Source organism: Vicugna pacos, unplaced genomic scaffold, assembly GCF_048564905.1.
Source record: "Vicugna pacos unplaced genomic scaffold, VicPac4 scaffold_20, whole genome shotgun sequence".
NCBI classification, from domain to species: Eukaryota; Metazoa; Chordata; class Mammalia; order Artiodactyla; family Camelidae; genus Vicugna; species Vicugna pacos.
This window is the reverse complement of record NW_027328741.1, coordinates 77,702,556-78,279,271: the sequence shown is the minus strand read 5'-3', so window position 1 is coordinate 78,279,271 and position 576,716 is coordinate 77,702,556. Positions and strand designations below refer to the sequence as shown.

The 576,716-nt window shown below is 45.2% G+C and overlaps 2 protein-coding genes and 5 long non-coding RNA genes across 26 annotated transcripts; 5 read left to right on the top strand and 2 right to left on the bottom strand.

Moving 5' to 3' along the window:
• Positions 1 to 242,624: 242,624 nt before the first annotated feature.
• On the bottom strand, positions 242,625 to 576,243 carry LOC140694037 (uncharacterized). The gene is made up of 2 exons (XR_012069779.1): positions 576,069 to 576,243; positions 242,625 to 242,728 (listed from the first exon to the last, which is right to left on the bottom strand). It is a non-coding gene; the product is annotated as an uncharacterized lncRNA (long non-coding RNA).
• On the bottom strand, positions 317,487 to 320,680 carry LOC140694040 (uncharacterized). The gene is made up of 3 exons (XR_012069782.1): positions 320,491 to 320,680; positions 318,171 to 318,343; positions 317,487 to 317,729 (listed from the first exon to the last, which is right to left on the bottom strand). It is a non-coding gene; the product is annotated as an uncharacterized lncRNA (long non-coding RNA).
• LOC140694044 (uncharacterized) lies at positions 331,831 to 335,934 on the top strand. The gene is made up of 4 exons (XR_012069788.1): positions 331,831 to 331,924; positions 334,840 to 334,968; positions 335,312 to 335,444; positions 335,838 to 335,934. It is a non-coding gene; the product is annotated as an uncharacterized lncRNA (long non-coding RNA).
• On the top strand, positions 336,346 to 339,891 carry LOC140694043 (uncharacterized). Of its 3 annotated transcripts, none has more exons than XR_012069787.1 (3): positions 336,346 to 336,362; positions 338,130 to 338,239; positions 339,622 to 339,891. It is a non-coding gene; the product is annotated as an uncharacterized lncRNA (long non-coding RNA). The 3 variants fall into 3 exon arrangements; XR_012069786.1 differs by lacking the exon at positions 336,346 to 336,362 and adding an exon at positions 336,830 to 336,847; XR_012069785.1 differs by lacking the exon at positions 336,346 to 336,362 and adding an exon at positions 337,179 to 337,336.
• LOC140694035 (uncharacterized) lies at positions 339,921 to 352,938 on the top strand. The gene is made up of 5 exons (XR_012069777.1): positions 339,921 to 340,176; positions 340,695 to 340,883; positions 343,238 to 343,362; positions 344,608 to 344,735; positions 352,739 to 352,938. It is a non-coding gene; the product is annotated as an uncharacterized lncRNA (long non-coding RNA).
• On the top strand, positions 357,705 to 417,258 carry LOC140694023 (trafficking protein particle complex subunit 9-like). 16 transcript variants are annotated; one of them, XM_072957516.1, is made up of 3 exons: positions 357,705 to 358,221; positions 389,524 to 389,647; positions 417,053 to 417,254. In XM_072957516.1, exons 1-3 carry the CDS (start codon positions 357,974 to 357,976, stop codon positions 417,074 to 417,076), a joined length of 396 nt encoding a protein of 131 aa, XP_072813617.1. In that variant the 5' UTR covers positions 357,705 to 357,973; the 3' UTR covers positions 417,077 to 417,254. The 16 variants fall into 16 exon arrangements, 4 of the variants coding, with proteins under 4 accessions (XP_072813617.1, XP_072813616.1, XP_072813618.1 ...); XM_072957515.1 differs by lacking the exon at positions 417,053 to 417,254 and adding an exon at positions 398,891 to 399,183; XM_072957517.1 differs by lacking the exon at positions 417,053 to 417,254 and adding an exon at positions 391,464 to 391,735.
• Positions 471,188 to 530,999, top strand: LOC140694017 (trafficking protein particle complex subunit 9-like). Of its 3 annotated transcripts, none has more exons than XM_072957506.1 (3): positions 471,188 to 471,308; positions 475,091 to 475,169; positions 475,344 to 475,910. In XM_072957506.1, exons 2-3 carry the CDS (start codon positions 475,126 to 475,128, stop codon positions 475,651 to 475,653), a joined length of 354 nt encoding a protein of 117 aa, XP_072813607.1. In that variant the 5' UTR covers positions 471,188 to 471,308; positions 475,091 to 475,125; the 3' UTR covers positions 475,654 to 475,910. The 3 variants fall into 3 exon arrangements, 1 of the variants encoding a protein (XP_072813607.1); XR_012069742.1 differs by lacking the exons at positions 471,188 to 471,308; positions 475,091 to 475,169 and adding exons at positions 477,302 to 477,471; positions 530,732 to 530,999 and having other exon boundaries at positions 475,655 to 475,916; XR_012069743.1 differs by lacking the exons at positions 471,188 to 471,308; positions 475,091 to 475,169 and adding exons at positions 477,302 to 477,471; positions 504,027 to 504,119 and having other exon boundaries at positions 475,655 to 475,916.
• Positions 576,244 to 576,716: the final 473 nt, after the last annotated feature.

The following is a 576,716-nucleotide window of genomic DNA, read 5'->3' as shown; positions in this document are numbered from 1 at the left end:
ATGTGTTCTGGAATTCTGAGTACAGGGAAGTTCCTCCAACTGACAGCAGCGCCTGGGTTCTAATTGAATCCCTTTTCTTGTCTTCCCTGATGGAAAGCCTAGTCGGGAGCGCGGGGGACAGTGTGGTTTGGGCTCCGAAACCAAGTTTTTCCGATGACCTCTCTATGGTTTGTTGAGGTGTTTAAACTACATCCATTACCTGGGAACACCTGTGCCCCCATAAAGATCTGTGGAGTCTGTTTCCACACCTCCAGCACACACATGAACACTTGCACAGTTATCCTGAGAGTGGGCAGCCTCCTCCAACTGAGAGCAGGGACTTGTTTCTTATAAAATCTCTTAACTTGTCTACAATGTTTGGTTGCCTGATACGGAGTGCTGGAGAAAGATGGGTTGGGCTCTATATCTAAGTATTAGCGAGTGCTTCTCCATGGGATTTGGAGTTTATTAACCAAAACCCCACAACATGGGAATACCTGTGCTCCTTGAAAAAAGCATGGACTCTGTATCCCCACCACCTGAACACACATGAAGAAGTTTTCTGATATCCTGAGTGTGGGCTGGCAATTTCAGGTGACAGAAGCGGCTGGGTTCTAATAGAATCCCTTAGCTTGTAATCCCTGAGTGTTTCCCTAGGACTGACTCTGAGAGAAACCTGGGGGTTGGGCTTGGAGGACCAATAGTAGCGAGTGTCCCAGATGGACTGAGGAAGTATTTAGATGAATTCTCCATAAAGGGAAACACCTGAGCACCCATTCATCTGCGTGGAGTGGGGCTTCAAATCTCCCCACCACACAAGGTTGGGTTCCAGTATCCTGACGTTGGGGTAGTTCCTCCAACTGACATCAGCGTGTTGGTTTTAATAGAATCCCTTTGCTTGTCTTACTTGATGGTTTGCCTAGGCCAGTGTGTGGTTGAAAGTGGGATTTGGGATCTAAAACTAAGTATTAGCGTGTGCCTCTCCATGGGTAGTGAAGATGTTTATACTACAACCCACAACTTGGGAATTACTGTGACTCCTGAAAAATGCGTGTGCTGTTTCCACACGTCCAACACCCACAGGAAGAAGTGTTCTGGGGTTTTGAGTGTGGGGAGGTTCCTCCAACAGACAGCAGCACCTGGGTTTTAATAGAGTCCCTTAGCTTGACTTCCCTAAGGGATTTCTTGGCCTAGCAGTAAGCGATGGTGGGGGAAGGGCTCTAAAGCCAAGTATTAGCGAGTGCATCTCTGTGGGTAGTGGAGGGTTTTAAACTACTTCCCCAACCTTGGATCACCTGTGCCCCATAAAGATGCGTGGAATCTGTTTCCCCACCTCCAGCACACACACGGAGACGTGCTCAGGTATCCTGATTGTGGGGAGGCTCCTCCAAATGAGTGCAGCGCCTGGGTTCTAAAAGAATCCCTTAGCTTGTCTTCCCTGATGGCATGCCTAGGCTGGAGAGTGGGGGAAAGTGGAGGTTGGGCTCTAAACCAAGTATTAACGAGAGCCTATCCATGGGATGTGGGTTTTTAACCTACAACCCACAACCATGGAATAAATGTGCCCCCTGAATTATGCTTTGACTGTTTCCCTTCATGCAGCACACACGCGAAGAAGTGTTCTGGTATTCTGAGTGTGGGGAGGTTGCTCAAACTGACAGCAGCACCTGGGTTCTATTAGTATCCCTTAGCTTCTGTTCCCTGAGTGTTCCTATAGGCCAGGCCACGAGGGAAAGCTGGGGGTTGGGCTTGGAGGCCAAGTAGAAGTGAGTGCATCCTGATCCACTGAGGAATTACTTAGAGGGCTTCTCCCTAAACGGAACACCTTTTCCTCCATTCATCTGGGTGCAGTGGTGCTGCACATCTCTCCCACACCTAAGAATGTGTTCTGGAATTCTGAGTGCAGGGAAGTTCCTCCAACTGACAGCAGCGCCTGGGTTCTAATTGAATCCCTTTGCTTGTCTTCCCTGATGGAAAGCCTAGGCGGGAGTGCGGGGGGCAGTATTGTTTGGGCTCCGAAACCAAGTATTTGCGATGACCTCTCTATGGTTTGTGGAGGTTTTTAAAATACATCCCTTACCTGGGAACACCTGTGCCCCCATAAAGTTCCGTGGAGTCTGTTTCCACACCTCCAGCACATACACGATCACTTGCACAGTTTTCCTGAGAGTGGGCAGCCTTCTCCAACTGAGAGCAGGGCCTTGGTTCTTATAAAATCGCTTAACTTGTCTACCCTGTTTGGTTGCCTGATACGTAGTGCTGGGGAAAGTGTGGGTTGGTCTCTAAATCCAAGTATTAGCGAGTGCTTCTCCATGGGATTTGGAGGTTATTAACCAAAACCCCACAAAATGGGAATACCTGTGCTCCTTGAAAAAAGCGTGGATTTTATATCCCCACCACCAGAACACACATGAAGAAGTTTTCTGCTATCCTGAGTTTGGGCTGGCAATTTCAGGTGACAGAAGCGGCTGGGTTCTAATAGAATCCCTTAGCTTGTAATCCCTGAGTGTTTCCCTAGGACTGACTCTGAGAGAATCCTGGGGGATGGGCTTTGAGGCCAAATAGAAGCGAGTGTCCCCGATGGACTGAGGAAGTATTTAGATGAATTCTCCATAAAGGGAAACACCTGAGCACCCATTCATCTGCGTGGAGTGGGGCTTCAAATCTCCCCACCACACAAGGTTGGGTTCCAGTAACCTGACTGTGGGGTAGTTCCTCCAACTGACATCACCGTCTTGGTTTTAATAGAATCCCTTTGCTTGTCTTCCCTGATGGTATCCCTAGGCCAGTGTGTGGTTGAAAGTGGGATTTGGGATCTAAAAATAAGTATTAGCGTGTGCCTCTCCATGGGTAGTGGAGATGTTTAAACTACAACCCACAACTTGGGAATTACTGTAACCCCTGATAAATGCGTGTGCTCTGATTCCCCACGTCCAGCACATACAGGAAGAAGAGTTCTCGGGTTCTGAGTGTGGGGAGGTTCCTCCAACTGACAGCTGCACCTGGGTTTTAATAGAATCCCTTAGCTTGACTTCCCTAAGTGTATTCCTAGGCCTTGCAGTAATCGATGGTGGGGGATGGGCTCTAAAACCAAGTATTAGCTAGTGCATCTCTGTGGGTAGTGGAGGGTTTTAAACTACTTCCCCAACCTTGGAAATCCTTTGCCCCATAAAGATGCGTGGAATCTGTTTCCCCACCTCCTGCACACACACGGAGACGTGCTCAGGTATCCTGATTGTGGGGAGGGTCCTCCAAATGACAGCAGCGCCTGGGTTCTAAAACAATCCCTTAGCTTGTCTTCCCTGATGGCATGCCTAGGCTGGAGAGTGGGGGAAAGTGGGGGTTTGGCTCTAAACCAAGTATTAGCTAGAGCCTATCCATGGGATGTGGGTTTTTAACCTACAACCCACAACCATGGAATAAATGTGCCCCCTGAAAAATGCTTTGACTCTTTCCCTACATCCAGCACACACGCGAAGAAGTGTTCTGGTGTTCTGAGTGTGGGGAGGTTCCTCAAACTGACAGCAGCACCTGGGTTCTATTAGTATCCCTTAGCTTCTGTTCCCTGAGTGTTACTTTAGGCCAGGCCACGAGGGAAAGCTGGGGGTTGGGCTTGGAGGCCACGTAGCAGTGAGTGCCCCCTGATCCACTGAGGAAGTACTTAGAGGACTTCTCCCTAGACGGAACACCTTTTCCTCCATTCACCTGGGTGCATTGGGGCTGCACATCTCTCCCACACCTAAGAATGTGTTCTGGAATTCTGAGTGCAGGGAAGTACCTCCAACTGACAGCAGCGCCTGGGTTCTAATTGAATCCCTTTGCTTGTCTTCCCTGATGGAAAGCTTAGGCGGGAGTGCGGGGGATAGTGTGGTTTGGGCTCCGAAACCAAGTATTTGCGATGACCTCTCTATGGTTTGTGGAGGTGTTTAAACTACATCCCTAACCTGGGAACACCTGTGCCCCCATAAAGATCCGTGGAGTCTGTTTCCCCACCTCCAGCACACACATGAAAAATTGTTCTGGTATTCTGAGTGTGGGGAGGCACTTCCCTCTGAGAGCAGCATCTGGGATCTAATAGGATCCCTTAGGTTATCTTCCCTGAGTGTTTTCCAAGGACGGGATGGGAGCGAAAGTGGGGGTTGGGCTGTAAAGCCAAGTAATAGCGAGTGCCTCTCTATGGGCAGTGGAGGTGTTTAAAGTACATTCCGTCCCTGGGAACACCTGTGCCCCCTTAAAGTTGCGTGGACTATGTATCTCCAACAACAGCACACACACAAAGTCTTGTTCAGGTATCTTGAGTGTGGGGAGACTCCTCCAACTGACAGCAGCGCCTGGGTTCCAATAGAATCCCTTAGCTTGTCTTAGCTGATGGCATGCCTAGGCTGGAGGGTGAGGGAAAGTGGGGGTTTGGTTTGAAGTCCAAGTAGCAACGAGTGCCCCCCGATTTACTGAGGAAGTACTTAGAGGATTTCACCCCAATGTGGAACACCTGTGCCCCCATTCATCTGTGTGTACTGGTTATCCACACCTCCCCCACACACAAGGCTGGGATCCGGAATCCTGAGTGTATGGAGGATCCTCCAACTGACAGCAGCGCCTGCGTTCTAATAGAATAACTCAGCTTGACTTCCCTAAGTTATATCCTAGACCTAGTAGTGAGCGATAGTGGGTAATGGGCTCTAAAGCCAAGAATAAACGTGTGCATCACTTTGGGCAGTGGAGGATTTGAAACTACTTCCCGAACCTTGGAACACCTGTGCCCCCATAAAGATGCGTGGACTCTGATTTCCCACCTCCAGCACACACACGGAGACGTGCTCAGGTATCCTGATTGTGGGGATGCTCCTCCAAATGACAGCAGCGCCTGGGTTCTAATAGAATTCCTTAGCTTGTATTCCTTGAGTGTGTCCCTATGCCGGGCTGAGAGGGAAATCTGGGAGTTTGGCTTGGAGGCCAAGTAGCAGCAACTGCCCCCCGATGGAATATGGAATTATTTAGAGGACTTCTCCCTAATGGGAAACAAGTGTGACCCCATTCATCTACTTGGATTGTGGCTCCACATCTCCCCGCCACACAAGGTTGGCTTCCGGAATTCTGAGAGTGGGAAAGTTCCTCCAACTGAGAGCAGTGCCAGTGTTCTAGTAGAATCCTTATGCTTCTCTTCCCTGATGGATTGCATAAGCTGGAGTGCGGTTCAAATTGGGATTTGGACTCTAAATCCAAGTATTAGTGAGTGCCTCTACATGGGAAGTTGAGGTGTTTAACCAACAACCCCCAACTAGGGAATACCTTTGCCCCATGGAATATGCGTGGACACTGTTTCTCCACCAACAGCACACACACGAAGAAGTTTTCTGGAATCCTGAGCATGGGGAGGCTACTCCAAATGACAGCAGCACCTGGGTTCTATTACAATCCTTTAGCTTGTGTTCCCTGAGTGTTTACATAGGCCAGGCTTTGATCTAATGTGGGATTTGGTCTCTATAGCTAGGTTTTAGCGAGTGCCTCTCTATGGGCATGGAGGTTTTTAAAACTACATCCCTAACCTTTAAACACCTGCCCCCCATATAAATGCGTGGTCTCTCTTTCCCCACCTCCAGCACACCCACGAAGAAGAGTTCTGGTATAATGAGTGTGGGTAGGCACCTCCAAATGACAGCAGTAACTGGGAAATTATAATATCATTTGGCTTGCTTTCCCTGAGTGTTTCCATTGGCCAGGTTGTGAGCGAAGTTGGCTGTTGGGCACTAAAGACGAGTAATAGCGAGTGCCTCTCTATGGGCAGTGGAGGTGTTTAAAATACATCCCCAAACTTGGAACAACTGTGTCCCCCAAGAAATGCGTCGACTCTTTTTCCCCAACTCCAGCACACACACGAAGACGGGTTGAGGTTTCCTGAGTGTGGGGAGGCACCTACAACTGACAGCAGGGCCTGGGTTCTAATAAAGTCCATTAACTTGTCTTCACTGATGGCTAGCCTAGGCGGGAGTGCGGGGGAATTTGAGGGTTGGGCTCTAAAACCAAGTATTATTGAGTGGCTCTCCACGGGATTTGAAGTGGTTTAACCTACAACCAAATATTCGAGAATACCTGTGCCCCCTGAAAGTTGCAGGGACACAGTTTCCCCACCTTCAGCACACACACGATGTGGTGTTCTGGTATCCTGAGTGTGGGGAGACTCCTCCAACTGACAGCAGCACCTGGGATCTAATATAATTCCTATGTTTGACATCCTTCAGTGTTTTCCAAGGCCAGGCTCAGAGCCTAGGTGGGGGTTGGGCTCTAAAGCCAAGTATTAGCCTGTGCCTCTCTATGTTCAGTGGAGGTGTTTAAACGACATCCAAACCTGGGAACACCTGTGCCCTCATGAAGATGCGTGGACACTCTTTCACCACCTCCAGCACACACACGAAAATGTGTTCAGGTATCCTGAGAGTGGGGAAGATCTTCCAAATGACAGCAGTGCCTGGGTTCCAATAAAACCCGTTAGCTTGTATTTCCTGTGTGTTTCCCTATGCCAGACTGCGAGGGAAAGCTGGGGGTTGGTATTGGAGGCCATGTAGCATAGAGTGCCTCCAATGGACTGAGGAAATATTTTGAGGAATTCTCCCTAACGTGGAACACCTGTGCCCCCATTCTTCTGCGTGGGGTGGGTCTCCACACATCCCCCACACTAAAGGCTGGATTCCGGATCCTGAGTGTGGGGAAGATTCTCCAACTGACAACAGCGACTGGGTTCTAATACAATCCCTAAGTTTGCCTTCCCTGATGTCCTGTCTATGCCAGAGTGCGGGGGAATGTGGGGTTCAGCCTCGACAAACAAGTACAATCGAGTGCCTCTCCACGGGATATGGAAGATTTAAACTGCAATCCACAACCTGTGAATACCTGTGCCCCTTGCAAGATGTGTAGATCTGTTTCCCCAACTCCAGCACACACACGAAGAACTCTTCGGCTCTCCTAAGTGTGGGGACGCTCCTCAAAATGACGGCAGCAACTGGGATCTAATAGAATCTCTTGTATTGACATCCCTGATTGTTTCCTTTGGCCGCGATGTGAGTTAAGGTGGGGTTGGGCACTAAACCAAAGTAATAGCGAGTGCCTCTCTATGAGCAGTGGGAGTGCTTACCTACATCCCCAACCTGGGAACAACTGTGATCCAATAAATAAACGTGTACTTTGTTTCCCCACCTCCAGGACACACATGAAGAACTTTTCTGGTCTCCTGAGTGTGGGGAGGCTCCTCCAACTGACAGCAGCACCTGGGATCTAATAGAATCACTTGGCTTGAAATCCCTGAGTGTTTCCATAGGCCGGGCTGTGAGCGAAGGTGTGGTTGGACACTAAACCAAATTAATAGCGAGTGCCTGTCTATGAGCAGTGGAAGTGTTTAACTACATCCCCAACCTGGGAACACCTGTGCCCCCAGAAATATGCATGGACTCTGTTTCCCTCCTCCAGCACACACACGGCATTGGGTTCAGATGTCTTGAGTGTGGGGAGTTTCTTCCCACTAACAGCAGCGGCTGGGTTCTAATACAATACCTTAACTTGTCTTCCATGATGGATTGAAAAGGCCGGTGTGCGGGGGAAAGTTGGGATTTGGCTCTAAACTAAGTATTATCAAGAGCCTATCCATGGGATGTGGGTGTTTGACCTACAACCCACAACAATGGAATAACTGTGCCCCCTGAAAATGCGTATGCTATGTTTCCCCACCACGAGCACACACAGGAAGAAGTTTTCTGGGGTTCTGAGAGTGGGGAGGTTCCTCCAACAGACAGCAGCACCTGGCTTTTAATAGAATCCCTTAGCTTGACTTCCCTAAGTGTATTATTAGGCCTAGCAGTAAGCGATGGTGGGAGATGGGCTCTAAAGCCAAGTATTAGCGAGTGCAACTCTGTGGGCAGTGGAGGGTTTTAAACTACTTCCCCAACCTTGGAAAACCTGTGCCCCATAAAGATGCGTGGAATCTGTTTCCCCACCTCCAGCACACACACGGAGATATGCTTAGGTATCCTGATTGTGGGGAGGATCCTCCAAATGACAGCAGCGCTTGAGTTCTAAAAGAATCACTTAGCTTGTATTCCCTGATGGCATGCCTAGTCTGGAGAGAGTGGGAAAGAGGTGGTTGGGCTCTAAACCAAGTATTAGCGAGAGCCAATCCATGGGCTTTGGGTTTTTGACCTTCAACCCAGAACCATGGAATAAATGTGCCCCCTGAAAAATGCTTTGACTCTTTCCATACAACCAGCACACACACGAAAATGTGTTCTGGTATTCTGAGTGTGGGGAAGTTCCTCAAACTTACAGCAGCACCTGGATTCTATTAGTATCCCTTAGCTGCTGTTCCCTGAGTGTTCCTTTAAGCCAGGCCATGAGGGAAAGCTGGGGGTTGGGCTTGGAGTCCACGTAGCAGTGAGTGCCCCCAGATCCATTGAGGAAGTACTTAGAGGACTTCTCCCGAAACGGAACAACTTTTCCTCCATTCATCTGAGTGGAATGGGGCTGCACATATCTCTCACACCTAAGAATGTGTTCTGGAATTCTGAGTCCAGGGAAGTTCCTCCAACTTACAGCAGCGCCTGGGTTCTAATTGAATCCATTTGCTTGTCTTCCCTGATGGAAAGCCTAGGCGGGAGAGCGGGGGAAAGTGTGGTATGGGCTCCAAAACCAAGTATTTGCGATGACATCTCTATGGTTTGTTGCGGTGTTTAAACTACATCCCTTACCTGGGAACACTTGTGCCCCCATAAAGATCCGTGGAGTCTGTTTCCACACCTCCAGCACACACACAAACACTTGCACCGTTATCCTGACAGTGGGCAGCCTCCTCCAACTGAGAGCAGGGCCTTGGTTCTTATAAAATCGCTTGACTTGTCTACCCTGTTTGGTTTCCTGATACGGAGTGCTGTGAAAAGTGTGGGTTGGGCTCTAAATCCAAGTATTAGTGAGTGCTTCTCCATGGGATTTGGAGGTTATTAACCAAAACCCCACAACCTGGGAATACCTGTGCTCCTTGAAAAAAGCGTGGCTCAGTATCCTCACCTCCAGAACACACATGCAGAAGTCTTCTGGTATCCTGAGTGTGGGCTGGCACTTTCAGGTGACAGAAGCAGCTGGGTTCTAATAGAATCCCTTAGCTTGTAATCCCTGAGTGTTTCCCTAGGGCTGACTCTGAGAGAAACCTGAGGGTTGGGCTTTGAGTTCAAATAGTATTGAGTGCACCCCGATGGACTGAGGAAGCATTTTGATGAATTCTCCATAAAGGGAAACACCTGAGCACCCATTCATCTGCGTGGAGTGGGGCTTCAAAACTCCCCACCACACAAGGTTGTGTTCCAGTATCCTGAGGATGGGGTAGGTCCTCCAACTGATATCAAACTCTTGGTTTTAATAGAATCCCTTTGCTTGTCTTCCCTGATGGTTTGCTTGGGCCAGTGTGTGGTTGAAAGTGGAATTTCGGCTCTAAAATTAAGTATCAGCGTTTGCCTCTCCATGGGTAGTGGAGATGTTTAAACTACAACCCACAACTAGGGAATTACTGTGACCCCTGAAGAATGCGTGTTCTTTGTTTCCCCACCTGCAGCACACACACGAAATTTTGGTCTCCTGAGTGTGGGGAGGCTCCTGCAACTGACAATAGCAGCTGGGATCTAATTGGATCCATTAGATTGACTTCCCTGATTATTTTCCTTGGCCGGGTTTTGAGCGAAGTTATTGGTTGTGCTGTAAAACCAACTATGAGCGAGTTCCTATCTTTTGGTAGTGGAGGTGGTTAAAGTATATCCCCAACCTGGGAACAACTGTGCCCCCATAAATATGTTTGGACGCAGTTTCCCTCCTCCAGCACACACAAGATAACTGGCTCAGATGTTTTGAGTGTGGGGAGGTTCCTCCAACTAACAGCAGCGCCTGGGTTCTAATACAATACATTTACTTCTCTTCAATGATGGCTTGCCAAGGGCGGTGTGCGGGGGAAATTGGGGGTTGGGCTGTAAATCCAAGTATAAGCGAGTGCTTCTCCATGGGAAGAGGAATTTATTCACCAAAATCCCACAACCTGGGAATAGCTGTGCTCCTTGAAAAATGCGTGGACTCTGTTTCCCCACCACCAGCATACACATGAAGAATTGTTCTTGTATCCTGAGTATGGGGAGGCACCTCCCACTGACAGCAGCATCTGGGATCTAATAGGATCCCTTAGGTTATCTTCCCTGAGAGTTTTCCATGGACGGGATGGGAGCGAAGGTGGGGGTTGTGCTCTAAAGCCAAGTAATAGCGAGTGCCTCTCTATGGGCAGTGGAGGTGTTTAAAGAACATTCCCTCCCTGGGAACACCTGTGCCCCATAAAGTTGCGTGGACTATGTATCTCCAACAAAAGCACAGACACAAAGACTTGTTCAGGTATCCAGAGTGTGGGGAGCCTCCTCCAACTAACAGCAGCGCCTGGGTTCTAATAGAATCCCTTAGCTTGTCTTAACTTATGGCATGCCTAGGCTAGAGAGTGGGGGAAAGTGGGGGTTGGGTTTGAAGTCCAAGTAGCAACGAGTGCCCCCCGATTTACTGAGGAAGTAGTTAGAGGATTTCACGCTAATGTGGAACCCCTGTGCCCACATTCAACTGTGTGGACTGGGTATCCACACCTCCACCACACACAAGGCTGGGATCCGGAATCCTGAGTGTGTGGAAGATCCTCCAACTGACAGCAGCGCCTGCGTTCTAATCGAATAACTCAGCTTGAATTCCCTAAGTTTTATCCTAGACCAAGTAGTGAGCGATAGTGGGGAATGGGCTCTAAAGCCAAGAATAAGCGAGTGCATCTCTGTGGGCAGTGGAGGATTTGAAACTTCTTCCCCAACCTTGGAACACCTGTGCCCCCATAAAGATGCGTGGACTCTGATTCCCCACCTCCAGCACACACACGGAGACGTGCTCAGGTATCCTGATTGTGGGGAGGCTCCTCCAAATGACAGCAGCGCCTGGGTTCTAATAGAATTCCTTAGCTTGTATTCCTTGAGTGTGTCCCTATGCCGGGCTGAGAGGGAAATCTGGGAGTTTGGCTTGGAGGCCAAGTAGCAGCAACTGCCCCCCGATGGAATATGGAAATATTTAGAGGACTTCTCCCTAATGGGAAACAAGTGTGACCCCATTCATCTACTTGGATTGTGGCTCCACATCTCCCCGCCACACAAGGTTGGCTTCCGGAATTCTGAGAGTGGGAAAGTTCCTCCAACTGAGAGCAGTGCCAGTGTTCTAGTAGAATCCTTAAGCTTCTCTTCCCTGATGGATTGCATAAGCTGGAGTGCGGTTCAAAGTGGGATTTGAGCTCTAAATCCAAGTATTAGTGAGTGCCGCTCCATGGGATGTTGAGGTGTTTAACCAACAACCCCTAACAAGGAAAAACCTTTGCCCCATGGAATATGCGTGGACACTGTTTCTCCACCAACAGCACACACACGAAGAAGTTTTCTGGAATCCTGAGCATGGGGAGGCTACTCCAAATGACAGCAGCACCTGGGTTCTATTAGAATCCCTTAGCTTGGGTTCCCTGAGTGTTTACATAGGCCAGGGTTTGATCTAATGCGGGGTTTGGTCTCTATAGCTAGGTTTTAGCGAGTGCCTCTCTATGGGCATGGAGGTTTTTAAAACTACATCCCTAACCTTTAAACACCTGCCCCCCATATAAATGCGTGGTCTCTCTTTCCCCACCTCCAGCACACCCACGAAGAATAGTTCTGGTATACTGAGTGTGGGTAGGCACCTCCAAATGACAGCAGCAACTGGGAACTTATAATATCATTTGGCTTGCTTTCCATGAGTGTTTCCATTGGCCAGGCTGTGAGCGAAGTTGGGTGTTGGGCACTAAAGACTAGTAATAGCGGGTGCCTCTCTATGGGCAGTGGAGGTGTTTAAAATACATCCCCAAACTTGGAACAACTGTGCCCCCCAAGAAATGCGTCGACTGTGTTTCCCCAACTCCAGCACACACACGAAGACGGGTTGAGGTTTCCTGAGTGTGGGGAGGCACCTACAACTGACAGCAGGGCCTGGGTTCTAATACAATCCATTAACTTGTCTTCACAGATGGCTAGCCTAGGCGGGAGTGCGGGGGAATGTGAGGGTTGGGCTCTAAACCCAAGTATTATTGAGTGCCTCTCCACGGGATTTGAGGTGGTTTAGCCTACAACCAAATATTTGGGAATACCTGTGCCCCCTGAAATTTGCAAGGACACTGTTTCCCCACCTTCAGCACACACACGATGTGGTGTTCTGGTATCTTGAGTGTGGGGAGACTCCTCCAACTGACAGCAGCACCTGGGATCTAATAGGATCCCTATGTTTGACATCCTTCAGTGTTTTCCTAGGCCGGGCTCTGAGCCTAGGTGGGGGTTGGGCTCTAAAGCCAAGTATTAGCGTGTGCCTCTCTATGTTCAGTGGAGGTATTTAAACGACATCCAAACCTGGGAACACCTGTGCTCTCATGAAGATGCGTGGACACTCTTTCACCACCTCCAGCACACACACGAAAATGTGTTCAGGTATCCTGAGAGTGGGGAAGATCTTCCAAATGACAGCAGTGCCTGGGTTCCAATAAAACCCCTTAGCTTGTATTTCCTGTGTGTTTCCCTACGCCGGAATGCGAGGGAAAGCTGGGGGTTGGGATTGGAGGCCAAGTAGCATCGAGTGCCTCCAATGGACTGAGGAAATATTTTGAGGAATTCTCCCTGACGTGGAACACCTGTGCCCCCATTCTTCTGCGTGGGGTGGGTCTCCACACATCCCCCACACTAAAGGCTGGATTCCGGATCCTGAGTGTGGGGAAGATTCTCCAACTGACAACAGCGACTGGGTTCTAATACAATCCCTAAGTTTGCCTTCCCTGATGACTTCTCTATGCCAGAGTGCGGGGGAATGTGGGGTTCAGCCTCGACAATCAAGTACAATCGTGTGCCTCTCCACGGGATGTGGAGGTCTTTAAACTGAAATCCACAACCTGTGAATACCTGTGCCCCTTGCAAGATGTGTAGTTCTGTTTACCCAACTCCAGCACACACACGAAGAACTCTTCGGCTATCCTAAGTTTGGGGAGGCTCCTCAAACTGACGGCAGCACCTGTGATCTAATAGAATCTCTTGGATTGACATCGCTGATTGTTTCCTTTGGCCGCGATGTGAGTTAAGGTGGGGTTGGGCACTAAACCAAAGTAATAGCGAGTGCCTCTCTATGAGCAGTGGTAGTGCTTACCTACAAACCCAACCTGGGAACACCTGTGATCCAATAAATAAACGTGGACTTTGTTTCCCCACCTCCAGGACACACATGAAGAACTGTTCTGTTCTCCTGAGTGTGGGGAGGCTCCTCCAACTGACAGCAGCACCTGGGATCTAATAGAATCACTTGGCTTGAAATCCCTGAGAGTTTCCATAGGCCGGGCTGTGAGCGAAGGTGTGGTTGGAGACTAAACCAAATTAATAGCGAGTGCCTGTCTATGAGCAGTGGAAGTGTTTAACTACATCAACAACCTGGGAACACCTGTGCACCCAGAAAGATGCGTGGACTCTGTTTCCCTCCTCCAGCACACACGGCATTGGGTTCAGATGTCTTGAGTGTGGGGAGGTTCTTCCCACTAACAGCAGCTCCTGGGTTCTAATACAATATCTTAACTTGTTTCCATGATGGATTGAAAAGGCCGGTGTGCGGGGGAAAGTTGGGATTTGGCTCTAAACCAAGTATTAGCGAGAGCCTATCCATGGGATGTGGGTGTTTGATCTACAACCCACAACCATGGAATACCTGTGCCCCCTGAAAGATGCTTTGACTGTTTCCCTACATCCAGCACACACGCGAAGAAGTGTTCTGGTATTCTGAGTGTGGGGAGGTTTCTCCAACAGACAGCAGCACCTGGGTTTTAATAGAATCCCTTAGCTTGACTTCCCTAAGTGTTTTCCTAAGCCTAGCAGTAAGTGATGGTGGGGGATGGGCTCTAAAGCCAAGTATTAGCGAGTGCATCTCTGTGGGCAGTGGAGGGTTTTAAATTACTTCCCCAACCTTGGAACACCTGTGCCCCATAAAGATGCGTGGAATATGTTTCCCCACCTCCAGCACACACACGGAGACGTGCTCAGGTATCCTGATTGTGGGGAGGCTACTCCAAATGACAGCAGCGCCTGGGTTCTAAAACAATCCGTTAGCTTGTCTTCCCTGATGGCATGCCTAGGCTGGAGAGAGTGGGACAGAGGGGGTTGGGCTCTAAACAAAGTATAAGCGAGAGCCTATCCATGGGATGTGGGATTTTATCCTACAAACCACAACCATGGAATAAATGTGCCCCCTGAATGATGCTTTGACTGTTTCCCTACATCCAGCACACACTCGAAGATGTGTTCTGGTATTCTGAGTGTAGGGAATTTCCTCAAACTGCAGCAGCACCTGGATTCTATTAGTATCCCTTAGCTTCTGTTCCCTGAGTGTTCCTTTAAGCCAGGCCATGAGGGAAAGCTGGGGGTTGGGCTTGGAGGCCAAGTAGCAGTGAGTGCCACCTGATCCATTGAGGAAGTACTTAGAGGGCTTCTCCCGAAACGGAACAGCTTTTCCTCCATTCATCTGGGTGGAGTGGGGCTGCACATCTCTCCCACACCTAAGAATGTGTTCTGGAATTCTGAGTGCAGGGAAGTTCCTCCAACTGACAGCAGCGCCTGGGTTCTAATTGAATCCCTTTGCTTGTCTTCCCTGATGGAAAGCCTAGGCGGGAGTGCGGGGGAAAGTGTGGTTTGTGCTCCGAAACCAAGTATTTGCGATGACCTCTCTATGGTTTGTGGAGGTGTTTAAACTACATCCCTTACCTGGGAACACCTGTGCCCCCATAAAGATCCGTGGAGTCTGTTTCCACACCTCCAGCACACACACGAACACTTGCACAGTTATCCTGAGAGTGGGCAGCCTCCTCCAACTGAGAGCAGGGCCTTGGTTCTTATAAAATCGCTTTACTTGTCTACCCTGTTTGGTTACCTGATACGGAGTGCTGGAGAAAGGGTGGGTTGGGCTCTAAATCCAAGTATTAGCGAGTGCTTCTCCATGGGATTTGGAGGTTATTAACCAAAAACCCACAACATGGGAATACCTGTGCTCCTTGAAACATGCGTGGACTCTGTATCCCCACCTCCAGAACACACATGCAGAAGTGTTCTGATATCCTGAGTGTGGGCTGGCACTTTCAGGTGACAGAAGCGGCTGGGTTCTAATAGAATCCCTTAGCTTGTAATCCCTGAGTGTTTCCCTAGGACTGACTCTGAGAGAAACCTGGGGGTTGGGCTTTGAGTTCAAATAGTAGCGAGTGCCCCCCGATGGACTGAGGAATTATTTAGATGAATTCTCCATAAAGGGAAACACCTGAGCACCCATTCATCTGCGTGGATTGGGGCTTCAAACCTCCCCACCACACAAGGTTGTGTTCCAGTATCCTGAGTGTCGGGTAGTTCCTCCAACTGACATCAACTTCTTGGTTTTAATAGAATCCCTTTGCTTGTCTTCGCTGATGGTTTGCCTAGGCCAGTGTGTGGTTGAAAGTGGGATTTGGGCTCTAAAACTAAGTATCAGCGTGTGCATCTCCATGGGTCGTGGAGATGTTTAAACTACAACCCACAACTTGGGGATTACTGTGACCCCTGAAAAATGCGTGTTCTTTGTTTCCCCACCTCCAGCACACACACGAAGTTTACTGGTATCCTGAGTGTGGGGAGGCTCCTGCAACTGACAATAGCAGCTGGGATCTAATTGGATCCATTAGATTGACTTCCCTGATTATTTTCCTTGGCCGGGTTTTGAGCGAAGTTATGGGTTGTGCTCTAAAACCAAGTATTAGCGAGCTTCTATCTTTTGGCAGTGGAGGTGGTTAAAGTATATTCCCAACCTGGGAACACCTGTGCCCCCATCAAGATATGTGGACTCAGTTTCCCTCCTCCAGCACACACACGATATCTGGCTCAGATGTTTTGTGTGTGGGGAGGTTCCTCCAACTTACAGCAGCGCCTGGGTTCTAATACAATACATTTACTTCTCTTCAATGATGGCTTGCCAAGGGCGGAGTGCGGGGGAAATTGGGGGTTGGGCTGTAAATCCAAGTATTAGCGAGTGCTTCTCCATGGGAAGAGGAAATTATTCACCAAAATCCCACAACCTGGGAATACCTGTGCTCCTTGAAAAATGCGTGGACTCTGTTTCCCCACCTCCAGCACACACATGAAGAATTGTTCTGGTATCCTGAGTGTGGGGAGGCACCTCCCACTGACAGCAGCATCTGGGATCTAATAGGATCCCTTAGGTTATCTTCCCTGAGTGTTTTCCAAGGACGGGATGGGAGCGAAGGTGGGGGTTGGGCTCTAAAGCCAAGTAATAGCGAGTGCCTCTCTATGGGCAGTGGAGGTGTTTAAAGTACATTCCCTCCCTGGGAACACCTGTGCCCCCTTAAAGTTGCGTGGACTATGTATCTCCAACAACAGCACACACACAAAGTCTTGTTCAGGTATCCTGAGTGTGGGGAGCCTCCTCCAACTGACAGCAGCGCCTGGGTTCTAATAGAATCCCTTAGCTTGTCTTACCTGATGGCATGCCTAGGCGGGAGAGTGGGGGAAAGTGGGGGTTGGGTTTGAAGTCCAAGTAGCAACGAGTGCCCCCCGATTTACTGAGGAAGTACTTAGAGGATTTCACGCTAATGTGGAACACCTGTGTCCCCATTCATCTGTGTGGACTGGGTATCCACACCTCCCCCACACACAAGGCTGGGATCCGGAATCCTGAGTGTGTGGAAGATCCTCCAACTGACAGCAGCGCCTGCATTCAAATAGAATAACTCAGCTTGACTTCCTTAAGTTTTTTCCTAGACCTAGCAGTGAGCGATGGTAGGGAATGGGCTCTTAAGCCAAGAATAAGCGAGTGCATCTCTGTGGGCAGTGGAGGATTTGAAACTTCTTCCCCAACCTTGGAACACCTGTGCCCCCATAAAGATGCGTGGACTCTGATTCCCCACCACCAGCACACACACGGAGACGTGCTCAGGTATCCTGATTGTGGGGAGGCTCCTCCAAATGACAGCAGCGCCTGGGTTCTAATAGAATCCCTTAGCTTGTATTCCTTGAGTGTGTCCCTATGCCGGGCTGAGAGGGAAATCTGGGAGTTTGGCTTGGAGGCCAAGTAGCAGCAACTGCCCCCCGATGGAATATGGAATTATTTAGAGGACTTCTCCCTAATGGGAAAAAGTGTGACCCCATTCATCTACTTGGATTGTGGCTCCACATCTCCCCACCACACAAGGTTGGCTTCTGGAATTCTGAGAGTGGGAAAGTTCCTCCAACTGAGAGCACTGCCGGTGTTCTACTAGAATCCTTAAGCTTCTCTCCCCTGATGGATTGCATAAGCTGGAGTGCGGTTCAAAGTGGGATTTGGGCTCTAAATCCAAGTAATAGTGAGTGCCTCTCCATGGGAAGTTGAGGTGTTTAACCAACAACCCGTAACAAGGGAATACCTTTGCCCCCTGGAATATGCGTGGACACTGTTTCTCCACCAACAGCACACACACGAAGAAGTTTTCTGGAATCCTGAGCATGGGGAGGCTACTCCAAATGACAGCAGCACCTAGGTTCTATTAGAATCCCTTAGCTTGTGTTCCCTGAGTGTTTACATAGGCCAGGCTTTGATCTAATGTGGGGTTTGGTCTCTATAGCTAGGTTTTAGCGAGTGCCTCTCTATGGGCATGGAGGTTTTTAAAACTACATCCCTAACCTTTAAACACCTGCCCCCCATATAAATGCGTGGTCTCTCTTTCCCCACCTCCAGCACACCCACGAAGAATAGTTCTGGTATACTGAGTGTGGGTAGGCACCTCCAAATGACAGCAGCAACTGGGAACTTATAATATCATTTGGCTTGCTTTCCCTGAGTGTTTCCATTGGCCAGGCTGTGAGCGAAGTTGGGTGTTGGGCACTAAAGACTAGTAATAGCGGGTGCCTCTCTATGGGCAGTGGAGGTGTTTAAAATACATCCCCAAACTTGGAACAACTGTGCCCCCCAAGAAATGCGTCGACTGTGTTTCCCCAACTCCAGCACACACACGAAGACGGGTTGAGGTTTCCTGAGTGTGGGGAGGCACCTACAACTGACAGCAGGGCCTGGGTTCTAATACAATCCATTAACTTGTCTTCACTGATGGCTAGCCTAGGCGGGAGTGCGGGGGAATGTGAGGGTTGGGCTCTAAACCCAAGTATTATTGAGTGCCTCTCCACGGGATTTGAGGTGGTTTAACCTACAACCAAATATTTGGGAATACCTGTGCCCCCTGAAATTTGCAAGGACACTGTTTCCCCACCTTCAGCACACACACGATGTGGTGTTCTGGTATCTTGAGTGTGGGGAGACTCCTCCAACTGACAGCAGCACCTGGGATCTAATAGAATCCCTATGTTTGACATCCTTCAGTGTTTTCCTAGGCCGGGCTCTGAGCCTAGGTGGGGGTTGGGCTCTAAAGCCAAGTATTAGCGTGTGCCTCTCTATGTTCAGTGGAGGTATTTAAACGACATCCAAACCTGGGAACACCTGTGCCCTCATGAAGATGCGTGGACACTCTTTCACCACCTCCAGCACACACACGAAAATGTGTTCAGGTATCCTGAGAGTGGGGAAGATCTTCCAAATGACAGCAGTGCCTGGGTTCCAATAAAACCCCTTAGCTTGTATTTCCTGTGTGTTTCCCTACGCCAGACTGCGAGGGAAAGCTGGGGGTTGGGATTGGAGGCCAAGTAGCATCGAGTGCCTCCAATGGACTGAGGAAATATTTTGAGGAATTCTCCCTGACGTGGAACACCTGTACCCCATTCTTCTGCGTGGGGTGGGTCTCCACACATCCCCTACACTAAAGGCTGGATTCCGGATCCTGAGTGTGGGGAAGATTCTCCAACTGACAACAGCGACTGTGTTCTAATACAATCCCTAAGTTTGCCTTCCCTGATGACTTGTCTATGCCAGAGTGCGGGGGAATGTGGGGTTCAGCCTCGACAATCAAGTACAATCGTGTGCCTCTCCACTGGATGTGGAGGTCTTTAAACTGCAATCCACAACCTGTGAATACCTGTGCCCCTTGCAAGATGTGTAGTTCTGTTTACCCAACTCCAGCACACACACGAAGAACTCTTCGGCTATCCTAAGTGTGGGGAGGCTCCTCAAACTGACGGCAGCACCTGGGATCTAATAGAATCTCTTGGATTGACATCGCTGATTGTTTCCTTTGGCCGCGATGTGAGTTAAGGTGGGGTTGGGCACTAAACCAAAGTAATAGCGAGTGCCTCTCTATGAGCAGTGGAAGTGCTTACCTACAAACCCAACCTGGGAACACCTGTGATCCAATAAATAAACGTGGACTTTGTTTCCCCACCTCCAGGACACACATGAAGAACTGTTCTGTTCTCCTGAGTGTGGGGAGGCTCCTCCAACTGACAGCAGCACCTGGGATCTAATAGAATCACTTGGCTTGAAATCCCTGAGTGTTTCCATAGGCCGGGCTGTGAGCGAAGGTGTGGTTGGAGACTAAACCAAATTAATAGCGAGTGCCTGTCTATGAGCAGTGGAAGTGTTTAACTACATCAACAACCTGGGAACACCTGTGCACCCAGAAAGATGCGTGGACTCTGTTTCCCTCCTCCAGCACACACGGCATTGGGTTCAGATGTCTTGAGTGTGGGGAGGTTCTTCCCACTAACAGCAGCTCCTGGGTTCTAATACAATATCTTAACTTGTTTCCATGATGGATTGAAAAGGCCGGTGTGCGGGGGAAAGTTGGGATTTGGCTCTAAACCAAGTATTAGCGAGAGCCTATCCATGGGATGTGGGTGTTTGATCTACAACCCACAACCATGGAATACCTGTGCCCCCTGAAAGATGCTTTGACTGTTTCCCTACATCCAGCACACACGCGAAGAAGTGTTCTGGTATTCTGAGTGTGGGGAGGTTTCTCCAACAGACAGCAGCACCTGGGTTTTAATAGAATCCCTTAGCTTGACTTCCCTAAGTGTTTTCCTAAGCCTAGCAGTAAGTGATGGTGGGGGATGGGCTCTAAAGCCAAGTATTAGCGAGTGCATCTCTGTGGGCAGTGGAGGGTTTTAAATTACTTCCCCAACCTTGGAACACCTGTGCCCCATAAAGATGCGTGGAATATGTTTCCCCACCTCCAGCACACACACGGAGACGTGCTCAGGTATCCTGATTGTGGGGAGGCTCCTCCAAATGACAGCAGCGCCTGGGTTCTAATAGAATCCCTTAACTAGTATTCCTTGAGTGTTTCCCTATGCCGGCCTGAGAGGGAAATCTGGGAGTTTGGCTTGGAGGCCAAGTAGCAGCAACTGCCCCCCGATGGAATATGGAATTATTTAGAGGTCTTCTCCCTAATGGGAAACTAGTTTGACCCCATTCATCTACTTGGATTGTGGCTCCACATCTCCCCGCCACACAAGGTTGGCTTCCGGAATTCTGAGAGTGGGAAAGTTCCTCCAACTGGAGCAGTGCCAGTGTTCTAGTAGAATCCTTAAGCTTCTCTTCCCTGATGGATTGCATAAGCTGGAGTGCGGTTCAAAGTGGGATTTGGGCTCTAAATCCAAGTATTAGTGAGTGCCTCTCCATGGGAATTTGAGGTGTTTAACCAACAAACCAAAACAAGGGAATATCTTTGTCCCCTGGAATATGCGTGGAAACTGTTTCTCCACCAACAGCACACACACGAAGAAGTTTTCTGGAATCCTGAACATGTGGAGGCTACTCCAAATGACAGCAGCTCCTGGGTTCTATTAGAATCCCTTAGCTTGTGTTCCCTGAGTGTTTACATAGGCCAGGCTTTGATCTAATGTTGGGCTTGGTCTCTATAGCTAGGTTTAAGCGAGTGCCTCTCTATGGGCATGGAGGTTTTTAAAACTACATTCCTAACCTTTAAACACCTGCCTCCCATATAAATGCGTGGTCTCTATTTCCCCACCCCCAGCACACCCACGAAGAAGAGTTCTGGTATACTGAGTGTGGGTAGGCACCTCCAAATGACAGCAGCAACTGGGAACATTTAATATCATTTGGCTTGCTTTCCCTGAGTGTTTCCATTGGCCAGGCTGTGAGCGAAGTTGGGTGTTGGGCACTAAAGGCTAGTAATAGCGAGTACCTCTCTCTGGGCAGTGGAGGTGTTTAAAATACATCCCCAAACTTGGAACAACTGTGCCCCCAAAAAATGCGTCGACTCTGTTTCCCCAACTCCAGCACACACACGAAGACGGGTTGAGGTTTCCTGAGTTTGGGGAGGCACCTACAACTGACAACAGGGCCTGGGTTCTAATCGAATCCATTAACTTCTCTTCACTGATGGCTATCCAAGGCGGGAGTGCGGGGGAATGTGAGGGTTGGGCTCTAAAACCAAGTATTATTGAGTCCCTCTCCACGGGATTTGAAGAGGATTTACCTACAGCCAAATATTTGGGAATAACTGTGCCCCCTGAAAGTTGCAAGGACACTGTTTCCCCACCTTCAGCACACACACGATGAGGTGTTCTGGTATCCTGAGTGTTGGGAGGCTCCTCCAACTGAAAGCAGCACCTGGGATCTAATAGAATCACTTGGCTTGACTTCCCTGAGTGTTTCCATAGGCCGGGCTTTGAGCGAAGGTGTGGTTGGACACTAAACCAAAGTAATAGCGAGTGCCTCACTTTGAGCAGTGGAAGTGTTTAAATACATCCCCAACCTGGGATCACCTGTGTCCCCAGAAAGAAGCGTGGACCCTGTTTCCCTCCTCCAGCACACACACGGCATTTGGTTCAGATGTCTTTAGTGTGGGGAGGTTCTTCCCGCTAACAGCAGCACCTGGGTTCTAATACAATACCTTAACTTGTCTTCCATGATGGACTGAAAAGGCCGGTGTGCGGGGGAAAGTTGGGATTTGGCTCTAAACCAAGTATTAGCGAGAGTCTATCCATGGGATGTGGGTGTTTGACCTACAACCCACAACCATGGAATAACTGTGCCCCCTGAAAAATGCGTGTGCTATGTTTCCCCACATCCAGCACACAGAGGAAGAAGTGTTCTGGGGTTCTGAGTGTGGGGAGGTTCCTCCAACAGACAGCAGCACCTGGCTTTTAATAGAATCCCTTAGCTTGACTTCCCTAAGTGTTTTGCTAGGCCTAGCAGTAAGCGATGGTGGGGGATGGGCTCTAAAGCCAAGTATTAGCGAGTGCATCTCTGTGGGTAGTGGAGGGTTTAAACTACTTCCCCAACCTTGGAACACCTGTGCCCCATAAAGATGCGTGGAATCTGTTTCCCCACCTCCAGCACACACACGGAGATGTGCTCTGGTATCCTGATTGTGGGGAGGCTCCTCCAAATGACAGCAGCGCCTGGGATCTAATAGAATCCCTTAGCTTGTCTTCCCTGATGGCATGCCTAGGCTGGAGAGTGGGGGAAAGTGGGGGTTGGGCTCTAAACCAAGTATTAGCGAGAGCCTATCCATGGGATGTGGGATTTTTACCTACAACCCACCACCATGGAATAAATGTGCCCCCTGAAATACTTTAACTGTTTCCCTACATCCAGCACACACGCGAAGAAGTGTTCTGGTATTCTGAGTGTGGGGAGGTTCCTCAAACTGACAGCAGCACCTGGGTTCTATTAATATCCCTTAGCTTCTGTTCCCTGAGTGTTCCTTTAGGCCAGGCCATGAGGGAAAGCTGGGGGTTGGGCTTGGAGGCCAAGTAGCAGTGAGTGCCCCCTGATCCACTGAGGAAGTACTTAGAGGACTTCTCCCTAAACAGAACACATTTTCCTCCATTCATCTGGGTGCAGTGGGGCTGCACAACTCTCCCACACCTAAGAATGTGTTCTGGAATTCTGAGTGCAGGGAAGTTCCTCCAACTGACAGCAGCGCCTGGGTTCTAATTGAATCCCTTTGTTTGTCTTCCCTGATGGAAAGCCTAAGCGGGAGTGCGGGGGAAAGTGTGGTTTGGGCTCCGAAACCAAGTATTTGCGATGACCACTCTATGGTTTGTGGAGTTGTTTAAACTACATCCCTAAACGGGGAACACCTGTGCCCCCGTAATCAAACGTGGAGTCTGTTTCTACACCTCCAGCACACACACGAACACTTGCACAGTTATCCTGAGAGTGGACAGCCTCCTCCAACTGAGAACAGGGCCTTGGTTCTTATAAAATCGCTTAACTTGTCTACCCTGTTTGGTTGCCTGATACGGAGTGCTGGGGAAAGTGTGGATTGGGTTCTAATTTCAAGTATTTGCGAGTGTTTCTCCATGGGATTTGGAGGTTATTAACCAAAAACCCACAACATGGGAATACCTGTGCTCTTGAAAAAAGCATGGACTATGTATCCCCACCACCAGAACACACATGATGAAGTTTTCTACTATCATGAGTGTGGGCTGGCAATTTCAATTGACAGAAGCGGCTGGGTTTTAATAGAATCCCTTAGATTGTAATCCCTGAGTGTTTACCTAGGACTGACTCTGAGACAAAACTGGGGGTAGGGCTTTGAGGCCAAATAGTAGCGAGTACCCCTCGATGGACTGAGGAAGTATTTAGATGAATTCTTCATAAAGGGAAACACGTGAGCACCCATTCATCTGCGAGGAGTGGGGCTTCAATCCACCAAACCAAACAAGGTTGGGTTCCAGGATCCTGAGTGTGGGGTAGTTCCTCCAACTGACATCAGCTTCTTGGTTTTAATAGAATCCCTTTGCTTGTCTTCCCTGATGGTATTCCTAGGCCAGTGTGTGGTTGAAAGTGGGATTTGGGCTCTAAACTAAGTATTAACGTGTGCCTCTCCATGGGTAGTGGAGACGTTTAAACTATAACCCACAACTTGGGAATTACTGTGACCCCTGAAAAATGCGTGTGGAGTTTCCCCACCACCAACACACACAGGAAGAAGTGTTCTGGGGTTCTGAGTGTGGGGAGGTTCCTCCAACAGACAGCAGCACCTGGGTTTTAATAGAATCCCTTAGCTTGACTTCCCTAAGTGTTTTCCTAGGCCTAGCAGTAAGCGATGGTGGGGGATGGGCTCTAAAGCCAAGTATTAGCCAGTGCATCTCTGTGGGTAGTGGAGGGTGTTCAACTTCTTCCCCAACCTTGGAACACCTGCGCCCCATAAAGATGCGTGGAATCTGTTTCCCCACCTCCTGCACACACACGGAGACGTGCTCAGTTATCCTGATTGTGGGGAGGCTCCTCCAAATGACAGCAGCGCCTGGGTTCTAAAAGAATCCCATAGCTTGAATTCCCTGATGGCATGCCTAGGGTGGAGAGTGGGGGAAAGTGGGGGTTGGGCTCTAAACCAAGTATTAGCGAGAGCCTATCCATGGGATATGGGTTTTTAACCTAGAAAACACAACCATGGAATAAATGTGCCCCCTGAAAAATGCTTTGACTCTTTCCCTACATCCAGCACACACGCGAAGAAGTGTTTTGGTATTCTGAGTTTGAGTATTCCTCAAACTGACAGCAGCACTTGGGTTCTATTAGTATCCCTTATCTTCTGTTCCCTGAGTGTTACTTAGGCCAGGCCATGAGGGAAAGCTGGGGGTAGGGCTTGGAGTCCAAGTAGCAGTGAGTGCCCCCTGACCCACTGAGGAAGTACTTAGAGGACTTCTCCTTAAACGGAACACCTTTTCCTCCAATCATCTGGGTGCAGTTTGGCTGCACATCTCTCCCACACCTAAGAATGTGTTCTGGAATTCTGAGTGCAGGGAAGTTCCTCCAACTGACCGTAGCGCCTGGGTTCTAATTGAATCCTTTTGCTTGTCTTCCCTGATGGAAAGCCTAAGCGGGAGTGCGGGGGACAGTGTGGTTTGGGCTCCGAAACCAAGTATTTGCGATGACCTCTCTATGGTTTGTGGAGGTGTTTAAACTACATCCCTAACCTGGGAACACCTGTGCCCCCATAAAGATCCGTGGAGTCTGTTTCCACACTTCCAGCACACACACGAACACTTGCACAGTTATCCTGAGAGTGGTCAGCCTCCTCCAACTGAGAGCAGGGCCTTGGTTCTTATAAAATCGCTTAACTTGTCAACCCTGTTTGGTTGCCTGATACGGAGTGCTGGAGAAAGGGTGGGTTGGGCTCTAAATCCAAGTAATAGCGAGTGCTTCTCCATGGGATTTGGAGATTATTAACCAAAACCCCACAACATGGGAATAACTGTGCTTCTTGAAATAAGCGTGGACTCTGAATCCCCACCACCATAACACACATGAAGTTCTTTTCTGCTATCCTGAGTGTGGGCTGGCAATTTCAGGTGACAGTAGTGGCTGGGTTCTAATAGAATCCCTTAGCTTGTAATCCCTGAGTGTTTCCCTAGGGGTGACTCTTAGAGAAACCTGGTGGTTGGGCTTTGAGCCCAAATAGAAGCGAGTGTCCCCGATGGACTGAGGAAGTATTTAGATGAATTCTCCATAAAGTGAAACACGTGAGCACCCATTCATCTGCGTGGAGTGGGGCTTCAAATCTCCCCACAACACAAGGTTGGGTTCCAGTATCCTGAGGGTGGGGTAGTTCCTCCAACTGACATCAGCGTCTTGGTTTTAATAGAATCCCTTTGCTTGTCTTCCCTGATGGTTTGCCTAGGCCAGTGCTGTGGTTGAAGGTGGGATTTGGGATCTAAAACTAAGTATTAGCGTGTGCCTCTCCATGGGCAGTGGAGATGATTAAACTACAACCCAAAACTTGGGAATTACTGTGACCCCTGGAAAATGCGTGTGCTTTGTTTCCCCACGTCCAGCACACACAGGAAGTAGTGTTCTGGGGTTCTGAGTGTGGGGAGGTTTCTCCAAAAGACAGCAGCACCTGGGTTTTTATAGAATCCCTTAGCTTGACTTCCCTAAGTGTTTTCCTAGGCCTAGCAGTAAGCGATGGTGGGGGATGGGCTCTAAAGCCAAGTATTAGCGAGTGCATCTCTGTGGTTAGTGGAGGGTTTAAAACCACTTCCCCAACCTTGGAACACCTGTGCCCCATAAAGATGCGTGGAATCTGTTTCCCCACCTCCAGCACACACACGGAGACGTGCTCAGGTATCCTGATTGTGGGGAGGCTCATCCAAATGACAACAGCGCCTGGGTTCTAAAAGAATCCCTTAGATTGAGTTCCCTGATGGCATGCCTAGCCTGGAGAGTGGGGGAAAGAGGGGGTTGGGCTCTAAACCAAGTATTAGCGAGAGCCTATCCATGGGATGTGTGTTTTTAACCTACAACACACAACCATGGAATAAATGTGCCCCCTGATGGTTCTTTGACTTTTTCCCTACATCCAGCACACACGCGAAAAAGTTTTCTGGTATTTTGAGTGTGGGGATGTTCCTCAAACTGACAGCAGCACCTGGGTTCTATTAGTATCCCTTAGCTTCTGTTCCCTGAGTGTTCCTTTAGGCCAGGCCATGAGGGAAAGCTGGGGGTTGGGCTTGGAGGCCAAGTAGCAGTGAGTGCCCCCTGATCCACTGAGGAAGTACTTAGAGTAATTCTCCCTAATCGGAACACCTTTTCCTCCATTCATCTGGTTGGAGTGGGGCTGCACAAATCTCCCACATCTAAGAATGTGTTCTGGAATTCTGAGTGCAGGGAAGTTCCTCCAACTGACAGCAGCGCCTGGGTTCAAATTGAATCCCTTTGCTTGTCTTTCCTGATGGAAGCCAAGGCGGGAGTGCGGGGGTAAGTGTGGTTTGGGCTCCGAAACCAAGTATTTGATATGACCTCTCTATGGTTTCTGTAGGTCTTTAAACTACATCCCTAACCTGGGAACACCTGTGCCCCTATAAAGTTCCATGGAGTCTGTTTCCACACCTCCAGCACACACACGAACACTTGCACAGTTATCTTGAGAGTTGGCAGCCTCCTCCAAATGAGAGCAGGGCCTTGGTTCTTATAAAATCGCTTAACATGTCTACCCTGTTTGGTTGCCTGATAAGGAGTGCTGGAGAAAGTGTGGGTTGGGCTCTAAATCCAAGTATTAGCGAGTGCTTCTCCATGGGATTTGGAGGTTATTAACCAAAACCCCACAACATGGGAATACCTGTGCTCCTTGAAAGAAGCATTTACACTGTATCCCCACCACCAGAACACACATGAAGAAGTTTTCTGCTATTCTGAGTGTGGGCTGGCAATTTCAGGTGACAGAAGCGGCTGGGTTCTAATAGAATCCCTTAGCTTGTAACCCCTGAGTGTTTCCCTAGGAGTGACTCTGAGAGAAACCTGGGGGTTGGGCTTTGAGGCCAAATAGTCGCGAGTGTTCCCGATGGACTGAAGAAGTATTTAGATGAATTCTCCATAAAGGGAAACACCTGAGCACCCATTCATTTGCGTGGTGTGGGGCTTCAAATCTCCCCTCCACACAAGGTTGGGTTCCAGTATCCTGAGGGTCGGGTAGTTCCTCCAACTGACATCAGCGTCTTGGTTTTAAAAGAATCCCTTTACTTGTCTTCCCTGATGGTTTACCTAGGCCAGTGTGTGGTTGAAAGTGGGATTTGGGATCTAAAACTAAGTATTAGCGTGTGCCTCTCCATGGGTAGTGGAGATGATTAAACTACAACCCAAAACTTGGGAATTACTGTGACCCCTGGAAAATGCGTGTGCTTTGTTTCCCCACGTCCAGCACACACAGGAAGTAGTGTTCTGGGGTTCTGAGTGTGGGGAGGTTTCTCCAAAAGACAGCAGCACCTGGGTTATTATAGAATCCCTTAGCTTGACTTCCCTAAGTGAATTCCTAGGCCTAGCATTAAGCGATGGTGGGGGATGGGCTCTAAAGCCAAGTATTAGCGAGTGCATCTCTGTGGGTAGTGGAGGGTTTTAAACTACTTCCCCAAACTTGGAACACCTTTGCCCCATAAAGATGCGTGGAATCTGTTTCCCCTCCTCCAGCACACACACGGAGACGTGCTCAGGTATCCTGATTGTGGGGAGGCTCATCCAAATGACAGCAGCGCCTGGGATCTAAAAGAATCCCTTAGATTGAGTTCCCTGATGGCATGCCTAGGCTGGAGAGTGAGGAAATGTGGTGTTTGGGCTCTAAACCAAGTATTATCGATAGCCTATCAATGGGATGTGGGTTTTTAAGTTACAACCCACAACCATGGAATAAATGTGCCCCCTGAAAGATGCTTTGACTGTTTCCCTACATCCAGCACACATGCGAAGAATTGTTCTGTTATTCTGAGGGTGGGGAGGTTCCTCAAACTAACAGCAGCACCTGGATTCTATTAGTATCCTTTAGCTTCTGTTCCCTGAGTGTTCCTGTAGGCCAGGCCATGAGGGAAAGCTGGGGGTTGGGCTTGGAGGCCAAGTAGCAGTGAGTGCCCCTGATCCACTGAGGAAGTACTTAGAGGATTTCTCCCTAAACGGAACACCTTTTCCTCCATTCATCTGGGTGCAGTGGGGCTGCACATCTCTCCCACACCTAAGAATGTGTTCTGGAATTCTGAGTGCAGGGAAGTTCCTCCAAAGGACAGCAGCGCCTGGGTTCTAATTGAATCCATTTGCTTGTCTTCCCTGATGGAAAGCCTAGGCGGGAGTGCGGGAGAAAGTGTGGTTTGGGATCCGAAACCAAGTATTTGCGGTGACCTCTCTATGGTTTGTGGAGGTGTTTAAACTACATCCTTAACCTGGGAACACCTGTTCCCCCATTAAGATCCGTGGAGTATGTTTCCACACCTCCAGCACACACACGAACACTTGCACAGTTATCCTGAGAGTGGGCAGCCTCCTCCAACTGAGAGCAGGTTCTTGGTTCCTATAAAATCGCTTAACTTGTTTACACTTTTTGGTTGCCTGATACGGAGTGCTGGGGAAAGGGTTTGTTGGGCTCTAAATCCAAGTAATAGCGAGTGCTTCTCCATGGGATTTGGAGGTTATTAACCAAAACCCCACAACATGGGAATACCTGTGCTCGTTGAATAAAGCGTGGACTCTGTATCCCCACCACCAAAACACACATGAAGAAGTTTTCTGCTATCCTGTGTGTGGGCTGGCAATTTCAGGTGACAGAAGCGGCTGGGTTCTAATAGAATCCCTTAGCTTGTAATCCCTGAATGTTTCCCTAGGACTGACTCTGAGAGAAACCTGGGGGTTGGGCTTTGAGTTCAAATAGTAGCGAGTGCCCCCCGATGGACTGAGGAAGTATTTAGATGAATTCTCCATAAACGGAAACACCTGAGCACCCATTCATCTGCGTGGAGTGGGGCTTCAAACCTCCCCAGCACACAAGGTTGTGTTCCAGTATCCTGAGTGTGGGGTAGTTCCTCCAACTGACATCAAATTCTTGGTTTTAATAGAATCCCTTTGCTTGTCTTCGCTGATGGTTTGCCTAGGCCAGTGTGTGTTTGAAAGTGGGATTTGGGCTCTAAATCTAAATATCAGCGTGTGCCTCTCCATGGGTAGTGGAGATGTTTAAACTACAACCCACAAATTGGGAATTACTGTGACCCCTGAAAAATGCGTGGTCTTTGTTTCCCCACCTCCAGCACACACACGAAGTTTACTGGTATCCTGAGTGTGGGGAGGCTCCTGCAACTGACAATAGCAGCTGGGATCTAATTGGATCCATTAGATTGACTTCCTTGATTATTTTCCTTGGCCGGGTTTTGAGCGAAGTTATGGGTTGTGCTCTAAATCCAAGTATTAGCGAGCTCCTATCTTTTGGCAGTGGAGGTGGTTAAAGTATATCCCCAACCTGGGAACACCTCTGCCCCCATAAATTTATGTGGACTCATTTTCCCTCCTCCAGCACACACACGATATCTGGCTCAGATATTTTGTGTGTGGGGAGGTTCCTCCAACTTACAGCAGCGCCTGAGTTGTAATACAATCCATTAACTTTTCTTCAATGATGGCTAGCCTAGGCGGGAGTGCGGGGGACTGTGAGGGTTGGGCTCTAAATCCCAGTATTATTGAGTGCCTCTCCACGGGATTTCAAGTGGTTTAATCTACAACCAATTATTTGGGAATACCTGTGCCCCCTGAAAGTTACAAGGACACTGTTTCCCCACCTTCAGCACACACACGATGTGGTGTTCTGGTATCCTGAGTGTGGGGAGACACCTCCAACTGACAGCAGCACCTGGGATCTAATATAATCCCTATGTTTGACATCCTTCAGTGTTTTCCTAGGCCGGGCTCTGAGCCTAGGTGGGGGTTGGGCTCTAAAGCCAAGTATTAGCGTGTGCCACTCTATGTTCAGTGGAGGTGTTTAAACGACATCCAAACCTGGGAACACCTGTGCCCTCATGAAGATGCGTGGACACTCTTTCACCACCTCCAGCACACACACGAAAATGTGTTCAGGTATCCTGAGAGTGGGGAAGATCTTCCAAATGACAGCAGTGCCTGGGTTCCAATAAAACCCCTTAGCTTGTATTTCCTGTGTGTTTCCCTACGCCGGACTGCGAGGGAAAGCTGGGGGTTGGGATTGGAGGCCATTTAGCATCGAGTGCCTCCAATGGACTGAGGAAATATTTTGAGGAATTCTCCCTAACGTGGAACACCTGTGCCCCCATTCTTCTGCGTGGGGTGGGTCTCCACACATCCCCCACACTAAAGGCTGGATTCCGGATCCTGAGTGTGGGGAAGATTCTCCAACTGACAACAGCGACTGGGTTCTAATACAATCCCTAAGTTTGCCTTCCCTGATGACTTGTCTATGCCAGAGTGCGGGGAAATGTGTGGTTCAGCCTAGACAAACAAGTGCAATCGAGTGCCTCTCCACGGGATGTGGAGGTCTTTAAACTGCAATCCACAACCTGTGAATACCTGTGCCCCTTGCAAGATGTGTAGGTCTGTTTCCCCAACTCCAGCACACACACGAAGAACTCTTCGGCTATCCTAAGTGTGGGGAGGCTCCTCAAACTGACGGCAGCACCTGGGATCTAATAGAATCTCTTGGATTGACATACCTGATTGTTTCCTTTGGCCGCGATGTGAGTTAAGGTGGGGTTGGGCACTAAACCAAAGTAATAGCGAGTGCCTCTCTATGAGCAGTGGAAGTGCTTACCTACATCCCCAACCTGGGAACACCTGTGATCCAATAAATAAACGTGGACTTTGTTTCCCCACCTCCAGGACACACATGAAGAACTTTTCTGGTCTCCTGAGTGTGGGGAGGCTCCTCCAACTGACAGCAGCACCTGGGATCTAATAGAATCACTTGGCTTGAAATCCCTGAGTGTTTCCATAGGCCGGGCTGGGAGCAAAGGTGTGGTTGGACACTAAACCAAATTAATAGCGAGTGACTGTCTATGAGCAGTGGAAGTGTTTAACTGCATCAACAACCTGGGAACACCTGTGCCCCCAGAAAGATGCGTGGACTCTGTTTCCCTCCTCCAGCACACACACGGCATTGGGTTCAGATGTCTTGAGTGTGGGGAGGTTCTTCCCACTAACAGCAGCACCTGGGTTCTAATTCAATACCTTAACTTGTTTCCATGATGGATTGAAAAGGCTGGTGTGCGGGGGAAAGTTGGGATTTGGCTCTAAACCAAGTATTAGCGAGAGCCTATCCATGGGATGTGGGTGTTTGACCTACAACCCACAACCATGGAATACCTGTGCCCCCTGAAAAATGCTCTGACTGTTTCCCTACATCCAGCACACACGCGAAGAAGTGTTCTGGTATTCTGAGTGTGGGGAGGTTCCTCCAACAGACAGCAGCACCTGGGTTTTAATAGAATCCCTTAGCTTGACTTCCCTAAGTGTTTTCCTAGGCCTAGCAGTAAGTGATGGTGTGGGATGGGCTCTAAAGCCAAGTATTAGCGAGTGCAACTCTGTTTTCAGTGGAGGGTTTTAAACTACTTCCCCAACCTTGGAACACCTGTGCCCCATAAAGATGCGTGGAATATGTTTCCCCACCACCAGCACACACACGGAGTCGTGCTCAGGTATCCTGATTGTGGGGAGGCTCCTCCAAATGACAGCAGCGCCTGGGTTCTAAAAGAATCCCTTAGCTTGTCTTCCCTGATGGCATGCCTAGGATGGAGAGTGGGGGAAAGTGGGGGTTGGGCTCTAAACCAAGTATTAGCGAGAGCCTATAAATGGGATGTGGGTTTTTAACCTACAACCCACATCCATGGAATAAATGTGCCCCCTGAAAGATGCTTTGATTGTTTCCCTACATCCAGCAAACACACGAAGATGTGTTCTGGTATTCTGAGTGTGGGGAGGTTCCTCAAAATGACAGGAGCACCTGGGTTCTTTTAGCATCCCTTAGCTTCTGTTCCCTGAGTGTTACTTTAGGCCAGGCCATGAGGGAAAGCTGGGGGTTGGGTTGGAGGCCACGTAGGAGTGAGTGCTTCCTGATCCATTGAGGAAGTACTTAGAGAACTTCTCCTTAAACGGAACACCTTTTCCTCCATTCATCAGGGTGCAGTGGGGCTGCACAAATCTCCCACATCTAAGAATGTGTTCTGGAATTCTGAGTGCAGGGAAGTTCCTCCAACTGACAGCAGCGCCTGGGTTCTAATAGTATCCCTTTGCTTGTCTTCCCTGATGGAAAGCCTAGGAGGGAGTGCGGGGGACAGTGTGGTTTGGGCTCCGAAACCAAGTATTTCCGATGACCTCTCTATCGTTTGTGGAGGTGTTTAAACTACATCCCTTACCTGGGAACACCTGTGCCCCCATAAAGATCCGTGGAGTCTGTTTTCACACCTCCAGCACACACACGAACACTTGCACAGTTATCCTGAGAGTGGGCATCCTCCTCCAACTGAGAGCAGGGCCTTGGTTCTTATAAAATCGCTTAACTTGTCTACCCTGTTTGGTTGCCTGATACGGAGTGCTGGGGAAAGGGTGGGTTGGGCTCTAAATCCAAGTATTAGCCAGTGCTTCTCCATGGGATTTGGAGGTTATTAACCAAAAACCCACAACATGGGAATACCTGTGCTCCTTGAAAAATGCGTGGACTCTGTATCCCCACCTCCAGAACACACATGCAGAAGTGTTCTGATATCCTGAGTGTGGGCTGGCACCTTCAGGTTATAGAAGCGGCTGGGTTCTAATAGAATCCCTTAGCTTGTAATCCCTGAGTGTTTCCCTAGGACTGACTCTGAGAGAAACCTGGGGTTTGGGCTTTGAGTTCAAATAGTAGCGAGTGCCCCCCGATGGACTGAGGAAGTATTTAGATGTATTCTCCATAAAGGGAAACACCTGAACACCCATTCATCTGCGTTTAGTGGGGCTTCAAACCTCCCCACCACACAAGGTTGTGTTCCAGTATCCTGAGTGTCGGGTAGTTCCTCCAACTGACATCAACTTCTTGGTTTTAATAGAATCCCTTTGCTTGTCTTCGCTGATGGTTTGCCTAGGCCAGTGTGTGGTTGAAAGTGGGATTTGGGCTCAAAATCTAAGTATCAGCGTGTGCCTCTCCATGGGTAGTGGAGATGTTTAAACTTCAACCCACATCTTGGGAATTACTGTGACCCCTGAAAAATGCGTGGTCTTTGTTTCCCCACCTCCAGCACACACACGAAGTTTACTGGTATCCTGAGTGTGGGGAGGCTCCTGCAACTGACAATAGCAGCTGGGATCTAATTGGATCCATTAGATTGACTTCCTTGATTATTTTCCTTGGCCGGGTTTTGAGCGAAGTTATGGGTTGTGCTCTAAATCCAAGTATTAGCGAGCTCCTATCTTTTGGCAGTGGAGGTGGTTAAAGTATATCCCCAACCTGGGAACACCTGTGCCCCCATAAAGATGTGTGGACACTGTTTCCCTCCTCCAGCACACACACGATATCTGGCTCAGATATTTTGTATTTGGGGAGGTTCCTCCAACTTACAGCAGCGCCTGAGTTCTAATACAATCCATTAACTTTTCTTCACTGATGGCTAGCCTAGGCGGGAGTGCGGGGGACTGTGAGGGTTGGGCTCTAAATCCCAGTATTATTGAGTGCCTCTCCACGGGATTTCAAGTGGTTTAACCTACAACCAATTATTTGGGAATACCTGTGCCCCCTGAAATTTACAAGGACACTGTTTCCCCACCTTCAGCACACACACGATGTGGTGTTCTGGTATCCTGAGTGTGGGGAGACACCTCCAACTGACAGCAGCACCTGGGATCTAATAGAATCCCTATGTTTGACATCCTTCAGTGTTTTCCTAGGCCGGGCTCTGAGCCTAGGTGGGGGTTGGGCTCTAAAGCCAAGTATTAGCGTGTGCCTCTCTATGTTCAGTGGAGGTGTTTAAACGACATCCAAACCTGGGAACACCTGTGCCCTCATGAAGATGCGTGGACACTCTTTCACCACCTCCAGCACACACACGAAAATGTGTTCAGGTATCCTGAGAGTGGGGAAGATCTTCCAAATGACAGCAGTGCCTGGGTTCCAATAAAACCCCTTAGCTTGTATTTCCTGTGTGTTTCCCTACGCCGGACTGCGAGGGAAAGCTGGGGGTTGGGATTGGAGGCCAAGTAGCATCGAGTGCCTCCAATGGACTGAGGAAATATTTTGAGGAATTCTCCCTAACGTGGAACACCTGTGCCCCCATTCTTCTGCGTGGGGTGGGTCTCCACACATCCCCCACACTAAAGGCTGGATTCCGGATCCTGAGTGTGGGGAAGATTCTCCAACTGACAACAGCGACTGGGTTCTAATACAATCCCTAAGTTTGCCTTCCCTGATGACTTGTCTATGCCAGAGTGCGGGGGAATGTGGGGTTCAGCCTCGACAAACAAGTACAATCGAGTGCCTCTCCACGGGATGTGGAGGTCTTTAAACTGCAATCCACAACCTGTGAATACCTGTGCCCCTTGCAAGATGTGTAGGTCTGTTTCCCCAACTCCAGCACACACACGAAGAACTCTTTGGCTATCCTAAGTGTGGGGAGGCTCCTCAAACTGACGGCAGCACCTGGGATCTAATAGAATCTCTTGGATTGACATACCTGATTGTTTCCTTTGGCCGCGATGTGAGTTAAGGTGGGGTTGGGCACTAAACCAAAGTAATAGCGAGTGCCTCTCTATGAGCAGTGGAAGTGCTTACCTACATCCCCAACCTGGGAACACCTGTGATCCAATAAATAAACGTGTACTTTGTTTCCCCACCTCCAGGACACACATGAAGAACTTTTCTGGTCTCCTGAGTGTGGGGAGGCTCCTCCAACTGACAGCAGCACCTGGGATCTAATAGAATCACTTGGCTTGAAATCCCTGAGTGTTTCCATAGGCCGGGCTGTGAGCGAAGGTGTGGTTGGACACTAAACCAAATTAATAGCGAGTGCCTGTCATTGAGCAGTGGAAGTGTTTAACTACATCAACGACCTGGGAACACCTGTGCCCCCAGAAAGATGCGTGGACTCTGTTTCCCTCCTCCAGCACACACACGGCATTGGGTTCAGATGTCTTGAGTGTGGGGAGGTTCTTTCCACTAACAGCAGCGCCTGGGTTCTAATACAATACCTTAACTTGTTTCCATGATGGATTGAAAAGGCCGGTGTGCGGGGGAAAGTTGGGATTTGGCTCTAAACCAAGTATTAGCGAGAGCCTATCCATGGGATTTGGGTGTTTCACCTACAACCCACAACCATGGAATACCTGTGCTCCCTGAAAGATGCTTTGAATGTTTCCCTACATCCAGCACACACGCGAAGAAGTGTTCTGGTATTCTGAGTGTGGGGAGGTTCCTCCAACAGACAGCAGCACCTGGGTTTTAATAGAATCCCTTAGCTTGACTTCCCTAAATGTTTTCCTAGGCCTAGCAGTAAGCGATGGTGGGGGATGGGCTCTAAAGCCAAGTATTAGCGAGTGCATCTCTGTGGGTAGTGGAGGGTTTTAAACTACTTCCCCAAACTTGGAACACCTGTGCCCCATAAAGATGCGTGGAATCTGTTTCCCCACCTCCAGCACACACACGGAGACGTGCTCAGGTATCCTGATTGTGGGGAGGCTCCTCCAAATGACAACAGCACCTGGGTTCTAAAAGAATCCCTTAGCTTTTCTTCCCTGATGGCATGCCTAGGCTGGAGATTGGGGGAAAGTGGGGGTTGGGCTCTAAACCAAGTATTAGCGAGAGCCTATCCATGGGATGTGGGTTTTTAACCGACAACCCACAACCATGGAATAAATGTGCCCCCTGAAAGATGCTTTGACTGTTTCCCTACATAAAGCACACACACGAAGATGTGTTCTGGTATTCTGAATGTGGGGAAGTTTCTCAAACTGACAGCAGCAACTGGATTCTATTAGTATCCCTTAGCTTCTGTTCCCTTAGTGTTCTTTTATGCCAGGCCATGAGGGAAAGCTGGTTGTTGGGCTTGGAGGCCAGGTAGAAGTGAGTGCCCCCTTATCCATTGAGGAAATACTTAGAGGACTTCTCCCTAAATGGAACACCTTGTCCTCCATTCATCTGGGTGCAGTGGGGCTGCACAGCTCTCCCACCCGTAAGAATGTGTTCTGGAATTCTGAGTGCAGGGAAGTTCCTCCAACTGACAGCAGCGCCTGGGTTCTAATTGAATCCCTTTGCTTGTCTTCCCTGATGGAAAGCCTAGGCTGGAGTGCGGGTTACAGTGTGGTTTGGGCTCCGAAACCAAGTATTTGCGATGACCTCTCTATGGTTTGTGGAGATGTTTAAACTACATCCCTAACCTGGGAACACCTGTGCCCCCATAAAGATCCTTGGAGTCTGTTTCCACACCTCCAACACACACACGAACACTTGCACAGTTATCCTGAGTGTGGGCAGCCTCCTCCAACTGAGGGCAGGGCCTTGGTTCTTATAAAATCGCTTAACTTGTCTACCCTGTTTGGTTGCCTGATACGGAGGGCTGGAGAAAGAATGGGTAGGGCTCTAAATCCAAGTATTAGGGAGTGCGTCTCCATGGGATTTGGAGGTTATTAACCAAAACCCCACAACATGGGAATAATTGTGCTCCTTGAAAAAAGCATGGACACTGTATCCCCACCACCAGAACACACATAAAGAAGTTTTCTGCTATCCTGAGTGTGGGCTGGCAATTTCTGGTGACAGAAGCGGCTGGGTTCTAATAGAATCCCTTAGCTTGTAATCCCTGAGTGTTTCCCTAGGACTAATTCTGAGAGATACCTGGGGGTTGGGCTTTGAGGCCAAATAGTAGCGAGTGTCCCCGATGGAATGAGGAAGTATTTAGATGATTTCTCCATAAAGGGAAACACCTGAGCACCCATTCATCTGCGTGGAGTGGGGCTTCAAATCTCCCCTCCACACAAGGTTGGTTTCCAGTATCCTGAGGGTGGGGTAGTTCCTACAACTGACATCAGCGTCTTGGATTTAATACAATCCCTTTGCTTGTCTTCCCTGATGGTTTGCCTCGGCCAGTGTGTGGTTGAAAGTGGGATTTGGGATCTAAAACTAAGTATTACCGTGTGCCTCTCCATGGGTAGTGGAGATGTTTAAACAACAACCCACAACTTGGGAATTACTGTGACCCCTGAAAAATGCGTGTGCTTTGTTTCCCCACGGCCAGCACACACAGGAAGAAGTGTTCTGGGGTTCTGAGTGTGGGGAGGTTCCTCCAACAGACAGCAGCACCTGGGTTTTAATAGAATCCCTTAGCTTGAATTCCCTAAGTGTTTTCCTAGGCCTAGCAGTAAGCGATGGTGGGGGATGGGCTCTAAAGCCAAGTATTAGCGAGTGAATCTCTGTGGGTAGTGGAGGGTTTTAAACTACTTCCCCAACGTTGGAACACCTGTGCCCCATAAAGATGCGTGGAATCTGTTTCCCCACCTCCAGCACACACATGGAGACGAGCTCAGGTATCCTGATTGTGGGGAGGCTCCTCCAAATGACAGCATCGCCTGGATTCTTATAGAATCCTTTAGCTTGTCTTCCCTGATTGCATGCCTAGGCTGGAGAGTGAGGAAAAGTGGGGTTTGGGCTCTAAACCAAGTATTATCGAGAGCCTATCCATGGGATGTGGGTTTTTAACCTACAACCCACAACCATGGAATAAATGTGCCCCCTGAAAGATGCTTTGACTGTTTCCCTACATCCAGCACACACACGAAGAATTGTTCTGTTATTCTGAGTGTGGGGATGTTCCTCAAACTAACAGCAGCACCTGGGTTCTATTAGTATCCCTTAGCTTCTGTTCCCTGAGTGTTCCTGTAGGCCAGGCCATGAGGGAAAGCTGGGGGTTGGGCTTGGAGGCCAAGTAGCAGTGAGTGCCCCTGATCCACTGAGGAAGTACTTATAGGACTTCTCCCTAAACGGAATACCTTTTCCTCCATTCATCTGGGTGCAGTGGGGCTGCACATCTCTCCTACACCTAAGAATGTGTTCTGGAATTCTGAGTGCAGGGAAGTTCCTCCAAAGGACAGCAGCGCCTGGGTTCTAATTGAATCCCTTTGCTTGTCTTCATTGATGGAAAGCCTAGGCGGGAGTGCGGGAGAAAGTGTGGTTTGGGATCCGAAACCAAGTATTTGCGGTGACCTCTCTATGGTTTGTGGAGGTGTTTAAACTACATCCCTAACCTGGGAACACCTGTGCCCCCATAAAGATCCGTGGAGTATGTTTCCACACCTCCAGCACACACACGAACACTTGCACAGTTATCCTGAGAGTGGGCAGCCTCCTCCAACTGAGAGCAGGTTCTTGGTTCCTATAAAATCGCTTAACTTGTTTACACTTTTTGATTGCCTGATACGGAGTGCTGGGGAAAGGGTGGGTTGGGCTCTAAATCCAAGTATTAGCGAGTGCTTCTCCATGTGATTTGGAGGTTATTAACCAAAACCCCACAACATGGGAATACCTGTGCTCCTTGAAAAAACCGTGGACTCTGTATCCCCAACACCAAAACACACATGAAGAACTTTTCTGGTCTCCTGAGTGTGGGGAGGCTCCTCCAACTGACAGCAGCACCTGGGATCTAATAGAATCACTTTTCTTGAAATCCCTGAGTGTTTCCATAGGCCGGACTGTGAGCGAAGGTGTGGTTGGACACTAAACCAAATTAATAGCGAGTGCCTGTTTATGAGCAGTGGAAGTGTTTAACTACATCAACAACCTGGGAAAACCTGTGCCCCCAGAAAAATGCGTGGACACTGTTTCCCTCCTCCAGCACACACACGGCATTGGGTTCAGATGTCTTGAGTGTGGGGAGGTTCTTCCCACTAACAGCAGCGCCTAGGTTTTAATACAATACCTTAACTTGTTTCCATGATGGATTGAAAAGGCCGGTGTGCGGGGGAAAGTTGGGATTTGGCTCGAAATCAAGTATTAGCGAGAGCCTATCCATGGGATGTGGGTTTTTGACCTACATCCCACAACCATGGAATACCTGTGCCCCCTGAAATATGCTTTGACTGTTTCCCTACATCCAGCACACACGCGAAGAAGTGTTCTGGTATTCTGAGTGTGGGGAGGTTCCTCCAACAGACAGCAGCACCTGGGTTTTAATAGAATCCCTTAGCTTCACTTCCCTAAGTGTTTTCCTAGGCCTAGCAGTAAGCGATGGTGGGGGATGGGCTCTAAAGCCAAGTATTAGCGAGTGCATCTCTGTGGGTAGTGGAGGGTTTTAAACTACTTCCCCAAACTTGGAACACCTGTGCCCCATAAAGATGCGTGGAATCTGTTTCCCCACCTCCAGCACACACACGGAGACGTGCTCAGGTATCCTGATTGTGGGGAGGCTCCTCCAAATGACAACAGCACCTGGGTTCTAAAAGAATCCCTTAGCTTTTCTTCCCTGATGTCATGCCTAGGCTGGAGATTGGGGGAAAGTGGGGGTTGGGCTCTAAACCAAGTATTAGCGAGAGCCTATCCATGGGATGTGGGTTTTTAACCGACAACCCACAACCATGGAATAAATGTGCCCCCTGAAAGATGCTTTGAATGTTTCCCTACATCCAGCAAACACGCGAAGATGTGTTCTGGTATTATGAGTGTGGGGAGGTTCCTCAAAATGACAGGAGCACCTGGGTTCTTTTAGCATCCCTTAGCTTCTGTTCCCTGAGTGTTACTTTAGGCCAGGCCATGAGGGAAAGCTGGGGGTTGGGCTTGGAGGCCACGTAGGAGTGAGTGCTTCCTGATCCATTGAGGAAGTACTTAGAGAACTTCTCCTTAAACGGAACACCTTTTCCTCCTTTCATCAGGGTGCAGTGGGGCTGCATATCTCTCCCACACCTAAGAATGTGTTCTGGAATTCTGAGTGCAGGGAAGTTCCTCCAACTGACAGCAGCGCCTGGGTTCTAATAGTATCCCTTTGCTTGTCTTCCCTGATGGAAAGCCTAGGAGGGAGTGCGGGGGACAGTGTGGTTTGGGCTCCGAAACCAAGTATTTCCGATGACCTCTCTATCGTTTGTGGAGGTGTTTAAACTACATCCCTTACCTGGGAACACCTGTGCCCCCATAAAGATCCGTGGAGTCTGTTTTCACACCTCCAGCACACACACGAACACTTGCACAGTTATCCTGAGAGTGGGCATCCTCCTCCAACTGAGAGCAGGGCCTTGGTTCTTATAAAATCGCTTAACTTGTCTACCCTGTTTGGTTGCCTGATACGGAGTGCTGGGGAAAGGGTGGGTTGGGCTCTAAATCCAAGTATTAGCCAGTGCTTCTCCATGGGATTTGGAGGTTATTAACCAAAAACCCACAACATGGGAATACCTGTGCTCCTTGAAAAATGCGTGGACTCTGTATCCCCACCTCCAGAACACACATGCAGAAGTGTTCTGATATCCTGAGTGTGGGCTGGCACCTTCAGGTTATAGAAGCGGCTGGGTTCTAATAGAATCCCTTAGCTTGTAATCCCTGAGTGTTTCCCTAGGACTGACTCTGAGAGAAACCTGGGGTTTGGGCTTTGAGTTCAAATAGTAGCGAGTGCCCCCCGATGGACTGAGGAAGTATTTAGATGTATTCTCCATAAAGGGAAACACCTGAACACCCATTCATCTGCGTTTAGTGGGGCTTCAAACCTCCCCACCACACAAGGTTGTGTTCCAGTATCCTGAGTGTCGGGTAGTTCCTCCAACTGACATCAACTTCTTGGTTTTAATAGAATCCCTTTGCTTGTCTTCGCTGATGGTTTGCCTAGGCCAGTGTGTGGTTGAAAGTGGGATTTGGGCTCAAAATCTAAGTATCAGCGTGTGCCTCTCCATGGGTAGTGGAGATGTTTAAACTTCAACCCACATCTTGGGAATTACTGTGACCCCTGAAAAATGCGTGGTCTTTGTTTCCCCACCTCCAGCACACACACGAAGTTTACTGGTATCCTGAGTGTGGGGAGGCTCCTGCAACTGACAATAGCAGCTGGGATCTAATTGGATCCATTAGATTGACTTCCTTGATTATTTTCCTTGGCCGGGTTTTGAGCGAAGTTATGGGTTGTGCTCTAAATCCAAGTATTAGCGAGCTCCTATCTTTTGGCAGTGGAGGTGGTTAAAGTATATCCCCAACCTGGGAACACCTGTGCCCCCATAAAGATGTGTGGACACTGTTTCCCTCCTCCAGCACACACACGATATCTGGCTCAGATATTTTGTATTTGGGGAGGTTCCTCCAACTTACAGCAGCGCCTGAGTTCTAATACAATCCATTAACTTTTCTTCACTGATGGCTAGCCTAGGCGGGAGTGCGGGGGACTGTGAGGGTTGGGCTCTAAATCCCAGTATTATTGAGTGCCTCTCCACGGGATTTCAAGTGGTTTAACCTACAACCAATTATTTGGGAATACCTGTGCCCCCTGAAATTTGCAAGGACACTGTTTCCCCACCTTCAGCACACACACGATGTGGTGTTCTGGTATCCTGAGTGTGGGGAGACACCTCCAACTGACAGCAGCACCTGGGATCTAATAGAATCCCTATGTTTGACATCCTTCAGTGTTTTCCTAGGCCGGGCTCTGAGCCTAGGTGGGGGTTGGGCTCTAAAGCCAAGTATTAGCGTGTGCCTCTCTATGTTCAGTGGAGGTGTTTAAACGACATCCAAACCTGGGAACACCTGTGCCCTCATGAAGATGCGTGGACACTCTTTCACCACCTCCAGCACACACACGAAAATGTGTTCAGGTATCCTGAGAGTGGGGAAGATCTTCCAAATGACAGCAGTGCCTGGGTTCCAATAAAACCCCTTAGCTTGTATTTCCTGTGTGTTTCCCTACGCCGGACTGCGAGGGAAAGCTGGGGGTTGGGATTGGAGGCCAAGTAGCATCGAGTGCCTCCAATGGACTGAGGAAATATTTTGAGGAATTCTCCCTAACGTGGAACACCTGTGCCCCCATTCTTCTGCGTGGGGTGGGTCTCCACACATCCCCCACACTAAAGGCTGGATTCCGGATCCTGAGTGTGGGGAAGATTCTCCAACTGACAACAGCGACTGGGTTCTAATACAATCCCTAAGTTTGCCTTCCCTGATGACTTGTCTATGCCAGAGTGCGGGGGAATGTGGGGTTCAGCCTCGACAAACAAGTACAATCGAGTGCCTCTCCACGGGATGTGGAGGTCTTTAAACTGCAATCCACAACCTGTGAATACCTGTGCCCCTTGCAAGATGTGTAGGTCTGTTTCCCCAACTCCAGCACACACACGAAGAACTCTTTGGCTATCCTAAGTGTGGGGAGGCTCCTCAAACTGACGGCAGCACCTGGGATCTAATAGAATCTCTTGGATTGACATACCTGATTGTTTCCTTTGGCCGCGATGTGAGTTAAGGTGGGGTTGGGCACTAAACCAAAGTAATAGCGAGTGCCTCTCTATGAGCAGTGGAAGTGCTTACCTACATCCCCAACCTGGGAACACCTGTGATCCAATAAATAAACGTGTACTTTGTTTCCCCACCTCCAGGACACACATGAAGAACTTTTCTGGTCTCCTGAGTGTGGGGAGGCTCCTCCAACTGACAGCAGCACCTGGGATCTAATAGAATCACTTGGCTTGAAATCCCTGAGTGTTTCCATAGGCCGGGCTGTGAGCGAAGGTGTGGTTGGACACTAAACCAAATTAATAGCGAGTGCCTGTCATTGAGCAGTGGAAGTGTTTAACTACATCAACGACCTGGGAACACCTGTGCCCCCAGAAAGATGCGTGGACTCTGTTTCCCTCCTCCAGCACACACACGGCATTGGGTTCAGATGTCTTGAGTGTGGGGAGGTTCTTTCCACTAACAGCAGCGCCTGGGTTCTAATACAATACCTTAACTTGTTTCCATGATGGATTGAAAAGGCCGGTGTGCGGGGGAAAGTTGGGATTTGGCTCTAAACCAAGTATTAGCGAGAGCCTATCCATGGGATTTGGGTGTTTCACCTACAACCCACAACCATGGAATACCTGTGCTCCCTGAAAGATGCTTTGAATGTTTCCCTACATCCAGCACACACGCGAAGAAGTGTTCTGGTATTCTGAGTGTGGGGAGGTTCCTCCAACAGACAGCAGCACCTGGGTTTTAATAGAATCCCTTAGCTTGACTTCCCTAAATGTTTTCCTAGGCCTAGCAGTAAGCGATGGTGGGGGATGGGCTCTAAAGCCAAGTATTAGCGAGTGCATCTCTGTGGGTAGTGGAGGGTTTTAAACTACTTCCCCAAACTTGGAACACCTGTGCCCCATAAAGATGCGTGGAATCTGTTTCCCCACCTCCAGCACACACACGGAGACGTGCTCAGGTATCCTGATTGTGGGGAGGCTCCTCCAAATGACAACAGCACCTGGGTTCTAAAAGAATCCCTTAGCTTTTCTTCCCTGATGGCATGCCTAGGCTGGAGATTGGGGGAAAGTGGGGGTTGGGCTCTAAACCAAGTATTAGCGAGAGCCTATCCATGGGATGTGGGTTTTTAACCGACAACCCACAACCATGGAATAAATGTGCCCCCTGAAAGATGCTTTGACTGTTTCCCTACATAAAGCACACACACGAAGATGTGTTCTGGTATTCTGAATGTGGGGAAGTTTCTCAAACTGACAGCAGCAACTGGATTCTATTAGTATCCCTTAGCTTCTGTTCCCTTAGTGTTCTTTTATGCCAGGCCATGAGGGAAAGCTGGTTGTTGGGCTTGGAGGCCAGGTAGAAGTGAGTGCCCCCTTATCCATTGAGGAAATACTTAGAGGACTTCTCCCTAAATGGAACACCTTGTCCTCCATTCATCTGGGTGCAGTGGGGCTGCACAGATCTCCCACCCGTAAGAATGTGTTCTGGAATTCTGAGTGCAGGGAAGTTCCTCCAACTGACAGCAGCGCCTGGGTTCTAATTGAATCCCTTTGCTTGTCTTCCCTGATGGAAAGCCTAGGCTGGAGTGCGGGTTACAGTGTGGTTTGGGCTCCGAAACCAAGTATTTGCGATGACCTCTCTATGGTTTGTGGAGATGTTTAAACTACATCCCTAACCTGGGAACACCTGTGCCCCCATAAAGATCCGTGGAGTCTGTTTCCACACCTCCAACACACACACGAACACTTGCACAGTTATCCTGAGTGTGGGCAGCCTCCTCCAACTGAGGGCAGGGCCTTGGTTCTTATAAAATCGCTTAACTTGTCTACCCTGTTTGGTTGCCTGATACGGAGGGCTGGAGAAAGAATGGGTAGGGCTCTAAATCCAAGTATTAGGGAGTGCGTCTCCATGGGATTTGGAGGTTATTAACCAAAACCCCACAACATGGGAATAATTGTGCTCCTTGAAAAAAGCATGGACACTGTATCCCCACCACCAGAACACACATAAAGAAGTTTTCTGCTATCCTGAGTGTGGGCTGGCAATTTCTGGTGACAGAAGAGGCTGGGTTCTAATAGAATCCCTTAGCTTGTAATCCCTGAGTGTTTCCCTAGGACTAATTCTGAGAGATACCTGGGGGTTGGGCTTTGAGGCCAAATAGTAGCGAGTGTCCCCGATGGAATGAGGAAGTATTTAGATGATTTCTCCAAAAAGGGAAACACCTGAGCACCCATTCATCTGCGTGGAGTGGGGCTTCAAATCTCCCCTCCACACAAGGTTGGTTTCCAGTATCCTGAGGGTGGGGTAGTTCCTACAACTGACATCAGCGTCTTGGATTTAATAGAATCCCTTTGCTTGTCTTCCCTGATGGTTTGCCTCGGCCAGTGTGTGGTTGAAAGTGGGATTTGGGATCTAAAACTAAGTATTACCGTGTGCCTCTCCATGGGTAGTGGAGATGTTTAAACAACAACCCACAACTTGGGAATTACTGTGACCCCTGAAAAATGCGTGTGCTTTGTTTCCCCACGGCCAGCACACACAGGAAGAAGTGTTCTGGGGTTCTGAGTGTGGGGAGGTTCCTCCAACAGACAGCAGCACCTGGGTTTTAATAGAATCCCTTAGCTTGAATTCCCTAAGTGTTTTCCTAGGCCTAGCAGTAAGCGATGGTGGGGGATGGGCTCTAAAGCCAAGTATTAGCGAGTGAATCTCTGTGGGTAGTGGAGGGTTTTAAACTACTTCCCCAACGTTGGAACACCTGTGCCCCATAAAGATGCGTGGAATCTGTTTCCCCACCTCCAGCACACACATGGAGACGAGCTCAGGTATCCTGATTGTGGGGAGGCTCCTCCAAATGACAGCAGCGCCTGGATTCTTATAGAATCCTTTAGCTTGTCTTCCCTGATTGCATGCCTAGGCTGGAGAGTGAGGAAAAGTGGGGTTTGGGCTCTAAACCAAGTATTATCGAGAGCCTATCCATGGGATGTGGGTTTTTAACCTACAACCCACAACCATGGAATAAATGTGCCCCCTGAAAGATGCTTTGACTGTTTCCCTACATCCAGCACACACGCGAAGAATTGTTCTGTTATTCTGAGTGTGGGGATGTTCCTCAAACTAACAGCAGCACCTGGGTTCTATTAGTATCCCTTAGCTTCTGTTCCCTGAGTGTTCCTGTAGGCCAGGCCATGAGGGAAAGCTGGGGGTTGGGCTTGGAGGCCAAGTAGCAGTGAGTGCCCCTGATCCACTGAGGAAGTACTTATAGGACTTCTCCCTAAACGGAATACCTTTTCCTCCATTCATCTGGGTGCAGTGGGGCTGCACATCTCTCCTACACCTAAGAATGTGTTCTGGAATTCTGAGTGCAGGGAAGTTCCTCCAAAGGACAGCAGCGCCTGGGTTCTAATTGAATCCCTTTGCTTGTCTTCATTGATGGAAAGCCTAGGCGGGAGTGCGGGAGAAAGTGTGGTTTGGGATCCGAAACCAAGTATTTGCGGTGACCTCTCTATGGTTTGTGGAGGTGTTTAAACTACATCCCTAACCTGGGAACACCTGTGCCCCCATAAAGATCCGTGGAGTATGTTTCCACACCTCCAGCACACACACGAACACTTGCACAGTTATCCTGAGAGTGGGCAGCCTCCTCCAACTGAGAGCAGGTTCTTGGTTCCTATAAAATCGCTTAACTTGTTTACACTTTTTGATTGCCTGATACGGAGTGCTGGGGAAAGGGTGGGTTGGGCTCTAAATCCAAGTATTAGCGAGTGCTTCTCCATGTGATTTGGAGGTTATTAACCAAAACCCCACAACATGGGAATACCTGTGCTCCTTGAAAAAACCGTGGACTCTGTATCCCCAACACCAAAACACACATGAAGAACTTTTCTGGTCTCCTGAGTGTGGGGAGGCTCCTCCAACTGACAGCAGCACCTGGGATCTAATAGAATCACTTTTCTTGAAATCCCTGAGTGTTTCCATAGGCCGGACTGTGAGCGAAGGTGTGGTTGGACACTAAACCAAATTAATAGCGAGTGCCTGTTTATGAGCAGTGGAAGTGTTTAACTACATCAACAACCTGGGAAAACCTGTGCCCCCAGAAAAATGCGTGGACACTGTTTCCCTCCTCCAGCACACACACGGCATTGGGTTCAGATGTCTTGAGTGTGGGGAGGTTCTTCCCACTAACAGCAGCGCCTAGGTTTTAATACAATACCTTAACTTGTTTCCATGATGGATTGAAAAGCCCGGTGTGCGGGGGAAAGTTGGGATTTGGCTCGAAATCAAGTATTAGCGAGAGCCTATCCATGGGATGTGGGTTTTTGACCTACATCCCACAACCATGGAATACCTGTGCCCCCTGAAATATGCTTTGACTGTTTCCCTACATCCAGCACACACGCGAAGAAGTGTTCTGGTATTCTGAGTGTGGGGAGGTTCCTCCAACAGACAGCAGCACCTGGGTTTTAATAGAATCCCTTAGCTTCACTTCCCTAAGTGTTTTCCTAGGCCTAGCAATAAGTGATGGTGGGGGATGGGCTCTAAAGCCAAGTATTAGCGAGTGCATATCTGTGTGCAGTGGAGGGTTTTAAACTACTTCCCCAACCTTGAAACACCTGTGCCCCATAAAGATGCGTGGAATATGTTTCCCCACCTCCAGCACACACACGGAGACGTGCTCAGGTATCCTGATTGTGGGGAGGCTACTCCAAATGGCAGCAGTGCCTGGGTTCTAAAAGAATCCCTTAGCTTGACTTCCCTGATTGCATGCCTAGGCTGGAGAGAGTGGGACAGAGGGGGTTGGGCTCTAAACCAAGTATAAGCGAGAGCCTACCCATGGGATGTGGGATTTTATCCAACAACCCACAACCATGGAATAAATGTGCCCCCTGAATGATGCTTTGACTGTTTCCCTACATCCAGCACACACACGAAGATGTGTTCTGGTATTCTGAGTGTAGGGAATTTCCTCAAACTTACAGCAGCACCTGGATTCTATTAGTATCCCTTAGCTTCTGTTCCCTGAGTGTTCCTTTAGGCCAAGCCATGAGAGAAAGCTGGGGGTTGGGCTTGGAAGACAAGTAGCAGTGAGAGACCCCTGATCCACTGAGGAAGTACTTAGAGGACTTCTCCCGAAACGGAACATCTTTTCCTCCATTCATCTGGGTGCAGTGGGGCTGCACATCTCTCCCACACCTAAGAATGTGTTCTGGAATTCTGAGTGCAGGGAAGTTCCTCCAACTGACAGCAGCACCTGGGTTCTAATTGAATCCCTTTGCTTGTCTTCCCTGATGGAAAGCCTAGGCGGGAGTGTGCGGGAAAGTGTGGTTTGGGCTCCGAAACCAAGTATTTGCGATGACCTCTCTATGGTTTGTGGAGGTGTTTAAACTACATCCCGAACCTGGGAACACCTGTGCCCACATAAAGATCCGTGGAGTCTGTTTCCACACCTCCAACACACACACGAACACTTGCACAGTTATCCTAAGAGTGGGCAGCCTCCTCCAACTGAGAGCAGGGCCTTGGTTCTTATAAAATCGCTTAACTTGTCTACCCTGTTTGGTTGCCTGATACGGAGTGCTGGGGAAAGGGTGGGTTGGGCTCTAAATCCAAGTATTATCGAGTGCTTCTCCATGGGATTTGGAGGTTATTAACCAAAAACCCACAACATGGGAATACCTGTGCTCCTTGAAAAATGCGTGGACTCTGTATCCCCACCACCAGAACACACATGAAGAAGTTTTCTGCTATCCTGAGTGTGGGCTGGCAATTTCAGGTGACAGAAGCGGCTGGGTTCTAATAGAATCCCTTAGCTTGTAATCCCTGAGTGTTTCCCTAGGACTGACTCTGAGAGAAACCTGGGGGTTGGGCTTGGAGTACAAATAGTAGCGAGTGTCCCCGATGGACTGAGGAAGTATTTAGATGAATTCTCCATAAAGGGAAACACCTGAGCACCCATTCATCTGCGTGGAGTGGGGCTTAAAATCTCCCCACCACACAAGGTTGGGTTCCAGTATCCTAAGGGTGGGGTAGTTCATCCAACTGACATCAGCGTCTTGGTTTTAATAGAATCCCTTTGTTTGTCTTCCCTGATGGTTTGCCTAGGCCAGTGTGTGGTTGAAAGTGGGATTTGGGATCTAAAACTAAGTATTAGCGTGTGCCTCTCCATGGGTAGTGGAGATGTTTAAACTACAACCCACAACGTGGGAATTACTGTGACACCTGAAAAATGCGTGTGCTGTTTCCCCACGTCCAGCACACACAGGAAGAAGTGTTCTGGGGTTCTGAGTGTGGGGAGGTTCCTCCAACAGACAGCAGCACCTGGGTTTTAATAGAATCCCTTAGCTTGATTCCCTAAGTGTATTCCTAGGCCTAGCAGTAAGCGATGGTGTGGGATGGGCTCTAAAGCCAAGTATAAGCGTGTGCATCTCTGTGGGTAGTGGAGGGTTTTAAACTACTTCCCCCACCTTGGAACACCTGTGCCCCATAAAGATGCGTGGAATCTGTTTCCCCACCTCCAGCACACACACGGAGACGTGCTCGGTTTCCTGATTGTGGGGAGGCTCCTCCAAATGACAGCAGCGCCTGGGTTCTAAAACAATCCCGTAGCTTGTCTTCCCTGATGGCATGCCTAGGCTGGAGAGTGGGGGAAAGTGGGGGTTGGGCTCTAAACCAAGTATTAGCGAGAGCCTATCCATGGGATGTGGGTTTTTAACCTACAACCCACAACCATGGAATAAATGTACCCCCTGAAAGATGCTTTGACTGTTTCCCTACATCCAGCACACACACGAAGATGTGTTCTGGTATTCTGAGTGTGGGGAAGTTCCTCAAACTGACAGCAGCATCTGGGTTCTATTAGTATCCCTTAGCTTCTGTTCCCTGAGTGTTCTTTTAGGCCAGGACATGATTGAAAGCTGGGGGTTGGGCTTGGAGGCCACGTATCAATGAGTGCCCACTGATCCATTTGGGAAGTACTTAGAGGACTTCTCCCTAAACGGAACACCTTTTCCTCCATTCATCTGAGTGCAGTGGGGCTGCACATCTCTCCCACACCTAAGAATGTGTTCTGGAATTCTGAGTGCAGGGAAGTTCCCCCAACTGACATCAGCGCCTGGGTTCTATTTGAATCCATTTGCTTGTCTTCTCTGATGGAAAGCCTAGGCGGGAGTGCGGGGGAAAGTGTGGATTGGGCTCGGAAAACAAGTATTTGCGTTGCCCTCTCTATGGTTTGTGGAGGTGTTTAAACTACATCCCTAATCTGGGAACCCCTGTGCCCCCATAAAGTTCCGTGGAGTCTGTTTCCACACCTCCAGCACACACACGAACACTTGCACATTTATCCTGAGTGTGGGCAGCCTCCTCCATCTGAGAGCAGGGCCTTGGTTCTTATAAAATCGCTTAACTTGTCTACCCTGTTTGGTTGCCTGATACGGAGTGCTGGGGAAAGGGTGGGTTGGGCTCTAAATCCAAGTATTATCGAGTGCTTCTCCATGGGATTTGGAGGTTATTAACCAAAAACCCACAACATGGGAATACCTGTGCTCCTTGAAAAAAGCGTGGACTCTGTATCCCCACCACCAGAACACACATGAAGGAGTTTTCTGCTATCCTGAGTGTGGGCTGGCAATTTCAGGTGACAGAAGCGGCTGGGTTCTAATAGAATCCCTTAGCTTGTAATCCCTGAGTGTTTCCGTAGGACTGACTCTGAGAGAAACCTGGAGGTTGGGCTTTGAGGCCAAATAGTAGCGAGTGTCCCCGATGGACTGAGGAAGTATTTAGATGAATTCTCCATAAAGGGAAACACCTGAGCACCCATACATCTGCGTGGAGTGGGGCTTCAAATCTCCCCACCACACAAGGTTGGGTTCCAGTATCCTAAGGGTGGGGTAGTTCATCCAACTGACATCAGCGTCTTGGTTTTAATAGAATCCCTTTGCTTGTCTTCCCTGATGGTTTGCCTAGGCCAGTGTGTGGTTGAAAGTGGGATTTGGGATCTAAAACTAAGTATTAGCGTGTGCCTCTCCATGGGTAGTGGAGATGTTTAAACTACAACCCACAACTTGGGAATTACTGTGACCCCTGAAAAATGCGTGTGCTATGTTTCCCAAACTCCAGCACACACAGGAAGAAGTGTTCTGGGGTTCTGAGTGTGGGGAGGTTCCTCCAACAGACAGCAGCACCTGGCTTTTAATAGAATCCCTTAGCTTGACTTCCCTAAGTGTTTTCCTAGGCCTAGCAGTAAGCGATGGTGGGGGATGGGCTCTAAAGCCAAGTATTAGCGATTGCATCTCTGTGGGTAGTGGAGGGTTTAAAACTACTTCCCCAACCTTGGAACACCTGTGGCCCATAAAGATGCGTGGAATCTGTTTCCCCACCTCCAGCACACACACGGAGACGTGCTCAGGTATCCTGATTGTGGGGAGGCTCCTCCAAATGACAGCAGCGCCTGGGTTCTCAAAGAATCCCTTAGCTTGTATTCCCTGATGGCATGCCTAGGCTGGAGAGTGGGGGAAAGTGGGGGTTGGGCTCTAAACCAAGTATTAGCGAGAGCCTATCCATGGGATGTGGGTTTTTAACCTACAACCCACAACCATGGAATAAATGTGCCCCCTGAAAGATGCTTTGACTGTTTCCCTACATCCAGCACACACACGAAGATGTGTTCTGGTATTCTGAGTGTGGGGAAGTTCCTCAAACTGACAGCAGCATCTGGGTTCTATTAGTATCCCTTAGCTTCTGTTCCCTGAGTGTTCTTTTAGGCCAGGACATGATTGAAAGCTGGGGGTTGGGCTTGGAGGCCACGTATCAATGAGTGCCCACTGATCCATTTGGGAAGTACTTAGAGGACTTCTCCCTAAACGGAACACCTTTTCCTCCATTCATCTGGGTGCAGTGGGGCTGCACATCTCTCCCACACCTAAGAATGTGTTCTGGAATTCTGAGTGCAGGGAAGTTCCCCCAACTGACATCAGCGCCTGGGTTCTAATTGAATCCGTTTGCTTGTCTTCCCTGATGGAAAGCCTAGGCGGGAGTGCGGGGAACAGTGTGGATTGGGCTCGGAAAACAAGTATTTGCGTTGCCCTCTCTATGGTTTGTGGAGGTGTTTAAACTACATCCCTAATCTGGGAACCCCTGTGCCCCCATAAAGTTCCGTGGAGTCTGTTTCCACACCTCCAGCACACACACGAACACTTGCACATTTATCCTGAGAGTGGGCAGCCTCCTCCATCTGAGAGCAGGGCCTTGGTTCTTATAAAATCGCTTAACTTGTCTACCCTGTTTGGTTGCCTGATACGGAGTGCTGGGGAAAGGGTGGGTTGGGCTCTAAATCCAAGTATTATCGAGTGCTTCTCCATGGGATTTGGAGGTTATTAACCAAAAACCCACAACATGGGAATACCTGTGCTCCTTGAAAAAAGCGTGGACTCTGTATCCCCACCACCAGAACACACATGAAGAAATTTTCTGCTATCCTGAGTGTGGGCTGGCAATTTCAGGTGACAGAAGCGGCTGGGTTCTAATAGAATCCCTTAGCTTGTAATCCCTGAGTGTTTCCGTAGGACTGACTCTGAGAGAAACCTGGAGGTTGGGCTTTGAGGCCAAATAGTAGCGAGTGTCCCCGATGGACTGAGGAAGTATTTAGATGAATTCTCCATAAAGGGAAACACCTGAGCACCCATTCATCTGCGTGGAGTGGGGCTTCAAATCTCCCCACCACACAAGGTTGGGTTCCAGTATCCTAAGGGTGGGGTAGTTCATCCAACTGACATCAGCGTCTTGGTTTTAATAGAATCACTTTGCTTGTCTTCCCTGATGGTTTGCCTAGGCCAGTGTGTGGTTTACAGTGGGATTTGGGATCTAAAACTAAGTATTAGCGTGTGCCTCTCCATGGGTAGTGGAGATGTTTAAACTACAACCCACAACTTGGGAATTACTGTGACCCCTGAAAAATGCGTGTGCTATGTTTCCCAACGTCCAGCACACACAGGAAGAAGTGTTCTGGGGTTCTGAGTGTGGGGAGGTTCCTCCAACAGACAGCAGCACCTGGCTTTTAATAGAATCCCTTAGCTTGACTTCCCTAAGTGTTTTCCTAGGCCTAGCAGTAAGCGATGGTGGGGGATGGGCTCTAAAGCCAAGTATTAGCGATTGCATCTCTGTGGGTAGTGGAGGGTTTAAAACTACTTCCCCAACCTTGGAACACCTGTGCCCCATAAAGATGCGTGGAATCTGTTTCCCCACCTCCAGCACACACACGGAGACGTGCTCAGGTATCCTGATTGTGGGGAGGCTCCTCCAAATGACAACAGCACCTGGGTTCTAAAAGAATCCCTTAGCTTTTCTTCCCTGATGGCATGCCTAGGCTGGAGATTGGGGGAAAGTGGGGGTTGGGCTCTAAACCAAGTATTAGCGAGAGCCTATCCATGGGATGTGGGTTTTTAACCGACAACCCACAACCATGGAATAAATGTGCCCCCTGAAAGATGCTTTGACTGTTTCCCTACATAAAGCACACACACGAAGATGTGTTCTGGTATTCTGAATGTGGGGAAGTTTCTCAAACTGACAGCAGCAACTGGATTCTATTAGTATCCCTTAGCTTCTCTTCCCTTAGTGTTCTTTTATGCCAGGCCATGAGGGAAAGCTGGTTGTTGGGCTTGGAGGCCAGGTAGAAGTGAGTGCCCCCTTATCCATTGAGGAAATACTTAGAGGACTTCTCCCTAAATGGAACACCTTGTCCTCCATTCATCTGGGTGCAGTGGGGCTGCACAGCTCTCCCACCCGTAAGAATGTGTTCTGGAATTCTGAGTGCAGGGAAGTTCCTCCAACTGACAGCAGCGCCTGGGTTCTAATTGAATCCCTTTGCTTGTCTTCCCTGATGGAAAGCCTAGGCTGGAGTGCGGGTTACAGTGTGGTTTGGGCTCCGAAACCAAGTATTTGCGATGACCTCTCTATGGTTTGTGGAGATGTTTAAACTACATCCCTAACCTGGGAACACCTGTGCCCCCATAAAGATCCTTGGAGTCTGTTTCCACACCTCCAACACACACACGAACACTTGCACAGTTATCCTGAGTGTGGGCAGCCTCCTCCAACTAAGGGCAGGGCCTTGGTTCTTATAAAATCGCTTAACTTGTCTACCCTGTTTGGTTGCCTGATACGGAGGGCTGGAGAAAGAATGGGTAGGGCTCTAAATCCAAGTATTAGGGAGTGCGTCTCCATGGGATTTGGAGGTTATTAACCAAAACCCCACAACATGGGAATAATTGTGCTCCTTGAAAAAAGCATGGACACTGTATCCCCACCACCAGAACACACATAAAGAAGTTTTCTGCTATCCTGAGTGTGGGCTGGCAATTTCTGGTGACAGAAGCGGCTGGGTTCTAATAGAATCCCTTAGCTTGTAATCCCTGAGTGTTTCCCTAGGACTAATTCTGAGAGATACCTGGGGGTTGAGCTTTGAGGCCAAATAGTAGCGAGTGTCCCCGATGGAATGAGGAAGTATTTAGATGATTTCTCCATAAAGGGAAACACCTGAGCACCCATTCATCTGCGTGGAGTGGGGCTTCAAATCTCCCCTCCACACAAGGTTGGTTTCCAGTATCCTGAGGGTGGGGTAGTTCCTACAACTGACATCAGCGTCTTGGATTTAATAGAATCCCTTTGCTTGTCTTCCCTGATGGTTTGCCTCGGCCAGTGTGTGGTTGAAAGTGGGATTTGGGATCTAAAACTAAGTATTACCGTGTGCCTCTCCATGGGTAGTGGAGATGTTTAAACAACAACCCACAACTTGGGAATTACTGTGACCCCTGAAAAATGCGTGTGCTTTGTTTCCCCACGGCCAGCACACACAGGAAGAAGTGTTCTGGGGTTCTGAGTGTGGGGAGGTTCCTCCAACAGACAGCAGCACCTGGGTTTTAATAGAATCCCTTAGCTTGAATTCCCTAAGTGTTTTCCTAGGCCTAGCAGTAAGCGATGGTGGGGGATGGGCTCTAAAGCCAAGTATTAGCGAGTGAATCTCTGTGGGTAGTGGAGGGTTTTAAACTACTTCCCCAACGTTGGAACACCTGTGCCCCATAAAGATGCGTGGAATCTGTTTCCCCACCTCCAGCACACACATGGAGACGAGCTCAGGTATCCTGATTGTGGGGAGGCTCCTCCAAATGACAGCATCGCCTGGATTCTTATAGAATCCTTTAGCTTGTCTTCCCTGATTGCATGCCTAGGCTGGAGAGTGAGGAAAAGTGGGGTTTGGGCTCTAAACCAAGTATTATCGAGAGCCTATCCATGGGATGTGGGTTTTTAACCTACAACCCACAACCATGGAATAAATGTGCCCCCTGAAAGATGCTTTGACTGTTTCCCTACATCCAGCACACACACGAAGAATTGTTCTGTTATTCTGAGTGTGGGGATGTTCCTCAAACTAACAGCAGCACCTGGGTTCTATTAGTATCCCTTAGCTTCTGTTCCCTGAGTGTTCCTGTAGGCCAGGCCATGAGGGAAAGCTGGGGGTTGGGCTTGGAGGCCAAGTAGCAGTGAGTGCCCCTGATCCACTGAGGAAGTACTTATAGGACTTCTCCCTAAACGGAATACCTTTTCCTCCATTCATCTGGGTGCAGTGGGGCTGCACATCTCTCCTACACCTAAGAATGTGTTCTGGAATTCTGAGTGCAGGGAAGTTCCTCCAAAGGACAGCAGCGCCTGGGTTCTAATTGAATCCCTTTGCTTGTCTTCATTGATGGAAAGCCTAGGCGGGAGTGCGGGAGAAAGTGTGGTTTGGGATCCGAAACCAAGTATTTGCGGTGACCTCTCTATGGTTTGTGGAGGTGTTTAAACTACATCCCTAACCTGGGAACACCTGTGCCCCCATAAAGATCCGTGGAGTATGTTTCCACACCTCCAGCACACACACGAACACTTGCACAGTTATCCTGAGAGTGGGCAGCCTCCTCCAACTGAGAGCAGGTTCTTGGTTCCTATAAAATCGCTTAACTTGTTTACACTTTTTGATTGCCTGATACGGAGTGCTGGGGAAAGGGTGGGTTGGGCTCTAAATCCAAGTATTAGCGAGTGCTTCTGCATTGGATTTGGAGGTTATTAACCAAAACCCCACAACATGGGAATACCTGTGCTCCTTGAAAAAACCGTGGACTCTGTATCCCCAACACCAAAACACACATGAAGAACTTTTCTGGTCTCCTGAGTGTGGGGAGGCTCCTCCAACTGACAGCAGCACCTGGGATCTAATAGAATCACTTTTCTTGAAATCCCTGAGTGTTTCCATAGGCCGGACTGTGAGCGAAGGTGTGGTTGGACACTAAACCAAATTAATAGCGAGTGCCTGTTTATGAGCAGTGGAAGTGTTTAACTACATCAACAACCTGGGAAAACCTGTGCCCCCAGAAAAATGCGTGGACACTGTTTCCCTCCTCCAGCACACACACGGCATTGGGTTCAGATGTCTTGAGTGTGGGGAGGTTCTTCCCACTAACAGCAGCGCCTAGGTTTTAATACAATACCTTAACTTGTTTCCATGATGGATTGAAAAGGCCGGTGTGCGGGGGAAAGTTGGGATTTGGCTCGAAATCAAGTATTAGCGAGAGCCTATCCATGGGATGTGGGTTTTTGACCTACATCCCACAACCATGGAATACCTGTGCCCCCTGAAATATGCTTTGACTGTTTCCCTACATCCAGCACACACGCGAAGAAGTGTTCTGGTATTCTGAGTGTGGGGAGGTTCCTCCAACAGACAGCAGCACCTGGGTTTTAATAGAATCCCTTAGCTTCACTTCCCTAAATGTTTTCCTAGGCCTCGCAGTAAGCGATGGTGGGGGATGGGCTCTAAAGCCAAGTATTAGCGAGTGCATCTCTGTGGGTAGTGGAGGGTTTTAAACTACTTCCCCAAACTTGGAACACCTGTGCCCCATGAAGATGCGTGGAATCTGTTTCCCCACCTCCAGCACACACACGGAGACGTGCTCAGGTATCCTGATTGTGGGGAGGCTCCTCCAAATGACAACAGCACCTGGGTTCTAAAAGAATCCCTTAGCTTTTCTTCCCTGATGGCATGCCTAGGCTGGAGTTTGGGGGAAAGTGGGGGTTGGGCTCTAAACCAAGTATTAGCGAGAGCCTATCCATGGGATGTGGGTTTTTAACCGACAACCCACAACCATGGAATAAATGTGCCCCCTGAAAGATGCTTTGAATGTTTCCCTACATCCAGCAAACACGCGAAGATGTGTTCTGGTATTATGAGTGTGGGGAGGTTCCTCAAAATGACAGGAGCACCTGGGTTCTTTTAGCATCCCTTAGCTTCTGTTCCCTGAGTGTTACTTTAGGCCAGGCCATGAGGGAAAGCTGGGGGTTGGGCTTGGAGGCCACGTAGGAGTGAGTGCTTCCTGATCCATTGAGGAAGTACTTAGAGAACTTCTCCTTAAACGGAACACCTTTTCCTCCATTCATCAGGGTGCAGTGGGGCTGCATATCTCTCCCACACCTAAGAATGTGTTCTGGAATTCTGAGTGCAGGGAAGTTCCTCCAACTGACAGCAGCGCCTGGGTTCTAATAGAATCCCTTTGCTTGTCTTCCCTGATGGAAAGCCTAGGAGGGAGTGCGGGGGACAGTGTGGTTTGGGCTCCGAAACCAAGTATTTCCGATGACCTCTCTATCGTTTGTGGAGGTGTTTAAACTACATCCCTTACCTGGGAACACCTGTGCCCCCATAAAGATCCGTGGAGTCTGTTTTCACACCTCCAGCACACACACGAACACTTGCACAGTTATCCTGAGGGTGGGCATCCTCCTCCAACTGAGAGCAGGGCCTTGGTTCTTATAAAATCGCTTAACTTGTCTACCCTGTTTGGTTGCCTGATACGGAGTGCTGGGGAAAGGGTGGGTTGGGCTCTAAATCCAAGTATTAGCCAGTGCTTCTCCATGGGATTTGGAGGTTATTAACCAAAAACCCACAACATGGGAATACCTGTGCTCCTTGAAAAATGCGTGGACTCTGTATTCCCACCTCCAGAACACACATGCAGAAGTGTTCTGATATCCTGAGTGTGGGCTGGCACCTTCAGGTTATAGAAGCGGCTGGGTTCTAATAGAATCCCTTAGCTTGTAATCCCTGAGTGTTTCCCTAGGACTGACTCTGAGAGAAACCTGGGGTTTGGGCTTTGAGTTCAAATAGTAGCGAGTGCCCCCCGATGGACTGAGGAAGTATTTAGATGTATTCTCCATAAAGGGAAACACCTGAACACCCATTCATCTGCGTTTAGTGGGGCTTCAAACCTCCCCACCACACAAGGTTGTGTTCCAGTATCCTGAGTGTCGGGTAGTTCCTCCAACTGACATCAACTTCTTGGTTTTAATAGAATCCCTTTGCTTGTCTTCGCTGATGGTTTGCCTAGGCCAGTGTGTGGTTGAAAGTGGGATTTGGGCTCAAAATCTAAGTATCAGCGTGTGCCTCTCCATGGGTAGTGGAGATGTTTAAACTTCAACCCACATCTTGGGAATTACTGTGACCCCTGAAAAATGCGTGGTCTTTGTTTCCCCACCTCCAGCACACACACGAAGTTTACTGGTATCCTGAGTGTGGGGAGGCTCCTGCAACTGACAATAGCAGCTGGGATCTAATTGGATCCATTAGATTGACTTCCTTGATTATTTTCCTTGGCCGGGTTTTGAGCGAAGTTATGGGTTGTGCTCTAAATCCAAGTATTAGCGAGCTCCTATCTTTTGGCAGTGGAGGTGGTTAAAGTATATCCCCAACCTGGGAACACCTGTGCCCCCATTAAGATGTGTGGACACTGTTTCCCTCCTCCAGCACACACACGATATCTGGCTCAGATATTTTGTATTTGGGGAGGTTCCTCCAACTTACAGCAGCGCCTGAGTTCTAATACAATCCATTAACTTTTCTTCACTGATGGCTAGCCTAGGCGGGAGTGCGGGGGACTGTGAGGGTTGGGCTCTAAATCCCAGTATTATTGAGTGCCTCTCCACGGGATTTCAAGTGGTTTAACCTACAACCAATTATTTGGGAATACCTGTGCCCCCTGAAATTTACAAGGACACTGTTTCCCCACCTTCAGCACACACACGATGTGGTGTTCTGGTATCCTGAGTGTGGGGAGACACCTCCAACTGACAGCAGCACCTGGGATCTAATAGAATCCCTATGTTTGACATCCTTCAGTGTTTTCCTAGGCCGGGCTCTGAGCCTAGGTGGGGGTTGGGCTCTAAAGCCAAGTATTAGCGTGTGCCTCTCTATGTTCAGTGGAGGTGTTTAAACGACATCCAAACCTGGGAACACCTGTGCCCTCATGAAGATGCGTGGACACTCTTTCACCACCTCCAGCACACACACGAAAATGTGTTCAGGTATCCTGAGAGTGGGGAAGATCTTCCAAATGACAGCAGTGCCTGGGTTCCAATAAAACCCCTTAGCTTGTATTTCCTGTGTGTTTCCCTACGCCGGACTGCGAGGGAAAGCTGGGGGTTGGGATTGGAGGCCAAGTAGCATCGAGTGCCTCCAATGGACTGAGGAAATATTTTGAGGAATTCTCCCTAACGTGGAACACCTGTGCCCCCATTCTTCTGCGTGGGGTGGGTCTCCACACATCCCCCACACTAAAGGCTGGATTCCGGATCCTGAGTGTGGGGAAGATTCTCCAACTGACAACAGCGACTGGGTTCTAATACAATCCCTAAGTTTGCCTTCCCTGATGACTTGTCTATGCCAGAGTGCGGGGGAATGTGGGGTTCAGCCTCGACAAACAAGTACAATCGAGTGCCTCTCCACGGGATGTGGAGGTCTTTAAACTGCAATCCACAACCTGTGAATACCTGTGCCCCTTGCAAGATGTGTAGGTCTGTTTCCCCAACTCCAGCACACACACGAAGAACTCTTTGGCTATCCTAAGTGTGGGGAGGCTCCTCAAACTGACGGCAGCACCTGGGATCTAATAGAATCTCTTGGATTGACATACCTGATTGTTTCCTTTGGCCGCGATGTGAGTTAAGGTGGGGTTGGGCACTAAACCAAAGTAATAGCGAGTGCCTCTCTATGAGCAGTGGAAGTGCTTACCTACATCCCCAACCTGGGAACACCTGTGATCCAATAAATAAACGTGTACTTTGTTTCCCCACCTCCAGGACACACATGAAGAACTTTTCTGGTCTCCTGAGTGTGGGGAGGCTCCTCCAACTGACAGCAGCACCTGGGATCTAATAGAATCACTTGGCTTGAAATCCCTGAGTGTTTCCATAGGCCGGGCTGTGAGCGAAGGTGTGGTTGGACACTAAACCAAATTAATAGCGAGTGCCTGTCATTGAGCAGTGGAAGTGTTTAACTACATCAACGACCTGGGAACACCTGTGCCCCCAGAAAGATGCGTGGACTCTGTTTCCCTCCTCCAGCACACACACGGCATTGGGTCCAGATGTCTTGAGTGTGGGGAGGTTCTTTCCACTAACAGCAGCGCCTGGGTTCTAATACAATACCTTAACTTGTTTCCATGATGGATTGAAAAGGCCGGTGTGCGGGGGAAAGTTGGGATTTGGCTCTAAACCAAGTATTAGCGAGAGCCTATCCATGGGATTTGGGTGTTTCACCTACAACCCACAACCATGGAATACCTGTGCTCCCTGAAAGATGCTTTGAATGTTTCCCTACATCCAGCACACACGCGAAGAAGTGTTCTGGTATTCTGAGTGTGGGGAGGTTCCTCCAACAGACAGCAGCACCTGGGTTTTAATAGAATCCCTTAGCTTGACTTCCCTAAATGTTTTCCTAGGCCTAGCAGTAAGCGATGGTGGGGGATGGGCTCTAAAGCCAAGTATTAGCGAGTGCATCTCTGTGGGTAGTGGAGGGTTTTAAACTACTTCCCCAAACTTGGAACACCTGTGCCCCATAAAGATGCGTGGAATCTGTTTCCCCACCTCCAGCACACACACGGAGACGTGCTCAGGTATCCTGATTGTGGGGAGGCTCCTCCAAATGACAACAGCACCTGGGTTCTAAAAGAATCCCTTAGCTTTTCTTCCCTGATGGCATGCCTAGGCTGGAGATTGGGGGAAAGTGGGGGTTGGGCTCTAAACCAAGTATTAGCGAGAGCCTATCCATGGGATGTGGGTTTTTAACCGACAACCCACAACCATGGAATAAATGTGCCCCCTGAAAGATGCTTTGACTGTTTCCCTACATAAAGCACACACACGAAGATGTGTTCTGGTATTCTGAATGTGGGGAAGTTTCTCAAACTGACAGCAGCAACTGGATTCTATTAGTATCCCTTAGCTTCTGTTCCCTTAGTGTTCTTTTATGCCAGGCCATGAGGGAAAGCTGGTTGTTGGGCTTGGAGGCCAGGTAGAAGTGAGTGCCCCCTTATCCATTGAGGAAATACTTAGAGGACTTCTCCCTAAATGGAACAGCTTTTCCTCCATTCATCTGGGTGCAGTGGGGCTGCACAGCTCTCCCACCCGTAAGAATGTGTTCTGGAATTCTGAGTGCAGGGAAGTTCCTCCAACTGACAGCAGCGCCTGGGTTCTAATTGAATCCCTTTGCTTGTCTTCCCTGATGGAAAGCCTAGGCTGGAGTGCGGGTTACAGTGTGGTTTGGGCTCCGAAACCAAGTATTTGCGATGACCTCTCTATGGTTTGTGGTGATGTTTAAACTACATCCCTAACCTGGGAACACCTGTGCCCCCATAAAGATCCTTGGAGTCTGTTTCCACACCTCCAACACACACACGAACACTTGCACAGTTATCCTGAGTGTGGGCAGCCTCCTCCAACTGAGGGCAGGGCCTTGGTTCTTATAAAATCGCTTAACTTGTCTACCCTGTTTGGTTGCCTGATACGGAGGGCTGGAGAAAGAATGGGTAGGGCTCTAAATCCAAGTATTAGGGAGTGCGTCTCCATGGGATTTGGAGGTTATTAACCAAAACCCCACAACATGGGAATAATTGTGCTCCTTGAAAAAAGCGTGGACAATGTATCCCCACCACCAGAACACACATAAAGAAGTTTTCTGCTATCCTGAGTGTGGGCTGGCAATTTCTGGTGACAGAAGAGGCTGGGTTCTAATAGAATCCCTTAGCTTGTAATCCCTGAGTGTTTCCCTAGGACTAATTCTGAGAGATACCTGGGGGTTGGGCTTTGAGGCCAAATAGTAGCGAGTGTCCCCGATGGAATGAGGAAGTATTTAGATGATTTCTCCAAAAAGGGAAACACCTGAGCACCCATTCATCTGCGTGGAGTGGGGCTTCAAATCTCCCCTCCACACAAGGTTGGTTTCCAGTATCCTGAGGGTGGGGTAGTTCCTACAACTGACATCAGCGTCTTGGATTTAATAGAATCCCTTTGCTTGTCTTCCCTGATGGTTTGCCTCGGCCAGTGTGTGGTTGAAAGTGGGATTTGGGATCTAAAACTAAGTATTACCGTGTGCCTCTCCATGGGTAGTGGAGACGTTTAAACAACAACCCACAACTTGGGAATTACTGTGACCCCTGAAAAATGCGTGTGCTTTGTTTCCCCACGGCCAGCACACACAGGAAGAAGTTTTCTGGGGTTCTGAGTGTGGGGAGGTTCCTCCAACAGACAGCAGCACCTGGGTTTTAATAGAATCCCTTAGCTTGAATTCCCTAAGTGTTTTCCTAGGCCTAGCAGTAAGCGATGGTGGGGGATGGGCTCTAAAGCCAAGTATTAGCGAGTGAATCTCTGTGGGTAGTGGAGGGTTTTAAACTACTTCCCCAACGTTGGAACACCTGTGCCCCATAAAGATGCGTGGAATCTGTTTCCCCACCTCCAGCACACACATGGAGACGAGCTCAGGTATCCTGATTGTGGGGAGGCTCCTCCAAATGACAGCATCGCCTGGATTCTTATAGAATCCTTTAGCTTGTCTTCCCTGATTGCATGCCTAGGCTGGAGAGTGAGGAAAAGTGGGGTTTGGGCTCTAAACCAAGTATTATCGAGAGCCTATCCATGGGATGTGGGTTTTTAACCTACAACCCACAACCATGGAATAAATGTGCCCCCTGAAAGATGCTTTGACTGTTTCCCTACATCCAGCACACACGCGAAGAATTGTTCTGTTATTCTGAGTGTGGGGATGTTCCTCAAACTAACAGCAGCACCTGGGTTCTATTAGTATCCCTTAGCTTCTGTTCCCTGAGTGTTCCTGTAGGCCAGGCCATGAGGGAAAGCTGGGGGTTGGGCTTGGAGGCCAAGTAGCAGTGAGTGCCCCTGATCCACTGAGGAAGTACTTATAGGACTTCTCCCTAAACGGAATACCTTTTCCTCCATTCATCTGGGTGCAGTGGGGCTGCACATCTCTCCTACACCTAAGAATGTGTTCTGGAATTCTGAGTGCAGGGAAGTTCCTCCAAAGGACAGCAGCGCCTGGGTTCTAATTGAATCCATTTGCTTGTCTTCATTGATGGAAAGCCTAGGCGGGAGTGCGGGAGAAAGTGTGGTTTGGGATCCGAAACCAAGTATTTGCGGTGACCTCTCTATGGTTTGTGGAGGTGTTTAAACTACATCCCTAACCTGGGAACACCTGTGCCCCCATAAAGATCCGTGGAGTATGTTTCCACACCTCCAGCACACACACGAACACTTGCACAGTTATCCTGAGAGTGGGCAGCCTCCTCCAACTGAGAGCAGGTTCTTGGTTCCTATAAAATCGCTTAACTTGTTTACACTTTTTGATTGCCTGATACGGAGTGCTGGGGAAAGGGTGGGTTGGGCTCTAAATCCAAGTATTAGCGAGTGCTTCTCCATGTGATTTGGAGGTTATTAACCAAAACCCCACAACATGGGAATACCTGTGCTCCTTGAAAAAACCGTGGACTCTGTATCCCCAACACCAAAACACACATGAAGAACTTTTCTGGTCTCCTGAGTGTGGGGAGGCTCCTCCAACTGACAGCAGCACCTGGGATCTAATAGAATCACTTTTCTTGAAATCCCTGAGTGTTTCCATAGGCCGGACTGTGAGCGAAGGTGTGGTTGGACACTAAACCAAATTAATAGCGAGTGCCTGTTTATGAGCAGTGGAAGTGTTTAACTACATCAACAACCTGGGAAAACCTGTGCCCCCAGAAAAATGCGTGGACAATGTTTCCCTCCTCCAGCACACACACGGCATTGGGTTCAGATGTCTTGAGTGTGGGGAGGTTCTTCCCACTAACAGCAGCGCCTAGGTTTTAATACAATACCTTAACTTGTTTCCATGATGGATTGAAAAGGCCGGTGTGCGGGGGAAAGTTGGGATTTGGCTCGAAATCAAGTATTAGCGAGAGCCTATCCATGGGATGTGGGTTTTTGACCTACATCCCACAACCATGGAATACCTGTGCCCCCTGAAATATGCTTTGACTGTTTTCCTACATCCAGCACACACGCGAAGAAGTGTTCTGGTATTCTGAGTGTGGGGAGGTTCCTCCAACAGACAGCAGCACCTGGGTTTTAATAGAATCCCTTAGCTTCACTTCCCTAAGTGTTTTCCTAGGCCTAGCAATAAGTGATGGTGGGGGATGGGCTCTAAAGCCAAGTATTAGCGAGTGCATATCTGTGTGCATTGGAGGGTTTTAAACTACTTCCCCAACCTTGGAACACCTGTGCCCCATAAAGATGCGTGGAATATGTTTCCCCACCTCCAGCACACACACGGAGACGTGCTCAGGTATCCTGATTGTGGGGAGGCTACTCCAAATGGCAGCAGTGCCTGGGTTCTAAAAGAATCCCTTAGCTTGACTTCCCTGATTGCATGCCTAGGCTGGAGAGAGTGGGACAGAGGGGTTTGGGCTCTAAACCAAGTATAAGCGAGAGCCTATCCATGGGATGTGGGATTTTATCCTACAACCCACAACCATGGAATAAATGTGCCCCCTGGATGATGCTTTGACTGTTTCCCTACATCCAGCACACACACGAAGATGTGTTCTGGTATTCTGAGTGTAGGGAATTTCCTCAAACTTACAGCAGCACCTGGATTCTATTAGTATCCCTTAGCTTCTGTTCCCTGAGTGTTCCTTTAGGCCAGGCCATGAGAGAAAGCTGGGGGTTGGGCTTGGAGGACAAGTAGCAGTGAGAGACCCCTGATCCACTGAGGAAGTACTTAGAGGACTTCTCCCGAAACGGAACATCTTTTCCTCCATTCATCTGGGTGCAGTGGGGCTGCACATCTCTCCCACACCTAAGAATGTGTTCTGGAATTCTGAGTGCAGGGAAGTTCCTCCAACTGACAGCAGCACCTGGGTTCTAATTGAATCCCTTTGCTTGTCTTCCCTGATGGAAAGCCTAGGCGGGAGTGTGCGGGAAAGTGTGGTTTGGGCTCCGAAACCAAGTATTTGCGATGACCTCTCTATGGTTTGTGGAGGTGTTTAAACTACATCCCGAACCTGGGAACACCTGTGCCCACATAAAGATCCGTGGAGTCTGTTTCCACACCTCCAACACACACACGAACACTTGCACAGTTATCCTAAGAGTGGGCAGCCTCCTCCAACTGAGAGCAGGGCCTTGGTTCTTATAAAATCGCTTAACTTGTCTACCCTGTTTGGTTGCCTGATACGGAGTGCTGGGGAAAGGGTGGGTTGGGCTCTAAATCCAAGTATTATCGAGTGCTTCTCCATGGGATTTGGAGGTTATTAACCAAAAACCCACAACATGGGAATACCTGTGCTCCTTGAAAAATGCGTGGACTCTGTATCCCCACCACCAGAACACACATGAAGAAGTTTTCTGCTATCCTGAGTGTGGGCTGGCAATTTCAGGTGACAGAAGCGGCTGGGTTCTAATAGAATCCCTTAGCTTGTAATCCCTGAGTGTTTCCCTAGGACTGACTCTGAGAGAAACCTGGGGGTTGGGCTTGGAGTACAAATAGTAGCGAGTGTCCCCGATGGACTGAGGAAGTATTTAGATGAATTCTCCATAAAGGGAAACACCTGAGCACCCATTCATCTGCGTGGAGTGGGGCTTAAAATCTCCCCACCACACAAGGTTGGGTTCCAGTATCCTAAGGGTGGGGTAGTTCATCCAACTGACATCAGCGTCTTGGTTTTAATAGAATCCCTTTGTTTGTCTTCCCTGATGGTTTGCCTAGGCCAGTGTGTGGTTGAAAGTGGGATTTGGGATCTAAAACTAAGTATTAGCGTGTGCCTCTCCATGGGTAGTGGAGATGTTTAAACTACAACCCACAACGTGGGAATTACTGTGACACCTGAAAAATGCGTGTGCTGTTTCCCCACGTCCAGCACACACAGGAAGAAGTGTTCTGGGGTTCTGAGTGTGGGGAGGTTCCTCCAACAGACAGCAGCACCTGGGTTTTAATAGAATCCCTTAGCTTGATTCCCTAAGTGTATTCCTAGGCCTAGCAGTAAGCGATGGTGTGGGATGGGCTCTAAAGCCAAGTATAAGCGTGTGCATCTCTGTGGGTAGTGGAGGGTTTTAAACTACTTCCCCCACCTTGGAACACCTGTGCCCCATAAAGATGCGTGGAATCTGTTTCCCCACCTCCAGCACACACACGGAGACGTGCTCGGTTTCCTGATTGTGGGGAGGCTCCTCCAAATGACAGCAGCGCCTGGGTTCTAAAAGAATCCCGTAGCTTGTCTTCCCTGATGGCATGCCTAGGCTGGAGAGTGGGCGAAAGTGGGGGTTGGGCTTTAAACCAAGTATTAGCGAGATCTTATCCATGGGATGTGGGTTTTTAACGTACAACCCACAACCATGGAATAAATGTGCCCCCTGAAAGATGCTTTGACTGTTTCCCTACATCCAGCACACACACGAAGATGTGTTCTGGTATTCTGAGTTTGGGGAAGTTCCTCAATCTGACAGCAGCACCTGAATTCTATTAGTATCCATTAGCTTCTGTTCCCTGAGTGTTCTTTTAGGCCAGGACATGAGGGAAAGCTGTTGGTTGGTCTTGGAGGTCACGTAGCATTTAGTGCCACCTCATCCATTAAGGAAGTACATAGAGGACTTCTCCCTTAACGGAACACCTTTTCCTCCATTCATCTGGGTGCAGTGGGGCTGCACATCTCTCCCACACCTAAGAATGTGTTCTGGAATTCTGAGTGCAGGGAAGTTCCCCCAACTGACATCAGCGCCTGGGTTCTATTTGAATCCATTTGCTTGTCTTCTCTGATGGAAAGCCTAGGCGGGAGTGCGGGGAACAGTGTGGATTGGGCTCGGAAAACAAGTATTTGCGTTGCCCTCTCTATGGTTTGTGGAGGTGTTTAAACTACATCCCTAATCTGGGAACCCCTGTGCCCCCATAAAGATCCGTGGAGTCTGTTTCCACACCTCCAGCACACACACGAACACTTGCACAGTTATCCTGAGAGTGGGCAGCCTCCTCCATCTGAGAGCAGGGCCTTGTTTCTTATAAAATCGCTTAACTTGTCTACCCTGTTTGGTTGCCTGATACGGAGTGCTGGGGAAAGGGTGGGTTGGGCTCTAAATCCAAGTATTATCGAGTGCTTCTCCATGGGATTTGGAGGTTATTAACCAAAAACCCACAACATGGGAATACCTGTGCTCCTTGAAAAAAGCGTGGACTCTGTATCCCCACCACCAGAACACACATGAAGAAATTTTCTGCTATCCTGAGTGTGGGCTGGCAATTTCAGGTGACAGAAGCGGCTGGGTTCTAATAGAATCCCTTAGCTTGTAATCCCTGAGTGTTTCCGTAGGACTGACTCTGAGAGAAACCTGGAGGTTGGGCTTTGAGGCCAAATAGTAGCGAGTGTCCCCGATGGACTGAGGAAGTATTTAGATGAATTCTCCATAAAGGGAAACACCTGAGCACCCATTCATCTGCGTGGAGTGGGGCTTAAAATCTCCCCACCACACAAGGTTGGGTTCCAGTATCCTAAGGGTGGGGTAGTTCATCCAACTGACATCAGCGTCTTGGTTTTAATAGAATCCCTTTGCTTGTCTTCCCTGATGGTTTTACTAGGCCAGTGTGTGGTTGAAAGTGGGATTTGGGATCTAAAACTAAGTTTTAGCGTGTGCCTCTCCATGGGTAGTGGAGATGTTTAAACTACAACCCACAACTTGGGAATTACTGTGACCCCTGAAAAATGCATGTGCTATGTTTCCCAACGTCCAGCACACACAGGAAGAAGTGTTCTGGGGTTCGGAGTGTGGGGAGGTTCCTCCAACAGACAGCAGCACCTGGCTTTTAATAGAATCCCTTAGCTTGACTTCCCTAAGTGTTTTCCTAGGCCTAGCAGTAAGCGATGGTGGGGGATGGGCTCTAAAGCCAAGTATTAGCGATTGCATCTCTGTGGGTAGTGGAGGGTTTAAAACTACTTCCCCAACCTTGGAACACCTGTGCCCCATAAAGATGCGTGGAATCTGTTTCCCCACCACCAGCACACACACGGAGACGTGCTCAGGTATCCTGATTGTGGGGAGGCTCCTCCAAATGACAGCAGCGCCTGGGTTCTCAAAGAATCCCTTAGCTTGTCTTCCCTGATGGCATGCCTAGGCTGGAGAGTGGGGGAAAGTGGGGGTTGGGCTCTAAACCAAGTATTAGCGAGAGCCTATCCATGGGATGTGGGTTTTTAACCTACAACCCACAACCATGGAATAAATGTGCCCCCTGAAAGATGCTTTGACTGTTTCCCTACATCCAGCACACACACGAAGATGTGTTCTGGTATTCTGAGTGTGGGGAAGTTCCTCAAACTGACAGCAGCATCTGGGTTCTATTAGTATCCCTTAGCTTCTGTTCCCTGAGTGTTCTTTTAGGCCAGGACATGATTGAAAGCTGGGGGTTGGGCTTGGAGGCCACGTATCAATGAGTGCCCACTGATCCATTTGGGAAGTACTTAGAGGACTTCTCCCTAAACGGAACACCTTTTCCTCCATTCATCTGGGTGCAGTGGGGCTGCACATCTCTCCCACACCTAAGAATGTGTTCTGGAATTCTGAGTGCAGGGAAGTTCCCCCAACTGACATCAGCGCCTGGGTTCTATTTGAATCCATTTGCTTGTCTTCTCTGATGGAAAGCCTAGGCGGGAGTGCGGGGGAAAGTGTGGATTGGGCTCGGAAAACAAGTATTTGCGTTGCCCTCTCTATGGTTTGTGGAGGTGTTTAAACTACATCCCTAATCTGGGAACCCCTGTGCCCCCATAAAGTTCCGTGGAGTCTGTTTCCACACCTCCAGCACACACACGAACACTTGCACATTTATCCTGAAAGTGGGCAGCCTCCTCCATCTGAGAGCAGGGCCTTGGTTCTTATAAAATCGCTTAACTTGTCTACCCTGTTTGGTTGCCTGATACGGAGTGCTGGGGAAAGGGTGGGTTGGGCTCTAAATCCAAGTATTATCGAGTGCTTCTCCATGGGATTTGGAGGTTATTAACCAAAAACCCACAACATGGGAATACCTGTGCTCCTTGAAAAAAGCGTGGACTCTGTATCCCCACCACCAGAACACACATGAAGAAATTTTCTGCTATCCTGAGTGTGGGCTGGCAATTTCAGGTGACAGAAGCGGCTGGGTTCTAATAGAATCCCTTAGCTTGTAATCCCTGAGTGTTTCCGTAGGACTGACTCTGAGAGAAACCTGGAGGTTGGGCTTTGAGGCCAAATAGTAGCGAGTGTCCCCGATGGACTGAGGAAGTATTTAGATGAATTCTCCATAAAGGGAAACACCTGAGCACCCATTCATCTGCGTGGAGTGGGGCTTCAAATCTCCCCACCACACAAGGTTGGGTTCCAGTATCCTAAGGGTGGGGTAGTTCATCCAACTGACATCAGCGTCTTGGTTTTAATAGAATCCCTTTGCTTGTCTTCCCTGATGGTTTGCCTAGGCCAGTGTGTGGTTGAAAGTGGGATTTGGGATCTAAAACTAAGTATTAGCGTGTGCCTCTCCATGGGTAGTGGAGATGTTTAAACTACAACCCACAACTTGGGAATTACTGTGACCCCTGAAAAATGCGTGTGCTATGTTTCCCAAACTCCAGCACACACAGGAAGAAGTTTTCTGGGGTTCTGAGTGTGGGGAGGTTCCTCCAACATACAGCAGCACCTGGCTTTTAATAGAATCCCTTAGCTTGACTTCCCTAAGTGTTTTCCTAGGCCTAGCAGTAAGCGATGGTGGGGGATGGGCTCTAAAGCCAAGTATTAGCGATTGCATCTCTGTGGGTAGTGGAGGGTTTAAAACTACTTCCCCAACCTTGGAACACCTGTGCCCCATAAAGATGCGTGGAATCTGTTTCCCCACCTCCAGCACACACACGGAGACGTGCTCAGGTATCCTGATTGTGGGGAGGCTCCTCCAAATGACAGCAGCGCCTGGGTTCTCAAAGAATCCCTTAGCTTGTATTCCCTGATGGCATGCCTAGGCTGGAGAGTGGGGGAAAGTGGGGGTTGGGCTCTAAACCAAGTATTAGCGAGAGCCTATCCATGGGATGTGGGTTTTTAACCTACAACCCACAACCATGGAATAAATGTGCCCCCTGAAAGATGCTTTGACTGTTTCCCTACATCCAGCACACACACGAAGATGTGTTCTGGTATTCTGAGTGTGGGGAAGTTCCTCAAACTGACAGCAGCATCTGGGTTCTATTAGTATCCCTTAGCTTCTGTTCCCTGAGTGTTCCTTTAGGCAGAACATGTGGGAAAGCTGGGGGTTGGGCTTGGAGGCCAAGTAGCAGTGAGTGCCCCCTGATCCATTGAGGAAGTACTTAGAGGACTTCTCCCTAAACGGAACACCTTTTCCTCCATTCATCTGGGTGCAGTGGGGCTGCACATCTCTCCCACACCTAAGAATGTGTTCTGGAATTCTGAGTGCAGGGAAGTTCCCCCAACTGACATCAGCGCCTGGGTTCTAATTGAATCCGTTTGCTTGTCTTCCCTGATGGAAAGCCTAGGCGGGAGTGCGGGGAACAGTGTGGATTGGGCTCGGAAAACAAGTATTTGCGTTGCCCTCTCTATGGTTTGTGGAGGTGTTTAAACTACATCCCTAATCTGGGAACCCCTGTGCCCCCATAAAGTTCCGTGGAGTCTGTTTCCACACCTCCAGCACACACACGAACACTTGCACAGTTATCCTGAGAGTGGGCAGCCTCCTCCATCTGAGAGCAGGGCTTTGGTTCTTATAAAATCGCTTAACTTGTCTACCCTGTTTGGTTGCCTGATACGGAGTGCTGGGGAAAGGTTGGGTTGGGCTCTAAATCCAAGTATTATCGAGTGCTTCTCCATGGGATTTGGAGGTTATTATCCAAAAACCCACAACATGGGAATACCTGTGCTCCTTGAAAAAAGCGTGGACTCTGTATCCCCACCACCAGATCACACATGAAGAAATTTTCTGCTATCCTGAGTGTGGGCTGGCAATTTCAGGTGACAGAAGCGGCTGGGTTCTAATAGAATCCCTTAGCTTGTAATCCCTGAGTGTTTCCGTAGGACTGACTCTGAGAGAAACCTGGAGGTTGGGCTTTGAGGCCAAATAGTAGCGAGTGTCCCCGATGGACTGAGGACGTATTTAGATGAATTCTCCATAAAGGGAAACACCTGAGCACCCATTCATCTGCGTGGAGTGGGGCTTCAAATCTCACCACCACACAAGGTTGGGTTCCAGTATCCTAAGGGTGGGGTAGTTCATCCAACTGACATCAGCGTCTTGGTTTTAATAGAATCACTTTGCTTGTCTTCCCTGATGGTTTGCCTAGGCCAGTGTGTTGTTTACAGTGGGATTTGGGATCTAAAACTAAGTATTAGCGTGTGCCTCTCCATGGGTAGTGGAGATGTTTAAACTACAACCCACAACTTGGGAATTACTGTGACCCCTGAAAAATGCGTGTGCTATGTTTCCCAACGTCCAGCACACACAGGAAGAAGTGTTCTGGGGTTCTGAGTGTGGGGAGGTTCCTCCAACAGACAGCAGCACCTGGCTTTTAATAGAATCCCTTAGCTTGACTTCCCTAAGTGTTTTCCTAGGCCTAGCAGTAAGCGATGGTGGGGGATGGGCTCTAAAGCCAAGTATTAGCGATTGCATCTCTGTGGGTAGTGGAGGGTTTAAAACTACTTCCCCAACCTTGGAACACCTGTGCCCCATAAAGATGCGTGGAATCTGTTTCCCCACCTCCAGGACACACACGGAGACGTGCTCAGGTATCCTGATTGTGGGGAGGCTCCTCCAAATGACAGCAGCGCCTGGGTTCTAAAAGAATCCCTTAGCTTGTCTTCCCTGATGGCATGCCTAGGCTGGAGAGTGGGGGAAAGTGGGGGTTGGGCTCTAAACCAAGTATTAGCGAGAGCCTATCCATGGGATGTGGGTTTTTAACCTACAACCCACAACCATGGAATAAATGTGCCCCCTGAAAGATGCTTTGACTGTTTCCCTACATCCAGCACACACACGAAGATGTGTTCTGGTATTCTGAGTGTGGGGAAGTTCCTCAAACTGACAGCAGCACCTGGGTTCTATTAGTATCCCTTAGCTTCTGTTCCCTGAGTGTTCTTTTAGGCCAGGACATGATTGAAACCTGGGGTTTGGGCTTGGAGGCCACGTATCAATGAGTGCCCACTGATCCATTTGGGAAGTACTTAGAGGACTTCTCCCTAAACGGAACACCTTTTCCTCCATTCATCTGGGTGCACTGGGGCTGCACATCTCTCCCACACCTAAGAATGTGTTCTGGAATTCTGAGTGCAGGGAAGTTCCTCCAACTGACAGCAGGGCCTGGGTTCTAATTGAATCCGTTTGCTTGTCTTCCCTGATGGAAAGCCTAGGCGGGAGTGCGGGGAAAACTGTGGTTTGGGCTCCGAAACCAAGTATTTGCGATGACCTCTCTATGGTTTGTGGAGGTGTTTAAACTACATGCCTAACCTGGGAACACCTGTGCCCCCATAAAGATCCGTGGAGTCTGTTTCCACACCTCCAGCACACACACGAACACTTGCACAGTTATCCTGAGAGTGGGCAGCCTCCTCCAACTGAGAGCAGGGCCTTGGTTCTTATAAAATCGTTTAACGTATCTACCCTCTTTGGTTGCCTGATACGGAGTGCTGGGAAAAGGGTGGGTTGGGTTCTAATTCCAAGTATTAGCGAGTGCTTTTCCATGGGATTTGGAGGCTATTAACCAAAACCCCACAACATGGGAATACCTGGGCTTCTTTGAAATAACGTGGACTCTGTATCCCCACCACCAGAACACACATGAAGGAGTTTTCTGCTATCCTGAGTGTGGGCTGGCAATTTCAGGTGACAGAAGCGGCTGGGTTCTAATAGAATCCCTTAGCTTGTAATCCCTGAGTGTTTCCGTAGGACTGACTCTGAGAGAAACCTGGAGGTTGGGCTTTGAGGCCAAATAGTAGCGAGTGTCCCCGATGGACTGAGGAAGTGTTTAGATGAATTCTCCATAAAGGGAAACACCTGAGCACCCATTCATCTGCGTGGAGTGGGGCTTCAAATCTCCCCACCACACAAGGTTGGGTTCCAGTATCCTAAGGGTGGGGTAGTTCATCCAACTGACATCAGCGTCTTGGTTTTAATAGAATCCCTTTGCTTGTCTTCCCTGATGGTTTGCCTAGGCCAGTGTGTGGTTGAAAGTGGGATTTGGGATCTAAAACTAAGTATTAGCGTGTGCCTCTCCATGGGTAGTGGAGATGTTTAAACTACAACCCACAACTTGGGAATTACTGTGACCCCTGAAAAATGCGTGTGCTATGTTTCCCAAACTCCAGCACACACAGGAAGAAGTGTTCTGGGGTTCTGAGTGTGGGGAGGTTCCTCCAACAGACAGCAGCACCTGGCTTTTAATAGAATCCCTTAGCTTGACTTCCCTAAGTGTTTTCCTAGGCCTAGCAGTAAGCGATGGTGGGGGATGGGCTCTAAAGCCAAGTATTAGCGATTGCATCTCTGTGGGTAGTGGAGGGTTTTAAACTACTTCCCCAAACTTGGAACACCTGTGCCCCATAAAGATGCGTGGAATCTGTTTCCCCACCTCCAGCACACACACGGAGACGTGCTCAGGTATCCTGATTGTGGGGAGGCTCCTCCAAATGACAGCAGCGCCTGGATTCTAATAGAATCCCTTAGCTTACCTTCCCTGATGGCATGCCTAGGCTGGAGAGTGGGGGAAAGTGGGGGTTGGGCTCTATACCAAGTATTAGCGAGAGCATATACATGGGATGTGGGATTTTACCCTACAACCCACAACCATGGAATAAATGTGCCCCCTGAAAGATGCTTTGTCTGTTTCCCTACATTCAGCACACACGCGAAGAAGTGTTCTGGTATTCTGAGTTTGGGGAGGTTCCTCGAACTGACAGCAGCACCTGGGTTCTATTAGTATCCATTAGCTTCTGTTCTCTAAGTGTTCTTTTAGGCCAGGCTATGAGGGAAAGCTGGGGGTTGGGCTTGGAGGCCACGTAGGAATGAGTGCCACCTGATCCATTGAGGAAGTACTTAGAGGACTTCTCCCTAAACGGAACACCTTTTCCTCCATTCATCTGGGTGCATTGGGGCTGCACATCTCTCCCACACCTAAGAATGTGTTCTGGAATTCTGAGTACAGGGAAGGTCCTCCAACTGACAGCAGCGCCTGGTTTCTAATTGAATCCATTTGCTTGTCTTCCCTGATGGAAAGCCTAGGCGGGAGTGCGGGGGAAAGTGTGGTTTGGGCTCCGAAACCAAGTATTTGCGATGAGCACTCTATGGTTTGTGGAGCTGTTTAAACTACATCCCTTACCTGGGAACACCTGTGCCCAAATAAAGATCCGTGGAGTCTGTTTCCACACCTCCAGCACACACACGAGCACTAGCACAGTTATCCTGAGAGTGGGCAGCCTCCTCCAACTGAGAGCAGGGCCTTGGTTCTTATAAAATCGCTTAACTTGTCTACCCTGTTTGGTTGCCTGATACGGAGAGCTGGGGAATGGGTGGGTTGGGCTCTAAATCCAAGTATTAGCGAGTGCTTCTCCATGGGATTTGGAGTTTATTAACCATAAACCCACAACATTGGAATACCTGTGCTCCTTGAAAAAAGCGTAGACTCTGTATCCCCACCACCACAACACACATGAAGAAGTTTTCTGCTATCCTGAGTGTGGGCTGGCAATTTCAGATTACAGAAGATGCTGGGTTCTAATAGAATCCCTTAGCTTGTAATCCCTGAGTGTTTCCCTAGGACTGATTCTGAGAGAAACCTGGGGGTTGGGCATTGAGGCCAAATAGTAGCGAGTGTCCCCGATGGACTAAGGAAGTATTTAGATGAATTCTCCATAAAGGGAAACACTTGAGCTTCAAATCTCCTGCATGGAGTGGGGCTTCAAATCTCCCCACCACACAAGGTTGTGTTCCAGTATCCTGAGGGTGGGGTAGTTCCTCCAACTGACATCAGCGTCTTGGTTTTAATAGAATCCCTTTGCTTGCCTTCCCTGATGTTTTGCCAGGCCAGTGTGTGCTTGAAAGTGGGATTTGCGATCTAAAACTAAGTATTAGCGTGTGCTTCTCCATGTGTATTGGAGATGTTTAAACTACAACCCACAACTTGGGAATTACTGTGAGCCCTGAAAAATGCGTGTGCTGTTTCCACACATCCAGCACACACAGGAAGAAGTGTTCTGGGGTTCTGAGTGTGGGGAGGTTCCTCCAACCGACAGCAGCACCTGGGTTTTAATAGGATCCCTTAGCTTGACTTCCCTAAGTGTTTTCCTAGGCCTAGCAGTAAGCGATGGTGGGGGATGGGCTCTAAAGCCAAGTATTAGCGAGTGCATCTCTGTGGGTAGTGGAGGGTTTTAAACTACTTCCCCAACCTTGGAACACCTGTGCCCCATAAAGATGCGCGGAATCTGTTTCCCCACCACCAGCACACACACGGAGACCTGCTCAGGTATCCTGATTGTGGGGAGTCTACTCCAAATGACAGCAGCGCCTGGGTTCTAAAGGAATCCCTTAGCTTGTCTTCCCTGATGGCATGCCTAGGCTGGAGAGTGGGGGAAAGTGGGGGTTGGGCTCTAAACCAAGTATTAGCGAGAGCCTATCCATTGGATGTGGGTTTTAAAATACAACACACAACCATGGAATAAATGTGCCCCCTGAATGATGGTTTGACTGTTTCCTACTTCCAGCACACACACGGAGATGTGTTCTGGTATTCTGAGTGTGGGGAAATTCCTCAAACTGACAGCAGCACCTGGATTCTATTAGTATCCCTTAGCTTCTGTTCCCTGATTGTTACTTTAGGCCAGGCCATTACTGAAAACTGGGGGTTGGGCTTGGAGTCCACGTAGCTCTGAGTACCCCCTGATCCATTGAGGAAGTACTTAGAGGACATCTCCCTACACGGAGCACCTTTTCTTCCATTCATCTGGGTGCAGTGGGGCTGCACAACTCTCCCACACCTAAGAATGTGTTCTGGAATTCTGAGTGCAGGGAAGGTCCTCCAACTGACAGCAGTGCCTGGGTTCTAATTGTATCCCTTTGCTTGACTTCCCTGATGGAAAGCCTAGGGGGGAGTGTGGGGGATAGTGTGATTTGGGCTCCGAAACCAATTATTTGCGATGACATCTCTATGCTTTGCGGAGGTGTTTAAACTACATCCCTAACCTGGGAACACCTGTGCCCCCATAAATATCCGTGGAGTCTGTTTTCACACCTCAAGCACACACACGAACACTTGCCCAGTTATCCTGAGAGTGGGCAGCCTCCTCCCACTGAGAGCAGGTCCTTGGTTCTTATAAAATCGCTTAACTTGTCTACCATGTTTGGTTGCCTGATACGGAGTGCTGGAGAAAGGGTGGGTTGGGCTCTAAATCCAAGTATTATCGAGTGCTTCTCCATGGGATTTGGAGGTTATTAACCAAAAACCTACAACATGGGAATACCTGTGCTCCTTGACAAAAGCGTGGACTCTGTATCCCCACCACCAGAACACACATGAAGAACTTTACTGCTATCCTGAGTGTGGGCTGGCAATTTCAGGTGACAGAAGCGGCTGGGTTCTAATAGAATCCCTTAGCTTGTAATCCCTGAGTGTTTCCTTAGGACTGACTCTGAGAGAAACCTGGGGGTTGGGCTTTGAGGACAAATAGTAGCGAGTGTCCCCGATGGACTGAGGAAGTATTTAGATGAATTCTCCATAAAGGGAAACCCCTGAGCACCCATTCATCTGCGTGGAATGGGGCTTCAAATCTCCCCACCACACAAGGATGGGTTCCAGTATCCTGAGTGTGGGGTAGTTCGTCCAAATGACATCAGCGTCTTGGTTTTAATAGGATCCATTTGCTTGTCTTCCCTGATGGTTTGCCTAGGCCTGTGTGTGGTTGAAAGTGGGATTTGGGATCTAAAACTAAGTATTAGCGTGTGCCTCTCCATGGGTAGTGGAGATGTTTAAACTACAACCCACAACTTGGGAATTACTGTGACCCCTGAAAAATGCGTTTGCTTTGTTTCCCCACGTCCAGCACACACAGGAAGAAGTGTTCTGTGTTTCTGAGTGTGGGGAGTTTCCTCCAACAGACAGCAGCACCTGGGTTTTAATAGAATCCCTTAGCTTGACTTCCCTAAGTGTTTTCCTAGGCCTAGCAGTAAGCGATGGTGGGGGATGGGCTCTAAAGCCAAGTATTAGCGAGTGTATCTCTGTGGGTAGTGGAGGGTTTTAAACTACTTCCCCAACGTTGGAACACCTATGCCCCATAAAGATGCGTGGAATCTGTTTCCCCAACTCCAGCACACACACGGAGACGTGCTCTGGTATCCTGATTGTGGGGAGGCTCCTTCAAATGACAGCACCGCCTGGATTCTTATAGAATCCTTTAGCTTGTGTTCCCTGATTGCATGCCTAGGCTGGAGAGTGAGGAAAAGTGGGGTTTGGGCTCTAAACCATGTATTATCGAGAGCCTATCCATGGGATGTGGTTTTTTAACCTACAACCCACAACCATGGAATAAATGTGCCCCCTGAAAGATGCTTTGACTGTTTCCCTACATCCAGCACACACGCGAATAATTGTCCTGTTATTCTGAGTGTGGGGAGGTTCCTCAAACTGACAGCAGCACCTGGGTTCTATTAGTATCCCTTAGCTTCTGTTCCCTGAGTGTTCCTTTAGGCCAGGCCATGAGGGAAAGCTGGGGGTTGGGCATGGTGGCCAAGTAGCAGTGAGTGCCCCTGATACACTGTGGAAGTACTTAGAGGACTTCTCCCTAAACGGAACACCTTTTCCTCCATTCATCTGGGTGCAGTGGGGCTGCACATTTCTCCTACACCTAAGAATGTGTTCTGGAATTCTGAGTGCAGGGAAGTTCCTCCAAAGGACAGCAGCGCCTGGGTTCTAATTGAATCCCTTTGCTTGTCTTCCCTGATGGAAAGCCTAGGCGGGAGTGCGGGAGAAAGTGTGGTTTGGGATCCGAAACCAAGTATTTGCGGTGACCTCTCTATGGTTTGTGGAGGTGTTTAAACTACATCCCTAACCTGGGAACACCTGTTCCCCCATAAAGATCCGTGGAGTATGTTTCCACACCTCCAGCACACACACGAACACTTGCACAGTTATCCTGAGAGTGGGCAGCTGCCTCCAACTGAGAGCAGGTTCTTGGTTCCTATAAAATCGCTTAACTTGTTTACACTGTTTGGTTGCCTGATACGGAGTGCTGGGGAAAGGGTGGGTTGGGCTCTAAATCCAAGTATTAGCGAGTGCTTCTCCATGGGATTTGGAGGTTATTAACCAAAACCCCACAACATGGGAATAACTGTGCTCGTTGAATAAAGCGTGGACTCTGTATCCCCACCACCTAAACACACATGAAGAAGTTTTCTGCTATCCTGTGTGTGGGCTGGCAATTTCAGGTGACAGAAGCGGCTGGGTTCTAATAGAATCCCTTAGCTTGTAATCCCTGACTGTTTCCCTAGGACTGACTCTGAGAGATACCTGGGGGTTGGGCTTTGAGGCCAAACAGTAGCGAGTGTCCCCGATGGACTGAGGAAGTATTTAGATGAATTCTCCATAAAGGGAAACACCTGAGCACCCATTCATCTGCTTGGAGTGTGGCTTCAAATGTCCCCGCCACACAAGGTTGGGTTCCAGTATCCTGAGGGTGGGGTAGTTCCTCCAACTGACATCAGCGTCTTGGTTTTAATAGAATCCCTTTGCTTGTCTTCCCTGATGGTTTGCCTAGGCCAGTGTGTGGTTGAAAGTGGGATTTGGGATCTAAAACTAAGTATTAGCGTGTGCCTCTCCATGGGTAGTGGAGATGTTTAAACTACAACCCACAACTTGGGAATTACTGTGACCCCTGAAAAATGCGTGTGCTATGTTTCCCAAACTCCAGCACACACAGGAAGAAGTGTTCTGGGGTTCTGAGTGTGGGGAGGTTCCTCCAACAGACAGCAGCACCTGGCTTTTAATAGAATCCCTTAGCTTGACTTCCCTAAGTGTTTTCCTAGGCCTAGCAGTAAGCGATGGTGGGGGATGGGCTCTAAAGCCAAGTATTAGCGATTGCATCTCTGTGGGTAGTGGAGGGTTTAAAACTACTTCCCCAACCTTGGAACACCTGTGCCCCATAAAGATGCGTGGAATCTGTTTCCCCACCTCCAGCACACACACGGAGACGTGCTCAGGTATCCTGATTGTGGGGAGGCTCCTCCAAATGACAGCAGCGCCTGGGTTCTCAAAGAATCCCTTAGCTTGTCTTCCCTGATGGCATGCCTAGTCTGGAGAGTGGGGGAAAGTGGGGGTTGGGCTCTAAACCAAGTATTAGCGAGAGCCTATCCATGGGATGTGGGTTTTTAACCTACAACCCACAACCATGGAATAAATGTGCCCCCTGAAAGATGCTTTGACTGTTTCCCTACATCCAGCACACACACGAAGATGTGTTCTGGTATTCTGAGTGTGGGGAAGTTCCTCAAACTGACAGCAGCATCTGGGTTCTATTAGTATCCCTTAGCTTCTGTTCCCTGAGTGTTCCTTTAGGCAGAACATGTGGGAAAGCTGGGGGTTGGGCTTGGAGGCCAAGTAGCAGTGAGTGCCCCCTGATCCATTGAGGAAGTACTTAGAGGACTTCTCCCTAAACGGAACACCTTTTCCTCCATTCATCTGGGTGCAGTGGGGCTGCACATCTCTCCCACACCTAAGAATGTGTTCTGGAATTCTGAGTGCAGGGAAGTTCCCCCAACTGACATCAGCGCCTGGGTTCTAATTGAATCCGTTTGCTTGTCTTCCCTGATGGAAAGCCTAGGCGGGAGTGCGGGGAACAGTGTGGATTGGGCTCGGAAAACAAGTATTTGCGTTGCCCTCTCTATGGTTTGTGGAGGTGTTTAAACTACATCCCTAATCTGGGAACCCCTGTGCCCCCATAAAGTTCCGTGGAGTCTGTTTCCACACCTCCAGCACACACACGAACACTTGCACAGTTATCCTGAGAGTGGGCAGCCTCCTCCATCTGAGAGCAGGGCCTTGGTTCTTATAAAATCGCTTAACTTGTCTACCCTGTTTGGTTGCCTGATACGGAGTGCTGGGGAAAGGTTGGGTTGGGCTCTAAATCCAAGTATTATCGAGTGCTTCTCCATGGGATTTGGAGGTTATTAACCAAAAACCCACAACATGGGAATACCTGTGCTCCTTGAAAAAAGCGTGGACTCTGTATCCCCACCACCAGAACACACATGAAGAAATTTTCTGCTATCCTGAGTGTGGGCTGGCAATTTCAGGTGACAGAAGCGGCTGGGTTCTAATAGAATCCCTTAGCTTGTAATCCCTGAGTGTTTCCGTAGGACTGACTCTGAGAGAAACCTGGAGGTTGGGCTTTGAGGCCAAATAGTAGCGAGTGTCCCCGATGGACTGAGGAAGTATTTAGATGAATTCTCCATAAAGGGAAACACCTGAGCACCCATTCATCTGCGTGGAGTGGGGCTTCAAATCTCCCCACCACACAAGGTTGAGTTCCAGTATCCTAAGGGTGGGGTAGTTCATCCAACTGACATCAGCGTCTTGGTTTTAATAGAATCACTTTGCTTGTCTTCCCTGATGGTTTGCCTAGGCCAGTGTGTGGTTGAAAGTGGGATTTGGGATCTAAAACTAAGTATTAGCGTGTGCCTCTCCATGGGTAGTGGAGATGTTTAAACTACAACCCACAACTTGGGAATTACTGTGACCCCTGAAAAATGCGTGTGCTATGTTTCCCAACGTCCAGCACACACAGGAAGAAGTGTTCTGGGGTTCTGAGTGTGGGGAGGTTCCTCCAACAGACAGCAGCACCTGGGTTTTAATAGAATCCCTTAGCTTGACTTCCCTAAGTGTTTTCCTAGGCCTAGCAGTAAGCGATGGTGGGGGATGGGCTCTAAAGCCAAGTATTAGCGATTGCATCTCTGTGGGTAGTGGAGGGTTTAAAACTACTTCCCCAACCTTGGAACACCTGTGCCCCATAAAGATGCGTGGAATCTGTTTCCCCACCTCCAGGACACACACGGAGACGTGCTCAGGTATCCTGATTGTGGGGAGGCTCCTCCAAATGACAGCAGCGCCTGGGTTCTAAAAGAATCCCTTAGCTTGTCTTCCCTGATGGCATGCCTAGGCTGGAGAGTGGGGGAAAGTGGGGGTTGGGCTCTAAACCAAGTATTAGCGAGAGCCTATCCATGGGATGTGGGTTTTTAACCTACAACCCACAACCATGGAATAAATGTGCCCCCTGAAAGATGCTTTGACTGTTTCCCTACATCCAGCACACACACGAAGATGTGTTCTGGTATTCTGAGTGTGGGGAAGTTCCTCAAACTGACAGCAGCACCTGGGTTCTATTAGTATCCCTTAGCTTCTGTTCCCTGAGTGTTCCTTTAGGCAGAACATGTGGGAAAGCTGGGGGTTGGGCTTGGAGGCCAAGTAGCAGTGAGTGCCCCCTGATCCATTGAGGAAGTACTTAGAGGACTTCTCCCTAAACGGAACACCTTTTCCTCCATTCATCTGGGTGCAGTGGGGCTGCACATCTCTCCCACACCTAAGAATGTGTTCTGGAATTCTGAGTGCAGGGAAGTTCCTCCAACTGACAGCAGGGCCTGGGTTCTAATTGAATCCGTTTGCTTGTCTTCCCTGATGGAAAGCCTAGGCGGGAGTGCGGGGAAAACTGTGGTTTGGGCTCCGAAACCAAGTATTTGCGATGACCTCTCTATGGTTTGTGGAGGTGTTTAAACTACATGCCTAACCTGGGAACACCTGTGCCCCCATAAAGATCCGTGGAGTCTGTTTCCACACCTCCAGCACACACACGAACACTTGCACAGTTATCCTGAGAGTGGGCAGCCTCCTCCAACTGAGAGCAGGGCCTTGGTTCTTATAAAATCGTTTAACGTATCTACCCTGTTTGGTTGCCTGATACGGAGTGCTGGGAAAAGGGTGGGTTGGGTTCTAATTCCAAGTATTAGCGAGTGCTTTTCCATGGGATTTGGAGGCTATTAACCAAAACCCCACAACATGGGAATACCTGGGCTTCTTTGAAATAACGTGGACTCTGTATCCCCACCACCAGAACACACATGAAGGAGTTTTCTGCTATCCTGAGTGTGGGCTGGCAATTTCAGATGACAGAAGCGGCTGGGTTCTAATAGAATCCCTTAGCTTGTAATCCCTGAGTGTTTCCGTAGGACTGACTCTGAGAGAAACCTGGAGGTTGGGCTTTGAGGCCAAATAGTAGCGAGTGTCCCCGATGGACTGAGGAAGTATTTAGATGAATTCTCCATAAAGGGAAACACCTGAGCACCCATTCATCTGCGTGGAGTGGGGCTTCAAATCTCCCCACCACACAAGGTTGGGTTCCAGTATCCTAAGTGTGGGGTAGTTCATCCAACTGACATCAGCGTCTTGGTTTTAATAGAATCCCTTTGCTTGTCTTTCCTGATGGTTTGCCTAGGCCAGTGTGTGGTTGAAAGTGGGATTTGGGATCTAAAACTAAGTATTAGCGTGTGCCTCTCCATGGGTAGTGGAGATGTTTTAACTACAACCCACAACTTGGGAATTACTGTGACCCCTGAAAAATGCGTGTGCTATGTTTCCCAAACTCCAGCACACACAGGAAGAAGTGTTCTGGGGTTCTGAGTGTGGGGAGGTTCCTCCAACAGACAGCAGCACCTGGCTTTTAATAGAATCCCTTAGCTTGACTTCCCTAAGTGTTTTCCTAGGCCTAGCAGTAAGCGATGGTGGGGGATGGGCTCTAAAGCCAAGTATTAGCGATTGCATCTCTGTGGGTAGTGGAGGGTTTTAAACTACTTCCCCAAACTTGGAACACCTGTGCCCCATAAAGATGCGTGGAATCTGTTTCCCCACCTCCAGCACACACACGGAGACGTGCTCAGGTATCCTGATTGTGGGGAGGCTCCTCCAAATGACAGCAGCGCCTGGATTCTAATAGAATCCCTTAGCTTACCTTCCCTGATGGCATGCCTAGGCTGGAGAGTGGGGGAAATTGGGGGTTGGGCTCTATACCAAGTATTAGCGAGAGCATATACATGGGATGTGGGATTTTACCCTACAACCCACAACCATGGAATAAATGTGCCCCCTGAAAGATGCTTTGTCTGTTTCCCTACATTCAGCACACACGCGAAGAAGTGTTCTGGTATTCTGAGTGTGGGGAGGTTCCTCGAACTGACAGCAGCACCTGGGTTCTATTAGTATCCCTTAGCTTCTGTTCTCTAAGTGTTCTTTTAGGCCAGGCTATGAGGGAAAGCTGGGGGTTGGGCTTGGAGGCCACGTAGGAATGAGTGCCCCCTGATCCATTGAGGAAGTACTTAGAGGACTTCTCCCTAAACGGAACACCTTTTCCTCCATTCATCTGGGTGCATTGGGGCTGCACATCTCTCCCACACCTAAGAATGTGTTCTGGAATTCTGAGTACAGGGAAGGTCCTCCAACTGACAGCAGCGCCTGGTTTCTAATTGAATCCATTTGCTTGTCTTCCCTGATGGAAAGCCTAGGCGGGAGTGCGGGGGAAAGTGTGGTTTGGGCTCCGAAACCAAGTATTTGCGATGAGCACTCTATGGTTTGTGGAGCTGTTTAAACTACATCCCTTACCTGGGAACACCTGTGCCCAAATAAAGATCCGTGGAGTCTGTTTCCACACCTCCAGCACACACACGAGCACTAGCACAGTTATCCTGAGAGTGGGCAGCCTCCTCCAACTGAGAGCAGGGTCTTGGTTCTTATAAAATCGCTTAACTTGTCTACCCTGTTTGGTTGCCTGATACGGAGAGCTGGGGAATGGGTGGGCTGGGCTCTAAATCCAAGTATTAGCGAGTGCTTCTCCATGGGATTTGGAGTTTATTAACCATAAACCCACAACATTGGAATACCTGTGCTCCTTGAAAAAAGCGTAGACTCTGTATCCCCACCACCACAACACACATGAAGAAGTTTTCTGCTATCCTGAGTGTGGGCTGGCAATTTCAGATTACAGAAGATGCTGGGTTCTAATAGAATCCCTTAGCTTGTAATCCCTGAGTGTTTCCCTAGGACTGATTCTGAGAGAAACCTGGGGGTTGGGCATTGAGGCCAAATAGTAGCGAGTGTCCCCGATGGACTAAGGAAGTATTTAGATGAATTCTCCATAAAGGGAAACACTTGAGCTTCAAATCTCCTGCATGGAGTGGGGCTTCAATTCTCCCCACCACACAAGGTTGTGTTCCAGTATCCTGAGGGTGGGGTAGTTCCTCCAACTGACATCAGCGTCTTGGTTTTAATAGAATCCCTTTGCTTGTCTTCCCTGATGTTTTGCCAGGCCAGTGTGTGCTTGAAAGTGGGATTTGCGATCTAAAACTAAGTATTAGCGTGTGCTTCTCCATGTGTATTGGAGATGTTTAAACTACAACCCACAACTTGGGAATTACTGTGAGCCCTGAAAAATGCGTGTGCTGTTTCCACACATCCAGCACACACAGGAAGAAGTGTTCTGGGGTTCTGAGTGTGGGGAGGTTCCTCCAACCGACAGCAGCACCTGGGTTTTAATAGGATCCCTTAGCTTGACTTCCCTAAGTGTTTTCCTAGGCCTAGCAGTAAGCGATGGTGGGGGATGGGCTCTAAAGCCAAGTATTAGCGAGTGCATCTCTGTGGGTAGTGGAGGGTTTTAAACTACTTCCCCAACCTTGGAACACCTGTGCCCCATAAAGATGCGTGGAATCTGTTTCCCCACCACCAGCACACACACGGAGACCTGCTCAGGTATCCTGATGTGGGGAGTCTACTCCAAATGACAGCAGCGCCTGGGTTCTAAAGGAATCCCTTAGCTTGTCTTCCCTGATGGCATGCCTAGGCTGGAGAGTGGGGGAAAGTGGGGGTTGGGCTCTAAACCAAGTATTAGCGAGAGCCTATCCATTGGATGTGGGTTTTAAAATACAACACACAACCATGGAATAAATGTGCCCCCTGAATGATGGTTTGACTGTTTCCTACTTCCAGCACACACACGGAGATGTGTTCTGGTATTCTGAGTGTGGGGAAATTCCTCAAACTGACAGCAGCACCTGGATTCTATTAGTATCCCTTAGCTTCTGTTCCCTGATTGTTACTTTAGGCCAGGCCATTACTGAAAACTGGGGGTTGGGCTTGGAGTACACGTAGCTCTGAGTACCCCCTGATCCATTGAGGAAGTACTTAGAGGACATCTCCCTACACGGAGCACCTTTTCTTCCATTCATCTGGGTGCAGTGGGGCTGCACAACTCTCCCACACCTAAGAATGTGTTCTGGAATTCTGAGTGCAGGGAAGGTCCTCCAACTGACAGCAGTGCCTGGGTTCTAATTGTATCCCTTTGCTTGACTTCCCTGATGGAAAGCCTAGGGGGGAGTGTGGGGGATAGTGTGGTTTGGGCTCCGAAACCAATTATTTGCGATGACATCTCTATGCTTTGCGGAGGTGTTTAAACTACATCCCTAACCTGGGAACACCTGTGCCCCCATAAATATACGTGGAGTCTGTTTTCACACCTCAAGCACACACACGAACACTTGCCCAGTTATCCTGAGAGTGGGCAGCCTCCTCCCACTGAGAGCAGGTCCTTGGTTCTTATAAAATCGCTTAACTTGTCTACCATGTTTGGTTGCCTGATACGGAGTGCTGGAGAAAGGGTGGGTTGGGCTCTAAATCCAAGTATTATCGAGTGCTTCTCCATGGGATTTGGAGGTTATTAACCAAAAACCTACAACATGGGAATACCTGTGCTCCTTGACAAAAGCGTGGACTCTGTATCCCCACCACCAGAACACACATGAAGAACTTTACTGCTATCCTGAGTGTGGGCTGGCAATTTCAGGTGACAGAAGCGGCTGGGTTCTAATAGAATCCCTTAGCTTGTAATCCCTGAGTGTTTCCCTAGGACTGACTCTGAGAGAAACCTGGGGGTTGGGCTTTGAGGACAAATAGTAGCGAGTGTCCCCGATGGACTGAGGAAGTATTTAGATGAATTCTCCATAAAGGGAAACCCCTGAGCACCCATTCATCTGCGTGGAATGGGGCTTCAAATCTCCCCACCACACAAGGATGGGTTCCAGTATCCTGAGTGTGGGGTAGTTCGTCCAAATGACATCAGCGTCTTGGTTTTAATAGGATCCATTTGCTTGTCTTCCCTGATGGTTTGCCTAGGCCTGTGTGTGGTTGAAAGTGGGATTTGGGATCTAAAACTAAGTATTAGCGTGTGCCTCTCCATGGGTAGTGGAGATGTTTAAACTACAACCCACAACTTGGGAATTACTGTGACCCCTGAAAAATGCGTGTGCTTTGTTTCCCCACGTCCAGCACACACAGGAAGAAGTGTTCTGTGTTTCTGAGTGTGGGGAGTTTCCTCCAACAGACAGCAGCACCTGGCTTTTAATAGAATCCCTTAGCTTGACTTCCCTAAGTGTTTTCCTAGGCCTAGCAGTAAGCGATGGTGGGGGATGGGCTCTAAAGCCAAGTATTAGCGAGTGTATCTCTGTGGGTAGTGGAGGGTTTTAAACTACTTCCCCAACGTTGGAACACCTATGCCCCATAAAGATGCGTGGAATCTGTTTCCCCAACTCCAGCACACACACGGAGACGTGCTCTGGTATCCTGATTGTGGGGAGGCTCCTTCAAATGACAGCACCGCCTGGATTCTTATAGAATCCTTTAGCTTGTGTTCCCTGATTGCATGCCTAGGCTGGAGAGTGAGGAAAAGTGGGGTTTGGGCTCTAAACCATGTATTATCGAGAGCCTATCCATGGGATGTGGGTTTTTAACCTACAACCCACAAACATGGAATAAATGTGCCCCCTGAAAGATGCTTTGACTGTTTCCCTACATCCAGCACACACGCGAATAATTGTCCTGTTATTCTGAGTGTGGGGAGGTTCCTCAAACTGACAGCAGCACCTGGGTTCTATTAGTATCCCTTAGCTTCTGTTCCCTGAGTGTTCCTTTAGGCCAGGCCATGAGGGAAAGCTGGGGGTTGGGCATGGTGGCCAAGTAGCAGTGAGTGCCCCTGATACACTGTGGAAGTACTTAGAGGACTTCTCCCTAAACGGAACACCTTTTCCTCCATTCATCTGGGTGCAGTGGGGCTGCACATTTCTCCTACACCTAAGAATGTGTTCTGGAATTCTGAGTGCAGGGAAGTTCCTCCAAAGGACAGCAGCGCCTGGGTTCTAATTGAATCCCTTTGCTTGTCTTCCCTGATGGAAAGCCTAGGCGGGAGTGCGGGAGAAAGTGTGGTTTGGGATCCGAAACCAAGTATTTGCGGTGACCTCTCTATGGTTTGTGGAGGTGTTTAAACTACATCCCTAACCTGGGAACACCTGTTCCCCCATAAAGATCCGTGGAGTATGTTTCCACACCTCCAGCACACACACGAACACTTGCACAGTTATCCTGAGAGTGGGCAGCTGCCTCCAACTGAGAGCAGGTTCTTGGTTCCTATAAAATCGCTTAACTTGTTTACACTGTTTGGTTGCCTGATACGGAGTGCTGGGGAAAGGGTGGGTTGGGCTCTAAATCCAAGTATTAGCGAGTGCTTCTCCATGGGATTTGGAGGTTATTAACCAAAACCCCACAACATGGGAATAACTGTGCTCGTTGAATAAAGCGTGGACTCTGTATCCCCACCACCTAAACACACATGAAGAAGTTTTCTGCTATCCTGTGTGTGGGCTGGCAATTTCAGGTGACAGAAGCGGCTGGGTTCTAATAGAATCCCTTAGCTTGTAATCCCTGACTGTTTCCCTAGGACTGACTCTGAGAGATACCTGGGGGTTGGGCTTTGAGGCCAAACAGTAGCGAGTGTCCCCGATGGACTGAGGAAGTATTTAGATGAATTCTCCATAAAGGGAAACACCTGAGCACCCATTCATCTGCTTGGAGTGTGGCTTCAAATGTCCCCGCCACACAAGGTTGGGTTCCAGTATCCTGAGGGTGGGGTAGTTCCTCCAACTGACATCAGCGTCTTGGTTTTAATAGAATCCCTTTGCTTGTCTTCCCTGATGGTTTGCCTAGGCCAGTGTGTGGTTGAAAGTGGGATTTGGGATCTAAAACTAAGTATTAGCGTGTGCCTCTCCATGGGTAGTGGAGATGTTTAAACTACAACCCACAACTTGGGAATTACTGTGACCCCTGAAAAATGCGTGTGCTATGTTTCCCAAACCCCAGCACACACAGGAAGAAGTGTTCTGGGGTTCTGAGTGTGGGGAGGTTCCTCCAACAGACAGCAGCACCTGGCTTTTAATAGAATCCCTTAGCTTGACTTCCCTAAGTGTTTTCCTAGGCCTAGCAGTAAGCGATGGTGGGGGATGGGCTCTAAAGCCAAGTATTAGCGATTGCATCTCTGTGGGTAGTGGAGGGTTTAAAACTACTTCCCCAACCTTGGAACACCTGTGCCCCATAAAGATGCGTGGAATCTGTTTCCCCACCTCCAGCACACACACGGAGACGTGCTCAGGTATCCTGATTGTGGGGAGGCTCCTCCAAATGACAGCAGCGCCTGGGTTCTCAAAGAATCCCTTAGCTTGTCTTCCCTGATGGCATGCCTAGGCTGGAGAGTGGGGGAAAGTGGGGGTTGGGCTCTAAACCAAGTATTAGCGAGAGCCTATCCATGGGATGTGGGTTTTTAACCTACAACCCACAACCATGGAATAAATGTGCCCCCTGAAAGATGCTTTGACTGTTTCCCTACATCCAGCACACACACGAAGATGTGTTCTGGTATTCTGAGTGTGGGGAAGTTCCTCAAACTGACAGCAGCATCTGGGTTCTATTAGTATCCCTTAGCTTCTGTTCCCTGAGTGTTCTTTTAGGCCAGGACATGATTGAAAGCTGGGGGTTGGGCTTGGAGGCCACGTATCAATGAGTGCCCACTGATCCATTTGGGAAGTACTTAGAGGACTTCTCCCTAAACGGAACACCTTTTCCTCCATTCATCTGGGTGCAGTGGGGCTGCACATCTCTCCCACACCTAAGAATGTGTTCTGGAATTCTGAGTGCAGGGAAGTTCCCCAACTGACATCAGCGCCTGGGTTCTAATTGAATCCGTTTGCTTGTCTTCCCTGATGGAAAGCCTAGGCGGGAGTGCGGGGAACAGTGTGGATTGGGCTCGGAAAACAAGTATTTGCGTTGCCCTCTCTATGGTTTGTGGAGGTGTTTAAACTACATCCCTAATCTGGGAACCCCTGTGCCCCCATAAAGTTCCGTGGAGTCTGTTTCCACACCTCCAGCACACACACGAACACTTGCACAGTTATCCTGAGAGTGGGCAGCCTCCTCCATCTGAGAGCAGGGCCTTGGTTCTTATAAAATCGCTTAACTTGTCTACCCTGTTTGGTTGCCTGATACGGAGTGCTGGGGAAAGGGTGGGTTGGGCTCTAAATCCAAGTATTATCGAGTGCTTCTCCATGGGATTTGGAGGTTATTAACCAAAAACCCACAACATGGGAATACCTGTGCTCCTTGAAAAAAGCGTGGACTCTGTATCCCCACCACGAGAACACACATGAAGAAATTTTCTGCTATCCTGAGTGTGGGCTGGCAATTTCAGGTGACAGAAGCGGCTGGGTTCTAATAGAATCCCTTAGCTTGTAATCCCTGAGTGTTTCCGTAGGACTGACTCTGAGAGAAACCTGGAGGTTGGGCTTTGAGGCCAAATAGTAGCGAGTGTCCCCGATGGACTGAGGAAGTATTTAGATGAATTCTCCATAAAGGGAAACACCTGAGCACCCATTCATCTGCGTGGAGTGGGGCTTCAAATCTCCCCACCACACAAGGTTGGGTTCCAGTATCCTAAGGGTGGGGTAGTTCTTCCAACTGACATCAGCGTCTTGGTTTTAATAGAATCCCTTTGCTTGTCTTCCCTGATGGTTTGCCTAGGCCAGTGTGTGGTTTACAGTGGGATTTGGGATCTAAAACTAAGTATTAGCGTGTGCCTCTCCATGGGTAGTGGAGATGTTTAAACTACAACCCACAACTTGGGAATTACTGTGACCCCTGAAAAATGCGTGTGCTATGTTTCCCAACGTCCAGCACACACAGGAAGAAGTGTTCTGGGGTTCTGAGTGTGGGGAGGTTCCTCCAACAGACAGCAGCACCTGGCTTTTAATAGAATCCCTTAGCTTGACTTCCCTAAGTGTTTTCCTAGGCCTAGCAGTAAGCGATGGTGGGGGATGGGCTCTAAAGCCAAGTATTAGCGATTGCATCTCTGTGGGTAGTGGAGGGTTTAAAACTACTTCCCCAACCTTGGAACACCTGTGCCCCATAAAGATGCGTGGAATCTGTTTCCCCACCTCCAGGACACACACGGAGACGTGCTCAGGTATCCTGATTGTGGGGAGGATCCTCCAAATGACAGCAGCGCCTGGGTTCTAAAAGAATCCCTTAGCTTTTGTTCCCTGATTGCATGCCTAGGCTGGAGAGTGGGGGAAAGTGGGGGTTGGGCTCTAAACCAAGTATTAGCGAGAGCCTATCCATGGGATGTGGGTTTTTAACCTACAACCCACAACCATGGAATAAATGTGCCCCCTGAAAGATGTTTTGACTGTTTCCCTACATCCAGCACACACACGAAGATGTGTTCTGGTATTCTGAGTGTGGGGAAGTTCCTCAAACTGACAGCAGCACCTGGGTTCTATTAGTATCCCTTAGCTTCTGTTCCCTGAGTGTTCTTTTAGGCCAGGACATGATTGAAACCTGGGGTTTGGGCTTGGAGGCCACGTATCAATGAGTGCCCACTGATCCATTTGGGAAGTACTTAGAGGACTTCTCCCTAAACGGAACACCTTTTCCTCCATTCATCTGGGTGCACTGGGGCTGCACATCTCTCCCACACCTAAGAATGTGTTCTGGAATTCTGAGTGCAGGGAAGTTCCTCCAACTGACAGCAGGGCCTGGGTTCTAATTGAATCCGTTTGCTTGTCTTCCCTGATGGAAAGCCTAGGCGGGAGTGCGGGGAAAACTGTGGTTTGGGCTCCGAAACCAAGTATTTGCGATGACCTCTCTATGGTTTGTGGAGGTGTTTAAACTACATGCCTAACCTGGGAACACCTGTGCCCCCATAAAGATCCGTGGAGTCTGTTTCCACACCTCCAGCACACACACGAACACTTGCACAGTTATCCTGAGAGTGGGCAGCCTCCTCCAACTGAGAGCAGGGCCTTGGTTCTTATAAAATCGTTTAACGTATCTACCCTGTTTGGTTGCCTGATACGGAGTGCTGGGAAAAGGGTGGGTTGGGTTCTAATTCCAAGTATTAGCGAGTGCTTTTCCATGGGATTTGGAGGCTATTAACCAAAACCCCACAACATGGGAATACCTGGGCTTCTTTGAAATAACGTGGACTCTGTATCCCCACCACCAGAACACACATGAAGGAGTTTTCTGCTATCCTGAGTGTGGGCTGGCAATTTCAGGTGACAGAAGCGGCTGGGTTCTAATAGAATCCCTTAGCTTGTAATCCCTGAGTGTTTCCGTAGGACTGACTCTGAGAGAAACCTGGAGGTTGGGCTTTGAGGCCAAATAGTAGCGAGTGTCCCCGATGGACTGAGGAAGTATTTAGATGAATTCTCCATAAAGGGAAACACCTGAGCACCCATTCATCTGCGTGGAGTGGGGCTTCAAATCTCCCCACCACACAAGGTTGGGTTCCAGTATCCTAAGTGTGGGGTAGTTCATCCAACTGACATCAGCGTCTTGGTTTTAATAGAATCCCTTTGCTTGTCTTTCCTGATGGTTTGCCTAGGCCAGTGTGTGGTTGAAAGTGGGATTTGGGATCTAAAACTAAGTATTAGCGTGTGCCTCTCCATGGGTAGTGGAGATGTTTAAACTACAACCCACAACTTGGGAATTACTGTGACCCCTGAAAAATGCGTGTGCTATGTTTCCCAAACTCCAGCACACACAGGAAGAAGTGTTCGGGGGTTCTGAGTGTGGGGAGGTTCCTCCAACAGACAGCAGCACCTGGCTTTTAATAGAATCCCTTAGCTTGACTTCCCTAAGTGTTTTCCTAGGCCTAGCAGTAAGCGAAGGTGGGGGATGGGCTCTAAAGCCAAGTATTAGCGATTGCATCTCTGTGGGTAGTGGAGGGTTTTAAACTACTTCCCCAACCTTGGAACACCTGTGCCCCATAAAGATGCGTGGAATCTGTTTCCCCACCTCCAGCACACACATGGAGACGTGCTCAGGTATCCTGATTGTGGGGAGGCTCCTCCAAATGACAGCAGCGCCTGGATTCTAATAGAATCCCTTAGCTTACCTTCCCTCATGGCATGCCTAGGCTGGAGAGTGGGGGAAAGTGGGGGTTGGGCTCTATACCAAGTATTAGCGAGAGCATATACATGGGATGTGGGATTTTACCCTACAACCCACAACCATGGAATAAATGTGCCCCCTGAAAGATGCTTTGTCTGTTTCCCTACATTCAGCACACACGCGAAGAAGTGTTCTGGTATTCTGAGTGTGGGGAGGTTCCTCGAACTGACAGCAGCACCTGGGTTCTATTAGTATCCATTAGCTTCTGTTCTCTAAGTGTTCTTTTAGGCCAGGCTATGAGGGAAAGCTGGGGGTTGGGCTTGGAGGCCACGTAGGAATGAGTGCCCCCTGATCCATTGAGGAAGTACTTAGAGGACTTCTCCCTAAACGGAACACCTTTTCCTCCATTCATCTGGGTGCATTGGGGCTGCACATCTCTCCCACACCTAAGAATGTGTTCTGGAATTCTGAGTACAGGGAAGGTCCTCCAACTGACAGCAGCGCCTGGTTTCTAATTGAATCCATTTGCTTGTCTTCCCTGATGGAAAGCCTAGGCGGGAGTGCGGGGGAAAGTGTGGTTTGGGCTCCGAAACCAAGTATTTGCGATGAGCACTCTATGGTTTGTGGAGCTGTTTAAACTACATCCCTTACCTGGGAACACCTGTGCCCAAATAAAGATCCGTGGAGTCTGTTTCCACACCTCCAGCACACACACGAGCACTAGCACAGTTATCCTGAGAGTGGGCAGCCTCCTCCAACTGAGAGCAGGGCCTTGGTTCTTATAAAATCGCTTAACTTGTCTACCCTGTTTGGTTGCCTGATACGGAGAGCTGGGGAATGGGTGGGTTGGGCTCTAAATCCAAGTATTAGCGAGTGCTTCTCCATGGGATTTGGAGTTTATTAACCATAAACCCACAACATTGGAATACCTGTGCTCCTTGAAAAAAGCGTAGACTCTGTATCCCCACCACCACAACACACATGAAGAAGTTTTCTGCTATCCTGAGTGTGGGCTGGCAATTTCAGATTACAGAAGATGCTGGGTTCTAATAGAATCCCTTAGCTTGTAATCCCTGAGTGTTTCCCTAGGACTGATTCTGAGAGAAACCTGGGGGTTTGGCATTGAGGCCAAATAGTAGCGAGTGTCCCCGATGGACTAAGGAAGTATTTAGATGAATTCTCCATAAAGGGAAACACTTGAGCTTCAAATCTCCTGCATGGAGTGGGGCTTCAAATCTCCCCACCACACAAGGTTGTGTTCCAGTATCCTGAGGGTGGGGTAGTTCCTCCAACTGACATCAGCGACTTGGTTTTAATAGAATCCCTTTGCTTGTCTTCCCTGATGTTTTGCCAGGCCAGTGTGTGCTTGAAAGTGGGATTTGCGATCTAAAACTAAGTATTAGCGTGTGCTTCACCATGTGTATTGGAGATGTTTAAACTACAACCCACAACTTGGGAATTACTGTGAGCCCTGAAAAATGCGTGTGCTGTTTCCACACATCCAGCACACACAGGAAGAAGTGTTCTGGGGTTCTGAGTGTGGGGAGGTTCCTCCAACCGACAGCAGCACCTGGGTTTTAATAGGATCCCTTAGCTTGACTTCCCTAAGTGTTTTCCTAGGCCTAGCAGTAAGCGATGGTGGGGGATGGGCTCTAAAGCCAAGTATTAGCGAGTGCATCTCTGTGGGTAGTGGAGGGTTTTAAACTACTTCCCCAACCTTGGAACACCTGTGCCCCATAAAGATGCGCGGAATCTGTTTCCCCAAAACCAGCACACACACGGAGACCTGCTCAGGTATCCTGATTGTGGGGAGTCTACTCCAAATGACAGCAGCGCCTGGGTTCTAAAGGAATCCCTTAGCTTGTCTTCCCTGATGGCATGCCTAGGCTGGAGAGTGGGGGAAAGTGGGGGTTGGGCTCTAAACCAAGTATTAGCGAGAGCCTATCCATTGGATGTGGGTTTTAAAATACAACACACAACCATGGAATAAATGTGCCCCCTGAATGATGGTTTGACTGTTTCCTACTTCCAGCACACACACGGAGATGTGTTCTGGTATTCTGAGTGTGGGGAAATTCTTCAAACTGACAGCAGCACCTGGATTCTATTAGTATCCCTTAGCTTCTGTTCCCTGATTGTTACTTTAGGCCAGGCCATTACTGAAAACTGGGGGTTGGGCTTGGAGTCCACGTAGCTCTGAGTACCCCCTGATCCATTGAGGAAGTACTTAGAGGACATCTCCCTACACGGAGCACCTTTTCTTCCATTCATCTGGGTGCAGTGGGGCTGCACAACTCTCCCACACCTAAGAATGTGTTCTGGAATTCTGAGTGCAGGGAAGGTCCTCCAACTGACAGCAGTGCCTGGGTTCTAATTGTATCCCTTTGCTTGACTTCCCTGATGGAAAGCCTAGGGGGGAGTGTGGGGGATAGTGTGGTTTGGGCTCCGAAACCAATTATTTGCGATGACATCTCTATGTTTTGCGGAGGTGTTTACACTACATCCCTAACCTGGGAACACCTGTGCCCCCATAAATATCCGTGGAGTCTGTTTTCACACCTCAAGCACACACACGAACACTTGCCCAGTTATCCTGAGAGTGGGCAGCCTCCTCCCACTGAGAGCAGGTCCTTGGTTCTTATAAAATCGCTTAACTTGTCTACCATGTTTGGTTGCCTGATACGGAGTGCTGGAGAAAGGGTGGGTTGGGCTCTAAATCCAAGTATTATCGAGTGCTTCTCCATGGGATTTGGAGGTTATTAACCAAAAACCTACAACATGGGAATACCTGTGCTCCTTGACAAAAGCGTGGACTCTGTATCCCCACCACCAGAACACACATGAAGAACTTTACTGCTATCCTGAGTGTGGGCTGGCAATTTCAGGTGACAGAAGCGGCTGGGTTCTAATAGAATCCCTTAGCTTGTAATCCCTGAGTGTTTCCCTAGGACTGACTCTGAGAGAAACCTGGGGGTTGGGCTTTGAGGACAAATAGTAGCGAGTGTCCCCGATGGACTGAGGAAGTATTTAGATGAATTCTCCATAAAGGGAAACCCCTGAGCACCCATTCATCTGCGTGGAATGGGGCTTCAAATCTCCCCACCACACAAGCATGGGTTCCAGTATCCTGAGTGTGGGGTAGTTCGTCCAAATGACATCAGCGTCTTGGTTTTAATAGGATCCATTTGCTTGTCTTCCCTGATGGTTTGCCTAGGCCTGTGTGTGGTTGAAAGTGGGATTTGGGATCTAAAACTAAGTATTAGCGTGTGCCTCTCCATGGGTAGTGGAGATGTTTAAACTACAACCCACAACTTGGGAATTACTGTGACCCCTGAAAAATGCGTGTGCTTTGTTTCCCCACGTCCAGCACACACAGGAAGAAGTGTTCTGTGTTTCTGAGTGTGGGGAGTTTCCTCCAACAGACAGCAGCACCTGGGTTTTAATAGAATCCCTTAGCTTGACTTCCCTAAGTGTTTTCCTAGGCCTAGCAGTAAGCGATGGTGGGGGATGGGCTCTAAAGCCAAGTATTAGCGAGTGTATCTCTGTGGGTAGTGGAGGGTTTTAAACTACTTCCCCAACGTTGGAACACCTATGCCCCATAAAGATGCGTGGAATCTGTTTCCCCAACTCCAGCACACACACGGAGACGTGCTCTGGTATCCTGATTGTGGGGAGGCTCCTCCAAATGACAGCACCGCCTGGATTCTTATAGAATCCTTTAGCTTGTGTTCCCTGATTGCATGCCTAGGCTGGAGAGTGAGGAAAAGTGGGGTTTGGGCTCTAAACCATGTATTATCGAGAGCCTATCCATGGGATGTGGGTTTTTAACCTACAACCCACAAACATGGAATAAATGTGCCCCCTGAAAGATGCTTTGACTGTTTCCCTACATCCAGCACACACGCGAATAATTGTCCTGTTATTCTGAGTGTGGGGAGGTTCCTCAAACTGACAGCAGCACCTGGGTTCTATTAGTATCCCTTAGCTTCTGTTCCCTGAGTGTTCCTTTAGGCCAGGCCATGAGGGAAAGCTGGGGGTTGGGCATGGTGGCCAAGTAGCAGTGAGTGCCCCTGATACACTGTGGAAGTACTTAGAGGACTTCTCCCAAAACGGAACACCTTTTCCTCCATTCATCTGGGTGCAGTGGGGCTGCACATTTCTCCTACACCTAAGAATGTGTTCTGGAATTCTGAGTGCAGGGAAGTTCCTCCAAAGGACAGCAGCGCCTGGGTTCTAATTGAATCCCTTTGCTTGTCTTCCCTGATGGAAAGCCTAGGCGGGAGTGCGGGAGAAAGTGTGGTTTGGGATCCGAAACCAAGTATTTGCGGTGACCTCTCTATGGTTTGTGGAGGTGTTTAAACTACATCCCTAACCTGGGAACACCTGTTCCCCCATAAAGATCCGTGGAGTATGTTTCCACACCTCCAGCACACACACGAACACTTGCACAGTTATCCTGAGAGTGGGCAGCTGCCTCCAACTGAGAGCAGGTTCTTGGTTCCTATAAAATCGCTTAACTTGTTTACACTGTTTGGTTGCCTGATACGGAGTGCTGGGGAAAGGGTGGGTTGGGCTCTAAATCCAAGTATTAGCGAGTGCTTCTCCATGGGATTTGGAGGTTATTAACCAAAACCCCACAACATGGGAATAACTGTGCTCGTTGAATAAAGCGTGGACTCTGTATCCCCACCACCTAAACACACATGAAGAAGTTTTCTGCTATCCTGTGTGTGGGCTGGCAATTTCAGGTGACAGAAGCGGCTGGGTTCTAATAGAATCCCTTAGCTTGTAATCCCTGACTGTTTCCCTAGGACTGACTCTGAGAGATACCTGGGGGTTGGGCTTTGAGGCAAAACAGTAGCGAGTGTCCCCGATGGACTGAGGAAGTATTTAGATGAATTCTCCATAAAGGGAAACACCTGAGCACCCATTCATCTGCTTGGAGTGTGGCTTCAAATCTCCCCGCCACACAAGGTTGGGTTCCAGTATCCTGAGGGTGGGGTAGTTCCTCCAACTGACATCAGCGTCTTGGTTTTAATAGAATCCCTTTGCTTGTCTTCCCTGATGGTTTGCCTAGGCCAGTGTGTGATTGAAACTGGGATTTGGGATCTAAAACTAAGTATTAGCGTGTGCCTCTCCATGGGTAGTGGAGATCTTTAAACTACAACCCACAATTTGGGAATTACTGTGACCCCTGAAAAATGCGTGTGCTCTGTTTCCCCACGTCCAGCACACACAGGAAGAAGTGTTCTGGGGTTCAGAGTGTGGGGAGGTTCCTCCAACAGAAAGCAGCACCTGGGTATTAATACAAACCCTTAGCATCACTTTCCTAAGTGTTTTCCTAGGCCTAGCAGTAAGCGATGGTGTGGGATGGGCTCTAAAGCCAATTATTGGCGAGTGCATCTCTGTGGGTAGTGGAGGGTTTTAAACTACTTTCCCAACCTTGGAACACCTGTGCCCCATAAAGATGCGTGGAATCTGTTTCCCCAACTCCAGCATACACACCGAGACGTGCTAAGGTATCCTGATTGTGCGGAGGCTCCTCCAAATGACAGCAGCACCTGGGTTCTAAAAGAATCCCTTAGCTTCTCTTCCCTGATGGCATGCCTTGGCTGGAGAGTGGGGGAAAGAGGGTTTTGGGCCATAAACCAAGTATTAGCGAGAGCCTAGCCATGGTATGTGGGTTTTTAACCTACAACCCACAACCATGGAATAAATGTGCCCCCTGAAAGATGCTTTGACTCTTTCCCTACATCCAGCACACACACGAAGATTTGTTTTGGTATTCAGAGTGTGGGGAAGTTCCTCAAACTGACAGCAGCACCTGGATTCTATTAGTATCCATTAGCTTCTGTTCTCTGAGTGTTCTTTTAGGCCAGGCCATGAGGGAAAGCTGGGGGTTGGGCTTGGAGGCCACGAAGGAGTTAGTGCCCCCTGCTCCATTGAGGAAGTACTTAGAGGACTTCTCCCTAAACGGAACACTTTTTCCACCATTCATCTGGGTGCATTGGGGCTGCACATCTCTCCCACACCTAAGAATGTGTTCTGGAATTCTGAGTACAGGGAAGGTCCTCCAACTGACAGCAGCGCCTGGGTTCTAATTGAATCCATTTGCTTGTCTTCCCTGATGGAAAGCCTAGGCGGGAGTGCGGGGGAAAGTGTGGTTTGGGCTCCGAAACCAAGTAATTGGGATGAGCACTATATAGTTTGTGGAGCTGTTTAAACTAAATCCCTTACCTGGGAACACCTGTGCCCAAATAAAGATCCGTGGAGTCTGTTTCCACACCTCCAGCACACACACGAGCACTAGCACAGTTATCCTGAGAGTGGGCAGCCTCCTCCAACTGAGAGCAGGGCCTTGGTTCTTATAAAATCGCTTAACTTGTCTACCCTGTTAGGTTGCCTGATACGGAGGGCTGGGGAAAGTGTGGGTTGGGCTCTAAATCCAAGTATTAGCGAGTGCTTCTCCATGGGATTTGGAGGTTATTAACCATAAACCCACAACATGGGAATACCTGTGCTCCTTTAAAAAAGCGTAGACTCTGTATCCCCACCACCACAACACACATGAAGAAGTTTTCTGCTATCCTGAGTGTGGGCTGGCAATTTCAGGTTACAGAAGAGGCTGGGTTCTAATAGAATCCCTTAGCTTGTAATACCTGAGTGTTTCCCTAGGACTGATTCTGAGAGAAAACTGGGGGTTGGGCATTGAGGCCAAATAGTAGCGAGTGTCCCCGATGTACTGAGGAAGTATTTAGATGAATTCTCCATAAAGGGAAACACTTGAGCTTCAAATCTCCTGCATGGAGTGGGGCTTCAAATCTCCCCACCACACAAGGTTGGGTTCCAGTATCCTGAGGGTGGGGTAGTTCCTCCAACTGACATCAGCGTCTTGGTTTTAATAGAATCCATTTGCTTGTCTTCCCTGATGTTTTGCCAGGCCAGTGTGTGTTTGAAAGTGGGATTTGGGATCTAAAACTAAGTATTAGCGTGTGCCTCTCCATGGGTATTGGAGATGTTTAAACTACAACCCACAACTTGGGAATTACTGTGAGCCCTGAAAAATGCGTGTGCTGTTTCCCCACATCCAGCACACACAGGAAGAAGTGTTCTGGGGTTCTGAGTGTGGGGAGGTTCCTCCAACCGACAGCAGCACCTGGGTTTTAATAGAATCCCTTAGCTTGACTTCCCTAAGTGTTTTCCTAGGCCTAGAAGTAAGCGATGGTGGGGGATGGGCTCTAAAGCCAAGTATTAGCGAGTGCAACTCTGTGGGTAGTGGAGGGTTTTAAACTACTTCCCCAACCTTGGAACACCTGTGCCCCATAAAGATGCGTGGAATCTGTTTCCCCACCACCAGCACACACACGGAGAACTGCTCAGGTATCCTGATTGTGGGGAGTCTTCTCCAAATGACAGCAGCGCCTGGGTTCTAAAGGTATCCCTTAGCTTGTCTTCCCTGATGGCATGCCTAGGCTGGAGAGTGGGGGAAAGTGGGGGTTGGGCTCTAAACCAAGTATTAGCAAGAGCCTATACATGGGATGTGGGTTTTAAACAACAACACACAACCATGGAATAAATGTGCCCCCTGAATGATGGTTTGACTGTTTCCTACTTCCAGCACACACACGAAGATCTGTTCTGGTATTCTGAGTGTGGGGAAGTTCCTCAAACTGACAGCAGCTCCTGGATTCTATTAGTATCCCTTAGCTTCTGTTCCATGAGTGTTACTTTAGGCCAGGCCATTACTGAAAACTGGGGGTTGGGCTTGGAGTCCACGTAGCTCTGAGTACCCCCTGATCCATTGAGGAAGTACTTAGAGGACTTCTCCCTACACGGAGCACCTTTTCCTCCATTCATCTGGGTGCAGTGGGGCTGCACATCTCTCCCACAAGTAAGAATGTGTTCTGGAATTCTGAGTGCAGGGAAGTTCCTCCAACTGACTGCAGCGCCTGGGTTCTAATTGAATCCCATTGCTTGACTTCCCTGATGGAAAGCCTAGGCGGGAGTGTGGGGGAAAGTGTGGTTTGGGCTCTGAAACCAATTATTTGCGATGACATCTCTATGGTTTGTGGAGGTGTTTAAACTACATCCCTAACCTGGGAACACCTGTGCCCCCATAAATATTCGTGGAGTCTGTTTCCACACCTCAAGCACACACACGAACACTTGCACAGTTATCCTGAGAGTGGGCAGCCTCCTCCCACTGAGAGCAGGGCCTTGGTTCTTATAAAATCGCTTAACTTGTCTACCCTGTTTGGTTGCCTGATACGGAGTGCTGGGGAAAGGGTGGGTTGGGCTCTAAATCCAAGTATTATCGAGTGCTTCTCCATGGGATTTGGAGGTTATTAACCAAAAACCTACAACATGGGAATACCTGTGCTCCTTGACAAAAGCGTGGACTCTGTATCCCCACCACCAGAACACACATGAAGAAGTTTTCTGCTATCCTGAGTGTGGGCTGGCAATTTCAGGTGACAGAAGCGGCTGGGTTCTAATAGAATCCCTTAGCTTGTAATCCCTGAGTGTTTCCCTAGGACTGACTCTGAGAGAAACCTGGGGGTTGGGCTTTGAGTACAAATAGTAGCGAGTGTCCCCGATGGACTGAGGAAGTATTTAGATGAATTCTCCATAAAGGGAAACACCTGAGCACCCATTCATCTGCGTGGAGTGGGGCTTCAAATCTCCCCAACACACAAGGTTGGGTTCCAGTATCCTGAAGGTGGGGTAGTTCGTCCAACTGACATCAGCGTCTTGGTTTTAATAGAATCCATTTGCTTGTCTTCCCTGATGTTTTGCCAGGCCAGTGTGTGCTTGAAAGTGGGATTTGGGAACTAAAACTAAGTATTAGCGTTTGCCTCTCCATGGGTATTGTAGATGTTTAAACTACAACCCACAACTTGGGAATTACTGTGAGCCCTGAAAAATGCGTGTGCTGTTTCCCCACATCCAGCACACACAGGAAGAAATGTTCTGGGGTTCTGAGTGTGGGGAGGTTCCTCCAACCGACAACAGCACATGGGTTTTAATAGAATCCCTTAGCTTGACTTCCCTAAGTGTTTTCCTAGGCCTAGCAGTAAGCGATGGTGGGGGATGGGCTCTAAAGCCAAGTATTAGCGAGTGCATCTCTGTGGGTAGTGGAGGGTTTTAAACTACTTCCCCAAACTTAAAACACCTGTGCCCCATAAAGATGCGTGGAATCTGTTTCCCCACCTCCAGCACACACACGGAGACCTGCTCAGGTATCCTGATTGTGGGGAGTCTACTCCAAATGACAGCAGCGCCTGGGTTCTAAAAGAATCCCTTAGCTTGCCTTCCCTGATGGCATGCCTAGGCTGGAGAGTGGGGGAAAGTGGGGGTTGAGCTCTAAACCAAGTTTTAGCGATAGCCTATCCATGGGATGTGGGTTTTAAACTACAACACACAACCGTGGAATAAATGTGCCCCCTGAATGTTGGTTTGACTGTTTCCTACTTCCAGCACACACACGAAGATGTGTTCTGCTATTCTGAGTGTGGGGAAGTTCCTCAAACTGACAGCAGCACCTGGATTCTATTAGTATCCTTAGCTTCTGTTCCCTGAGTGTTCCTTTAGGCCAGGCCATGAGGGAAAGCAGGGGGTTGGGCTTGGAGGCCAAGTAGCAGTGAGTGCTCCTGATACACTGAGGAAGTACTTAGAGGACTTCTCCCTAAACGGAACACCTTTTCCTCCATTCATCTGGGTGCAGTGGGGCTGCACAACTCTCCCACACCTAAGAATGTGTTCTGGAATTCTGAGTGCAGGGAAGTTCCTCCAAAGGACAGCAGCGCCTGGGTTCTAATTGAATCCCTTTGCTTGTCTTCCCTGATGGAAAGCCTAGGCGGGAGTGCGGGAGAGAGTGTGGTTTGGGATCCGAAACCAAGTATTTGCGGTGACTTCTCTATGGTTTGTGGAGGTGTTTAAACTACATCCCTAAACTGGGAACACCTGTTCCCCCATAAAGATCCGTGGAGTATGTTTCCACACCTCCAGCACACACACGAACACTTGCACAGTTATCCTGAGAGAGGGCAGCCTCCTCCAACTGAGAGCAGGTTCTTGGTTCCTATAAAATCGCTTAACTTGTTTACACTGTTTGGTTGCCTGATACGGAGTGCTGGGGAAAGGGTGGGTTGGGCTCTAAATCCAAGTATTAGCGAGTGCTTCTCCATGGGATTTGGAAGTTATTAACCAAAACCCCACAACATGGGAATAACTGTGCTCCTTGAAGAATGCGTGGACTCTGTATCCCCACCTTTAGAACACTCATGCAGATGTGTTCTGTTATCTTGAGTGTGGGCTGGCACTTTCAGGTGACAGAAGGGGCTGGGTTCTAATAGAATCCCTTTGCTTGTCTTCCCTGATGGTTTGCCAAGCCACTGTGTGGTTGAAAGTGGGATTTGGGCTCTAAAACTAAGTATCAGCGTGTGCCACTCCATGAGTAGTGGAGATGTTTAAACTACAACCCACAACTTGGGAATTACTGTGACCCCTGAAAAATGCGTGTTCTTTGTTTCCCCATCTCCAGCACACACACGATGTTTTCTGGTATCCTGAGTGTGGGGAGGCTCCTGCAACTGACACTAGCACCTGGGATCTAATTGGATCCTTTAGATTGACTTCCCTGAGTATTTTCCTTGGCCGGGTTTTGAGCTAAGTTATGGGATGTGCTCTAAAACCAAGAATTAGCGAGTTCCTATCTTTTGGCAGTGGAGGTGGTTAAAGTATATCCACCACCTGGGAACACCTGTGCCCCCATAAAGATGTGTGGACTCAGTTTCCCTCCTCCAGCACACACACGATATCTGGCTCAGATGTTTTGAGTGTGGGGAGGTTCCTCCAACTAACAGCAGCGCCTGGGTTCTAATACAATACATTTACTTGTCATCAATGATGGCTTGCCAAGGGCGGTGTGCGGGGTAAATTGGGGGTTGGGCTGTAAATCCACGTATTAGCGAGTGCTTCTCCATGGGAAGAGGAAATTATTCACCAAAATCCCACAACCTGGGAATACCAGTGCTCTTTGAAAAATGCGTGGACTCTGTGTCCCCACCTCCAGCACACACATGAAGAATTGTTCTGGAATCCTGTGTGTGGGGAGACTCCTCCAACAGACAGCAGCACCTGGGATCTAATAGAATCCCTATGTTGGACATCCTTCACTGTTTTCCTAGGCCGCGCTCTGAGACTAGGTGGGGGTTGGGCTCTAAAGACAAGTATTAGCGTGTGCCTCTCTATGTTCAGTGGAGGTTTTTAAACTACTTCCAAACTTGGGAACACCTGTGCCCTCATGAAGATGCGTGGACACTCTTTCACCACCTCCAGCACACACACGAAAATGTGTTCAGGTATCCTGAGAGTGGGGAAGATCTTCCAAATGACAGCAGTGCCTGGGTTCCAATAAAACCCCTTAGCTTGTATTTCCTGTGTGTTTCCCTACGCCGGACTGCGAGGGAAAGCTGGGGGTTGGGATTGGAGGCCAAGTAGCATCGAGTGCCTCCAATGGACTGAGGAAATATTTTGAGGAATTCTCCCTAACGTGGAACACCTGTGCCCCCATTCTTCTGCGTGGGGTGGGTCTCCACACATCCCCCACACTAAAGGCTGGATTCCGGATCCTGAGTGTGGGGAAGATTCTCCAACTGACAACAGCGACTGGGTTCTAATACAATCCCTAAGTTTGCCTTCCCTGATGACTTGACTATGCCAGAGTGCGGGGGAATGTGGGGTTCAGCCTCGACAAACAAGTACAATCGAGTGCCTCTCCACGGGATCTGGAGGTCTTTAAACTGCAATCCACAACCTGTGAATACCTGTGCCCCTTGCAAGATGTGTAGGTCTGTTTCCCCAACTCCAGCACACACACGAAGAACTCTTCGGATATCCTAAGTGTGGGGAGGCCCCTCAAACTGACGGCAGCACTTGGGATCTAATAGAATCTCTTGGATTGACATCCCTGATTGTTTCCTTTGGCCGCGATGTGAGTTAAGGTGGGGTTGGGCACTAAACCAAAGTAATAGCGAGTGCCTCTCTATGAGCAGTGGAAGTGCTTACCTACATCCCCAACCTGGGAACACCTGTGATCCAATAAATAAACGTGGACTTTGTTTCCCCACCTCCAGGACACACATGAAGAACTTTTCTGGTCTCCTGAGTGTGGGGAGGCTCCTCCAACTGACAGCAGCACCTGGGATCTAATAGAATCACTTAGCTTGAAATATCTGAGTGTTTCCATAGGCCGGGCTGTGAGCGAAGGTGTGGTTGGACATTAACCCAAACTAATAGCGAGTGTCTGTCTATGAGCAGTGGAAGTGTTTAACTACATCAACAACCTGGGAACACCTGTGCCCCCAGAAAGATGCGTGGACTCTCTTTCCCTCCTCCAGCACACTCACGGAATTGGGTTCAGATGTCTTGAGTGTGGGGAGGTTCTTCCCACTAACAGCGGCGCCTGGGTTCTAATACAATACCTTAACTTGTTTCCATGATGGATTGAAAAGGCCGGTGTGCGGGGGAAAGTTGGGATTTGGCTCTAAACCAAGTATTAGCGAGAGCCTATCCTTGGGATGTGGGTGTTTGACCTACAACCTACAACCATGGAATACCTGTGCCCCCTGAAAGATGCTTTGAATGTTTCCCTACATCCAGCACACACGCGAAGAAGTGTTCTGGTATTCTGAGTGTGGGGATGTTCCTCAAACTGACAGCAGCACCTGGGTCCTTTTAGTATCACTTAGCTTCTGTTCCCTGAGTGTTCCTTAAGGCCAGGTTATGAGGGAAAGCTGGGGGATGGGCTTGGAGGCCATGTATCACTGAGTGCCCCCTGATCCACTGAGGAAGTACTTAGAGGACTTCTCCCTTAACGGAACACCTTTTCCTCCATTCATCTGGGTGGATTGGGGCTGCACATCTCTCCCACACCTAAGAATGTGTTCTGGAATTCTGAGTGCAGGGAAGTTCCTCCAACTGACAGCAGCGCCTGGGTTCTAATTGAATCCCTTTGCTTGTCTTCCCTGATGGAAAGCCTAGGCGGGAGTGCGTGGGAAAGTGTGGTTGGGCTCCAAAACCAAGTATTTGCGATGACCTCTCTATGGTTTGTGGAGGTGTTTAAACTACATCCCTAACCTGGAAACACCTGTGCCCCCATAAAGATACTTGGAGTCTGTTTCCACACCTCCAGCACACACACGAACACTTGCACAGTTATCCTGAGTGTGGGCAGCATCCTCCAACTGAGAGCAGGGCCTTGGTTCTTATAAAATCGCTTAACTTGTCTACCATGTTTGGTTGCCTGATACGGAGTGCTGGGGAAAGGGTGGGTTGGGCTCTAAATCCAAGTATTAGCAGGTGATTCTCCATGGGATTTAGAGGTTATTAACCAAAACCCCACAACATGGGAATACCTGTGCCACTTGAAAAAAGCGTGGACTATGTATCCCCACAAACAGAACACACATGAAGAAGTTTTCTGCTATCCTGAGTGTGGGCTGGCAATTTCAGGTGACAGAAGCGGCTGGGTTCTAATAGAATCCCTTAGCTTGTAATCCCTGAGTGTTTCCCTAGGACTGACTCTGAGAGAAACCTGGGGGTTGGGCTTTGAGGGCAAATAGTAGCGAGTGTCCCCGATGGAATGAGGAAGTATTTAGATGAATTCTCCATAAAGGGAAACACCTGAACACCCATTCATCTGCGTGGAGTGGGGCTTCAAATCACCCCACCACACAAGGTTGGGTTCCAGGATACGAAGGGTGGGGTAGTTCGTCCAACTGACATCAGCGTCTTGGTTTTAATAGAATCCCTTTGCTTGTCTTCCCTGATGGTTTGCCTAGGCCAGTGTGTGGTTGAAAGTGGGATTTGGGATCTAAAACTAAGTATAAGCGTGTGCATCTCCATGGGTAGTGGAGATGTTTAAACTACTACCCACAACTTGGGAATTACTGTGACACCTGAAAAATGCGTGTGCTATGTTTCCCCACGTCCAGCACACACAGGAAGAAGTGTTCTGGGGTTCTGAGTGTGGGGAGGTTCCTCCAACAGACAGCAGCACCTGGCTTTTAATAGAATCCCTTAGCTTGACTTCCCTAAATATTTTCCTAGGCCTAGCAGTAAGCGATGGTGGGGGATGGGCTCTAAAGCCAAGTATTAGCGAGTGCATCTCTGTGGGTAGTGGAGGGTTTTTAACTACTTCCCCAACCTTTGAACACCTGTGCCCCATAAAGATGCATGGAATCTATTTCCCCACCTCCAGCACACACACGGAGAAGTGCTCAGGTATCCTGATTTTGGGGAGGCTCCTCCAAATGACAGCAGCGCCTGAGTTCTAAAAGAATCCCTTTGATTGTCTTCCCTGATGACATGCCTAGGCTGGAGAGTGGGGGAAAGTGGGGGTTGGGCTCTAAACCAAGTATTAGCGAGAGCCTATCCATGGGATGTGGGTTTTTAACCTACAACCCACAACCATGGAATAAATGAGCCCCCTGATAAATGCTTTCACTGTTTCCCTACATCCAGCACACACGCGAAGAAGTGTTCTGGTATTCTGAGTGTGGGGAGATTCCTCAAACTGACAGCAGCACCTGGGTTCTATTAGTATCCCTTAGCTTCTGTTCCCTGAGTGTTTCTTAAGGCCAGGCCATGAGGGAAAGCTGGGGGTTGGGCTTGGGGGCCAAGTAGAAGTGAGTGCCCCCTGATCCACTGAGGAAGTACTTAGAGGACTTCTCCCTAAACGGAACACCTTTTCCTCCATTCATCTGGGTTGATTGGGGTTGCACATCCCTCCCACACCTAATAATGTGTTCTGGAATTCTGAGTGCAGGGAAGTTCCTCCAACTGACAGCAGCGCCTGGGTTCTAATTGAATCCCTTTGCTTGTCTTCCCTGATGGAAAGCCTAGGCGGGAGTGCGGGGGACAGTTTGGTTTGGGCTCCGAAACCAAGTATTTGCGATGATCTCTCTATGGTTTGTGGAGTTGTTTAAAATACTTCCCTAAGCTGGGAACTCCTGTGCCCCCATAAAGATCCGTGGAGTCTATTTCCACACCGCCAGCACACACACGAACACTTGCACAGTTATCCTGAGAGTGGGCAGCCTCCTCCAACTGAGAGCAGGGCCTTGGTTCTTATAAAATCGCTTAACTTGTCTACCCTGTTTGGTTGCCTGTTACGGAGTGCTGGGGAAAGGGTGGGTTGTGCTCTAAATCCAAGTATTAGCGAGTGCTTCTCCATGGGATTTGGAGGTTATTAACCAAAACCCCACAACATGGGACTACCTGTGCTCCTTGAAAAATGCGTGGACTCTGTATCCCCACCACAAGAACACACATGCAGAAGTGTTTTGTTATCCTGACTGTGGGCTGGCAATTTCAGGTGACAGAAGCAGCTGGGTTCTAATAGAATCCCTTAGCTTGTAATCCCTGAGTCTTTCCCTAGGACTGACTCTGAGAGAAACCTGGGGGTTGGGCTTTGAGTTCAAATACTAGCGAGTGCCCCCCGATGGACTGAGGAAGTATTTAGATGAATTCTCCATAAAGGGAAACTCCTGAGCACCCATTCATCTGCGTGGATTGGGGCTTCAAACCTCCCCACCACACAAGGTTCGGTTCCAGTATCCTGAGGTTGGGGTAGTTACTCCAAATGATATCAACCTCTTGGTTTTAATCGAATCCCTTTGCTTGTCTTCGCTGATGGTTTGCCTAGGCCAGTGTGTGGTTGAAAGTGGGATTTGGGATCTAAATCTTAGTATCAGCGTGTCCCTCTCAATGGGTAGTGGAGATGTTTAAACTACAACCCACAACTTGGGAATTACTGTGACCCCTGAAAAATGCGTGTGCTATGTTTCCCCACGTCCAACACACACAGGAAGAAGTGTTCTGGGGTTCTGAGTGTTGGGAGGTTCCTACAACAGACAGCAGCACCTGGGTTTTAATAGAATCCCTTAGCTTGACTTCCCTAAGTGTTTTCCTAGGCCTAGCAGTAAGCGATGGTGGGGGATGGGCTCTAAAGCCAAGTATTAGCGAGTGCATCTCTGTGGGTAGTGGAGGGTTTTAAACTACTTCCCCAACCTTAGAACACCTGTGCCCCATAAAGATGCGTGGAATCTTTTTACCCACCTCCAGCACACACACGGAGACGTGCTCAGGTATCCTGATTGTGGGGAGGCTCCTCCAAATGACAGCAGCGCCTGTGTTCTAATAGAATCCCTTAGCTTGACTTCCCTGATGGCATGCCTAGGATGGAGAGTCGGGAAAAGTGGGGGTTGGGCTCTAAACCAAGTATTAGCGACAGCCTATCCATGGGATGTGGGTTTTTAACCTACAACCCACAATCATGGAATAAATGTGCCCCCTGAAAGATGCTTTGACTGTTTCCCTACATCCAGCTCACACGCGAAGAAGTGTTCTGGAATTCTGAGTGTGGGGAGGTTCCACGAACTGACAGCAGCACCTGGGTTCTATTAGTATCCCTTAGCTTCTGTTCCCTGAGTGTTCCTTAAGGCCAGGTTATGAGGGAAAGCTGGGGGAAGGGCTTGGAGGCCATGTATCACTGAGTGCCCCCTGATCCACTGAGGAAGTACTTAGAGGACTTCTCCCTTAACGGAACACCTTTTCCTCCATTCATCTGGGTGGATTGGGGCTGCACAACTCTCCCACACCTAAGAATGTGTTCTGGAATTCTGAGTGCAGGGTAGTTCCTCCAACTGACAGCAGCGCCTGGGTTCTAATTGAATCCCTTTGCTTGTCTTCCCTGATGGAAAGCCTTGGCGGGAGTGCGTGGGACAGTGTGGTTGGGCTCCAAAACCAAGTATTTGCGATGACCTCTCTATGGTTTGTGGAGGTTTTTAAACTTCATCTCTAACCTGGGAACACCTGTGCCCCCATAAAAATCCGTGGAGTCTGTTTCCACACCTCCAGCATACACAAGAACACTTGCACAGTTATCGTGAGAGTGGGCAGCCTCCTCCAACTGAGAGCAGGGCTTTGGTTCTTATAAGATCGCTTAACTTGTCTACCCTGTTTTGTTGCCTTACACGGAGTGCTGGGGAAAGGGTGGGTTGGGCTCTAAATCCAAGTATTAGCAGATGATTCTCCATGGGATTTGGAGATTATTAACCAAAACCCCACAACATGGGAATACCTGTGCTCCTTGAAAGACGCGTGGACTCTGTATCCCCACCACCAGAACACACATGAAGAATTTTTCTGCAATCCTGAGTGTGGGCTGGCAATTTCAGGTGACAGAAGCGGCTGGGTTCTAATAGAATCCCTTAGCTTGTAATCCCTGAGTGTTTCCCTAGGACTAATTCTGAGAGAAACCTGGGGGTTGGGCTTTGAGGCCAAATAGAAGCGAGTGTCCCCAATGGACTGAGGAAGTATTTAGATGAATTCTCCATAAATGGAAACACCTGAGCACACATTCATCTGCGTGGGGTGGGGCTTCAAATCTCCCCACCACTCAAGGTTGGTTTCCAGTATCCTAAGCGTGGGGTAGTTCCTCCAACTGATATCAGCGTCTTGGTTTTAATAGAATCCATTTGCTTGTCTTCCCTTATGGTTTGCCTAGGCCAGTGTGTGGTTGACAGTGGGATTTGGGATCTAAATCTAAGTTTTAGCGTGTGCCTCTCCATGGGTAGTGGAGATGTTTAAACTACAACCCACAACTTGGGAATTACTGTCACCCCTGGAAAATGCGTGTGCTCTTTCCCCACGTCCAGCACACACAGGAAGAAGTGTTCTGGGGTTCTGAGTGTGGGGAGGTTCCTCCAACAGACAGCAGCACCTGGGTTCTTTTAGTATCCCTTAGCTTCTGTTCCCTGAGTGTTCCATTAGGCCAGGCCATGAGTTAAAGCTGGGGGTTGTGCTTGGAGGCTATGAAGCAGTGAGTGCACCCTGATCCATTGAGGAATTACTTAGAGGACTTCTCCCTAAACAGAACACCTTTTCCTAAATTCATCTGGGTGCAGTGGGGCTGCACAACTCTCCCACACCAAAGAATATGTTCTGGAATTCTGAGTTCAGGGAAGTTCCTCCAACTGACAGCAGCGCCTGGGTACTAATTGAATCCCTTTGCTTGTCTTCCCTGATGGAAAGCCTAGGCGGGAGTGCGGGGGAAAGTGTGGTTTGGGCTCCGAAACCAAGTATTTGCGATGAGCTCTCTATGGTTTGTGGAGCTGTTTAAACTACATCCCTTACCTGGGAACACCTGTGCCCAAATAAAGATCCGTGGAGTCTGTTTCCACAACTACAGCACACACACGAGCACTAGCACAGTTATCCTGAGAGTGGGCAGCCTCCTCCAACTGAGAGCAGGGCCTTGGTTCTTATAAAATCGCTTAACTTGTCTACCCTGTTGGGTTGCCTGATATGGAGAGCTGGGGAAAGAGTGGGTTGGGCTCTAAATCCAAGTATTAGCGAGTGCTTCTCCATGGGATTTGGAGGTTATTAACCATAAACCCACAACATGGGAATACATGTGCTCTTGGAAAAAAGCGTAAATGCAGTATCCCCACCACCACAACACACATGAAGAAGTTTTCTGCTATCCTGAGTGTGGGCTGGCAATTTCAGATGACAGAAGAGGCTGGGTTCTAATAGAATCCCTTAGCTTGTAATCCCTGATTGTTTCCCTAGGACTGATTCTGAGAGAAACCTGGGGTTTGGGCATTGAGGCCAAATAGTAGCGAGTGTCCCCGATGGACTGAGGAAGTATTTAGATGAATTCTCCATAAAGGGAAACACCTGAGCACCCATTCATCTGCGTGGAGTGGGGCTTCAAATCTCCCCACCACACAAGGTTGGGTTCCATTATCCTGAGGGTGGGGTAGTTCCTCCAACTGACAACAGCGTCTTGGTTTTAATAGTATCCCTTTGCTTGTCTTCCCTGATGGTTTGCCTAGGCCAGTGTGTGGTTGAAAGTGGGATTTGGGATCTAAAACTAAGTATTAGCGTGTGCTTCTGCATGGGTAGTGGAGATGTTTAAACTACAACCCACAACTTGGGAATTACTGTGACCCATGAAAAATGCGTGTGCTATGTTTCCCCACGTCCAGCACACACAGGAAGAAGTGTTCTGGGGTTCTGAGTGTGGGGAGGTTCCTCCAACAGACAGCAGCACTTGGCTTTTAATAGAATCCCTTAGCTTGACTTCCCTAAGTGTTTTCCTAGGCCTAGAAGTAAGCGATGGTGGGGGATGGGCTCTAAAACCACGTATTAGCGAGTGCATCTCTGTGGGTAGTGGAGGGTTTTAAACTACTTCCCCAACCTTGGAACACCTGTGCCCCATAAAGATGCGTGGAATCTGTTTCCCCACCTCCAGCACACACACGATGTGGTATTCTGGTATCCTCAGTGTGGGGAGACTCCTCCAACTGACAGCAGCACCTGGGATCTAATATAATCCCTATGTTTGACAAGCTTAAGTGTTTTCCTACGCCGGGCTCTGAGCCTAGGTGGGGTTTGGGCTCTATAGCCAAGAATTAGCGTGTGCCTCTCTATGTTCAGTGGAGGTTTTTAAACTACATTCAAACCTGGGAACACCTGTGCCCTCATCAAGATGCGTGGACACATTTTCGCCACCTCCAGCACACTCACGAAAATGTGTTCAGGTATCCTGAGAGTGGGGAAGATCTTCCAAATGACAGCAGTGCCTGGGTTCCAATAAAACCACTTAGCTGTAATTCCTGTGTGTTTCCCTACGCCGTACTGTGAGGGAAAGCTGGGGGTTGGGATTGGAGGCCAAGTAGAATAGAGTGCCTCCAATGGACTGAGGAAATATTTTGAGGAATTCTCCCTAACGTGGAACACCTGTGCCCCCATTCTTCTGCGTGGAGTGGGTCTCCACACATCCCCCACACTAAAGGCTGGATTCCGGATCCTGAGTGTGGGGAAGATTCTCCAACAGACAACAGCGACTGGGTTCTAATACAATCCCTAAGTTTGCCTTCCCTGATGACTTGTCTATGCCAGAGTGCGGGGGAATGTGGGGTTCAGCCTCGACAAACAAGTACAATCGAGTGCCTCTCCACGGGATGTGGAGGCCTTTAAACTGCAATCAACAACCTGTGAACACCTGTGCCCATTTCCAGATGTGTAGATCTGTTTCCCCAAATCCAGCACACACACGAAGAACTCTTCGGATATCCTAATTGTGGGGAGGTTCATCCAACTGACGGCAGCACCTGGGATCTAATAGAATCTCTTGGATTGACATCCCTGATTGTTTCCTTTGGCCGCGATATGAGTGAAGGTGGGGTTGGGAACTAAACCAAAGTAATAGCGAGTGCCTCTCTAAGAGCAGTGGAAGTGTTTACCTACATCCCCAACCTGGGAACACCTGTGCCCCCAGAAGATGCGTGGACTCTGTTTCCCTCCTCCAGCACACACACGGGATTGGGTTCGAGATGTCTTGAGTGTGGGGAGGTTCTTCCCACTAACAGCAGAGCCTGGGTTAAAATACAATACCTTAACTTGTCTTCCATGATGGATTGAAAAGGCCGGTGTGCGGGGGAAAGCTGGGATTTGGCTCTAAACCAAGTATTAGCGAGAGCCTATCCATGGGGTGTGGGGGTTTGACCTACAACCCACAACCATGGAATAACTGTGCACCATGAAAAATGCGTGTGCTCTTTTTCCCCACGTCCAGGACACACAGGAAGAAGTGTTCTGGGGTTCTGAGTGTGGGGAGGTTCCTCCAACAGACAGCAGCACCTGGGTTTTCATAGAATCCTTTAGCTTGACTTCCCTAAGTGTTTTCCTAGGCCTAGCAGTAAGCGATGGTGGGGGATGGTCTCTAAACCCAAGTATTAGCGAGTGCATCTCTGTGAGCAGTGGAGGGTTTTAAACTACTTCCCCAACCTTGGAACACCTGTGCCCCATAAAGATGCGTGGAAGCTGTTTCCCCACCTCCAGCACACACACGGAGACGTGCTCAGGTATCCTGATTGTGGGGAGGCTCCTCCAAATGACAGCAGCGCCTGGGTTCTAAATAATCCCTTAGCTTGTATTCCCTGATGGCATGCCTAGGCTGGAGAGTGGGGGAAAGTGGGGGTTGGGCTCAAAACCAAGTATTAGCGAGAGCCTTTACATGGGATGTGGGTTTTTAACCTACAACCACAACCATGGAATAAATGTGCCCCCTGAAAGATGCTTTGACTGTTTCCCTTCATCCAGCACACTCACGAAGAAGTGTTCTGGTATTCTGAGTGTGGGGAGGTTCCTCAAACTGACAGCAGCACCTGCGTTCTATTAGTATCCCTTACCTTCTGTTCCCTGAGTGTTCCTTTAGGCCAGACCATGTGGGAAAGCTGGGGGTTGGGCTTGGATGCCATGTAGCAGTGAGTGCCCCCTGATCCATTGAGGAAGTACTTAGAGGACTTCTCCCTAAACAGAACGGCTTGTCCTCCATTCATCTGGGTGGAGTGGGACTGCACATCTCTCTCACACCTAAGAATGTTTTCTGGAATTCTGAGTGCAGGGAAGTTCCTCCAACTGACAGCAGCGCCTGGGTTCTAATTGAATCCCTTTGCTTGTCTTCCCTGATGGAAAGCATAGGCGGGATTGCGGGGGAAAGTGTGGTTTGGGCTCCGAAATCAAGTATTTGCGATGACCTCTCTATGGTTTGTGGAGGTGTTTAAACTACATTCCTAACCTGGGAACACCTGTGCCCCCATACAGATCCGTGGAGTCTGTTTCCACACCACCAGTACACACTCGAACACTTGCACAGTTATCCTGAGAGTGGGCAGCCTCCTCCAACTGACAGCAGGGCCTTGGTTCTTATAAAATCGCTTAACTTGTCTACCCTGTTTGGTTGCCTGATACGGAGTGCTGGGGAAAGTGTGGGTTGGGCTCTAAATCCAAGTATTAGCGAGTGCTTCTTCATGGGACTTGGAGGTTATTAACCAAAAACCCACAAGATGGGAATACCTGTGCTCCTTGAAATATGCGTGGACTCTGTATCCCCACCACCGGAAAACACATGCAGAAGTGTTCTGGTATCCTGAGTGTGGGCTGGCACTTTCAGGTGACAGAAGGGGCTGGGTTCTAATAGAATCACTTTGCTTGTCTTCCCTGATGGTTTGCCTAGGCCAGTGTGTGTTTGAAAGTGGGATTTGGGCTCTAAAACTAAGTATCAGCGTGTGCCACTCCATGGGTAGTGGAGATGTTTAAACTACAACCCACAACTTGGGAATTACTGTGACCCCTGAAAAATGCGTGTTCTTTGTTTCCCCATCTCCAGCACACACACGAAGTTTTCTGGTATCCTGAGTGTGGGGAGGCTCCTGCAACTGACAATAGCAACTGGAATCTAATTGGATCCTTTAGATTGACTTCCCTGAGTATTTTCCTTGGCCGGGTTTTGAGCGAAGTTTTGGGTTGTGCTCTAAAACCAAGAATTAGCGAGTTCCTATCTTTTGGCAGTGGAGGTGGTTAAAGTATATCCACCACCTGGGAACACCTGTGCCCCCATAAAGATGTGTGGACTCAGTTTCCCTCCTCCAGCACACACACGATATCTGGCTCAGATGTTTTGAGTGTGGGGAGGTTCCTCCAACTGACAGCAGCGCCTGGGTTCTAATACAATACATTTACTTGTCTTCAATGATGGCTTGCCAAGGGCGGTGTGCGGGGGAAATTGGGGGTTGGGCTGTAAATCCACGTATTAGCGAGTGCTTCTCCATGGGAAGAGGAAATTATTCACCAAAATCCCACAACCTGGGAATACCTGTGCTCCTTGAAAAATGCGTGGACTCTGTGTCCCCACCTCCAGCACACACATGAAAATTGTTCTGGTATCCTGAGTGGGGGAGACTCCTCCAACTGACAGCAGCACCTGGGATCTAATAGAATCCCTATGTTTGACATCCTTCAGTGTTTTCCTAGGCCGCGCTCTGAGACTAGGTGGGGGTTGGGCTCTAAAGACAAGTATTAGCGTGTGCCTCTCTATGTTCAGTGGAGGTTTTTAAACTACATTCAAACCTGGGAACACCTGTGCCCTCATGAAGATGCGTGGACACTCTTTCACCACCTCAAGCACACACACGAAAATATGTTCAGGTATCCTGAGAGTGGGGAAGATCTTCCAAATGACAGCAGTGCCTGGGTTCCAATAAAACCCCTTAGCTTGTATTTCCTGTGTGTTTCCCTAAGCAGGACTGCGAGGGAAAGCTGGGGGTTCGGGTTGGAGGCCAAGTAGCATCGAGTGCCTCCAATGGACGGAGGAAATATTTTGAGGAATTCTCCCTAACGTGGAACACCTGTGCCCCCATTCTTCTGCGTGGGGTGGGTCTCCACACATCCCCCACACTAAAGGCTGGATTCCGGATCCTGAGTGTGGGGAAGATTCTCCAACTGACAACAGCGACTGGGTTCTAATACAATCCCTAAGTTTGCCTTCCCTGATGACTTGACTATGCCAGAGTGCGGGGGAATGTGGGGTTCAGCCTCGACAAACAAGTACAATCGAGTGCCTCCCCACGGGATGTGGAGTTCTTTAAACTGCAATCCACAACCTGTGAATACCTGTGCCCCTTGCAAGATGTGTAGATCTGTTTCCCCACCCCCAGCACACACACGAAGAACTCTTCGGCTATCCTAAGTGTGGGGAGGCTCCTCAAACTGACGGCAGCACCTGGGATCTAATAGAATCTCTTGGATTGACATCCCTGATTGTTTACTTTGGCCGCGATGTGAGTTAAGGTGGGGTTGGGCACTAAACCAAAGTAATAGCGAGTGCCTCTCTATGAGCAGTGGAAGTGTTTACCTACATCCCCAACCTGGGAACACCTGTGATCCAATAAATAAACGTGGACTTTGTTTCCCCACCTCCAGGACACACATGAAGAACTTTTCTGGTATCCTGAGTGTGGGGAGGCTCCTCCAACTGACAGCAGCACCTGGGATCTAATAGAATCACTTGGCTTGACTTCCCTGAGTGTTTCCATAGGCCGGGCTGTGAGCGAAGGTGTGGTTGGACACTAAACCAAAGTAAGAGCGAGTGCCTGTCTATGAGCAGTGGAAGTGTTTAACTACATCCCCAACCTGGGAACACCTGTGCCCCCAGAAAGATGCGTGGACTCTGTTTCCCTCCTCCAGCACACACACGGCATTGGGTTCAGTTGTCTTGAGTGTGGGGAGGTTCTTCCCAATAACAGCAGCGCCTGGGTTCTAATACATTACCTTAACTTGTCTTCCATGATGGATTGAAAAGGCTGGTGTGTGGGGAAAGTTGGGATTTGGCTCTAAACCAAGTATTAGCGAGAGCCTATCCATGGGGTGTGGGGGTTTGACCTACAACCCACAACCGTGGAATAACTGAGAAACCTGAAAAATGCGTGTGCTATGTTTCCCCACCTCCAGCACACACAGGAAGAAGTGTTCTGGGGTTCTGAGTGTGGGGAGGTTCCTCCAACAGACAGCAGCACCTGGGTTTTAATAGAATCCCTTAGCTTGAATTCCCTAAGTGTTTTCCTAGGCCTAGCAGTAAGCGATGGTGGGGGATGGGCTCTAAAGCCCAGTATTAGAGAGTGCATCTCTGTGGGCAGTGGAGGGTTTTAAACTACGTCCCCAACCTTGGAACACCTGTGCCCCATAAAGATGCGTGGAATCTGTTTCCCCACCTCCAGCACACACACGGAGACGTGCTCAGGTATCCTGATTGTGGGGAGGCTCCTCCAAATGACAGCAGCGCCTGGGTTCTAATAGAATCCCTTAGCTTGCCTTCCCTGATGGCATGCCTAGCCTGGAGAGTGGGGGAAAGTGGGGGTTGGGCTCTAAACCAAGTATTAGCGAGAGCCTATCCATGGGATGTGGGTTTTTAAACTACAACCACAACCATGGAATAAATGTGCCCCCTGAAAGATGCTTTGACTGTTTCCCTACATCCAGCACACACACGAAGAAGTGTTCTGGTATTCTGAGTGTGGGGAGGTTCCTCAAACTGACAGCAGCACCTGCGTTCTATTTGTATCCCTTAGCTTCTGTTCCCTGAGTGTTATTTTAGGCCAGACCATGAGGGAAAGCTGGGGGTTGGGCTTGGAGGCCAAGTAGCAGTGAGTGCCCCCTGATCCATTGAGGAATTACTTAGAGGACTTCTCCCTAAATGGAACACCTTGTCCTCCATTCATCTGGGTGCAGTGGGGCTGCACATCTCTCCCACACCTAAGAATGTGTTCTGGAATTCTGAGTGCAGGGAAGTTCCTCCAACTGACAGCAGCGCCTGGGTTCTAATTGAATCCCTTTGCTTGTCTTCCCTGATGGAAAGCCTAGGCGGGAGTGCGGGGGAAAGTGTGGTTTGGGCTCCGAAACCAAGTATTTGCGATGACCTCTCTATGGTTTGTGGAGGTGTTTAAACTACATTCCTAACCTGGGAACACCTGTGCCCCCATAAAGATCCGTGGAGTCTGTTTCCACACCTCCAGTACACACTCGAACACTTGCACAGTTATCCTGAGAGTGGGCAGCCTCCTCCAACTGACAGCAGGGCCTTGGTTCTTATAAAATCGCTTAACTTGTCTACCCTGTTTGGTTGCCTGATACGGAGTGCTGGGGAAAGTGTGGGTTGGGCTCTAAATCCAAGTATTAGCGAGTGCTTCTTCATGGGACTTGGAGGTTATTAACCAAAAACCCACAAGATGGGAATACCTGTGCTCCTTGAAAAATGCGTGGACTCTGTATCCCCACCACCAGAAAACACATGCAGAAGTGTTCTGGTATCCTGAGTGTGGGCTGGCACTTTCAGGTGACAGAAGGGGCTGGGTTCTAATAGAATCCCTTTGCTTGTTTTCCCTGATGGTTTGCCTAGGCCAGTGTGTGTTTGAAAGTGGGATTTGGGCTCTAAAACTAAGTATCAGCGTGTGCCACTCCATGGGTAGTGGAGATGTTTAAACTACAACCCACAACTTGGGAATTACTGTGACCCCTGAAAAATGCGTGTTCTTTGTTTCCCCATCTCCAGCACACACACGAAGTTTTCTGGTATCCTGAGTGTGGGGAGGCTCCTGCAACTGACAATAGCACCTGGGATCTAATTGGATCCTTTAGATTGACTTCCCTGAGTATTTTCCTTGGCCGGGTTTTGAGCTAAGTTATGGGATGTGCTCTAAAACCAAGAATTAGCGAGTTCCTATCTTTTGGCAGTGGAGGTGGTTAAAGTATATCCACCACCTGGGAACACCTGTGCCCCCATAAAGATGTGTGGACTCAGTTTCCCTCCTCCAGCACACACACGATATCTGGCTCAGATGTTTTGAGTGTGGGGAGGTTCCTCCAACTAACAGCAGCGCCTGGGTTCTAATACAATACATTTACATGTCTTCAATGATGGCTTGCCAAGGGCGGTGTGCGGGGGAAATTGGGGGTTGGGCTGTAAATCCACGTATTAGCGAGTGCTTCTCCATGGGAAGAGGAAATTATTCACCAAAATCCCACAACCTGGGAATACCAGTGCTCTTTGAAAAATGCGTGGACTCTGTGTCCCCACCTCCAGCACACACATGAAGAATTGTTCTGGAATCCTGTGTGTGGGGAGACTCCTCCAACTGACAGCAGCACCTGGGATCTAATAGAATCCCTATGTTTGACATCCTTCAGTGTTTTCCTAGGCCGCGCTCTGAGACTAGGTGGGGGTTGGGCTCTAAAGACAAGTATTAGCGTGTGCCTCTCTATGTTCAGTGGAGGTTTTTAAACTACTTCCAAACCTGGGAACACCTGTGCCCTCATGAAGATGCGTGGACACTCTTTCACCACCTCCAGCACACACACGAAAATGTGTTCAGGTATCCTGAGAGTGGGGAAGATCTTCCAAATGACAGCAGTGCCTGGGTTCCAATAAAACCCCTTAGCTTGTATTTCCTGTGTGTTTCCCTAAGCAGGACTGCGAGTGAAAGCTGGGGGTTGGGGTTGGAGGCCAAGTAGCATCGAGTGCCTCCAATGGACTGAGGAAATATTTTGAGGAATTCTCCCTAACTTGGAACACCTGTGCCCCCATTCTTCTGCGTGGGGTGGGTCTCCACACATCCCCCACACTAAAGGCTGGATTCCAGATCCTGAGTGTGGGGAAGATTCTCCAAATGACAACAGCGACTGGGTTCTAATACAATCCCTAATTTTGCCTTCCCTGATGACTTGTCTATGCCAGAGTGCGGGGGAATGTGGGGTTCAGCTCGACAAACAAGTACAATCGAGTGCCTCCCCACGGGATGTGGAGTTCTTTAAACTGCAATCCATAACCTGTGAATACCTGTGCCCCTTGCAAGATGTGTAGATCTGTTTCCCCACCCCCAGCACACACACGAAGAACTCTTCGGCTATCCTAAGTGAGGGGAGGATCTTCAAACTGACGGCAGCACCTGGGATCTAATAGAATCTCTTGGATTGACATCCCTGATTGTTTCCTTTGGCCGCGATGTGAGTTAAGGTGGGGTTGGGCACTAAACCAAAGTAATAGCGAGTGCCTCTCTATGAGCAGTGGAAATGTTTACCTACATCCCCAACCTGGGAACACCTGTGATCCAATAAATAAACGTGGACTTTGTTTCCCCACCTCCAGGACACACATGAAGAACTTTTCTGGTATCCTGAGTGTGGGGAGGCTCCTCCAACTGACAGCAGCACCTGGGATCTAATAGAATCACTTGGCTTGACTTCCCTGAGTGTTTCCATAGGCCGGGCTGTGAGCAAAGGTGTGGTTGGACACTAAACCAAAGTAAGAGCGAGTGCCTGTCTATGAGCAGTGGAAGTGTTTAACTACATCCCCAACCTGGGAACACCTGTGCCCCCAGAAAGATGCGTGGACTCTGTTTCCCTCCTCCAGCACACACACGGCATTGGGTTCAGTTGTCTTGAGTGTGGGGAGGTTCTTCCCAATAACAGCAGCGCCTGGGTTCTAATACATTACCTTAACTTGTCTTCCATGATGGATTGAAAAGGCTGGTGTGTGGGGAAAGTTGGGATTTGGCTCTAAACCAAGTATTAGCGAGAGCCTATCCATGGGGTGTGGGGGTTTGACCTACAACCCACAACCGTGGAATAACTGAGAAACCTGAAAAATGCGTGTGCTATGTTTCCCCACCTCCAGCACACACAGGAAGAAGTGTTCTGGGGTTCTGAGTGTGGGGAGGTTCCTCCAACAGACAGCAGCACCTGGGTTTTAATAGAATCCCTTAGCTTGAATTCCCTAAGTGTTTTCCTAGGCCTAGCAGTAAGCGATGGTGGGGGATGGGCTCTAAAGCCCAGTATTAGAGAGTGCATCTCTGTGGGCAGTGGAGGGTTTTAAACTACGTCCCCAACCTTGGAACACCTGTGCCCCATAAAGATGCGTGGAATCTGTTTCCCCACCTCCAGCACACACACGGAGACGTGCTCAGGTATCCTGATTGTGGGGAGGCTCCTCCAAATGACAGCAGCGCCTGGGTTCTAATAGAATCCCTTAGCTTGCCTTCCCTGATGGCATGCCTAGCCTGGAGAGTGGGGGAAAGTGGGGGTTGGGCTCTAAACCAAGTATTAGCGAGAGCCTATCCATGGGATGTGGGTTTTTAAACTACAACCACAACCATGGAATAAATGTGCCCCCTGAAAGATGCTTTGACTGTTTCCCTACATCCAGCACACACACGAAGAAGTGTTCTGGTATTCTGAGTGTGGGGAGGTTCCTCAAACTGACAGCAGCACCTGCGTTCTATTTGTATCCCTTAGCTTCTGTTCCCTGAGTGTTATTTTAGGCCAGACCATGAGGGAAAGCTGGGGGTTGGGCTTGGAGGCCAAGTAGCAGTGAGTGCCCCCTGATCCATTGAGGAATTACTTAGAGGACTTCTCCCTAAATGGAACACCTTGTCCTCCATTCATCTGGGTGCAGTGGGGCTGCACATCTCTCCCACACCTAAGAATGTGTTCTGGAATTCTGAGTGCAGGGAAGTTCCTCCAACTGACAGCAGCGCCTGGGTTCTAATTGAATCCCTTTGCTTGTCTTCCCTGATGGAAAGCCTAGGCGGGAGTGCGGGGGAAAGTGTGGTTTGGGCTCCGAAACCAAGTATTTGCGATGACCTCTCTATGGTTTGTGGAGGTGTTTAAACTACATTCCTAACCTGGGAACACCTGTGCCCCCATAAAGATCCGTGGAGTCTGTTTCCACACCTCCAGTACACACTCGAACACTTGCACAGTTATCCTGAGAGTGGGCAGCCTCCTCCAACTGACAGCAGGGCCTTGGTTCTTATAAAATCGCTTAACTTGTCTACCCTGTTTGGTTGCCTGATACGGAGTGCTGGGGAAAGTGTGGGTTGGGCTCTAAATCCAAGTATTAGCGAGTGCTTCTTCATGGGACTTGGAGGTTATTAACCAAAAACCCACAAGATGGGAATACCTGTGCTCCTTGAAAAATGCGTGGACTCTGTATCCCCACCACCAGAAAACACATGCAGAAGTGTTCTGGTATCCTGAGTGTGGGCTGGCACTTTCAGGTGACAGAAGGGGCTGGGTTCTAATAGAATCCCTTTGCTTGTTTTCCCTGATGGTTTGCCTAGGCCAGTGTGTGTTTGAAAGTGGGATTTGGGCTCTAAAACTAAGTATCAGCGTGTGCCACTCCATGGGTAGTGGAGATGTTTAAACTACAACCCACAACTTGGGAATTACTGTGACCCCTGAAAAATGCGTGTTCTTTGTTTCCCCATCTCCAGCACACACACGAAGTTTTCTGGTATCCTGAGTGTGGGGAGGCTCCTGCAACTGACAATAGCACCTGGGATCTAATTGGATCCTTTAGATTGACTTCCCTGAGTATTTTCCTTGGCCGGGTTTTGAGCTAAGTTATGGGATGTGCTCTAAAACCAAGAATTAGCGAGTTCCTATCTTTTGGCAGTGGAGGTGGTTAAAGTATATCCACCACCTGGGAACACCTGTGCCCCCATAAAGATGTGTGGACTCAGTTTCCCTCCTCCAGCACACACACGATATCTGGCTCAGATGTTTTGAGTGTGGGGAGGTTCCTCCAACTAACAGCAGCGCCTGGGTTCTAATACAATACATTTACTTGTCTTCAATGATGGCTTGCCAAGGGCGGTGTGCGGGGGAAATTGGGGGTTGGGCTGTAAATCCACGTATTAGCGAGTGCTTCTCCATGGGAAGAGGAAATTATTCACCAAAATCCCACAACCTGGGAATACCAGTGCTCTTTGAAAAATGCGTGGACTCTGTGTCCCCACCTCCAGCACACACATGAAGAATTGTTCTGGAATCCTGTGTGTGGGGAGACTCCTCCAACTGACAGCAGCACCTGGGATCTAATAGAATCCCTATGTTTGACATCCTTCAGTGTTTTCCTAGGCCGCGCTCTGAGACTAGGTGGGGGTTGGGCTCTAAAGACAAGTATTAGCGTGTGCCTCTCTATGTTCAGTGGAGGTTTTTAAACTACTTCCAAACCTGGGAACACCTGTGCCCTCATGAAGATGCGTGGACACTCTTTCACCACCTCCAGCACACACACGAAAATGTGTTCAGGTATCCTGAGAGTGGGGAAGATCTTCCAAATGACAGCAGTGCCTGGGTTCCAATAAAACCCCTTAGCTTGTATTTCCTGTGTGTTTCCATAAGCAGGACTGCGAGGGAAAGCTGGGGGTTGGGGTTGGAGGCCAAGTAGCATCGAGTGCCTCCAATGGACTGAGGAAATATTTTGAGGAATTCTCCCTAACGTGGAACACCTGTGCCCCCATTCTTCTGCGTGGGGTGGGTCTCCACACATCCCCCACACTAAAGGCTGGATTCCGGATCCTGAGTGTGGGGAAGATTCTCCAACTGACAACAGCGACTGGGTTCTAATACAATCCCTAAGTTTGCCTTCCCTGATGACTTGTCTATGCCAGAGTGCGGGGGAATGTGGGGTTCAGCCTCGACAAACAAGTACTATCGAGTGCCTCCCCACGGGATGTGGAGGACTTTAAACTGCAAACCACAACCTGTGAATACCTGTGCCCCTTGCAAGATGTGTAGATCTGTTTCCCCACCCCCAGCACACACACGAAGAACTCTTCGGCTATCCTAAGTGTGGGTAGGCTCTTCAAACTGACAGCAGCACCTGGGATCTAATAGAATCTCTTGGATTGACATCCCTGATTGTTTCCTTTGGCCGCGATGTGAGATAAGGTGGGGTTGGGCTCTAAACCAAAGTAATAGCGAGTGCCTCTCTATGAGCAGTGGAAGTGTTTACCTACATCCCCAACCTGGGAACACCTGTGATCCAATAAATAAACGTGGACTTTGTTTCCCCACCTCCAGGACACACATGAAGAACTTTTCTGGTATCCTGAGTGTGGGGAGGCTCCTCCAACTGACAGCAGCACCTGGGATCTAATAGAATCACTTGGCTTGACTTCCCTGAGTGTTTCCATAGGCCGGGCTGTGAGCGAAGGTGTGGTTGGACACTAAACCAAAGTAATATCAAGTGCCTGTCTATGAGCAGTGGAAGTGTTTAACTACATCCCCAACCTGGGAACACCTGTGCCCCCAGAAAGATGCGTGGACTCTGTTTCCCTCCTCCAGCACACACACGGCATTGGGTTCAGTTGTCTTGAGTGTGGGGAGGTTCTTCCCACTATCAGCAGCGCCTGGGTTCTAATACATTACCTTAACTTGTCTTCCATGATGGATTGAAAAGGCTGGTGTGTGGGGAAAGTTGGGATTTGGCTCTAAACCAAGTATTAGCGAGAGCCTATCCAGGGGTGTGGGGGTTTGACCTACAACCCACAACCGTGGAATAACTGAGACCCTTGAAAAATGCGTGTGCTATGTTTCCCCACCTCCAGCACACACAGGAAGAAGTGTTCTGGGGTTCTGAGTGTGGGGAGGTTCCTCCAACAGACAGCAGCACCTGGGTTTTCATAGAATCCTTTAGCTTGACTTCCCTAAGTGTTTTCCTAGGCCTAGCAGTAAGCGATGGTGGGGGATGGGCTCTAAAGCCAAGTATTAGTGAGTGCATTTCTGTGTGCAGTGGAGGGTTTTAAACTACGTCCCCAACCTTGGAACACCTGTGCCCCATAAAGATGCGTGGAATCTGTTTCCCCACCTCCAGCACACACACGGAGACGTGCTCAGGTATCCTGATTGTGGGGAGGCTCCTCCAAATGACAGCAGCGCCTGGGTTCTAATAGAATCCCTTAGCTTGCCTTCCCTGATGGCATGCCTAGCCTGGAGAGTGGGGGAAAGTGGGGGTTGGGCTCTAAACCAAGTATTAGCGAGAGCCTATCCATGGGATGTGGGTTTTTAAACTACAACCACAACCATGGAATAAATGTGCCCCCTGAAAGATGCTTTGACTGTTTCCCTACATCCAGCACACACACGAAGAAGTGTTCTGGTATTCTGAGTGTGGGGAGGTTCCTCAAACTGACAGCAGCACCTGCGTTCTATTTGTATCCCTTAGCTTCTGTTCCCTGAGTGTTATTTTAGGCCAGACCATGAGGGAAAGCTGGGGGTTGGGCTTGGAGGCCAAGTAGCAGTGAGTGCCCCCTGATCCATTGAGGAATTACTTAGAGGACTTCTCCCTAAATGGAACACCTTGTCCTCCATTCATCTGGGTGCAGTGGGGCTGCACATCTCTCCCACACCTAAGAATGTGTTCTGGAATTCTGAGTGCAGGGAAGTTCCTCCAACTGACAGCAGCGCCTGGGTTCTAATTGAATCCCTTTGCTTGTCTTCCCTGATGGAAAGCCTAGGCGGGAGTGCGGGGGAAAGTGTGGTTTGGGCTCCGAAACCAAGTATTTGCGATGACCTCTCTATGGTTTGTGGAGGTGTTTAAACTACATTCCTAACCTGGGAACACCTGTGCCCCCATAAAGATCCGTGGAGTCTGTTTCCACACCTCCAGTACACACTCGAACACTTGCACAGTTATCCTGAGAGTGGGCAGCCTCCTCCAACTGACAGCAGGGCCTTGGTTCTTATAAAATTGCTTAACTTGTCTACCCTGTTTGGTTGCCTGATACGGAGTGCTGGGGAAAGTGTGGGTTGGGCTCTAAATCCAAGTATTAGCGAGTGCTTCTTCATGGGACTTGGAGGTTATTAACCAAAAACCCACAAGATGGGAATACCTGTGCTCCTTGAAAAATGCGTGGACTCTGTATCCCCACCACCAGAAAACACATGCAGAAGTGTTCTGGTATCCTGAGTGTGGGCTGGCACTTTCAGGTGACAGAAGGGGCTGGGTTCTAATAGAATCCCTTTGCTTGTTTTCCCTGATGGTTTGCCTAGGCCAGTGTGTGTTTGAAAGTGGGATTTGGGCTCTAAAACTAAGTATCAGCGTGTGCCACTCCATGGGTAGTGGAGATGTTTAAACTACAACCCACAACTTGGGAATTACTGTGACCCCTGAAAAATGCGTGTTCTTTGTTTCCCCATCTCCAGCACACACACGAAGTTTTCTGGTATCCTGAGTGTGGGGAGGCTCCTGCAACTGACAATAGCACCTGGGATCTAATTGGATCCTTTAGATTGACTTCCCTGAGTATTTTCCTTGGCCGGGTTTTGAGCTAAGTTATGGGATGTGCTCTAAAACCAAGAATTAGCGAGTTCCTATCTTTTGGCAGTGGAGGTGGTTAAAGTATATCCACCACCTGGGAACACCTGTGCCCCCATAAAGATGTGTGGACTCAGTTTCCCTCCTCCAGCACACACACGATATCTGGCTCAGATGTTTTGAGTGTGGGGAGGTTCCTCCAACTAACAGCAGCGCCTGGGTTCTAATACAATACATTTACTTGTCTTCAATGATGGCTTGCCAAGGGCGGTGTGCGGGGGAAATTGGGGGTTGGGCTGTAAATCCACGTATTAGCGAGTGCTTCTCCATGGGAAGAGGAAATTATTCACCAAAATCCCACAACCTGGGAATACCAGTGCTCTTTGAAAAATGCGTGGACTCTGTGTCCCCACCTCCAGCACACACATGAAGAATTGTTCTGGAATCCTGTGTGTGGGGAGACTCCTCCAACTGACAGCAGCACCTGGGATCTAATAGAATCCCTATGTTTGACATCCTTCAGTGTTTTCCTAGGCCGCGCTCTGAGACTAGGTGGGGGTTGGGCTCTAAAGACAAGTATTAGCGTGTGCCTCTCTATGTTCAGTGGAGGTTTTTAAACTACTTCCAAACCTGGGAACACCTGTGCCCTCATGAAGATGCGTGGACACTCTTTCACCACCTCCAGCACACACACGAAAATGTGTTCAGGTATCCTGAGAGTGGGGAAGATCTTCCAAATGACAGCAGTGCCTGGGTTCCAATAAAACCCCTTAGCTTGTATTTCCTGTGTGTTTCCATAAGCAGGACTGCGAGGGAAAGCTGGGGGTTGGGGTTGGAGGCCAAGTAGCATCGAGTGCCTCCAATGGACTGAGGAAATATTTTGAGGAATTCTCCCTAACGTGGAACACCTGTGCCCCCATTCTTCTGCGTGGGGTGGGTCTCCACACATCCCCCACACTAAAGGCTGGATTCCGGATCCTGAGTGTGGGGAAGATTCTCCAACTGACAACAGCGACTGGGTTCTAATACAATCCCTAAGTTTGCCTTCCCTGATGACTTGTCTATGCCAGAGTGCGGGGGAATGTGGGGTTCAGCCTCGACAAACAAGTACTATCGAGTGCCTCCCCACGGGATGTGGAGGACTTTAAACTGCAAACCACAACCTGTGAATACCTGTGCCCCTTGCAAGATGTGTAGATCTGTTTCCCCACCCCCAGCACACACACGAAGAACTCTTCGGCTATCCTAAGTGTGGGTAGGCTCTTCAAACTGACAGCAGCACCTGGGATCTAATAGAATCTCTTGGATTGACATCCCTGATTGTTTCCTTTGGCCGCGATGTGAGATAAGGTGGGGTTGGGCTCTAAACCAAAGTAATAGCGAGTGCCTCTCTATGAGCAGTGGAAGTGTTTACCTACATCCCCAACCTGGGAACACCTGTGATCCAATAAATAAACGTGGACTTTGTTTCCCCACCTCCAGGACACACATGAAGAACTTTTCTGGTATCCTGAGTGTGGGGAGGCTCCTCCAACTGACAGCAGCACCTGGGATCTAATAGAATCACTTGGCTTGACTTCCCTGAGTGTTTCCATAGGCCGGGCTGTGAGCGAAGGTGTGGTTGGACACTAAACCAAAGTAATATCAAGTGCCTGTCTATGAGCAGTGGAAGTGTTTAACTACATCCCCAACCTGGGAACACCTGTGCCCCCAGAAAGATGCGTGGACTCTGTTTCCCTCCTCCAGCACACACACGGCATTGGGTTCAGTTGTCTTGAGTGTGGGGAGGTTCTTCCCACTATCAGCAGCGCCTGGGTTCTAATACATTACCTTAACTTGTCTTCCATGATGGATTGAAAAGGCTGGTGTGTGGGGAAAGTTGGGATTTGGCTCTAAACCAAGTATTAGCGAGAGCCTATCCAGGGGTGTGGGGGTTTGACCTACAACCCACAACCGTGGAATAACTGAGACCCTTGAAAAATGCGTGTGCTATGTTTCCCCACCTCCAGCACACACAGGAAGAAGTGTTCTGGGGTTCTGAGTGTGGGGAGGTTCCTCCAACAGACAGCAGCACCTGGGTTTTCATAGAATCCTTTAGCTTGACTTCCCTAAGTGTTTTCCTAGGCCTAGCAGTAAGCGATGGTGGGGGATGGGCTCTAAAGCCAAGTATTAGTGAGTGCATTTCTGTGTGCAGTGGAGGGTTTTAAACTACGTCCCCAACCTTGGAACACCTGTGCCCCATAAAGATGCGTGGAATCTGTTTCCCCACCTCCAGCACACACACGGAGACGTGCTCAGGTATCCTGATTGTGGGGAGGCTCCTCCAAATGACAGCAGCGCCTGGGTTCTAATAGAATCCCTTAGCTTGCCTTCCCTGATGGCATGCCTAGCCTGGAGAGTGGGGGAAAGTGGGGGTTGGGCTCTAAACCAAGTATTAGCGAGAGCCTATCCATGGGATGTGGGTTTTTAAACTACAACCACAACCATGGAATAAATGTGCCCCCTGAAAGATGCTTTGACTGTTTCCCTACATCCAGCACACACACGAAGAAGTGTTCTGGTATTCTGAGTGTGGGGAGGTTCCTCAAACTGACAGCAGCACCTGCGTTCTATTTGTATCCCTTAGCTTCTGTTCCCTGAGTGTTATTTTAGGCCAGACCATGAGGGAAAGCTGGGGGTTGGGCTTGGAGGCCAAGTAGCAGTGAGTGCCCCCTGATCCATTGAGGAATTACTTAGAGGACTTCTCCCTAAATGGAACACCTTGTCCTCCATTCATCTGGGTGCAGTGGGGCTGCACATCTCTCCCACACCTAAGAATGTGTTCTGGAATTCTGAGTGCAGGGAAGTTCCTCCAACTGACAGCAGCGCCTGGGTTCTAATTGAATCCCTTTGCTTGTCTTCCCTGATGGAAAGCCTAGGCGGGAGTGCGGGGGAAAGTGTGGTTTGGGCTCCGAAACCAAGTATTTGCGATGACCTCTCTATGGTTTGTGGAGGTGTTTAAACTACATTCCTAACCTGGGAACACCTGTGCCCCCATAAAGATCCGTGGAGTCTGTTTCCACACCTCCAGTACACACTCGAACACTTGCACAGTTATCCTGAGAGTGGGCAGCCTCCTCCAACTGACAGCAGGGCCTTGGTTCTTATAAAATCGCTTAACTTGTCTACCCTGTTTGGTTGCCTGATACGGAGTGCTGGGGAAAGTGTGGGTTGGGCTCTAAATCCAAGTATTAGCGAGTGCTTCTTCATGGGACTTGGAGGTTATTAACCAAAAACCCACAAGATGGGAATACCTGTGCTCCTTGAAAAATGCGTGGACTCTGTATCCCCACCACCAGAAAACACATGCAGAAGTGTTCTGGTATCCTGAGTGTGGGCTGGCACTTTCAGGTGACAGAAGGGGCTGGGTTCTAATAGAATCCCTTTGCTTGTTTTCCCTGATGGTTTGCCTAGGCCAGTGTGTGTTTGAAAGTGGGATTTGGGCTCTAAAACTAAGTATCAGCGTGTGCCACTCCATGGGTAGTGGAGATGTTTAAACTACAACCCACAACTTGGGAATTACTGTGACCCCTGAAAAATGCGTGTTCTTTGTTTCCCCATCTCCAGCACACACACGAAGTTTTCTGGTATCCTGAGTGTGGGGAGGCTCCTGCAACTGACAATAGCACCTGGGATCTAATTGGATCCTTTAGATTGACTTCCCTGAGTATTTTCCTTGGCCGGGTTTTGAGCTAAGTTATGGGATGTGCTCTAAAACCAAGAATTAGCGAGTTCCTATCTTTTGGCAGTGGAGGTGGTTAAAGTATATCCACCACCTGGGAACACCTGTGCCCCCATAAAGATGTGTGGACTCAGTTTCCCTCCTCCAGCACACACACGATATCTGGCTCAGATGTTTTGAGTGTGGGGAGGTTCCTCCAACTAACAGCAGCGCCTGGGTTCTAATACAATACATTTACTTGTCTTCAATGATGGCTTGCCAAGGGCGGTGTGCGGGGGAAATTGGGGGTTGGGCTGTAAATCCACGTATTAGCGAGTGCTTCTCCATGGGAAGAGGAAATTATTCACCAAAATCCCACAACCTGGGAATACCAGTGCTCTTTGAAAAATGCGTGGACTCTGTGTCCCCACCTCCAGCACACACATGAAGAATTGTTCTGGAATCCTGTGTGTGGGGAGACTCCTCCAACTGACAGCAGCACCTGGGATCTAATAGAATCCCTATGTTTGACATCCTTCAGTGTTTTCCTAGGCCGCGCTCTGAGACTAGGTGGGGGTTGGGCTCTAAAGACAAGTATTAGCGTGTGCCCCTCTATGTTCAGTGGAGGTTTTTAAACTACTTCCAAACCTGGGAACACCTGTGCCCTCATGAAGATGCGTGGACACTCTTTCACCACCTCCAGCACACACACGAAAATGTGTTCAGGTATCCTGAGAGTGGGGAAGATCTTCCAAATGACAGCAGTGCCTGGGTTCCAATAAAACCCCTTAGCTTGTATTTCCTGTGTGTTTCCATAAGCAGGACTGCGAGGGAAAGCTGGGGGTTGGGGTTGGAGGCCAAGTAGCATCGAGTGCCTCCAATGGACTGAGGAAATATTTTGAGGAATTCTCCCTAACGTGGAACACCTGTGCCCCCATTCTTCTGCGTGGGGTGGGTCTCCACACATCCCCCACACTAAAGGCTGGATTCCGGATCCTGAGTGTGGGGAAGATTCTCCAACTGACAACAGCGACTGGGTTCTAATACAATCCCTAAGTTTGCCTTCCCTGATGACTTGTCTATGCCAGAGTGCGGGGGAATGTGGGGTTCAGCCTCGACAAACAAGTACTATCGAGTGCCTCCCCACGGGATGTGGAGGACTTTAAACTGCAAACCACAACCTGTGAATACCTGTGCCCCTTGCAAGATGTGTAGATCTGTTTCCCCACCCCCAGCACACACACGAAGAACTCTTCGGCTATCCTAAGTGTGGGTAGGCTCTTCAAACTGACAGCAGCACCTGGGATCTAATAGAATCTCTTGGATTGACATCCCTGATTGTTTCCTTTGGCCGCGATGTGAGATAAGGTGGGGTTGGGCTCTAAACCAAAGTAATAGCGAGTGCCTCTCTATGAGCAGTGGAAGTGTTTACCTACATCCCCAACCTGGGAACACCTGTGATCCAATAAATAAACGTGGACTTTGTTTCCCCACCTCCAGGACACACATGAAGAACTTTTCTGGTATCCTGAGTGTGGGGAGGCTCCTCCAACTGACAGCAGCACCTGGGATCTAATAGAATCACTTGGCTTGACTTCCCTGAGTGTTTCCATAGGCCGGGCTGTGAGCGAAGGTGTGGTTGGACACTAAACCAAAGTAATATCAAGTGCCTGTCTATGAGCAGTGGAAGTGTTTAACTACATCCCCAACCTGGGAACACCTGTGCCCCCAGAAAGATGCGTGGACTCTGTTTCCCTCCTCCAGCACACACACGGCATTGGGTTCAGTTGTCTTGAGTGTGGGGAGGTTCTTCCCACTATCAGCAGCGCCTGGGTTCTAATACATTACCTTAACTTGTCTTCCATGATGGATTGAAAAGGCTGGTGTGTGGGGAAAGTTGGGATTTGGCTCTAAACCAAGTATTAGCGAGAGCCTATCCAGGGGTGTGGGGGTTTGACCTACAACCCACAACCGTGGAATAACTGAGACCCTTGAAAAATGCGTGTGCTATGTTTCCCCACCTCCAGCACACACAGGAAGAAGTGTTCTGGGGTTCTGAGTGTGGGGAGGTTCCTCCAACAGACAGCAGCACCTGGGTTTTCATAGAATCCTTTAGCTTGACTTCCCTAAGTGTTTTCCTAGGCCTAGCAGTAAGCGATGGTGGGGGATGGGCTCTAAAGCCAAGTATTAGTGAGTGCATTTCTGTGTGCAGTGGAGGGTTTTAAACTACGTCCCCAACCTTGGAACACCTGTGCCCCATAAAGATGCGTGGAATCTGTTTCCCCACCTCCAGCACACACACGGAGACGTGCTCAGGTATCCTGATTGTGGGGAGGCTCCTCCAAATGACAGCAGCGCCTGGGTTCTAATAGAATCCCTTAGCTTGCCTTCCCTGATGGCATGCCTAGCCTGGAGAGTGGGGGAAAGTGGGGGTTGGGCTCTAAACCAAGTATTAGCGAGAGCCTATCCATGGGATGTGGGTTTTTAAACTACAACCACAACCATGGAATAAATGTGCCCCCTGAAAGATGCTTTGACTGTTTCCCTACATCCAGCACACACACGAAGAAGTGTTCTGGTATTCTGAGTGTGGGGAGGTTCCTCAAACTGACAGCAGCACCTGCGTTCTATTTGTATCCCTTAGCTTCTGTTCCCTGAGTGTTATTTTAGGCCAGACCATGAGGGAAAGCTGGGGGTTGGGCTTGGAGGCCAAGTAGCAGTGAGTGCCCCCTGATCCATTGAGGAATTACTTAGAGGACTTCTCCCTAAATGGAACACCTTGTCCTCCATTCATCTGGGTGCAGTGGGGCTGCACATCTCTCCCACACCTAAGAATGTGTTCTGGAATTCTGAGTGCAGGGAAGTTCCTCCAACTGACAGCAGCGCCTGGGTTCTAATTGAATCCCTTTGCTTGTCTTCCCTGATGGAAAGCCTAGGCGGGAGTGCGGGGGAAAGTGTGGTTTGGGCTCCGAAACCAAGTATTTGCGATGACCTCTCTATGGTTTGTGGAGGTGTTTAAACTACATTCCTAACCTGGGAACACCTGTGCCCCCATAAAGATCCGTGGAGTCTGTTTCCACACCTCCAGTACACACTCGAACACTTGCACAGTTATCCTGAGAGTGGGCAGCCTCCTCCAACTGACAGCAGGGCCTTGGTTCTTATAAAATCGCTTAACTTGTCTACCCTGTTTGGTTGCCTGATACGGAGTGCTGGGGAAAGTGTGGGTTGGGCTCTAAATCCAAGTATTAGCGAGTGCTTCTTCATGGGACTTGGAGGTTATTAACCAAAAACCCACAAGATGGGAATACCTGTGCTCCTTGAAAAATGCGTGGACTCTGTATCCCCACCACCAGAAAACACATGCAGAAGTGTTCTGGTATCCTGAGTGTGGGCTGGCACTTTCAGGTGACAGAAGGGGCTGGGTTCTAATAGAATCCCTTTGCTTGTTTTCCCTGATGGTTTGCCTAGGCCAGTGTGTGTTTGAAAGTGGGATTTGGGCTCTAAAACTAAGTATCAGCGTGTGCCACTCCATGGGTAGTGGAGATGTTTAAACTACAACCCACAACTTGGGAATTACTGTGACCCCTGAAAAATGCGTGTTCTTTGTTTCCCCATCTCCAGCACACACACGAAGTTTTCTGGTATCCTGAGTGTGGGGAGGCTCCTGCAACTGACAATAGCACCTGGGATCTAATTGGATCCTTTAGATTGACTTCCCTGAGTATTTTCCTTGGCCGGGTTTTGAGCTAAGTTATGGGATGTGCTCTAAAACCAAGAATTAGCGAGTTCCTATCTTTTGGCAGTGGAGGTGGTTAAAGTATATCCACCACCTGGGAACACCTGTGCCCCCATAAAGATGTGTGGACTCAGTTTCCCTCCTCCAGCACACACACGATATCTGGCTCAGATGTTTTGAGTGTGGGGAGGTTCCTCCAACTAACAGCAGCGCCTGGGTTCTAATACAATACATTTACTTGTCTTCAATGATGGCTTGCCAAGGGCGGTGTGCGGGGGAAATTGGGGGTTGGGCTGTAAATCCACGTATTAGCGAGTGCTTCTCCATGGGAAGAGGAAATTATTCACCAAAATCCCACAACCTGGGAATACCAGTGCTCTTTGAAAAATGCGTGGACTCTGTGTCCCCACCTCCAGCACACACATGAAGAATTGTTCTGGAATCCTGTGTGTGGGGAGACTCCTCCAACTGACAGCAGCACCTGGGATCTAATAGAATCCCTATGTTTGACATCCTTCAGTGTTTTCCTAGGCCGCGCTCTGAGACTAGGTGGGGGTTGGGCTCTAAAGACAAGTATTAGCGTGTGCCTCTCTATGTTCAGTGGAGGTTTTTAAACTACTTCCAAACCTGGGAACACCTGTGCCCTCATGAAGATGCGTGGACACTCTTTCACCACCTCCAGCACACACACGAAAATGTGTTCAGGTATCCTGAGAGTGGGGAAGATCTTCCAAATGACAGCAGTGCCTGGGTTCCAATAAAACCCCTTAGCTTGTATTTCCTGTGTGTTTCCATAAGCAGGACTGCGAGGGAAAGCTGGGGGTTGGGGTTGGAGGCCAAGTAGCATCGAGTGCCTCCAATGGACTGAGGAAATATTTTGAGGAATTCTCCCTAACGTGGAACACCTGTGCCCCCATTCTTCTGCGTGGGGTGGGTCTCCACACATCCCCCACACTAAAGGCTGGATTCCGGATCCTGAGTGTGGGGAAGATTCTCCAACTGACAACAGCGACTGGGTTCTAATACAATCCCTAAGTTTGCCTTCCCTGATGACTTGTCTATGCCAGAGTGCGGGGGAATGTGGGGTTCAGCCTCGACAAACAAGTACTATCGAGTGCCTCCCCACGGGATGTGGAGGACTTTAAACTGCAAACCACAACCTGTGAATACCTGTGCCCCTTGCAAGATGTGTAGATCTGTTTCCCCACCCCCAGCACACACACGAAGAACTCTTCGGCTATCCTAAGTGTGGGTAGGCTCTTCAAACTGACAGCAGCACCTGGGATCTAATAGAATCTCTTGGATTGACATCCCTGATTGTTTCCTTTGGCCGCGATGTGAGATAAGGTGGGGTTGGGCTCTAAACCAAAGTAATAGCGAGTGCCTCTCTATGAGCAGTGGAAGTGTTTACCTACATCCCCAACCTGGGAACACCTGTGATCCAATAAATAAACGTGGACTTTGTTTCCCCACCTCCAGGACACACATGAAGAACTTTTCTGGTATCCTGAGTGTGGGGAGGCTCCTCCAACTGACAGCAGCACCTGGGATCTAATAGAATCACTTGGCTTGACTTCTCTGAGTGTTTCCAAAGGCCGGGCTGTGAGCGAAGGTGTGGTTGGACACTAAACCAAAGTAATAGCGAGTGCCTGTCTATGAGCAGTGGAAGTGTTTAACTACATCCCCAACCTGGGAACACCTGTGCCCCCAGAAAGATGCGTGGACTCTGTTTCCCTCCTCCAGCACACACACGGCATTGGGTTCAGTTGTCTTGAGTGTGGGGAGGTTCTTCCCAATAACAGCAGCGCCTGGGTTCTAATACATTACCTTAACTTGTCTTCCATGATGGATTGAAAAGGCTGGTGTGTGGGGAAAGTTGGGATTTGGCTCTAAACCAAGTATTAGCGAGAGCCTATCCATGGGGTGTGGGTGTTTGACCTACAACCCACAACCGTGGAATAACTGAGACCCCTGAAAAATGCGTGTGCTATGTTTCCCCACCTCCAGCACACACAGGAAGAAGTGTTCTGGGGTTCTGAGTGTGGGGAGGTTCCTCCAACAGACAGCAGCACCTGGGTTTTCATAGAATCCTTTAGCTTGACTTCCCTAAGTGTTTTCCTAGGCCTAGCAGTAAGCGATGGTGGGGGATGGGCTCTAAAGCCAAGTATAAGTGAGTGCATCTCTGTGGGCAGTGGAGGGTTTTAAATTACTTCCCCAACCTTGGAACACCTGTGCCCCTTAAAGATGCTTGGAAGCTGTTTCCCCACCTCCAGCACACACACGGAGACGTGCTCAGGTATCCTGATTGTGGGGAGGCTCCTCCAAATGACAGCAGCGCCTGGGTTCTAAAAGAATCCCTTAGCTTGTCTTCCCTGATGGCATGCCTAGGCTGGAGATTGGGGGAAAGTGGGGGTTGGGCTCAAAACCAAGTATTAGCGAGAGCCTATACATGGGATGTGGGTTTTTAACCTACAACCACAACCATGGAATAAATGTGCCCCCTGAAAGATGCTTTGACTATTTCCCTACATCCAGCACACACACGAAGAATTGTTCTGTTATTCTGAGTTTGGGGAGGTTCCTCAAAATGACAGCAGCACCTGCGTTTTATTAGTATCCCTTAGCATCTGCTCCCTGAGTGTTCCTTTAGGCAGAACATGTGGGAAAGCTGGGGGTTGGGCTTGGAGGCCAAGTAGCAGTGAGTGCCCCCTGATCCATTGAGGAAGTACTTAGAGGACTTCTCCCTAAACGGAACACCTTTTCCTCCATTCATCTGGGTGGAGTGGGGCTGCACATCTCTCTCACACCTAAGAATGTGTTCTGGAATTCTGAGTGCAGGGAAGTTCCTCCAACTGACAGCAGCGCCTGGGTCTAATTGAATCCCTTTGCTTGTCTTCCCTGATGGAAAGCCTAGGCGGGAGTGCGGGGGACAGTGTGGTTTGGGCTCCGAAACCAAGTATTTGCGATGACCTCTCTATGGTTTGTGGAGGTGTTTAAACTACATCCCTAACCTGGGAACACCTGTGCCCCCATAAAGATCCGTGGAGTCTGTTTCCACACCTCCAGCACACACACGAACACTTGCACAGTTATCCTGACAGTGGGCAGCCTCCTCCAACTGTGAGCAGGGCCTTGGTTCTTATAAAATCGCTTAACTTGTCTACCCTGTTTGTTTGCCTGATACGGAGTGCTGGGGAAAGGGTGGGTTTGGCTCTAAATCCAAGTATTAGCGAGTGATTCTCCATGGGATTTGGAGGTTATTAAGCAAAAACCCACAACATGGGAATACCTGTGCTCCTTGAAAAATGCGTGGACTCTATATTCCCACCTCCAGAACACACATGAAGAAGTGTTCTGTTACCCTGAGTGTGGGCTGGCACTTTCAGGTGACAGAAGGGGCTGGGTTCTAATAGAATCCCTTTGCTTGTTTTCCCTGATGGTTTGCCTAGGCCAGTGTGTGTTTGAAAGTGGGATTTGGGCTCTAAAACTAAGTATCAGCGTGTGCCACTCCATGGGTAGTGGAGATGTTTAAACTACAACCCACATCTTGGGAATTACTGTGACCCCTGAAAAATGCGTGTTCTTTGTTTCCCCATCTCCAGCACACACACGAAGTTTTCTGGTATCCTGAGTGTGGGGAGGCTCCTGCAACTGACAATAGCACCTGGGATCTAATTGGATCCTTTAGATTGACTTCCCTGAGTATTTTCCTTGGCCGGGTTTTGAGCTAAGTTATGGGATGTGCTCTAAAACCAAGAATTAGCGAGTTCCTATCTTTTGGCAGTGGAGGTGGTTAAAGTATATCCACCACCTGGGAACACCTGTGCCCCCATAAAGATGTGTGGACTCAGTTTCCCTCCTCCAGCACACACACGATATCTGGCTCAGATGTTTTGAGTGTGGGGAGGTTCCTCCAACTAACAGCAGCGCCTGGGTTCTAATACAATACATTTACTTGTCTTCAATGATGGCTTGCCAAGGGCGGTGTGCGGGGGAAATTGGGGGTTGGGCTGTAAATCCACGTATTAGCGAGTGCTTCTCCATGGGAAGAGGAAATTATTCACCAAAATCCCACAACCTGGGAATACCAGTGCTCTTTGAAAAATGCGTGGACTCTGTGTCCCCACCCCAGCACACACATGAAGAATTGTTCTGGAATCCTGTGTGTGGGGAGACTCCTCCAACTGACAGCAGCACCTGGGATCTAATAGAATCCCTATGTTTGACATCCTTCAGTGTTTTCCTAGGCCGCGCTCTGAGACTAGGTGGGGGTTGGGCTCTAAAGACAAGTATTAGCGTGTGCCTCTCTATGTTCAGTGGAGGTTTTTAAACTACTTCCAAACCTGGGAACACCTGTGCCCTCATGAAGATGCGTGGACACTCTTTCACCACCTCCAGCACACACACGAAAATGTGTTCAGGTATCCTGAGAGTGGGGAAGATCTTCCAAATGACAGCAGTGCCTGGGTTCCAATAAAACCCCTTAGCTTGTATTTCCTGTGTGTTTCCATAAGCAGGACTGCGAGGGAAAGCTGGGGGTTGGGGTTGGAGGCCAAGTAGCATCGAGTGCCTCCAATGGACTGAGGAAATATTTTGAGGAATTCTCCCTAACGTGGAACACCTGTGCCCCCATTCTTCTGCGTGGGGTGGGTCTCCACACATCCCCCACACTAAAGGCTGGATTCCGGATCCTGAGTGTGGGGAAGATTCTCCAACTGACAACAGCGACTGGGTTCTAATACAATCCCTAAGTTTGCCTTCCCTGATGACTTGTCTATGCCAGAGTGCGGGGGAATGTGGGGTTCAGCCTCGACAAACAAGTACTATCGAGTGCCTCCCCACGGGATGTGGAGGACTTTAAACTGCAAACCACAACCTGTGAATACCTGTGCCCCTTGCAAGATGTGTAGATCTGTTTCCCCACCCCCAGCACACACACGAAGAACTCTTCGGCTATCCTAAGTGTGGGTAGGCTCTTCAAACTGACAGCAGCACCTGGGATCTAATAGAATCTCTTGGATTGACATCCCTGATTGTTTCCTTTGGCCGCGATGTGAGATAAGGTGGGGTTGGGCTCTAAACCAAAGTAATAGCGAGTGCCTCTCTATGAGCAGTGGAAGTGTTTACCTACATCCCCAACCTGGGAACACCTGTGATCCAATAAATAAACGTGGACTTTGTTTCCCCACCTCCAGGACACACATGAAGAACTTTTCTGGTATCCTGAGTGTGGGGAGGCTCCTCCAACTGACAGCAGCACCTGGGATCTAATAGAATCACTTGGCTTGACTTCCCTGAGTGTTTCCATAGGCCGGGCTGTGAGCGAAGGTGTGGTTGGACACTAAACCAAAGTAATATCAAGTGCCTGTCTATGAGCAGTGGAAGTGTTTAACTACATCCCCAACCTGGGAACACCTGTGCCCCCAGAAAGATGCGTGGACTCTGTTTCCCTCCTCCAGCACACACACGGCATTGGGTTCAGTTGTCTTGAGTGTGGGGAGGTTCTTCCCACTATCAGCAGCGCCTGGGTTCTAATACATTACCTTAACTTGTCTTCCATGATGGATTGAAAAGGCTGGTGTGTGGGGAAAGTTGGGATTTGGCTCTAAACCAAGTATTAGCGAGAGCCTATCCAGGGGTGTGGGGGTTTGACCTACAACCCACAACCGTGGAATAACTGAGACCCTTGAAAAATGCGTGTGCTATGTTTCCCCACCTCCAGCACACACAGGAAGAAGTGTTCTGGGGTTCTGAGTGTGGGGAGGCTCCTCCAACAGACAGCAGCACCTGGGTTTTCATAGAATCCTTTAGCTTGACTTCCCTAAGTGTTTTCCTAGGCCTAGCAGTAAGCGATGGTGGGGGATGGGCTCTAAAGCCAAGTATTAGTGAGTGCATTTCTGTGTGCAGTGGAGGGTTTTAAACTACGTCCCCAACCTTGGAACACCTGTGCCCCATAAAGATGCGTGGAATCTGTTTCCCCACCTCCAGCACACACACGGAGACGTGCTCAGGTATCCTGATTGTGGGGAGGCTCCTCCAAATGACAGCAGCGCCTGGGTTCTAATAGAATCCCTTAGCTTGCCTTCCCTGATGGCATGCCTAGCCTGGAGAGTGGGGGAAAGTGGGGGTTGGGCTCTAAACCAAGTATTAGCGAGAGCCTATCCATGGGATGTGGGTTTTTAAACTACAACCACAACCATGGAATAAATGTGCCCCCTGAAAGATGCTTTGACTGTTTCCCTACATCCAGCACACACACGAAGAAGTGTTCTGGTATTCTGAGTGTGGGGAGGTTCCTCAAACTGACAGCAGCACCTGCGTTCTATTTGTATCCCTTAGCTTCTGTTCCCTGAGTGTTATTTTAGGCCAGACCATGAGGGAAAGCTGGGGGTTGGGCTTGGAGGCCAAGTAGCAGTGAGTGCCCCCTGATCCATTGAGGAATTACTTAGAGGACTTCTCCCTAAATGGAACACCTTGTCCTCCATTCATCTGGGTGCAGTGGGGCTGCACATCTCTCCCACACCTAAGAATGTGTTCTGGAATTCTGAGTGCAGGGAAGTTCCTCCAACTGACAGCAGCGCCTGGGTTCTAATTGAATCCCTTTGCTTGTCTTCCCTGATGGAAAGCCTAGGCGGGAGTGCGGGGGAAAGTGTGGTTTGGGCTCCGAAACCAAGTATTTGCGATGACCTCTCTATGGTTTGTGGAGGTGTTTAAACTACATTCCTAACCTGGGAACACCTGTGCCCCCATAAAGATCCGTGGAGTCTGTTTCCACACCTCCAGTACACACTCGAACACTTGCACAGTTATCCTGAGAGTGGGCAGCCTCCTCCAACTGACAGCAGGGCCTTGGTTCTTATAAAATCGCTTAACTTGTCTACCCTGTTTGGTTGCCTGATACGGAGTGCTGGGGAAAGTGTGGGTTGGGCTCTAAATCCAAGTATTAGCGAGTGCTTCTTCATGGGACTTGGAGGTTATTAACCAAAAACCCACAAGATGGGAATACCTGTGCTCCTTGAAAAATGCGTGGACTCTGTATCCCCACCACCAGAAAACACATGCAGAAGTGTTCTGGTATCCTGAGTGTGGGCTGGCACTTTCAGGTGACAGAAGGGGCTGGGTTCTAATAGAATCCCTTTGCTTGTTTTCCCTGATGGTTTGCCTAGGCCAGTGTGTGTTTGAAAGTGGGATTTGGGCTCTAAAACTAAGTATCAGCGTGTGCCACTCCATGGGTAGTGGAGATGTTTAAACTACAACCCACAACTTGGGAATTACTGTGACCCCTGAAAAATGCGTGTTCTTTGTTTCCCCATCTCCAGCACACACACGAAGTTTTCTGGTATCCTGAGTGTGGGGAGGCTCCTGCAACTGACAATAGCACCTGGGATCTAATTGGATCCTTTAGATTGACTTCCCTGAGTATTTTCCTTGGCCGGGTTTTGAGCTAAGTTATGGGATGTGCTCTAAAACCAAGAATTAGCGAGTTCCTATCTTTTGGCAGTGGAGGTGGTTAAAGTATATCCACCACCTGGGAACACCTGTGCCCCCATAAAGATGTGTGGACTCAGTTTCCCTCCTCCAGCACACACACGATATCTGGCTCAGATGTTTTGAGTGTGGGGAGGTTCCTCCAACTAACAGCAGCGCCTGGGTTCTAATACAATACATTTACTTGTCTTCAATGATGGCTTGCCAAGGGCGGTGTGCGGGGGAAATTGGGGGTTGGGCTGTAAATCCACGTATTAGCGAGTGCTTCTCCATGGGAAGAGGAAATTATTCACCAAAATCCCACAACCTGGGAATACCAGTGCTCTTTGAAAAATGCGTGGACTCTGTGTCCCCACCCCAGCACACACATGAAGAATTGTTCTGGAATCCTGTGTGTGGGGAGACTCCTCCAACTGACAGCAGCACCTGGGATCTAATAGAATCCCTATGTTTGACATCCTTCAGTGTTTTCCTAGGCCGCGCTCTGAGACTAGGTGGGGGTTGGGCTCTAAAGACAAGTATTAGCGTGTGCCTCTCTATGTTCAGTGGAGGTTTTTAAACTACTTCCAAACCTGGGAACACCTGTGCCCTCATGAAGATGCGTGGACACTCTTTCACCACCTCCAGCACACACACGAAAATGTGTTCAGGTATCCTGAGAGTGGGGAAGATCTTCCAAATGACAGCAGTGCCTGGGTTCCAATAAAACCCCTTAGCTTGTATTTCCTGTGTGTTTCCATAAGCAGGACTGCGAGGGAAAGCTGGGGGTTGGGGTTGGAGGCCAAGTAGCATCGAGTGCCTCCAATGGACTGAGGAAATATTTTGAGGAATTCTCCCTAACGTGGAACACCTGTGCCCCCATTCTTCTGCGTGGGGTGGGTCTCCACACATCCCCCACACTAAAGGCTGGATTCCGGATCCTGAGTGTGGGGAAGATTCTCCAACTGACAACAGCGACTGGGTTCTAATACAATCCCTAAGTTTGCCTTCCCTGATGACTTGTCTATGCCAGAGTGCGGGGGAATGTGGGGTTCAGCCTCGACAAACAAGTACTATCGAGTGCCTCCCCACGGGATGTGGAGGACTTTAAACTGCAAACCACAACCTGTGAATACCTGTGCCCCTTGCAAGATGTGTAGATCTGTTTCCCCACCCCCAGCACACACACGAAGAACTCTTCGGCTATCCTAAGTGTGGGTAGGCTCTTCAAACTGACAGCAGCACCTGGGATCTAATAGAATCTCTTGGATTGACATCCCTGATTGTTTCCTTTGGCCGCGATGTGAGATAAGGTGGGGTTGGGCTCTAAACCAAAGTAATAGCGAGTGCCTCTCTATGAGCAGTGGAAGTGTTTACCTACATCCCCAACCTGGGAACACCTGTGATCCAATAAATAAACGTGGACTTTGTTTCCCCACCTCCAGGACACACATGAAGAACTTTTCTGGTATCCTGAGTGTGGGGAGGCTCCTCCAACTGACAGCAGCACCTGGGATCTAATAGAATCACTTGGCTTGACTTCCCTGAGTGTTTCCATAGGCCGGGCTGTGAGCGAAGGTGTGGTTGGACACTAAACCAAAGTAATATCAAGTGCCTGTCTATGAGCAGTGGAAGTGTTTAACTACATCCCCAACCTGGGAACACCTGTGCCCCCAGAAAGATGCGTGGACTCTGTTTCCCTCCTCCAGCACACACACGGCATTGGGTTCAGTTGTCTTGAGTGTGGGGAGGTTCTTCCCACTATCAGCAGCGCCTGGGTTCTAATACATTACCTTAACTTGTCTTCCATGATGGATTGAAAAGGCTGGTGTGTGGGGAAAGTTGGGATTTGGCTCTAAACCAAGTATTAGCGAGAGCCTATCCAGGGGTGTGGGGGTTTGACCTACAACCCACAACCGTGGAATAACTGAGACCCTTGAAAAATGCGTGTGCTATGTTTCCCCACCTCCAGCACACACAGGAAGAAGTGTTCTGGGGTTCTGAGTGTGGGGAGGCTCCTCCAACAGACAGCAGCACCTGGGTTTTCATAGAATCCTTTAGCTTGACTTCCCTAAGTGTTTTCCTAGGCCTAGCAGTAAGCGATGGTGGGGGATGGGCTCTAAAGCCAAGTATTAGTGAGTGCATTTCTGTGTGCAGTGGAGGGTTTTAAACTACGTCCCCAACCTTGGAACACCTGTGCCCCATAAAGATGCGTGGAATCTGTTTCCCCACCTCCAGCACACACACGGAGACGTGCTCAGGTATCCTGATTGTGGGGAGGCTCCTCCAAATGACAGCAGCGCCTGGGTTCTAATAGAATCCCTTAGCTTGCCTTCCCTGATGGCATGCCTAGCCTGGAGAGTGGGGGAAAGTGGGGGTTGGGCTCTAAACCAAGTATTAGCGAGAGCCTATCCATGGGATGTGGGTTTTTAAACTACAACCACAACCATGGAATAAATGTGCCCCCTGAAAGATGCTTTGACTGTTTCCCTACATCCAGCACACACACGAAGAAGTGTTCTGGTATTCTGAGTGTGGGGAGGTTCCTCAAACTGACAGCAGCACCTGCGTTCTATTTGTATCCCTTAGCTTCTGTTCCCTGAGTGTTATTTTAGGCCAGACCATGAGGGAAAGCTGGGGGTTGGGCTTGGAGGCCAAGTAGCAGTGAGTGCCCCCTGATCCATTGAGGAATTACTTAGAGGACTTCTCCCTAAATGGAACACCTTGTCCTCCATTCATCTGGGTGCAGTGGGGCTGCACATCTCTCCCACACCTAAGAATGTGTTCTGGAATTCTGAGTGCAGGGAAGTTCCTCCAACTGACAGCAGCGCCTGGGTTCTAATTGAATCCCTTTGCTTGTCTTCCCTGATGGAAAGCCTAGGCGGGAGTGCGGGGGAAAGTGTGGTTTGGGCTCCGAAACCAAGTATTTGCGATGACCTCTCTATGGTTTGTGGAGGTGTTTAAACTACATTCCTAACCTGGGAACACCTGTGCCCCCATAAAGATCCGTGGAGTCTGTTTCCACACCTCCAGTACACACTCGAACACTTGCACAGTTATCCTGAGAGTGGGCAGCCTCCTCCAACTGACAGCAGGGCCTTGGTTCTTATAAAATCGCTTAACTTGTCTACCCTGTTTGGTTGCCTGATACGGAGTGCTGGGGAAAGTGTGGGTTGGGCTCTAAATCCAAGTATTAGCGAGTGCTTCTTCATGGGACTTGGAGGTTATTAACCAAAAACCCACAAGATGGGAATACCTGTGCTCCTTGAAAAATGCGTGGACTCTGTATCCCCACCACCAGAAAACACATGCAGAAGTGTTCTGGTATCCTGAGTGTGGGCTGGCACTTTCAGGTGACAGAAGGGGCTGGGTTCTAATAGAATCCCTTTGCTTGTTTTCCCTGATGGTTTGCCTAGGCCAGTGTGTGTTTGAAAGTGGGATTTGGGCTCTAAAACTAAGTATCAGCGTGTGCCACTCCATGGGTAGTGGAGATGTTTAAACTACAACCCACAACTTGGGAATTACTGTGACCCCTGAAAAATGCGTGTTCTTTGTTTCCCCATCTCCAGCACACACACGAAGTTTTCTGGTATCCTGAGTGTGGGGAGGCTCCTGCAACTGACAATAGCACCTGGGATCTAATTGGATCCTTTAGATTGACTTCCCTGAGTATTTTCCTTGGCCGGGTTTTGAGCTAAGTTATGGGATGTGCTCTAAAACCAAGAATTAGCGAGTTCCTATCTTTTGGCAGTGGAGGTGGTTAAAGTATATCCACCACCTGGGAACACCTGTGCCCCCATAAAGATGTGTGGACTCAGTTTCCCTCCTCCAGCACACACACGATATCTGGCTCAGATGTTTTGAGTGTGGGGAGGTTCCTCCAACTAACAGCAGCGCCTGGGTTCTAATACAATACATTTACTTGTCTTCAATGATGGCTTGCCAAGGGCGGTGTGCGGGGGAAATTGGGGGTTGGGCTGTAAATCCACGTATTAGCGAGTGCTTCTCCATGGGAAGAGGAAATTATTCACCAAAATCCCACAACCTGGGAATACCAGTGCTCTTTGAAAAATGCGTGGACTCTGTGTCCCCACCCCAGCACACACATGAAGAATTGTTCTGGAATCCTGTGTGTGGGGAGACTCCTCCAACTGACAGCAGCACCTGGGATCTAATAGAATCCCTATGTTTGACATCCTTCAGTGTTTTCCTAGGCCGCGCTCTGAGACTAGGTGGGGGTTGGGCTCTAAAGACAAGTATTAGCGTGTGCCTCTCTATGTTCAGTGGAGGTTTTTAAACTACTTCCAAACCTGGGAACACCTGTGCCCTCATGAAGATGCGTGGACACTCTTTCACCACCTCCAGCACACACACGAAAATGTGTTCAGGTATCCTGAGAGTGGGGAAGATCTTCCAAATGACAGCAGTGCCTGGGTTCCAATAAAACCCCTTAGCTTGTATTTCCTGTGTGTTTCCATAAGCAGGACTGCGAGGGAAAGCTGGGGGTTGGGGTTGGAGGCCAAGTAGCATCGAGTGCCTCCAATGGACTGAGGAAATATTTTGAGGAATTCTCCCTAACGTGGAACACCTGTGCCCCCATTCTTCTGCGTGGGGTGGGTCTCCACACATCCCCCACACTAAAGGCTGGATTCCGGATCCTGAGTGTGGGGAAGATTCTCCAACTGACAACAGCGACTGGGTTCTAATACAATCCCTAAGTTTGCCTTCCCTGATGACTTGTCTATGCCAGAGTGCGGGGGAATGTGGGGTTCAGCCTCGACAAACAAGTACTATCGAGTGCCTCCCCACGGGATGTGGAGGACTTTAAACTGCAAACCACAACCTGTGAATACCTGTGCCCCTTGCAAGATGTGTAGATCTGTTTCCCCACCCCCAGCACACACACGAAGAACTCTTCGGCTATCCTAAGTGTGGGTAGGCTCTTCAAACTGACAGCAGCACCTGGGATCTAATAGAATCTCTTGGATTGACATCCCTGATTGTTTCCTTTGGCCGCGATGTGAGATAAGGTGGGGTTGGGCTCTAAACCAAAGTAATAGCGAGTGCCTCTCTATGAGCAGTGGAAGTGTTTACCTACATCCCCAACCTGGGAACACCTGTGATCCAATAAATAAACGTGGACTTTGTTTCCCCACCTCCAGGACACACATGAAGAACTTTTCTGGTATCCTGAGTGTGGGGAGGCTCCTCCAACTGACAGCAGCACCTGGGATCTAATAGAATCACTTGGCTTGACTTCCCTGAGTGTTTCCATAGGCCGGGCTGTGAGCGAAGGTGTGGTTGGACACTAAACCAAAGTAATATCAAGTGCCTGTCTATGAGCAGTGGAAGTGTTTAACTACATCCCCAACCTGGGAACACCTGTGCCCCCAGAAAGATGCGTGGACTCTGTTTCCCTCCTCCAGCACACACACGGCATTGGGTTCAGTTGTCTTGAGTGTGGGGAGGTTCTTCCCACTATCAGCAGCGCCTGGGTTCTAATACATTACCTTAACTTGTCTTCCATGATGGATTGAAAAGGCTGGTGTGTGGGGAAAGTTGGGATTTGGCTCTAAACCAAGTATTAGCGAGAGCCTATCCAGGGGTGTGGGGGTTTGACCTACAACCCACAACCGTGGAATAACTGAGACCCTTGAAAAATGCGTGTGCTATGTTTCCCCACCTCCAGCACACACAGGAAGAAGTGTTCTGGGGTTCTGAGTGTGGGGAGGTTCCTCCAACAGACAGCAGCACCTGGGTTTTCATAGAATCCTTTAGCTTGACTTCCCTAAGTGTTTTCCTAGGCCTAGCAGTAAGCGATGGTGGGGGATGGGCTCTAAAGCCAAGTATAAGTGAGTGCATCTCTGTGGGCAGTGGAGGGTTTTAAACTACTTCCCCAACCTTGGAACACCTGTGCCCCTTAAAGATGCTTGGAAGCTGTTTCCCCACCTCCAGCACACACACGGAGACGTGCTCAGGTATCCTGATTGTGGGGAGGCTCCTCCAAATGACAGCAGCGCCTGGGTTCTAAAAGAATCCCTTAGCTTGTCTTCCCTGATGGCATGCCTAGGCTGGAGATTGGGGGAAAGTGGGGGTTGGGCTCAAAACCATGTATTAGCGAGAGCCTATCCATGGGATGTGGGTTTTTAACCTACAACCACAACCATGGAATAAATGTGCCCCCTGAAAGATGCTTTGACTGTTTCCCTACATCCAGCACACACACGAAGAATTGTTCTGTTATTCTGAGTTTGGGGAGGTTCCTCAAAATGACAGCAGCACCTGCGTTTTATTAGTATCCCTTAGCTTCTGCTCCCTGAGTGTTCCTTTAGGCAGAACATGTGGGAAAGCTGGGGGTTGGGCTTGGAGGCCAAGTAGCAGTGAGTGCCCCCTGATCCATTGAGGAAGTACTTAGAGGACTTCTCCCTAAACGGAACACCTTTTCCTCCATTCATCTGGGTGGAGTGGGGCTGCACATCTCTCTCACACCTAAGAATGTGTTCTGGAATTCTGAGTGCAGGGAAGTTCCTCCAACTGACAGCAGCGCCTGGGTCTAATTGAATCCCTTTGCTTGTCTTCCCTGATGGAAAGCCTAGGCGGGAGTGCGGGGGACAGTGTGGTTTGGGCTCCGAAACCAAGTATTTGCGATGACCTCTCTATGGTTTGTGGAGGTGTTTAAACTACATCCCTAACCTGGGAACACCTGTGCCCCCATAAAGATCCGTGGAGTCTGTTTCCACACCTCCAGCACACACACGAACACTTGCACAGTTATCCTGACAGTGGGCAGCCTCCTCCAACTGTGAGCAGGGCCTTGGTTCTTATAAAATCGCTTAACTTGTCTACACTGTTTGGTTGCCTGATACGGAGTGCTGGGGAAAGGGTGGGTTGGGCTCTAAATCCAAGTATTAGCGAGTGATTCTCCATGGGATTTGGAGGTTATTAAGCAAAAACCCACAACATGGGAATACCTGTGCTCCTTGAAAAATGCGTGGACTCTATATTCCCACCTCCAGAACACACATGAAGAAGTGTTCTGTTACCCTGAGTGTGGGCTGGCACTTTCAGGTGACAGAAGCGCCTGGGTTCTAATAGAATCCCTTAGCTTGTCTTAGCTGATGACATGCCTAGGCTGGAGAGTCGAGGAAAGTGGGGGTTGGGTTTGAAGTCCAAGTAGCAACGAGTGCCCCCCGATTTACTGAGGTAGTATAAGAGGATTTCACGCTAATGTGGAACACCTGTGCCCCCATTCATCTGGGTGGACTGGTTATCCACACCTCCCCCACACACAAGGCAGGGATTCGGAATCCTGAGTGTGTGGAAGTTCCTCCAACTGACAGCAGCGCCTGCGTTGTAATAGTATAACTCAGCTTGACTTCCCTAAGTTTTTTCCTAGACCTAGCAGTGAGCGATGGTAGGGAATGGGCTCTAAAGCCTAGAATAAGCGAGTGCATCTCTGTGGGCAGTGGAGGATTTGAAACTTCTTCCCCAACCTTGGAACACCTGTGCCCCCATAAAGATGCCTGGACTCTGACTCCCCACCTCCAGCACACACACGGAGACGTGCTCAGGTATCCTGATTGTGGGGAGGCTCCTCCAAATGACAGCAGCGCCTAGGTTCTAATAGAATCCCTTAGCTTGTATTCCTTGAGTGTTTCCCTATGCCGGGCTTAGAGGGATATCTGGGAGTTTGGCTTGGAGGCCAAGTAGCAGCAACTGCCCCCCGATGGAATATTGAATTATTTAGAGGACTTCTCCCTAATGGGAAACAAGTGTGACCCCATTCATCTACTTGGATTGTGGCTCCACATCTCCCCGCCACAAAAGTTTGGCTTCCGGAATTCTGAGAGTTTGAAAGTTCCTCCAACTGAGAGCAGTGCCAGTGTTCTAGTAGAATCCTTAAGCTTCTTTCCCTGATGGATTGCATAAGCTGGAGTGCGGTACAAAGTGGGATTTGGGCTCTAAATCCAAGTATTAGTGAGTGCCTCTCCATGGGAAGTTGAGGTGTTTAACCAAAAACCCCCAACAAGGGAATACCTTTGCCCCCTGGAATACGCGTGGACACTGTTTCTCCACCAACAGCACACACACGAAGAAGTTTTCTGGAATCCTGAGCATGGGGAGGCTACTCGAAATGACAGCAGCACCTGGGTTCTATTAGAATCCCTTAGCTTGTGTTCCCTGAGTGTTTACATAGGCCAGGCTTTGATCTAATGTGGGGTTTGGTCTCTATAGTTAGGTTTTAGCGAGTGCCTCTCTATGGGCATGGAGGATTTTAAAACTACAGCCCTAACCTTTAAACACCTGCCCCCCATATAAATGCGTGGTCTCTCTTTTCCCACTTCCAGCACACCCACGAAGAATAGTTCTGGTATACTGAGTGTGGGTAGGGACCTCCAAATGACAGCAGCAACTGGGAACTTATAATATGATTTGGCTTGCTTTCCCTGAGTGTTTCCATTGGCCAGGTTGTGAGCGAAGTTGGGTGTAGGGCACTAAAGACTAGTAATAGCGAGTGCCTCTCTATGGGCAGGGGAGTTGTTTAAAATAAATCCCCAAACTTGGAACAACTGTGCCCCCCAAAAAATGCGTCGCCTCTGTTTCCCCAACTCCAGCACACACACGAAGACGGGTTGAGGTTTCCTGAGTGTGGGGAGGCACCTACAACTGACAGCAGGACCTGGGTTATAATACAATCCATTAACTTGTCTTCTCTGATGGCTAGCCTAGGCGGGAGTGCGGGGGAATGTGAGGGTTGGGCTCTAAAACCAAGTATTATTGAGTGCCTCTCCACGGGATTTGAAGTGGTTTAACCTACAACCAAATATTTGGGAATAACTGTGCCCCCTGAAAGTTGCAAGGACACTGTTTCCCCACCTTCACCACACACACGATGTGGTATTCTGGTATCCTCAGTGTGGGGAGACTCCTCCAACTGACAGCAGCACCTGGGATCTAATATAATCCCTATGTTTGACAAGCTTCAGTGTTTTCCTACGCCGGGCTCTGAGCCTAGGTGGGGGTTGGGCTCTATAGCCAAGTACTAGCGTGTGCCTCTCTATGTTCAGTGGATGTTTTTAAACTACATCCAAACCTGGGAACACCTGTGCCCTCATCAAGATGCGTGGACACACTTTCGCCACCTCCAGCACACACACGAAAATGTGTTCAGGTATCCTGAGAGTGGGGAAGAACTTCCAAATGACAGCAGTGCCTGGGTTCCAATAAAACCACTTAGCTGTAATTACTGTGTGTTTCCCTACGCCGTACTGCGAGGGAAAGCTGGGGGTTGGGATTGGAAGCCATGTAGAATAGAGTGCCTCCAATGGACTGAGGAAATATTTTGAGGAATTCTCTATAACGTGGAACACCTGTGCCCCCATTCTTCTGCGTGGGGTGGGTCTCCACACATCCCCCACACTAAAGGCTGGATTCCGGATCCTGAGTGTGGGGAAGATTCTCCAACAGACAACAGCGACTGGGTTCTAATACAATCCCTAAGTTTGCCTTCCCTGATGACTTGTCTATGCCAGAGTGCGGGGGAATGTGGGGTTCAGCCTCGACAAACAAGTACAATCGAGTGCCTCTCCACGGGATGTGGAGGTCTTCAAACTGCAATCAACAACCTGTGAACACCTGTGTCCCTTTCAAGATGTGTAGATCTGTTTCCCCAAATCCAGCACACACACGAAGAACTCTTCAGATATCCTAAGTGTGGGGAGGTTCATCCAACTGACAGCAGCACCTGGGATCTAATAGAATCTTTTGGATTGACATCCCTGATTGTTTCCTTTGGCCGCGATGTGAGTTAAGGTGGGGTTGGGAACTAAACCAAAGTAATAGCGAGTGCCTCTCTAAGAGCAGTGGAAGTGTTTACATACATCCACAACCTGGGAACACCTGTGATCCAATAAATAAACGTGGACTTTGTTTCCCCACTTCCAGGACACACATGAAGAACTTTCCTTTTATTCTGCGTGTGGGGAGGTTCCTCCAACTGACAGCAGCACCTGGGATCTAATAGAATCCCTATGTTTGACATCCTTCAGTGTTTTCCTAGGCCGGGCTCTGAGCCTAGGTGGGGGTTGGGCTCTAAAGACAAGTATTAGCGTGTGCCTCTCTATGTTCAGTGGAGGTTTTTAAACTACTTCCAAACCTGGGAACACCTGTGCCCTCATGAAGATGCGTGGATACTCTTTCACCACCTCCAGCACACACACGAAAATGTGTTCAGGTATCCTGAGAGTGGGGAAGATCTTCCAAATGACAGCAGTGCCTGGGTTCCAATAAAACCCCTTAGCTTGTATTTCCTGTGTGTTTCCCTAAGCAGGACTGCGAGGGAAAGCTGGGGGTTGGGGTTGGAGGCCAAGTAGCATCGAGTGCCTCCAATGGACTGAGGAAATATTTTGAGGATTTCTCCCTAACGTGGAACACCTGTGCCCCCATTCTTCTGCGTGGGGTGGGTCTCCACACATCCCCCACACTAAAGGCTGGATTCCGGATCCTGAGTGTGGGGAAGATTCTCCAACTGACAACAGCGACTGGGTTCTAATACAATCCCTAAGTTTGCCTTCCCTGATGACTTGTCTATGCCAGAGTGCGGGGGAATGTGGGGTTCAGCCTCGACAAACAAGTACAATCGAGTGCCTCCCCACGGGATGTGGAGTCCTTTAAACTGCAATCCACAACCTGTGAATACCTGAGCCCTTGCAAGATGTGTAGATCTGTTTCCCCAACCCCAGCACACACACGAAGAACGCTTCGGCTATCCTACCTGTGGGGAGGCTCTTCAAACTGACGGCAGCACCTGGGATCTAATAGAATCTCTTGGATTGACATCCCTGATTGTTTCCTTTGGCCGCGGTGTGAGTTAAGGTGGGGTTGGGCACTAAACCAAAGTAATAGCGAGTGCCTTTCTATGAGCAGTGGAAGTGTTTACCTACATCCCCAACCTGGGAACACCTGTGATCCAATAAATAAACGTGGACTTTGTTTCCCCACCTCCAGGACACACATGAAGAACTTTTCTGGTATCCTGAGTGTGGGGAGGCTCCTCCAACTGACAGCAGCACCTGGGATCTAATAGAATCACTTGGCTTGACTTCCCTGAGTGTTTCCATAGGCCGGGCTGTGAGCGAAGGTGTGGTTGGACAATAAACCAAAGTAATAGCGAGTGCCTGTCTATGAGCAGTGGAAGTGTTTAACTACATCCCCAACCTGGGAACACCTGTGCCCCCAGAAAGATGCGTGGACTCTGTTTCCCTCCTCCAGCACACACACGGCATTGGGTTCATTTGTCTTGAGTGTGGGGAGGTTCTTCCCACTGACAGCAGCGCCTGGGTTCTAATACATTACCTTAACTTGTCTTCCATGATGGATTGAAAAGGCTGGTGTGTGGGGAAAGTTGGGATTTGGCTCTAAACCAAGTGTTAGCGAGAGCCTATCCATGGGGTGTGGGGGTTTGACCTACAACCCACAACCATGGAATAACTGTGCACCATGAAAAATGCGTGTGCACTTTTTCCCCACGTCCAGGACACACAGGAAGAAGTGTTCTGGGGTTCTGAGTGTGGGGAGGTTCCTCCAACAGACAGCAGCACCTGGGTTTTCATAGAATCACTTAGCTTGACTTCCCTAAGTGTATTCCTAGGCCTAGCAGTAAGCGATGGTTGGGGATGGGCTCTAAAGCCAAGTATTAGCGAGTGCATCTCTGTGGGCAGTGGAGGGTTTTAAACTACTTCCCCAACCTTGGAACACCTGTGCCCCATAAAGATGCGTGGAAGCTGTTTCCCCACCTCCAGCACACACACGGGGACGTGCTCAGGTATCCTGATTGTGGGGAGGCTCCTCCAAATTACAGCAGCGCCTGGGTTCTAAAAGAATCCCTTAGCTTGTCTTCCCTGATGGCATGCCTAGGCTGGAGAGTGGGGGAAAGTGGGGGTTGGGCTCAAAACCATTTATTAGCGAGAGCCTATACATGGGATGTGGGTTTTTAACCTACAACCACAACCATGGAATAAATGTGCGCCCTGAAAGATGCTTTGACTGTTTCCCTACATCCAGCACGCTCACGAAGAAGTGCTCTGGTATTCTGAGTGTGGGGAGGTTCCTCAAACTGACAGCAGCACCTGCGTTCTATTAGTATCCCTTAGCTTCTGTTCCCTGAGTGTTCCTTTAGGCCAGACCATGAGGGAAAGCTGGGGGTTGGGCTTGGAGGCCAAGTAGCAGTGAGTGCCCCCTGATCCATTGAGGAATTACTTAGAGGACTTCTCCCTAAATGGAACAACTTGTCCTCCATTCATCTGGGTGCAGTGGGGCTGCACATCTCTCCCACACCTAAGAATGTGTTCTGGAATTCTGAGTGCAGGGAAGTTCCTCCAACTGACAGCAGCGCCTGGGTTCTAATTGAATCCCTTTGCTTGGCTTCCCTGATGGAAAGCCTAGGCGGGAGTGCGGGGGACAGTGTGGTTTGGGCTCCGAAACCAAGTATTTGCGATGACCTCTCTATGGTTTGTGGAGGTGTTTAAACTACATCCCTAACCTGGGAACACCTGTGCCCCCATAAAGATCCGTGGAGTCTGTTTCCACACCTCCAGCACACACACGAACACTTGCACAGTTATCCTGACAGTGGGCAGCCTCCTCCAACTGTGAGCAGGGCCTTGGTTCTTATAAAATCGCTTAACTTGTCTACACTGTTTGGTTGCCTGATACGGAGTGCTGGGGAAAGGGTGGGTTGGGCTCTAAATCCAAGTATTAGCGAGTGATTCTCCATGGGATTTGGAGGTTATTAAGCAAAAACCCACAACATGGGAATACCTGTGCTCCTTGAAAAATGCGTGGACTCTATATTCCCACCTCCAGAACACACATGAAGAAGTGTTCTGTTACCCTGAGTGTGGGCTGGCACTTTCAGGTGACAGAAGCGCCTGGGTTCTAATAGAATCCCTTAGCTTGTCTTAGCTGATGACATGCCTAGGCTGGAGAGTCGAGGAAAGTGGGGGTTGGGTTTGAAGTCCAAGTAGCAACGAGTGCCCCCCGATTTACTGAGGTAGTATAAGAGGATTTCACGCTAATGTGGAACACCTGTGCCCCCATTCATCTGGGTGGACTGGTTATCCACACCTCCCCCACACACAAGGCAGGGATTCGGAATCCTGAGTGTGTGGAAGTTCCTCCAACTGACAGCAGCGCCTGCGTTGTAATAGTATAACTCAGCTTGACTTCCCTAAGTTTTTTCCTAGACCTAGCAGTGAGCGATGGTAGGGAATGGGCTCTAAAGCCTAGAATAAGCGAGTGCATCTCTGTGGGCAGTGGAGGATTTGAAACTTCTTCCCCAACCTTGGAACACCTGTGCCCCCATAAAGATGCCTGGACTCTGACTCCCCACCTCCAGCACACACACGGAGACGTGCTCAGGTATCCTGATTGTGGGGAGGCTCCTCCAAATGACAGCAGCGCCTAGGTTCTAATAGAATCCCTTAGCTTGTATTCCTTGAGTGTTTCCCTATGCCGGGCTTAGAGGGATATCTGGGAGTTTGGCTTGGAGGCCAAGTAGCAGCAACTGCCCCCCGATGGAATATTGAATTATTTAGAGGACTTCTCCCTAATGGGAAACAAGTGTGACCCCATTCATCTACTTGGATTGTGGCTCCACATCTCCCCGCCACAAAAGTTTGGCTTCCGGAATTCTGAGAGTTTGAAAGTTCCTCCAACTGAGAGCAGTGCCAGTGTTCTAGTAGAATCCTTAAGCTTCTTTCCCTGATGGATTGCATAAGCTGGAGTGCGGTACAAAGTGGGATTTGGGCTCTAAATCCAAGTATTAGTGAGTGCCTCTCCATGGGAAGTTGAGGTGTTTAACCAAAAACCCCCAACAAGGGAATACCTTTGCCCCCTGGAATACGCGTGGACACTGTTTCTCCACCAACAGCACACACACGAAGAAGTTTTCTGGAATCCTGAGCATGGGGAGGCTACTCGAAATGACAGCAGCACCTGGGTTCTATTAGAATCCCTTAGCTTGTGTTCCCTGAGTGTTTACATAGGCCAGGCTTTGATCTAATGTGGGGTTTGGTCTCTATAGTTAGGTTTTAGCGAGTGCCTCTCTATGGGCATGGAGGATTTTAAAACTACAGCCCTAACCTTTAAACACCTGCCCCCCATATAAATGCGTGGTCTCTCTTTTCCCACTTCCAGCACACCCACGAAGAATAGTTCTGGTATACTGAGTGTGGGTAGGGACCTCCAAATGACAGCAGCAACTGGGAACTTATAATATGATTTGGCTTGCTTTCCCTGAGTGTTTCCATTGGCCAGGTTGTGAGCGAAGTTGGGTGTAGGGCACTAAAGACTAGTAATAGCGAGTGCCTCTCTATGGGCAGGGGAGTTGTTTAAAATAAATCCCCAAACTTGGAACAACTGTGCCCCCCAAAAAATGCGTCGCCTCTGTTTCCCCAACTCCAGCACACACACGAAGACGGGTTGAGGTTTCCTGAGTGTGGGGAGGCACCTACAACTGACAGCAGGACCTGGGTTATAATACAATCCATTAACTTGTCTTCTCTGATGGCTAGCCTAGGCGGGAGTGCGGGGGAATGTGAGGGTTGGGCTCTAAAACCAAGTATTATTGAGTGCCTCTCCACGGGATTTGAAGTGGTTTAACCTACAACCAAATATTTGGGAATAACTGTGCCCCCTGAAAGTTGCAAGGACACTGTTTCCCCACCTTCACCACACACACGATGTGGTATTCTGGTATCCTCAGTGTGGGGAGACTCCTCCAACTGACAGCAGCACCTGGGATCTAATATAATCCCTATGTTTGACAAGCTTCAGTGTTTTCCTACGCCGGGCTCTGAGCCTAGGTGGGGGTTGGGCTCTATAGCCAAGTACTAGCGTGTGCCTCTCTATGTTCAGTGGATGTTTTTAAACTACATCCAAACCTGGGAACACCTGTGCCCTCATCAAGATGCGTGGACACACTTTCGCCACCTCCAGCACACACACGAAAATGTGTTCAGGTATCCTGAGAGTGGGGAAGAACTTCCAAATGACAGCAGTGCCTGGGTTCCAATAAAACCACTTAGCTGTAATTACTGTGTGTTTCCCTACGCCGTACTGCGAGGGAAAGCTGGGGGTTGGGATTGGAAGCCATGTAGAATAGAGTGCCTCCAATGGACTGAGGAAATATTTTGAGGAATTCTCTATAACGTGGAACACCTGTGCCCCCATTCTTCTGCGTGGGGTGGGTCTCCACACATCCCCCACACTAAAGGCTGGATTCCGGATCCTGAGTGTGGGGAAGATTCTCCAACAGACAACAGCGACTGGGTTCTAATACAATCCCTAAGTTTGCCTTCCCTGATGACTTGTCTATGCCAGAGTGCGGGGGAATGTGGGGTTCAGCCTCGACAAACAAGTACAATCGAGTGCCTCTCCACGGGATGTGGAGGTCTTCAAACTGCAATCAACAACCTGTGAACACCTGTGTCCCTTTCAAGATGTGTAGATCTGTTTCCCCAAATCCAGCACACACACGAAGAACTCTTCAGATATCCTAAGTGTGGGGAGGTTCATCCAACTGACAGCAGCACCTGGGATCTAATAGAATCTTTTGGATTGACATCCCTGATTGTTTCCTTTGGCCGCGATGTGAGTTAAGGTGGGGTTGGGAACTAAACCAAAGTAATAGCGAGTGCCTCTCTAAGAGCAGTGGAAGTGTTTACATACATCCACAACCTGGGAACACCTGTGATCCAATAAATAAACGTGGACTTTGTTTCCCCACTTCCAGGACACACATGAAGAACTTTCCTTTTATTCTGCGTGTGGGGAGGTTCCTCCAACTGACAGCAGCACCTGGGATCTAATAGAATCCCTATGTTTGACATCCTTCAGTGTTTTCCTAGGCCGGGCTCTGAGCCTAGGTGGGGGTTGGGCTCTAAAGACAAGTATTAGCGTGTGCCTCTCTATGTTCAGTGGAGGTTTTTAAACTACTTCCAAACCTGGGAACACCTGTGCCCTCATGAAGATGCGTGGATACTCTTTCACCACCTCCAGCACACACACGAAAATGTGTTCAGGTATCCTGAGAGTGGGGAAGATCTTCCAAATGACAGCAGTGCCTGGGTTCCAATAAAACCCCTTAGCTTGTATTTCCTGTGTGTTTCCCTAAGCAGGACTGCGAGGGAAAGCTGGGGGTTGGGGTTGGAGGCCAAGTAGCATCGAGTGCCTCCAATGGACTGAGGAAATATTTTGAGGATTTCTCCCTAACGTGGAACACCTGTGCCCCCATTCTTCTGCGTGGGGTGGGTCTCCACACATCCCCCACACTAAAGGCTGGATTCCGGATCCTGAGTGTGGGGAAGATTCTCCAACTGACAACAGCGACTGGGTTCTAATACAATCCCTAAGTTTGCCTTCCCTGATGACTTGTCTATGCCAGAGTGCGGGGGAATGTGGGGTTCAGCCTCGACAAACAAGTACAATCGAGTGCCTCCCCACGGGATGTGGAGACCTTTAAACTGCAATCCACAACCTGTGAATACCTGAGCCCTTGCAAGATGTGTAGATCTGTTTCCCCAACCCCAGCACACACACGAAGAACGCTTCGGCTATCCTACCTGTGGGGAGGCTCTTCAAACTGACGGCAGCACCTGGGATCTAATAGAATCTCTTGGATTGACATCCCTGATTGTTTCCTTTGGCCGCGGTGTGAGTTAAGGTGGGGTTGGGCACTAAACCAAAGTAATAGCGAGTGCCTTTCTATGAGCAGTGGAAGTGTTTACCTACATCCCCAACCTGGGAACACCTGTGATCCAATAAATAAACGTGGACTTTGTTTCCCCACCTCCAGGACACACATGAAGAACTTTTCTGGTATCCTGAGTGTGGGGAGGCTCCTCCAACTGACAGCAGCACCTGGGATCTAATAGAATCACTTGGCTTGACTTCCCTGAGTGTTTCCATAGGCCGGGCTGTGAGCGAAGGTGTGGTTGGACAATAAACCAAAGTAATAGCGAGTGCCTGTCTATGAGCAGTGGAAGTGTTTAACTACATCCCCAACCTGGGAACACCTGTGCCCCCAGAAAGATGCGTGGACTCTGTTTCCCTCCTCCAGCACACACACGGCATTGGGTTCATTTGTCTTGAGTGTGGGGAGGTTCTTCCCACTGACAGCAGCGCCTGGGTTCTAATACATTACCTTAACTTGTCTTCCATGATGGATTGAAAAGGCTGGTGTGTGGGGAAAGTTGGGATTTGGCTCTAAACCAAGTGTTAGCGAGAGCCTATCCATGGGGTGTGGGGGTTTGACCTACAACCCACAACCATGGAATAACTGTGCACCATGAAAAATGCGTGTGCACTTTTTCCCCACGTCCAGGACACACAGGAAGAAGTGTTCTGGGGTTCTGAGTGTGGGGAGGTTCCTCCAACAGACAGCAGCACCTGGGTTTTCATAGAATCACTTAGCTTGACTTCCCTAAGTGTATTCCTAGGCCTAGCAGTAAGCGATGGTTGGGGATGGGCTCTAAAGCCAAGTATTAGCGAGTGCATCTCTGTGGGCAGTGGAGGGTTTTAAACTACTTCCCCAACCTTGGAACACCTGTGCCCCATAAAGATGCGTGGAAGCTGTTTCCCCACCTCCAGCACACACACGGGGACGTGCTCAGGTATCCTGATTGTGGGGAGGCTCCTCCAAATTACAGCAGCGCCTGGGTTCTAAAAGAATCCCTTAGCTTGTCTTCCCTGATGGCATGCCTAGGCTGGAGAGTGGGGGAAAGTGGGGGTTGGGCTCAAAACCATTTATTAGCGAGAGCCTATACATGGGATGTGGGTTTTTAACCTACAACCACAACCATGGAATAAATGTGCGCCCTGAAAGATGCTTTGACTGTTTCCCTACATCCAGCACGCTCACGAAGAAGTGCTCTGGTATTCTGAGTGTGGGGAGGTTCCTCAAACTGACAGCAGCACCTGCGTTCTATTAGTATCCCTTAGCTTCTGTTCCCTGAGTGTTCCTTTAGGCCAGACCATGAGGGAAAGCTGGGGGTTGGGCTTGGAGGCCAAGTAGCAGTGAGTGCCCCCTGATCCATTGAGGAATTACTTAGAGGACTTCTCCCTAAATGGAACAACTTGTCCTCCATTCATCTGGGTGCAGTGGGGCTGCACATCTCTCCCACACCTAAGAATGTGTTCTGGAATTCTGAGTGCAGGGAAGTTCCTCCAACTGACAGCAGCGCCTGGGTTCTAATTGAATCCCTTTGCTTGGCTTCCCTGATGGAAACATAGGCGGGAGTGCGGGGGAAAGTGTGGTTTGGGCTCCGAAACCAAGTATTTGCGATGACCTCTCTATGGTTTGTGGAGGTGTTTTAACTACATCCCTAACCTGGGAACACATGTGCCCCCATAAAAATACGTGGAGTCTGTTTCCACACCTCCAGCACACACACGAACACTTGCACAGTTATCCTGAGAGTGGGCAGCCTCCTCCAACTGAGAGCAGGGCCTTGATTCTTATAAAATCGCTTAACTTGTCTACCCTGTTTGGTTGCCTCATATGGAGTGCTGGGGAAAATGTGGGTTGGGCTCTAAATCCAAGTATTAACGAGTGCTTCTTCATGGGACTTGGAGGTTATTAACCAAAAACCCACAAGATGGGAATACCTGTGCTCCTTGAAGAATGCGTGGACTATGTATCCCCACCTTTAGAACACTCATGCAGATGTGTTCTGTTATCCTGAGTGTGGGCTGGCACTTTCAGGTGACAGAAGGGGCTGGGTTCTAATAGAAACCCTTTGCTTGTCTTCCCTGATGGTTTGCCTAGGCCAGTGTGTGGTTGAAAGTGGGATTTGGGCTCTAAAACTATGTATCAGCGTGTGCCACTCCATGAGTAGTGGAGATGTTTAAACTACAACCCACAACTTGGGAATTACTGTGACCCCTGAAAAATGCGTGTTCTTTGTTTCCCCCATCTCCAGCACACACACGAAGTTTTCTGGTATCCTGAGTGTGGGGATTCTCCTGCAACTGACAATAGCACCTGGGATCTAATTGGATCCTTTAGATTGACTTCCCTGAGTATTTTCCTTGGTCGGGTTTTGAGCGAAGTTATGGGTTGTGCTCTAAAACCAAGAATTAGCGAGTTCCACTCTTTTGGCAGTGGAGGTGGTTAAAGTATATCCACCACCTGGGAACACCTGTGCCCCCATAAAGATGTGTGGACTCAGTTTCCCTCCTCCAGCACACACACGATATCTGGCTCAGATGTTTTGAGTGTGGGGAGGTTCCTCCAACTAACAGCAGCGCCTGGGTTCTAATACAATACATTTACTTGTCTTCAATGATGGCTTGCCAAGGGCGGTGTGCGGGGGAAATTGGGGGTTGGGCTGTAAATCCACGTATTAGCGAGTGCTTCTCCATGGGAAGAGGAAATTATTCACCAAAATTCCACAACCTGGGAATACCTGTGCTCCTTGAAAAATGCGTGGACTCTGTGTCCCCACCTCCAGCACACACATGAAGAATTGTTCTGGAATCCTCAGTGTGGGGAGACTCCTCCAACTGACAGCAGCACCTGGGATCTAATTGAATCCATATGTTTGACATCCTTCAGTGTTTGCCTAGGCCGGGCTCTGAGCCTAGGTGGGGGTTGGGCTCTAAAGACAAGTATTAGCGTGTGCCTCTCTATGTTCAGTGGAGGTTTTTAAACTACTTCCAAACCTGGGAACACCTGTGCCCTCATGAAGATGCGTGGACACTCTTTCACCACCTCCAGCACACACACGAAAATGTGTTCAGGTATCCTGAGAGTGGGGAAGATCTTCCAAATGACAGCAGTGCCTGGGTTCCAATAAAACCCCTTAGCTTGTATTTCCTGTGTGTTTCCCTAAGCAGGACTGCGAGGGAAAGCTGGGGGTTGGGGTTGGAGGCCAAGTAGCATCGAGTGCCTCCAATGGACTGAGGAAATATTTTGAGGAATTCTCCCTAACGTGGAACACCTGTGCCCCCATTCTTCTGCGTGGGGTGGGTCTCCACACATCCCCCACACTAAAGGCTGGATTCCGGATCCTGAGTGTGGGGAAGATTCTCCAACTGACAACAGCGACTGGGTTCTAATACAATCCCTAAGTTTGCCTTCCCTGATGACTTGTCTATGCCAGAGTGCGGGGGAATGTGGGGTTCAGCCTCGACAAACAAGTACAATCTAGTGCCTCCCCACGGGATGTGGAGTTCTTTAAACTGCAATCCACAACCTGTGAATACCTGTGCCCCTTGCAAGATGTGTAGATCTGTTTCCGCACCCCCAGCACACACACGAAAAACTCTTCGGCTATCCTAAGTGTGGGGAGGCTCCTCAAACTGACGGCAGCACCTGGGATCTAATAGAATCTCTTGGATTGACATCCCTGATTGTTTCCTTTGGCCGCGATGTGAGTTAAGGTGGGGTTGGGCACTAAACCAAAGTAATAGCGAGTGCCTCTCTATGAGCAGTGGAAGTGTTTACCTACATCCCCAACCTGGGAACACCTGTGATCCAATAAATAAACGTGGACTTTGTTTCCCCACCTCCAGGACACACATGAAGAACTTTTCTGGTATCCTGAGTGTGGGGAGGCTCCTCCAACTGACAGCAGCACCTGGGATCTAATAGAATCACTTGGCTTGACTTCCCTGAGTGTTTCCATAGGCCGGGCTGTGAGCGAAGGTGTGGTTGGACACTAAACCAAAGTAATAGCGAGTGCCTGTCTATGAGCAGTGGAAGTGTTTAACTACATCCCCAACCTGGGAACACCTGTGCCCCCAGAAAGATGCGTGGACTCTGTTTCCCTCCTCCAGCACACACACGGCATTGGGTTCAGTTGTCTTGAGTGTGGGGAGGTTCTTCCCACTAACAGCAGCGCCTGGGTTCTAATATATTTCCTTAACTTGTCTTCCATGTTGGATTGAAAAGGCTGGTGTGTGGGTAATGTTGGGATTTGGCTCTAAACCAAGTATTAGCGAGAGCCTATCCATGGGGTGTGGGTGTTTGACCTACAACACACAACCGTGGAATAACTGAGACCCCTGAAAAATTCGTGTGCTATATTTCCCCACCTCCAGCACACACAGGAAGAAGTGTTCTGGGGTTCTGAGTGTGGGGAGGTTCCTCCAACAGACAGCAGCACCTGGGTTTTAATAGAATCCCTTAGCTTGACTTCCCTAAGTGTTTTCCTAGGCCTAGCAGTAAGCGATGGTGGGGGATGGGCTCTAAAGCCAAGTATTAGAGAGTGCATCTCTGTGGGCAGTGGAGGGTTTTAAACTACTTCCCCAACCTTGGAAAACCTGTGCCCCATAAAGATGCGTGGAATCTGTTTCCCCACCTCAAGCACACACACGGAGACCTGCTCAGGTATCCTGATTGTGGGGAGGCTCCTCCAAATGACAGCAGCGCCTGGGTTCTAATAGAATCCCTTAGCTTGCCTTCCCTGAAGGCATGCCTAGGCTGGAGAGTGGAGGAAAGTGGGTTTGGGCTCTAAACCATGTATTAGCGAGAGCCTATCCATGGGATGTGGGTTTTTAAACTACAACCACAACCATGGAATCAATGTGCCCCCTGAAATATGCTTTGACTGTTTCCCTACATCCAGCACACACACGAAGAAGTGTTCTGGTATCCTGAGTGTGGGCTGGCACTTTCAGGTGACAGAAGGGGCTGGGTTCTAATAGAATCCCTTGCTTGTCTTCCCTGATGGTTTACCTAGGCCAGTGTGTGGTTGAAAGTGGGATTTGGGCTCTAAAACTAAGTATCAGCGTGTGCCACTCCATGGGTAGTGGAGATGTTTAAACTACAACCCACAACTTGGGAATTACTGTGACCCCTGAAAAATGCGTGTTCTTTGTTTCCCCATCTCCAGCACACACACGAAGTTTTCTGGTATCCTGAGTGTGGGGAGGCTCCTGCAACTGACAATAGCACCTCTGATCTAATTGGATCCTTTAGATTGACTTCCATGAGTATTTTCCTTGGCCGGGTTTTGAGCTAAGTTATGGGTTGTGCTCTAAAACCAAGAATTAGCGAGTTCCTATCTTTTGGCAGTGGAGGTGGTTAAAGTATATCCACCACCTAGGAACACTTGTGCCCCCATAAAGATGTGTGGACTCAGTTTCCCTCCTCCAGCACACACACGATATCTGTCTCAGATGATTTGAGTGTGGGGAGGTTCCTCCAACTAACAGCAGCGCCTTGGTTCTAATACAATACATTTACTTGTCTTCAATGAAGGCTTACCAAGGGCGGAGTGCGGGGGAAATTGGGGGTTGGGCTGTAAATCCACGTATTAGCGAGTGCTTCTCCATGGGAAGAGGAAATTTTTCACCAAAATCCCACAACCTGGGAATACCTGTGCTCCTTGAAACATGCGTGGACTCTGTGTCCCCACCTCCCGCACACACATGAAGAATTTTTCTGGTATCCTGAGTGTGGGGAGAATCCTCCAACTGACAGCAGCACCTGGGATCTAATAGAATCCCTATGTTTGACATCCTTCAGTGTTTCCTAGGCCGGGCTCTGAGCCTAGGAGTGGGTTGGGCTCTAAAGACAAGTATTAGCGTGTGCCTCTCTATGTTCAGTGGAGGTTTTTAAACTACTTCCAAACCTGGGAACACCTGTGCCCTCATGAAAATGCGTGGTCACTCTTTCACCACCGCCAGCAAACACACGAAAATGTGTTCAGGTATCCTGAGAGTGGGGAAGAACTTCCAAATGACAGCAGTGCCTGGGTTCCAATAAAACCCCTTAGCTTGTATTCCATGTGTGTTTCCCTACGCCGGAATGCGAGGGAAAGCTGCGGGTTGGGATTGGAGGCCAAGTAGCATCGAGTGCCTCCAATGTATTGAGGAAATATTTTGAGGTATACTCCCTAACTTGGAACACCTGTGCCCCCATTCTTCTGCGTGCGGTGGGTCTCCACACATCCCCCACACTAAAGGCTGGATTCCGGATCCTGAGTTTGGGGAAGATTCTCCAACTGACAAGGGCGACTGGGTTCTAGTACAATCCCTAAGTTTGCCTTCCCTGATGACTTGTCTATGCCAGAGTGCGGGGGAATGTGGGGTTCAGCCTCGACAAACAAGTACAATCGAGTGCCTCCCCACGGGATGTTGAGGTCTTTAACCTGCAATCCACAACCTGTGAATACCTGTGCCCCTTGCAAGATGTGTAGATCTGTTTCCCCACCCCCAGCACACACACGAAGAACTCTTCAGCTATTGTAAGTGTGGGGAGGCTCATCAAACTGACGGCAGCACCTGGGATCTAATAGAATCTCTTGGATTGACATCCCTGATTGTTTCCTTTGGCCGCGATGTGAGTTAAGGTGGGGTTGGGCACTAAACAAAAGTAATAGAGAGTGCCTCTCTATGAGCAGTGGAAGTGTTTACCTACATCCCCAAACTGGGAACACCTGTGATCCAATAAATAAACGTGGACTTTGTTTCCCCACCACCAGGACACACATGAAGAACTTTTCTGGTATCCTGAGTGTGGGAAGGCTCCTCCCACTGACAGCAGCAACTGGGATCTAATAGAATCACTTGGCTTGACTTCCCTGAGTGTTTCCATAGGCCGGGCTGTGAGCGAAGGTGTGGTTGGACACTAAACCAAAGTAATAGCGAGTACCACACAATGAGCAGTGGAAGTGTTAAACTACATCACCAACCTGTGAACACCTGTGCCCCCAGAAAGATGCGTGGACTCTGTTTCCCTCCTCCAGCACACACACGGCATTGTGTTCAGATGTCTTGAGTGTGGGGAGGTTCTTCCCACTAACAGCAGCGCCTGGGTTCTAATACAATACCTTAACTTGTCTTCCATGATGGATTGAAAAGGCCAGTGTGCGGGGGAAAGTTGGGATTTGGCTCTAAACCAAGTACTAGCGAGAGCCTATACATGGGATGTGGGTGTTTGACTTAAAACCCATAACCATGGAATAACTGTGCCCCTTGAAAAATGCGTGTGCTATGTTTCCCCACCTCCAGCACACACAGGAAGAAGTGTTCTGGGGTTCTGAGTGTGGGGAGGTTCCTCCAACAGACAGCAGCACCTGGGTTTTAATAGAATCCCTTAGCTTAACTTCCCTAATTGTATTCTTGGCCTAGCAGTAAGCGATGGTGGGGGATGGGCTCTAAAGCCAAGTATTAGCGAGTGCATCTCTGTGGGCAGTGGAGGGTTTTAAACTACTTCCCCAAACTTGGAACACCTGTGCGCCATAAAGATGCGTGGAATCTATTTCCCCACCTACAGCACAGACAGGAAGACGTGCTCAGGTATCCTGATTGTGGGGAGGTCCCTCCAAATGACAGCAGCGCCTGGGTTCTAATAGAATCCCTTAGCTTGTCTTCCCTGATGGCATGCCTAGGCTGGAGAGTGGGGGAAAGTGGGGGTTGGGCTCTAAACCAAGTATTAGCGAGAGCCTATCCATGGGATTTGGGTTTTTAACCTACAACCCACAACCATGGAATAAATGTGCCCCCTGAAAGATGCTTTCACTCTTTCCCTACATCCAGCACACACACGAAGAAGTTTTCTGGTATCCTGAGTGTGGGGAGTCTCCTCCAACTGACAGCAGCACCTGGGATCTAATAGATTCCCTATGTTTGACATCCTTCAGTGTTTTCCTAGGCCGGGCTCTGAGCCTAGGCGGGGTTTGGGCTCTAAAGACAAGTATTAGCGTGTGCCTCTCTATGTTCAGTGGAGGTTTTTAAACTACTTCCAAACCTGGGAACACCTGTGCCCTCATGAAAATGCGTGGTCACTCTTTCAGCACCTCCAGGACACACACGAAAATGTGTTCAGATATCCTGAGAGTGGGGAAGATCTTCCAAATGACAGCAGTGCCTGGGTTCCAATAAAACCCCTTAGCTTGTATTTCCTGTGTGTTTCCCTAAGCAGGACTGCGAGGGAAATCTGGGGGTTGGGGTTGGAGGCCAAGTAGCATCGAGAGCCTCCAATGGAATGAGGAAATATTTTGAGGAATTCTCCCTAACGTGGAACACCTGTGCCCCCATTCTTCTGCGTGGGGTAGGTCTCCACACATCCCCCACACTAAAGGCTGGATTCCAGATCCTGAGTGTGGGGAAGATTCTCCAACTGACAACAGCGACTGGGTTCTAATACAATCCCTAAGTTTGCCTTGCCTGATGATTTGTCTATGCCAGAGTGCGGGGGAATGTGGGGTTCAGCCTCGACAAACAAGTACAATCGAGTGCCTCCCCACGGGATATGGAGGTCTTTAAACTGCAATCCACAACCTGTGAATACCTGTGCCCCTTGCAAGATGTGTAGATCTGTTTCCCCACCCCCAGCACACACACGAAGAACTCTTCGGCTATCCTAAGTGTGGGTAGGCTCTTCAAACTGACGGCAGCACCTGGGATCTAATAGAATCTCTTGGATTGACATCCCTGATTGTTTCCTTTGGCCGCGATGTGAGTTAAGGTGGGGTTGGGCACTAAACCATAGTAATAGCGAGTGCCTCTCTATGAGCAGTGGAAGTGTTTACCTACATCCCCAACCTGGGAACACCTGTGATCCAATAAATAAACGTGGACTTTGTTTCCCCACTTCCAGGACACACATGAAGAACTTTTCTGGTATCCTGAGTGTGGGGAGGCTCCTCCAACTGTCAGCAGCACCTGGGATCTAATAGAATCACTTGGCTTGACTTCCCTGAGTGTTTCCACAGGCCGGGCTGTGAGCGAAGGTGTGGTTGGACACTAAACCAAAGTAAGAGCGAGTGCCTGTCTATGAGCAGTGGAAGTGTTTAACTACATCCCCAACCTGGGAACACCTGTGCCCCCAGAAAGATGCGTGGACTCTGTTTCCCTCCTCCAGCACACACACGGCATTGGGTTCAGTTGTCTTGAGTGTGGGGAGGTTCTTCCCACTAACAGCAGCGCCTGGGTTCTAATACATTTCCTTAACTTGTCTTCCATGTTGGATTGAAAAGGCTGGTGTGTGGGGAATGTTGGGATTTGGCTCTAAACCAAGTATTAGCGAGAGCCTATCCATGGGGTGTGGGTGTTTGACCTACAACACACAACCGTGGAATAACTGAGACCCCTGAAAAATTCGTGTGCTATATTTCCCCACCTCCAGCACACACAGGAAGAAGTGTTCTGGGGTTCTGAGTGTGGGGAGGTTCCTCCAACAGACAGCAGCACCTGGGTTTTAATAGAATCCCTTAGCTTGACTTCCCTAAGTGTTTTCCTAGGCCTAGCAGTAAGCGATGGTGGGGGATGGGCTCTAAAGCCAAGTATTATAGAGTGCATCTCTGTGGGTAGTGGAGGGTTTTAAAATACGTCCCCAACCTTGGAACACCTGTGCCCCATAAAGATGCGTGGAATCTGTTTCCCCACATCCAGCACACACACGGAGACGTGCTCAGGTATCCTGATTGTGGGGAGGCTCCTCCAAATGACAGCAGCGCCTGGGTTCTAATAGAATCCCTTAGCTTGCCTTCCCTGAAGGCATGCCTAGGCTGGAGAGTGGGGGAAAGTGGGGGTTGGGCTCTGAACCAAGTATTAGCGAGCCTATCCATGGGATGTGGGTTTTTAACCTACAACCCACAACCATGGAATAAATGTGCCCCCTGAAAGATGCTATGACTGTTTCCCTTCATCCAGCACACACGCGAAGAAATGTTCTGGTATTCTGAGTGTGGGGAGTTTCCTCAAACTGACAGCAGCACCTGCGTTCTATTAGTATCCCTTAGCTTCTGTTCCCTGATTGTTCCTTTAGGCCAGGCCATGAGGGAAAGCTGGGGGTTGGGCTTTGAGACCAAGTAGCAGTGAGTGCCCCTGATCCATTGAGGAAGTACTTAGAGAACTTCTCCCTAAACGGAACACCTTTTCCTCCAATCATCTGGGTGCAGTGGGGCTGCACATCTCTCCCACACCTAAGAATGTGTTCTGGAATTCTGAGTGCTAGGAAGTTCCTCCAACTGACAGCAGCGCCTGGGTTCTAATTGAATCCCTTTGCTTGTCTTCCCTGATGGAAAGCCTAGGTGGGAGTGCGGGGAAAGTGTGGTTTGGGCTCCGAAACCAAGTATTTGCGATGACCCCTCTATGGTTTGTGGAGGTGTTTAAACTACATCCCTAAACTGGGAACACCTGTGCCCCCATAAAGATCCGTGGAGTCTGTTTCCACACCTCCAGCACACACACGAACACTTGCACAGTTATCCTGAGAGTGGGCAGCCTCCTCCAACTGAGAGCAGGGCCTTGGTTCTTATAAAATCCCTTAACTTGTCTACCCTGTTTGGTTGCCTCATACGGAGTGCTGGGGAAAGTGTGGGTTGGGCTCTAAATCCAAGTATTAACGAGTGCTTCTGCATGGGACTTGGAGGTTATTAACCAAAAACCCACAACATGGGAATACCCTTGCTCCTTGAAAAATGCGTGGACTCTGTATCCCCACCTCCAGAACACACATGCAGAAGTGTTCTGGTATCCTGAGTGTGGGCTGGCACTTTCAGGTGACAGAAGCGGCTGGGTTCTAATAGAATCCCTTAGCTTGTAATCCCTGAGTGTTTCCCTAGGACTGACTCTGAGAGAAACCTGGGGGTTGGGCTTTGAGGCTAAATAGTAGCGAGTGCCCCCCGATGGACTGAGGAATTATTTAGATGAATTGTCCATAAAGGGAAACACCTGAGCACCCATTCATCTGCGTGGAGTGGGGCTTCAAACCTCCCCACCACACAAGGTTGGGTTCAGGTTTCCTGAGGGTGGGGTAGTTCCTCCATCTGACATCAGCGTCTTGGTTTTAATAGAATCCCTTTGCTTGTCTTCCCTGATGGTTTGCCTAGGCCAGTGTGTGGTTTACAGTGGGATTTGGGCTCTAAAACTTAGTATCAGCGTGTGCCTCTCCATGAGTAGTGGAGATGTTTAAACTACAACCCACAACTTGGGAATTACTGTGACCCCTGAAAAATGCGTGTTCTTTGTTTCCCCACCTCCAGCACACACACGAAGTTTTCTGGGATCCTGAGTGTGGGGAGGCTCCTGCAAGTGACAATAGCACCTGGGATCTAATTGGATCCATTAGATTGACTTCCCTGAGTAGTTTGCTTGGCCGGGCTTTGAGCGAAGTTATGGGTTGTGCTCTAAAACCAAGTATTAGCGAGTTCCTATCTTTTGGCAGTGGAGGTGGTTAAAGTGTATCCCCAACCTGGGAACACCTGTGCCCCCATAAAGAGCTGTGGACTCAGTTTCCCTCCTCCAACACACACACGAGATCTGGCTCAGATGTTTTGAGTGTGGGGAGGTTCCTCCAACTAACAGCAGCGCCTGGGTTCTAATACAATACATTTACTTGTCTACAATGATGGCTTGCCAAGGGCGGTGTGCGGGGGAATTTGGGGGTTGGGCTGTAAATCCAAGTATTAGCGAGTGCTTCTCCATGGGAAGAGGAAATTATTCACCAAAATCCCACAACCTGGGTTATACCTGTGCTCCTTGAAAAATGCATGGTCTCTGTTACCCCACTTCCAGCACACACATAAAGAATTGTTCTGGTATCCTGAGTGTGGGGAGGCACCTCCAACTGACAGTAATATCTCGGATCTAATAGGATCCCTTAGGTTATCTTCCCTAAGTGTTTCCAAGGACGGGATTGGAGCGAAGGTAGGGGTTGGGCTCTAAAGCCAAGTAATAGCGAGTGCATCTCTGTGGGCAGTGGAGGGTTTTAAACTACTTCCCCAACCTTGGGACACCTGTGCCCCATAAAGATGCGTGGAATCTGTTTTCCCACCTCCAGCAGACACACGGAGACTTGCTCAGGTATCCTGATTGTGGGGAGGCTCCTCCAAATGACAGCAGCTCCTGGGTTCTTATAGAATCCCTTAGCTTGTCTGCCCTGATAGCATTCCTAGGCTGGAGTGTGGGGGAAAGTGGGAGTTGGGCTCCGAAACCAAGTATTTGCGATGACCCCTCTATGGTTTGTGGAGGTGTTTAAACTACATCCCTAACCTGGGAACACCTGTGCCCCCATAAAGATCCGTGGAGTCTGTTTCCACACCTCCAGCACACACACGAACACTTGCACAGTTATCCTGATAGTGGGCAGCATCCTCCAACTGACAGCACGGGCTTGGTTCTTATAAAATCGCTTAACTTGTCTACCCTGTTTGGTTGCCTGATACGGAGTGCTGGGGAAAGGTTGGGTTGGGCTCTAAATCCAAGTATTAGCGAGTGCTTCTCCATGGGATTTGGAGGTTATTAACCAAAAACCCACAACATTGGAATACCTGTGCTCCTTGAAAAATGCGTGGACTCTGTATCCCCACCTCCAGAACACACATGCAGAAGTGTTCTGGTACCCTGAGTGTGGGCTGGCACTTTCAGGTGACAGAAGCGGCTGGGTTCTAATAGAATCCCTTATCTTGTCTTAGCTGATGGCATGCCTATGCTGGAGAGTTGGGGAAAGTGGGGGTTGGGTTTGAAGTCCAATTAGCAATGAGTGCCCCCCGATTTAATGAGGTAGTACTAAGAGGATTTCACGCTAATGTGGAACACCTGTGCCCCCATTCATCTGGGTGGACTGGGTATCCACATCTCCCCCACAAACAAGGCTGGGATCCGGAATCCTGAGTGTGTGGAAGTTCCTCCAACTGACAGCAGCGCCTGCGTTGTAATAGAATAACTCAGCTTGACTTCCCAAAGTTTTTTCCTAGACCTAGCAGTTAGCGATGGTGGGGAATGGGCTCTAAAGCCAAGAATAAGCGAGTGCATCTCTGTGGGCAGTGGAGGATTTGAAACTTCTTCCCCAACCTTGGAACACCTGTGCCCCCATAAAGATGCCTGGACTCTGATTCCCCACCTCCAGCACACACACGGAGACGTGCTCAGGTATCCTGATTGTGGGGAGGCTCCTCCAAATGACAGCAGCGCCTGGGTTCTAATAGAATCCCTTAGCTTGTATTCCTTGAGTGTTTCCCTATGCCGGGCTGAGAGGGAAATCTGGGACTTTGACGTGGAGGCCAAGTAGCAGCAACTGCCCCCCGATGGAATGTGGAAATATTTAGAGGACTTCTCCCTAATGGGAAACAAGTGTGACCCCATTCATCTACTTGGATTGTGGCTCCACATCTCCCCGCCACACAAGGTTTGCTTCCGGAATTCTGAGAGTGGGAAAGTTCCTCCAACTGAGAGCAGTACCAGTGTTCTAGAAGAATCCTTAAGCTTCTCTTCCCTGATGGATTGCATAAGCTGGAGTGCGGTTAAAAGTAGGATTTGGGCTCTAAATCCAAGTATTAGTGAGTGCCTCTCCATGGGAAGTTGAGGTGTTTAACCAACAACCCCCAACATGGGAATACCTTTGCCCCCTGGAATACGCGTGGACACTGTTTCTCCACCAACAGCACACACACGAAGAAGTTTTCTGGAATCCTGAGCATAGGGATGCTACTCCAAATGACAGCAGCACCTTGGTTCAATTAGAATCCCTTAGCTTGTGTTCCCTGAGTGTTTACATAGGCCAGGCTTTGATCTAATGTGGGGTTTGGTCTCTATAGCTAGGTTTTAGTGAGTGCCTCTCTATGGGCATGGAGGTTTTTAAAACTACAGCCCTAAGCTTTAAACACCTGCCTCCCATATAAATGCGTGGTCTCTCTTTCCCCACCTCCAGCACACACACGAAGAATAGTTCTGGTATACTGAGAGTGGGAAGGCTCCTCCAAATGACAGCAGCAACTGGGATCTAATAGAATCACTTGGCTTGACTTCCCTGAGTGTTTCCATAGGCCGGGCTGTGAGCGAAGGTGTGGTTGGACACTAAACCAAAGTAATAGCGAGTACCACTCAATGAGCAGTGGAAGTGTTTAATTACATCACCAACCTGGGAACACCTGTGCCCCCAGAAAGATGCGTGGACTCTGTTTCCCTCCTCCAGCACACACACGGCATTGGGTTCAGATGTCTTGAGTGTGGGGAGTTTCTTCCCACTAACAGCAGCGCCTGGGTTCTAATACAATACTTTAACTTGTCTTCCATGATGGATTGAAAAGGCCAGTGTGTGGGGGAAAGTTGGGATTTGGCTCTAAACCAAGTACTAGCGAGAGCCTATCCATGGGATGTGGGTGTTTGACCTACAACCCACAACCATGGAATAACTGTGCCCCTTGAAAAATGCGTGTGCTATGTTTCCCCACCTCCAGCACACACAGGAAGAAGTGTTCTGGGGTTCTGAGTGTGGGGAGGTTCCTCCAACAGACAGTAGCACCTGGGTTTTAATAGAATCACTTAGCTTGACTTCCCTAAGTGTTTTCCTAGGCCTAGCAGTAAGCGATGGTGGGGGATGGGCTCTAAAGCCAAGTATTAGCGAGTGCATCTCTGTGGGCAGTGGAGGGTTTTAAACTACTTCCCCAACCTTGGAACACCTGTGCGCCATAAAGATGCGTGAAATCTGTTTCCCCACCTCCAGCACACACACGGAGACCTGCTCAGGTATCCTGATTGTGGGGAGGCCCCTCCAAATGACAGCAGCGCCTGGGTTCTAATAGAATCCCTTAGCTTGTCTTCCCTGATGGCATGCCTAGGCTGGAGAGTGGGGGAAAGTGGGGGTTGGGCTCTAAACCAAGTATTAGCGAGAGCCTATCCATGGGATGTGGGATTTTAACCTACAACCCACAACCATGGAATAAATGTGCCCCCTGAAAGATGCTTTCACTCTTTCCCTACATCCAGCACACAAACGAAGAAGTGTTCTGGTATCCTGAGTGTGGGCTGGCACTTTCAGGTGACAGAAGGGGCTGGGTTCTAATAGAATCCCTTTGCTTGTCTTCCCTGATGGTTTGCCTAGGCCAGTGTGTGGTTGAAAGTGGGATTTGGGCTCTAAAACTAAGTATCAGCGTGTGCCACTCCATGAGTAGTGGAGATGTTTAAACTACAACCCACAACTTGGGAATTACTGTGACCCCTGAAAAATGCGTGTTCTTTGTTTCCCCATCTCCAGCACACACACGAAGTTTTCTGGTATCCTGAGTGTGGGGAGGCTCCTGCAACTGACAATAGCACCTCTGATCTAATTGGATCCTTTAGATTGACTTCCCTGAGTATTTTCCTTGGCCGGGTTTTGAGCTAAGTTATGGGTTGTGCTCTAAAACCAAGAATTAGCGAGTTCCTATCTTTTGGCAGTGGAGGTGGTTAAAGTATGTCCACCACCTGGGAACACTTGTGCCCCCATAAAGATGTGTGGACTCAGTTTCCCTCCTCCAGCACACACACGATATCTGGCTCAGATGATTTGAGTGTGGGGAGGTTCCTCCAACTAACAGCAGCGCCTTGGTTCTAATACAATACATTTACTTATCTTCAATGAAGGCTTGCCAAGGGCGGAGTGCGGGGGAAATTGGGGGTTGGGCTGTAAATCCACGTATTAGCGAGTGCTTCTCCATGGGAAGAGGAAATTTTTCACCAAAATCCCACAACCTGGGAATACCTGTGCTCCTTGAAACATGCGTGGACTCTGTGTCCCCACCTCCAGCACACACATGAAGAATTTTTCTGGTATCCTGAGTGTGGGGAGAATCCTCCAACTGACAGCAGCACCTGGGATCTAATAGAATCCCTATGTTTGACATCCTTCAGTGTTTCCTAGGCCGGGCTCTGAGCCTAGGAGTGGGTTGGGCTCTAAAGACAAGTATTAGCGTGTGCCTCTCTATGTTCAGTGGAGGTTTTTAAACTACTTCCAAACCTGGGAACACCTGTGCCCTCATGAAAATGCGTGGTCACTCTTTCACCACCGCCAGCAAACACACGAAAATGTGTTCAGGTATCCTGAGAGTGGGGAAGAACTTCCAAATGACAGCAGTGCCTGGGTTCCAATAAAACCCCTTAGCTTGTATTCCATGTGTGTTTCCCTACGCCGGAATGCGAGGGAAAGCTGCGGGTTGGGATTGGAGGCCAAGTAGCATCGAGTGCCTCCAATGTATTGAGGAAATATTTTGAGGTATACTCCCTAACTTGGAACACCTGTGCCCCCATTCTTCTGCGTGGGGTGGGTCTCCACACATCCCCCACACTAAAGGCTGGATTCCGGATCCTGAGTTTGGGGAAGATTCTCCAACTGACAAGGGCGACTGGGTTCTAGTACAATCCCTAAGTTTGCCTTCCCTGATGACTTGTCTATGCCAGAGTGCGGGGGAATGTGGGGTTCAGCCTCGACAAACAAGTACAATCGAGTGCCTCCCCACGGGATGTTGAGGTCTTTAACCTGCAATCCACAACCTGTGAATACCTGTGCCCCTTGCAAGATGTGTAGATCTGTTTCCCCACCCCCAGCACACACACGAAGAACTCTTCAGCTATTGTAAGTGTGGGGAGGCTCATCAAACTGACGGCAGCACCTGGGATCTAATAGAATCTCTTGGATTGACATCCCTGATTGTTTCCTTTGGCCGCGATGTGAGTTAAGGTGGGGTTGGGCACTAAACAAAAGTAATAGAGAGTGCCTCTCTATGAGCAGTGGAAGTGTTTACCTACATCCCCAAACTGGGAACACCTGTGATCCCATTAATAAACGTGGACTTTGTTTCCCCACCACCAGGACACACATGAAGAACTTTTCTGGTATCCTGAGTGTGGGAAGGCTCCTCCCACTGACAGCAGCAACTGGGATCTAATAGAATCACTTGGCTTGACTTCCCTGAGTGTTTCCATAGGCCGGGCTGTGAGCGAAGGTGTGGTTGGACACTAAACCAAAGTAATAGCGAGTACCACACAATGAGCAGTGGAAGTGTTTAACTACATCACCAACCTGTGAACACCTGTGCCCCCAGAAAGATGCGTGGACTCTGTTTCCCTCCTCCAGCACACACACGGCATTGTGTTCAGATGTCTTGAGTGTGGGGAGGTTCTTCCCACTAACAGCAGCGCCTGGGTTCTAATACAATACCTTAACTTGTCTTCCATGATGGATTGAAAAGGCCAGTGTGCGGGGGAAAGTTGGGATTTGGCTCTAAACCAAGTACTAGCGAGAGCCTATACATGGGATGTGGGTGTTTGACTTAAAACCCATAACCATGGAATAACTGTGCCCCTTGAAAAATGCGTGTGCTATGTTTCCCCACCTCCAGCACACACAGGAAGAAGTGTTCTGCGGTTCTGAGTGTGGGGAGGTTCCTCCAACAGACAGCAGCACCTGGGTTTTAATAGAATCCCTTAGCTTAACTTCCCTAATTGTATTCTTGGCCTAGCAGTAAGCGATGGTGGGGGATGGGCTCTAAAGCCAAGTATTAGCGAGTGCATCTCTGTGGGCAGTGGAGGGTTTTAAACTACTTCCCCAAACTTGGAACACCTGTGCGCCATAAAGATGCGTGGAATCTATTTCCCCACCTACAGCACAGACAGGAAGACGTGCTCAGGTATCCTGATTGTGGGGAGGTCCCTCCAAATGACAGCAGCGCCTGGGTTCTAATAGAATCCCTTAGCTTGTCTTCCCTGATGGCATGCCTAGGCTGGAGAGTGGGGGAAAGTGGGGGTTGGGCTCTAAACCAAGTATTAGCGAGAGCCTATCGATGGGATTTGGGTTTTTAACCTACAACCCACAACCATGGAATAAATGTGCCCCCTGAAAGATGCTTTCACTCTTTCCCTACATCCAGCACACACACGAAGAAGTTTTCTGGTATCCTGAGTGTGGGGAGTCTCCTCCAACTGACAGCAGCACCTGGGATCTAATAGATTCCCTATGTTTGACATCCTTCAGTGTTTTCCTAGGCCGGGCTCTGAGCCTAGGCGGGGTTTGGGCTCTAAAGACAAGTATTAGCGTGTGCCTCTCTATGTTCAGTGGAGGTTTTTAAACTACTTCCAAACCTGGGAACACCTGTGCCCTCATGAAAATGCGTGGTCACTCTTTCAGCACCTCCAGGACACACACGAAAATGTGTTCAGATATCCTGAGAGTGGGGAAGATCTTCCAAATGACAGCAGTGCCTGGGTTCCAATAAAACCCCTTAGCTTGTATTTCCTGTGTGTTTCCCTAAGCAGGACTGCGAGGGAAATCTGGGGGTTGGGGTTGGAGGCCAAGTAGCATCGAGAGCCTCCAATGGACTGAGGAAATATTTTGAGGAATTCTCCCTAACGTGGAACACCTGTGCCCCCATTCTTCTGCGTGGGGTAGGTCTCCACACATCCCCCACACTAAAGGCTGGATTCCAGATCCTGAGTTTGGGGAAGATTCTCCAACTGACAACAGCGACTGGGTTCTAATACAATCCCTAAGTTTGCCTTGCCTGATGATTTGTCTATGCCAGAGTGCGGGGGAATGTGGGGTTCAGCCTCGACAAACAAGTACAATCGAGTTCCTCCCCACGGGATATGGAGGTCTTTAAACTGCAATCCATAACCTGTGAATACCTGTGACCCTTGCAAGATGTGTAGATCTGTTTCCCCACCCCCAGCACACACACGAAGAACTCTTCGGCTATCCTAAGTGTGGGTAGGCTCTTCAAACTGACGGCAGCACCTGGGATCTAATAGAATCTCTTGGATTGACATCCCTGATTGTTTCCTTTGGCCGCGATGTGAGTTAAGGTGGGGTTGGGCACTAAACCATAGTAATAGCGAGTGCCTCTCTATGAGCAGTGGAAGTGTTTACCTACATCCCCAACCTGGGAACACCTGTGATCCAATAAATAAACGTGGACTTTGTTTCCCCACTTCCAGGACACACATGAAGAACTTTTCTGGTATCCTGAGTGTGGGGAGGCTCCTCCAACTGACAGCAGCAACTGGGATCTAATAGAATCACTTGGCTTGACTTCCCTGAGTGTTTCCATAGGCCGGGCTGTGAGCGAAGGTGTGGTTGGACACTAAACCAAAGTAAGAGCGAGTGCCTGTCTATGAGCAGTGGAAGTGTTTAACTACATCCCCAACCTGGGAACACCTGTGCCCCCAGAAAGATGCGTGGACTCTGTTTCCCTCCTCCAGCACACACACGGCATTGGGTTCAGTTGTCTTGAGTGTGGGGAGGTTCTTCCCACTAACAGCAGCGCCTGGGTTCTAATACATTTCCTTAACTTGTCTTCCATGTTGGATTGAAAAGGCTGGTGTGTGGGGAATGTTGGGATTTGGCTCTAAACCATGTATTAGCGAGAGCCTATCCATGGGGTGTGGGTGTTTGACCTACAACACACAACCGTGGAATAACTGAGACCCCTGAAAAATTCGTGTGCTATATTTCCCCACCTCCAGCACACACAGGAAGAAGTGTTCTGGGGTTCTGAGTGTGGGGAGGTTCCTCCAACAGACAGCAGCACCTGGGTTTTAATAGAATCCCTTAGCTTGACTTCCCTATGTGTTTTCCTAGGCCTAGCAGTAAGCGATGGTGGGGGATGGGCTCTAAAGCCAAGTATTATAGAGTGCATCTCTGTGGGTAGTGGAGGGTTTTAAAATACGTCCCCAACCTTGGAACACCTGTGCCCCATAAAGATGCGTGGAATCTGTTTCCCCACTTCCAGCACACACACGGAGACGTGCTCAGGTATCCTGATTGTGGGGAGGCTCCTCCAAATGACAGCAGCGCCTGGGTTCTAATAGAATCCCTTAGCTTGCCTTCCCTGATGGCATGCCTAGGCTGGAGAGTGGGGGAAAGTGGGGGTTGGGCTCTGAACCAAGTATTAGCGAGCCTATCCATGGGATGTGGGTTTTTAACCTACAACCCACAACCATGGAATAAATGTGCCCCCTGAAAGATGCTATGACTGTTTCCCTACATCCAGCACACACGCGAAGAAATGTTCTGGTATTCTGAGTGTGGGGAGTTTCCTCAAACTGACAGCAGCACCTGCGTTCTATTAGTATCCCTTAGCTTCTGTTCCCTGATTGTTCCTTTAGGCCAGGCCATGAGGGAAAGCTGGGGGTTGGGCTTTGAGACCAAGTAGCAGTGAGTGCCCCTGATCCATTGAGGAAGTACTTAGAGGACTTCTCCCTAAACGGAACACCTTTTCCTCCAATCATCTGGGTGCAGTGGGGCTGCACATCTCTCCCACACCTAAGAATGTGTTCTGGAATTCTGAGTGCTAGGAAGTTCCTCCAACTGACAGCAGCGCCTGGGTTCTAATTGAATCCCTTTGCTTGTCTTCCCTGATGGAAAGCCTAGGTGGGAGTGCGGGGGAAAGTGTGGTTTGGGCTCCGAAACCAAGTATTTGCGATGACCCCTCTATGGTTTGTGGAGGTGTTTAAACTACATCCCTAAACTGGGAACACCTGTGCCCCCATAAAGATCCGTGGAGTCTGTTTCCACACCTCCAGCACACACACGAACACTTGCACAGTTATCCTGAGAGTGGGCAGCCTCCTCCAACTGAGAGCAGGGCCTTGGTTCTTATAAAATCCCTTAACTTGTCTACCCTGTTTGGTTGCCTCATACGGAGTGCTGGGGAAAGTGTGGGTTGGGCTCTAAATCCAAGTATTAACGAGTGCTTCTGCATGGGACTTGGAGGTTATTAACCAAAAACCCACAACATGGGAATACCCTTGCTCCTTGAAAAATGCGTGGACTCTGTATCCCCACCTCCAGAACACACATGCAGAAGTGTTCTGGTATCCTGAGTGTGGGCTGGCACTTTCAGGTGACAGAAGCGGCTGGGTTCTAATAGAATCCCTTAGCTTGTAATCCCTGAGTGTTTCCCTAGGACTGACTCTGAGAGAAACCTGGGGGTTGGGCTTTGAGGCTAAATAGTAGCGAGTGCCCCCCGATGGACTGAGGAATTATTTAGATGAATTCTCCATAAAGGGAAACACCTGAGCACCCATTCATCTGCGTGGAGTGGGGCTTCAAACCTCCCCACCACACAAGGTTGGGTTCAGGTATCCTGAGGGTGGGGTAGTTCCTCCAACTGACATCAGCGTCTTGGTTTTAATAGAATCCCTTTGCTTGTCTTCCCTGATGGTTTGCCTAGGCCAGTGTGTGGTTTACAGTGGGATTTGGGCTCTAAAACTTAGTATCAGCGTGTGCCTCTCCATGAGTAGTGGAGATGTTTAAACTACAACCCACAACTTGGGAATTACTGTGACCCCTGAAAAATGCGTGTTCTTTGTTTCCCCACCTCCAGCACACACACGAAGTTTTCTGGGATCCTGAGTGTGGGGAGGCTCCTGCAAGTGACAATAGCACCTGGGATCTAATTGGATCCATTAGATTGACTTCCCTGAGTAGTTTGCTTGGCCGGGCTTTGAGCGAAGTTATGGGTTGTGCTCTAAAACCAAGTATTAGCGAGTTCCTATCTTTTGGCAGTGGAGGTGGTTAAAGTGTATCCCCAACCTGGGAACACCTGTGCCCCCATAAAAGCTGTGGACTCAGTTTCCCTCCTCCAACACACACACGAGATCTGGCTCAGATGTTTTGAGTGTGGGGAGGTTCCTCCAACTAACAGCAGCGCCTGGGTTCTAATACAATACATTTACTTGTCTACAATGATGGCTTGCCAAGGGCGGTGTGCGGGGGAATTTGGGGGTTGGGCTGTAAATCCAAGTATTAGCGAGTGCTTCTCCATGGGAAGAGGAAATTATTCACCAAAATCCCACAACCTGGGTTATACCTGTGCTCCTTGAAAAATGCATGGTCTCTGTTACCCCACTTCCAGCACACACATAAAGAATTGTTCTGGTATCCTGAGTGTGGGGAGGCACCTCCAACTGACAGTAATATCTCGGATCTAATAGGATCCCTTAGGTTATCTTCCCTAAGTGTTTCCAAGGACGGGATTGGAGCGAAGGTAGGGGTTGGGCTCTAAAGCCAAGTAATAGCGAGTGCATCTCTGTGGGCAGTGGAGGGTTTTAAACTACTTCCCCAACCTTGGGACACCTGTGCCCCATAAAGATGCGTGGAATCTGTTTTCCCACCTCCAGCAGACACACGGAGACTTGCTCAGGTATCCTGATTGTGGGGAGGCTCCTCCAAATGACAGCAGCTCCTGGGTTCTTATAGAATCCCTTAGCTTGTCTGCCCTGATAGCATTCCTAGGCTGGAGTGTGGGGGAAAGTGGGAGTTGGGCTCCGAAACCAAGTATTTGCGATGACCCCTCTATGGTTTGTGGAGGTGTTTAAACTACATCCCTAACCTGGGAACACCTGTGCCCCCATAAAGATCCGTGGAGTCTGTTTCCACACCTCCAGCACACACACGAACACTTGCACAGTTATCCTGATAGTGGGCAGCATCCTCCAACTGACAGCACGGGCTTGGTTCTTATAAAATCGCTTAACTTGTCTACCCTGTTTGGTTGCCTGATACGGAGTGCTGGGGAAAGGTTGGGTTGGGCTCTAAATCCAAGTATTAGCGAGTGCTTCTCCATGGGATTTGGAGGTTATTAACCAAAAACCCACAACATTGGAATACCTGTGCTCCTTGAAAAATGCGTGGACTCTGTATCCCCACCTCCAGAACACACATGCAGAAGTGTTCTGGTACCCTGAGTGTGGGCTGGCACTTTCAGGTGACAGAAGCGGCTGGGTTCTAATAGAATCCCTTATCTTGTCTTAGCTGATGGCATGCCTATGCTGGAGAGTTGGGGAAAGTGGGGGTTGGGTTTGAAGTCCAATTAGCAATGAGTGCCCCCCGATTTAATGAGGTAGTACTAAGAGGATTTCACGCTAATGTGGAACACCTGTGCCCCCATTCATCTGGGTGGACTGGGTATCCACATCTCCCCCACAAACAAGGCTGGGATCCGGAATCCTGAGTGTGTGGAAGTTCCTCCAACTGACAGCAGCGCCTGCGTTGTAATAGAATAACTCAGCTTGACTTCCCAAAGTTTTTTCCTAGACCGAGCAGTTAGCGATGGTGGGGAATGGGCTCTAAAGCCAAGAATAAGCGAGTGCATCTCTGTGGGCAGTGGAGGATTTGAAACTTCTTCCCCAACCTTGGAACACCTGTGCCCCCATAAAGATGCCTGGACTCTGATTCCCCACCTCCAGCACACACACGGAGACGTGCTCAGGTATCCTGATTGTGGGGAGGCTCCTCCAAATGACAGCAGCGCCTGGGTTCTAATAGAATCCCTTAGCTTGTATTCCTTGAGTGTTTCCCTATGCCGGGCTTAGAGGGATATCTGGGAGTTTGACGTGGAGGCCAAGTAGCAGCAACTGCCCCCCGATGGAATGTGGAAATATTTAGAGGACTTCTCCCTAATGGGAAACAAGTGTGACCCCATTCATCTACTTGGATTGTGGCTCCACATCTCCCCGCCACACAAGGTTTGCTTCCGGAATTCTGAGAGTGGGAAAGTTCCTCCAACTGAGAGCAGTACCAGTGTTCTAGAAGAATCCTTAAGCTTCTCTTCCCTGATGGATTGCATAAGCTGGAGTGCGGTTAAAAGTAGGATTTGGGCTCTAAATCCAAGTATTAGTGAGTGCCTCTCCATGGGAAGTTGAGGTGTTTAACCAACAACCCCCAACATGGGAATACCTTTGCCCCCTGGAATACGCGTGGACACTGTTTCTCCACCAACAGCACACACACGAAGAAGTTTTCTGGAATCCTGAGCATAGGGAAGCTACTCCAAATGACAGCAGCACCTTGGTTCAATTAGAATCCCTTAGCTTGTGTTCCCTGAGTGTTTACATAGGCCAGGCTTTGATCTAATGTGGGGTTTGGTCTCTATAGCTAGGTTTTAGTGAGTGCCTCTCTATGGGCATGGAGGTTTTTAAAACTACAGCCCTAAGCTTTAAACACCTGCCTCCCATATAAATGCGTGGTCTCTCTTTCCCCACCTCCAGCACACACACGAAGAATAGTTCTGGTATACTGAGAGTGGGAAGGCTCCTCCAAATGACAGCAGCAACTGGGATCTAATAGAATCACTTGGCTTGACTTCCCTGTGTGTTTCCATAGGCCGGGCTGTGAGCGAAGGTGTGGTTGGACACTAAACCAAAGTAATAGCGAGTACCACTCAATGAGCAGTGGAAGTGTTTAACTACATCACCAACCTGGGAACACCTGTGCCCCCAGAAAGATGCGTGGACTCTGTTTCCCTCCTCCAGCACACACACGGCATTGGGTTCAGATGTCTTGAGTGTGGGGAGTTTCTTCCCACTAACAGCAGCGCCTGGGTTCTAATAAAATACTTTAACTTGTCTTCCATGATGGATTGAAAAGGCCAGTGTGTGGGGGAAAGTTGGGATTTGGCTCTAAACCAAGTACTAGCGAGAGCCTATCCATGGGATGTGGGTGTTTGACCTACAACCCACAACCATGGAATAACTGTGCCCCTTGAAAAATGCGTGTGCTATGTTTCCCCACCTCCAGCACACACAGGAAGAAGTGTTCTGGGGTTCTGAGTGTGGGGAGGTTCCTCCAACAGACAGTAGCACCTGGGTTTTAATAGAATCACTTAGCTTGACTTCCCTAAGTGTTTTCCTAGGCCTAGCAGTAAGCGATGGTGGGGGATGGGCTCTAAAGCCAAGTATTAGCGAGGGCATCTCTGTGGGCAGTGGAGGGTTTTAAACTACTTCCCCAACCTTGGAACACCTGTGCGCCATAAAGATGCGTGAAATCTGTTTCCCCACCTCCAGCACACACACGGAGACCTGCTCAGGTATCCTGATTGTGGGGAGGCCCCTCCAAATGACAGCAGCGCCTGGGTTCTAATAGAATCCCTTAGCTTGTCTTCCCTGATGGCATGCCTAGGCTGGAGAGTGGGGGAAAGTGGGGGTTGGGCTCTAAACCAAGTATTAGCGAGAGCCTATCCATGGGATGTGGGATTTTAACCTACAACCCACAACCATGGAATAAATGTGCCCCCTGAAAGATGCTTTCACTCTTTCCCTACATCCAGCACACAAACGAAGAAGTGTTCTGGTATCCTGAGTGTGGGCTGGCACTTTCAGGTGACAGAAGGGGCTGGGTTCTAATAGAATCCCTTTGCTTGTCTTCCCTGATGGTTTGCCTAGGCCAGTGTGTGGTTGAAAGTGGGATTTGGGCTCTAAAACTAAGTATCAGCGTGTGCCACTCCATGAGTAGTGGAGATGTTTAAACTACAACCCACAACTTGGGAATTACTGTGACCCCTGAAAAATGCGTGTTCTTTGTTTCCCCATCTCCAGCACACACACGAAGTTTTCTGGTATCCTGAGTGTGGGGAGGCTCCTGCAACTGACAATAGCACCTCTGATCTAATTGGATCCTTTAGATTGACTTCCCTGAGTATTTTCCTTGGCCGGGTTTTGAGCTAAGTTATGGGTTGTGCTCTAAAACCAAGAATTAGCGAGTTCCTATCTTTTGGCAGTGGAGGTGGTTAAAGTATATCCACCACCTGGGAACACTTGTGCCCCCATAAAGATGTGTGGACTCAGTTTCCCTCCTCCAGCACACACACGATATCTGGCTCAGATGATTTGAGTGTGGGGAGGTTCCTCCAACTAACAGCAGCGCCTTGGTTCTAATACAATACATTTACTTGTCTTCAATGAAGGCTTGCCAAGGGCGGAGTGCGGGGGAAATTGGGGGTTGGGCTGTAAATCCATGTATTAGCGAGTGCTTCTCCATGGGAAGAGGAAATTTTTCACCAAAATCCCATAACCTGGGAATACCTGTGCTCCTTGAAACATGCGTGGACTCTGTGTCCCCACCTCCAGCACACACATGAAGAATTTTTCTGGTATCCTGAGTGTGGGGAGAATCCTCCAACTGACAGCAGCACCTGGGATCTAATAGAATCCCTATGTTTGACATCCTTCAGTGTTTCCTAGGCCGGGCTCTGACCCTAGGAGTGGGTTGGGCTCTAAAGACAAGTATTAGCGTGTGCCTCTCTATGTTCAGTGGAGGTTTTTAAACTACTTCCAAACCTGGGAACACCTGTGCCCTCATGAAAATGCGTGGTCACTCTTTCACCACCGCCAGCAAACACACGAAAATGTGTTCAGGTATCCTGAAAGTGGGGAAGAACTTCCAAATGACAGCAGTGCCTGGGTTCCAATAAAACCCCTTAGCTTGTATTCCATGTGTGTTTCCCTACGCCGGAATGCGAGGGAAAGCTGCGGGTTGGGATTGGAGGCCAAGTAGCATCGAGTGCCTCCAATGTATTGAGGAAATATTTTGAGGTATACTCCCTAACTTGGAACACCTGTGCCCCCATTCTTCTGCGTGGGGTGGGTCTCCACACATCCCCCACACTAAAGGCTGGATTCCGGATCCTGAGTTTGGGGAAGATTCTCCAACTGACAAGGGCGACTGGGTTCTAGTACAATCCCTAAGTTTGCCTTCCCTGATGACTTGTCTATGCCAGAGTGCGGGGGAATGTGGGGTTCAGCCTCGACAAACAAGTACAATCGAGTGCCTCCCCACGGGATGTTGAGGTCTTTAACCTGCAATCCACAACCTGTGAATACCTGTGCCCCTTGCAAGATGTGTAGATCTGTTTCCCCACCCCCAGCACACACACGAAGAACTCTTCAGCTATTGTAAGTGTGGGGAGGCTCATCAAACTGACGGCAGCACCTGGGATCTAATAGAATCTCTTGGATTGACATCCCTGATTGTTTCCTTTGGCCGCGATGTGAGTTAAGGTGGGGTTGGGCACTAAACAAAAGTAATAGAGAGTGCCTCTCTATGAGCAGTGGAAGTGTTTACCTACATCCCCAAACTGGGAACACCTGTGATCCAATAAATAAACGTGGACTTTGTTTCCCCACCACCAGGACACACATGAAGAACTTTTCTGGTATCCTGAGTGTGGGAAGGCTCCTCCCACTGACAGCAGCAACTGGGATCTAATAGAATCACTTGGCTTGACTTCCCTGAGTGTTTCCATAGGCCGGGCTGTGAGCGAAGGTGTGGTTGGACACTAAACCAAAGTAATAGCGAGTACCACACAATGAGCAGTGGAAGTGTTAAACTACATCACCAACCTGTGAACACCTGTGCCCCCAGAAAGATGCGTGGACTCTGTTTCCCTCCTCCAGCACACACACGGCATTGTGTTCAGATGTCTTGAGTGTGGGGAGGTTCTTCCCACTAACAGCAGCGCCTGGGTTCTAATACAATACCTTAACTTGTCTTCCATGATGGATTGAAAAAGCCAGTGTGCGGGGGAAAGTTGGGATTTGGCTCTAAACCAAGTACTAGCGAGAGCCTATACATGGGATGTGGGTGTTTGACTTAAAACCCATAACCATGGAATAACTGTGCCCCTTGAAAAATGCGTGTGCTATGTTTCCCCACCTCCAGCACACACAGGAAGAAGTGTTCTGGGGTTCTGAGTGTGGGGAGGTTCCTCCAACAGACAGCAGCACCTGGGTTTTAATAGAATCCCTTAGCTTAACTTCCCTAATTGTATTCTTGGCCTAGCAGTAAGCGATGGTGGGGGATGGGCTCTAAAGCCAAGTATTAGCGAGTGCATCTCTGTGGGCAGTGGAGGGTTTTAAACTACTTCCCCAAACTTGGAACACCTGTGCGCCATAAAGATGCGTGGAATCTATTTCCCCACCTACAGCACAGACAGGAAGACGTGCTCAGGTATCCTGATTGTGGGGAGGTCCCTCCAAATGACAGCAGCGCCTGGGTTCTAATAGAATCCCTTAGCTTGTCTTCCCTGATGGCATGCCTAGGCTGGAGAGTGGGGGAAAGTGGGGGTTGGGCTCTAAACCAAGTATTAGCGAGAGCCTATCCATGGGATTTGGGTTTTTAACCTACAACCCACAACCATGGAATAAATGTGCCCCCTGAAAGATGCTTTCACTCTTTCCCTACATCCAGCACACACACGAAGAAGTTTTCTGGTATCCTGAGTGTGGGGAGTCTCCTCCAACTGACAGCAGCACCTGGGATCTAATAGATTCCCTATGTTTGACATCCTTCAGTGTTTTCCTAGGCCGGGCTCTGAGCCTAGGCGGGGTTTGGGCTCTAAAGACAAGTATTAGCGTGTGCCTCTCTATGTTCAGTGGAGGTTTTTAAACTACTTCCAAACCTGGGAACACCTGTGCCCTCATGAAAATGCGTGGTCACTCTTTCAGCACCTCCAGGACACACACGAAAATGTGTTCAGATATCCTGAGAGTGGGGAAGATCTTCCAAATGACAGCAGTGCCTGGGTTCCAATAAAACCCCTTAGCTTGTATTTCCTGTGTGTTTCCCTAAGCAGGACTGCGAGGGAAATCTGGGGGTTGGGGTTGGAGGCCAAGTAGCATCGAGAGCCTCCAATGGACTGAGGAAATATTTTGAGGAATTCTCCCTAACGTGGAACACCTGTGCCCACGTTCTTCTGCGTGGGGTAGGTCTCCACACATCCCCCACACTAAAGGCTGGATTCCAGATCCTGAGTGTGGGGAAGATTCTCCAACTGACAACAGCGACTGGGTTCTAATACAATCCCTAAGTTTGCCTTGCCTGATGATTTGTCTATGCCAGAGTGCGGGGGAATGTGGGGTTCAGCCTCGACAAACAAGTACAATCGAGTGCCTCCCCACGGGATATGGAGGTCTTTAAACTGCAATCCATAACCTGTGAATACCTGTGCCCCTTGCAATATGTGTAGATCAGTTTCCCCACCCCCAGCACACACAAGAAGAACTTTTCGGCTATCCTAAGTGTGGGGAGGCTCCTCAAACTGACGTCAGCACCTGGGATCTAATAGAATCTCTTGGATTGACATCCCTGATTGTTTCCATTGGCCGCGATGTGAGTTAAGGTGGGGTTGGGCACTAAACCAAAGTAATAGAGAGTGCCTCTCTATGAGCAGTGGAAGTGTTTACCTACATCCCCAACCTGGGAACACCTGTGATCCAATAAATAAACGTGGACTTTGTTTCACCACCTCCAGGACACACATGAAGAAGTTTTCTGGTATCCTGAATGTGGGGAGGCTCCTCCAACTGACAGCAGCACCTGGGATCTAATAGAATCACTTGTCTTGACTTCCCTGAGTGTTTCCATAGGCCGGGCTGTGAGCGAAGGTGTGGATGGACACTAAACCAAAGTAAGAGCGAGTGCCTGTCTATGAGCAGTGGAAGTGTTTAAATACATTCCCAACCTGGGAACACCTGTGCCCCCAGAAAGATGCGTGGACTCTGTTTCCCTCCTCCAGCACACACACGGCATTGGGTTCAGTTGTCTTGAGTGTGGGGAGGTTCTTCCCACTAACAGCAGCGCCTGGGTTCTAATACATTACCTTAACTTGTCTTCCATGATGGATTGAAAAGGCTGGTGTGTGGGGAAAGTTGGGATTTGGCTCTAAACCAAGTATTAGCGAGAGCCTATCCATTGGGTGCGGGTGTTTGACCTACAACCCACAACCGTGGAATAACTGAGACCCCTGAAAAATGCGTGTGCTATGTTTCCCCACCTCCAGAACACACAGGAAGAAGTATTCTGGGGTTCTGAGTGTGGGGAGGTTCCTCCAACAGAGAGCAGCACCTGGGTTTTAATAGAATCCCTTAGCTTGACTTCCCTAAGTGATTTCCTAGGCCTAGCAGTAAGCAATGGTTGGGGATGGGCTCTAAAGCCAAGTATTAGCGAGTGCATCTCTGTGGGCAGTGGAGGGTTTTAAACTACTTCCCCAACCTTGGAACACCTGTGCCCCATAAAGATGCGTGGAATCTGTTTCCCCACCTCCAGCACACACACGGAGACGTGCTCAGGTATCCTGATTGTGGGGAGGCTCCTCCAATTTAGAGCAGCGCCTGGGTTCTAATTGAATCCCTTAGCTTGCCTTCCCTGATGGCATGCCTAGGCTGGAAAGTGGGGGAAAGTGGGGGTTGGGCTCTAAACCAAGTATTAGCGAGAGCCTATCCATGGGATGTGGGTTTTTAACCTACAACCCACAACCATGGAATAAATGTGCCCCCTGAAAGTTGCTATGACTGTTTCCCTACATCCAGCACACACGCGAAGAAGTTTTCTGGTATTTTGAGTGTGGGGAGATTCCTCAAACTGACAGGAGCACCTGGGTTCAATTAGTATCCCTTAGCTCTGTTCCCTGACTGTTCCTTTAGGCCAGGCAATGAGGGAAAGCTGGGGATTGGGCTTGGAGGCCAAGTAGCAGTGAGTGCCCCCTGATCCATTGAGGAAGTACTTAGAGGACTTCTCCCTAAACGGAACACCTTTTCCTCCATTCATCTGGGTGGAGTGGGGCTGCACTTCTCTCTCACACCTAAGAATGTGTTCTGGAATTCTGAGTGCAGGGAAGTTCCTCCAACTGACAGCAGCGCCTGGGTTCTAATTGAATCCCTTTGCTTGTCTTCCCTGATGGAAAGCCTAGGCAGGAATGCGGGGGAAAGAGTGGTTTGGGCTCCTAAACCAAGTATTTGCGATGACCTCTCTATGGTTTGTGGAGGTGTTTAAACTACATTCCTAACCTGGGAACACCTGTGCCCCCATAAATATCCGCGCAGTCTGTTTCCACACCTCCAGCACACACACGAACACTTGCACAGTTTTCCTGAGTGTGGGCAGCCTCCTCCAACTGAGAGCAGGGCCTTGGTTCTTATAAAATCGCTTAACTTGTCTACCCTGTTTTGTTGCCTCATACGGAGTGCTGGGGAATGGGTGGGTTGGGCTCTAAATCCAAGTATTAACGAGTGCTTCTTCATGGGACTTGGAGGTTATTAACCAAAAACCCACAACATGGGAATAGCTCTGCTCCTTGAAAAGTGCGTGGACTCTGTATCCCCACCTCCAGAACACACATGCAGAAGTGTTCTGGTATCCTGAGTGTGGGCTGGCACTTTCAGGTGACAGAAGCGGCTGGGTTCTAATAGAATCCCTTAGCTTGTCTTCCCTGATGGCATGCCTAGGCTGGTGAGTGGGGGAAAGTTGGGGTTGGGCTCTAAACCAAGTATTAGCGAGAGCCTATCCATGGGATGTGGGTTTTTAACCTATAACCCACAACCATGGAATAAATGTGCACCCTGGAAAATGCTTTGACTCTTTCCCTACATCCAGCACACACACGAAAATGTGTTCTGGTATTATGAGTGTGTGGAGGTTCCTCAAACTGACAGCAGCACCTGGATTCTATTAGTATCCCTTAGCTTCTGTTCCCTGACTGTTCCTTTAGGCCAGGCCATGAGAGAAAGCTGGGGGTTGGGCTTGGAGGCCACGTAGCAGTGAGTGCCCCCTGATCCATTGAGGAAGTACTTAGAGGACTTCTCCCTAAACGGAACACCTTTTCCTCCATTCATCTGGGTGGAGTGGGGCTGCACATCTCTCTCAAACCTAAGAATGTGTTCTGGAATTCTAAGTGCAGGGAAGTTCCTCCAACTGACAGCAGCGCCTGGGTTCTAATTGAATCCCTTTGCTTGTCTTCCCTGATGGAAAGCATAGGCGGGAGTGCGGGTGAAAGTGTGGTTTGGGCTCCGAAACCAAGTATTTGCGATGACCTCTCTATGGTTTGTGGAGATGTTTAAACTACTTCCCTTACCTGGGAACACCTGTGCCCCCATAAAGATCGTGGTGTCTGTTTCCACACCTCCAGCACACACACGAACACTTGCACAATTATCCTGAGAGTGGGCAGCCTCCTCCAACTGAGAGCAGGGCCTTGGTTCTTATAAAATCGCTTAACTTGTCTTCCCTGTTTGGTTGCCTGATACGGAGTGCAGGAGAAAGAGTGGGTTGGGCTCTAAATCCATCTATTAGCGAGTGCTTCTCCATGGGATTTGGAGGTTATTAACCAAAACCCCACAACATGGGAATACTTGTGCTCCTTTAAAAAAGCATGGACTCTGTATCCCCACCACCAGAACACACATGAGGAAATTTTCTGCTATCCTGAGTGTGGGCTGGCAATTTCAGGTGACAGAAGCGTCTGGGTTCTAATAAAATTCCTTAGCTTGTAATCCCTGAGTGTTTCCCAAGGACTGACTCTGAGAGAAACCTGGGGGTTGGGCTTTGAAGCCAAATACTAGCGAGTGCCCCCCGATGGACTGAGGAAGTATTTAGATGAATTCTCCATAAAGGGAAACACCTGAGCACCCATTCATCTGCGTGGAGTGGGGCTTCAAACCTCCCCAACACACAAGGTTGTGTTCAGGTATCCTGAGGGTTGGGTAGTTCCTCCAACTGACATCAGTGTCTTGGTTTTAATAGAATCCCTTTGCTTGTCTTCCCTGATGGTTTGCCTAGGCCAGTGTGTGGTTTACAGTGGGATTTGGGCTCTATAACTTAGTATCAGCGTGTGCCTCTCCATGAGTAGTGGAGATATTTAAACTAAAACCCACAACTTGGGAATTACTGTGACCCCTGAAAATTGCGTGTTCTTTGTTTCCCCACCTCCAGCACACACACGAAGTTTTCTGGGATCCTGAGTGTGGGGAGGCTCCTGTAACTGACAATAGCACCTGGGATCTAATTGGATCCATTAGATTGACTTCCCTGAGTATTTTCCTTGGCCGGGTTTTGAGCGAAGTTATGGGTTGTGCTCTAAAACCAAGTATTAGCGAGTTCCTATCTTTTGGCAGTGGAGGTGGTTAAAGTATATCCCCAACCTGGGAACACCTGTGCCCCCATAAAGAGGGGTGGACTCATTTTCCCTCCTCCAACACACACACGAGATCTGGCTCAGATGTTTTGAGTGTGGGGAGGTTCCGCCAACTAACAGCAGCGCCTGGGTTCTAATACAATACATTTACTTGTCTTCAATGATGGCTTGCCAAGGGCGGTGTGCGGGGGAATTTGGGTGTTGGACTGTAAATCCAAGTATTAGCGAGTGCTTCTCCATGGGAAGAGGAAATTATTCACCAAAATCCCTCAACCAGGGAATACCTGTGCTCCTTGAAAAATGCATGGACTCTGTTTCCCCACCTCCAGCACACACATGAAGAATTGTTCTGGTATCCTGAGTGTGGGGAGGCACCTCCAACTGACAGCAATATCTCGGATCTAATAGGATCCCTTAGGTTATCTTCCCTGAGTGTTTTCCAAGGACGGGATGGGAGCGAAGGTGGGGGTTGGGCTCTAAAGCCAAGTAATAGCGAGTGCCTCTCTATAGGCAGTGGAGGTGTTTAAAGAACATTCCCTCCCTGGGAACACCTGTGCCCCCATAACGTTGCTTAGGCTATGTATCTCCAACAACAGCACACACACAAAGACTTGTTCAGGTATCCTGAGTGTGGGGAGTCTCCTACACCTGACAGCAGCGCCTTGGTTCTAATAGAATCCCTTAGCTTGTCTTACCTGATGGCATGCCTAGGCTGGAGAGTGGGGGAAAGTGGGGGTTGGGTTTGAAGTCCAAGTAGCAACGAGTGCCCCCCGAATTACTGAGGAAGTACTTAGAGGATTTCACGCTAATGTGGAACACCTGTGCCCCCATTCATCTGTGTGGACTGGGTATACACACCTCCCCAACACACAAGGCTGGGATCCAGAATCCTAAGTGTGTGGAAGATCTTCCAACTGACAGCAGTGCCTGCGTTCCAATAGAATAACTCTGCTTGGCTTCCCTAAGTGTTTTCCTAGACCTAGCAGTGAGCGATGGTGGGGAATGGGCTCTAAAGCCAAGAATAAGCGAGTGCATCTCTGTGGGCAGTGGAGGATTTGAAACTTCTTCCCCAAACTTGGAACATCTGTGCCCCCATAAAGATGCGTGGACTCTGATTCCCCACCTCCAGCACACACACGGAGACGTGCTCAGGTATCATGATTGTGGGGAGGCTCCTCCAAATGACAGCAGCGCCTTGGGTTCTAATAGAATCCCTACGCTTGTATTCCTTGAGTGTTTCCCTATGCCGGGCTGAGAGGGAAATCTGGGAGTTTGGCTTGGAGGCCAAGTAGCAGCAACTGCCCCCCGATGGAATGTGGAAATATTTAGAGGACTTCTCCCTAATGGGAAACAAGTGTGACCCCATTCATCTACTTGGATTGTGGCTCCACATCTCCCCGCCACACAAGGTTGGCTTCCGGAATTCTGAGAGTGGGAAAGTTCCTCCAACTGAGAGCAGTGATAGTGTTCTAGTAGAATCCTTAAGCTTCTCTTCCCTGATTGATTGCATAAGCTGGAGTGCGGTTCAAAGTGGGATTTGGGCTCTAAATCCAAGTATTAGTGAGTGCCTCTCCATGGGAAGTTGAGGAGTTTAACCAACAACCCCCAACAAGGGAATACCTTTGCCCCATGGAATATGCATGGACACTGTTTCTCCACCAACAGCACACAAACGAAGAAGTTTTCTGGAATCCTGAGCATGGGGAGGCTACTCCAAATGACAGCAACACCTGGGTTCTATTAGAATCCCTTAGCTTGTGTTCCCTGAGTGTTTACATAGGCCAGGCTTTGATCTAATGTGGGGTTTGGTCTCTATAGCTAGGTTTTAGCGAGTGCCTCTCTATCGGCATGGAGGTTTTTAAAACTACATCGCTAACCTTTAACCACCTGCCCCCCATATAAATGCGTGGACTCTCTTTCCCCACCTCCAGCACACCCACGAAGAATAGTTCTGGTATACTGAGTGTGGGTAGGCACCTCCAAATGACAGCAGCATCTGGGAACTTATAATATCATTTGGCTTGCTTTCCCTGAGTGTTTCCATTGGCCAGGCTGTGAGCGAAGTTGGGTGTTGGTCACTAAAAACTAGTAATAGCGAGTGCCTCTCTATGAGCACTGGAGGTGATTAAAATACATCCCCGAACTTGGAACAACTGTGCCCCCCAAAAAATGCGTCGACTCTGTTTCCCCAACTCCAGCACACACACGAAGACGGGTTGAGGTTTCCTGAGTGTGGGGAGACACCTACAACTGACAGCAGGGCCTGGGTTCTAATACAATCCATTAACTTGTCTTCACTGATGGCTAGCCTAGGCGGGAGTGCGGGGGAATGTGAGGGTTGGGCGCTAAATCCAAGTATTATTGAGTGCCTCTCCACGGGATTTGAAGTGGTTTAACTTACAACCAAATATTTGGGAATAACTGTGCCCCCTGAAAGTTGCAATCACACTGTTTCCCCACCATCAGCACACATAAGATGTGGTGTTCTGGTATCCTGAGTGTGGGGAGACTCCTCCAACTGTCAGCAGCACCTGGGATCTAATAGAATCCCTATGTTTGACATCCTTCAGTGTTTTCTTGGCCGGGCTCTGAGCCTAGGTGGGGGTTGGGCTCTAAAGCCAAGTATTAGCGTGTGCCTCTCTATGTTCAGTGGAGGTTATTAAACTACATCCAAAGCTGGGAACACCTGCGACCTCATGAAGATGCGTGGACACTCTTTCACCACCTCCAGCACACACACGAAAATGTGTTCAGGTATCCTGAGAGTGGGGAAGATCTTCCAAATGACAGCAGTGCTTGGGTTCCAATAAAACCCCTTAGCTTGTATTTCCTGTGTGTTTCCCTACGCCGGACTGCGTGGGAAAGCTGGGGGTTGGGATTGGAAGCCAAGTAGGGTCGAGTGCCTCCAATGGACTGAGGAAATATTTTGAGGAATTCTCCCTAACGTGGAACACCTGTGCCCCCATTCTTCTGCGTGGGGTGGGTCTCCACACATCCCCCACACTAAAGGCTGGATTCCGGATCCTGAGTGTGGGGAAGATTCTCCAACTGACAACAGCGACTGGGTTCTAATACAATCCCTAAGTTTGCCTTCCCTGATTATTTGTCTATGCCAGAGTGCGGGGGAATGTGGGGTTCAGCCTCGACAAACAAGTACAATCGAGTGCCTCCCCACGGGTTGTGGAGGTCTTTAAACTGCAATCCACAACCTGTGAATACCTGTGCCCCTTGCAAGATGTGTAGATCTGTTTCCCCACCCCCAGCACACACAAGAAGAACTCTTCGGCTATCCTAAGTGTGGGGAGGCTCCTCAAACTGACGTCAGCACCTGGAATCTAATAGAATCTCTTGGATTGACATCCCTGATTGTTTCCATTGGCCGCGATGTGAGTTAAGGTGGGGTTGGGCACTAAACCAAAGTAATAGCGAGTGCCTCTCTATGAGCAGTGGAAGTGTTTAACTACATCCCCAAACTGGGAACACCTGTGATCCAATAAATAAACGTGGACTTTGTTTCCCCACCTACAGGACACACATGAAGAACTTTTCTTGTATCCTGAGTGTGGGAAGGCTCCTCCAACTGACAGCAGCACCTGGGATCTAATAGAATCACTTGGCTTGACTTCCCTGAGTGTTTCCATAGGCCGGGCTGTGAGCGAAGGTTTGGTTGGTCACTAATCCAAAGTAACAGCGAGTGCCACTCTATGAGCAGTGGAAGTGTTTAACTACATCCCCAACCTGGGAACACCTGTGCCCCCAGAAAGATGCGTGGACACTGTTTAGCTCCTCCAGCATACACACGGCATTGGGTTCAGATGTCTTGAGTGTGGGGATTTTCTTCCCACTAACAGCAGCGCCTGGGTTCTAATACAATACCTTAACTTGTCTTCCATGATGGATTGAAAAGGCCAGTGTGCGGGGGAAAGTAGGGATTTGGCTCTAAACCAAGTATTAGCGAGAGCCTATCCATGGGATGTGGGAGTTTGACCTACAACCCACAACCATGGAATAACTGTGCCCACTGAAAAATGCGTGTGCTATGTTTCCCCACCTCCAGCACACACAGGAAGAAGTCTCCTGGGGTTCTGAGTGAGGGGTGGTTCCTCCAACAGACAGCAGCACCTGGGTTTTAATAGAATCCCTTAGCTTGACTTCCCTAAGTGTTTTCCTATGCCTAGCAGTAAGCGATGGTGGGGGATGGGCTCTAAAGCCAAGTATTAGCGAGTGCATCCCTGTGGGCAGTGGAGGGTTTTAAACTACTTCCCCAACCTTGGAACACCTGTGCCCATAAAGATGCGTGGAATCTGTTTCCCCACCTCCAGCACACACACGGAGACGTGTTCTGGTATCCTAATTGTGGGGACGCTCCTCCAAATGACAGCAGCGCCTGAGTTCTATTATTATCCCTTAGCTTCTGTTCCCTGACTGTTCCTTTTGACCAGGCCATAAGGGAAAGCTGGGGGTTGGGCTTAGAAGCCAAGTAGCAGCGAGTACCCCCCGATGGACTGAGGAAGTTCTTAGGGGAATTCTATCTAAAGGGAAACACCTGAGCACCCAATCATCTGCGTGGTGTGGGACTCCACACATCCCCACCACAGTAGGTTGGGTTTCAGAATCATGAGGGTGGGGTAGTTCCTCCAAGGGAAATCAGCATCTTCGTTTTAATAGAATCCCTTTGCTTGTTTTCCATGATGGTTTGCCTAGGCCAGAGTGTGGTTGAAAGTGGGATTTGAGCTCTAAATGAAGTAAAAGCGTGTGCCACTCCATGGGAAGTGGAGATGTATAAACATCAACCCACAACCTGGGAATTACTGTGCCCCGTGAAAAATGCTTATGCTTTGTTTCCCCACCTCCAGCAAACACACGAATTTTTCTGGTATCCTGAGGGTGGGAGGCTCCTGCAACTGACAGTAGCACATGGGATCTAATTGGATCCATTAGGTTGACTTCACTGAGTAATTTCCTTGGATGGGTTGTGAGCGAAGTTGGGGGTTCTGCTCTAAAACCAAGTATAAGCGAGTTCCTATCTTTTGGCATTGGAGGTGGTTAAAGTATATCCCCAACCTGGGAACACCTGTACCCCCATATAGATGCGTGGACTCTTTTTCCCTCCTCCAGCACACACAAGAAATCAGGTTCAGATGTCTTGAGTGTGGGGAGGTTCCTATAACTAACAGCAGCACCTGGGTTCTAATACAGTACCTTAACTTGTCTTCCATGATGGCTTGCCAAGTCCGGTGTGCGGGGCAAAGTTGGGACTGGGCTCTTAACCAAGTATTAGTGAGAGCCTATCCATAGGATGCGGGTGTTTAACCTACAACCCACAACCATGGAAAAACTGTGCCCCCAAAAATGCTTTGACTCTGTTTTCCTACATGCAGCACACAGACGAAGAAGTTTTCTGGTGTTCTGCGTATGGGGAGGTACATCCAACTGACTGCAGCACCTGGGTTCTAATAGAAACCCTCAGCTTGACTTCCGTTAGTGTTTCCCTAGGCCTAGCAGTGAGCGATGGTGGGGGATGGGCACTAAAGCCAAGTATTAGCGAGTGCATCTCTGTGGGCATCGGAGGGTTTTAAACTACTTCCCCGACCTTGGGACACCTGTGCCCCCATATAGAAGCGTGGACTCTGTTTCCCCACCTAAAGCACACACACGGAGACGTGCTCAGGTATCCTGATTGTGGGGAGGCTCCTCCAAATGACAGCAGCGCCTGGGTTCTAATAGTATCCCTTAGCTTGTATTCCTTGAGTGTTTCCCTAGGCCGGGCTGAGAGGGAAAGCTGGGAGTTTGGCTTGGAGGCCAAGTAGCAGCAACTGCCCCCCGATGGAATGTGGAAGTATTTAGAGGACTTCACCCTAATGGGGAACAAGTGTGACCCCATTCATCTACTTGGATTTTGGCTCCACATCTCCCAGCCAAACAAGGATGGGTTCCAGAATCCTGAGTGGGGGAAGTTCCTCCAACTGTCAGCAGCACTTGTGTTCTACTTGAATCCCTTAACTTGCCTTCCCTGATGGTTTGCCTAGGCTGGAGTGCAGGGGAATGTGGGGTTTCGGCTCTAATGCCAAGTATTAGCCAATGCATCTACATGGGAATTTGAGAAATATTACCTACAACCAGCAACGTGGGAATACATGTGCCACCTGAAAGACGCCTGGAATCTGTTTCCCCACGTCCAGCACACAAACGAGGAATTGTTCTTCTATCCAGAATGTGGGGAGTTTCCTCCAAATGACAGCAGCACCTGGGGTCTAAGATAATCCGTTAGCTTGACTTCCTTGAGTGTTTACCTAGGCCGGGCTGTGAGCGAATGTGGGGGTTGGGCTCCAAAGACTAGAATTAGTGAGTGCCCCTCTATAGGCAGTGGAGGTGTTTAAACCAAATCCCCAACTTTGGAACACCTGTGCCCCCATAAAGATGCGTGCAATATCTTTCCCAGCTCCAGAACACACACGAAGACTTTCAGATAACCTTAGTGTGGGGGGTGCTCCTCAAAATGACAGCAGCGCCTGGGTTCTTATAGAATCCCTTAGCTTGTAATAGGAGTGTTTCCCTGGTCCGGGATGTGAGGGAAAGCTGGGGGTTGGGCTTGGAGTCCAAGTAGCAGTGTGTGCCCCCTGATCGATTGAGGAAGTACTTAGAGGACTTCTCCCTAAATGGAACACTTTTGCCCCCATTCATCTGGGTGGAGTGGGGCTGCAAAACTCCCCCACACACAAGAATGTGTTCCGGATTCCTGAGTGCAGGGAAGTTCCTCCAACTGACAGCAGCGCCTAGGTTCTAATTGAATCACTTTGCTTGTCTTCCCTGATGGAATGCCTAGGCGGGAGTGCGGGGGTATGTGTGGTTTGAGCTCCAATCCAAGTATTTACGAGTACCTCTCTATGGTGAGTGGAGGTGTTTAAACGGCATCCCTTACCTGGGAACACTTGTGCAATCATAAAGATCCGTTGAGTCTGTTTCCAGACATCCAGCACACACACGAAAACTTGCACAGATATCCTGAGTGTGGGCAGCCTCCTCCAACTGAGAGCAGGGCCTGGGTTCTAATAAAATCGCTTAATTTGTCTTCCCTGTTTGGTTGCCTGATACGGAGTGCGGGGGAATGTGGGGGTTGGGCTCTAAAACCAAGTATTAGCGAGTGTTTCTCCATGGGAATTGGAGGTTATTAACCAAAAACCCACAACCTGGGAATACCTGGGCTCCTTGAAATATGCGTGGATCTGTTTCCCCCCTCCTGCACACACATGAAGATGTGTTCTGGTATCCTGAGTGTGGGGAGGCACCTCCAACTGACAGCAGCATCTGGGATAGAATAGCATCCCTTAGGTTGACTTCCCTGAGTGTTTTCCAAGGATGGGCTGGGAGCGAAGGTGGGGGTTGGGCTCTAAAGCCAAGTAATAGCGAGTGCCTCTCTATGGGCAGTTTAGGTGTTTACAGTACATTCCCTCCCTGGGAACACCTGTGCCCCCATAAAGTTGCGTGGACTATGTATCCCCAACACCAGCACACACATCAAGACTTGTTCAGGTATCCTGAGTGTGCGGAGCCTCCTCCAACTGACAGTAGCGCCTGGGTTCTAATAGAATCCCTTAGCTTGTCTTCCCTGATGGCATGCCTAGGCTGAAGAGTGGGGGAAAGTGGGGGTTGGGTTTGAAGTCCAAGCAGCAACGAGTGCCCCCCAATTTACTGAGGAAGTACTTAGAGGATTTCACCCTAAAGTGGAACACCTGTGCCCCATTCATCTGCGTGGACTGGATCTCCAACCTCCCACACACACAAGGCTGGAATCAAGAATCCTGAGTGTGTGGAAGTTCCTCCAACTGACAGCAGCACCTGCGTTCTAGTAGAATAACTCAGCTTGTATTCCCTGAGTGTTTCCCTAGTCCGGGCTGTGAAGGAAAGCTGGGGGTTGGGCTTGGAGGCCAAGTAGCAGCTTGTGCCAACCGATTGACTGAGGAAGTACTTAGGGAACTCCGCTACCGGGGAACACCCGTGTCACCATTCATCTGCGTGGATTGGGGCTGCACACCTTCCCCACACACAAGAGTGTCTCCGGAGTCCTGAGTGTTGGGAAGTTCCTCCAAGTGACAGCAGCACCTGGGTTCAAAACAATCCCTTAGCTTTTCTTCCCTGATGGCTTGCCCTGCCAGGATTGCTGGGAAAATGGGAGGTTTTGCTCTAAAATGAAGTATTAGCGAGTGCCTATCCATGGGATGTGGATGTGTTTAACCTACATCCTCCAACCTAGGAATACCTGTGCCCCAAGAAAAATGCGTGGACTCTGTTTCCACACCTCCAGCACACGTGCGAAGGAGTGTTCTGGTTTCCTGAGTGTGGGGAGGCTCCTCCAACTAACAGCAGCACCAGGGATCTAATAGAATTCTTTGCTTGACTTCCTTGAGTGTTCTGCTAGGCCGGGCTTTGAGAGAAGGTGGGGGTGGGGCTCGAAAGCCAACTAATAGCCCGTGCCTCTCTATGGGCAGTGAACGTGTTTAAACTACATCATCTACCTGGGAAAAACTGTGCCCCCATAAAGATGCATGGACTCTGTTTCCCCACTTCCAAAACTCACGAAGACATGTTCAGGTATCCTGAGAGTGGGACGGCACTTTCAAGTGACAGCAGCGCCTGGGTTCTAATAGAATCCCTTAGCTTGTAATCCCTGAGTGTTTCCCTAGGCCTGGCTCTGAGGAAAGCTGGGGGTTGGGCTTTGAGGGCAAATAGTAGCGAGTGCCCCCCGATGGACTGAGGAAGTATTTAGATGAATTCTCCCTAAAGGCGAACACCTGTGCCCATATCCAACTACGTGATGTGGGGATAAACAAATCCCCCCTCACATGACTAGCTTCTGGACTCCTGAAAGTGGGAGAATTCCTCCAACTGACAGCAGTGCCAGTATTCTAGTAGAATCCTTAAGCTTCTCTTCCCTGATGGATTGCATAAGCCGGAGTGCGGTTCAGAGTGGGAGTTGGGCTCTAAATCCAAGTATTAGTGAGTGCCTCTCCATGGGAAGTGGAGGTGTTTAACCAACAACCCCCAACAAGGGAATACATGTGCACACTTAAATTTGCGTGGACTCTCTTTCTCTACAAACAGCACCACACGAAGAAGTTTTCTGGAATTCTGAGCATGGGGAGACTACTCCAAATGACAGCAGCACCTGGGTTCTATTAGAATCCCTTAGCTTGTGTTCCCTGAGTGTTTCCTTAGGCCGGGCCATGAGGGAAAGCTGGGGGTTGGGCTTGGAGGCCAAGTAGCAACGAGTACCCCCCGATGGACTGAGGAAGTTCTTAGGGGAATTCTATCTAAAGGGAAACCCCTGAGCACCCATTCATCTGCTTGGAGTGGGGCTCCACACATCCCCACCACGGTAGGTTGTGTTCCAGAATCATGAGGGTGGGGTAGATCCTCCAAGGGAAATCAGCATCTTCGTTTTAATAGAATCCCTTTGCTTGTCTTCCATGATGGTTTGCCTAGGCCAGAGTGTGGTTGAAAGTGGGATTTGGGCTCTAAAACGAAGTATCAGCGTGTGCCACTCCATGGGAAGTGGAGATGTTTAAACTACAACCCACAACCTGGGAATTACTGTGCCCCATGAAAAATGCGTGTGCTTTGTTTCCCCACCTCCAGCACACACACGAATTTTTCTGGTATCCTGAGTGTGGGGAGGCTCCTGCAACTGACAGTAGCACCTGGGATCTAATTGGATCCATTAGGTTGACTTCACTGTGTAATTTCCTTGGACGGGTTGTGAGCGAAGTTGGGGGTTGTGCTCTAAAACCAAGTATAAGTGAGTTCCTATCTTTTGGCAGTGGAGGTGGTTAAAGTATATCCCCAACCTGGGAACACCTGTGCCCCCATATAGATGCGTGGACTCTGTTTCCCTCCTCCAGCACACACACGAAATTGGGTTCAGATGTCTTGAGTGTGGGGAGGTTCCTCCAACTAACAGCAGCGCCTGGGTTCTAATACAATACCTTAACTTGTCTTCCATGATGGCTTGCCAAAGCCGATGTGCGGGGCAAAGTTGGGATTGGGCTCTTAACCAAGTATTAGCGAGAGCCTATCCATAGGATGTGGGTGTTTAACCTACAACCAACAACCATGGAATAACTGTGCCCCCAAAAGAAGCTTTGACTCTGTTTTCCTACATGCATCACACACACGAAGAAGTTTTCTGGTGTTCTGCGTATGGGGAGGTACCTCCAACTGACAGCAGCACCTGGGTTCTAATAGAATCCCTCAGCTTGACTTCCGTAAGTGTTTTCCTAGGCCTAGCAGTGAGCGATGGTGGGGGATGGACACTAAAGCCAAGCATTAGCGAGTGCATCTCTGTGGGCATTGGAGGGTTTTAAACTACTTCCCCGACCTTGGAACACCTGTGCCCCCATATAGATGCGTGGACTCTGTTTCCCCTCCTAAAGCACACACACGGAGACGTGCTCAGTTATCCTGATTGTTGGGAGGCTCCTCCAAATGACAGCAGCGCCTGGGTTCTAAAATGGTCCATTAGTTTGTATCCGCTGAGCGTATCCCTTGGCTGGGATGCGAGGGATGCTGGGTATTACACTTGTAGTTCAATTATCAGCGAGTGCTCACAAATGGACTGAGGAAGTGCTTAAAAAGCTTCTACCTAATGGGGAAGAGCTGTGCCCCCATTCATCTGCGTGGTGTGGGGACCCACACCTCCCACACACAAAGTTGGGTTCTGGAATCCTGATTGGGGGAATTCCTCCAAATGAGAGCATTCCGTGAGTTCTAAAAGAATCCCTTAGCTTGACTTCTCTGATGGTTTGCCTAGGCCTGAGTGTGGAGGAAAGTGATGTTTGGGCCTTAAAATCAAGTATTAGCGAGTTCCTTTCCATGTGCTATGCAGGTGTTTTACCTACAACCCCCAATCTGTGAGTTCCTGTGCCCAATTATTTATGCGTGGACTATGTTTTCCCACCTCCAGCACACTGATGAAGAAGTGTTCTTGGGTCTTGAGTGTGGGGAGGATCCTCCAACTTACAGCAGCACCTGGGATATTAAAGTATCCCTCAGCTTGACTTCCCTGAGTGTCTTCCTAGGCTGCGCTTTGAGCAACCATGGGAGTTGGGCTCTAAAACCAAGTATTATTGAGTGCATCTCTATGGGCATTATAGGTGTTAAATAACATCCCTAACCTATGAACAACTCTGCCCCCATAATTATGCGTGGACTCTATTTCCCCACATCCAGTACAACACACAGACTTTTTAAGGTATCCTGATTGAGGGGAGGCTCTTCCAAATGACAGCAGCGCCTGGGTTCTAATAGTATCCCTTACCTTGTCTTCCCTGATGGCATGCCTAGGCCGGAGTGCGGGAGAAAGTGGGGTTTGGGCTCTAAATCCAAGTATTATGGAGTGCTTCTCCATGAGATGTGGAGTCGTTTACCTACAACCCCCAACCTGGGAATACCTAAGCCCCCTGAAATATGCGTGGACTCTGCTTCCCCACATCCAGCACACACATGAAGAAGAGTTCTGATATTCTCAGTGTTGGGTGGCTCTTCCAAGTGACAGCAGCACCTGGGATCTAGTAGAATCCCTTTGCTTGACTTCCTTGAGTGTTTTCCATGCCGGGCTTTGAGCGAAGGTGGGGGTTGGGCTCTAAATCCAAGTATTAGCGAGTGCCGCTCTATGGGCAATGAGGTGTTTAAACAACATCCCAAACCTGCAAAAACCTGTGACCCAAAAAAGATCTGTGGACTCTGTTTCCCCACCTCCAGCACACACACGAAGACATGTTCAGGTATCCGGAGAGAGGGGAGGCTCTTCCAACTGACAGCAGCCCCTGTGTTCTAAAAGAATCACTTAGTTTGCATTCCAGGAGTGTTAACCTATGCCTGGATGCGTGCGAAAGCTGGGGGGTGGGCTTGGAAGTCAAGTAGAAGCGAGTGCCCCCTGATGGACTGAGGAAATATTTAGAGGACTTCTCCCTATCACGGAACACCTGTGCCCCCATTCATCCGCGTGGCTTAGCGCTCCACAACTCCCCCACACAGAAGGCAGGTTTCCAGAATCCTGAGTGTAAGGAAGATCCTCCAACTGACATCAGCGCATGTTCTGTAATAGGATCCCTTATCTTATCTTCCCTGATGGTTTGCCTAGGCCGGAGTGCGAAGGAAAGTGGGTTTGGTCTCTAAAACCAAATATTAACGAGTTCCACTCCATGGGAATAGGAGGTTTTTTTCCTGCAACCACCAACGTGAGAATATCTGTGTGCCCTGAAAGCTGCGTTGGCTCTCTTTCCCCTCCTCCAGCACACACACGAAGAACTGTTCTTGTTTTCTGAGTGTGGGTGGCTCCTCCAACTGACAGCAGCCACTGGGATCTAATAGGATCCCAAAGGTTGACCTCCCTGAGTGTTTTCATATGCCAGTCTTTGAGCGAAGGTGGAGGTTGGGCTCTAAAACCAAGTATTAGCGAGAGCCTCTGTATGGGCAGTGAAGATGTTTAAATTGCATCCCAAACCTGATAACACCTGGCCCCCATAAAGATTCGTGGACATTCCTTCCCCAAATTCAGGACACACACGAAGGCCTGTTCAGTTATCCTGAGCCTGGGGAGGCTGTTGCAACTGACAGCAGTGCCTGGGTTCTAATAGAATACCTTAGCTTGTATTCACTGTGTTTCCCTAGGCCTGGCTGCGAGGGAATGCTGGGGGTTGGGCTTGGAAGTCAAGTAGAAGCGATTACCCCCTGATGGACTGAGAATGTATTTAGAGGACTTCTCCCTAACAGGGAACACCTGTGCCTCCATTAATCTGCGTGGATTAGCGTTCCACAACTCCCCCACACAGAAGGATGGTTTCCGGAATCCTGAGTATATGGAAGATCCTCCTACTGACAGCAGGGCATGGGCTGTAACAGATTCCATTATCTTACCTTCCCTGATGGAATGCCTAAGCCGGACTGCGATCGAAAGTGGGTTTGGGATCTTAAACCAAGTATTAACGAGTTCCACTCCATGGGATTAGAAGGTGTTTTTCCTGCAACCACCAACCTGAGAATATCTGTGCGCCCTGAAAGATTCGTGGACACTCTTTCCCCAAATCCAGGACACACACGAAGGCCTGTTCTGCTACCCTTAGTGTGGGGAGGCTCCTCCAACTGACAGCAGCGCCTGGGTTCTAATTAAATGCTTTAACTTGTATTGACTTTCTGTTTCCCTAGGCAGGGTGGCAAGGGAAAGATAGGGGTTGGGCTTTGAGGCCAAGTAGCAGCGAGTGCCCCCTGAAGGACTGACAAAGAACTTAGAGGACTTGTCCCTAACCGGGAACACCTGTTCCCTCAATCATCTGCGTGGTCTGGGGCTCCACTACTTCCCCACACACAAGGCTATGTTCCAGAATCCTGAGAGTGAGGAAGATCCTCCAACTGACAGCAGCGCATGGGCTGTAATACAATCCCTTATCTTATCTTCCCTGATGGTTTGCCTAGGCCGGAGTGCGAAGGAAAGTGGGTTTGGGCTCTAAAACCAAGTATTAACGAGTTCCACTCCATGGGAATAGGAGGTGTTTTTCCTGCAACCACCAACCTGAGAATATCTGTGCGCCCTGAAAGCTGCGTTGGCTCTCTTTCCCCTCCTCCAGCACACACACGAAGAACTGTTCTTGTTTTCTGAGTGTCGGTGTTTCCTCCAACTGACAGCAGCATCTGGTATCAAATTGGATCCCAAATGTTGACCTCCCTGTGTGTTATCATATGCCGGTCTTTGAGCAAAGGTGGAGGTCGTGCTCTAAAGGCAATTATTAGCGAGAGCTTCTCTATGGGCTGTGAAGATGTTTAAACTGCTTCCCCTACCTGGGAACACCTGGCCCCCATAAAGATTCATGGACACTCTTTCCCCAAATCTAGGACATACACGAAGGCCTGTTCAGTTATCCTGAGTGTGGGGAGGCTGCTGCAACTGACAGCAGTGCCTGGGTTCTAATAGAATACCTTAGCTTGTATTCACTGTGTTTCCCTAGGCCTGGCTGCGAGGGAAAGCTGGGGGCTGGGCTTGGAGGCCAAGTAGCAGCGAGCGTCCCCTGATTGACTGAAGAGCTACCAAGAGGACTTCTCCCTAATGGGGAACACCTGTGCCCACATAAATCTGCGTGGTGTGGGGCCCCACATATCCCCCCCACTCAAGGCTTAGTTCCGAAATCCTGAGTGTGGGGAAGTTCCTCCAAATGAAAACAGCGCCTGGGTTCTAGTAGAATCCTTTAGCTAGACTTCCCTGATGGTTAGCCTAGGCCAGAGTGCAGGGTGAAGTGGGATTTGAGCTCTAAAACCAAGTATTATCTAGTGCCTCTCCATGGGAACTGGTGGTGTTTAACCGGCAACCACCAAACTGGGAATACCTGTGCCCCCAGAAAGATGCGTGGACTCTGTTTCCCCACCACTAGCACACACACGAAGAAGTCTTCTGGTATCCTGAGTGTGGGAAGGCTCCTCTAACTGACAGCAGAACCTGGGAACAACTAGGATCCCTTAGCTTAAAATTTTGAGGGTTTCCCTAGGCCTGGCTGCGAGCGAAATCTTGGGGTTTGGCTTGGAGGCCAAGTAGAAACTTTTGCCAACCGATTGACTGAGGAAGTATTTAGGGAACTCCCCTACCGGGGAACACCTTTGTCACCATTCATCTGTGTGGATTGGGGCTGAACACCTCCCCCACACACAAGAGTGTCTCCGGAGTCCTTAGTGTTGGGAAGATCCTCCAAGTGACAGCAGCACCTGGGTTCAAACAATCCCTTAGCTTGTCTTCCCTGATGGCTTGCCCTGCCAGGAGTGCAGGGGAATTTGGAGGTTGGGCTCTAAAACGAAGTATTAGCGAGTGCCTATCCATGGGATGTGGAGTTGTTTAACCCACATCCTACAACCTAGGAATACCTGTGCCCCAAGTAAAATGCGTGGAATGTTTCCACACCTCCAGCACACGTGCGAAGAAGTTTTCTGGTTTCCTGAGTGTTGGGAAGCTCCTCCATCTAACAGCAGCACCAGGGATCTAATAGAATTCCTTCGCTTGAATTACATGAGCGTTCTTCTAGGCTGGGCTTTGAGCGAAGGTGGGGGTTGGGCTCTAAGCCAAGTAATAGCCAGTTCCTCTCTATGGGCAGTGAACGTGTTTAAACTACATCATCTACCTGGGAATAACTGTGCCCCATAAAGATGCATGGACTGTGTTTCCCCACTAACAACACACACACGAAGAAATGTTCAGGTATCCTGAGTGTGGGCCGGCACTTTCAAAGGACAGCAGCTCCTGGGTCCTAATAGAATCCGTTAGATTGTAATCCCTGAGTGTTTCCCTAGGCCTGGCTCTGAGGGAAAGCTGGGGGTTGGGCTTTGAGGTCAAATAGTAGCGAGTGCCCCAAAATGGACTCAGGAACTATTTAGATGAATTCTCCCTTAATGGGAACACATGTGCCCACATCCAACTACGTGGAGTGGGGATATACAAATCCCACCCCAACAAGACTGGCTTCCAGAATCCTGAGTGTGGGAAAGTTCCTCCAACTGACAGCAGTGCCATTGTTCTAGTAGAATCATTAAGCTTCTTTTCCCTGATGGATTGCATAAGCCGGAGTACGGTTCAAAGTTGGATTTGGGCTCTAAAACCGAGTATTAGCGAGTGCCTCTCCATGGGAACTGGTGGTGTTTAACCGGCAACCACCAAACTGGGTATACCTGTGCCCCCAGAAAGATGCGTGGACTCTGTTTCCCCACCACTAGCACACACACGAAGAAGTCTTCTGGTATCCTGAGTGTGGAAAAGCTCCTCTAACTGACAGCAGCACCTGGGAACTACTAGGATCCGTTAGCTTGAAAATTTTGAGTGTTTTCTTAGGCCGGGTTGTGAGCAAAAGTGGGGTTTGGGCATAAAGCCAAGTAATAGCAAGTGCCTCTCTATGGGCAGTGGAGGTATTTAAACTACAGCCCCAACCCGGGAAACCTGTGCCCCCATAAAGATGCATGGACTCATTTTCCCCAACTCCAGCAAACACACGAAGGCGTGTTCAGGTATCCTGTGTGAGGGGAGGCTCCTCCAACTGACAGCAGCCCCTAGGTCCTAATAGAATCCCTTAGCTTGTATTCCCTGAGTGTTTCCCTAACCCGGGCTGCATGGGAAAGCTTGGGGTTGGGTTTAGGGAGTCAAGTAGATGCGAATGCCCCCCGATGGACTGAGGAAGTATTTAGAGGACTTCACCCTAATGGGGAACACCTGTTCCCCCATTCATCTGCGTGGATTGGGGCTCCACCACTCCCGCACACAGAATTCTTGTTTCCGGAATCCTGAGTGTGTGGAAGACCCTGCAACTAACAGCAGCACCTGGGCTGTAATAGAATTCTTTAGATTGTCTTCCCTGACTGTTTGCCTAGGCCGCAGTGCGGGGGAAAGTGTGGTATGGGCTCTAAAACCAAGAAATTACGAGTGCCTCTCCATGGGAATTGGAGGTGTTTATTGTAGAACTCCCAACCTGGGAATACCTGTGCCCCCTGAAAGATGCGTGGACTCTGTTTCCCCACCTCCAACAAACACACGAAGAATTCCTCTGGTATACTGAATGTGGGTAGGCTCCTCCAACTGACAGCAGCACCTCGGAGCTAATAGAATCCCTTAGCTTGTATTTCCTGAGTGTACACCCAGGCCAGGCTGTGAGGAAAAGGTGGGGGTTGGGTTGATGGCCAATTAGCATGGAGTGCCCACTGACAGACTGAAGAAATACTTAGAGGAAATCTTCCAAATGGAGAACACTTTTGCCCCCATTCATCTGCGTGGATTGGGGCTCCACACTTCCTCCACACACAAGGTTTTGTTCCGGAATCCGAAGTGTGTGGAAGTTCCTCCAACTGACAGCAGCGCCTGGGTTCTAATTAAATGTTTTAACTTGTATTGAATTACTGTTTCCCTAGGTCTGGTGGCAAGGGAAAGATAGGGGTTGGACTTTCAGGTCAAGTAGCAGCAAGTGGCCCCTGAAGGACTGACGAAGAACTTAGAGGACTTGTCCCTAACCGGGAACACCTGTGCCCCCATTCATCTGGGTGGACTGGGGCTCCACTACTTTCACACTCACAAGGCTGTGATACGGAATCCTGAGAGTGGGGAAGTTCTTCCAACTGACAGCAGTGCCTGAATTAAAATAGAATCCCTTAGCATGTCTTCCCTGATGGTTTGCCTAGGCCAGAGTGCGGGGGAAAGTAGGGGTTGGGCTCTAAACCCGAGTATTAGCGAGTGCCTCTGCATGGGAAGTGGAGGTGTTTAACCAACAACCCCCAAACTGGGAATACCAGTGGCCCCTGAAATATGCCTGAACTCTGTTTCCCCACTTCCAGCAGACACACGGAAAAGTGTTCTGTTATCTTGAGTGTGGGGAGGATCCTCCAAATCACAGCAGAAACTGGGATCTAATAGGATCCCTTAGGTTGAAATCTTTGAGTGTTTTCCAAGGACGGGTTGTGAGCAAATAGGGGTTTGGGCATAAAGCCAAGTAATAGCAAGTGCCTCTCTATGGGCAGTGGCGGTTTTTAAACTGCAACCCCAATCCGGGAAAACTGTGCCCCCATAGAAATGCGTGGACTCATTTTCCCCAAATCCAGCAAACACAAGAAAACTTGTTCAGGTATCATGAGTGGGGGAGGCTCCTCCAACTGACAGCAGCCCCTGGGTCCTAGTAGAATCCCTTAGATTGTATTCCCTGAGTGTTTCCCTAACCCGGACTGCATGGGAATGCTGGGGGTTGTGTTTAGGAAGTCAAGTAGATGCGAGTGCCCCCCGATGGACTGAGGAACTATTTAGAGGAATTCTCCCTAACGGGGAACACCTGGTCCCCCATTCATCTGCGTGGATTGGGGCTCTACAACTCCCCCACACAGAATTCTTGTTTCCAGAATTCTGAGTGCACAGAAGAACCTGCAACAAACAGCAGCGCCTGGCTGTAATAGAATTCCTAAGCTTGTCTTGCCTGATTGTTTGCCTAGGCCGCAGTGCCGGGGGAAGTGTGGTATGGGCTCTAAAACCAAGAAATAACGAGTGCCTCTCCATGGGAATTGGAGGTGTTTATCCTACAACTCCCAACCTGGGAATACCTGTGCCCCCTGAAAGATGCTTGGACACTGTTTCCCCACATCCAGCAAACACACGAAGAATTCCTCTGGTATCCTGAATGTGGGTAGGCTCCTCCAACTGACAGCAGCACCTCGGAGCTAATAGAATCCCTTAGCTTGTATTCCCTGAGTGTTTACATAGGCCAGGCTTTGAGGAAAATGAGGGGGTTGGGCTTGATTTCCAATTAGCATGGAGTGCCCCTGACAGACTGAAGAAATACTTAGAGGAAATCTCCCAAATGGAGAACACCTGTGCCCCCATTCATCTGTGTGGATTGGGGCTCCACACTTCCCCCACGCACAAGGTTGTGTTCCGGAAACCGGAGTGTATGCACGTTCCTCCAACTGACAGCAGCTACTGGCCTCAAATGGAATCCATTAGTTTGGTTTCACTGAAGCTTTGCCTAGAACGGAGTGCGGGACAACGAGGGGTTTGGGCTCTTAAGCCAAGTATTAGCGATTGCCTCTCCATTTGATGTGGAAATTTTAAACCTACATACCACAACCTAGGAGTATCTTTGCCCCCTGTATTATGCGAGGACAATATTTCCCCAACCTCAGCACACACACGGAGAGGTGTTCTGCTATCCTAAATGTGGGGAGGCTCCTCCAACTGACAGCAGTGCCTGGCTTCTAATAGAATTCCTTAGCTGGTTTTCCCTGATGGCTTGCCTTGGCTGGGGTCCGGGGGATAGTGGGGGTGGCCTCTAAAACCCAATATTAGCGATTGCCTCTCAATGGGATGTGGAAAAGTGTAACATACAACTCCCAACCGGGTAATACCTGTGCCCGCTGAAAGATGCGTGGACTCTATTTCCCCACCTCCAGCACAGTCACGAAGAAGTGTTATGTTATCCTGAGTGTGGGGAGGCTCCTGCAACTGACAGCAGCGCCTGGGTTCTAAAAGGATCCTTTAACTTGTATCCCCTGAGCGTATCCCTAGGCCGGGATGCGAGGGAAGCTGGGGGTTACTCTTGGAGGTCAATTAGCAGCGAGTGCTCACAAATGGACTGAGGAAGTGCTTAAAGGGCTTCTCCCTACCGGGGAAGAGCTGTGCCCCCATTCATCTTGGGTGGGTTGGGGATCCACACCTCCCACACACAAATTTGGGTTCTGGAATCCTGAATGGGGGAAGTTCCTCCAACTGAGAGCATTCCGTGCGTTCTAATAGAATCTTTTGTTTGACTTCACTGATGGTTTGCCTAGGCCTGAGGGCGGGCGAAAGTGAGGTTTGGGCTCTTAAACCAAGTATTAGCGAGTTACTCTCCATGTGCTATGCAGGTGTTTTACCTACAACCCCCAATCTGCGAATACCTGTGACCAATGAAATATGCGTGGACTCTGTTTTCCAACCTCCAGCAGACTGACGAAGAATTGTTCTCGTGTCTTGAGTGTGGGGAGGCTCCTCCAACTGAAAGAAGCTCCTGGGTTCTAATTAAATGCTTTAACTTGTATTGAGTTTCTGTTTCCCTTGGCCGGGTGGCAACGGAAAGATAGGGGTTGGGCTTTGAGGCCAATTAGCAGCGAGTGCCCCCTGAAGGACTGACGAAGAACTTAGAGGACTTGTCCCTAACCGGGAACACCTGTGCCCCCATTCATCTGCATGGACTAAGGCTCCCTACTTCCCCACACACAAGGCTTTGTTCCGGAATCCTGAGAGTGGGAAAGTTCCTCCAACTGACAGCAGCGCCTGGGTTCTAATAGAATTCCTTAGCTTGTCTTCCCTGATGTTTTGCCAAGAACGGGGTGAGGAGGAGAGTGGGCGTTGGGCTCTTCAACCAAGTATTAGTGAGTGCCTCTCTATGGGAAATAGACGTCTTTAAACTACAACCCCCATCCTGGGAATACCTGTGCTCCCAGAAAATTGCGTGGACTCTGTTTCCTAACCTAGAGCACACACACGAAGAATAGTTCTGGTATCCTGGGTGTGGGGAGGAATCTCCAACTGACAGCAGCAACTGGGATCTAATAGCATCCCTTAGGTTGACTTCCCTGACTGATTCCCTTGGGTGGGCTTTGAGCGAAAGTGGGGGTTTTGCTCTAAAACCAAGTATTAGCGAGTGCCTTTGTATGGGCTGTGGAGTTGTTTATCCTACATCCCCAACCTGGGAACACCTGTGCCCCCATAAAGATGCGTGTAGTCTCTTTCCCCACCTCCAGCACACACACGAAGACGTGTTCTGGCTTCCTGAGTGTGGGGAGGATCCTCCAAATGACAGCAGCGCCTGTGTTCGAATAGAATCCCTTAGCTTGTATTCCCTGAGTGTTTCCCTAGGCCGGGCAGCGAGGGAGAGTTACAGGTTGGGCTTGGAGGGCAAGTAGCAGCGAGTGCCCCCTGATGGACTGAAGTAGAACAAAGAGGAGTTCCCCCTACGGGTAACACCTGCACCCCTATTCATCTGCGTGGAGTGGGGCTCCAAACCCCCCCCCAAAAAAGGCTGCGTTCAGAATTCCTGAGATTGTGGAAGATCCTCCAACTGACAGCAGCTACTGGCCTCAAATTGAACCCATTAGCTTGGTGTCCCTTTTGCTTTGCCTAGAACGGATTTCAGGGAAATTTGGGGTTTGGGCTCTTAAGCCAAGTATTAGCGAGTGCCTATCCATTTGATGAGGAGATCTTTATCCTACATGCCACAACCTGGGAAGACCTTTGCCCCCTGTATGATGCGAGGACAATTTTACCCCAACTTCAACACACACACGGAGAGGTGTTCTGCTATCCTTAGTGTGGGGAGGCTCCTCCAACTGACAGCAGCGCCTGGGTTCGAATTAAATGCTTTAACTTGTATTGACTTTCTTTTTCCCTAGGCCGGATGGCAAGGGAAAGATAGGGGTTAGGCTTTGAGGCCAAGTAGCAGCGAGTGCCCCCTGAAGGTCTGACGAAGAACTTAGAAGACTTGTCCCTAACCGGGAACAAATGTGCCCCCATTCATCTGCGTGGACTGGGGCTCCACTACTTCCCCACACACAAGGCTATGTTCCGGAATCCTGAGAGTGGGGAAGTTCTTCAAACTGACAGCAGCGCCTGGATTAAAATAGAATCCCTTAGCATGTCTTCCCTGATGGTTTGCCTAGGCCAGAGTGCGGGGGAAAGTAGGGGTTGGGCTCTAAAACCGAGTATTAGCGAGTGCCTCTGCATGGGAAGTGGAGGAGTTTAAACAACAACCCCCAAACTGGGAATACCAGTGGCCCCTGAAATATGCCTGAACTCTGTTTCCCCACTTCCAGCAGACACACGGAAAAGTGTTCTGTTCTCTTGAGTGTGGAGAGTTTCCCCCTAATCACAGCAGAACCTGGGGTCTAATAGGATCCCTTAGGTTGAAATCTTTGAGTGTTTTCCTAGGTTGGGTTGTGAGCAAATGTGGGCTTTTGGCATAAAGCCAAGAAATAGCAAGTGCCTCTCTATGGGCAGTGGAGGTATTTAAACTACAGCCCAAACCCGGGAAAACTGTGCCGCCATAAAGATGCGTGGACTCAGTTTCCCCAACTGCAGCAAACACACGAAGACGTGTTCAGGTATCCTGACTGAGGGGAGGCTCCTCCAACTGACAGCAACCCCTGGGTCCTAATAGAATCCCTTAGCTTGTATTCCCTGAGTGTTTCCCAAACCCGGGCTGCGTGGGAAAGCTGGGGGTTAGTTTAAGGAAGTCAAGTATATGCAAGTGCAACCCGATGGACTGAGGAAGTATTTAGAGGACTTCTTCCTAATGGGGAACACCTGTTTCCCCATTCAACTGCGTGGATTGGGGCTGCAAAACTCCCCCACACAGAATAATTTTTTCCGGAATCCTGAGTGTACGGAAGTCCCTGCGACTAACAGCAGCGACTGCACTGTAGTAGAATCCCTTAGCTTGTCTTGCCTGATTGTTTGCCTAGGCCACAGTGTGGGGGAAAGTGTGGTATGCGCTCTAAAACCAAGAATTATCGAGTGCCTCTCCATGGGAATTGGATCTTTTTATCCTACAACTCCCAACCTGGGAATAACTGTGCCCCCTGAAAGATGCTTGGACTCTGATTCCCCACCTCCAGCAAACAAACGAGGAATTCTTCTGGTATCCTGAATGTGGGTAGGCTCCTCCAACTGACAGCAGCACCTGGGATATAATAGAATCCCTTAATTTGTATTCCCTGCGTGTTTACATAGGCCAGGCTGTGAAGAAAAGGTGGAGGTTGGGCTTGATGGCCAATTAGCATGGAGTGCCCTCTGACAGACTGAAGAAATACTTAGAGGAATTCTCCCAAACGGAGAACACCTGTGCCCCTAATCATCTGCGTGGTTTGGGGCGCACTCTTCCCCCACACAAAAGGTTGTGTTCCGGAATCTGCAGTGTGTGGAAGTTCTTCCAACTGACAGCAGCCCCTGGGTTCTAATAGAACCCCTTAGCTTGTCTTCCCTGATGGTTTGCCAAGAACGGAGTGTGGAGGAGAGTGGGCGTTGGGCTCTTCAACCAAGTATTAGTGAGTGCCTCTCTATGGGAAATAGACGTCTTTAAACTACAACCCCCATCCTGGGAATACCTGTGCTCCCAGAAAAATGTGTGGACTCTGTTTCCTAAACTAGAGCACACACACGAAGAATTGTTCTGGTATCCTGAGTGTGGGGAGGATCCTCCAACTGACAGCAGCGCCTGGGTTCTAATTAAATGCTTTATCTTGTTTTGAATTACTGTCTCCCAAGGCCTGGTGGCAAGGGAAAGATAGGGGTTGGGCTTTGAGGCCAAGTAGCAGCGAGTGCCCCCTGAAGGACTGACGAAGAACTTAGAGGACTTGTCCCTAACCAGGAACACCTGTGCCCCCATTCATCTGCATGGACTAAGGCTCCCTACTTCCCCACACACAAGGCTTTGTTCCGGAATCCTGAGAGTGGGGAAGTTCTTCCAACTGACAGCAGCGCCTGGATTAAAATAGAATCCCTTAGCATGTCTTCAATGATGGTTTGCCTAGGCCAGAGAGCGTGGAAAAGTAGCGGTTGGGCTCTAAAACCGAGTATTAGCGAGTGCCTCTGCATGGGAAATGGAGTTGTTTAACCAACAACCACCATATTGGGAATACCAGTGGGCTCTGAAATTTGCCTGATCTCTGTTTCCCCCCTTCCAGCAGACACACGGAAAAGCGTTCTGTTATCTTGCGTGTGGGGAGGCTCCTCCAAATCACAGCAGAAACTGGGAGCTACTAAGATCCCTTAGGATGACTTACTTGAGAGTTTGCCCAAGCCGGGCAGTGAGCGAACGTGGAGATTGGGCTCTAAAGCCAAGTATTAGCGAGGGCCACTCTATGGGATGTGGAGGTGTTTAAACTACATCCTCAACTTGGGAACACCTGTGCCCACATAAAGGTGAGTAGAATCAGTATGCCCACCTCCAACACACACAAGAAGACATGTTCATGTATCCTGAATGTGGGGAAACAACTCCAACAGCCAGCAGCGCCTGGGATCTAATACAATCCTTTAGCTTGTATTCAGTGTATTTTTCCCTAGGCCAATCTATAAGGAATAGCTGAGGGTTGGGCATGGAATCCAAGTAGAATCAAATGCCCCCCGATGTACTGTGGATGTACTTAGAGGACTTCTCCCTAACGGGGAACACCTGTGCCACTATTCAACTGCGTGAAGTGGGGCTCCACATTTCCTCCACACACAAGGATGGTTTCCGGAACCCTGAGTGTGTGGAAGTTCCTACATCTGACAGCAGCGCCTGCGTTCTAATAGAATAATTCAGCTTGTATTCCATAAGAGTTTCCCTAGGCCAGGCTGCGAGCAAAACTGGGGGTTGGGCTTGGAACCAAGTAGCAGCTTGTGCCCACCGATTGACTGAGGAAGTACTTATGGAACTCCCCTACTGGGGAACACCTCTGTCACAATTCATCTGCGTGGATTGGGGCTGCACACCTCCCCCACACACATGAGTTTCTCCGGAGTCCTCAGTGTTGGGTAGTTCCTCCAAGTGACAGCAGCACCTGGTTTCAATACAATCCCTTAGCTTGTCTTCCCTGATGGCTTGCCCTGCCAGGAGTGCAGGGGAATTTGGAGTTTGGGCTCTAAAACGAAGTATTAGCGAGTGCCTATCCATGGGATATGGAGGTGTTTAATCTACATCCTCGAACCTAGGAATACCTGTGCCCAAACAAATATGTGTGGACTCCGTTTCCAAACATCCAGCCCACGTGCTAAGAAGTGTTCTTGTTTCCTGAGTGTGGGTAGGCTCCTCTAACTAACAGAAACACCAGGGATCTAATAGAATTCCTTAGCTTGTCTTCCTTGAATTTTCTTTTAGGCCAGGCTTTGAGCGAAGGTGGGGGTTGGGCTCTAAAGACAAGGATTAGCGAGTGCCCCTCTATGGGCAGTGGAGGTGTTTAAACCAAATCCCCACTTTGGAACACCTGTGCCCCCATAAACATGCGTGGAATGTCTTTCCCAGCTCCAGAACACACACGAAGGTTTTCAGATATCCTTAGTGTGGGGCGTCTCCTCAAAATGACAGCAGCGCCTGGGGTCTAGTAGAATGCCTTCTCTTGTAATACAAGTGTTTCCCTCGTCCAGGATGTGAGGGAAACCTGGGGGTTGGTCTTGGAGGACAAGTAGCAGTGAGTGCCCCCTGATGGATTGAGGAAGTACTTAGAGGACTTCTCCCTAAAGGGAACAATTTGCCTCCATACATGTGGGTGGAGTGGGGCTGCACAACTCCCCCACACACAAGAATGTGTTCTGGAATCCTGAGTGCAGGGAAGTTCCTCCAACTGACAGCAGCGCCTGGGTTCTAATTGAATCCCTTTGTTTGTCTTCCCTGATGGTATGCCTAGGCGGGAGTGCGGGGAAAAGTGTGGTTTGGGCTCCAAAACCAAGTATTTGCGAGTACCTCTCTATGGTTAGTGGAGGTGTTTAAACTACATCCCTAATCTGGGAACACCTGTGCCCCCATAAAAATCCGTGGAGTCTGTTTCCACCCTCCAGCACACACACGAACACTTGCACAGTTTTCCTGATAGTGGGCAGCCTCCTCCAACTGACAGGAGGGCCTGGGTTCTAATAAAATCGCTTAACTTGTCTTCCCTCTTTGGTTGCCAGATACGGAGTGCGGGGGAAAGTGGGGGTTGGGCTCTAAAACCAAGTATTAGCGAGTGCATCTCTGTGGCCGGCGGAGGGTTTGAAACTACTTCCCCAACCTTGGAACACCTGTGCCCCCATAAAGATGCGTGGACTCTGTTTCCCCACCTAAAGCACACACACGGAGACGTACTCAGGTATCCTGATTGTGGGGAGGCTCCTCCAAATGACAGCAGCGCCTGGGTTCTAATAGAATCCCTTAGCTTGTATTCCTTGAGTGTTTCCCTAGGCCGGGCTGAGAGGGAAAGCTGGGAGTTTGGCTTGGAGGCCAAGTAGCAGCAACTGCCCCCCGATGGAATGTGGAAGTATTTAGAGGACTTCTCCCTAATGGGAAACAAGTGTGACCCCATTCATCTACTTGGATTGAGGCTCCACATCTCCCCGCCACACAAGTTTGGGTTCCAGAATCCTGAGTGTGGGGAAGTTCCTCCAACTGTCAGCAGCGCTTGTGTTCTACTTGAATCCCTTAACTTGCCTTCCCTGATGGTTTGCCTAGGCTGGAGTGCAGGGGAATGTGGGGTTTCGGCCCTAATTCCAAGTATTAGCCAATGCATCTACATGGGAAGTTGAGGAAATTTACCTACAACCAGCAACGTGGGAATACATGTGCCACCTGAAAGATGCCTGGACTCGGTTTCCCCACCTCCAGCACACAAATGAGGAAGTGTTCTTCTATCCTGAATGTGGGGAGTTTCCTCCAAATGACAGCAGCACCTGGGGTCTAAGAGAATCCATTAGCTTGACTTCCTTGAGTGTTTACCTAGGCCCTTAGCTTGTAAAACGAGTGTTTCCATGATCCGGGATATGAGGGAAAGCTGGGGGTTGTGCTTGGAGGCCAAGTAGCAGTGGGTGCCCCCTGATCGATTGAGGAAATACTTAGAGGACTTCTCATTAAAGGGAACACCTGTGTCACCATTCATCTGGGTGGAGTGGGGCTGCACACCTCCCCCACACACAAGAATGTGTTCCAGAATCCTGAGTGCAGGGAAGTTCCTCCAACTGACTGCAGCGCCTGGGTTCTAATTGAATCCCTTTGCTTGCCTTACCTGACGGTATGCCTAGGCGGGAGTGCGGGGGAAAGTGTGGTTTGGGCTCCAAAACCAAGTATTTTCGAGTACCTCTCTATGGTTAGTGGAGGTTTTTAAACTACATCCCTAACCTGGGAACACCTGTGGCTCCATAAAGATCCGTGGAGTCTGTTTCCACACCTCCAGCACACACACGAACACTTGCACAGTATCCTGATTGTGGGCAACCTCCTCCAACTGACAGGAGGGCCTGGGTTCTAATAAAATCGCTTAACTTGTCTTCCCTGTTTGTTTACCTGATACGGAGTGCGGGGGAAAGTGGGGGTTGGGCTCTAAAACCTAGTATTAGCGAGTGCTTCTCCATGGGAAGTGGAGGTTATTAACCAAAAACCCACAACCTGGGTCTACCTGTGCTCCTTGAAAAATGTGTGGACTCTGTTTCCCCACATCACCACACACATGAAGATGTGTTCTGGTATCCTGAGTGTGGGGAGGCACCTCCAACTGACAGCAGCATCTGAGATCTAATATGATCCCTTAGGTTGACTTCCCTGTTTTCCAAGGACGGGCTGGGAGCGAAGGGTGGGGGTTTGGCTCTAAAGCCAAGTAATAGCGAGTGCCTCTCTATAGACAGTGGAGGTGTTTAAAGTACATTCCCTCCCAGGGAACTCCTGTTCCCCCAGAAAGATGCGTGGTCTCATTTTCCCCACATCCAGCATCCACACGAAGAAGTTTTCTTGTATCCTGAGTGTGAGAATGTTCCTCCAACTGACAGCAGCACCTGGGATCTAACATAATTCCTAAGATATAATTCCCTCAGTGTTTCCCTAGGCCGGGCTGCGAGGGAAAGCTGGGGTTGGGCTTGGAGGCCAAGTACCATTGAGTGCCCCCCGATGGAATGAGGAATTACTAAGAGGACTTCTCCCTAATTGGGATCACCTTGGCCCCATTCATCTGCGTGGAGTCGGACTCCAAATCTCCCCCCTACACAAGGATGGGTTTCGGAATTCTAAGTGTGGGGAAGCTCCTCCACTGACAGAGTGGCTTTGTTCCAATAGAATCCCTTAGCTCGTCTTCCCTGATGGTTTTCCTAGGAAGGAGTGTGGGGGAAAGTGGGGTTTGGGCTCAAAAATCAAGTATTAGCTACTGCCACTGCATGGGAATTTAAGGGGTTTATCATTCAACCCACATCCTGGGAATACCTGTGCCCCCTGAAAGATGCAAGGACTCTACTTCCCCACCTCCAGCACACACACGAAGTGTTCTGATATCCTTAGTGTGTGGAAGCTCCTCCAACTGACAGCAAAACCGGGGATCTAATAATACACCTTATGTTGACTTCCCGAAGTGATTTCCTTGGCAGGGCTTTGAGCGAAGGTGGGGGTTCGGCTCTTAAGTATTTGCAAGAGCCTCCCGATGGGCTGTGGACATGTTTAAACTACATCACCAACCTGGGAACACCTGTGCCCCATATAGATTCGTAGACTCTGTTTCCCCACGTCCAGCACACACACGAAGAGTATTCAGTTATCTTGAGTTTGGGGAGACTACTCAAAATGACAGCAGCGACTGGGTTCTAATAGAATCCATTAGCTTGTATTCCCTGAGTGTTTCCATAGGCCGGGCTGCGAGGGAAAGCTGGAGGTTGGGCTTGGAATGAAATTAGCAGCGAATGTCGCTCGATGGAGAGAGGAAATACTTAAAGTAGTTCTCCCTAATGGGGAACACCTGTGCCCCATATATCTGCGTGAAGTGGGGCTCCACAGTTCACCCCGCACAAGCCTCGCTTCCGGAATCCTGAGTGTGGGAAAGTTCCTCCAAATGAGAGCAGCAACTGTGTTCTAATACAATCCCTTAGCATATCTTCCCTGATGGTTTGTCTTGGCCGAAGTACGGGGAAAGTGGGGTTTGGGCTCTGAATCAAAGTAGTAGTGGGTGCCTCCACATGGGACGAGGAGGTGTTTAACTTATAGGCCCCAACTTGGCAATAACTGTGCACCTTGAAAGATACGTGGACTCAGTTTCCCCACCCACAGCACACACAGGAAAATTTGTTCTGGTATCCTGAGTGTGGGGAGGCTTCTCCAACAGACAGCACCACCTGGGATAAAACAGTATCCCTTAGCTTCACATCCTTGAGTGTTTTCCTAGACCGGGATGTGAGCGAATGAGGAGGTTAGGCTCTAAAGCCAACTGTTAACGAGAGCATCTCTATGGGCTGTGGATGGGTTTAAACTACTTCTGCAACCTGGGAACATCTGTGCCCCAATAAAGATGTGTGGATTCTGTTTCCCCACCTCCAGCAAGCACACGAAAATATGTTCAGGTATCCAGACTGTGGCAATTCTCCTCTAAATGACAGCAGCGCATGGGTTCTAAAAGAATCTTTTAACTTGTATCCACTGAGCGTAGCCCTAGGCCGGGATGCGAGGGAAGCTGGGGGTTACTGTTGGAGTTAAATTAGAAGCGAGTGCTCACTAATGGAATGAGGAAGTGCTTAGAGGACTTTTCCCTAACGGGGAACAGCTGTGCCCCATTCTTCTGCGTGGGGTTGGGATCCACACACAAAGTTGGCTTCTGGAATCCTGCGTGAGGGGAAGTTCCTCCAAATGACAGCAGTCCGTGGTTTCTAATGGAATCCCTTAGCTTGACTTCCTTGATGGTTTTCCTAGGCCTGAGGTCAGGGGAAAGTGAGGTTTGGGCTCTAAAACCAAGTATTAGAGAGTTCCTCTCCATGTGCTATGCAGGTGTGTTACCTACAACCCCCAAACTGCGAATACCTGTGCCCCATTGAATATGCGTGGACCCTGTTTTCCCACCTCCAGCACACACACGAAGAAGTGTTCTCGTGTCTTGAGTGAGGGGAGGATCCTCCAACTTAGAGCAGCACCTGGGATATTACAGTATCCCTCAGCTTGACTTCCCTGTGTATTTTCCTAGGCCGCGCTGTGAGCAAAGGTGGGGGTTGGGCTCTAAAACCAAGTATTATCGAGTGCATCTCTATGGGCATTGGAGGTGTTTAAATAACATCCCCAACCTGTGAACAACTCTGCCCCCATAAATATGCATGGACTCTGTTTCCCCACATCCAGTAGAACACACAGACAATTTAAGGTATCCTGATTGATGGTAGGCTCCTCTAAATGAAAGCAGCGCCTGGGTTCTAATAGTGTCCCTTACCTTGTCTTCCCTGATGGCATGACAAGGCCGGATGCGGGTGAAAGTGGGGTTTGAGCTCTAAATCCAAGTATTATTGAGTGCTTCTCTATGGGATATGGAGTCGTTTACCTACAACCCCCAACCTGGGAATACCTAGGCCCCCTGAAATATGCGTGGACTCTGTTTCCCCACCTCCAGCACACACATGAAGAAGTGTTCTGGTATTCTCATTGTTGGGTGGTTCCTCCAAGTGACAGCAGCACCTGGGATCTAATCGAATCCCTTTGCTTGACTTCCTTGAGTGTTTTTCTATGCCGGGCTGTGAGCGAAGGTCGGGGTTGGGCTCTAAATCCAAGTATTAGCCAGTGCCTCTCTATGGGCAATGGAAGTGTTTAAACAACATCCCAAACCTGGAAGCACCTGTGCTCCCATAAAGTTGCGTGGACTCTTTCCCCACCTCCAGCACACACAAGAAGACGTGTTCAGGTATCCTGAGTGTGGGGAGGCTCCTCCAACTGTCAGCCGTGCCTGGCATCTAATTGTATCAATTAGCTGGTTTTCCCTGATGGCTTTCCTTGGCCGGAGTCCGGAGGATAGTAGGGGTTGGCCTCTAAAAGCAAGTACTAGCGAGTGCCTCACCATGGGATGTCGAGTTGTTTAACCTACTACCCCCAACTGGCTAATTCCTGTTCCCCCTGAAAGATACGTGGACTCTGTTTCCCCACCACCAGCACATACACGATGTTGTGTTTAGTTATCCTGAGTGTGGGGAGGCTCCTCAAACTGACAGCAGCGTTTTGGTTCTAAGTGAATGCTTTAACTTGTATTGCCTTAGTGTTTCCCTAGGCCGGGTTGAGACGGAAAGATGGGGGTTAGGCTTGGAGGCCAAGTAGCAGTGAAGGCCGCCTGATGGACTGACGAAGAACTTAGAAGACTTGTCCCTAACTGATAACACCTGTGCCCCCATTCATCTGCGTGGACTGGGGCTCCACCACTTCCCCCCACACAAAGATGTGTTCCGGAATCCTGAGTGTGGGGAAGTTCTTCCAACTGACAGCAGGGCCTGGATTTAAACAGAATCCCTTAGCATGTCTTCCCTGATGGTTTGAATAGGCCAGAGAGCGGGGGAAAGTAGGGGCTGGGCTCTAAAACCGAGTATTAGCGAGTGCCTCTGCATGGGAAATGGAGCTGTTTAACCAACAACCCCCAACCTGGGAATACCAGTGGCCCCTGAAATAAGCCTGAACTCTGTTTCCCCACTTCCAGCAGACACACGAAAAAGTGTTCTGTTATCTTGAGTGTGGGGAGGCTCCTCCAAATCACAGCAGAACCTGGGATCTAATAGGATCCCTTAGGTTGACTTCCCTGAGTGTTTCTCTAGGCTGGGCTGTGAGCGAAGTTGGGGGTTGGTCTCTAAAGCCAAGTATACTCGAGTGCCTCTCTATGGGCAGTGGATTTGTTTAAACTACATCTCCAAACAGGGAAAACCTGTGCCCCCATAAAAATGTGTGGACTCTGTTTCCCAAACTCTAGAACACACACGAAAACGAGTTAAGGTTTATTGACTGTGGGAAGGCTCCTCCAACTAACAACATTGCCTGAGTTCTAATACAGTCCCTTAGCTTATATTCCCTGAGTGTTTCCCTAGGCCGGGCTGCGAGGGAAAGCTGGAGTTTGGGCTTGGAATGAAATTAGCATCGAGTGTCCCCGATGGACAGAGAAAAATACTAAAAGTATTTCTCCCTAATGGGGAACACCTGTGCCCCCATTAATCTGCGTGGATTGTGGCTGAACAACTCCCACCATCACAAGACTGGGATCCAGAATCCTGAGAGTGGGGGAGTTCTTCCAACAGACAGCAGCGCCTGGGTTCTAACAGAATCCCAAAGCTTGTCTTCCCTGATGGTTTGCCTAGGCCGCAGTGCGGGGGAATGTGGGGTATGGGCTCTAAAACCAAGAATTAGCGAGTGCCTCTCCATGGGAATTGGAGTTGTTTATCCTACAACTCCCAACCTGGGAATGTCTGTGCCCCATGCAAATGCGTGGACTCTGTTTCCCCACCTCCAGAACACACACGAAGAAGTCTTCTGGTATCCTGAGTGTGGGGAAGCTCCTCAAACTGACAGTAGCACTTAGGATCATATAGAATCCCTTAGCTTGACTTCCTTGAGTGTTTTCCTAGGCCGGGCTGTCAGCGAAGGTGGAGTTTGGGCTCTAAAGCCAAGTATTTGCGAGGGGCCAATCTATGTGCAGTGGAGGTGTTTTAACTACATCCTCAAACTGGGAACACCTGTGCCCACATAAAGATGCGTAGAATCTGTATCCCCACCTCCAGCACACACTAAAAGACGTGTTCAGGTGTCCTGAGTGTGGGGAGGCTCCTCCAACTGACAGCAGCGCCTGGCTTCTTATAAAATCCTTTAAATTGTATCCCCTGAGCGTATCCCTAGGTCGGGATGCGAGGGAAACTGAGGGTTTGGCTTGGAGTTCAATTAGCAGCGAGTGCTCACTAATGGAATGAGGAAGTGCTTAAAGGACTTCTCCCTAACGGGGAACAGCTGTGCCCCATTCTTCTGCGTGGGGTTGGGATCCACACCTCCCACACACAAAGTTGGCTTCTGGAATCCTGCGTGAGGGGAAGTTCCTCCAAATGAGAGCAGCCCTGGGTTCTAATAGAATCCATTAGATTGACTTCCCTGATGGTTTTCCTAGGCCTGAGGGCGGGGGAAAGTGAGGTTTGGGCTCTAAAACCAAGTATTAGAGAGTTCCTCTCCATGTGCTATGCAGGTGTGTTACCTACAACCCCCAAACTGCGAATACCTGTGCCCCATTGAATATGCGTGGACCCTGTTTTCCCACCTCCAGCACACACACGAAGAAGTGTTCTCGTGTCTTGAGTGAGGGGAGGATCCTCCAACTTAGAGCAGCACCTGGGATATTACAGTATCCCTCAGCTTGACTTCCCTGCGTATTTTCCTAGGCCGCGCTGTGAGCAAAGGTGGGGGTTGGGCTCTAAAACCAAGTATTATCGAGTGCATCTCTATGGGCATTGGAGGTGTTTAAATAACATCCCCAACCTGTGAACAACTCTGCCCCCATAAATATGCATGGACTCTGTTTCCCCACATCCAGTAGAACACACAGACAATTTAAGGTATCCTGATTGATGGTAGGCTCCTCTAAATGAAAGCAGCGCCTGGGTTCTAATAGTGTCCCTTACCTTGTCTTCCCTGATGGCATGACAAGGCCGGATGTGGGTGAAAGTGGGGTTTGAGCTCTAAATCCAAGTATTATTGAGTGCTTCTCCATGGGATATGGAGTCGTTTACCTACAACCCCCAACCTGGGAATACCTAGGCCCCCTGAAATATGCGTGGACTCTGTTTCCCCACCTCCAGCACACACATGAAGAAGTGTTCTGGTATTCTCATTGTTGGGTGGTTCCTCCAAGTGACAGCAGCACCTGGGATCTAATCGAATCCCTTTGCTTGACTTCCTTGAGTGTTTTTCTATGCCGGGCTGTGAGCGAAGGTCGGGGTTGGGCTCTAAATCCAAGTATTAGCCAGTGCCTCTCTATGGGCAATGGAAGTGTTTAAACAACATCCCAAACCTGGAAACACCTGTGCTCCCATAAAGTTGCGTGCACTCTTTCCCCACCTCCAGCACACACAAGAAGACGTGTTCAGGTATCCTGAGTGTGGGGAGGCTCCTCCAACTGTCAGCCGTTCCTGGCTTCTTATTGTATCAATTAGCTGGTTTTCCCTGATGGCTTTCCTTGGCCGGAGTCCGGAGGATAGTAGGGATTGGCCTCTAAAACCAAGTATTAGCGAGTGCCTCACCATGGGATGTCGAGTTGTTTAACATACTACCCCCAACCAGGTAATTCCTGTTCCCTCTGAAAGATACGTGGACTCTATTTCCCCACCACCAGCACAGACACGATGTCGTGTTAAGTTATCCTGAGTGTGGGGAGGCTCCTCCAACTGACAGCAGCGCTTGGGTTCTAATTGAATGCATTAACTTGTATTTCATTATTGTTTCCCTACCCTGGGTTGGGAGGGAAACATGGGGGTTAGGCTTGGAGGCCTAGTAGTTGCGAGTGCCCCCTGACGGCCTGACGAAGGACTTAGAGGACTTCTCCCTTACCAGGAACACCTGTGCCCCCATTCATCTGCGTGGACTGGGGCTCCACTACTTCCCCACACACAAGGCTGTGTTCCAGTGTCCTGAGAGTGGGGAAGTTCTTCCAACTGACAGCAGCGCCTGGATTAAAATAGAATCCCTTAGCATGTCTTCCCTGATGGTTTGCCTAGGCCAGAGTGAGGGGGAAAGTGGGGGTTGGGCTCTAAAACCGAGTATTAGCGAGTGCCTCTGCATGGGAAGTGGAGCTGTTTAACCAACAACCCCCAACCTGGGAATACCAGTGGCCCCTGAAAAATGCCTGAACTCAGTTTCCCCACTTCCAGCAGACACACGAAAAATTTTTCTGTTATCTTGAGTGTGGGGAGGCTCTTCCAAATCACAGCAGAACCTGGGATCTAATGGGATCCCTTAGGTTGACTTCCCTGAGTGTTTCTCTAGGCTGGGCTGTGAGCGAATTTGGGGGTTGGTCTCTAAAGCCAAGTATAATCGAGTGCCTCTCTATGGGCAGTGAATATGTTTAAACTACATCTCCAAACTGGGAACACCTGTGCCCCCATGTATTTTCATGTACTCTGTTTCCCAAACTCTAGAACACACACGAAAACGTGTTCAGGTTTATTGAGTGTTGGAAGGCTCCTCCAACTTACAACATTGCCTGGGTACTATTACAATCCCTTAGCTAATATTCCCTGAGTGTTTCCCTGCCGGGCTTCGAGGGAAAGCTGGAGGTTGGGCTTGGAATGAAATTAGCATCGAGTGCCCCCCGGTTGACTGAGGAATTACGTAGAGGATTTCTCCCTAACGGATAAAACCTGTGCCCCCATTCATCTGCGTGGTTTATGGCTTCACCTCTTCCTCCAACACTAGGCTATATTCCGGAATCCTGAGTGTGGGGAAGTTCCTCGTACTGACAGCAGCACCTGTGTTCTAATTGAATCTATAAGCTTTCTTGCTGATGGTTTGCCTATGCCGGTGTTCGGGGGATAGTGTAGTTTGTGCTCTGATACCAAGTATTAGCGAGTGCCTCTCATAGGACGTGGAGGTTTTTAACCTAAAACCACCAGCCTGGGAATAACTGTGCGCCCTGAAAGATGCGTGGACTCAGTTTCCCCACCTTCAGCAAACACACGAAGTGGTGTTCTGGTATCCTGAAAATGGGTAGGCTCCTCTAACTTACAGCAGCACCTGAGGTCTAATATTATCCCTTTGTTTCTATTCACTGTATGTTTCCATATGCCAGGCTGCAAGGAAAACCTGGGAGTTGGGCTTGTAGTCCATGTAGCAATGACTGGCCCCCGACGGATTGAGGAAGTACTCAGAAGACATCTCCCATACGGGGAACACCTGTGCCCCCATTCATCTGCGTGAATTGGGGCTCTTCAACTCCCCCACACACAAGTCTGGGTTCCCGAATCCTGAGTGTGGGGAAGTTCCTCCAAATGACAGCAGCGCCTGGATTCAAGTAGAATCCCTTAGCTTGTCTTTCCTGATGCTTTGCCTAGGCACTGTGTGAGGGAAAGTGTGGTTTGGGCTCTAAAACCAAGTATTAGCGAGTGCACCTCCATGGGAAATGGAGGTGATTTAATTACAACCCTCAACCTGGGAATACCTATGCCCCCTGGAAGATGAGTGGACTCTGTTTCCCCACATCCAGCACACAAACGAAGTTCAGGTATCCTAACTGAGGGGAGGCTCCTCCAACTGACAGCAGCGCCTGGGTTCGAATAGAATCCCATAGCTTCTCTTTCCTGAAGTTTTGACTTGGACGGTTTGAGGGAGATGTGTGGGTTGGGCTCTAAAACTAAGCTTTTGTGATTGCCTCTCTATGGTCAGTGGAGGAGTTTGAACTACATCCCCAAGCTGGAAACAGCTGTGCACCCATAAAGATACGTGGAATTTGTTTCCCCACCTGTAGCACACACACGAAGAAGTGTTCTGGTATTCTCAGTGTTCCGTGACTCCTTCAAGTGACACCAGTACCTGGGATCTTATAGAATCCCCTTGCTTGACTTCCTTGAGTGTCTTCCTAGGCCAGGATGTGAGCGAATGTGGGGGTTGGTTTTGGAGGCCAAGTAGAAGCGAGTGCCCCCCGATGGAATGAGGAAGTACTTAGAGGACATCTCCCTAACGGGGAACACCTGTGCCCCCATTCATGCGCGTGGTGAGGGGCTCCACAAATCCCACCCACACAAAGTTTTCTTCCAGAATCCTGAGTGTGGGGAACTTCCAAAAACTGGGAGCACGAATACGTGTTCAGTTATCCTGAGTGTTGGGAGGCTCCTCCAACAGAGAGCAGCGCCTGATTTCTAATAGAATCCCTTAGCTTGCCTTCCCTGATGGCTCTTCTAGGTCGGAGTGCGGGGTAAAGTGTCTATAGACAAGTATTAGGGAGCGCCTCTCCATGGGAAGTGGAGGTCTTTAAGCTACAACCCCCACCCTGGGAATACCTGTGCTGCCTGAAAAATGCGTGGACTTAGTTTCCCCACCCCCAGCACACACACGAAGTGTTCTGGTATCCTGAGTGTGGGGAGTTTCCTCCAAATGATGCAGCACCTGGTATCTAATAGAATCCCTTAACTTGAGTTCCTTGAGAGTTTCCTTAGGCCGGGCTGTGAGCGAAGGTGGGGTTGGGCTCTAAAGCCAAGTATTAGCGAGTGCCCCTCTATGGGCTGTGGAGGCGTTTAAACTACATCCCCAACCTGGGAACAACTGTGCCCTCACAAAGATGCGTGGACTCTGTTTCCCCACCTCCAGCACACACATGACGAAGTGTTCTGGTTTCCTGAGTGTGGGGAAGCACCTCCAACTGACAGCAGCCCCTGGGTTCTAATAGAATCCCTTGGCTTGTATTCCCTGATGGTTTACCTAGGCCAGAGTGCAGGGGAAAGTGTGGTTAGGGCTCAAAAACCAAGTGTTTGCGAGTGCCTCTCCATGAGAGGTGTAGGTGTTTAAACTACAAACCCCAACCTGGGAATACCTTTGCCCCCTGAAAGATCCATGGACTCTGTTTCCCCACCACCATCACACACACAAAGACGTGTTCAGATATCCTGAGTGTGAGGAGGCTCCTGCAACTGCCAGCAGTACCTGGAATCTAATAGAATAACTTAGATTGACTTCCTTAAGTGTTTTCCTAGGCCGGGCTGTCAGCGAAGGTGGGGTTTGGGGTCTAAATCCAAGTAATAGCGTGTGCCTCTCTATGGTCAGTGGAGGTGCTTAAACTACATCCCCAACCTGGGAACACCTGTGCCCCCATAATGATGCGTGGATTATTTTTCCCCACCTCCAGCACACTCACGAAGATATGTTCAGGTATCCTGAGTGTGGAGAGGCTCCTCCAACTAACAGCAGCAATTGGATCCTAACAGAATCCCTTAGCTTGTATTCCCTGAGTGTTTACCAATCCCGGGCTGCGAGGGAATGCTGGGGGTTGGGATTGGAATTCAAGAAGCAGCGAGTGCCCCCCGATGGACTGAGGAACTATTTAGAGGACTTCTCCTTTACAGGGAACACCTGTGATCCTATTCATCTGCGTGGAGTGAGTCTCCACAGCTCCCCGCCGCACAAGGCTTGGTTCCGGAGTCCTAAGTATGGGGAAGTTCCTCCAACTGACAGCAGCGGCTGGGTTCAAATTGTATCATTTAGCTTGTCTTCCCTGATGGTTTGCCTATGCCAGAATGCGGGGGAAAGTGAGGGTATGGCTCTAAATCCAAGTATCTGTGAGTGCGTCTCCATGGGACGTGGAGGTGTTGAACCTACAATCCCGAACCTCGGAATACCTGTGCCCCCTAAATGATACGTTGTCTATGTTTCCCCACCTCCAGCACACACACGAATAAGTGTTCTGTTTTCCTGACTTTGGAGAGGCTTCTCCAACTGAGAGCAGCACCTGGGATCTAAAGAATCCCTTAGTTTCTTTTCCCTGAGTGTTTTCCTTGTCCGGGCTGTGAGCGAAGGTGGGGTTTGCGCTCTAATGCCAAGTATTAGCGAGTGCCTCTCTATGGGCAGTGGAGGAGTTTAAACTACATCTCCCACCTGGGAATACCTGTTCCCCCATAAAATGCGTGGACGCTGTTTCCCCACCTCGAGAACACACACAAAAATGTGTTCTGGTATCCTGACTGTGGAGTGGCTTCTCCAACAGAGAGCAGACCCTGGTTTCTAATAGGATCCCTTAGCTTGTCTTCCCTGAGTGTTTTCCCAGGCCGGGCTGTGAGGGAAAGTGGGGGTTGGGCTCTAAAGCCAAGTAGTAGCCTGTGCCTCTCCATGGGTAGTGGAGCTGTTTAACCTACATCCCCCATCCTGGGAAAACCTGTTTCCACTGAAAGTTGCGTGGGCTCTGTTTCCCCACATATAGCACACACATGAAGTCCTGTTCTGGTATCCTGACTGTGGAGAGGCTCCTCCAACAGACAGCAGCATCTGGGATCTAATAGTATCCCTTAGCTTGACTTGCAAGAGTGTTTTCCTACACCGGGCTGTGAGCGAAAGTGGGGGTTGGGCTCTAAAGCCTAGTATTAGCGTGTGCCTCTCCATGGGAGGTGGAGGTGTTTAACTTACAACCCCCAACCTGGGAATAACTGTGCCCCCAGAAAGATGGGTGTACTCTGTTTTCTCACCTCCAGCACACACACGAAGTCGTGCTCTTTTATCCTGAGGGTTGAGAGGCTCCTCCATCTGACAGCTGTCCCTGGGTTCAAATAGAATCCATTAGCGTGTCTTCCCTTTGTATTTTCCTACGCCGGGCTGCAAGGGAAAGCTGTTGGCTGGGCTTGGAAGTCAAGTAGCTGCGAGTGCCCCCTGATTGACTCTGGAGGTAATTAGCGGACATCTACATAACGGGAAACAAGTGTGCCCCCAGTCTTCTGCCTGCTCTTGGTCTCCCCACCTTCCCCACACACAAGGCTTTTTTCCGGAATCCTGAGTGTGGGGAAGTTCCTCCAACTGATAGCAGCGCCTGGCTTCTAATAGAATCCCTTAGCTTGTCTTCCCTGAGTGTTTTCCTAGGCCGGTCTTACAGGGAATGTGGGGGTTGGGCTCTAAGCCAAGTATTGGCGTGTGCCTCTCTATGGGCAGCGGAGGTTTTTAGCCGATATCCCCCAGCCTGGGAACACATGTGCCCCCAGAAAATGTGTGGACTCTGTTTCCCCACCTCCAGCACACACACGAAGTCAAATACGGTGGGATTACTGCTGTTATTTTAGGTTCTACAAACTCTTAAATGGATTGATTTCTATCTCCATTATACAAGCACTCCTGGGTAATTTTTATATTCATGTGAGGATCAAAAGAGTACTCATTAATACTATTACCATACTTCTACTGAATTAACTCTTCTGTAACAGTATAATGGCCACACTTCTTAATAACTGCCTCTGTAAGGGTCTTGTAAGTCACAAATATTTATTATAAAGAAATTATATAAAAAATAATAACAATTACAACAACTATGTTGTTTATAACGATGATAGTGTTAGCATCTCCCTCTCATATTAAACAATACCCATCACTGGATTCCTTAGGAAGCAACGCCAATGCATTTTTGGACTCTTCTAAGTCTTCACCCAATGAAGCCTTTTTATTCACGCTGGTCCACCACAGCCAGAATTGCTGTTACTTTCATGGTTGACTGCCACGCTGTGATGTTCTGGGCTTTTTCTGGCACCATGCGTCTATACTTTGTAGACAAGTTTCCACGTACCCACTCTGATTTGCAATATATTGTTCTCCAGAGCCAACAGAGGGGCCACTGGAAAGAGGCCACAGAATAGGTGGTGAACCCAAACTGAATACCTGTTTAAGGAATGGACACATAACATGGAGTGGTGGACGGATGGAAGGACAACATATATTCCTTTACTCCTGTAAAGAGAGAGTGGCAAATGGTGAACTAAATCCCAAAGAGAAAACACATTCATGGTAATAATAATGTTTAACAGTGAAAGAATCCAAACAAAAGGCAAATATAATATCTCTGGGAAGAAGACTTATTACAAACTGTTTCTTTCACGTATGTACCCTTAGTTGGAATAACATACTTAAAAATCTTCAACCAACCATAGTTATTTGCTCGTAATAAACTTGGGAATCTTGAAGCATATTATTCACTCTCAGTGTTGAAATAATGCAATCTTGGAAGATGATTTGTAATTGAGGATTAAAAAAAGAATATTGTGGATTTATCTAACAATTTAAATAGAAATAAGAAATGTACCTTTGGGAAAGCTCTGCATAGAGAATGTTGGAGGAAATGCACTGAAAATAGGCAAGTGAGTAAGCTCCCTTGAGTCTGGGAAGGTGAGTGCAGCACATTCAGAGAGTCTATGAATTTATTACAAGTCAAAGAAAGGTATGCAATTAAAGTGTCTTCCTAAGAAAAATATCCTTCTTCAGGAATTTTTATCTTGATATTTCTATGATCTCTGTGGTCACAGGAAGTCAAAGCTATGGTGGTGGCTTAGAAGTTCTTTTCTCTCTGTCTGTAATTTACAGGGCATTGCTACAGATGGGGCAGCAGAGATCTGTGGTAAGCTGTTCCATGGGGTGGGGGAGCAGTTAGAAATGATAAGGCCAGAAATCTAAAAGACTTTTAGACCTCCCCTCCTAACTGGCAGACCTTTAAAGTAAACTAGCACAGGTATGTAACTAAGCCAGAGGATGAGAGGCAAATTTAAAGTCCCTTTAGTGTTACTGATCAGTCAAGGGGTAGGGACCACTCTGGCCAGGAACGGCAAGACCGTGGATGGGGTGGATGTGTAGGAGGAGCTGACATTTGCTTGTGACCTGAGAGGCAGGGGTGTGTTGCATAAAAGCCGACAGTGCTGGAAAGATGCAGTAGGTCCACTGCCCAAAAGGAGCTGTCATATTCAGGGAGGTCAGAGAGCAAGAACCAGAGTTAGTGATGCCACAGAGTCAGCAGTGTGGCAGCAGTGATATCAGTATCTGTGTCCATAACCCACCTAACCCTACATGAACTCATCTGCCTACAGGGGGCAGGTAAGTAGCAGAAATGTGTGGAGTGGGTGCAGCCACTGGCAAATTGGCAAGTGGACATCCTAAGGAAACACACTGCTCACAGTCACCATATTGGAAAGAGTGCCCCACACTGTCAGATCTCCTTCTCATTGCCAGAAATTAGGAGTTTATTAGCAATCAAACCAATTAAAAACCCAGAAAAGATATCATTTATAATGACAACAAAGGCACAGACTATTCAGAAATAAATTAATTAAAAATGTTAAGATGATTCTGATAAATGACTTAAAAAAAAGAAAAAAAAATATGATGATTGAATGAGCAGTAGAATGCACCATACTCTTCATTGGGCAGACTCAAGCTTGGGGGACATAGAACATTATTTCTCCAAAGTAAATTTAGAATCTGAATGCAAATTTAGTTAATAATCCAAAATGGATTTAAGAAAAATATCTGAAAGGTGATCGTATTGTTCTTCCAGAAATATACACAAATATACAAATAAAATAATGAGGAGGGAAGTTTGAATTTGCAGTATTAGGGATATTCTGGAAAAAGATTAAATAGGACCAACTCTAGAAGGCATTAATCTATGGTCGTGGAAAAAGTATAGATATAGTGCACTGAGAGTATGAATGTAATACAATGCATTTCAAGAATAGACGTGGATATTTTTGAGATTTTAGTAATATTATAAAACTGACACTTCAAATCAGTGGATTCAAGTACTGGAGTAATTAGCTAAATCATTGGAAGACCTGGCACAGTGTCCTCACTTTTGATATTAAAATAAATTCCAGATAATTTATTAATTAAAAAATAAAATACCAGAAATAACCCAACATGATTTAATCTGTTCAGATATTCAAACGAGAAGAACTTTCTAAAAAGCTTTTGGAACAAAGACCAATAACAGCAAAGGCCTAGGAACTCATCAAGGCCAGAAACGCCCACTGTAAAACAAAACTAACCCTCGCCCAACCCTCTCTCACGGCCCTGTGTTGCTCTCTGATACTTTCTACTCTTTCTCCTTCCATTTAAAGTCCAGTTTCTTGGAGAAGTGCCTGCGCTGATGACTCCTCCAGGGCTCGGAGCCCTGCATCCCCCACGGCCCTCACTGAGGCACTGAGACAGGAGTTGCACTGCCGGCGACTGCGTGTTTCAAACCAGTGGGCATTTTCAGCTCCTGTTTATTTGATTACCAGGTAGATTTTGCCGTGGACAAATATTTTCCTCTCAGTGGAATGTTTCCCCCCTTAATTTTTGTTTTACTTAAATAAATTTAAAAAGCCCAGGCAGAAAAGTGTGTGTGCACATATGCACAGACACAGATACACACAGATCTGTTTTTTACAGGCTACCTTAGTCCTCCTCCTCCCTTTCCCCAGTCTCGGCAATTAAAGGTGGGATTTAGCCCTTGCTTTTTTGCCCCACACACCCCCCGTTTCTCACTATGCTCCCTTTAGTCAGTGTTCAAATCCCTCTTAAGCCAGGTTACAGCCTTCTCTGTTTTGCCTCAACTAGCTTTCTCCCAACTGCTCTACTGTTCTTTCTCCTGGTGGATTTCTCGTCTCCCATTTGCCATGTTCATGGCCCTTTTCCCCAGGGCCTCATCTTCAGTCCTCCACCTGGCAGGACTGAATTGCCCCACGGCCTCACCCACAGCTCCTCTGAGCTCCTGACTGGTGAATCCAGCTTAACAACAGACATCACCCCTCAGATGTCCCATAGACACTTTGCACTCAAACTGCCACACACAGAACCATCTCGAAATCAGCTCTTCCCCTTACACTGCCCCTGCAGATCCTCTTTCAAGATGGGTCACTGGAAAGCCACCTCAGCAGCTCTGCGGCCCGCTGCCCCAGCCCTGCATTCCCTACTGCAGCAGTCATCACTTCTGCTGCCCATGTCCCTCTCCCTCTGCCCAGGGCCTCTCTGCAGGCGTGTGCCACTTGTTGTCTGGGTTACCTGGGTTGTTCCCGAAACATCCTTTCCCCCCAAAATATGGGCCTCTCCCAAAAATAGTATCTTCCATTCTGCTGCTAGAATAACCAGATATTCTTCAACATAAACATTATGCAATTCTCTTACTTACAAATATTCCAATATATACCTGTTTCATTAAGGATACATTCAAGTCTAAGCACACAAGGCCCATAGTGACAGAGGCCATGTGCACCTGATATTCCCACCTATGGATCCTTTGTTCTAGCCCTACTTGTTGTTCTTCAGTCTAGCCAAGCCAGTTCATGCCGTGTACACTTATGTCTCTACCTCTCTGCATGAAGTGTCCACTCCCTCTACCACACATTAGAGAGCTAACTTCCTTTCACCTTTCAAAATTCAGTTCAAATATTTCTAGCTCTAGGAAGTCCAATTTGTGTTCACCTGGTTAGCAATCCATCAACTACTCGCCAAGTCTCGCCTGGCCTGGGGAGTGCAGACACCAAGTCTTATCTGTCTTTGTTTCCCCAGTAGCTGATACAGTGTTTGGCATAGCAGGTGCTCAGTGTTTTTTGGATAGATAAATGAATGAATCGGTAAAGAGATGAGAGGTCTACAATCCCCCCCAGTTACTCAGCTGCCATTTTGGGAAGTTCATTCTGCAGAGTTAAGGAAATGTCAGAGCAGGTGGTGGGCAGACAGAACAGAGGTGAGGGCGTGGGGGAGACAAGCCTGGTCCTGGAGAGCGCAGGAGAGGCGTGGGTGGGATAGCACTGGAGAGAGAGGGAATGGACGGTTCGGGTGCAAGGAGATGTTGAAGAACAACTGATATTAACTGCAATAAATTAAATGGAGAACATAATATATGAAGGGAAGATCAAGTTAACACAGCAAGGGTGGAAAAGGCAGTACCAGAGACAAAGAGCTCTCACTTCATCCCTCACAGCATTTCACTTATGGCGCCCGCCCTCTGGGAAGGCAGCGTCAAATTTTTGAGAGACTGGTGTTTGTGCTGTGGGTGCTCTAAGTACAAAATGGTATCTTATGGCTTCCAGATTTTAAGACTGATAGATTATTTCTCTTATGTCCCAAGTCTGAGTTCTCAGACAGCAGGATCTTTCGCTGGTGTGGGGAGAGCTATTGTGGTTAACAACTCAGGGTTACTCTAATAATCTCAAAGGACAGTGTGGGGAATTCACTAAAACAAATAAAAGAGAAATTTCACTCAGAAAAAGCCATATGCCATATAGAACCTTGTGTGGGCCTTGGGGGCAATATTACCGCCAACTCATCTAACAGTTGTATGTGAGTGTGCTGAAACTCCAAGCTCAAGTCACTTAAACACGTATGAGGCCCAGGGTCCAGGCTGTGGTGCTCCAGACATGGACGGGAGGATGAAAAGCCTGACTACAGCCTCCGACAGGATCAGTCCAGCCACGGAGCACAATGGACACGGACACGATCATGCACCATCAAGACAAGAATCAAGTGCAATTCATGCCTAGACAGGAGAGCAGATAATTTCTAAAAAGTGGAGGGGTCCCTGCCAAGGCTTGGCAAGTGTCCTTCCAGGCAGAAAAGCAGAGAAAGATATTTCAGGCGAAGGAGACTAGGGTTGGTGGCTGGGTGCGAGGCCTAACGAAGCACAGGTGGAGGGCTCCAGGGTCATCTGTCAGTAGCTGTTCCCCTTCAGCAGCTAAGAGGCATAACTAAAAAGGCAGGTGGGGTGACATTAATGATCATGGGGAAAACTGGGAGGAGGAAACTGAGGTCAGGAGATCACCACCAAAGGCAATTTATTTTAGAGGAACAAAAATAATTCAAAAAGCACTTGGAAATTCTACCTCCCATGAATGAAAAGAACACAATATAAGTTTCACTCCAGCGTTGAATACAGAAAAACAGACTGCCTACTCTCAGAAATGGATTGAATTTTCTAATTCGTCAGGGATTATTTAGATAATAGGAAAACAAATAAATCTGAACAATCTCTCTAGAATAGCTGTTACTCCATCCTGTTTTGTAGGGAGAATGTAATTTAGGAAAAAGCAAACTCCCTCTATCTGTAGACTTATAAACAGGAAGCAAAAAGGGGTGCCTTTGCAGACATGAACCCGCATGCATAAATGCAAAGCCTATTGACCAAAATCCTTTCTTGTCTCCTAAGCTTAAAAAAAAAAAAAAAAACTACTTCAAGGCAGTGGTGAGCTGAAAGGGCTCAGATACAAAACGTGCACTTCATCAGCCTTCTAGTAGATAAAAGTGCTCCATGCATAATAGAAAAGATAACGTTTCCTATGGAAATCTATTTTGAGATGCAACAATTTAAAGGCAACTGAGAGCTCAAAACCAAGTTCAACCAAAGAGAAACAGAGCCCAAGCAAATGTACAGAAATGGACAAAGACATTGGAGAAGGAGGGGATGTATGCTCTACCGATACTCCAGATCAGCAAATTCATCCTGAATTCAAGCCAGTGATGTGCCATGGGGTCACTCAAGGAATCAGGCAGAAACCATATCAAAGGCAGGTGTGAGATGTGGAAGGGGTGACCCTGTGAACCTTGCTGCAATGAGGCAGGATGCCCTTGCGGGCTTTCTGCACAGGCCGGCTGGCTCACATGACTCTGTTTAGAAGGATATCAGCCAGCAGCTGTGCCACACGGGCTACAGCCCGAGCTGAGTCATATCTAGTAACGGTTCTGAGTTCATCCTCAGACGACATGACCATAAGGATCTGAGAATCAATGGTGGAGACATATCTGAATGAGTATTCCATTTCATTCCTTGGCAGTAAACATTCAGCTTTGTACAACATAAATATTGACAAAGATACACACAGGCACCCTATTTGACAGCCTGACTGCATAATTGCATCTAATGGAGAAAAGTGGGCTCCGTGTCGGTATGCTAGGTCATTGTTTGGCTCGGTAACCGATGCTTCTGAGACCCAAAGCATATTCTAGTATAACCGACAGCACAGAAATCTCCACTGATGACTTACTCATTTCAGGGTATTCATAAAATAACCCCAGTTTGCCCATGGGATACAGACGGTTGTCCCATTCCCATCGTGGGGTGGTCTGTTCTGCTTCTGGAACTGTGGCACCATTAGATTAATGACCCAGCTGTCAAACAGATCAAATTATAAGGCAGGATATTATCAGACCAAGGTCATAAAAGTATTACTGACATTTCAAGTTGAACACATCATCTTCCCAAGAATTTAATTTCTTGTTTTCAGGATAAATTTCTTTTTATTGCTGCCTCCCTACCCTCAAAAATTGTGAAAACTAGTCCTGACCACGTACCTTGGGTTTACCAAAATTGTAACGACTACTGCTACTTTATCTCCTACCTCCTTTTCAGGTGGGCATTTTAGGTTTTAGAAGATGCCTTCCCTCATTTGTCTTTTTTACTCCCATTTCTCTGCTATTATCCACCATGGCCTTTCCAGTCTGAAAATCTCACAGAAAATAAGTAAAAGACAGAAATACAGGGTCTGTGAGCCGGTGATAAGTGCTGTGAAGGAAAATAAAGGAGGGTGAGGAATGTGTGCTAGGGAGGAGTGGGGATGGGGCAGTGACCTTTGAATAAGGCAAAGAAGGAAACAAAGGGGTGGGCAGAGGAGGGGCAGAGGGAACAGTGATTACAGGCCTGGAGGTCTCTCACGCTGGAAAGACAGCATGGAGACTGGTGTGGGCCACAGTGAATAGGAAATAAGTGGTGGTTTTGGGGGTGGAGCCTTAGAGGCTGCCATGAGGATGTGGGCATTTTTCCCTCTGAAGGAATTGTGGAGCCATGGAGGGTCACCGAGCAAAAAAGTGATACTCTAACGTTGGATAGAACAGGTCCAAGACCCTAATTTAAGCTGAACAAATCAAGGGCCAGAGAAGTGGCATGCCACCTCAAATTCAGTGCAGAGCTTGAAAGAAACACAGCCTCGACTCCCAGCCCAATGCTCTGTCCCCTTCTTGATGCTGTCCCACAGAGCTGTCTCTAAAGTTATCTTTTTTCCTCACTCAGAGGCTTGTGGGCCAACTGAATGCTTCCCCCTTTTCAAATGGCAATTTATCCTGAAAGGAAATCAGAGTTGGCAGTGAAACAAGGCATGGACCTGTAGCCTACAGAGCTGTTGTCCCTGAAAGCAACAGCTGGCGAGTGGTTTACTCGTGGAGTTCAGCAGAAGAGACAGAGCAACAACAGACAACTTAGCATCAGGCTGAGCTTCGGCTGACTGCACTGCACGTTTGGATGGATTTCAAATTTGGACAGTGAGGCGGCTTCACACGAAAGGCAGGTGTATACATCATACATGCCCACACGTCTGTATACATACACACGTAGACACACACAGAGCATATGATGTGACTTGTAAAGAGCTGCCTCTGCTTGGTTTCCCACGGCCTCTAATCACAGCATTAAGCTTTCACTGGCCATGCTCCCAGGTTTGCTACGAGATTTCTTTGCAATGGAACATGTCCTTCGCTTCACAAACTTTCCCCACTTCTTTCAATGACATTAGGGGAAGAGCAGGGAGCACTGGGAAGTGCTGGGGATATGGACTCGAGATACCCCTGAATCTGAATCCACACTTCATGGCTTATTTTTTAACTTTATTTACATTCAAAATGCAACTGTTGCAGATCTCAGAAGATGATTTACACTCACTGCTATGGCAGAATGTTGCGGTTAGTAGACCCACCACTGGATCCTCTTATTCAACACATTCTTCCAATAATTCAGATATTACTGTATCACAAATGCCCATTTCTATATTTTGATATCTGCTTTCCAGTATAATTATCTTCCTTCTTTATTCTCTAAATCTTATGATTTTAAAACATATTTCTGAGAAGTGTTCCACAGGCACTTTACATATGATAATTTGATAAAGAGATCCTGGAGATCAAAACCACATTTAAATCCTGAGATAAACTCAACTGTGTCATATACATGGCTAGGTTTAGTCTGCTTACTTTGTTACTTTGTTTAGTAATTTTTGTTTCAAACAACAAGATCCTTCTGTATAGCACAGGGAACTACACTCAATAACTTTTAATAGCCTATAGTGGAAAAGTATATGACAAGGAATATATATATATATATATATATATATATATATATATATATATATATATATATATATGAATCACTATGCTGTACAGCAAGAATTAACACAATATTGTAAACCAACTATACTTTCAACAAAAAAAGTTGAAATAAAATTGAGAGATGAAACTTCAACTGCCCAGGCTGCTGTCAGGATGAAATGATTCAAAGCAGGCCAGGTATTAGCAACCCCCCTGACACATCAAAACCCCATGGGGGATCTTCCTTTTGAGCAGTACTGGCTAACCGGCTGTGGTTACCTGTAAATAGGGTTGAAGTCACTTAGACCCTTGGCTTGGGATCACCGTGGCCACAGGGTTGGGGGTCAATGCAACACCTACGAGAATGACGGGGCCAGCCTGCTGCTGAAGCCGCTCCCCAGGCCGCAGCCCGGAGTGCTGCAGTCAGGTCTGAGGTCCGGCCGGGGGCGCTCAGCTCCACAGCCACTCGGAGCCCTGCGGTGCGGGTGGCGCTGGGACCACGCTCGTCCATCACCCTCCCTGGCACCCAGACTCGGGATTCTCCTGGGGGAATTTTTCTCTGCCTCATACTTCCTGTCTCAGCCTCTTGTGGAATCCGGCCCATGCCACAGGGAAGCAGGGCTTTTAACCTCCGGGAACCAAATCCATCACGGTATGGATCCAGGGTGAAACTTCCATGTTAAATCACCTGGCGCTCCCTTCTTGTGCTGAAATGCCCTCCCCTGTCGATGGCATTAGGTCGTATTAGAAGTCCCGACTTGCTTGTCCTTAGCTAAGACTCTGAGCCTCTTGCTCAGTCTTCCTGAGTGGAACCACTCATCTGTGGCAGAAAAGCTTGGGCTCTCGTCTACCTATCATTGTCCACGGTCTTTTGGGTTTTCTGTTGGTTTAAGGTTCTCGTGCAGGGATATCAATTTGCACATGAGAAGCAACTGTAGACATTTTAAAAAATACAGACACTGGATCTTCCCCCCTCTCCAGCCAAGGCTGGAAGCTTTCTTCCTCTAGCAGGGGTTACACAATAATTTGCTTGGGAATTGACCACACATATTGGCATAATCATAGTAAATTGCCCTTTACTCTGTGCTTGCCACGTGGCATTTTCTACTTCATGTTGTCTTTGTACCTTCATTATCACATTTAATCCCTGATTTATAGATTATCACCATTTCTGTTGAGGACACTCCTACTTGCTAATCTTGAATACAAGTATCTTTGATTCTCTTAATCTATTTCATTCCTGAGTTTCCTGTTCCTGAATTTAAAGAGTGAATTATGGACACATATATTTAAGATTCTCTCATTATATTTCTCTGACTCATCCTCTAACCAAATCATATCTGGAGAAGAGAGATTTTCTCTTTTAAACATTTGCTTTTTCTTATTATATAGTAGTGCATACACACAGTGGAAAATGTAGAAAACATATAAAGTAAGAAAATTACAGCCATACATTATCTAAACACCAAAGGACAATGCTATGTCATTTTGGGCATTTAACTATTTTTCTTAATATTTTATCATAAAATTTCCCTAGGAAAGTTGCTTAACCCTGGAATTGTACTAGCCTTTTGTCCAGTACAGAATAACATTCCCAGAAATGACCCCAACATCAAAATGGTATGTGAGGCTGGGAAGGCCACAGGGCACTCAGCTTATTCTCTGAGTCCTACAAAGAATGCTGTTAATTCACTGATGTTACGCATTCAATGCCTGTGAGTCACTCACTCACTCAGCTGGCTTGGACTGAGACCTACGTTATACCAGGTGCCGATCCAAGTGCTGGGGAGACCCCAGAGGAAGCCTGGATCACGGCATCACTCTCCTTCTTCATTTACTCCCAGATTCCTACTCAAGAAACCCACATGGGATTGGGGCCGTGGAGGCAGGTGAGATATAGTGAAATTCATTTCATTATGTTCCTTTAGACATATTTGAATAGCATGAAAATAGTCGCTAATTTTGATAAGTTTTATTTTCCCTTCCTATGTATTTTTGAGGATGGGTATAGCTTTGGTGCAGCAAGAGTAATTGATAGATCTTTGTTATGTTAGGATTTTATATGAAAAATTAAGAATGAAACTGCACTTAAACAAAGAGAAGAGGCAGTGAGAAAAACACAAGCCACCCTCGAACTTGGCTACAATTCAGAATTCCTGGTTTTCAAAAAAGGGAAACATAATTCAAAATAAATTCCCTAAATATTTTAGCCCATAGTAGAAATACATGGAGGCAAAGTTCAGCTCACTGGAACCTTGAACAATGTGCTTACTTAAGCAAAGGTATAAATAGACCACAGATACTATAATGCATCCTTTACTTTAAACTAGTTTATGTGAGCAAGTTTCATTTCACATGAATTGCTCAGTACCAGTTTAGGAAATATATCCTTCTTGATTGGTAAAAATAGCTCACGGATAACCAGATTCAACAAAATTTAGTGTTAAATAATTTACTTATTTCCTTCAGGAAATGCTTTTGAGTAATCTGAGTTAAGTATTTCCTCTATCTGATCTGTTTCTTTTCACAGAGAAAAGTAGTATTACTTGCACATGACCTACTTTTACTCCTCTGGAAATATCTGACTGTGAGCTCAGGGTAAGTGTTGTCTACTGCACAGCAGGGAAAAAAAAGATTCATTTCACAGCGGAGATCAGAATCTTTTTTTTGAGGGGCGTGGTGAGCTGGGGGACAAGGGAAATGCCTTTGTTTCGAGACAGACCCCAGGAATCCATACTGAAGCTGAAAGATGAAGCCCTTGTGAAGAAATGTGGAAGGACACACTGACACGCAAAGGTGTTCACTCTGCAAAAACAGAAAGAAAGAAAGAAAAAATAATTTAACTGCCCTATAAAAAGAATGGACAGAAACTTGGTAATAAGGGAGAGAGAAGGAAGGTTAGGGAAGGGAGGAGAAACAATGAAGGGGAACTTGGATGCGGTGGGCAGAATAGCAGGTTTCTGGAGCCTACAATGAAGGATGATAAGAAAAAAAGTAAAGTTTAAAAAAGTTACAAAGTTTAAAATAGTTTAAAAATTAAAAAACCAAGTTAAAAATAAATATTTTTATAGTGGCATGGAAGATTTTAAAATCATGGAGGTTTTTTATTTCAAAATTCAAGTTGTTTGAGTTTCTCCCCCATACTCCAAACAACAGTAAGGCCTGCTTGTGTAAGTGGTTTTGGGGGACACAACAGAGAGGGGCGAGCTCAGCAGTTAGGTTGGCCAGGAGCAGAATGCTGGTGTGGAAGGCAAGACAGAAGAGAGTTCAACAGTTTCATGAAAACAGAAACTCAAAGCCAGAAATTATCTTAAAAAGTTTAGTGTGGTAGGCAGAAAAATGTTCCCCCCAATATGTCTATGTCCTTAACCCCAGAACATAGGAAGAGGTCAGATTCCCTGGCAAAGGGGACCTATGGTTGCAGATGTGGTTAAGGTTGCTAACCAGTCGACTCTAAGAGAGACCAGCTGGATTATAGTTGTGGGCCCAGTGTAATCACCAGGGTCGTTAAAGGAGGAAGAAGGAGGCAAAAGAGGGGAGAGAGGAGAGGAGATCTGACCGCAGGATCAGAGTCAGAGGCACACAACCATGCTGACCTTGAGACTGAGAAAAGAGGTCACAGGCCAAGAGATGGAGGTGGCCTCTGGAAGCCAGAAAAGTCAAAGATACAGGTTCCCCTGAGACCTTCAGAAACAGCCGTGCCAACACTTTGACTTCAGCAGGCTTCTGCGTTCAAGAAAACTACAAGTTTAAATTTGTGTTGTTTAGTGGAGAATTTTTCTTTTTTCTTCCTACTACCATGACGTTTGGGGATACTAGTTACAACAGCAACAGAAAGCGAATACAGTAAGCTCCTTGAAATGTTTAGAAATTGCAGATAACTTTGGACTGTCCACTTTATGTGGGATCGGGCTTATGTGAAAATCAAAAGGACAGTGTGACCTTGGCTAACATCTGCTTTTCTCATTTTTAGTAAGAGAACAATAAGTCAAAATCTCTGTAGTTATTATTTTAGACAAGTGTTTCTTAAAACGTTATGTAACCCTGTGCCTTAGGAACCCAAGAGAGTCTCTGTTCTTAGAAGAACATGGATTCAGAGAGATAGGGTCTTACATCTGAGTCCCACAGTGGTCTCTTATTGGCAATGAGAGCTTGGGCAAATCAGTTACCCTCTTTAAGCCACAGGATCTTCATTTGCAAAAGGAAGATAAGAATAAGGATTGTTTGGGTGATTAAATTGTACACACACACACACACACATACATATATGTACAACATTTAATACAGTGACTAGCACATACTAGGCACTCAACAAATTTCTGTTATGGATTTTTAAATGCATATATAAATGGAGGAGAAATTTGCAGGAAGTTGTGGGAAAACTTAGTTCATGGCCCCAAAAAGGGCCATCTCTCAATGGGCTCTGATCAGTCAGTCCCCAGTGGTGGGCTAATAAGCAGAGACTATAGCACTTGAGGATTTATGTTAAACATAAAAAGGAAGGTATTTAAACATAATTATTAAACAGCAGGTACGTTTATACTGTTGGCTGTATCATCTTATCTGGAGAGCTTTAATAAGCAGAGAGTCTCCCCTGTTCTAGAGATGGGCACGCAGGAAAATGACGTGGGTGGGTGGGCCGTTCTCACCCCAAGAACATATGACTGAGTACTCACGGAAGCAACACCTCATGTATGTTATTCCAGATGGACTGTCCTCCCATGATTATTGTCAGCTGTGTCATCAGTTCAAGGAGACAGCCACTTGGGTCACACTGGAATATTAGAAAGAAAATCTCATTTAAATTTTAGATAGCTCTAACATGAAATAAAGTCATTATTTTATGCCTAAAAAAATCAAAGGAACAGAGAGTAAAGACACTCTTCATTGGGCAACTAAGAGAAAACCTGAAACAGATTAGACTGTCAGAACACAAAGCTGTATTCACACCTCTTCATTTCTGTATTTTTACAGCCAATACACCAGATCTCACGGATAAGTCACAAATCTGCCCTTAAAGAATGTGATGTAGAAACACGAGGAGTAGTAGTTGACAAACTGGAACAAGAACACCTTCATGGCTGGGTTGTTCTCATAGTCAGTCTGGTCCTTGGGAGCTCTGCAGCTAGAATAAAGAAAAGGTAAGTCTGTAAAACTGTGAACGGCTTTGAGACCCTAATCAAAGCCACGGACATATGAGTTAACACGCTAAATATGTGTGTGTATATATATATATATATATATATATATATATATATATATATATATATATGCAATTCACTCTTTTATATCAGCTGTTTTGAATTTCTTAACTTATCCACTATGTTATTTCCAACTGTACACAATGTTGTAAGAGTTTCTCCCACTAAGAACGCAATATCCCACAAGGCAAAAAAAAAAAAAAGTCACCCGTTCCTTAAAATTTATAAGCACAACAGTATCCAATGGTCAAGGACTGTCCTCTGTCAGGTGTAATTTGAAAGAAAGCTACTTCTAAACATCCTGCTAAATAATATTCTCTTGTCTCCCTGAACGGCAGTAAGGTAGGACTATTGAAGAAGACAAACAAAACACGGGGCAACTTACTAGAAGCATTTGGGGAACATAAAACGGGTCATCCTCCTAGTACAGAATTTGAATTGGTCATAGTATTTTCAGAAGATGACCACTGAGCAGACCACTGGGAGAACCACCCAGCCACATGCAATGTGTGGGAAGCACTTAACTTAGGCTGCTAAGCCGCTGGGTGGGATACAAGCCAGAGAGAAGAAACATTTATTATAGAAGCCGCAGCTGATAGAATGGAGCTACACTAACAGGAACAGCATGGGGGGAAGACACATAAAACTGTGATTATCTGTCCTCTCCGTAACGCACAAGCAAATCTGCCACTGGAACCATGACATTCTTCCACATATTTGCAATACAGAGACTATTTACTTTCAACAGTAGGGTACATTATCTAATGTAACTGAAATTATTATTAAGCACTGACATATTTACACAGAGCTTGGACATTCTAAAGCTACCTTTGTCCCTTTTACTAATGCAAAACTGGAGCTAATTCACTTCTCATATAGGCTAGAGGAAATACGTTTACACTTGAAGATTACTAAAGACTGTAATGTACTGGAATTGAAGTGCCTAAAAGATAGTCTCTGTTTTGACCTGGTTCTAAAACTGGTGTAAAAATGGCCTCAGCTGCAGGAGGAGCTTACCAGAGTCAGTCATCATGATTGCCACTTTCTCATATATGGCGTTCAGTGTCACCATGATGATAAAACTGATGAGGGAAGCAGTGATGGGCGTGGCCCACCTGCACAGTCAGGTACTTTTGGATTGGGTCTGTTCCATTCAGGTTCTTGGGAAGTTTTGCAGAAAATACAATGAACACTGAAAGTCCATAGACAATGATCCCAATAACTGAAGCAATGGTCAACAGGACCTGACAACCCAAAAACCCAGCAGCATGAGACTCACTAATGATCGTATTTTTACACAGAAAACTTGCCCCCAACCCAGCTTAAACAGAAAACATGCATGTGTTGTAAACCTCACATAAACGTGAGATGTGATATAAATCACACGTAAATGCATAAGAGACGTGAATATCAGGCATGTTAAATTTTAGGGGAGGAGGAATGAAAGATGTCAAAAAGAATGAGTGCATCCACTAATGTAACATGCTGACAGCAGGAGCAGCTGTGTGCAGGGCGTAGGGAATATATGGGAACTCCAATTTCTGTGAATTTTTCTGTAAACCTAAAACTGCACTAAAGAAGGAAGCCTGTTAAGTATATTTTAATGGGTGAAAATGGGGTAACTTGTGGCATGTTCTTTTGGAGGGAAGTCTGTGATAGCAGAACCAATGAAAGTATCCCTTCTACATCTGTAGAATTACTTAGGTTATGAACTAGTTGTAACCCATGAAGGGGATATGCTTCCTTTCAAGGGAGAACCTATCACCGATTCAGGGGTCAGCAAGTGCTAGCTGACGTCTTCATTCTGAATAGGACCAGTGAAGCTGTGGACATGCCCTGAGGGAAACAGTGGAAGTGACAGCAGGTCTCTGCTGATGAAAGCTTCACATGCTTTTCATACTCCTTGAGATCTTAAAATGGCAGGTATTCCTACTCCCTGCATTTGCACAAGATTCATGTCCCTGATCCACTGCAGATCTGACTGCGTGGACCCAAGGGCAGCGGGGGTGTCTGAAGCATAACTTGCACGTGGCTGATAGGGTTTCAGTTCCTCACTAGGCAGGTTTTCTTCTGACCACTGAAGAATGCGCATTAAAGATCCCACTTTAAACTGTTTTCCTTCCATCTACCTTCTTGGTCATAGTCCAGAAGCATGTACTCAGTGTCTCTGGCTGCTCCTGATGGCTGCCCCAGAGAGAAATCTACAAAGAATGTGAATTTCAGGACTAAGTGAACCACATCATGTTATTTATAGTAACAGTGGGCAGCTGGCTTGCACCTGCAGGGGAGAGCAGAGGGAGTGTTTACAAGCCCCTCCCGGAGCCACACTCCTGCATCTGGATCCCAGCTCCGAAGCTAGCTGTGGGGCCTTGTGTAAATTTCTTAACCTCAAGGGGCTTCAATCTCCTCACCCATATAATGGGGGTATAATAATAACAATTTATAAGACTATTGTGATGAGTCAATTATTTACTAATTGTGAAAACAATTGGAACATTAACCACAGGCATGTGAAAAACTCTACCTAAGTATTAGCTACGAATATGGTGACCAAAGTCTTAAAAAGGTGTTTTTCTTAGTTTTTAAGCCATCAGTTTGTAGAGAAAGCATTTTATTTTCTCCTCTACTCTCTTTCATCATCCTTTTCTTCACAGTTAATTCTTCATGCTTGTGAAAGGAATAACTTTTTGGTGTGTGTGTGATTAAATGTGAAAATTAGTTAAGACTGAGAAAAATGTATTATAGAAGGTATATTAAGCCTTCCTCTCTTGTACAGCACATATAGGCCATTTAAATAGTATGCATTTTTTAAAAGTCTGCATAATAATTTTTTAATTATGTATTAAGTAAACATAATAGTTAAGATTCCTTAAATGCTTACTATTGCTTCAGCACACATCTATTTTTCAAAATCCTCACAATCACCCTGTGGGGAAGGTAATATTATATCTCTTTTACAGATGAGGAAATAGAGCCACGTGGAGATGATGCAATTTGCCCCAAATGAAGCAACTTTAAGTGAAAGTACTGAAATACTCAGAGAGCCCAAAGACACACTAACTGTATAGCACTGTCTCCTACATGGTCTGTAAAATCAATTCTAATTCATTTCAGAACTTTTACAAACTTGACACATTTCCATTATTCTTTGAAACACTTAATGGGTTCAATATTTCTTAAGAAACAGGAAAGCTTTCCATTCTCCTTCCTCAAGTTTCTTCTTATTTATCATCTTTTCTGATCATAAATTTAACATTTGCTCATTAAAGAAAATTTGAAAGTACTCAATAGTGGACAGAACTGCTGTCCTGGATCTGTCCCCAGTCTTAGAAGAGGACCCAGAACTTGCTTTAGGATAAGTAACCTCCATTTTGTTTTTAGTCCTGTGATTTAAGCTCGATTGACCCACTCTTCTGAAGCACCAGAAGTAGATCTCAGTTGGTTTAAGACAAATAATACCCCTCATTCTATTGGCCTTGCACATGATTGGAGAATTGGCAAATAACCCAGGAAGAGCCACTATTATGTGAGGAGATACGTGCTGGTGCCCATGTGAATCATAAGCTTCCTCTATCAAGAGAGGAAGCTGCCAAAAGAGACCTGTCTTGGTTTGGATGGATGATCTGGGATACTGAGTGCCCAGAAGCATCATGCTGAGACATCTTTAGATACAGAATGAAGACAGGACAAAAGCAGCCCTTGACATCATCTGGGCTAGAGTATCTCTCCTTGACTGAAACCAGACCTCAGACCTGAGGTTTTCATTTACAGGAACCAATAAATCCCATGCATCCCCATTTTTTGGTTGTTGTTTAAACACATTGGAGATTGATTTTGTCACCTACAATCAAAAGACTCCAACTCTGAAAATGAATAAAAAATAATATAAGAATAATGCTTCTACCTATAGACATAATTCCTTCAGAACGGTGCATTGTTTGTATATTACAAATCATTTTATATATTAATTTTATTCTCAAATCTATCATAAGCATAACACTTTGACATGTCATAAAATATTTTCATCGACACACTTTTTCGTGGCTGCATACTATTCTACTTTGTGAAGAGTTGGAAGAATATTTTGGCTGAGATTTTATATATATATATATATAAAAGTATGTCTGTGACTTGCATCCATACTGAATTTTCCCTGCCATTTTGAAATAATTCCTGATTAAAAGTTTTTCAAGGACTTCCGGGCAAGATGGCGGAGTAGAAGGACGCTTGTAAGCCACCCTCTCCCACAAATACACCAAGACCCACATCTACAGACCCACTCAGCCAACCAGAGCACCTGCGGAACTCCAACAGATCATCGCCCTCTTCAAAAGATAAAGACGCCAAAAATCTGGTAGGAGAAAAGGAAAAAAGAAAGAACAAAAGGCAAAGCAGCGCGGGACGGGTCCCGCGGGGAGGGAGCGGCAAAGGAGGACTGGCGCTTGCTCCCTGGGTCTCCCCTCTCCAACTGAGAGGCCAGCAGGACGGAGGGGGAGCCTCCGAGGCTCGGATCTGTACAGAGCAGCCCTTGTCTGACAGAACTAAGTTAAACGGGCACAGAGCGTCCCCCCCGACAACCAGCCTGAGACGCGGGCCGGCAGCAGCGGGCAGGGCCAGGCTGCATAATCTGGGCGGAGGACGGGGGCGGCTGCACAGAGGAAACTACGGGGGACTGCAAGGGGCTGGGCGCCGGGGCTGTGGGTGTACAGGACAGAACAACCTGGGCCCTCCATAAAACAGCAAGTTTGATGTGCTCTCGGGGGAAGGGTGCATACCCCCATCTCTGAAAACCCGCGGAAACTTTTCAGGGGAAGAGGGGCGGGGCCCAGGCAGAGCCGCCATATTCTCCGGCGCTTAACACCCAGGCGGGGGCAGAGACGAAACCTGCGTCCCCACCGAAGGGCTTCGCAGCCTCAAGGGCCAGACTGAGACGGGCCTACAGCCCTGGGCAGATAGGACCCTTCCATTCTGGTACCCCAGAGAACTTGCTCCACAAAGACAAACAAGCAGCTGGGTCTTGGCTTGGAGCAGGCACGAGGCTGAACCTGGGTCTTCCCCGAGCCCACCCGCGGAGCGCCGGCCAGGGCAGAGCGCCGGCGTAGAGCGCGCAGCCGCACAGAGCAGCGGAGCTACCTGCGGTGCAGGCAGGGGGAGAGCGGCCCCCTGCCTGTCGGGCAGGAACACAACCCCTGACCGAGGTGCTGGGAAGGGGCACGACCCGTCCTCCTGCCTGGCCAGTCTGCAACATCTGTCTGCGGCATCCAAAGGGGCAGTGACCCGCCCGCCCACAGCAGAGGAGAGCTGCACCTGACCCCGTGTTAGGAGGAGGCGCGATCTGCTTGCCAACAGGTGCTGGGAGCAGCACAGAAGAGGGCGCCAACGGAGGGCCTATGAAAACAAGCTGAGCTTCCAAAACAGGACGAAGACAGAAGGACTTCACATTAAAAGCACACAGACTCCAAGAGAACACCGACAACCCCCCCTTTTTTTTTTGTTTTTGTTTTTGTTTTGTTTTGTTTTGTTTTTTTGTTTTCTGTTTTTGTTTCTGTTTTGTTTTGTTTTAATTGGTTTTTACCTGTTCTATTTTCAATTACTCTTTTAATTTTTACTTCTTAATTCATTTCTATTTCTCTTGGGTTTTAATGTCCTGTTATTGATTAGACACAGTCTTCAAACACATATATACATCTCCCCACACCCCCTTTTTTTTTTCAAGGTTTTAAAAGGACTTCTCCACCCGATTAATACTCTGCTACAACCCGTTATTCTATTATTCATTATACATTATTTTCAAACCCTCTTTCTCCCTTCTTTTAAAAATCTTTCTCTCTTATTCTTTTTTCTTTTTTTCTTTTTTTTCCTAAGTTCTATTCCTAAATAGGCATTAGATAGATAAAATCCTTAAGATCCAAAATAGACAACTGATACTTCATAAACCACAGTGCCAGAGAGGTATGAGCAAGATGAAGAAGCAGAGAAACCTTTCCCAATTAAAAGAACAAGAGGAATTCCCTGAAAGAAAGCTCAATGAAATAGACATCGATAGCCTACTAGATCAAGATTTCAAAAAAGGAGTGATCAAATTGCTGAAGGAATTAAAAGAGATAATGCTTAGAGAAATAAAATATGTCAAAAATGAAATTGAAGCTATAAAGAAGAGCCAAGCAAAATGGGAAAACTCAATGACAGAGATGAGGAATGATCTAACAGCTGTGCAAAGCCGACTAGTTAATGCAGAGGAACGAATTAGTGATCTAGAAGACAGGGCAACAGAAAGCACCCATTCAGAAGAACTACAAGATAAGCAAATAAAAAATAATGATAATAGCATAAGGGACCTATGGGATAATATAAAGCGTCCCAATCTTCGCATAATAGGGGTCCCAGAAGGGGAAGAAGGATCAAAGGGGATTGAAAAGGTTTTTGAAGAAATCATGACTGAAAACTTCCCAAACTTAAAGAAGGAATCAGATATCCAAGTACAGGAAGCTCAGAGGGTCCCAAACAGGAAGAACCCAAATAGACCCACACCAAGACATATCATAATCAAGATGGCCAGAGTCAAGGATAAAGAAATGATTCTAAAGGCAGCAAGAGAAAAGCAAAGAGTGAACTACAAGGGAACCCCCATAAGGCTCTCAGCTGATTTCTCTACACAAACACTACAGGCCAGAAGGGAGTGGCAAGATATATTCAAAGCCCTGAATGAAAAAAAGATGCAGCCTAGGATACTTTATCCAGCAAGGCTATCCTTTAGGATAGAAGGAGAAATAAAGAGTTTCACAGACAAAAAAAAGCTGCAGGAGTTTAGCAACACTAAACCCATGCTAAAAGAAAGGGCTATTCTAAATAGAAAAGCAGCAGGATGCTACAGAAATGAGAAACGTACAACTGGAAAGGTGATAACTCATGAATTACAAATAAAGAAAACACGAAATTATAAAAGAAGACATACAAATCACTGAGAGTGGGAGAGGGAGGCAGGGAAATATAGAATTTTTTCTTTCTTTTTTTAAATTTTTTTAACAGTAGGATGGGTTTGAGATCATGTTATTATCAGTTTATTAAAAATGGGTATAGGTTAATAGATTTACAAAAAAGGGTAACCACAAGTCAAAAATTTACAAGGGAGTCACAAAAATTAAATAAAATCCATGATAATACAAAGGAAAATTACCAAACCACAAAAGGAAGAAGAAAGGAACAAAGAGGATATACCAATTCAACTGCAAAGATAAGTTCAAAATGGCAATAAACACACATCTATCATTAATTACTGTAAATGTTAATGGACTAAATGCTCCAGTCAAAAGACATAGAGTGGCAGAGTGGATTATAAAGCAAGAACCTTCAATATGCTGCATAAAAGAGATCCACTTTAGGGAGAAGGACACATATAGATTGAGAGTGAAAGGATGGAAAAGGATATTCCATGCAAATGGAAAAGCCAAAAAAGCAGGTGTTGCAGTACTGATTTCAGACAAAATAGACTTTAAAACAAAGGCCATAAAGAAAGATAAAGAAGGACATTTTATAATGATTAAAGGAGTGATACAAGATGACGATATTACACTCGTTAATATATATGCACCCAATATAGGAGCACCTAAGTACATACAAGAATTACTAACAGAGATAAAGGGGGATATTGATGGGAATACAATCATAGTTGGAGATTTTAACACTGCATTAACATCACTAGACAGATCTTCCAGACAGAAAATAAACAAGGCAACAGAGAAATTAAATACTACAATAGAAAAACTAGATTTGGTGGATATTTTCAGAGCTTTACACCCCCAAAAAATAGAATATACATTCTTTTCAAGTGCACATGGAACATTTTCCAGGATCGATCATGTACTTGGACACAAAAGAAACCTCAACAAATTTAAGAAGATAGAAATTATCTCAAGCATCTTTACTGACCACAATGCCATGAAACTGGAAATCAACAACAGGGAAACAAAGGAGAAAAAAAGAAAAGCATGGAGATTAAACAATATGTTATTGAAAAAACAATGGATCAATGAGGAAATCAAAGCTGAAATTAAAAAATACCTTGAGACAAATGATAATGAAAGCACAACCACTCAAAACCTATGGGACACAGCAAAGGCAGTGCTAAGAGGGAAGTTTATAGCGATACAGGCCTTTCTCAAAAAAGAAGAACAATCTCAAATAAACAAGTTAACCCACCACCTAAATCAATTAGAAAAAGAAGAACAAAAAGCCCCAAAAAGCAGCAGAAGGAAGGAAATAATAAAGATCAGAGAGGAATTAAATACAATAGAGATTAACAAGACCATAGAAAAAATCAACCAAACCAAAAGTTGGTTTTTTGAAAAAGTAAATAAAATCGACAAACCTCTGGCCAAACTCACAAAAAAGAAAAAAGAGAGAGCACAAATTAGCAAAATAAGAAAGGAAAATGGAGAAATTACAACAAACAAAATAGAAATACAGAATATCATACGAGAATATTATGAAAAACTATATGGAACCAAACTGGATAACCTAGAGGAGATGGACAAGTTTCTGGAAACATACTGTCCACCAAAACTGAATCAAGAAGAAACTGAACACTTGAACAACCCGATCACTAGAAAGGAAATAGAAATAGCAATTAAAAACCTCCCTACAAATAAAAGTCGAGGACCGGACGGCTTCACCGGGGAATTCTACCAAACATACAAAGAAGAACTCATACCAGTCCTTCTCAAACTCTTCCAGACGATTGAAAAGGAGGGAATACTCCCAAACTCTTTCTATGAAGCCACCATCACCCTGATACCAAAACCAGGCAAAGACACTACAAAAAAAGAGAATTATAGGCCAATATCACTGATGAACATAGACGCCAAAATCCTCACCAAAATTTTAGCAAATAGAATCCAACAACACATAAAAAACATTATACATCATGACCAAGTGGGGTTCACCCCAGGGACACAAGGCTGGTTCAACATACGCAAATCAATCAATGTAATACATCACATCAACAAGAGAAAGGACAAAAACCACATGATCATCTCAATCGATGCAGAAAAAGCATTTGATAAAATTCAACACCCATTTATGATAAAAACTCTTGCCAAAGTGGGTATAGAGGGAACATATCTCAACATAATAAAAGCTATATATGACAAACCTATAGCCAGCATAGTTCTCAACGGTGAAAATCTCAAAAGCTTCCCACTAAAATCTGGGACAAGACAAGGATGCCCACTATCACCACTCCTATTCAATATAGTCCTGGAAGTCCTAGCCACAGCAATCAGGCAAGAGAAAGAAATAAAAGGGATCCAAATTGGAAAAGAAGAGGTAAAAGTGTCATTATATGCTGATGACATGTTACTATATATAGAAAACCCTAAAAGGTCCACAAAAAAGCTACTAGAGCTGATCGAAGAATTCAGCAAGGTAGCAGGTTACAAAATTAATGTTCAAAAATCAGTTGCCTTTCTTTACACTAACGATAAATCAACAGAAAAAGAAAGTAAAGAAACAATCCCCTTTAAAATAGCACCCAAAGTAATAAAATATCTGGGAATAAATCTAACCAAGGAGGTGAAAGAATTATACACAGAAAACTATAAACCATTGATGAAGGAAATTAAAGAAGACTTTAAAAAATGGAAAGATATTCCATGCTCTTGGATTGGAAGAATCAATATTGTTAAAATGGTCACACTGCCCAAGGCAATCTACAGATTTAATGCAATCCCTATCCAATTACCCAGGACATATTTCACAGAACTAGAACAAATCATAATAAAATTTATATGGAACCATCAAAGACCTAGAATTGCTAAAGCATTACTGAAGAGAAAGAATGAGGCTGGAGGAATAACTCTCCCAGACTTCAGACAATACTATAGAGCTACAGTCATCAAGACAGCATGGTATTGGTACCAAAACAGACATATAGACCAATGGAACAGAATAGAGAGCCCAGAAATGAACCCACAAACTTTTGGTCAACTAATCTTCGACAAAGGAGGCAAGAATATACAATGGAATAAAGACAGTCTCTTCAGCAAATGGTGTTGGGAAAACTGGACAGCAGCATGTAAAACAATGAAGCTAGAACACTCCCTTACACCATATACAAAAATCAACTCAAAATGGATTAAAGACTTAAACAGAAGACAAGATAAACCTCCTAGAGGAAAACATAGGCAAAACATTATCTGACATACATTTCAAAAATTTTCTCCTAGAAGAAATAAAAGCAAGAATAAACAAATGGGACCTAATGAAACTTACAAGCTTCTGCACAGCAAAGGAAACCAGAGATAAAACAAGAAGAAAACCTACGGAATGGGAGAAAATTTTTGCAAGTGAAACTGACAAAGGCTTGATCTCCAAAATATATAAGCAGCTCATACGACTCAATAAGAAAAAAATAAACAACCCAATCCAAAAATGGGCAGAAGACCTAAACAAGCAATTCGCCAAGGAAGACATACAAATGATCAAAAAACACATGAAAAAATGTTCAATATCACTAATTATCAGAGAAATGCAAATCAAAACTACAATGAGGTATCACCTCACACCAGTCAGAATGGCCGTCATTCAAAAATCCAAAAATGACAAATGCTGGAGAGGCTGTGGAGAAAGGGGAACCCTCCTACACTGCTGGTGGGAATGCAGTTTGGTGCAGCCACTATGGAAAACAGTGTGGCGATTCCTCAAAAGACTAGGAATAGACTTACCATATGACCCAGGAATCCCACTCCTGGGCTTGTACCCAGAAGGAAATCTACTTCAGGATGACACCTGCACCCCAATGTTCATAGCAGCACTATTTACAATAGCCAAAACATGGAAACAACCTAAATGTCCATCAACAGGTGACTGGATAAAGAAGATGTGGTATATTTATACAATGGAATACTACTCAGCCATAAAAACCGACAACATAATGCCATTTGCAGCAACATGGATGCTCCTAGAGAATGTCATTCTAAGTGAAGTAAGCCAGAAAGAGAAAGAAAAATACCATATGAGATCGCTCATATGTGGAATCTAAAAAACAAAAACAAACAAACAAACAAAAACAAAGCATAAATACAGGACAGAAATGGACTCATGGACAGAGAATACAGACTTGTGGTTACCGGGGGGGGGCGGGGTAGAGGGTGGGAAGGGATAGACTGGGATTTCAAAATTGTAGAACAGATAAACAAGATTACACTGTATAGCACAGGGAAATATACACAAAATGTTATGATAAATCACAGAGAAAAAAATGTGACAATGAGTGTGTATATGTCCATGTATGACTGAAAATTTGTACTGAACACTGGAATTTGACACAACACTGTAAAATGATTATGAATCAATAAAAATGTAAAAAAAATGTTTTTCAAAGCTGAATTAGTGGATTAAAACATATGAATATTTTTGACTCTTGATATCAACTGCCAGACTGCTTTCTAAGAAGGTTTGAGGAGTACACCAGAAGTTAACACAGCATTGTAAATCAACCATACTTCACAAAAAATTATCCAGTAACCTAGGCATGGGATTGGTGATCACTGTCATTTCATCCTCATAAACAGAGCTGTTTCACTTGAGAGGTGGAAAACTATTTCATTTTGATATGCACTGGGTGAATTACCATTGAAGTGTGACATCTATTTTTTCCTTTGTGAATGTGTGTTCATCTTCTGTGCCTTCTACGCTCCTGAGATTTTTAGATGTTACCTTTGAAGTGATCTGAACTCTCTATGTATTGAAGGAATTAGCCCCTTGTCGGATTTGTAAACAAATAACATCCTCTGGTGTTTTGTTTAAAATTAGCATGCTTCTGATACATGGAAATCATTGTATACTTTCCTCTGAAACTTACTGTTCATCTAGAGGCTGTATACTCATCCATATTTATTTCTAGTTTTTTTTTCTAATTGTGTTACTTTTTAAATGTTTCTGGAATTTATCACAATATATGGTTCACTGTATGATTTCAATCTTTTCTTTTCCCCCCAAGAAGCTAACAAGTGTTCCATTCACTGAATAACCTTTATCTCCCTGATTTGTAATGTCTTCCGTCTCTTATATTAAATTATTATTGATATCAGAGCCCATATCTGGACTTCCTGCCCTATTTTCTAATCTGGCTATTCTTGAACTAGTAAAACTCTCATTATCTTATTAATTATTATATTACTAATATGATTTTATTCACAATAAACCCAAATCAATTTTATAACTTCTGATATTTTGGAGATATGATCTTTTAATCTAGAATCATGTGATTAAAGAAACTTTTATATCTTTCAGTAGTTTCTACTTTTATTTTTTTGATAGTTCCTACTATCCTTTTGTTAGGCTATTCTTAGATATTTTACCTTGGTTGTTACTGTTGGAAAATTTTAGAAATTTAATGCCTCCATCTGGTCTCTTAATCAGACCCTGGAGAATCCTAAACCACTGATCTGATTTGAACAAATGAGGTGAAAAGAATTGGGGTAAGCACTGTGTACAGAAGAGACTGTGGAACCTCCAGAGTGGCGCCCTGCGTTGGCTCAGATGTTCTCTGGAAAAAGTTTTCTCTATGAGACTACATAGTTCCCAGCTTGACTTTCAGTTTTCTCAGCATTTCACATTAGATTTTAAAAGTCTGTGGCAGGTTCTTACACAGAAAAGAGCACTTGCACAAAGGTTTATATGTATACACTTTCCCCGGGTGGTAAATGGAACACGCTCTTCTTCCTAATTAAAAAAGCATGTTCAGTCAATCAAGGGATTACACCAATGAAATGATATTTCTCCTAACTGGTCACTAAATCCTAAACATAATATAAAAAATAATAATTTTCAGACATAGCCTCCTTATTTGTAAATGCATGGGATTTTTCCTGTTTTTTCTTTTCTTTTCTTTTCTGTTAACGATGTCAAACACACAACAAAATATGTACAGTGTTCGTTTAAATACTATTTTTTGAAAATGCACATGTGAACAGTAAACTGTTTCCCTGCCATGGTCTGAGCACCTGACGAGGCCAAGATTTAAAGCTCTATTCCTTAGTTTGCCTTTGATATCAGAAGTGACGTTAGTGGCAGCTTAGAGTCTGTGCAGGACAGAAAGTATCACAGGTGTCTGCAGCTAACTGGTCTCCACTGTGTGTTTCTTCATTGAGCTTTATGTGTTAATTAGCTACAACTATGAAGTTTTAGAGTTTCCATTTTAGAGTTTATATTTAGAATTTTTTAAGAGATGAAATCAGTAAGACTCAAGATTTACCTGGATTATAAAACCAGATATAGTATAATAATAGCTGTAACTAAGTACATGGCCCTTCCTCTGAGCCAGGAAGCCTTCCAAGTAGATTCTGTACATTACTTTGACCCGTCTTACCACTGTCATGAAGAAGCAATTCTCTTATTCTTATTTTATAGGAAACTATGGCACAGAGAAGTTGTCCAAAATCACTCAGGAAGCAAGCTGCTGTGTTCAAATATGAATTTAGGCAACTTCATTCCCAAAATCTCACTACCACAACGCTGGCCTCTCTAAACAATGGAGCATGCTTTCACAAGTAAAGCAAAATACTTCAAATAAAAAACTAAAAAAAAAATAATAAGGAAATCTTTTAAATAAGGAAGAACGATAAAGTTAAATGAGTCTTCATCTTCAATTTTTCAACAAGCATGTTCCAATGAAAATTTAAACTTATTAGCTGGCAATTTTAAATTTAAATTTGGCAGTTTAAATGACCAAAAACTTTTCTTCAGTATTTTTTGTATGCTGCCAATATGATAAGTCTTTGTTTTTCAGGACTCAAAAGCATTATGAACATCTAATTTTGTCTAAGTTTCAGCTTTCATCTCTGAATGTACAGTCTTTCACCAACATATGCTTTACCCCCATCTTCAGTTGTAAACAATGGGAACAATTCATAATGGGGATTATTAGAAGCTTATTACATTGTAAAAAACAAATGTCACTTTCTATTGGTAGCTGAACCTCATTTTTTTCCATTTATAAAAAGAGGAGTTTGACCTGCTCCCTCCATATCTTTTCAGTGCCAACATTCTGTAGATCTGTGATTCAATTTATTAAATCTATATTTGGAGACATTTTCAGATGCTCCTAGTAAAGGCATTTTTTTCCCAAGAGTTATTCATGCTCACAACATACTGTCCTGCTGCTGCTGACTGCAAGCACCAGCACCTCTGAATTATCTCAGCTGATGGAAAGAAGCAATAATACAGATGACTCAGAAATCATCTTTTCATAGCTCTGGAATGTTGATACAAAGATATATAGTTTTATTTTTTTAATTTTGCAGCAGGAGTGGCAGCAATAAATTTACATTTCCAATTATGTAAAATGCCTTGCTCAAACACTGCTCAAACACTGATGGCACCTCAACAAATGTTTCCCTGCTTCTTCTACCCTTTTTCTGACTTTAGGATGAGAGCCATGCTTCTTTGTGCACATCCCAACAGGAAGGGGGAGCAGTGACCGGGACTTAGTTCAAGACAAAGGGACACCTAGTCTACGATGAAAACGAGGCCGCAATAATGAAGGCGCATGTGAAAAAATGGGAGTCAACTATAAAAATTTGTAGAAGGAAAGACAAATCCCTCTGTCTCTTCTGTCCAAAGGACCTGAGGGTGGGGAAGGGGATGAGAATGCTTTAGTAGCCCCTGCATTTCTATTTTCCACCACCTCAGTCACACAAACTTAAAATAATATACTTAAATACAGAAAACTGCCATTTTCCTCAATCATCGGTAGGGTAATTTTTACAAATCGTCATTCTGTTTTAAGACTCGTAACTTCAAATAGTAGACAAAAACAACATGAAATGTTAATTGAAAATGTGGCTTCAGGGGAAATCCCCTAAGCCCTTCTTCCCACCAGACTATTACCCCTAGGCCCCAACTCTAGAGAAACTGCAGAATAACCACTGTTCCCTCCACCATTGTATCTGAGTCTCTACAATGCTCTGAGAATAAAGAGGAAAAAGACACAGTCCCTGCCTCCGGGAGCTCCTAGGAGCACAGGACTCATTGTAAAGTGATGGCTGAGGAGGCGTGTTAAGAGGGCTTGGATAACAGTCAACAGAGGGTGCTCGGGGCAGGGAGCCAGAACTGTAGCCAAGGCTCTCCCAGAGGAGAGAACCACTGTGGTGAGTTCTGAGATGCCCTAGAAGCGATCAGGGGAAGGTATAATATTAAGGCCATTTCTCCCTGGGGAGCTGTGCATGCAAAGGAGGGAGGCCAAACAAAGCCAGGTCCCTTCTAGGAACTGCAAATAGTCTAGAAGTGAGCACAGGGTGTGGGAGGCAGGTGAGGCAACCAGGTGGAGAGATCACAAGTGCACATCACAAAGGACTCTGTGTGCCTCCAAGGTAGAGGAGACAAGCAAAGTGATCTAGAAAGAGACAAGATAGAGGCAGGGAGGCCTATTGGCAAGTTCATGTGAAGGCCTGCTGAGGCCCTGCCTGGAGGAGAGAGAAGAAAACATTTCAGCAGTTGGACGGATTGGCCACAGGTGTGATGGAAGGGCAGGAAGAGGTCAAAGATGCCGGCCAGCTTTCTGGCTTTGGCAGTGTCTAAATTATAGTGCCATTCCCTGAAATAAGAAGGGCAGGAAGAGGGGCAAGTCATGAGAGGAGACAACTGATTCAGTTCTGGCTGGGTGCCTGTGGGCTCCAGGAGAGATGTGCAGTAGGCAAATAAGAGTCTAGAAAATGGGAGAAAGTTCTAGGCTGAGCCAAGTAGTTTTCTTGTTTCAAGAGGCTAATGTGTGTGAGTGGACAAGCTCACAAGAGGTGTATAGGGATAGCTCTCACCCTCCTACATATGGGAAGCATCTGGGAGCCTTTAAAAAATAGTGCACCCCAGCCTGGAGTGGGACCTTTGTACTCTTTATTGTTTTTTAAATACTTTTTTCCTTTTTTGGGGGGATAGTTAGCTTTATTTATTTTAATGGTGGTACTGGGAATTGAACCCAGGACCTCTTGCATGCTAAGCACGGGTCTACCACTGAGCCGGACCGTCCCCACCTTTTTTTGTTTTTAGACATTAGCTCTACCGAGCAGTCAGGGTTGAGAATCAACCTGTAGGGAGCAGAGAGTCTTGGGGGTAGAGAACAAGGAGAAGCTGCCCAGAGCCCTGCAGACCCCACCAGGGGCAGCTGGAGATGCAGGGGTCCTCGGACGGGCTGTGAGGAACTGAACTCAACACTTCCCAATGGCGAAGACGACAAACATGTTTCAAGCTCCCACTTCCCAGCAGTGTTTGTTGTGACTTTACTAGATTTCCAATAATACTGAGCGAGAATAGAAATTATCTGGACACAGGGATCAAACTCAAATCCTGAATATGACCAATCTTAGCTGCGTGATTACTGATTAAAAGGTTACTCGTCTGCCACGTGTAAAATGGGGGACTTGGCACCGTGCTCGTGGGCTGCTGTGAGCGTAATGAAATGACATCTATAAAGGCGCTCCTGACTCTCAGAGGTAATTGCTACTATTGTCCCCATTTGGGACACCAGGAAACAGAGGCACAGAAAGCTTCAAACATTTGCTCAAGATGAGGGTTGGGGTCAGGAATCAAGCCAATGACTTCTTGGATCCAGAGCCCAGGATCTTCTTACGAGCAACACGGCACTGCCCAGTCTCCCTGCTCCAAAACCCGCATCCCTTTGGCTCAGTTTCATGGCACCTGCGCTGCACAGATGTCCTCACTGCCTGCCTGCCCTCCCGGTGTCTGACCCCGGCACTCCTTCCTCCGTCCCACACAGCGCTTCCTTGGGCACACCATCGCTCACAAGGCCATTGCTGGGGCTACTCGGATGTTTACATGGAAACGCAGGAGGTAGCCTAGCTTTTTGCTATAGATGCTGCTGTCAGTGGAGGCAAAGAGCTCACAGTTGGTGGGGGAGGCCACTTGTGGTCTCCTCCTTGGCTGGAGAGCTGGATGAAAACCAGTTTCCCATTGCAACTTAGACATCCAGCATGAGAGATATGTAAGGCCATCTGGCCTCTCAACATAGAAATGATGTCCCCACAGTCGTTCTTAACATTGTAATCTCCAGGCTCCACCAGGGAGCAGAGGCCATGGCCTGTTGTCCACCAAGTTTTGTTTCCTTGCACAACAGCTACAATGGGGTGAGTTAACACCGGACCAGAAAATCTATAAAGCCCTCGTGTACTATTTCCTGACACTTGCAGGTCACCAAAATACCCCACATCCTCCAAGTAAACAACTAGTAAGAGGAACTGAGCTGGCTCGTCTCTCAGACCCCTGAGGGCAGGACTGATTTGGCCTCTCCTGCTCTCGGGATGATCCGTTCTCCTTCTGTGTGCCCTTCCCTGAGTGAAAGGGACTGTTCTTTGTTAATGGGCTAGGGAGTATTTGTGGCTGTCTGACCAGAACCTTCAAAAGTAGAGCTCTTGGTGAGAGTGGAAGCATGGCACCCACGTCTCATGAGCTCAGCTACTCAACAGCCTCATCTAGCCAAGACTGTGGCCAACACCAGGGGTCCACGCTGTTGAGTGTTGGGTCTGGAGAGCAATGCCTTCGCCACTGAGAAGCTGCCCCACCACTTGTGACCTTGTCCCCATCGAGGGGGAAGTGACACATCCATGGGATGAAAGCCACGAGGGCACTAGGTGACTGTGGACCAAGCTGTGACTGGCCGGTCCTGCCCCCCCATGTGACCCATGTTAGCCTCAAGTGCAGAAAATCCCCAAAAAGACCCCTGCTTGAGTGAATGGGTCACCTAAAAGCCAACTGTTCTCGAGCCGTCTAAGAAGCAACACAGTATATTCAGTGAGACACCACTCACTGAAGTCCCCAAGGCTCACAGCTCCCTAATGTGACACCAGATACCCCCAGCAAACAGAAGACCCTTACTTTATAATTGACTTGAGAATTCTACTACCAACACTGCCTTCCACCTTCCACTTATAAAGTTCTTTCCACTCTGTCCCCTGCTCTGCAATTGTGCAATCAGTCCAGAGCTCCTTCATGAGACAGGAGGGAAGGGGACTGGGCACAGCCATTAATAGCATGGCACAGCCATTAGCACCGAGACGGTGGAAAAGTCAACTCCCAGTAGATCTTGAGCTTCAATACACACTCACTGAAATACAGCAGGATGCTATATGGCACTCCCACAGGTGCCAGGACAGGTTCAAGGCTGACCATGAAAGGTCAAAGGGTGAGTGGTGGCCCAATTTCTGGTAATCGCAACACCTTCCCCAAAGCGGTTGGAATATTCCTCCCACTTATTAGCATATGAAGATACTGAGTGCATAAAAACTAACAACCACACCTCGTGGCTGCTCTCTCTGCTGAGGGAGACAGCCCACACTATGTCTGTGGAGTGTGTATCTACTTTTACTTTAAACTGGAGCACCCAACCCTCACGCCTCATGGCCTTTCTCTTGCCTTCTGAAACAGCCCACTCTGTCTGTGGAGTATATATCTCTCTGAATAAATCTACATTTACTGAATTGTGGCGTTCTCTTGGATTCGTTCCTGTGCAAACCAAGGACCCACACATCACGAGGTGCATCTCAGGGACCCAAATAAGACCTGGGATACGGCCATCCTCTCCCCCACATTTTCCTGTATCATACATTCCTTCCCAAAGGATCTCACCTTGTGCACTGCAAAGTAGACAGCACTCATGTGTCCTGACCTGGATCTGCTTCTGAGTTTATCATTTCTTATGTCCACTAGAACGTCATCTTCATGAGGACAGGGATTTGGTTCTGTTCACAATGGAAGCACCAGCACATGACAGGTGCAGAAGTATTAGCTGAATGAATGAGCTGTGGGAAGTCCTGGGAATTCAACCTGGAACTCCTAGCCACTTGGGCACCAGCTGACTCCAGTTGCTCCCTCCTACTCATGGCTGACCTCTTGCCACCACTCTCTGCTCTGCCATCACCTGAGCCTGGATGAGCTGAGATGAGCACACACCACGGAGAGCATGGTGAATGGTTCACATCGTTGCAACACACTCGCCCTCTGACTGCCAGGGGTTACTTAGGATGGACAAACTGAAGGGAGCACCATGTGCACCGCCCTAACCTACAACTCACTTGAAGCACCAGGAATGCACACATGGGAAGCGCAGGCCCTTTCCAACCTAAGGAGAGGGACTATGGGTGAGAAGAGGGTCTCTGTCAACTAACAGTCTCTTTACAAGCCCAGTCTTAGAAAAGCTCTTTAAAGACACTTTTGGTATCTTCCTTGTGTTTCTGTAATCCCTCTAGATTTTGTCATTTTAATCTATGCATCAGAAATACAGATGCTCTTGAAATCTCTATTGATTTTCAATGAAGAAAATCCTCAATTTCCTTCTCTGCTAGGAAAATTACTGCACTTTATATAAAAAAAAAAGCAGCTTCCTTTCATGAGTTTCTATCTTCAAACACCTAATTTCACAAGAATCAGTGAAGCAGGACATGAAAATCTCGCTGTGCTTTATCACCTACTGGTGGGCAGGAATGAAATGAATGAGTACTGATCTCATGAGACGGGAAGGCTGGGGCTGTCGTATTCCTGCTACAGATGGAAGGGTCCATATCTGTGAAGGGGAGGAAGGACCAAGGATGAGAAACCAACATTTTCTAACCCATTTCTCTTTTTCAGAGTCTCAGACAAAACATTGTGATTTTATAAACAAAACAAGAACATCTGCACCCTTTTAAAAGCACGCTACAACTTTACTACTACACACGGCACTCTGTCATTGACCTAAAGGCGAATGACAGCCAAGAAATTTGCGGGGATCTTATTCTGTGCTCATCCCTTTTGGTCTTTGGAACCTCAGGAAGTTTGCCTCCTCTCCCTGAGTGTCGTTTTTCTCATCCTTCAAATGGGAGTGTAACAGTCATTCATTTGCTCAGTGTCCATTCGACAACAGGAGACGGCTTATGAAAACAATAATAAAAAAAGCAAAACAGCATTTCTGATCTGTGCTTCTTCCTCCTCCTCCCTGAACATGAACTTACAGGCTAAAATGGCATCTTTCACTAAATCCCGAACGTAAGAAGCAGTTCTGATAAGGAAGTCACAGGACTGCAGGTGTAACCGAGAAATGACCCAGTGAAAAAGAATGAGTTGCCAGCAAATCCTCAAAACCCGTAAGGGTGCAAACCCTGGGAGTTACAGCCATGGGTGGGAGTTCCTTAGTTCCCCATTTCACAAAGCCGAGAACTTTGCAGGGCCCATGAAAGACACAGATAACCCAGTAAAACCACACCATGTTTTGGAGTACACCGGGGCCAAATCGCTGCTGACCTGCACTGCTGTCTGTCCCAGAGCAAGAGCCCTGGGAGGGGGTGACTGTGTTTGAGGCTGGACAAGAACTTCCTGTTCTGTCTCTTTTGCTCTCTCTCTTCCTGCAATAAAACAACTGGTGGGACTCTGGTGGGGAGCACTGCACCCACATTCTCTGGGAAACCACACACCAGACAGCTCTAGCTGATCTGAAAGAGGACTCTTCAATGAACATATATACTCCAAAGTCAGGCAGAAGGCTGCCTGTGGCCTTGGGAATCCAAACTAGCTTGTCCTGTTAATCAGGATATTACAAATCTAAACAAAGTGTGCACCAGATGAAGACGATGCCTTAGACAGCGTCGGTGGTTATGTCCAGCAGTGTCTAAGGACAAGTCATGCTCTGGTAGATGGGAGCATTTTGGTTGCTTTAAGAGTTTGCTACTGAAGGGCTGGGACATTTCATTGGGACTTGAAACTCAAGACCTCTTTACTCACAAAGGCAGACAAGTTAGGTGAGCCAGGTCAGCCTTTATTCCATCTTCCTAACCAAGTCTATGAGGTCGAAAATATATTTCTCAGACACTTCCGCAACAAGGGTTCCAGATGTGGCTTTAAATATTTCCATCAGAGATTGAGATTTGCAAATATTAACTACTATATATAAAAATAGCTAAAAAACTAAATTTCTTCTGTATAGCACAGGGAACAATATTTAATATCTTGTAATAAACTTTAGTAAAAAATATGAAAAGGAATTCATACATATATATGTGAATATGAAGGACTGGAACATTGTGCTGTACATCAGAAATTGACACATTGTAACTGACTATACTTCAATTAAAATATATATATATATAATGCCCATCAGCAGCATCTGCGTGTCACTGAAAGCAGAAACCAAGATGAATGGAGGCAGAGGTGGTTGGAGGAGCTACGTTATTTTGCTGGGGTGGATGCAGCCGGCATGGCAGAGATCTAGAAGGAATGCTCACAACAGCCACTCACTGATCTGAAAGTGAGTTAGGTTAACAGCTTTCTGAAATCCTCACCGCCCCTCCTGTTGAGCCAAGTGTCTGGCGTTTCTCTGAGAATTACTAGGCGCAGCCTGGAACTCAAAGGTAAAAATTGAAAAGTGCAGTCAGGTAGCAAAGAGACTGGCAGGACGCGTTGGACAAAAGTAGGTCAGAATCAACAAGGAATGGGGAAGGGATAGAACGTGTGTTGAGGACCCTGAATTCAGGGGTGGATTGTCTATGTTGAGTACTCTGAGTCAGTATGAGTAGATGGATTGGTGTGGACTATGGACTAAAATGGTGGCCATTGTTCAGATAAGTGTGTGATTTGGAGTATATTTATTTGAGGAGGGTTTTTTTTTCCCCCTTCAACATTGATCATTTCTAGGGAGCAGAAAAATACTCTGCCACACAACATCTAAATGCAAAAGTGATGCTATGGGATGATGGTGGTATGAAAAATTTCAGTATTGCAGTTTCAAGCTTTCCTTAATGAGGTGCACAGCAGTAGGTACTTAAAATAAAATAAGGTACTTATAATAAAGACATCATCATTTGTACATATCCTTTAAGATACACATATGGTGCTATAAGTGGGCCTGAAATGTGTTCTGCATTCTAAAATCCGATGAAATAAAATTAGTAGTTCAATATGCCTGTCGGCTCTAAAAACATGATGTAGCTGATGATCACAGAAAGCAAGATCAGCTAGGAAATTTGAGATTTGTCGTTTCCAGTGTCAAAGTTAATATTTTTTGCTTTACTTAAAAAGCATTTTTTTAATTAGGTCTGTCAGCATCCATTGGTATACGGGGTTAAGTATATGTGTTCAGATGTTCCAGACAGTGAATCAGAGCAAAGACTGAGGTTTAGACAGTAGTTATATGCCTCACCCGTGTGATCAGCATTCACAAACTGCTATACTGAAAATCCATAAATGTGAGAACTTCATTAAAGCAACGATAAGTGAGGGGAAAAAATAGCTACGGACTAGTGGAAGTTTTGTAACGTGTAAAAATGACAAAAGGCTATTCATGAGCATATTTTTAAAAACCCCTACTCTTTAATAAGAAAAACAACAATCTGACAACAGGTTGTACACTGCTGTAGGAGAATCCATGCAGATGGACTCTTATGTGAATGGGGCTGGAGCTGTAGAATTAGTTAGTCTTGCAAGTAACTCACTTAAGCACAAATGCAAATGGGATACACTTCTAGACTATCTGAGTAAACATCTTGGAAAACTTACTCCTCTATGAAGCAATGACAATGGCAAAATTTGGCAAAATTAACCTCTGTAGAACTCTGGAAATTAAACCAAGACTTCCAGCAATCCGGGGAGTCTTTATTTGAGAAAGAAAAACAGCTAAATCTCCATAAAGATAGTGAGTTTTGAGGCATTGTAACTTGATCTACCCCATCCCTGTATCCTCACCTAAATGGTGGCCTTTATAAGCAATAGTCTCACAATCAAGGTAGGGGCAGAAGTGACTTAAAGTTACCCAAAAAATCTGCCCCCAGAGAGCTGTCACTATGTGACCTATCACAAACTCATGCTGTGCAAACAGCCTGTCCCCAGAGTGTGTGGGGGAAACAGCAGTGAGTATCTAACATTACAACTGTCTTAGGCAGTGGGACCAGTAGAGGCTAACTAGGTGCTGACTAGGAAACTTAGAAGGCAAAATTGAGTAATGAGACGTTCTGGGGGTGAAGGTAGGGTTAAAAAGCTCCAAAAAATTCTGAGAATTGTAGAAGGCAATATACATGTGTGGCACATGGCAAGGAAAGATCTGAGAAAATCCTAAGCCTTCAACTCTGGCTGAACTTGAGGTTCTGCATAAGCAAGGACTAAAGGCTACGGAAGAGCTGCTGACTGCATGCCGGTGCTGAGGGCCCTCAGCACGTGGACACACAGCCACCAGGCAACAGCTCAAACAATTGGCTCCAGGCATTGAAAGAAATCACTGTCCAATCATTACTACAGTGATGACAACTAGGCTTTCTTCACACACACTGATCTCATGGTCATGCATGATAAAGAAAACAGACTTTACAGAATTTGTTCAGGAAAGTAACTAAATAAATAGCAGCAGCAGCAGCAATGACAATGAAAGCAACGATAAACCCTGGAGATGAGGAAAATCAGGCTTTCAGATCTGCCACATTGTAATATTTTAAATGTCCAGTTTTCAAGAGAAAATTAGAAGATGTACAAAGAAACAGAAAAGTTTGGTCATAACAGACGGGGAAAAAGTAGTCAACAGAAACTCCCTGAGGTAGCCCAGACACTGGACTTACTAGACAAAGACATAAATAAGCAATTACACATATGTTCAAAATACTAACAGAAACCATGCCTAAAGGATTAAATTATGTGCTCATCTCATTGTACAGAGAATAACAATAAATAAAATTTATAATAAAAACCAACTAGAAATTCTAGAGTTACAAATATAATGACTAAAATAAAAACTTCAATAAGTGGTTTCTCTGTAGATATGAACTTGTTGAAGAAAAAGTCAGTTAAATTAAAACTACTGAGATTATCCTGTCTGTGGAACAGAAAGAAAAAGGAATGAAATAAAAATGAACACTGTGTCAGAGATAGGTGGGACACCATCAACAATTCCAATACACACATAATGGGAGCGCCAGAAGGAGGGAGAGAAAAAAAGGGGCAGAAAGAATATATAAAGAAATAATGGCTGAAAACTTCCCAAATTTGATGAAAACATTAATTTGTACATCCCAGCAGCTCAACAAACTCCACGTGGTATAAACGTAGAGACATCTAAAATAGGCACATCAGATTCAGTGTGTCAAAAGACAAGAATAAAGTATCTTGACAGCCGAAAGACAAAAGTGGCTCAACATATAGAAATGCTCCTCAGTAAGACAGTTGATTTCTCATCAAAAACCATGAAGACCAGAAGGCAGTGGATGGTATCATCAAAGAGATAAAAGGAAAAGACTGTCACCAAGTATTTTATAGCCAGCAAAATGATTCTTTAAAAAAATTAAAGGAAAAATTAAGACACTCCTACTAAAACAAAATCTGAAAGAATCCATTGCTAGCAGGCCTGCCCTACAAGAAATACTAAAGATAGTCCAGCAGGTGTAAATGAAAGGACACTCGCCTGAAAAATAAAGAGCACTACTACATGAGTAAAAAAATAAAACAGTATAAATCGGGTATTACATGTAAATGTTTTGTTCTATTTGATGTAAAGACAACTGCATAAAACAATACTTATGAAACTGTGTAGATGAGCTTATAAATGCATAAAGGTGCAATTTGTATGACAGTGACAGCATGAGGAGGGGGAGGGAAAAGACTGATACCAAAGCAAAGTTTTTGTGTACTGTTGAAATAAAGTTGGTATTCATGTGAACTAGTTTGCTTTAAAACAAGATGTTAATTATAATCTCCAGGGCAATGGGAGAGAAGGAGGAGGAGGAAGAGTAGGAGGAAGAGAAGAAAAAGATAAAATAAACAAGTTAAAATGACACACTTGAAAATGCTTACTTTGTACAAAAATGTGTAGTAATAGAGGAATGGGAAAAAAAGACATATAGAAAGTAGACAGCAGTTGTAACTTCAACCTGATAAGAAATTACATTAATATAAATGAATTAAACATTCTAATCAAAATACTAAAGGCAGAAATAAATGGAATAGACAATAGATAACAACAGAGAATAATCAACAAAAGGAATAGTTGGTTCTTTGAAAAAATCAATAAAATTGACAAATTTTATCTAGTACTGAAAAAAAAAAGAGAGAAGATTCAAATTACTAAAATGAGAAATGAAAGGAAGGATGTCACTACTGCCCTTACAAAAATAACAAGGAATATAAGGGAATACCATGGATAATTATATAGATAATAAATGAGATAATCTAGATGAAATGGATAAATTCCTAGAAGGACATAAATGACTGAAGCTAATTCAAGGAGAAATAGAAAACTCAAATAATCCTAGAGTAAGTAGTGACTGAAATAGCAATCCAAAACATTCACACAAAGAAATGCTAGGCCCTTATGGCTTTGCTGGTGAATTCCATCAACTACTTAAAGAAAAAACAAAAACAAAAACAAACAAAAAATGCTTCACAATTTCGTCTGAAAATAAAGAGGTGGGCACACCTCCCAATTCATTCAATGAGACTAGTATCACACTGATAGGAAAACCAGACAAAGGCATCACAAGAAAACTAAAGACTATCTCTTATGAATATAAATGCAAAAATCCTCAACAGAATACAAGCAAATCCAAAACAGTAACATATAAAATAGACCACTATTAAGTGGGATGTATCCAGGTATGCAAAGGCAGTACAACATACAAAAGTCAATTCATGTAATACACTATATTAATAGAATAATGGATAAAAACTAGGAATAGAAGAGAACTTCCTCAACTTGACAGAGAACATCTATGAGAAACCTGAAGCAAAGATCATACATAATGCAGAAGCACTGAATTATTCCCTCCCAAAATCAACATTGTACTAGAAGTTCTAGTCAAATCAATCAGACAAAGAAAATAAAGCCTCTAGATTAGAAAGAAAGAAATAAAACTGTTTTGATTCCAGATGACATGATATTATATATTGAAATCACAAGGAATCCACAAAGGAAAAATAGAGAGAAAAGAAAAAAAAATCCTCTTAGAATTAATAACCCAGTCTGACCAAAATTGTAAGACACAAATGAATATATAAAAATTAATTGCATTTCTATTCAACAACAGTGAATAATCTAAAAATAAAATGAAGGAAACCTTTTCATTTACAATAGCATCAAAAATAATAAAATAATTAGTAATATTAAGAAAAATATGTGGAATACTGAGAAAAATATCTGAAACTTGTATATTGAAAACTAAAATACTAGTGATAGAAGTTAAAAATGACCTAAAATAAATGGAAAGCTCTTCTGTGTTCATGGATCAGAAGCCTTATTATTGTTAGGATGGCCATTGTCCTCAAAATGACCTATACATTCAATGCAGCTCTGGCTTTTTGGCAGAAATGAACAAGCTGATCCTAAAACTAATATGGAAATGCAAGATACCCAAAATAGTCAAAACAATCTTGAAAAAGAACACAAAGTTTTGAAGTTTCCAAATTCAAAACTCACTAACAAAACTGTGATCCATACAGTGTGATACTTGCAGAAAGGACAGAAAAATAGATTGAGAGAAAAGAACTAAGAGACCATAAAAAAAAGTCTTACAAACAGCCATTTAATTTTTGACAAAGGTGCCATGACAATCCAATGGGGAAAAAATAATCTTTACAAAAATGATGCTGGGACACCTGTACATACACCTGGAAAGAAAGAAAACTGAACTTTTATCTTAACACCATTTATGGAAATTAACTCAAAATAAATCACAGACCTGAAAATATAAAACATTTAGAAAATGAACAATGAGAAAATCTTCAGGACTTTGGATTACAAATACTTGCAATATATGACACCAAATGCACAAACAACAAAAGAAAAGAAATCAAGTAAACTGGACTTCAGTAAAATTAAAAACTTCTGTGCTTCAAAGGACTTCATGAAGAAAGTAAGAAGACAATCCACAGGATGGATGAAAATATTCCCAAAATTTTCCCTGATAAGGGACTTTTATCCAGAATAGACAAAGAAGACTTAAAACATGACAATACAAAGACAAATATAATTAAAATGGGCAAAGAATTTGAATAGGTGTTTCTCCAAAGAAGACATACGAATGGGAACTAAGCACATAAAAAGATGTTCAACATCAGTAGGCATTAGGGAAACAGAAATCAAAATCACAATGACATACCACTTCATACCAACTAGGATGACAAATATATATGATATATGATATATAAATATGAATCTATAAACCCAGTTATAAAAAGTGTAGTTGAGGATGTGGAGAAACTGGACCCCTCATACATTATTTCTGGAAATATACAATGCTTCAGTCACTTTAAAAGCTATATTAGCAATTCCTCAAAAATTTAAAAGTAGAATACATCCCAGCAATTCCATTTTTTGATATATCCTGAAGAGAAGTGAAAATATGTGTTCACACAAAAACTTGTCCATGAGCATTTACAGCAGAATTATTCATCATCAACTGATGGATGGATAAGCAATGTGGTGTATTTATAACTATGACATATTATATGAATACAAAAAGGAATTTGGGTATTGATATATGCTACACGATGGATGAGCCTTGACAACATCACACTAAATGAAAGACGATAATCAAAAAAGGCAGCATACTGTATGGTTCTACTTATATGAAATGCCTAGAACTGGCAAACCCATAGAGGCAGAAAGTAGAGTGGTGGCTGTTGAGGGCTAAGGGAAAGGAAGGTTAGGGACTGACTTACTAAAGGGTACTGGTTCCTTTTGGGGGTGATGGCTACACAACCCTGAAATGTACATAAAACCCTAATGCACACTTTCAAAGGCTGCATTTTATGGTATGTGAATTATATCTCCATAAACATGTTATTCTTGAAGCTGAGCCCACCTATGGAGCAACTGACACAGCACTGACTGTGGCATCCGGACGGGGAGTGACCCACCCGCCCACCGCGAAGGAGAGCAGCACCTGACCCCGTGTTGGAGGGGTGCAATCTTCTTGCCAATGGACACTGTAAGCAGCACAGATGAGGGGGCCAACAGAGCAAGCTGAGTTCATGAAACAGGGCGAAGACACAAAGACTTCTCAATAAAACCATTAAGAGCGTTCAGTCTCTAGGAGAACACATCTTTGTTTTAAAATCTTTTTATACCTGTTTTATTTTCTATTAGCTTTTTAATCTTTACTTTTTAAACAGTTCTATATGTTTACAATTCTCATTTCATTTTTAATTCTCTTGGATTTGATCTGTTATTGATTATTCACAGGTTTTAAATATTGTGTTTTGATTTTGTTCTTCTTTTTATTAAGGTTTTAAAAAGACATCTCAACTCGATTCCTATTCTTCAACTTGCTCTTCTATTATTGATTATGCACTGTTTTCAAACCTTCTTTTCCTCCATTCTTTTAAAATTCTATTTCTCTCTCTCATTTTTAAGTTTTATTCCAGCATAGGCCTTAGATAGATAAAGAAATAAACCCCTTTAAGGGCCACAATAGATAACTGATACTCCTTAAGCCACAGTGCCAGATATGAGCAGTTGAAGAAGCAGAGGAAGTATTCCCAATTAAAAGAGAAAGAGAAATCCCATGAAAGAACGATCAATGAAATAGATATTAATGGCCTATTAGATAAAGATTTCTAAAAAGAAGTGATCGAATTACTGAAGGAATTAAAAGAGATAGTGTTTAGAGACATAAAATATGTCAAAAACAAAATAGTAGCTATAAAGAAGAGCCAAGTAGAATTGGTAGATTCATTGGCTGAAATGAGATCTGACCTAAAGGCAGTACAACGCAGGCTAGATAATGCAGAGGAACGAATAAGTGACCTAGAAGACAGGACAACAGAAAGCACACAATCAGAACAGTTGAGAGAAAAAAATAAAAAACAATGAAAACAATATAAGGAACCTATGGGATAATATAAAGCATGCCAATCTATGCATCATAAGAGTTCCAGAAGGGGAAGAAAGAACAAAGGGGATGGAGAAGGTATTTAAAGAAATCATAACTGAAAAATTCCCAAACATAAAGAAAGAATCAGACACCCAAGTACAGGAGGCTCAGAGGTTCCCAAACAGGAAGAGCCTAAAGAGACTCACACCAAGACAAAATCAAGATGGCCAGACTGAAGGTTAAAGAAATGATCCTAAAGGCAGCAAGAGAAAAACAAAGAGTGAGTTACAAGAGATGGCTCTCAGCTGATTTCTCTACAGAAGCACTACAGGCCAGAAGGGAGTGGAAAGATATATTCAAAGTCCTGAATGAAAAAACAGATGCAGCCTAGGATACTTTCTGCAGCAAGGCTATCCTTTAGAACAGAGGGAGAGGTAATGAATTTCACAGAGAAGAAAAACTAAAAGACTTTAGCAACACTAAACCCATGCTAAAAGAAATATTGTAAGGTACACTCTAAATAAAAAAGAAGCAGGATGATACAGAAATGAGAGCTTATAACTGGAAAGGTGATAACTACCATGAATTACAAATAGAATAAACATGAAATTGTAAAAGAAGACATCTAAATCATTGAGTGGGAGAGGGAAGCAAGAAAATATAGAGTATTTTTTCTTTCTTCTTTTTTCTTAAAATTTTTGTTCTCGGTAGGATGGGTTTGAGATTACATTACTATCTGTTTAGTACACACAGTTACAGTAATTGGTTAACAGACTTACAAAAAAGTGTAACCACAAGCCAAAAACTTACAAGTGAGTAACAAAAACTAAATACAATCCAAGATAACACAAAGGAAAATTACCATACCACAAAAGGAAGAAGAAAGTAACAAAGAAGAAATATGAAATCAACTGCAAATATAAGTTCAAATAGCAATAAACACTCATTTATCATTAATTACTCTAAATGATAATGGACTAAATGCTCCAGTCAAAAGACAGAGTGGCAGACTGGATAATAAAGCAAGAAACTTCAATAAACTGCATACAAGAGACACACTTTAGGGAGAAGGACACATATAGATTGAGAGTGAATGGACAGAAAAGGATATTCCATGCAAATGGAAACTCCAAAAAAGCAGGTGTAGCAGTTCTGTTTTCAGACAAAATAGACTTTAAAACAAGGGCCATAAAGAAAGATAAATAAAGACATTTTATAATGATTAAAGGAGCAATACAAGATGAGGATATTACAATCATTAATATATATGCATCCAACATGAGCACCTAAGTACATAAAACAACTATTAACAGAGATAAACGGGGAAATTGATGGGAATACAATCATTGTCAGAAGTTTTAACACCACATTAACATCACTAGACAGATCTTCCACACAAAAATTAAATAAGGCAACAGAGAAATTAAATGATACAATAGAAAAATTAGATTTAGTGGATATTTTCAGAGCATTACAACCCCCCAAAATAGGATATACATTCTTTTCAAGTGTGCATGGAACATTTTCTAGGATTCATCATGTACTTGGTCACAAAAGAAGCCTCAAAAATTTTAAGAAGATAGAAATTATCTCAAGCATCCTTACTGACCACAATGCCATTGAAACTAGAAAACAACTTCAGAGAAATAAAGCATAAAAAAAAGGAAAGCATAGAGATTAAACAACATGCTATTAAAAAAAAATGGGTCAATGATGAAATCAAAGTTGTAATTAAGGAATACCTTGAGACAAATGAAAATGAAAACAACCACAAAAAACTTATGGGACAAAGCAAAAGCAGTGCTAAGAGGAAAGTTTAGAGTGATACAGGCCTTCCTCAAAAAAGAAGAACAATATCAAAAAAAAAATCTAACCCACCAGTTAAAAGAACTAGAAAATGAAGAGTAAAAACACCCAAAAGTCAGCAGAAGGAAGGAAATAATTAAGATCCGGGAGGAAATAAATAAAATAGAGATTAAAAGAAATAGAGAAAATAATCAATCAAACCAAAAGCAATTTTTTGAAAGAGTAAATAAAATCGAGAACCTTTGGGCAAACTCACATAGAAGAAAAAAGAGAGAGCACAAATTTGCAAAATAAGAAAGGAAAATGGAGAAATTACAACAAATAACATAGAAATATAGAATATCATATGAGAATATCATGAAAAACTACATAAAAAAAGGGATAACCTAGAGGAGATGGACAAGTTTCTGGAAACATACAGTCCACTAAAACTGAATCAAGAAGAAACTGACCACTTGAACAAACTGATCACTAGGAATGAAATCGAATAAACAATAAAAAAAAAATCCCTACAAATAAAATCCAGAACTGGACAGCTTCACCAGGGAATTCTGCCACACATACAAAGAAGTACTCATACCAGGCCTTCTCAAACTCTTCCAGAAGATTGAAAAGAAGGAATATTCCCAAACTCATTCTATGAAGCCACAATCACCCTGATACCAAAACCAGGCAAAGACACCACCAAAAAAGAGAATTACAGAACAATATCACTGATGAACACAGATGCAAAAAAGTCCTTACCAAAATACTAGCAAATAGAATTCCACAGCACATAAAAAAGATTATACAACATGCTCAAATGGGGTTCATCTCAGGGACACAAGGGTGGTTCAACATATGCAAATCAATCAATGTAATACTTCACATCAACAAGAGAAAGGACTAAAACCACATGATCATCTCAATAGATGCATAAAAGCTTTTGATAAAATTCAACACCCATTTATGATAAAAATTCTCACCAAAGTGGGTATTGAGGGAACATAACTCAACATCATGAAAGCTATATATGACAAACCTACAGCCAGCATAACACTAAATGGTGAAAACCTCAAAAGCTCTCACTAAATTCTGGGACAAGACAAGGATGCCACTATCACCACTCCTATTCAACATAGGCTTGGAAGTCCTGACCATAGCAATCAGGCAAGTAAGAGAAGTAAAAGGGGTCTAAATTGGAAAAGAAGAGGTAAAAGTGTCACTACATGCAGATGACACGACACTATATATAGAAAACCCTAAAAGGTCCACACCAAAATTACTAGAGCTGATCGGAGAATTTAGCAAGGTAGCAGGTTACAAGATTAATGTTCAAAAATCAGTTGCATTTCTTTACACTAATGATGAATCAACAGAAAAAGGAAGTAAAGAAATAAAACACTTTAAAATAGCACCCAAAGTAATAAAATTTCTAGGAATAAATCTAACCACAGAGGTGAGAGAATTATACACAGAAAACTGTAAACTATTGGTGAAGGTAATTGAAGAAGACTTTAAAAAATGGAAAGGTATCCCATGCTCTTGGATTGCAAGAATCAATATTGTTAAAATGGTCACACTGCCCAGGGCAATATACAGATTTAATGCAATCCCTGTAAAATTACCCAAGACATATTTCATAGAACTAGAACAAATCACAATAAAATTTATATGGAACCATCAAAGACATAGAAATTCCAGGGTATTACTGAAGAAAAAAAAGAGAGAGCCTGGAGGAATAACTCTCCCAGACTTCAGACAATACTATAGAGTTACAGTCACCAAGACAGCATGGTATTGGTACAAAAACATACATATAGACCAATGGAACAGAATAGAGAGCCCAGAAATGAACCCACAACCTTTTGGTCAACTAATCTTCGACAAAGGAGGCAAGAATATACAATGGAATAAAGACAGTCTCTTCAGCAAGATAAACATAAGACAAGATACAATAAACCTCCTAGAAGAAAATACAGGCAAAATATCTGACATACATCTCAGAAATGTTCCCTTAGGGCAGTCTACCAAAGCAATAGAAATAAAAGCAAGAATAAACAAATGGGACCTAAAGAAACTTACAAGCTTCTGCACAGCAAAGGACACCATAAGTAAAAAAAAAGACAACCTACAGAATGGGAGAATATTTTTGCAAATGAAACTGACAAAGGCTTGATCTCCAGAATATATAAGCAGCACAAATGACTTAATAAGAAACAACCAAATAACCTAAACCAAAAATGGGCAGAAGACCTAAACAAGCAATTCTCCAAGGAAGACATACAAATGATCAATGGACACATGAAAAAATGCTCAATGTCACTAATTATCAGAGAAATGCAAATCAAAACTACAATGAGGTATCACCTCAAACCAGTCATAATGGCCATCATTCAAAAATCCACAAATGACAAATGCTAGAGAGGCTGTGGAGAAAGGGGAACCGCCTACACTTCTGGTGGGAATGCAGTTTGGTGCAGCCACTGTGGAAAACAGTATTGAGTTCCCTCAAATGTCTAGGAATAGACTTGCCATATGACCCAGGAATCCTGCTCCTGGGCATGTATCCTGAAGGAACCCTACTTCACGATGACACCTGCATCCCAATGTTCATAGCAGCACTATTTACAGTAGCCAAGACATGGATACAGCCTAAATGTCCATCAGCAGATGACTGGCTAAAGAAGTGTTATATTTATACAATGGAATACTACTCGGCCATATAAACTGACAATATAGGGCCATTTGCAGCAACATGGATGCTCCTGGAGAATGTCATTCTAAGTTAAGTAAGCACGGTAACAAGGAATAAAGACAAGTTACCCACAGGTACAGTTATTTTGATTAAAATATCCACACAGAAAGCAAGTCACCCTCACGACTGCTGCCAGGAGGAGCATCTGAGTGTAATAGCCCAGCCAAGTAAAGTAGATTCTGAACTTCTCTCCTTAGAATTTCTTGCAGAAAGACAGAAGGAAGTTTCAGAAGACACAAATAATCACTCTGTAGCTTCATCCTCATGTTAATTTATTTTTTCTTTTTTGGGGGGCATAATTAGGTTTATTTATTTTTTTTTAAATGGAGGCATTGGGGATTGAACCCAGGACCTCATGCATGCTAGACATGCACTCTACCACTGAGGTTTACCCTCCCTCCATCATATTAATTTCTGATTCTAAATCAAGGGGTCTTTAAGTTTAAACCTCCGACTCAATTCACTCTTAAAACATATGCGTTTTCATAGCAGCCCCCAAATTCTACCATGAAATAAGAAGTGTTTTATGTATCATAGAAGTACAGATCACTGGCTAACCTGCTGAAGAGAGATAAATGAGAACAGAGCAAAGGAGGGGACGAGGCCGACTCCAGAGCAGATGCAGGGGATCATCACCACTCACTGGACAGTCTGGCACATTCAACAAATCCCCCCAAAAATCATTCTTAACAGGCTTGACACAAGTGGACATCAACAAGTGGCTCAGTCATCTGCTCCTGCCTTATCTCGGGAAAGACCCTGGAGCAAATGCATCGTAAACCACAGATAATAAGGAAATGGCTGATAATGATAACAACTGGGAGTGCAATGTCTGTCTGACAAAATATTTATAAAACTCATTGTGGGAATGGGAGAGGGCAGGAGGGATGTGACTGAGGAAGACACTGCCCTGTATTCTTTGTATCTAGCACGTCTGTTGTTCCTAGGTTTTAAAACCTCTTCTCAGTTAATCTGGAGTAGATGGAACAGGCCAGGGAGGCAAGATTAGAAGGAAGGAGGCAGGGCATGAAGTGGTGCCAGGCTGATCCTAAAAGGGAGACCGACACAGACAGGCAGACACAGAGGATTTAGGGATGAGGCGGAACAATGAGATGGCGGCTCAGGTGTGTCTTGCTGTTGCTGATCCTTCCCTCAACTGGCTCACTGCTGTCTCGGCAGTGCTGGGTAAAACCTGTGGATTTCCTCAGCTCTGAGTTCTCTCTGAGGCTTCCGGCTCAGTCTGGAGCTGAGATGAGTTCCGTGGGCTTAGCCTAAGGGGGACTCAGCTCTGAGAATAGCCTGGAATCCTGGAAAACTTCACGCAGGAATCCCTTGGGCTGGACCAGCGCTCACAGGGCTGCTGTGAGACCAGCTCCATCGTCAGAGACATGGGCGTGGACCATTCCATGGGGAAAAGGGCTGAGCCCGATGCCAAATCAGATAGGAGCGACAAAGTGTGTTCATTCTTATGTGACTGGGCTTTGTGGCCTGCCTCACGGGTGGCAGGCTCAGGATGGTGTCTGGCAGAGAAAACCCTGGCAATGGGTTTGAGATGTCTTGGACTCTCTTGTTAAGCTTTTTGTAATACATTCTTATCAACTATCCATCCTGAAAATGCCAAATTCAAAACTGAAAGAATGTTAGAAGTTGCCTGCTCTATCTGCCCAATGGTAAACACACCCTGCTACAGTTAGAGAGATGGTCAGGCAGCCTCTGCCTGGATATTTACAGTGACGGGGAGTTCATTACTTCCAAAGGTTACAAGTCGGCAGGAAGGTCAGACAGAATTTTTGAACCTTAAACAGATGTCTGCCTCCTAGTCCTTGCTGAAATGCAAGGAATAATGAGGATCCCTTCAAATGTAGTTTTGCTGATTGTTATCTCTCTCTGCAAAAGCATCCCAATTCTTAACATAAATTTTTCAAAATTCAGCTTTGATTTCTTTTCATCAAACTAATGCCATACATTCAATAAAGAGTCAAACAGTTCTCGAACACCGATTGTAAAAAGGAGCAGTTCCCAACAACTGCCCCATTTCCTGGCCAGAAACAACCACGTTCAGCTCCTACTGCTGACTCTTGGAATACTTACTCCCTTTCTCTGATTAATATCCTTGTAACACAGCCTACTGACTTTTTCAGCTTTATGTATCACCTATTTAACTTTCTATTTTGGAAAATGAGGATTCAGCTCTCTTTCAAACCCCATCTCATCTACACACCCAAACCTTCATTCTTCCAACCTTTTGATACAATTACATTATAATTTTCATCAGCTCAGTATCCTTGATTTACATTATTATTACTCTGTACAGACTATTCAAAGCTGTAGCAATTTGTGCTAGTCTTACCTTTTCTTCCCTACTTCGTTTTCCTGGAGTTAATAATTGTCTTGGTTTTTCATAGCTTAGATTTCTGTGCACTTAATAATTCAACCTCAGACCTTCTCTTAACGAACAACTTTCACAATACTTTCCAATACATTGTCTACAAATTTCATCTCCTTGAATAAATCTCTTCAGATCTCCTTCCACATGGATTAACGACATGCTAGTCTTGTCACAGAGCTCATGGGGCCACTAGTGGGAAGTAACATGGGAATACATGGACCAGGATCAGGGAAAAGATCAACATAATTGCCTTAGCAATACATACTTAAAATTGTAGGAAAATTGTTTTCTTTACAAACACAAACACACACACAAACCCCAAAAGCCCATAAAGAATGATTAAAGAGTGGTCAAACCCATTGCCCTGCCTTCAAATTCTGTATAACATAAAACAAAAATAACAGAAGGAAGATATCATATAAATATGAATCTCAAGGGGGATTGGGTACACTCAGTGGCAGAGTGTGTGCTCAGCATGCTTAAGGTCCTAGATTCAATCTTCAGTACCTCCATTAGAAAAAAAAATTAAAAAGAAAAAAAATTATCAATTTTAAATATTTACATATTAACAAATATCCTCCTTTAAAACTGTGTTCTAAAGGATAACCCGGGTTAAGGAGAAAGTACCTCTTCATGACTGTGATCCTGCTGATAATTGAGGGAGGAAATTAGAGTATGACCACATGAAATAAAATTCCTTATGAAATAATGATCCCGGGTGACAATCATTATTGGCTGCTGTCATCACAAAAAAGAGAGTCGAATGTAATATTATGTACCTTATGACAGGAGTACAAAACTTCACATAACAATTATTTTTGCACAAAGTTGAACCTCAATCAGATCAAGCTTTTAGGGGAGGATTAAATCACTTGGCTAAAGCCAATACATAGGATGGAGAAACAAGTCTAACACCATAGGGGAGAATGAAATCAGCCAAACAGGAAATAGAGAAACCCCTCAGCAATTTCAAGGAAAATGAGAAACAGGAAAATTATAGATTAGAACGCACTTGAGAGATATGCTAGCTGCAATGTCTGAATCTTGTCTGGATCTTGATTTCAACCCCAAAACTACTTAAAAGTGTATTTTTGTGACAAGCAGGGAATTATTTTGTAACCCTAAAAAAAAGGAATATTCCAATTTTATTTGAAAGAGACCTTGTCATTTCACTAATGAAAGGTTAAGCTATGTAGGATTGTCTTCAAAATGACCCCATAGTGGGGGAGGGGAGGAGATGGAGATGAAAGATGCAACAACAGTGACTCTGAGTTTATAATTCTGGAGCTGGGTGACTGATAACACCCAGGCAGGCTGGCTGTACTGTTCTCTCTATTTCTGTACATGTTTGAATCTTTCCATAAAATGTGAAACAACAAATAGACTTCAGTGTTTTAAAACCCTCACTTTGAAGGTTAAGAGGTTTGCCCAAGTAGGTGGGCACCTGCATGGGGCACTGAGATAAGAAAGAACAGACACCTGGCTCCAGACCGACCTGGGGCTACCTTGACCCTCCTCTTCTCCTAACCATCCACAGCCAGCCCATAACTGCATCCCGTCAGCCCCACTCCCCAAATGCATTCCTCATTGGCTCCCACCATCTCTCAACTGGCCCAATCCAAGAGCCTCCTACCTGGCCTCCCTGCTTCCTGGGTCCCTGCCATACATTCTCCACATTATCTTTGCAAAATGTGAGTGAGAGAAAATTACTTAAGTGCTTAAGCTATCATGACTGCTTCTCACTGCGCTTAGAGTCTACACTCCTTTCCGTGCTCCTGATGCCCTTCTAAACCTCGCGTCTCATCACTCTCACCAGCGCTGGCTCCAGTGTCTCCACAAACCTGCTGAGCACATTTGTGCCTCGGGGCCAATGGACAAGCTGCCTCTATTCCATGGGTGACTTTTCCCAGATCTTCAAATTCCAGCCTCCTTATCGCCATCTCAGCTCACATGTAACCTACTCAAAGATAGCTTTCTTAACTCACTTCCCCCCAAGTCTCCCATCTCAACACTGTGTTATTTCTTCATTTCAATCTGACATTGTTTCCTTATTTGCACGATTATTTTTGTTTTCTCGGTTGTCCTTGGCCTCCATCCCCCCAGCAGACTTGCCCAAACAGCATAAGCCCCCGGGGAGCAGCCGGCGCTGGTGCTCTGAGAAGACACATGCTGAGTGCGACATTACAATCACGTGGTGTAGTGAAACGGTGTCGAACAGCAGATACAGAAAAGTAGTGAGAATTTCTCTCTTATTTTATAATTTAAATGAAATATAACATTTACTCCTATGTAATGAAGAATTTGGTAGGTCTTTGTTCCCAGTTCCTAGGCAGCAACCGCTAAAGCCTCGAAATTTCCCAAGATAAGACTGTCTTTGCTATTCATGGTGGAACCTTGGATGTCTTGTGTTCATGAGATGACTCAGGATGGGGACTGGCCAGCCAGAGACACCAACCATGTGATTAGAGGAGTGGGGCTTTGAGCTTTGTGACAAGTGAGTGGCCACCAGGAGAGGAAGGGGCTCAAAATTTAGGGCTAAGGAAAGGTTTGACTTACAGTTAGGGTTTGGGTTAGCCATGTCGGTAGTGACCCAATAAATCATGGCTTTGTAATAAAGCCTGCAGTAAAAACTTGGGGCAACGAAGCTCAGAGCTCCTGTGAGCTTCCTGGTTGGTAACACTCTTGGAGGACTGTCACACTCAGATGCCATGAGGACAACCCTGAGCCCTTCCCACTGGGGTGCTCTCCACAACAGCTCACCTGATGAGACCTAAGGGCTGCTGCTTGTCTGTGCTTCGAGGAGGAGCCCATTCCCTGTACAGAAGGCCCTGATCACTGGGGCAGCTGAGGTCCTCTGACGGAGGCTGAAGTGGCACTGGGAATCAGAAGCAAACAGGTGAGCGTCACTGTCACAAAATGTTCACATGTTCTGTTGATAAAATTTGGTGCTAACACTTCATGGTCATTTGTAAATAAGGGGCCCTCACTTGCCAGGAGGGATGGAGGTACCATATAATTTTTCATAATTCTCACCCAGGATTAATATTAACCCCTTGAGGGTCATTTGCAAACGTGGGTGGAAAGGAACGCTTGGATGTCACAGTCCTGGGACCACCGTGGGTACCTGGTGAGAGCCTTGCAGATGCTTAATGTTCTACAACCGGGCCAGTGTTCCACAGCAAAAATCTAGTCCACCCAAGTGCCCAAACTGCTGCAGTGGAGGGACACCTGATGGTCCAGCCCCCTCTTTGGACACCCGGAGGAACTTGGACCCTGACAGGTTAGGGGCAGGGTCAATTCTAAAACCCAGGCATTTTTGTCCCCACAATTCAGTAGTTATTCGGTGACAGCACATGGAATATAAACAACAAAGTAACTTGACATGATGTTATATATTTAGCTTACTCAAGAAACAAAGTTTAAATCCAGTCATTCTCCTTCCCACCTGACCTACTTTCCTTTCTCTTGTACTAGCACCAGATTATTACCCACCCAGCCTTAACAAGGGTCCTGACTCCACTTACCTCCCTCCCAAACACCACATGAGATGATTCCTCAGCCTGGATGTGGGACCAGCAATTACAAGAAGCTTTAGTGGAAAAGAACTGGTTATGCACAGATACCAACTAAACACTGTAGATTCCTGGTGTCCCACAATAGTAATCATGACAGCTGTTTGCAAGTGTCCCCAAAGTTCATTTAAGACTCTCACTGCTAATTTTGCTGGGACATAAATATGAAACATGTGGACTGCTGGGCTGGACTGCTAAGCTGGGTCTCTAATCCAGGAAGCTCAGTGTCTGCTCCCTGCACCCAGCTCCCTGTTCTGTTCATGCATATGCATCAAGAAGCTGTTTAGTGTCCATTTTAATATCTTAAACAGTGCATTTCAATATTGTCTTCATCCACAAATACGTGTACCACATAGTAGTAATGATCAATCTTAGTATTTGCTTTCTTTGGTCTTAGAGAGTCAGATAAATGGATAGCAAAGATAACAAAGTCATAGAGGGCTATAATATAGTATTTCCTTTATTTCAATGACAGGATTTATTTAAAGAGCTTAGATATAACATCCTTGCATTTATGGCATCATTAAGCGTCTGAAGCTGTTACATTATAAAAACTTCATTTCTAGCGAGATGTTATCAGTTAGAGAAGAGCTCCTAAATTTGAGGGGTTGCTGTCATCTCAGACAGAGTCCCTAAAAAATGTCAGCAATCTGCAGTATTGCCATCATGACAAGAACCCAGACAGATGAAATTTGGAAAGCCCTGTGGCTTTCTAGTGTACAGACATAAAATGGTATTTCAGAGGGAAAAGCCTGAATTACAGAAAGTGATAAATGAAATGGTCTAACATGCATTTCCCTTTCAAAGAACTAATATGTCTTTTGTCGATAATAACATCTGTCAGTAATTATGAAAAGAGCTGACAGATGCATAGTACTTAATATAAGCCAGGGCAGTTGTATCACTGACACAGATTCATTAATCCCCATAGCATCTCTACGAGGTGGGTACTACAATTATCCCCATTTTATTGGTGAGGAACTTGATAGACACAGAGGGTAAATGACATTTACAAGGTCGACAGCGAGAAACCAACACAGGTGTTCCAGCTTGAGTCTACGCTCTTGGCCACTTCTCTTTTTTTTTTTTTTTTGGTGGTGGGGAGATAATAAGGTAATTCTGGTGGGGGGTGGGGAGGTAATTAGGGTTATATGTCTATTTTAGAGGACGTGATGGGGGCTGAACCCAGGACCTTATGCTTGCTAAGCATGTGCCCCATCACTTGAGCTGTGCCCTCCCCTCTAGAGTCTATGCTCTTAGCTGCTAATCCTCACTGTCCCACATGGTAACTGTGGGGGAAGTACAGTTCATTCATTCACTCGTTAAACTCAGCCTTCCCGGTGCCTGAGATTCAGCAGTGAACAAGACAACATGTTTCCTGCCTTAAATGAGCTTGTCGCCTCCTGATATATTATCTTCATTTTACCCAGGAAGAAACAAGGTCAAGAAGATTAGCCTTTTCCTGTTAACACCGGAGGATACATGAGGTGCTTTATTTCAATTCTGCCATTTGACTTACACCATGGGGAGGGAAAGCTGCCTTGCAAATCCTGGAGCTCACAAACCTGTTAATCCTGAATTTTTAACACTGTCCCTTACTTGATACTTGATCTGAGAAAGGATGAAGTAAACCTAAAAATGTTCTAAGAGAGCTTGTGGCTTATACAAGGTAACTAACCAGCCACTGTTTACTATCCTAACAGGAATCTGTAGGCATATTTCTTTTCTTTCTCTTTTTTCCTTTTTATGGGCAGCTTTTAAAAACCAAATCAAACCAACCAAACCAAATCACTGATAATTCAACAGCAGGTTCTAAATCACCCCCAAGACCGCAGCTAAACTCGGTTTAGACTTACAATGCGGTTTCTGGTGGTTGGATTGAAGAATGTATCTCTATCCTGAATATAAAAGTCTTTCATGGAGCTCTTCTCAAATAGGGCAATGAAAAACTCTTGTTCCAGTTGTTGATACTTTCATCCACTTGGAGGACTTTCATCAAACAGCGGAAGTTATCAAAGGCTGAGGACCGGGTTTTCAAATCATTGGGCTTCAGAGGCAATATTATGTGCAGTATCTCAGCGTATGTACAGAACACCTTCCACAGGGGGTGTACTTTTGCAAATACAAGCTTGTCATCCAAAACCTATATTGGGAGAATGAAAACACAAACCAGGAAAATATTTTCACATTTTTAGTATACAGATTTTTCCTACGTTGCTGGTAGTTAAAGCACTTGTGCAAACACACACATATGTCACACTGGTAAAAGTGAAGATATAATAAAAATAGATTTGCAATACATCATACATTTTTGCCTTAAAGATAATTTGTTGAAATTACTGAAAAGTTTTTTAAATTCCTTACAGTTCCTTCATAAAATAACCAATGTTGTAGATAAGGAAAAGCAAACTTGTTAATTTTTAGTCCAAATTAGTAACTAAAAATAGAAACACCAAAATATTCTTTGCAGTGGTATTGTAATGACAATTTTTTAAATTTCTGAAACCTAGAACTATTTACATATCTGTTCAATATATTGTTAAACAGCCATTAAAAGGGATTTAAAAGATTTATATTTATTGATATGGAATATATAATAAAAGGAGAAAACAAAAAAATGTGAAATAATAATTTTCCTTTTTGGAAGGGAAAAATATCTTCATTTGAACAAAAAAAAGTTTAGAAGGATTTTATGATCCTTTATATATAATTAAGGTACAGATGGTTTTTAATTCCAATGTTCTTTCACTTTCAATTTTGGGGGTAACTTTTTATAATAAAAAAATCTTTAAAAAGGTTCTTGCATAAATACATTAATAGATATATTTATGACTATATTCTCTGGCTATTAAAAAAGATCTCCTAGCTGTGGATCTGAAACTTACATTCCATAATGCAGATTCTGACTGACTCGCCTCCCAGCCCACAGCAAAGGCACGGCTAGTGTGACATGTTTCAAATACCATTCCAAGGAACATGCAGGCTCCCAGCCAATGGCTGCAAGGGGACTGACACTGATCTGGTTGCTCCCAGCTGCAGACCATCACAGATGAGGTTAGATCCACAGGCTCATATTTTCTCTGTCAAAAGAAATCAGAAAGTGTTAGGCTTTTACTTACACCAGGGAACAAGAATTTGTTTTTTTTATGCAAAAAAATAACAACAAACCAATTTGAACCTGATGAAAAGACATTTACTCAAAACAGCACAGTAGCAATGAAGGTGCTCTGGCAGACAGGGACTTGTTGGATTCCTGTGAGTGCTGGACTCCTCACATGGAATTTCCTTGGCACTCCAGAAGGCCTGTGGTTGTCCTCATGGGTTTGTGGCCATAAGTGGCGCACAAAAGTCTCTGGCTTTGCCACAGTTTCAAAGCCTTTTTGGCTTATGAAAGGTTTTGCCCTCAAATGGAGTTTTCTTGAGTCCAGTCACTGATGTCATTTACCAGAGTTACAGTCCAGATCTGATATTCTAGACTCTTAATATCTTGCAGACATTCAAATGGTTCAGGTTTGGATGTGTATTCACCTCTGCAGGCCTGGACCAAATCCGATAAAGACACCCGGACAAGTTCAGCAAAATACAAAGAAATTTTTCTCTCTGCAAGACTGAAATGTCTGTGAAGCTATAAAAACATCTGCACCTACAAAAATAGGGAACCAACTCATCAATAACATATCTATCCATAATGCATGGACATTCAAAATAAATACTGTATTTACTCCTATTAAATTCTATCTGGTTTTTGCCAAACTGTGTCCTAAACTGAAAGGAAGGTAGGTAAATGTAGAGAATTTTTTACCTTTTAAAGAAAAAGGAACCCTCCTACTCGGTTGGTGGGAATGTAAATTGGTGCAGCCTCTATGGAGGACAGAAGAGAGGCTCCATAAAAAAATGAAAATAGACTTCCGTGTGATCCAGCAATCCCATTCATGGGTATATGTTTGGAGAAAAATTTAATTCAAAAAGAGACATGCACCCCAATGTTCACAGCAGCACTATTTAAAATAGCCAAGACACTGAAACAACCCAAATGTTCACTCACAGATGACTGGATAAAGAAGTTGTGGTATATTATATATATATATATAGTATATATACATGTATACATATATATACACACACATATATACCATGAACACACACACAAATGGAATACTGTTCAGCCATTAAAAAATAAAATAATGACATTTTCAATAACATGGATGGACCTACAGGGTATTATGCTAAGTGAAATAAGTCAGAGAAAGATAAACAAATATTCTATGTATTAACTTATATGTATATCTAAAAAGTAAAAAAAATTAATGAGTATAATAAAACAGAAATAGACTCACAGGTACACAGAACAGACTGGTGGTTACCAATGGGGAGAAGGAGAAGAGGGGAGGCAGGAAGGGGTTAGGGGATTGAGAGGTAAAAAGTACTACGCATAAAATGGATAGGTTAAAGGGCTGTATCATACAGCACAGGGAAATATAGCCATTATTTTATGGTGACTTTAAATGGAATATAATCTATGAAAATGTTGAGCCTCTATTTTGTACACCTGAAACTAAAATGATGTAAATCAACTACTCAATTACAAAATTTTTAATCAAAGTTTTCTTTTCATATTATTTGCAATAAGTTAGAAGCCAGCACTGTCAATAGAAACATAGTGCAAGTCACAATTTTCCATTAATTCCATTTAGAAAATAAAAAGGAACAAGTGAAATTAATTCCAGTAATAATTACATTTATCCCAAAATATACAATACACTATCATTTCAAAAATGTGATTGACACTTTTAAAACTTATTAATAATATTTTACATTATTTTTGTTGTACGAAGTCTTGAAAATCTATTATGTATTTTCCACTTATAGAACATCTCAATTCACAATAGCCACATGTGGCTCGTGGCTACCATACTAGACAGACCAGATTACACCATTCACACTTCTGATAAATTAGCTGCTCTTTCTTATTTAAAAAACTTGCAGAAAAGGATTTAGATATGCCCTCTATCAAACAAAGCATCCTTGACGGGTGGGGATTATCTTCATTATAAAGTGAAAATTAAGGTAAGAGAGCCATGCTTACATGTATGTTAATGTAACAATACCTTCTTAATTCATTCAGGACTTTACAATCTTTCTTCATATGCCAAGGATTCACTGTCACTGCGCAATGTTTTTCACTATTATCATCTTCGTGATTGAGAGGCTTCTGATGACCCTGCTTTGTGCATCTGTACATAAAGTAACAAAACAGAGAAAAAGACCTTATTTAAGGTAATTTAGGGGGGAGGGTATAGCTCAAGTGGACGATCATGTTCTTAGAATGCCCAAGGGCCTGGGTTCAATCCCCAGTACTTCTTCTAAAAATAAAATAAATAAATAAAAACCTAATTACCACCCCCAGTAAAAAATTAATTTATTACTTTAATTAAAAGTTAAAAAAATATAATTTAATGCAGGCTTATCAGGCTACAAGAGCTACAATGAATGCCCCCACCCATTAATTTAGAAGAAGTCTCACAGTATTTCTCAACATAAAGGCTAAAATATAATTGAGAACACTTCCTGATGGTCAGCATCATTTTAACAAAAATGTAGATAATTACGTCCGTGGTGTCAAATTTCTGTAAGAGTTGGGCATGGAACATTTAGTAAAAGTGATTTTGCAGCTATCTTTGAAAGAAATGCTGAGAAATGATCTTTTCTGTTGGAAATTAGCCTGCTTTTAAATTCTTCAGTAGGCATACGTGTTTACAAACCAGGCAGGAACTGGATTATATTTTACATATACTTTAGAAACTGATTTGAATTTTGCCCTTTACCTGCAAGGCTATTTCTTAGGTAATTACATAAGCAGGCCACTATACTAAATTTTGTTTCCCTGTTTGCTTAATCCTCACAACAACTCTGTAAGCTGCTATTATTACCCCCATATAACAGATAAAGAGCTTGAGGCAGAAAATTTGGGTAACTTGGTAAATGGTGGAGCTGGGTAAGACTGCAGCCAGTCTGACACTCAGGTCCATTCTTCTCACCAATGTCTGATACTGCTACCTACATTCAGCAATGACTGCTAATTTCATATTTAAGTGTGTCATTTCAAAAAGTGCAAAGCTATATTAGTACTGCTGTGTAAATTATCCGTTTGAGATGTGATTGCCAAAAAAAAATAAGAAATAAAATCAGGGTGCCACTGAGGGGAGGGCAAACTGCATATGGACGGACACAAGGGGACTTTATGAGGACAAAGTTGCACAAATCTAGAAATAGATAAAATGGCTGACTTGCACAATTATAATGTGTGAATTTTATGGCATGTAAATTACACCTTAATACAGCTATTAAATTAAGAAACTGGGATACCAAATTAAGACTAAAACACATATATATATCACACAAAGAACAACAGGCAAATATCATTATTTACTGCACCATTTTCCTTTATGCAGCTTCTGATCCTCACCCGTTCCTGAAAGGATGATTCATTTTTAAAATAGTCTTTAAATTTATGCAGCAAATAATTTTTGACTGCCTACTATGTACCCAGGACTAGTCTAGGCACTTGGAATAGATCAATAAACAAAACAAAATTCCTGTCCTCACGGAGCTTTGTTGGAGTCTAGCTGGAGTGGGGGGTGGAGATGACAATTCACTCAACAGAGCAGCAGAGGAGGTGGCATGATAGGAAAGAGGAACCATGGAAAAATCAACAAAGGGCAAGGTAAAGAGAGTTGAGGGTATGGGATGAGGGTGATGTTGTATTAAATACCAGAGCAGGCCACACTGAGGACTGAGGTTAGAACTAAGACTTGGAGGTGAGAAGTCCCAGGTGGACGGAATAACCATCACCAAGGGCAGCGCGCACCTCGCATGTTCCAGAATGGGGGCACGGCTGGAGCTGCGGAGAAAGGTCAGTGCAGGTCCTGTATGGCCTTGGAGGACGTTGTAAGGACTGTGGCTTTTACCCAGAATGAAATGGGGAGGCACTGCAGAAGGACGACACAATCTAACTTAGGTTTTCGAGGCTCACTTGACTGCCGGGTGAGAATAGTCGAAACGGGTCAGAGATGAAAGGTGGGAAGCCTCTGAAAAGGGCTGTGCAGGAGGAGAGGACAGTGGCTCAGGGCAGGGAGGCAGCATTGGGCGCAGGAGCCATGGTGAGAAGTGGCTGGGTTCTGGATATGGTTTAAAGGCAGTGTTAAACCAGATCTATTGACAGAATTCATGTGGTATGTCAGTGAAAGTCAGAATAACTCCAAGATTTTTAACCCAAGCAGCTGGATGGATTAAGTTTCCACTAACTGAATGGGGGAGGTTGCAGGAAGAACCAGTTTTGGGGGTAGGAGAACAAAGAGCTCAGTTTTTACACATGTTGCTTTTAAGATATCAGAGTTTCAATTGAAGATGTCAAATCAGTAGAAGATTGTAAGAGTCCAGAGTTGGAGAGAAAAATTCTAGCAGGAGACAGAAATGTGGGAATCATGGGTCACACAGGTGGCACAGGAAGACATGAAACCCAGGTAGTCAAACATTTAGATAACCTGGCATTAACCATAGAAGTTGTCCTTGAGGGCCTGCCTACTAGGTGTGGATATCAGTCCTATTTCCTGACCACTCGAGTTTTAAAAAGCAACTTACAAATGAATTCGTGCAAGACACTGCCTCCAGTGGGTGGGTCCAGAGCTGGAGTGGGAGAATTGGATGGTGCACCCTACTCCCTACGGTAGAATGTGTGTGTGTGTACACATGTGTGTGTGCGCAGGGGGATGAGATACACCTGGCTTAAGAAAAAAAGCAAGTAAGTCTAGAAGCTGAAAGATGAAAGAACATCCAGATATGGTAGAGGGAACAGGGGAAACACTGTGTACTGTAAGACATATCCCCATAATGCCATTTCCCACCATCCTTTCATCAGGAACACAGTTGGAAAGGGGGGAATTATGTAGATACGTGTGATGTACACAAACTTTTGACTATGTAACACTGAATATCTACATATGTAGCAAGTTAATGATATTTATATCTGCTTCAAATTTAAAAACAAGTTCACAACAGAGGGAAAATAAAATACTGAGGAGTGGTAGAAGTATCATAGAAGGCCTTTCAATGCTCAGAATGGAAGCAAAAGCAGCTTCACCCAACAAAGAACGTCAATAAGAGTCAAGAATGTTTATATTTGCTTAAGAAATTGAGAGTTACAACTTCCTGCTTTAAAGAATTAACATAAGACAGATACCACACTATAAGCAACGTCTATACTGGAGCTTTCTTAAAGCTATTTTAGTTCCTGCTTGTTCTGATGTACTCCAGACACTCTGCAAAGAAAACCTTCTATTCAAAGGCTTAAAGGAATAAAATAAGAAATAACACTGCATTCTTTTCAGTGGTCTCTGTACTGAAAGTCACTTGCAAATACAGCACCCTGCCACAGGTCCACATTTTTAACAATAAAGACCTTTGCGCAATTTTTCAATTGCTATGTGACTTTGGGTCAGTCTCTCACTAAGAAGCAGAATGGAGTACCAGAAAATGACACATCAGGTCTAAAACTACAGATGTGGGAGATGAACCTACACCAGGAAACAGCTAAGTGGGAGGGTAAGGTTTACCTTTTAAGTTACCGTAAGTGCAGTTACACCTGCTCCCTGCTTCCCCTGTGAAGTGAAGAGCTAGTCTTTTCCAGAAAAGCTCTCATTCTGAGAACTGTCTTCTTTAAAATATTCGGAGATTCTCTTTTAAGGTTCTTGCACTTTTAAGCCTTTCCCCAACTCTACATCCTATAACAAGTGTAAAAATTATCCTATAGCCTATTGTTACAGAACATACTCTACAAAAGCTGAGGTTTCCCAGGGTTTGGATCCCAGAACTCTGCTACCAGATAATCCTAAAGCTTTCCTTCCATAACAGACTCTTCTGCCAATTCCCAGCTGTGGGCAAACTCGGCTTCTCAGATCAGGTAACTTTCTAACTCTGCCTACGAACACTCTGCTGCCAGGAAAGGAACTCTCAGACAGAAAGCACACAATGCCCCTAGTGAGGGTTGCCTCCTTCAATCAATCAAGATGCCATCACCAAGCAAATATTTAAACCTACTGCAAAACTTCTAAAGACATCTTACAAACAATATAGTTTGTATAGATGCATACTATTTGCTCTGGAATAGTGATTTCCATTGGAAGGAACAAAGGACCACATGACCCAAGCAATTTTTTAAAACTGCACATAACCATACCTTTTCACGTGAGGATTCAGGCAAGCCCGTCTTACAGGCCTAGGTGTAACAGAATGAAGCACCTCTGGGAGTAGGGTGAAACGTAGCGAGGTAGACTTCTAGTGAAAGGGGGTGATGTAATAGGCCCCATCGCCCACTTACCTACCACCACAGGACAATCATCTCAGATCGAGAACAAACACTTTGGGAAACAGGTTGTTTATATTTTTATGGTATTCTGGTGGAAATAATGCCCTGAGTCATGTGAAGTTGTGGCTGCAAAATTGAGCAGGGGACTGGACATTTTCACATTCAGGACAAAAATAGCCCCTGGATAGCCACCATATCTGCTCTCCCCTTTGCCTGTTCACCCCAAAAGCTGCAGGACTCTCCTGCTTGCAATGACACCCACCACTTCTCACAAATTCTTGCCAAGTTCACATCAGCAGCTGGTGGTGTCAAAGTCACCATTTGTACTGCTATGAAGTCCCTCCATTTCTTTATATCCCTTCTATTTTCTCTGTTGTCTTCCTAGCTACACTTGCATCCACAAGATGGTTACCGCACTAACATTGCCTCTGTAATCAGTCCAGGGTATAGGAAGTAGAGATTCAACTGTAACCAGTCCCAGAATACTTGTCATGCCACTCTAGTGTCCCCAAAAATACTCTGGCATCCCTCATCTCACTCAAAGAACCACTTCATTACTTAGAGGTTGTAAAATTAGAGGGCTTTCTCTACTGGGAAACACTGTGGCTTGTGGTAGAGTTGTGATTTCAGTTTTTGCAACTACTTACAGGCAAAAAGACATGGCCCGCAAATTTTCTTCAAGCGTTTGGTATTTAAACTTTCATTAGATACAGAGCCGGTGGACTAACCGTAATCTATGAACATATGGTCATATTATCAAATAATGTTCATGTCTACCTTACAGACATGTAAGGACTTGGATTACAGTGTACTGCAGCCTCTAGGCCTTTAGAATTGGATGTGAAGCATCCTGTGAGATAAAAAACCTCCTATCCAGTCACAGAACACCTTACAGACAACATGACACTAATGTCACTGAATACATTAGTATAGTCCATGTATGGTTAAGTTACATCTCCAATTTCTCAGAGCTGGAAAGGAGATGTCTAGAAAAGCTGGAAAAGCCCAATTACCAAAACAGCTCAAAAGTTAAAGCAGACTCCTGCACCTCCCAGAACAGAGGGCGGAGGGGGCATTGCCCACAACTCTGTCCTCCCCCAGGACGTGGCATGTGGGGAAGCAGGCAGGAATGGGTGGCTGGGACTCGGAGGTGGAGAGGTGATGAAAGCAAGAGTGGAACTGCTCTGGTCCTAGAACAACAGAGCTGTAAAAAGCTCGGCTTCAGTTCAACCAACTCCCTCTCCCACTTTCCCTCCCACCTACGTGACAAACAGAGCACAGCCAGGCACTTTCTGCCCATGACGGTGACTACTAGCAGGAAAGGGACCAGGATAAAAGCATGTCCTATAAAAGATCAGTCTGATTTTAAGGCTATGTTATAAACAATGAACAGCACTGTCAGAGTGGGACACTTGTGTGGCGCTCAAGTAGGGAGGAGGAGGTTGAGGATCCATTTCCAGCACTTCCATGTCTTTTATCACTCCTATTTCTGACCTTTCCTTTGCCACTTTTTGTAGCACTGCCATCACTGGCAGGTAAAGGGGCAGCAATGTGACTTGGCCGTTTGGCTGATGGGGCTACATTTCCCAGCAGTGGAATGAAAAGGCACTGGAAGAGGATCAGCTGGAAGATGTGAACTGCGGTCCTGGCCTGTGCCAAACACTAACCAGGTGACCCTGGGTTAGGCTCTTAGTCTCTCTGGGCTTCTGACTGTTTACTTATAAAAGAAGGTTTTGTCATTACACAAATATATCCAATATGAAATGTAACGTGAAAGTCAAACATAAGGACATCTCACCTGCTTGCTTCAGGGAACTGTACAAGCACTGAACACTATGTGAATGTACACACAGTCTTAAGAAAACTATTGAGGTAAAGCACTAAACTGAACATGGAGATAAAGTTTTTTGGATTTTCTTGGCTTTCTTTTTTAATTGCAACACTGAATTAATAGTTATTAGCTATAATCCACACCACCACCACTGCGAATAAATAAAGAAGGTAAGCACTGCCTGGATGCCTGTTATTGCCCGATGCTAAGCAGGGTGAGGGGTATAAAGGAGGCTGAACAAGTGAGTCTTCTCCAGTTACCAACTAAGTGAGGAGACACATTGGAAACCACCCAGGAATGGTACCAAGTCAGTACTCAAATCCAAGATTACAGACTACTGATCATAAACAGTACAGGAATACAAAGAGGAGCTAGAAGTATTTGGAATAAATAGGGAAGACTCTATGAAGGGGATGGGGCTCCAACTAGTTCTCAGGGCAATTCTAAGCTGTTTTAACTGAGGACTGGATAGGAAAAGGCTGGTGACTCCTGGTTTTTAATAAGGCACAGGTTACCCTAGGAGGCTAAGTTACATAATGATTGGAACAATTAAGGTAAGTCCAAAATGATGAAGGGTCGAGACTCCCTGGCTGAGATCTGGTTGTGTTAAGTCTTTGACTTGACTGTAGATGTTGGAGCACCAAAACTCTAGGTTGACTGAAAGGGGGGGAGAGAATATCCAAGAATTCAGCAGAAGGAAAAATTCATGTATCAGGGATGAAAGCTCTTCATCAGAGTATCAGCAATCAGAATAGACACTTGAAACCAAAAACATACAGTTCAAGAAGCTGACAAAATGTGGAGGGTGGTGAGAGAAAGATAAATCAAAGACCACTCCAAGCCTTTGTGTATTCAAGACCGGAAGAATGATTATCCCACTGAATAAGTGGAGACGCTGCAAGAAAAAAGATTATGAAATCAGCTTTAGACATGTTGAATCTGACGTATGAGCTAAGAGTAGGTTTTCTCTAAGAAGCTCAAAATTCAAAACTGAAGCACAGATTTTGAGTACAGGCTTAAGATGCAGATGGACAAGACATGATAAATCTCCTAAAAGAAAACATAGGCAAAACATTATCTGACATAAATCTTAGCAACATTCTCCTAGGGTAATCTACCCAGGCAATGGAAATAAGAGAAAAAAATAAACAAAAGGGACGTAATTAAACTCATAAATTTCTTCACAGCAAAGACAATCATAAGTAAAACAAAAGGAAACAACAACCTACGAATGGGAGAAAATATTTGCAAATGATACGACTAACAGAGGCTTAATTTTCAGAATATATAAACAGCTCATACAACTTAACAAAAAAACAAACAGCTCAATCTTAAAATAGGCATAAGACCTAAACAAGCATTTCTTCAATGAAGACACAAATGGCCAATAGGCACATGAAAGAATGCTCGATATCACTAATAAACTGAGAAATTCAAATCAAAACTATAATGAAGTATCAGCTCCCATCAGTCAGAATGGCCATCGCTCAGAAGTTCATGAATGATAAATGCTAGAGAGGCTGTAGAGTGAAGGGTACCCTCTTACACTGCTGGTGGGAATCTAGTTTGGTGTAGTCATTATGGAAAGCATGGAAATCCCTGAAAAAACTAAAAGTAGACTTACCCTATGACCCAGCAATCCCACATCTGGATATATAACTGGAAAGAGCTCCAATGTGAAAAGATACCTGCACACCAGTATTCACAGCACCACTGTATACAATAGCCGAGACATGGAGGAAAGCTAAATGTAGTAACAGATGACTGGATAAAGAAGTTGTGGCATATTTATACACTGGAATACTACTCTACCATGAATAGGACAAAATAAAACCATTTGCAGCAACATGGATGGAGCTAGAGATCGTCATTCTAAGTGAAAGCAGCCAGAAACAGAAAAATACCAAATGATACCACTCATATGTGCAATGTAAAAAAAAGAGAGAAAAAGACACTGTGAACTCATCTACAGAACAGAAACAGACTTGCAGACTTAGTAAACAATCAAGGTTACCAGGGAAAGGGGATAGGAAGGGATAAATTTGGGAGTTCGAGATTTACAAATGTCAGCCACTATATATAAAAAGAGATTTTAAGTTAAGTTTCTTCTATATAGCACAGAAACCTATGTTCATTATCTCGCAATAACCTATAATGAAAAAGCCGATACAGCCACCAACTGAGGAAGCAAGAGAAGAAAGGAGAGTTAGTTATGCTGGGCTAGAGCCCACTTCTAAAATCCTTGTCAGCCACTGAGACTGCCCCGAGTACACTGAGCTTTCCTCCCAGGGACAGGCTGCCATGACATGCGTCCTGCAAACCTGGGGCAGCAGAGGCCGTCCCCAGGTCTGGCCCTGGGGGAGATGGGAGCAAGTCCACCTGCTCCCCTTGGGGCAGCACCCCCCCTGCAGCCCCCGCCACCTGACTGCACCACGCCTGCCTCTCAGGAAACCACTGACTTGAAAACAACTGATCCACGTACCTGGGGCAGCGGCAGGGAGATGGGCAGCGACCTGGCAAGCTGGTAGACTTGCCCCCATCTCCCCCACGGCCTGTCAAGGGCTCGGCCTCTGCTGCTCCAGGCACGGTCCACAGGTCAGCCTGCTGTCGGGAGGAGGGCACGGTGTGATCGAAGGCAGTGGCGGGTTATGGGTTCTGCCCATGGGAGCCCTTGGATTTGCTTCAAACTCCCCAGCGCATGGCCTGAGCTTGGCCTCTGCTGCCTCAGGTTCGTGGAACTCAGGTTACAGGTCAGCCTGCTCCTGGAAGGCGGGTGCTGTGCTGTCAGGGAAAGGCGGCAGCTGCGATGGCGGGATTGGGGCTGCCCTGTGAGAGCGCGGGGGTTGCAACAATTTCCCGCTGCTGCTGCAGCCATCCCAGCACACTGATCGCACCGAGCCCATCTCCCAGGAGCAGACTGACCTGTAACCTGTGTCCCACTAACCTGGGTCTTTAGAGGCCGCCCCCAAGGTCAGGCGGCGGGTAAGATTGGAGCAAATCCAGGGGCTCTCATGGGGCAGTCCCCATTCCATCCGAGGCCCCGCGACCGCACCGCACCCGCCTGCCAGGAGCAGGCCATCGTCTGAGGGCCAGTCGGAGATGCTCTGGAACCGTCCACGCGCCCTCCCAACTCCTGGGGCTGTACCTGCTCTCCTAAACCTGGGTAGAAGCGGCGGCAAAAACGCGGTGTTCAGGAACTACTAATACCGGGGTTACCACGAACCACAGCGGCGGCTGGGACCCGCCTCAGGGTCCTAACGGGACGCGCGGCCGGGACCTCACCTCCGCACCCCTCCCTGGGCGCCTCCTCAGCTGCACAGCCCAGGCTTCCCCCGCTGGCTCCCCGAGCAGCGCGCCCCCACCAGCGCCCTCTTAACTGTCCGGCAGCGGCAGCCGAGCCGCGGGCAAGCGGCGGCCCAGGCCCCAGGCCGTGTTCCTCTTCCAGGAGCTGGTCCAGGAGCAACCGGCTGCCGCCAGCTTCCACGCGTTCTGGGTGGGTTCCGGCGTCCGCGCGTCTGTCCGTCTGCGCGTGCGCGCCCCTCCTCCTCCCGCCCGCAGCGCAAACTGCTCGGGTGGGTCTCCTGCTTTACCGGCCCTGGCCGCTGGGGCCGGGAGGAGCCAGGTGGGGCCCCTCCTGCTTGTCCCGCCGGGTCTCCATCCCCAGAGCCTTCACCCAGCCACCGACTGGGTCCTGGCATTGAACTAGAACCACGACTGCCCTAGGCCAGGCCTCACCCACCCAGCCCCACTTCCCCTGCTCAACTTCCCCTCCCTGTTACTACCCTCCCACCACTGGCCAGGCCTAGTCTCCCACCAGACCTTGAAGACACGGCTCCTTCTCCTCACACCATGGTCCCTGTCCTGACACTCCATCCTGCTAGGTCCTAACTTATGGCCCCTACACCCACAAGCTTACCCCTCATGCCTCAGCACAGGACACCCAACATCCTTAAATTATCCCCCTCACCTCTCAGCCAGGTCATTTCCACTCTGATCGGGCCCCACACCTCTCAACCTGTACCCCCACACCATGGGATCCCCTTCAGTCTGAGTGCATCCCTACTCTGAGCTCACTCACTCACCCCTCACCCTGTGGTTGGGGTGGGGAAATCCGTGCTCCAGTAATGATGACTACTGCCACCAGTGGGGGATCGAGCCTAGTGTGCACCTTCATAGTTAATGTCTGAGGCTACAGGGTGAGGCAGGCTGGGCTGAAGGTGGTTCCAATTCCCGCCTTGGCACCCTGATCCCCGCAGCCTGTGCCTCAACTGACCCGATGGGTCAGGTTGATCCCAGGCTGCCAGCCACTGGCCTTGGGCTTTGGGTGGTTGATGGTACTGATGGTGATCTGGACCCCTAGGGCGGAGGCACTGGGCACACGGACCTTTGGGGTGGGGGAGTTCAGAGTTTGCACTTGATCCCAGGGTTAGACAGCAGATGGTGGGCTGTGTGCATGGGGCTGTGTGCATGGCATGGATTCAGCACAGGTGGGTGCAGGGACCTTGTTCATTCACACCAGGCCATAGGGAAGAGGTAAGGGAGTTTTAAAGTGTCAAAGTGAGGAATCCAAAACTTTAGAGCAAAGTAGGAAGGTGCACTGGCCAGGCCACCATGGATCTCGCCGCGACGCTTGTCCCTTGCATCAGGGGAGACTGGCAGTTGACTGGCCAATGAGAAATCCCCTGCTGTGGTATAGTTTACAGGCAATTGAAGGGATTTTGAAAGGTAATTTTAATCCAATAATTGTCAGTTTCTCTGCGGTAGATTAGGTCCAAAATCATGGTGAATCTGGCAGGGATCCTGCCTGAAATCCAGCCTGGGACAGTGGAGGACCCACCCAGGAATCATCCACTTAGCTCTCACCAAAAGTCACTGTAATAGAGAAGAACAAATCTGACTCCATATTGGATCTGTTCCTTTTCTTTAACCCTCTGCAGTGTTTTCTAGGCTTAGACTTGCTAGCTCTGCACTTTTTGTAAAACAGGGTTGCCTTTAGCCTGAAATAAACAGGAGAGCCTATTCTCAAAAGTCTGAGCTTTAAGGATATTAACACTTTGCACTCCTATAAAGATAACAAGTTGCAGAATAGAAAAAGTTTGTTTTGTTGCAGGTTTTGCAGGAACACCATGATCTGGCCCACGTGGACAGCTGCAAAGGATTCCAAGAACAAGGAATTTCTACACCAACAAGTTTGCAAGAACCAACCACAGCCCCTCCACTTTTTAGCAGAATAGGAGCCTGAAGTTGACATGGGGAAGATGGTTCTCCAAGATATTAGTCCGCCATTATCTTGGTTTACAGCTGTTTATGTAGACCAGGTCATAGTGCCTCTGTAAATCCTCTAACAAAACAAAAGTAGTTTTCTATTCTACAACCTGTTGTCTTTATATAAGTGCAAAAGTGTTAATATCCTTAAAAATCAGAGCCTTGAAAGTAGGCTCTTCTGTATATTTAAGGCTAAAGGCAACATTGTTTTACAAAAGGTGCAGAGCTAGTAAAACTAAGCCTAGAAAAGAGGGCAAAGGGTTAAAGCCAAAAGGACAGAACTTCTATGGAGTCAGATTTTTTCTTTTCTATTATACTATATTCTATTTTTGTTTAAGTATATAAGAATAAAGTTTAGCCTTTTCCCATTTTAAATTGTGCAATTTTAAGGAGCATTAATTGCATTCACAGTGCTGTGAGACCAGCACCACTTGTTTCAGACTATTTCCTTCCTCAAAGTAAAAGCTTGTATACAAAGAGCACCCCACGTCCTACCTACCCCAGCCCATGACAAGCCCTAATCCCCTTTCTCTCTTTATGTCTTTACCTATCCTGGAGGTTCCCTATCAATGAAATCGTATAAAAGGTGGCTTTTTTTTTGGATTGTCTGCCCACATATCTTTAGTAGGGACGGGTGAATTATTTTTTTTTCACGTGAATTATCATTTTTGTATTTTGAGAGGAAAGTCCAGATGGATTAAAGATGAGACGTACCAAATGAAGCCCTTTTAGTAACTCTGTGTATAATCTCGGGGTAGGCACTGCTGTTCTAAGTGTGAAACCAGAGCCAGAAGGGAGATGCTTAGCTCTTCTTGTGGCAAAATCAAACCAAACAAAAGCAGAAAACAAAGGCCAAGAAAGACAGCTGGAAAGACAAACCACATCCTGGAAATATCTTTCCTCATGACCCAAGGTCGGAAAAAAGCTTCACATCCCTGTGGTCCAAAAAGCTCTTGAAGCCCAGTGTTCTGAAAAGAAACAAAACACACAGAGTCAGTTCCAACGAGAGGCAGTGCAGGTGGCCGGTTTGTGCTGGAGATGCTCGACCTCTCAGGTGAGGACACAGGCAGACAGACTGCAGAGACAGCATTGGCCACCATCACCCTGGCAGGTCTTTACCCCGGTGACAACCAGCCCTGGTGACAACGTGAGCAGGCAGAGGCCCCAGGAGGTAACCTGGAAGGAAGAGCAAATGGACGCTCCTCTCCGGCAGAACAAGGTGTAGGATACATCAAAGTGCCACAGGTGCATCCCTTCCCTAGCAGTGCTGAGCCTTAGAGAAGTTCCCACCAAAGTGCTTGCACAATTTTCAAAGATAATGTTTCTTCAGTAACATGAATTCAAAATAATCAATATGTCATCAAGGGATTTTCAGAAGTGACCTGCCCTGGACCCGTACAATACACACACATAAATACACACATATACACATAAATATATACACACATACATACAGGAAAAGAGACAGAGAGACTGAAACACAGAGAAGCAGGGGGAGACAGAGAAACAGAGAGAGAGACAACTCAGAGAGGCACTGACAGACAGAGACAGAGAGAAAGAACACTGGAGCTGGTAATGAGTGGAACTCACATACATTTTCACAAGTCAGTCTATGTGTCAGAACCTGGTCCCAAAGTCGATCCACCCTCCAGGGGATGGTGTGGGGATCCCACAAGGGTGTGGGAACAGAAGGCAAAAAATAGGAAGCCATTGTGGGGCAGCCCACCACAGAGGCCGAGATGGGACACTGGGCCTGTATGTCAACATGACAGAATGACCTAGGAGGTTGTATGCCAGAGCGGACGATGTCAGAGTTGTATTTAATTTCAGTCTCACGACTGTGAGCGGGGAAGCAAGCAGCAAGGAAAGTGACTTTCTCCAGACCCCAGGGCAGACCCTGGCCTGTGTGGGGTGTGCTTTGCACTCCGCCAGCCCTCTGTGGGGTCCTACCTTTGCTGAGTCTGTGCATGATCTCCCTGTGATGCCAGCCCGTGGGGGTGACAGAAGCAATAGGTGTCTAGGTCTAGAGACAGGATGGCTTCTCTAGGAAGCAGGGGCCAGAATGATCCCCACTGTGCTGATGGGGGATTGGGGAGACCCTGAGAGGCACGTGGCTTGTCCAGGATGATAACACTGCTGAGTAGGGGGAGCCAGGTCTGAACCCAGCTTTGTCTTCAGAGCTGCGGCACTGGTTGCATCCAGGCCTCCCCAGGGCTATGGGGGGGGGCTGAGATGGTGTCACTGTGTGTGGACATGGCATGGAGTGAGAAATGAGAGATTGGAAGCCCAGAAAGGCCCTTAAGGAGCTTTGTGTCAGGAGGAAGCTTGGAGAAGTGGACCCCAGGAAGTGACCTCACTTCCCTGGCAATAGAGCCCAACAGAACTTGGAACCGAAGTCACCAGGCACCCACTCTGTAGAGAAGTCCCTACTCAGCTCACCTGGTTGGAGACAGAGGCATGTTCTGCTGCATCCCATTATCCTGAGGCCGCAGGCCCCGGAAAGCCCGCAGCGAGGGCCTCTACCAACGCTGCCGGCACTGGGTCAGGTCTCACCCAAGGCACCTCTGGACTTTTGGCCAGAGAGACCCAAAGGTAACCCAGGGAGGCCCAGGGCAGGCCCCTCCAGGCTGGGCCACCACTCAGATCCCATCCAGGTAGCCACACGGCCCCATCCTGCCTGGTGAAGGTGGAGCAGTCATGTTGGGGATGGGTATCTGCCTCAAGAAAGAGCAGGACAGAGGCCTGGGGGGCCCGGTCACATAGACAGCCCAGGACAAAGCTGGCTGGCTGGAATGTGGAGAGCCCGGGAAGGGTCCTGCTGCCCGAGGTGGAGCCCATGCTCTCTGGGTATGTATTTTCCCTCCCGGATGTCTGAGCTGAACAAGGTTCTGGTCTGATCTAGCAGCAGAGGGTAGAGTCTACAGAATCAGGAGTGTTCCTGGCCGGGAAGGACTCTGAGACTTCCATGCTGGGTCAGCTGCTGGTCACTATCATTGCAGAGCCAGATACCACATATTGAAAAGAAGCTGATGAATAAGAACACCAACGCCCCCTCCCCAAGTGAAGGGCTGGTGTGTCACTCTTCTGAGGGCCAGTGCAGGCTCCTGGTGGGTCTGGATATGGAGGGGTCCCCACCACCATGGCCCACAAATCAGTGGGGCAGGCCTCCGACCCAGACATCAACCAGGGCTCTCCCAGGGACCTACCCGGGGCTGACGGGTAGCTCAGCACACCCTGGTCTGACCTGGAGCACCGTGCCCACCTCGCTGCAAGTCAGGTGGAGGACCAGGAGCCCCTGAAGCAGAGACCAAAGGTCAAAAAGGCAGGGCCGGTGTATGTGTGTAGGTGAGGGTGGGACGAAGGCTGGGCCACACAGGGATGTGTCCCTAGAGGCTACTGTTGGGACCAGAAAAAAGAATGGCCTCAGACCACCTGTCTGGAAAAATTCAGTCACAGAACACATCCTGTGGGCACTTTCTGGGTGGGAGCTGTCTGGAAAGCTCTGGGAAGATTTCTGTCCTTGTAGAGGCACATGGAAAGGGAGGCAGGTGCGTAAATTTTTCCTCTCTCACAGCATGAGGTCTTCCACAAGACTTAAAACTCTCTCCACTTCCAATAGTTACAGAGGAGGCAGGGGCAGGGGAAGATGTCAGAGACCAAAAATGGGACGAACTGGATCCTGCAGGAGACCTCGAGCTACCTCCTGCCGCTCCTGCAGCTCTTCCTGAACCTGCATCTGCAGCTGGACTGCTGGGCAATGGAGAACCAGTTCAGGCATCACCACCACCTGGGGTAGAGCCCCCTCTGCACCCACCCACACCTTCTTCTCCAAAATGTTCTCCAAAATCCCACCGTCAGTCCCCCCACAAACTTGATGTCCCTTCCGCTGGAGATGTTTTTGTTTCATTTTCTTTAGTTTCCTTTGCTTGTTTCACATCATTTATGACATCCTTTATTTTTCTTTTTAGAGTTTCATGTAATAAAATATAGACTTTTCCCCTTTTAAGTTGTGCAATTCAGGAGCATTAGGGGCATTCACAATGTTGTGCGACCATCACTACCATCTAGTTTCACACTATTTCTTTCCTCAAAGTGAAACCTTGGATCCAGAGCATGCACTCCCCTCCCTCCTCACCCAGCCCCTGACAACCCCAAGTCCTCTTTCTCTTTGCGTGTCTTTACCTCTACTGGTTGTTCCCTGCCAATGAAATTTTAAAAAAGGATTTTTTCCTTCCTGCCCACATGTTTTCACCTGGGGCTGAGGATTTTTGTTTGTTTTCACTTGAAACAGCATTTTTATTATTTTCAGGGGATATCCAGGGGGATTAAAGATGTGATGCACAAAATGAAGCCCTTTTGGTAACTCTGTGCATAATCTCAGGGAAGACACTGCTGTTCCCCCTGTGACACCACAGCCAGAAGACACAAGGGAGATGCTTAGCTCTTCCTGTGGCAAAAACAAAACCAAACGAATCAAAAAAATTAGTAAAAGCCCAGAAAAATTGCTTGAAAGGCAAACCACAACCTGGAAAATGCATTCCTCATAACCCAAGGTTGGAGAAATTTTTCCCATTCCTGTAGTCCAAAATCCTTTTGAAACCCAGTGTTCTAAACAGAAACAGAACAGGCATGGGCTGTTCCAATGAGAGGCAATGCAGGTGGCCAGTGTGTGTTAGAGATGCTTGACCTCTCAGGTGAGAACAGAGGCAGACGGAAACACTGCAGAGACAGCATCGGTCACCATCACACTGGCGGTTCTTTAGTCAGGTGACAACCAGCCCTGGTGACAATGTAAGCAGGCAGAGGCTCCAGCAGATCCCCTGGAGGGAAGAGTGAAGGGAGGCTCCTCTTCAGGAGAACAGGGTGCAGGACGCATCAAAGGGCCACAGATGCATCTCTTCCTCAGAAGATCTGATACTTACAGTTCATCCCATTAAAATCCTTACACACCTATTCAAAGATGCCTTTTCAAGGGTGTTCATCACAGCACTGGTTGAAACAGTCGGAATTTAGGCAACACTAATATTGATGGAGAGGGGATGGGGTCCATTCGTTCTGGTTCATGTGGATGAATGAATGCTGTTCAGTTGGAAAATTGGGTGCCCAGTCTAAACCCAACGTCAAGGAGGCCTCAGGGTGGAAGTATGCAGACCCACTCTCTGCATCCAGGGTCCCATCTGCACGACCACATGTGTGTGAAATCAATATAGATGGAAATTGATCTGATTGTGAGTGTGTGAGATACAGAGATGGAGAGAGACATACTGAGAGACACAGAGACTGAGACATAAGCACCAAATCATTCATGACAGACACCGCTGTGGGTGGGAATTACAAATCACTTCTTTTTAAGGCAATATTTCAATTTTTTGTACTGTGTCTGTATTACTCTACTAATTCTAAAAGGATTAAAATCCTATGCTAATGTGACCCATTCATTACTCATCTATGGAGTACTTAAAGTACATTAATCCTATTTTTAAAGGAATTTAAAGCCTTCTCAGGACTCAGTTCCATGTCAGCTCAGTGGAAGCAGAGGTTCTCCAGAAGGTCGTGTCTCTTCTGAATCAGCATCCAATAGAGGTGAGCAAGAAGTACCCGACTTGGACACTGAAGACTACAATAGATGAGAGAGTCTGTTGAGAGAAATGAAGACCTAAATTCAAAGAGAATAATCCCATATTCATGGAGCAGAAGGCTTCATTCTACTAAGATGACAAATGTCCACGAATAGATCTAAGGATTCAAAGAATGCCTACCCAAATCCCAGGTGGTATTTTGCAGGAATTGACAATCAATCTAAAATTCACGTGGAAAATCCAGGGGGTCAGAATACATGAGTGAATCTTGAAATAGAAGAACAAAGTTCGAGGAATGGAAAGTCAGATGGAACCCACGGTTAATACAAAACCTCTTTAAGCTGAAGATAACTGAGATTCAAAAGATGCAGAAGAAAACCTGTCATGGAAGCCAATTCTCTCCTTTCCCCTTTCCCTATTAAGTTAGGTTGATAAAAAAGCCTTTAACTTTCACCATTTAACATGGTAGGTACTTTTCTGGTTGGCTCCTGTGTGTGTATAAGTAAACCGTTTCTCTCGTTCATCTCCTCTTTACTTCTGTGGGCTCTTTGGGAGGGACTCTGGATTATGGGGACCTGCCCTTTTCTCACCTTCTTTAGTGACATCTTTTGTCCATGGTGAAGTTCTTAAAAAAAAGAAAAGTCTCATTGGTTTTGGGTCAGATTTGGAACATGTATACCTTTGGAGACCCCCTGGAGGAACAAGGGGGTTCAATACTGCCTGGAGAATTCACTTGTCAAAATGCCTAACAAGACGCTATTTGCAAGGGTTTTTTTTTTTTAAAGATTCTTACCCTAAAACAAATCCCCTATCTAAACCTCTTGGATGATCAAATATAAAGAAAAAGGAGAATCATGTCTGGCCTAACACTTGCTTAACGAAACGGAAGGACAGAATCAGTTTCAGACCAAAACTAAAAATGCATTTATACCATCAACCCTCCCACTCTTTTGTACACTGTCCTCATGTAATCTGCCAGATGGCCCCCTGGAGAAGGCCCTTTGCCCTGAACTCGTGCTCAATTTCAGAGTTCGGCCAAGCGGGAGGTTGGTCCCCAGGGCCTGAGAGGGGCTATGTGTGAAATCTTCTCTGCTGAGACCCAGCGGACTGAAGGGAACTGTGTTCTCTGAGGGAGAGAGAGCACACCGAGCCTCTGTGGATGCATCTCTGAGATCCTCCCAAAGGCACGCAGCTCTAACTCTGGACACGGGAATTTTTGATTGGCATCTTAGTTGGAAATCTCCTCCTGGATAGAAAGAAGCAGATTCAAGATGTTGCAATTGGATGGGCAGGTCGGCCTCTCGAATTAGTCGATGAGGAGGACACGCAATTCTCTGCAGAAGTAGGAACACCCATCCCTGCTCGGCTGACGTCATGTACAGAGAAACAGAGACACGACTCTAGGGGGAATTCAAAACCCACCAACCTTTCTTACCGACGTCAACGTCCACACTTTATTCTCCTGTCAGGTCTCTGCACAAAAACTGTGGCTCATCCCCAAATATCACATACCCATCACCCTGTACCACTCTGTGTCTGTGTCCAACTCGAGCATTAAGGCCTGTGACCATTACTGTTAAATCGTGTCCCCCTTTCAGCCCGTCTCCCACGATCATCCCAGCCCAACCTCGGTGTCTCTCTCCAGGTCAGCAGCACTCTTCCCACTTGCTTCCCATCAGTTTACCTTGCCCTGCTTCCATTGCTTATTCCCCATACGTTACCCACAACGGTCTTATTAAAGAATGAATCAGATCAAGTTGTTCCGCTTTGCAAAATACTTTCGTGATTTTCCATTGTATTCAGAAGGATATCCAGTGTCCCTACCAAGGCCCTATGTGATCTGGGCCCTCACAGATCTCTGCAGCCTCACCTCTCACCGTTCTGCTCCAGCCCATCTTCACCGCCCCGATGGTCCCCACCAGGACAGCTGCGTTTCTAACTCCAAGTCTAGTACTTACACTTCTTCCAGCCTGGGAGGCTTTTCTTGTCTGTTACCTACGTGGCTTATTCTTTTGCTTTATTCAGGACTTTGTTCAAATTATTTACCCTCAGAGAGGACTTACCTGACCAGATTATTTAAAATAGCATGCACATATTTCCTATTCAAACATTTTCTCTCCTAATATGCTTTATGTTTCTTTGTGGCAATTATTAGTACCTGGCAGTACATCATATATTTATTTGCTTACTGGTTTACTGTCTGTCTTTCTTACTAGACCTATATTCATGGAACCACAAATAACTGTTTTAACCAGTAACTTTCAAACCACCTTTAAATGAATTCTTTTATAAGATGAGAATTTCAGAGGCTTCCACGGGTTGCTTAGGGGAAAAAAGAAAAAGGATTCAGGTTGAACTAATTTATTAAGGACCTGGGAGTTGGTTATTTATTTTATACATAGTAGTGTGTAGCTGTTAATCCCAAACTCCTAATCTAGCAAAAGTCCTAGCTGACTACTATTTTTAAAAAGAGTTTTTTTCTTTTTAAACTGGGGTTGTTTGAGATCTCTTTTCTTCTTCATTATTTTTCTTTTTTTAAAGATTTTTTCTTATTATTTTTTTACATTGAGGTACCGCAAATTGAATCCAGCATGTACTCTACCCCTTGAAATGTACCATCCCCTCCAAAGGGGATGAATTTGACAATAATTTGACAATACCATATTGAATTAAGATTTTTGTTCCATTTTCCCTTCATACAGTTTATAACTGAGGGAGAGAGTCAGAGGAAGCCCTGGGCCAACCCTTCCTTCTCAGCGGGTCACTACACAGCAGAGGAGCTTGGCTGTCTCCAGGCCCAGCTCACCTTTCTGCTCTGAGGGCTGACTCAGGCCACTTCTCTTAAAAGTGGCGTGTTAGAAGCAGCAGAAAGCCAACTAGCGAGCAACAATGGCAAAACTGACCCACCTGCAGTTGGACATCATCTGCTTTGAAACGAACCTCTTAAATCTCTTCTTCATATTAGTGGATGGTTTTCAAAAATATTCCCAAGGAGATGAATCTCACTGCATTTTTCTGGATTTCTTGGGTCTTCTATGACTTTAACTGCAGGTTTGATTTTCTGCACAACATCTGCAGGGAAGCCAGGCAGAACACGTGAACAGACCCTGCAGGCCGTGGCTGAGGCCTCCGGTCAAAGCATCCTTGTTGTGCAGAGCCTACGTTCATGGGACCAGTTTCATTACTGCTATAATTAGTTCTTATCCAAGTGTCCCACCGGAAATGTTTCTAGATAGAAGGTGGCCTGACGCAGATGAGCAGTGGGGATGTGGGGTGCAGATGGCAGAGAGACTAGAAGGAGAAAAGGGAAATGTTTCTTCAGGCTTCAGTTTGGAAGATTTCTGATTTTTATATGAACATTAAACTTGGTCAGGCTGAAGCACCGTTTGCTCTAAGACAGGGTGATGTACACATATCCCTACAACTTCTAAAAAATATGTTGAACCTGGGCGTGACAGCCTAGGGGACAGAAAGCTTTGAGTGACACCTCCGTTCCAGGATGCCTATGGTCTCGGGCTCACAAAGTGGAAAAGAATACACATATTTTGCCTCTGTAGTTCTATGTGAAATTATTTTGACCCTTGCCTGATGGTGTAAGATCAGAGAGCATGTAGTCTTTCTTACGTTGCAAAGACGACAATTCTTCTTGATGAGTCAGCACACTGTTTCCGATGGCCCGGGGTCTGTGCCAGACATTAGCTGTCTAGACAAATACCACACAGCCCCCCATCCCTCAAGGAGATCACAGTGTGTCGTGGAAGATACAAATTTAAATAGATTTTCAAAACAATGTGGTAAGAGTCACTTGGCATCATATATACTATATGTTCAGAGGTGCTCTTGCACTGCCTAGGGCTGTGTTCTAGAAGGTAGGGAAGGTGTCAGAGAGGAAATGCTTTCTGCACTGACATCTGACGGATTCCAGCAAATCTCTAGACCAGGAGAGTGCGTGGTGGGGACGGGATTGTCAGCAGCTTGCCTGTCTCGTGCAGACCCCTGGTCATGTCTAAGAGCACTTTGCACATAGGGAAGGAACGTCAGTGAGGCTAGAGGCTGTGAGGAACTAACGGAATCTGAGGCTGAAAAAAAACAGCAACTAGGTGATGAGAAGGTGAGACGTTAAATCAGGGAGCGTGGACTTCCTCACACACGCAGCGTGGAATTCTTTGGGGTTATAAGAGGAGAGTGACACAGATTAGTCATTATAAGTGAGCAAAGTGGATTGTTCACTCTAAAGAACAGCACTGGGGAGACTAGCAAGGGGTGTGATTTAATACAGTGGGAAGCAAGAAGCAGGGACATAGTTGGGGGACATTAAGTAATAGAATTGTAGTACTGACGGGGGTGAGGGAGTGGAAAAGTAAAGGAAAACTCCCAGATGTTTGGCACAGAAAAGAGATGGGGTAGTGATGCCATTGTTTGAAAAAGTAAAACTAGTTCTGAGAGAGTGTAAATCCAGACAAACAGAGCTTGAGGTTTTTATGGGCTAATCAAATGGGAATGTCTACTTGTCAATTAGAAGTATATTTCTGGGACTGAACTGAGATGTCCATGCTGGAAAAGATTTGACAGTTAATCAGTGGACAGAGAGCAGTTGAAGCCACGGGAATAAATGCCACCCACTGACAGTTTACCAAAGAAAAGGGAAGGAGGGCACTTCTGGTTCAGAAAATATGGCAGACCAGAATCTTGAAGACCCACTCACTTAAGACACATAAAAACGTAGGACAAAATGCTGCCAGTGTTTTCCTGTTTTTTTTTTAAGGGCACGTTTATTGTGGTATGATACCTGTACAATAAAATACACATATTTCACATGTACTACTTGGTGAATTTGATAAATGTCTACACCCAGAAAACCATAACCACGATCAAGATAGCTAACATTTCCATCACTCCCCAAGAGGGGCACTTTTCGAATCCCCATATTTATCCCTTCCCATCCCCTTCTCTCCCTGTGAACCATAAGTTTGTTTCTCTATGTCTGTGGATCTGTTTCTCTTCTGTATTTAAGTTCATTTGTGTCTTTTTTTGATTCCACATATAAGTGATATCATATGGCATTTTTCCCTTTTTCTTGTTTACTTCACTTAGAATGACTATCTCTACGTCCATCCATGTTGCTGCAAATGACATTATTTGTTTTTTCATGGCTGAGTAGTATTCCATTGTATAAATATACTACTACTTCTTTATCCAGTCACCTGTCAATGGACATTTGGGTTGTTGCCATATCCTGGCTATTATAAATACTGCTGCTGTGAGCATTGAGGTGCATGTGACTTTTTGAATTAGAGTTTTCTCCTGACATATGCCCGGGAGTGGGAAGGCTGGATCATGAGTTAAGTCCATTTTCAGTTTTTAATGGAACCTCCACACTGACTTCTCTAGTGACAATGCAGCCCATCTTGTGAAAGCAGAGCCATGCTCAGAAAGTAACAGGTATTTCTAAGGGCCAGACATGATGTGCAGTGAGTGTGGCCTGTTCAAGAATCAGAGGGCAGTCTGCCAGGGCTGGAGGAGAGTGACAAGGGAAGTGTGGTACAGGTAGGAGTCAGACCATGTGGGGACATGGCAGGCTGGGATAAGGAGCCTGGACTTCGAGTAATCCCTTGGTAACCATGGGGCACTGGTTCCAGGACTCACCCTGAAGTCAACATCCATGGATGCTGACGCCTCTTGTATAAAATGACATAGGACTTGCATGGGACTCATGTACATCCTCCCATCTACTTTTATATATATATACAAACTATTTTTTATTGAGTTATAGTCATTTTGCAAAGTTGTATCAAATTCCAGCATACAGCACAAGTTTTCAGTTATACATGAATATACACATATATTTGTTGTCACTTTCTCTTTCACTGTGTCCTCCTGTGTACTTTAAATTATCTCTAGATTACTTGTGGTATCTAATACAACAAGAATGCTATGTAAGTAGTTGCCAGTGTATGGCAAATTCAAGTGTTGCTTTTTGAAACTTTCTGTTTTTTCAACAATATTTTCAATCCACCGTTAGTTGAATCTGTTGGATAGGGAGCCCCTAGATACGGAGAATCCCCAAGCTCCTCCTTCCCACATCCTATATTTTCACTGCAAGCACTGAAGGGGTCCAAACAATGAAGAGACCCATCTACCTGCTGTAAACCCTGAGAAATTCCGTCAGCGTATGTAGCGCAGGAGAGAAGGCTTAGGGCCAACTAGTGGGAAAGGAGGGCCTGACTGGAGAGGATGGAGGAAGGACAGTAGTGGAAGCCATCACGTACTCTTACTGGAACTAGCTGACAGCAGTGAGGGACGCCAAGGAAGTGGGTACACGTCACGTGTGGGGCGATCCTGGCCACCAGGTGCAGGGTTCACATAGCTGGGACCCAGTTTGCAAGATCAAAATAACAAGGAGGGAAAGGAGCTGCCTCAGTCCCAGGATCCTGACAACGGCCACAGCACCGTGAACCCAGCTAATGCGGTTCCCCTAGTAAGCCAGAAAAAGGAAACTCTGAGCCAAGATATTGCAGATTCCACCACAGCCACATGGATAACTAGATCTCTAACCTGACAAAATGTAACCACCAGAAACAGGAATCTTTCCTTTTCTCTTCCTTTGGAACTTTGGACAGGGAGTCACACATCTTTGACGGGAACCACCTATAAACAAATAGAGAGCTCACTTTTTCAGGAATAAGCATGGAGAAAAAGAGTGGGGTGATGGTTTAAAGCAGAAGTCAAAGTTGAAGCCAATCTGAGTAATGGTAAAAACATGCTACTCAATGAATTCGAGTTATGGCAAAAAGAAGGAGGAAGGTTAAGGAAATCTCTATTAATATCCATTCACCAAAAAAGAATAGCCAGCCATAAAAAGACAGCACCTTAAATTAATAATGTTTTTTTTTTGGTGGTGAAAAACAGTGCCTTAATTTAAAACAAGGCTTGGGCCATCAACAACACTCTGAGAGATGTTGATGAGGAGAACATAAATCTGCATATAGATATGTAAGTTTTCCAAGTCCACCGCTCGAAAAAAATTAGTCAATCATGTGTCCAGTTGATTGGGAAATCCCAATAAGTAAATAACTCAAAAGTGGGAAAGACATGGGATTAAATATTGGTAGTGAGCAATGAAATCCAAGATGTATATACCTATATTTTCTTTGTTAATGTAACAAACTTAAAGCAACTGTCTAAAAAGTAGTAACTGGAGCACACAAACACACACACACAGTTTAGAACAACAGAGAGGTAAAATATGCTAAATTTATCATTATTGAGTAACAGGATCTAATAGATTATTTCATTTTTGAGACTCTTATAGGATTACTGGTCCAATTGAATATAAATTTATAAACTTAGAGATGATTTATAAAGATTCAGAGAGAATTTTCTTTAAGAGGCAATATAGCTTCCAAATCACTGAAGAGAAAATTAACAATAAAAAAATTAATTAATCCAGGTAATATGGAGTAACACTGACCATACTTACCACCCTAAAGTAAACCACAAAATGGATAAAATATATGAAGCAATGATTTTTAAGACACGTGGAAACGATCATCCACTAGGACCTTGCCTTGCCACCTCGATATCAAGGCTCCTAGGCCTCCTACTGCCATCACAAAGGATGTCCACCAGGAGGCGACATTTCCTTCCTCTGCTCCTACTGCACAGCCAGTCCTGAGCAGTCCTTTTCCAGGTGTTGGCAGGCAGCTCCCAGAAGTGCTCTCGTGGGCCTTGGTCCCTTTTGGCCACCAGCAAAGGGATCAAGGATGAGCAGTGAGCCTCCTTCCTCATCCAAGACCTAGGAAACTATCTGACTTCTGAGCAGCCCTTCACTCTTGTCTGCTGTCTGGTACTCTCCACCCGGCTTCCCGAGTCCCCGGCACGGGCAGCCTGCACGCTGGCCACAGCCCATCAGAATCTGTTCCCCCGCCAAGAGGCCACGCATGATCATGAGCAGGGCTCCAGGCCTCTGGAGCAGCGCGGCTTGGACTGGGTCCTGGCCCTGGGCTCACGAGCTCCATGCCCTTGGTTGAGTCAGTTAACATCTCTAAGCTACAGTTTCCTCATCAGTAAAATGAGGACATAATCAATATGGAAAAAAAACAGAATCTGAGGGGGACTAAATTTCTGGTGATTGATAATTTTAATTTTGATTTATACAGCAAAAGACATCATACAATTTTTACTACTTCGTATTTCTAAAGGACAGCTTCTACTATTAAAAGTAATGCATGCACGTACACACAAACACACGTGCAGACACACTGGCTCTGGTCCACATACATCCCCAAGAGCACACACACATGGAGTCTTGTACCACACACACACCCATAACATACACACAACCACACACGTCCTCAGGCGCACACACACACATAACATACAGAACCACATACATCCCCAGGTGCAAGTGAGCACACACACACACAGTCATGTACCACACACATCCCCAGGTGCACGCGTGCACACACACACGTCTTACACACTATGGCGTTATTCTAAATCAATTTACAATGAGGGTCACAGTGTCCCTTGTTTTATCCACTCAGAAGATCCTGACTTTGGAGCGTGAAGCAGGAGCCCCTCCTCTCTGGAGATGGTCTTTACCAATTACAGTCTCAGTAGAGCCAACATAACTGCTCTGGACCTTTGGAAGTGCAGGCCAGAGCATACCTGGGAGCTCACATCCTGTACATGTAAACATGTTAAGTGCAGTAGGTTCTAAAGTCCTGCCTTTACAAATAGACGTTCATTATAAGGTGGAAGGCCAGGTTCAAATTTAGAATTCCAAGACACAGGGGAGTCCGGCAAAGAAAGTGAGCGTGTGGTGAGAGCTGATTCCCAGTCTCTGACCACTTGCCTGACCCTTTTCTTCCCAATGCTGGGTCCATCCCTTGCCACAAGGGGCCTTGGATGTTCACAGGGGGACACTCAGAACTCACATCCGGGATCTGCTCATACCCTCCATACATACAGCTGCCCTTTGGCCTCTCTGTGAGTCCTGGGAATCTGAACTTCCAGGAGAGCCGATGCAGGCACTAGGAATTGGTCAGGGGCTGCTGAGACAGGGCATCTGGGGTCCTGGGTTTCTAGAGCACGGGATGGAGCCAATGACCCTGTCCCCTTGGCCCTGCTGACTCCACCCCATGGAGGGCGTGGCCAGAGGAAGTGTCAGGGCCAGAGGGACCCTCTGCAGTGCAGGACCCAGGGCAGCGGGCCCCCTTGCCGGGGCCTAAGAGCAGAAGGCCTAAGGAAAGGTCTGAAGAGGCTGTAAGGTATCTTCATTCCCATTAATTAAACAAAAATAAAAGCATACCACAGGCGAGAGTGGAAAGGGATTTGTTAGAACAAGGGAAGGCACTTGCCAAGGTCTGGCCATAGAGGGCTGGTGGGCTTGCCAGGTTGATGAGGAACCAAGAGGCCGTTAGTCCCCTCTGGGTCTAAACACCTCCTGAATTCCTCCGGGTAACACTGAAATGCAGTGAGACATGGAACTCTCTTAAGTTGTTAAAATCTTCATGGTGAGCCATTCAACTCTCTCCTCATTCTTGGCTACGAAAGCACGATAAACACAGGCCAGAAACTCATCAGCCTGTTGGTTGGTTCACTATCCGTCTGGCGCCTCCTCTTGTAGGAGCCTTTATCACATCACCCAGGGCTGACCCGGCTCAGGATTATAGCTGATTTTCCACAGGTGGCATCACTTGCTAGTGACATGAAGCAGGCACGTTAGCCACCTCCCAAACACTGAGGCTCCTCCTGGGAGGAGCCTGCAGACCCCCAGTCCAGCCTCTGCACCACGATGTTCCTTAGTGTCACTACCGGTTTGCTGCCTTGGCCTCTAGCTTTGACCAGATCCTCGCCAGATTGTCGATAAATATCACCCATATACCACATCTAAGCTTGCGGTCCAGATGTGACCATGGTTCTTATTTTCTTCCCATCGATGGATTGTTTGATCTTTGTGTAATCGTGTCGGCAGGAAGGCCAGTACCGCCCTCTTGAGGCCTCCCCGAGCCGCCTCTGTGTATAACTGTCCTAGCGCCCCAGGGGATCGGGTCTGAAGCCTGGCACTCAGACACGAGGATGTCAGCTGGAGAGACAGGAATCCACTCCTGCCGTGGCTTCTGCTGTGGCTCAATGTGGCCATAAAAACGGATCCCACAGGCCCTGACGTCACTTGACTCACTGCAGGGATGCTCCCACACTGCCGCGTTCCCCCCAGAGACCGAGGGCTTTTGGCTTGTTCTGGAAGGCCCCACCCCCGAAGGGACACTGGGTCCAGTGGAGCGTCCAGCCTGCTTCCCCGCCAGCCCTTAGGGCCTTGGTGGGGCCTGGAACATCAACTACCCTCCCCTTAGGGACTCCTTTGTCCTTTCCAGCCAACAGACCTAGGTCATAAGCACCTTAACTCACCTGAGGGTGTTTTCCTCACTTCAGGGGCAGTGAGGACTGGGCTTCTTCACACTCCTAGTGCCCCAGGTCTGGATGCAGTCTGGCTCTGCCGCCAGTCCTGCAGGTCCCGGCCACACCTCCTGCTGGTCACGGAGTCTGTGCTGTATTCTCTTCCAGGACAACAGGTGCACTCTGCCCCCCCGCCCCGTCCCCATCAGCGGTGGCAGAGGCGGCGGACAGGCGGGTGAGCTTGGGCCTGAGACAATGCCCGGAAACCAGTGCCCCAGAGGCTGCTGGTGACTAGAGGGACCCCGGGGCAGAAGGCAGCATGGGATGGGAGGGGAAGGAAAGTTCAGGATAACGAGATGAAAGTGGGAACAGATAGCACCGTGAGGACCTCGACCATGAAAGGGAAGAAGATAGACAGTGGCAGCTGGAGCGGTGTTGGCGTTAAAAGCTGCGGGCTTTTTCATTTAATTTTATTAATTACCATTACATATAGTGACATATTTTTATTTGATTAAAGATTAGGTGCCATGTCATATAACAGGATATAGTATATTATTTATTAAATAATACATAATAGTAGATATACTAGCATGTTATGTTCTGTTTATTTATTATCAGATAGTATACAATACATATGTAGTTATTTATATACATAATATATAATTCATGTATCTATATAATATATAACACATAACAATGTAGGATTATGATTAATATGTTTTATAACAAGATTACATAACAATAATGATGTAATATTATCCATTGTATACCTTGGTTCATGACACATTCTCACCTAAGGTGCCTGTCAGAAGTATTTATTTATTAAAATTAATATTATAAGAAACAGTTGTGAACCTATCACCCAACATCAGAACAGGACTATTGACAGTGACATACTGTGTCCTATCCTGCCCTAGGCCTCTTCTCACAGGAAGCAACCAGCATCCTGAATCCTGGCTTACACTTGCCTTGTGTTACTTTCACACACACAACATTTAAGATCAGTTAAAACAAATGAACTGCAGGTACATGCAACGAAGTGGATGCATCATACACTCTATGTTAAATTGAAAAAGTAAGCCCAAGAAGGTAGCCTATAGTGTGCTAAGCTTTTAACTGTGTATATATATGTCAACTAAACTCACTAAATTAAGAACAACTACAGCTAGAGTCCAGGTGGGAGAGGGACAGATAAAAGGTGAGGTGAGCAGATTTGCTGCAGGTGAGCGAGTTCCCTTCAAGTAACATGTCATTCTCTCTGAAGCAGGAGGCAAGGCCATCTGCTGGGAGTCAGGGAAGAGACAGAGGGAAGCTTAGAGGTGTGCAGAGAGCATAGAATGTTGACACCACTGTGTGGCAAGTGGGGAAATGTGCTCACTAGAGAAATCCTGGAGGATTGCCTGGCAGTGGCAACATGCTGGGCATTGATTTGTAGTCTTAGAAATCTGTGCTGGGAGAGCCTGCTGCCTGCAGGCTCAGAACAAATAGAGCTGGGTGAACCGAGATGGAAGTCGTCCTGGTGAGGAAATGAAAAGATCAAGGTTCAAGGGAGTTTTGTTTGTCATAAAGAGAGTGCTGACTGTGGATGCAGAGCTGGAAGGTGGGGAAGTGGAAGTAAGAGGAACGTGGACAGGTAGGAAAGCAGAGGAGTCAGTGCATGATGCCCCAGTGAGGGTGAAGGAGGGCCAAGGAGGCTGGTGGAGAAGCAGCTGGATGGCTAGTGTTGGGCACATAAAGGAGAGAGGCTGGACCTGGGGTGGAGACACGCCCGGTTATGAGCCCGGTGGTAGGGTGAATGGGAGGTGTCTGGCTCAGGCTGACGGAGAAGAAGACCCTCCAATGACCATACTGGGTGGTGGAGGGAGAATCAACATTGACGTCTTGATGGTAGGCGGTGAGGCAATGCAGAGCTGGTGGTCCAGCTGCTCCTGACTGAGGCAGATGAGCAGGAAGGCCAGGGTGGCAGGCACTGCTAGGAATGGACTGGGTTTTCCAGGTGCTCCCAAGAGAGGAGGAGAAATCACCTCATGGGGGAAAGTGAGCACAAGGAGGTCAACCCAGGCTCCTGATCAAACGGAGGGTGTGATGGGGCAAATCGTCAACTCCAGAGATGGTGGCCCAGTAAGCAGGGACCATGGGTGAAGTGAGGGGACACTCAGAGAAGAGAGGGAGAAGAGTCTTCTGGGTGTAGGGGAAAGAAAGGCCCCAGGACAAAGGAGCACATGGGCACAGTGATGAGGATGGACTGGCTCTGTTGTGACACTGCAGGAATGGCTGGATCTTTGTCCTGAAGGCTTAGTTTGGGGGGCTACTCGCCTCATGAGGGCCCCCCTCTCAGCAGCCTGGACAGATGCTCCCGCTCCTGATAGCTCTGTGGCCACCACTGTTCCTGGAGGGGCTCTGCCTCCATCTTCTATCAGACATTCCTGCCCAGTCCCCGACTGCCGAGGGAGCCTGGGCCTCACAGCCGTTTGCCGTGGAGGGACACAGTCTCCTCGGAGAAGCAGGCTGATCTTATTTTTCTCCGTAACCCACGGCCTAGCAAAGTGCCATCCTATGGTTGGGCCATTCAGGGGCTCGGATACTTCTTAAATTAACTCAAAGCAGTAGAATAGCAGAGCTGGAGGAAGTGACCACTGAGCTCACAGAGTTCACTGCCCACACCCCCATTCTACAGATGAAGAAACAGAGGCCAAGCAGTGAAGCAGCCTTGGCCAAGGTCACGCTGCTCTTTAATGCTGGCCTGTGTTGGGCATACCAAGTGATAAGCTGCACTGAAGGGCCTGAGAGGGGGCTCTGGGGCCAGACAGCTTGGGTTCAAGTCCCACCCCTGCCATTTACTAGCTGTGTGATTAATGACTGTCCTTCCTGTAAAGTGCCACCTCATTGCTTTGTCATGAACACAGAGTTCCTGGAACAGCAGGACAGAATTCTTTAAAGGTTTGCTGTTGCTTCTGTTACTATTATCACCAAGTGAACCCTGAAATGAAGAACAAAGACAGCAAGATTTTTTATTTTAAAAGATTTTAAAATATGATGATGACTGTTTGATTTAATCTATTCAAGTTTGCATTTGACACTTATTAACAACTACACAATGGATGACTTTTGAGGAAATGTTACTTCATGTCTTTATTTCTCACTAACTACACAGGCTATTCAACAGAAAGCAATTTTTTTCCAGGAAGAGGGACAAAAAGTTAACAATATCTCTGTACCTCTCGGTTCCCAGTGAGTTGGTTGTGATCTGTCAACCCAAATTTGGGGAAGTGCCCGCTCCTCCTGGGCCAGCTGCACTGCCCAGCGGCCTCCAGGGGGCGATTTACCCCCACACGAATCCAGTATCTTGGTTCATATCTTTGCTTCAGATCCCTCAAGGACTGCCCATGCACAAGGGCCCCATCTGCCCCACCAGTCTCACCTGCTGGCCTCCAGGAAACTATCCTGGGTCTCAACCATCCTCTGTTCCTATGCCTGTCCCACTACTCTTCACTTTGTCCTTCAAGTGTGGGCTCCTGTGGCTCGCCACCAAGCAGGGGTCTCCCAGTCCTCCACCTTGGGGAACTGCATCGTCCTGCATGGTGCCTAGCGAACCTGTGTGGAGGCCGGAAGAATACAGAACAACAGGTGCTCAGAGGGGCTGCCTTTCCCACTACAGGGGCCCTGGAGAGCTTTCTCCCAGCTGGTTATTCACAGGCGCTGACGCTGTGGAATCTCGATCTTACCAATTTAAAGGGCATCATCACTAATTACAAAAGAAATCATTTTTTCAGTATCAAAAGGAGAAAAGACTTTGTGCCCCGTGCCCCCATCTTTCTTCCTCCGCCTTCAGAGGTGATTCTCACTCTCTGGGCAAGGGTAGAAAGCAACAAACAGAATATTATTTTTCAATGATTCTTCTTTCCCACTCTGAAGATTGCATCCCAGGACCGATGAAGGCTAGGATGGTTTGGCTTCCCTGTACTGAGTATTCAGAGGCTCGGGGGGAGGGGGTTAGGGAGATAATTCAGCAATATGGAACCAAACAGAGACATTAAAAAGTTCTACTCTAAACAGAAAGGAAGCAGGATGCTATAGAAATGGGAAAACCATCATTGGAAATGACATAACGAGTTACAAGACACTAAACATGAAGATGTAAAAAAGCAAAAGTACATCAAAATACAAAATGGTGGGAAAGGGAGACGGTAGCAAGAAAAGATAGATTTTTTTCTCTTTCTTTTTCCTTTTTCTCATTATTCTTAGGATGTGTTGGAGCCTACGTGATTATCAGTCTAAAGAAATAGATATGGTAATGGGTTGATATACTTGAAAAATAGAGTAACCACAAATCGAAAGGATATAATAGAGTTAAAAAAAAAAAAACCAAAAAAGAAACAAACTCTAAATGGCTTAAAGACTTAAACAGACAAGACGCTAAAAAACTCTCAGAAGAAAACATAGGCAAAACATTTTTTGACATATATCTCAGCAGGGTTTTCCTAGGGCAATCCACCCAAGCAACAGAAAATAAAAGCCAAAATAAACAAATGGGACCTAGTTACACCTATCAGCTATTTCAAAGCAATAGAAACCATAAGCAAAACGAAAAGACAACCTATGGATTGGGAGAAAATATTTGCAAAAGATGAGACTGAACATGGCTTAACTTGTAGACTATAAAAATAGTTCATACAACTTAATAAGAAAAAAAAAACAACCCAATCCAAAAATGGGCAGAAAAACTAAACAAGCAATTCTCCAATGAAGATATACAAATGGCCAATAGTCATATAAAAAAAAGGCACAATATCACTAATTATCAGAGAAATGCAAATCAAAACTACAATAAGTTGTCATCTCACACTACTCAGAATGGTCACCATTCAAACATCCACTCACCATAAATGCTGGAGAGGCTTGGAGAAAAGGGAACCCTCCTACATTATTGCTCGGAATGTAGTTTGGTGAAGCCAATGTGGAAAACATTATGGAGATTCCTCAAAAGACTAAAAAAAGACATCATTTGATCCAGCAATCCCACTCCTGGGCATATATCCAGAGGGAACCTTAATTTCAAAATATACCTGCACCCCAATGTTCACAGCAGCATTGTTTTCAATGGCCAACACATAGAAGCAACCTAAACGCCCACTGACAAATGACTGGATAAAGATGTAGTATTTAGATATAAAAGAATATTACTCAGTTGTAACAAAGAAGGAAATAATGCCATTTACAGCAACATGGATGGACTTGGAGATTATCACACTAAAGTGAAATAACTCAGACAGAGAAAGACAAGTAACATATGATATCACTTATATGTGGAATTTTTAAAAAAGATACAAATAAACTTATTTACAAAACAAAAACAGACTCACAGACTTAGAAAACAAACTTAGGAGTTTGGGATTAACAATTACAAACTACTATATGTAAAACAGACAAACAGCAAGGATTCACTGTAGAACACAGGGGAAAATGTTCAGTATCTTGCAACCTATAATGGAAAAGAACCTGAAAAAGAATAGACTATGTATATGTACAACTGAATCACTATGCTGTATACCTGAAACTAACAAAACAGCTGTATATCTGAAACTAACAAAACATTGTAAATCAACCACATTTCAATTTAAAAAAAAAAGATAAGCTCTAAATAGCTGTATTCAAAGAAAATCTTCAACTCTTACCTCTTACAAAAAGTAAAATGGGAAGCTTGAGCAGGACCAAATTATACTGAATGAGAGGTTACATACCTTCTCCAGCACGTGGCCCATGGTACACATACATCGTGTTTTCCTTCAGGTAAGAATGGCCCTTAATGCCCTGGGAGCGAGTCCTGCTGGGACAAGGCCTCTGTGGCAGTGGCCTCCTTGTCACCGCTCCATCTCACCAGAAGGCCAGGGTTTTCAGAGTGGAGGGAACACAGAGCTCATACACTTCAGATATATTTCCTGAGAAAAACTGTGGAAAGACCAAATTCACCTGCAGTGCAGGAAACATGAGCACGGCCCCTAAGCAGACTGACAAGCCCGAAGCAAGACGGCCCGATGTTCACATCGGAACCAGAACAAAAACCGTCTGGCCCCAGTTAAACGATCACCATCTCACCTGCAATGAACTGTTCGTACTCATTGTCAGGGATGTTTCTGTTGAGACTTCAGAGATCAAAAAAGTCAGACCAGGGACTCCGGACCTGGTGGATGTCCAGGCTCTGCTAATGGTAGAGGCGGCCCCAAGGGGGTATCACCAGCACCGACTCCTCCATTTTCAGCAGGGTCTTCAGGAGGAAGGCGATATGGATACAGACGCCCCTACGGAGGCTGAAGCCCTCCGGAGGGTTGACATAACACAGAAGGTACCTGGCAGGGAGCAAAGGAGAGCGGGTCTTCAGAGCCAGGTCTCTGCACAGGAATCCCGGCTTAGATAGAACAGATACAATGGGAATCTCTGCACAGCACATGGCCTAGACTCAAGACACGTTCAGCAGCTTCTGGTTTGTATAGTGGAGGCACTGCCCACCGATCTCTGTGTGGCCAATTATTTCGAGTCCGGGAGCACATGCAGAAGACATCTTGGCATCTGTCTATCAACGCTAAGCACCTGACTAGTACCTGAGCACCCGTTCTCCAGGGGCTCTCAATCTTCTTGGCCTAAAGACCCCTGTACACTCTTAATTACTGAGGACTTCAAAAGGCTGCTGTTTATGTGGGTTAAATCTATCAATAGTTCCTGTGTTAGAAGTTAAATAAGAACTTTAAAAAATGCTTATGAGTTCACTTAAAAATAATAACAACCAACTATATGTTACAATTAATACTCTTAAGCAAAAAATAAGTATATTTTTCTAAACAAAAAGCATTAATGAGAGGAATAGCAGTGATTTTAATTTCTGAAAATCTCTTTTGGACTGGTGAGAGCTTAATTCTATCTGTCTCTACATTACCTGTTTTGTGATATCACAGACCAGGTTTTCCCTGGAAAACCCCACAGGAAACTCGGGAGTGCAAGAGTGTGCAAAAGGCAGGTGACTTCCCGGCGTTCCTACGAAAATAGTCTTGCATCTCAGGGGCCTCGGACTCACTTTGATAACTGCTGCCCTACCCTAGGCGAGATTCTCCTACACAAGAGCCAGGCAAGTGTCCTGGCTTCTTTAATGAGTTACCGCAGCAACACCCCTCCCTTCTCTGTGTTAATGTTTCCCACAACCTCCATTACTGCAGATGAGGATGTAATCCTCAACTGAGGCCTCTAATCCCAGAAGACTACCAACCTTGAAAGGGAGGGCCCATCTACCATCTCTACACCCCGCACAGTCTATTTTGAGTCAAGCCCTAGATAACTGCTAATTGACACTGACCCTTGTCTTATTCCTGAGTTTTAGCGAAGGAGCCAACATCTGGATGGAACTGAAATTTCCCTGCTGATATACAAGGCTGATAAACCACCCTATTCCAACATCTGATTCTGGGGCTCTTCAAAACCCGGTTAAGGCCCCTCTTCATAAAAGACTGGTCCTCCACCTGCCCTTCCCAGGGGTTCTGGGAGGCCGCGGCCACTCAGGGCTACCCGGACTCGCGGTCCAAGCCCCAGAGCCCGAGGGGGAGGAAAGCCGGAGGCTGTGCCCCAGCCCTGTCCCCCCCGCCCCAACCCGCTCCCCGGCACCACAGCCCTCCCCGGCCGCCACAACAACCCGGATCCCACCCCGGTCCATGTCCACTGGCCCCGCCAACGGCACGGCCATACGTTTACCGTCTGTGAGACGCCGCCCCAGAAAGGATGTCGGCCGCCGACTGACGCGGCCAGAACTAGTGGCCCGGCCAAGCAAGCCGCCATCCCCAGCAGCAAACACCGCCATGGTCCCGGGCAGCTGCACACTTCCGGAGCCCGCTGCCTGCCCCAGAAGCGCACGCCGGCCCGCGAGGAGCGCGGCGTCTGTATCCATGGCAACGCCGCGGGGCCCTCCCCTAGCGCTTGCGTCTGCGTCCTCCCGAGGCTAGACGTGCGCGGGCAGAACTTTCGGAGCCAATGGGAGCCAGGGCGCGGCCAGGACGGGGGTGGGGGGAGGCTTATGGGGCAGCTGGGCGGGGCCGGGGCGGGCGGGGCCGCGCGGACGTCCTCACCTGCAGGTGGCACCGGCCGGAGGCTGGGGCAGTGCTGCCACCAGTGGGCGGGGCGGCGGGGCGGCGGGGCAGCGTGGCGGGGGCACCCTCACCTGTCTGTGTGCGGGGCTCAGCCTGGGCTCCGGGGCCTCCGCTTGCACCGGAAGTGGACCCAGGCTACCGGTGGGCAAGATAGAGGACTGAGCCCAGGCAGGCACGGCTAGCCAGGTAGGGCACCTGAAGTGCAGATCCGCCAGGCCGGCTGCCGGCCTTGAATACGCGCTGCTAGGCAGTTTCCAAGAAGACGGGATCTGTTCCAAGAGGGGAGGTAGGGCAGGGTGCCAGATGCCTGGTTGGGTGCGGTCTTACAGGAGAGCCACGTTGAGAGGGTGCACAGCAGCCCCTGTGTTGGCGGGGCTAGGAATTTGGGGTATAGGGTGGGGATGATGTGTGCCATGCCCTGTGGTCTCCCAAAGAACTCGCACCCCCAAGCAAAGGACCCTGCTCCCTCCACCCTTCACTGCATCCCCTGCCTTCCCCAGCACCACCGCCCCTGCCCCCGGAGAGTCCCATGACCTCTCCCCACAACAGGCACTGTCCCTGTTACAGGTACTTATCTCCTGGTGGTTCCAGCCCAAGGGTGGGGGCTGTATGTGATCAGTTAGGATGCCTGGAGCCTTTGTATGAAACCTCAGACTATAATGCAGGCGTGCACAGAGGCCCCTCAAACAGGGTTCCCTGCATTCCCTCCCCACCACGCACCCACAGCGCAGCTGCCACACCAGGCCAAGCCTGCTGGAGGACCGCTGTTCCCTCTCCTCCTGTCCCTGATCAAGAGTGCACCGCCCACACTGCTGGGTATTTAGTGGGCCTTAGAAGAGCAGCTGGTATTTTCATGGACAAATATTTGCTCTTTTGGGAAGAGTTGAGTGCAAAGGGATGTAGGGTATGCCTTTTCTGTTGTCCTGGAACTGGTGACAAGGATGCAAACTTAAGTCAAAGCAGTTTTTAGAGACAGCCGCAAAATATCTTACCCAAAGATCACTGTTCCCCAACAAAGGCAACACCACCTGGCGGGTGGGGTCCTGGTCCCTCTTTCTGGAGGTTGGGCTTTGCACCCTCCAGCTGGGACAGAGCCCGAAACAGCTCTGAACACGCTCCAACAGGCTCTCCCAGCACAAACTGCCTTTATTTTGAATCTGGCTGAAGGAAGCAGCTGAGAAATCTGGGTAAATCTTCCTGGGTGTAACCATGCCTTTTGTGCTGAATGAAAGAGCGGCTCTCCACATGCTTACATCTTAGAACTGAATGTGCGTCGAAGCCTTCATGCATGTAGCATGTTGGGAACAGCGTTTCATGGTGAGGGGAACTCTATAACTTACATGTGTATGGGGAAGCCCTCACTCTAACAGGCTTTTCCTGCACAAACTGCCTTTATTTCGAAATTGGCTCTTGCTGAGAAATCTTGGTAAGTGTTCTTAGGTGTAGCCATGCCCATTATGCTGGATGAAAGAGCGGCTCTACACTTGTTCACATCTCAGAAATGAATGTGTGTTGAAGCCGTCATTCATGTAGCGTGTTGGGAACACAGAATTTCGTGGTGAGAACTATGTAAATTACATGTCTATGATGAAGAACTCGCTAGAACCGGGTATTCCAGCGCATACTGCCTTTATTTCGAAACTGGCTTCTCAGAAGCCTGTGGTCTCCACTGCAGGTCTGTCTCCAAACCCAGGGCCAGCATGGTGACTCTGCTCCCCCTGTCTATTCTGGACGATCTAGGTGTCCTCCATGGCCCTTCCACCATTGTTTTTTTTGGAAAATTCCGCAGATGGAATGGGCCTGAGAACAGGAGAGCTGGATGCCAGAAGTCACTGCCCAGTGTGTGGCTCCTGGGAGGGGCATCTCCTCTCCGTGGGCTCTGATCTAACCTCCCCAATCCCCCACCCCCACCCCTCTCCTCCTGCATTTCCTGATTGATCCCTGGATAATGGTCCATACAAGGAATGACCTGGGAGAGGTTTTATGAGTCTTTAAGTGGAAAAAAAAAAGAAATCTTTAGACAAGTTACTGAAAGTAACTTCCAGCTTTACCGGGAAAGTCCTCATTCCAATGTTTAAGGCTAGTTGACAGGGTGTCAAATTGCTTAATCACTCACAGCTGAGCAAGTGCTACCTCTCTCTCCAGCTCCCTGCAGCATCCACCTGTGGCAACTTGGCCAAAAGAAGGCAAGAATGCTCTTTACCCTCGCTAGCACCAGCGTGGCTTTGGAGTCAGTGGAGGCTGAGAGAAAGGGCCCCGCCCTGAGGTTTGGGGGGCCTCCAGCCACAGCCAGAGGAGCGGGGGTTTTCAGAGTGGCCCAGCAGGGAAACCAGGCAAGGCCACCTGGCCCAAGTCTTCCCTGCCCAGAGAGCCTCATGAACTGCTTTGGGCCACACTCCCCGTTTGGGCCCCCTGCAAAAAGGTACCACGGGAGCCACACCTGAGAAGGCAGAAGGACAGCCCTTTAGCCTGGGGTCCCTGCAGGTGTGTCCTGTGAGACCTGTGGCCACATAAGTTCCTTGTCTCTCCAGGTCACTGAAGGGACTGTGCTGGGCATCTTGGTGGTCAGGGACATGGGAACACCTCTAAACTCTGAAGAAGGACAGAGAGACTCTTCCTGGAAGCAAGGATTCCAGGGAGACACCTTGCCCAGAACTGGGGGACTGTGTCCTGAGTAGACCCCTGGGAGGCAATGTGGGGCTGTGGGGTCCTCTTCTGAGAAGGGAGCAGGTGAGTTTTCCGGGGGTGGGGTCCTGCTTTGTCCAGACATGTCCTTGTGTAAGACTCATTTACAAACACCTCCAAGTCCACCTAGGGGTGGCCCCAGAGGTGGGGGTAGAGGAGGAGAGTGAAGGGTGCAGACTTCGGGCCCCCCGAGCCACCCAGGGAGCCAAGGGTCAGTGGGAACATCTTGGGAGTCTAGTGCAGGGGTGGAGGACGAGCACTAAGAACATGCCAAGTCATGCAATAAAGTGACCTGTGACCACGAGACACAGGTGGCCGTACACCAAAAGAGGCAGAAATTTAGACCCAGGATCTGAGAACCTTGAGAGGGGCTGGAGGGTCCCAGGAACCCTCAGGAACAGCTCTTCTAGGGGCACAGACATCCCAATACACACATTTCTCATGGAAGCTTTTTGGGGTGCAGAGTGAGTTACCAGGATCCTGAACTTAGTATGGAATCCCACCCCCTTGTTCATCACGGTTCCTGGCAATAAATTGCTGTCATTTGTCCCTGGACATGCACAGGGGAGCTGACTGCTGTCGGGGTCACTGCAGGACTAGAATCTTCTGGTGTCTGCTCTGTGACCACAGAAACCCAGGGGGATTTCTCAACGGGAGAACCTGGAGACCATGCCTGCAAGGACCACCCTCATGGGATGGCCAAGGAACTCGTGGTACCCAGGTCACCAAGTGACGAAGTTGTGAGGTTGCCTGGGGTATCCTGGGGGCATGTAGATTTCTGAGGTCAGCACGTGGGCCCAGCACTGCTGGATGGTCTGCACAAAGAGGGGCCTGCCCTCCTGATGATGGCTCTTAACACCTGCAGGGAAACTGCTCCCAGGGCTCCTGGAGGTCCATATTGAGAGTGTCCTGCCAGCCTTGTGGGGTCACCTTCCCCTGATGCAGAAGCAGACCTCTCTCCCTTGAGGCCCAGGGGACACCTGGCTCAGGTGCCACCTGTGTGCCCTGGACACGCAGAGCCCCAGAGCTCTGGCACAGACTGGGTTGTGGTCATGTCCGGGCAAGAAAGGCCCTGGGAAGGGGCTCATTCAAGGGCAGAGGCCACTCTGCAGGGATGCTGGACCTGGCAGCAATGCACTGCTTCAGTACTCCCTTGGGTTGGGTCTCCAACCTGTGGGATGGAAGGGCCACTCCTTCCTGCGGTGCAGTCAGGGGAACTAGATCCATCGTCAAGGTCAGCCCTGAAAATGGAGGCTGCGCTACCTCCATTCCTGGAAAGAAAATCAGTCCCCTCCAGTCCAGGTGATTCAGAAAGTCATTCAGCAATGTTCGGGGCCCCCACTTTAGGCTTTGAATTAGAGCTGAGCGGCTTAGGAGGCCAGATCCCTGTCCGTGGCTCCAGGAGCAGGCTTTCTGCTGGGGGACAGGATCCTCACAAACACCTGTGTCTTTGTGGGACACTCCCCTCTGACAAGCTGGGAGGCAGGGTGCGGTTGTGGGAAATCGTGTTTACATGAGCAGAGGGCCACCATGTGGTGGGGGCACAGGAGACTGTGAGAATGAGTCCCACAGCCTTTCTGGAATCAAAAAACTGGCAAATGTGAAAAAGTGCATAATTTGTTTTATTGAACAGGCTGCTTATGTACGTTTGGAGAACCAGGTTCAAGGACTCAGCATCCCTCCAGGACAATAGCCTCAAGAGAAGAACAGACAGAGCAGGAGGAGATCTGGGGTTTCTCCCAGGAATGAGGTGGAACAGGGATTTCTGCAGATTTGCAAGGAGTCCCCGACCACTGAGCATGGGGTTACAGCCCCATGAGACCCCTGTCATGTTTGGCTTGGGCTCTGGCTCTGGCCTGCTCATGTATTCTTCCAGCAGAGTTCCAGAAACTCAGAGGGTGGACTTAGAGGGGCTGCGTTTGGAACCTAGTGAGGAGTTGGAGGGTCCTTTATATTGAGTCCCTTCATCCTAATCACCGTAGCTGAAGCCCAACACCCCCCAGGCCCCCATGGTTGCCGTGGAGGGAGAACAAGCCTGGCAGGCGACCTAGGGGTCCCACTACTGTGTCCTTCCCTTGTCTTCGTTCCCTTTCACCCCGGAAGGTGTGATTGTCTCGTGTCATGGTGGCCTCCACAATGTCCCTCCCAGTAATCTCTCTTCTCCATCAGGTGGGGTTCCCAACCCCGCTCAGCCTTCTCTTCATGGATGCTGAAGGATCAGGCCCACCTGAAGTTCTGAGCTTGAGCAGTAAGGTGGAAAGTAAGAAACCAATGGAAACAAAGAAGCAAGTGATTGTGGCAAACCTCCCCACCACAGAGAAGCTTCCGTGAGTGGAAGGGAGAGTGTGGGCATGCCCGTTTGCTTCCTGTCTCCCAGTGCTCTTAGCTTTCTTATTGCCTACCTGCATGGTTACAACAAAATGATCTGCAAAACTGAAATTATTTACTCTCTCACTTTTACAGGAAAGGCTGGCCAGCCTCTGGTCCGGTACCAGGCAAGAAATTGGAGTTCCTTTCCAGTTTGGAAACATCTTGGCAGGCCCAGGTTTGCAAAGGTCTGTAAGAGTAGTTACGGAGTTTTGCTTTTAACCTTTTTTACGGCTGTATATACTTGTGAGATGTGGTTGTGATGTGTAATTCTGAGCCGGGATTTTCTCAAACTGTTTCTCACTTCTTATACCAGACATTCCTAAATTCCAAGTGGAACTGCATATTAAGGAAGCCATGGAATTTAGCAAAAGGATACAGATCTCATTTCCTTTTAAGCATCGGTGTACCTCCATCATGACAGTATTTGTTATGTGTTATTGATAGGGGAACTAAGTAGTAAACAGATTAATAGAAAATAGGGGATTTTAGGTACACAGGTTCATCTTTTCAACATTGTTTGTAATATTTGCAGTTTAAGATGACCATTCCTGAGAAACAGGCAGCCTCTTAGAATGAAATAGCATTTCCTCTGAACCATAATTAATTTTTATTTTGTAGACAGCAGGAAGGGTAATAACACATCACACATTTGGGGACGTCAAAGAGAAAATGTAACTTTCTGGGAGCGCACTCCCCCGCCTCCCCCTGCCCTTTTTACTGTCCCATTCTCCCTGGAAGGCTCTTTCTTATCTTCTGCTCATGGCTCCAGTAACTCTTTCTTCCTCCTTGTTCCTCAGCTGGTAAGGTTAGTTTTCTACTTTGAACAAGCAAACAAGCCAACAGAAGAGAAATTTCACAAGCAACTCCCAGCACATCCGCTCGCCTTCTGATGTCTGTGACCTTCACTCTCGGTGCCCCACTGCTTATTAAAAGTGGCATCGAAAGCCAGTTCCTCCAAAAGTCCCCGAGGCCCCATCCCTCCCATCTTCTCTGGGTTGTCACTCCCAAAACCATCCTCTCTTTCACTGCCTCATCTGTTTTGTTCTCCTGCTAGATGGCACCCATCAGTATATAAACGTCCATCCACTTAAACAAACAGCTCTCCTTGACCCTAATTCACCCCCACCAATTGCCACCCTGTGTCTTTTCAGCAAATCTTTAAGGAGTTGTTTAAACTCACTATCTGCATCTTCTCTTGAGCCATCCCCGTTTACACCCACTCTGGCTTTTCGCCTGATCCCTCGCTCTATGGAAACTGCCCCGTCAAGGCCATCAGTGACCCCATGTTGCTAAATATAGTGGTCAGTTTTGACTCCTCATCATGCTTGGTCCCTCGGTAGCATTTGACCCAGCTCTTCCATCCTTCCTACCCCGTGTTCCTGCTTCACTCAACCTCCAACCCATCACTCTGTCTGTTTCTGCTTTTGGCCTGCTGGCTGGTCCTTTGCCAATGTCTCCTGTTTTTTCCAAACATATACTGTGGGTGTTCCCCAGGGTTTGTTCCTGGGCCTCTCCTCTCTCTCTCTGCTATTCCTTTGGTGGAAGCAACCCAGCCTTGGAAATTGGCATGCCATCAATTTCTTGATTTCTCCAAAATTCCCTGATTTCCCCTTTCTATCTGAGCCTTTATCCCTGAGACTCACATCACATTCTTTTCCTTTCATTCATCTTGCTTTCTCATTCATACATATGTTCTACAATGTAATTACTTTTCCAAATTTTGAATCAGTACATATATATCATGTAAAATGCTCAAATATGTATTATTTCCACTAAGATGCTAATTCTACCTTAGAACATTTCTGCACTTCTGTATTTATGTGAATAAAGGGAATAGTATTTCTACAAGCCTCATAGTTAAACACTGTGTTAGTTTGGGGCTATTATGTAACATGAAATAATGGTACATGAACATAGTCGTTTTTCATTTATTTTTATGTAACACCGAGATGAGGTTTTTGCCCTGAAGACTGGTTTTATTGAAATTTTACCTACGTTACGGACAGTCAGTTTATGTGAAATCCCTCATTTCTCCCCTTTTTTGATATATGATCCATTTGGCTATATATAACATATAACTTGGCATGAAACAAAATTCCCAAATCATTCACATAATACAATTAATATGTTTAAATTATATTTTTTAGATGTTAAAAAGAAAAAGAAAACAGATTCCTCTACCTATTAGGCACTTCTGTGGCAATATGTAATACACCCCTTAACCATGACATTGAAGAACTGAGCTGATACCAGCCCCTTTCCACCTGCTCAGCCCCACCTTTTCCCATCACCTGTGGATGGAGAGGACATCCCTCCCATTGTCCAGGCCCAGATGTTGGAACCATGTCCTTTCTCTCTCTTTCTTTTACACTCACAGACAGCAAATCCAGCTTGTTAGAAAATTCTGGATATTCTGTCTTAATTAAATACCTGCTCTCTGCTCCCCACCCTCCTAAGAGCCACCTTCAGCCCTTCTTGGATACCAATAGCCTCCTGTTTCCATCTTTGCTTTCCTACAATCTCTCATCCACACAGAGTCAGAGGGAGCCTGTAAAAACATACATTGGGGTGGTGGGTGTAGCTCAGTGGTAGGGTGCATGCTTAGCATGCTTGAGATCCTGGGTTCAATCACCAGCACATTCATTAAAATAAATAAATTACCTCCCCCCAAAAAACACAAACACAAAAGCATAAGTTGGACTACATCACCCCTCCCCTCAAAACTCACTAAATGGGTCACCATGTCATTAGGAGCCAAAGTCGTCACAAAGGCCTCAGGACCCGGCGTGCTCTGCCTCTCTGCCCACACTCTCCCCCTCACTCTGGGGGCCTCTGGCTCCGGCTCTTCCTTCTTCTTCCGGATCTATTCTGCTTCAAGTTCATTACTCCGTGAGATCTGCCAGGATTGCCTTATTCCCTCCTGCCTCCCTCCTACCCGACCACCATCACCCGAGTTTGCTCATATCACTCTTTTTTAAAAATTTTTCCAAACTCTTGCTACCCCAACATGCTGCCTGTTTCCTCTGCTAAAATTCTGAGCCCCCAGTGATGGGGAGTCATGTCTACTTTGTTGACTGATAAAGCCCGAGAGCCTTGGGAATGGTCTAGTTAGGAGATTCCCGTACGTAGTAGGAGCTTATACACATTTGCTGAATGAATGTAGATGCCCTGGTCCAATCCGATGGAGCACTTCTGTGACGTGCTCAAAGAATAACTCTCCTTTCCACCTGAGAGGGGGTGACAACTTCCCTGGTGATTAAAGGCAAGAATTTTTTGCTTTATGCTGTTAACCTTAGGCGGGGAGACTGGGGGATCTTCATATATATTTTTAAATTTGGTTCACTCTGCAGTTGGTCTTTGGTCTCTGTATAATTTTGAGAAACTCTTTATGAGTGATCATTCTTTGATCATATTGAACAGGTTCCAGGGGGAAGGACCAAGCCTGTCCCATCAGCCATTCTATGTGTCATGTCCTGGGACCCAGTGGATGCTCAGTATGTAAGTGAACCGACAGGAGTGAGTGAAGAGATGGGAGCATCTCATTATTGTGGCGGCTCTCTGTCCAATGCCTTGAGATTTGGGGAAGGGTTTACGAGTGCAGAAGGGAGAGGTCAGGTCCTCTGTGCTTTTCCTGAGTGCCCTGGCCTTACCCATTCCCCCAGCCCCCTCTGGGCAGCCAAGCCAAGGAGCTGGGCCACCAGTGGTTGTGCTGATCAATAATTCACCTTCACCCAAGTCCGGGGGTAGGTACACATTGTTGTAGACACTGGAGTCAGGTCCTTGGAGGAATTCCTCACCGAACTATGTTTTGGACCTTTTATTTTTCTCTAGAACCTCCAGCTGAAGAAGATTGTCTTAGACACATGAAAGTTGAGGACACCTTCTGTCCCCTAGCAACCCAGGTGGGGCTGGGAGTCTGCTGTTTCTATAGCCGGTGGGCTCGTGTTGATTTGGGCATCCCTGTGCCTGAATTCCTGCAGTACACTCGGTGGTAAGGATGGGGGTGCCTGGCAGGGAGGGAAGCGGGTTGGGAGACTGTACAGCTGGGCTGATGTTAACCTGGGGTGAGCGGGAGCCTGCTGATGCATGGCATCTCGGGGCAGGGAACTCTCCACACTCAAGAGAGGTTCCCACTCCCGCAGGGGCCCTTTGATCAGGGTGTTGGGCTGTCAGGGGACCACAGGGTTCCCAGTGAGGATTAGGGAGCCTTCAGGCAATGGGAAGTGTGGGGTCCAGTGGCAATTGAATTAACTGTGCACCCAAACCCAGCCCCCACCTCTTTCAGCCTATTTCCTAATCTGCAAAACTGGAATGTTATTAAACATCTCGCGGGGTCGTTGATGGGCTGGGACAGACTAGACTGTCAGGAGCTGGAATTCCTCTGTCCCCTGATTGTTTGCCTTCTTTCTGACTATTTGCTCTCACAAGCTCAGTCTCTCTGTCTCTCGCTCTTTCACTTCTAACTTTCTCTCATGCTCTGGTTTCATTTGATTTTCAACCACCGCCCCTCCCCTCCGCCAATCCCCAGATGAGTGAACTTGATTTCTATGTGTCAGTTCCAAATTCCCAGGAAAGATGCTCTGTCACCCTCTGGATCTGTTGTCCAACCCATGAGTTGTGGCCAGAGGAGTGAGTCCCTCTGGGACCTGCAGAGGGTCTCTGCCCAGCCTGCAGCCACCACTGTGGGAGCACATAGCTCTCCGTGGAGGAAGTACTGGCTGTGACCTTGTGTCACTAAGTGTGAATTTATGTCTTCTCTTGAACCACCTTCATCCTCCTAAACAAAGATGAAAATTAAACACTCCCGGGATTTGTGTCATGGAACACTCAGGGTGGGGGCTAATGGGGCTGGAATTTCTGCTGTATTTAAGGGGCTACACTGAATCCCCAACGAGAGCCTGCAAAGGGAACAGCACCGGCCCCACCCGGCACTTAGGGCGCTGAGTCTGCGTGACGTTGAGCCAGGCTTCTGACCACAGCTCAGGGGTCTGGTCTGACCAATTAGCCTTTGAAACCAACCAGCTTTGGATTCCTCAATCCCACCCTGAGGTTTTACCTGAACCATCAGCTTCTGTATCTCTGAAGACAGATGATGAGGACCCTTCACGTAAGCCGTTCGCACAGCCCTGTTCAGGCCTTTGTGCTGCACGGTCTGCCCGGCGAGCTGACCGAGGTTTGTATTTTACTGATGTTAGAAGTAGTCTGGTTTCCCGATGTACTGTTTCACTGAGCAAGCAACAGAAGCCACTTCTCGCTGATAAAAGCAGAAAAGGGACATAATGAGAAGATACTGGGAGGGTGTGTGGAGTGGCCAGGACAGGAGCCAACCCAGGAGCTGTAGGAGGTGTTATGGAGCCCCAGGCACCAGGCTGGGAGGGGTGCTACCGGGCCCCCTGCCACCCCAGAAGGGACCCCCTCCACCCGACCCTCCACCTCACTCACTGCAGGTTCATGTCCCGGCAGGGCCAGGTCACACTGAAGCCACCAGCACACGCCTCAGTGGGGGAGCTGGCCCCGTCTGAGCTGCGGGCGTGCCTGGTGTGGGGAGAGGCCCAGTTAGAGGAAGGCGGTTCCTCTACTGTTCCGAGTTAAGGTGCAAGTCAGTGCCCATCACTCAGGAGAGCCGGGCTGGACGGACCTCATTGTGGTGACTAGGCTGTCTGAGTTCACTTATTACTTTCTACGTTTGAAGGCCCTGGAGGGAGAAAAAGTGAAGGTTCTAGTACTTATTTTGTGTTTCCCACGTACCAGGTGTGGTAAGCAAGCCACTTCAGACAAGGCCCGGAGCAACCACGTAAATAGGCCACGGAGCAAGTCGTGCAGTCAGGCCTCTGTGGTCCCGAAACCCGTGTCCCCATCGGCTCCATAGTTACCAGTGGAAACTAGGGGGATTTATGGGACTGTGTGCTCCTGTGGGGGCTGGGATATGTGTGTTTAAGTCCACATCTTCAGAAACTCGGCTAGAACCACAGCCACTGATTGCACGGTGGCAGAGGAAGGGAGGATTCCAGCCTCTGGTCCAGCTCGTGTGGAGCTCAGAAGTTCTTCCTCCTGTCCTGAAAATAACACCAGATCTGAGGGAGCTGCAAACCCACTTCTCTTCTTAGATCCCAGAAAACTGAGGGGGAAAGCTGCTCCCAACCCTGAGAGGTTGCAAAGGGAACAGCGGGCAGGCTTGGAGAGTCACAGCTCCCAAGGCAGAACCAGATTTTGTAAGAACCCCGGGGGCAGGCAGATTTAACAGGTCCCTGAGGCCAGCAGGAGGCTCAGTGTGGGGATATCAGAGTGTGACAAGTCCAGGGGGCCAGTCAGAGGGGCCCCATGATCTTTTTCATGTATTTTACATCCAGGACCGTGTCCTGTTCTCAGAATGAAGGCCAGAGGATAACTCCTCATGCTTCCTGCCTGGAAAGGAGAAAATAACTGTATTGAAATACACCCAGAACATTCTGTTTCATTGGGGGAAGCTGTTTTTTGTTTGTTTGTTTGTTTAATGAGAAATAATTTTACCAGAGCCTAACCAACCTGGGAGAAGGGAAATCCCTTCTGTGTCACCCAAATTGGGGTGGGGGGAAAGAGACAAACTTGTAGAGGTCACAGCTCAGGGCACAGGCTCAATGAGAACTAATCACAGGACTGCAGATGCCCTGCTCTGTCCCGCTCCCCCAACACCTTACCTCCATGTCAGTAGGGCCCGTGTGTAATAACAAGAATAAAACTAAAAGAAGTAAATGTCTCAGGAGTGTCTAGGGAAAACCCAAAGACAGCGGGGAGATGAAAACAAGGACACACAGGCTGTTTTAGCCTCTCACACAATTAGCTGTAGCAAACTACACACAGCCCAGCCCCAGTAGATAAACAGACAACCTCACAGAAGAAATTATTTATTTTGGTTCTCTTACCCAGTGCATTCCATGGTGCATCCTCGCCTAGAATTGAGTGGAAACAAGTCCATCTCAGAAGGGACATAACTGAAGAGGGATGGCTTCCCAGACTCTGAGGGACAGAGACAGCACCAGCCTGGGTTAGAGAAAGGTGAGGGGTGGGGTAGGGTGTGGGCTGCCTTCTTACCCAAATAAGGAACCTTCCTGAGGCCAGCACAGTAGGAGGGAGGGCCATGGGGTGGAAGCAGCCAGACTTCATCCTGAGAACTGATGGGATGCCTCAAAGGGACAATTCAGGTGCCCAAACTGGGCCCTGAGTGTGGGAGCCAGTCGGTCTGACTCAGAGCCCAGGACTGAGGTGGGCGCACAGCAGGCCGGTCTTACTTGGCCGGATCCATTTCACTTCTCCGAAGCCCTGTGTAAAACATGAAGCGTGGACGGCCTGGTGAGCACAGCTCTGACCTCAAGACCGGTTTCAACTCCTCTCTTCCCAGAGAACAGCATCTCTGAACTCGTCCTGGGTGACCTCACAGAGATCACCCTAGTGGCCCAGGCTAGTGACCGGGAACATGTACCTTCCTGCAGGCAACCCCTGACGTCCACTGATGCATCATATACTGGCAAAGAGTGAGTCTCTGTGCATTGGGCTAACAGCAGAGACTCTGCCAAAGGCCCAAGAGGTGGTGTGTGGGACATGCAGGGGTGCAGGAGTGTAAGCAGTGCAAAAGTGTAACTGCTGACAGGGGTGCAGGGGCTGTGGAGGGCGCAGGCATTTCAGGGGATGTGGGGGTGGAGGGATGCAGAATTGCAGAGAGTAGCAGGGGTGCAGAGGTGCAGGGAGTGTAGGGATGCAGGGAGGTGCTCAGGGACGTGGCCAGGATTAGAAGGCAAGTGCACATCCTTGCAGTCAGCCTGACCCAGGCAGGCTATGGCAATGCTTTGGGGCGGCGGCAGCGGCGGTGGGGGTGGCCGTTGGGAGGCTGCCCGGGCAAGCCGGTCGATTTCTTCTCTTCCCTGCAGCCTGGCCTGGGGTGGGGATTGGCCGCCGGAGATTCGCCAGATGTTGGACTCCAGGTAAGCTTGCTCCTGGTAGGTGGGGCGGTTAGGTCAGCGGGCGGCGGCAGCGGCAGAGGGGCGGAGCGGGGCTACCCCTGGCGAACGGGTGGAATAGCTGCCTTGTCCCGGCTGCTGGGCCTGGGAGCGGCCTCTTCTTCCCCAGGTCGCCGGACACTCCTGTCCCACTCAGCTTGCTGAGTGCGGAGTGGGGGCGGGGCCGTTAAGGTGCGGGGCCCACGGGGGGAGGGGGGCTGCCGCGGGGGAGCCGGTCAATTCGCTCCGCTCTCCCCGGCGGCGGAGCCAGGGGCGGCTTCTGCTGCCCTAGAGGCGGGACGCGGGTCTCCAGATGAACTTGCTCCTGGGAGGCGGCGGCGGAGGCGGCAGGGGCAGGGGATGTGTTCCAGGGAGCTGCTCCATTTCTTCTCTCCCCCGCGGCCTGGCTTGGGGGCGACCTCTGCCGCCGGAGATTTGCCTGAGGTCCGACTCCAGGTGAGCTTGCTCCTGGGAGATGGGTGCGGTGCGGTCAGGGATCTGGTAAGTTGGTGGCTGCGGGGATAGGGAGGCTGCCCCGGGGTAGCTTGTGGATTAGCTCCATGTCTGCACCACGTGGCCTGCAGGCGGCTTCTGCTGCCCCAGGTCCCGGGACACACCTGTCCCACTTTGCCTGCTGGGGGCGGGAGGCAGGGTAGTCAGGGTGCAAGGGTGGCGGGGGTCGGAGGCCTGCAGCGGTGGAGCGGGCCCATTTGCTCCCATCTTCCCCGCGGCTCGTCCTGGGGGCGGTCTCTGTTGCCCTGGGTTACGGGACACGTGTATCCTAGTCAGCTTGACCCCGGGAGGCGGGCGTGATACGTTTGGGGTGGTGGAAGCAGCGGCGCGTTTTCCCATGAAGCCGGTCCATTTGCTCCCATTTCTCCTCATGGTTTGCCCTGGGGGCGGTCGCTGATGCTCCAAGTTCGCCGGACGTCCATCTCCAGGTCAGCCTGCTCCCTAGAGGAGGCCACTGTGAGGTCAGGGGGCAGGAGCGGTGGCTGATGCGGGGGGATGGGGATGTATTGGGGAGTTGGTAGATTGGCTCCCGTCTCCGCGATGGCCTGGTGTGGGAGTGGCCTCTCCTGACCCAGATCAGCAGACACACCTGTCCCATTCAGCCTGCTGGGGAGGGGCTCCCTGGGCGGTGCCTTTAAGGTGCGAGGGTGGCGACGTCGAGGGTAGAGGGCCTGCAGGGCGGAGCTTGTCAATTTGCCCTTCTCTTCCCCGCGGCCAATCCTGGGGGCGTCCTCTGCTGCCCAAGAAGCCCGATGCCCATCTCCAGGTCAGCTTTCTCCTGGGAGGCGGGCTCGATGAAGTCGAGGGGAAGGGGCAGCCAGCCGTCGCAGCTGCCTAATGGGGCCACTTCTTCTTTCCCCTGACCTGGCCTGGGGACGGCCTCTCCTGCCCAAGATTCGCCTGACACACCACACCAGGTCAGGTTGCTCCTGGGAGGTGGGTGCGGTGAGATCAGGGGGTGGAGAGGAGAGGGTTACTGCCTATTGCGAGCTGGAGGATAACCTCCCATCTCTCTGGAGGCCTGATGTGGGGGCGGCCTCTGCTGCCTCTCGTTCCCAGGTCACAAATCTCAGGGTCATATTGTCACGGGGGTGCGTTAAGTTGGGGGGCGGCGGGGTGATTGTGAGAGTATGGGGTCTGCCTCTTGGGAGCTAGTGGTTTAGCTCCCATCTCCCCAGCAGCTTGGCCTGGGGGCAGCCTCTGTTGCCCCAGGTTGCAAAGCACAGTTTCTCTGACAGCTTAGCCACCGGAGGTGGGCAGGATGTGCTGAGGGGACTGAGGCAGCCACCAATGCAGCAACGGAGGGGGCTGTCCCTGGCAAGCTGGTCAATTTGTTCCCATCTCTACCTTTGCTTCCCTAGTTTCGCAGGACGTCCTTCTCCAGTTTATCCTTCTCCTGGGAGGTGGGCTCAGTGCATGCAGCCCAAGGTCTGGGCTCTCCCCTTGGGAGGGGAAGAACTCTCTTGTTCTCCTTTGTCTTTATTCTTCAGTGAAGGGGTTACTTGGCCCAATTCTTAATCCTGAGAAAGTGTAGCCTGTGTTATGGAAGAGCTGCTGGACAGTGTGCTTTCTAGGTGGGTTTTCACATCAGCTGATGCCCCAGGCAGACAGGAAAGCTATTACTCAGAGCTTCTTAGTGTGGAGTTGGGGGATGGCCCTGCTGTCCTCACCATACTTTTTAAAAATATGTTACTTCCCTCTTTTTCCTAGGTGACATTTTAGGTTATTGGGTCACAGATTGCTGGCACACCCATCCCTGTTCTCAAACATCTTTTAAACATGGGTGAAGTGATAAGTAGGGGAAGATGATTTACTGAAAGGTAAGAATACGTAAATTTGCATTAAAGCTACCTTCTGTCAATCTTTCTCAAATGATTTTTGTCGGATTCAAAATCAACGACCTAGTGAATGTTGTACTCTTGTGTAAATCATTGATCTTTACATCACATTTGTTGAGTGGTCAACGAGATTTGTTTAGTAGATTATTCCTGAAAGGAAAAGCTCAGGCTTTTGATAATTCCTTGTCTGATGTTACCCAGGCAGTCACAGTAGAAAACACAGCTGATATAAAAGTCCCTCACCTGCCTGAACTGCAAAGCTTCTGGGATTACCGATTCCTGAAATGCAGGTGACTCTTGATGATAATCTGGGGGATGGTTTATATGATCAGATTCTTCCAGTCCTGTAAATGGGTTCCGTGGCCCCAGCCCCGGGAGAACTGGTCATAAGGGCCATATCGTGAGGGGTGGGATGGAAGGCAAGGTGTAAGAGCTGGAATCACTGAGATTCAACACTCGCTAAACACAGACTCCAGAGCCTAGTTGTTCTGTTCTGGATTTGAGAGTTTGTTCAGACATGATTCTTGCCTTTAAGGAGTCACTGCCTGGGTGGAAGTAACCTTTACATAAATCTGAGGAGGATGGAAATTAAGTAGATGGGCTGTTACGGTTCTCAGTGTGCCTAGGCTCGCTCTTCCAGGCACTCATTGGACGAACGAGAGTCGTTATTCACTCATTCACTGATTTATTACCCTTGAACTGATCATTTGTCCCACAGTAAGTGAAACAAGGGATCAGGAACCTGAGTTTTGTCCCCTCTCCTATCACTGATTGTATCTGTCAGTCGGGCGCCCTGCGTATGCATTGTGAAATGGTGGTATTTCTTGCCCAATGGGGCTGCACTGTCAGTTCTGAGAATCAGGGGAGACACGTGGGTAGGAAAGCACCCTGACACACATGGCCCCCCCACCCCGTGAGACAGCATTGTCGATGCTCAGGTGACCCGATGTAGACCGCGCTGCTAAACCTGAACATGGTTAGTGATCTTGGTGGCTATGAAAATACAGACTACCGGTCCCTACCTCTGGAGGCTCTGAGGGTGTGTACCCCAGAATTCTGCATTTTTAAAAGGACTTTAATTCTGGTGAAGATGATCTGAGTGTCCCACTGAGAAACACTGGTGTTCGAGGCACCAATATTGAGGATTCTCAGGGAGCGATGTCTTTTCAGGATGGTCCTAGGGCCCTCACTTGAGACTTTTGCCTTGGGTTTAATTGTATGTGTTCAGAAGTGATGTCTCTCACTTCCAGTGCTTGTAAGCGTGATCTGTGCAGGGATTTACTCTCAGTAGATGGCAAAAACTATGATTCTTCAGGTCACCGAGCTAGAGTGTGAGCGATCTTTTATTTTGGTGTTCTTTATAGCAATGCAGTGTCTCCCGAGAAGAGATTCAGACTTAACAGCTTTGTGTCAGACTTTGGAAGACCGCTGGTGCCCAAGGTGTTCTCTGGCAGGACAATGATGAATCTAGGTCCCTCTTTCCCTGCTACATCAATGAAGTGGACCACTTGGACAAGGCCAAAGCTGGTATCTCAACCATTGCCCTTGACAGTGATATTCGGCTCCAGGAAGCCTTCAGATGCAGCAGGTGGCCAGAGGAGGAGCTGAACAGGCTCATGAAATGTGACATCCCCAACTTCATCAATACAGACCAGAACTCTTCCGTTGGGGAAGATGATCTCCTGATTTTGGAACCACCGATTGTTCTAGAAAATAAGCCATTTGCTCAGACCTCACACAAAGACTTGAATTGAGAAACGTGCTTTGTCAAGTGTCTTTCTGAAGATGTGAAGTCTGTCTTTGTATGGCAGGAATTGCCCTTTCACAAAATTGTATGTGTTTGTGTCTGAGAGAGGGAAGTGGAGACAGACAGAAAGACAGAGACAGAAGAGAGCCCCCTCAGAAGAGAGCTAGTTAAGGTGAGTTTTTGTGCCTTTAAAAAAAAATTTGGGGTTTTGGGGGGAACAAAGTATTTACACTGTTTCATTCTCCTACTTGGAAACCTGGCCCCATCCTCAGTGTCAGTGGCCTTGAATGGGGTTGGCACGGTGCGTTTCATCTGGCGCTGTCACTACCACGCTCTGCCTTTAGCATGTTGCTTTGCCTGTCAGGGCTGCCACCCTTTTAACCTTAAGGCTAGGAGTCTGGGGTAGATGATCCATCTCAGCTCTGCTGTTTTGAAAATTCCTGATGGCAGCATAAACCAGGCCCTACCTCCTGTCTCTTGCTGGGGCACCCCTCAGGTCTGTGCCTTCTACTCAACCCTTTACTGAGCCCAGTTTTATCAGGAGCCCAAGTGCCTACCGGGATGGAAGGGGACTTGTCTCTCATGGTCACGGTGGCCGACATTTCCATTGGTTGTGCTGAAACAGCTCTTCTGAGATCCTCTGGCCACCCTTGCTCAAACCTGAGGACAACACTGTCGTTTCTTTCCTAGGAGGAGGATCAATGCATGGTGCACTTTATGACAATCCTGTCCCCAGGAATGCACGGAAGTTTTTCAGCTGAGTGAGGGGAGGTGCCTCTGTGTCCCTGTGTCCCTGTATATCTGTCTGCTCACACTACCCTGCCACCGGCTACTGAGCAAGAAAAGTGCTATTCACCATGCTGTGTGTTTTGCAGATGTGTAGGTGATGGTCATCTGGCTCGTGTGTGTGGGCTTGGAGCTGGGATGTTGAAGGGCTTATAAATACCTCATCAACATGTATTCAAGGTGGCCTGGTGCCACACAGACTTGATTCATGAAGGCAGCAAGCCTGAACACTGGTTTGGAAACAACTTGGTTTTGATCAGTCACACTGCATGCATGACTCGCTGCTAATCTCTGGGTGGTTTTTTCATTTTAGATTTATTCACCCAGTGTCTTGCTTAAGCTGAAAAATACTTTTATTTCACCAGAATATTCTCTGATTCTTTGTTTTCACACATCCAGTTTTTTAATTCCTTTAAAAATTGTTCTGTGTTTATAATGCCTCCTGATTTCTATCATTTCTAGTTTCCCTGTGGCCTGAGCCATGCACCAGATTTTATGTAGGAACTGTTCCACCAAAAGGAATCCCCTCGCTATAATATCTTTTGAGGAAAGTATTATTCTTTAAGACCCTAACACTAATTCGTAGAACAAAGCATGGAACATTTCTTGTAGTTAATACATGTTCATGCAAAAAGAAACTTGATATTTTCATTGAAGAATGTTGATTTTAATAACTTTTACTAATGTGAATATTATTATTCATAATTTAAGTAACCAAATAAAACCACAGTTATTTATTATTAAGATTAAAAACTATTTACATGGTCTCTCAATTAGAAGACTGAAGTGTATTTAAAAATGGAAAAATACCCATGATGACACCATCTTTTTTATTAACTAAATATCAAGAACTGTGCAGGGTTATGATTTGACCACCTGCAAGCTGTCAAGTTAGCATGAGGTAGTTTGTGGATGCTGCCAGAAGACAGGAGACTCCCCCAGGATCAGAGACTAAGGACTTCCTGCCAGCACAGCAGGCAGCCAGTGGTTCATGTTCATGTTGGTTCCTGAGTTCCTTTCCTATTGCTGTTGTAACAAAGGACCACAGACTCAGTGGTTTAAAGCAATACACATTCATCTTCTCACTGTTCTAGGGTGCAGAAGTGCAAAGTCAATGTCAGTGGACTAAAACCAATGTGTGGCCAAGGCTACGTTCCACACCGAGGCTCTTGGGAGGGATTCATCTTCCTACCTTTCCCAGCTTGCATAGGTGCTCATACTCCTTGGCCCAGGGCCCTGTGTCACTGTGACTTCTGCTGCCACTTCACATCTCTGTCTCTGACCAATCTGCCTCTCTCCTCTAAGGACCTCCGTGATGACGTTTGCTTTCCCACAGTGATCTGCCATCCCAAGGTCCTTGACAGTCACACCTGCAGAGTCCCTTTTGCCATGCACAGTGACATATTCCCAGGTACTAGGGATCAGACCATGGACATATTGGGGGCCATTATTCTACAAAGTTCTTCCCTTTGGCTCCACTGGTTCTTGTCCATCCCACATGCAAAATGCATCCACCTCATCCCAACACCCTCCAGAGTCTCATTTACTACACCATCAACTCAAAGTCCAACATGTAGTCTAAGTATTATCAGCTCAAAAGCCTAAATATTTTCATCCTCATCGCCTAAGTCAGGCATGAGTGAGACCCTGGGTGTGATCTTCTCTGCTCAAAATCCTGCAATGGCTTCTCATTTCACACAGTGAAGAAGCGAGAGTCCTTATGGTGACCTTACAGGTTTCCTCCCCCTCCCCAAGCTGAGCTCATCTCCGGTTTTCTCCCTGGCTCACTCTGCTCCAGCAACACGGGCCTCCCTGCTGGCCCTTGGGGATATCAGACTTGCACCCACAGGCCTGTTGCCCTGGCCGGTCTCTGTCAAACTCATATGCTGAAGTCCTAACCGCCAGGACTACAGAACATGACCCCATTTGGTAATAGGGTTGTTGCAGAGGTCATTGGTTAAGAAGAGGTCATTAGGGTGGGCCTTAATCCAGTATGACTTGTGTCCTGATAAAAAGGGGCAATGTGGACACAGAGATACGTGTACATGGGAGATGACGTGATGAAATGTGGAGAGAAGACGGTCGTCTCCAAGCCAAGGAGAGAGGCCTGGACCAGCCTCTCCCTCCCAGCCCTCAGGAGGAACCAGCCCTGCTGACACCCTGCCTGCAGACTCCCCGCCCCCAGGGCTGTGAGACAGTGAGCCTCTGTAGTTCCCATCACCCAGTGTGCGGTGCTGTGTTAGAGGAAGCTCAGCAACTAGCGCCCCCTTCTCAAGGTCCTCAGTGAGGCCTGCTCTGGCCATCTCATTTTAAACTGGAGACTGCCTTCCCCTTGTCTCTGCCCCAGAAACCCCCTCTCCCTGATCATATTATTTCTATCACCTTCTAGAATACCATATATTTCACATGACTGTCACGACTGTAGTTTATGTTCTGCTCTTCCTCAGTCCTACAGGGACAAGGATCCTTATTTGTTCACTGACGGACCTCAGGTGGCTTGACCAGTACCCGTGGCACAGCAGTCAATACAAATTGGCCGGATGGAAGGAGGGATCGTTCCTTACATTCACAGGTGAGTGAACGAAGATTCCGGGGGATTGAGTGTTTTGCTCAGGCACAGAGCTGGTAAGTGTCAGGCCAAGGGGGGTTTCAGGTACCTATGAACCTGTGGGAGTCTTGAGTGATTCCCTTTCCATTGATTAGTATTTCTCAGGTGTCTCTTTTTCTGGCTCTAACTTTTGACTTCTTTCTGGTATTCTTCTAAGCTTTCAACCAGTTTTAAGTTTTAATTCTGCTTTGTCTCAGGTAAACAAATGAAATCTGTAAATCTTTTAACTCATTATTTCATCTAAATACAGTGTGATTAGTGATGATGTTGTATTTCTGGCCTCTTGTTTTGTGATTTCTATTTGCTTTGCGCTGCTTTTCTCCTGCCGGTTATATCCCTTGCGGTCATGGTTAAGAGCATGGCTTGTAGAGGCAGCCTATCCGGGCTTGGTTCCCTCCCTTGCTAACCATGTAACCAGGATACGTAATCCCTTTGAGACTCACTTTCTTCATATACAAAAAGTGGTACTATCCACCTCAAAGACTGTGAGCATTAAGTGATAAAATGGATGGAGAACTTAGAATAGTGACCGGCGTATTTTGCATTCTTCATTTTGACTTCTTTATTTTTATTCTCTTTTTAAACAATTACTTTAGAGATTACTGTTGAATTTTAATGAACACCCTAGATATTGAAGATTAAAATGTTACTTAACCCATACATTGAATTTTATATACCAAATGATATCTGTATTTTGTTTCCATAAGTTCTGTTTAGCTCTATAAAAAAATTGATCTGCTTTCATTTACATGATGTCCTGATTGTTCATTATGTTACATAAGATTCATTTTATCTTTTAATGATTCAGTCATACTTATTTTATGCTCTCTCTTAGATTGTTTCATAATTTTAGGCTCTGGAATATTAATCATCCTGTGTTTTACGGTGAGCTCTTTCTTCCCTGTGGCATTTATTTTCTTCTGTTTATAGTTGTGTGTCTGTGTGTGTGTAGAGTTGTGGGAGTTTCTCTATAGTGAGTACAATTTTTTTCCTATGATTGTCCCTTACATCCTGGTTTATAAAGTTTCCCTAGAGAACAATTTTGTGTTGCTTATCCTAAGGCTCCAGGTGATATGATCAACGTTGAATTATATTTTTCAGTTTGGGAATTCCGGAATCTTAAGTGGAGTATCAATATGGATTCCACATTCGAATAAAGCAGGGGCGTGGAGATTATATTTTTTTAAGGGAGATTTTGTTTTTCCCTAGAGAACCGGCTGTTTCACCCCTTTCCTGCGTGCACAGGTGGAGAACTTTGAGTCTTCCTTTCAGTGAAGAGTCAAGTCGTCCAATACGTCTTATGCAGAGGTTTCTATAAAGGAAGACTTCTACATCTGGTATGGACCCTTTTTCTTAATGGACATTGTATCCCTATTTATATGCAGATGAAAACCCCTTCCCTCCAGGGTGCTGTGGCATCAGCTCACAAGATTACCATTTTTGCGTTAAGTGTCCTCTTTTTATTGTCACCTGGGAACTTCTCTCTCCATAGTTATCTCTGTGTTACTTTTGTTGTTGTATTTTATCCGGCATTACTGAAAGTTTTACTTAAAAGGGATCCTAATTAGCTCTGTTTACCTGTTTCCAGAGCTGAAAGCTTCAGTTCTAGAGTATCTGTTTGATTTTTCTTAAAAATACATTCCAATATATTTCTCTGGTGCAAGTCTTGACCCTGTTATCTGTTCTCCCATCATTTCCTTATTTTCTTGATTATATTAAAAGTGTTTTATAGCCTTTATTGGTAACTCTGATGCCTACATCACCTGGGGGTTTGCATCCTTTGTCTAATATTTCTTATTCTCATTTTATCCATCATATAGTCTTGACATGTTGCATGTCTAGAAATTCTTTATTACATGGCAGACACTGCAAATGAAAAATCCATATCTTATCTTCCTTAAGAGGTTTTCTACCTTCCCGTTAGGCAGACAGGGTGAGAGACTGATCATCTCACTCCAATAAGGCCCTGAGTTGCGTCGACAAAAGTGCCTTTTTTCTTAACACAGCTTTGAGGTATACTTGGCAAAATAATTTTCACAGATTTAAAGTGTACAACTTAATGCGTTTTGACATAAGTATATCCCCAAGGAACCATGACCACATTCAAGACAGTGAACATACCCATCACCCACAAAACTCTTCTCCTGCATTTTGTTGTCCCTCCCTCCCTCCCCGTCTATTCCCCTGGAAACCATTGATCTGCTTTCTATCACAACATACTGGTTTGCATTCTCAAGATCGTTGTATGAATGGATTCATGCAGTATCTACTCTATGTTGTCTAACTTCTTTCATTCAGTGTAATTATTTTGAGAGTCATCTGTGTTGCTGTATTAATAGCTTATTTTTCTCATAGCAGTGTATTGCTTAATGCTGAGTTTTTCCTGAATAGTTTATTGCGAACAGTGTTTGGTTAGACCATCCTTTGTTTCTCCATTTACTTCTTGATGGATGCGTGGGTTATTTCCAACTTGAGCTATTATAAATAATATTGCAGTGAATATTTGGTTACAAGTCTTTTTATGGACATACACTTTTATTTTCTAAAGCATCAGATGAGAAATATCTGGGTTATATGGTAGATAGGTGTTTACCTTTTTTAAAGAAACTGTTAAACAGTTTTCCAAAATGGTTGTGCTATTGTAAATTCCTCGTGGTATGTATCAGTTCTGGTTGCTCTACTTCCTTGCCAGCACTTTGTAAGGTCGATCTTTCTAATCGTATACATTCTAGTATATATGTGAACTAGTATCTCACTGGTGATTTTTAAAAGCATTTCTATAATGACTAATGGCATCTTTAATCAGCATCTTTTCATATGCTTATTATCCATCTAGATATCTTTATTGAAGTGTGTTTTCTGGCCTCATTCATTCATTCAGGTGTTTGCATTATTATTGTGTTTTGAAATGTTTTTATTCTGGATCAGACACAAAGAGAGACCTTTACCAGACATATGATCTGCAAATAGGTTCTGTCTATAGCTTGTCTTTTCATTTGCTTAGCAGTGTTTAGAAGAGCTTTGAAGAGTCTTCATTTCTGTAAAGTTCACTCTATCAGTTACTTTTTAAAATAGATGATACTTTTGGTGTCATAGCAAAGAAATATTTGCCAAACCCAAGGCCATAAAGCTTAAGCCTATGCTTTTTCTACTAGCTGTTTTATAGTTTTAGATTTCTTATTAAAATCTATGATCCACTTTGAGTTAATTTTTGTATATTTTGTGAGGTGTGGATCAAAGTTCATTTTTTTTTTTTGCGTATCACTTTCTAACAATTCCAGCACTACTTGTTGAAAAGATCCTTTTCTCCACTGCATCCTTTTTGAGAATCAATTGTCTATATAAGTGTTTGTTTAGTTCTGAACTTTCTATTCTGTTCCATTATTCTATTTTCCTGTTTTACACCAACAGCATACATTCTGATTACTGTAGCTTTATAAAAAAAGTCTGAAAATTAGATAGTGTAAGTCTTCCAACTTTGTTTTTCTTGTTCAAAGTTGTTTTGGATATTTGGGATCCTTTGCATTTTTATATGAATTTTACAATCAGTTTCTAAATTCCTTACATCCTGTTCTACCAAAATTCCACCCATGTCTTTGGCCATCTCCAAAGCCGCATTTTCAGAAGTCTCTCTAGTTCCCAGGTGAAAGGAATTTGTCTTTTTTCTGGCTCCATTCACATTTCATATTATTTGATTACATTTATTCATATTTGGCTGTATGTACTTGTCTGATCTTTCCAGCCATATGGTAAATCTCTCAAAATTAGGAATCTTGACTTGGTTCCCTATATCTGCTGAGAAAACTAGTTCTATGCTTTGCAGCAGTGAGCCCTGCAGTAAGAGGTATCTGCAGCACACATCTAGCTCATTGCTTGCATATTGTCAAGAAATCCTGCAGATTTAGAATTGTTTATTGATTATTGTCTCCAAGACGTCTCAGTCTTTTTTATTTCTATTGTTACTGCTGCAGTTTCAAAGAGCAATGGCTAATTATTTTCCAAATATCAAAACATACTGTAATTGAGTTGTGATGTAAATTATGTGCTGCTGTGTCTTAAAAACCTCCTTAGTGTTCACAGGCTCCTTCACTCATGGAAATTTTGGGAGAATGACATATCCTTAGAGATAGCACTGCTGACTTTGGCGACCTGAGCAGCAGTATCTGGACTCACTCCTGCTGTTTTTCTAGTGTCCCATCTAGCCCTCCTCCAGCCCTCCATGGGGGGACATGCAGTTCTGCCCTTGAAAAGCCTGTTGCTTCTCAAGAAGACTTCCCTATGAAACATAATCATGTCCTTCTTGTGGGGACATTCAGTCCAGAGATTTGGCGGCAGGGAAAAATGTTTAGTCTGCTTTTGGTAGAGCCTAAACTCTTCCATAATTATTAGAAGCAAATCCAATGAGGAAACTGTGTTGGCATCTAACAAATCAGCATAAATGTCTGATGAGGCAGATCAGCTTCCCCATCCCACTCAGGCGTCATGTTGATGTGACACACAACTTGGCTAAAATTTTCCCCTCTGTGCAACGTAAGTTTCAAGACATTATGAATGGCTTTTTGTTTTTCTTCCTTGGTCTTTCCACATTCACTGTGTCTGGTGAGATTATATGAATCCTGCTTATTTTCAGCCCAGCAATTACCCCTTTTAAAGGATCACGTGTTTAAAAGGCTAGTGGACAATTTGTTAGAAGATAGAATTCCTTAGATTTTGGTCCTGGAGTTGAATCTTGGTTAGGGGTGAATGAAAATTCCCATTAAAATTTTAAATTCAGTGTTACAAAGTTTTAAAAATAGTTAAATATTAGTCAATTTCATTAAACACTTTAGCAGTTATTTACTTTTAAGCCTGTTTCTGGGGCAATTTTTTTAATGATTCCCTCTCTTTATTGATTCCCTCTTTATCAGAATCCTTGAGAGGCCCTTGTCATCACTGTCAGTATCATCATCATCATCATCATGGAACTGATTCCTCTGGACGATTCTAGGAAAATAAAGAGATCGGTGGAGTTATTTGTAGGTCAGTGTGTGAATATACAATAAGAACAGTTATCAGACATTAGATGCAAGAAATCCACTTTATTTAGAGAAGAATTTGGTCATGAAATCCTAATGTGGTGAATGAAGGTAGCAGTGGGAACAGAATAGTCAGTGGAAAGGAGGGAGTGAGCGAAGTGGGGAGCATAGATCCTTGGTTAGCCGATCATCAAATTGGTGAGAATGAGGGGAGTGTGTTGGCAGAATCATGTCCCTCCCCCGCCACAGGTTAGCCAACTGTGACATGTTTCTGTACATGGTAAAAGGGATGACAGATTATATTAGGAGAAAAATCTTAGAGGATTTCTGTCTTCTAAATTGTCTATTAGCCTTTTAAACCTGTGATACATTATTAAAGATTAGTGGAGGGCCACAAATAAAAAGGATTCATATAATCTCACCACACATACTGAATGTAGAAATACTAAGAAAGAAAAACAAAAAGTCATTCATAAGTGCCTTGAACCTTAAATTGCTCATGAGAGGAAATGTCACACAAGGTGAATGTCACAGCCACATACATAATGCCTGAATGGGAGGGGAGAAGGGGATCCTGAGATGAGACAATAGGGTGAGTAGCCTGGATTGTCCAGGTGGGCCCAATGTAATCACAGGGGTCCTTAAAATGGAGGACATAGCCCAGCTGAATTTAAACTCAGAGGGAGGTGTAGCCATGGAGCAGTGTTCAGAAAGGCTGCTGGCCATGAAAATGGAGGAAGTCGTGGGGCACAAGCTAAGGAAGTTGGGTAACCTCTGGAAGCTAGAAAAAAAACCAAAAACAAGGAAACATTCTCTTCTAGATCCTCTAGAAGGAAGGAACCCTGCTGTTAAGTTGAATTTAGCTCAATGAGAACTGTGTTGGATCTCTGACCTCCACAGCCATAAGGCGATAAATCTGTGCTGGTTTAAGTTGTTAAGCTTATGGAAATTTGTTACAGTGGTAATAGAAAAATAACATAGTGGGCGGTAGTGCAAGGGATTAAAGGTCTAGGCTGGGGTGTGGAGAGGATTCTGACATTTATACTGAAAAACAACCAGGTGCAGTGGGAAGGTGTCTTAAGGAAGACCTACCTGGCAGGGCTGTTAAGATGACTGTTTGAAGTGAGGAGAGCATTGGATTAGAGGAATCAATTAAATCTCTACCAGAAAAATAAGGAATAAAATAACAGGGCTTCAGTGTTAGTGGATGCAGGAATGGAAATGTGCAGAGGGATATAAACATTACTTTGATATTAGCTACAGGTTTGATGACTGCATGTTGGGGAGAGTTAGCCGATGTGTGGGCTGAATGCATCCCCTCAAAATCCATATGTCAAAACCCCATCACCCAGGGTGATGGTATGGGAGGCGGGGCCTTTGGGAGGTGATTACTAGGATAAAGTGAAATCATGAGAGTAGAGCCCTCATGAATGGGATTAGTGCCGTTATAAAGGGTCCCAGATTGCTTGCTTCTCTCTGCTCTCTGGCCCATGAAGATAGAGGGAAGACAGCCATCTTCGAACCATGAAGGCTATTCTCTCCCAGATACGTTGACCTCAGCCTCCAAAACTTAAGGAACATGCTGGTTGTTTAAGCCACCCGACCCACGGTAATTTGTTACAGCATCCCAGACTGACGAAGACAGGGGAGAATGCCTCTGAGTTTGGCACTGATTGCCTGGAGAATGCTGAAACCCAGGGAAGTGGGCAGCACAGACGTTTACCCATTTAATCCTGGCAACGCGGTACGAGATAGAGTCTACATATTTCTCGCTATTTAAAAGGGAAGGAAAAAGAGGCACAAATAACAACAACAACAACAACAACAATAATTTTTCCAAGATTCACACAGAACCCCCTGGAGGCAGAGTGAGAATTTATACTCAGGCAGGCTGACCCCAGAGCCCCTGCTCATAACTACTAAGTCAGATCACATTGCTTATGTGGATCAATTTTTTTCAAGTGTGATATGAGGGTACTGTGTCCAGTAACTTATAATTTCAAAATACCTCACTGTAAGGGAAACATTAGTCGCAGGCTTTGCAAACCACAGAAAGCTAGACATACAAAAATAACTCGTTAGGGCAAGATAACCAATAATGTTTTTAAATATTATACTTGCTGAACTTTTGCAATAAAATGTGTATTTATAATTCTGTCTGGCTACAGAATAACTTCATAATCCTGAATGTGGCTGGTGGCTCCCATGGTGGGCAGCACGGGCCTAGAGAATTTAAGTAGCTTGTGCAGCCTCGCCCAGGAAGCTTGTGGTGGGATCAGAGCTATAGGCTGGGACTTTTCCTTCCTATCCAACAAGTCCCTTATGGAGGCTTAGAAGCTTCTCCTTTGGTGCTCAGCTGTCTATCCGTACATATGACATCTTGTCAGGTGTCCCAGCCTGCTCCTGAACATCAGCCAGAACCCACTTCTGCTCTTTTCTGGCCAGGTAATACATTCTAGCAACTTCCATTGACTTCTTGGCATCAGTTCTTACCTGGAAGGGTAGTGGCTAGAGATGTAAATGTGTCCACATGGCAGGGTTTTCATACACATAGCAGGAGTTGTCAAGAGAAGAAAACGTCAGGAAGACGAGTGGAAGCAGGTCATTTAAAATACCAAATGGGTACTTTCAATGTATGTTTGTCTTTCCAAGTCCATACTTGTTCTGCTTGTGCATTACAGGCCAGTAAATCGGGAGAGCAGGTTTTGCGGCAAGAAATAGCAACTATAATTTGGAAAGCCAGATGAGAAGATGGAAGTCAAATGTCCTGGAAAACCATCTCCCAAAGTCAGAATTCATGATCTTTTTATATTAAAAAGGGGAAGCAGGAATGCTTGGTTGTTGCAAACTTCGTTTATGAATTCTTTGTTGTTAGAATCTTTTGTTCTTGCAGCTCTTCACCTGGGTCAGATCCGTGTAAACCTCCAACAAACAAATGTTATTTCTATTTTGTAACTTGTTATCTTTATACGAATGGAAAAGTGTTAATTTCCTTTAAAGTCAGAGCCTTGAGGATAGGGTCTCCTGTATATTTCAGGCTTTAGGCAACATTGTTTTACAAAAGGTGCAGAACGAACAAGACTAAACCTAGGAAAAAGGGCACAGGTTTAAAGTCAAACAAGTGAAAGAAGTTTTCCCTCATCCTCTGTTCTTTCAGCCCTCCCTGGAGATGCCACTGTTTACTATCCTTTTTGTGCTTTTCCAGATATGCTTTGCATATTCCCACCTATGTATGCAAATTCCTTTAAACGTTTACTTATTTTTAACTTATAGGGGTTTAAATCCTCAAGTGCCTTCTGCCCGGGTAATAGAAAAGAACAAATCTGACTCCATACTAGAACTTTTCCTTTGACTTTAACCCTGTACTCTGTCTCCTAGGCTTCATCTTGCTTGTGAAACAATGTTGCCTAGAGCCTGAAATATACAGGAGAGCCTATTCTGAAGGCTCTGACCTTTAAGTATATTTAACACTTTTTCATTCATAAAAAGATAACAAGTTGCAGAATAGAAAATAACGTTTGTTTTGCTGGAGGTTTACAGAGATTTGACTCAGGCGGATAGCTGCAAGAACAAAGGATTTTAACAAAAAAGAATTCCTACACCAAGAATTTGCTACAACCAAGCACGTAGGAAAGGAGCCTGAATTCTGACCTGGGGAGATGGTTTTCCAGGACATTACTTTGCCATCAAGGTCTAGAGAAACTTGGTGTTCCATGCCCCAACACCTGGTCTCCCAACTTACTGGCCTGTCCTGCACTGAGGAGAATGAATTTGGACTCAGTAACACTCCTATCTACCCAGCAAGCTGGGCACTGGAAATGAGGACAGCTCTCCCACACCCAGGGACCTACTGTGAGCCCTTGATGGTTCCCCTAGGGTGGGGTGTGGTTTAATCAGGCGGGATGGGGACTATGCACTAACACTCAGGCAGTATGCTCCCTCTGGGGCTCTGATTTTATACCTCCCGCTCCCCACCAGCCCAAAACCTGGGATAGTGGAGCTAAGGCAGAGATCTTACCTGCCTGTTTCCCAGCGTGTAAAAGGGGAATATGTACTCTTCCCAAGGTAGTTCTGAGCGACAACACCCTCGGGTGCTTGGTTCCCAGAGCAACAGGAAACACTTCTCCGCGTGGAGGAAACGGACGTGATCCCATAGGGGTTCTGCAGAGGCCTCGACTGAAGGGCTGGACCAGGGAGATAAAATTTGAGCTGCGGGCCTTGAAGTGTTAGAGAAGGGTGCAGAGGCAGGACTGCTGCCTGTTTCGGGGTGCCGCCGGAGGTAAAGCTTATTCTCTCCATCTCTGCTACTCCCCTCCCCTCTCCAGATCCCTCCGTTCTCTCTGCACCTCCTGCCCATCTATCTCCCTCCACTTTTCCCCTCCTCCCTTCCCCCTCCCATTTTCTCCCTCCCTCACTTCCCCAGCTTCTCTCGCAGAAACCAGAGGGTCGCTGGCACGACTGTGCATGCGTAGTCGGTGCCAGCTGGACCGCGGGTTGGAAGCTCCAGCTCAGAGCCGGGGATCGGCCCCAAAGGCTCCTCAGTTCTGTGGCCCGTTAGGCCTTTGGCTTCTGCCCGGGGCCGGGACCTCCGGCTGTGGAAGTGCAAGGTAGGGGCTCCCGGGAAATGTTCAGTCTGCTGGGGGAGGGTGGTCCGCGTGTCAGAGCCCGCGAGGGCGCGAATCAACGTGTGTTCAGCTGAATTGCTCGGGCCAGGCCCCTCTGCCCCAGCGCCTCGGTCACACCTGTCCAGGGCCAGGTGTGCACCTGCCGCCTCTCGCCCCAGCCGGGCTCCCCTCAGTCCGCGGCTGGCGTCCCCTTCCCCTCTTCCGCCTGCGAGAACTCTCCTCCCGGGCTTCCTCTCCTCGGCCGCCGACCCGTCCCCACACCTGTGCGGGCTGTGTCCCGCGCGGGCGGGGTCTGCGGACCCGGACGGGGGCGGGCGGCTGGGGCTGGCCTCCGAGCCGGGCTGCCGGACGCGTCCCCCACCCAGCTCTCCCTGCCCCACGACCCCGGGGCTGCCCTCCTCTCCCTTTCCCGCTCCCTGCGGACCAGGTCAGTGGCGTGGGCGCTGCTCCCTGGGCTGAGAGCCTCAGGTTGTAAATACCAGCCTCTCCTGGTGGAGTTGGCAAAAGGGAGCGTCAGTGCTAAGGGAGCTTCCGTCTCCTCCCTCAGTGTTTCTGCCCCAGGTAATTTCCTTGAACAATTTCAGGTGTTATGATGGCGGTGCTTGATGATGTCACGTGTTTTTATAGTGCGAGGGATTATAGTGGTGAAAGCAGGGCTTGGCTCAGCTAAAAATGAGCTGAAGGCATGAGGCTGTGACATCCTCCAGGCTTCCCTCTCCAAGGGTGAAACGTGTGACCGTAGATTTTAGAAAGATAGTTACAGTCCCTAACTAGTCCAGCCCAGCTAGTGTGTGTTAACAGGAACAGCACCACCAGAGGCGTTGGAGTCCCAGGGACATTGCAGTCCTAAAGAGCTCCTGGCACAGTTTGGTTTGTTTTGGCTTTTTGTTTTTCTTAAATTGTGCAGCAGACTAGTTGTATAGAGGGGAAAATAATTGTCAAGAAATATTTTTTTTCATATAACAGCTTTATTGTGATTTTGTTCACACACCATGTAGTCCATCCATTTAAATGGTACAATTCAGCAGCTTTTAGCATATTCACAGTGCTGCAACCATTATTATTCCAGAACGTTTTTTATCACTTCAGAAAGAACAGTGGAAATCAATGACCTATCCACCCTTCCCCAGTGGTGTTTCTAAAGAAGTTTCTTGGCTGTTCCTGACCATAAATTAACTCGTTACATTCCATGAAAAATCTGGTAGGAATTCTAATAAGAATTACATTGAATCTGTCTATAAAAACAGGAATAATTAATGTCTTTATGGCATAAACTTCTTCTACCGATGAATATATCTGAGACCCTAAATTTTCATCTGTCCAGAGCCTGGCCCATGGGAAGTCCTCACAAATTGTTGGGCTTGTGAATGATGAGATTCTATACATTCTTAGTTGCAACTGTAGCTTTTCACAGAAGAGAAAAGTAACCTCAGTGAAGCCAAGTGACACTCTGATGGTCAGAAAGGGTGACAGTCAGTGCTGGAATGATCCAGTGGACTTGGTGTTTGCCACCAGAATTCTCCACCACCTACAGCTAAGGGGATTACAGTGTTCTTTTATTTTTTTAATGACTTGCTTTTATTTTTCTAATTATTTTTTATTGAAGTGTAGTTAACTTACAATGTTAGTTTCAGGTGTACAGGAGAGATTCAGTTATAAACAGATGCATATGTATATACATAAGTTTTAGATTGTTTTTAGTACAACTCATTACAAGAACTTGAATATAGTTCCCTGTGCTATATAGCAGGTCCTTGTCATTTATTTTATATTTATTAATGTGTATCTGTTAATCCCCCCTTTCCTGCCTGCTAAACACAGTTTGTTTCTATGTCCATGAGTCCATTTCTATCAGCATCGTTTTTCCTAGTTAATATATGCTGCTTGGCGGCTTTCAGTTTCAGTAATTCCATCTTATCTGTGGGCGTTTTACTTCTGGTGGGCCTGTATGTGGTTTTCACACGTGGTAACAGAGATCTGTATTTGGGAGAACTCCAGGCCTCGTGTAGTCCCTGGTACAGAGCACCCACTGAGCTGATGCTTGAACTGGGAAAAAACACAGTAAATGTTAGAATTTCCACTATGATTGAGACTTCCAGGTTTCTATAACCTCTTTAGCCCACCTAAATTTTGGCTGCACCCAATACTGGATAATTTGGTGGAACTTCATGGTATGGTGGTGTAGAGACAGGGCCTTGTATGCTTCTTCTCTTTCCTTTTTTTAACACTCATTCTCCTGGGCCTCCCAGATCTTCCCACAGTGGTGCCCAGGGCTGGCTTGGTGCTGCACTCAGGCAATATTTGTTAATAAGGCCCTTTCCTCATCTCTTCTCAGCGTCCGTTTCCTTCTCTGCACAATGAGACCGTAGACTAGGTAAGTGCTTTTCAGTTTCTTTTAAAGCCATGTTTCCTTTGAGAAACAGAAAATGCAAATCTCTCCTCCCATCCCAACTGTTCAGATTTTGATACGTCCTCCAAGGAGTGACAAAGTTCTTTGTGGAAAACTGATGTGATTGTGATTCCAGGTGGCACAGAAAAGACTCTTCAGAGATTTATTGCAGGGAAAGGGCAGGAAAGGGGCTGTATGTCACACTTTCTAGTGTGAGCAGTGGAGAAGGGGATTGGGTTTAAATACAGTGTCTGATGTGGCCTCTTTCTAATCTTGCACAATGTGATAAACTTCTCTCCCTCAGTTTATTCATGTGTCAAGTTGGGGTGATAGTATTTTAGGGTTTTTGTGAAACATTATACACATAATCCATTTGTGTCTCTTTAGAAACAAGAGCTGCTAGGGCGTCAGTGATTTCTTTGAAAAAAAAAATCTTGTCCATAGCACTCTGTCTGTGTGTATTTTGAAGTTCCTGGAGGGTGAGTGTTGAAACTAAAGTCCATCGTCGGACAGGTGGCCCTTGGTTCTCTGTGCCCCAGATTGCCCCCTCCTCCCCAGTCCTCTTCCTCAGTCCAGGATGAAGTTCCCTTGTAGATTTACACAGAGGTCTTGTGGAAATGGCTTTTCATTTTATTGTTTCACAAAGGAGGGCTGCCATCATGATCTCTGTGGTCAGGTTTTGGTGAACTGAAGGCTATGCAATTGGGGGTTTCTATTTAATAAAAAGAAAAATAAATTACAAATACAAACTTAGACCTAGGTTGGTGAGAAGGGCTCTTGGAAGTGGGGACCACTAGATTTGTTAGCTTCAGTTGCAGTGGCCTCTGGCCACGAGGACCCATCCTCGTGCTCTGAATTTGGAGGGACTAGTGGATTCAGTGGGAAATTTAACTGAGTGTATCTCATGGTCTAGGGATTGTTCTATTTGTGCTGTGTGTTCCTTATTTGAGACAGTGAGCTCATTTAACCTCAATATCCTCTTTAAAATATTAGACTTTTAATTTTGTGATGTAATGTAGATTCCCATGTAGTTGTAAAAGATAATATGGAGAGGGCCTATGAACTCTTTGCCCAGTTTTCCTTAATGGTTCGATCTTGCAAAATTCGGGTACAATTCATTACTGACTCACTAACCCTTTGAAGTTTGTGTTATTGCCTTCATTTCTATTCACGATTAAACTGGGACTTAGAGAAGCACACAGGCCTGCCCAGGTCACCCACATGGTTAGTGCAGAGTTGGGTGAACTTGGGCTTGGGATTTCTAGGCAGTACCACTATGATGGTCTATAGCAGGGAGCACCATTCACTTTGCTTGTTTATTCATTCATTCAACAAACATTTATTGAGTAACCTCTGTGGGTCAGATGCTTTCATAGGGTTATCTGATTCCTCAGCAGTAATGAGAATCAGGTTAAGTTTTCTTTTTTTTAAAGAAAGTGAGAAGATATAACCCCCACCAAAGGTAATATAGCTCATAAAGGAGCGATAGTAAATTTCTACAGTCCCCCCTTTTTATGCAGGTGGTACCCTAGGCATTTTAATTTGCAAACTTGCGTAATCCAGATATATTCTTGTAAGGCAAGGATTTTTTTTTAATTGAAGTATAGTCAAGTTTACAATGTTGTGTCAATTGCAAGATGTTTTTTGAAATTTGAATTAAAAATATTTTTTGAGGAGGGTAAGTATGATTGTTTATTAGTTTCATTTTTGAAAATGAGGTACTGGGGTTTGAACCCAGGACCTCGTACATGGTAAGCACGTGCTCTACCACTGAACTGTACCCTCCTCCCCAAGGCAAGTTTTCTTACCCATTATTCTGCAGCTTAGGAGTTCAAACAAATTGGAATTGAAATCCTGATGTTTAGATCCCACTGTGGTTCTTTTCTCTATATTCTACTTAAAGGGGTTTGGAAAGCTGTTCCTTTGTTCATTTCTTTATCCAGCAGTTTTGAGCACTGACTTTGCATCAGGGTCTGGCTAGGTACTTGGAAACAGAAAACAAGAAATGACACTGCTGTGCAGGCGCAGCAAGCCTAGACCAAAAGCTGGGTAATGTGATCCGAGCTACAATAGCCATGTGCAGACGCTGAGGACAAACTGTACCCCCGGCTTTGCTTGGGCTTCCCTTGCCTTCTGGCTGGTACACACGAGGTCACTGCAACCCAGAGGGGCGCACAGCCCACAGAAGAGTATGTACATCGATCTCTTCTCACCTCTCTGCAGGGACTGCAACATGAGCATCCCTGACTACGTGCAGTGCGCTGAGAACGAACAGATTCTCCCCGTGATGGTAAAAGCCGTTGGGATCATCTCAGAGGAAAATTTTTTTGCATCTATAAGCGAATCTCCTTGGTGAGCCAGATCAGCCCGTGCGGCTCCCAGTGGGCACTCTGTATCCACTATAGGCACCACTATGCGCCCGAGAATGAGTGGAGAAACTTCCAGACACATTGCAAGGTCGTGGGCCTTGTCACCATTACCGACTGCCTCTCGGCCAAGGCCTTCGAGAAGCTCCACGTGCAGAGGAGCTGTATGGCACCTCGTTAATGACTCTCAGCTCTTTGTCTTTGTGCTGTATGGGGAGGTGGCCGAGCAGACGTGCACCGACGTGGCCTTCAATCTACGAGGCCTGCAGGCTGGTGGAGAAGAGGATCGAGGACTTCACTGAGTCACTCTTCATCATTCTGAAGTCCAAGTGGCTGGATAGGGCCCCCAACAAGTCTGGAGACAAGATCCCCCTCCTCTGCACCTTGTTGGAGAAGGAGGACTTCATGGGACTGGACACAGAGAGCAGGTAAGCCTACCTGTAGGACCGGCCGCCCTGGCTGTGTGCCGGATTGCTTCCCTACATCCAGGAAGGGATCAGCAAGGAAGAATGCTGTCTTGTAGCCAAGGGTGGAGGAAGGTGCAGCCCGCCGATTTACAGACATTTCAAAGTGAATCCACCTTTGTTTCAGAGAGATCCTTTTAGGACACTTCCTCCCGTTTTTCAGCCAGGACCACTGTGGGACCCCTGGAGTTTCTGTCCAATAGAGTAGCAACAGCCACTGATGCTAGGAGCGCTGAGGAGGAGGCTGGTCTGAGCTGACATGTGCTGTAGGTCAAATGCACATCAGACGCTGAGGCTTGTCTAGAAAAAGGAATGTATTCTATCTTGTTACTTTCTATATTGATTACATGTCAAAATAATAGTATTTTACATACAGTAGAATAAGTAAGATCTGTTCTTAAAATCAGTTTCTAATATTTGTTTTTTTGTTTGTTTGTTTAATTTTTAAATGTGGCAACTGGGAAACTTTCTTTACATGGATCTCATCTCATTTCTGTTGGGCAGCCTGTCCTGGGACAGTCCCATCCCTTTGCTTATAGATGAGATGCTGAATCCCGAGACGCAGAACGAGGCGCTGGTTGAGCTGCAGCTGGAGCCAGTGTCTGCTGCCTCCCAGGCCCAGCACCTGCAAGGCTCAGGCCCTCTCTCCCTGCCCGACAGCCACCATGCCAGGTTAGGACATCAGAAACACCGCCAGGGACTTCCGAATGAACTCCTTATGCAGGGAAAGTTGTGTCACGGAGTATAGGATAGAGCAGGGAAAGGTTCCTGCTCACTTTGCCCCTGTGATTAGGTCAAAGGCCTCACTTTGCCTCGGAAGTGCAGACGAGCTCTTCTGGGCAGCCTACCCCCTCACCCTCTGCTCTGTTTCCCATGTGTCTATCGTGTTGTCCCTCGGGCAGTAAAGGTTGAGATGCCTTTGCCGAGAGGTGGTTCCACTTTGCTGGGGAGAGTGAGGGAAGTTGTATCCCCCCGGCCTACGGCCTCGGGCTTTGAGTTTGGGGAGCGCTCATGGCGGTCCCAAAGGTGACGGTTGGAGAACCTGGCACGTACTGCTGGGCCCGCTGTGGAGGCGGTGCTCTGTGATTCTTGATCATACCTAAGATCAGATCCTACTTTCTGGTTGTTGGTCAGTTGGAGGAGAAGATTCCAGAGAATTGATAAAAAGAATGTCCAGACCAGCCCTGTGTGTGAGAGGCACAGGGGACCCGAGTCCCACCTGCGTGTGGTGTCTGGCGAACTCTGGATGAATTTTCAGTTCCTCCCCGGACATGCCTCTGTGGCTTAAGGAAGGGGCAAGGCATGTCGTGGCCATGATCTGTACTTGTCCTCACAGGGCCCTGTGATCTACATGTCCGCACTCCCCTTCTGCTCCTTGGAGATTAGGTGGCAGGTTTAGGAGCCTGGGCACTGCTGAAGGCACAGCTGCCAGCACCGGTCTTCTCCCAGACTGACTCCGTTCACCTCACCTGTCACCTCCTGCTGAGCCCCCAGGCATTAGTCAAGGTAGGTACATCGGTGCAACGTAAGCAGGGACCACCTTATCCCCCTGCACACACTGGTGGGTGAGCAGTGGAAGCCTGGAGCCCTGCCCCAGCCCCCTGGACAGTGCTTCCTCTTTTGTCATAAGAGGCACTGGTGACATTTTTGCTCAGCAACTGCTTGGCTCTGAGTCTGTAGACCCACCAGAGAATGCCAGCTTGTTTTTGCATTTTGAAGTCTGCCCTTGGGATTTGGCGGAGTAGCTGGATGTGTGCTTAGCCCATAGTGGTTGACACTATCCCCATTGTTTACCCAGAACCTCGTGTACCAGGCATGGCTCTCGGCATCAAAATACAGCAGCGCATTAAACCTCCCTCCAGGTGGGTCTCTCTGTTTTGGTACAATAAGCGCCCAGCCAGCATCTGAACGTCAGTGAGATAACGCGGCCAGTGAGCTCGGGTCAAGCACGTTCTTCTCCAGTCAGTTTTACTCCATTGTTGCTTTTACTATTCCACAGTCATTAATTTATATAGCAATGCTTTGGTGCAGGATCAGAGCCTAATTCTCTCCTGCTACTCTTGGTGGCAGTGAATAAAACTGTCCAGCCTGAAATGCGACAACATTTTGTAGCTCAAAAGCTATCTAGATGCATGTAGGTGGAGTTTAGGTTAGGGGAGCTGATCACGTTGGTGTCCCCGGCAGCGCCGCTCCCCACAGTCTCCTGCCTTCCCTGGAGCAGGAGGTTAGCGTGGGTCTCACCGTCCCCGCGTCCCTGGCCTCACACACTCAACTAAGCTCTTGTACAGGCTGTCAAAGTCATTTTTGTTCTTCTGTGTTTCTAATTTTCGCTTGTTCCTCTTTTCCTTTTTCTTTTTTTCCTTCTTCTCTTGTACTGCCCAGTGAGGATGTTGTTACGTCTGAAAAAGGTGGGCTGTGCACACCCTGCATTGGAAATAGCCAGATCGCCCACCGTACTGTCTACATCGCTTTAAAAAGCAAAAACTTAACAGCTGACTTGATTCATGTATTATCCTAGTCATCTATTTATTTTGTAATTTTTTGGAATATTTGCTTTCTTAGCACATTACCCACTGGTGTTTGATACCTGTTAAAATCCTTGCTTTGAGGAACCTGTTTAGTCCTCCTTATATTTGGTGACAAATGCGCCCTTATTAAATTTGTTTGTTTTCAAGAAGTGAGATGTGAATTGATTTAGGCTGCTGCTGAGGGATTCTTTTCATGGAGTATTTAAATTGGAAAGTCAAAGTCTGCAGCATCTTGCTTGATTCGGCTTTTACACAAACGTGCTCTGCATGTGGTTCCTGGCTGTCGCTGTGTGACGTGCGTGACGGCGTTTCCAGGCCGGCGGTCACTGGTGAGGAAGTGGCCGGCTCGGGGGTGAGCAGCTGCAGGGGACGCTGTTTGAGGAAGCAGTCACTTTTTTTTTTGCATTCAACTTCCCCGTGCCATTTAGTTAACTTTGCCTTCATAAAGGAGCAGTATCGTGTCTAAAATCCATGCCACTCTTTTGTTCCCTTTAGGAGGCTGGTTTCTCTGAGTATCAGGACTACATAGCCTTCTCCGAAGAGGCTGGCTCACCTGGTGGACAAATGGAGCGCTAAAGGGGATCGAAGGCTCCACTCTGTTTCAGCCAGTGGGCATTCAGAGCCGGGTCTGTGGTTTGCCTCAGCAGCCGTGCTGGCCTCCCTGCACCGGCCTTTATTTTAACCCATGTTGGCAGTAAATAGCTGACTCCGTGTCTGTTGCAGCTGACGTCCACCACTGACGGCCGTGTCGTTAGTTTGTGGTAGTGAGACACCAACACCTCAGTCAGCCGTGGAGGAAGATGCTTTGGCCGACCTAGGACGTTGCATTCTCACCCCCACCATGGTTCATCTCACCCGGGGGAAGGGTTTGGCCACCACCATCATGCTGACCATGAGACATTGTTTCTCCTTTCATGCTCTGGTCCAAATGTGGACACTTCATTTTTCACTGAATTTGTCTCGCTTGGGTCAGGACAGAATATCTGAATGGGTCCATCACATTCTGGGTGGGGAACAGAACAGAAGTAAGTGTCGCAAGTTGAATGAGTTTAGGCTGTCTGGGTTGGCAAATGCAGGCTGGGATCTGTGATGACTGGGCTGTGCCCTGGACACAGGCCTTTCCTGTGGCTCCTGAGAGCCCAGGGGTCGGAGTGAGAACATCCTTGCCTGGGCTCCTCCATCCTCTTTTGCTCACTGGCAGCTGTGTCTGCTCACTAGGAGCTCCCCAAGACCTCGAGCCCTTCAAAGCTCAGACCACGGACAAACCTTGAGTCCCTTCTCCTGGGCCTCCTTTGTGAGAATCCAGTGCCTTCTGAGGTGACCTTTGCCAGGAGATGCCTCCCCCTCCAGGGAGCACCCTTCAGAGGACTGTGACTCACTGCACACTGCTGTGAGCTTGTGGGGTTCCGGCCGTGGTCCCTGCAGAACCAGACTTGAGATGGGCTTAGCGACGGAAAAAACAAGACTGATTCCAGGGCAGGGCCGGGGGGAGGGAACAGGGGAAATTTAATGTGACCTCAAACACCTAGATGTGTGCTGGGGCTGTTACTAAATTGGGAAGCCTGGGAGATACCTGCCAGGAATCGAATTCCAGAGTAAATGGTGGACATGAGGCATTTTTTAGATGCCATTTGTCATCCAAGTTAGGACTTCAAAGAGGCACTCGGGTCTATGAGCCTGGGGATCAGGTGAAGGTGCCGGAATAGCGATACACGTTGGGATTCGTCCTTCTTAGCTGGTGTTCACAGCCTTACATGTGGGTTAGCACTTCTCCAGAGGTGCAGACTGAGGGTGGGGGAGGGCAGGGCTGTGCCTCGGTTGGAGGAAAGCCCAGACCATGCAGCTTTGGTGTGTCAGTCAGCGGCGTTTGGGATTTTCACAGCAATGCCATTTATCCTTAAGGGGCCGGGTGGTGGGCAGGGCCAGCCAGGAAGAAATCTGAAGGGAGGTTCGTGGCCACGTGTGTGTCTTGGGACGTTGCAGAGTCTGCAGGGTCCGGGAGGGTAGACTACTCAGAAGCTGGACTTGGAGTGGGGAGTGGGGAGAAGGTAGTCACACTTAACTTTTGAGGGAGTGAGGGAGGCCTAGGGAGTCCCCACCCTACCGGACTCGATTTCCCATGAGCAGAAGGCAATCATACAGGATCTGAGATGAAAAGGGATGGGTGCTGGGAGGGGAGCCAAAGTGGAGAATGGTGCTTGGACTGTTCTAGAATAGTCTCCCTGTATAATAGAGTTAAAACAACCCAGACTCTAAAGAATATTGATAGTAACTGGGGAGGAGGCAGTTTTTCTGGCCTCCTAAGGGTAAGTTATATATCTGGGGATACACAGAAGAAACGGGCAGTTTCTTGCTGGGGCTTGATCCTTACCAGAGGCAACAGTGCAAGTTTAAAGGGAGACAAGGGCAGCGGAGGGAAACTAGCCAGGCCCCGTTTCAGGTACCAGGCAGCCGCCCTACTTTCGTGTTGCATTCAAATCCATGCCTCCCAGGTGTGCGGTGGCAGCCCCGTTTTGCAGATTGGGAAGCCTTCTCAGAGGGGTTAAGGAATTGTTCCGTTTAGTGGCTAGTAAATGCTGTAGCAGGATTCAAGCATGGCCTTGTCAGACTTCAAGGGCATGTTCTCTCTACTAATTCCTGTTGTACCTGGAATGGTGAAGTGAGTCAGTTTCGGAGCCTTTCAGAAAAAGTACGATTTAAGTGCCTCAGGACTGTTTCACAAAGCTCAGCGTTCTTTGATGGTTTGGAAGCACTGCAGTGCTTTACACCCTACAGATGTAAGGTTTTACTCCTTTGACGATAACGTGGTTGCAAATGACGTACAGGTGCAAAACCAGACTTAGCAGCTTCTGAAGGGAAACTCTCCAGTTCTCCCTTGATAGGCTGTCTTCCGCGGGATGTAACTCTGCTGCAGCTTAGGCCTGAAGTTTTCGTATGGAGTGAGGGTTTGATAACCAATGTTAACATAAAACGATCAGATGGAGAAAATCGACGTTGGCAATTTATTTTTGGGTTTCATTAGAAAAGATGCATTGTTGGTTAATAGCCCATATAACGTATGAAATTGAGTACAGAACATTGCATTTCTTACTTTCTACTTACAAATGTGTTCTATTGTAAGGTTGTCTGCTTTGAAAATTCAGCTCAGACACTAGGGCCCCTGTCAGTGTGTTGGTGTGATTGCATTTACACAGTGCATGTAATCTGGGCTTCCACAGCCCCAAACACTGCAGTGCAGAATCATGGGCTGTAGCAATCACTTAGTTATGCAAATACTTCTGAAACTATATGATTCCAAAAAAAAAAAAAAGAGAGAGAGAGAGAGATTGCCTTTATCAAAGTTCCTTTGGAATTTAACAGCATACTGTTGTTGAGCAGCTCTGGCTTGCTTTATATATGAATATATACATTTCTTTGCATGTAACTTGGTTCTTGGACTAAAACACCAAGCTCTTGCTTTCCATGAGCCACAAAAATCGTAGCCAAATGACACATGTATGAAACATTTTATTCTTTTTTTCTGAGAAAGGATCCTTAAATTTGGGACTTGGGCTCTGATTTTGCTTTTTGCTCTTCCCACCCCTCATCATCTCACTCCTTTTTCCCACGTGGCCTCCAAGATGTCATGGTCTCAAAGGAGTGGGTGGACAAACACCAGTTGGTTGCCATGCAGTGCTGCTGTAGAAGAAGCCCAGCCACAAGCTAAAGGGTATTATCAGAGAGGACTTCCTGGAAGAAATGGGCTCTACATTCAGTTCTGAGGACAGACTAAGAGTCAGCCAGGAGAAGGAGTCAAGAATGTGGCTCATGTGGCAAGTGTAGCCCGGGCAGAGGCCTGGAGGCTTGTGGTTGGGGACTCGTGGAGACTGCCATCTGTGGTCCAGGGTGGAGGGTGCCCTGCTGGGGAGGACACTGGAAAGGGCCTGGGAGGAGGGCTTTGGAGGATCTTGGGTTTTACTAAAACTGACACAGGGAGCAGTGAAGGCTGTCAGCAGGAAGTGACCCTCAGGAAAGGTACTTCTGGTTTTGCTTCTGATATTCTACAGAAAGAAGGGCCGGGATGGGTGAAAGCAGGTATGTCTCTCCCTTTGAGACCCACCCCGTCATTCATTTATTTATAACACGTGCACTTCTGAGTGTCTAGGGTAGAGAGGGTGGACCCACATTAGTAAGCAAAATGCATTAGCTTCTAGGGAGCTTAGCAGTGTCAGAAGTTGACTTAGCCTAGAATGTTCTAGGAACAGAGGAACAAAGTGGGGAGGTTGGAGGGAGGGAAGGCTTCCTTGACAAACAGTCAAAATGAGCCTGGAGGCAAGTGGGAATTAGGAGCAGGTCAGGGGGCCCCTGAGGTCACTGGGGACCTGGGTACTGAGGTGAGGCTGGGCAAGCAGGGTCAGGGGTGGGGCTAGAACTCTACCAGGGAGCCTCTGAAGGGTTTGAAGTGGGGTTGATGTAATCAATTTTGTGCTATGGGAAGGCTGCCCTGGCTCTCTGTGTGTGTGTGTGTAGCGGGGAAGAGGAGGAGGGTGCCACCAACTGGAGGGGTCATTAGAAGACTATTCTCAGGCTGGGAGACGACCGGTGGGAGAGGTGTGTCTGGGCTGCTTGGGGACGGCAGGGGCAGTGTGTATGCCAGATTTCCTTATGGGGCGGGCTTGTTAGCGGGGCCACTCTAGCGATACCTTGTGGCTGGAAGAAAACAGATGGAGGCCGCCAGGTGGACTTTCTTCTCTCCTTCCCTGCCTTGTGTGATGATCTTAGCTCAGCCAACATATGGAACAGAAAAGCTAAGTTCCAGGGTAGCCCAGGATTTTATTGCACTCGTTCGAGTGAGATCAGATAGGACATAAGTTTGTGTTCATATCTGCATGTTCACTTAGCTAGAAACGTCCCGTGTTTTGGATTTCCATAGGGGTTTTTATTCTTGATAAAAATTGCTTTCTTGGTGAGAGGAAATTTAATACAGCTGTGGTTTTTCTCAAAAAGAAATCATACCTTTTAAGAAATATAATATTCAAAAGAATCGGAATATTTAAAAATGATAAAGTAAGGTTTTGGTGTAGTTTCTTTGGTTTCTGAGTTAATGTGGAGTTAGAGCCTTTGCATTAATTAATAGCACATACTTGTCAGTATTTAAATAGCTGTTAGTGGGCGCACCAGGCCCCACCTCTCAAAGAATCGCTAAAGTTTGCTCTGAAATAGTGAAGTCATAAAGCTATTATTTGCAGAAGCCAAACAGTTGGTTTATAATCTGCAGCATAGCTCCCTTTATAAAATAATAATAGGATCAACATTAAGAAAGTGGAAGATAATTGATTTTCTTTTAAAGCTGAAACATAAACTTTCTTGTGCTAATGTTGCAACTGGAAATTTTGAAAAGAAAAATCCTACTCTAATAACATCTACATGGAATACATATATGCCTTTCACGTTTGTAAAGTAACTGCGCAGTGGTTTTTGAAGTCAGGACCATTACACCACAGATACTGGCAGTGACGGTTGCTGGTTTTCAATGGAAGAACATAAATTTGCCTTCTTAGCTTTTTAATTTTTTTGTAGTGAGTGGGTTGAGTAGTGCTTTGTCAGTATGATTTTGGGGCAATTTGGGGGCATAAGTCATGCACCAGCAGTGATATATTTCCATGCATTTTACTTTCTGGACATCAACAGGGCACATCTGGGGTTGGTACCTGCAGGCTGGGATGCTGCAGGACTCCCTGATCCATCACCGTTTTGTCCTGGAGCTGCTGCGGTCAGTGAATTGTTTTCTGTGTCTTGGAGGTAAGGTGGTCTGATGCAGATGATCAGATGTGTACTTAAAGTACTATTACTTGAAATAAGAGAAACCTAGAAAAATGGCTCTAACAATAAAGGATAAGGGAGAATTGTCTGAGCTGCTTGAAGTGGGGAGTCTTCTCAGGTGACTCCCTCACAGTGATCCCTTTCAATATCTGCCCCAGCCCTGCGCGGTAGACCTGCTGAAGCAAGCAAGCACTTTGCTCAGAAACGCAGTGAATTTCCTTGTGCCTCTGTTGGTTGTCTTTTTTTTTTTAAAGCACATCTTTGCCTTTGTTTAAGTGCCATCCCTGCCAGTCACCTCTTACACTCATTCTTCTGGACCTGGAACATACATAGCTGCTGAATGGATGAACAGAATTTAGTATCTCCATGTAGTGGAACATTACTCAGACGTAAGAGTGAATTAAAAAAAATAATAAAAGCGAAGATGAAAAAGGCCTCCTGCTCTGGGAAGTCCACCCTGACTGTTCAACCCGCCCTTTTCCCTTTGAAACCCAATCCCTTATACTCCACTCTACTCTTTTTGATAGTACTTACCACCTTCAAATAAACTTGAACGTTTTCAAAAAAAAAAAAAAGACAGAGATGCTGATACCACTTCAACATGGACGAGTCTTTATAACAGCATGATAAGTGAAAGGAACCAGACACAAACGGCCACATATTGTTGATTTCAGTGATCTGAAATGCCAAGAAAAGGCACGTGCAGAGGCAGAGAGCAGGTGATGGTTGCAAGGGGCTGGGTGGAGGGGTGTTAGGGAGTGACTGTTAGTGACAGGTGGTTTCTTCTGGGGTGATGAAGTGTTCTGGAAATAGATGGTGGAGAGGGCTGCACAACCGTGAGTGCGCAGAAGGCAGCTGAGCGCTGTCTCTGGGAGTGCCTGTTTTTGGGGCGGCTTTATTTTGTTCTCATCCTGCAATGTGAAGGGTCATATTCTGCTGTGGCCGTTCTACTCCTGTGAGTGGTGAGGCTCAGAGACTTTGCAGAGTCATGTTTCTTTTTTCCCCCTTGCTGAGTGTAGGCAAAAAATGTTTAAGCCTGAGAAAGTGCTCCATCTGCAGATATGTCTTTAGGGTTTGTATGGTGTAAAAATCTTGAGAGCTTTTTAATCTTTGAGGACAGTCTGTGGGGGGAAACAGCCCGTGAAGCCTGGGTGAGACCTTGAAAATCTGTGCTTCCCTCCGTGACATGGGTGGGGATTTCACCCCCGTTCAGGCAGTGAAGGGCCCAGACCCGTGAGCAGAGTTGACAATCGTGAATATTTACGTGTATCCGCTGCTTCATCTTGGATATTAATTTCAAGCTGAGTCAGTTTGTGGCGGCAGCCTCATCCTACGTCAGGAATTTATAGTATCTGCTCTTTGAGGTGAAGATCTGACAGACTTGATTATTTAACAGTCTCGAATTGATATCTCAGATTTCTTTGTCAAAAGCAAAACAGCAGAAATACAGACATCCTTTAATAACAATGTGACGTGAAACGGGTTTAGTCTCTATGCCTCAGTGGCCTTATCTGCGGGTGGAGATGATAACACTGCTTCCCTCAGATGGTGAGGGGGGAGTGAGAAGCACAATGGAGTCCTTTCACGAGATGCTCATGAATGACCGAATTTAGTGCTCTCAGCCTGGTGAGGTCTCAGGGGCAGAGATGTCAGAACAGAGCAGTCCTAGCCGGAGCTCGATCCACGTTGGCAGCTGTTACGATCAGTATCACCACTGTGGGTTTTCAGGTAGTTTTAAGACTTGGTAATATTAATTCATGAATAATGTTAGAAGACTAGACATCTCAGATCCAATTAACATAGTTCTTAAGATTTCCTCTGAGAAATGGATGGTTTCTTCCCCATCTTAAATCTGAGATGAGTCTCTAAATAATTCTGTATTCCTCCATCTTTTTGCTTTAATTCTCCATTTCTTAAAAACAAAGTTTTTAAATGGAGTTAATGGGGACTGAACTGAGGGCCTCATTCTTGCTAAGCACATACTCTCCCAAATGAAGTATAATCTCCCTCCTGATTTTTTTTAAAATTTACTTTCTTCGTATTCAGAGGTCAGAGGCCTCTAATTCTTTATCTGGAGACTTGTCCATGAACCAGTAAATCTATAATTAATGGACAAAACTTAGTTTATTTAAAAAATCCATAGAATATTCTGCAATCCACCCAAAAGGAAACGCTGATTGACTTAAAATGTTTCTCCTTTAAGGTGATTTCTCCTTTTTGGTCTATCTTAGTTTATTAACAGCCATCCTCATCATCATAATGACCAAACTCGCTGTGAGTGGACACCTATCTAAGGCTAAAATGCTTTCCTCATGTTTTCCTTCATAGCAGGTGTTTGATTGTAGGTATCAGTGTCTCCTTTTTTGCAGCTGAGGGATTGAGAGATGGGCCAGCTTGTCCCAAATCACACGCAGCTGGCGGTGGCTAGCTCGGTGCTGGAATCCAGGCTGCCCAGGATGCATTCTCAATTTCTCCTCTAATCAGCCTCCCGTTGAGTGGTTACCCGAACCCCTGTGAGTCCATAAATGATCGATTTTAGCGATCTCAGCCTGATGAGGCCTTCAAAGGAGAGACACCAGTGAGAATGTGAGATAGAGTGGCATAAATTAAAATTGTACATTTCACAAATGTTTTATTCTCAAGTAATGACTTAAATACTTTATGTTTTCTTTATTTTAGTGCTATGTAAGCACTAAAAAAAACATTAAAAATGATTATAGTGCAAAATAGGAGTGGGCTTTGAAAGTCCAATCATTGCTAATGATATTGCTTGTTTTTCTCTAGTGGTGCTTATTGACTGAAAAATTTACAAAGACTGAAATGGTTTTATGTAGTCTTAATATGGAAGAAAAGATTGTCAGTGAGTATTGTAAATAAAATCCTGACTCTTTTCTTTCCTGATGATGAATATGTTAGTTGTTTTCATGGCTTAAGTACATTTCGTCATTTGTGAAATTTGAGTAATATCGTTTACCTTGTCTGACTGTGAGAGTTAGACGCCTTGTATACAAAGCACCCAAGAGGTGCTTAATAAAACTGTGCTGTCACAATGACAGATATTTTAGAGGGATCAACTCTGAATACTAAATAGTGTCGCTTATTTCTGATGCATATTCAATATGTATATATATGATATATGTGAATATGCCTTAAACTAACAAGGATTCAGTTTTTTTTTAGTGCAGTATGAAGTTTTAATGAAATCTGTATCATTCTAGTGAGACAGGGACTAGTTAAATTGCCTTAAGCAGACGACCTTGAAGATTATTTACACAGAATGTGTATTGTTACAACTCCGAATTCATGTTGCCGTGTAACCATCCACTCAGACTTTTAAATTCGTGGGATTCTGACCAGAACCATTAAGTTTAGAAAAATCCACATTGATCATTTTCAGGGAATAAGCTTCTCTATTTAGTGATTAAAGAAAATTTTGATTTTTTTTCTGCACTCTTAACAGGTTTTAAAATATAAAATTTTTATTTGAAATGTCACTTTTTTAATAGAGAGAATTAAGTTCATGCTGTTTTAATATGTAAATAAATGTTTTTGTATTTCAACAAACGTGTTATTTCCTGGCTCTTTGAGAAATATTTTGCAAGATACTTAGATTACCTACTGTTGGAAAAATACAGACTTGACTTTTATGAATATTGGCATAGTACAGATCTGTTGGTTTTTTCTACAGTGCAAGACATGAGGCCTAGGAGAGATTTGCTGCTGATTGCCAGGAGGAAAGATCCAAGATCTCAGTCTCCCCTCCTGTTAAATTAAGTAGCTGGACTGAATTCTTTCCTCTTCTAAGATGAGTTTCCATGAGCCTATGTCTTTTTTTTATATTCAGGAGTATTAGCAATATCATATTAAATACTGAATACCCCTCCCTTCCCCCCGAAGCAAAGTGTAGTGTGTGCTAAATAAGCTTTTAGTTATCTGATTCTCCTTTCTCACCCTACAGGCAATTTTTGTGTTGCACCATTCCAGGCAACCTGGAAGGTCTCTTTAGCGATAGGTGGCTCTATTGCACTTTCTAACGGTCTTAATTTTCCTGTTTGTAAAAGAAGGCTTAAACAAATTTATTTTATTTTGATTTCTTTGCTTAATGCTTCAGAATAGCCCAATGTCCATTATTTCTGTCTACCTGGAAAAATTATTCTGCTTATATCTTAGTTTTATTCTGTCATCTCGCTGTGAACATTTTAGACTTGCTGTGCAAAGAATGGCAAAATCGGACTTTTCTTCCAGTGTTAGAAACCAGTGAGCCGGGATTTTATAAAACAGCTAGAAGCGGCCTCTGGAGAAACTTAAAGGTAAAAAGTGTGTTGAGTTCACTGAGTATTGACCCTGCCGCTGTGTGTTAATTGGTGGTAGGAGATTTGGTGCATATACGAAGGGGTGAAGTGCTTTGACTTGGGTTTGGGTGCACGCGCTGCCACTGAGCCACGTGAGCCTGAGTCAGTTTCTTCTGAGTTTTCCCCTTGCATGTGATTTGGGGATGCTCGTATCTGCTTTGTAGAATTGTGAGAATTAGTAATTATGTAAAGTGTTTACCACAGTGGGTTTGTCAAGAGGGCTCTTAAACTTATAGCTACTGTTTTGTGTGAAGCCATCATTTGAGAGTCTTTGGCAACTACTAAGAAACAGGAAAATAAGAAAAGCTGGTTTTATGTTGAAAGATATTTGAGGAGGTTTCATAATTCCTGTACCTATAATTTAGCATCACCAGAGTCAGAACTGTTACACAGTCGCCATGAACCAACGTTAAGCCACAGAATTTTTTGTTACTTCATATATGTTGGGGCCTCAGGGGATCCAAGTTATACACATGTTGTCTCCAGCAGCCAACTGAGAGATGACACAAAAGACAAGGCAGGTGATAAATGTCTTCTTTGTTACTGATGAAGCCACATTCTCCATGAACTTCAGGGCTGTGGGAAAATGCGTGTCATGATACTGTGTCACAGAATTAGAGACTCACCCTGTCCCAGCTTTCTCTGGGCCACAGCGAGCCTTCCCTTGAGAGGACCTGCCCCTTCATGCACAGGGCTGTCCTGCCATGGATCTGAGCATCCTGGGTGCTTCCAAATGGTGGTCAACACTGGAGGGAAAGGAAGGGTTTCACATGCCCTGTTTGTCTCCCCGGACTCACACATCACTCTGTTAGTGTGATGAGGTCTAGCTGTGGGCCAGAGGTCAGGGGTGTGAAGGGAGAAGTACTCTCTATGGCCCAGAGGAGTGGGAAGAGGCATCCCCTCCTTCAGTTTAAACAGGTGGTGGGATGGAAAAGAAGGGTGCACCCCAAGTGTTTGTAAAAGGAGAAATAAGGATTTTATTTGGGACTTAGTCTAGCCAGGAAACACAGAAGACGATTAGAAAGGAGACTTGTAAACCACTGTATTTTTAAGTTGACATTTGTTGAGAACCAAAAATGTGCTACATTCTTTTCTGAGGGTTTTACAGAAATGAATCGTTCAATCTTCTCAACAAGCGAGTAAGGAAGGTTTGATTGTTATCCCAGGTTTACAGTGTGGAAATTGAGGCACACAGAGGGTAAGTAAGTTTGCCATGGTCACAGAGTTTGTAACTGGCAGAGCTGGTATTTAAACCCTGGCTCTTTGGTTTTGAGGCTCCCAGAGATGGGCTTTGGGTGTTTAGATGTATCTACATCCCTGGATTTCTGTACGTCTGTGCATCAGTTAGCCCAGAAAGGACAGAGAAGAGAGAGTTACACAGGTGCTCAAAGTCGTGTCTCGGCCACTGTCCAAGAAGAGTGCACCGTGATTGCCGTTAATTGTTTTCCAGGCAGAAGATCTGTTTGTATAACAGAAATTTAGTCCATTGAGTTAATCTAGAAACCCTTCCTGCTCTGCTTCTGTCCACGTTTGCCATGTGACTGCCCGGGATTTGGCCGTTGAGGAGAAAATGTACTCATGGTTGAACTCTGATATCGCAGGCTGGTTCATAGTTTCACGTCTTCTGTTACATTAAGTTAAGTTTCTGGTTTTCTTGCATCAATGTCCCATGAGTTTGGTTAATGTGAAACCAGTCCATGGGAGCCCAGGGGTAATGACGGTATAATTTCTTAGAACGTTGTGGCACTTCTAGCCGTGCAGACCTGACTGGAGGATGTCCGCCTTCCTCACTGATTTCCCGCAAGAAAACGGTCGTCTCCAACCCCCGGATATGAGGCTGGGAGCTCTCTGAGTAGGCCAGTCAGAGTCCAAGTCCAGCAATCAGAAAATGATGAAGTACCTGGAAGTGGGTTTAATAGAAGTAAGGGGATTCCAGGTAGTCTGATGTGTTGTTCGAATAATTTGGTGAAAAGCTGTCCACTGTCTGTGGTTAAGCTGCTTCTTTGCTGTTGAAAAGTCTGGATTAGATGAAGGGATTTTAAAAAGCAGAAAGGAGTGATTTCAGGTGGTACATCCACACCGGGCAGATGTGATTGGTGACCGCCTGTGTGAGGCATATAGAGAATCTTACAAACTTCATAAAACAGTTTTAAAAGCTCTGCCATCTGAGTGCACTTCATATGGGGTCCAGTTCATCACTGGTCGTGCTGTGAGGGCAAGTAACTGATGATGGCAGAAAGAATATGGAGGCATCAAAAAGGTCTCAGTCATGTTCCCTCTTTAAAGGATGGGGCACAGTGTAATATATTTGAGCTGGTTTTTCACTGAACAATTTTTAGTGTTTTCTGGGACTCCCCAGTTCCCCAAGGTTCCATGCAGCTGGGTGTCCCCTAAGTGCAGCTCTGTCAGCGCTTGCCCTGGGGTGACGTGGTGTCACGGGGAGCAGGGCAGTCAGCGTCCCCTGCTCCTCCGAGCTCTGTCTCCTCATCCGCAGTGCCGGGTTTCTCATCCGTGTCTACTTAGCAGGGTTGATGAGAATCACACGTGATGGTTATCAGGTGTGATTTGTGGTTGTCTCTGTGATTGGTATATAGTCAATATTTGATAGAAACACTAGTTTTTTTATTGTAATTACAGCTCCTCGATTGCAGTGGTTTTTAGTCTATTTTTTTATAACTATATTCTTATTTTAAATATGACCTTATTTCTATTTATTTTTTTGGAGGTACTGGGGACTGAAGCCAGGACATTGTGCATGCTAAGCAGGTGGTCTACAAGTGAGTAACACCCACCCTCCTTGTCTGCACTTAAAAATAAATATTGCAATACACAAAATAGATCTTAAACACCATCATGGGACCTAGTCTCTGTATAGGCAATTGAACACGTATACTATATCAATAAGAATATATGTTGTTTGGACATACATTTGTGAATCTGTTAATGTGCTTAAAGATGATCACAGCTAGTGATAAACACGAGACTTGGATCCAGTACTTCTTAGGGTCTGTTTTGCCATCAAGGAAAATTACTTTCTACAGAGAAGGCTAATTGGGTCTCTTTGATATTTGGATGGTTTAGCAGATGATCAAGGCTTTCAAAAGCTGACAGTTTTGTATTTTAAACAAACTACAAAGTTATCTTCTAGAAGTTGTAAGTCCTAAGCTTGTGAAGTGCCCAGTAATCCAGGGGGAATATGTCTGTTTCTGTGTGAATGACTGTGTGTGTGATTTCAGGAAGGTAGAAAGAAGTTCCATATAGACTTCTGATATATTTCTCCTCTACTTTAAGATGTAGGCTTATATTTACACAAATAACTTGATATTCTTTTGTCATTTGGCATATTGGTGGAAATAAGTCGTTCTCATACTTATTTCAGAAGGGTTGGGAAGCATGAGCTAAGAAAACGGGAGGAGAAAGAGGCAGGGAGGCACTTCACACTTCATGCATAATATGAGAAACAGTAACTTTTCTTTTCTCTTTTCTTCTAAAGCAAACTGGCACTGAATTGTAACCTGCTATTACTCAGAATTGCTTTTCTGATCAGATACAAGTGCCTCAGATTTTTCAAGGCAACATGAATGATGAAATGTGTTTTAACAGTTATCTTTAAAAGTAGTTTTATTTTTCAAGTAAAAGGCTATAGCCTGTTTTTTCTTCCAGCGTTACACGAAGTTCTCATTGATCCAGGTACATGATTTATGTGCTTAGTTTCTGCGGGTTTTTTTTTTTTTTTTCAGTGCTTGTTTCATTGTGGTGTGAATGAATGTTTAAAATTTCTGGATTTTGATCTTTAGAACATGCTGATTTATCAGAACTTTTAAAAACCTGATTGTTCTTTCATCCTTGTTTGGTGGGGCACCCTATTGGTTACTGTTGTCTGTTAAAGAGGGAAATTCTTCCTCTAGCCTGCAGATCATTAAGTGAATGGTTTGCAGTGTGCCTTTAAATTTCATTGAGTGCGTTGAACATGATTGTCCAGTGAATTTTGAATTGACGCACATTAATGACTTTGTTTCTTTGGCTTTTGCTCCTCTCCACAAGAGTTTGAATTCTCTGTTGCATTTTGTATACGTGTTCTTCACAGGGGAAGAAATTTTGCATTTTTTACAGAGGTGGGTTTTCGTTACCCCTCTGAATGCATTCTGTAATTGATACAACAAAAATCTGTTATTGCGGTGCTTAATTATTTGATAAACTAGTTTTTGGCTTAATAAGAAACAATGACAGAGTGATAATAAAAAATAGGAAAACCTTCCTTCCTTTGAAGAATAAAAATCAGGTGGTGAGGCTCACCCATGCTTTGTGCCAGACACACTTACTCTCATGTCATTGTGTATCATGATTCGGATATGGAGTTGCTTCAGGTTTATAGATTTTTCTTTAAATATTTGTGTTGAATTCTTTCTCGAGGCTGATGTATACTGTTGGGTTTGTTGAAAGTTTAGAAGGGAAACAAATGCGTTTTTTTGGTTTCCGGAGGTCTGAGTTGCTCATGATAAAAAGCTGAGTGTGGGCTGGGAAACAAAGTGACACTCCCTCTCCTCCCAGATGAAATTGATGAACAATGAAATCAATTAATTGTATCGGTATTTGACCAATAGAAGTTAGCGAGACCAAACTGGCTAGTTATGCCCAAAGATAGTACTGAATTCACCTGCAGAATTAAGTGCTTTACCAAGAAGCAGCAGCTTAGAGCAATCAGAAAAATCAGTAAAATGATGAGATATAAAATGATTACAATATCTTTTATTTCTGAAACGTTTCTACGTTAAGTTGTGTGGAGCTAAAATTAAGTTTCAAGCACCAGGAATTAAGAATGTGGGTGGTTCTGTATGATCGTTATTCAGGGATGTGCCTAGACCCTGCTAGAGTGGCTGAAGCTGGCAGGAAAAGGCCTAGAGCCAGGATTTGTCATCCTAGGGTGTCCTCCAAAATGGTTCCATGTGGGAGCCCATGATTGGGTTAAGAAATTTTAACAGACACCAGCCTCCTGTCAACTTTAAGAAGAAAAAAATATGCTTAGTAACTGCTTTTCAAACAAGCGCCTGTGCATCCTCACTGCTGTCTCCTTGCCTTAAAAAGCAGAGACAATGCTTTGCTTGCGAAGTTGAGGTTTTAGATAGCCCTCAGCTTATTGCAAAGCAATGACCTAGGCCCTCAGCTATAAACGCTGGGCTTGTGTACAGTTAGATAGTCTATTATCCCCAAAACAAGGACCTAGCTGCTCTGGTGGTCTGCTGTGTAATTGACATATCTAAAGAATATATCTTACTCCCCTCACCCCATGACTTCCCTAAAGATACACTAAGCCTTTGTACTCATGTTGGATTCTACAATCTCTGTCTGATCCCTTCTTTCCCCAGGTTTCTGTTTACTATCAACACTGTAGCTGTTAATGACTTTTTACTTTGATTATACACAATAAATATGGGAGCATTTGAGATGTTCGTGGATTTGGCTCCCTATTCCCTCTCTATTTCTTGACTATTTCCACAGAGTCTTGAGTAATCATTCCGTGTCGGTAAGACTTCTGCCAGCCAGAACCCACAGTTCCAGGTGAGAACGATGAAGGCTTTATCTCTCCTACCCGAGGGAGAGAGAGAAGAGAATTGAGATATGCTCCCCTAGTGGTCCCTTCCTGCCCCAGGGACACTACAGTTCACCTGCAGCCTTCTGGCCTCTGCTCAGAGGGCCTCTGTCCCAGGACTGACCGCAGCCTTTTCTTCCTTTGTCAACATTTCCTGTGCCTTTCCGAAGTTGGTCTCTTCTCTACAATTCAACCCTGGCAGATGTGATGGTGGTCAGCGTGCTGGTGGGCAGTCACATGGGGACTTCCAGGAGCCATGCTGTTTCCTCAGTCTCTCATTCAGGGTTACAGAACAGTCGAGCCCCGAAGGAAGCCCATTCACTTGAGGTCAACAGAGTATTTCATCACTTTCATTTTATTTTTAAATTTTCAGTGGAGAAATAATTTGTAGCAAACTGTTCCAGGTATTCGGCCGCCTGCTTTCCTCACCACCTTTTCCTTGTTGCCTCTGATGCTTGTTTTAAGAACCAGGTTTCTTCTCTGATCATTTCTAGCAGCTGGGCTTGCTAAAACCTTGATCTGCATTTGAAGCAGAAGGCTTCTTGGTGATGTCAAACTGATTTTCCTATTTCTGAATATTTCGTGAACACTCAGCAACAGTTTCAAGTGAATTTCTCTTGTCCAATTTCGGTTAACACACATTTGCTGATCTCCTGCTTTCATGCTGAGGGCAGTTTCTTCTTCCTGTATTAAAAGTTAGCAATTTGCATTTACTATTTGAAGGTACTGGCCATAGGTTCTTTTTCCTTAACAGTTTTAATACAATTCACCCATTAACATGTGCAGCACTTTTTACTCTATGCCCAGAATTATGCATCTAAGTCAATCTCAGAACATTTTCATCCCCCAACAGGAAGCCCCATATGCACAAGCAGTCATTCCCACTTTCCCCACCCTCCCCCAGCCCCAGGGAGCCACTTTTCTCTCTCTGTGGATTTACCTGTGCTGAACATTTAATGTAAATCGAGTCACTTCATGTAAGTGGAACAGTCTATTGTGACTGACTTCTTTCACACTGAGTAACGTGTTCAATGTTTGACCACGTTGTGGCCTGGGTCAGTACTCTATGCTTTGCTATTGCTGAATAATATTCCACTGTATGGCTGAGACCCTCTGTTTACCCATTCATCACGTGATAGACATTTGGGTTGTTTCTGTTTTTTGACTCTGACTAGTAATGGCGCCGTGAATATTCCTGTAGGGTTTTTATGTGGACATTTGTTTTCAGTTCTCTTACGTGTGTGCCCAGAAAGCAGAATTGCTGGGTCATTCATAAACCAAATGTTCAACTCTCTGAGGACCTGCCAGGCTGTTTTCCAAAGTGGCCACGCTGTGTTACATCCTCACCAGCAAGGGCTGCGTGCTCCGCTTCCTCTGTGTCCTCATTAGTGCTTGTTACACTTTTTTTTTTTATAACCTATTGTAGTGAGTGTGAAGCAGTTTCCCCTAGTGGTTTTGACTTGATTTCCTTTACAGCTAATGATATTGATCACCATTTGATTGTGCTTATTGGCCATTTGTAAATTTTCTTTGAAAAATACATTTTCAGATCCTTTATTCACTTTTTAATTGAGTTTCCTTTTTATTGTTGAGTTCTAGGGGTTTTTTTTTATTTGAAGATACAAATTCCTAATCAGATAAATGATTCTAAAAAGTTTTCTCCTGTCTATTGTTTTTTCACTTTCTGGATGGTGTCCTTTGAAGCAAAGTTTTACATTTTGATGAACTCCAATTTATCTCTGTTTTCTTTGTTCCTTTTGCTTTTGGGGTATTATATAAAATCTGAGGTATTTTATTTAAACTTTTATATATAAAATAACTTAATTCTTAGGACCCATTCTAGCAGACAGGTCCTGTTTTTGTCCCCAGTCTATGGATAAGAGACTGTGATGCAGAAAATTTCACTGACATATCAGTGTCACAGCTCAGTGACAGGGAGCTCAGACCCTCATGTTTGTCCCCAGCATCTGTGCTCTTCACCACCATGCTCCACTTCTTCTTGGAATCGTTATTGAAAAAGTCTTTCCTTTTTTGATTTCTTGTTTGTTTTCTCATTGGGGACCTCATCACCTCATTTTCCTTTCGGATATCAGTGTAGGTTTATTTTAGGTCTCATGTAGGCAGAAGCATTGCTGACATTTAACTTCTTTATTACTCACTCTCCAGTGATGATTGTTGCTAATTGACTTAATCAAGTCATCCTTAAGTCTTTCCTGCTCATGACACTAAAAACAGAGTCATGACTTACAGAATGCTCAAAGAAAAAAGTACTTGAGTGATTTTATTTTTCTAACCAATCAAATAAAAACCACGGTGTTGACACAGATTACAAGCTTTCCAGAATAGGGTCACTGTCTTCCTTGGGTTTCATTTGTTTGGTCACAGTGTCTGGATAGTGCCATGCTGTCCAGCAGTTTTGTTAGGATATGGTGCTCATAAATCATTGTAAGGACAGAATTTTGACAACAGACTGTGTTGTTCATTTCACGAGGGAAAAGATCATATAGAAATACTGCTCAGATCCATTTTAAAATTAAGCTTGGAATTTTGAGAAGAGTTCAAGAAAACATACACAGCTCTTTTTCCCAAATTTTAGATCTGTCTTTGATACATTATGTTTACATAGCAGAGTAACTTATCAACTAGATTTGACAAGAGGAGTGTATTATTGATTATTTGTTTTAGTTGAAATATTCTAACTTTCATAAAGTAATCAGTGCCCATAAATGAACAAATATGTTTGTATTATTTTGCAACATAGGACCAGACTTCGTATGTTTCTATATAATATATATGACTGTGTATTTTAATCTGTCTGTCAGTGTTTTCATAGTTTTTCAGCAATGTTGTAACTTTAGAATTCTTCTGAGAAAATCACCCGCGATTCTAGTGCAGTTTGTACAGTGCATCCTGTCTTTTGCATGGGATTCCACTGTCCCCTCAGTGAGGACTTTCCTCTCCTATTGAGTTAGTAGCAGAGTTAAAGGAACTGTGATTTCTAGGCCTTCGCTTTCCATGTGTTTGCCTTTGGCTGTCAATCACGATTTTCCCTTTCTTGAGTTTTCATTGTTCCATTAGAATTTTTTAAAATAACTATTAATATGTTGCATCGGTCTCCCTAGAAACTTGATTTGTTTGTGCTTTTCAGTTTTCAATTTATGAAACGTGTAAATGCTCTCTTGTTTTTAAGTAGTACTTTTTCACTAGATATTTGTTTATCTCTTAATAGTTAAAATATTTTTTCCCAATGAATGAATCGGTGTGCATGTTTTAAAAGATACCTTACTTTTTATTGTTCTTATTGTAACAGTTATATTCATTTTAGAGAATTTAGAAAATAAGGATAAGCACAATAATAACTTAAAAATGGCATCTAACCTCACCTGGAGATACTGTTGTAAGGTTTGAAATTGAGAATTACAAGTCCTCTCAACTTGTTCTTCTTTTTCAAGTATATTTTGGTTACTGAAACCCTAGAATTCCCATATGAATTGTAGCAGAACTAGACAGTTTCTGCAGTGGAGCCCACTGGGATTGTGATCGAAACCACGTTGTATGTATGAATCGCTCTGGGGAGCATTGCCATCCCAAGAGCGCTGTCTTCTGATCCATGAATGTGCGTGGTGTCTCTGTCCAGGTATTTAGGTCTTCTTTAATTTTTTTCAACAATGTTTTGAGTTTACAGAGCATTATTTTACTTTATTTTTCTTTGCCTTTATACTGAGGACAAGTGTGCAAGGTACCGGGATCAGAAGTGTATTTCAGCCCCGTGACTTGCTGCCACGATGAACGCTGCACTCTTGCTTGGCCCTCTGTAAAATCTTGCACAAAATAGGACGTCAGTAACTGTCTCGAATGAATGATAATATGATTGTTGATTGATGTTTGAGGGTCCTTGTGATGATGTCTTTTTCCCAGCCTTTCCCCTCTTCTGAACTACGCCCTTTCTCTTCCTTTCCTCCAGCCTGGTTTTCAGCCTGCCTGTGGCATTGATTTTCCCTCCCTGAAGATTCTTCCTTTCACTGGTTCAGGATAATGTTACATATGGGCTGTAGAAACATGCTAGATGACAAGAAAGAGCAAGTCCATTTCATGCTAGTATTTTTAGATTGTGTTATTCTTTTTTCGATTGAAATTAAATCAGGCTGACCCCCTGAGCCCTCCCATGAGCTCTTTCCACCTTCCTACAAGTGATACTGCTCTTGTTGCTGCATGTTCCCTGCCCCCAGCCTTGGTTTTGGTGTTGAGTAAGTCACCATCACTGGAGCCCTCTCTTTAAAAGTTGAAGAGAATATTTGCTCCTTCTCTCTCATTGGGGACTTGGATGAAATGAGTTACCAGATAAAGAATGGGCCCCACCTCATTCTGAACCCCGCTCTTTCCGTTCTTTTCTCCAGGGGAAAAGAGTACAATTCAACAGTATAAAGATTGATTGTGAGCTAATGAGATAGACAAGACAACCGATCATTTATTAAATATCCTTTCATGCTAGAAACAAATGTATTATACACACAAACAGCACACAAAGTACGGTAGTACCGTGGTTACAAACGTGGGTCCGAGTTCGAGTCCTGCTCTGGAGTGACCAGTCCTGGGGGATGGAGAAATGGTAGGTTGGCTTAGCCTCTCCAGGACTGGTTTTCTGTCCTGCAGAGACGGGGCTCACTAGGCGTCCCCCCCCGTAGAGGTGCTGTGGGGTGTAAATGATGCGCGTGGGCAGCCCGAGCACAGCTGCTCGTTCCTCGTAAGTGTAGGATCGCATAGCTTTTGCTGTGACGGCTTTATGACCGCCCCGTGTAGACTCTCAGTGCTCCGAAGGGATGCCTTGTGGTTTGGAGATGGGATTCTCACTTCTGTAAATACCCAAGGATAGTGTTATTGGGCCCCGCTGATTTGAATCTCTTCTTTAGAAAATACATAATGTAGATATATTTTTCAAGCATACGTGCTTTTTTTCTTTTACTATTTAAAATTCTACCCTCCCATCTCTTGGTGTGACTTTTCATGGAATCCAGGAAACAGCCCTAAGCTACCTGCCTCTTCACACTTCTCCGTGGTGGTTTCCTTCCCTGATTAGAAGAGGCTTTTGCATAGGAAATTTTATTTGTTCCCTTTTCTTGGAGACTCTCTGTCTGTCTGCCCATCTCTCACCTCTCAATCTGTCCATTTATCGACCCACTGATTCTTCTGACATGTTCCAAAACGCGTTTCAGGCAGCTTACAGAAGAACAGATACCAAATAAACAGGTGAGAAAATGAGGTCAAGTTCATACAGTGAAGCTAGGAGGCGAGTCTTTATGACGGTTGTAGGCGTGAGACACACGCCTCTTCCCTGTGACTTACAAGATGGACAGCAAGAGTGTGCCTAAGGCTCCCAGCAGACACAGGGAAACAGGGTTTGTGGGAGATGCTCATTGACCGTGAAATAAAGAAGTGGCTGAGCTACTTAGGCTTAGAAGAATATTTTGAATGTCTTCCAAAATCAGAGTATTGCATCTTTTCTTTTGTGAGAGTTCTACATATAGTTGGCTACATTCTATACCTGGAAGTTTCTCCAAAACTGCTTCCCACGTGAGTCCCATGGCTCGGGAATGGGGTGGTTCTGCTCATTGACGGGGGTTGGCCAGAAACAGAAAATGAGAGCCTCAAAGGAGCCTGGGATTTGTCAGTTATGTTTTGTCACTGCTGTAGAGTTCAAAAAATGCTTTCACAGTTTCTCTCCATCTGAGGCAGCAGCGTGCTCTCTTCCCAGCATCAGGAGCTCAGGGCCACGGGATGGTGGGGGCTGACTGCACTGCCGTCAAGACAGCTGAGCTAGTCACTGCAGGTGTGGTTCTTTTACATACGGCATTTCATGTTCTTTACTAGAATTTTTCAACAGGAAGTTAATTAACTGAGTTAATTAACATTAAATAAATATGATCTTTGTTGAAAAGACATTTATAGGCAGAATATAAGCTGTGTAGACTTTAAAAACCATTTCATTACTGAAATTTCATTTGGGAAGATACACAGTTTATCTTATATATGCCTCTCTTAAAGTAACAAAGAAACCAGACAGGAAAGGCAGAGGATGGTTTCTGTTCTTCCTCTCGGCTTGCAGGTGCCCTCACGCCCGGTAGCATCAATCCAGACACCAGCACTGACACTGGCCGTGCTCAGAACTACCTCAGCCCTGAAGACACTGCTGACAAATAGAAGGGGGCAGCGCCCTGTTAGAGCTGGTGCTGTCACTCTGTGGGTCCTTATGTAACTGTGTAGTGTTAATCAGGATCGCCCGTTGTACATTGTGTGACGCTGCTGTCTTGTCTCCTACTTACTTGTTTCTCTAATTATTCATGTATTATTCTCCAATGCGTGGTACTACACACCTGAAAATGCTTTTTTCAGATGAAAAAGAATGTGCATTTAAAATAATAAGTCTGAAAAAGGGGGCAAAGTTGCTATCCTGGTCCCACTATTCAAAGATAATAATTAACACGTTAACGTCTTTTTTCTGTTATTTTCTTCAGTGTGTATCACCTCTGTCATAAAAAACCAGAGAGCACTCTGTGCCTGTTTAATGTGTGGACACCTCCATTTTCCATTTGGCTTATTATATGTTTTTCTACAATATTCTATCTCCAATGGAATGATTTTTGATGACCAGTATAGCATTCTGTCTTGTGGAGTCATCGTCCATTTTACTTCGGACTTAAATAAACTTTTAAATTCCAAGTATACTTAACTGAAATACTAAAAAGAGAACTGTGGTGGTACAGGAAGGCCCCTACCTCCCTTCCCCTTATTTCCTGAGAGTAAAAGCTGTTGAAAATTTGGTATATATATTTCATGACCCTTATGCCTATGACATACATATATACACACATATGAGAATTCTATATATACGTGTGTGTATATATGCTTTATTTAAAAATGAGACCATACTATATGTTTTTCTGCTGCTCGCTTTATTCACTCAGGTGTATATCATACACGTCCTCCCACTCCAGACTCACCCAGTCCTTTCAGAAAGAGTGGAGGGTTCTCCTGAAGTGCGGGTGTGGTCTCTTGTCCACGGACACCTTTGGTGGGAGAATGCTGTGGACAAGGCCCTGGACCACGGCGAAACGCTGGCTCCCTCAGTGCTCGCAGGTCGCTGTGATTTACCGCATCATTGTCTTGATGGTGGACACTTAAGTTTTCTCCATTTTCCACTGTCAGAAAGGATGTTTGACTGGCATCCTTCTTGTACAGAAATTCCTATGATTTTGTATGTGTATTCCTTTAGTTAAGGCTTCTGGAAATTTAGTCCCTGGATGTGACATTTACATTCATCACAGACTCCTTTCAAGTGACTCTAGAAATTCCTTCTCCAGTGGGGGATGAAAAGATGTACAATTACTTATGTAACCAATTCTCTATTGCTGGATATGATTTCACTTCAGTTTTTCTTCCCACCATTGTAAACAGTGCTGTGTAAATGCCCTGATGGGTACATCTTTTTGGACTGAATTTTTTTTTTCCTAAAGGAAACAATTCCTAGAAGTGGTGTTGAGTCAGTGTGTACGTAAGTTTTTCAGAGTTTACATATCCATTGACATGTCGTCCTCCGAAAATGTCACTCATGGTTTGTTCTCCCACAAATGGACACTAGCTAGAATATGTATTAAAAATATTTGCCAATATGATGAGCAAAAGTGCTTTTTCATTGTTTTAGTTTGCATTTGATGACCAATGAGGTATTGAGCATTTTTTACTCATTAGCCATTTGACTTTTTTAAAATTAATGATACCTTTTTTTCCATTGCACACATTTAAGTGAAGGAGCTTCTTGTTGCTTTGTGACAGCTCTCTGTATGTTATGAACATTAACCCCTTGTCTTCATCAACATGTATCACAGAGCTTTTTCTTATCATTTCTTGCCTTTCATTTTGTTCAGGAGGTTTTTTATTTTGGTTGTGTCTCAAAATATTCATATGATAGTAAATGTCTTCCTTATGGGTTTTATCTTTGACATTATTCTTAGAAATAATTTCTTATAATGGAATAAATTTCTTCTGTAGGTTTTTTTTAATCTCTAACATGGAGATGATAATAGTACTTGTTAATGTAAGGGTAAGTTGAGTTGATAAGAGCAAAGTGTTGTATTTGCTGTTATTAGTACTTTTTAATATTTATATCACTGTCTGTAATTTATCTTCTGCTCCTTATGACAGGAATAGGATTTATTCTTTCCAGGTGATTCTCTGATTGTCCCAGGACAATTATTGAAGTCATACTTTTCTCTTTGATTTGAAATCCCACCTGTACAAAATACTTATGTACACTAGAGTCTCTTTTTGAGCTCATGGTTCCTTTCTGTCAATCTGCCTTTCTTACTCCAGCACCATATGTTATATATTGTAAAAATTTATTTAATAATTGGCAGTCTGAATTTTTTTTGATTATTTTATTCCATCCTAAATTTTCTTGTCTAGAATTATGACTTTATTATTCCTGAAGAATTCCAAAATATTTTGTTCAAGTTAAAAAAAAATCAGAATGGCGTTTTCATGGGAATTTTTAGTAAGTTTTGAATTATTCTAATGAGAACTTACATCTTTACAAAACTGCCTTCCTCCATGCAATTTGTTGATGTCTCTACATTCACAACTCTTACTTTACCCCTCAGTAGAATCCTGAAGTTTCTCCATTTAGAACATGGCCATTATTTTTGAATTTATTCCAGATTATTGTTTATGTTTTTGTCAATTTTGTGAGAAATTTTTGCTATTATATTTTTAAATGCTTAAATCTGACATTTAGAAAGGAAGATTAGATTTGTAAATACTCACTTTGTAACTTGTCATTTAAAATTGTAAGTATTAAGTACTTGTTCCAGAATCCTTTCTTTTCTGTTTTTAAAAATTTGTGTCCAAGGTTCTCAAAATGGTCTTAGCTAAGTGGTATAGGTGGGGAGACAAATGGAGAGAGGTTGTGAGGCTCATGTACAAACTGTGAGCAGTTTCATGGCTACCTTTAGGCTGGAGAAGCCACAGAAGAGACCAGATTAGACCAGGGATGGCTTTGTATGCACTTGAAAGCCAGCTTTCCTGCCTGTATGGTGAAGCCTGGTGGGCGTGGCAGGTAGATGATCAAGGTTTGATCAAGGTCATTGGCTGCACAGAGCGCTGTGTCTGTGAGAACTGGTGACCATTGCCATGGGAAATGCTTGGTGCCAGGAACACTGCAGAGGAGCTGGGGAGCCTGTGTGTTAAGGATTTTCCAGTCCTGGGAGTGGGAAGCTCAGACTGCATTCAGATCTGAGTTTGAATTCATCCTCTTTAGTTTACTGGTCCTCTGACTTTTGTCAAGTTATACATCCTGTTTGAACTCCTGTCTCTCAAAACAGGAGAATTACGGCCTGCTGCTAGAGTGTTTGATCAGGGTAAATGATTTGTGTCTATAAGATGCCACGTACAGTCACAAGCTCAGTAAGAATTGGGCTGTCGCTTCTTCTTCTGCAACTCAGTGCTCGATAAGTCATCAGGGGAAAGCGAGTCCCTAATTTATATGTGGTGCAAGGAAGAACAAAACTAACGTCTTGCCTTTCCCTGGCAGTATTCTTACTTCTTTGCTTCATGTACCTCTTTCCTCCTTTACTCTTCTCTTTCACCTCCTCCACCAACTTCCTGAGAATCTCTCAGAACACCAGATCCAAATTACTTTAAATGTTGGCTCATCCCCATGAAATGACAGTGACAAAAAAAGCTGTACACATCCCAGACTTGATTGTATTTGATTTACACACACACACGTACACACACACACACACACACACACACACACATCAGGCTACCTCCCATTTGCTGAGGGAGAAGGACCACTTTTTCTGAGTTTTCATTTACTGAGCGTGAGAGCAAAGTCTCTTGAGCAGAATTTCGCCTGGCTTCGTGCATGGTTTTTTAAATTGGATTTCTGCTTTGTGTCCATAGAAATATTCTCCTCTTAGAAGAGAGGAAGTGGAGACATAGATATTCTGCTGAGATATTGGTGTCATCATATTTGAGTTTTAAGGGACTTAAGACAGCATAGAGTCGTAACTTTTTATGGGTGAGAATCCATGATGGTGTAACTTGGACAAGAACCTGGGTCTCCTGCCATCGTGTCCACGCGGGTGAAGAGGCAACTGGTTGGGGGATGGCAGGGATCCTTCTTGCTTGAGTTCCAGGGTCTTGTTAGTTTTCATTGCTCAGCTGCCTTTAGTTTATGTTCATGTGCCCTCTCATGGAAAGGTCACTCTGTACTGATAGACTGAGTTTCTAATCAGCAAAAAGCTCTGGACCCACTCATATTTTCCAGAGTTTTTCTTCTAACCTGCTGACACTTTATATAAATGAGACCTAACAAACCACTGGATATAAAATCCTTATTGTTATTGTTTTCCCTCAAGTTCCATAGGAATGGGGTGCTGTCTCAGGCTGTCTAAGGCTAGATCTGAACAAATATAGGGTGATAGGCTGTGCTGCTGGACCCTCCCCAGTCGAAATCGTTTTCCACCTTAGTTTTTAGAATGAGGCAGATGAGTTCAAATCTTGTCTTTACCAGTTATTAGCTTTGTGACCTTGGAGAAGTAACTTTACTTTTTTGAGTTCCAATTTTCTTTATCTGTAAATAAGTTCTGTATTTATTTTATGGTTTTTGTTTTAGAATTGATGAGCTAATTCCCTCATTTATACCTAAAGTACTTATCGCGTGGTTGTATGATGGTTCCTTGGTAGTTGATTACTAAGGCACTCGGCAGTGAGAAAGGGGGTGGGGCCCCCTGGATCAAAGAGCTTATATTCCAGGATATGGTTGTAAAAGACTGGAGTGCAGTGGATTTTTAGTAAATGTCCATTCCTTTCCTAATCCCCATTGATTGTGTATATATCTTTATACTAATTTACGAACAATTTGTTTTTGTAATTTAAATCTTTGTAGTATTTAAAGAATGTAACTATAACAAAAATACGTGAAATAAAATGATTTGACTATTATTTTCCTTTCAATAGGCAAAACAAAATAAAATAGAAAAGAAAAGAAAAAGTATTGAAGGAGTAGAAATAATTTTATTTCCATGGAATTAACTCCCTATATTATATTTTTCCGTTGTGTTGTTAAACAGCATATAAAATTGACAGGTTGTGACTTCAGTGTTGATAGCTAGGTGAGTAAACTTTCTTTTTGTGGTTGTCTTTGATGAATTATTTGCACTAGATCATAAATGATGTACATGTTACATATTGGAAACAAGGAAACAGTGGATAAATACTACCTCCAATGCACTCATTTTGTTACCGAGTCCAAACTCGTTCTGCTTGCCACATGACAGGCCAATAAACTGGGAAATGAGGAGTTGGAGCAAGGAATAGTGACTTTACTTGCAACGCTGGCAGACCCAGAAAACGGCAGACTGATATCCTCGAGATCCATCTTCCCCAAGTCAGAATTCAATCTCCTTTTATAATAAAAAGGGGCTGGGTTGTGGTTGATTGTTGCATACTTCTTGCTGCATGAATTGTTTGTCCTCTGAATCCGCTGTTCTTGCAGATGTCCATGTGGATCAAATCATGGTGCCCCTATAAAACCTCCAAAAAAACAAAGGTTATTCTCTATTTTGCAACATGCCATCTCTACAGAAGTGCAGATGAGCTAACATTTTTAAAGATCAGGGCCAAGAGAATAGGCTTTCCTGTAGATTTCAGGCTAAAGGCAACTTTCTTTTACAAATGGTGCAGATCTACCAAGTCTGAGCCTAGAAAACAGGGCACAGGTTTAAAGCCAAAGGAATAGATCAAACATAGGGTCAAAATTGTTCTTTTTTATTACAATTCCCTTTTCAGCTTCATAGATAATTTTAGTAAGAAACATGAGCAATTTTGTATTTTTGCTTCTTAATAACCGATAAGTGGGCCAACAATATTTTTGTGAGCAGGGATGCTGTGCGGGCCCTGGTGTGACAGCAAACTCTTGTTGGGGTGGCCAACCCTGCAACATGTCTGATGCCCCGTGAGTGTTGGTGAGGGTCCCCCTAGACAGGGGCTCTCTTCAGGAACCAGCATATGGGCATTGTCCTCTGGAGACTTCTTTTTCGGCTGCAGGAAATTTTTTCAGATACTGTGATTGAAAAATCACTCCAGCTGGGGATAGTTAGGGGAAAAAGGAAAAGGAAAAGTGTTTGAGTAGAGTAGAAGAGTAGGACATAAGATCACGGATCCTGAGTACTTGGCAGCGGGACCTCGGGAGAGAGGGGAGCACAGGTGGTGAGGGGCCTGGCTCCGGAACCAGCTCCTGTACCTGTCCCCGCGCCCAAGCCACATAGGTTTTAATTGACCTGGGCCACCTCTCTGGGCTGGATGTCACCCTGGGCAGAACCTTGAGAATCGAAGGTAAGGGGTGGGCAGCACTCACCTAGGGGGTCACTGAGGACTTCGTTCAAGTCCACAGTGCCTTTCTGGTCATGTGTCTTCACTTGTCCTTTATCTCAGGATCTGAGGAGGAGGAACAAGGAACTCAGGGAAGGATCCAGGAAGATATCCGACTGTGTTAAGAGAGGACAGAAAATGTGAAACGGGGAGTGAGGACACTTGCAGCAAAGTAAAATGACTTCACAACTATTACTTCAGAGCTGCAGGTGTAAGAGAGCCTAAGCCTGTCTCAGAGTGCAGAGGACAAGCGGAAAGGAATGGCAAAATTTCCACTGACAATTGAAATTTTGTTAAATAGCCTGCTACAGTTGTTTGCATCACTTGAATGAATGCAGGCATATTTCTTTGGACAATTACAAGTTCACTCAAACCCACCAGCCCCTCTTGCCCCCATCAGGGATGGGCTTTCTCAAGCACAGTGCCCCTCCTGCTTGGGTGGAAAACGCTGCGTGTCCTCGCCTGGGGCCGGGCTGCTGCAGGGCACTGAGTCCCCGAGGCACGGCCTGTGATACACGACTGGAACATCTCTGCTCTTGACTGGGGGCCTCCGTTTCCCCTGCAGTGTAAGAATGCCGGTGACTGAGTTAGAAGCATGCTTCCAAGCTGTCCGTGTCCTCGGCATCCAGAAGCGGAGCCTGGAAGCTTCCGAGTTTCTCCAGGATGCGGTCTACTTTCACCTTCGGCAGGTGAGTGCATGTCCTTACACAAGTGGAGGAATTACTGCACTTTTCCTGGAAATTTCTCACCACTAGTCCATCTGATTTATCTGTGCTAGGATTCAGTATGGCCTGCTAAAGAATCTGGAGTGAGATCATGAAACCCTGATGAAGAGGATTATTTATTTCATTTCTCTATATGATAGTCTTTTACTTTTAAAATTCAGAATGATTCTTTCAGGAAATTTTGGTGGGGTTGGAGAATCAACTTTGCTGTTAACATCTTTGCTACCTGTTGCTTTATGCCTCTCACCTGTCTTCTGTCACTTGTGAGGCAGTTTCATTTGTGATTCTGCCCAGGTTGTTCATGTTATAAAATATAAATTCTATAAAAGTACAGTCTCTTTTACTCCGAAGACATTCCACAAATACTCCTTTAATCTGGGTGTGGCTTTAAGAAGACAGAATCATTAGAACATATAATTGCAAGTTGCTAGTGCAAAATCCCCAAATCAATAGTCTAGCTAAACATCTAAAATCTTTCTAATCTACCTTGGATTTGTATGGATAAGTGAAGCAGTTTGCTAAGAACACAAGACCAGGTTTAGAATACAGGCTGGTGTAGCTCAGCAGGTCCTCCCAAGCTGATGCTCTGCCAGAGGGTGGGGCCGAGGGAAAAGGGGGTGTCCTGCCCTCCCTGAGCTGACAATTTTATAGCAAAGACCTTCAGCAGGTGAAGAAATTGGGGTTTCTTCTAAGAACAGTGAGTTTGAAAAGAGTCCCAAAAGCACGGGAGTGGCACAATCCCATTTGTCTCAAGTAGGGGAGAGTGGCTGTGGGGCCACTTGGGAGACTCGTGAGTCCAGGTGCGCAGTGTTGGTGGCTTCCACTAGAGCGGTGGGACGGTCATTGGGTAAAAGCGAACAGATTGAAGGCACGTTTAGATGGTAAAAAGTAAATGATTAATTCTGTCTGTGAATGTAGGATGGAGTAAGGCCCAGGTTTCTGTGTGAATTAATGAGGTAAATGATGCTCCTGCGGTGATCTGAGGAGGAAAGCTGCAGAGGGAGTTCTGGGGGAAAACTGAGGAGTTCAGCTGTGGGTAAATTTAAAGGCTGTTAAATGTGTGGTCTGGGAGCTCAGGTGAGAGCCAGTAGTGAGTAGGGGGAGGGGAGAGGGACTTTCAAATCATTTTGTCTTGTGAACATACAAATAAATATGAGTAATGACTCACTTAACACCTCTATATTCTGGATTTAAAGCCCAGTAACATTTTGCTATTCAGACTGCAGAGGTTCTTAATTTTTTTTAATAGAAATAAATAGAAACAAAATATTGGAGTTAAGGAACATCTTAGAATTGATGTGTGTCCTTGTTTGTATTTTTATACCTCATCTGTTTATAACCATAATCTACAAAAAGTTAGCTTGCTTAGCATAAGAGTTTAACAGAGGGCCTTGACACACACTGTTTGGGGTTGAAGCTGATCTTCTTGGGCAAATTATGTAGCCTCTCTGTGCCTTAGTTGCATCTTCTGTGACTGCCCCCGGGCCCCTCATCACAGCAGATTTCCTAGACTAGATGTTGGGAGGGAGGCTGCTGAAGGGAATAAGAAGTGGCAACTGCTAGGGATACTGAAGACAGAGACAAAAACAGGTTAAAGCCGATATATTGAGTAAAAATACAATCAAAAGAGAAAGAATCCCGCAGTGTTTTGAGCCACTTAGCGTCAGAGAAACAAAATCACGTGGAGCCAAAGCTCTTGAGCATATGAGTATTGTGGGTGGGAGGGTGTCATCAGAAAAGTTTTGAGAAAAGGCCTCTTCGTTTCCCTTGACGTTTCCAGTAAGGATGGGGAGCAGAAGTGAAAACCCCCTGCTTCACAGTTGAAGGTGCTGTTTTGTGCGAGACTGACCAACGTTTGGAGACCAGTCATCAGCGGTGGTGGCAAATGAAGAGGCTTTGGATTGGGTGGGGCACTTGCTGTGACTTTCAGGTGACCTGTTGGCTGGGGGCTGTGAGGAGGGCAGTAGGTTTACAGGGTGGCCCGGGCATACTCCCTGGCTCTGATGCTGCTGGTCTGATTAGCAGACCTGGGCACCCGCAGTCCTAATGGGGCAGCTCGGGATGTGGCCTGGGACACCTGCCATGCTGAGGGCGAGAAGAGGGCTCCCCTGAGGGGGTGTCCCTGTGGAGAGTGTGAACGTCTTCCTGCAGGGAAGGAAGAGCCTCTGAGCAGGGGGCCGGATGCACAGGCAAGACCAGCCTAAGCACTGAGTTTTCTGGGAGCCAGAAGTCATACAGTGGCCCAAACCGCCTTGTTCCTGCGAGACTGGAGGGAAAAGATGCTGAAAAGACAGGCTAGAGTCAGACCCTGTATTGGATTATGAGTGACAGGAAAGGACTGTTCAGGCAGACACGAGAAAACCCTGTGGGCTTCCCAGCTGGGGCGTCACGCCGAAGGGAAGAACAGAGATATAGACTTTGCCACTTATTAGCGGTGTGACTTTGAGTAATATCACCCCACCTCTCTCTATATATCTTCATCTGTAAAGTGACAGAGTGACAAGCTCGTGTCATCAGAAGGCTTAGTTTAGCTCTGATCCTCTTTGTCCAGTCCTCTCAGTGCTGCCCTGCAAGGTTCTGCAGCGGCTGCTCTTACCCTGAGAAGGGAGGGCGTAGAGGGACATTGTAGCGCCCGAGGGCAGGAGGGGGGTGCTTTAAAACCAGTCATGTAACCGCCTGCAGCTGCAGACCTGCAGGCAGTTTAGTTGACGGTCCTTGAGAGGACTTTGGAGGCCTTAGCGTCATCTTAAGTCTTGTTTTCCCTTGGGGTCCGGATTTGCCTTTGCAGATTGATGTTGAAGCTTTGGGCTTCTGGCAAAGCTGTTTTCAGAGATGGATATATACGTAAAATATCGTATAAAATAAAGTGATTTATTTAACTTGTGCGACTTTGCAGCTGTTGGGAAGAGCTCTGTTGGCCTGGTCTCCACGGAGGACACCAAGGGTCAGCAGAGCATTAGGGAGGGCAGGTAGCCTGCAGAGCTGCTGCGGGGTTTCTCCCCAGCAAGGCGCTCTGCTGAGTCGACTCTTCTATGAGTTTGGTTGCCAGAGGAGTAGACAGAAAGTTAATGAGTTCTGGAGGGATTGTATAATGACAGGAAGAATGAGGAAACCGTAGAGTTTCGGGACTAGAACACGCTTTTGGTTCCTGATTCAGTGTGTTCCATTACAGAATTGATGAGTTGTGTCTATTCTGGGACTTCATTGAAATAAACGTTCAGCCTAAATGTTAAGGGATTTGATTTATTTGGCTGGAGGACTCGAGCCGGGATGAAATCCTCTCAGATCACTCTGAGGGACTGCTCCCAAGAGGTAGGGGAGGAGCTAGGATATATAGAAGCTAATTGGTAATTGGAACAATAAAAAAATTGCTTGTCATCTAAAGAAAACCAGATATCTCAAGTTCAAGTATTAAGTGCTTTTCTATGTATGGTGGGAAGCAAACATTTGGGTCATTGAATTCATTCCTTTGGCAAGCCCTTGGCTATCTAGGGCCAGTATCCTGTACTTTCTACACTGAGTCCACTCAGAGGGCATCTCTGTGAGTGGCTGAGAGGCCGGGCTTCAGGCCTCTCCTCGCTGGAGTTTGGCAGCAGCCGCTGATGACTTGGATTCAGCATTCTTTTTTTACTGACATGGTTGCAGTATTTTCATTCACAGTGCTCCCCCTTGGTCCTTAATTCGACCAATATTTTGAGAGACATTTCATGACCAGTTTTGTCCCACGGTGCTACGATGGCTCATTCCTAGTTCAGGTGAAGAATCTTCTGAATTGCCATTCAAGGTGTTAGATTTTTTTATTAGGCCTTGTTGATATTAAAAGTTCTCTGGATCACCTGTCTTACTAGTCTATTATGATCCAGGAAGTGTTTACCCTTCATTGCTCATTCCCATACCTAGAATCACACTATTATATTTATTTTATTCAAAGTTATAAATTCTATCTGTTTCTTCAAGTTGTTTGGCAATCATCTATCTTGTAGGCCTAGTTACACATTGGGAAATGTAACAGACAACAATTTTATAAAATAGGATATAAGTAATACAACTGGTAACATTAATAAGGTCACGAGTAAGAATTTAATAGTTGAGAAGTTGTATTTTTGGGTTAAAATTTTGTGTTTCTCATTGAGTTTGATCTTATGAGAAAGTTCATATTTATTGTCAGGCTCACAGCAGGTATTAATTGGCCAGGTGAAGTCTCCCACCTTGTAAGATCAACAGTGGCCTAAGCAGAACTATAATTTCTTTTGAGAATAATGTTTCTGAGGGCTATCTAGTTAGAGCCTTGTAGTAGGGAAACCCACCAAGGTAACACAGAAATACTAGACATAGGTAATTTATCATAAGCTTAACAATTGGAGTAGTTCATAATCAAAGGTTGGAGAAATTATCAAAGTAATTGTTATACAGGCCTGGTCCGGTGCCTTCGGTCAGCTGTCTAGTTCAGATGTCGTCTTCTTCTCATCCTGGCCTGGTAGCTTTTTCTCCAATTGGGCACTGCTTTAACGTGAGCAGTGCTCTATTGGCCAGTGCACTGCAGGGGCTGTTTCTGATAGGAAATGAATCCGAAAGTCTGTTTCCTTCAGCTTTGGTGTGTATGGTCTAGTTAAGAGTGCCTGATAAAGGGCCCTTCCATTCAAGTTGGAGACAGTAATTTAAGTCATCCCTCTTCCAGTATGTATAATTCCCTGGCTGCAGGTCATGGGGCATTGGAACTTTACCCAAGGATAGATTACTGAGCTTCAGAAACAAACCTAGAGTATCCTTTTCATAATTCAATTAAACTGTACAGCAATGTGACATAACAGCAAGGAATGATCTGGGAAGTGTCTTAGTAAATATGGACCTCAATTAACAAAACTAGAATTAGTATCCACTAAAATATAATCTTTTTTTCTCTCTAAGGTTACCCTTAGTTTTCTCAAATAAAACCAAATGAAGATTAATTTCTTTACAAGTGAAGTCTGATTATTTGATAATATAGGCTATTTTAAATTGGCTGTGTTGGAAGTTTTAATACGGAGTCTCAGGGTAGAATGCTAAGGTTTGCTAAGGCCAAGAAAGCCACGTCAAGGCTTTTCATGGGTTTCTGCCTTACAGATTTAGGTAAATTCTTTTCTCTTTAAAATCCTTAAAATACCTTTATAGTCCTATATCTATTAGGAGATGAACTTCCTAATTTGTCTGATAGAGCCACTGGGGACCTAAGTGTTTTTAGTCTCTTGAGGGATCAGATAGAGGGAAAAGATAACTGTTCCAAGTGTGATTACATAGGTATAATTTATCAAATTGCTGTGAACCATAACTAGCTTAAGGAGAAGAGGTTCTTTATGTCTGGGAAACAGGTTAAAAGCCAGTAGTATTTCAAACAATATCAAAAATTATAATCATATTCACCAGTTTACTCAGTCCCATGTAACTAATTCTTTTAATGAGAGTTTTCATTAGAACTTTAAAATTTCTTACCAAGTTTAGTTCAGTGCTATAGTTTGAAATTTATTAGAAAACAATAAATCTCCTTGAAGAGAAAGCATTTTGCAAAACCAGCAGAAAAAAACAATTAACTGTCTATAAATGACAAAAGTTTTAAAAGCATGGTTAAACACCGGTACACTATAATCGATAAAGAAACCTGTTCACTATAACCATAATTATCACTGCTAACATTTCAGATATACCAGAATTTTAGGGAGTCCATATAATTTCTATAATATCTATATTAATAATATTTTCTCATTCAGTATAACCTTAAAAGTTTTATGATTCATTTGAAAATACCATGTTATTTAACATACCAAATGAATCTTACTAGTTTAAAATCTCTCTTTGGGATGTTTCAGGGGCCCTCTGTAGCATCCTAAACTTAACAGGAGATTAAAAGAACTTTAATTAGAATTTGATATTTGTAGAGCTTGTTAAAAGATTTCAGAACACTTGCTCAGATAAACATATAGAACACTGTAAAGTAGTACTAATTCATTAACAAGAAAATACATCAAAAGTAAAGGCAGAACAGATCAGCTAAGTGGTATAAGAAGTTTTACAATCTGTTACTGAATGTGGATTAACATTTTAAGAAAATTTTTTCCTCTTAACAGAGAGAAAACCAAATCTATTCTTGTACCAGCTTACTTCTAAGATTCACTTACGTTGCCCAATTTGATTCTAAACTTAGCCAATTCTGACCACGTACAAAACACTTTCCTCAGGTTTCCTTTTCCACAAGCCTTCCACAGATTTCTATACTCATATTAGTGTGTCCCTTATTTTCTCTTCCATTCAGAAGTAACCAGCTTCAGGAGAAAGTCACTATTTTTCATTAACAAAATATAATTCCATTCTTACATCTTCCTTTACACATTTATATTACTTTCCTTGGATACTGAGATCATTCCCTTAATAATAGAGATTTTTTCAGTGTGGCACAAACCATTTATTAATATTTCTAAACACCTTTAGTTTCACTGTAAGAGGAAGTTAAATATTAAGTAATTCATATTTCAATCTTATTTTATCTCAAAATGGCATAGCTATTTAATAAATCCCATCATTTAACTTAATTTTGCACAACTCTAGAATTTAAAGATACCAAACGTTTAGAGATTATCTTAAGCATACATTTTAAAAATATATATTAAATATTTACCCAAAGCTCTCATCTCATTTGCATTTAATTTACTTAAAATTTTACCACACCACATTAATACTGTCTTTTTTTTGACAAATCTGCAACAGATATAACAGGATTTTATTTGACATTCATTAAACCTAGGTACAGTAAAGGTATTATACTTAATATTGATGACTTTAAAGATGTCTATATTAATTAGAACATACTTAAACTAAACAATGTCATATATTATCTTAATATTGAATATTTTCCATTTCACGCGATGCTGAATGTCAATTTGTTCAGTTTTTATCTTAATACTTAATTTTTAAGTTCTTATTTTTTTACGTCAATTAAGCAGAGCTCTTTCACTTTGACTTTTTTTTTTAGCAGTAGAAATATCTCACCACTATAATGTGTACACTGGCTTATAATCAGACAAAAGCTAGAGATCTCATAGCTTCACTTTAAAACTTACTTATAAGATAGGTATAATAAAAGTTGCAGTAAGCTGAATTTGCTTGCTCAAACCACTAAGGCATACTATTTATGAAACAGACAGTTAAGATTTCTTCACAACCTCTGAAGGGCCCGTCAGAGTTCTGAGTTTTAAAATGCCAAAAATTTCTTGGCCTTAAGTTCTATTTCGTTGAGGGAATTAGGCTCAGTCTAAGGTCACTGTTTGTTGTATTTATATTTCTGATCTGCAAGACAAAGACACTCTCTTCCAGGTCCCCAGAGAACAGCTCTGTCAACCAGACCCAATTTTATCTCCTTAATTGACATTTTTGTGTCAGTGAGAAAAGCTGTAAACAAAGAATTCCATGTTTTAAAACTTTAAGGTTTACTGAATCATGTCTTCCAAAGCTTGCATAAGGCATTTAGTAAGGTCTCTTTTCCTTGAGTTATAAGTTAAACCCAGGGTAAAACTAATTATATTTTTTTATTAGCCACTCAATATTAGTTTTTAGATTTACGTTATATTGGACTGCTCATGTAACTCTACTGGTTTCCTTTACTTTGTTCAATTAATATTTTCAGAGGGACAGATATGTGCCCAGCCTTATAATACCAAGAAGGGGAAGCGTTTTTCCACTGAAACATATCTATCCCACAACATAAGCAAAAGGATTGTATAAAGACCATTTAAATATACCAATTTCACAATCTTTTATCTCAATTTTATTAACTCTTATACCTTTAATTTTTATATTTATTAGGTTTAATCAATAATTCTTATTTCTAGAAGGAGTGCCAGAAGCATTTTTTTTTTTGTGCATTGTATATAATTTTATAGAAGTCTCTAGGATGCCCAAGTTTTAGCCAAAGAGCTTAGGCCCTTCTCAATTTTTAATTTCATTAATTGGTCTGTTGTCGCAATCATTGATCAAGTATTTCAGTCTATATATACATATATTTTAAACTGTGGTAAATAAAACTGACTTGTTTGAACTTTAATGTTGGGGGGGAGTAGGTGATTTTTTGGTCCTTTTTTTTTAACTTTACGTAGCGTAGTATCAAAACCTTGTATGTAAATCCAAAAATGTCCATTTTATTTATCTCATTCAAAATAACCATATAAAAATATTTATCCATTTGGGATAAGATTCTTATCGTTCTTTTTTTTCGACATTTTTACAATCTTTTTTCCAGTTATTCAATTTAATTAACATTAATTATTCTAAGTTTTTATTAGCATCTCTAGAACCATTTATTGGGAAGGAAAAACACAAATGTAGCTTTTCAAACCAGTTTTATTTTTTTAACTAAGTTCTTAGGTTAACCATTAGATATATTTTTCTACATTTAAACTTTATTTTAATAGGTACCAATAAAACAGCTGTTTATAATGAGATCTCTTAAAACTTTCCCCAATTTAAAAGTTTTTCCAAATTAAAAGATCCATCATATGGCCATCAATTTATATATATATAAATATATATATAAATTATATATATATATATATATAGTGATTTTAAACCAATAAATGAAGCAGCTCTTCCACATGATTGTCGGGGTGTTGCCTAAATAAAATTCAAAGGTTTTCTCTCCAAAAGCTAAAGGCCATTGTGGTCCAGGCTGATGCAGCAAAGTTTAAGATGTCAAAATATCTGAAAATTGGTACAATCAAAGAATTGCTTAGAATCCCAGTTTATTTGCATGGCCACCATATGTACACAATTGTTGAACCTTTTGTATGACAGAGTCCAAGGTTTCCTTTAAAAAATAAAGTAAATATATATATACATACATACACACACTTAATACACCCAGAGAAAGATAAAAAATTTACATTTCAAGGACACAGGAAGAGAAATCCAAGTTCCTCCTAAAGGGGATTTTGTTTTTATAAGTTCAGAATTCCAAAAAATGTTTTTATCAGGCCTGTCAATTACTTTCAGAGTGAGTTTTTCTTTCTTACTCCCAGTTAATGTTGTAAGTTTTGTATGTACATAAACCTGGCTGGGGTAATAGTTGGAGACAGGCAATCTGTCATTTCTTTTTCTTTTCTTTCCTTTTCTTTTCTTTATTTTTTTTTGAATGTTCTATTCCCCATTGTAAGGTCGGGTTCCCAGAATAAATTTGTTGGTAAGATTTCCCACAGGGACAACTTGGTGGCATGAAGTCTTTGTCACTACCACTGCTGGAAGATTCTCTGTCACCCGAGAAAGCTGTTATGAGCCAGGAGGATGGTCCGAATTCTCGAGTTGAAAGGTTCCTCATAAGAGTTTTACTTTTATCCTGAAAAATTCAATGGTTGTAACCAAATTGATGAAAATATTAGACCAGCCTCTTACCTAAACACTCAGTCCTGAACCCAGTGTCTTTCAACTTGGACCCACTCGGGATGTCTCCCCTGGGTGAGTATTTTCCTCATATATTTCCACCAGCCCCACTTTGGACATCTCCTCAAGGTGGGTATTTCCTGTTAACTTTCAACCAGGCCCCACCCAGTATGTCTCCACTGGGTGGGTAATTCACCCCAATTTCTTTCAACTGGAGGGCCACGTACCTGGATACACCGCCAGATAAAACTCAGGATCATCAGCCAGTATGTGAGATCTGAGAACCAGGAGAGACTCACCCAAATTCATCTGGACTCCCCGAGGAGGCGGATGGCACAAAGGGCCACTGCTGGTACCAAGGCTCCGGTTACTCGGAGAGTCCAGGTGGAGAGAAGTCTGCCGTGGGTCCCTTCAAGGTGTCCAAAACTGTTGAGTGAAATACATGTGCAGCCTAAAAGTTAAGAGTTATGTTTTATTTGGCGGGAGGGCTTGAGCCGGGATGACAGCCTGCCAGATCTCTCTGAGGGACTACTCCAAAGAGGTTGCGGAGGAGCTAGGATATATAGGAGCTTTACAACAAAGACCAGATTGTTGGAACAATAAAGGATTGCTTGTTATCTAAAGAAAGCCAGGTATCTCAAGTTCAAGAATTTAGTACTTTTGTATGTATGAGAGGAAGCAAATATTTGGACTCACTGAATTCAGTTTTTAGACAAGCACCTAGCTATCTAAGACCAGTAAGTAGCCTGTCTTTTCTTATTCTGATTCTGCTCAGAGGACACCATTGTGAGTTGCTGTAGCGGCTGGGCTGCAGGCTTGTCCTAGCTGGGGGGTGGTGGCAGCCTTTAATGACTTGGTTTCAGTATTCTTTGTTTACTGTCATGGTTGCAGTATTCTCATTCACATTGTACTATGTTCGTTCACAGACTGATTATGTATAATCTGCAAACTTGGAAAGCAACCGAGATGGAATTACTGCAGGTACCTTCTACTTTAATAAGCCGTGTGCAAACATATACATGGAGGAAGCATACACTTGGATTTGGTGGTGCAGGGAAGGGTTTCTGCACATTACAGGACAACACAGTGCAGAATTCCTTAAGTCCACTTTTCTTTACTGTAGTGGTTTCTGAGAACTGTTTATGGTAATTAACCAACAGTGACAAACGGTGGCACACATTGCGTTTAAGAGATGGTCGGCTGCAAACTTGTGTATTGGACCGGTGGAATTCATAAGGAAGTGGTCAGGTGGATGGGATAGAGATGGAGCCAAGGCCTGGGCCCAGATTCCAGTTTAAATTGCCATTTTTTCACCATAGGGCCTTGAACTAGAATGTAAACTCTCTTAAACTGTTGGAGAATCTGTGAAATGGGCATGATAATATTCGTTTCTTCCTGGGATTGTTGTAAGTTTTAAAGAGTATTATAGCACACATGAAGCACTTAACACACTGGCACTTAGTAGTGTTCACTGTGTGGCGCCGCCCCGCTAAGCGTGTGTCAGAGCCGTAAAGGCAGCATTTGTCTCTTGAGGATGCACTGGTAGCCCCTTGGCTAGGTTGTAAATTTGGTGATTTCCTTTAATTCTTGTAACTCTGTGTGCCATGGGCAGTTATTTTCATGGACAGATGAGGAATCTCATGATAAAGAAGACTGTGTAATTTGCCCAGTCAGACCATAATTTTGGGTGCAGGGGCCTCTGTTCAGCATGGGCCCCTGGGCCTTGTGCCCTCTCTTTTCAGCACCAGAGCCAGATGTGGGGTTGGCTGTTTCCCTGCCCAGGATATACGGCAGGCCACAAGACACACCTGGTCCTGTGCTGCTTGAGCAAAATCTCCGGAGGAGAGGCAGTTACAAAAGGGATAAACATAAAAACAGACGACAGCAAATTGTGATCAGCTCTGAGAAGGAAAGGAACACGTCTCGTCGTGCAGAGCTGGGAGCTTTCCCGTTGGGGCTGCTCTGGGGGCGTTCATCTCAGCTAAACAAGCTCTGCTGCTGCACCAAGGCAGGAAGGCAGGGCGCGTGTGGCCAGGTAGACAGGGCCTCATTGATCGTACTCATTCCCCATTAAGCAGCAGGTGTCACGGACACTTACCTAGCAAAAAGGTGTCGGCCATAATCATCACGCACTTTCCTTGGTAGTTTTATTTGCCCCAGCTTTGAGATGAGGTCATTGAAGCTGGGGAGTTTGCTGCATGCCAGTGATTTCCTTGGAAATACCCCCACTGGTCTTTCAACTTAGACTGGTGTGGCTGTCATGCCCCAGTCCTGTGAATGGCATCGTGTAGCTTTTCCCAAGTGGCCCAAATTACTGACATTGATATGCTTAATTCGTAGGAAATTGTATGTGACAATAAGAGTAAAAGGTAGTAAGAAATTGTTTGGAAAACTAGAAAAAAACCTATTCTTCCCCAGCTGGGGGAGTGTACCCTTTATCACTCACCCCACTCACTGCATGTCACATCCTCCCTGCAGACTCCGTGTTCAGAAGCCACTCTGAGCCTTTGGGGAACATTTTGCCTCATGACACTTTTGACTAGGACCTGCGAATTCTCTGTCCTGGTTAACTCTCTCTTCAATGCCATTTAAATTTCTTGCAGGTTCCTCCGCTCAGATGTAAGAATAGCCTCTTTATATTTCTTGATGAAGCTCCTTAATGAAGATCTTGGGAAGGAAACCTAGCCAAACCTGGGAGGTATGGACATAGTGACTTCAACCTCAGCATTTTGTGAAGTTCAGAATCAGAGGGGTGGGTGACTCAGGAAAGGCTTTTTTAAGGTAACAAGGGGAAAGTGAAAGGACGCAGGCTGTGTGAGAAAGAAACGTCTCAGTCCAAGCCAGCAAGGCACCTGGGTTCAGGATGGAGTCTGGCGAGTGCAGAGTACAAAGAAAGAAGTGGTGTGATGGGAGGGAGGACAGTTGGGTACCTTATTGGGGAGGAAAAAGTGGGCAGAACATTTCCTGGTTGAACAAGAGGATTGTGACATGACGTGCTTGTATTTTGGAGAGAAGGGTTTTGTGGGGACAGGCCTAGGATTACGCTGTCTGGCTGGGGAGTCAGCACAACAGAGAAACACAGAGAACCGGGCAGACGCCAAGGCCCATGCTGGGGGAGAGGCTGCCCGCCAATTGGAGCACTGGAGGCTGCTTCTGTTCCTTAGCTGGGGCTTCAGGCTTCCCTTCACAGCCCAGTCCTGTTGATACAAGAATAAAAAACGTTGGGCATGAGAAGGGCTTTGTCCCAGGCTTTGGTTGAGCCCCTGGGATGTGCCCCACCAGATTTTGTTCCTTGGCTTCGTGCAGTAAAGTATTCAAGAGCAAGCCAGTGTTGAATATAAGTAGATTTATTCAGAGAGATACATTGAAATGCAAGAGAAACTTCACGAGGTGTGGGGGTTTGATGCTCAGTTTAAAAGTAGGTGCACACTCCACAGACAGAGTGTGGGTCTTCTCCAAAGAGGGTGAGAGAGTGGTGACCGCGAGGTGGCGCTGTGTTGCTTGTTTTCTTGGGCTTGGTGGTTTCATATGCTAATAAGTAGAAGGACCAGCCTTAGGGCAAGGGGCTGGGATTCCAGGGAGTTGGCCATTTCCCACAATGTGACATTTGGTAGCTAACATTGGGACTGCCATGGTGCCTGGGGCATGTTATTCACCATGTTACTATTACAATGGGTGTTTACTGAAGCTTAAGACCTGCTAGAAGTTAAATCTCTTCATCCTGAGACTCAAGGCCTATTGGGGTTTGAATCCTTCACCATTTTGATGTTAATTGCTGTGGCCTTCCTAGAATGGCTGTGCTCTGCCCCCTTCCATCCTATCTCACTGTGATGACACAGAGACAGCAAAGGCTGGGCCCTGCCTGTGCTCCTGCATTTAATGGCGGGAGTGGTGGGGTTGCCTTATGATGACTCTGAGTGGTGAGAAGGATGTTTCAGATTTTCCCACGTGAGACATGGGGACCTGACAGCAGTCACCGCAGATTTATTTCACGGGCATCATCGCTTTTGTTGTTACAGAAACAACAGGCCAGCCAAGAAACAAGAATCACTCAGAGGGTTGGAGTACTGAGATTTATTATGCGGGCGGGCTCAGAGGGGCTTCTGTTCCGAAGCTCTGAGCACCTTCAAGACCTGCACATGAGGTTTTATAGGGTTAATTACAAGCATGGGGCTATTAGCCAATAAGGCTCAAACAACAAATAGCAAGGAATCAGTGCACTGAAGCTTATCAATTTGGAAAGATCACGTTACTGACAATTGTTGACCTTAGATTTACGATTTAGCTTATTAACCCAGTAAACTGACGCTAAACTTCAGATTTACGAGTTAGCCCGGCAAAACTTAGATCAGTAAACCGACACTTATCACACTTAGATTGGTAACTTAGCTTGTTAGCCCAGCTGGGCTTTTCCTTCACAGTGTCACTTATCTTTTCTATTTTTCTTTTTTTCTTTTTTTATGTATTTAATCTAAATTTAATATCAGGGTTTTTTGGGAAAGAAATATCTCTTTTTCTTTCTTTGGAACTCTTTTGGGGGGTGAGGTAATTAGATGTATTTATCTGTTAGTGGAGGCCCTGGGGCTTACTTTCAGGACCCCGTGCACCCTAAGCACACGCTCTACCACCCGCCCCATCATCTTTTTCTTTTTGCTTTAGCTGCCAAGAATCTTACAGCTTAATTCCTAGTCAGCATTTAACACTTGCCCTGACTTCATGGAATCCATTTTTATGAGTTTATCTCCCCCTGGTTTCATTTAAGTATTGAATCTCCATTTTCTCTTCATTCTTAGTTTTGCCTTTTTTTTATTATGGTTGTTAAGCTGTGTTTAATAGAATTGTTTAAATTCTCTGTAAGCAAGAGTCTGAATGTAAATAAATATGTAAACCAACAGCACAATTAAATGCTTTTATATATTCTAAGCTGTTTAGTAGTTACTTAAAAACCGAATTGAATATTAAAGTGATAACATTTTAAAATTATTTTTTAATTTTTTATAAAGGTATAGCTGAGTTAAAATATGATATTAGTTTCAGGTGTACAATAGATGCTCCATTTATATTTACTGTAAAACATTGTCTGTATTCCCTGTGTTGTAAGATACGTCCCTCAAGCATGTTTACATTACACATGTTGCAGTTTGTATAAGAAAGTCGGGTAATGCAGAGTCTGGGACGTGGCTGGGTCTTACCCAGGTTCACGCTCACCCTGCCTGTCAGATCTCAGGCCCTCACTTCTGTCTGCAGGGATTCGAGTGGAGGCAGCTCTCATCAGCGCTGGCACCACCCTCTGAGTGGTAATGACAGCAGTGATTGTGTGTGGACGTGCAAAGTGTTGTTTCAAGCGCTTTACATGCCTTTCAGCATTTAATAATTAAAGCCCTCCTGTGAGGAAGCGTTTTAAGTTTTTAATGTATAATACATTTAATTTTGATACTGATAGATTTCAAACCTCAGGAAAATTTACAGGAGTAGTACAATAAACGCTTAGATACAGCTCACCTTAAAGGTCACTATTTGGCTTTTTGGGTCTGGCTTATTTTAGCATAAAGTTTCAAGGTTCTTCCATATTGTAACCTGAATCAGTACTTTGTAGTCTTTGTTTGATAATATCCTTTTTCTTTGTTTTCGTTTTTGGTCTATTTAAATATATTTTCATTGAAGTCTAGTCAGTTTATAATGTTGTGTTAGTTTCTTGTGTACAGCACAACACTTCAGTTAAATAGGAACATACATGTATTCATTTTCATACTCTTTTTAAACATACGTTACAATAAGATATTAAATATATTCTCCTGTGGTATACAGAATAAACTTGCTGTTTATTCTTTACATACTCAGTATCTGCAAATCTTGAACTATTGCTTCCCACACCCTTTCCCCTCTGGTAACCATAGTTTGATTTCTATGACTCTGTGTCTGTTTCTGTTCTGTAGATAAGTTTATCTTTTTGTTTCTTTGTTTTATTTTTTTCTTTTTAGATTCCACATGTGAGCGATCTCACATGGTTTTTTCCTTTCTCTTTCTGGCTTACTTCACTTAGAATGACATTCCCCAGGTCCATTGATGTTGCTACAAATGGCATTATTTTATTATTATTTTATGTCTGAATAGTAGTCTATTGGACAAATATGCTACAACCTCTTTATCCAGTCATCTGTCAGTGGACATTTAGGTTGTTTCCATGTCTTGCTATTGTAAATAGTGCTGCTGTGAATATTGGGGTGTAGGTGTCTTTTTGAATTAGGGTTCCTTCTAGATATATGCCCAGGAGTGGATTGCTGGTTCATATGGGAGGTCAATTTTTTTCTTTAGAGGAACATCAATGCAGTTTTCCACATTGGCTCCACCAAACTACATTCCCACCACAGTGTAGGAGTGTTTCCAATTCTCCGCAGCCTCTCCAGTATTTATTGTCTGTGAACTTCTGAATGATGGCTATTCTGACTGGTTAGAGGTGATACTTGATTGCAGTTTTGATTTGCATTTCTCTGAGAATGATATTGAACATTTTTTCATGTGCCTACTGGCCATTTGTATGTCTTCATTGGAGAAATGTTTTATTTAGGACTTCTGTCCATTTTTGAATTGAATTGTTTGTTTTTCTTTCTTATTAAGTGTAAAAGCTGTTTACATATTCTGGGAATTAAGCCCCTATCAGTTTCATTTATTGCAAATATTTTCTCCCATTCCATAGGTAGGTTGTGTTTTTGTTTTGCTTACTCTTTCCTTAGCTATGAAAAAGTTTGTAAGTTTAATTAGATCCCATTTGTATATTTTTGTTTGTTTTTCTATTGCTTGAGTAGACTGCTCTTGGAGAACATTGTTTAGATGTGTCAGATGTTTTACCTATGGTTGCTTCTAAGAGATTTATAGTGTCTTGTCTTCATGTTTAAGTCTTTAACACATTTTGAATTCATTTTTGTGTATGCTGTGAGGGAGTAGTCTAACTTCAATGATTTACATGCAGCTGTTGAGTTTTCCCTACACCATTTGCTGAAGAGGCTGCCTTTACTCCATTGTATGTTCTCACCTCCTTTGGCAAAGTTTCAATGACCAAAAGTTTGTGAGCCTATTCTTGGTAATTTTGTTTATCCGTTCATTGATGGATGGATATTGTTAGTAACTTTTGGCTACTCTGAATGAAACTGCTATGAATATTGATGTGAAATTTTTTATGAGAATATATTATCATTCTGTTGGCTGTACAGTTGGCCCACCATATCTGTATTTTCCACTACATGGATTCAGATGGCTGATTATAAAGGGACTCGAACATCCTTGGATTATGGTATCCAGGGTGTGGGGTTCCTGAAACCAACCCCCCGAGAATTCTGAGGGATGACTCTATATGTAGGTGTGGAATTGCTGAGCCATATAACTATAAGCATTTGAGGAAATACCAGACTTCTCCAAAGAAGCTGCACCATTGTGCCTTTCCACTGGCCTCATATGAGATTTCTCTGCCTCCTGAATGATATTTGTCATTGTCCATGTTTTGGTTATAACCATCCTAGTGGGTGTAAAATGAGATCTCATTTTGATTTTGATTTGACTAGTGATGCTGAGCATCATTTCATATGCTTATTGGCCATTTGTATATCTATTTAAATTCGTGGTAAATTTAAAATTTGGGTCTATTTTCTTGTATTGCTCAGTTGTAAGCATTTGTTATATATCCTGGATGCTACTCTCTTATTAGATACATGCTTTGCAAAATTTTTCTTCTACTCTGCACATTGTCCTTTCACTATATTTTTTTAAACATTAAAACAATTTCTTTACAGGGGAGGTAATTAGATATTTTGATTTATTTTATTTTTCTTGCTAAGCACACACTCTATCACTTGAGATACCCATTTCCACTGTCATTTCACTTTCTTGATGATGTCCTTTGTAAGAAAAAGGTTTTAATTTTGATAAAGTCCAGTTTATCTGCTTTTTCTTCTATCACTTGTGCTCTTGGTATTGTATCTAGGAAACCAAAGCCTATCCTAAGACCACAAAGATTTATACTGTGTCTTCTTTTAGAAAGTTTATAGGTTTAATTTTTACATTTCTGTCTGTGATCTATTTTGAATTAATTTTTATTTGTTATATAAAATATGAGTGTTCAGATTCCAGATTGATTCTTTTGCCTGCAGACACCCAGCTGTCCCTGTACCATTTGTTGCATAGACTATTCTTTCAATGGAGTGTTGTTGTCCCCCTTGTGGAAAACTGTCTGTAAATGTAAGTTTTTTCCCCTTGGTTTTTATTGTGTCTCATAGATTGATTTATCCAACCTTATGCCAGTACCATGCTGACTTAGTACTATAGCATTTTAGTACACTTTAAAGTGAGTCCCCCTACTTTACTCTTCTTTTTCAAGGTTGTTTTGACTGTCCTGGGCCCCTTGCACGTCCATATGAATTCTGGGATTAGTTTTTCAATTTTTGCAAAGAAGTCAGCTGGAATTTTGATAGGGATTCCACTGAATATGTAGATCACTTTGAGGAGTCTTAACGTATTTAATAATATTTTCTATCATTCCTTGAAAATGGGATATCTTCCATATATGTAGATCTTTTAAAATTTATTTTAGTGATACTTCAAAGATTTCAATGTACAAATCTTGTAAATTTTTGTTAAATGTATCTCTCATTTTATTTTTAATGCTGTTGTAAATGGAAAGGCTGAGTTTCTTATGGGTCGGACTATATATCCATCTTCTTATTTCTAGAATTCCTTCACAGCAAATACCCTAGGTTTATATTTGCTACATAAATCTATCCACAACTATTCCCCACCCCGTGTTATAAGAAACCAAGACCCAAGTTAAGCTACCTGAACCCCTATGTGGAAATGAGAAATGAGACCCTTGGGTGGGGCTTTTTGCAGATGATACTGAGAGCTTATTCAGGATGGCTTCTTCTTAATTTCTTTTAAACAACCCTTTCAGTGTATTTAGTCAGATACATTGAGAACATGCCCTTTTGATGTGCGGAGTAGCTAAGACTATGATTTTCAAATAAATTCTAGTGAGAGTTTTGTACTTGAAACCTAATTTGCATCTATCTTTGAAGATTTATGTTTCAGGAGCTTTGACTATAGAACACCTGTCTTTATTCAATAATGACAACTAAATGCTCAAGCAACATGTAAGAGTTTGAGCAAACTGCCCCCGCCCCGTAGTGCTGGGTGGCTGCAGCTGTAACTGGAGTCAGCGCTTACCTCTCCCAGTAAGCTTGTGCTGATCTGCTCAAAGGGGTTCGTCTAAAATTTTGTCAGTAGTCTGTTGGACAAAGTCATAAAACATTGATTGAAAGTTGCTGGAATGCAATATACCCTTATTAATATTAAGTAAGCACATATTGAGTGCTTACTGTATGATGGAATTGTCCCTCAGCCTCACATGAATATTATTTCTCTTAAAACTTCTCATATTTCCTTGTTATTCTCACTTTACAGATAAGGAGACTGAGAATTAGGTCTTCTCTATTTTGGAGGAAGATCATTATCAATGATGGGAAGTTGTAAGGAACAAGATATCGATTCATCCTAAGAAAATATTTTTCTAAGTGTCAGCAATGAAGAAGTTGAACACTGAAGAAGGTGATGATTGTTCGAGTGAGACAAGCCCCGGGTTGTACGGTGTCAACATCCCTGTCCTGGACAAGGCACGTGTAGAGCTGCGTGGTGGATGAGGCGGCACGGCTGCTCAGGGAACGCGGATGCCGAGCCATTGGGCTGTGCTCAGGCACGGTGGGGCTTTCTCCAAAGGGCAGTGGACCGTCATTGACAGATTTTAACTAGGGGAGTGGGGTGCTCTCGTAGATCACTTCTGTCTTACAGAATGCTTGGAAACATTTAGAAGGCTCGGCAGGAGGTGATGTGATGAGTCAGTAGGGTGGCTGCGACGTGTATCAGTGTTCAATTTTCAAGTTGTTTTCAGTCCCAGGCTTGTGGCTCAGAAGCCGTGTCACTTTGGGTCACGCACTCAAGGAAGAGAAACAATTTATCTAATCAATTGAAGCAATGATGCACCGACCTCCCAGGACTGCTATGGAGATCCAGTGAGGTAACGTGTGCACAGTGTGCAGCGTGGTCCCCAGCACACAGTCACTGCTGAGGGAGTGCCAGTGAGTACCTGGTAGGTCAGGTGAGGGTGGTGGGACTCGGTGACTGAGGATATCTGGGCCCTGAAGGAGGGGTCCATTCACATCTGTGAGTGATGGGCCTGAGCTGGGAGATGCAGGGAGACCTTACCCCCCGAACAGGTGCCCTGGGCAGGACGACTATGGGAGGAGCACCGTGAAGTCAGCTCTTTGCAGGTGAAGTTGGAGGTGCCCTTGAGACATCTAAGTGCAGTGTCACTAGCTCATAGTGGAGATCTGGGCCCGGGCTGTGCATTTTACTATAATCTCAATCCCTGAGGACCCCGAAGTATTGATCACTTAACGTGAAGACATACTTTACAGGACAAATGAATAGTAGTATCATGTCTGTCATCCAAGCTTAGGTCTCTTTATTCATCAGTCACTTTGCTAAATGGGTGCGTACTGACCTCACTTCACCGTCCTACCCTGGGCTCAAGCTCCACAGAAAAGAGCTGGTGACTCTCCCTCTTTTCCAGAAGCAGACACATTTAGCTGGTAGACTTCTGTACCTCGTCAGACTTAGGATATTAGTTTGTTGTTTTAATTCTATTTTCTTATGGCCATCTCCTGACAGGAGAGACGTTTTACCTCATGATCATGTTTCAATTAGCTGTTACTGAGAATTGCTGATCTGATACATAGTGCATGGATTATATTAGCTTTGTAGAGTAGTTATCATTTTTCTGTCTTTGCCCTTTAATTTTGTTTGCCCCTTCAATGTTCTATCTTATTTGGGGCCTTATTTTTTTTGATTAAAAAATATCATTTAACAGTTAAGAAAACCAAAGAAAAAATGCACATGAGAGCTAAATTTAGAAAATGTATAGTGTGTTTTCTGTCTCGGCAATGGAGGTTTCTAGAAACTCATGAAAACCTTCATTACACAAGTTCCTTAAAATGCTGATTAAGAAATAAAACCTTCCTTCCTCATCTTTCAAACTGCACAACTAATTGTCAAGAAAGAGAGGGGGAATCCTCAGAAGCCAAGACAAACGAGAAAGCAGGGATTCTGGGAGATACACGAGCCTTAGAAACCCTGGGATGCCGGTTGGCTCCCGAACTGATTTTCAGTTGCCTTGGCAGGAGTGCAGGAGGTGAGCCCGAGGCCCCTCACACTGGGAGTTGGATGGCTGATCATATTATCGACCAAGCCCATCCCGAGAATCTTGGTTAACTAAAGGGTGAAATTGGAAAAAAAATTCCTCAATGCAAGAAAGTAAGGAAAGTCAATTTTGTTGGAAGAGGGGAAAAATAACAAATCCAAAGTAAGGATATATTTTAAAGCTCTTCTGGCATGAGAGTGACCACAAACTCCTGGCAGAAAAGCACAGCTACTCCTTGATTAAGAAGATGTGTTTTGAATGAATCATTGAAAATCCATTCCGAAAAAGGCCTCCAGATTCTTGTGGATCAAGATACTGGACCACAAACACCTCTCTTCCAAGGTCTCATTCAAATAACCAGAAAGGTTTTAAAGGAAAGTAGCAATAATCATAGTTCTATTTATTGACATTACTATATGCTAGGAATTCAGAGGTGACTATGCAGTTGTCTCCTCTTTTATGGACCTTACTTTCTCTTTGGGGAGACTAAATGACATAGTTGGGTAGCTTGGTGGAGGGAGGTGTTCGTCTGTTACAATTAGCCAGGAGAGGAGATTAAGAAAGCAGTGAAGGGTGGGTGAACTTTTTAGCTGAGGACGGTCTTGTTCTGCTGGCTTTTAATTGCAGACTCAATGAGCTGTCAATGTAGGGAATATAAATTATGGAGGATGGACTTAGCTCAGGCCCCTTTAGAATGGACAAGTGAACCTGGAGAAAGACAGTCAAATCTGTGCAGACATTAAATTTCACCTGAACGTGCTCATCCCTGAGCCAAAGATAGGACAAATATGCAGGACTTCTTGAGGAGAGAGGAGTGGTTTTTAAGGTTCTCCAAGAATAAATCCCAGGGAAACGGGAAGGCCAGTTGTCAAACTGTGACTTTCCCCTTTGGACGGTATATCCACCAAGGTTATTGACCTTTTATAGGTTTTCATTTCTCTTTATTACATGTCAGGTGATGGGGACGTGGGCACAGGTGTTTGACACCTTGTTGAGTCGGCTTTGAGTACCTGCCTAGCACGGGCACAGTTGCGGCTGTGTCATACATCTTGCAGCCCATCCCGTTCCCCGGCTCCGTGATCACGGCAGAGTGGTTCCTTGTTGACATGTCCGTCTCCTCTGTGACATCATAACCCATGAAAAGACCGGAACGTATTAACTTGGCTTTGTTAAAGTCAAAGGAACAGATCAAATATGGAGTCAGATTTGTTCTTTCCTATTTCAGTAGTGCCATGGAGTAGGCAGTTTGGGCAGCTTTCTGTAGGATCCTGGTGGCTTTCCCTCTCAGCCTCTGGGCGCCTCTATTGAAAACCCTTCATAGCTGTCTGGCCTGCTGGAAAAATACTCTGCCTATTATGCCCTGAATATGTTTTCAGTTTATAACTCATATCTACTCCTTGGAAAACAACTCAAAAAAACTCAGTTGGTTTTCCACCAGCCATGGGCAGGGGTGAGGGGTACCTTCTTATTATTTCATAAAATAATAATAATAATAAATAGTAATAGTAATAGTAGTAGTAGTAGTAGTAATAATAATAATAATAATTATAAAAGAAGTCTTAAAACAGCACTGGGCACATTGGAGAGAGTCAATCAATGCTTCGTGGCTTAAATCAAGAGTGATGACTCAGTGATTCCATGGCTGCTGTATTTGCTGAGCTAGTTATTCCTTTGCTCCATTACACATATTTTTTTAACTGAAAAAGAAATACAAGCAAATGGTTCAAAAAATTCAAACAGAGCACAAATATACACAAGTGAAAGAAGTTTTCCCTCATTCTCTGTTCTGTCTGCCCTCCCTGGTAATGCCACTGTTTACTATCCTTTGGGTGATTTTCCATATATGCTATGCACATTCCCAACTATGTATGTAAATTCCATTAAGGTTTTAGTTATTTTTAACTTAAAGGGATTTAAATCCTCAAGTGGCTTCTACCCGGGTAATAGAACAGAACAAGTGTGACTCCATATTAGATCTGATCCTTTGAATTTAAGTTTATGCTCTGTCTCCTAGGCTTCATCTTGCTTGTAAAACAATGTTGCTTAGAGCCTGAAATATACAGGAGAGCCTTTTCTGGAGGCTCTGACTTTTAAGGATATTTAACACTTTTCATTCATAAAAAGATAACAAATTGTAGAATAGAAAATAACATTTGCTTTGTTGGTAGTTTACAAAGATTTGACCCAGGCAGATAGCTGCAAGGACAAAGGATTCTAACAAGAAGGAATTCTACACCAAGAAGATTGCAACAACCAAGCATGTAGGAAAGGAGCCTGAATTGTGATTTGGGGAGATGGTTTTTCAAGACATTATTTTGCCATTTAGGTCTACAGAAACTTGCTATTCCATGACCGAACAGCTGGTCTCCCAACTTATTGGCCTGTCCTGCACTGAGAATGAATTTGGACTCGGTAACACTCCTATCTACCTAGCAAGCTGGGCACTGGAACTGAGAGTTTCGGAAATAACAGGCCAGCCAAGATACAAGCACCAATCGGAGTGTTGGAGTACTCAGATTTATTATGCCGCGGGCTTAGAGGGGCTTCTGCTCCGAAGTTCTGAGTAGTTCCAAGACGTGCACATGAGGTTTTAAAGGGTTAATTACAAATAAGGGGGTATTAGCCAATAAGGCTCAAACAACAAAAAGCAAGGAATCAGTACACTGGAGCTTATCAACTTGTAATAGATCACGTTACTGACACATGTTGAGCTTGGATTTACGAGTTAGCTTGTTAGCCAGGTAAACTGACACTAAACTTAAGATTTAGCCTGGCAAAACTTAGAGAAGTAAACCGACACTTATCACACTTAGATTTGTGACTTAGCTTGTTAGCCAGCTGGGCTTTTCCTTCACATGAGGACACCTCCTACACCCAGGGACCTACTGTTAGCCCTTGATGGTTCTACAAGTGTGGGGTGTGGTTTACCCAGGAGGGATGGGGACTATGCACCAACACTCAGGCAGTCTGCTCTGTCTGGGGCGCTGAACTTGTACCACCCCGCTCCCCTCCAGCCCGACAGCTGGGACAGTGGGACTAAGGCAGAAATCGTGCCTGCTTGTTTCCCAGCGTGTAAAAGGGGAATATGTACTCTTCCCAAGTTAGTTCTGAGCGACAACACCTGCGGGTGCTTGGTTCCCAGAGCAACAGAAAACCAAGCTCCGCGTGGGGGCATCGGGTGGAGGGCTGGACCAGCGAGGTAAAACTTCAGCTGCGGGTCTTGAAGGGTTACAGAAGGGTACAGAGGCAGTATTGCTGCCTCCTTTGAGGTGCCCCCAGAGGTAAAGCTTTTTCTCTTCGCTAAGACCCTCCCCTATCCAGATCCATCTCTTCTCTCCGCTCTTCCTGTCCATCTGTCTCCCTCCACTTTTCCCCTCCTCTCCTCCCCCTCCCATCTTCTTTCTTCCTCGCTGCCCCACCTTCTCTAGCAGAACACAGAGAGGATCGCTGGCCTTCCTGCGCATGCGCAGTGGGTGCCAGCTGGACCGCGGTTTGGAAGCTCCAGCTCCGAGCCGGGGATCGGCCCCAAAGTCTCCTCAGCTCTGTAGCCCGGTAAGCCTTTGACTCCTGCCTGGGGCCGGGGCCTCTGGCTGTGGAAGTGCAAGGTGGGGAGCCCCCGGGAAAGTGGCGGCTGCAGGAAGGCGGTCCGCGTGTCACAGCCCTCAGGGAGCCAGTCAGCCTGTGTCCAGCTGAATTGCTCGGGACAGACCCCTGTGCCCACGCCACCTGCCTCGGCGCCCCAGGCACACCTGTCCAGGGCGAGGTGTGCACCTGCCGCCTCTCACCCAGCCGGGCTCCCCTCAGTCCGCGGCTGGTGTGCATTTCTCCTCTCCCGCCCGAGAGTCCTCTCCTCCCAGGCTTCCTCTCCTGGGCCGTCGGCCCGTCCTCGCCCCTGGGCGGGCTGTGTCCCGGGCGGGCAGGGTCTGCGGACATGGACGGGGTAGCTGGGGCTGGGGCTGGCCTCCGAGCGGGGCTGCAGACCGCGTTTCCAACCCCGCCCCACTTTCCCTGCCCCGCGACCCCCAGGCTGCCTTCCTCTCCCTTTCCTGCTCCCTGAGGACCAGCTCAGTGGCGTGGGCGCTGCTCTCTGGGCTGACAGCCACCGGCTGTGACGCCCAGCTTCTCCTGGTGGAGTCGGGAAAAGGGGAACAAACATAGTAAACGTTGGAATTTCCACTATGGTTGAGGCTTCCAGGTTTCCATAACCTGTTTAGCCCACCTTAATGTTGGCTGCACCCATACTGGGTAATTTGGTGGAACTTCATGGTATGGTGGTGTAGAGACAGGACCTTGTATGCTTCTTCTCTTTCCGTTTTCTAACACTCATTCTCCTGGGCCTCCCATGTACTCCCCCAGAAGGGCCCAGGGCTGGCTTGGTGCTGCTCTGAGGCAATATTTATTAATAAGGCCCTTTCTTCATCTGTTCTGAGCCTCCGTTTCTTCCTCTGCACAATAAGGGCTTGGACTAGATAAGTGCTTTTCAGTTTGTTTTAAAGCCATGTTTCCTTTGAGAAACAGAAAATGCAAATCTCTCCTCCCATCGCAACCCTTTAGATTTTGACACATCCTCCAAAGAGTGACATAGCTCTTTGTGGAAAACTGAAGTGATTGTGATTCTAGGTGGCACAGAAAAGACTCTTCAGAGACTTATTGCAGGGAGAGGGCAGGAAAGGGGCAGTATGTCACACTTTCTAGTGTGAGCACTGGAGCAGGGGCATGGATTTAAGTACAGAGACTGATGTGGCCTCTTCTAATCTTGTACAATGTGATAAATTTCTCTACCTCAGTTTCTTGATGTGTCAAGTTGGGGTGATAATATTTTAGGCTTTCGTGAAACATTATACACATAATTCATTTGTGTGTCGGTAGAAACAAGACCTGCTAGGGATTCAGGGATTTGTTTAAAAAAGAAAAACCTTGTCCATAGCAGTCTGTCGGTGTGTATTTTGAATTTCCTGGAGGGTGAGGGCTGAGTCTGAATTCCATCGTGGGGCAGGTGGCCCATAGTTCTCTGTGCCCCAGATTGCCCCCTCCTCCCCAGTCCTCTTCCTCAGTCCAGGATGAATTTCCCTAGTAAATTTACACAGAAGTCTTGTGGAAATGGCTTTTCATTTTATTGTTTCACCTAGAAGGGCTGCCTTAATGATCTGTGTTGTCAGGTATTGAAGGACTGCCATCATGATGTCTGGTCAGGTTAAGGCTATGCAATTGGGAGTTTCTATTTAATAAAAAAAAATTACAAATAGAAAATTAGAACAAGGGTGGTGACAGGGGCTCTTGGAAGTGGGCACCATTAGCTTTCTTAGCTTCAGGTGCGGTGGCCTCCTGCCACGACAACCCATCTTCTTGCTCTGAAGTTTGAGGGACCAGTGGGTTCAGTGGGAATGTTAACTGAGAGTATCTCATGGGCTGGGCATTGTCCTATTTGTACTGTGTGTTCCTTATTTGAGACAGTGAGCTCACTTAACCTCAATAAGCTCATTAAAAAATTAGACTTTTTATTTTGAGATATAATGTAGATTCCCATGTAGTTAGTTGTAAGAGACAGTATGGAGATGGCCTATGGACTCTTTGCCCAGTTTTCCTTAATGGTTCCATCTTGCAAAGTTGGGGTACAATTCATACTGACTCACTAACAATTTTAAGTTTGTGTTATTGCCCTCACTTCTATTCACGATTAAACTGGGGCTTAGAGAATCACACAGGCCTGCCCATGTCACCCACATGGTTAGTGTAGAGACGGGTGGAACTTGGGCTTGGGATTTCCAGGCAGTACCATTATGATGGTCTGTGGCAGGGAGTAGCATTCACTTTGCTTGTTTAGTCATTCATTCAACAGACATTTATTTAGTAACCTCTGTGGGTCAGATGCTTTCATAGGGTTATCTGATTCTTCAACAGTATGGTGAAACAGGTAATGTTTTCTTTTTTTTAATCTGAGAAAATTAGCTCTGAGACGTTATAAACCCCCAAAGGAAATATAGCTCATAAAGGAGCAATAGTAAATTTGTACATTCCACCCTTTTATGCAGGTGTTACCCTAGGCATTTTACATTTGCAAACATCCGTAATCCAGATATATTCTTGTAAGGCAAGGATATTGTTTTTAATTGAATTATAGTCAAGTGTACAATGTTGTGTCAATTGCAAGATGTTTTTTTAATTTTGAATTAAAAATATTTTTTGAGGAAGGTAATTAAGTTTATTTATTTGTTTCATTATTTAAAATAAGGTACTGGGGTTTGACCCCAGGATCTCGTACATGATAAGCTCGTGCTCTACCACTGAACTGTACAGTCCTCCCCAAGGCAAGTTTCCTCATCCATTATTCTGCAGCTTAGGAGTTCAAATAAATTGGATAGAAATCCAGATCTTTTGATCCTACTGTGGTCCTTTTCTTTATATTCTGCTGAAGGGGGTTGGGGAAAGCAGTTCCTTTGTTCATTTCTTTATTCAGCATTTTTGTGCAGTGACTTCTATTCAGGACCTTGCTAGGTGCTTGGAAACAGAAATCAAGAAATGACCCTTCTCTGCAGGGGCAGGAAGCGTAGACCAAAAGCTGGGTAATGTGATCCGAGCTATGTGCAGACGCTGAGGACAAACTGTACCCCCGGATTTGCTTTGGCTTCCCTTGCCTTCTGGCTGGTACACACCAGATCACTGCATCCCAAATGCTCCCGCAGCCCACAGCACAGTATGTACCTCGATCTCCTCTCCCCTCTCCGCAGGGCCTGCAACATGAGCATCCCTGACTACGTGCAGTGTGCTGAAGACTATGAGACTCTTCCCGTTGTGGTCCAACCATCATCTCAGAGGGGATCATCTCAGAGGAGAATTTCTTTTGCATCTATAAGCGAACCTCCTCAGTGAGCCAGATCAGCCCGTGCGGCTTCCAGTGGGCACACTGTATCCACTACAGGCACCAATATGCACCCGAGAGTAGGTGGAGCAGCTTCCAGAGCCACCGCAAGTTCGTGGGCCCTGTCACCATTACCGACTTCCTCTCTGCCAAGGCCTCCTAGAAGCTTCATGTGCAGAGGAGCTGTATGGCACCGCGCTTAATGACTCTCAGCTCTTTGTCTTTGTGCTGCATGGGGTGGTAGCCGAGCAGCCGGGCAGCGACGTGTCCTTTAATCTAAGAGGACTGCAGGGTGGTGGAGAAGAGGATTGAGGACTTCACTGAGTCATTCTTCATGTCCAAGTGGCTGGATGCAGCCCCCAACAATTCTGGGAACAAGATCACCCTCCACTGCATCCCGTTTGAGAAGGAGGACATCATGGGACTGGACACAGACAGCAGGTAAGTTTCCCTGGAGGCCAGTCCACCCTGGCTGTGTTCCGGGTTTCTTCCCTACATCCAGAAAGGGATCAGCAAGGAAGAGGACTGTGTTGTAGCTAAGGTGGAGGGAGGTGAAACCCGCCGGTTTACAGACATTTAAAAGTGAATCTGCCTCTGTTTCAGAGAGATCCTTTTAGGGTTAATGTGGACACTTCCTCCCGCTTTTCAGCCAGGGCCATGGTGGGACCCCTTGAGTCACTGTCCAATAGAGTAGCCACAGCCACTGATGCTAGGAGCACTGGGGAGGAGGCTGGTCTGTGTTGAGATGTGCTGTAGGTCAAATACATATTAGACGCTGAGGTTTGTCTAGTAAAAGAATATAAACTATCTTGTTACTTCCTATATTGATTACATGTCAAAATGATAGTATTTTACATGCAGTAGATTAAGTAAGATCTGTTCTTAAAATTAGTTTCTAGTATTTGTTTTTGTTTGATAGTTTGTTTCTTTGTTTACCGTTTTAAATGTGGCAACTGGGAAACTTTCTTTACATGGCTCTCATTTCATTTCTGTTGGGCAGCCTGTCCTGAGACAGTCTCATCCCTTTGTTTATAGATGAGATGCCGAATCCCGAGAGGCAGAAAGAGGCGCTGGTTGAGCTGGGGCTGGAGCCGGTGTCTCCTGCCTTCCAGGCCCAGCACCTATTCGGCTCAGGCCCTCTCTTCCTGCCCGACGGCCAGCATGCCATGTTAGGACATCAGAAACACCGCCAAGGACTTCCGAATGAACTCCTTATGCAGGGAAAAGCGTATCACGGAGTATGGGAAAGAGCAGATAAATGTTCATTCTCACCTTGTCCCTGTGATTAAGTCAAGGGCCCCACTTTGCCTCGAAAGTGCAGACGAGCTCTTCTGAGCTGCCTACCCCCCCACCTTCTTCTCTGTTTCCCCGTGTATCTATCGTGCTGTCCCTCGTGCAGAGGATGGTGAGATGCCTTTGCCGAGAGGTGGTCCCTGTTTGCTGGGGAGAGTGAGGGAATCTGTGTCGTCCTGGCCTGTGGACTTGGGCCATGTGTCTGGAGAGCGCTCATGGTGGTCCCACAGGTGTCGGTCGGAGGACCTGGCACGTGCTGCCGGGCCCGCTGTGGGGCGGTGCTCTGTGATTCTTGAACTTTACTAATCTCAGATTCTACTTTCTGGTTGTTGGTAAGTTGGAGGAGAAGATGCCAGAGAATTGATAAAAAGAATGTCCAGACCAGCCCTGTGAGTTATAGGAACAGGGGACCCAAGTCCCACCTGCGTGAGGTGCCTAGCGGGCTCTGGATGAATTTTCTGTTCCTCCCGAACATACCTCTATGGCTTAAGGAAAGGGCAAGTAATGTCGTGGCCATGAACTGTACTTGTCCCACGGGGCCCTGTGATCTACATGCCCGCACTCCCCTTCTGCTCCTTGGAGATGAAGTGTCAGGTTTAGGAGCCTGGACACTGTTGTGGGCATAGCTGCCAGCACTGTGCTACACCAAGGCTGGCTCCGTTCACCTCACTTGTCACCACCTGCTGAGCCCCCAGGCGTCAGTCAAGGTAGGTGCATCAGTGCAACGTAAGCAGGGACCACCTTCTCACCCTGCACAGACTGGTGGGTGAGCAGTGGAAGCCTGGAGCCCTGCCCCACCCCCAGGCCAGTGCCTCTTTTGTCATAGGAGGCACTGGTGACATTTTTCTCACCAATTACTTGGCTCTGAGTCTGCAGAGCCACCAGAGAATGCCAGCTTGTTTTTGCCGTTTGAAGTTTGCCCTTGGGATTTGGCGGAGTAGCTGGATGTGTGCTTAGCCCATAGTGGAAGACACTGTCACCATTGTTTACCCAGAACCTCGTGTACCAGCCATGGCCCTCGGCATGAAAATACAGCAGCGCATTAAACCTCCCTCCTGGTGGGTCTGTCGGTTCTGGTACCATAAGGGCTCAGCCAGCATCTGAACGTCAGTGAGATATCGCGGCCAGTGAGCTAGGGTCAAGCACGTTCTCTTCCAGTCACTTTTACTCCATTGTTGCTTTTACTATTCCACAGTCATTAATTTTTTAAACAATGCTTTGGTGCAGGAGCAGAGCCTAATTCTCTCCTGCTACTCTTGTTGGAAGTGAGTAAAATTGTCCAGCCTGAAATGCGACCACAGTTTATAGCTCAAAAGCTTCCTAGACGCATGTAGGTGGAGTTTTGGTTAGGGGTGCTGACCACATTGGGGTACCCTGGCAGCATCGCTCCCCTCAGGCCCCTGTCTTCCCTGGATCAGGAGGTGAGGGTGGTTCTCACCGTTCCCGCGTCCCTGGCCTCACACACTCACGTAAATTCTTGTACATGCTGTCAAAATCATTTTTGTTCTTGTGTTTTTCTAATTTTCTCTTGTTCCTCTTTTCCTTTTTCTTTATTCCTTTTTCTCTTGTACTGCCACGTTAGCATCTTGTTGCGTCTGAAAATGTGGGCTGTGCACACCCTGAATTTGAAATAGCCAGATCGCCCTCCGTACTGTCTCCATCGCTTTAAAAACCAAAAACTTAACAGCTGTCTTGATCCCTGTATTATCCTAGTCATCTTTTTTATTTCTAATTTTTTGAAATATTTGCTTTGTTACTACATCACCCACTGGTGTTTGATACCTGTTAAAATCCGTGCTTTGAGGAACCTGTTTGGTCCTCCTTATATTTGGTGACAAATATGCCTTTATTAAATTTGTTTGATTGTTTTGAAGAAGTAAGATGCGAATTGATTTGGGCTGCTGCTGAGGGATTATTTTCATGGAGTATTTAACCTTGTAAAGTCAAATTCTGCAGGATCTTTCTCGATTCCTGCTTTTACACAAACGTGCTCGGCACGCCGTTCTTGGCTGTCGCTGTGTGACATGCGTGACGGCGCTTCCTGACCGGCAGTCACTGGTGAGAAAGTGGCCTGCTCTGGGGTGAGCTGCTGCAGGGGACGCTGTTGGAGGAAACATTCACCGTTTTGTTTTGTTTTGTTTTGTTTTTGCATTCAAATTCCCCGTGCCATTTACTTTGCTTTGCCTTCATAAAGGGGCAGAAGTGGGTCTAAAATCCATGCCACTCTTTTGTTCCCTTTACGAGGCTGGTTTTTCTGAATATCAGGATAACATGGCCTTCTCCTCAGTAACTGGCTCACCTGGATCTCGTGGACACAGGGACCGCTAAAGGGGACCGTAACTTCCTGTCTGCTTCAGCCAGTGGGCATTCAGAGCCGGGTCTGTGGTTTGCCTCAGCAGCCGTGCAGGCCTCCCTGCCGCGGCCTTTACTTGTAACCCATGGTGGCAGTAAATAGCTGACTCCGTGTCTGTTGCAGCTGACGTCCACCACTGACGGCCTTGTCGTAGGTTTGCGGTAGTGAGTCTCCGACACCTCAGTCAGCCGTGAAGGAAGATGCTTTGGCAGACCTAGGACCTTGGATTCTCACCCCCACCCTGGTTCATCTCACCCGGTGGGAGGGTTTGGCTACCACCATCATGCTGACCATGAGGCCATGTTTGTCCTTTCATGCTCTGGTCCAAATGTGGACACTACATTTTTCACTAAATTTGTCTCGATTGAGACAGGCCAGAATATCTGAATGAATCCATCACATTCTGGGTGGGGAACAGAACTGAAATAAGTGTCGCAAGTAGGAGTCTAGGCTGTCCGGCTTGGCAAATGCAGGCTGGGATTTGTGATGGCCGAGCTGTGCCCTGGGAAAAGGCCTTTCCCGTGGCTCCCGAGAGCCCAGATGTCGGAGTGAGAACAGCCTTGCCTGGGATCCTCCAGCCTCATCTGCTCACTGGAAAGTGTGTCTGCTAATTAGGAGCTCCCCCAGACCTCGGGCCCTTCAAAGTTCAGACCACGGGAGTAATTTGAGTCCCTTCTCCTGGGCCTCCATTGTGAGAATCCAGTGCCTTCTGAGGTGACCCATGCCAGAAGATGCCTCCCCCTCCAGGGAGCACCCTACAGAGGACTGTGACTCAGTGCGCCATGCTGTGAGCTTGTGGGGTTACAGCCATGGTGCCTGCAGAACCAGACTTGAGATGGGCTTAGTGACAGAAATAATAGGACTGATTCCGGGGCAGGGATTGTGGGAGGGAACAGTGGAAATTGAATGTGACCTCAAACACATAGGTGGGTGCTGGGACTGTTACTAAAATGGGGAGCCTGGGAGGTACCTGCCAGGAATCGAATTCCAGAGTAAATAGTGGACATGAGGCATTTTTAAGATGCCATTTTTCATCCAAGTTAGGACTTCAAAGAGGCACTCTGGTATGTGACCCTGGGGCTCACCTGAAGGAGCCGGACTATAGATACACGTTGGGAGTCGTCATTCTTAGCTGGTGTTCACAGCCTTGCATGTGAATTAGATCATCTCGAGAGGTGCAGACATTGGCTGGGGGGGCAGGGCTGTGCCTGGTTTGGAGGAAAGCCCAGACCATGCAGCTTTGGTGTGTCAGTCAGCGGCATTTGGGATTTTTCGAATAATGCCATTTATCCTTAAGGGGCCGGGCGGTGTGCAGGGCCAGCCAGGAAGAAATCTGAAGGGAGGGTCGTAGCCACGTGTGTGTCTTGGGAAGATGCAGAGTCTGCAGGGTGCCGGAGGGTAGAATTTTTTGAAGCTTGAGTTGGAGTGGGAAGTGGGGAGAAGGTAGTCACACTCACCTGTGAGGGAGGGAGGGAGGCCTGGGGAGTCCCCAACCTACCGGACTCACTTTCCCATGAACAGAAGGCAATCATACAGAGTATCTGAGGTGAGAAAGGATGGGCGCTGGGAGGGGAGCCAACCTGGAGAATGGTGTTTGGACAGTTCTGGAATAGTCTCCCTGCAAAATAGAGTTAAAAATACCCAGACTCTTAAGAACATTGATAGTGACTTGGGAGAGGGCAGTTGTTTCTCTGGCCTCCTAAGGGTAAGGCATGTATCCGGGGATACACAGATGATATGGGCAGTCTGTTCCTGGGGCTTGATCCTTACTGGGGGAACAGTGCATGTTTAAAGGGGGAGAAGGGCAGCAGAGGGAAACTAGCCAGGCCCAATGTCAGGTACTAGTCGGCCGACCTACTTGCATGTTGCATTCACACCCATGCCTCCCAGGTTGGCGGTGGCAGCCCCCTTTTGAAGATTGGGAAGCCTTCTCAGAGGGGTTAAGGAATTGGTTCCTTTAGCGGCTAGTAAATGCTGTAGCAGGATTCAAGCAGGGCCTTGTCAGACTTCAAGGTCATGTTCTCTCTACTGTTTCCAGTACTTCCCTGTTATACCTGGAATGGTGAAGTGGGTCAGTTTTGGAGCCTTTCAGAAAAAGTATGATTTAAGTGCCTCAGGACTGTTTCACAAAACTCAGCGTTCTTTGATGGTTCTGAAGCACCGCAGTGCTTTTCGCCCCACAGTTGTTAAATCTTACGTCTTTGTTGATTACTTGATTACAAATGACGTGCAGGTGCAAAACCACACTTAGCAGCTTCTGAAGGGAAACTCTCCAGTTCTCCCTTGTTCGGCTATCTTCCGCGGGATGTAACTGTGCTGCAGCGTAGGCCTGAGGTTTACTTATGGAGTGAGGGTTTGATATCCAAAGTTAGCATAAAACGGTCAGGTGAAGAAAATCGACGTTGACAATTTATTTTTGGGTTTCATTAGTCAAGGTATACTATCAGTCAATGGCCCATATAACAAATGAAATTGAGTACACAACATTGCATTTCTTCCTTTCTATTTAGAGTTCTCTTACAGAATAAGGTTGTCTGCTTTGTAACATCAGCTCCACCACCACGGCACCTATCAGTGTGTAGGTGTGATTGCATGTACACCGTGAATATAATATGGGCTTCCTCAGCCTCAAACACTCCAGTGCATAATCACGGGCTGTAGCCATCTCTTAGTCACGCAAATGCTTCTAAAATTATAGGATGCCAGAAATGAAAGAAGGGAGAGAGAGAGTTTGCCTTTATCAAAATTCCTTTCAGTTCTAACTGCAAACTGTTTTTGAGCAGCTCTGGTTTCCTTTGGATATGAATATATACATTTTTTTGCATGTAATCTGGGCTTTGGACTAGAACACCAAGCTCTTGCTGTCCACAAGCCACAAAAATAGTAGCCAAATTGCACACGTGTGAAATGGTTTATACTTTTTTCTGAGAAAGTATCCTTGAATTTGGGACTTGGACTGTGATTTTTGCTTTTTGCTTCCCCCACCCCTCTTTTAATCTCTCACTCTTTCCCACGTGGCCCCCAAGATTTCGTGGTCTCAAAGGAGTGGGCAAACAACCAGTTGGTCACCATGTACTGCTGCTATAGATGGAGCCCAGCGAAGACCTAAAGGACATTATCTGAGAGGACTTCCTTGAAGAAATGGGCCCTACATTCAGTTGTGAGGACAGAGTAAGTGTCAGCCAGGAGAAAGAGTCAAGACTGTGGCTCAGGTGGCAGGTGCAGCCCGGGCAGAGGCCTGGAGGCTTTTTGTGTGGGGACCCGTGGAGAGTGCCCTGTGTGATCCAGGGTGGAGGGTGCCCCTGCTGGGGAGGACACTGGAGAGTGTATGGAGTGGAGGGCTTTGGAAGAGGTTGGGTTTTACTAGAACTGACACAGTAGGCAGTGAAGAGCGTCATCAGTAAGTGACCGCCAGGAAAGGTACTTCTGGTTTTGCTTCTGATATTGTACAGACAGAAGGGTCGGGACGAGAGAGAGCAGGTATGTCTGTCCCTTTGAGACCCATCCCATCATTCATTTATTCATAACACGCGCACTTCTGAGTGTCAAGGGGAGAAAAGTTTCAGCCACATTATTAAGCAAAATGTATTTGGTTCTTGTGAGCTTACATTGTCAGAAGTTGAATTACCCTAGAATGTTCTAGGAACAGAGGAAAAAATTTGGGAGGTTGGAGGGACGGAAGGCTTCCTTGGGAAACAGTCAAAATGAGCCTGGAGGCAAGTGGCAAGTAGGAGCAGGTCAGGGGGCCACTTTGTTCACTGGGGACCTGGGTACTGAGGTGAGGCTGGGCAAGCAGTGTCTGGGGTGGGGCTAGAATTCCACCAGGGAGCCTCTGAAGGGTTTGAAGTGGGGGTGATGTAATCAAATTTGTGATTTGGGAAGGCTGCCGTGGCTCTGTGTGTGTGTGTGTGTGTGTGTGTGTGTGTGTGTGTGTGTGTAGCGGGGAAGAGGGGAAGGATGCCGCCAACTGGGGGGTCATTAGAAGACCATTCACAGGCTGGGAGAGGGGCGTCGGGATTGCTTGAGGACGGCAGGGGCAGTGTGGAAGCCGAATTTCCTTATGGGGAGGGCTTGATAGCGGGGTCGCTCTAGCGGCACCTTGTGGCTGGAAGAAAACAGATGGAGGCCGCCAGCTGGACTTTCCTTTTCTCTCCTTCTCTGCCTTGTGTGATGATCCTAGCTCAGCTAACTTTGGAAAAGAAGAGCTAAGTTCCAGGGTAGCCCAGGAGTTAGTTGAGCTCGTTCAAGTGAGATCTGATAGGATTTAAGCTTGTGTTGAGATCTGCATGTTCACTTAGCAAGAAACATCCCGTCATTTCGATTTCCATAGGGGTTTTTATTCTTCATTAAGATTGCTTTATTGGTGAGAGGAAATTTAATACAGCTGTTGTCTTTCTCAAAATAAATCATATCTTTTAAGACCTTTAATATTCAAAAGAATAGGAATGTATAAAAATGTTAAAGTAATTCTTTGGTGTAGTTTCTTTGCTTTCTGAGTTAAAGTGGATTTAGGGTCTTTGCATTACTTAATAGCACATCCTTGTCAGTATTTAAAAAGCTGTTAGTGAGCGCCCCAGGCCCCACCTCTCAAAACATCATTAAAGTTTGCTCTGAAATAGTGAGGTCATAAAGGTCTTTTTTGCAGAAATCAAAAAGTTGGTTTACAATAAGCAGCATAGCTACTTTTATAAAATAATAGGTTCAAAATTAAGAAAGTGGAGGATAATTAATTTTTTTAAACCTGAAACATAAAGTTTCTTGTGCTAACGTTGCAACTGGAAATTTTGAAAAGAAAAATCCTACTGTAATATCACCTATGTGGAATACATATATGACTTTCACGTTTGAAAGGTAACTGTGCAGTGGTTTTTGAAGTCAGGAGCATTCCAGCTCAGTTACTGGCAGTGGTGGTTGCTGGTTTTCAATGGAAGAGCCTAAATTTGCCTTCTTAGCTTTTTTTTTTTTGTAGTGAGAGGGTTAAGTAGTGCTTTGCCAGCATGATTTTGGGGGAATTTGAGGGCAGATGTGTACCAGCAGTGAGATATTTCCATGCATTTTATTTTTTGAACATCACCAGGGCACATGTGGGTTTGTGCCTGCAGGCTGGGATGCTGCAGGGCTCCCTAATCCATCACCGTTATGTCTTGGTGCTGCTACAGTCAGTGAATGATTTTCTGTGGCTTGGATGTAAGGTGGTCTGATGTAGATGATCAGATGTGCAGTTAAAGTGCTATTACTTGAAATAAGAGTAACCTAGAAACATGGCTCTAACAATACAGGATGAGGGAGGAGAAGTGGCTGAGCTGCTTGCAGTGGGGAGTCTTCTCAGGTGACTCCCTAACCGTGATTCCTGCCAATATCCGCCCCAGCCCTGCACGGCAGTCTTAACATGGAAGAAAAGATTGTCAGTGAGCAATCTAAGTAAAATCTTGACTCTTTTCTTTCCTGTTGATGAATATGTAAGTTGTTATCATGGCTTAAGTACATTTCCTCATTTGTGAAATTTGAGTAATATTGTTTACCTTGTCTGACTGTGAGAGTTAGATGCCTTGTATACAAAGAACCGAAGAGGTGCTTAATAAAAATGTACTGTCACAATGACAGATATTTTAGAATGATCAACTCTGAATACTAAAGAGTGTTGCTTATTTCTGATGCATATTCAATATGTATATATATGATATATTTGAATATGGTATAAAGTAACAAGGATTTATTACTTTTTAGGGCAGTATGATATTTTAATGAAATCTGTATAATTCTAGTGAGACAGGGACTAGGTAAATTGCCTTAAGCAGACGACCTTGAAGATTAATTACACAGAATATGTATTGTTACAACTCAGAATTCATGTTGCCGTGTAACCATCCACTCAGAAATTTAAATTCATGGGATTCTGACCAGATCCATTAAGATAAGTAAAATCCACATTGATCATTTTCAGGGAATAAGCTTCTCTCTTTGTGATTAAAGAAAATTTTGATTTTTTCTGCACTCTTAACAGGTTTAAAACATCAAAACATTGATTTGACATGTCACTTTTTTAATAGAGAGAATAAAGCTCATGTTGTTTTATTATGTAAATAAATGTTTTTGTATTTCAACAAGGTTGTACGATTTCCTGGCTCTTTGAGAAGTATTTTGCAATATACTTAGATAACCTACTGTTGGAAAAATACAAACGTGACTTTTATGAATATAGTGCCTAGTACAGTGCTTTTGCTACAGTGCAAGAGATGAGGCCTAGGAGAGCTTTGCTGCCGATTGCCAGGGGGACAGATCCCATGTCTCAGTTTCCACTCCTGTAAAATGAAGTGGCTGGACTGGATTCTTTCCTCTTCTAAGATGAGTTGCCATGAGCCTATGTCTTCTGTTTATATTCAGGAGTACTATCAATATCAGATTAAATACTGAATACCCCTCCCTTCCCCTGAAGTAAAGTGCAGTATGTGCTACATAAGCATTTAGTTATCTGATTTCCGTTTCTGATCCTACAGGCAATTTTTGTGCTGCATGTTTCCCGGCAACCTGGAAGGTCTTTTTACCCATAGGTGGCGCTGTTGCACCTTCTTACAGTCTTAACTTTCCTGTTTGTAACGGAAGGCTTAAACAACGTTATTTTAATTTCTTTGCTTAATGCTTCAGAATAGCCCAATGTCCATTATGTCTGTCTACCTGGAAAAATTATTCTGCTTATATTTTAGTTTTATTCTATCATCTCGTTGTGAACATTTCAGACTTGCTGTGCAAACAGTGACAAAATCGGACTTTTCTTCCAGTGTTAGAAACCAGTGAGCCGGGATTTTATAAAACAGCTAGAAGCGGCCTCTGGAGCACCTTAAAGCTGAAAAGCGTATTGAGTTCCCTGAGTACTGACTCCGCCGCTGTGTGTTAATTGGTGGTAGGAGATTTGGTACATATACGAAGGGGTGTAGTGATTTGACTTGGGTTTGCGTGCACGCGCTGCCACTGAGCCACTTGAACCTGAGTCAGTTCGTTTTGAGTTTTTCCCTCATCTGTGACATGGGGACATTCGTATCTGCTTCGTAGAATTATGAGAATTAGAAATTATGTAAAATGTTTACCACAGTGGGTATGTCAAGAGGGCTCAAAAACTTTAGCTGCTGTTTTGTGTGAAGCCATCATTTGAGAGTCTTTGGCAATTACTAAGAAACAGGAAAATAAGAAAAGATGGTTTTATGATGAGAGATACTTGAGGAGGTTCCATAGTTCCCAAACCCATAATTAAGCATCAGCAGAGTAAGAACTGTTACACAGTCGCCCTGAACCAACGTTAAGCCACAGAATTATTTGTTACTTCATATATGTTGGGGCTTAAGGGGATGCAATACTTATACACATGTTGTTTCCAGCAGCCAACTGAGAGATGACACAAAAGGGTAGACAGGCGATAAATGTCTTCTTTGTTACTGATGAAGCCACGTTCTCCATGAACTTCAGGGCTGTGGAAAAATGCGTGTCATGATATTGTGTCCCAGAAGTGGAGACTCACCCTGTCCCATGTAGCTCTGGGCCACAGCGAGCCTTCCCTTGAGGCGACCTGCCCCTTCATGCACAGGGCTGACCTGCCATGGAGGTGAGCATCCCAGGTACTTCCCAATGGTGATCAACACTGGAGTGAAAGGAAGGGTTTCAAATGCCCTGCTTGTCTCCCCGGACTCACACCTCACTCTGTTAGTGTGAGGAGGGCTAATTGTGGGCCAGGGGCCAGGGTTGTGAAGGGAGAAGCACTCTCCATGGCCCAGAGGAGTGATTAGGAGGCATCCCCTTCCTCGGTTTAACCAGGTGGTGGGATGGAAGAGAAGTGTGCTACCCAAGAGTTTATAAAAGGAGAAATAAGGATTTTTTTTAAGGACTTAGACTAGCCAGTAAACACATAAGATGATTAGAAAAGAGACTTGTAAATCACTTTCCTATTAAGTTGACATTTGTTGAACACCCAAAATGTGCTACATTCTTTTCTGAGAATTTTACAGAAATGAATTCTTCAATCTTCTCAACAAGCGAGTAAGGAAGGTTTGATTGTTATCCCAGTTTTACAGTGTGGAAATTGAGGCACACAGAGGGTAAGTAAGTTGGCAAAATCACAGAACTAGTAAGTGGCAGAGCTGGTATTTAAACCCTGGTTGTCTTGTTTTGAGACTCCCAGAGATGGGCTTTGGGTGTTTATTGTTATCGGCATCCCTGAATCTTTATACCACTGTGCATCAGTTAGCCCAGAAAGGACAGGGAAAGGAGAGTTACACAGGTGCTCATAGTCGTGTCTCGGCGACTGTCCACGGAGAGTGCACCGTGATTGGCATTCTTTGTCTTCTGGGCAGTAGATCTGTTCGTATAACAGAAATTTTGTCCATTGAGTTAATCTAGAAACCCTTCCTGCTCTGTTTCTATCCATGCTTGCCATGTGACTGCCTGCCCGTGATTGGGCCATGGAGGAGAAAATGTACTCATGGTTGAACTCTAATATTTCAGTCTGGTTCATAGATTCACGTCTTCTGTTACATTAATAAGTTAAGTTTCTGGTTTTCTTGCATCAGTGTGTCATAAGTTTGGTTAATGTGAAACCACTCCATCGGAGCCCAGGGGTGCTGACGGTATAATTTCTGAGCACGTTGTGGCAAATTTAGCCGTGCAGACCTGGCTGGAGGATTTCTGCCTTCCTCACTGATTTCCCCCAACAGCAGGGCCCGCTCCCACACCCGGATGTGAGGTTGGGAGCTCTCTGAGTAGGCCAGTCAGAGGCCGAGTCCACCAATCATAAATTGATGAAGTACCTGGAAGTGGGTTTAATAGAAGAAAAGGGCTTCCAGGTAGTCAGATGGGCTGTCCGAATCCATTTGGTGAAAAACTGTCCAGTGTCTGTGATTGAGCTGCTACTTTGCTGTTGAAAATTCTGGATTAGATGAAGGGATTTTAAAAATCAGAAAGGAGTGATTTAAGGTGGTACGTCCACACCGGTGAGAAGTGATGGTTGACCGCCCGTGTGAGGGATAGACAGAGTCTTACAAACTTCATAAAACAGCTTTAAAAGCTTTGCCATCTGAGTGCACTTCGTATGGGGTCCAGTTCATCACTGGTCGTGCTGTGAGGGCAAGTAACAGATGATGGCAGAACGGACACGGAGGCATCAAAAAGGTCTCAGTCATTTTCCCTGTTTAAAGGATGCGGCACAGTGTAATATATTTGAGCTGGTTTCTCACTGAACAATTTTTAGTGTTTTCTGGGAACCGTCAGTGCCCCAAGGTTCCATGCAGCTGGGTGTCCCCTCAGAGCAGCTCCGTCAGCGCTTGCCCTGGGCTGACGCGGTGTCACGGGGAGCAGGACGGTCAGTGTCCCCGGCTCCTCCGAGCTCCGTCTCCTCATCCGCAGAGCCGGGTTCCTCATCCGTGTCTACTTAGTAGGGTTGCTGAGAATCACACGTGATGGTTGTCAGGTGTGATTTGTGATTGTGTCTGTGATTGGCATATAGTCAATATTTGATAGAAACACTTGTTTTTTATTGTAATTGTGGGTCCTAGATTACAGTGATTTTAGTCTGCATTTTTTTATACCTTAACTTTTATTTTTAAATATGCACTTATTTTTATTTATTTTTTTGGAGGTACTGGGGACTGAAGCCAGGACATTGTGCATGCTAAGCAGGTGGTCTTCAACTGAGCAACACCCGCCCTCCTTCTCTGCACTTAAAAATAAATATTGCAATAAACAAAATAGCTCTTAAACACCATCATGGGACCTAGTCTCTGTATAGGCAATTGAACACGTATGCTATTTCAATAAGAATAAATTTTGTTGGGACATACAATTCTGAATCTGTTAATGTGCATAAGAACGATCATAGCTAGTGATAAACACGAGACTTGGATCCAGTAATTCTTATGGTCTGTTTTGCCATCATGGGAAATTATATTCTACAGAGAAGGCTAATTGGGTCTCTTTGATATTTGGATGGTTTAGCAGATGATCTAGGCTTTCAAAAGCTGACAGTTTTGTATTTTAAACTAACTACAAAGTTATCTTGTAAAAGTTTTAGGTCCTAAGCTTGTGAAGTGCCCAGTAATCCAGGGGGAATATGTCTGTGTCTGTGTGAACGTTTGTGTGTGTGATTTCAGGAAGGTAGAAAGAAGTTCCATATAGACTTCTGATATATTTCTCCTCTACTTTAAGATGTAGGCATATATTTACACAAATAAATTGATATTCTTTTGTCATTTGGCATATTGGTGGGAATAAGTCATTCTAATACTTGTTTCAGAAGGGTTGGGGAGTGTGAGCTTAGAAAATGGGAGGAGAAAGGCAGGGAGGCACTTCACACTTAATGCAGGATATGAGAAACAGTAGCTTATCTTTTCTCTTTTCTTCTAAAGCAAACTGACACTGAATTGTAACATACTATTACATAGAATTGCTTTTCTGATTAGAGACAAGTGCCTCAGATTTTTCAAGGCAACATGAATGATGAAATGTATTTTAGCATTTAACTTTAAATGTAGTTTTTTTTTTTCAAGTAAAAGGCTATAGCCTGTTCTTTCTTCAAGCAGTGCATGATGTTCACATTTATCCAGGTACATGATCTATGTGCTTAGTTTCTTTGGGTTTTTTTTTGTTTTTTTAAGTGCTTGTTTCATTGTGGTGTGAATGAATGTTTAAAATTTCTGGATTTTGATCTTTAGAACATGCTGATTTATCAGAACTGTTAAAAACCTGATTGTTCTTTGGTCCTTGTTTGGTGGGGCACCCTATTGATTACTGTTGTCTGTTAAAGAGAGAAATTCTTCCTCTAGCCTGCAGATCATTAAGTGAATGGTTTGCAGTGTGCCCTTAAATTTCATTGAATGCATTGAACATGATTGTCCAGTGAATTTTGAATTGACTCATAGTAATGACTTTGCTTTGTTTCTGTGGCTTTTGCTCCTCTCCACAAGAGTCTGAATTCTCTGTTGCATTTTGTATATGTGTTCTTCACAGGGGAGGAAATTTTGCATTTTTTAGAGAGGTGGGTTTTCCTAACCCCTCTGAATGCCTTCTGTCATTGATACAACAAAAATCTTTTGTTGCAGTGCTTAATTATTTCATAAACTAGTTTTTGGCTTAATCAGAAACAATGACAGAGTGATAATAAAAAATAGGAAAACCTTCATTCCTTTGAAAAATAGAAATGAGGTGGTCAGGCTCATGCATGCTTTGTGCCTGACACCCATACTCTCATGTCATAGTGTGTCATGATTCGGAGATGCAGTTGCTTCAGGTTTATAGATTTTTGTTTTAACATTTGTGATGAAGTCTTTCTCCAGGCTGATGTATCCTGTTGGGTTTCTTGAAAGTGTAGAAGGGAAACAGATGCTTTTTTTCTGTTTTCCGGAGGCCTGAGTTGCTGATGATAAAGAGTTGAGGGTTGGCTGAGGAACAAAGTGATACTCCCTCTACTCCCAGCTGAAATTGATGAACAATGATATCAATGAAGTGTATCGGTATTTGACCAATAGAAGTTAAGGAGACCAAACAGGCTAGTTATGCCTAAAGGAAAGTACTGAATTCATCTGCAGAATTAGGTGCATTACCAAGAAGAAGCAGCTTAGAGGAATCAGAAAAATCAGTCCTATGATGAGATATAAAGTGAATATAATACCTTTTTCTTATGAAACTTTTCTACTTTAAGTTGTGTAGAGCTAAAATTAAATTTCAAGCACCAGGAGTTAAGAGTGCGTGTGGTTCTGTAGGATCGTTATTCAGGGATGTGACTAGACCCTGCTAGAGTGGCTGAAGTTGGCAGGAAAAGGCCCAGAGCCAGGATTTGTCACCCTAGGTTGTCCTCCATAATGGTTCCATGTGGGATCCCATGATTATGTTAACAAATTTTAACAGACCCCAGCCGCCTGTCAAATTTAAGAAGAAAAATATATGCTTAGTATCTGCTTTGCAGGCAAGTGCCTGTGCATTCTCACTCCTTTCTCCTTTCCTTAAAAAGCAGAGACAATGCTTTGCTTTCGTAATTGAGGTTTTAGATAGCACTCTGCTCATTGAAAAGCAATGACCCTGGCCCTCAGCTATAAACTCTGGGTTAGTGTGCAGTTAGATAGTCTATTATCCCCAAAACAAGGACCCAGCTGGTCTGGTGGTCTGCTTTGTAATTCACATATCTAAAAACTGTACCTTATTCCCCTCACCCCATGACTTCCCTAAAGATACACTAAGCCTTTTTACTCATTGTGGATTCAACAATCTCTGTCTCATCCCTTCTTTCCCCAAGTTCCTGCTTACTATCACAGAGCTGTTATTGAATTTTTCCTTTGATTATACACAATAAATATGGGAGCAATTGAGAGGCTCGTAGAGTTGGCTCCCTAATACCTCTCGCTTTCTCGACTTTTCTCACAGAGTCTTGAGTAATCATTCCCTTTAGGTAAGACTCCTGCCCGCCGGAACCCACAGTTCCATGTGAGAAGGATGCAGACTTTATCTCTCCTACCCGAGGGAGTGAGAGTAGAGGATTAAGATCTGCTCCTCCGTGGTCCTTTCCTGCCCCAGGGCCACTCCAGTTCACCTGCAGCCTTCTGGCCTCTGCTCTCAGGGCCTCTGTCCCAGGACTGACCGCAATCTTTTCTTCACTTGTCAACATTTCCTGGGCTTTTTAGAAGTTGATCTCTTCTCTACAATACAACACTGGCAGATGTGATGGTGGTCAGCGTGCTGGTGGGCAGTCACTTGGGGACTCCCAGGAGCCATGCTGATTCTCCTGAGTCTCGCATTCGGGGTTACAGAACTGTCGAGCACCGGAGGAAGTCCATTCACGTGAGGCCAGCACAGCATTGCATCACTGTCATTTTTTTTTTTAATTTTCAGTGGAGTAATTATTTGTAGAAAACTTTTCCAGATATCTGGCCGCCTGTTTTCCTCACCACCATCTCATTGTTGGCTCTGGTGCTTGTTTTTAAAACCAGGTTTCTTCTCTGTCATTTGTAGCAGCTGGAATTGCCAAATCCTTGATCTGCATTTGAAGCAGAATGCTTCTTCGTGATGTCAAGCTGATTTTCCTATTTCTGAATATTTCGTGTACACTCAGCAACTGTTTCAAATGAAATGCTCTTGTCCAATTTCAGTTAACCCCCATTTGCTGATCTCCTGCTTTCATGCTGAGGGCAGTTTCTTCTTCCTCTAATAAAAGTTAGCAATTTGCATTTACTATTTGAAGGTACTGGCCCGAGGTGCTTTTGTCCTTAACAGTTTTAATACAATTCACCAGTGGTTTTTACTCTATGCCCAGAATTGTGCATCCCAGTCAATCTTAGAACATTTTCATCTCCCAACAGGAAGCCCAAGCATGCACAAGCAGTCATTCCCAACTTCCCCATCTTCCCCCAGCCCCAGGCAGCCACTCTTCTCTCTCTGTGGATTTACCTGTGCTGGACATTTCATGTAAAATGAGTCATTTCATGTAAATGGAACCGTCTATTGTGACTGACTTCTTTCACACTGGGTAACGTTTTCAATGTTTGTCCACGTTGTGGCCTGGGTCAGTACTCTATGCTTTGCTATTGCTGAATTATATTCTACTGACTACATGGGCCCCACTGTTTACCCATTCATCAGGTGATAGTCATTTGTGTTGTTTCTGCTTTTTGGCTGTGATGAGTAATGGCGCCTTGAATATTTCTTTAGAAGTTTTTATGTGGACATTTGTTTTCACTTCTCTTACGTGTGTGACCAGAGAGCAGAAATGCTGGGTCTTTCATAAACCAAATGTTCAAATCTCTGAGGACGTGCCAGGACGTTTTCCAAAGTGGCCACGCTGTGTTACGTCCTCACCAGAAAGGGCTGCGTGCTCCGCTTCCTCTGTGTTCTCATTAGTGCTTTTTACAGTTTTTTTGATTATAACCCATTGTAGTGAGTGTGAAGCGGTTTCTCCTAGTGGTTTTGACTTGATTTCCATTACAGCTAATGATATTGAACATCGTTTCATTGTGCTTATTGGCCATTTGTATATTTTCCTAGAAAAATACCTTTTCGGATCCTTTATCCTTCTTTTAATTGAGTTGCCTTTTTATTGTTGAGTTGTAGGTTTGTTTTTCTTTTAATTTGGAGATACAAATTCTTAATCAGATAAATGATTTGAAAAAATTTTCTCCTCTCTGTTGTTTTTTCACTTTCTGGATGGTGCCCTTTGAAGCAAAGTTCTAAATTTTGATGAACTCCAAATTATCTCTGTTTTCTTTGTTCCTTGTGTTTTTGGGGTATTACTTAAAATCTGAGGTATTTTATTTAAACTTGTATATATAAAATAACTTAATTCGTAGGACCGTTCTAGGAGACGGGTGCTGTGGTTGTCCCCAGTCTATGGATAGAAGACTGAGATGCGGAGAATTTCACTGACATATCAGTGTCACAGCTACCAAGTGCTGTGGGAGTTCAGACCCTCATGTTTGTCCCCAGCATCTGTGCTCTTCACCACCATGCTCCACTACTGCCTGGAATCGTTAATGAAAATGTCTTTCTTTTCTGATTCCTTGTTAGTTTCTTTTCTCATTGGGAACCTCATCTCCTCATTTTCCTTTCAGATATCAGTGTAGATTTATTTTAGGTCTCATGTAGGCAGAAGCATTGCTGTCAGTTAACTTCTTTATTACTCACTCTCCAGTGATGATTGTTGCTAGTTGACCTAACCAAGTCATGCTTAAGTCTTTCCTGCTCATGAAACTAAAAACAGTCATGACTTACAGAATGCTCAAAGAAGAAAGTACTTGATTGATTTTATTTTGCTACCCAATCAAACCAATCAAATATAAACCCCTGTGTTGGCACATAATATAAGCTCTCCAGAATAGGGTCACTGTCTTCCTTGTGTTTCATTTGTTTGGTCACAGTGTCTGGATCGTGCCTTGCTGTCTAGCAGTTTTGTGAGGATACAGTGCTCATGAATCATTGTAGGACAGAATTTTGACAACAGACTCTGTTGTTCATTTCACAAGGGAAAAGATAATATAGAAATACTGCTCAGATCTATTTTAAAATTAAGCTTGGAATTTTGAGAAGAATTCAAATACCGTACAAAGATCTTTTTCACTGATTTTAGATATATCTTAGATATATGGTTACATAGCAGAGTAACTTATCAAGTAGATTTGACAAAATGAGTGTTATATTGATTATTTGTTTTAGTTGAAATATTCTACCTGGGATAAATTAATCAGTGCCCATTATTGAACAAATATGATTGTATTCCTATGCAACATGGGAGCAGACTTCATATGTTTATATGTAATATACATGACTGTGTGTTTTAATCTGTCTTTCAGTGTTTATATAGTTTTTCGGCAATTTTGTAACTTTAGAATTCTTCTAAGAAAATCACCCCCGTATCTTGTGCCGTTTGTACTGTGTATCCTGTCTTATGCGAGGGATTCCACTGTCCCCTCAGTGAGGAATCTCCTCTCCTTTTGAGTTAGTAGCAGATTTAAAGGAACTGTGATTTCTAGGCCTTTGCTATCCACGTGTTTGCAGTTGGCTGTCAATCAGGATTTTCCCTTTGTGTTTTCATTGTTCAATTAGAATTTTTGAAAATAACTGTTAATGTATTTCACCGGTCTCCCTAGAAACTTGATGTGTTTGTGCTTTTCAGTTTTCAATTTATGAAAATTGTAAATGCACACTTGTTTTTAAGTTGTCCTTTTTCACTAGATATTTGCTTACCTCTTTATAGTTAAAATAATTTTCTTCCCAATGAATGAATCGGTGTGCATGCTTTAAAAGATACCTTACTTTTAATTTTTCTTATTCTAACAGGTATATTCATTGTACAGAATATAGAAAATAAGGATAAACACAGTAATAACTTAAAAATGGCCCCTAATCTCACCTGGAGATACAGTTGTAAGGTTTGAAATTGAGAATTACAAGTCCTCTCACTTTTTTCTTCTTTTTCAAGTACGTTCTGATTACTGAGACCCTCGAATTCCCATATGAATTGTAGCAGCAGCTTGTCATTTACTGCAGAGGAGCCCGCTGGGATTGTGATCGAGAACACGTTGGGTATAAGGATCGCTCTGGGGAGCACTGCCATCCCAAGAGCGCTGTCATCTGATCCAGGAATCTGCGTGGTGTGTCTGTCCAGCTATTTAGGTCTTATTTATTTTTTTTCAAGATTGCGTAGAGTTTACATAGTATTATTTTACTTTATTTTTTTGCATTTACACTAAGGACAAGTGTGCAAGGTACCGGGATTCGAATTGTATTATAGCCCCGCCACTTGCTGACACCATTTATGCTGCGGTCTTTCTTTGCCCGCTGTAAAATCTTGCACAAAATAAGACCTAAATAACTCTGTCTTGAATGAATGATTTTATGATTGCTGGATGACGCTTGAGAGTCCTTGTGATGATTTCTTTTTCCCAGACTTTCCCCTCTTCTTAACTATGCCCTTTATCTTCCTTTCCTCCAGCCTGGGTTTCAGCCTGCCTGTGGCATTGATTTTCCTTGTCTGTGGACTCTACCTTTCACTATTTCATGATAATGTTACATGTGGGCTGTGGAAACTTGCTAGATATCAAGAAAGAGAAAATCCATTGCATGCTAGTATTTTTAGATTGTGTTATTCTTTTATCGATTGAAATTAAATTAGGCTGAACCCTGAGCCATCCCCTGAGCTCTTTTCGCCTTCCTACAGGTGATACTGCTTTCGTTGCTGCATGTGCCCTTCCCCCAGACTTGGTTTTGGAGTTGAGTAAGTCACCATCAGTGGAGCTCTCTCTTTAAAAGATGAAGAGAACATTTGCTCCTTCTCCCTGTTTGGGGACTTGGATGAGATGAGGTAACAGATAAAGAATGGAGCCCCACCTCATTCTGACCACCACTCTTTCAGTTCCTTTCTCCAGGGGAAAAGAGTAAAATTCAACAGTATTAAGATTTTGTGCTAATGAGATAGACAAGACAACCAATCATTTATTAAATACACTTTCATGCCAGAAACAAATGTATTATACACAAAAAGCACATAAAGCTCGGTAGTACTGTGGTTAAAAACGTGGGTCCGAGTTCAAGCCCTGCTCTGGAGTGACCAGTCATGTGAGATGGAGAACTGGTAGGTCAGCTTAGCCTCTCCAGGACTAGTTTTCTGTCCTGCAGAGACTGGGCTCCCTAGGCGTCCCCCACCCGTAGAGGTGCTGTGGGGTGTAAATGAAGTGCGTGGGCAGCCCGAGCACAGCTGCTCGTTCCTCCTATTTGCAGGATCACATAGCTTTTGCGGTGACAGCTTTATGACTGCCCCGTGTAGACTCTCAGTGCTCCAAAGGGATGCCTTGTGATTTGGAGATGGGGTTCTCACTTCTGTAAATACCCAAGGATTGTGTTATTGGGCCGTGCTGATTTAAATCTATTCTTTAGAAAGTACATAGTGTAGATATATTTTTCAAGCATGCATGTTCTTTTTCTTTTATTATTTATAGTTCTACCCTCTCATCTCTTGGTGTGACTTTTCATGGAATCCAGGAAACAGTCCTAAGCTACCTGCCTCTTCACATTTCTCAGTGGTGGTTTTCTTCCATGACTAGAAGAGGGTTTTGCATAGGAAATTTTCTTTGTTCCCCTTTTCTTGGAGTCTCTCTGTTTGTCTTCCAATCTCTCAGTTGTCCATCTGTCCATTTATCTACCCACTCATTCTTCTGACTTGTTCCAAATAGCATTTCAGGCAGCTTACAGAAGAACAGATACCAAATAAACAGGTGAGAAAATGGGGTCAAGTTCAGACAGTGAGGTTAGGAGGTGAGCCTGTGTGAGGGTTGCAGGAGTGAGAAACACTCCTCTGCCTTGTGACTGATATGATCGACAGCAGCAGTATGCCTGTGGCTCCCAGCATACACAGTGAAGCAGGATTTGTGGGAGATGCTCACTGGCTGTGAAATAAATAAGTGGCTTAGGAGAAGCCCAGCCTTTCCAGCTACTAATGTTTAGGAGAATATTTTGGGTGTCTTCCAAAATCAGAGTATTGCATCTTTTCTTTTTCAGAGTTCTATGTATAGTTGGTTACATTCTATTCCTGGAAATTTCTCCAAAATTGCTTCCCACGTGAGTCCCATGGCTCGGGAATAGGGTGATTCTGCTCATTGACGGGTGTTGGCCAGAAACAGAAAATGATAGCGTCAAAGGAACCTGGGATTTGTCAGTCATGTTTTATCAGTGCTGTAGATTTCAGAAAATGCTTTCACCTTTTCTCTCCATCTGAGGCGGCAGCGTGATCTCTTTCCAGCATCAGGAGCTCAGGGCCACGGGATGGTGGGGGCTGACTGCACTGCCGTCAAGACAAATAAGGTAGTCACCACAGGCGTGGTAGTTTTACATAGTGCATTTCATGTTCTTTAATAGGTTTCAACAGGTAGTTAATTAACTGAGTTAATTAACATTTAATAAATATGATGCTTTGTTGAAAAGACAGTTATAGGCAGAATATAAGTTGTGAACACTTTAAAAACGGTTTCATTACTGAAATTTCAGTAGGGAAGATTCAGTTTATCTTATTTACGCTTCTCTTTAAAAGTAACAAAGAAACAAGACAGAAAAAGCAGAGGATGATTTCTGTTCTTCCTCTCGGCTTGCAGGTGCCCTCATCCCCAGTGGCATCCATCCAGACACCAGCACTGACACTGGCCGTGCTGAGAACTGCCTCAGCCCTGAAGACACAACTGACAAATAGAAGGGGGCCATGCCCTGTTACAGCAGGTGCTCTCACATTGTGGGTCCTTATGTAACTGTGTGGTGTTATTCAGGATCGCCCGTTCTACAATGTGTGACGTTGCTACGGTGTCTCCTAGTTATTTGTTTCTGTAAGTACTCGTGTATTTTTTTCTATGTGTGGTACTAGACGTCTAAAAATGCTTTTTTCAGATGAAAAATAATGTGTATTTAATATAAAAGTCTGAAAAAAGGGGCAAAAGTGTCTATCCTAGTTCCACTACTCAGAGATTATAATTAACACTTTAATATCTTTTTTCTGTTCTTTTCATCAGTGTGTATTACCTCTGTCATAAAAACGAGCAAGCACTCTGTGCCTGTTTACTCTATGGAGACCTCCATTTTCCATTCGGCTTATTACACGTTTTTCTACAATATTCTGTCTCCCATGGCATGATTTTTAATGACCAGTATAGCATTCTGTCTTGTGGAGGCATCGTCCATTTTACTTCGGACTAAATAAACTTTTAAATTCCATGTATACGTAACTGAAATACTGAAAAGAGATCTGTGGTTGTACCGAAAGGCCCCTACATCCCTTCCCCTTTTTTCCTGAGAGTAAAAACTGCTGACAATGTGGTGAATATATTTCATGACCTTTATGCCAATGTCATATATATATACACATACATACATACACGTATATGAGAAATCTATGTATATGTGTGTGTATATATATGCTTTATTGAAAAATAAGACCATACTATATGTTTTCTGCAGCTCGCTTTATTCACTCAGGGGTATTTCATAGACGTCCTCCCCCTCCAGACTCACCCGGTCCTTTCAGATAGAGTGGAGGGGTCTCCTGATGTGCAGGTTTGGTCTCTTGTGCAAGGACACCTTTCGTGGGAGAGTACTGTGGACAAGGCCTTGGACCACGCCGAAACACCAGAACTTTAGTGCCGAAAGCTCGCCGTGATTTACCACATCATTGTCTTGATGGTGGACACTTAAGTTTTCTCCATCTTCCACTGTCAGAAAGGGTGTTTGACTGGCATACTTCTTGTACAAATATTCCTGTGATCTTGTATAAGTATTCCTTTAGTTAAGGTTTCTGGAAATTTAGTCCCTGGATGTGACAATTACATGCATCACAGGCCCTTTCAATTGACTAGGAATTCCTTCTCCAGTGGGGAATGTAATGATGTAGAATAACTTATGGAACCAATTCTCTATTGCTGGATATGATTTCACTTCAGCTTTTCTTCTCACCATTGTAAACAGTGCTGTGTAAATGCTCTGATGAGTACATCTTTTTGAACTGATTTTTTTCTAAATGAAACGATTCCTAAAAGTGAAGTTCAGTCTGTGTGTACAAAAGTTTTTCAGAGTTTACATATCCATTGACATGTCGTCCTCCAAAAAGATCGCTCACAGTTTGTTCTCTCAAAGATGGACACTAGCTAGAATATCTTTTAAAAATATTTGCCAATATGATGAGCAAAATTGCTTTTTCATTGTTTTAGTTTGCACTTGATCGCCAGTGATGTATTAAGCATTTTTCACTCATTAGCCATTTGACTTTTAAAAAGTGAATGATCCCTTTTGTCCTTTGCACACATTTAAGTGAGGGAGCTTCTTGTTGCTTTGTGATAGCTTTGTTTGTTATGAACATTAACCCCATGTCTTCATCAACATGTATCACAGAGCTTTTTCTTGTAATTTCTAGCCTTTCATTTTGTTCAGTAGGTTCATTTTTATTGTGGCCCAAACTAATCTTAAGGTAGTAATTGTCTTCTTTTTGGGTTTTATCCTTGATATTATTCTTAGAAATACTTTCTTATAATGTTATAAAGCTCTTGTGTAGATATTTTTAATCTCTAAGTTGGAGATGATAATGGTACTTGTTATACTGAGGAGAAGTTGAATTAATATGAGCAAAGGATTGTATTTGCTGTTACTAGTACTTTCTAATATTTACATCACTATCTGGAATTTTTCTTGTTGTCATAATGACTGGAATAGAATTTGTTTTTTCCAGGGGATTCTCTGATTGTCCCAAGACAATTATTGAATTCATACTTTGCTCTTTGATTTGAAATCCCACCTGTAAAAAATACTTATGTACACTAGAGTCTCTTTTTGAGAACGCGGTTAATTTCTGTCAATCTTACGTTCTTACTCCAGCACTATATCTTACATTTTGTAAAAACTTATTTAATATCTGACAGCACAATTTTTTTGATTTTTTTTCCATCCCTAATTTTCTTGGCTAGTATTATGACTTTATTATTCCTGAAGAATTCTAAACTACTTTTTTCTAGTTAAAAAAAAAAAAGATAAGCGTTGTCATGGGATTATTTAGTAAGTTTTGAATTATCTTTAGGAGAACGTACATCTTTACAAAACTGCTTTCCTCCATACAATATGTTGATGTCTCTACATTCACACCTCTTACTTCACCCCTCAGTACATTCCTGTACTTTCTGCATGTACAACATGGGCATTGTTTTTGAGTTTATTCCAGATTATTGTTGATGTTTTTGTTAATTTTGTAAGTGAGAATTTTTTGCTCTTATGTTTTTTAACTGTTAAAACTGACACCTAGGAAGGCAGATTCGGTTTGTGAATACTCACTTTGTAACTTCTCATTTAAACTTGTAAGTATTAAATACTTGTTACAGAATCCTTTCTTTTCTGTTTTTAAAAATTTGTAAGATTCTCAAAATGGTCATAGCTAAGTAGTATAGGTGGGGAGACAGATGGAGAGAGGTAGTGTGGCTCATGTACAAACTGTGAGCACTTTCATGGCTGCCTTTACACTGGAAAAGCCGCTGAAGAGTCCAGGATAAACCAGGGATGGCTTTGGATGCACTTAAAAGCCAGCTTTCCTGCCTGTATGGTGAAGACTGGTGGGCGTGGCAGGTAGATTATCAAGGTCGATTGGAGGTTATTGGCTGCACAGAACGCTGTGTCTGTATGAACTGGAGACCATCGCCATGGGAAATGCTTGGTGCCAGGATCAATGCAGAGGAGCTGGGGAGCCTGTGTTAAGGATTTTCGAAACATGGGAGTGGGAAGATCAGACTTTGCATTCAGATCTGAGTTTGAATTCATCCTCTTTAGTTTACTGGTCCTCTGACTTTTGTCAAGTTATATACCCTCTTTCAATTCTTGTTTTCCTGTCTCTCAAAATAGGAGAATTACGGCCTGCTGCTAGAGTGTTTGATCAGGGTAAATAATTTATGTCTATAAGATGCCACGTACAGTCACAAGCTCAGTGAGAAATGGGCTGTCGCCTCTTCTTCTACAACTCAGTGCTTGACAAGACATGGGGGAAAGTTGGTCCCTAATTTGTGTGTGATGGAGGTAGGAACAAAATTAATGTCTTGCCTTTCCTTAGCAGTATTCTTACTCCTTTGCTTCATTTACTTCTTTCCTCCTTTACTTTCCCCTTTCCCCTCCTCCACCAAAACAGCCTGAGACTCTCTCAGAACACTAGATTCAAATTACTTTAAAGGTTGTCTCATCCTCATGAAATGAGAGTAACATAAAAAAATCTGTACACATCCCAGAATACATTGTATTTGATTTACACACACACATGCGCGCGCACGCACACACACACACACAAACACACAATCAGGCTACCTCCCACTTGCAGAGGGAGAAGGACCACTTTTTATGAGTTTTCATTCACTGAGCGTGAGGACAAAGTCTGCTATGTAGACTTTCACCAGGCTTTGTGCATGGTGCTTTTAATTGGATTTCTGCTTTTTGGACATAGATATAGTCTCCTAATAGAAGAGAGAAAGTGGAGACATAGACATCCTGCTGAGATATTGGTGTCATCATATTTGAGTTGGAAAAGGCTTAAGGCAGCATAGAGTCGTAACATTTTATGGGTGAGAATCCATGTTGGTGTAACTTGGACAAGAACCTGGGTCTTCTGCCATCTTGTCCACAAGGGTGAGGAGGCAACTGGGAAGGGGATGGCAGGGATCGTTGTTTCTTGAGTTCCATGGTCTTGCTACTTTTCATTGCTCAGCTGCCTTTAGTTTATGTTCATGAGACCTCTCATGGGAAGGTCACTCTATCCTGATAGATTGAGTTTCTTATCAGCAAAAACTCTGGACCCACTCATATTTTCCAGTGTTTTCTGCTGACCTGCTGACACTTTATATAAATGAGACCTAAGTAACTACTGAATATAAAATCCTTTTTGTTATCATTTGCCCTCGAGTTCCATAGGAATGGTGTGCTGTCTCAGGTTGTCTAAAGCTAGATCTGAACAAAGATAGGGTGATAGGCTGTGCTGCTGGACCCTCCAGAGTCGAATGGGATTTCCACGTTAGTTTTTAGAATCAGGCAGATGAGTTCATATCTTGCCTTTACTAGTTATTATCTTTGTGACTTGGGGGGAGAAGCTGTACTTCTTTGTGTCCAATTGTCTTTATCTGTAAATAAGTTCAGTATTTATTTTAAGGTTTCTGTTCTAGAATTGAATGAGCTAATTCCCTCATTTATACCTAAAATAATGATCGCGTTGTTCTATGCTTATGCCTTGGTAGTTGATTACTAAGGGTCTTGGCAGTGAGAATGGGGGTGGGGGGCCCATGAATAACAGAGCTTATATTCCAGGATATGCTTGTAAAAGACTGGATGTGCAGTGGATATTCAGTAAATATCCACTCCTTTCCTAATCTGCATTGATTGTGTACATATCTTTATACTAATATACGGACAATTTTTATTGCAATTTAAATATCTTTGTAGTATTTACAATATGTAGCTATAAAAATACGTGAAATAAATTATTTGAATTTTCTTTTCAATAAGCAAAACAAAATAAAATAGAAAAGAAAAAAGTTTTGAAGGAGTAGAAATAATTTTATTTCCGTGGAATCAATTCCGTATAATAGGTATTTTGGTTGTGTTGTTAAACAGCATATAAAATTGATAGGCTGTGACATACTGGAAATGAGGAAACAGTGGAGACATACTACCTCTAATGCAGTCATTTTGTTACCAAGTCCAAACTCGTTCTGCTTGCTGCATGACAGGCCAATAAATCGGGAGATGAGATGTTGGAGTAAGGAATAGTGACTTTATTTGAAAAGCTGGCATACCCAGAAAATGGCATACTGATATCCAGGAGAACTCTCTACCCCAAGTCAGAATTCAGTCTCCTTTTATACTAAAAAGCGCTGGGGATGTGGTTGGTTGTTGCAAACTTCTTGCTGTACAAATTGTTTCTCCTTGTAATCCTGTGTACTTGCAGCTGTCCATGTCGGTCAAATTATGGTGCCCCCGTAAACCCTCCAAAATAAAACAAAGGTTATTCTCTATTTTGCAACTTGCCATCTCTACATAAGTGTAGAAGAGCTAACATCCTTAAAGATCAGAGCCCAGACAATAGCCTAGCCTGGATATTTCAAGCTAAAGGCAACTTTCTTTTACAAAAGGTGCAGAGATATCAAGTCTGAGCCTAGAAAACAGGGTACAGGTTTAAAAATAATTGAACACATCTAACATGGAGTCAAATTTGTTCTTTTGTATTGCAATCTCTTTTTCTACCTCATAAATAATTTTAGTAAGAAACATGAGCAAATTTTTTTTACTTTTGCTTCATAATAACGGATGAGTGTGTCAAATACACCTTTGTGACAGGGATGCTGTGCATTCCTTGGTGTCACAGCAAACTCTTGTTGGGGGTGGCCGACCCTGCAACATGTCTGATGTCCCGTGACTGTTGGTGAGAGTGCCCCTAAACAGGGGATCTCTTCAGGAACCAGCATATGTGCATTGACCTCTTCAGACCTCTTTTTCAGCTGCAGAAAAATTTTTCAGATACTGTGATGGAAAAATCACTCCAGCTGGGGATAATCAGGGAATACAGGAAGAGGAAAAGGGCTTGGAGTAGAGTAGAAGAGAAGGACAGAACGTCAGGGAGCCTGAGGGCTTGGCAGCGGGGCCTCGGGTAAGAGAGGAGCAGAGGTGGGGAGGGGCCTGGCTACAGAACCAGCTGCTGCACTTTTTCCCGCACCCAAGCCACACAGCTTTTAAATGGGCCCAAGACTCTCTCCGGTCTGGATGTCACCCTGGGCAGAACCTTGAGAATCGAAGGTAAGGGCAGCACTCACCTAGGGGGTCACTGAGGACTTTGGTCAAGTCCACAGTGCCTTTTCTAGTCATGTGCCTTCACCTGTTCTTTATCTCAGGATCTGAGAAGCAGGAGGAAGGAAATCAGGGAGAGATCCAGGAAGACACCTGACTGTGTTAAGAGACGACAGTCACAGCGACACGGGGAGCAAAGACACTTGCAGCAAAGTAAAATGATTTCACAACTATTGCATCAGAGCTGCAGGTGTGAGAGAGCGTAAGCCTGTCTCAGAGTGCAGGGGGCAAGAGAAAAGGAATGGTAACATTAAAACTGACAATTGAAATTTTGTTAAATAGCCTGCTACCCTTAATTTTATCACTTGAATGTATGCAGGTGTATTTCTATGAGCATTTATAGGTTCACAAAACCCCACCAGCCACTCTTGCTCCCATCTGGGATGGGCTTTCTCAAGCACAGTGCCCCTCCTGCTTGGGTGGGCCACGCTGCGGGTCCTTGCCTGGGGCCGGACGGATACAGGACACTGAGTCCCCGAGGCATGGCCTGGGAGGCATGACAGGAAAATCTCTGCTCTTGGCTGAGGGCCTCCTTTTCCCCCTGCAGTGTAAGAATGCCGGTGACTCAGTTAGAAGCATGCATCCAAGCCGTCCTTCCGTGTCATCACCATCTAGAAGCGGTGCCTGAATCTTCTGAATTTCTTCAGCATGTGGTTTACAATCACCTTCAATAATTGAGTGTGTGTCCTCTTACAAGTGGAGGAATTGCTGCCGTTTTCCTGGAACTTACTCACCACTAGTCCATCAGATTTTTCTGTGCTAGGATTCAGTATTGCCTGCTGAAAACTCTGCAGTCAGATCTTAACACCCTGATGAAGAGGATTATTTATTTTATTTCTTTATATGATAGTATTTTACTTTCAAAATTCAGAGTTTTCGGTTCTTGGAGGAAATTTTTCGGGGGTTGGAGAAACAACTTTACTCATACCTTCTTTGTGAACTGTTGCTATATGCCTCTCACCTGTCTTCTGTCACTTGTGAAGCGGTTCCATTTGTGACCCTGTCAGGGTTGTTCATGTTACAATACATAAACTGTAAAAGTACAGTCCCTTTTACTCTGAAGACATTCCACAAATACTACTTAAATCTGGGTGTTGTTGTAAGAAGACAGAATCATTAGAAAATGTCCTTGCAGGTTGCTAGTGCAAAATCCCCAAATCAATAGTCTCGCTCAATAACTAAAATCTTTCTAATCTACCTTGGATTTGTATGGATAAGTGAAGCAGTTTCCTAAGAACTCAAGACCAGGTTTAGAACACAGGCTGGTGTAGCTCAGCAGGTCCTCCCAAGATGATGCTCTGCCAGAGGGCGGGGCCGAGGGGAGACGGCGGGTCCTGCCCTCCCTGAGCTGACAGTTTGATTGCAAAGACCTTCACCAGGTGAAGAAATTGGAGTTTCTTCTAAGAACAGTGGGTTTGAAAAGTGTCCAAAAAGGTTGGGAGTGACACAATCCCATTTGTCTCAAGTAGGGGAGAGCGGCTGAGGGGCCACTTTGGAGACTCGTGAGTCCAGGTGGGCAGTGTTGGTGGCTTCCTCTTGAGCGGTGGGACGGTCACTGGGTAAAAGCGAACAGATTGAAGGCATGTTTTGATGGTAAAAAGGAAAGGATGAATGCTGTCTGTGAAGGTAGGATGGAGTAAGGCCCAGGTTTCTGGGTGGATTAATGAGGTAAATGATGGTCCTGCTGTGCTCTGAGGAGGGAAAGCTGCAGCGGGAGCTCTGGGGGAAATCTGATGATTTCAGCTGTGGGTAAAGTGAAAGGCTTTTAGATGTGTGGCCTTGGAGCTCAGGTGAGAGCCCGTAGTGTGTCGGGGGGGGGAGAGAGGCTTTCAAATCTTTTTGTCTTGTGAACATACAAATAAGTATGAGTAATGACACACTTAACCCATCTATATTCTGGATTTAAAACCCAGTAACAATTTGCTATATTGACTGCAGGAGTTTTTAATTTTTTAATAGAAACAAAATAGTGGAGTTAGTGAACATCTTAGCGTTGATGTGTGTCATTGTATGTATTTTCATACTTCATCTGTTTATAAACATAATCTACAAAACGTTAACTTTCTTAGCATAAGAATTAAACAGAGACGTGACACACACTGTTGGGGGTTGAAGCTGATTTCTTCGGCAAATTATGTAGCCTCTCTGTCTTAGTTGCATCTTCTGTGACGGACCCCGGGCCCCTCATCACAGCTGATTTCCTAGACTAGTTGTTGGGAGGGAGGCTGCTGAAGGGAGTAAGAGGTGGCAACTCCTAGGGATACTGAAGAGAGAGACAAAAACAGATTAAAGGCGAGAAACTGAGTACAAATACCCTCAAAAGAGAAAAAATCCCGCAGTGTTTTGAGCCACTTAGCGTAAGGGAAACAAAATCACGTGGATCCAAAGCTCTTGAGCATGAGATTATTGTGGGTGGGAGGGTGTCATCAGAAAAGTGTTGAGAAAAAGGCGTTTTGGTTTCCCATAACATTTCCAGTAAGGATGGTGCGCAGAAGCGAAAACCACCCCCTTCACAGTAGATGGTGCTGTTTTGTGCGAAAATGACCAAAGATTGGAGACCAGTCATCAGTGGTGCTGGCAAATGAAGAGGCTTCTGGATTGAGTGGGGCACCTACTGTGACTTCCAGGTGACCTGCTGGCTGGGGGCTGTGAGGCGGGCAGTAGGTTTGCAGGGTGACCCGGGCATAATCCCTGGCTCTGAGTCTGCTGGTCTGACTAGCAGACCTGGGCACCCCCAGTCCTAATGGGGCAGGTCGGGGTGTGGCCTGGGACACCTGCCGTGCTGATGGCGAGAAGAGGGCTCCCCTGAAGGGGTGTCCCTGCAGAGAGTAGAAACGTCCTCCTGCAGGGGGGAAGAGCCTCTGAGCAGGAGGCCGGATGCACAGGCAAGACCAGCCAGAGAACAGAGGTTTTGGGGAGACGGAAGTCATACAGTGGCCCGAGCAGCCTTGTTTCTAAGAGACTGGAGGGAAAACATGCTGAAAAGGCAGGCTAGGTACAGACCCTGTGGTGAGTCATGAGTGACAATAAAGGACTGTTCAGGCAGGCACGAGAGAACTCTGTGGGCGTCCCAGCTGGGGCGTCACGCTGGAGGGAGGAGCAGAGTTATAGACTTTGTCACTTATTATCTGTGTGACTTTGAGCAATATCACCCTACCTCTCTCTATATATATCTTCATCTCTAAAGATGACACAGTGACAAGCTCGTGTCATCAGAAGGCTTAGTTTAGCTCTGATCCTCTGTGTCCTGTCTTGTCAGTGCTGCCCTGCAAGGTTCTGCAGCGGCTGCTCTTACCCTGAGATGGGAGGGCATAGAAGGAAACTGTAGCACCCGAGGGCAAAAGGAGTTGCTTTAAAAACAGACATGCAGCCGCCTGCAGCAGCAGACCTACAGGCAGTTTGGCTGATGGTCGTGGAGAGGTCTTTGGAGGCCTTAGCATTGTCTTAAGACTTGTTTTCCCTTGGGGACCGGAATTGTCTTCGCAGATTAATGCTGAAGGTTTGGGCTTCTGGCAAAGCTGTTTTCAGAGATGGATATATACGTAACACAGCGTATAAAATAAAATGTTTTTATTTAATATCTGAGGCTTTGCAGCTGTTGGGAACAGCTCTGTTGGCCTGGTCTCCTCGGTGGACACTAGGGGTCAGCAGAGCGTGCGGGAGGGCAGGCAGCCAGCCCTGCTTCTGCGGGGGGTTCTCCCCAGCAGGGCACTCTGCAGAGTTGACTCTTGTCTGAGTTTTGTTCCCAGATGAGCAAACAGCAAAATAATGAGTTCTGGTGGGATTGTATAATGACAGGAAGAAAGAGGGAGCCGTAGATTTTCGTGACTAATACACGCTTTTGGTTCCTGTGTGTCCCTTTACAGAATTGACGATTTGTGTCTATTCTGGGACTTGATTGAAATAAACATGCAGCCTAAAATTTAAGAGTTATGTTTTATTTGTCGGGAGGACTCGAGCCAGGATGACCGCCTCTCAGAACACTCTGAGAGACTGCTCCCAAGGGTAGGGGAGAAGCTAGGATTACATAGGAGCTTTACAACAAAGACCAGGTAGTTGGAACAATAAAAGATTGCTTGTTATCTAAAGAAAGCCAGGTATCTCAAGTTCAAGTGTTTAGTGCTTAGCCATGTATGGGATAAAGCAATCATTTGGGTCTTTGAATCCACACATTTGACAAGCACCTAGCTGTCTAGGGCCAGTATCCTGTTGTTTCTTATTTGAGTCCGCTCAGAGGCACCACTGTGAGTGGCTGAGAGGCTGGGCTGCAATCCTGTCCTCACTGGGACTGGCAGCACCCGCTGATGACTTGGTTTCAGCATTCTTTGTTTACAGACATGGTTGCAGTATTTTCATTCACATTGTAGTATTTTCATTCACAGTGCTCCCCCATGGTCCTAAATTCGACCAATATTTTGAGAGACATTTCATGACCAATTTTGTCCCACAGTGCTAGGATGGCTCATTCCTAGTTCAGGTGAAGAATCTTCGGAGCTGCCATTCAAGGTGTTTGGTTTTTTTTTCAGGCCCTGTTGATACTGAAAGTTCTCTGGATCGCCTGTCTTACTAGTCTATTTTGATCCAGGAAATGTTTGCCCTTCGTTGCTTATTCCCATACCTAGAATCACACTATTAAATTTATTTTATGCAGGGTTCTAAGTTTAATCTATTTCTTCAAGATGCTTAGCCATCATCAATCTTGTAGGCCTAGTTACGCATTGGGAAATGTAAGAGACAACAATTTTATAAAATAGACAGTATATAAGTAATACAGCTAGTAACGTTAATAATGTCACGAGTAAGAATTTAATACTCGAGAAGTTATATTTTGGGTTAAAATTTTGCTTGTGTTTCTGATTGAGTCTGAATGATCTTATGAGGAAGTTCATATTTATGATCAGGCTCAGGGAAGTTATTAATTGGCCAGGTGATGTCTCCCACCATGTAAGATGAACAGTGGCCTAAATAGAACTATAATTTCTTTTTAGAATAACGTTTCTCAGGGCTATCTAGTTAGATACCTGGAGTAGGGAAACCCACCATGGTAAAACAGAAGTAATAGACATAGTTAATTTACCATAAACTTAACAATTGTTGTAGTTCATAATCAAAGGTTGGAGAAATTGTCAAAGTAATTAGTATACAGGCCTGGTCCAATGTCTTGGGTTAGCTGTCTACCTCAGATGTCGTCTTCTCATCCTGACATGGTAGCTTTTTCTCCAGTTGGGCATTGCTTTAAGGTGGGCAGTGCTCTATAGGCCATTGCACTGCAGGGAATGTTTCTTATAGGAAATGAATCTGAAAGTCCGTTTCCTTCAGCTTTGGTGTGTATGGTCTAGTTAAGCATACATGATAAAGGGTCCTTCCATTCAGGTTGGAGACAGTTCTTTAAGTCATGCCTGTTCCAGGATGTATAATCCCCTGGCTGTAGGTCATGGGGCATTGGAACTTTACCCAAAGTTAGATTACTAAGGTTCAGAAACAAAGCTAGGGTATCCTTTTAATAATTCAATTAAACTTTTCAGCAATTTCACATAACAGAAAGGAATGATCTGGGAAGTGTCTTACTAAATAAAGACTTCAATTAACAAAACTAGAATTTAATATCCACTAAAATATAAACTTTTTTCTCTATAAAGTTACCCTCATTTTTCTCAAATATAGCCAAATAAAGATTTATTTGTTTACAAGTTAATTCTGATTATTTGATCATATAGGCTTTTTTAAATTGGCTGTGTTGGAACTTTAAATAAGGAGTCTCAGGGTAGAATGTTAATAAGGTTTTCTAAGGCCAGGAAAGCCACGTCAAGGGCTTGACATGGATTTCTGCCGTACAGATTTAGGTAAATTATTTTCTAGTTAAATTCCTTAAAGTGCATTGAGATTCCTATATCTGTTAGGAGATGATCTTCCTAATTTGTCTGATAGAGCCACTGGGGACCTAAGAGTTTTTAGTCTCTTGAGGGATCAGATAGAAAATATAACTGTTCCAAGGCTGCTTACATAGGTATAATTTAACAAATTGCTGTGAATCATAACTAGCTTAAGGAGAAGAGATTCTTTATGTCTGGGAAACAGGTTTAAAGCGAGTAGTATTTCAGACAAAATCAAAAATTATAACCATATTCATCAGTTTACTCAGTCCCATGTAACTAATTCTTTTAATCAGAGTTTTCTTTAGACCTTTAAAATTTCTTCCCCAGTTTAGTTCAGTGGTATAGTTTGAAGTTTATTCGAAACCAGTAAATCTTCTTGAAGAGCAAGCATTTTGCAAAATCATCAGAAGAAAACAATTAACTGTCTATAAGTGACAAAAGATTTAAAAGCATGGTAAAACACCATTACACTATAATTGGTAATGTAACCTGGTCACAATAACCAGAATTATGACTGGTAACATTTCAGATATACCAGAATTTTAGGGAGTCCATAAAATTTCTGTAATATCTATATTAATATTTTCTCATACAATATAACCTAGGAAGACTTATTATTCATTTGACAATACCATGTTATTTAACATGCCAAATGAAATTTACTAGTTTAAAATCTCTCTTTGGGATGTTTCAGGGGCCCTCTGTAGCATCCCAAACTTAACTGGAGATTAAAAGAACTTTAATTAAAAATTGATATTTGGGGAGCTTTTTGAAAGATTTCAAACACTTGGTCAGATAAACATATAGATCACTGTAAAGTAGTACTTATTCATTAACAAGATAATTCGTCAAAGGTAAAGGCAGAACAGATCAGTTAAGTGGTATAAGAAGTTTTACAATTTGTTTCTGAGGGTGGATTATCATTTTAAGAAAATTTCGTCCTCTTAACAGCGAGAAAACCAATTCTATTCTTGTACCAGCTTACCTCTGAGATTCATTTACATTGACCAAGTTGATTCTAAACTTAGCCAATTTCGACCACGTACAAAACCCTTTCCTCAGGTTTCCTCTTCCACAAGCCTTCCACAGATTTCTATATTCATATTAGTGTGTCCCTTATTTTCTCTTCCATTCAGAAGTAACCAGCTTCAGTACAATGTCACTATTTTTCATTAACAAAATATAATTCCATTTCTTGTATCTTCCCTTACAGATTTATCTTACTTTCCTAGGATAATGAGATCTTTCCCTTAATAATAGAGACTATTTCAGTGTGGCACCAACCATTTATTAATATTTCTAAACACCTTTAGTTTCTCTGTAAGAGGAAGTTAAATGTTATGTAATTCATATTTCAATCTTATTTTATCTGAAAATGGCATAGCTATTTAATAAAATCCTATCACTTAACTTAATTTAGCACAACTCTAGAATTTAAAGATACCAAAGATTTAGAGATTATCTTATGCATACATTTTAAAAATGTATTTGAAAGAATTTACCCAAAGTTCTCATCTCATTTGCATTAAATTTACTTAAAATTTTACCACACCATATTAATACTTTTTTTGACAAATCTGCAATGAATGTAACAGGATCTTATTTGACTTTCATTAAACCTAGGTACAGTAAAGGTATTATACATAATATTGATGACTTTAAAGATGTCTATATTAATTAGAACATACTTAAACAAAACAATATCAAATATTATCTTAATATTGAATATTTTCCAGTTCACGTGAACCTTAAGGTAAATTTGGTCAGTTTTTATTTTAAAAATACTTAAATTGTAACCTCTTAGTTTTTACATCAATTAAGCAGAGCTCTTTGACTTTGTGTTTTTTTTTTTAGCTATAGAAATATCTCACATATATAATGTGTACGCCAGCTTATAAAGAGACAAAAGCTAGAGATCTCATACCTTGACTTTAAAACTTACCTATGAGATAGGGATAATAATAGTTGGAGTAAGCTGAATTTGCTTGCTCAGAACACTAAGGCTTACTATGTATGAAACAGACATTAAAGATTTCTTGACAATGTATGAAGGACCCGTCAGAGTTCTCAGTTTTAAAATGCGAAAAATTTCTTTGGCCTAAAGTTTTATCTCGTTGAGCTAATTAGGCTCACCCCTAGGTCACTGCTGTATTTACATTTCTGATATGCAAGACAAAGACACACGCGTCCAGTTCTCCAGACAACTGCTCTGTCACCCAGTCCCAATTGCATCTCCTTAATTTGCTTTTTTGTATCAGTGTGAAGAGCTGTAAACAAAGAATTCCATGTATTAAAACTTTAAAGTTTACTTTATCTTGTCTTCCAAAGCTTGCATAAGGCATTAAGCAAGTTCTCTTTCCCTTGTTATAAGTTAAACTCAGGGTAAAACTCTTATTATATTTTTTATTAGCCACTGAATACTAGTTTTAAATTTTACGTTATATTGGACGGCTCATGTAACTCTATTGGTTTCCTTTACTTTGTACATTCAATATTTTCAGAGGGACAGATATGTGCCCAGCCTTATAATACCAAAAAGGTGAATCGGTTTTCCATTAAAACATAGTTATCCCACAACATAATTAAGTAAAAGGTTTATATAAATCTGATTTAAATATACCAATTTTAGAAACTTTTATCTAAAATTTATTAAAACTTATACCTTTAATTTTAATATTTATTAGGTTTAATGAATAATTTTTATTTCTAGAAGGAGTGCCAGAAGCCTTTCTTTTGTTTGTTTTTGTGCATTGTATCTAATTTTATAGAAAACTCTCTGGGATCCCCAAGTTTGAGCCAAAGAGCTTACACCCTTCCCAATTTTTAATATGATTAATTGGTCTGTTGTCCCAATCATTGATGAAGTATCTCAGTATATAAATATATATATATATATATGTATGTATATTTTAGCCCTATACATACATACATATTAAACTGTGGTAAATAAAACAGACTTGTTTGAACTTGAATGTTGGGGGGCAGTAGGTGATCCCTTTGGCCTTTTTTTTAATTTTACGTAGTGTAGTATCAAAATCATGCATCTAAATCCAAAATTGTCCATTTTATTTATCTCATTCAAAATAACAATATAAAAATAATTATCCATTTGGGATAAGCCCCTTAACTTTTTTTTTTTCATTAAGAAAAAATCGAAATTTTTACAATCTATTTTCCAGTTATTCAACCTAATTAACATTAATTGTTCAAAGTTTTTATTAGCATCCCTAAAACCATTGATGGGAAAGGAAAAACACAAATGTAGCTTTTCAAACCAGTTTTTTTTTTACCTAAGTTCTTAGGTTAACCATTAGATATATTTTTCTATCTTTAAACTTGATTTTAATAGGTACCAAGAAAACAGCTGTTTATATTGAGAGCTCTTTCAACTTTCACCAATTTAAAAGCTTTTCCAAATTAAAGGATCCATCATATGGCCATCAACTTATATATATATATATATATATATCTCTAAACCAAAAAGATGAAGAGGATTTTCCACATGAGGGTGGGGGTGTTGCCTAAATAAAATTCAAAAGTTTACTCTGCAGAAGCTAAAGGCCTTTGTGGTCCAGGCTGATGCATAAAAGGTTAAGATGGCAAAATGTCTGAAAAATGGTACAATCAAAGGATTGTTGAGAATCCCAATTTACTTGCATGGCCACCATATGTGCACAATATTTGTACCTTTTGCATGGCAGAGTCCAAGATTTCCTTTAAAAAAAAGGAAACACATACATACATACATACACACACATAAAATACCCAGAGAAATATAAAACGTTTATATTACAAGGACACAGGAAGAGAAATCCAAGTTCCCCCTAAAGGGGATTTTGTTTTTATGAGTTCAGAATTCCAAAAAATGTTTTTATCAGGCCTGGTTAGTTACTTTCACAGTGAGTTTTTTTTTTCTATTTCCCAATTAAAGTTATAAGTTTTCTACGTATATAAACCTGGCTGGGATAATAGTTGGAGGCTGGCAATCTGTCATTTCTTTTTCTTTTCATTCCTTTTCTTTTTTTTTTTGAAAGTTCTATGCCCCATTCTAAGGCAAGGTTGTCATAATAAAATTGCTAGTAAGATTTCCCACAGGGACAACTCTGTGGCATGATGTCTTTGCCTCTACCACACCTTCAAGTTTCTTTCTCACCCAAGAAAGCTGTTATCAGCTAGGAAGAGGGTCCCATTTTTGGAATTGAAAGGTTCTTCATAAGACTTTTACTTTTATACTGAAAAATTCAATGCAGGTAACCAAATTGAAGAAAGCATTAGACCAGCCTCTTACCTAAACACCCAGTCCTGACCCCAGTGTCTTTCAGCTTGGACCCACTCAGGACATCTCCACTGGGTGAGTATTTTCCATGTATATTTCCACCAGCTCCACATCGGGCGTCTCTTCAAGGTGGGTATTTCCTGTTACCTTTCAACAAGGCCCCACCCAGCATGTCTCCACTGGGTGGGTAATTCCCCCCACTCTTTCAACTGGGGGGCCAGGTACCTGGATACACTGCCAAATAAAACTCAGGACCATCAATCAATATGGGAGATCCGAGAACCAGGACAGACTCACACAAATTCATCTGGACTCCCCGAGGAGGCGGATGGGCACAAAGGGCCACTGCTGGTACCAAGGCTCCGGTTACTCGGAGAGTCCAGGTGGAGAGAAGTCTGCTCTGGGTCCCTTCATGGTGGTCAAAACTGTTGACTGAAATACATGTTCAGCCTAAAAGTTTAGAGTTATGTTTTATTGGGCGGGAGGACTCTAGCCGGGATGACAGCCACTCAGATCACTCTGACGGACTGCTCAGAAGAGGTTGAGAAGAGCTAGGATATATAGGAGCTTTACAACAGAGACCAGGTAATTGGAACAATAAAACATTGCTTGTTATCTAAAGAAAGCCAGGTATCTCAAGTTCAAGAATTTAGTGCTTTTCAATATATGGGAGGAAGCAAACATTTGGGCTCACTGAATATATTCTTTAGACAAGCACCTAGATATCTAAGGCCAGTAATCTGTCTTTTCTTATTCTGAGTCTGCTCAGAGGGCACCGTTGTGAGTGGCTGCAGGCCTGTCTTCACTGGGGGGTGGCGGCAGCGCTGATGACTTGGTTTCAGCATTCTTTGTTTAGTGACATGGTTGCAGTATTTTCATTCACATTGTAGTATTTTTTTCACAGGAAATTATGATATTACACTGATTATGGATAATCTGGAAACTTGGAAAGGAACCAAGATGGAATTACTACAGGTACCTTTTACTTTAATAAGACGTGTGCAAACGTAAACACGGAGGAGGCATACAAAAGGATTCAGTGGTGAATGGGAAGGGTTTCTGCACGTTACAGGAGAAGGCAAGGCAGAGTTCCTCTTCTTTGTGGGCAGGGACGTGAGTCCAACTTTTCTTTCTGAAGTGCTTTCTGAGAAGTGTTTATGGTTATTAACCAACACTGACAAACGGTGGCACACATTGCATTTAAGAGCTGGCCGGCTGCAAACTTCGGTATTGGACAGGTGGAATTCATAGGAAAGTGGTCAGGTGGATGGGATAGAGATGGAGCGAAGGCCTGGGCCCAGATTCTGGTTTAAATCGCCATTTCCTCACCATTGGGCCTTGGACTAGAATGTAAACTCTCTTAACCTGTTGGAGAATCTGTGAAATGGGCATGATAATATCCGTTTCTTCCTGGGAATTTTGTATGTTCTAAAGAGTATTATAGCACTCATGAAGCACTTAAAACACTGGAACTTAGCAGTGTACAATTTGTGCTGCCACGACGCTTGGCTTGTGTCAGAGCCGTAAAGGCTGTATTTGTCTGATGAGGATGCACTGGTAGCCCCTTGGCTAGGTTGTGAATTCGGTGATTTACTTTAATCCTTGTAAATCTGTGTGCCATGGACAGTTATTTTCATGGACAGATGAGGAATCTCAGGGTAAAGAAGACTGTGTAATGTGCCCAAAGTCAGACCATAATATTGGGTTCAGGGGCCTCGGTTCAGCATGGTCCCCTGGGCCTTCTGCCCTCTCCGTTCAGCACCAAAGCCAGATGTGGGATCGGCTGTTTCTTAGCCCAGAATATCCGGCAGGCAGCAAGACACACCTGGCCCTGTGCTGCTTGAGGAAAAACTCTGGAGGAAAGGCAGTTACAAAAGGGATAAACATAAAAAGAGACGACTGCAAACTGTGATCAGCTCTGAGAAAGGAAGGAACAGGCCTCGCCGTGTAGAGCTGGGAACTTTCCCTTCGGGGCTACTCTGGGGGCGTTCATCTCAGCTAAACAAGCTCTGCTGCTGCACCAAAGCAGGAAGGCAGGGCGCGTGTGGCCAGGTAGACAGGGCCTCAATGTTCGTACTCATTCCTCATTAAGCGGCAGCTGTCTCGGGCAATTACCTAGTAAAAAGATGTCGGCCATAATCACCACGCACTTTGCTTGGTAGTTTTATTGGCCCCACCTTTGAGATGAGGTCATTGAAGCTGCGGAGTTTGCTGCATGCCCTTTTATACCATGGAAATACCCCCACTGGTCTTTCAACCTAGACTGGTGTGGCTGTCATACCCAGCCTTGTGAATGGCATCGTGTAGCTTCTCCCAAGTGGCCCAAATGACTGACATTGATATGCTTAATTCGTAGGAAATAGTATGTGACAATAGGAGAAATAGGTAGTAAGAAATTGTTTGGAAAACTAGAAAAAAACCTATTCTTCCCCAGCTGGGGGAGTGTGCCCTGTATCACTCACCCCACTCAATGCCTGTCACCTCCTCCCTGCCGATTCCGTGTCCAGGAGCCACTCTGAGCCTTTGAGGAACATTTTGCCTCATGACACTTTTGACTAGGACCTGCGAATTCTCTGTCCCTGGTTAACTCTCTCTTCAAAGCCATTTAATTTTTTGCAGGCTCCTCCGCTCAGATGTATGAATAACCTCTTTAAACTTCTTGATGCAGCTCCTTAATGAAGATCTTGCGTAGGAAACCTAGTCAAAACCTGGGAGGTATGCACACAGTGACTGCAAACTCAGCACTTTGTGAAGTTCAGAATCAGAGGGGTGGGTGACTCAGGAAAGGCTTTTTTAAGGTAACAAGGGGAAAGTGAAAGGACGCAGGCTGTGTGAGAAAGAAACATCCCGGTCCCAACCAGCAAGGCACCTTCGTTCAGGATGGAGTTTGGCGAGTGCAGATTTCTCACAAAGAAAGAAGTGGTGAGATGGGAGGGAGGACAGTTGGATACTTTATTGGGGAGGAAAAAAATGGGCTGAACATTTACTGGTTGAACAAGAGGATTCTGACATGATGTGCTTGTATTTTGGAGAGAAGGGTTTTGTGGGGACAGGCCTAGGAGTACGCTGTCAGGCTGGGGAGTCAGCACAACAGAGAAACACAGAGAACCGGGCAGGCGCCAAGGCCCATGTTGGGGGAGAGGCTGGCCGCCAGTTGGAGCTCTGGAGGCTGCTTCTGTCCCTTAGCTGGGGCTTCAGACTTCCCTTCACAGCCCAGTCCTGTTGATACAAGAATAAAAAAAGTGGGGCATGAGAAGGGCTGTGTCCCATGCTTTGGTTGAGCCCCTGAGATGTGCCCCATCGGATTTTGTTCCTTGGCTTCGTGCAGTAAAAATTTCAAGAGCAAGCCAGTGTTGATTAAAGGTAGATTTATTCAGAGAAATACATTGAAATGCAAGAGAAACTTCACGAGGTGTGGGGGTTTGATGCTCAGTTTAAAAGTAGGTACACACACTCCACAGACAGAGTGTGGGTCTTCTCCGAAGAGGGTTAGAGAGTGGTGACCGCGAGGTGGCGCTGTGTTGCTTGTTTTCTTGGGCTTGGTGGTTTCATATGCTAATAAGTAGAAGGACCAGCCTTAGGGCAAGGGGCTGGGATTCCCAGGGAGTTGGCCTTTTCCCACCCTGTGACATTTTGTGGCTAGCCTTTGGACCGCCATGGTGCCTGGGGCATGTTATTCACCATGTTACTATTACAATGGGTGTTTACTGAATCTCAAGCTCTGCTAGAAGTTAAATCTCTTCATCCTGAGCCTCAAGGCCTATTGGGGGTTGAATCCTTCACCATTTTGGTGTTAATTGCTGTGGCCTTACTTAAATGGCTGTGCTCTGCCCCCTTCCATCCTGTCTCACTGTGTTGACACAGAGACAGCAAAGGCCAGGCCCTGCCTGTGCTCCTGCATTTAACAGCAGGATGGGTGGGGTGGGCTTATGATGACTCTGAGTGGTGAGAATGATGTTTCAGATTTTCCCACGTGAGACATGGGGACCTGCCAGCAGCTACCACAGATTTATCTCACGGGCATTATTGCTTGTGTTGTTATGGAAACAACAGGCCAGCCAAGAAACAGGCACCACTCAGAGGGTGGGAGTAATGAGATTTATTACGCTGGCGGGCTCAGAGGGGCTTCTGTTCTGAAGCTCTGAGCACCTCCAAGACCTGCACATGAAGTTTTATAGGGTTAATTACAAGTATGGTGCTCTTAGCCAATAAGGCTCAAACAACAAAAAGGAAGGAATCAGTACACTGAAGCTTATCAACTTGAAAAAGATCACATTATTGACAATTGTTGACCTTGGATTTACCAGTAAGCTTATTAACCCAGTAAACTGACACTAAACTTCAGGTTTACCAGGTAGCTCAGCAAAACTTAGATCAGTAAACCGACACTTATCACACAGATTTGTGACTTATCTTGTTAGCCCAGCTGGGCTTTTTCTTCACAGTGTCACTTATCTTTTCTATTTTTCTTTTTTACTTTTCTTAAGTATTTAAACCAAATTTAATATCAGGGTTTTTTGGGAAAGAAATTTCTCTTTTTCTTTTCTTTGGGGCTGTTTTGGTGGGGAGTTAATTAGATGTATTTATCTGTTAGTGGAGGCCCTGGGGCTTAAATCCAGCACCACTTGCACGCTAAGCACACGCTCTACCTCCCGCCCCATCATCTTTTTCTTTTTACTTTAGCTGCCAAGAATCTTACAGCTGAATTCCTAGTCGGCCTTTAACATTTGCCCTGACTTCATGGAATCCATTTTTATGAGTTTATCTCCCCAATGTTTCATTTAACTATTGAATCTCAATTTTCTCTTCACTCTCAGTTTTGCCTTTTTGTTGTTTTGGTTGTTAAGCTGTGTTTAAAAAAATTGTTTAAATTCTCTTTAAGCAAGAGTCTGAATGTAAATAAATATGTAAACCAACAGCACAATTAAATGCTTTTATATTTTCTAAGCTGTTTAGTAGTTACTTAAAAACCGAATTGAATATTAAAGTGATAACATTTTAAAATTATTTTTTAATTTTTTATAAAGTTATAGCTGAGTTAAAATATGATAGTAGTTTCAGGTGTGCAATAGATGCTCCATTTATGGTTACTCTAAAACATTGCTGTATTCCCTGTGTTGTATGATACATCCCTCTAGCGTGTTTACATTACATGTTGCAGTTTGTATAAGAAATTTGGGTAACGCAGAGTCTGGGACGTGGCTGTGTCTGACCCAGGTTCACGCAAACCCTGCCTGTCAGAGCTCAAGCCCTCACAACTGTCTGCAGGGGAGCGAGTGGAGGCAGCTCTCATCAGCGCTGGCACCACCCTCTGAGTGGCAGTGACAGCAGTGATTGTGTGTGGACATGCAAAGTGTTGTTCCAAGAGGTTTACGTGCGTTTCTGCATTTAATAATTAAAGCCCTCCTGTGAGGAAGCGTTTTAAGTTTTTAAAGTATAATACATTTTATTTTGATATTGATAGATTTCAAACCTCCGGAAAATTTACAGGAGTAGTACAATAAACGCTTAGATACAGTTCACCTTAAAGGTCATTATTTGCCTTTTTGTGTCTGGCTTATTTTAGCATAACGTTTCGAGGTTCTTCCATATTGTAGCCTGAATCAGTACTTTATTCTTTTTGATTGATAGTATCCTTTTTCTTTGTTTTCGTTTTTGGTCTATTTAAATATATTTTCATTGAAGTCTAGTCAGTTTATAATGTTGTGTCAGTTTCTTGTGTACAGCACAACACTTCAGTTAAATAGGAACATACATGTATTCATTTTCATACTCTTTTTAATCATACGTTACTATAAGAAATTAAATACATTCTCCTGTGCTATACAGTATAAACATGTTGTTTATTCTTTACATACTCAGTATCTGCAAATCTTGAACTCCCAATTTATTCCTTCCCACACCCTCTCACATCTGGTAACCATTGTTTGGTTTCTATGACTCTGTGTTTGTTTCTGTTCTGTAGATAAGTTTATCTTTTTGTTTCTTTCTTTTTTTTTTTTAAGATCCCACATATGAGAGATCTCATATGGTATTTTTCTTTCTCTTTCTGGCTTACTTCACTTAGAATGACATTCTCCATGTCCATTGATGTTGCTACAAATGGCATTATTTTATTATTATTTTATGTCTGAATAGTAGTCTATTGGACAAATATGCTACATCCTCTTTATCCAGTCATCTGTCAGTGGACATTTAGGTTGTTTCCATGTCTTGCTATTGTAAATAGTGCTGCTGTGAATATTGGGGTGTAGGTGTCTTTTTGAATTAGGGTTCCTTCTAGATATATGCCCAGGAGTGGGATTGCTGTTTCATATGGGAGGCCAAGTTTTTGCCTTTAGAGGAACCTCTATACAGTTTTCCACAATGGCTCCACCAAACTGCATTCCCACCACAGTGTAGGAGTGTTCACAATTCTCCGCAGCCTCTCCAGTATTTATTGTCAGTGAACTTCTGAATGATGGCTATTCTGACTGGTTAGAGGTGATACTTGATTTCAGTTTTGATTTGCATTTCTCTGAGAATGATATTGAACATTTTTTCATGTGCCTACTGGCCATTTGTACGTCTTCATTGGAGAAATGTTTCTTTAGGACTTCTGCCCATTTTTGAATTGAATTGTTTGTTTTTCTTTCTTATTAAGTGTAAAAGCTGTTTACATATTCTGGGAATTAAGCCCCTATCAGTTTCATTTATTGCAACTATTTTCTCCCATTCCATAGGTTGGTTGTCTTTTTGTTTTGCTTACTCTTTCCTTAGCTGTGAAAAAGTTTGTAAGTTTAATTAGATCCCACTTGTATATTTTTGCTTGTATTTCTATTGCTTGAGTAGACTGCTCTAGAAAAACATTGCTGAGATATATGTCACATGTTCGCCTATGTTTTCTTCTAAGGGGTTTATAGTCTCTTGTCTACATGTTTAAGTCTTTATCCATTTTGAATTCATATTTGTGTATGCTGTGAGGGAGTAGTCTAACTTCATTGATTTACATGCAGCTGTTCAGTTTTCCCTACACCATTTGCTGAAGAGGCTGCCTTTACTCCATTGTATGTTCTCACCTCCTTTGGCAAAGATTCAATGACCAAAAATTTGTGGGCCTATTCTTGGTAATTTTGTTTATTCGTTCATTGATGGATGGATATTGTTAGTAACTTTTGGCTACTCTGAATGATACTGCTATGAATATTGATGTGAAATTTTTTATGAGAATTTGTTTTCATTCTGTTGGCTGTACATTTGGCCCGCCATACCTGTAGTTTCCACTACATGGATCCAGATGGCTGATTGTAAAGGGACTCGAACATCCTTGGATTATGGTTTCCAGGGTGTGGGGTTCCTGAAACCAACCCCCCGAGGATACTGATGGATGACTCTATATGTAGGAGTGGAATTGCTGAGCCATATAACTCTAAGCTTTTGAGGAAATACCAGACTTCTCCAAAGAAGCTGCACCATTGTCCCTTTCCTCTGGCCGCAAATGAGGTTTCTCTGCCTCCTGAATGACATTTGTTATTGTCCGTGTTTTGGTTATAACCATCCTAGTGGGTGTAAAATGAGATCTCATTTTAATTTTGATTTGGCTAGTGATGCTGAGCATCATTTCATATGCTTTTTGGCCATTTGTATATCTATTTAAATTCGTGGTAAATTTAAAATTTGGGTCTATTTTCTTGTATTGTTCAGTTGTAAGCATTTGTTATATATCCTGGATGCTGCTCTCTTATTAGATACATGCTTTGCAAAGTTTTTCTTCTATTCTGCACATTGTCCTTTCACTATATTTTTTTTAAACTTTAAAACAATTTCTTTACAGGGGTGATAATTAGATGTATTGATTTATTTTATTTTTCTTGCTAAGCACACACTCTATCACTTGAGATACCCTTTCCCCTGTCATTTCACTTTCTTGATGATGTCCTTTGTAAGAAAAGGGTTTTAATTTTGATGAAGTCCAGTTTACCTGCTTTTTTCTTCTATCACTTGTGCTCTTGGTATTGTATCTAGGAAACCAAAGCCTATCCTAGGACCACAAATATTTATGCTGTGTCTTCTTTCAGAAAGTTTATAGGTTTAACTTTTACATTTCTGCCTGTGATCTATTTTGCATTATTTTTTGTTTGTTATATAAAATATGGGTGTTCAGATTCCAGATTGATTCTTTTGCCTGCAGATACCCAGTTGTCCCTGCACCATTTGTTGAATAGACTATTCTTTAATGGAGTGTTGTTGGCCCCCTTGTGGAAAACTCTCTGTAAATGTAAATTTTTTCCCCTTGGGTTTTTATTGTGTCTCATAGATTTATTTATCCAAACTTATGCCAGTACCATACTGACTTAGTACTATAGCATTTTATTACCCTTTAAAGTTAGTCCTCCGACTTACTCTTCATTTTCATGGTTGTTTTGGCTGCCCTTTGCCCCTTGAACGTCCATATGAATTTTGGGATCAGTTTTTCAATTTTTACAAAGAAAGCTGGAATTTTGATAGGAATTCCACTGAATATGTAGATCACTTTGAGGAGTCTTAACATTTTTAATAATATTGTCTATGATTCCATGAAATTGGGATGTCTCCCATATATGTAGATCTTTTAAAATTTATTTTGGTAATACTTCAAATATTTCAATGTACGTATCTTGTAAATTTTTGTTAAATGAATCTCTCATTTTGTTTTTAATGCTGTTGTAAATGGAAAGGCTGAGTTTCTTATGGGTGGGACTATATTATCAATCTTCTTATTTCTAGAATCCCTTTACAGCAAATACCCTAGCTATATACTTGCTACATATATCTATCCACAACTATTCCCCGCACCGTGTTATAAGAAACCAAGACCCAAGTTAAGCTACCTGAACCCCTATGTGGAAGTGAGAAATGAGACCCTTGGGTGGGGCTTTTTGCAGATGATACTGAGAGCTTATTCAGGATGGCTTCTTCTTAATTTCTTTTAAACAACCCTTTCGTTGTATTTAGTCAGATACATTAAGAACATTCCCTTTTGATGTGCAGAGGAGCTAAGACTAAAGTTTTCAAATAATTTCTAGTGAGAATGTTGTACTTGAAACAATTTGCATCAATCTTTGAAGATTTATGTTTCAGGAGCTTTGACTAAAGAACACCTGTCTTTATTCAATAACGACAACTAAATGCTCAAGCAACATGTAAGAGTTTGAGCAAACTGTCCCCGCCCCGTACTGCTGGGTGGCTGCAGCTGTAACTGGATTCCGCGCTTACCTCTCCTAGTACCCTTGTGCTGATCTGCTCAAAGGGGCTCGTCCAACAGTTTATCAGTAGTCGGTTGGACAAAGTCATAAAACATTGATTGAAAGTTGCTAGAATGCAATATATTCTTATTAATATTAAGTAAGCACATATTGAGTGCTTACTGTATGATGGAATTGTCCCTCAGCCTCACATGAATATTATTTCTCTTAAAACCTCACATATTTCCCTGTTATTCTCACTTTACTGATAAGGAGACAGAGAATTAGGTCTTCTCTCTTTTGGTGGGGGCTCATTATCAATGATAGGAAGTTGTAAGGAAAAAGATATTGATTCATCCTAAGAAAACATTTTTCTGAGTGTCAGCAATGAAGAAGATGAACACTGAAGAAGGTGTTCATTGTTCGAGTGAGACAAGTCCTTGGTTGTACGGAGTCAGCATCCCTGTCCTGGACACGGTACGGGTAGAGCTTCGTGGTGGGTGAGGCGGCGCGGCCGCGCAGGGAACGCGGATGCTGAGCCGTTGGGCTGTGCTCAGGCCAGGTGGGGCTTTCTCCTAAGGGCAGTTGACCGTCATTGACAGATTTTAAGTAGGGGAGTGGGGTGCTCTCGTAGTTCACTTTTGTCTCGTAGAATGCTTGGAAACATTTAGAAGGCTCGGCAGGAGATGATGTGATGAGTCATAGTAGAGTGGCTGCGAGGTGTAGCAGTGTTCAATTTTCAAGTGGTTTTCAGGCCCAGGCTTGTGGCTCAGTCGCCGTGTCACTTTGGATGACGCACTCAAGGAAGTGAAACAATTTATCTAATCAATTGAAGCAGTGATGTACCAATTCCCAGGACTGTTGTGGAGATCCAGTGAGATGACGTGTGCACAGTATGCAGCGTGGTCTCCAGCACAGTGTCAGTGCTGAGTGAGTGCCAGTGAGTACCAGGTAGGTCAGGTGAGGTTGGTGGGACTTGGTGACTGAGGATATCTGGGCCCTGAAGGAGGAGTCCATTCACATCTGTGAGTGATGGGACTGAGTTGGGAGAGGCAGGGAGATCTTACCCCCCGACCAGGTGCCCTGGGCGGGACGGCTATGGGAGTAGCACCATGAAGTCAGCTCTTTGCAGGTGGAGTTGGAGGTGACCTTGAGACATCTAAGTGCATTGTCACGAGCTGAAAGAGGAAGTCTGGGCCCAGGCTGTGCATTTTCCTATAATCTCAACACGTGAGGACGCCGAAGTATTGATCACTGAACATGAAATCATACTTTACAGGAGAAATGAATATTAGTATCACCTCTGTCATCAAAGCTCACGTCTATTTATTCATCAATCACGTTGCTAATTGGGTACTTACAGAGCTCACTTCACCGTCCTCCCCGTTGGCTCAGGTTCCACAGAAAAGAGCTGATGAGTCTCCCTCTTTTCCAGAAGAAGACACATTTAGCTTGTAGGCTTCTGTACCTCGCCAGAATTAAGATATTAGTTTGTTGGTTTAATTGTATTTTCTGTTGGCCATGTCCTGACAGGAGAGAAATTTTACCTCATCGTCATGTTTCAATTAGCTGTTACTGAGAATTGTTGTTCTGATACATAGTGTATGTATTTTATTAACTTTGTAGAGTAGTTATCATTTTTCTGTCTTTGCCCTTTAATTTTGTTTGCCCCTTCAATGTTCTATCCTATTTGGGGCCTTATTTTTTTTTAATTAAAAAATGTCTGTTAACAGTTCAGAAAACAAAAGCAAAGAAAAAATGCATATGAGAGCTAAATTTAGAAAATGTCTAGTGTGTTTTCTGTCTCAGCAATGGAGGGTTCTAGAAACTCGTGGAAACCTTCATTACACAAGTTCCTTAAAATGCTGATTAAGAAATAAAACCTTCCTTCCTCATCTTTCAAGCTGCACAACTAATTGTCAAGAAAGTGATTGGAAATTTTCATAAGCCAAGACAAACGAGAAAGCAGGGATTCTCGGAGATACATGAGCCTTAGAAGCCCTGGGGTGCTGGTTGGCTCCTAAACTGATTTTCAGTTGCCTTGACAGGAGGGCAGGGGGTGAGCCCCAGGCCTCTCACACTAGGAGTTGGATGGGTGATCATATTATGGGCCAAGCCCATCCCGAGAATCTTGCTTTACTAAAGGGTGAAATTGGAAAAAAAAATTCCTCAAGGCAAGAAAGTAAGGAAAGTCACTTTTGCTGGAAGAGGGGAAAAATAACAAATCCAAAGTAAGGATATAGGTTAAAGCTGTTCTGGCATGAGAGTGACCACAAACTCCTGGCAGAAAATCACAGCTTCTCCTTGACTGATAAGTTGTGTTTTGAATGAATCAGTGAACAGCCATTCCGAAAAAGGCCTCCAGAGTCTTGTGGATCAAGATACTGGACAGCAAACACCTCTCTTCCAAGGTCTTATTCAAATAACCAGAAAGGTTTTAAAGGAAAGTAGCAATAATGATAGTTCTATTTATTGACATTACTATATGCTAGGAATTCAGAGGTGACTATGCAGTTGTCTCCTCTTTTATGGACCTTACTTTCTCTTTGGGGAGACAAAATGACATAGTTGGTTAGCTTGGTGGAGGGAGGTGTTAGTCTTTTGCAATTAGCCAGGAGAAGAGATTAAGAAAACAGTGAAGGGTGGGTGAACTTTTTAGCTGAGGACAGTCTTGTTCAATTGGCTTTTAATTGCTGGCTCAATGATCTGTCACTGGAGGGAATAGATCTTACGGAGGATGGACTTAGCTCAGGCCTCTTTGGAATGGACAAGTGAACCCGGAGAAAGACAGTCAAATCTGTGCAGACATTAAAGTTCACTTGAACGTGCTCCATCCCTGAGCCAAAGATAGGACAAATATGCAGGACTTCTTGAGGAGAGAGGAGTGGTTTTTAAGGTTCTCCAAGAATGAATCCCAGGGAACAGAGATGGCCAGTTGTCAAACTGAGACTTTGCACTTTGGACGGTGTACTCAGCAAGGGTATTGGCCTTTTATATGTTTCCATTTCTCTTTAATACATGTCTGTTGATGAGGACGTGGGCCCAAGTGTTTGACACATTGTCGAGGCGACTTTGGATACCTGCCTAGAAGTATGGGCACAGTTGCGGCTGCATCATACATCTTGCAGCCCATCCCTTTCCCCGGCTCCGTGATCACGGCAGAGTGATTCCTTGTTGACCTGTCCATCTCCTCTGTGACATCATAACCCATGAAAAGACCAGAGTATATTAACTTGTCTTTGTTAAAATCAAAGGAACAGATCAAATATGGAGACAGATTTGTTCTTTCCTAGTTCAGTAGTGCCATGGAGAAGGCAGTTTGGGCAGCTTTTTGTAGTGTCCTGGAGGCTTTCTCTCTCAGCTTCTGGGCGCCTCTGTTGAAAACCCTTCATAGCTATCTGGCCTGCTGGAAAAGCACTCTGCCTGTTTTGCCCTGAAGATGTGTTCTGTTTATAACACATCTCTACTCCTTGGAAAACAACTCAATAAAAACCCAGTTGGTTTTCCACCAGCCATGGGCAGGGGTGAGGTATACCATGTTATTATTTCATAAAATAAAAGTAATAATAGTAATAGTAATAGTAATAATAATAATAATAAAAGAAGTCTTAAAACAGGAATGAGCACATTGGAGAGAGTCAATAAATGCTTTCTGGCTTAAATCAAAAGGGATGACTCAGTGATTCCATGGCTACTGTATTTGCTAAGCTAGTTACTCCTTTGCTCCATTACACATTTTTTTAACTGAAAAAGAAATACAAGCAAATGGTTAAAAAAAAAACTCAAATAGAGCACAAAAATACACAAGTGAAAGAAGTTTTCCCTCATCCTCTGTTCTTTCAGCCCTTTCTGGAGATGCCACTGTTTACTATCCTTTGGGTGCTTTTCCAGGTATGCTTTGCACATTCCCACCTATGTGTGTAAATTCCTTTAAACTTTTACTTATTTTTAACTTAAAGTGATTTAAATCCTCAAGTGTCTTCTGCCCGGGTAATAAAACAGAACAAATCTGACCCCATATTAGATCTGTTCCTTTGAGTTTAACCCTATGCTCTGTCTCCTAGGCTTCATTTTGCTTCTAAAACAATGTTGCCTAGAGCCTGAAATATACAGGAGAGCCTATTCTGAAGGCTCTGACCCTTAAGGATATTTAACACTTTTTCATTCATTAAAAGATAACAAATTGCAGAAGAGAAAATAAAGTTTGTTTTGTTGGAGGTTGACAGGTATATGACCCAGGCAGATAGCTGCAAGAACAAAGGATTCTAACAAGAAGGGATTCCTACACTAAGAAGTTTGTAACAACCAAGCACGTAGGAAAGGATCCTGAATTGTGACTTGGGGAGATGGTTTTCCAGGACATTAGTTTGCCGTCTAAGTCTACAGAAACTTGCTATTCCATGCCCCAACATCTGGTCTCCCAACTTACTGGCCTGTTCTGCACTGAGGAGAATGAATTTGGACATGGTAACACTCCTATCTACCTTGAAAGCTGGGCACTGGAGCTGAGTGTTATGGAAACAAGCCAGCCAAGAAACAAGCACGAATCGGAGTGTTGGAGTACTCAGAATTATTATGCCGGCGGGCTCAGAGGGGCTTCTGCTCCGAAGTTCTGAGCACCTCCAAGACTTGCACATGAGGTTTTAAAGGCTTAATTACAAGTAAGGGGGTATTAGCCAATAAGGCTCAAACAACAAAAAGCAAGGAATCAGTACACTGGAGCTTATCAATTTGTAATAGATCAAGTTACTGACACTTGTTGAGCTTGGATTTACGAGTTAGGTTGTAAGCCCAATAAACTGACAATAAACTTCAGATTTACGAGTTAACCCAGCAGAATTTAGATCAGTAAACTGACACTTATCACACTTAGATTTGTGACTTAGCTTGTTAGTCCAGCTGGACTTTTCCTTCACATGAGGACAGCTCTCCCACACCCAGGGAACTACTGTGAGCCCTTGATGTTTCCACTAGTGTGGGGTGTGGTTTATCCAGGAGGGATGGGGACTCTGCACCAACACTCAGGCAGTCTGCTCTGTCTGGGGCTCTGATCTTGTACCACCCTGCTCCCCGCCAGCCCAACACCGGGGACAGTGGAGCTAAGGCAGAGATCGTGCCTGCCTGTTTCCCAGCGTGTAAAAGGGGAATATGTACTCTTCCCAAGGTAGTTCTGAGTGACAACACCTGCGGGTGCTTGGTTCCCAGAGCAACAGGAAACCTAGCTCCCCGTGGGAGCAACGGGAGTGATACCCGTAGCTGTTCTGCAGAAGCATCGGATGGAGGGCTGGATCAGGGAGGTAAAACTTCAGCTGCGGGTCTTGAAGGGTTACAGAAGGGTACAGAGGCAGGTTTGCTGCCTCCTTCGGGGTGCCCCAGAGGTAAATCTTTTTCTCTCCATCTCCGCTATGACCCTCCCCTCTCCAGAGTCCTCCCTTCTCTCTGCTCCTCCTGTCCATCTGTCTCCCCCCACTGTTACCCTCCTCTCCACCCGCTCTCATCTTCTCCCTCCCTCGCTGTCCAACCTTCTCTCACAGAACCAAGAGCAGATTGCTGGTCCTCCTGCGCATGCGCAGTCGGTGCTATCTGGTCTGCTGGTTGGAAGCTCCATCTCCAAGCCAGGGATCTGCCCAAAGGCTTCTCAGCTGTGTCGCCCGGAAGGCCTTTGTCTCCTGCCTGGGGCCAGGGACTCTTGCTGTGGAACTGCAAGTTGGGGGGCCCCCGGGAAAGGGGTCAGGAGGCTGCGGGAGGGCGGTCCGCCTGTCACAGCCCCCCAGGGCGCCAGTTAGCCTGTGTTCAGCTGAATTGCTCAGGCCAGACCACTTTGCCGGCGCCACCTGCCCCGGTGCCTCGGTCACACCTGTCCAGGTCCAGGTGTGCGCCTGCCGCCTCTCACCCAGCCGGGCTCCCCTCAGTCCGCGGCTGGCGTCCCCTTCCCCTCTCCCACCCGCGAGTCCTCTCCTCCCGGGCTGCCTCTCCTCTGCCGCCGGCCCGTCCCCGCCCCTGGGCGGGCTGTGTCTGCGGACATGGACTGGGGCGGGCGGCTGGGGCTGGGGCTTGGGCTGGCCTTCGAGCGGGCCTGCAGACAGCGTTTCCACCGCCTCTGCTTTCCCTTTCCCGCTCTCCGAGGACCAGATCAGCGGCGTGGGCGCTGCTCCCTGGGCTGAGAGCCTCAGGCTGTAACGCCCAGCTTCTCCAGTTGGAGTCCGGAAAAGGGAGTGTCAGTGCTGAGCGAGCTTCGGTCTCTTCCCTTAGTGTTTCTGCCCCAGGTAAGTACCTTGAACACTTTCAGGTGTTATGATGGCGGTGCTTGTTGATGTCACGTGTTTTTATATTGCGAGGGTTTACAGTGTTGAAAGCAAGGCTTGGTTCATTTAAAAAATGAGCTGAAGGCATGAGGCTGTGACATCCTCCTTCCTTCCCTCTCCCAGGGTGAAACGTGAGACCGTAGATCTTAAAAAGATAGTTACAGTCTCTAACTAGCCCAGCCCAGCTAGTGTGTTTTAACAGGAACAGCACCACCAGAGGCATTGGAGACCCAGGGACATTGCAGTCCTAAAGACCTCCTGGCACAGTTTGTTTTGTTTTGGTTTTTTGTTTTTCTTAAATTGTGAGGCAGACTAGTGGTATAAACAGAAAAATAATTGTCAGGAAATATTTTTTCATATAACAGCGTTATTGTGATATAGTTCACACACCATGAAGTCCATCCATTTAAATGGTACAATTCAGCAGCTTTTAGCATATTCACAGTTGTGCAACCATTATTATTCCAGAACGTTTTCATCACTTCAGAAAGACCAGTGGACATGAATGACCTATCCACCCCTCCCCAGTGGTGTTTCTAAAGAAGTTTCTTGGCTATTCCTGACCATAAACTAACTTGTTATATTCCATGAAAAATCTGGTAGGAATTCTAATCAGAATTGCAATGAATCTGCCTATGAAAACAGGAAGAATTAATGTCTTTATGGAATAAAATTCTTCTACCCATGAATATATCTGGGACCCTATCTTTTCATTTGTCCAGAGCCTGGCCCATGGGAAGTCCTCGCTAATTGTTGGGCTTGTGAATGATGAGATTCTATACATTGTTAGTTGCAACTGTAGCCTTCACAGAAAAGAAAAGTAACCTCAGTGAAGCCAAGTGTCTCGTTGAGGGTCAGAAAGAGTGACAGCCAGTGCTGGAATGATCCAGCGGAGTTGGTGCTTGCAACCAGAATTCTCCACCACCTACAGCTAAGGGGATTAGAGTGTTCTTTTATTTTTTCTTAATGGCGTTGCTTTTATTTTTACTTATTATATAAAATTATTTTTTTTGAAGTGTAGTCAATTTACAATGTTAGTTTCAGATGTACAGCAGAGATTCAGTTATAAACATATGCATATGTATATACATTTGCTTTAGAGTGTTTTTAGTGAAACTCATTACAAGAAATTGAATATAGTTCCCTGTGCAATATAGTAGGTCCTTGTCATTTATTTTATATTTATTAATGTGTATCCATTAATCCTCCCTTTCCTGCCTGCTAACCACAGTTTGCTTTCTATGTCCATGAGTCTATTTCTAGCAGCACCGCTTTTGCTAGTAATATATGCTGGTTGACAGTTTTCAGTTTCAGTAATTCCATCTTATCTGTGGGCACTTTTCTTCTGGTGGCCTTTATGTGGTTTGCACACGTGGTAATAGAGATCTGTATTTGGGAGAACTCCAGGCCTCATGTAGTCCCTGGTACAGAGCGTCCACTGAGTTGATGCTTGAACTGGGGAAAAAGCACAGTAAATGTTGGAATTTCCACTATGGTTGAGAATTCCAGGTTTCTATAACCTGTTTAGCCCACCTTAATATTTGGTGCACCCATACTGGGTAATTTGGTGGAATTTCATGGTATGGTGGTGTAGAGACAGGACCTTGTATGCTTCTTCTCTTTCCCATTTCTAACACTCATTCTCCTGGGCCTCCCAAATCCTCCTCCAGAAGTGCCCAGTGCTGGCTTGGTGCTGCAATGAGGCTATATTTGTTAATAAGGCCCTTTCCTCATCTCTTCTGAGCCTCCGTTTCTTTCTCTGCACAATGAGGGCTTAGACTAGATAAGTGCTTTTCAGTTTCTTTTAAAGACATGTTTCCTTTGAGAAACAGAAAATGCAAATCTCTTCTCTCAAACCAACCCTTTAGATTTTGATAATTCCTCCAAGGGGTGACATAGCTCTTTGTGGAAAATTGATGTGATTGTGATTCCAGGTGGCACAGAAAAGAAGAGGGCAGGAAAGGGGCAGTATGTCACACTTTCTAGTTTGAGCACTGGAGCAGGGGCTTCGATTTAAATACGGTGTCTGACATGGCCTCTTTCTAATCTTGTACAATGAGATAAAGTTCTCTACCTCTGTTTCTTGATGTGTCAAGTTGGGGTGATAATTTTTTAGGGCTTTTGTGAAACATTATACACATAAGCCATTTGTGTCTTGGTAGAAAAAAGACCTGCTAGGGATTCAGGGATTTGTTTTAAAAAAATAATCTTGTCCATAGCACTCTGTCGGTGTGTATTTTGAAGTTCCTGGAGGGTGAGGGTTGAGTCTAAAGTCCATCGTGGGACAGGTGGCCCATAGTTCTCCGTGCCTGAGATTGCCCCCTCCTCCACAGTCCTCTTCCTCAGTCCAGGATGAAGTTCCCTAGTAGATTTACACAGAGATCTTGTGGAAATGGCTTTTCATTTTATTGTTTCACCAAGAAGGGCTGCCATCATGTTCTCTGTGGTCAGGTTTTGAAGGGCTGCAATCATGATATCTGGTCAGGTGAAGGCTATGCAATTGGGAGTTTCTATTTAATAAAAAAAATTACAAATAGAAAATTAGAACAAGGGTGGTGACAAGGGCTCTTGGTAGTGGGCACCATTAGCTTTCTTAGCTTCAGGTGCAGTGGCCTCTGGCCACGAGGACCCGTCCTTGTGCTCTGAGGTTGAAGGGACCAGTGGGTTCAGTGGGAATGTTAACCGAGTGTATCTCATGGGCTGGGCATTGTCCTATTTGTACTGTGTGTTCATTTTTTGAGACAGTGAGCTCACTTAACCTCAATAACCTCTTTAAAAAATTATACTTTTTATTTGAGATGTAATGTAGATTCCCATGTGATTCTAAGAGATTATATGAAAAGGGCCTTTGGACACTTTGCCCAGTTTTCCTTAATGGTTCCATCTTGCAATGTTGGGGTACAATTCATTACTGACTCAGTAACAATTTGAGGTTTGTGTTAATGCCCTCATTTCTATTCACGATTAAACTGGGGCTTAGAGAAACACACAGGGTTAGTGTAGAGTCGGGTGGAACGTGGGCCTGGGATTTCCAGGTATTACCATTATGATGGTCTGTGGCAGGGAGCAGCATTCACTTTGTTTGTTTATTCATTCATTCAACAAACATTTATTGAGTAGCCTCTGTGGGTCAGATGCTTTCTTAGGGTTATCTGATTCTTCAGCAGTACTGAGAATCAGGTAATGTTTGTTTTTTAATCTGAGAAAATTAACTCTGAGAGGTTATAATCCCCCCAAAAGGAAATATAGCTCATAAAGGAGCGATGGTAAATTTGTACAGTCCCTCCTTTTTATGAAGGTGGTACCCTAGGCATTTTACATTTGCAAACTTGTGTAATCCAGATATATTCTTGTAAGTCAAGGAGTTTTTTTTTAATTGAAGTTTATTCAAGTTTACAATGATGTGTCAATTAAAGGTGTTTTTTGAATTTTTAATTAAAAAATATTTTTTGAGAAGGATAATTAGGTTTATTTATTTGTTTAATTTTTTAAAATGAGGTTCTGGGCTTTGACCCCAGGATCTCGTACATGTTAAGCTTGTGCTCTATCACTGAACTGTACCTTCCTCCCCAAGGAGAGTTTTCTTATCCATTATTCTGCAGCTTAGGAGTTCAAATAAATTGGATAGAAATCCAGATCTTTTGATCTTTATATTTCTTTATATTCTGCTGAAGGGGGTTGGGGAAAGCAGTTCCTTTGTTCATTTATTTATTCAGCATTTTTGAGCAGTGATTTTCCATCAGGGCCTTGCTAGGTGCTTGGAAAGAGAAAACAAGAAATGACCCTACACTGCAGGGGCAGGAAGCCTGGACCAAAAGCTGGGTAATGTGATCCGAGCTACGGTAGCCATGTGCAGACTCTGAGGACAAATTGTACCCCCGGATTTGCTTTGGCTTCCCTTGCCTTGTGACTGGTACACACCAGGTCACCGCAATCCAGATGGGCCCACAGCCCACAGCACAGTATGTACCTCGATCTCCTCTCCCCTCTCGGCAGGGCCTGCAACATCAGCATCCCTGACTACGTGCAGTGTGCTGAGGACTATGAGACTCTTCCCGTGGTGGTCCAACCCGTGGGGATCATCTCAGAGGAGAATTTCTTTTGCATCTATAAGCGAATCTCCTCGGTGAGCCAGACCAGCCCATTCGGCTCCCAGTGGGCACTCTGTATCCACTACAGGCACCACTATGCGCCCGAGAATGGGTGGAGTGACTTCCAGACCCACTGCAAGGTCGTGGGCCTTGTCACCATTACTGACTGCCTCTCGGCCAAGGGCTTCGAGAAGCTCCACGTGCAGAGGAGCTGAATGACACCACGCTTAATGACTCTCAGCTCTTTGTCTTTGTGTTGCATGGGGAGGTAGCCGAGCAGTCGCTCACCAACGTGGCCTTCAATCTACGAGGACTGCAGGGTGGTGGAGAAGAGGATCGAGGACTTCACAGAGTCACTCCACATCTTGCCCAAGTCCAAGTAGCTGGATGGGGCCCCCGACAAGACTGGGGACAAGATCACCCTCCTCTGCATCCCGTTTGAGAAGGAGGACGTCATGGGACTGAAGACAGACAGCAGGTAAGTTTCCCTGGAGACCAGTCCACCCTGGCTGTGTTCCGGGTTTCTTCCCTACATCCAGAAAGGGATCAGCAAGGAAGAGGACTGTGTTGTTGCTAAGGTGGAGGGAGGTGAAACCCGCCGGTTTACAGACATTTAAAAGTGAATCTGCCTCTGTTTCAGAGAGATCCTTTTAAGGTTAGTGTGGACACTTACTCCCGCTTTTCAGCCAGGACCACTGGTGGGACCCCTGGAGTTGCTGTCCAATAGAGTAGCCACAGTCACTGATGCTAGGAGCACTGGGGAGGAGGCTGGTCTGTGTTGAGATGTGCTGTAGGTCAAATGCACATCAGACGCTGAGGCTTGTCTAGTAAAAGAATATTAACTATCATGTTACTTCCTATATTGATTACATGTCAAAATGTTACTATTTTAAATACAGTAGATTAAGTAAGATCTGTTCTTAAAATCTGTTTCTAGTATTTGTTTTTTGTTTGTTGGTTTGTTTCTTTGTTTACCGTTTTAAATGTGGCAACTAGGAAACTTTCTTTACATGGCTCTCATTTCATTTTTGTTGGGAAGCCTGTCCTGAGACAGTGTCAACCCTTTGTTTATAGATGAGATGCTGAATCCCGAGAGGCAGAACGAGGCGCTGGTTGAGCTGGGGCTGGAGCCAGTGTCTCCTGCCCCCCAGGCCCAGCACCTGTTAGGCTCAGGCCCTCTCTTCCTGCCCGACAGCCACCATGCCAGGTTTGGATATCAGAAACACTGCCAGGGACTTCCGAATTAACTCCTAATGCAGGGAAAGGCGTATCACGGAGTATGGTAGAGAACAGAGAAATGCTCATTCTCACTTTGTCACTGTGATTAAGTCAACGGCCCCACTTTGCCTTGGAAGTGCAGACGAGCTCTTCTGGGCTTCCCACCTTCTGCTCTGTTTCCCCGTGTATCTATCGTGCTGTCCCTCATGCAGAAGAGGGTGAGATGCCTTTGCCGAGAGGTGGTCCCCCTTTGCTGGGGAGAGTGAGCGAAGCTGTGTCCCCCCAGCCTACGGCCTCGGTCCTTGAGTCTGGAAATCGCTCATGGCGGTCCCACAGGTGACGGTCGGAGGACCTGGTACATGCTGCCAGGCCCGCTGTGGAGGCGGTGCTCTGTGATTCTTGAACTTAACTAAGATCAGATTCTACTTTCTGGTTGTTGGTAAGTTGGAGGAGAAGATGCCAGATAATTGATAAAAAGAATGTCGAGACCAGCCCTGTGAGTGATAGGCAGAGGGGACCCGAGTCCCACCTGCGTGAGGTGCCTATTGGGCTCTGGATGAATTTTCTGTTCCTCCCGAAAATACCTCTATGGCTTAAGGAAGGGGCAAGTCATTTCGTGTCCATGATCTGTGCTTGTCCTCACAGGGCCCTGTGATCTACATGCCCGCACTCCCCTTCTTCTCCTTGGAGATGAGGTGTCAGGTTTAGGAACCTGGGCACTGCTGAGAGCATAGCTGCCAGCACCATGGTACACCAAGGCTGGCTCCGTTCACCTCACCTGTCACCACCTGCTGAGTCCCAAGGCGTCAGTCAAGGTAGGTGCATCGGTGCAACATAAGCAGGGACCAACTTCTCCCCCTGGACAGACTGGTGGGTGAGCAGTCGAAGCCTGGAGCCCTTCCCCAGCCCCCAGGCCAGTGCCTCCTCTTTTGTCATAGGAGGCACTGGTGACATTTTTGCTCAGCAACTGCTTCGCTCTGAGTCTAAAAACACACCAGAGAATGTCAGCTTGATTTTGACTTTTGAAGTCTGCCCTTGGGATTTGGCGGAGTACCTGGATATGTGCTTAGCCCATAGTGGAAGACACTGTCACCATTGTTTACCCAGAACCTCGTGTACCACGCATGGCTCCAGGCATCAAATACAGCAGCGCATTAAACCTCCCTCCTTGTGGGTCTTTCTGTTCTGGTACCATAAGGGCTCAGCCAGCATCTTAATGTCAGTGAGTTAACGCGACCAGTGAGCTCGGGTCAAGCACATTCTCTTCCAGTCATTTTATTCCATTGTTGCTTTTTCTATTCCACAGTCATTAATTTATAAAGCAATGCTTTGGTTCAGGAGAAGAGCCTAATTCTCTCCTGCTACTCGTGGTGGAAGTGAGCCTGAAATGTGACCACAATTTGTAGCTCAAAAGCTGCCTAGATGCATGTAGGTGGAGTTTTGGTTAGGGGCACTGACCACACTGGGGTCCCCCGGCAGCGCTGCTCCCCTCAGGTCCCTGCCTCCCCTGGAGCAGGAGGTGAGGGTGGGTCTCACCGTCCCCGCGTCCCTGGCCTCACACACTCTCGTAAATTCATGTACATGCTGTAAAAATCATTTTTCTTCTTGTGTGTTTTTAATTATCTCTTGTTCCTCTTCTCCTTTTTCTTCGTTCATTTTTCTCTTGTACTGCCCAGTGAGCATGTTGTTGCTTCTGAAAATGTGGGCTGTGCACACCCTGCATTGGAAATAGCCAGATCGCCCTCCGTGCTGTCTCCATCGCTTTAAAAAGCAAAAACTTAACAGATGCCTTGATCCGTGTATTATCCTAGTCATCTTTTTAATTTCTAATTTTTTGGAATATTTGCTTTGTTAGCACATCACCCACTGGTGTTTGATACCTGTTAAAATCCTTGCTTTGAGGGACATGTTTGGTCCTCCTTATATTTGGTGACAAATGCACCCTTATTAAACTTGTTTGATTGTTTTGAAGAAGTGAGATGTGAATTGATTAAGGCGGCTGCTGAGGGATTCTTTTCATGGAGAATTTAAACTTGGAAAGTCAAAGTCTGCAGCACCTTGCTTGATTCCTGCTTTTACACAAACGTGCTCGGCACGCGGTTCCTGGCTGTCGCTGTGTGACGTGCGTGACGGCGCTTCCTGGCCGGTGGTCACTGATGAGGAAGTGGCAGGCTCGGGATGGAACAGCTGCAGGGGATGCTGTTGGAGGAAGCAGTCAGTTTTTTTTTTCCTTTGCATTCAACTTCCCAGTGCCATTTACCTTACTTTGCCTTCATAAAGGGGCAGAAGTGGGTCTAAAATCCATGCCACTCTTTTGTTCCCTTTATGAGGCTGGCTTTTCTGAGTATCAGGACAACATGGCCTTCTCCTAAGTACCTGGCTCACCTGGATCTTTTGGACACAGGGACTGCAAAAAGGGCCGTAGCTTCCTCTCTGCTCCAGCCAGTGGGCATTCACAGCTGGGTCTGTGGTTTGCCTCAGCAGCCGTGCAGACCTCCCTGCTGTGGCCTTTACTTTTAACCCATGTTGGCAGTAAAGAGCTGAATCCGTGTCTGTTGCAGCTGACGTCCACTACTGACGGCTTTGTTAGTTTGTGGTAGTCAGTCTCCAACACCCCAGTCAACCGTGAAGGAAGATGCTTTGGCCGACCTAGGACCTTGGATACTCACCCCCACCATGGTTCTTCTCACCTGGTGGAAGGGTTTGGCCACCGCCATCATGCTGACCATGAGACATTGTTGCTCCTTTCATGCTCTGGTCCAAATGTGGACACTTCATTTTTCACTGAATTTGTCTCGCTTGGGTCAGGACAGAATATCTGAATGAGTCCATCACATTCTGGGTGGGGAACAGAACAGAAGTAAGTGTCGCAAGTAGATGGAGTCTATGCTGTCCAGGTTGGCAAATGCAGACTGGTATCTGTGATGGCCGGGCTTTACTACCCTGGACACAGGCACTTCCCGTGGCTCCCGAGAGCCCAGGGGTCGGAGTGAGAACAGTCTTGCCTAAGTTCCTGCATCCTCACCTGCTCACTGGCAAATGTGTCTGCTAATTAGGAGCTCCCCCGGACCTCGGGCCCTTCAAAGCTCAGACCACGTGAGAACTTCTCCTGGGCCTCCTTTATGAGAATCCAGTGCCTTCTGAGGTGACCCGTGCCAGGAGATGCCTCCCCCTCCAGGGAGTAACCTACGGAGGACTGTGACTCACTGCACCATGCTGTGAGCTTGTGGGGTTCCGGCCATGGTCCCTGCAGAACTAGACTTGAGATGGGCTTAGTGAAGGAAATTACATGACAGATTCCAGGGCAGGGCCGGGGGGAGGGAACAGGGGAAATTGAATGTGACCTCAAACACATAGATGGGTACTGGGGCTGTTACTAAAATGGGGAGTCTGGGAGGTACATGCCAGGAATCGAATTCCAGAGTAAATGGTGGACATGAGGCATTTTTAAGGTGCCATTTGTCATCCAAGTTAGGACTTCAAAGAGACACTGGTGTCTATGAGACTGGGGCTCAGGTGAAGGAGCCGGACTAGAGACACACTTTGGGAGTCGTCATTCTTAGCTGGTGTTCACAGCCTTGCATGTGAATTAGATCATCTCGAGAGGTGCAGAATTAGGCTGTGGGGGGCAGGGCTGTGCCTGGTTTGGAGGAAAGCCCAGACCATGCAGCTTTGCTGTGTCAGTCAGCGGCGTTTGCGATTTTTCGACTAATGGCGTTTATCCTTAAGGGGCCGGGCGGTGGGCAGGGCCAGCCAGGAAGAAATCTGAAGGGAGGGTCGTGGCTATGTGTGTGTCTTGGGAAGGTGCAGAGGCTGCAGGGTCCGGGAGGGTAGACTTCTTAGAAGCTGGATTTGGAGTGGGGACAAGGTAGTCACACTCACCTGTGAGGGAGGGAGGGAGGCCTATGGAGTCCCACCCTACCGGACTTGCTTTCCCATGAACAGAAGGCAATCATACAAAGTATCTGAGGTGAGAAGGGATGGGCGCTGTGAGGGGAGCCAACCTGGAGAATGGTGCTTGGAAAGTTCTCGAATACTCTCCCTGCAAAATAGAGTAAAAAATACCCAGACCCTTAAGAACATTGATAGTGTCTTGGGAGGAGGCAGTTGTTTTTCTGGCCTCGTAAGGGTAAAGCATGTATCCGGGGATACACAGAAGATACGGGCAGTCTGTACCGGGGGCTTGATCCTTACCGGGGGAACAGTGTAAGTTCAAAGGGGGAGAAGGGCAGCAGAGGGCAACTAGCCAGGCCCCGTGTCAGGTACCATTCGGCTGCCCTACTTGCATGTTGCATTCACATCCATGCCTCCCAGGTGGGCGGTGGCAGCCCCCTTTTGCGGATTGGGAAGCCTTCTCAGAAGGGTTCAGAAATTTGTCCATTTAGTGGCTAGTAAGTGCTGTAGCCGAATTCAAGCATGGCCTTGTCAGACTTCAAGAGCATGTACTCTCTATTAATTCCGGTACCTCCCTGTTGAACCTGGAATGGTGAAGTGGGTCAGTTTTGGAGCCTTTCAGAAAAGTATGATTTAAGTGCCTCAGGACTGTTTCACAAAGCTCAGTGTTCTCTGTTGGTTCGGAAGCACCGCAGTGCTTTTCTCCCCACAGATGTTAGGTTAGGTCTTACTCCTAGGTCGATGACGTGGTTGCAAATGACCTACAGGTGCAAAACCACACTTAGCAGCTTCTGAAGGGAAACTCTCCAGTTCTCCCTTGATTGGCTTTATTCCACGGGCTGTAGCTGTGCTGCAGCATAAGCCTGAGCTTTACTTATGGAGTGAGGGTTTAATATCCAAATTTAGCATAAAACGATCAGATGAAGAAAATCGACATGACAATTTATTTTTGGGTTTCATTAGTCAAGATATACTATCAGTTAATGGCCCATATAGCAAATGAAATTGAGTACAGGACATTGCATTTCTTCCTTTCTATTTAGTGTTCTCTTACAGCATAAGGCTGCCTGCTTTGGAACATCAGCTCCGCCACCACGGCACCTATCAGTGTGTTGGTGTGATTGCATTTACACAGTGCATGTAATCTGGGCTTCCTCAGCCTCAAAAACTCCAGTGCATAATCACGGGCTGTAGCCATCTCTTAGTCTCGCAAATACTTCTAAAATTATATGATGCCAGAAAAGAAAGAAGAGAGAGAGATTGTCTTTATCAAAGTTCCTTTCAATTCTAACTGCAAACTGTTTTTGAGCAACTCTGGTTTCCTTTGGATATGAATGTATACATTTCTTTGCATGAAACCTTGGTTCTGGACTAGAACACCAAGTTCTTGCTGTCCACAAGCCACAAAAATATTAGCCAAATTGCACACGTGTGAAATAGTTTATATTTTTTCTGAGAAAGTGTCCTTGAATTTGGGACTTGGGCTGTGATTTTTGCTTTTTGCTTCCCCCAGCCCTCTTGCAATCTCTCACTCCTTCCCACGTGGCCCCCAAGATTTCGTGGTCTCAAAGGAGGGGGCAACTACCCAGTTGGTCACCATGTACTGCTGCTGTAGACGGAGCCCAGCCAAGACCTAAAGGACATTATCAGAGAGGACTTCCTGGAAGAAATATGCTCTACATTCAGTTGTGATGACAGAGTAAGAATCAGCCAGGAGAAGGAGTCAAGAATGTGGCTCAGGTCGCAGGTGCAGCCCGGGCAGGCGCTTGGAGGCTTTTGGCGTGGGGACCCGGGGAGAGTGCCCTGTGTGGTCCAGAGTGGAGGGTTCCCCTGCTGGGGAGGACACTGGAGAGAGTCTGGGGTGGAGGGCTTTGGAAGAACTTGGGTTTTACTAGAACTGACACAGTATACAGTGAAGGGTGTCATCAGAAAGTGACCCTCAGGAAAGGTACTTCTGGTTTTGCTTCTGATATTCTACAGACAGAAGGGTCGGGACGGGCGAGAGTAGGTATGTCTGTCACTTTGAGACTCACCCCGTCATTTATTTATTCATAACACACGCACTTCTCTGAGTCTAGGGGAGAGAGGATGTAGCCACATTAGTAAGCAAAATGTATTTGCTTCTTGAGAGCTTAGCATTGTCAGAAGTTTACTTAAGCCTGTAATATTCTAGGAACAGAGGAACAAATTGTGGATTTTGGAGGGAGGGAAGGCTTCCTTGGGAAACAGTCAAAATGAGCCTGGAGGCAAGTGGGAAGTAGGAGCAGGTCAGGGGGCCCCTGAGGTGACTGGGGACCTGGGTACTGAGGTGAGGCTGGGCGAGCAAGGTCTGGGGTGGGGATAGAATTCCACCAGGGAGCCTCTGAATGGTTTGAAGTGGGGTGATGTAATCAAATTTGTGATTTGGGAAGGCTGCCTTATCTTTGTGTGTGTGTGTAGCGGGGAAGAGGTGGAGGGTGCCACCAACTGGGGGATCATTAGAAGACCATTCACAGGCTCGGAGAAGGGTGTCGGGGTTGCTTGGGGACGGCAGGGGCAGTGTGGATGCCGGATTTCCTTATGGGGGGCCTTGTTAGCGGGGCCGCCCTATAGGCACCTTGTGGCTGCAAGAAAACTAATGGAGGCCGCCAGCTGGACTTCCCTCTTCTCTCTTTCCCTGCCTTGTGTGATGATCTTAGCTCAGCCAACATTTGGAACTGATAATTTCCATTTGGAAATTTGGAAGAGCTAATTTCCAGGGTAGCCCAGGATGCTGTTGAGCTCGTTCGAGTGAGATCTGATAGGATCTAAGTTTGTGTTCAGTTCTGGATGTTCACTTAGCTAGAAACGTCCTGTCATTTTGATTTCCAAAGGGGTTTTTATTCTTGATAAAGATTGCTTGGTGAGAGGAAATTTAATACAGCTGTTGTCTTTTTCAAAAAAAATCATATCTTTTAAGAAATTTAATATTCAAAAGAATAGGAATATATAAAATTGTTTAAGTAAGTTTTTGGTGTAGTTTCTTTGCTTTCTGAGCTACTGTGGAGTTAGAGCCTTTGCATTACTTATTAGCACATCCTTGTCAGTATTTAAAGAGCTGTTAGTGAGCCCCCCAGGCCTCACCTCTCAAAGAATCGTTAAAGTTTGCTCTGAAATAGTGAGATCATAAAGGTCTTGTTTGCAGAAATCAAACAGTTTGTTTAAAATCCGCAGCATAGCCCCATTTATAAAATAATAGTAAGTTCAAAATTAAGAAAGTGGAGGATAATTGACTTTTTTTAAACCTGAAGCATAAACTTTCTTGTGCTAATTTTGCAACTGGAAATTTTGAAAAGAAAAATCCTACTGCAATATCATCTACGTGAAATACATATATGAGTTTCACTTTTGAATAGTAAATGCGCAGTGGTTTTCGAATTCAGGAGCATTCCAGCTCAGATACTGGCAGTGATGGTTGCTGGTTTTCAATGGAAGAGCCTTAATTTTCCTTCTTACCTTTTTTTTTTTTTTGTACTGAGAGGGTTGAGTACTGCTTTGCCAGCATGATTTTGGGGCAATTTGAGGGCAGATGTCGTGTACCAGCAGTGAGATATTTCCATGCATTTTATTTTCTGGACATCACCAGGGCACATATGGGGTTTGTGCCTGCATGCTGGAATGCTGCAAGACTCCCTGATCCATCACCGTTATATCCTGGAGCTGCTCTGGTCAGTGAATGATTTTCTGTGGCTTGGAGGTAATGCGGTCTGATGGAGATGTTCAGATGTGCAGTAAATTGCTATTACTTGAAATAAGAGTAACCTAGAAACATTGCTCTAACAATACAGGATGAGGGAGGAGAATTGGTTGAGCTGCTTGCAGTGAGGAGTCTTTTCAGGTGACTCCCACACCGTGATTCCTGCCAATATCCGCCCCAGCCCTGCACGGTAGTCCTGCCGAAGCAAGCATGCACTTTGCTCAGAAACGAAGTGAATTTCCTTGTGCCTCTGTTGGTTGGCTTTTTTTTTTGAAAGCACATCTTGCCCTTTGCTTAAATGCCATCCCTGCTAGTCACCACTTACACTCATTCTTCTGAACCTCGTCCATACATAGCTGTTGAATGGATGAACAGAATGTAGTATCTCCATTTAGTGGAACATTATTCACACGTAAGAGTGAATAAAAATGAAAAAAAAAAAAGAGGAAAATGAAAAGGGCCACCTGTTTTGGAAAGTCCTCCCTGACTGTTCAACCCACCCTTTTCCCTTTGAAACCCAATCACTTATGCTCCACTCTACTCTTTTTGATAGTACTTACCACCTTCTAATAATCTTTAACGTTTTCCAAAAAAAAAAAAAAGAGAGAGATGCTGATACCACTTTAAAATTGACAAGCCTTGATAACAGCACGGTAAGTGAAAGGAACCAGACACAAACGGCCACATACTGTTGAATTCAGTGATCTGAAATGCCCAGAATAGGCACATGCAGAGGCAGAGAGCAGGTTATGGTTGCAAGGGGCTTGGTGGAGGGGGATTAGGGAGTGTCTGCTAGTGAAAGGGGGATTCTTTTGGGGTGATGAAGTGTTCTGGAAATAGATGGTGGTGAGGGCTGCACAACCGTGAGTGTGCAGAAGACTGCTGAGCGCTGTGTCTGGTTGTGCCTGTTGCAGGGCGGCTTTAATTTGTTCTCATCCTGCCATGTCAAGAGTCATCTTGTGCTGTGGCCGTTCTACTCCTGTGAATGTTGAGGGCCAGAGACTTTGTAGAATCATGTTTCATTTTTCCCCCTTGCTGAGTGTAGGCAAAAAATATTTAAGCCTGAGGAAGTGCTCCATCTGCAGAAATGTCTTTTAGTTTTGCATGGTGTAAAAATCTTGACAGCTTTTAATCGTTGAGGCCAGTGTGTGGGGGGAAATAGCCCGTGAATCCTGGGTGAGACCGGGAAGAGCCGCGCTTCCCTCCCAGACACAGGTGGGGATTTCACCCCCGTTCAGACAGTGAAGGGCCCAGACCCATGAGCGGAGTTGACAGTCGTGAATATTTACGTGTATCCGCTGCTTCATCTTGGATATTAATTTCTAGCTGAGTCATTTTGTGGCGGCAGCCTCATCCTACATCAGGAATTTATAGCATCTGCTCTTTGAGGTGAAGACCTGACAGACTTGATTATTTAACAGTCTCCCTTGAATTGATATCTCAGGTTCCTTTGTCAAAAGCAAAACAGCAGAAATACAGACGTCCTTCAATGCCAATGTGACCTGGAACGGGTTTAGTCTCTGTGCCTCAGTGGCCTTGTATGCGGGTGGGGAAGATGATAACAGTGCTTCCCTCAGAGGGGGTGGTGAGGGGAGAGTGAGAAACGCAAATGGAGGACTTACACGAGATGCTCATAAATGACCGAATTTAGTGCTCTCAGCCTGGTGAGGCCTGAGGGGCAGAGATGTCAGAACAGAGCAGTCCTAGCCGGAGCTCGATCCGCATTGGCAGCTTTTATGATCAGTATCACCACTGTGGGTTATCAGGTAGTTTTAAGACTTGATAATATGAATTCATGAATAATGTTAGAAGACTAGACATCTCAGATCCAGGTTACATAGTTCTCAAGATTTCTTCTGAGAAATGGATGGTTTCTTCCCAATCTAAAATCTGAGATGAGTCTCTAAAAATTCTGTAATCCTCCATCTTTTTGCTTTAATTCTCCATTTCTTAAAAAACTTAGTTTTTAAATGGAGTTAATGGGGACTGATCTGAGGGCCTCATGCATGCTAAGCACATACTCTCCAAAATGAGGTATAATCTCCCCCGTAATGTTTTTTAAACTTTATTGTCTTAGTATTCAGAGGTTAGAGGCCTCTAATTCTTTTTCTGGGGACTTGTCATGAACCTGTAAATCTATAATTAATGGACAAAACTTGTTTTATTAAAAAAATCAATAGAATATTCTGCAATCCATCCAAAAAGAAATGCTCATTGACATAAAATGTTTCTCCTTTAAGGTGATTTCTCCTTTTTGGCCTAGCTTAATTTACTAACAGCCATCCTCATCATCATAATGACCAAACTCGCTCTGAGTGGACACCTACCTAAGTCTAAAATGCTTTCCTCGTGTTTTACTTCATAGCAGGTGTTTGACGGTAGGTATCAGTGTCTCCTTTTTTGCAGCTGAGGGATTGAGAGATGGAGCAGTTTGTCCCGAATCACGCGCAGCTGGCGGTGGCTAGCTCGGTGCTGGAATCCAGGCTGCACACTATGCATTCTCAACTGCTCCTCTAATCAGCCTCCCATTAAGGGGTTACCCTTATTCCTGTGGCTCCATAAATGGCCGATTTTAGTTATCTTAGCCAGTTGAGGACTTCAAAGGAGAGACACCATTGAGAATGTGAGACAGAGTGGCATAAATTAAAATTGTACATTTTCACAAATGTTTAGTTCTCAGGTAATTATATAAAAAGTTAATTATTTTTTATTTTAGTGCTCTGTAAGCACTAAAAACCCAACATTAAAAATACTTATAGTGCAAAAGAGAAGAGGGCTTTGAAAGTCCAACCAGTGCTAAGGATGTTACTTGTTTTTCTCTAGTGGCCCTTATTGACAGAAATACTTACAAAGACTGAGTTGCTTTATGTAGTCTTAATATGGAAGAAAAGATTGTCAGTGAATATTGTAAGTAAAATCTTTACTCTTCTCTTTCCTGTTGATGAAAATGTAAATTGTTTTCATGGCTTAAGTACATTTCCTCATTTGTGAAATTTGAGTAATATCTTTTAAATTGTCTGACTGTGAGAGTTAGGAGCCTTGTATACAAAGAACCTAAGAGGTGATTAATAAAAGTGTGCTGTCACAATGACAGATATTTTAGAAGGATCAACTCTGAATACTAAAGAGTTTTCCTTATTTCTGATGCATATTCAATATGTATATATGATATATTTGAATATGGTTTAAAGTAACAAGGATTCAGTTTTTTTTAGTGTAGTATGAAGTTTTAATGAAATCTGTATCATTCTAGTGAGACAGGGACTAGTTAAATTGCCTTAATCAGATGACCTTGAAGACTAATTACACAGAATATGTATTGTTACAACTGAGAAATTATGTTGCCGTGTAACCATCCACTCAGACATTTAAATTCGTGGGATTCTGACCAGATCCATTAAGTTTAGTAAAATCCACATTGATCATTTTTAGGGAATAAGCTTCTCTCTTTTGCGATTAAATTTTGATTTTATTTCCTGCACTCTTAACAGGTTTAAAATATCAAAATATTGATTTGACATGTCACTTTTCTAATAGAGAGAATAAAGCTCATGCTGTTTTATTATGCAAATAAATGTTTCTGTATTTCAATAAACTTGTATGATATCCTGGCTCTTTCAGAAGTGTTTTGCAAAATACTTAGATAACCTACTGTTGGAAAAATACAAACGTGACTTATGAATATAGTGCCTAGTACAGTGCTTTTGCTACAGTGCAAGACATGAGGCCTAGGAGAGCTTTGCTGCCGTTTGCCAGGAGGACAGATCCCATGTCTCAGTTTCCCCTCCTGTAAAATGAAGTGGCTGGACTGGATTCTTTCCTTTTCTAAGATGAGTTTCCATGAGCCTATGTCTTTTGTTTATATTCAGGAGTATTAGCAATATCAGATTAAATACTGAATACCCCTCCCTTCCCCGGAAGCAAAGTGCAGTATGTGCTACATAAGCTTTTAGTTATCTGATTCTCGTTTCTGATCCTACAGGCAATTTTTTTGTTGCATCTTTCCCGGCAACCTGGAAGGTCTTTGTAGCCATAGGTGGCGCTGTTGCACTTTCTTACAGTCTTGATATTCCTGTTTGTAAAAGAAGGCTTAAACAACATTATTTTATTTTGATTTCTTTGCTTAATGTTTCAGAATAGCCCAATGTCCATTATGTCTGTCTACCTGGAAAAATTATTCTGCTTATATCTTAGTTTTATTCTGTCATGTCACTGTGAACATTTCAGACTTGCTTTGCAAACAATGGCAAAATTCGTCTTGTCTTCCAGTGTTAGAAACCAGTGAGCTGGGATTTTGTAAAACAGCTAGAAGCAGCCTCTGGAGCACCTTAAAGCTGAAAAGTGTACTGAGTTCCCTGAGTATTGACTCCGCCCCTGTGTGTTAATTGGTGGTAGGAGATTTGGTGCATTTACCAAGGGGTGTAGTTTTTGACTTGGGTTTGCGTGCACGCGCTGCCACTGAGCCACGTGAGCCTGAGTCAGTTCGTTTTGAGATTTTCCCTCATCTGTGAGATGGGGACATTCGTATCTGCTTTGTAGAATTGTGAGAATTAGAAATTTTGTAAAGTGTTTACCACAGTTGGTATGTCAAGAGGGCTCAAAAACTTTAGCTGCTGTTTTGTGTGAAGCCATCATTTGAGAGTCTTTGGCAATTACTAAGAAACAGGAAAATAAGAAAAGCTGGTTTTATGATGAGAGATATTTGAGGAGGTTCCATAGTTCCTATACCCATAATTAAGCATCAGCAGAGTAAGAAATGTTACACAGTCGTCCTGAGCCAACGTTAAGCCACAGAATTATTTGTTACTTCATATATGTTGGGGCCTAAGGAGATCCAATACTTATACACATGTTGTTTCCAGCAGCCAACTGAGAGATGACACAAAAAAGTAGGCATGCTATAAATGTCTTCTTTGTTACTGATGAAGCCACATTCTCCATGAACTTCAGGGCTGTGGGAAATGCATGTCATGAGACTGTGTCCCAGAATTAGAGACTCACGCTGTCCCAGATATCTCTGGGCCACAGCGAGCCTTCCCTTGAGAGGACCTGCCCCTTCATGCACAGGGCTTTACTGCCATGGAACTGAGCATCCCGGGTGCTTCCCAATGGTAACAAACACTGGAGGGAAAGGAAGGGTTTCAAATGCTCTGCTTGTCTTCCCAGACTCACACCTCACTCTGTTACTGTGATGAAGGCTAGCTGTGGGCCAGGGGCCAGGGGTGTGAAGGGAGAAGCACTCTCCATGGCCCAGAGGAGTGGTTAGGAGGCATCCCCTCACGCGGTTTTAACAGGTGGTGAGATAGAAGAAAAAGGTGCTCCCCAAGAGTTTATAAAAGTAGAAATAAGGATTTTCTTTGTGACTTAGACTAACCAGGAAACACATAAATGATTAGAAGTGAGACTGGTAAATCACTTTGATATTAATTTAACATTTGTTGAGCACCAAAAGTGTGCCACATTCTTTTCTGAGAGTTTTACAGAAATGAATCCTTCAATCTTCTCAACAAGCGAGTAAGGAAGATTTGATTGTTGTCCCAGGTTTACAATGTGAAAATTGAGGCATACAGAGGGTAAGTAAGTTGGCCAAAGTCACAGAACTAGTAAGTGGCAGAGCTGGTATTCAAACCCTGGTTGTCTTGTTTTGAGGCTACCAGAGATGGGCTTTGGGTGTTTAGCGTTATCTGTATCCCTGAATCTATGTACACCTGTGCATAAGTTAGCCCAGAAAGGACAGGGAAAGGAGAGTTACACAGGTGCTCATAGTCGTATCTTGGCCACTGTCCACGGAAAGTGCACTGTGATTAGCGTTAATTGTTTTCCAGGCAGTATATCAGTTCTTATAACAGAAATCTAGTCCATTGAGTTAATCTAGAATCCCTTCCTGCTCTGCTTCTGTCCATGTTTGCCATGTGACTGCCTGCCCGTGATTGGGCGGTGGAGGAGAAAATGTACTCATGGTTGAACTCTGATATTTCAGTCTGGTTCATAGTTTCACATCTTCTGTTACATTAGTAATTTAAGTTTCTGGTTTTCTTTCATCAGTGTGTGATGGGTTTGGTTAATGTGAAATCAGTCCATGGGAGCCCAGGGGTGCTGACGGTATAATTTCTGAGCATGTGTGTCACTTCAACTCGAGCAGACCTGGCTGGAGGATTTCCACCAACCGCACTGATTTCCCCCAACAGCGGGGTCCTCTCCCACCCCCGGATGTGAGGCTGGGAGCTCTCTGAGTAAGCCAGTCAGAGGCCAAGTCCACCAATCAGAAAATGATGAAGTACCTAGAAGTGGGTTTAATAGAAGAAAAGGGCTTCCAGGTTGTCTGATGGGATGTTCGAGTCCGTTTGGTGAAAAGCTGTCCACTGTCTGTGGTTGAGCTGCTTCTTTGCTGTTGAAAACTCTCGATTAGATGAAGGGATTTTAAAAAGCAGAAAGGAGTGATTTCAGGTCTTACGTCCACACAGGTGAGAAGTGCTGGATGACCGCCTGTGTGAGGCATAGACAGAGTCTTACAAACTTCATAAAATAACTTTAAAAGCTCTTCTATCTGAGTGCACTTCATATGGGGTCCAGTTCATCACTTGTGATGCTGAGAGGGCAAATAATTGATGATGGCAGAAAGGACACGGAGGCATCAAAAAGGTCTCAGTCATTTTCCCTTTTTAAAGGATGCGGCACAGTGTAATATATTTGAGCTGGTTTTCCACTGAACAATTTTTAGTGTTTTCTGGGGCTCCCCAGTGCCCCAAACTTCCGTGCAGCTTGGTGTCCCCTCAGAGCAGCTCTGTCAGTGCTTGCCCTGGGCTGACGCGGTGTCACGGGGAGCAGGACGGTCAGCGTCCCCGGCTCCTCCGAGCTCCGTCTCCTCATCCGCGGAGCCGGGTTCCTCATCCGTGTCTACTTAGTAGGGTTGATGAGAATCACACGTGATGGTGGTCAGGTGTGATATGTGGTTGTCTCTGTGATTGGCATATAGTCAATATTTGATACAAACACTTTTTTTGCATAATTGTAGCCCATAGATTGCAGTGGTTTTTAGTCTGCATTTTTTTATAACTTTATTATTTTTAAATATGCACTTATTTTTATTTATTTTTTGGAGGTAATGCAGAATGAAGCCAGGACATTGTGCATGCTAAGCAGGTGTTTTACAACTGAGTAATACACACCCTCCTTGTCTGCACTTGAAAATAACTATTGCAATAAACAAAATAGCTCTTAAACACCATCAAGTTACCTAGTCTCGGTATAGACAATTGAACATGTATGCTATTTTAATAAGAATAATTGTTGTTGAGAAATAATTTCTGAATCTGTTAATGTGTTTAAAAACGATCATAGGTAGTGATAAACACGAATCTTTGATCCAGTACTTCTTAGGGTCTGTTTTGCCATCAAGGGAAATTACATTCTACAGAGAAGGCTAGTTGGGTCTCTTTGGTATTTGGATGGCTTAGCAGATGATCAAGTCTTTCAAAAGCTGACAGTTTTGTATTTTAAACTAACTAAAAAGTTATCTTCTAGAAGTTGTAAGTACTAAGCTTGTGAAGTGCCCAGTAATCCAGGGGTAAGTGTCTGTGTCTGTGTGAACGTTTGTGTGTGTGATTTCAGGAAGGTAGAAATAAGTTCCATATAGGCTTCGATACCTTTCTCCTTCAGTTCAAGGTTTAGGCATATATATACACAAATAAATTGATATTGTTTGTCATTTGGCATATTGTTGGGAATAAGAGCTTCTCATACTTGTTTCAGAATGTTTGGGGAGAATGAGCTTAGAAAATGGGAGGAGAAAGAGTCAAGGAGGCATTACACACTTTGTGCAGGATATGAGAAACAGTAGCTTTTCATTTCTCTTTTCTTCTAAAGCAAATTGGTACTGAATTGTAACCTAGTATTACTCAGAATTGCTTTTCTGATCAGATACAAGTGCCTCAGATTTTTCAAGGCAACATGAATGATGAAATGTGTTTTAGCATTTATCTTTAAAAGTAGTTTTATTTTTCAAGTAAAAGGCTATTGCCTGTTCTTTCTTCCAGCAGCACAAGAAATTCTCATTGATCTATGTACATGATCTATGTGCTTAGTTTCTATGGCTTTTTTTTTAAGGGCTTGTTTCATTGTGGTTTGAATGAATGTTTAAAATTTCTGGATTTTGATCTTTAGAACATGCTGATTTATCAGAACTGTTAAAAACCTGATTGTTATTTGGTCCTTGTTTGTTGGGGCAACCTATTGATTTCTTTTGTCTGTTAAAGAGGGAAATTCTTCCTCTAGCCTGCAGATCATTAAGTGAATGGTTAGCAGTGTGCCTTTAATATTATTTGAATGCATTGAGCATGTTTGTCCAGTGAATTTTGAATTGACTCATTATAATGACTTTGCTTTGGTCCTGTGACTTTTGCTCCTCTCCACAAGAATTTGAATTCTCTGTTGTATTTTGTATACGTGTTCTTAAGGGAAGAAATTTTGCATTTTTTACAGAGGTGGGTTTTCCTACCCCTCTGAATGCCTTCTTTAATTTATACAATAAATGTCTGTTATTGCAGTGCATAATTATTTCACAAACTATTTTTTGGCATAATCAGAAGCAATGACAAAGAATTATAATAAAAAATACGAAAACCTTCCTTCCTTTGAAGAATAGAAATCAGGTGGTCAGGCTCCCGCATGCTTTGTGCCTGACACACTTACTCTCATGTCATTGTGTATCATGATTCGGAGATGGGGTTGCTTCATGTTTATAGATTTTTGTTTTAACATTTGTGTTTAATTATTTCTCCAAGCTAATGTTTCCTGTTGGGTTTGTGGAAAGAGTAGAAGGGAAAAAAATTCTTTGTTATGTTTTCAGGAGGCCTGAGTTGATGAGAAAAGAGTTGAGGGTGGGCTGAGGAAGAGAGTGACACTTCCTCTCCTCCCGGCTGAAATTGATAAACAAAGAAATCAATTACGTTTATCGGAATTTGACTAATAGGAGTTAGCGAGCCCAAGCTGGCTAGATTTGCCCAATGGGAATTACTGAATTCACCTGCAGAATTAGGTGCTTTACTAAGTAGAAACAGCTTAGAGCAATCAGAAAAATCAGTAATATGATGAGATATAATGGGATTATAATAACTTTTATTTCTGAAACTTTTCTTCGGTAAGTTGTGTAGAGCTACTATTAAGTTTCAAGCACCAGGAGTTAAGAGTGTGGGTGGTTATGTAGGATCGTTATTCACGGATGTGTCTAGTCCCTGCTAGAGTGGCTGCAGCTGGCAGAAAAAGACTGACAGCCAGGATTTGTCATCCTAGGCTGTCCTCCATAATGGTTCCATGTGAGAGCCCATGATTGCGTTAACAAATTGTAACACACCCCAGCCGCCTGTGAACTTTAAGAAGAGAAAAGTATGCTTAGAAACTGCTTAGTAAGCAAGTACCTGTGCATCCTCACTCCAGTCTCCTTGCCTTAAAAAGCAGAGACAATGCTTTGCTTGAATAGCTGAGGTTTTAGATAGCACTCTGCTGGTTGCAAAGCAAGGACCGAGGCCCTCAGCTATAAATGCTGGGCTTGTGTGCTGTTAGAAAGTCAATTATCCCCAAAACAAGGACCTGGCTGGTCTGGTGGTCTGCTTTGTAATTCACATATCTAAAAATGTATCTTGTTCCCTTCACCCCATTACTTCCTTAAAATTAAACTAATCCTTTGTACTCATTGTGTATTCTACAATCTCTGCCTCACCCTGTCTTTCCCGAAGTTCCTCCTTACTATCACACAACTGCTAATGAATTTTCCTTTGATTATACACAATAAATATGGGAGCATTTGAGAGTCTCTTGGAGTTGACTCCCTACTCCCTCTCGATTTCTTGACTTTTTCCACAGAGTCTTGAATAATCATTCCATATCGGTAAGACTTCTGCCAGCCAGAACCCACAGTTCCAGGTGAGAACGATGCAGGCTTTATCTCTCCTACCAGATGAAGACAGAGAAGAGAATTGAGATCTGTTCCCTCGTGGTCCCTTCCTGCCCCAGGGCCACTGCAGTTCACCTTCAGCCTTCTGGCCTCTGCTCAGAGGGCCTCTGTCCCAGGACTGACTGCAGCCTTTTCTTCCCTTTTCAACATTTCCTGTGCCTTTCAGAAGTTGGTCTCTTCTCTGTAATACAACGCTGGCAGATTTGATGGTGGTCAGCGTGCTGATGGGCAGTCCTTTGGGGACTCCCAGGAGCCATGCTGATTTTCCTGAGTCTTTCAATCGGGGTTACAGAAGAGTCTAGCACCAGAGGAAGCCCATTCACGTGAGGTCAACAGAGCATTTCATCAGTTTCATTTTATTTTTAAATTTTCAGTGGAGAAATTATTTGTAGCAAACTGTTCCAGATTTTCGGCCGCCTGCTTTCCTCACCACGATTTCCTTGATGGCTCTGGTGCTTGTTTTAAGAACCAAGTTTCTTCTCTGTACTTTTGTAGCTGCTGGGCTTGCCCAATACTTGATCTGCATTTGAAGCAGAATGTTTCTTCGTAATGTCAAACTGATTTTCGTATTTCTGAATATTTCATGTACACTCAGCTACTGTTTCAAGTGAAATGCTCTTGTCCAACTCCTGTTAACTCACATTTGCTGATCTCCTGCTATCATGCTGAGGACAGTTTCTTCTTCCTCTAACAAAAGTTAGCAATTTGCATTTACTATGGAAGGTACTGGCCCGAGGTGCTTTTTTCTTAACAGTTTTAATACAATTCACCCATTAAAATGTACAGCGGTTTTTACTCTATGCCCAGAATTGTGTATCGCAGTCAATCTTAGAACATTTTCATCTCCCCAACAGGAAGCCCCGTATGCATAAGCAGTCATTCCCATCTTCCCATCCTCCCCCAGCCCCAAGGAGCCACTCTTCTCTCTCTGTGGGTTTGCCTGAGCTGGACATTTAATGTAAATCGAGTCACTTCTTGTAAGTGGAGCCGTCTATTGTGACTGACTTCTTTCACACTGAGTAGCGTTTTCAATGTTTGTCCAGGTTGTGGCCTGGGTCAGTGCTCTATGCTTCGCTATTGCTGAATAATATTCCACTGTATGGCTGGGCCCCACTGTTTACCCATTCATCACGTGATAGGCATTTGGGTTGTTGCTGCTTTTTGGCTGTGATGAGTAGTGTTGCCGTTAACATTCCTTTAGGAGTTTTTATGTGGACATTTGTTTTCAGTTCTCTTACGTGTGTTCCCAGACATCAGAATTCTGGTTCATTCAGAAACCAAATGTTCAACTCTCTGAGGACCTGCCAGGCTGTTTTCCAAAGTGGCCACGCTGTGTTACGTCCTCACCAGCAAGGGCTGCGCGTTCCGCTTCCTCTGTGTCCTCATTGGTGCTTGTTATACTTTTTTTTATTATAACCTATTGTAGTGAGTGTGAAGCGGTTTCTCCTAGTGGTTTTGACTTCATTTCCTTTACAGCTAATGATATTGAATATCGTTTCATTGTGCTTATTGAACATTTGTATATTTTCCTTGAAAAATACCTTTTCAGATCCTTTATTCACCTTTGAATTGAGTTGCCTTTTTAGTGTTGAGTTGTAGGAGTTTTTTTTTTTTTCCTTACATTTGGAGATACAAATTCCTAATCAGATAAATGATTTGAAAAAGTTTTCTCCTGTGTGTTGTTTTTTCACTTTCTGGATGGTGCCCTTTGAAGCAAAGTTCTAAATTTTGATGAACTCCAATTTATCTCTGTTTTCTTTGTTCCTTGTGCTTTTGGGGTATTATTTAAAATCTGAATTATTTTATTTAAACTTGTATATCTAAAATGACTTAATTCGTAGGACCGTTCTAGGAGATGGGTGTGGTTGTTCTCCCCAGTCTATGGATAGAAGACTGAGATGCAGAAAATTTCACTGAAATATCAGTGTCACAGCTACCCAGTGCTGTGGGAGTTCAGACCCTCATGTTTGTCCCCAGCAACTGTGCTCTTCACCACCATGCTCCACTACTGCCTGGAATCGTGAATGAAAACATCTTTCCTTTTTTGATTTCTTGTTAGTTTGTTTTCTCATTGGGGACCTCATCTCCTCATTTTCCTTTCGGAAACCAGTGTAGGTTTATTTTAGGTCTCATGTAGGCAGAAGCATTGCTATCAGTTAACTTCTTTATTATTCACTCTCCAGTGATGATTGTTGCTAGTTGATCTAATCAAGTCATGCTCAAGTCTTTCCTGCTCATGACACTAAAAACAGTCATGACTTACAGAATGCTCAAAGAAGGAAGTATTTGATTGATTTTATTTTGCTACCCAATCAAACCAATCAAATAAAAACCCCGGTGTTGACACAGATTATAAGCCCTCCAGAATGGGGTCACTGTCTTCCTTGTGTTTCATTGGTTCGGTCACAGTGTCTGGATAGTGCATTTCAGTCCAGCAATTTTGTGAGGATACGGTGCTCGTGAATCATTGTAAGGACAGAATTTTGACAATAGACTGTGTTGTTTATTTTATAAGGGAATAGATAATATAGAAATACTGCTCAGATCTATTTTAAAATTAAGCTTGGAATTTTGAGAAGAATTCAAGGAACCATACAAAGATCTTTTTCAATAATTTTAGATCTATCTTAGACATTTTGTGGTTATATAGCAGAATAACTTATCAAGTAGATTTGACAAGAGGAATGTAGTATTGATTATTTGTTTTAGTTGAAATATTCCAACTGGGATAAATTAATCAGTGCCTATAAATGAACAAATATGTTTGTATTTCTATGCAACATGAGAGAAGGCTTCATATGTTTGTATGTAATATATATGATTGTGTGTTTTAATCTGTCTGACAGTGTTTTTAAAGTTTTTAAGCAATGTTGTAACTTTAGAATTCTCCTAAGAAATACACTCCCCTAATACAGCAGTTTGTACTGTGTATCCTGCCTTATGCATGGGATTCCACTGTCCCCTCAGTGAGGAATTTCCTCTCCTATTGAGTTAGTAGCAGAGTTAAAGGAGCTGTGATTTCTAGGCCTTTGCTCTCCATGTGTTTGCAGTTGGCTGCCAATTAGGATTTTGCCTTTCTTGAGATTTCATTGTTCAATTAGAATTTTTGAAAATAACTATTAGTATGTTTCACTGGTCTCCCTAGAAACTTGATGTGTTTGTGCTTTTCAGTTTTCAAATTATGAAAATTGTATATGCACACTAGTTTTTAAGTAGTCCTTTTTCACTTGATATTTATTTACCTCTTTATAGTTAAAATAATTTTTTCCCAATGAATCAATTGTTGTGCATGTTTTAAAATATATCTTACTTTTTATTTTTCTTATTCTAACAGGTATATTCATGGTACAGAATTTAGAAAATAAGGATAAACACAGTAATAACTTAAAAATGGCCTCTAATCTCACCTGGAGATACAGTTGTAAGGTTTGAAATTGAGAATTACAAGTCCTCTCACATTGTTCTTGTTTTTCAAGTACGTTTTGGTTACTGAGACCCTCGAATTCCCATATGAATTGTAGCAGCAGCTAGTCATTTACTGCAGAGGAGCCCACTGGGATTGTGATCGAGACCGCGTTGAGTATACGGATCATTCTGGGGAGCACTGCCATGCCAAGAGCTCTGTCATTTGATCCATGAATGTGTGTGGTGTGTCTGTGCAGGTATTTAGGTCTTCTTTAATTTTGTTTCAAAAATGCGTAGAGTTTACATAGTATTATTTTACTTTATTTTTTTGCCTTTATACTGAGTACAAGTGTGCAAGGTACCGGGATCAGAATTGTATTATTGTCCCACCACTTGCTGCCACCATGGACGCTGCGGTCTTTCTTTGCCGTCTGTAAAATCTTGCACAAAATAGGATGTCAGTAACTCTCTCTTGAATGAATGATTATATGTTTGTTGGATGATGCTTGAGAGTCCTTGTGATGATGTCTTTTTCCCAAAATTTCCCCTCTTCTTATCTATGCCCTTTATCTTCCTTTCCTCCAGCCTGGGTTTCAGCCTGCCTGTGGCATTGATTTTCCCTGCCTGAGGACTCTTCCTTTCACTAGTTCACGATAATGTTACATGTGGGCTGTGGAAATATTTAGATATCAAGAAAGAGCAAATACATTGCATGCTAGTATTTTTAGAATTTGGTATTCTTTTATCGAATGAAATTAAATAAACCTGACACCCTGAGCCCTCCCCTGAGCTCTTTTTGCCTTCCTACAGATGATACTGCTCTGGTTGCTGCATGTGCCTTTCCCCAGCCTTCATTTTCGAGTTGAGTAAGTCACCATCACTGGAGCCCTCTCTTTAAAATGAAGAGAATACTTGCTCCTTCTCCAAGGTTGGGGACTTGGATGAGATGAGGTAACAGATAAAGAATGGAGCCCAAACTCATTCTGACACGTGCTCTTTCCGTTCTTTCTCCAGGGGAAAAGAGTACAGTTCAAAAATATAATGATTGTGAGCTAATGAGATAGACAAAACAACCGAACATTTATTACATATCCTTTCATGCCAGAAACAAATGTATTATACACACAAAAAGGACATAATGTATGGTAGTACTGTGGATACAAATGTGGGTCCGAGTTCTAGTCCTGCTCTGAATTGACCAGTCCTGTGAGATGGAGAACTGGTAGGTCGGCTTAGCCTCTCACGGACTTGTTTTCTGTCCTGCAGAGACGGGGCCCGCTAGGCGTCCCCCCCACCCCCGTAGAGGTGCTGTGTGGGATAAATAACGCGCGTTGGCAGCCCGAGCACACCTGCTCGTTCCTCGTAAGTGCAGGATAGCATAGCTTTTGTGGTGACGGCTTTGTGACCGTCCCGTGTTGACTCTCTGCTCCAAAGGGATGCCTTGTGGTTTGGATATGGGATTCCCATTTCTGTGAATACCCAATGATTGTGTTATTGGGCCCTGCTGATTTTAATCTATTCATTATAAAGTACATATTGTAGATATATTTTTCAACCATGCATGCTATTTTTCTTTTATTATTTATAATTCTACCCTCTCATCTCTTGGTGTGACTTTTCATGGAATCCAGGAAGCAGTCCTAAGCTACCTGCCTCTTCACAATTCTCCGTGGTGGTTTCCTTCCCTGACTAGAAGAGGGTTTTGCATAGGACATTTTCTTTGTTCCCCTTTCCTTTCTTCTTTCTGTTGACCTTTCCTTCAGTCCATTTACCTACCCACTGATTCTTCTGACTTGTTCCAAAACGCATTTCAGGCAGCTTACAGAAAAACAGATACCAAAATAAACAGGTGAAAAAATGTGGCCAAGTTCAGACAGTGAGGCTAGGAGGCGAGCCTGTGTGAGGGTTGCAGGCATGAGACACTCGCCTCTGCCCTGTGACTTATAAGATCGACAGCAGCAGTGTGCCTCAGGCTCCCAGCAGACACAGGGAAACAGGGTTTGTGGGAGATGCTCACTGGCTGTGAAATTAATAAGTGGCTGAGGAGAAGCCCAGCCTTTCCATCTACTAAGGCTTAGGAGAATATTTTGAGTGTGTTCCAATACCAGAGTATTGCATCTTTTCTTTTGTGAGAGTTCTATGTATAGTTGGTTACATTCTATACCTGGAAATTTCTCCAAAACTGCTTCCCACGTGAGTCCCATGGCTCAGGAATGGGGTGGTTCTGCTCATTGACGGGTGTTGGTCAGAAGCAGAAAATGACAGCCTCCAAGGAGCCTGGGATTTGTCAGTTATGTTTTGTCAGTGCTGTAGATTTCAGAAAATGCTTTCACCGTTTCTCTCCATCTGAGGAGGCAGCGTGCTCTCTTACCAGCATCAGGAGCTCAGGGCCACGGGATGATGGGGGATGCCTGCGCTGCCGTCAAGACAGCTGAGCTAGTCACTGCAGGCGCCGTGGTTTTACATAGTGCATTTCATGTTCTTTAATGGGTTTCAACAGATAGTTAATTAACTGAGTTAATTAACATTTAATAAATATGATGCTTTGTTGAAAAGACAGTTTAAAAACTGTTTCATTACTGAAATTTCAGTAGGGAAGATTCTTTATCTTATTTAAGCCTCTCTTTTAAAGTAACAAAGAAACAAGACAGGAAAAGCAGAGGATGATTTCTGTTCTTCCTCTCGGCTTGAAGGTGCCCTCACCTCCAGTGGCATCCATCCAGATACCAGCACTGACACTGGCCGTGCTCAGAACTGCCTCAGCCCTGAAGACACAACTGACAACTAGAAGGGGGCCACGCCCTGTTACAGCAGGTGCTCTCACTTTGTGGGTCCTTATGTAACTGCGTGGTGTTATTCAGGATCGCTCGTCCTACATTGTGTGACGCTGCTGTGGTGTCTCCTAGTTATTTGTTTCCGTAAGTACTCGTGCATGTTTATCAATGTGTTTTACTAGACATCTAAAAATGCTTTTTTCAGATGAAAAATAATGTGTATTTAATATAAAAGTCTGAAAAAAGGGGCAAAAGTGTCTATCCTGGTCCCACTACTCAGAGATAATAATTAACAGTTTAACATCTATTTTCTGTTCTTTTCATCAATGTGTAATACCTCTGTCATAAAAACCAGCGAGCACTCTATGCCTGATTACTATGTGGAGACCTCCATTTTCCATTCGGCTTATTACACGTTTTTCTACAATATTCTATCTCCCCTGGCATGACTTTTAATGACAAGTATAGCATTCTGTCTTGTGGAGGCATCATCCATTTTACTTCGGACTTAAATAAACTTTTAAATTCCAAGTATACTTAACTGATATACTGAAAAGAGAACTGTGGTTGTACCGAAAGGCCCCTACATCACTTCCCCTTTTTTCCTGAGAGTAAAAACTGCTGACAATGTGGAGTATATATTTCATGACCTTTATGCCAATGTCATATATATATACACATACATACAGACACGTATATGAGAAATCTATGTATATGTGTGTGTATATATACTTTATTGAAAAATAAAGCCATACTATATGTTTTCTGAAGCTCGGTTTATTCACTCAGGTGTATATCATAAACGTCCTCTCACTCCAGACTCACCCGGTCCTTTCAGATAGAGGGGTCTCCTGATGTACAGGTTTGGTCTCTTCTGCAAGGACAACTTTGGTGGGAGAGTGCTGTGGACAAGGCCTTGGGCCACGCTGAAACGCCGGCCCCTTAGTGCCCACAGCTCGCCTTTATTTGCCACATGATTTTCTTGATGGTGGACACTTAAGGTTTCTCCAATTTCCACTGTCAGAAAGTATGTTTGACTGGCATCATTCTCGTACAAACATTCCTGTGATATTGTATGAGTATTCGTTTAGTTAAGGATTCTGAAAATTTAGTCCCTGGATGTGACAATTACATACATCACAGGCTTCTTTCAAGTGACTCTAGAAATTCCTTCTCCAGTGGGGAATGAAAAGATGTAAAATAACTTATGTAACCAATTCTCTATTGCTGGATATGATTTCACTTCAGCTTTTCTTCCCACCATTGTATACAGTGCTGTGTAAATGCTCTGATGAGTACATCTTTTGAACTGATTTTTTTCTAAACGAAACGATTCCTAAAAGTGGAGTTGTGTCTGTGTGTACACACTTTTTTCAGAGTTTACATATCCATTGACATGTCATCCTCCAAAAAGATCTCACACAGTTTTTTCTCCCACAGATGGACACTAGCTAGAATATGTTTGAAAAATGTTTGGCAATATGGTGAGCCAAAGTGCTTTTTCATTGATTTAGTTTGCATTTGATGACCAGTGAAATATTGAGCATTTTTCACTCATTAGCCTTCTGACTTTTAAAAAGTGAATGATCCCTTTTGTCCTTTGCAAACATTTAAGTGAGGGAGCTTCTGGTTGCTTTGTGACAGCTCTTTGTATGTTATCAACATTAACCACTTGTCTTCATCAACATGTATCACAGAGCTTTTTCTTGTCATTTCTTGCCTTTCATTTTGTTCAGTAGGTTTATTTCTGTTGTGGCCCAAAATAATCTTAAGCTAGTAAATGTCTTCTTTTTGGTTTTATCCATGATAGTATTCTTAGAAATACTTTCTAATATTTACATCAATATCTGTAATTTTTCTAGTGGTCATTATGACTGGAATAGAATTTGCTTTTTCCAGGTGATTCTCTGATTGTCCCAAGACAATTATTGAATTCATACTTTGCTCTTTGATTTGAAATCCCACCTGTAAAAAATACTTATGCATACTACAGTCTCTTTTTGAGCTCATGGTTTATTTCTGTCAATCTTACTTTCTTACTCCAGTTTTATATCTCACATATTGTAAAAATTTATTTAATATCTGACAGTGTGATTTTTTTTTGATTCTTTCTTCCATCCCTAATTTTCTTGGCTAGTATTATGACTTTATTATTCCTGAAGAATTCTAAAATACTTTTTTCAAGCTAAAAAAAAAGGATAAGGGTTATCATAGGATATTTTAGTAAGTTTTGAATTATCTTTAGGAGAACGTACATCTTTACAAAACTGCTTTCCTCCATAAAATATGTTGATGTCTCTAAATTCACACATCTTTCTTTACCCCGCAGTACAGTCCTGTACTTTCTCCATGTACAACATGGGCATTGTTTTTGGGTGTATTCCAGATTATTGTTGATGTTTTTGTTAATTTTGTAAGTGAGAATTTTTTGCTATTATATTTTGTAAATGTTAAAACTGACACATAGAAAGGCAGAATCGGTTTGTAAATACTCACTTTGTAACTTGTACTTTAAAATTGCAAATATTAAGTAATTGTTACAGAATCCTTTCTTTTCTGTTTTTAAAAATTTGTTTCCAAGATTCTCAAAATGGTCATAGCTAAGTAGTATAGGTGGGGAAACAGATGGAGCGAGGTAGTGGGGCTCATGTACAAACTGTGAGCAGTTTTATGGCTGTCTTTTCGCTGGAAAAGCCACGGAAGATCCCAGGTCAGACCAGGCGTGGTTTTGTATGCACTTGAAGGCCAGCTTTCCTGCATGTATGGTGAAGCCTGGTGGGCGAGGCTGGTAGATGATCAAGGTCGAATGGAGGTTATTGGCTGCAAAATGTGCTGTGTCTGAGAACTGGAGACCATCGCCATGGGAAATGCTTGGTGCTGGAAACAATGCAGGGGAGCTGGGGAGCCTGTGTGTTAAGGATTTTCGAGCCCTGGGAGTGGGAAGTTCAGATTCTGCATTCAGATCTGAGTATGAATTCATCCTCTTTAGTTTACTGGTCCTCTGACTTTTGTCAAGTTATATTCCCTCTTTCAATTCCTGTTTTCTTGTCTCTCAAAATAGGAGAATTACCGCCTGCTGCTAAAGTGTTTGATCAGGGTAAATAATTTGTGTCTATAAGATGCCACGTACAGTCACAGTCTAAGTGAGAAATGGGCTGTCGCCTCTTCTTCTGCAAGTTAGTGCTTGACAAGACATGGGGGAAGCCAGCCCCTAATTTTTGTGTGATGCAAGTAGGAAAAAAATTAACGTCTTGCCTTTCCCTAGCAATATTCTTACTCCTTTGCTTCATTTACCTCTTTCCTTTTTTCCTTTCCCCGTTCCCCTCCTCCACCAAAAGAGAATGAGACTCTCAGAACACTAGATTCAAATTACTTTAAATGTTGGCTCATCCCCATGAAATGACAGTGACATTAAAAAAAAACCTGTACACATCCCAGACTTGATTGTATTTGATTTACACACACACACACACACACACACACAATCAGGCTACATTCCACTTGCAGAGGGAGAAGGACTACTTTTTCTGAGTTTTCATTCACTGAGCGTGAGGACAAAGTCTCTTACGCAGACATACACCAGGCTCCGTGCATGGTGTTTTTAATTGGATTTCTGCTTTGTCGCCATAGATATAGTCTCCTAATAGAAGAGAGAAAGTGGACACATAGAGATTCTGGTGAGATATTGGTGTCATCATATTTGAGTTGGAAAGGATTTAAGAGAGCATGGAGTCATAACTATTTATGGGTGAGTATCCACGATGGTGTAACTTTGACAAGAATTTGGGTCTTCTGCCATTGTGTCCACATAGTTGAAGAGGCAACTGGGCAGGGGATGGCAGGGTTCCTTCTTGCTTGAGTTCCAGGGTCATGCTACTTTTTATTGCTCAGCTGCCTTTAGTTTATGTCCATGAGACCTCTCATGGGAAGGTCACTCTGTCCTGATAGAATGAGTTTCTTATCAACAAAAAGCTCTGGACCCACTCATATTTCCCAGAGTTTTCTGCTGACCTGCTGACACTTTAAATAAATGAGAACTAAGAAACTACTGAATATAAAATCCTTATTGTTATCATTTGCCCTCGAGTTCCATAGGAATGAGGTGCTGTCTTAGGCTGTCTAAAGCTAGATCTGAACAAAGATAGGGTGATAGGCTGTGCTGCTGGACCTCTCCAGTCGAAGGGTTTTCCACCTTAGTTTTTAGAATCAGGCAGATGAGCTCAAATCTTGCCTTTACCAGTTATTATCTTTGTGACGTGGGGGAGAAACTGTTCTTTTTTGTGTCCAATTTTCTTTATCTGTAAATAAGTTCTGTATGTATTTTAAGGTTTCTCGTTTAGAATTGAATGAGCTAATTCCCTCATTTATACCTGAAATAGTGATCGTGTGGTTCTATGCTGGTGATTTGGTAGTTGATTACTAAGGGACTCGGCAGTGAGAATGGGGGTGGGGGACCCCTGGATAATAGAGCTTATATTCCAGAATATGCTTGTAAAAGACTGGATGTGCAGTGGATTTTTAGAAAATATCCACTCATTTCCTAGTCTGCATTGATTGTGTATATATCTTTATACTAATATATGAACAATTTTTATTGTAATTTAAACCTTATTAGTATTTAAATATGTAGCTATAAAAATATGTGAAATAAAATGATTTGTCTTTTATTTTCTTTTCAATAAGCAACAAAATAAAATAGAAAAAATTAGTTTTGAAGGAGTAGAAATAATTTTATTTCCGTGGAATCAATTCCGTATAATAGATTTTTTGGTCATGTTGTTAAACAGCATGTAAAATTGATAGGGTGTGACATACTGGAAATGAGGAAACAATGGAGACATACTACCTCCAATGCAGTCATTTTGTTACCAAGTCCAAACTCGTTCTGCTTGCTGCATGACAGGCCAATAAATCGGGAGTTAAGATGTTGGAGTTAGGAATAGTGACTTTATTTGAAAAGCTGGCTGACCCAGAAAATGGCATACTGATATCCAGGAGAACTCTCTTCCCCAAGTCAGAATTCAGTCTCATTTTATAGTAAAAAGCGGCGGGGTTGTGGTCGGTTGTTGCAAACTTCTTGCTGTACCAATTGTTTGTCCTTGAAATCCTTTGATCTTGCAGCTGTCCATGTGGGTCAAATCATGGTGTCCCCCTAAAACCTCTAAAAAAAAAATAGGTTATTCTCTATTTTGCAACTTTCCATCTCTACGTAAGTGTAGAAGAGCTAACATCCTTAAAGATCAGAGCCCGGAGAATAGGCTCCCCTGGATATTTCAGGCTAAAGGCAACTATCTTTTACAAAAGGTTCAGAGATAGCAAGTCTGAGCCTAGAAAACAGGGTACAGGTCTAAAGCCAAACGAACATATCTAACATGGAGTCAAATTTGTTCTTTTGTATTACAACTTCTTTTTCCACCTCATAAATAATTTTAGTAAGAAACGAGCAATTTTTTTGTTTTTGCTTCTTAATTACGGATATGTGGGCCAACTACAGTTTTATGAGCAGGGATGCTGTGCGTGCCTTGGGGTCACAGCAAACTCTTCTTGGGGGTGGCCGACCCTGCAACATGTCTGATGCCCCGTGAGTGTTGGTGAGGGTCCCCCTAGCCAGGGGCTCTCTTCAGGTACCAGCATATGGGCATTGCCCTCTGGAGACCTCTTTTTCAGCTGCAGGAAATTTTTTCAGATACTGTGATGGAAAAATCACTCCAGCTGGGGATAATCAGGGAAAAAAGGAAGAGGAAAAGGGCAGGGAGTAGAGTAGATGAGAAAGACAGAAATCAGGGAGCCTGGGGGCCTGGGAGCGGGGCCTCGGGAGAGAGAGGAGCATAGGTGGGGAGGGGCCCGGCTCCGGAACCAGCTCCTGCACCTGTCCCCGCACCCAAACCACACAGGCATTAATTGGGCCCAAGACTCTCTCCCGGTCTGGATGTCACCCTGGGCAGAACCTTGAGAATCGAAGGTAAGGCGTGAGAGTCACTCATCTAGGGGGTCACTGAGGACTTTGGTCAAGTCCACAGTGCCTTTTCTAGTCATGTGCCTTCACCGGTTCTTTATCTCAGCATCTGAGAAGCAGGAACAAGGAACTCATGGAGAGATCTAGGAAGACATCTGACTGTGTTAAGAGACGACAGTCACAGCGACACGGGGAGTGAAGACACTTGCAGCAAAGTAAAATAACTTCACAAATATTGCATCACAGCTGCAGGTGTGAGAGAGCCTAAGCCTGTCTCAGAGTGCAGGGGACAAGAGGAAAGGAATGGTAAAATTAACACTGACAATTGAAATTTTGTTTAATAGCCTGCTGCTGTTAATTGTATCACTTGAATGTATGCAGGTGTATTTCAATGAGCATTTATATGTTCACACAACCACACCAGCCCCTGTTGCTCCCATCGGAGATGGGATTTCTCAAACACAGTGCCCCTCCTGCTTGGGTGGGTCAGGCTGCGGGTCCTCGCCTGGTGCCAGGCTGCTACAGGGCACTGAGTCCCCGAGGCACGGCCTGGGAGACATGACAGGAACATCTCTGCTGTTGAATGGGGGCCTCCTTTTCCCCCTGCAGTGCAAGAATGCCGGTGAGTCAGTTAGAAGCATGCATCCAAGCCGTCCTACCATGTCATCACCATCTTGAAGCGGTGACAGAATCTTTTGAATTTCTCCAGAATGTGGTTTACAATCACCTTCGTCAAGTGAGTGTGTGTCCCCTTACAAGTAGAGGAATTACTGCCGTTTCCCTGGAAAATACTCACCACTAGTCCATCTGATTTTTCTGTGCTAGGATTCAGTATGGCATGCTAAAAATTCTTCAGTCAGATCTTGAAACCCTGATGAAGAGGATTATTTATTTCATGTCTTTATATGATAGAATTTTACTTTCAAAATTCAGAGTTTTCGGTTCTTGGAGGAAATTTTTCGGGGGTTGGAGAAACAACATTTTTCTTACCATGTTTGTGACCTGTTGCTATATGCCTCTCACCTGTCTTCCGTCACTTGTGGGGCTGTTCCATTTGTGACCCTGTCCGGGATGTTCATGTTATAAAACATAAAGTTTGTAAAAGTACAGTCCCTTTTACTCTGAAGATATTCCACAAATACTACCTAAATCTGGGTGTGGTTTTAAGAAGACAGAATCATTAGAACATGTCCTTGCAGGTTGCTAGTGCAAAATCCTCAAATCAATAGTCTAGCTCAACATCTAAAATCTTTCTAATCTACCTTGGATTTGTATGGATAAGTGAAGCAGTTTGCTAAGAACTCAAAACCAGGTTTAGAATACAGGCAGGTGTAGCTCAGCAGGTCCTCCCAAGCTGATGCTCTGCCAGAGGGTGGGTCCGAGGGAAGAGGGTGTGTCCTGCCCTCCCTGAGCTGACAGTTTCATAGCAAAGACCTTCACCAGGTAAAGTAATTGGAGTTTCTTCTAAGAAGAGTGGGTTTGGAAAGACACCAAAAAGCGCGGGAGTGACACAATCCCATTTGTCTCAAGTAGGGGAGAGTGGCTGTGGGGCCACTTGGGAGACTCGTGAGTCCAGATGGGCAGTGTTGGTGGCTTCCACTTCAGTGGTGGGATGGTCAGTGGGTAAAAGCGAACAGATTGAAGGCATGTTTAGATGGTAAAAAGGAAAGAATGAATGCTGTGTCTGAAGGTAGGATGGAGTAAGGCCCAGGTTTCTGGGTGGATTAATGAGGTAAATGATGGTCCTGCTGTGCTCTGAGGAGGGAAAACTGCAGAGGGATTTCTGGGGGAAAACTGATGAGTTCAGCTGTGGGTGAATTGAAAGGTTGTTAGATGTGTGCTCTGGGCGCTCTGGTGAGAGCCAGTAGTGAGTAGGGGGAGGGGTAAGAGACCTTCAAATCATTTTGTCTTGTGAACATACAAATAAGGATGAGTAATGACACACTTAACATTTCTATATTTTGGATTAAAACCCAGTAACATTTTGCTATATTGACTGCAGAGGTTCTTAATTATTTTTTAATAGAAATAAAATAAATAGAAACAAAATAGTGGATTTAATGAACATCTTAGAGTTCATGTGTGTCCTTATATTTATTTTGATACCTCATCTGTTTATAACCATAATCTACAAAAAGTTACCTTGCTTATCATAAGGGTTAAACAGAGGGAAGTGACACACACTGTTGGGGGTTGAAGCTGATCTTCTTGGGCAAATTATGTAGCCTCTCTGTGCCTTAGTTGCATCTTCTGTGACTGCCCCAGGCCCCCTCATCACAGCTGATTTCCTAGACTAGATGTTGGGAGGGAGGCTGCTGAAGGGAGTAAGAATAGGTAACTGCTAGGGATACTGAAGAGAGAGACAAAAACAGATTAAAGCCGATAAACTGAGTACAAATACCCTCAAAAAAGAAAAAATCCTGCAGTGCTTTGAGCCACTTACCGTTAGGAAAACAAAATCATGTGGACGCAAATCTCTTGAGCATGTGAATATTGTGGGTGGGAGGATGTCATTAGAAAAGTGTTGAGAAAAGGACTTTTGGTTTCCCTCGATGTTTCCAGTAAGGATGGGGAGCAGAAGCGAAAACCCCCGGTTCACAGTAGAAGGTGCTGTTTTTTGCAAAACTGACCAAAGTTTGGAGACCAGTCATCAGCGGTGCTGGCAAATGAAGAGGCTTCTGATTGGGTGGGGCACTTGCTGTGACTTCTAGGTGACCTGCTGGCTGGGGGCTGTGAGGCGGGCAGTAGGTTTGAACGGTGGCCCGGGTATAATCCCTGGGTCTGAGGCTGCTGGTCTGACTAGCAGACCTGGGCACCCGCAGTCCTAATGGGGCAGCTCGGGATGTGGCGTGGGACACCTGCCCTGCTGTGGGCGAGAAGAGGGCTTCCCTGAGGGGGTGTCCCTGCAGAGAGTGGAAACGTCCCCCTGCAGGGGAGGAAGAGCCTCTGAGCAGGGGACCGGATGCACAGGCAAGACCAGCCTGAGCACAGAGGCTTTGGGAAGCCGGAAGTCATACAGTGGCCCGAGCAGCCTTCTTCCTGCCAGACTGGAGGGAAAAGGTGCCGAAAAGTCAGGCTAGGATCAGACACTGTGGTGGGTTATGAGTGACAGGGAAGGACTGGTCAGGCAGGCAGGAGATAAATCTGTGGGCCTCCCAGCTGGGGCATCACGCCAGAGGGAGGAGCAGAGTTCTAGACTTTGCCACTTATTAGCTGTGTGACTTTGAGCAATATCACCGTCACCCCACATCTCTATATATATATCTTCATCTGTAAAGTGATAGAGTGACAAGCTCATGTCATCAGAAGGCTTAGTTTAGCTATGATCCTTTTGTCTAGTCCCGTCAGTGCTGCCCTGCAAGGTTCTGCAGCGGCTGCTCTTACCCTGAGATGGGAGGGCGTAGAGGGACATTATAGCACCTGAGGGCAGGGGGGGTGCTTTAAAAATGGACATGTAACCGCCTGCAGCTGCAGACCTGCAGTCAGTTTTGTTGACGGTCGTGGAGAGGACATTGGAGGCCTTAGCATCGTCTTAAGACTTGTTTTCCCTTGGGGACCTGATTTGACTTTGCAGATTAATGTTGAAGATTTGGGCTTCTGGCAAGGCTGTTTTCCGAAATGAGTATATACGTAACATAGTATAAAATAAAATGTTTTTATTTAATGTGTGGGACTTTGCAGCTGTTGGAGCAATTCTGTTGGCCTGGTCTCCACGGAGGACACTAGGGGTCAGCAGAGCGTGCGGGAGGCAGGCAGCCAGCCGTGCTGCTGCTGGGGGTTCTTCCCAGCAGGGCGCTCTGTTGAGTTGACTCTTCTCTGAGTTTGGTTGCCAACTGAGCAGACATCAAATTAATGACTTCTGGTGAGATTGTACAATGACAGGAAGAAAGAGGAAACCGTAGTTTTTCTGGACTAGAACACGCGTTTGGTTCTTGATTCAGTGCGTTCAATTACAGAATTGCTGAGTTGTGTCTATTCTGGCAGTTCATTGAAATAATCTTTCAGACTAAAATTTAATAGTTATGTTTTATTTGGCGGGAGGGCTCAAGCCTGGAAGGCAGCCCCTCAGATCACTCTGGGGGAATGCTCCAAGAGGTATGGGAGGAGCTAGGATAAATAGTAGCTTTACAACAAAGACCAGGTACTTGGAACAATAAAAGATTGCTTGTTATCTAAAGAAAGCCAGATATCTCAAGTTCAAGTATTTAGTGCTTTTCTATGTATGGGATGAAGCAAACATATGGGTCATTGAATTCATTTCTTTGGCAAGCACCTAGCTGTCTAGGGACATTATCCTGTCCTTCCTTATTCTGAGTCCACTCAGAGGGCACCACTGTGAGTTGTTGAGAGGCTGGGCTGCAGGCGTGTCCTCGCTGCGGGTTGACAGCAGCCGCTGATGACTTGGTTTCAGCATTCTTTGTTTACTGACATTGTTGTAGTACTTTCATTCACATTGTAGTATTTTCATTCACAGTGCTCCCCCTTTTTCCTAAATTCGACCAATATTTTGAGAGACATTTCATGACGAATTTTGTCCCACGGTGCTAGGATGGCTCATTCCTACTACAGGTGAAGAATTTTCTGAGCTGCCATTCAAGGTGTTAGGTTTTTTATCAGGCCCTGTTGATACTAAAAGTTCTCTGGATCGCCTGTCTTACTAGTCTCTTCTGATCCAGGAAATGTTTACCCTTCGTTGCTAATTCCCATACCCAGAATCACACTATTACTGTTATTTTATGCAGGGTTATAAATTTTATCTATTTCTTCAAGATGTTTAGCCATCGTCAATCTTGTAGGCCTAGTTACACATTGGGAAATGTAAGAGACAACAATTTTATAAAATAGACAGGATATAAGTAATAAAGCTAGTAACGTTAATGAAGTCACGAGTAAGAATTTAATAGTCTAGAAGCTATATTTTTGGGTTAAAATTTTGCTTGTATTTCTGATTGAGTTTGAGTGCTCTTATGAGAAATTTCATATTTATGGTCAGGGTCAGAGCAGGTATTAATTGGCCAGATGATGTCTCTCACCTTGTAAGATCAACAGTTGCCTAAACATAACTATAATTTCTTTTAAAATAACGTTTCTGAGGGCTATCTAGTTGGAGCGCTGGAGTAAGCAAACCCACCAAGGTAACACAGAAGTACTATACATAGGTAATTAACCATAAACTTAACAATTGGGGTAGTTCATAAACAAACTTAGGAGAAATTGTCAAAGTAATTGTTATACAAACTTGGTCTGGTGTCTTGGGTCAGCTTTCTACCTCAGATCTCGTCTCCTACTGATCCTGGCCTGGTAGCTTTTTCTCCATTTGGGCATTGTTTTAAGGTGAGCAGTGCTCTATAGGCCAGTGCACTGCAGGGGCTGTTTCTGATAGGAAATGAATCCGAAAGTCCGTTTCCTTCAGCTTTGGTGTGTATGGTCTAGTTAAGAGTACCTGAAAAAGTGTCCTTCCGTTCAGGTTGGAGACAGTTCTTTAAGTCATGCCTGTTCCAGTGTGTATAATCCCCTGGCTGCAGGTCATGGGGCATTGGAACTTAACCCAAGGATAGATTACTGAGCTTCAGAAACAAACCTAGTGTATCCTTTTCATAATTCAATTAAACTGTACAGCAATGTGACATAACAGCAAGGAATGATTTGGGAAGTGTCTTAGTAAATATAGACCTCGATTAACAGAACTAGAATTTAATATTCACTAAAATAAAGTCTTTTTCTCTCTCTAAAGTTACACTCATTTTTCTCAAATACAGCTAAATCAAGATTAATTTCTTTACATGTAAAGTCTGATTATTTGATCATATAGGGTTTTTTAAATTGGCTGTGTTGGAAGTTTTAATACGGTGTCTCAGGGTAGAATGTTAATAAGATTTGCTAAGGCCAGGAAAGCCACGTCAAGTGCTTGTTATGGATTTCTGCCTTACAGATTTAGGTAAATTCTTTCCTCTTTAAAATCCTTAAAATAACTTGAGATTCCTATATCTGTTAGGAGATGATCTTCCTCATTTGTCTCATAGAGCCACTGGGGACCTAAGAGTTTTTAGTCTCTTGAGCGATCATATAGAGAGAAAAGATAACTGTTTCAAGTCTGCTTACATAGGTATAATTTATCAAATTTCTGTGATTCATAACTAGCCTAAGAGGAAGAGTTTCTTTATGAATAGGAAACAGGTTAAAACCAGTAGTATTTCAAACAAAATCAAAAACTGTAACCATATTCATCAGTTTACTCAGTCCCACAAAACTAATCCTTTTAATCATAGTTTTCATTGCATATTAAAAATTTCTTACCCTGTTTAGTTCAGTGCTATAGTTTGAAATTTATTAGAAATCAGTAAATCTCCATGAAGAGCAAGCATTTTCAAAATCATGAGAAGAAAACAATTAGCTGTCTATATATGACAAAAGATTTAAAAGCATGGTTAAACACCGTTACACAATAATCTATAAAGAAACCTCGTCACTATACCCAGAAATATCACTTTTAACATTTCAGATATACCTGAATTTTAGGGAGTCCATATAATTTCTACAGTATTTATATTAATAATATTTTCTCATTCAATATACCCTTAGAAGATTTATGATTCATTTGACAATACCATGATATTTAACATGGCAAATGAAACTTACTAGTTCAAAATCTCTCCTTGGGATGTTTCAGGGGCCCTCTGTAGCATCCCAAACTTAACTGGAGATTAAAAGAACTTTAATTAGAAATTGATACTTGGGGATCTTTTTAAAGATTTCAGAACACTTGGTCAGATAAACATATAGATCATTGTAAAGTAGTACTTATTCATTAACAAGAAAATACGTCAAAGGTAAAGGCAGAACAGATCAGCTAAGTGGTATAAGAAGTTTTACAATCTGTTACTGAAGGTGGATTAACATTTTAAGAAAAATTTTTCCTCTTAACAGAGAGAAAACCAAATCTATTCTTGTACCAGCTTACTTCTAAGATTCATTTACTTTGCCCAATTTGATTCTAAACTTAGCCAATTCTAACCAAGTACAAAACTCTTTCCTCAGGTTTCCTCTTCCACAAGCCTTCCACAGATTTCTATACTCATATTAGTGTGTCCCTTATTTTCTCTTCCATTCAGAAATAACCAGCTTCAGGAGAAATTCACTATGTTTCATTAACAAAATATAATTCCATTGTTATGTCTTCCTTTACACATTTATATTACTTTGGTAGGAAACTGAGATCATTCCCTTACTAATAGAGACTATTTCAGGGTGGCACCAACCATTTATTAATATTTCTAAACACCCTTAGTTTCACTGTAAGAGGTAGTTAAATGTTAAGTAATTCATCTTTCAATTTTATTTTATCTGAAAATGGCATAGCTATTTAATAAAATCCCATCATTTAACTTAATTTAGCACAAATCTAGAATTTAAAGATACCAAACATTTACAGATTATCTTAAGCATACATTTTAATGATATATTTTAAAAATTTACCCAAAACTCTCATCTCATTTGCATTTAATTTCCTTAAAATTTTACCACACCCCATTACTGTTATTTTTTTTTGACAAATCTGCAACAGATATAACAGGATCTTATTTGACTTTCATTTAACCTAGGTACAGTAAAGTTATTATACTTAATATTGATGACTTTAAAGATGTCTATATTAATTAGAACATACTTAAACTAAACAATATTAAATATTACCTTAATATTGAATATTTTCCATTTCACGTGATGCTGAAAGTGAATTTGTTCAGTTTTTATTTTAAAAATACTTAATTTTTAAGCTCTTATATTTTACATCAATTAAGCAGAGCTCTTTGACTTTGATTTTTCTTTTTTAGCAGTAGAAATATCTCACATCTATAATGTGTACACAGGCTTATAAACAGACAAAAGCAAGAGATCTCATAGCTTAACTATTAAACTTACTTATAAGATAGGTGTAATAATAGTTGGAGTAAGCTGAATTTGCTGGCTCAAATCACTAAGGCTTACTATTTATGAAATAGACAGTTAAGATTGCTTCACAAAGTCTGAAGGACCCGTCAGAGTTCTGAGTTCTCAAATGCCAAAAGTTTCTTGGCCTTAAGTTTTATTTTGTTGAGCTAATTAGGCTCAATCCTAGGTCACTGTTTGTTGTATTTATATTTCTGATCTGCAAGACAAAGACACACGTGTCCAGGTCCCCAGAGAACTGCTGTCACCCATACCCAATTTTATCTCCTTAATTGGCATTTTAGTATCAGTGAGAAGAGCAGTAAACGAAGAATTCCATGTTTTAAAACTTTAAGGTTTACTTTATCATGTCTTCCAAAGCTTGCATAAGGCATTTAGTAAGGTCTCTTTTCCTTGAGTTATAAGTTAAACCCAGGTTAAAACATTTATTATATTTTTTATTAGCCACTGAATATTAGATTTCAGTTTTATGTTATATTGAATGGCTCATGTAACTCTACTGGTTTCCTTTACTTTGTTCAATTAATATTTTCTGAGGGACAGGTATGTGCCCAGCCTTATAATACCAAGAAGGGGAGGCATATTTCCATTGAAATATATCTATCCCACAACATAATTAAGCAAAAGTTTTATATAAAGACCGTTTAAATATACCAATTTTACAAAATTTATCTCAATTTTATTAAATCTTATACCTTTAATTTTTATATTTATTAGGTTTAATCAATAATTCTTATTTCTGGAAGGAGTGCCAGAAGCCTTTTTTTTTTTTTTGTGCATTGTATCTAATTTTATAGAACAGTCTCTAGGATGCCCAAGTTTCAGCCAAAGAGCTTAGGCCCTTCTCAGTTTTTAATTTGATTAATTGGTCTGTTGTCCCAATCATTGATCAAGTATTTCAGTCTATATATACATATATTTTAAACTGTGGTAAATAAAACGGACTTGTTTGAACTTTAATGTTGGGGGGCAGTAGGTGATCTCTTTGTCCCTTTTTTTTTTTTTAGCTTTAAATAGTGTAGTATCAAAACTTTGTATCTAAATCCAAAAATATGCAATTTATTTACCTCATTCAAAGTAACCATATAAAAATATTTATCCATTTGGGATAAGCCCTGTTCTTTTTTTTTTCAAAATTTTTACGATCCTTTTTCCAGTTATTCAAACTAATTAACATTAATTATTCTAAGTTTTTATTAGCATCTCTAGAACCATTTATCGGAAAGGAAAAACATAAATGTAGCTTTTCAAACCAGGTTTATTTTTTTAACTAAGTTCTTAGGTTAACCATTAGATATAATTTTCTACCTTTAAACTTGATTTAATAGGTACCAATAAAACAGCTGTTTATAATGAGATCTCATTTCAACTTTCACAAATTGAAAAGTTTTTCCAAATTAAAGGATCACCATATGGCCATCAATTTATATATATATAATATATATATAAATATTTTTATATATATATATTTTTCTATATATATAGAATATATATATGTAGTGATTGTTTTAAAATCAGTTGAAGAGGACCTTCCACATGAGAGTGGGGTGTTGCCTGAATAAATTTCAAAGGTTTACTCTCCAAAAGCTAAAGGCCTTTGTGGTCCAGGCTGATGCAACAAAGTTTAAGATGGTAAAATATCTGAATATTGGTACAAAGAATTGCTTAGAATCCAATTTATTTGCGTGGCCACCATATGTACAATATACTTCTACGTTTTGTATGGCAGAGTCCAAAGTTTCCTTTAAAAAAAAGGTACACATATATACACATACATACACACACTTAAAACACCCAGAGAAAGATACAACATTTACATTTCAAGGACACAGGAAGAGAAATCCAAGTTCCCCCTAAAGGGGATTTTGTTTTTATAAGTTCAGAATTGCAAAAAATGTTTTTATCGGGCCTGGTTAGGTACATTCAGAGTGAGTTTTTATTTTTTCTAATTCCCAATTAATGTTGTAAGTTTTGTACGTATATAAACCTGGCTGGGGTAACAGTTGGAGGCTGGCAATCTGTCATTTCTTTTAATTACTTTTCTGTTCTTCTTTTTTTTTTTTTTTTGAATGTTCTATTCCCCATTGTAAGGTCGGGTTCTCAGAATAAATTTGCTAGTAAGATTTCCCACAGGGACAACTCTAATGGCATGAAGTCTTTGCATATACCACTCCTGCAAGGTTCTCTGTCACCCGAGAAAGCTGTTACCAGCCAGGAGGAGGGCCTCATTTTTGGAGTTGAAATGTTCCTCATAAGAGTTTTACTTTTATCCTGAAAAATTCAATGGATGTAACCAAATTGAGGAAAACATTAGACCAGGCTCTTACCTGACCACTCAGTCCTGAACCCAGTGTCTTTCAACTTGGACCCACTCGGGATGTCTCCACTTGGTGAGTATTTTCCTCATATGTTTCCAAAACCCCACTGCGGACGTCTCCTCAAGGTGGGTTTTTCCCGTTATTGTACAACCATGGCCCACCCAGTATGTCTCCACTGGGTGGGTAATTCACCCCAGTTTCTTTCAACTGGAGGGCCATGTACCTGGATACACCGCCAGATGAAACTCAGGATCATCAGCCAGTATGTGAGATCTGAGAAACAGGAGAGACTCACCCAAATTCATCTGGACTCCCCGAGGAGGCTGATGGGCACAAAGGGCCACTGCTGGTACCAAGGCTTCAGTTACTCGGAGAGTCCAGGTGGAGAGAAGTCTGCCGTGGGTCCCTTCATGGTGTCCAAAACTGTTGACTTAAATACATGTGCAGCCTAAAAGTTAAGAGTTATGTTTTATTTGGTGGGAGGACTCGAGACGGGAAGACAGCCTGTCAGATCTCTCTGAGGGACTACTCCAAATGGGTTGCGGAGGAGCTAGTATATATAGGGGCTTTACAACAAAGACCAGGTTGTTGGAACAATAAAAGATTGCTTGTTATCTAAAGAAAGCCAGGTATCTCAAGTTCAGGACTTTAGTGCTTTTCTATGTATGGGAGGAAGCAAATATTTTGGACTCACTGAATTCATACTTTAGACGAGCACCTAGCTATCTAGGGCAAGTATCCTGTCCTTTCTTATTCTGAGTCTGCCCAGAGGGCACCATTGTGAGTGGCTGAGAGGCTGGGCTGCAGGCCTGTCCTCGTTGGGGGTGGTGGCAGCCGCTAATGAGTTGGTTTCAGCATTCTTTGTTTACTGACATGGTTGCAGTGTTTTCATTCACATTGTGGTATTTTCGTTCACAGGCTGATTATGGATAATCTGGAACCTTGGAAAGGAACCGAGATGGAATTACTGCAGGTACCTTCTACTTTAGTAAGCCGTGTGCATACATAAACATGGAGGAAGCATACAAAAGGATTTAGTGGTGTAGGGAAGGGTTTCTGCACATTACAGGAGAACGCAATGCAGAATTCCTTAAGTCCATCTTTCTTTTCTGTAGTGGTTTCTGAGAACAGTTGATGGTAATTAACCAACATTGAGAAACGTTGGCACACATTGCATTTAAGAGCTGGCCGGCTGCAAACTTGTGTGTTGGACAGGTGGAATTCATAGGCAAGTGGTCAGGTGGATGGGAGAGAGTTGGAGCCAAGTCCTGGGCCCAGATTCCGGTTTAAATCGACATTTCACCAACATAGGGCCTTGGACTAGAATGTAACCTCTCTTAACCTGTTGGTGAATATGCGAAATGGGCGTGATAATATTCGTTTCTTCCTGGGATTGTTGTAAATTCTAAAGAGTATTATAGCACACATGAAGCACTTAACAAACTGGCACTTAGCAGTGTTTACTGTGTGCGGCCGCCACGCTTGGCGTGTGTCAGAGCCGAAAGGCAGCATTTGTCTTTTGATGACGCACTGGCAGCCCCTTGGCTAGGTTGTGAATTTGGTGATTTCCTTTAATCCTTGAAACTCTACGTGCCATGGGCAGTTATTTTCATGGACTGATGAGGAATCTCAGGGTAAAAACACTGTACTATTTGTCCAAAGTCAGACCATAATTTTGGGTGCAGGGGCCTCAGTTCAGCATGGGTCCCTGGGCCTTCTGCCCTCTCCGTTCAGCACCAGAGCCAGATGTGGGTTCAGCTGTCTCCCAGCCCAGAATATCCGGCAGGTCGCAAGAAACACCTTGCCCTGCGCTGTTTGAGCAAAAACTCCGGAGGAGAGGCAGTTAGAAAAGGGATTAACATAAAAACAGACGACTGCAAACTGTGATCAACTCTGAGAAGGAAAGGAACAGGCCTCGCCGTGCAGAGCTGGGGGTTTTCCCGTCAGGGCTGCTCTGGGGGCGTTCATCTCAGCTAAACAAGTTCTGCTGCTGCACCAAGGCAGGAAGGCAGGGCGCGTGTGGCCAGGTAGACAGGGCCTTGTTAATCATAATCACTCCCCATTCAGCTGCAGCTGTCACGGGCAATTACCTAGTAAACACATGTCTGCCATAATCATCACGCACTTTGCTTGGTAGTTTTATTGGCCCCACTTTTGTGATGAGGTAATTGAAAATGGGGAGTTTGCTGCATGCCCGTGATTTCCTTGGAAATACCCTACTGGTCTTTCCACCTAGACTGGTGTGGCTGTCATATCCCAGCCTTGTGAATGGCATCGTGTAGCTTCTCCGAAGCGGCCCAAATGACTGACATTGATATTCTTAATTCGTAGGAAATGGTATGTGACAATAAGAGAAAAAGGTAGTAAGAAATTGTTTTGAAAGCTAGAAAAAAATCCAATTCTTCCCCAGCTGGGGGAGCTTACCCTGTGTCCCTCACCCCACTCACTTCCTGGCATCTCCTCCCTGCCAACTCCGCGTTCAGAAACCACTCTGAGCGTTTGAACAACATTTTGCCTCATGACACTGTTGACAACGACCTGCGACCTCTCTGTTCCTGGTTAACTCTCTCTTCAAAGCCATTTTAATTTTATGCAGGCTCCTCCGCTCAGATGTAAGACTAGCCTCTTTAAACTTCTTCATGCAGCTCCTTAATGAAGATCTTGGGAAGGAAACCCAGCCAAAACCTGGGAGGTATTTACAAAGTGACTGCAACCTCAGTACTTTGTGAAAGTCAAATCAGAGGAGTGGGTGACTCAGGAAAGGCTTTTTTAAGGTAGAAAGGGGAAAGTGATAGGACACAGGGTGTGTGAGAATGAAGCATCTCGGGTCCAGCTAGCAAGGCACCTGCGTTCAGGATGGTGTTTGGAGAGTGCAGAATTCTCACAAAGAAAGAAGTGGTGGGATGGGAGGGAGGACAGTTGGGTACTTTACTGGGGAGGGAAAAAGTGGGTTGAACATTTCCTGGTTGAACAAAAGGATTGTGACATGATGTGCTTGTATTTTGGAGAGAAGGGTTCCGTGGGGACAGGCCTAGGAGAACGCTCACTGGCTGGGGTGTCATCACAACAAACACAGAGAACCGGGCCGACCCCCAAGTCCCCTGCTGGGGGAGAGGCTTCCCGCCAATTGGAGCCCTGTTGGCTGCTTCTGTCCCTTAGCTGGGGCCTGAGAGCTCCCTTCACAACCCAGTCCTTTTGATACAAGAAAAAAAAGTAGGGCATGAGAAGGGCTGTGTCCCAGGCTTTGATTGAGCCCCTGGGATGTGCCCAACCAGATTTTGTTCCTTGGCTTCATGCAGTTAAGTATTCAAGAGCAAGCCAGTGTTGAGTAAAGGTAGATTTATTCAGAGAGATACATTGAAATGCAAGAGAAACGTCACGACGTGTGGGGGTTTGATGCTCAGATTAAAAGTGTGTACACACTCCACAGACTGATTGTGGGCCTTCTCCGAAGAGGGAGAGAGATGGGTGCCCGCGAGGTGGAGCTGTGTTGCTCATTTTCTTGGGCTTGGTGGCTTCATATGCTAATAAGTAGAAGGACCAGCCTTAGGGCAAGGGGCCGGGATTCCCAGTGAGTAAGCCATTTCCCACCCTGTGACCTTTTGTGGCTAGCCTTGCAATTGCCCTGGTGCCTGGGGCCGGGTTATTCACAATGTTACTATTACAATGGGTGTTTAATGAAGCTCAAGCTCTGCTAGAAGTTAAATCTCTTCATCCTGAGCCTCAAGGCCTATTGGGGGTTGAATCCTTCACCATTTTGGTGTTAATTGCTGTGGCCTTCCTTGAATGGCTGTTCTCTGCCCCCTTCCATCCTGTCTCACTGTGATGACACAGAGAGAGCAAAGTCCGGGCCCTGCCTGTTCTCCTGCATTTAACAGTTGGAGGTGTGGGGTTGGCTTATGATGACTCTGAGTGGTGAGAAGGATGTTTCAGATTTTCCCACGTGAGACATGGGGACCTGCCAGCAGCCACCGCAGATTTATGTCACGGGCATTATCGCTTGTGTTGTTGCGGAAAAAACAGACCAGCCATGACACAAGCACCACTCGGAGGGTTGGAGTACTGAGATTTACAACGCCAGCGGGCTCAGAGCGGCTTCTGTTCTGAAGGTCTGAGCACCTCCAAGACGTGCACATGAGGTTTTATAGGCTTAATTACAAGTATGGGGCTATTAGCCAATAAGGCTCAAACAAGAAAAAGCAAGGAATCAGTGCACTGAAGCTTATCAATTTGGAACAGATCACGTTACTGACAATTGTTGACCTTGGATTTACGAGTTAGCCCAGCAAAACTTAGATCAGTAAACCGACACTTATCACACTTGGATATGTGACTTAGCTTGTTAGCCCAGCTGGGCTTTTCCTTCACTGTGTCACTTATCTTTCCTATTTTTCTTCTTTAAGTATTTAATCCAAATTTAATATCAAGGTTTTTTGGAAAAGAATTTCTCTTTCTTTTCTTTGGGGCTCTTTTGGGGTGGTAGGTAATTAGGTGTATTTATCTGTTAGTGGAGGCCCTGGGGCTTAAACCCAGGACCCCGTGCACGCTAAGCACATGCTCTACCACCAGCCCCATCATCTTTTTCTTTTTTCTTTAGCTGCCAAGAATTTTACAGCTGAATTTCTAGTCGGCCTATAACACTTGCCCTGACTTCATGGAATCCATTTTTATGACTTTATCTCCCCCTGGTATCATTAAAGCTTTGAATCTCCATTTTCTCTTCACTCAGTTTTGCCTTTTTGTTGTTATGGTTGTTAAGCTGTGTTGAAAATATTTGATTAATTTCTCTTTTAGCAGGAGGCTCTAAGTAAATAATATGTAAACAAACAGCACACTTAAATGGTTTTATACATTCTAAGCTGTTTAGTAGTTATTTAAAAACCGAATTGGCTATTACAGTGATAAAATTTTTAAAATAGTTTTTAATTATTTATAATTATATAGCTGATTTAATATATGATATATGTTTCAGCTGGACAATAGATGCTCCATTTACAGTTACTGAAAAATATTGGCTGTATTCCCTGTGCTGTATGATACATCCCTCTAGCGTGTTTACATTTCATGTTGCAGCTTGTATAAGAAATTTGGGTAACGCAGAGTCTGGGACGTGGCTGTGTCTGACCCAGGTTCACGCAAACCCTGCCTGTCAGAGCTCAAGCCCTCACAACTGTCTGCAGGGGAGCGAGTGGAGGCAGCTCTCATCAGCGCTGGCACCACCCTCTGAGTGGCAGTGACAATACTGTCTGTGGAGGTGCAAAATGTTGTTCCAAAGCTTTACATGCATTTCTGCATTTAACAATTAAAGCCCTCCTGTGAGGAAGTGTTTTATGTTTTTAATGAATAATACATTTTATTTTGATATTGATAGAATCCAAACCTACGGAAAATTTACAGGAGTAGTACAATAAACACTTAGATACTGTTCACCTTAAAGGGCACTATTTGGCCTTTTGTGTCTGGCTTATTTTAGTATAAAGTTTCAAGGTTCATCCATATTGCAGCCTGAATCAGTACTTTATTCTTTTTGTTTGATAATATCCTTTTTCTTTTTTTTCGTTTTTGGTCTATTTAAAAATGTTTTCATTGAAGTCTAGCCAGTTTATAATGTTGTGTCAGTTTCTTCTGTACAGCATAACACTTCAGTTAAATAGGAATATTCGTGTATTCATTTTCATATTCTTTTTGAACATAAGTTACTACAAGATATTAAATATATTGTCCTGTGCTATACAGTGTAAACTTGCTGTTTATTGTATACATACTCAGCATCTGCAAATCTTGAACTCCCAATTTATTCCTTCCCACACCCTCTCCCCTCTGGTAACCATAGTTTGGTTCCTGTGTCTCTGTGTCTGTTTCTGTCCTGTAGATAAGTTTATCTTATTGTTTCTTTGCTTTTTTTGTTTTGTTTTGTTTTGTTTTGTTTTAGATTCCACATGTGAGCGATCTCATATGGTAATTTTCTTTCTCTTTCTGGCTTACTTCACTTAGAATGACATTCTCTAGGTCCATTCTTGTTGCTGCAAATGGCATTATTTTATTACTATTTTATGGGTGAATAGTAGTCTATTGGACAAATATACTGCAACCTCTTTATCCAGTCATCTGTCACTGGACATTTAGGTTGTTTCCATGTCTTGCTATTGTAAACAGTGCTGCTATGAACATTGGGGTGAAGGTGTCTTTTTGAATTACAGATCCTTTTGGATATATGCCCAGGAGTGGGGTTGCTGGGTTATATGGGAGGTCAATTTTTTGTCTTTTGAGGAACCTCTATACAGTTTTCCACAATGGCTCCACCAAACTGCATTCCCACCACAGTGTAGGAGTGTTCACAATTCTCCGCAGCCTCTCCAGTATTTATTCTCTGTGAACTTCGGAATGATGGCTATTCTGACTGGTGAGATTTGGTACTTGATTGCACTTTTGTTTTGCATTTCGCTGATAATGATATTGAACATTTTTTCATGTACCTATTGGCCATATGTATGTCTCATTGGAGAAATGTTTCTTTAGGACTTCTGCCCATTTTTGAATTGAATTGTTTGTTTTTCTTTCTTATTAAGTATAAAAGCTATTTACATATTCTGGAAATTAAGCCCTTGTCAGTTTCATTTATTGCAACTATTTTCTCCCATTCCATAGGTTGTCTTTTAGTTTTGCTTACTGTTTCCTTAGCTGTGCAAAAGCTTGTATGTTTAATTAGATCCCACTTGTATATTTTTGCTTGTATTTCTATTGCTTGAGTAGACTGCTCTAGAAAAACATTGCTGAGATATATGCCACATGTTCGCCTATGTTTTCTTCTAAGGGGTTTATAGTCTCTTGTCTACATGTTTAAGTCTTTATCCATTTTGAATTCATATTTGTGTATGCTGTGAGGGAGTAGTCTAACTTCATTGATTTACATGCAGCTGTTCAGTTTTCCCTACACCATTTGCTGAAGAGGCTGCCTTTACTCCATTGTATGTTCTCACCTCCTTTGGCAAAGATTCAATGACCAAAAGTTTGTCGGACTATTCTTGGTAATTTTGTTTATCCGTTCATTGATGGATGGATATTGTTAGTAACTTTTGGCTACTCTGAATGATACTGCTATGAATATTGATGTGAAAGATTTTGCGAGAATATGTTTTCATTCTGTTGGCTGTACAGTTGGCCCGCCACTTCTGTAGTTTCCTCTTCATGGATCCAGATGGCTGATTGTAAAGGGACTCGAACATCCTTGGATTATGGTATCCAGGGTGGGGTGTTCCTGAAAGCAACCCCCCGAGAATACTGAGGGATGACTCTATATGTAGGAGTGGAATTGCTGAGCCATATAACTCTAATCTTTTGAGGAAACACCAGGCTTTTCCAAAGAAGCTGCACCATTGCCGCTTTCCAACGGCTGTGTATTGAGGGTTCCCATTTCTCTGCCTCCTGACCGACACTTGTTATTGTCCAAGATTTGATTATAACCATCCTAGTGCGTGTAAAATGAGATCTCATTTTGATTTAGATTTCGCTATTGATGCTGAGCATCTTTTCATATGCTTATTGGCCAATTGTGTATCTATTTAAATCCTTGGCAAATTTAAAAATTGGGTCGATTTTCTTTGTATTGCTCAGTTGTAAGCATTTGTTTTATATCCCGGATACTAGCCTATTATTAGATATATGCTTTGCAAAATTTTTCTCCTATTCTGCAGACTGTCGTTTCACTGTAATTTTTTTAAACATTAAAACAATTTCTTTATAGGGGAGGTAATTAGATTTTTTCTTTGTTCTTACTTTTGTCTAGAACGCACTCTATCACTTGAGCTACCCCCTTCCTCTTTCATTTCACTTTCTTGATTATGTCCTTTGTAACAAACGGTTTTAATTTTGATGAAGTCAATTTTATCTGCTTTTTTTTTTCTTTTTTTTTTTAATTACTTGTGCCCTTGGTATTGTATCCAGGAAGCCATAACCTATACTACGACCACAAAGATTTATACTATGTCTTCTTTTAGAAAATGTATACATTTAGTTTTTACGTTTCTGTCTGTGATCCATTTTGAATTAATATTTATTTGTTATATAAAATACAGGGGTCCAGATTCCAGATTCATTCTTTTGCCTGCAGATACCCAGGTGTATCTGCACCATTTGTTGTATAGACTATTCTTTCAATGGAGTGTTGTTGGCAAATTTGTGGAAAACTGACTGTAAATGTAAGTTTTCCCCCTGGATTTTTTATTGAGTCTCATTGATTTATGCTTCCAAACTTATGCCAGTACCATAATGACTTGAGTACTATAGATTTGTAGTAACCTTTGAGTGAGTCCTCCAAATTTGCTCTTCTTTTTCAAGATAATTTTGGCTGACCTGGGCGCCTTGCATTTCCATATGAATTTTGGGAACAATTTTTCAATTTTTAGAAAGAAGTCAGCTGGAATTTTGATAGAGATTCCATTAAATTTGTAGATCACTTTGTGGAGTCTTAACATTTTTGACAATATTGTCTACCATTCCATGAACATGGGATGCCTTCCATATATGTAGATCTTTTAAATATTTTTTGGTGATACTTCAAAATTTTCAATGTACAAATCTTGTAAAATTTTGTTAAATGTATCTCTCATTTTATTTTTAATGCTGTTGTAAATGGAAAGGCTGAGCTTCCTAAGGGTGGGACTATATATCGATTTATTTATTTCTAGGATTCCTTCACAGCAAATACCCTAGGTTTGTATTTGCTACATAAATCTATCCACAATTCTTCCCATCCCTGTGTTATAAGAAACCAAGACCTAGGTTAAGCTGCCTGAACACCTATGTGGACGTGAGAAATGAGACCCTTGGGTGGGGCTTTGTGCAGATGATACTGAGGTTATTCAGGATGGTTCATCTTAATTACTTTTAAATAATCCTTTCAGTGTATTTAGTCAGATACATTAAGAACATGCCCTTTTGATGTGCAGAGGATCTAAGAGTAAAATTTTCAAATAATTTCTAGTGTGTGTGTTGTACTTGAAACCTAATTTGCATCAATCTTTGAAGATTTATGTTTCAGGAGCTTTGACTAAATAATACCTGTCTTTATTCAATAGCTACAACTAAATGCTCAAGCAACATGTAAGAGATTGAGCAAACTGCCCCCACCCCGTAGTGCTGGTTGGCTGCAGCTGTAAATGGAGTCAGCGTTTACCTCTCCCAGTACGCTTATGCTGATCTGCTCAAAGCGGTTCGCCCAACAGTTTGTTGGTGGTCTTATGGACAAAGCCATAAAGCAGTGATTGAAGGTTGCTAGAATGGAATCTATTTTTATTAATATTAAGAAAGCACATATTGAGTGCTTACTGTATGTTGGGAATTGTCCCGCAGCCTCACATGAAAATTATTTCTCTTAAAACCTCTCATAGTTCCTTGTTATTCGCACTTTACAGGTAAGGAGACTGAGGATTAAGTCTTCTGTCTTTTGTGGGGAGCTCATTATCAATGATGGAAAGTTGTAAAGAAAAAGATATTGATTCATCCTGAGAAAACATTTTTCTGAGAGTCAGCATTGAAGAGGGTGACCACTGAAGAGGGTGATCATTGTTTGAGTGAGACGAGCCCCGGGTTGAACAGAATCAGCATCCCTGTCTGCACACGGCACATGTAGAACTACGTGGTGGGTGAGGTGGCGTGGCTGAGCAGGGAACGCAGATGCCGGGCCGTTGGGCTATGCTCAGGCCCAGTGGGGCATTCTCCTAAGGGCAGTGGACCGTATTGACAGATTTTATGTAGGGGAGTGGGGTGCTCTCGTAGGTCACTTTTGTCTTGTAGAATGCTTAGAAACATTTAGAAGGCTCGGCAGGAGATGATGTGATGAGTCAGAGTACGGTGGCTGTGAGGTGTAGCAGTGTTCAGTTTTCAAGTGATTTTCAGTCCCAGGTTTGTGGCTCAGTAGCCGTGAAACTTTGGATGACGCACTCAAGGAAGTGAAACAATTTACCTAATCAATTGAAGCAATGATGTACCGACTTCCCAGGACTGCTGTGGAAATCCAGTGAGATAACGTGTGCACAGTGTGCAGTGTGGTCCGCAGCACAGAGTCAGTGCTGAGTGAGTGCCAGTGAGTACATGGTAGGTCAGTTGTGGGTGGTGGGACTTGGTGACTGAGGATATCTGGGCCCTGAAAGAGGGGTCCAGTCACATCTGTAAGTGATGGGCCTGAGCTGGGAGAGGCAGGGAGATCTTGCCCCCAGACCAGGGGCCTTGGGCAGGACGGCTATTGGAGGAGCACCGTGAAGTCAGCTCTTTACAGGTGGAGTTGGAGGTACCCTTGAGATATCTAAGTGCAGTGTCACGAGCTCACAGAGGAGGTCTGGGCCCGGGCTGTGCATTTTCCTATAATCTCAATCCCTGAGGACGCCCAGGTATTGATCACTGAGTATGAAGTCATACTTGACAGGACAAGTGAATAGTAGTATCATCTCTGTCATCAAAGCTCACGTCTCTTTATTCATCACTCACTTTGCTAATTGGGAACTTACAGAGCTCACTTCACCGCCCTTCCCTGGGCTCAGGCTCCACAGAAAAGAGCTGGTGATTCTCCCTCTTTTCCAGAAGAGGACACATTTAACTGGTAGACTTCTATACCTCGCCAGACTTAGAATTTTAGTTTGTTGGTTTAATTCTATTTTCTGTTGGCCGTCTCCTGACAGGAGAGACGTTTTACCTCATGATCATGTTTCAATTAGCTGTTACTGAGAATTGCTGATCTGATCCATAGTGTATGTATTCTATTAACTTTGTAGAGTAGTTATCATTTTTCTGTCTTTGCCCTTTAATTTTGTTTGCCCCTTCAATTTTCTATCCTATTTGCGGCCTTAATTTATTTTTTAATTAAAAAATGTCTGTTAGCCGTTAAGAAAACAAAAGCAAAGAAAAGATGCACATGATAGCTAAATTTAGAAAATATCTAGTATGCTTTCTGTCTCGGCGATGGAGGGTTCTAAAAACTCGTGAAAACCTTCATTACATAAGTTCCTTAAAATGCATATTAAGAAATAAAACCTTCCTTCTTCATCTTTCAAGCTGCAAGGCTAATTGTCAAGAAAATGAGGGGAAATCCTCAGAAGCCAAGACAAACCAGAAAGTAGGGATTCTGGGAGATATGTGTGCTTTAGAAGCCCTGGGGTGCAGGTTGGCTCCTGAACTGAGATTCAGTTGCCCTGGCAGGAGGGCAGGAGGTGAGCCCGAGGCCTCTCACACTGGGTGTTGGATGGCTGTTCTTATGTAAGGCCAAGTACATCCTGAGAATCCTGCTTTACAAAAGGGTGAATTTGAAATAAAAGAAAAAATACATTCCTCAAGGCAAGGAAATAAGGAAAGTCAATTTTTTTCGAAGAGGGGAAAAATAACATATACAAAGTAAGGATTTAGTTTAAAGCTGTTATGGCATGAGAGTGACCACAAACTCCTGATAGAAAATCTCAGCTCCTCCCGGAAAGAGAAGTTGTGTTTTGAAGATTCAGTGGACCGCCATTCCGAAAAAGGCCTCCAGAGTCTTCTATATCAAGATACTGGACCCAAATACCTCCCTTCCATGGTCTCACTTAAATAACCAGAAAGGTTTTAAAGGAAAGAAGCAATAATCATAGTTCTATTTATTGACATTATTATATGCTAGGAATTCAGAGGTGACTTTGGAGTTGTCTCCTCTTTTATGGACCTTACTTTCTATTTGACATAGTTGGGGAACTTGGTGGAGGGTGTTGTTGGTCTGTTGCAATTAGCCAGGAGAGGAGATTATGAAAGCAATGAAGGGTGGGTGATATTTTTAGCTGAGGACAGTCCTGTTCAGTTGGCTTGTAATTGCAGGCTCGTTGAGTTCTCACTGGAGGGAGTTGATCTTATGGAAGATGGACTTAACTCAGGCCTCTTCAGAATGGACAAGTGAACCTGGAGAAAGACAGTCAAATCTGTGCAGGCATTAAAGTCCACGTGAACGTGCTGTATCCCTGAGCCAAAGATAGGACAAGTAGGCAGCACTTCTTGAGGACAGAGGAGAGGCTTTTAAGGTTCTCCAAGAATGAATCCCAGGGAACCGTGATGGCCAGTTGTCAAACTGTGACTTTGCTCTTTGGACGGTGTACCAACCAAGGGTATTGGTCTTTTATATGTTTTCATTTCTCTTTAATACATGTCAGGTGATGAGGACGTGGGCATAAACGTTTAATATCTTGTCGAGGTGAGTCTTGGTAGCTGCCTAGAAGCGTGGCACAGCTACTGGTGCATCATACATCTTGCCGCCCATCCCGCTCCCAGGCTCCGTGATCACGGCAGAGTGGTTCCTTATTGAGCTGTCCGTCTCCTCTGTGACATCGTAACCAAACAAAAGGCTGGAGCATATTAGCTTGGCTTTGCTCTTTTCCATCCTTCTCTTCTAATGATGATGACTGGTAGTGGACCCAGTTACGTTTGCAGATGACTTACAAGTAGGGCTGTCAGTACAAACCTTGTAATCCCCACTGTGTGATCTAGAGAAGAAAGTTACATTCTTTCCAAATTGTTTTGATGCACTTATGTGGGAAAATGATGTACGTTTGAATGTGTATTTCCTCTCTGAATCATCATGGCTAGAGATGAACATTTGTAGACATGGAATGAGTTTTCTGTATTTGAACTGTATGGTCCCCTAAATTCTCCCCAGCTTTTTAAAGTCATCACTGGAGTGCTACCTCCAGAGTGCCCCAAAGTATCCACCACTGCCTGCTCTTCGGACACTGTGAGTTTCCAAGTTGGAGAAGGCTGCTGGCTGGTAAGGCATTCTCTGGCACATCTCTGGTTGGGTGATGTGAGCTTAGAACACAAGACTTGGCAGACAGTAACTAACCACGATCACGTCCATTTCTGGAACACTCATGGAGGATTTTACACCTATGCTAGTGGAATACGTTATTTCATTTAGTTTTCCCAACAATCATAATTAGACTTTATCACCTGCATTAAAAAGGAAACTGTCAAAGCGAGTGACGTGCAGACTTTGGACTGGAACACGGGTCTTTCTGATCCCTGTCTCTGTTCCCTCCCCGGCCTATCCTTCCAAATGGCCTGGAGACTCTTCCTCAGTCTTGAGTTTCCCGCTGATGTTAACACTCTCTTTGTTTCTGGAGAGGAAAGCAAGTCTAAACTTCCTTTCCAGTTGGAAATGGAACGAAGAGTTAGCGTTGGAAGCCGGGAGAGTCTGTCCTGTGAAGAAGCGCTCTCCGAGCCACTTCCACTGGGACGTCACGTCCCTGTCTGGGCCCCTTGCTCAGCCTGTGCACAGGTGACAGCACAGATGGGCTGAGCAGTCCTCCCGGACAGAGCAGTGGGTTGGAAATGAGTTTGGGGATTTGGTTTCATTAGATAGATTCCTGAGGGTCTTCGCCTGGCACTTCGAGTGGGAGCATTCCCTGTCCAACAGACTTGTGCTCTGGGTCCGTGCAGACCTGACGTGGCCTCAGCCTGAGGCTCAGGGCCCGTGGTGATGAGGAGCATTTTAGTCCATGGTCTGCCAGAGGCTCTGACACTTCTGGTCTGTGGGACTTTGTCAAGGATGATAATAATTCCTCCCCGAGTTTCAGATTTCCTTGCCTGTGAGCCGGGTAGTAATAGTTTCTGAGATGATTGTAATGATTCAGTAACGGGTGCAGCATGTGCTGGCAGGTAGCTGGTGCTTAAGGAGAAGAAGTCGCAGTCACACTGTCAGCTTCTCACTGTGCGCTCTGTGCTTTGAGAGGTTGTGTGTTTGGTGAAAGTCCCGCCCAGACGCTAGGGTCTAGATGAACTGTTGTTCCTTTTCTTTCCCTTCCTTTTCCTCTTTCCCTTCTCGGTGTCCCATGTTTAGGTAGGAGATTCCTCTATTTCAGGGAATACGGGCTTTTCTAGTTAAAGGACAGGCGGAACACGGAGAGGTGGGGCCTGGAGGGGTCTGGAGCTTCTGCACAGCGCTGCTTCCCTGCATTTCTGCATCCGGTCCCGTCAGGGCACTGAGTCAGCCTTCCTCTTCCTTCCTGTGTCATCGGGTCTCTGTTTTATGGGAAAATCTTTTTACGTGTCTTTTTTCACTGACATGTTTCTTTCAGAAGCTTGTTGCTTTTCTCCCTGTGCTTCAGCGTTCCGAGGAGAGAATTCAGCAGTGCAGCCTCCTCTCCGAGCTCTATGAGTTGATCGGCTTCCACTGCAAGTCCGCCTCCTTCAAGCGGGTGGCCCCCTTGCGGCGCGCGGCCCCCGGCATCCCAGAGCCTGGCGGGAAGGCCTGCTCCCGCCTCCTCCTGCAGACGGTTCCTGGCTAAATTCTGTCGCTGGACCTGCAGGACTTCAGCAAAGGTGTTGGAACTAAAACATTGCTTCAGTCTCATTAACCATGCCTGGTTTGGGCCCTGCTGTCCTGTCTCATCAGGGTGAATTTTGATTCGTTTAGAACAGGGCTCAGCAGACTTTTTCTGTCAAGGGCTTGGGAGTAAATATTTCAGGGTCTGCAAACCTCCCGATCTCTGGTGCAGCTGCTCAGCTCTGCTGTTCAGACGCCAGAGCAGCCGGACAGTCCACACACCCACAGAGCTTTATTAACAGCAGTGGCTGGGGCTGGATAGGGTGTATGAACTGTAGTTTGTCCCCACAGCCTCCTCACTATTGACACCTGCACCAGAGCGTGCATTTGTGACAATGGTTGAACCTACACTGACAAGTCATCATCACCCAGAGCCCATACTTGACACTCGGATTTACACTTGGTGGTGCGCACTCTGTGGGTTTGGACAGATGTGCAATGACATGTATCCACCATCACATCATCATACAGAGTCGTCTGTCTTAGTGACCTTAAAATGCTCCGTGCTGCACCTCATTCATTGCTCCTTCCCCTCTAGCCTCTGACAGCCACTGATCTTTAAGTCTCTGTGGTTTTCCCTTTCCCAGAACACCATACAGTTGCAATCAGACAGTTGCAGAACCTTCCCAGATTGGCTTCTTTCACTTAGTAATATGCATATAAGGTTCCTCTGTGTCTTTCCATGCCTTGATAACTCATTTCATTTTAGCACCCAATAATAGTCCATTTTCTGCATGGACCACAGCTTATCCATTCACCTACTGAAGAAGAGCTTAGTTGCTTCTGAGTTCTGGTGATTATGAATAAAGCTGCTATTTACATCTGTATGCAGATATGTGTGTGGATATAAGTTTCCATTTCGTCGAGTAAACACCAAGGAGCACAGTTGCCGGATCATATGTTAGGAGTACGTTTAATTTTGTAAAAAATTGCCAGACCGTCTTCCAAAGTATCTGGGATATTTTACATTCCCACCAACAATGTATGAGAATTCCTGTTGCTCCACAACCTCACCAGCATTTGGTGCTGTCAGTGTTCTGCGTTTTGGCAGTTCTGACAGGTGTGCAGTGATACCTCGCTGTTTCAGTCTGCATCCCCTTGATGACAGATGCTGTGGAGCATCTTTCCATAGACTTCTTTGGCATCTAGATTTCTTCTTTGATGAGGTGTGTGTTCAGGCATTTTGGTCATTTTTTAATCAGGTTATTCATCCTTCTTGTTGAGTTTAAAGAAATTTTGGTATATTCTGGATGTCTGCCCTTTATCAGTGTGTCCCTGCCCTTCACCTGTAGCACCGGAGTTGTCCTTTGGGTCTCAGTGTAGTGTCAGCTCTTCATAGAGGTTCCCTGTCTTCCCTCAGCCTAAATACTGTCCTTGTATTTTTCACTTTCATTGACTCATTTTGTTCTTTTTAAATAGCATTTCCCATAATTTGTAAGTACATTAAAGAGAAAAGGGCAATGATTGAACACCGCCTCCCCCACCAGGCTGTGTGCCCTGTGAGAGCAGAGGCCCTGTCCCCACTCACCGTTTCCCATGAAAGCACAAGGCACATGTCCATGTAAAAGTGTGTAACGTGGGGCCAAACCTGATGAGCAGCTATAACGACATGTGTTGGCTGCCATTTATTGAGTAGACTTTGTTTCTGATTTTAATTATTAAATCACATGAATGAAAATTGTTCGTTTTGAAAAACAAAACAACAAATCTCACCTCCATGTGATTGGTACTTTCTACTTCGCCTTCTGAACCAGGAGGGGATATTCACCATCATTTTGTGGAGGAGGTTGGGGAGGTAAAGTAAGAGAGTGAGATCAAATAAAGTAAAAATGATAACTATCAGTTGGCTTTATTTTCACTAAGACATAAAAGTTACTTTAAACCCTATCTCAGCTGTTGTTCTGTTGTTTTATACATTTCTCATAGAATTAAATGGAAGCCCATTAAACCCTGAAATGAAAATTGTGTGCTCAGGTCCTGAAAAGTGTTTATGTTTAGTTCTTTAAATGCAAATTTTCCCTGCTGGTTACAGAAAGTCTAGGCGGGAACACAGCCGTGCGCTGTGTGTGTCTGCCTGCTTCACGGGATGCTCAGTGTCATTTTCATTTTCTTGGGTTGCAGTTTATGACGGTTTTCCATGAGATATATTGTTCAGCCTTTTCCTGAATGAAGGATGGAATTTTCCACAGAAAATCTTATGAAAGAGAGTGACAAGGCACATGGGTTTCCCAAAAAGGAATAGCTGATGTAATAAACTCTCACTATGGTGAACTTTTTTAATACAAGCCAGTTGAAAATTTTATCACTAGGTCATATGCCACAAATCTGTCTTAAGAATAAAAAGATCCAAATTTTATAGAAGAAGCAGTTTGAATCAAGTAGAAATTATGATTTGTACACTATTTGTTGGTGGAACTTATACTCAGTCTTGTCATAATTGCCTGTGGTAGGAACTGGATCATTATTTATTTATTAAAAATAAAATCCACTAGGTGCTATTTGCTCCATTCTTGATGCGGCAGTGCTGAGGTTAGTTAAGTTCGGCTATTTAGGATTCTTAGCTAGGTTTTCCGGACATTGATTTCAGCCTCTTTATCTTTTCTGCAACCTCTTCTTTTATGTCGGCCTTTGGTCTTTTGACAATGTGGAAATAGTGCACGGATCTGCCTTTCCCTTTTTTCCTGTCTTTGTGGGAAAAGATTTCTGTAAGACAGACTACTTGGATATTAAGGATTTTGTGTGGGGTAAGTTTGGTCAGTTCTAAGGATTTCAATTAATAAGTATTAATACTTGTTATTCCGCTAATGACAGTAAAATTATAAACTAACTTAAGTATACATCAGTAAGTATAGTAGAGTAAGCCCATCACCCAGATTAAGGAATTCACATACTTTTCCATATTTCCTTTATTCAGACCTTCATTCTTTTATTTGTCCTTTGTTGAGGTATTTGACAGCAAATCCAAGAAGACATGTCATTTTACCCTATGTACTCAGGTAGGCATGTCTGAAAAATGAGGGCCTTTTCTTTAATCAGGTTTTTCCATTTGACCGATGTGCTCGTTAAGTACCAGCTGTATCAGGCATCTCACTAGGCATTAGGGATCCTTGGGGCAATGAGACAGTCCTGGCTCCCAAGGAAGTTTAAGGGCTGATGAAAGAAACCAACACAGGAGCTTGGGTGCCTCACTTAAGGTCCCTGCTGGATGACACCATTTGGACAAATTTGTGCACAATACAGTAGGATTCATAGAAGGGACTGGTCAGACTTGTAGGGCAGGCCGTGAGAGAGGCAGTCAGCAGGGCTACAAGAGGTGGAATCATTTGATAAGAATCTGAAATCCTTACTGCCAACCTTACTACCAAGCCCCCAGGGCCCATCACACACCACCCTGTGCTGTAACTGTTTTTGATTCCAGTTACCACATCTCCTTCAGAAAGGATTTTAAAGTGGAAAATATTTAAAATCCGTAATTGTTGCCAGAAGGGACATAGAACAAGGAACATGTAAACAACAGAAATGTCCATCAGCACATGACTGGATAAAGACGAGCTGATACGTATATACAATGGAATACTACTCAGCCATAAAAGATGCCATTTGCAGCAACATGGATGGACCTGAAGACCGTCATTCTAAGTGAACTGGGGTTGAAAGAGAAAGAAAAATGCCACATGACTTCATTTATGGGAAATCTAAAATTAATAGCAATAATGATAAGACCACAAATGAACTAAATATTTTGATTTCTTGAATATATGTAAGCACATCTGACTGTCCTTTGTGATTGGATTACCATATTCTGTTTATTATTCTTTTGTAGATGTCCTTATTCCTCTGGTAACTGTAATTTTAAAAATCTAAATTTCTAATCTGTTCTTAGAAAGAGTAATTAGTACATATATGTAAACTAAAAAATGCAGTATACTCTATACATGTATTTACATGCAATTTGTGTATGTTAAGTTGAACTGTAATAATTCTACCTAATAAAACTGAAAAAGAAAAAAATAAAAAATTTATTTAAAAAAATCACCCCTCTTTAGATATTAAACCTTTCATTTCTGAGATTCTGTGAAAGACAGCATGAAAGTAGGTTTTTAAGATTTTCTCCTTGCTCCTCAGTGAGCAGCCTGGGCTGCACAGCTTGGCCGCCACAGGCACCCAGGACTTGCCTGATTGCTCCTCACTTGTTGGGAGGAAGTTTAGCTGCTTCAGGAATATTTATGCTCTTAGAAGTTGCTGAAAACCCCACAGAGCTTCTGTTTACATGGAGAGTGTCTGTCAATATACCCCATTTTAGAAATTAGAACAGAAAATTTAAACCCAAGAACTGACAAGCATTCGCTGGCACAGCACATGGTCAAAGCAGTGTTGCCACGGTGGTGTGTGTTGGTTCTAGAAAAAATGCACCGTACACTCAAGAATGAGGTTGAAACCACAGATCTCATCTCAGCAATGCTATGAAGAGGTGGGACCCAAAGACCCTAAAACAGTGCTGAAGTCCCCAGATGTCCCAGAACACACAGAGCCATGGGACCAAGAATCCAGTGTCTTGTGGATCATCAGCCGTGGGGACCGCGTCCTGGGTCAGGAGCAGAAGTAGGAATAGCAGGCACACAGTCCTATTATGCAAAGCTTTAAAGGTGTTGAATTGACTAAAAGAGTGGCAAAAATTTGCATTTAGAATACTACATTTCCTCTCCTGGAGACGTTAGAAGGATAACACTGATTAACAGAGGATGATTATAATGGATTAACTATGTTACTGATGACATGAGCTGCTCACACTAACCCTGCACTCAGTGTAGACTAAGCCTTTTATGTACACACTTCATTAGGTCTGTACACCCCTGCAAGGTGGCATTAAGCACTCATACAACCATGAAACCAGTCACTATAAAACAGTCACAAGGCTTCCTCTCCAGCATGAGGTAGCAAAACCAGCAAGGATTTTCAATGACAAAAGCCAAAATCACATATATTTGGGAAAGAAAGCAAACAAAACACTGAAGAACAATAAACCAAAAGAGCAGATGGAATGGAAATTTTATTGAAGAAAGCAATGATTGATTCAATTAAAACAGGTAATGTCCCTGGTATAATTGAACCATCAATCCAAATTTTTGGAAGTGTGGGTTGTGAAATTACTATCTCAATTAATATTGGAATTCCTAGTTGGGCCAATTTGATATTCATCACTGGTGCGATGTTAGCTATTTAGGTAAATAACAATATTCATATTTTGTAAGTTAGCAGGAATCATAACACAGGACTCCAGATTTAGGGAGAGAATGCAAACAACTACTATCATACTCCATCCAGTAAGGACACGTGTCCCTGTGTCCCCAAAGCAATGAGAATTTGCACACAGAAAACACAGTTCTCCAGTTGTGACAAGTACGAGACCGTGAGCCATGAATTACGAGAACAAGCAACTGTTTAAATGCCATGGGCAAATTTTTTATCATCTTGAAAACATCACTGATGCACTAAGTAAGAAAAAGAATTGTTTTACTAACAAATCTAACTGACACAGAGGTTTTTCCAAGTAAGAAGGTAATTCCAAAAAGTGCAGTAAAATGAGTTAACATGATCTGTGCAGTGACGGAGCTGATATTAGACTGACCAGCATCATGATTTCTGGTTTTGCACTTGCTCTCTGCTCATCACCTCTGACACAAGAATGATTCATATGATTTTTTTCTTTAGGGAAAAAACAGATAAATAAAATCTAACTAGAAGATGTGGTATGGAAAGCAGTAATGAAGTTGTCTAACCAAATAATGCATCCAGTGTAATGTAGCACTAATTCGGGCACTAGAATTTTTTAAATCATGATTTATTTTATATCTTATTTCTATTTTAAAGGAGGCACTTAAAGTTTTCTACTTTATTCAACATATCTTGTGGGGGTTGTGATATACACTGGTATGGCAGTTTTCAGAGACTTAAAATCGCCTCTGTGGTTGTGGTCAGGAAAGGCAAGGCTCCCTCACAGCTGCGACGGAGAAGGAATCCCCGGAGTCAGCCTCCGGGCAGCTTCCGAACCGCATGTGCTTGCACTTGGCACAGGACACCATCAGCAAGTGTAACTGTGACAAGGAGATTTCCCCGGGGCCTGGAAGGTGCTCTAACATTGTGAAGCCACTTGTTTCCCAGTTAGGTACGGCTAGGAAAAATAGTTTATTAGAAGTGACTTTCTTTGTATGTGCCTTTTGTCCTGAGAGTTCACTAATTAGCATAAATTTAAAATACCTCATAATATAAGAATTGAGGTACCGCATCTTTCCATCTACCTGTCTATTTGTTTATCATATTTATACTTAGGTTACACTTTCTATGATGTTCAATTCCGGGCACCAAAAAAGAAAGGCTACAAAATATTTCTTATAAAAAGCGGGAATGAGTCTAAGGGTTAAAAACCACTACTTCTAACAATAAAAGCCAGATAATACTTTTAATCTCAAATGCATCAGACCTTCCCGAATTCCTCCCTTAAGTTCACTGTTACAACAGTAATGGAATCTCTGTCCTTCCAAGACTCGGGCCTGATCGCCACCCACCCAGATATCTGTCTGTGGGTCCCTACTTGTCCTCGAGGCCCCCAAACACAACTTATGGGTTGAAATTTCTTCACTGTCCCTACTGTAGGGGAAACCTGGATGTCCCAGGCACTGTCCAGGTGTCACACCTACCTGCAAAAATCAAAGACATGTGACTGAAACGGGACAACCCAGGTGGTGTGATAGGGCTGAAAGCTCTCCAATAACAGGTTTGGGGGCCTAACCCAAACCCTCCGGCTCCTCACATGAAGAAGGACAGGGAGGCCCAATTAGCCACGAGACTGTGGGGCTTCATTACTCCATGAATAAAGGATTTGTGCCAGTGCCACCTTTAGACAGGGGACCCCAGAACCCAGACTTGGAAGCATCCTGTTCCCTCCCCCCTGAACAAATATCCTCTCAAGACACATAGTGAGAGATGGGAGCCCCGGTGAGCTCTGGAATAAGATGCAATCTGAAAGACTGCTGGTAACAAATGGTGTGGGGCTCGGACAGCCCCCAGGACCACCAGCCCTTGTGGTATCACTGATGCCCACACTTCCATCAACAACAGTTTCTTCAGGACATTTATGCACATATAACCATCACACAAAAATGATTGCTTAGACATATTATAAGAGAAATAACATTATGAGAATGCCAAATTCATGACAAGTCAGTGTCAAGACCCCAAAGTATTTACTGGATGAGATCTCAAGTGTGCTCCACAGTGAGCTTTAAACCCTTAGGACACAGTCATGGAACAGTAGGCATTTTCTTTCTTTCCTCCAAGTTGGCTTTACTGGAGAACTCTGTAGACACAGGAAGACTCTGGATCCCACCTCTACTACTTACACAAAGGGCTCATCACGTGGAGAGGGATCAGCGCTGGTGTGACCGGCACCAATGTGAGCACTCCCGTGCCCACCTCCCCGAGGAGCACAGCTCCCACCACAGGAGCAGAGACCCCCAGGAGCAGAGCTCCCCCCACGGGCACTGCAGTGTCTGCAAGAATCAGGAGTCTGATGAGTGAGCCTGGGGCGGGCAAGACAGGAAGCAAGCACCGCTCCCTCAAGCTCTGCAGGTGATCTCTGTGTCATCTTGAATAAATACAGTCAGCATTAAAGATGTTTGACAAGAGGGTAAAGGGTAAGGCCTCCCCAAATCTCCAAGCATTCTTTTAGTGGGAGTCCTGTTAGAACACATGGTGACAAGAGACGCTGGCTTTACATGCGCACGTTGCCCTCAGGGCTGCAGGGGAGGCCACGGTGCTGCCTCTGCACCACCTCCTGCCCTCGTCCCCCAGACCTCACAGGGGCCACTGACTCGTTTCTCTGACTTTCTCTCCTTGGTTGTGCTGCTCTTCCAGCTTTTAAGAGCTCATAAAATCCTCACCAGAAAATCTTTAATAATGAACCCAACTCAAACGAAATCAACCAAAGAGACACACTGCCTTCTTCATTACTTTATATTTTAGGAAGATATTCTTGAAGACGACTCCCTGACATGAAGGGGTGTATTGAGGGGAAAAGAAAAGAAGACAACCATTTTGGGCCCATAAAAAATGAGAGGAAACCAGATGGTGTCTAGTCTTCATTGCACCTCTCTGCCTGCCCCAATTTCACATGCCCCTCCCAACTGAACTCATCAGAACTCGACTGAAGGGGACGGCTGTGCAAATTTATTGGAAACCAAATTAATCACTACGGAAACAGTCTCCCAAACCCAGCGAGAACACAGTAAGCTGACCAGTGCCAGGATCTGAATACGTGCAGATCCAAATTCCGACCCCCTCCCTGGTGGGTGTACTTACAGTGGGGGTGTCGCCGTGCAGTTTGTCTGCATCCAACATATAAAAATGAAAGGGACTCCAGTTTTCAACATCACAGTCCCTCTGAAACAACTGGTGGTCAATTAGCGTTTGTCTCCAGCAAAACTCGATTTTCTCCCCTGCACGTGGGGGTGAACACACAGAAGTGACTGATGATCCCCGCTGCGAGTGTAGCTAAGCGTTTCTAAGCAAACTGGCTCCATCACCCTCCTGATGATCAGGGGATTGTGTGAGCCGCGGGGCTCTGCACACTAACGGCTAGGCAAGGAGGGCGCTTTCTTACATTGGGGAGAAAAAGGCTGGAGAAGCACTCGCTGGAAATAAATTCGAATTAAACCTTCAGGTGCGGTTCCTGCAGCAGAACTCACGCCAATAGATGAGGCTCCCTCCGTGCTGTCCAGTCATGTGAGCCAGGCTCATTAATATACCTGTGTGTTTGGTTTAGCAAGTGAATAATGTCTGTTTTCTGGAAATTACATGAGGGTGGGAAACCTTCCAAACATGTTCATTTATTTGCTGTGGAATTTGTTTAATCCTCTTAAGAGCATTTAGAATGAAAAACTTCTTAAATTAGCATGTTTGCCTGAGAGAACTTTCCAGGCACATGGGCCGAAATCTAGGACAACGGAGAAACAAATTCAAAACCGTTTCAGCTGCACAGCACCGCAGAATGTGTCCAGTTTGAGAATCAAGAATTTTTTCTCCACATACTTTTCCTCCTCTGCCCAAATTAATCAGCCTCTGCTGCTCTTGTATAATGAGTATCGTATGACTCACCTTCTCTGCCTGTAAAATGGAAATGGGAAATAATTCTGCCCAATAAAATGTCATAGAACTAACCCCCAAAATTATATATATTAAAAAAAAGGGCTTTAAGCTGTCCAGGGATATCAATAATTAATTTAATGTATCAATTGTTACCAGAATATACTTTTTAGAATGTAACCCCTCCTCAGAAAACTTCAACTACTATTCAATAAAAATATCACAGGAAATTTCTGAAAAGAATTTAAAGGAAAATCATATTTAACTGAATCATATTCTAGGCACACTGAATAAATTCTCTTTAGAGAACTCCTACTTATTTTTTTAATAAATGACCTATAAGAATACACCCAGCATTAATCAGTATATCTTCATTCCTTTTTTTAAAATTCTGAAGGCATGCTATTTTTCTTAAACCAAATGAGGAGGTATTCACAAGCCAATGGAGAATGGAATTACCTAAGAAGACATTATAAAGCAGCAAGAGCAACTAGCACTATGTCAAACATTCTGCCTGTGAGTCACTCATATCATCTCATTTTGACCTGACGGCTTGGAGGTGAGCTCCATCAGCCCATTCAACACATAAAGAAACTGAGGCTATGGGTGGTCATGTTTCCAGTACTTGGTGGAGCCAGGATCCAAACCCGGATCTTTGTCTATAGAGCCTGTGCCTTTACCAGATCACACTACATTTCTCACTCTTCAAATGCACTCAGTCCCAAAGGTAACACACCTTCCTTGCGTTTCTAGGAGTTTTAGGATGTACTGAATTACAAGGACTAATCAGACATTTGTGTGGCCTAATTTTATATTTTCTGGTTTTTCTGAATATGTTCAGGCCAAATTCATTCTACTTATGAGAAGTCCTGAGGCAGAGGAGAGAGGGGAAATAAGCCAGACATAAACAATTTCAAGGGGTCCACTTCATGAAGGAAGGAAAATATTAAGTAAACCACTCCAGCAACATGCTTGTCAATAAACCTTGGTGTCTCTGTCTCAACCTGAAAGAGGGTAAGCCCTCCAGCCCATCTGCCTTCCTGCCACATACCCTGGATGTTCTTGGTTCCCTCACCTGTGACACGTGTGTTCTCCTAGGACTCTGTAGAGATTAAATGATAAAACTATATGCAAACGGGCTACCTCATTGCCAGACAGTAGGCACTGAACAAATAATAAAATTATCTTGTTTCATGAAAATGGAAGACAAGTCTCCCAATTAAACATTCCTGATAGAATCCCAACAAGCACTTTAACTTATCTGCCAGAAATTGTAAAATAGCATTTCTTTTTTGAAGGCTGTATCCATTCTCCCTACTTTTTACCAATCCTGGCTGTTATCCTGAAAATCTATTCCCAGAACTTGGCATCCATCTCCCATATTTAAATCCTTTAAGTTTGAAATTATGATGAAGCTTGGGCACATAAAGTTTCACACCATTATTCACAGAATAAACAAAGACCACAGGATCAGGGCCACCTTCAGACCCCATGTGCTCAGGACAGGCTCCATACTTCACAAAATCAGAAGCATGCTGTTTGAAGAGAAAGGAAATTGAATGTGATCAAGGAGGCTGACATAGAGCACCGGCCGGCTCACGAGACGAATCCGTCGTCCCCTCGTCTGACCTAAGTCATCTAACACAGTAATCCGTTGATCTCTAACTAAAACTAGAACACGGGTAGGGCTGGAAAGTAATATTTTTTCCTACAATATATACATATTGTCAACTAAAAATTGTCACTTGTCATCTGCCTCTGATTTGGTTAAGTCATGAGCCACTGCACTGCTGGCCTCCAACACCCTCTGAACATCAGGAATGGGGCACTCTGTGCTCTGGGAAAATGGGCAGAAAAGTCTTCAGATAGTTAGACATTTTCAGGAAATTTTATGAGCCCAAACTCTTGCATCTCCTCCTATCTAGAAAAGCACTAAAATCATTAACAGAGACACCTGCTCCTTGACTAGCAGCAGCCTCTGCCTAAACGTGTACTGGACCGCACGTCCCTCTTCACTGAAATCTTATATAATTCTGAGCTCCCCCTCATCTTCAGAGCAGTTCCTCCGAGCTCTCTGAGATACTGTCACCTGGACTCTGGTCCTCATTTTGCCCCAGATAAACTTTAACCAACATCTCTCAAATTTTGTGGTTTATCGACAGTACCACAGAAATCAAGTTTACATACTTGAACTCATAGTAAACATCCAGTATCAAACATTTCTTGATTTAAATTCCTATTTAAATGTAAATAATTATTCCATTTCTTAAATATAACATTTTTAAATATAAATTAACAGATATTTGTGAAACTTCGAAAAATATAGTCTAGAAAAATTTTAGCAACTAAAAAAAGCTATTGTGTGGAGCTTTAGAATTTCAAAAGTGGAAGAGAATAGTATTGTAACTCAAGTTCTTGTTTTAAATGCAGGGATCCTGAGACCTCAAAAGACATATCAATTTGCCTGATTTTATACACTGTCCTATAACAGAAAATCTAGAACTAATTTCCTGGTCTTTGAGAAACCAAGGCTTCCTCTGCAGGTGCAGGGCTGAACTTTATGAAAATGGGTCGTGAGAAAGAATCAGAATATGGGGACCTGGGTGAGGCAGCGGAAGAAAGGAGGGTCTCACCTGGTCGTGGGTGAGAAATAGGCTCCCGCAGTGCTGGTGTGATGGGCATCGCTCAAGTGCCTGAAAACTACTATTTAGCACACCTGCCACCAAAACGTACACAAGCTGTTTAGCTAGAAGGCTGACCAGGAGGTTTTCTCAGTGAGACAATGAGCTACTTTCACATTAATTCTACAACTACAGGAACAGAAAGAATAGAAAGCTGATATTAATTTTTAAAAATTTACATCAAGAACCAAGGAAATTCCAGGAGAAATATAAAGAATTGTTGGACGTTTCATTATGGGAACTTACTGCCAATTCATTTGTCTTAAAAGCTGTGCTATAAAATATATTGTCCTTTGCTGTTCCAAATCACATTTGAAAGAAATAATGTTTCTTAAGTGTGTTCCTGGAAATTTCTTCTATTTCCTAACACCAAATCTCAGACCCTTAATTAAATGGGGTGTTGGCATTTTGTCCACTGTTCTCTTGGCAATTTGCTGTTCCTTCAAAGAACAAGGGGGGAGTCACACAGAAAAGCATTTGAGCATCAGGCTGCTTACATTTCCTCCAGAAGTCTTGGAAAATAACGTGGAAATGAACAGCAGGACAGAAACCTGGCGGGAGGTTCCCTGGCTAGAAGGTGAGAACAAATGTGTTCTCCAACGTGCTCTGGTAGCAACTAGTTTAAATGAACCGAGCAATTGTTCCAGCATACACGCAGCTCTACATGAAAATCTCAATCGTTACCAACCGCTCAGTGCAGCCCGAAGCAATGGACGGACTGAGGAGGCCACTGGCGGCTCATCGTGGTGCCTTACATCACGTGCAGGATGAGAGGTGCCTCCCCGCCCCCTCCCTCCCCTCCCCTCGAGGGAGATGTCTGGTCCTCAGCTGAGCTTACCTCATAGCAAGCTGTCTCTCAGCCCTCTGTCTAAAGCAAGATAAAAGCAGGAAAGCTACCTGGGACTTTACAGAACCATCCCAAAAGGGAACTGAAGCACCTTTCTTCCCTCCTCTCAGCTGCCTGGAATGTGGACTTGATGGTCGACCCTCAGGCAGCCACTTTGGGCCATCAAGTTGACGGGCTGAAAATAACAGGCATCTGGTTCTCTGACCCCGGGGCCTTCATGCAAACCAGCCCTGCGGTACCGATTGCTTGACTTCTTTATGTAAGAGGGAAATACAAGTTTAGCATGTGTAAGCCACTGCTGTTATCTGGGGAAGTAGCTGTTGTACATTGCCATGGTAAGTCCTAATAATAAAGTTAAAGTTTCACCAAAAACTATTTACCAAATAGTTAATAAATGATAAAGAGTTCCTGATTTTTGTTTTAATGCTATGAAATGTAAGTCAAGTTTCAGCATATGCTAGTAAAATAAGACACTGTGGAGGAAAAGCCAAACAGAGATTGTAGAACAGAGACCCAAAGCATCCTCTTCTCCAAGGCACAGGAGGACAGCTGTGACTCTACGTGACAAGGCTGGAGTCACATGGGCTACCTGTTTTCCTTTTCTTGGGTTGTGTTTTGTTCCCAGCCATGGGAAAAATGGATAAGGCTGCTGGTCAAATTATTTCAGGAACAGCTTCCATCATGTAGAACCCCTGTCTCTTCCTTTCCTCTGCCTCTTGGAATGTTCTGACACAATTAATCAGTCCAGCCTTCTAAATTGAGCAAATGGATCTCAATCAATCTGCTTTTAGACACAGTTAAGAAATAGACATTAAAAAGCATAAATAGGAAATCTTATCTTCCAGAGGTCATTGCACAGATGAAAAAGGAGAATAGCTGTGAATCACTCTGTAAACCCTAAGTGCAATACAAACAATATTAGTACTGGTTCTATGTCACATTCATCAAAAAAGGAAAACAGAACAGTTTTCTACCAGAAGGAGAAGGTGCTTTGCAATTTTCTGTCACTTTAATTCTTCAAAAGTTTCTATAAAATTGATGTCTTTAAAAAAATCAATGCATATTAGGGACCAATTTTAATTCCTTCATCTCCCCCGGTTTAACACATATCAAGAATGATACAATTTCTAGACATTTTATCTAGGAAAGTCTTCGGTATACATGAGGCACAGAGCATGACAAATTGTCAGTATCACTCAGGATAGGAAAACCATGTTTGATACCCGAACTTGAAGACATGAAGAAGATGCCTGACTTGTCCCACTGACCTTTCAAGCTATTATTTTTGAAACATTTGTTTCTTCTCGGTCCAGAACAGACACGCATTTGTTGATGTGAGACATTTTTAGTAGAAATGTCAACCCATCATTACCACTTTAGAGACCGAAACCTTACCCTCCTCATCCACGTGAACATAGCATCCTTACTGATTCCTAACATGAAAAATGACCACCGATGCCATCTCAGGATTCTCCAATGCAGAGGTTCTCTGCTGCAGTGAGGAGGAAAGAGTCGTGTGCTTCAAGACGCACTCACTGTCTGTAGCTCACTTGGCAAGACACTGCAACTTGTCTAAGCTAAAGCTTAAAAGTGGAAAATAGAGACAACATCCATGGCAGAGGGCATTCGGAGGCTAATTCCTTGGCCCCATTTCATCACTTCTCAAGAACCGTGGGCAATACCTTGAGAAAGTCAGCAATATGTTACCCAACACATCAAAAAGCTGCGCCTCCTACTAATTCACAGTAAGTGTCATCTGGCTCAAGAGATCTCCCTGTGTCTCTACAGTGTACGTCTAATTTTTCTTTATTTTCTCGGTTGGGGGACACTCCTTTTTTGAAAATCCCCCTCCCTGCAGTAGAAGTTCTTAGTTTCCCAATCAGAATGCAGGCTTGAAGGGGGGCAACAGAGCTGAGAAAACATAAATCAGTATTTATTCCTTGATATATTTTTTGCACATGTACTAAAAATCATTGGGTCAGTTGGACATCAATATCATATCTAATTTACACAATTGTCAACTGTCATTTTACTACCAGCTCCTGAAACAGTCACGTGGTCACTAGGTTTTTATTCTTCCCTTGACCCATGGATTCGATGATTTCTAACCAGACACAATAGCTTTTTGAAAAGAAGTCTGTTTCACCTTTTGCTTTTAAACTGAACTTGTGTGCTTGACCCTGACTTCATTCCAACATTCCCAAAAAGGTATCCAAGGACAACCACATTTGACATCATCACTAGATGTGTTGAATACAATGGTGAGCTGATTCTTCCAGATCATTAAAATATAAATGCACATTATCCTGTGGTCATCTTCAATTTGTGGTGTTTTCAGTAATCGTTACCTCTTTGGATACTTTATCACACATTTAGCATTTCTTTATGCAATTCAGTTACATTAGTATATAAGATTTCAAAAGAACTGCTTTCTCAAAATGATGACATTTAACATCTATGGTCTTTTTTAAATCAAGTAATTCAATAAGGTTGTCAAGGACAGCAGTGAAGGTTGTGTGTGGTGATTGCTGCTTCAGAGTCTCCAGTCCTGCCCCATGATCTTACAGGTGTTTATGCATCTTTGTCTGTGTTATCACATCAGTCTATTAGGAGCTGAAATTAAACTACCTGGATGCTAATTTTTCTTTTTAAAAACAATAAACTCAATTTCCCCTTCTAATTCTTTATTGTTTCTCATACTGAGGCTCACCACTTTTCCTAATATATATATTTGGTGGGGAGGGGGGCACAGCCCTGAAAGCCTGCAGACAGCACCAACTCTATAAGATTAACCAGAGGTGGCCGTGGATATTATGTGACTTCAGCCACTGAGCACGAGCACCTGCTGTCCCTCCAACTGTTCTGCCTCCATTGTTGACAGCCCTGAAGGTCACTGCACCTTGTAAAATTCTACAACATTACAGTTCATATATTTTTGAAAGTTATATATTTGGGAAAGTCGTCTGCTGTTTGTGTAAAAAGGGGGGTGCTTCCCTTTGCTCATTTCATGCTAAACTAAGTCCAGAAAGACACACACACACACACACACACAGTTCTGAGTGCCCCCAAGGAAAAGTTTGAAAGGCTTTGGGAGAGTGGTGGCACTCAAACCTTTGGAAATTTGAGCTCTATGAGAGCATCAATTATTCAGAAATTAAGCATTATAATTCTTAATGAAGAGATTCATAATCACCCACAAGATACTTACCAGAATTTTTTAAAAGAAGTTATCTTCCCTAAAATCCAATGATAATTCAAATATCCATGGAAAGAAAGTAGATCAGTAATATCAAGCAATAATTTCTACACTATTGCTGATTAGCCTTCAGCCCCAACCAAAGGCCATACAAATAAGATACCTGGAGATAAAGAGATGGAAAAGAGGTATTAAAAAGCAAGAATATAAAAGAAGTATTGGCCTTATGGAAACCTGTTCATTTTCTTTGAAATAATTTCTTGGTTACAGGAACTCACTCTTGAGGATCTGGAAATGCATCAAGAGGAAATATAGCAGGGAGAAGAAGGAGAAGTAAGTCTCATTTATCTCTGAGGCTGATCCTAAATGAAAAAAATTTCCTTGGCTTCCAGAATAGACAACATGCATGATTCCCTTAGCAGAAGAGTGAGGAGGAGAGAAAACTGAATGTGTGTACAAACCATCCTTCACCAACCCTGTTGGAACACAGAATTTTGGTGTAAGGGGCACTGCCTGACCTATAAATATAAGAGAAGGAACAAGCTCTAATAAGGTTTTTGAGTGAAAAATGCTTTTAACTTTAAACCTACTCTAGGAAACATGCAGAGAAATCATGGTATGTGCTTGAGGTGTAGCCTTGCTGTTTACATTACATAAAGGAATGAGTCCCCACATGTACCATTTTGGGAACGGAATCTGTGTTGTAGCCTCCTTCACTTAGGTTTTTAGAAACTCTGAGTTTCTGGCCACGGGGAATTAGGCTTGTTGCATATCTAAGGGGCAGTAAAAACTCCAGGGCTCTTTTCCATTGCAAACCACTTCTACTTGAGACCGGCTTTAAGAATCATGCTGAGAAATCAGAGTAAGTGTTTCTACATGTCACTCTACATTTTATGCTGGATGAAAGAACATCTCTCCACATGGTCACCTCTGACATCAGTATGTGTGTTGGAGACGTCCTTCACATAACTTCTTGGAAAGCCAGAGTTTCTGGTCTAGAGGAACTATGCTGCTTACATATCTAAGGGGAAGCAATCGCAGCAATTATATTTTCCAGAGCAAACAATTTTTACATTGAAACCGGCCCTTGAAAACATACAGAGAAATCAGAGAATGTCTTACTACAATTCACTCTACCTTTTATGCTGGAAAAAAGAACGCCTCAACACATACTGAATTCTGAGGGTTGAATGTGTGTGAATACCGCCAAACACATAGCTTGTTGGGAAGACACAGTTCCTTTTGGGTGGGTAACTAGAACACATACATATATAAGGGGAGGTATTAATTGCAACTCAGTTTTACAGTGAAAATTATATGAACTTTGTACAGGCACTAAGAAACCATACAAGAATGCAGAGTAAGACTTTCTACTGCAATCCATTTCTATTATGCTAGATTAACGAACGTTTCTCAACAGCTACTTACTGAGAGTTGAATGTGTGTGAAAGCAAACAATTCACTATTTTGTCAGGAAAACACAGCCTCTCTTGTGTGGGGAATCAAAACACATATATATATATAAGGGGAGGACTAGCTACAATTAGGTTTTACAGCGAAAATTGCATAAACTTCAAAAAGGACAAGGAAACATACTGAGAAATCAGATTGTTTCTACGGGTCCCCACTCGTTTAATGCTAGATGAACGAACGCCTCTCCACATGAACAATTATGAGAGATGAATCTGCGTGAAAGACGACAATAATTTTGATTGTTGGGAACATAAGTTACCTTTCGATTGGGGAAACACACTACATAAATGTATACGGGGAGGCACTCTTTAAAACAATGTTTTACAGAGAAAACAGAGTGAAATTGAAACAGGCACTAGGAAACATACTGAAAAATCAGAGAGTTACAATTGCTCCACATTACACTAATGCTTGATGAACAATAGTCTCTGAATATGATAAAATCTGAGAGATGAATATGTATGAAAGAATACAATAACTACAATAACAAAGCTTGTTCGGAACACACAGTGGATTTTGATCTACAGATATATATAAGGGGAGGTACAAGCTTCAAATCAGTTTAAAACAAATGGAATAAATTTCTAACGGGCACTACGAAACATACTGAGAAACCAAAATAAGTGTTACGATTGCAACACATTCATTTATTTCAGATGAATATAAGTCTATTCATGAGCAAAATTTTGAGAGATAACTGTGTGTGAAAGCAGATAATCACCTAGCTTATGAGAAATACAGAGATACTATTCAGTGGGAAACAACAGGACATAAATATATACAGGAAAGAACTAGTTCCAACACGGTTTTACAAGGAAAACTGCATGAAATTCAAGCCGGCACTAGAAAACAATGAGAAACCAGAGAAAGTGTTTCTCCTGCAAACCATTACATTTATGCTAGATGAACGAACGTCTCTCCACATGTTGAAGTCTGAGAGATAAGTGCGTGTGAAAGCCGTCCTTGACCTAGCTTGTTGGGAAACAAAGATTCTTTCAGTAGCAAACACCACAACATACATATATTTGGGGAGGTACAAGCTCCAACTCGGGTTTACAGTGAAAACTGCAGGAAATTCAAACAGGAATAAGGAAACAGACTAAGAAAGCAGAGAAAGTGTTTCTCCTGCAACCCGTTCCCTTTGTGCTAGATGAACGAACGACTGTCCACATGCTCATTTTTAAGAGTTAAGTGGGTGTGAAAGCCATTCAAAACCTAGCTTGTTGGGAACACAAAGTTCCCTTTCAGTTCCAAATTTCAATATATAAATATATATGGGGAGTTACAAGCTCAAATTCGGTGTTACAGTGAAAACTGCAGGAAATTCAAACCGGCACTAGGAAACAAACTGAGAAACCAGAGTAAGAGTTTCACAAGTAGACCGTTCCATTTGTGCAAGATGAATGAACGTCACTACACATGCTTATTTCAAAGATTTAACTGTGTGTGAAAACCGTCCTTCACCTAGGTTATTTGGAACACAAAGATTCTTTTCAGTGTCAAAGCACGGTACATACATATATATGTGGACTTACAAGCTCCAACTCATTATTACAGTGAAAACTGCAGGAACTTCATACCGGCACTAGGAAACAGACTGAGAAACCAGAGTATGTGTTCCTCAGCAACCAGTTCACATTTTGCTACATGAAAGAACGACTCTACACATGCTAATTTCTAAGAGATAATTGGGTGTGAAAGTCATATTTCACCTAGCTTGAGGGGAACACAAAGTTACTTTTCTGTTCCAAACTCCACTACATATATATATATGGGGTAGTACCATCTCCAAGTGGGTTTACACTGAAAGCTGCAGGAATTTCAAACCCGCAATAGAAAGCAGACTGAGAAACCAGAGTAAGTGTTTCCCCTGCAACCCGTTCCCTTTGTGCTGGATGAATGAACGTCTCTCCACATGCTCGGTTCTGAGAGATAAGTGTGTGTGAAAGCCGTCCTTCACCTAGCTTGAAGGGAACACAAAGTTTCTTTTCAGTTGCAAACTCCACTACATACATATATATGGGGTGGTACATGCTCCAACTTGGTTTTACAGTGAAAACTTCAGGAACTTCCATGCGGTACTAGGAAACAGACTGAGAAACCAGAGTAAGTGTTTCTCCTGCAACACGTTCCCTTTTTGCTGGATGAACAAACGTCTCTAGACATGCTATGTAACGAGAGAAAATCGTGTGTTAAAGCCGCCCTTCACCTAGCTTGAAGGGAACACAAAGTTTCTTCTCAGTTGCAAACTCCACTCCATACATATATATGGGGTGGCTCATGCTCCAACTTGGTTTTATAGTGAAAACTTCAGGAACTTCCATGCGGCACTAGGAAACAGACTGAGAAACCAGAGTAAGTGTTTCCCCTGTAACCCCTTCCCTTTGTGATGGGTGAACGAACGTCTCTCCACATGCTAAGTAATGAGAAATAAGTGTGTGTGAAAGCCGTCCTTCACCTAGCTTGAAGGGAACACAAAGGTTCTTTTCAGTTGCAAACCCCACTACATACATATATATGGGGAGGGACAAGCTCCAATTCGTTTTTACAGTGAAAATTTCAGGAACTTCAAACCGGCACAAGGATAGAGACTCAGAAACCAGAGTAACCGTTTCTCCTGCAACCCGTTCCCTTTGTGCTGGATGAACGAACGTCTCTCCACATGCTCAGTTCTGAGAGATAAGTGTCAGTGAAAGCAGTCCTTCACCTAGCTTGAAGGAAGCACAAAGTTTCTTTTCAGTTGCAAACTCCACTCCATACATATATATGGGGAGGTACCAGCTCCAACTGTGTTTACACTGTAAACTGCAGGAATTTAAAACCCGCACTGGAAAGCAGACTTGAAACCAAGTAAGTGTTTCCCCTGTAACCCGTTCCCTTTTTGCTGGATGAATGAAACTCTCTCCACATGCTCAGTTCTGAGAGATGATTGTCTGTGAAAGCAGTCCTTCACCTAGCTTAAATGGAACACAAAGTTTCTTTTCAGTTGCAAACACCACTACATAGATATATATGGGGAGTTACAAGTTCCAATTCGGTTTTACAGGGAAAACTGCAGGAACTTCAAACCGGCACTAGGAAACAGACTGAGAATCCACAGTAAGTGTTTCCCCTACAACCCGTTCCATTTGTGCTGGATGAACGAACGTCTCTCCACATGCTATGTAATGAGAGATAAGTGTGTGTGAAACCGTACTTCACCTGGCTTGAAGGGAACACAAAGATTCTTTTCAGTTGCAAACCCCACTACATACATATATATGGGGAGGGACAAGCTCCAATTCGTTTTTACAGTGAAAATTTCAGGAACTTCAAACCGGCACAAGGATAGAGACTCAGAAACCAGAGTAACCGTTTCTCCTGCAACCCGTTCCCTTTGTGCTGGATGAACGAACGTCTCTCCACATGCTCAGTTCTGAGAGATATGTGTGTATGAAAGCCGTCCTTCACCTAGCGTGAAGGGAACACAAAGTTTCTTTTCAATTGCAAACCCCACTCCATACATATATATGGGGAGGGACAATCTCCAACTCGGTTTTACAGTGAAAACTGCAGGAACTTCAAACCGGCACTAGGAAACAGACTGAGAAACCAGAGCAATTATTTCACCTGCAACCCGTTCCGTTTATGCATGATAAATGAACGTCTCTCTACATGCTTAATTTTGAGGGATAATTGTGTGGAGAGCCGTCCTTCACCTAGCTTGTTGGGAACGGAAAGTTTCTTTTCAGTTTGTAACTCCACTGCATACATATATATTGTGAGGTACAAGCTCCAACTCGGTTTTTCAGTGAAAACTGCAGGAACTTCAAACCAGCACTAGGAAACAGATCTGGAAACCAGAGTAAGTGTTTGTCATGCAACACGTTCCCTTTGTGCAAGATGAACGAAAGTCTCTCCTCATGCTCATTTCTGAGGTATAACTATGTGTGAAACCCGTCCTTCATCTTCCTTTTTGGGAACACAAATATTGTTTTCACTTACAACTTCCACTACAAAAATATATACGGGTAGTTACAAGCTCCAACTCGCTTTTGCAGTAAAAACTACAATAACTTCAACCGGCACTAGAAAGCAGACTGAGATACCAGAGTACGTGTTCCTCCTACAATCCTTTCTCTTTGTACCAAATGAAATGTCTTCTCTCCACATGCTGAGTTCTTGAGAGATTAATGTGTTCAAAACTGTTCTTCTACTAACTTGTTGGGAACACATGCTTTCGTTTTAGTTGAAAGATACACATGCGGATATAATTTCGTTCATTTTGCACAATGGATACGTGTTTCTGAAGGAACCCTCACCCTTGTTTCTCAGTCTGTTTCATGGTGCCGATTTTAATTTCCTGCAATTTTCAATGTAAATCCGTGTTGGAGCTTGTACCTCCCTATATGTATGTTTGCAGTGTTGTTTCCACCTGAAAAGTGTCTTTGTGTTCCCAAAAATCTAGGTTATTGTCTGTTTTCACACACACATCTCTCTCATAATTGAGCATGTGTAGTGTCGTTCGTCTATCTATCATTAAGTGAATGGGTGGCCGTTGTAACACTTACTCTTGTTTCTCATTATGTTTCCTAGAGCCGCTTAGACTTTCATGCAGTTTTCACTGTTAAATTGAGTTCGAGCTATTACCTCCCAATATATATGTATAAATTTTTTTTCCTATAGAAAGAAACTATGTGTTCACAACAAGTCAGGTGATTCACGGATTTCACACAGACATTTTCTCAGAGTTCATCATGTGGACAGACGTCCATTCATCTAGCAGAAAGTGAATGGTTTGCAGTAGTAACACTTCCTCTGGTTTTTCAGTATGTTTTTTAGTGTCTGTTTGAAGTTCATGAAATTTTCACTGTTAAACTGAGTTGAGCTATTACCCCATATATATGTATGTAGATTGTTTTCCCACTGAATGAAACTCTGTGTTCTGTACAAGCTAGTTTATTGATGGCTTCCACACAGTCTTAACTCTCAGTACTCAGCAAGTGGAGGGACGTTTATTCATATAGCATAAAGAGAATAGGTACCACTAGAAACTCATACTCTGATTTCACGGTATGTTTAATATTTTCAGTTTGAAGTTCATGATGTTTTCACTGTAAAACCTTGTTGGAAACTGTACCTGCCAATGTATATTTATGTAGTGTGTTCCTCACTATAAACAAACTATGTGATCCGGAGGAGATTTGTGATTTTCGGCTTTCACACACATTCAATTTTTGAAACTGAGTATATGAAGAGGGATTCGTTCATCTACCCTAAACAGAATGGATTGCTGTAGATACACTTACTCTGGGGTCTTAGTATGTTTCCTAATTCCGGTTTGAAATTGATGCATTTTTCACTGTAAAACCGAGTTGGAGCTAATGCCATCCCATATACATATATACAGTGGAGTATCCCTCTCAATAAAACTTTGTTTTCCAAACAAGCTAGTTAATTAATGGCTTTTACACTGACCTAAATCTCAGAATTTAGCATGTGGAGAGATTTTCGTTCGTCTAACCTAAAAGGAATGGTTTGCAGTAGAAACACTTACTCTGGTTTCTCAGTCTGTTTCCTAGTGCCTGTTTGAATTTCATGCAGTTTTCACTGTAAAACCAATTTAGTAATATTACCTCCCCATATATATTTATATAGTGTAGTTTTCCAGTGTAAAGAAGGTGTGTGTTCCAAACAAGCTAGTTGGTTGACTGCTTTCACACACACTTAAATCTCAGAATTGAGCATGAGGTGTGACGTTTTTTCATTTAACATAAAGGGAATGTGTTGCTGTTGAAACATTTACTCTGGTTTCTCAGTATGTTTCCTATTGTCGTTTTGAAGTTCATACACTTTTCACTTTAGACACGAGTTGGAGCTTGTACCTCCCTATATATATTTATATAGAGTAGTTTCCCACTGAAAAGTATCTGTGTGTTTCCAAGGTTCTAGATGATTGACGGCTTTCACACACAATTAATTCTCAGAATTGAACATGTGGAGAGACGTTCGTTCTTTTAGCAAAAAGATAATGGTTTGCAGTAGAAAGAACTACCCTGGTTTCTCAGGATGTTTCCTAGTGTCCATTTAAGTTTCATGTATTTTTCATTGTAAAACCGAGTTGGAGGTAGTACCCCAATATATATATATATATATATATATGTAGTGTTGTTCTGCATTCTTTAGAAACTATATTTTCCCTTCAAGCTAAGTGATGTTTTACATTTGCACACATTCATCCCTCATTACTGAGCATGTGTAGAGGCTTTCGTTCAATTAGAATGAAGGGTATCCTTTGCAGTTGAAACACTTACACTGGTTTCTCAGTCTGTTTCCTCATGCTGGTTTGAAGTTCATGCCGTTTTCACTGTAAAACCGTGTTGGGGCTAGTACCTCCCCATATAAAATTATGTCATGTATTTTCCCCATGAAAAAGATTGTGTTTCCCCAACAAGCTTGGTGATTGACTGCTTTCACACTCACTTACTCTCAGAATTGAGCTTGTTAAGATACGTTCTTTCATCTAGCATAAACAGAAGAGGTAGCACTTGAAATAATTACTCTCGTTTCTCAGTATGTTTCCTAGTGGTGGTTTGAAATTCATGCAGTTTTCAGTGTAAAAACGACTTGGAGCTATTACCTTCCAATATAGATATATGTAGAGTATTTCCCCACTCAAAGGAAACTATGTTTTCCCTACAAGCTAAGTCACAGTTTACATTTGCCCATATTCAACACTCAGAACTGAGCATGTGGAGAGGCGTTCTTTCAACTAGCATAAAGGGAATGATTTGCAGTAGAAACACTTACTCTGTGTTCTCAGTATGTTTCCTATTTCGGGTTGAAGTTCATGCAGTTTTCACTGTAATACCGAGTTGGAAGTACGCCCCCATATATAGGTATTTAGTGTTGTTTCCCACTGAAAAGAATTTGTGTGTTCCCAAAAAGTTAGCTGACTAACGGCTTTCACACACATTTAACTCTCAGATTTGCACATGTGTAGAGACGTTCATTCATATATCATAAAGGGAATAGTTAGCAATAGAAACACTTACTGTGTTTTCTCAGTATATTAATTAGTGCCGGTCTGAACTTCATGCATTTTCCATTTTTGAACTGACTTGGAACTAGTACCTCCTCATTTATACGTTTGTAGTGTATTTCCCCAATCAAAAGTAACTGTGTTCCCTACAAGCTAAGTGATAGATGGCTTTCACACAGAGTCAGCTCTCAGAATTGAGCATGGGGTCAAGCGTTAGTTCTTCTAGGATGAAGGGAATTGGTTGCAGTTGAAACAATTATGTGGTTTCTCAGTTACGTTTCCTCGTGCCAGTTTGAAGTCCATTCAATTTTCATTGTAAAATCGTCTTCAGGCTAGTACCTCCCCGTATATATGTATGTAGTTAGTTCGGCATTCAAAAGAAACTGTGTTCCCTACAAGCTAAGTGATAGATGGTATTCGCTAGCATTAAACTCAGAACAGAGCATGTCACAGGCTTTCATTCGTCTAGTATAAAGGGAATGGGTTGCACTAGAAATAATTACTCTTGTTTCTTAGTATGTTTCCTAGTGTCGGTAAATTTGCTGCAGGTTTCACGGTAAAACAGTTGGAGCTAGTACCTCTCCATATATATGAATGCATTGTAGTTTCCCACTCAAAAGAATATGTTTGTTTCCAACAGGCTAGGTGATTGTCGGCTTTCACACACACTTAACTCTCAGAATTGAGCATGTGGAGTCTGGTTCATTCATCTAACATAAAGGGAATGGGTATCATTAGAAACACTTACTCTGATTTCTCAGTATGTTTCCTAGTGCCGGTTTGAAGTTCATGCAGTTTTCACTGTAAAATCGACTTGGAGCTAGTACCTCCCCATATATATTTATGTAGTGTAGTTCCGCAGTCAAAAGAAACTGTGTGTTCTGTACAAGACTAGTGATAGATGATTTCGCACACATTCCACCCTCAGAACTGAGCCTGTGGAGAGACGTTCGTTCATTTAGGATGAAAGGAATGATTTGCCGTAGAAATACTTACTAAGGTTTCTCAGTATATTTCCTCGTGCCGGTTTGAATTTCATGCATTTTTCACTGTAAAACAGAATTGGAGCTAGTGCCGTCCCATATATATTTATATAGTGTTATTCCCAAATCAAAAGAAACTGTGTGTTCCCAAAAAGCTAGGTGATTGACGGCTTTCACACACACTTAAGTCTCAGAATAGAGCATTTTAAGATACGTTCATTCATCTAGCATAAAGGGAATGGATTGCATTAGAAACACTTACTCTGGTTTCTCAGTTTCGTTCCAAGTGCTGGTTTGAATTTCATGCAGTTTTCACTGTAAAGTCGACTTGGAAATATTACCTCCCATATATATGTATATATTGTTTTTCCCCACTCAAAAGAATCTGTGTGTTCCCTACAAGCTAACCGATAGATGGCTTTTGAACACATTCATCTCTCAGAACTGAGCATGGAGAGAGGATTTCATTCGTCTAGGATGAGGGCAATGGGTTGCAGTAGAAACACTTAGTCTGGTTTCTCATTATTTTTCCTAGGTCCGGTTTGAATTTCATGCAATTTCCACTGTAAAACCAGGTTGGTGCTAGTATCTCACCATATAGATATCGTGTAGTTTCCAATAGAAAAGAAACTGTGTTTTCCCAACAAGCTAGTTGTTTGATGGCTTTCACACACATTCAACTCTCAGAATTGAACATGTGTAGAGGCGTTTGCTCATGTAGCATAAATGGATTTTGTAACTTTAGAAACACTTACTGCGATTTGTAAGTATGTTTTCTAGTGCCGGTTTGAAGTTCATGCAGTTTTCAGTGTAAAACTGTGTTGGAGCTACTACCTATCCATATATATATATGCAGTTTAGTTCCACAGTCAAAAGAAACTGTGTGTTCACAACAAGATAGGTCACTGACCAATTACATGCACATTCAACTCTCAGAATTGAGCATGTGGAGATGCGTTCGTTAATGTAGCATAAAGGGATTGAGGAGCCATAGAAACACTTAATGTGATTTCTCAGTATGCTTCTTAGTGTCAGTTTCAAGTTCATGCACTTTTCTCTGTAAAACCGAGTTGGAGCTAGTACCTCCCCATATATATTTATGTCGTGTATTTTCCCACTGTAAAGAAACTGTGTGTTCCCAACATGCTAGATGATTGACGGCTTTCACACACACTCAACTGTCAGAATTGAGCATGTGGAGAGGCGTTCGTTCATCTAGCATAAATGGAATTTGAAAGCGAAGATAATGACCTATGTTGGTAGGAAAACAGTAAAGGGAGCATTAATTTTGGGCCTGTATAGTTATGGTCAGCATACATGACAGAATTTCATTTTCAGCAGAAGATTTCTTTTTTTTAAGCTTCAGAAAACTTAATTCTTTCCTGTAACTGGATATAGATAGTGAATGTTTTAAAGTCTTTAAGTAACTGCTTTAAAGTAGAATTGTTACTTTGCTTTTGGTCTTTAACCTAAGGGAATATCCAGAATTCCAGTGGCAGTTCAAAAGCAAGGGCCTGAACCTTGCCTATTACTTGTTTTAAGTACAGTAAGAATAACTGTAGACTAGGGTACTGTGGATAACTGAAGGGCTGCTTGGATATGTTGTATGTAAGTTATATTTTCAAAAATTATTAATATTATGAAAATCAATCAACCTTGGTGATCTATTTGGTATAATTTAATCTTTATGTAGATTTTGATAGCCCTTTTATTTATGTAACTTATGAAAATAAGTTGGCTTTATATAACTACTTTCTAGATAAATGATTAAATTTTGGGGTTTTTTTATCATTTTCTTCTTAAAAATAGGATATTAATTACACAATATGTATTTTCCTTCAAGTTCATACTTTTTTCCCTAAACTATCTTGACTTGTTTAGATAAGTTAACCCATAGTCTTATTTATTTTAAACACTCAGTATTTTCTTCTGTCTGTTGCTTTATTAGAGAGCAAGAATTTCATATTATTTTTAATAAAATATACTTGCAGGAAACTATACTGGGATTCTTTCATTCACAGAGTCAAGCAATGATTCCTGTTTTGTTAGATCAGGTGTCTAAGCCTCTCAACTTCCAAAAGATTAAATGGACAAAGTTAAAAACGCCATAAATGATCGACTAAGTAAGTTTATTGTGTTCCTTGATTAAAAGTATAAATATGGGTCAGCCTTAAATTCGGATATAAAGCTGTTATGAATTACATGAGTCTTCTCCAAAATTCTTTTTTTGTTAAAATTTTTTATTGATTTATAATCATTTTACAATGTTGTGTCAAATTCCAGTGTTCAGCACAATTTTTCAGTCATTCATGGACATATACACACATATTATCACACTTTTTCTCTGTGAGTTATCATAACATTTTGTGTATATTTCCCTGCAAAATTCTTTAATTTGGGCTTTAATCCCTCCAGTAAAATGCTGGTTTGAAGGAAGAAGAAAGTTGAGAAATGATTCAATCCAAATTTTATGGGAATAAACAAAGCTAAATGTTTCAGTCATTTTTTGAAGCAGAACAGATATGTTTTCTGCACCATATAATTTTAATAGTATTCATCTGAACATATGGTTTAGACACCATGAGACCACAAGACAACAAACAAGATATCAGGTAAAGCAAGAAAAAAAACTGAGGGGATTTTCTACTGAAAATTTCCCCTAACTCAAACTAATAGAGAACAAATCTGATGCCACATTGGATCTGTTCCTTTAGTTTGAAGCACTGTGCCCTGTTTTCCAGGCTTAATCTTGCTGGCTCTGCACCTTTTGTAAAACAACGTTGCCTTTATCCTAAAACCTACAGAAAAGCCTATTCTCGGGGCTCTGACCTTTAATGATGTTAGCACTTCTGCACTTATGCAGGGATGGCAAGTTGCAAAATAGAGAATAACCTTTGTTTTGTTGGAGATTTACAGGGACACCACAGCCTGACCCACATGGATGACTGCAAGAACAAAGAATGCCTGCAGCAAGAAGTTTGCACAGCCAACCACACTCCCTCCCCTTTTTAGCTTACAAGTGGCCTGAATTCTGACTTGGGCAAGATGATTCTCCAGGACATTATTCCCCCATCTTCCTGGTCTGCCAGCTTTCTGAATACTTGCTCCAGAACCTTGTCTCCTGATATACTTTTTTTTATCACTGTTTTGCAACGAGCAGAACAAGTTTGGCCTCGGTAACAGAACCAGCTTTGTCATTCCATCTGATGTGAAATCTCTCTGGGTGTACACGTGCTTGCCTGCTGGTGGTGGTGGTGGTGGTGGTAGGCAAAAATATTTCACTTCTCCTGATTTCAATAGGCTAAAATTTCCTGCTATTTAAGTCAACTCTAGACTTTTACAGAATCACCTGCAGATGTGCTTCTGGAAGCTAGAAAAATTCCAACAATGAAAATAATTGTATTGTCTCCAGACAAGATACTTTTCCTCAAAACTGAGTAGCTGTGAGACACAATTCAGGAGTAAAGATAGATGCAGTGTGCTTCATTTCCCATGTTGTTCCAACACAATTTTCCAGTTATATCAAAGTAAATTAAAATCAGTCTTCAATAGCAGATGCTCTGGCATGATACAACAATGTCAATTCCACTTATTTATTGAGCCAGAGCAGTTTTAGAGTGAATGATTTTATACCAAACTCCTGCTTGATATACTGTCTTCTCCCTGGTGGCTAATTCCTTCTTCTTTCTTCCTAAAAGTTCTCCTGTTATGGGAAGTTAGCCTTTATTCTGCACATTCAATTGGGAAGGAACAAATTAAATATATGAGGGGATGACATGCATATTTAATTCTTACTTATACATAAATACAAGCACAGAGGACCTGTGTCTTGGAAGACGTCACTTCCTAATGCGGGCAAGAGGATGGTCTATAGTTCAATCAATGATCTAAAAGCAATTTTCTAGGATACAATAAAGAAATGCCTGAGTTATAAGACAGAACAACCCCTGGATATGAATCAGTGGCACCAATCAGTGGGGGCACATGTGTGCACACACACGCCCATGCACACGGAGCAGCCTTGGAGACACTCCATCTGTGCTGATGGAGCAAAGTCATGCTGGGGAGATGAGGAAAAAGTGCCTAATACAATCAAACCACGACACCTGAGGAATGGGTAATAGGAGTCAATTGAATTTTCTGGTTAGCTGAAGGTCAAACAAAAACACTTTTAGTTTCAAACGTCATTACTAAAAATTTTCTTAAAGCACAGGAGCCTGTTTTCCTGCCTTGCTTAGTGTCATATGCCATATTAAACATGACAGATTTATGCTTCTCTGACTGTGGAACGGGAAAGGACTTGCTGTTATATTCTGAACATTAGTCTATGTTTTGCAGCACAGTGGATACTGAAAATGGGGCAAATTGAGTGAATGGGAATGGACATAAACTTGCAGTCATTGACTGTGTGTGATTTGCCAACTTTCTCCAAAAAGAAGGGGTAGCAAGCAAATCAGATAAATTCAGGGATCTTGGGGTGGGGAGTTTGGTGGGCTGACAGCTGAGTGGTCTCAGGTAGCTGTTTTACTGTGTAAAATAGTGACTATGATCCACAGTGACACATTGTCAAATTCTTGTGCCTGTAGCTGTGATACCTGGCCAAGTCTGTGCAGCCAATTTTATCGATGGTGCATAATGAAAATAACTAAAATTCCCTGAGGACCATCTTATGTGACATCCATTCATTGACTCACTGAATTCCCTAAGCACACTTTTTGGTACATAACAGTCTTAAAATATGAAGAAGGGATTAAATGAAGCTCTGAAGTGTTGAAGCCTTGCCCGAAATCATGCAGATCGGAAGACGCCGTGCTGGGAGCAAATCTTGGGCCAGACTACAGAACCTGAAGGGCCCAGCAAGTCCCCTCACCCAGGAACCTGGCCCACAGCCACTGCCAGGCCCTGTTCTGTTTCTATGAGTGCTCATGGGAAAGTGCCAGGGACTTAGTGTAAATATGACTTGATTAAGGCATTCAAACTGGGATAGCCTTTTGTTGGGGACTGTAACCTGGGAGTGAAACTGGCAGCGAAGTAAGGGAAGAAACAGCCCTGGTTGTAAGAACATTTCTAGGGAAGAAGGCTCCCTGATGGGCTGGCATGGGAATTGCTGTGGTTGTGAGGCCCCTGTTGCCTTGTGGGGGTGTGGGCAGGGAAGGAGAGAGACTGTTCAAACTGGTCATAGTCACTACAGTTTGTAAACAGCTGAGTTCTGTTTCCTCACAGAACAGACACATGCAGGACATGAGGAAGCTTAGCTAATGGCCAACAGTGGGTAGCAATGGCCAAGAGTGGGGTGGGGAGGAGAAATGGGACCACATTCTGGAAGAACCTCTGCTCCAGGGGTCCAGGAATATAATGAATCATTGGGGATGCACAAAGGGTTTGTATGGCCTCATCATGTTTTTCCTACTTTAAACTGATAGTCTGGAATATATGGTAAAATACGGTGGAATGACTGCTCTTATTTTAGGTTCTACAAACTCTTAAATGGATGGATTTCTATCTCCATTATACAAGCACTGCTGGGAAACCTTTAAAGCCAAGTGAGGATGAAACGAGTGAGTACTTATTAATACTATTACCATGCTTCTACTGAATTAACACTTCAGCAACAGTATAATGGCCACGCTTCTTAACAACTGCTTCTGTAAGAGCTCTTGTATGTCACAAATAATAATTATAAAAAATATTAAAATAATAACAATTACAGTTTCAACAAATATGTTGTTTATAGCGATGATAGTGTTAGCATCTCCCTCTCATATTAAACAATACTCAACACTGGATTCCTTAGGAAGCAATGTCAATGCATGTTTGGACTTTTCAAAGTCTTCAGCCCATGAAGACTTTTTACTCACATTGGTCCACCACAACCAGAATTGCTGTTCCTTGCATGGTGGGCTGCCACGCTGCAATGTCCTGGGCTTTTTTTGGCACCATGCGTCTATACTGGGTAGTCAAGTTTCCACATACCCACTCTGATTTGCAATATATTGTTCTCCAGATCCAACAGAGGGGCCACTGGAAAGAGGCCACAGATAAGGTGGTGAACCCAAACTGAATACCTGTTGAAGGAATGGACACACAACATGGAGTGGTGGATGGATGGAAGGCCAACATCAATTCCTCTACTCCTGTAAAGAGAGAGGGGCAAATGGTGAACTACATCCCAAAGAGAAAAGACATTCATGGTAATAATATTATTCAACAGTGAAAGAATCCAAACAAAAGGCAAATATAAAATCTCTGGGAAGAAGACTCATTACAACCTGTTTCTTTCATGTATATAACCTTAGTAGGAATAACATACTTAAAAATCTCCAACCAACCATAGTTATTTGCTGGTAATAAACTTGGGAATCTTGAAGCATATTATTCACTCTCAGTGTTGAAATAATACAATCTTGGAAGATGATTTGTCATTGAGGATTAAGAAAAAGAATATTGTGGTTGTATAGAAGAATTTAAATCGGAATAAGGAATGTACTTTTGGGAAAGCTCTGCATAGAGAATGTTGGAGGAAATGCACTGAAAACAGGCAAGTGAGCAAGCTCCCTTGAGTCTGGGAAGGTGAGTGCAGCACATTCAGAGAGTCTTTGAAGTTATTACAAGTCACAGAAAGGTATGCAATTAAAGTGTCTTCCTTAGCAAAATATCCTTCTTCAGGAATTTTTATCTTGATATTTCTATGGTCTGTGTGGTCACAAGAAGTCAAAGTTATGGTGGTGGCTTAGAAGTTCTTTTCTCTCTGTCTGTAGTTTACAGGGCATTGCTACAGATGGGGCAGCAGAGATCTGCATTAAGCTGTTCCATGGGGTGAGGGAGCAGTTAGAAATGATAAGGCCAGAGATCTAAAAGACTTTTAGACCCTAACTGGCAGACATTTAAGTAAACTAGCACAGGTATGTAATTAAGACTGTGGATGAGAGGCAAGTTTGTAGTCCCTTTAGTGTTACTGCTCAGTCAAGGGATAGGGACCACTCTGGCCAGGAACGGCAAGACCATGGATGGGGTGGATGGGTAGGAGGAGCTGACATTTGCTTCTGACCTGAGAGGCAGGGGTGTGTTGCAGAAAAACCGACAGTGCTGGAAAGATGCCTCATGTCCACAGCCCAAAAGGAGCTGTCATATTCAAGGAGGTCACAGAGAAAGAACCAGAGTTAGTGATGCCACAGGGTCAGCAGTGTGGCAGCATTGATGTCAGTATCTGTTTCCATAACCCACCTAACCCTACATGAACACATCTGCCTACAGGGGGCAGGTAAGTAGCAGAAATATGTGGAGTGGGTGCAGCCACTGGCAAATTGGCAAGTGGACATCCTAATGAAATGCACTGCTCACAGTCACCATATTGGAAAGAGGGCCCCACACTGTCTGATCCCCTTCTTATTCAAGAGAAACTAGAAATTAAGACTTCATTAGCAATCATCCCTGTTCAAACTCAGAAAAGTTACCATTTATAATGACAGCAAAGGCACAGACTCTTCAGAAATAAATTAATGAAAAATGTTAAAATGATTCTGATAAATGACTTAAAAAAGAGAAAAAAATGATTATTGAATGAACAGTAGAATGCACCATCCTCTTCAGTTGGCAGACTCAATTTTGGGGGACATAGAACATTTTTTCTCCAAAATAAATTTAGTATCTGAATGCAAATTTACTTAATAAACCTGAATGGATTTAAGAAAAAATTCTGAAAGGTGATCCTAAATTTCTTCCAGAAATATACACAAATATACAAATAAAATAATGAGGAGGGATGTTTGAATTTGTAATATTAGGGACATTCTGGAAAAGGATAAAATAGGACCAATTGTAGGAGGTATTAATCTATGGTCGTGGAAACAGTATAGTAATAGTGTGCTGAGAGTATGAATGAAATAGAATACATTTCAAGAATAGGCATGGATATTTAAGAGATTTTAGTAATATTATAAAACTGACACTTAAAATCAGTGGATTCAGGTACTGGTGTAATTAGCTAAATCACTAGAAGGCCTGGTACATTGTCCTCACTTTTGACATTAAAATAAATTCCAGATAATTTTTTAATTAAAAAATAAAACACTAGAAATAACCCAACATGATTTAATCTGTTCAGATATTCAAGCGAGAAGAACTTTCTAAAAAGCTTTTGGAACAAAGACCAAGAAGAACAAAGGCCTAGCAACTCAGCAAGGCCAGAAACGCCCCCTGTAAAACAAAACTGACCCTCGCCCAATCCTCCCTCACGGCCCTGTATTGCTCTCTGTTACTTTCTATACTTTCTTCTTCCCTTTAAAGTTTAGTTTCTTGGAGAAGTGCCTGCGCTGATGACTCCTCCAGGGCTCAGAGCACTGCATCCCCCACGGCCCTCACTGTGGCAATGAGACAGGAGCTTCACTGCCAGTGGCTGCGTGTTTCAAACCAGTGGGCATTTTCAGCTCCTCTTTATTTGATTACCAGGTAGCTTTTGCGGTGGACAAATATTTTCCTCTCAGGGGAATATTTTCCCCCCTCAATTTTTGTTTTACTTAAATAAATTTTAAAAGCCCAGGCAGAAAGGTGTGTGTGCACATATGCACACACACAGATACACACAGATCTGTTTTTTAAAAGCTACCTAAGTGTAGTCCTCCTCCGCCTTTTCCTCAGTTTAGACAATTAGAGGTGGGCTTTAGCCCTTGCTTTTATGCCCCACACAACCCCCTTTCTCACTACGCTCCTTTTATTCAGTGTTCAAATCCCTCTTAAGCCAGGTTACAGCCTTCTCTGTGTTGCCTCAACTCGTTTTCTCTCAACTGCACTGCTATTCTTCTTTCTCTTGGTGGACCTCTCTTCTCCCATTTGCCATGTACATGGCCCTTTTCCCCAAGGCCTCGTCTTCAGTCCTCCACCTGGCAGGACTGAATCGCCCCCACAGCCTCACCCACAGCTCCTCTGAGCTCCTGACTGGTGAAACCAGCTTAACAATGGACATCACCCCTTAGATGTCCCATAGACACTTCGCACTCAAAATGTCACACACAGAACCATCTCCTCGAAACCAGCTCCTCCCCTTACACTCCCCCTGCAGATCTGCTCTCTGGATGGGTCACTGAAAGTCAACTCAGCAGCTCTGCGGCCCGCCGCCCCGGTCCAGCAGTCCCCACTGCAGCAGTCACCACTTATGCCGCCCATGTCTCTCTCCTTCTGCCCACGGCCTCTCTGCAGGCATGTGCCAATTGTTGTCTGGGTTACCTGGGTTGGTCCCCGAAATATCCTTTCCCCCAAAATATGGGCCTCCCCCCAAAAATAGTATCTTCCATTCTGCTGCCAGAATAACCAGATATTCTGCAACATAAACATTATGCAATTCTCTTACAAATATTCCAATATATCCCTGCTTCCTTAAGGATATATTGAAGTCTAAGCACACAAGGCCCATCGTGACAGAGTCCTTGTGCACCTGATATTCCCACCTATGGATCCTTTGTTCTAGCTCTACTTGTTGTTCTTCAGTCTGGCCAAGCCGCTTCATGCTGTGTACACATATATGTCTCTACCTCTCTGCATGAAGTGTCCACTCCCTCTACCACAAAATTGAGAGCTAACTTCCTTTCACCTTTCAAGATTCAGTTCAAATATTTCCAGCTCTAGGAAGTCCAATTTGTGTTCACCTGCTTAGCAATCCATTAACTACTTGCCATGCCTCGCCTGGCCTGGGAAGTGCAGACACCAAGTCTTACCTGTCTTGGTCTCCCCAGCAGTTGATGCAGTGTTTGGCATAGCAGTACTCAATGTTTGTTGGTTGGATAAATGAATGAATCAGTAAAGAGATAAGAGGTCTAAAATCGCCCCCAGTTACTCAGCTGCCATTTTGGAAAGTTTATTCTGCGGAGTTAAGGAAATGTCAGTGCAGGTGGTGGGCAGTCAGAACAGAGGTGAGGGCGTGGGGGAGACAGGCCTGGTCCTGGAGAGCGCAGGAGAGGCGTGGGTGGGAGAGCACTGGAGAGATAGGGAAAGGAGGGGGCGGGCGCAAGGAGATGTTGAAGAACAACTGATATTAAATGCAGTAAATTAAATGGAGAACATAATATATGAAGGGAAGATCAAGTTAACACAGCAAGGGTGGAAAAGGCAGTACCAGAGATGCAGAGCTCTCACTTCATCCCTCACAGCATTCCACTTATGGCACCCGCCCTCTGGGAAGGCAGCGTCAAATTCTTGAGAGACTGGTGTTTGTGCTGTGGGTGCTCTAAGTACAAAACGGTATCTTATGGCTTCCAGATTTTAAGACTGATAGATTATTTCTCTTATGTCCCATGTCTGAGTTCTCAGGCAGCAGGATCATTGGCTGGTGGGGGGAGAGATATTGTGGTTAACAACTCAGGGTTACTCTAATAATCTCAAAGGACAGTGGGGAATTCATGAAAACAAAAAAAAGAGAAATTTCTCCCAGAAAAAAGCATATGCCATATAGAACCTTGTGGGGGCCTTGGGGACAATTTTACCGCCACCTCATCTAACAGTTGTATGTGAGTATGTTGAAACTCCAAGCTCAAGTCACTTAAACACGTATGAGAACCTGGGTCCAGGCTGTGGTGCACCAGACATGGACAGGAATATGAAAAGCCTGACTACTGCCTCCGACAGGATCAGTCCATCTGGGGAGAACAATGGACACGGACACGATCACGCACCATCAAGACAGGAATCAAGTGCAATTCATGCCTAGAAAGGAGAGCAGAAAATCTCTAAAAAGTGGAGGGGTTCCTGCCAAGGCTTGGCAAGAGTCCTTCCAGGCAGAAAAGCAGAGAAAGTTACTTCAGGCGAAGGAGACTAGTGTTGGTGGCTGGTTTAGAGGCCAAACGAGGCATGGGTGGAGGGCTCCAGGGTCATCTGTCAGTAGCTGTTCCCCTTCAGCAGCTAAGAGGCATAACTAAAAAGGCAGGTGGGGTGTCATTAATGATCATGGGAAAAACTGGGAGGAGGAAACTGAGGTCAGGGGATCACCACCAAAGGCACTTTATTTTAGAGGAACAAAAAGAATTCAAAAAACACTTGGAAATTCTATCTCCCGTGAATGAAAAGAACACAAAAATAAGTTTCACTCCAGCGTTGAATACAGAATAACAGGCTGCCTACTCTCAGAAATGGATTGAATTTTCTAATTCATCAGGGATTATTTAGATAATAGGAAAATGAATAAATCTGAACAATCTCTCTAGAATAGCTGTTATGCCATCCTGTTATGTAGGGTAGAGTTAGGCTGAATTATTTAATTGGTATTTTAATGAGACTATAAAGTTCTAAAAGTCCTATCAATTTCTCCCAAAAGCGTACAATTTTTCCTTTCATGACCTTTATTTGACTTAATTAGAACAATAACTTTTTTCCAAGGCTTTTTTTTGTGTGTATTAAAATACCAAATGATATGCTGCCCCCAGAATGTTGTTGTTATTATTAATGCTGGTAATAGCCCCAATAACACATATTTACAATTATGACTCATTTTGGAATAACAGGTCATTGGCTTAAAGTCCTTTTGAAAATAAGAAGAATAAATGAACATAATTTCTACACCAGGGACAGCAGCTGCACCCTTAATGGAACCTGGTCACTAAACACAACAAAAGCAAAGATGAAACTCAAATCAGACACCAGGCCACAAAGCATAGCTGACTGAAGATGCCACAAGATGACCTTTCATTCACCGAGGGAACCAGATGCGTTTCTATGTATAATGTATATTTTTAAAAGCAGTTATTTTATATATAGAATGTAAATTAGGAAAAAGAAAACTCCCTCTATCTGTAGACTTATAAACAGGAAGCACAAAGTGGTGACTTTGCAGACATGAACCTGCATGCTTAAATGCAAATCCTATTGACAAAAATCCTTTCCTGTCTCCTAAGCTAAAAAAAAAAAAAAAAACTACTTCAAGGCAATGGTGAGCTGAAAGGGCTCAGATACAAAACGTGCACATCATCAGCATTCTAGTAGATAAAAGTGCGCCATGCATAATAGTAAAGATAAAGTTTCCTATGGAAATCTATTTTGAGATGCAACAATTTAAAGGCAACTGAGAGCTCAAAACCAAGTTCAACCATAGAGAAACAGAGCCCAAGCAAATGTACAGAAATGGACAAAGACATTGGAGAAGGAGGGGTCTGTGTTCTACCGATACTCCAGATCAGCAAATTCATCCTGAAATCAAGCCAGTGATGTGCCATGAGGTCACTCAAGGAATCATGCAGAAACCATCAGCCAGAAGAAATAGGAACAATATCAAAGGCAGGTGTGAGATGTGGAAGGGGTGACCCTGTGAACCTTGCTGCAATGAGGCAGGATGCTTTTGCGGGCTTTCTGCACAGGCTGGCTGGCTCACATGACTCTGTTTAGAAGGATATCAGCCAACAGCTGTGCCACACGGGCTACATCCCGAGCTGAGTCACATCTAGTAATGGTTCTGAGTTCATCCTTAGACGACATGACCAGAAGGATCTGAGAATCAATGGTGGAGATGTACCTGAATGAGTATCCCATTTCATTCTTTGGCAGTCAATCTTCAGCTTTGTACAACATAAATATTGACAAAGATACACACAGGCACCCTATTTGAAAGCCTGACTGCATAATTGCATCTAATGGAGAAAAGTGGGTTCCGTTTCGGTATGCTAGGACATTGTTTGGCTCAGTAACCGATGCTTCTGAGACCCAAAGCATATTCTAGTATAACCGACAGCACAGAAATCTCCACTGATGACTTACTCATTTCAGGGTATTCATAAAATAACCCCTGTTTGTCCATGGGATACAGATGGTTGTCCAGTTCCCTTCGTGGAGTGGTCTGTTCTGCTCCCGAAACTGTGGCACCATTAGATTCATGACCCAGCTGTCAAACAGATCAAATTATAAGGCAGGATATTATCAGACCAAGGTCATAAAAGTATTACTGAAATCTCAAGCTGAATACATCATCTTCCCAAGAATTTAATTTCTTGTTTTCAGGATAAATTTCTTTTTATTGCTGCCTCCCTACCCTCAAATATTGTGAAAACTAGTCCTGACTAGGCACCTTGGGTTTACCAAAATTGTAACGACTACTACTACTTTATCTCCTACCTCCTTTTCAGGTGGGCATTTTAGATTTTAGAAGATGCCTTCCCGCATTTGACATTTTTACCCCCATTTCTCTGCTATTATCCACCATGGCCTTTCCAGTCTGAAAATCGTCAGAGAAAATAAGTAAAATAAAGTAATACAGGGACTTTGAGCTGGTGATAAGTGCTGTGGAGGAAAATAAAGGAGGGTGAGGAATGTGTGCTAGGGAGGAGTGGGGATGGGGCAGTGACCTTTGAATAAGACAAAGACAGAAGCAAAGGGGTGGGCAGCGGAGGGGCAGAGGGAACAGTGATCACAGGCCTGGAGGACACTCACGCAGGACAGACATCATGGAGACTGGTGTGGGCCACAGTGAATAGGAAATAAGTGGTGGTTTGGGGGGTGGAGCCTTAGAGGCTGCCGTGAGGATGTGGGCATCTTTCCCTTTGAAGGAATTGCGGAGCCATGGAGGGTCACCGAGCAAAAAAGTGATACTCTAACGTTGGATAGAACAGGTCCAAAACCCTAATTTAAGCTGAACAAATCAAGGGCCAAAGAAGTGACATGCCACCTCAAATTCAGTGCAGAGCTTGAAAGAAACAGCCTCGACTCGCAGCCCAGTGCTCTGCCCCCTTCTGGATGCTGTCCCATAGAGCTATCTCTAAGGATATTTTTTTCCTCACTTAGAGGCTTGTGGGTCAACTGAATGCTTCCCCCTTTTTCAAATGGTAACTTGTCCTGAAAGGAAATCAGATTTGGCAGTGAAACAAGGCATGGACCTGTGACCTACAGAGCTCTTGTCCCTGAAAGCAACAGCTGGCATGTGGTTTACTCGTGGAGTTCAGCAGAAGAGACAGAGCAATAACAGACAACATAGCGTCTGGCTGAGCTTCGACTGACTGCACTGCACGTTTGGATGGATTTCAAATTTGGACAGTGAGGTGGCTTCACATGAAAGGCAGGTGTATACATCATACATGCCCACACGTCTGTATGCATACACACGTAGACACACACAGAGCATTTGATGTGACTTGTAAAGAGCTGCCTCTGCTTGGTTTCCCACGGCCTCTAATCTCAGCATTAACCTTTCACTGGCCATGCTCCCAGGTTTGCTACGAGATTTCTTTGCAATGGAACATGCCCTTCGCTTCACAAACTTTCCCCACTTCTTTCAATGACATTAGGGGAAGAGCAGGGAGCTCTGGGAAGTGCTGGGGATATGGACTCGAGATACCCCTGAATCTGAATCCGCACTTCATGGCTTATTTGTTATTTAACTTTATTTACATTCAAAATGCAATTGTTGCAGATCTCAGAAGGTGATTTACACTCACTGCTATGGCAGAATGTTGCGGTTAGTAGACTCACCACTGGATCCTCTTATTCAACACGTTCTTCCAATATTTCAGATATTACTGTATCACAAATGCCCATTTCTATATTTTGATATCTGCTTTTCAGTATAATTACCTTCCTTCTTTATTCTCTAAATCTTATGATTTTAAAACATTTTTCTGAGAAGTGTTCCACAGGCACTTTACATATGATAATTTGATAAAGCGATCCTGGAGATCAAAACCACATTTAAAATCCTGAGATAAACTCAACTGTGTCATATATATGGCTAGGTTTAGTCTGCTTAATTTGTTATTTTGTTTAGTAATTTTTGTTTCAAACAACAAGATCCTACTGTATAGCACAGGGAACTACACTCAATAACTTTTAATAGACTATAGGGGAAAAGTATATAACAAGGAATATATATATATATATATATATATATATATATATATATATATATATGAATCACTATGCTGTACAGCAAGAATTAACACAATATTGTAAACCAACTATACTTTCAACAAAAAAAGTTGAAATAAAATTGAGAGATGAAACTTCAACTGCCCAGGCTGCTGTCAGGATGAAATGATTCAAAGCAGGCCAGGTATTAGCAACCCCCCTGACACATCAAAACCCCGTGGGGGATCTGCCTTTTGAGCAGCACTGGCTAACCGGCTGTGGTCACCTGTAAATAGGGTTGAAGTCACTTAGACCCTTGGCTTGGGATCACCGTGGCCACAGGGTTGGGGGTCACTGCAGCACCTACGAGAATGATGGGGCCAGCCTGCTGCTGAAGCCGCTCCCCAGGCCGCAGCCCAGAGTGCTGCAGGCAGGTCTGAGGTCCGGCCGGGGGCGCGCAGCTCCACAGCCCCTCGGAGCCCTGCGGTGCGGGTGGTGCTGGGACCGCACTCATCCATCACCCTCCCTGGTAAGCAAACTCGGGATTCTCCTGGGGGAATTTTTCTCTGCCTCATACTTCCTGTCTCAGCCACTTGTGGAATCCGGTCCATGCCCCAGGGAAGAAGGGCTTTTACCCTCTGGGACCCAAATCCATCACGGTTTGGATCCAGAATGAAACTTCCATGTTAACTCATCTGGCGCTCCCTTCTTGTGCTGAACTGCCCTCCCACGTCGGTGGCATTAGGTCATATTAGAAGTCCCGACTTGCTTTTCCTTAGCTAAGACTCTGAGCCTCTTGCTCAGTCTTCCTGAGTGGAACCACTCATCAGTGGCAGAAAAGCTTGGGCTGTCGTCCACCCATCATTGTCCTCGGTCTTTTGGGTTTTCTGTTGGGTTATGGTTCTCATGCAGGGATATCAATTTGCACATGAGAAGCACCTGTAGACATTTTAAAAAATACAGACACTGGATCCTCCCCCCTCTCCAGCCAAGGCTGGAAGCTTTCTCCCTCTAGCGGGGGTTACACAATCATTTGCTTGGGAATTGACCACACATATTGGCATAATCATAGTAAATTGCCCTTTACTCTGTGCTTGCCACGTGGCATTTTCTACTTCATGTTGTCTTTGTACCTTTATTATCACATTTAATCCCTGAATTATAGATTATCACCATTTCTGTTGAGGACACTCCTACTTGCTAATCTTGAATACAAGTATTTTTGATTCTCTTAATCTATTTCATTCCTGAGTTTCCTGTTCCTGAATTTAAAGAGTGAATTATGGACACATGTATTTAAGATTCTCTTATTATATGTATCTGACTCATCCTCTACCCAAATCATATCTGGAGAAGAGAGATTTTCTCTTTTAATCATTTGATTTTCTTATTATATAGTAGTACATACGCACAGTGGAAAATGTAGAAAACATATAAAGTAAGAAAATTATAGCCATATATTATCTAAACACCAAAGGACAATGCTATGTCATTTTGGGCATTTAACTATTTTTCTTAATATTTTATCATAAAATTTCCCTAGGAAATTTGCTTAACCCTGGAATTGTACTAGCCTTTTGTCCAGTACAGAATAACATTCCCAGAAATGACCCCAACATCAAAATGGTATGTGAGGCTGGGAAGGCCACAGGGCACACAGCTTATCCTCTGAGTCCTACAAAGAATGCTGTTAATTCACTGATGTTACGCATTCGATGCCTGTGAGTCATTCACTCACTCAGCTGGCTCGGACTGAGACCTACTTTATACCAGGTGCCGATCCAAGTGCTGGGGAGACCCCAGAGGGAGCCTGGATCACGGCATCACTGTCCTTCTTTATTTGCTCCCAGAATCCTACTCAAGAACCCTACATGGTATTGGGGGGATGGAGGCAGGTGAGATACAGTGAAATTCATTTCATTATGTTCCTTTAGACATATTTAAATAGCATGAAAATTGTCGCTAATTTTGATAAGTTTTCTTTTCCCTTCCTATGTATTTTTGAGGATGGGTATAGTTTTGGTGCAGCAACAGTAATTGATAGATCTTTGGTATGTTAGGATTTTATATGAAAAATTAAGAAGGAAACTGCACTTATACAAAGAGAAGAGGCAGTGAGGAAAAAACAAGCCACCCTCGAACTTGGCTACAATTCAGAATTCCTGGTTTTCAAAAAAGGGAAACATAATTCAAAATATATTCTCTAAATATTTTAGCCCCTAGTAGAAATACATGCAGGCAAAGTTCAGATCACTGGAACCTAGAACAATGTGCTTACTTAAGCGAAGGTATAAACAGACCACAGATACTATAATGCATCCTTTATTTTAAACTAGTTCATGTGAGCAAGTTTCATTTCACATAAACTGCTAAGTAACAGTTTTGGAAATATATCCTTCTTGATTGGTAAAAATAGCTCACGGATTACCAGATTCAACAAAATTTAGTATTAAATAATTTACTTATTTCCTTCAGGAAATTCTTTTGAGTAATCTGAGTTAAGTATTTCCTCTATCTGATCTATTACTTTTCACAGAGAAAAGTAGTATTATTTGCACATGACCTACTTTTACTCCTCTGGAAATATCTGACTGTGAGCTCAGGTTAAGGGTTGTCTACTGCACAGCAGGGAAAAAAAGATTCATTTCACAGTGAAGATCAGAATCTTTTTTTTGAAGGGCGTGGTGAGCTGGGGGACAAGGGAAATGCCTTTGTTTCGAGACAGACCCCAGTATTCCATACTGAAGCTGAAAGATGGAGCCCATGTGAAGAAACTTGGAAGGACACACTGACACCCAAAGATGTTCACTCGGCAAAAACAGAAGGAAAGAAACAAAGAAAAAATAATTTAACTGCCCTATAAAGAGAATGGACAGAAACTTGGTAATAAGGGAGAGAGAAGGAAGGTTAGGGAAGGGAGGAGAAACAATAAAAACAAACTTGGTTGTGGTGGGCAGAATACCAGGTTTCTGGAGCCTACAATGAAGGATGATAAGAAAAAAAGTAAAGTTTAAAAAAAGTTACAAAGTTTAAAATAGTTTAAAAATTAGAAAACAAAGTTAAAAAAATAAATTTTTTTATAGTGGCATGGAAGATTTTAAAATGATGGAGGTTTTTTATTTCAAAATTCAAGTTGTTTGAGTTTCTCCCCCATGCTACAAACAACAATAAGACCTGCTTGTGTAAGTGGTTTTGGGGGACACCACAGAGAGGGGTGAGCTCTGCAGTTAGGTTGGCCAGGAGCAGAATGCTGGTGTGGAAGGCAAGACAGAAGAGAGATCAACAGTTTCATGAAAACAGAAACTCAAAGCCAGAAATTATCTTAAAAATGTTAGTGTGGTAGGCAGAAAAATGTTCCCCGCCATTATGTCTATGTCCTTATCCCCAGAACATAGGAAGAGGTCAGATTCCCTGGCAAAGGGGCCTATGGTTGCAGATGTGGTTAAGGTTGCTAACCAGTCAACTCTAAGAGAGACCAGCTGGATTATAGATGTGGGCCCAGTGTAATCACCAGGGTCGTTAAAGGAGGAAGAAGGAGGCAGAAGAGGGGAGAGAGGACAGGAGATCTGACCACAGGATCAGAGTCAGAGGCACACAACCATGCTGACCTTGAGAAAGAGAAAAGAGGTCACAGGCCAAGAGACGCAGGTGGCCTCTGGAAGACAGAAAAGTCAAAGATACATGTTCCCCTGAGACCTTCAGAAACAGCCGTGCCAACACTTTGACTTCAGCAGGCTTCTGCGTTCAAGAAAACTACAAGGTTAAATTTGTGTTGTTTAGTGGAGACTTTTTCTTTTTTCTTCCTACTACCATGATGTTTGGGGATACTAGTTACAACAGCAACAGAAAGTGAATACAGTAAGCTTCTTGAAATGTTCAGAAATTGCAGATAACACTGGACAGTCCACTTTGATGTGGGATTGTGCTTATGTGAAAATCAAAAGGACAGTGTGACCTTTGCTAACATCTGCTTTTCTCATTTTTAGGAAGAGAACAGTAAGTCAAAACCTCTGTTGTTATTATTTTAGACAAGTGTCTCTTAAAACATTATGTAACCCTGTGCCTTAGGACCCTAAGAGAGTCTCTGTTCTTAGAAGAACCTGGATTCAGAGAGATAGGGTCTTACATCTGAGTCCCACAGTGGTCTCTTATTGGCAATGAGAGCTTGGGCAAATCAGTTACCCTCTTTAAACCACAGGATCTTCATTTACAAAAGGAAGATAAGAATAAGGATTGTTTGGGTGATTAAATTGTACACACACACACATGCACACATACATATTTGTACAACATTTAATACAGTGACTAGCACATACTAGGCACTCCACAAATTCCTGTTATGGATTTTTAAATGCATATATAAAAGGAGGAGAAATTTGCAGGAAGTTGTAGGAAAACTTAGTTCATGGCCCCAAAAAGGGCCATCTCTCAATGGGCTCTGATCAGTCAGTCCCCAGTGATGTGCTAATAAGCAGAGACTATAGCACTTGAGGATTTATGTTAAACATAAAAAGGAAGGTATTTAAACATAATTATTAAACAGCAGGTACGTTTATAATGTTGGCTGGATCATCTTATCTGGAGAGCTTTAATAAGCAGAGAGTCTCCCCTGTTCTAGAGATGGCCACGCAGGAAAATGACGTGGGTGGGTGGGCCGTTCTCACCCCAAGAACATATGACTGAGTACTCACGGAAGTAACACCTCTTGTATGTTATTCCAGATGGAATGTCCTCCCATGATTATTGTCAGCTGTGTCATCAGTTCAAGGAGACAGCCACTTGGGTCACACTGGAATATTAGAAAGAAAATCTCATCTAAATTTTAGATAGCTCTAACATGAAATAAAGTCATTATTTTATGCCTAAAAATAATCTAAGGAAAAGAGAGTAAAGACACTCCTCATTGGGCAACTAAGAGAAAACCTGAAACAGGTTAGACTGTCAGAACACAAAGCTGTATTCACACCTCTTCATTTCTGTATTTTTACAGGGAATACATCAGATCTCATGGATAAGTCACAAATCTGCCCTTAAAGAATGTGATGTAGAAACACGAGGAGTAGTAGTTGACAAAATGGAACAAGAGCACCTTCATGGCTGGGTTTTTCTCATAGTCAGTCTGGTCCTTGGGAGCTCTGCAGCTAGAATAAAGAAAAGGTAAGTCTGTAAAACTGTGAACGGCTTTGAGACCCTAATCAAAGCCACGGACACATGAGTTAACACAATAAATATGTATATAAATATATATATATATATATATACACAATTCACACTGTTTTCATATCAGCTGTTTTGAATTTCTTAACATATCCACTATGTTAAGTCCAACTGTACACATTGTTGTAAGAGTTTCTCCCACTAAGAACGCAATATCCCACAAGGCAAAAAAAAAAAAAATCACCCGTTCCTTAAAATTTATAAGCACAACAGTATCCAATGGGCAAGAACTGTCCTCTGTCAGGTGTTATTTGAAAGAAAGCTACTGCTAAACATCCTGCTAAATAATATTCTCTTGTCTCCCTGAACGGCAGTAAGGTAGGACTATTGAAGAAGACAAACAAAACACGGGGCAACTTGCTAGAAGCATTTGAGGAACATAAAACGGGTCATCCTC

Bases quoted from the DNA above. Each gene is read 5' to 3' on its own strand.
- LOC140694023 (XM_072957514.1), top strand. From the start codon at position 357,974: ATGACTCTCAGCTCTTTGTCTTTGTGCTGTATGGGGAGGTGGCCGAGC. The intron at 358,222-389,523 runs GTAAGCCTACCT...TTTCCCCTGCAG, and splicing joins GGACTGGACACAGAGAGCAG to TGTAAGAATGCCGGTGACTG. The intron at 389,648-389,736 runs GTGAGTGCATGT...TATCTGTGCTAG, and splicing joins TCTACTTTCACCTTCGGCAG to GATTCAGTATGGCCTGCTAA.
- LOC140694017 (XM_072957506.1), top strand. From the start codon at position 475,126: ATGACCCTACACTGCAGGGGCAGGAAGCCTGGACCAAAAGCTGG. The intron at 475,170-475,343 runs GTAATGTGATCC...CCCTCTCGGCAG, and splicing joins AAGCCTGGACCAAAAGCTGG to GGCCTGCAACATCAGCATCC.